This window comes from Lepisma saccharinum, chromosome 22, assembly GCF_977018435.1.
Source record: "Lepisma saccharinum chromosome 22, izLepSacc3.1, whole genome shotgun sequence".
NCBI lineage: Eukaryota > Metazoa > Arthropoda > Insecta > Zygentoma > Lepismatidae > Lepisma > Lepisma saccharinum.
In genome coordinates this window covers 5,553,477-5,983,255 of record NC_139250.1, presented here as the reverse complement: position 1 = coordinate 5,983,255, position 429,779 = coordinate 5,553,477, and the positions used below count along the sequence as shown (strand labels likewise).

General features: G+C 38.6%; 3 protein-coding genes across 6 annotated transcripts in view; all 3 read left to right on the top strand.

The window, feature by feature from the left end:
* Positions 1 to 14,051, top strand: part of Strump (WASH complex subunit strump) — a 107,857-nt gene extending 93,806 nt beyond the window's left edge. Inside the window, exons 16-21 of the mRNA XM_083144070.1 lie at positions 3,852 to 4,014; positions 5,878 to 5,980; positions 7,637 to 7,820; positions 9,119 to 9,345; positions 10,733 to 10,889; positions 13,299 to 14,051. Of these exons, the coding sequence (XP_083000196.1) occupies positions 3,852 to 4,014; positions 5,878 to 5,980; positions 7,637 to 7,820; positions 9,119 to 9,345; positions 10,733 to 10,889; positions 13,299 to 13,452 (988 nt within the window). The 3' untranslated portion in view covers positions 13,453 to 14,051. The remainder of the gene's footprint in view (positions 1 to 3,851; positions 4,015 to 5,877; positions 5,981 to 7,636; positions 7,821 to 9,118; positions 9,346 to 10,732; positions 10,890 to 13,298) is intronic.
* A 16,100-nt stretch (positions 14,052 to 30,151) lies between these two features.
* LOC146004599 (protein CFDP2-like) lies at positions 30,152 to 31,630 on the top strand. Its single transcript, XM_083143467.1, has 2 exons — positions 30,152 to 31,069; positions 31,457 to 31,630. The coding sequence occupies exons 1-2, from the start codon at positions 30,152 to 30,154 to the stop codon at positions 31,628 to 31,630; spliced, it is 1,092 nt and encodes a 363-aa protein (XP_082999593.1).
* Positions 31,631 to 90,828: 59,198 nt separating this feature from the next.
* Shab (potassium voltage-gated channel shaker cognate b) lies at positions 90,829 to 397,909 on the top strand. Of its 4 annotated transcripts, none has more exons than XM_083143980.1 (9): positions 90,829 to 91,088; positions 293,824 to 294,671; positions 338,571 to 339,417; positions 350,585 to 350,688; positions 352,617 to 352,697; positions 364,032 to 364,511; positions 368,296 to 368,470; positions 384,779 to 385,698; positions 393,774 to 397,909. In XM_083143980.1, exons 2-8 carry the CDS (start codon positions 293,868 to 293,870, stop codon positions 385,687 to 385,689), a joined length of 3,402 nt encoding a protein of 1,133 aa, XP_083000106.1. In that variant the 5' UTR covers positions 90,829 to 91,088; positions 293,824 to 293,867; the 3' UTR covers positions 385,690 to 385,698; positions 393,774 to 397,909. The 4 variants fall into 4 exon arrangements, with proteins under 4 accessions (XP_083000106.1, XP_083000102.1, XP_083000105.1 ...); XM_083143976.1 differs by having other exon boundaries at positions 350,423 to 350,688; positions 393,774 to 397,908; XM_083143978.1 differs by lacking the exon at positions 90,829 to 91,088 and adding an exon at positions 214,015 to 214,081 and having other exon boundaries at positions 350,423 to 350,688.
* Positions 397,910 to 429,779: the final 31,870 nt, after the last annotated feature.

Below are 429,779 nucleotides of genomic sequence, written 5' to 3'. Positions count from 1 at the left end.
CTGGTATCCTCTTCTTCTTCCTCTTCTCCTCTTTCTTCTTTCCATCCTAGTCCCTCTCCTTTCTTCTTCAATTTTATTTTCATTTTCTCTCTAAATTTCTCCTGCCAGATTTTCATTTCCATGAAATGTATATTCTCTCGTAAAAATGGTGAGACCATCTTCAATAGCTTTTTCAATTCTTGTCAGGTTCTCCTTTATTATTTTTTATCTCCTTTCTTCTTGCCCTTATTTCATTCCATATCAGTTCTTTTTCCATTTTCTGACCAATATCCTCCATCTCCTGGTGTTGCAAACCACTCCCTTCTTACTTATTTTTAATCCTTTAGGCGCTGTGCCTCTCTCCAAACATTTTCTCAGAAACTTCTCTTGTTCGTCTTTGTGTATTTCTTTCCTCTTCAAGTCTTTCCAGTTGTTAATTTTCCTCATCAGCCTTGAAAAATGTCCAATTATAACTCCAAGAAGCAGTGCTCCATATAAAAGAAGAACCAGAAAGAGACAAGATTAGAAGAAGAACAGCAGCCATACTGAAGAAAGAAATGGGAAAACAAGGAAAAGTAGATAATTTGAGTCAAAAAGAAAGGGAAGGGATGAAGAAAATCAAAACAAGAAATGATGTGGTGATAGAGCAGGCAGATAAAGGTGGAGCAATTGTGGTGATGGAAAAAGAATGGTACGAGAGGAAGTTTGAAGACCTAAAAGAAAATGGATATGAGGAGATTTGTGGAACAGGTGAAGAACAAACTATAAAAGAAAGAATCATTAAAGACTGTAGGAGGAGTGGATTCAAGAAATGCATAAAGGAGACAGGAAGACTACCAAGTTTGAAAGGCTTTCCAAAGATACACAAAGAGGAGATAAAGTTAAGACCAGTAATGAACTGCAGAAACAATATTTTGGAACCCTTAGAAAAGAAATTAAAGAAAGTTATTGACGTGTTAGTAACACAGCAAGAAAGCAGAGCAGTTAAGAACAGTGAACAAGTAGTAGACCTCATAAAAGGACTTAAGTTAAATGAGATGAAGACGACAATGTTTAGCTTAGACGTGAAAAGTATGTTCCCGAGCATCAAGAGGGGACACGTTTTGGACATTATTAAAAAGAGAATGGGACAAGAAATTATAGGAGAATGGGATAGTGAAAGGGTAGTGAAGGCGCTGGAAACCATTTGGAATAACGGTTACAGTATAATGGGAGATAAAATAATGTTCATGAGTGAAGGACTAAATATAGGTTCCAGTCTAAGCCCAGCATTGGCTGAATTGGTTATGAATGAATGGGAAAAGATATGTGGACGACTGTTTTGGCATATGGAAGGGAACGAAGAGGCAGCTTGACATTTTTGCCAAAGAAATTCAAGATGAAGAAAGAGGGATATTATTGGAACTTGAAATAGAAGAAGAAGACAAGTTAAGCTATCTAGATATATTGATGAAAAGGAAAAGAGGACAAGAAATTGAAACCGCTTGGCATCAGAAGAAGTGTGCAGCAGGGGTATTCTGCCACAAAAGAAGTGATGTAAGTGAGGTGACAAAAATAAATTTTATAAAGAATATGGAGGACAGAATCAAGAAAATATGCATGAAAGAATGTGAAAAAGAAGGCAAAATAAATAGCCTATGGAAACAGCTGGAAAAGAATGGCTATGAGAAGCAGGATAGACTGGACATAAACAGAAGAAGTAAGAAAACGGGCAGGGGAGAATTGGAAGAGAAAGAAAAAGAGGAGAGAAGGTTTGGAATAAGGAGTATGGGGAAGACCACAGAAAAGATATGCAAAGTGCTTAGGAAAGCAGGAATTAAAACTTACAGGAAGGGAGGAAGAAGCATCTTAGGAATAGCGAGGAATGCTAACAAGAAAAAGGAAAACAGAAGAGGAAGAAGAAGGGATTATCTACGAAGTAAAATGTAAAGAATGTCAGAGTGTGTACATAGGAGAAACGAAAAAAAAGGCTGAAAGACAGGTTGAAACAACATAGGGATGATGTACGACTTAAGAGAGAGAGAAATGCAATATTTAAACACACGAGAGAAACAGGACATGACATAGAGTGGGATGAGGCTAAGCAGATAGGAAGGGAGAAGAGAATGCTAGTGAGAAAATGGAAGGAAGCCAAGGAAATAGAGAAGAAAGGCGAAGAAGACACAATGAACTGGAATGGGGGACTGAAGTTAAACAAAGAATGGAAGAAGATGTTGGAAAGAGTGGAAAGGACAAGAGAAAAAGAGGAGAGGAGAAGGAAGAAAAATGAAGGGAAAAGAGTGTGAGATTAAAAAGTCCAACCACATTCTATATGGAAGTGTTCAGCCTTTTAGGTGAAAGTAAAGTTGGAAAGTGAAAGTCATCTGCTAGAAAGTTCCAAACAACTTTCTAAATAGTCTGGAGGGAGTAATGTTTGTGTATATATATTACCCTTCTTGCTGTATCTGGTTACTTTTGTACTTGATACAGAGTCTGAAGAAGACCTTGCTAGAAGGTTGAAACGTTACGTTAGTTTATGTTTTTTAATAAAATAAATTACTGCCTTGGTCAGCATATTTAGTTTTTGTTTCATGTTACGTATAAGTAGTACCCATTAGTATTTAACTTATCGGAAGCTAGAAACTGTAAATGAGTTTATTGCAAATGAGGAGGAAAGCAACTGTCAACAAATGCACATTTGTGTACTTGATTAAGTGTTCTGTTGTCTGACACTTTTTCTATCTGTATAGTACCGGGTGACCCACTAGCTTTCGAACCCGAAAAAAACGTTATAATTTCCGAACAAACATACATAGGAAAATTAAATTCACAATACACGTACCTTGTTTCATGCTGAACGCGAGGCAGGGTTGAACATAAACGCATGTGTCAAAACAAAGATGGTAGGTGGCGCCAGGGGAAGTGCTGCTTGGCGTGGTGCGTGTGGGTTAGTGTGACGCAAGTCCCTGCATCTCGAGGATGGATCTGTACACTGTACCAGAACGCATGTTCATTGTAAAGAATTATTGGATATCGGGATCATATCATACCGTTCAACGTGAATTTGGACGCCGTAAAGGACTATTGAAGGTGGGAGTTTGGTGTGCAATTTCCCGACTGCGTTTCATTGGACCCATCTTCTTTGAAGGTACAGTAAACACACAAGTTTACTTACACATCTTCAGTGAATTTGTGAATCAGCTGGATGATGAATAACTGCGTCGCGGTTACTTCCAACAAGACGGAGCGACATGCCATATTTCCAACGTCTCCGTGGCAGACATTGAGTCCTTTTTTGGTGACAGAATCATCTCCAAAGGATTGTGGCCACGAAGATCCCCAGATTTGACACCTCCGGATTTCTTTTTATGGAGTTTCCTTAAAGGTTGTGTCTACAGAAACAAACCACGATCATTGCAACAGTTGCGAAACAACATCAGAATGTGATTCACGAGATCACACCGGAGACTCTACATCGGACTTTTCACAATATGGAACGCCGTGTACAAACATGTCTGGACATCCAGGGAAGAAACTTGCAGCACCTGCTGTGACGATCATGTATTCAGCATGAAAAAAGGTACGTGTATTGTGAATTTCATTTTCCTATGTATGTTTGTTCGGAAGTTATAACATTTTTTTCGGGTTCGAAAGCTAGTGGGACACCCTGTACAACTCTAGTGCATAGATTTAGTTTTCATTTCCTGGACAAATTCACCTTCATACTATCTACGCCAACACAGAAATCTTTCCATCTACCCAACCTCTATATTTCTAATAACCTTGGTGAGTCAGTAAATCAATAGGCGAATAATTTCAAAAAGACGAAAGTGAATTATTATATGCTTTTTGAAAAAAAATGTTAAACTTTTCGTTTGTAATATTTTTTGCAGGACAACAGTTTATGTGGAGCAGATGACAGCATGGTATGATCTGAAGACCCACAATGAAATAATAAATTTGAAATTTTTCTCCAAAATTACCAAGTCCGTTGGAACTTTTGGATTGACTGGACTCGACAGACTGTTTTCTTTCATGATTGTAACAGAACTCCAGGTAAGAACTCAACTGTGATAAATTTTAAATAACTGACACGCTGGCATTCCAAAACCTGAAGGTTTCTTTAAGCAACCATACAAGTTTTAAATCTGTCCCCAGTTTGAGCAAGATCAATCTGCTCCTGTTGAATCCACATGACCTGCCCTTCGAAAATCTTAGTTTTATTATTCTAATAATAACATTGTGTAGTTCAGTGTTGTACAAACCTTCCTCAGTAACCTCTTTCTTCATCTGTTTTAGCTTTGGTTTTTCATGTCGTTTTCCCACTAATTAAGCTAATTGTGACAATGAAGAAGGGTGATTAATTGATGAAATGGTAATTGGACAAACACATGCGTGATTAAAGTTCAAACATGGGACCTCTGGCATCATAGTGCATTATGCCACTCTTTTAGGTCTAAATATCTTTTGTAGTATTTATTTTCAATATTCTTAATTAGTTTTTTTTTTCTTTTTTGTTTTGTAAGGCAAAATTAATGGCATTTTTAATTCAAATGCCAGAGTATAACTTCATGTATAAGAAGCACTAATGTTCCGGTTACTGTGACACTATTGCATGGAATCTCTATTAGGGGCGGAACTGCTTAGTTGTTAGATGATACTTTCACACTTGCATATTAGGAAATTTGTCAGCAATATCTTATTGGCTGTTTTTATATTTATATTAAATTAGTGAGTAATTCGCACAACTCTCATCATGAATTCGTGTTTTTATAAATAGCATTTGACAGACTTGTACAATTTATTCATTTTAATAGTAAAACAAAACATTATTTGCACTTTTTAAATACATTTCTAACAGTAGTGTATACTGGATACAGAATTTGGTCTATCTCGCTACGTCATAATGCTCGAATGGACAAAAATTTGATTTTGGGGAGGGAGAGGAATTTCCCTGACATAAGCAAGGGAAATTTTGGAGCAACCCTTTCCTTGCTCCAAAATTCACCCGTTCCAAAGACTATTCTACGCTTGGAACAGAGGGTTTGCAACACTGACGGTATTCATGCTAGATGACTGCCATACTAAACTCCTTCCGTGCTTTTATACGTATTGTGAATTCCGAAGAAAGCTGACAAGATTGCCAACTCGTAAGGAATAAGTGTAACAACTTGTTAGAAATAAGTGTGCCAACTCTTCGATCGACTTTTCTTCTCTTCTGAGCCTGGGCTTCGCAGGTAGCCTAAATAGCCTAGAATATACGCCTCTGATTTCTAAATATTTATTATTTATTTAATAAGTCAAAACTAAGCCTGAGCTGATACCAAAGTTGATGTTTAAGCTGATTGGAGCAGTATAGATGTGAAAAAGTTTGTTGGAATTTATGCACCAATACCAACTGTTACTTTTCTGGAGTTTGCATATTTTGAGAGGTCTGCAAAAATGCTGCACAATTTCGCCAAATCCAATTATCCTGAAAGCAAATTTTCTATCAATACATTTCTTTAACAACTGTTTTGCGAATATGTTAAGTTATTGGATTCATGAGATCATGGTTTAATATCAAGCAATCTGACATCCTGATTGTAATGTCTTTGATCACTCATTATATATTCTGAGAAACTACTGTGTTATATCTTTAGGTTAAGTGGTAGAGCAGCCACAGGCTGAATTTCGCCCATGAATAAAGAATTTCTAATATTTAAACATATCTAAGAGTTCATATCCAGTTGTCTCTTCAAATAACCATGGGAAATTGAATGCCCTAGTTAATCCTCTGTATTTCAGAACTGTACAGGGGAAGTTTTTATTGTAAATGTTTTCATTAATGGTGACAATGTTTTTTAATTATTATTATTATTAAATGAAGATTTCTATAGTAATTTATTTATTGTCCCTGTGTTTATGTACTTTTTACAGAACTTCCTCAATACGTTGCAGAAAGGAGTATTGAAAGATAAATTGTGGCTAGAATTGTTTTCTGCCGTCTCCAAAGGACTTGCACCCAACACAGGGATCATTAGTAAGTAAATATGACTTTAAAACCATCTATTAATATGATAGTACTGTATTTACACTCATGTAGACCAGACTTGTCAAACCTAAAATTGTGGTATTAAAAGCAGACAAAGTTGCAACACCTACCTTATTTCTCTTGTGGTTTACAGTATTTACAAGCACATAAACACAATTACATAAGGCAAACATCAAGAAAAATATCAATAAGATGGCATGAACATGATTTAGGTATTACAAATTTGGACCCAAGAACAGGTTTGTCAGCTCATATCATTGAGGAGAAACAGCTGGTTAAAAAAGAGAGGTTTTAAATAGAGATATTTAAATGTATGGGAGGCTTCATTTATTGCAGAAGAAGGGTCTCCCCGATGGCACTTTGGTAGCGTCAAGGGGTCCCGGGTTTGATACCCAGTGGAGGCACATAATGGTTCGGATCCCACTTTAAACTGTAGGTCCAGTCCTGATTAGCCTTACTGTACATAAAGTGGACTTGAAACACCAACTCAATCAATCAATCATTGCGGAAGAACACTGGAGGAAATTAAATAATGAGTGGCAATATTGACTCACTATGGAGTACCCTCTTTCAAAAATGGCCGGCCCCCATGGCAGAGTGGTTAGCACATCATCCTACGATGCCAGGGGTCCCAGGTTTCAATCCCAGCCTGGGCATGGATGTTTGTGAGTGTCCATTCATCCATTTCATCATATCATCACTCATCCCAATCTTCGTAATTAGCCAAATGTGGCAGAAATGCGAGGTAAAGTAAAGCAAATCAATCAATCAACCTCTTTTACAAATGGGGTAAGCCACCACCTTTGAAATTTAGTCCTACAGAAGAGATCAAGAACCTTTGTGGAAAGGAGGACTTTGAATTATCTGATGATTTTTGAGATCCATTAAACTTCATTTAAAATAATTAATTGCTTGTTTCGCAGTTAAATTATTATGTTCCAATAATGTAATATTTTTCACAAGATTCATTGTATAACTGCTCCTTTATCCTTTTGTTAAATTGATCCCATTTATTCATAATTGGGAAAAGAGAGATGCGGTAGTATATAAATACGGAGAAACTAGTACTCACTTTTATCCGCGAAGCTGTTTTTTTTCTTCTTTTTTGATTAAGTTCAGTGGCCACTGCCACCATCCTCGTTGGAACGATGTGCTAAAAACAGCTTCGCGGATAAAAGTGAGTACTAGTTTCTACGTATTTATTTGATCCCATTGTTCAAAATACAAATAAATGTCTGTTCAAGGGAGCATGTGTTCTCACAAAATGCAACAGCAAAAATTGTGTTTAAGTGCATGTAGAAACCGTAAGAAGCAAGAGAAATAATTCTACAAAGCAAGCAATATGTACAATGTACATACAAGAAAAAAATAATAACATGTATCTGGTTGGACTGAAGCAATACCAATACTGATGTATACGTTTTGGCCGATACAAGTTTCCTTTGGCAACAGCTTTGCACACAGAAATAGATTTTATGATTAATAAAATGAACTTATGTGATGTGAATATGTTAAATATACAATTCTGGAAGATTTATATGGTGTAGTTCCAATCATACTTTAAAATTTATGTAGGAGGAGGAAGATATGAAGGTATTTTTTCGTCATGTGTACAATTCCAGTCTTTACGCTGTTCATTTGTAGGTAATCCTGTGAGGTTCTATAGCCAGTATACCAGCAGGGCACAAAAGGTGTGGCCCCAGATTTTGGAGTGGGTGATGAAGATTGGCCAGATGCAGCTTCTGAGAAAACATATTGCTTACGAGTTGAACACTTCTTGCAAATTTGATTCCAAACACCTGTTCAATTCCTTGCAAGCAATGAATGAGTAAGTACCACATTTTTTGGTTTAAATATTTTTTATTAGTAACGCTTATTTGATAATTCAGTTCATAACTTGCCCGCTTGAGGGCAGCACAAGTGCTGTTTCTTTGTTCTTTCTCTGCGTGTGCTGTGTATTTTCGGATTTGTCTCAATAGCTGATAAAGTTGCTCCAGGTTGTTCTCGGGAGATGCTCTTCCAGGATGATATTCAGAGTTGTCTGGAGGAGGAGGTTGTGAATGGTTCTGGGTCTGAACTGGAGAAGAGAATATAGAAAGTGATATCATTCACTGAATATTTAGGAAAATGGATATAATGAACAGATTTCTTTTTTTTTAAAGAGAAAAGAAAAACGAAAATATTTTTTAATACTTTCTCATGGCAACCCTGACACTTGTATTTTTTGTAAGTTATCTTGTAATGTGTAGTAGTTTGTATTCATACACAAAATTTAAGGTCTCTACAGTACATAGTAGCAGAGTAATAAGGCGAGAATAAAGAAAAAGTAGATATTTTTTTAATTTTTGCGAGATGGCTACACTGACACTTGAAGAAAATTTCATTCAGTTTTTGTAAGTTAAAATTTAGACAATAGTAGTTTGTATTCATATTAGGGATGGGCCCATATGAAATTTTTGCTGATACCGATATAAAATTTACCGATACCGATAACCGATATTCTACCGATCTGATACAAAATTAGAAATTGTCCTTGAAGAACCTGAAAGGTTCATTGACCTCCTTAATAAATGTGTGTTTCAAGGTGACTGCAGTGCAAGAGAAGTTGCATATTTAGACATTTACTTTTTTAGAAAGTAGGGCATGGAGATTTTCCATAAAAATTACAACAAAATTGTAGAATTTTGCACTAAATTATCAAATATTTATCGATATATCGGATCGGTAAAATAATCAGTAATTTTACCGATACACCGATATGCCTATATCGGCTGATACCGATAGAGTACCGATTAATCGGTCCCATCCCTAATTCGTATACAAAATTTTAGTTCTGTGTGGTACGTAGTAACCGAGTAATAAAGACAATGAGCAAACGGCAACAAAAAATAAATCATTTTTGAGTATTTTTTGGGTTGCAACACTGTCGTTTGAAAAATATTACACAAAGTTTTTGATAGTTATGTTATAAACTGTAGTATGTTGTATTCGTACACAAAATTTGAGGTCTGTACATAGTAACAGTAATTAGTTTTCAGAAAAGTGTCCAAAATTCAAAGTTGTCTGTGATATATTCATTTCTGTGCATACATGCCAAAAGGGTTAATAACATAGGGCTTATTTCAGTGCCTTACTGGGTGAAATAGAAGCCCATTATAAGGAACCCTCTAAGCCCTATCCAAAGGAAGACAATCCGTTGATGTATGAGGTGTCCATGTATTTGGACTGGGCTGGCATAAGCAATCCATATGCAAAGATCTACATAACTACAAAAAATCTCCAGTATTTTTCTCTGCTGACATTCCTGTTTGTGATATCCCAACTGGGCAAGCTGCATTATGTAAAAAATGTTGGTAAGTTGCACTAATTATTTATTTATTATGGAAGTTGTCGCCAGAAGAGAATAACAAATTGATATCCTACAAGAATTATTTTGTATTTGAGTATTCATATCTTTGACTGAACCAATAATTTATTATATTTATTAAGATTTTTTTAAAGCTTTTTTGCTTCTTGGATGGTCCACCTTATAGGACTCCAGTGTGTACAAATTTAGCCTGATTAACTTTTCCCCACAAGAGCTACTTATGACATCAATATTCTGACCTAAAAGTATCACCAAACAGTTTGTCTTGTCCATACCTTTTGTCCGATATATTACATATTTGGATGAGTTTGAAATTTGACGTTTTAGGACCTTTTTTTGGTGGCATCCACTCTAGTTTTTCTGTCTGATCCTTGACCGACTGATTTAGACTGTCATTAACATTCCATGCAGTAAAAGTGCTTTTTTAAGCTTTTTTGGTTCTTGGCTGGTCTACTATATTGAAAAACTTGGACATGTCAGGGAATTTTAAATATAATTGTACCTACATTATACGGTATGTGCCAAAATATACAGTACTGAAACTTGCGCATCTCGAACGTGCATGTGCGTTTGTCGATGGGGCATAGCTCCAGCCGCTCGTGTTCTCAGCAGTGAAAAGGAAGTTATAACTCGCTAATACTGTGTATGTAGTGTTTCTTTCAGGATAAATAAACTCACAGATGACAACAATGTAATGTTCGTCTTTTCATTTCAGTACTGTATATTTTGGCGCATACTGTATATCGGATTTTCCAGTCTTCATAATCATTGAAGAAATTAATTATACCTCTACTGATAATCCTATTGAGTATCAAACACTCTCTAGATTTTATCCCTTTTCAGTGATTTAATCCTGATGAAGACATTTGTCTTGTAATTACTTTTTTTGTTATTTTTCTTTTTTTACAGTGTTTTTCTGCTTCTGTTGACCAATCATGATGATAAAAATCAATAATTAGAAATACTCGTGTCTAGGTTGCGATTTGAACCTGAAACGTTCTGCAAAATCGTGGCCACTGATTTGCAATCACTGATTGAGCTTGTGCCACTTCATGTACAGTTAAACAGCTAAGTAATGGTAAAAATCAAGAGCAGTGTACAGCATAAGATTATTTTTTACCAGGATAGAATGAAAGTTGTCGTCAGTTTATGGTAACGTGTGTTCTTGTGACTTAACTTGCAGCCAGAAAACTAGAAGACACAGCATGCCACAAATTTAAAACTCAGGTTGTTTCTGCATGTGGCTTAAGAAGTTTTTAATAACCCAATTTTAATTTACTCCTAACTGTAAACAGTATTTCTTGAGTGATCAATTTATTACGTTGTAATAAATTTTGTCTGTCAATAATACTCATGGAAACATTACATCGTAGGTGGTTTGATTGCAAAGAAAACCCAGGATCCTTTGGACGGAATACCTTTTGTAGTCGGTGTGCAGACTGTCCTTCGTCAGTTCCATCCAGAGATCAGAAATCAGTTCATTGCATACTTGGGCCAGTACGTGAAGTCATACGTGGAAGCAAGTGTGGGGTAAGTAAGCCTTTCTCTTGTTTGATAACGACATGTTCATTATTATACAGTGTCTGGATAATGGCAGTTGGAAAAATATAATGTTACATCGTAAGATTAATTGCTGAACTTTTATGTCATTTTCAGTTTCAACCTTCAAAATTTTATTTTTCCTTAGGCTGGGCTGAAAAATGCACCATTAATATTACAAAGCTATTTCTGAAGTGCTGCATTTATTCTTCAATTGAAGAAAATAAGAATGACATTACGATACAGCACAGCTTGTACAAATGTACTAATGTTAGTACATTGCACTAAAAACATAACTTTGTAAATACAATTTTGAAAGTGTTGTAGCACCTCCTGATGGCATGGTGGTAATGTCATCACCTTGTAATCAAGGGGTCCCAGGTTCAATATCCGGTGGAGGCACATAGTGGTTCGGATCTTAGTGGCCCAGTCCAGATTAGCCTTTCTGTGCATAAAGCAGACTTGAAAATAAACTCAAAACAAAAGAGTATATAAATACGGAAAAACTAGTACTCACTTCTATCCGCGAAGCTGTTTTTTCTTTTTCGATTAATTTCAGTGGCCACTGCCACCATCCTCGTTGGAACTTGCTGTACTGTTGCTTTGTGTGTGTCTTTTGTTTGTAGTTCTCTGGCTGCTGCTAGGTGCGCTGTTGTTAACTGTGCATCTCGGTCTGTGTCGTCTGCTATTTCCGGGCGATAACTGTTGTAGTAGGGGAATCCAAGTGTGGTGCACTAGCTCGTGCGGGAAGTGCATTATGACATGCATTTCCTTGATTACTACATACTACAACAGTTATCGCCCAGAAATAGCAGACGACACAGTTAGCAACAGCGCACGTAGCGGCAGCCAGAGAACTACAAACAAAAGATGCACGCCAAGCAACAGTACAGCAAGTTCCAATGAGGATGGTGGCAGTGGCCATTGAAATTAATCGAAAAAGAAAAAACAGCTTCGCGGATAAAAGTGAGCACTAGTTTCTCTGTATTTATATACTACCGCGTCTCTCTTTTCCCAATTATGAAAAGTGTTTAAGTTCTGGTAGCACTCATTAAGAATTATTTTTAAATTTGTCCATATGTTAAAATACCATTATAAGACAACAATGAATTTTAATTAATAGAAAGGGTCCCAGGTTCGATCCCTGGTGGAGGCACATTGTTCAGTGGTTCGGATCCCACTTTAAACTGTAGGTCCAGTCTTGATTAGCCTTTCTATGCATAAAGTGGACTCAAAACAACTTAAACAAACAATAAAAAGAAATTCAATCTTTTTCTTTTGCCTTGTTCGAGGTTCAAACGAAGTAAATGGTATAGCTGTTCAAAGCCACCTTTGTTATCCATCTTTCCATCTTATTATCATTCCAATCACAACTAACCTGTCAGCCCAATCATAAGAGAGAACAATTGGGCCTCCCCAATGGCATGGTGCTAATGTCATCACTAGGGCTTGGATAATTTTGCATCTTGCATATTGCATATGCAAATGCATATTTAAGGATTTTTAACTAAAATGCATATTTCATATGCAGGTGCATATTTTTATGAAAATAAGTTGATGTGCATATTTTTGTATCCACAACCAACACCGAGCATATACTGTATTTATTTTTCTTCTCCTCGCTTCTTTTTTCTTTAACTTTTCTCTGTCTTTCTTCTTTCAACAACTTCAAACAAGTTACAAGTTGAAGATCCTGTGTATGTACAGAAATTGGTATGCAGTATTCAAAAAGAACAGTGGGTATGCAACAATGGTGAAAGTTTGCAAAGTTCTGCATACAAATGGACAATGTGTGGATGATTTGGAACTTGATGTGTCTGACTTTGTTGCCCTAAAATACAGTCCATTTGTATCTTGCGAAGTGGATTGTGTGTTTCCTGAATATAAGACTATTCTAGCTGAAAACCGAAAGAGTTTCAAGTTCGAAAATTTGAGACGTCATGTTGTTATCAAATGCAATCATGATCTTGATCTGTAATATATTGTGTTTTATTTAACGCAGAATCATATTAATTGGTAAAAATCTGTGTAGCGAATGAGCCTTCAGAATAATACATACTCATTTCCTGGCATGTAATCTTTCATAGTTTGTAATATACAGCATTTATAAATTAAACTGGTTTTTAAAGTGCATATTTTACACTATTTTAGTGCATATTTGCATTTTTTTAGTGCATAACTAATCAAACCCTAGTCATCACCTTGTAAGGGGTATCAGGTTCGATACCCAGTGGTGGCACATATTGATTCAAGTCCCACTTTAATCTGTAGGTCCGGTCCATACTAGCCTATCTGTGTATAAAATGGACTTAAACAAAAACTCAACTCATAGGAGACAAGTTTTTAAGTTTCAGCTTAGCAGCTTCTTGTTAAAAATGTATCTGTGTTGTTACGTTTCAGATCCAGTGGTAAAGCTTCTGAGCTGCCGACAGAAGTAGTTGTGGCACTCTACTTTATGGACTCTTTTGTTCATCACGCTGGAATTTCCCGTAAAGTTCTGAGCGCTCACATTCCAGACCCTATCCTGGATCAGTACCAGGCAATGGCATCATGATGATGTGAAGGGAACACAGTGTGTGATCTAGTGTATGTTTCATGATTAAGTTGCAAATGTGTTTCATTCTTGTACATTCGCCACTAATGTCTAGTCAGACTATTCAGATACCGAGGTCATTCATTCCTGAAATGCCTAACCAAGTTGAAATTGAAGAGTGAGCATGTTGATATGATGGCCTAATGTGATTTGAATGTTGGAGATGCTAGCACACTTTCAAGTGTGTGTACATAATTTGTGTATATTACTTGTATGTTACACACTGCTGCAAGTCGACCAAGGGTGCGCAGATCTGAAAATACCTGGATGTTGTGAAAACCAGGTTATAAACTTTCAATTAACTAATTTTATGTACAAAACATAATTCATGATTATAAAATTCCATTTGGCAAATTATCACATTTTATTATAATTTACATGATAGTATATCATGTATCTTGTGTCATAAATCACTACTTTGCAAGTATTTGACAAAGAAAAGTGTGTTTACATTGTATGGTTTGTGAAGATTAAGAGTGCATGTCTGAACTTGTGTAAAATAAATTGTTTATTGCACAATACATATAGTGAAAGACTTCCTGAGATATTGTTAAATAAATATTTTGTATTTATAATTGTTTTTTTTGTATGTGCTTACCAGCAATACTGAAATTTTGAATGCCATATCCACATTATTTTTTTTTTACAGAGATATTTTCTCTAAGTAGGAAACACTGTCCTTATTCTGGGCAAGTAAAATGCAGTTCACATTGTGTTTGCTGTTTTTTCCCCAAATCAGTTTCATTTTGAATCACCCATTCGTCTGCACAAGGAAGATTTGATTACCAATACTTGTAGTCCAGAATTTTGTCAACTCATTCAGGCAATATGTAGCCAGATACAGTTGCATGAAAAATCATAAATCATAATTTAGCCCTGTAGTGGCACTTCTTAAAGGACTTTTGGTTGTGCCTCGATAAACTTTTCCCATACCCCATTCCAACCAACTCCTCCGCTCTCTTGAACTATGAAATATTATATGAACTTATGAAATTAAATTGATGAGTTTTTTAATTCTTGCAAGAATTTTGCTTTCGACCTTGCATAAATTAATGGGTTTGTCGTGGAGAGATCCAGGTTCCAGAAGTCTGCACTCTGCAATATTTAGTAATTTTAGTTTTATAACTATTGATGCAATGCTACCAGATGTCCAAATTTAGTCGACACAGTCCATTTATTTTAGTCGGTTGTGTTTGTGGTTAATTCACATTTAGATATGTTCATTATTTTAATAATCACTGCTAATAGGTATTTAATTTATAAATATATTATTTTCTAAACAGAATTATCATGCCTGTTCAGTGGTCCTGGTATAATTTTTTTTTATGAAATTTGTAAACATTGTTAATTTGCTGAAAGCAGTACTATTCCAATACTTCTGAGAATTGAATGTATACAGTAAATACCAAGCTGTGCACCGCGTGATAGCCTTTGTCTATAAGTGACTGGATTGCCACTGATTCCAATGTGGTAGAACTCTGCATAGCACGAACCTAGGAAGTCATCAAGTGTGGTTTACGCATCATCAAGGTTTCTCAACTATCATCCTGTAAGGTGGTTGTCCAGTTATAACGACTTTGTCAGTATAATTCAAACTCAGTATCAGCACAATAGGTAGCTATGGTGCTATGTTGAAAAGGAAATTTAAATTTACATATACTGATAACTTTATAATTATTATATTGATAAAAATGAAAAAAAACCAACTAGAAACAACAAAAATTACAATAGCATCAAATTATGCCTTTGTTTACAAGAACATTTATAAGATGTCAATGCTATACATAAAAAAAAAATATATCTTTGTTATCTCCTTCCAGGATGAAGCAAGTCTTTGTATTTACAATTCTGAGCTTCAGTTTTGTAAATTCATCATCTGATCAAATCACCTCCAAATGTAGAACATATAAGTGTCACTCTATGCAACCTTCCTCCAAGCACTCATTTGAGGAACTGTAACATTTACAAGCCTGCCCGTTAAGGAAGATGAAAACAGATACCTATTCACTGCTTCCAATTCAACATGGCATCTATTATACACATCAGTGTCATTCCACAACTTTCGATTCTTTATAAGATTATATCATATTCAAAGTTCATTCGAGTCATAAAAGGCTTCTATATAACTTAAACATCCAAGTTATTATAACATTGTCCAGTTTAATGCTTTAAAAGCAACAATTATTGTACAAATATAACACCATTCCATATTGCTAAATCTGTACTTATCTTTTTTCCATCCTGAGATCCCTTTTAAAGTCACAGACAACTAGTATTAGAGCAACTAGTTCAAGCCAGATTTTTTAGTATGAGTTATCTTCAATTGTTTTTTTGTTTTATATTTTTGTCCATAAGTGCTTAACAGCTTGAATGTTTGTGTAGTAAATGTACATATTTGCTCTGTTACAGCTATTTTACTATGTATATCACAATATACTTATCTAATGATTACAATTACCATTTTTTGAATGTTGATACAAAATACCAAGTATGACATCATATTATACATTGAACAATTTTAAAGAGTTGACCTTTGTATATAAACCTTGATGCCAATGCAAATGTACATAATTTCAATAAATTTAATTATAAATTTGAATGTATGATATCTTTCTTGTCTGAAAGAACACATATGATTTAAAATATTTGTTTTTTATTTTGTCAGTCAAAAATAACTGTTATGAATATGAATTCAACATATTGCACAATTTGATAATTTTGTCATTATATACAAATTGGCTTTTTAAACATCATATTTAATAAAATTAGTTTAAATAATAATTTCAGACATTTAATTGCATTATATGAATAAATTTTGAGTAATCATTTGACTAAATTATTATAAATATTGCACAAATGTGAAACTTTGGACTTAGCCTAACCATTTTCAAATGTAGTTATGACAATGTATTATTTTTATTGTCATACTGGCGCTCAACAAGGGACGAACCCACAACAGATCTGAGCACTACTGAGACTTTTAACATATAATAATTAATATAATGCCTCTATATTTACAAACTGTTTACATGTTTAGCATTATAATCAATTGAGTATAACTGAATATTTGTTTTCCAACTATACAACAAAAACTTGTTCATCATGAACGAATACAGTGCAACTATGCATAATGAAATTTTAGTACATAATAATATTGAAAAAATGAAATTCAAGTTCGACATACCAACAATTATTATCTAGTGAAGTACCACATGAATCATTTTTACATAAACAATGTACCTACCTAACATTATTATTTATTGTCAACCCATGAAGCACCATTCAGAACTTCATTCTCAACCTGAGAGCATAATTTCTATATTAATCTTTATTTAGCCAAAAAATATATTAATAATAATTTTCTACATGTAGAGTAAGTAACCTCTGATCCAACTAAGTTTCCCATTGGGAATTCATCCATTTATCTGGTAAGATCAGCTAACAAGACAAAAATCTAAGTCCCTGCATCAAGAAGCAAACATCCTCAGATTTACGGAGTGCTGAATATAAGATTTTTTACATCACAAATGAATTCATGCAAGAAATGTATAAATTATGATGTGCGCACAAAAATTATAAATCATAAATAATTGTTGTTCCTGAACTCGCAGCGTCACGGCTCGAACTTACTATTCAGCCCTTTGTGAACACATTTTGGAGCCATAATGCATTCTAGCATTTTTGAAGGAAACAACTACTTGACTGAAGCTTGGATCAACACGTGAATCACTTTGCTCTTTGTCAAGTTCATTCCTATTTGAGCCTACGATTCAATTCTTGGAATCTTTGTGCTCTAGTAAATATTTTTCAAGCCAAAGCTAAATCTAAGCATTCAAAATTATTATGCACATGCCATCACATTATATTATACATTTTTTGCACTCCAAAATACAAATAACAAAGAATATTTGTTATATCAAATTTTTCCACCGTTCAACACAACTAAGGATCAAGAAATATGAATGAGGACCAATGTCGGATCATGAAGATCAACTTAAGGCAAACTCTACAGAGGAATACTTCATACCTGAACTAATGTTTCAAACTCAAGGAAAGAAGCACGAAAAGTGAGAAAATTTTGACATTAACAGCAGACAATAGAAAAATTATGCATAAAGTATTGTGACTCACAGTAAGACCTTTAACCAACAGCCTAAGAGAAGAACTCAACCAATCAACTCTCATGGGTATGGTTGTGATATGAAGCAGTATCTTTTGTCCTTCAAAACAACAAAATAAACAACGTGTTAGCATAATCAATTTCATGCCAAAATTAATATATGAATAATTAAGAAAGTAAAGAACTGAGGTTTTATGTACCACCCTTGACACTCAGTCAATAAGAAACTCCCAACCAACCAACCCTTGTGGGTATGGTTGTGGAATGAAGAAGTATCTTTTGTCCTTCAAACCAACAAAATAACATGTTCGCATAAGCAATTTCATAATGCTAAAATTAATATACAAAGAACGAAAAAGTAAAGAACTGAGGTCTTATATACCACCCTTGACACTCAGTCAATAAGAAACTCCCAACCAACCAACCCTTGACGCTTACTTAATCTTACATCTTCACTACAGAAATATCTGTTTCCTTTGAAGATCTGACAAGTATGTCATCTACCTTGCATCCTTGCAACAATCTCTTTATTAGCTCCTCATGTGACTTGTTGCAGTTTTGCAAAATTTCTAGCCATTTATACCTTTTGGCATTAGAACACTTCCACACTTTAATGTGTTCAATGGCCACTTGACTCACAGGATTACCAGTGTTGCATTCTAACAATGTAACTGTTGAATCATCATGATTCTCAACACACAAATAAGGTCCTTCAAACAAGAAGCAGTATTTCTTAATGGGATTATTTTCTAAATCTTTATGTCTGTTTCTAACAAACAACAAATCACCAACTAATATGGAAACTTTAGCTTGTTGTTTTTGGTTGATTTGGTTTGTTTTCTTACTTCTGGCCTCAAAACTTTTTAGATGTGCCATGTGAATTTTATTATCCCATGACATTACTTCATCTTCAGTGATATTATTGAATATGCTCATGTTAGGTTCCATATTTAATCGCAGTTCTATAGGGGCGTAACCTGTTTGAGATGAAATTGCATTATTTAAACAATGAAGGACAACATTAACCTTTTCAGGCCATAGGGTATGACTATCCTGACACAAAACTCTCATTAAGCGGTTAAGCTCTGCATGATATCTCTCAACCATATTGGAGGACGGATGATATGGAGGAGTGAACACTAACATGATGCCTAAGTGTTTCATTTTATCTGCAAACTGATGAGATCTGAATTGAGGTCCATTATCGGCAATCAATTTTTCTGGAATACCCAAATGGACAAAATAACAATTGATAAGCTTTTTGATGACTGTATTTGCATTACTGTTGACAATAGGATAAGCCAACAAGTACCGACTTGCAGCATCCAACACTGTCAACAAAAATCTCTCCCGCTTAGAACCCATGACGAATGGACCTTGCAAATCCACAAAAAGGACTTTTCCAGGTTTACTGGTCAGGTGTATTTTAACTAAATGTTTTGCAGGATGTTTATTGGGCTTTGACCTGACACAAGTATCGCAATCAGCAACATATTGTTTTATATCTTTAAACATGTTTTTCCATCGGAAATTTCTATATATTTGTGCCGTTGTCCGAGATGCACCGAAATGACCACTCTCATCATGAAACTTGATGAGCATATTACCAATTAAGGAGGCAGGTAAGCATATCCTTAACTTTTCTGGTCTGTGAAAATCCCTGACACATAATATGTTCTCCCTGAGACAGTACTGTTTCCGCCAATTCCTACAGCGAGAATTATCAGTATCAACATCTCCAGAGAGATAGGAAATGATCTCATCCAATTCGATATCATTTCTCTGTGCATTCACAAGTTCCTTACAGTCACACAAAGGTTGCAGCATTAATTCCAACTCGGAGTAGTTGACATGATAATGCATGTCCAACTGCCAAGGAAAAGATCGACTTAGCAAATCAGCGATTACATTTTCCTTGCCTTTGCAATATTGAACATCAAATGAATACATCTGTAACTGGATGAACCAGCGAGTGAGGCGAGCATTCCACGTGTGGGCAGTTTCTAACCACGTGAGGGCTTTATGATCTGTAATAATGACAAAATGCCTCCCTTTTAGTATAGAAGCAAATTTGTCTATAGTATATAGGATCGCCAACACCTCCATTTCAGTAGATGTATAAGATTTCTCATAATCTTTTAACAATCTGCTGACAAATCCAAGAGGCTTGAACCCTCCTTCTATGATCTGGAAACAATAACCCGCTACTCCAATAATCGAAGCATCAGTTTGAACAAAGAAATTATGTTCAAAATCGGGAAATGCAAGCATTACTTGTTCAGCAATTTTTTCCTTCAAAAGCTGAAATGCTTCAGATGCCTCTTTATTCCAACACCATTTTTGTTTAGCTTTGAGAAGCTCATACATGGGTTGGGCAAACATTGCATAATTTTTTTATGTATTTACTAATCCAATTTAAGGAACCTAATATTTTTTGCAATTGTTTAATTGAGCTAGGTTCCGGTAACTCTATTATAGACTTGACAAAAACTGGATCTTTATGATACCCTTCTGGGGTAATGATGTGACCCAAAAACTTTATCTCCCTGCAGCAAAATTTACATTTCTCTATTTTAAGGGTCATGCCTGCTTTCAGTAGACAATTAAATACACTTTCAACATGTGTCAGATGAGAATCAAAGTCTTTGGATCTTATAATGATATCATCCACATACACCACTACAAAATCCTTACAATCAGCCAAAACTCTATTCATTGCATCTACAAAGACAGCGGTGCCATTCACTGAACCAAATACAACACGTTTAAATTGATACAACACGCCTTCGAATGAAAATGCTGTATATTTTCTACTTTGTTCATCCAAAGCAATTTGCCAAAAGGCATTACCCAAATCTATAGATGAGAAATAATTACAACCTTGAAACTGTACTAATAACTCATCTATTTTTACGGGATGAATTTGCATCAACTTTACATGCTTATTTATCCCTTTTAGATCAACACACATTCTTATCCCTCCACCTGGCTTAGGTACAACCAATAGAGGGGATAAGTATTCGGAGTTGGACAATTCAATCACATCCCATTCCAACATGGTGTTGATCTGTTCTCTGACTTCATCCTGGTATGCAAATGGAATAGGATAGTTTCGACCTACCACGGGTTTGTCTGTATCCAGTTCCATTGTGTGCACATAATTTTTACATAAACCTGGTTTAATGGAAAACAATTTTTTATATTTATACAATATATTTAAAAATTTCTGTTTTTCAACTACCGACAACATCTCAGTTTGATCCAACTGACCAGAAATTTTTAATATTGTTTCATCACCCACCTTATTATCCTCAGAACTTGACACAAAAGAACATTCATAATAATGATCCACATCTACAGTATTTTCCAATGGAATGAAACGGGCAAGTACATCATATTTATCATTATCACATACAAGTGCCTTCTTAGAGAAATCTAAGGTACCTTGCAATGCATATAGAACATATAAGCCCAAGATCATATCCACCTGCAGATTCTGAACCACTAAAAATTGTACCAACAAACTTTGCAAACCGATAACAATCATAAGCCTAGTTAAACCTAAAACTTTGTTCTTTTTAGAGCCTGTAAAATCCACTAGTCTAATGTTTTTAGTACTCAATAATCTTGGCCTACTGGCTGTAGAAGAGATATTTTTCCATACCTGATAGGAAAGCAAACTAATTTCTGCTCCACTATCACATAGAGCCAAATGTTTATGATCTAGTATATTAACCCAAATTTTTGCAGTATTCGAACCATTAGGAACATTATTGATTGGTCTGTAATTTTCTTTCATGTAATTTTGATCTTCAGTTTCTAAGCCTTTTTCCCAATCCCCAACATTAACAACTGCTATGGCAGGGTTTATAGCATACCCTCTGTCACCTGCCTCAAGGCAAAGGGAATTGACTAGTTTTTTTGATTTTCAGGAACATGAGATCTTCCCTGATTTAAGTGTCCAATCTTGTTGCGCTCTTTGTCACCTATCTCAGTTGCATGAACTGACACTTCAGTCTTAAAAGTATTATGCACACTTTTGACAGGCAACTGCATATTTCGGATGACACTCATACTATATAAAAATTGCAACAACTTGCACATGCCCGCATGATTCCAATTAATCATATCCAGACGATTTTGTATACGAGGACCAATGTACTGTTCATACAGAGTTTCATTTATCTTGTCATCATCATCAAAGAAAAGAGGAGCAATATTTAGCACTTTGACCTTATCCTCATCTTGAACAGATAACAGGTGAGAATTGTACCTTTGCCATCTGACCCATTCTGGATCCCCTCTAGAATGCATAACTTTCGGAATTGGTGGTAAGGTAAGTACAATTATATTCCTTGTCTTATTTTTCATGACCTGTATCAGTCTGTTAAAGCTTTGTTTGATATCATCATCATTTCTCCGTTTCAGTAGATCATTCGTGCCAATCATTAACATTACCTGGTCTGATAACTTATTATAAGATTCCATTCTTTGTCTTAGCTGATCTATTGTTTGACCTGAAACACATAATCCAATGTGCCGTGTACCATCCTTTTCCACCTTCACGGGTTCACCTAAGATATTTTGTGAAAGTCTAAGCATCATGCTATCTCCTACTAATTGATTATTGTCAAGTATAGGAGTTAGAATGTCTGTTTCCATTGTGTTTCTATTATAGGCAAATCTATTCTTATTTGGAGGCTTTAATACATTATTAGCACCCATGTTACCTCCCCCAACATGAGTCCTCATCAGTTTTCCGCTTGGGAAACAACACCATTAGCTACTGTGGGAATCTTATCTGTTCCGCAATTGTAGCTCTTAACTCCAAGGTTTGTTTTGTCATAGTTCCTATGAAAATTAGTTCTTGCGTAATTTGATTTGCGAGAGTATGTATTCTCTTTATCTGCACTAGATGCTTGTTCCACAGCCACTTGAGCTACTTTAGCTTTAAAGTTTCGATTTTTCACACCATATTCTGAATTGCTCATCCTAAGTGGGATGTCTCTAAGCGATTCAAAATTCTCTATGGCTTGCAATGCTCTTTGCAATGTCTCAACATTATTTACCACAAAGTGCTCTCTGATCTTAAATGGCAAAAGCGTAGCCACTTGTGCAATCAAGTGTGCTTCCTCCGCATGAGGCTGGATGGATTTGAGCAATTTATAAGTCTTGTTTACAAATTTCTGTAAGTTACCATGAGCAGCTCTAGAAAATTGAGTATTCAGTATCCTAGTCAATGTGACACTCTTCCACCTAGAATTCTCATAGTGAGACAGAAAGGCCTTTTTAAAATCATGGTAAGTATTGAAGGAAGATTTATTCTGAGTGTACCAACTTTTTGCACAGTCTTTGAGTAACTTAGGTATATATTGCATGTAATCCTTTTCCTTGATATTGTAAATATCCATCATTTCCTCAACTTTCTCCAAAAATTCCGATGGCATACTGTCCATCGAGATTCCATCAAACTGCGGAAACTTGCACAATTCTTGTGGCTTTATGAAAGATTGTCGGTGCGCTAAAGAGTTGTCATATTGAGTACTAGTCGCAAAAGTTGCACTTTGAGAAGGACCATTTACATCACTCTTATTTATGTACTTATTATGATGCAAACAAGAATCACCTTTTACATAATCTTGGCGATGACCAGATGGTGTAACTCTACGGTCATTGGTAGAATCAAATAACTTTTCTTCTGAGCCAGATGACTCTGTTTCAGTATTAGTGGCTTTATCACATACCTTAGATACATGCCTGCGCACTACATCCTCATCAACACAACTATCAGAACTATTCACTACTGTGGGAACTTTTGCACGTTTTCTCTTTGTAAGAGTTCTTCTGCCAGCTGATTCTAACCTACACTGACTAATGGGTGACAACACTTCTTTAACCAATGTTAAAACTTCTAGCTTTACACCCATTATTTGTTCCTGCAGAACCTGGTCCTGAGAGTGATCACTATTCTCTAATTTGCAATCACTTGCCACAAGTCCGTGCATGGTGTGAATAAGTTCATTTGGCATCTTCCCTGCTGAGCCATCCTCTTCATTATGAAGCACTTTGTACTGAAATTGATCAGAATTCATCACTTGGTTAGGTTGAATTTGTGGAGAAGAAGCACCATCACAAACTGAAGGTTTAGGTAAACTTGAAAGAGAGGACAAAGTATTTGCTAAATGCTGTTTAGTTTCACACCATTCCTTTTGCATGTGTCTCATGTCAACATGCAGTCGCTCTGCCAAATCTGCATGTGCTTCTTGTACAGCACCAACCTGCTTACCCAAATTTTCCATCTTTTGTTCCACAACACAGGATACTGCAGAAATATCAGTATCCACTTTCATGGATAATGCTTTTATATGAGATTCCACTTTCTCTGTTCTTATTAAACACTCCTTCTTATATTGAGCAAGATCAATTCTAATTTCTTTTAATTGAACATCAGAAGTTTGCTGAAGAGTTGTCAGCCCAGATTTAAGCACCATCTGGCTAGCTTTCAGCTCTATCAATTGAGCATCAGTCTTTTCCTGATTAGCTTTGAGATCCTCCTGATTAGCTTTGAGATCCTCCTGATTAGCTTTGAGATCCTCCTGATTAGCTTTGAGCTCTGTTTGGCCATCTTTGATAGCATTGAGAGCAGCCATAACATCTGCCAAGCAGAAATCACCCTTTGGATCTGACATATTTAAAGGTAAAAACACCTAACCTCAGAAACCAGAACAAGAAGCAAAACAATACAAAGATTATTATAAGCTTGAACCTTTTCAACTAATCACCTAAGTCTCATAATCTTAAATATATAACGACTTTGTCAGTATAATTCAAACTCAGTATCAGCACAATAGGTAGCTATGGTGCTATGTTGAAAAGGAAATTTAAATTTACATATACTGATAACTTTATAATTATTATATTGATAAAAATGAAAAAAAACCAACTAGAAACAACAAAAATTACAATAGCATCAAATTATGCCTTTGTTTACAAGAACATTTATAAGATGTCAATGCTATACATAAAAAAAAAATATATCTTTGTTATCTCCTTCCAGGATGAAGCAAGTCTTTGTATTTACAATTCTGAGCTTCAGTTTTGTAAATTCATCATCTGATCAAATCACCTCCAAATGTAGAACATATAAGTGTCACTCTATGCAACCTTCCTCCAAGCACTCATTTGAGGAACTGTAACATTTACAAGCCTGCCCGTTAAGGAAGATGAAAACAGATACCTATTCACTGCTTCCAATTCAACATGGCATCTATTATACACATCAGTGTCATTCCACAACTTTCGATTCTTTATAAGATTATATCATATTCAAAGTTCATTCGAGTCATAAAAGGCTTCTATATAACTTAAACATCCAAGTTATTATAACATTGTCCAGTTTAATGCTTTAAAAGCAACAATTATTGTACAAATATAACACCATTCCATATTGCTAAATCTGTACTTATCTTTTTTCCATCCTGAGATCCCTTTTAAAGTCACAGACAACTAGTATTAGAGCAACTAGTTCAAGCCAGATTTTTTAGTATGAGTTATCTTCAATTGTTTTTTTTGTTTTATATTTTTGTCCATAAGTGCTTAACAGCTTGAATGTTTGTGTAGTAAATGTACATATTTGCTCTGTTACAGCTATTTTACTATGTATATCACAATATACTTATCTAATGATTACAATTACCATTTTTTGAATGTTGATACAAAATACCAAGTATGACATCATATTATACATTGAACAATTTTAAAGAGTTGACCTTTGTATATAAACCTTGATGCCAATGCAAATGTACATAATTTCAATAAATTTAATTATAAATTTGAATGTATGATATCTTTCTTGTCTGAAAGAACACATATGATTTAAAATATTTGTTTTTTATTTTGTCAGTCAAAAATAACTGTTATGAATATGAATTCAACATATTGCACAATTTGATAATTTTGTCATTATATACAAATTGGCTTTTTAAACATCATATTTAATAAAATTAGTTTAAATAATAATTTCAGACATTTAATTGCATTATATGAATAAATTTTGAGTAATCATTTGACTAAATTATTATAAATATTGCACAAATGTGAAACTTTGGACTTAGCCTAACCATTTTCAAATGTAGTTATGACAATGTATTATTTTTATTGTCATACAGTGAATGGAACAGATGGTAATCGGACAGGGCAATGTCTGGGTAATAAGGAGGATGCATCAGTATTTCCCAACAAAGGTGCAGTGTGTTGTCATGGGCCACATTTGGCCTCACGTTATCTGCTAAGTAGCAGACTCCTTTGCAATTCACAAAGGTGTGTGCCATGTTTTTCAGTTTCTTGTGAAATCACTTCAGCTGCTGAAAGTACACTGTTGCATCGATTATCAGCCATGTGGCAACCGTTTATGATGCACAATACTCTTAGCAGCAGGGTTGGCATTTTGCCTGTTTTTTTTTGTTTGTTTTTTAAAAAACTCAAGCTGAGTGGGTTTTCCATTTTTTAAAGTTTTTTTTAGGTAAAACCCAGGCAAAACTGGGTTTAATTGGGTTTTTTCAGGTTATGTTTAAAAATATATACTTTAAAAATTAAATACATTTTCCCCTGGTAGTAATGTATCGTTAATATTCAATTTGTATAGCTTTATTCCCTGTCCCATCTACGTATATCTGGAGGAGGCGAACGGAAACAAGTCTTTGCGCAAGTAGTGATGGAAAACGGCTCCACCAGTGAACACGTGAGAGGAAACTGGATTGCGTGGAAAGGGGGGTGGGGGTAAGTAACTACAGTTACCAGCCTTCATAGGAATGTGTGCTGCTTCACTTTGCCCACTCCATTTCCTTCTCTTCTCTGATGCTATGCACACCCTTGCTCCAGAAATAATTGTGACAGGGAATAGTTGACTGAATCAAAAACTATTTAACATTTCTGTTAACATAATCTGTTGTAAAATATTTGTCCAACAGTTTGATTCTACTCATCCAGGAGGGTGTAATAGTTAATGCTGTTGCTTTGTGATCAGTTTTCAGGGTTGCATTCACTGAGGAGGCACATACTTTGGTGTATCCAACAATCAGACTACTGGCGGGAAGGGGGTACAAAATATCTTATAACCAGTGCTTCTTTTTTCTGGCAGTCAACAACGCTACTATATACTGGCACCTTATTATAGGTCAGGACTAAGAACATTTTATTTCAACAAGAGAAATGCCTACGATGCCAGAGGTCCTGGATTCGAATACCAGTTTAGGCATGAGTATTCTTTGTGTGTCCCTTCAGCAATTTCATCATATCATCACTCATTCTCATCTTCGTGATTAGCCAAATGTGGCAATAAGGAGAAGTAAATACACCAAATCAATCAATCAAGCAAGAGAAATACACATGTGTGTGTGGACATATATATACTTGGACACATCATCAATTGTGAACTTAACACAATTTTGAGTTAAAAGAGGAAAACAAGGATGCACGTAAAATGTCGCTGCTTGGTAGATGGGGGAAGGGGACTGCTAAAACACAATCCTGCCTAGGGTGCCAAAATATCTAGCTACTAGCTAGCTCTTCAATACAATCAGGTTCATTATCAACAAATCTTAAAAAGTTAGTTATTTGCTCCATACGTGTGAAATCTTTGGTACAACTATTTTGACTTTCTTTTAACATAGCAATTTTGACTTTGTTGCACATTAATTGTACCATATAAGTTTGAATTTCAGGACTCGCATGATAACTGTGAATCTCATTTTGTTTTATACGTCTGAAATGTTATTGTAGAACCAAGTATTTGATGCAGTGGCGTAACAAAATCATCAGGCACATGCCCACAAGAAACAGATTCTAACAAAAATATTAAGTAATTACTTTGAATGCCTGGTTGGGACTACGTTTATATTAATAATTACACAAATCTAGCATTTACCTGTGAATTTTCATAGATTACAACTTATCTTTCTTTGACATGTGTGTGTTCAAAAGAAGAAAAGACAATAACTTACTTATCCCCTCCCCCTGTCCCTCTTAACAGAAACCTGACTTCTGGGCTGCGAATGATACTTTAACTTCACAACAACAAAATATCTTTCACATTCAACAGTGAGAATACAGAGTCTGCTAAATTTGGCCTGAATCATAGTACTATACCAAACTTCCAGAAGTTATTCTTAGGTTTTAATTTGAGACAGTTCTGTCGTGACTGTTACTGGAAGAGCAAGAAACAAATGGAAGGCAGTACAGAGAACACTGGAAACTAGTGTAGTCAAGGGAAAGAAGAAAAGTGAAAACAAAATGCTTTGAATTCATGAAAAGAATAAATGGATAAAAATTTCCAAGCAAGTCGTCATGAATTTTTGCGTAATTGTTTCATATGAGAAATAAGACAATATTTTTACTATTTTTTGGGCCCCCTTGGACTTACGACTCTGACTTGACGTATTCATCCTAATTATAACATAACATTAAACTAGTGGCCACTGAAATTAATCGAAAAAGAAGAAAAAACAGCTTCGCGGATAAAAGTGAGTACTAGTTTCTCCGTATTTATAGAATTTTAAGGCAGATAAAAAATAATGTTTTAATTTTATTGTCCACAAAAATACCTTTTTCATCTATTTTTCTCAATTCTGCTTATTTCATTTTTCGTATCAACCCCATGGGATGCGAGGTCCCAGGCAGTCGCTCACTTCGCCCACCTTTGCTACGCCACTGATAACAAATCAACTTGAATAGTGCTGGAACCATTCTTCCCAGGAAAAATGAAATAACTAACGTTTTTACAGTGAGACTTCTAATTTTATCAGTCAGGTTTCGTACTTTCTTCCCCCTGCAACGATACTCAAATTTAAGCATATGAAAGTATATGTTTTTCAAGATGCAGCACACTTTTAGTATTAGTGAATAGTCTGAACTTCAGTTTATGAAACAAAGTATTTTGTGAATGGAGTGTTTTACCAAAGTTGGAATGATATATGCTACAGCTACAAACACATTTCGGTACCAGTTAGATATGCCAGAGACACATTTAACTCGTTTATTTTGAAATAAAATTCATTTCTACTTACCTCATATGCATAGCGGAACATTTTTCAACTAGGGATTACTTTTTTTTCAATGAAAAAAGCATTATTTTTAACATTATAAGTATTTATTGGTTGTTGTTAATTGGCGGCCAAATTTTGACTCACGTTGTCTATCGTCAGCTGATATGCATTGTTTCCAAACTTATGAACCGATAAATGCCGCACAAACTATTCACAAAAGGTTTTTAAGCAAAAATTGATCCACAAACTATTCACGGAAGGTTAGGTTAGGTTCAGTTAGGTTAGACAAACAGAAAATTAAATTGGAAAAAAAATCTTGCTCACACGTCATCTTGTAAAACTACCGTGTGGTTGCTACACTGACAGGGGGTTACATAATCAAACGCATGGAACATTTGATTCACGTAGTCGACGGTAATGGTGGCACGATCTATCATGCAACGGAGATACATGAATGTCGAAAAATACCTTATTTACAGGCCGAATAACTTGCACAATTCGAAAAAACACTTTTCCCAGCTTCAGAAAGTCCATAAGAACTAAATTCCGTAAGTACTTTCTCATCTTTTCTCCTGTAAGAGAAATGTGTTTCCGCTATATCTAATCGTTACCCACATTTCATATGCCATAGACGATTAAATAATCCAAAAAATACTATGCAACACAGCTTAAATATCTCCTCCATGTATTAATCATGAAAAATTATAACTTTGCTATATTTAATTGTCTGGCTGATTTCGTCCAAATGGAATACCTTATACATCCTCCAAAATATCTGGCTGCTATGAAAATTGCATTTTACATGGTCAAAACATTAGTGACTCCCAATTTGGTCCCCAACGCTCCCCAAACATGCACTATATTTCAAAACATTTATTGTCAAACTATAGCTTAAGTGATGCTCTAAAATTCTTGAAAGAGTTTTTTTCTTAATCTAAAAAATGTAGTTTAGGCATTTGAAAGTATCATCAGAATTTGGAATCTACCTCAGCATATGAAAAATCCATTGGGAGGGGCGAGCCTCAGCAACCGGGTGGGTCGCAGGTGGCGGATAGCGAACGGCCATCAGATATGGTGGTTAGCTGCGAATAAGGCAATGCCAAATAAGCAGTCCCGGACCGAGGCGGCAGTGCTAACAGGGTCTGGGGGTTTGGTTTGTGGCAGGACCATCCTCATTAAAACCCAGAAAAGCCCATTGACAGCACTGTGACATGGCGAGGAAGTGCCGCCATTAAATAAGCACTGCCCCTGCTGCCTTGCAGGGAGGGGAGGGATCCCCAAAGGCTAAGGGAAGGATACCCTGACAGAAAACCAAGGGTGGGGCAGACTCAAAAGGCACGGTAAAGCCAACTGCCCTAGGGGAGTAAACCCTAAATAAATCCACCCTGCGTTGGGCCAATCCCCCACGCAAGGGTATTAACGGATTCAGAGAAAAAACAGGAGCCTCGGAATGGACAGATCAACACAACAACGACCGGACTGGAAAAGGAAAACGAGAATGGGAACGTGGAACATTAAAACTATATTAGGAAAAGAAGTTGAATTAGTACAGGAAATGAAGATACGTAAGATAGACGTAATGGGAATTAGTGAAGTAAGAAAGAAAGGAAATGGCATACAAAGGCTTGAGGAGGGATATTCAGGTGTTGGACAGGGAAGAAGAGCAAAAGAAGGGGTAGGAATTGTAACAAGTCAGGAATATGAAACAAAGGTCAGTGGCTGGGAACCAGTTAACTCAAGAATAATTGTAGTTAAATTTGATATAGAATATAAAATATCATATATCCAAGTATATGCACCAACAGAAGATGCCTCTGTGCTTGATAAGGAAGAATTTTATGTACAACTCCAGAGGACAGTAGATATAGAAGTAATGGAGAGACGGTATGTAATGATAGTGGGAGACTTAAATGCAAGAACAGGTAAAGATAAGAAGGTAGCCCATGGTAGTATGGGAAGCTACGGGGGAGAAAAGACATTGAATGAGAATGGCAAGAGATTACTGGAGTTTTGTGTAGAAAATCAGTTGCTTCTTGGAAACTCCTTCTTCCCACATAAGGAGGCATATAAAATAACCTTCCAGGCTGAAGGAAGAAATGCTAAAAGCATAATAGACTACATAATATATACCAGTAGTATTAGGAGAAACATAATGGATGTTAAAGTTATAAGAGGTGCTGAACTGGGTACAGACCATAGATTATTAATAGTGGACACACGCTTCACGAGACCACCAAAGCCCAGAATGAAAAAATACCAAACAACTAAGATAAATGAGTTACAGAAAAAAGAGAAGAAGGAAGAGTATAAAGAACAGGTAACAGCCAGACTGACAGAAGGACCAGATGTAGAACAACTAGAGATAGAAGAAATATGGAAGAGAATTAAAAAGGCACTCATAAAATCTGCAGAAGAAGTATGCGGAAAGAAAATAGTAGATACAAGAAAAAAGAAAACATCTTGGTGGAATGAAGAAGTGAAACAAAAAGTAAAAAACAAAAAGGAAGCATGGAAAAAATATATTATGTCTCAGACAGAAGAACATAGAAGGAAATACATTGAAAAAAGAAATGAAGTCAAGGAAATAGTGAAGGAAGCTAAAATAACATCCTGGGAAAAATTTGGAAATATGGTTGAAGAAAAAGCTAGAGAAAAGAATACAAGGCAATTTTGGAAAGTTGTAAAGAACTTGAGAGGAAAATATGGAAAAACAATAAGAACCATTAAAAATGGAGATAAATTGATCACAGAAAAAAAGGATGTGTTGGATGTATGGCGGAAACACTATGGTGAAAAATTCCAGAAAGAAAATAATAACCCAGAGGACATAGGGGTGACATATGGACCATACGTGGAGGTACAAGACTCAGATATAGAAGGGGAAATAAAGGAAGATGAAGTACAAATAGCAATAGAACTGATGAATACAGGAAAAGCAGCAGGATCAGATGGAATAAATCCAGAGTTTTTTTCTTAATCTAAAAAATGTAGTTTAGGCATTTGAAAGTATCATCAGAATTTGGAATCTACCTCAGCATATGAAAAATCCATTTTTCATTTACATCTTGAAATGCTTTGAACAAATACAAATGCAAAACAAAATCATTTCCGAGGTGTATCTAGTTGTGGTTAATTTTAGCTAAAACATCTAAATTTTCTGCAGTTATTATGGTTTCAAAATTAGTGACCTTCTTAAAACACACACTATATTACAGAGTTTTAATTAAAAACTTAAAAACTCAAGTGATGCCGTAACATTGCTGAGACTTGTGTTTCTTAATCTACGAAAATGTAATCTAGTCAAATATGAGCATAATTTAAAGTTCTCAAAAAACATGTTAAACCAGTCTGTCATCTACTATCTTTAAGCATGATGAACAATTTTTCTCAAATACAATATTATTTTAAAAGTTTGACTGCAAAATTGTGAACCAATGAAATTTCTAAAATGACTCAGTTTAATTCCTTTTCCTCCGAAAGTGTAGGGCATAGCATAGAGCCTGCAACAGGGGGAAAATCAGTTTTTCATCCACCATCTTGAAACACATTGTCCTATTTTGATCACAAGTTTTCTAGCTTCAGAAATAATTTTAACTAAATTATTCTAAATTTACAACAGTTATCCACTAAATAGATGACTTATCGCTCTCTGCTCATCCACCCTAACTCATGCTCCTCCTAAATCATGCATCATATTTTGATAATTTTATTTTCAAATTATAGTACAAGTACATAATGCTTCTGTAAGTTTTATGGACAAAAGTCAAAACTACAGCCTATTCAAAGGTTTGAAAATGTCAAAAATGATCAAAATGTAAGTATACACATACACTGTATTTCCTTGAGTACCCTACACCCTGAAAAAAATAAGAAAAGAACTGAAATTCTGATTGATCATGAAGGTGCATAACTTTACATGGATATAGAGATCCTAACCAGACATAAAAAACATTTATCTTGCATAGGCAAGCAACCAGGCGCGTATATTCTAGGCTACCTAGGCTATCGCCGAAGCCCATATTAAAATACAGGAAATAATCGACTAGCAAATTTAACCGATGCTTCACTCTCACGTAAGGACCACGGGGGAAAGCGCTAGTGTAAGGTCGTCTTTATTTATCGCCAGGCTTCTTCGTCTGAGGGAAAAGTCTCTGAACCAGCAGGCGGTCCTTTCAACCCATGACGTATTTGTGCTGGCAGGGACGACCTTGGTGGTTCCTGGTGCTGGCTTCCAACCCCAAGCGCTGGAGAGTGAAGACTTCTCTGCATCCTGGCGATGTTTGTAGTGTTGCCAACAATGGAAATACGAAATTCGCTAAATCGCTGGAAAAAAATATATAGGCGGGGGTGCCAATGCAAATTATTCAAGCTAGGGGGATACCTCATGAAAATTACATCACTTCCCCCCCCTTCATCCCTTCGAGCATTGCCCGTCTCTCTTCCAGTTCCATGAATTTCGTCACATACAAGCATTATAAATCTGCCAAATTTAGTGATTTTCCCCTGAAGGTGGCACTCTGCTTCTCCATGAAATTCGACTGTGGTCGCAGCCGGTCGCAGCTATATGGGACATTCTGATGACGTCAGCCATGTTTCCATCCTGTTTACTTCTGTTTCAAGCAACACCCCTCCCACCTCCCCCCGCTGTCAAAATGTCAAAACCTTCGCCCTCACGGTGGGGTTTCGGCCCGAGTCATCTCAATGAAATACGTTTGGCAACATAAACAATCCATGTTGTCATAGCAACCATTCACGCACGTGTTTTCAACCACGCGGGTCGGTGGTAGTTTCCGCAAAAGGAAGGGATATATGGTCAAACTTGTTGTGTCCGAGATCCGAGTTCTTTGTGTTGCCCGCGTATCGTGTTCATGGATGGGAATCCTTTTTAAAAAAATGTCAGTGATCGAGGCCCTTTTGTTGTGCTGTGTTTTTGACATGTGTTGTGTTGTTCTGTGTTTTTGTTCCGTGGGCATGTGAAAATGGATTTAATCACCGAACTTGTCTCCAAGACGCCATTCTCACGGCTTCCATACGAGGATAGGATGCAAATAATAGACAGGTAGGCCTCTTCCACCTCTTCCGGACTTTACAGTCTTGCAGAAAGACAAAAATAAGGTATATATTAGGCGTTTTCACGAGACCAGCTACCAAAAATATATTTGGTTGACTGGATCGAGTGCACTTAATAAGTTGTATTGCTGGGCATGTTTGCTTTTTTCTACCGACAAAAGTCCTTAGAATACAACAGGATTTAGTAATTTAAACTATTTGGTAACTGCTTGCGATAAACACCAAAAATCACTTAGTCATATACGTGCGTTCAGTAACTTACAGACATTCGGTTCTCAAAGAATTGATCATTCCTTGAATTGCAAAAGAAGATTGCTGACAGTTTGCATAATGAAAAAGTGAAGGAAAACAGAATTCTAATCAACATCAGAAATTCATGTGAGGACACGTTCTTCGATAAAGTGACAAAAAAAAATTCACGGAAAAGGAGAGAAGAATGGAGTTTGCCTTCAAGTAAGGTAAGAAGTTAATTATTATTTCATACTCGCATGTAGGTCCTACATATTGCATGTTATAGACCACTCCTCTTTATAAATAATCATGAAATAGTTTATGTCCATTGCCTACTATTGTTGTTTTTAATGGCAAGATATCGATGTAAACAAAAAAATCCAAAATGAATGAGGAAGAGGCCCCCCCCCCCCTCTTTATTGCCGGACACATTTTCATTTAAAATTCAAACACTACTATATTTGGAGATAGCCCTGATCTTGGTCTCAGCATACGCCACTGCAAGCAACCCATTATGATGAGAAACGAGAAAAATTATTTTAAGTGTGTTCCCATATAATTATGCCACAATTAACGACATTTCAATAAAATGTACTCAATTCTCCCTTCTAATGCTTAATCATGCAAAAGTGTATTGTATCAATTGATCATCACAGTTCAAACTATGATGTGCCACTATGGTTTCCCCCACATAAGGAAGTGCCTGATAACCAAAGTGCTACCACATTTCAAAATTATAAGCTTTGTGCAACTATGCTGCAACAGTCATTGCAGACATTTTATCTAAAAATGTCTGATACTTTTTCTTTATTGTTTCTTAAATACATATTATTTTTATTCCTGTTAAAATTCTATTTCTAGCATGAATTGAGGAAAATAGCCTGAAAAAACCACTATGACGTGTACTTCATCCATTATTTTTAATATTACAAGCTCTGCTAAGTCTTTTTTTCAAGTTTTCCAAAAAAAAATAACAATCTTACAATCTCACAAGCCTTTGAGGCAATAATTTACAACATTTTCTGAAAAAAACAACAAAAAAAAAACACTTTTTGACTGGTTTTTTTGGTGTTTTTTTTTTCCCATGTGGGGAAAACTGGGCTGGACCGACCTGGACCAACCCTGCTTAGCAGTCCACTAACATAACCTTCTTTTGATGTTGTTTTGAATTGAATTGTTGTTTTAAATCCACTTTATGCACTAACTGGCTAATCAGGACTGGACCTACAGTGGGATCTAAACTACTGTGTAATATGAATCCACCGCATATCAAAACTGGGACCCCATGATTGGGGAGATTCTATTTTGTTTTGGAATGTGTTCATGTGATTCTAATCTCACACCGTAACCGTGTGGTCTAAGGTGTCAAGCTTTGGTTTCCGGCTACAGGACGTGCGATGGTTCGAGTGTATGGGACTGGTGGCCACCCACCATCGTGAGGAAATTGGGGAGCTACAAACGAGTAGAGTAACCTGGACAAGAAATAATACAACAATGACTGGGGGTTCGCCGTGCTGACCCCCCCGTTACCTTATAACTGATTGGATGATCTCCCACCTCAGCATGTGGGAGGGGTGCCAGCAGTTGGTAGGTACGCAGGCCCTGGCACTGATGGGCTGTTGCACCATGGGCTATTAGTATTATCATGTGATTCTAACCAATTATGAAGTCATCGTGGAGTATCATCACATGTCATGTCTGGACAAGACAAGTAGTTAGCACATCGTGCTACGATGCCAGGGGTCCCGGGTTCTAATCCCAGCCTGGGCATGGATATTTGTGAGTGTCCATCCATCAATTTCATCATATCATCACTCTTCCCCATCTTCGCAAATTAGCCAAAACTGGCACAATAAGCGAAGTAAAATAAAGCAAATGAATCAATGAAGGAAAGACAAGCATCTGCTAATGTCCCCTTCTGAGCTGCAGTCAAGGCATGTGGAACCCATCAAACCAATTATATCATTTTCCAAGGCGATGGAGGTGTTGAATGTTTTCTGCACTAACATGAAATTCTTCGAAGTCATCACTTGTTGGACAATTCTTCACCCATAGCTCCCACCAGAGCATCGTTTTCTACAGCATATGGCGTGGCGCTCCTTCGAGGAATTCATTGCCATCGTTGAATGTTTCATTTTCTTGGATTGTTGTTTAAGTCTCCTTTCTGCATAAACAGGCTATTCTGGACTGGACCAACAGTTTAATGTAGGATCCGAACCATTCTGCAATGTGCTTTCACCATGTATCGAACCTGGAATCCCTTGATTGCAAGGCAACCATGCCTTGAATATTTTAAACCACTGTTGCACTATCTGCTCATTCATCACATCATTACTGAAACCATAGCATATTTTCTTTCCCACTGCTGTTGCATTCGTTCCAAGTTTGAACTCGTACAGCATACAGACCCTCAATCAAGCTGTTTTGAATACCCATGCTCACCCATTCATGTTGAACCGCACCTGCTAGTTGATGTGTGTATGTCGACCAACAACTATAGGTTTATCTGTGTAACTTTGGAACTCACACTGTGCAGAGCACGTGACATTTGACGTAGTCAGAAACTGACAGAACTTTTGTGGTTAATGGCAGCTCTAATTTTCTTGTGCTTAAGTTTTTATATATATACATCTATATATATAATATTGATAACTCAAAGTTGTAGATGTGTAATTCTTAAAAGATGCCACTGCAAAATGAACAACCCTGTCAGATTAAGGAAGGCAATATGGTAATCTTCATTGTTTGAACAAAAATTGTTACTCGAAGAGCTTCAAATCAAGACCAAGATCTTATTTGTAGGACTACCCATTACTAAGAAAAAGTTTTCATAAAATTTATAAGAACAGTTTTCTGGTCGATTTAAAATATCTGAAAAATTAGTAATGCATTTAAAACCTTTATACCTGCTTCGTATTAAAATTTCATCACGATTGGACCACAAGTTTTATATTTATAGAATTTCAGAGAGAGTGGTCGTTTGGAAAACACCAAAAAACGGACATCTTTTTTGTTCTCACGACGATAAATAATCGAAGGCATATGAAAGAAAAATGTAGTTACCATAACTTAATACAGAATTAAATAAGCTATATTTTGATGTAACTCGTCTTTACATAGGTCTACTGGTTAATATTTAATTGGAGTTCAAACTCGGGTATACATAACTTTTAATCTGATAGTATAGTCACCAGCCTCCACGCTGGAGTGGCCAGAGTAATGTCCTACAAAGTAGGAGGTTCAGGCCAGTAGCTAGGCAGGGGCCAGAGGGGCTGAGCCTGTTGGCACTGCCGTCAGCCCCCTTGACATTAGGTAAAACTATTTTGTATAATTTGTTTGCAGTGAAAAGTGAAGATGTAGACAGCAGATATTATTTTCGTCACAACTAGGTGAAGGATAAATTCACAGAACATGAACAGCAGCTATTTACATTCGTTCATCTAGTTTATAAGCCGAAGTCTAAGTAGCGACAAGTATTTAGAAGAAGACTTTAGAAAGTTCTTTCATTGGGGAGCTTTTTTTTTATCTATATCTTCCTTGCCCCTTGCCCACTTCCTTATGGAGTGTGTAGTAAGAAATGATGTCAGTAGCAGTCAATCAACACTTAGATGTTTTAGAAGTTATAGAAAGAGACTAGTATTTGTATGATATTTCTAAATTTTAAATCAAGTTAATGATCCCCCCCACACACATAATTTAACTTCATTTTATCCTGTTAAACTTTTGAAAAATGACCTACATTAGAGTGCCACACACGTAAATTTGCCGTTGCGTAGAAACGTATTTTCGTTTCGTCTCCCTCTCTCTTAGCATCACGTGTTCTACCCTGCTCGAAAACCTTCGCTATTGTTGCCATATTGTCATTCCATTCCTGGACACACTCGCGCAAACTTCATTGAAAACAATTGAACAGCGCTCCAGCTCGCGGTTCCCACCGGTCAGCAGGGACGGCAATGTGGCAATATAGCACGGCGGAGTCGTTGCTTCTTTTATGCAGTGCATGTTCATTGGCTAGCTAGTAACTAGTGTTGCCAACTGTAATAATGAAGCACTATTTCTGTCACGGAAGGGGAAAGCAGGTAAAGTGGCGGTGAGTTTTGTTGGATTGGAAGCACCATATTTTTATTTTATACTAAGTATTTGACCGGTTTGACGTTGTGTGCGTGTATTGCGTGTGTTTATGTAAAAGTGTGTGTTTGCTGATGAACGTTAAATTCCATAATGCCTCCAGTTCTGTCGAAGTTGAAATCAAAAACCTTGCATAGCCAAGCTCGGGAAATTCTAAGCAACGTGCACGAGTTCATGAAGGAGGAAGCCAGTCATGGTGTTAGCATCCCAATAAAGCATTTTGGCAAGAGAGCAGCGAACAGCAGCAACAAATTGTTCATATTTCATAATTTTGGAATTATTCAAAATAAATAAATTATGTGGCTCCAACATCATTTCAACTCTGGCTCCGGCACGTGTTCTTGTAGAAATTGCATAGAGGAGGCTGTCATTTTTGCTGCTTAATGCGATACATATTGTTTTCTGTGTTAAAATTGCCATGCTTTGATGGGTGACCAAGTTCATAGCAGGGCCGGCGGAAGGGGAGGGCGAACCGTCCCATCGCCCAGAGCGGCAAAATTTGAAGAGAAGAAAAAAATAAGCCTATTGAAAACTGTGATCGAGCGAGATATTCTTTTGCGCTGAATAGTATTGAAATAGCATAAGAAGTCTCATTATTTATTTTATATTTTGATGTTTTAGTTAGGAATATATTGATTTTCAATTTTCCGTTGCTGCGTAATGACCGGGGGGGTCGAAATAGAGCGGCATCTGCCGCCACCTCCCAGGGAGGCAAAATGACTAGCGCCGGCCCTGGTTCATAACAAAAGAAAAAGCCGCGCAGCTTATCATCTAGTGGCAGTATATGTACTTGTTATTGTTGTGGAAGCCGGCATCCTTTGTAAATGTACAACAAAGGCAACCGACTGTCGCCGATCTCAGAGAGGAAATAATAATACTGCTTCAGGAGGAGTGTTATGGTGCAATTGTAGCGGTTTAACACGTTGGCATGTTATTATCTGCCGTTGCAGTTCCATACCAGTGTATACGGGTTTTGGGAGTGAAAAGTTAGAACGCCACCAGTGCATTAATGCAATGAAAAATAATATATATATTTTTTTATTTTGTTTGAAATCACTCAAATAAGGAATCGTATGAAGAAGTCTTCTTTGCAGCATTTTTGGTAATTTTACTTATGTGTTAGTTCATATTTTGCGAATTTTTAGTCCATATGTATGTAGCTACATACATAGTCACTTGTTAGTACATATTAATCCTAGTCCTGGTATAATGCATGACGTTTAAAACTCAACGTTAGATAGACCTGAATTCTCTAATTTTATTGTTGTACGTAACAGCTGTGCATCGGCGCACCGCAGCGATTTTTCTATCTGCTCCATTAGCAACACTGCTTCTTTAGTTCTGTCGCGCATTGCACGGCAGAATTATCTGCGCTGGACTCTACAAAGCACCCCCTGATAACTCCCCTCAGGAGATCAATTCTAGCTACTGGCCTGCAGAGGTTAGAATCCTGGGTAAAGCATTGTGTTGGTTCTATCATCTATTTTAGCAGTTCATCATTCATCACATCATCGCAATTAACCCAAGAGCTAGAGCAAGGACATAACCAAAATAGAAAGGAAGGCACCTATCTAGGCAAGGGATTCCCTGTCTAGTCGTACGCCCCTGAGCCAGAACCTGTTTTTCCTGCAATGCGGTAAATTGAACAGATTGAGGGTGGAACGAGCCAGAATCGGTTTGTTTTTGCAGTTTCATTTCCAGAGGTGTCATATCGCACAAGACCAATCACATGAGAGAAGATTCTGTCTTATTATAATTCGGCCACGGCCTTCTTTCTTTTTTTTCTTTCCTGCTCCTTTTTTATCTTTTATATATAGGGGTTGTACGTATCTCCTAAATCGCTGCGTGTTCTAACAATTCATCATTGAAGTGGCAATCTTCCAAACTAGGAAGTTTTTAAGTCTTTGTCGACTACAAATTCTCTTTCTTCCTTCTTTCCGGAATCGTTTCTCCCTTTCATTGCATTAGTCATGAACCACGACGCAGAGTGGTATAGTAGTATGCGAGCACACAAATTGCGAAGATGGGTCCAACATAAAGCGGGCAGAACGAGCTTATAATATTACTCTGGAGGTCGAAAAGGGACAAGGTCACTGTTTCAAATGGTTATGTCTCTGTCATATTGTGGCCACAGGCTTGTTCCTTTGTTCTAACAGGAAGAATTATATATCTGGGCGGAAGAACTTGTCATCAAGGACGAGAAATGTGGTTTGTGGTGCACTCGTAGATGGTGTAGCGAGGTAAGTAAAGCAACTAAGATTCTCTAAGTTATGAGCATGCAGCAAACAGGCTAAGAAACGGGGAGAGGATTAAATTAAGTTGGAAGTTGTATTTCAATTTTTGCTTCCTCACAATGTACGCACGCTGCTGTTTTGTATTATATTTCGTAACCCTATTGCTCCGGACAAATCATAAAATATAACCGTGCATAAGAAAACATGAAATTTTGATATAAACCAGATTAGAGTTCCACTAAAACAGAAAGATGAAAATTAATATATACATGAAACAATAACAGCCTGGAATCTCTTACAATGCCAAATATTTACGTCACTGGCTAAGAATAGTATATTTATTAGTAGTGGCAGCGATTGGGTAGCAAAACATTGGGGGGGGGGGGGAGGGGACAAGGACAGTTTCTTTCCCTTGGTAGATAAGGTTTAGCATAGTGCGGTAGCAAAAATCGCCGCCACTGTTTATTAGAACTATTATAAACGTTTCTTCTTCATAAAGTACAGACACATGTAAGTGCTACTTACGTAATTATGTACAGCGTAGGGTGACCTACTTTCTGCATTGAATTTAAGGGAGATTTAGTCGCTCAAATTTTGCGTATTTTTAGCAGCGCCGTCTGACTAGCAAATATTCACGGAATGAATAATATTAAACAATAGAATTAAGCTGCATTTTATATGATATACAGGTCACATTACAGAATGAAAATTTACAAATTTGCATGTTTCTTAGTTTTAATCTATACGTATTTGTCCACTGATGCTGTAGAACAAAGTTTCTTTTTCATTCTCTTGTGCAAATTTTAATGCAATTCGCAATACAAAAACTAGCTATAGTACGGGAGATGCCGGGAAATACGGGAGACTTCGTCACAGGAGCGCGTCGAGTAACTGAGTGAAGCTCGCTGAGAAATATTTTCATTCATTGAGCAGACAGATCATTTCTTGACGCTGCGTCCTCATTGATCAAATTATTAGTGCTTTAAATGTGATCAGTATGGCTGCGTCGATTGGACACGATTTCAATGATTTTGAAAAGCTGTTAATTATAGAAATGGTTGATATGGACAAAACTGTCGAAATTGTATTTTTCACGCACTTGCACAACTTTCCAAAACTACGTTGTATATTTGCTTATTTGGAATTGTAATACAATTACAAGAAGTGGAAAATGATATTATCTTATGTTACTTGAATTTCCACTGTAATTGCACTAATCGGAAATCAATTAAAATACCTCTTCATCAGCCGCCACCTTCACACAATTTTCCTCTTGTTACTCTTTGCCTCACGAGATCGAAACACAAAAAACGATATAACAGTTGGGCTGAAAAGTTCATAGGCTGACTCATAGATGGCGTTACTAGAATTAAATCCATGTGATTTTTACTTAGTACTAACCTTCAAAAGATACGTGTATAAATTTCACAGCTGCCGGATAATTAGTTCGTGAGATATAGCATTGTGAGTGAAGCAGGTTTTGTTATTGTGAAAAAATGGATAAAAAAGAATTTCGTGTGTTAATAAAGCATTGCTTTTTGGCGAAAAAAAATACTGTTGAAGCCAAGGCTTGGCTTGATAAACATTATTCGGACTCTGCACCAGGAAAATCAACCATTGAGAAGTGGTTTGCTAAATTTAAACGAGGCGAAATGAGCATCGAAGACGATGCACGCAGTGGACGCCCCAAAGAGGCTGTTACCGACGAAAACATCAAAAAAGTCCACAAAATAATTTTAAATGAAAGTAAAGTGAAGTTGATCGAGATAGCTGAGACTTTAAAAATATCAAAGGAACGTGTTGGACATATTGTGCATAAATATTTGAACATGCGAAAGCTGTGTGCAAAATGGGTGCCGCGCGTGCTCACAATCGATCAAAAGCACCAACGTTTTGATGATTCGGAGCAATGTTTAGCGATATTCAACCGTAATAAACACGAATTTTTCCGTCGATATATTACAATGGATGAAACATGGCTCCATAACTACACTCCAGAGTCCAATCGACAGTCAGCCGAGTGGACTGCACGTGATGAACTGAATCCAAAGCGTGGAAAGACGCAACAGTCGGCTGGCAAGGTTATGGCATCAGTATCCTGGGATGCGCATGGTATTATATTCATCGATTACCTCAAAAAGGGCCAGACCATCAACAGCGATTATTACATAGCGTTGTTGGAGCGTTTAAAGGATGAAATCACGAAAAAACGGCCCCATTTGAAGAAGAAAAAAGTGCTGTTTCATCAAGACAATGCACCGTGTCACAAATCAATGAAAACGATGGCAAAATTATATGAATTAGACTACGAATTGCTTCCCCATCCACCATATTCTCCAGATCTGGCCCCCAGTGACTTTTTCCTGTTTGCAGACCTTAAAAGAATGCTCGCTGGAAAGAAATTTAGCACTGATGAAGAGGTAATCGCCGAAACTGAGGCCTATTTTGAGGCTAAAGAGAAATCGTACTATAAAAATGGCATCGAAAAATTGTATGACCGCTATAATCGTTGTATCGCCCTCAAAGGCAACTATATTGAATAATAAAATCGAATTTTGTCAAAAAATATTTTTTACTATGTTAGCCTACGAACTTTTCAGCCCAACTGTTATTCTGTGGCGAGCAAGTTTCAAGTTCGCTCAGGGAGCAAGTGAGCAGCGCTCGTCGAGCAACGCATATTTGACCGTTAAGAACTATCTTCCCCTGAGTTACCTTACTTGATAAGGAGTTTGTATTAGGGATGGCCAAACGGATCCGGATCCGAAAATCCGGATCCGGAGGAACCGGATCCTAAAGTTACGAATCCGGATCCGGATCCAAAAGTTACGGATCTGGATCCGGATCCGAAAATTCCGGATCTGGATTCGGATCTGAAAATTCCGGATCCGAAAATCCGGATCCGAGAGTTTCGTATCTGAATCCCATTATAATATTACCACGCCTTAAAAGGCATTATGATCTTCGATTACAAAGAAATTTTTCATTAGTTAGTCCTTCAAGATTTTTTATCAAGTGTTGTTCCTAAGATACTTTGCTACGCATCGGCTAACACACTCGTGCACAAAAATAATCTTATTTGTTTAACATAAAATGTCAGAGGTGATTTTGTAAATGCCATTGAAACGAATATGTATTCTTTCGAATGTATTGGAAATGGAAACACACATAAATGTGAGACATTCCATTCCAGGATGAAACCTTTCACACATTTAACAAGATAGAAATGTTATACAAAAATTATACAATTGTTCTACAGTTACAGTTTTACAAATTAAAATAAAACATTATGATATATGCAGTGTTATATAATTGCAAAGTGTAAGACTAACAAGGGAGGTTATCTAAGTGTCCCCCTCCGATTTCCATGAAACTTGGCAGGTGTATAGAGGGGCCCAAAGGAAGAAATACATGTTGTTTTGTTTCAGCTAAAATACTGTTCTAGGGGGCAACCCCCCTCAAATGTCAAGATGAGGATAAATTGAAGTAAGGATCTGACCCCTGTGTCCCCCTCAGATTTCCATGAAATTTGGCAGGTGTACAGAGGGGCCCTATGTCCCCTGTTTCTTCCTATGCCATATTTATGTGGTTTCGGGGTCAGATCCCCACTTCAATTTCTCCCAATCTTGATATTTGAGGGGAGGGGTTTGCCCCCTAAACCCGTTTTTTGGCTGAAACACAAAAACAAGTACTTCTTTCTTTGGGCCCCTCCATACACCTGCCAAATATCATGGAAATCGGAGTGGCATACAGGGGTCAGATCCCCGGTCAATTTATCTTCATCTTGACATTTGAAGGGGGTTTTGCCCCCTAAAACTGTTTTTTTAGCTGAAACAAAAAAACACGTATTTCTTCCTTTGGGCCCCTCTATATATTTCATGGAAATCGGAGGGGGGGACTTAGATCACCCTTGTAAGTGTATTAATTACAAATCGCGCACGCGCGCGCGCGCGCGCACACACACACACACACTATATATATACCCTATATATATATATGTATATTATATATACATATATGTATATTAGCAGGTAACAAAATGTTATAAACACATTCTTACTTTCCAAAGAAGCGCTTATGTGGGATGGCAGAACGGATCCGGATCCGAAAGTTCTAGATCCCGAAAAATTTTAGGATCCGGAACCAACCGGATCCAGATTTCGGATACGCCAGGATCCGGATCTGGCCATCCCTAGTTTGTATTAGTTGTGTTTGTTTTCCCGTATTGGGAAAAGGGTGCAAATAGTCTTAAAAGTTTTAATTTTACACGCTACTAATCCTTTAATTACAATAAGTCGCATCATAAAAGTTGAGTGTCTTATCGTATACAAGGCCTGAGCACTTTCTTTTTGTTTACATGATGTAATCAGTGGTGGATCGTCGTTCAGAACGTGAAACTAGCATAACGATCACAAATATGTGTGTTTTTACACTTTGTCCATACACGCTAGAAATACTACGTTCAAAATAAGTTAATTCTACGTACGTTTTAAAAACATGTTTGCGATTGTAGTGCTCATATCGTGTAGTGATTCACAACCTACGACTGATGACGTTAAATGTAAGCAAAGTTGATATGCACAGACCTTGTATATAAGAAGGCGTTGGTACAGTCACCGCTATTTTAATTACTCTTTTATTCTACATTCTGTGTTGTTTTAAGGAATGAAACTATGTTGGTTCGAAGCAGGCATTGTTCTCTGCTTATTGACGTCATTATTTCAATTCATTGTCATCACAACGTGTAATACAGACAGAATTAAAATGGTGGTGGACAATTCGCCTACTGTTTCTTTCGCCGTTGGGCGTACCTTCCGGTTAAGACTGAAAACACACAGGGTCACGTGACTCTCAGACACATCTCCCAGACTGATGAACATAGTCATGTGGTGGTTATTGATCCACCGTTGGAGCATTCGCAGGTGCATGCGTTTACTCCGAATGATACACACAAGTTACCTGTAATCTCGCCAGCTTAACAAGAGGTAATGGTTTATACCTGGGACGTGTAATCGATCTGATTCTACCGTGGAAAGACATCATGCTCACTTTGACTTTCTTTCATTCACTTTATTTTAACGTAGAACGTTGTTGTTGTTTTTTCATTGTAATAAGCACTGATTCATCCCTCTTTGTAATTTAAAGTGAAAGTAATGAATTCATTTCAATTACCATCCGTTTTTATAACTGAACTGCTAAATTAAGAAATACGTACTATGGATCAGGATTCGCTTCAAGCTTGTGTGAAGGTATCAACTGCTGAGGGGAGCGAGGTACCCACAGAAAGTTTCATTGATGATGTCATTCACATATACAGGGTGTCTCAAAAGTAATAGCGCAAACTGACACAGGTGAAAGTACACGATAATAGAAGCAAAAAGTCTCAGTAAACATGGGTCTGCAAACGAGCCGTTTTAGAGATAATCGCGAATGTGTGATTACAAGCCGCCACTGAGTTCATTGTTTGTAAACGTTGTCCTAGTTGGTAAAATGCTAATAATACAGTAAGAAAACCCCCGGTTCATTTCGGAATTGGTCACAAGCATGTACAATTCTCTGTACTGATTGTATCCATCATGTTTGATTACAACGCCACCTCTCGGAAATGTTCTGTTTTGTAAAAAAAAGAGCAATCCTCGGACCGCGCAAGGAGTAAAGCACTCTGTGTTTACAAAATGCAATCAATGACGGTTTGTAACCACACATTCGCACACATTATTAGCATTTTAGCAACTAGGACGACGTTTAGAAACAATGAAGTCAGACGGCTCGTTTGCAGACCCATGTTTACTGAGACTTTTTGCTTCTATTATCGTGTACTTTCACCTGTATCAGTTTCCGCTATTAATTATGAGACACCCTGTATGCTGTAGAAATCATAGACGCCTTAGTTTGATGCAAATGTAATTTTTTGCATGCTATAATATTATTTTATTGATTCGCATAATCTCATTCTTAAAATTAGTTAATTAAACCTAATTACACTTCATTAAATTTAATTGCATATAAGATGTAAGGGATAATTTAGAAACATTAGTATTGTTTTATCGGTATTATAATTTGATACCTATTACACCCCCCTTCCCGTGAAGTCGATGCCCCCCGTCCCCCCGGAGAAAAGTGGCTGGATTTAACACTGCTTTTTAAGCGCTGACTTTCGGACGGAGGATGAGGGGGTAGAGCACGTCCCCCCTCTGCCTCGATATTCACCCTTAGTTAAGAATTTTACTTACTCTCAGGTAAGAATATTTACTTGCAACGGATGCAAAAATCAAGAAAGAGTTAATTGAATAGCGCAGGAAGCGGACGACTGTAACTAAAGAAATGGGAAAACTAGGAAATTTTTCAAAACAAAATATCTTTGAGCCCGACCCTGTGGCCGAGTAATTAGCACATCGCGCTGCGACGCCAAGGGTCCCGGGTTCGAATCCCGGTCGGGCTTGGTTGTTTGTGAATGTCCATTCATCAATTTCATCATTTCATCACTCATCCCCATCTTCGCAAATTAGCCAAGAGGCACAAAACGCGAAGTAAAATAAACTAAATCAGTAGATAGAAAACAGGCATTTAAGAACATCAAGTGTCATGTGCCATCGGGCACTTAACAAGTGCAAACAGGCATTTAAAAACAAACCGGTTATAACCGGTTATACAAGTGTCATGTGCCATCGGGCACTTAACAAGTGCAATCAGGTGACCCTGTGTCGGGATGTGTCATCTTGCATCTTGGAACATGCATGTTAGAACATGTTATTTCCCAGTAGGGAACAGTGCATCTTGGGCTAAACTGGTTATAACTGGTTATACAAGTGTAACTTGTCATCGGGCACTTAAGAAGTGCAACTTAAGGCTATGCCTACCCCTCTGCAAGAGGCCACCCACCCCCACTTCCGGTCCACTTCCGGTCTACTTCCGGTCCACTTCCGGTCCACTTCCGGTTTACTTCCGGTCCACTTCCGGTTTGACTACTTCCGGTCCATTTCCGGTCCACTTGTGGCCTATTTCTGGTTTATTTATATTGCATCATGTTTTGCAATAAATTATTAGATACGTGTTGTTTTCTGATTGGCTGGTTATGACATAATGTGATGATGTGGCGTTTTCTGATTGGCTTAAATAAGCAGTGTTTCTATTGGCTCTGTAAATCTATATAAGCCAGGGCACACTGCAGATTCTTCACCATTGCTGGATCGGCAGTGGAACCCACAAGTGGGGGGCAGAACCTGAACAGGCTCCACCAAAGTATAGGAGACTTGAAGCATATAATTTGGCGGAATAACCCAAGTAAGGTCATAGAAACAATATACACTGATACAATAAAAGCCAATTTTTGGCAGGGGGGCCAAAGTGGTTCCTAAATACAAAATCTCAAGAACTAATTGACATAGAGCTATGCAGTTTTTTTTGTCTGCCTGGTACTCAAGTGCTCTATCATTGTAGACTATAGTCGAGAGCCCCAACTCAATTTTCTTCTCTGATTCTTGTTGTTCTATAGCTGGTCTAGGAGGTTTTTTAAGTGCTAAAGGTGTGTGAATATAAAGCTCTGTTCTTAAACATTGTATATTAATAATTTATTGCCTGAAATTATACAATTTGAAAAAGAAACCTATAAAAATAAACATATACCCCAGTATAAACTCTATTTCATGATATTTGTTGTTTTTTCTATAATTTTTATTAACATAAAATTATAACAATTTTAGTTAAGTGTGAGTTATTCCAACAAATTTTTCTAATTGTATATAAATAAACAATAGGTGAAAAAATGAGTAACAAAATAATTAGATCAAACCAAAAACAAGAAATCTTGTATAGAAATGAATATACTACAACAGACATAGATGATGATCTCTCAGATATTCCAAATTTTCTGGCTAAACTGAAGCAAAAAATTATAGATGCAATTCAAAGCATGCTTTTGAAATGTTCCCTCAAAATATACTTCACTCTATCCTCACTGTATATAAATCCTCGTGGTGAACAAGAACAATATTCTCATTGTACCCGTGTGTCAATTTTACACCGTGATGATATCACTTGTTTGAATGATATTTATGATAAAATGTGTGAACAACTTAAACTAAAACAACAAGAATTTGAAGGCAGAGGTTCAGGATGGCGATTGTGTAATACTGATCATAAACTTGAAATTAAATTAGCTCGATATACTCCCCTTGGTGGTGGGTCTAGTTATATTGAGCTGCCCAAAAAGATTAGAAACAAACATGCTGTGTTAAATATTCAAAATGAAGATGATATGTGTTTTCTTTGGTGTATTATAGCACATTTTTATCCAGCACCAAATAATAAACATCGTGTCTCTCACTATATGAAATATTTTGATGAGTTTGAACAAATAATGTTTGGTATCCAATATCCAGTAGGTATTTCAGCTATCCAGCAATTTGAAAAACAATATGAACAGTACCACAATCAACCATTAGCTGTGTTTGTTTATGGCTATGATGAAAAATTCCACATTAATGTACTTAGACACCATCCACCAGCTAATGATGCACATATTATTAGATTGCTGTATGTTTCTGAGGGAAATCAAAAGCATTATTGTTTGATACAGGATCTCCCAAAATTAGTGAGAAACCAAATAACATTATATCATAATAGAATTACCATATGTGATTGTTGCCTATCAATATTTCATGGCACAAGTATGAAAACAAGAGAAGAACAATTAAAGGAACATATTGAAAAATGTTACCTCTACCCCTGTGTGACTTATAAGTTTCCACTCAAAACTATAAAATTCAAAAATTTTAAATCACTAGTGCAGCATCCATTTGTGATCTATGCTGATTTTGAGACAATACAGAAACCAATGGCAGTATGCCTCCCAGATTCAAATTCATCATACACAACACATATTGCTAAACATGTCGCTTGTGGTTTTGCTCTGAAATTGGTAAACACATATCACACAAACAGTCCACCCCCTTATATCTATCGAGGTGAAAATGCAGCCCAAAAATTTATCCAAACTCTTCGAGAGTGGGTGGAAACACTTGCTCCAATTTTACATAACACAAAACCGATGAATGATCTTACACCAGAGCAACAAGACCAACATAATAATGCAACACAGTGTGCATACTGTAACAATAAGTTTGATTCACATTGCCCAAAAATTCAACATCACAATCACTATAGTGGGGATTTCATTGCCAGTATTTGCAATCCATGTAACTTGAAAATACAGAGATACAAATTTATTCCAGTATTTATTCACAATTTGCAAAATTTTGATGCACACTTGTTTATCTCAGAATTGGGATATGATGCAGAGGATATTAATATTATACCACGCAGTAAAGACAAATATATCACCATAGAGAAAACTATTAGATTAAAAAATGGAAAAATTGTTTCTCTCAGGTTTCTTGATTCATACCAATTTCTATCTAGTAGCTTGGCAACTCTGGTGAAACAATTAACCGATAGTGAATTTGTTCACACGAAGAAATATTTTGGTGATGATAACATGAAATTGCTGAGAAGAAAGGGTGTCTACCCTTATCAATACATGGATAATTTTGATAAATTTAATGAGACACAGTTACCACCACGAGAACAATTTTATAATCATCTTCAAGATGAGGAGTGTAGTGAGGAAGATTATCAATATGCCCAGAAAATTTGGAATACACTAGATTGTAGAACAATGGGAGATTATCATGACAAATATTTGATTCTGGATACCCTCCTATTATCTGATGTGTTCGAGGCTTTTAGAAGTAGGTGTTTCCACATATATCAACTAGATCCTGTATATTATTACACAACACCTGGTCTATCCTGGCAGGCTATGTTTAAGTATACAGGAGTTGAAATTGGTCTTGTTGACAATATTGAGCAGTTCATGTTTATTGAGTCTGGTAAACGTGGTGGTATAGTACAGTGTCCTTTGAGGTATGCAAAAGCCAACAATAAATATCTAGCTGATTACAATCCTGGCAAATCTTCTACATACATACTATACATTGACATGAACAATTTATATGGTTATGTCATGACCCAATCACTCCCAATTGGGAACTATCAATGGATGACTAATGCAGAACTTGAAAACCAGGATTTTCTAAATTGGGGTGAAGATCATCCAGTGGGTTGTCTATTAGAAGTTGATTTAGAATATCCATCTGATCTTCATGATGAACACCATGGATTTGCTATGGCTCCAGTTTCTCAGAAGATTCCGGGTACAGGGGAAACAAAATTGGTGTTATCTTTTGAAAACAAATATAATTATGTGCTTCATTATCGACTGTTACAATATTATGTCAAGCATGGTTTGAAACTCACCAAAATCCACAAGGGATTGAAATTTGAGCAACAAAAATGGTTAGCCCCTTATATTCAAGAAAATACAAATCGTCGCATACAGACAAATTCCAAGGTTGAGAAAAATTTGTATAAATTAATAAACAACTCTATTTATGGGAAATGTCTAGAGGATAAAAGAAATAGGGTGAGATGCTCTTTGGTGTCTGATCCTAAAAAAATCCAGAAGCTTATTAATGACCCCACATACAAGAGCTTTAACAGCATCACTGATGATCTAACTCTTATTGAGAGGAACCCTGTCAGTGTAATATGTGATGCACCAATAGCTGTGGGTGTTGCTGTTCTAGAATTAGCTAAATTGGAGATGTATAAGTTCCATTATGATGTTATGAGGCCCAAAAATAATATTCAGATAGCCTACATGGATACTGATGCTTTTGTATATGTAATAAAAATAGATGATTTATACAGTGATCTGTTTTCTATGAGAGAACATTTTGATTTTAGTAACTATCCAAAAGATCATCCACTGTACAGTGTTGAAAATCAGATGATCCCAGGAAAAATGAAAGATGAGGTGGAAGGGTCCATAATATCAGAATTTGCTGGCCTCAGGCCAAAAATGTACTTCTTAAAGATAGATGGCAAAAATGAAATAAAAAAGGCCAAGGGTGTGAGTCTAAGCTGTACTGCTAAACTCACAATAGAAGATTTCAAACAGTGCCTATTGAAAAATGAAACCTTATTAATGTCAGCTCATCATCTTACTAGTAGATTGGATGGTGTCCATACCACTATAAAAACAAAATAGCACTCAATGGCAATGATAATAAATTGCAAATATTAGATTGCAATGTTCATACAAGAGAGTATGGACACTATAATACAAGCAAATCTTGCAACAAATGTTCATCATAGATAGATGTAACTTAAAAATTGTTATATCTCCATCCCTAATTGAGCTAGGAGGATGGTTGATAACTTGTTAAACATATAGAAATTAAAATTGTTCTATTATTCTTTCATTCTTCACATCATATATGTATGACTTCTCTACAATTAAAATTGCACTGCATGTAGTGTTCTCTGGTAGTGCATCATGAAATTCACATACTATTTTAATATTAGTTCTATCATTTATAACTACTAATTTTCTTTTTGAAGCATTTATTAGAAACATTGGCCTATGAGCTATGAATTCATCTGGATCATAATACATATTCATATTTCCTTCAGTAACTCTCTTAAAAGCAGAGTATCCTTCATACAATTTTAAATAATCTCGATTTGCTATGTTCAAATTGTAATTTTCACGGGGGAACACTTCATTTCTACCATTCTTTAAATATATGTTTTTAATTTTACAGTCATCAAACTGGCTGCTGTCTTTTTCTTGATTGTCATCTCTTGCTGTTTGGAACAGTACAGCTACAAACTCTGGCATGTCATATCTTAAAGATTGAAACTGTGTTGTAATATCATATTCAAAAAACTTGCCTTCTACAGCTTTAGATATGCACTGGTAAGTATAAAAAACTAAAGGAATTTTTGGATTCTTCAAGATGTTGGATTTATACTTGAGAGAATAATTTGCTTCATATTCAACAATTGGCATTCTTAGTTCCATGGACTGTATAACACATTTTGCAGCATCTGGCAAGCTAGCATCATTTGCTGTACCATCTGCATTTAAAGTTTTGTACCTCATGATGGCATTGTTATCATTGGGTGCTCTACGAAATATGATGCTAAGACCTCCTTTCCACATGATCTCTTTGTAATCACTAAAGAATCCAAATAGCAATCTCATAGGGAACAACACTGTGTGAGATTTTGTTAGAATTTTTGTACCTGCTTCGAATCCAGCAGCTTTGTAGTAAGCACTTTCTGCTTTAGATAGTTTCAAAGTCCCTATTGTAGTGGATGTAATACCAGGGTAATCAATTCTGTCTATGACTGTGCCATGCTTCTTGACTTCAACTTGTGAGAACAAGAAGGGTACAAAGTTATTTATAAGTTTCACATTAGCAGTAGGAGGAAATTCTTCACCAGTGCTCTTCTTAACAATATCAAATTTTATATACAAATCTGATCTGTGTGGATGAATAAACCCATCCCCTGCTGTGATTTCAAACTCGATCTCTTTGTTGGGTTCATTGAGGTTTGCAAAGGTCCTCCTGTTTGGAGGGAAAGACTGTAATTCATAACTCTCGATATTTTCCATTTTGGGTATTTATTTATATATTTATTTATTAAATATTTATTTCAATTACTGCAGTGGTATTGGCACCAGCAAAATCAACTATCTCATTCTTCTCATTTGTAATTGTTATCTCTATGTAATTAACTTTGTCATGTGAAACTGGAAAATAGATTGGTGGGATGGGGGAATAGAAAATTGGCTCCATGAATTCAGAATTTGGTTTGAATGTAGCTATGATACCTGTTTCCTTGTGTCTACCAACTGAATTTTCTTCAGCTTTGATAATCATCCCTTTAGCAATGTTGCAGTGAATGTTCAATGTCTCTATAGCCAAGAATTTTGGTATGAATTTACCTATGTGTCTAATACCTGGTTCTAGTTTGGTGTTGTTGGGAAATCCTAAAATCTCACCCATGCTAGACAGGTCTACCGTTTCTTGAGCAGACACAATCTCCACTCTGTGTGTTACAGAATTCTGAGATAGGAGTACACTGTTGCCAAGTTCTGATTGTAAAGTAGATAAATTATACTGCCCAGGGGGAATAACAATTTTCTCATTGCCCACAACTATAGAATTATTATAATTTGTTACATTTGGAATAAGATACATGCTGTAGAAAGCTCTGAGAGCTATGGATTTTGGATATATGATATCATCATGGAGATGTAGTTTCAAGATCGATGTTTCACTAGAAAGATGAAAAATTCCCATGCTTAATGTACCACACAGCTTTTTGAAAATCTTCTAATTTGATGTTATGTATTTTATTCAAAATTCTGAGCATGGTAACACAAACATGACCACATATAATTTGATTGAAATTTTGTATACGCTCATCATTGTAATAAATGTTTACATGTTTTAAATAATTAATTAATTCTGTAGGGGGCACCCCACCAAAGGAGTCAAATATGTAAGCATTGTTATTCTGTTTATAATAGCATATCCAGTGTGTACCAATATTTTTGGACATATCCAAGTTAACCACACCACATTCTCGAGCCCCCCAAGAGGGGGGAGAACTATTTTTAGGGAGAGCGTCACTCATGAAAACACCTCTGAAATACTTAATTTTAAATATTTTAACTAAAGATTCAATATCTTGGTTGGTGAGTGCTTCTTCTTTTTTTTAAATTTTCTGAGAGCTTTGGATTTCATACCACTGAGTACCCTAGACTTTACACCACTACCCCCTCGTAGGGGGCTCTCCATAGCTAGATTATGTCTTTTCTGTTCTTCTAGTTCTGCTTTATTCTTTTTTTGAATCTATTACAGTTTTGGCAATAGCAGCGCTCCCGCCAGCCAAGCTCCCGATAGCCCCTAGAGCAGCTAAGATGGCAGGGATGCTAAATATGAAACCACCACTATGTGATTTTTTTCTTCTATTTTGCAACCTTTTTAATTGTGATGAGCTAAGTAATAATTTCATTCCATTCCCTTTAGCTATACATTGTCTCTTCTTCTCTTGTTGTTTTTTAGTTAAAATTGGATTAATTTTTAAATTTTTAAGATTATGATATGGAATCTGGTAGACAACACCTTTAGGTTTCATGTTGTTTATTATTATTATTTAAGGGTATTTATATATATTTATATTACAAACCCCACCCTAACTTTTGTTTTGTATTCATAGCAATTGTTGTACCCAATGCAGTTATTTTTTCACCAAACGAAGCATCTCTGCTGGTTAATCTTCCAAATGCTGCTTCTTCTAATTTTTGATCAGCCACATGTCGAGTATCAAGATCTGCATGTCTATTGTAAGCAATGTCATGTTCCTTGCAGGCTGCATCGAGAGGATTAACTCCCTTGTCTCCCCTCTTCAATCGCTTGTCAAGTTTGGTACCTGGACCACAGTACTGATAGCCAGGAACATGTACCTCAAATGGCAGTTTATTAATAATATCATTAACTAAGCCTTTACCCTCTGCCATGTTCCAGAATTTAGGTGGTAGAGTATTGATAATTTTAATCAAGTATCCTATGCCTTTAGGATCATTTGCAATAAAAGTAGCTAGCTTGTTACTAATCATATCTACAATACCCATCTTCTCATTGTAAAAATTGTTGTTTCCAGCATTCTCTTCCCCTGCTATCACCAACAGCCTGTCTATAAGTTTTCTTACATCATTAATCCACACAAACTCTTTAGCTAAAGTGTTATATTGCTTGATACCACTTCCAGTCTTGAGTTGGTTCCAGATGGGTTTGATAAGATTCTTGTACTTGTCTCCACTACTTGATTTAACTCTGTTCTGACTAGCATCGTTGTTTTGATACAAGGCATCAGATAGTATAAGAATATCTGAATAACTTTGATAGTCTTCTTCAGTAAAATGTTTTGGTTGCTTCTTGGTTAAGAGCTCCCATAGACCAGGGGTACCAGGGTACCTTGACCAACTGTTTTCATCACCCAAATTGACTTTTATGTTGTCCCCCTCGAATGTCACTCTAGACTTCCCTATTTTCCAAACTGCTCCTTCATTAGGTTTCATAGTAGGGTACAGTCCAAAGACCTCATCTTTCTCAAACTTGCCTGTACTCAAATAATCCCTTGCCAAGGGCCCCAACTCAATTTTCTTCTCTGATTCTTGTTGTCTAGGAGGTTCTTTAAGTGCTAAAGGTGTGTGAATGCTAGATAAGGGGGTAGGAGGGAAGTCTGCATAGTTTTTAGCAGTGAGAGGCACCAAATCATTGATGAGATCTTTATTTTGCTCTGTGATGCTTTTAATTTCCTTACCAAGACCACTGATAGCATCTATAATAGGCTGATCTTGATGCTTGCGCTGCTCATAAAAGCCTCTGTTCTCATCCTTCCACCCCTTGAAGCGTTTAGCAAGATACTCATGTAATTTTAAATTATCTTCAATTTTATGTTTTGACATATTTATATTTTTGATTGATGGTTATTTATAATGTTTCGACGTTCAAAAAGTCGTTGATTTTATTTCTAAATTTCCCATTGCTAGGTTTTCTTGTCATGTCGATCGTAGCAAATCCAAAATCATCGGTGTTCCAGCATGAAGAGCAGAATTTTGAAAATTGATTATAATTTAAATCTCCCCCAACATAGTCATCGTAAACATGTTTCAGATTAGTATGATCTTGGCGAAATAAACAAATTAAATTTGTATTATCTCTTAATAACTGCTTGGGAATCTTGGAGTAAGTTTGAGCTAAGTAAAAGCAATCTATTTCCCTATGTCTACCCTGTGTAAAGAAATTTCTTATCTCATTCTGATTTTCTAGAATCACATCATCAAAAACAACAACAGAATTCTTCAAACAGTGATCGAGAGGTTTTACTTTTGAATCAAATGTAGATATGTTAAGTCCCTCATACACGTTCATGAGTTGCTGGTATTTTGGTTGTTCTAAACTTCTTGAAAATACATACAAGTGTCTATTTTTCCAGTGTAACCAGTTAGGGGCCAGCAAAAAATTATCTACAAGCAAGGTAGTCTTCCCACAACCTGAAGGCCCTACTATGAGGCATCTTATGTGATCAGGCAGCAACTCACCATTTCTCTTAGTAGTTTTTGCTATATCTGGCAATCGCTGTACAACATTCCATGTTGGTGTCAAAGAATAACTTTGTCTGCATCTATCCAACTTTTCTCTGCTAATCCAAGCCATTTAACATAAAGTTTATTATTCTTTTTAAGTAATACTTTTTCAATTAGATATGTGTCTGGATATTTTGTTTTACTGAGCTCCTCTTCATAAAATCTCCCTTTTAGTATTTTATTGCTACTATCTTTTATCATATAGGTATTTCTATTCCCTGGCAAAACTTGAACTATAGTGAATAACTCTGTAGACCAATTCTTAGTAAATCCCTTCTCGAATAAATGTTTAAATTTAGTAATTCTTACTTGTTCACCTATTCTGAATTTTGGTTTCTTAATTGTATGTTTATATTTATTACAGTAAACAGTAGAAATCAATCTTGCCTCATCAGCTTTAGTTACCTCAGCTGGTTTCATGTGAATAGTACTGTGTACTGAGTTATTATAATTATGAACTAGGCTAGGTAAAATATCTATCCACTTGTAATTACCCTGTAGAGTAAATTGCCTCCACATTAGATGTTTTAATGTTCTATTGAACCTTTCCACTATACTTGCTTTGAGATCACTATATGTAGAATAATGTTTAATATTATACTGTTCCATTAACTTGCTAAAGCTGGAATTATAAAATTCTTTTCCTCTATCTGTCTGTAGATATTTTGGTATCCTGCCTTTGCTAAATATCAATTTAATAGCTTCAACAACACAAGCACCTGTTTTGGATTTTAGGGGAATTGCCCATGCATACTTACTAAATGTATCGATAACTGTAAGCATGTACTTGTAATTATGATTTATCTTATGTAAATTTTTCAAAGTTCCTGTTGACATTTCTATCAGATCTGCTTGAAACAGATCATCTACACCCTTTGTCACCACACTCAATCGCTTGTAGTTGCGACGAGCTGGCTTATGTAATTCATAAACTATATCTTGTCTTGACATCTAATGGTATAAGAGAATATGACATAAAATGGATTATCCTCTGGGTATAATTGTTTCAATTCAAATAATAATTGATCACCTGCTTCTACATTAAAAACAGATAATTGTTCATCCTCATGTACTTTATATCTTTTTGCAGATTCATCCCAGTATGCAACAGGTATCTGAAGTGCTCTATGAACACCATCTTTTCTTTGTATGGTGAACTGTGGTACTTCAAAATGCTTACCACTCTTCAAGTAACCAAATTTCAGAAATTTAATATTACCATCGAGGAAAAATTCATGAGACTGATTGTAAGGGTACAATTTGTAAACATTGCCTGCATTGACATATGTCCAGCGACCTCTAGTATTTGGAATACTCTGTAGTCTAACAATATTAACAGTAAAAAAATGTTTTAATTCTTGTTCCTCCAACCTGCTTAATATTTGTTCCAGGTGTTCCTCTATGGTTTGTACTACTTCACTGTAGCTAGGTTTGATTCTCACATCAACATACAATCCTTTGAACTCTTCCTTGAGGTTGTGGAGTTGTGTGGTGAAATTAGATAATGCTGATTCTTGAGTAGATTCCAGAGTAGCAAGCTGTAGCTTGATGTTTGATATAATCTCTTGTAAACTCTCTACAAGTTTCAATTTGGTACTCTGGCTTGCAAGATCGTGCACTTGATTTTTGATTTCCACAAATAATGCATGAAGTTCGTTGATTATCTGGTTGGTAGGTAAAGTATTAATAGTATTTTGAATTACACCAATCTCTTCCTGTATGTTTTTGATGTCCTCTGACTTGAGAATTCTATTCACTGCTCTTTTTACAGATCTTAACTCTTGGGAAGTGGGCAAATTAGCTACAGTGTTTTGAAGTGTGGTCAAGGCTTCTTTCACAATATTTAACTCGCTGGCATCTGCAACACTGCTCAAGGCATCCTGAAGATGCTTTAAGTCATCTTGGGTTGGCGTAGATTGCTGTAATATTTGCAATTTGTTCTGAATGTTATCTATGAGATGGTGAAAATGCGATAATTCAGTTTCGGTATTCAGATTTTCCAATTTGGTGATTTGTTCTTGAATAATGTTTAAAGTTTCGGTTATACTTGGCAACTTGAATTCTAGAGTTTCTTGTACATTTGTTAATTCATTTCTCATAGTAGTCAAAGAAGTATCCTCAATGTGAGCTATGGTACCCTGTATCTTACCAAAATCTTCATAAGTTTCTAACTGTAGCTTGATATTGGCAACGCTGCGTGCGATAGCATTTAATTCTGAAGATGAAGGAAGATTATCGATAAAATTTTCTAATGTTTGTAGTTTAGCTTGAACTTCTGCTATAGCTGTATGCAACTGATCTGTTTGGAGTTCAGTTTTAATATTTTCCAGTGAAGGGATCTCAAAAGATTGAAACTGCTCTTGTAATTCTGCAATACTGGCATTGAGCTGTTCATATTCCCCCTGAGTTTTGATATTTTGAATAATAGAAAGCAGTTCTGTGCGAAGAGTATTCGCTTGATTGTTTAATTCTTGTTTTAATTGCTCTGTAGCAGTTGTTTGTATTTGTCTAAATTTCTCAAGTTCAATTTTCAATTTGCCTACACTCTCCCCCAAGCTTTGAAGGTTGTCTATGGATGCTAAATTTGTATATTTTTCAAGTAGAGATTTGAGTTCACTATCAATTTTCACTATGGGGTTAATCAATTGAGTTTGGAGATTAGTAATCTCTGTTTGTATATTTAAACTTAGTGAATTCTGTAAGATTAACAAGTCAGCTTTAAGCTTTTTTAATCTTTCATCTAGTCTGGCAATGTCACTTGAATTATCTGGTATTTCTTGTCTTCTTCTGTTTCCAAATATATCCATTATGTATATTAATTTTGAATATGTATTATTTAATTTATTTTTTGTTCACGGTATTTTTATATATTCATGAGAGAATAAATTAATTTAATTTCCATGAAGAAGGGGATTAACTTGTCATACTCGCCAATAATTTCTGCATAGAGATAATCATCTTTCTCTACATCGTATGTGCTGTCGGGGTTCATATTATTGTGTTTAATTCTATACAGATTTCTACCTATATGTATATTTACCCCCGTAGGGGGCCTCCCTTCCCCCGTGCTAAAAGAAACAGATATTTGAATTTTACCTGTGACAGGAATTCTGTAAGATGCAAGATTATTATTGAACACAAGCAATTGTTTCCCTGTATCCTCATCAACCTGATACCAGATACTATTCAGATGGATGATAATTATTCCTTTTAATTGGCGATCAATTTCTTTAATTACATCCATGTTTACAGCTGTTTTCTCTACAGGTTGAATATGTTTCTTAAATCCAAACAGGTTCATTGGCATTATTTTTCATTGGGTTATTTATTATCATGAAATAAGTATCAGAACTTTATGCCCAAGATGCAAAAATAGGTGTGGGTAAACTTGGACCAAGATGCAAGAAAGATCATGCGACACACCCTTGACACAGAGTCGCGTGATTGCACTTGATGTTAAGTGCCCGATAGGGGCAAGTTACACTGTATAACCGGAAGTAAACCGGAAGTGGACCGGAAGTGGACCGGAAGTGGACCGGAAGTGGACCGGAAGTGGGTGTGGGTGGCCTCTTGCAGAGGGGTAGGCATAGCCTTAAATTGCACTTCTTAAGTGCCCGATGACAAGTTACACTTGTATAACCAGTTATAACCAGTTTAGCCCAAGATGCACTGTTCCCTACTGGGAAATAACATGTTCTAACATGCATGTTCCAAGATGCAAGATGACACATCCCGACACAGGGTCACCTGATTGCACTTGTTAAGTGCCCGATGGCACATGACACTTGTATAACCGGTTATAACCGGTTTGTTTTTAAATGCCTGTTTGCACTTGTTAAGTGCCCGATGGCACATGACACTTGATGTTCTTAAATGCCTGTTTTCTATCTACTTAAATCAATCAATCAAAAATATCTTTGAACATGTTCTGTTGCACCTGCATTTACACTGCTAGTATTCGAGTGCTGCATGGAGCCACTTTCGCTCGCTCGTAATCTTTAATGTGACAATAATCGTAGACAATAATAACACGTGGCGCTACAGCCCGTGACGGCCAGGCCTTGCCTACCGAATGCCGGCCTCACTTTCATTTGCCGAAGTGGAAGGTCATCCAACCAGTTATAGGGGTGACACGATTACGTTAGTTCCCCAATTTCCTTCTTGAATAAAGCGAACTATATCGATGTGTTGGAACATTTACACTAGATCCCTGCACCTTTGGCTAGAAATCGCTAAGAAATAGCCGGTTTGAGCCAACAGTATGACGACGAATTCAACAGTCACGTTGTTCTCGAACAAGGAAATGGCTAAAACAATAACAATTCGTGAACAACAAAAATATCAAAATATATCGTTGTGAGTTTTTTTGTCTTGTTATATTTATTGCGTGTACCACTTTACTACTACTAATAATATCATATTCATTTATCTATTCTTTTGTCGCCTTGTAATCAAGGGGCCCCGGGTTCGATACCCGGTGGAGGCACAAGTGGTTCGGATCCCACTTTAAACTGTAGGTCCAGTCCCGATTAGCCTTACTGTGCATAAAGTGGACTTAAAACACCAAATCAATCCAATCCATTTATCTATTCTAAAGAAGACGTATTTCCTTGTAAATATGTGCACTTACCTTTCACACCCACATCCAACAAAGGACATCGTCCCCCTCCAAGGGAAAAATATACTTCACACGCTGCTAATGAACATCAAAAGTCAACTTGAATTTGTGATTTTTATTCTGAACCACATATTTTTAAACATGAGAATACAGACGTTATACTGGAACATTTACGTTTGGTTTGAGTTGGTGTTTTAAGTCCACTTTATGCACAGTAGAGCTAATCGGGACTGGACCTACGGTTTAAAGTGGGATCTGAACCACTGTGCCATGTGTCGCCACCCATATCGAACCCGGTACCCTTTGATTACAAGGCGACGACGCAACCACTGCGCCATCGGGGAGGCCCTGGAACATTTACTTGACGCTCACTACAAATGTAAGCTCCGAGTTCGAATCCCGGCCTGGGCATTGGTGTTCTTTGTGAGTGTCTTTCATCAATTTCATCATATCAGCACTCATCAATAATCTTCACGATTAGCCAGAAAGTGTCAGAAAAGCGAGGCAAAATAAACCAGATCAATCAACAACAAATGTAAGTGGCTTATATATGATAATAAGAAGATTAAAATATTATTCCTATTCCTTTTAGTGAACTATAAATTTGTTCATTACTGTTGAAACGTATAGGAAAGTAACTGTTAATCCAGTAACTGATTACTTGAAATAAATAACTTTACAGTTACTTATTTCAAAAAGTCACTACTTACAGTTCCAGTTAGGCTATTCGAAAAAAGTAAATGCTATTGCCAAGCTCTGCGTGCTTCCACTCCCTGTTCGCCACTGAATTCAAGAAAGGAAACTACATTTCTTCTCTTCCCATTTCCTGGTAGAACGAATTGATTGCATACAACCGAATGCTCATTGTCCAGTTGTATATCTTCGTACTCATGCACTGAAATGAACGTTCTTATCGTCGTATACATCTACGGGACTAGAGGCAGTACGTGAGTGTATTCTTAACGGTCGGTTTTAAAGGAATGAGTAAGGAACTTTGCCCGAGCGTTTGCCCATCAATTCGTCCTGGATTAGAACTGGGGCCAGTCACCACAATACAGCCAAGTTTATGGTCAAAAGAAGAGCCAATGCTTTTATCTTGAGTCTGCAGGATGGTTGGCGATTCAGCATTCTTTTTTTTCACCATTTTCCCCTCTAGTCTTGAATTCTCTTCATGATATTGAATGACCTACCAGACGAACCATGTAAAGTTTTCTATTGTTCAATTTCGTTATCCAAATGGCCGTGGTCTACTTTTCGCGAACACGGCATTTGTTTTTATGTCCGCATCTCTTTCCAACATACTGGCGTGTTTTCGGGAGCTTGCTTGGATCATTGGATGTATTTAAGCATCTGCTTTGTTTTTGCAATTATGCATGCTGTTGTATGTTTGTTTTGTATTACAGTGCGTGCCCAGTAACAGCAAGCTTGTACTTTTTTTTTTAATCTGAAAAGTGTGCAAAGGTTAAATCGATTTATTGACTTTTGTGTTATTGGACGAGAAGGTGCTTTGATCTCGTTGGTAAACATTTTCAAGAGTGGCAAATGCTTTAGAAGGGAACGCCATGTTCTGTTTAGCGAATGGACAAAAACTTCAGTAAACATTAATTTATTAAATGTCACAAAATAGTGTTTCAAGAAACAGCATCCAAGTCTATGAAGTTACAATCTAAAAATTAGTCTGAACTCTAAATGTTGGTATTTTTTTTGTTATTGCCAATATTGTAGACGAATGAATTATCGTAATGCCATGTTTATTTATTTACTAACTGTTTACCCGGCGTTGCCCGGGTATTTATTTATACCAATGTTTTATGAGACAGGAAAATAATGAATTCTAACTATAGCGTAAAATGTAAGTAATTTTAATTCATCCTGATTGTCACCGAAGCGATTCCGAAAACTATGGATTCGACACTAATGTAGGTAATTTTTCACCTCCTCTCACCCCCATGCCGATATGTGATGAATTTGGAGTTGAACGACATTGGGAGTGTCACTATTTATCTTAGCAATCCCGAAAACTATGGATTCCACACTAATGTCGGTCGTTTTCGCCTGATTGTTAAACAACCCGAGAAACACTATCGTTATGCGGGATGCATACAGTCACGGCTGATTTTTGCGGAATTCATTATCGGTCGTTTTCGATTATGTTTACATTTCACCCCTTCCCACCCCGACCCCTATGCGTGCCAGGGGTGTCTTACCCTCACAGTATTTCTTTCCGCATTGTAAGTGATATGTGTACCAAGTTTGGTTGAAATTGCTCCAGGCGTTCGAGAGTTATGCCGGAACAAACAAACAAACACACACACACATCTATTTTTATATATTAGATATATTTGGAACACAGCAGGCACATAGCCAATTACACTGTTCAATACGGGATGACACCTTTATATAAATAAGAACATAATACATATATTTAACAAGAAATATGAATGGTGTAGTATACAATTTACATTTAATAACAATTGTAAAAAGCATTTAATTATAGGATTATAGAGACAAAAGAAACACAGAGATAATACAATAAAAATGGAACTAAACTGTGAGATATAACCTTACAAGCTAATTGATAACTAAAACTCTATGAACAGAACAAACATACAACAATTCAATGAATAGAACCAAAGTTACAGTAACATTTAAATAGGCCTATGCTTGGGTTATTATTATAAACTGAGTTAAATAACTTGCATATTCTCCTCGTGGGTTCAGCTTCGGTCATTTTGGTTCTTCTAAGGGGGATTTGAAAGAGGTCAGTTCTGGGCTCTAACATACAGTTTGCCACGTAAAAAGTTAAATACGACAGCAGATGAGAAGAATCTATTTTACCATTAATAAGTTTGGAGAGGAAAGTTAATTGACTTATTTTGATGATTTTTTTTCCATCTTTTTCTCTTCCTCACTTTGAGCTATAGGTATTTCAAGTCCAGTATAATTATAAGCACTCGGAGACTGGCCCCTAAAGTAATGCCTCTTTTGTCCTTGCACCAGCCATTAGCAGAATGTCAAACGTTCCTGTAGTACATCATTACTTGCCCCATAAACTCCATACATAAAATGCGAAATCGAAATTGGCTCTCTCACTACAGCAAAGGGGAAATTTTGACTAAATGTCCAAGCTGAAACAACGTCGTTGCCTTTCTAGCGGAATTTTAATATTTCCGGCCAATCAGACGAGTCAAGGTGATGGACTAACTCGTCCTGGCCTCCGCCATAGAGGTGGAAGTTAAAGTAGAGGGATGAGGTTTTCCAACATGGCTTCTCCCAAAGAGGCGGTTGTCAAATTGCTCCCTGGGGAACATGCTTCTTTTTTTCTCCGTTTCTTTCTTCCTGACGAGGTCACGGGACGCCAACCGTTATGGACAGGGTCCCAGAGGACGCTGACTAACTACCAGCACACACGCAGAGCCCAATTTTGCCCTACGGAGAGGGAAAAATTGGGTCAAAATTCAATTTTGCGGTTCAGTGCTTGTGGCATTTAGGAGAAAATGGCTGCGTTGTATAAGATAGTCTTCGTTCCGGTTTTTCATCCATCGCCTAATTTTTACCTTCTGTGGAATGATAAATTATCCAGGCTGTTGCTGCAGTGGAGGTTTTGCGGACTTGATTTTGCGAGCCGCCAGTTTACCTGTAGATCTGGAGATGTATACTGGAACAGAAGGGTGAGTTGGCTGTAAACATGTGATTCGAAATGCAGTCCAATGGTGAAGCGTCACTAATGTGCTTGGGAAAACATGAGAAACAACGTAGACCAGCTTTCGCAGAGTAATTATTACTAACTAACTCTCTAGCCTTCTTAAACCCGAAGGTTTATGGCTGCAGCAACAGAAGCCTTCCATCTGTCCCTATAATGGGCAAGATCAATCCAATCTTTTCCATCCTGACCGATTTCCTTCAGGTCCATCTCAACGTTAACCCTCCATCTTCGTCTTGACCTTCCTACAGGTCTCTTACCATCAGGTTTCCCAACAAGAATCCTGTAAATTCTTCTTTCCTCTCCCGTTCGTGCCACATGGCCCGTCCATCTAAGTCTTCTTGATTTAATTATTCTAATAATATCTGGACATGAATACAAATTATGTAGTTCTAAATTATGTAACCTTCTGCACTCACCTGTCTCCTCATTCCATCCAAATATTTTTATAAGGATTTTATTTTCAAATACTCTTAATTTATGTTCTTCTTTTAATGTAAGGGACCAAGTTTCACATCCATATAATGCTACAGGCAATATTACCGTTTTGCATATTTTACTTATGGTTTCTTAGATATTATACGAGAAGATAATAGTTTATGATGAGAAAAGAAACATGCATTTCCTGAATTAAGTCTGCTTTTTATTTTTAATTATTAGGGAGTAGTTATTTCTTATGTTCTGAAAACAGTGGAAATATGTCACTAAAAGTAAAAAATATTTTCATTCAAAAATTTGTCCAGCAAATAAATAGATACTCACCAGTAACAGCAGGATGTTAGTTGCTGTTGCATTCTGTTGATTACAATGAACAACAAAGCACATTTCCAAATATACGTTCCAAACCCCGGAGGAATCAACCTGCATTGCTGTTCGACGGAAATAGAAAGAGGTGAAAGACAGAGAGGGAAATAAAAATGGGAAATTCAGAAGACAGAGCGAGAGAGGAATAAAAATGAAATGAGAGAAATAAAGAAGTGAAAACAAGCAGAGAAAGTAAAAGAGAGAAACGTAGGGAGAAATGAAGAAAGATGCGAGACAGAGATACGAAAAGGAAGAGAAATAAAGAAACGATAGAAAGACAGAAAAACACTAGGAAATGAATAGAGAGATAAAAGACTAAAAAAGCGAGAAACAGTGCGAGACAGAGATGAAGATGAAAATGACAGAAAACGGAAGTGAAGATAGAAAACGAAGAGGTGAAGGAAGCACGAACAAATACAGCTTTGCCGGCAGCCATGTCTGTGAATGCGCGCTCGTAAACTTCACTAATCATTCATCTCCATAGTCACGATTAGTCTAAAATGGAATAAAAGAGACATAAATACAAGAAAAGTTACAACAAATGTACCAAAACGTGCCAAGCATTGCGTGGTGCTGTACTGAGTCGATGGCCCTAATGAGCGAATTAGCAAATTCTAGGTGGGACCACTTGACATACTAAATGACGTCATTTACTCAGGGCGTGTTCTGAAACTGTGGTCGTGTTGAACCTAACACGGGAGAATTGCAACAACAAGCCGTGATATTTAACGCACGCATAATTTTGAGTGCTTGTGTTTTTTTATGTGGTCTTTGTTGGTCTGTACACAACTCTAAGCTGTATACTATAAGACCTAACTAGCCTACCAGAGCAAAAGATATATTTTTTTTTATCTCAGGTATTTCGAATCTCTCATTTGTTCATATTTCAGGTCAACTGTTTCCTATTTTAGAGTTGCTTGGATTCTTGTACACTCACAGGCAATAAAAATGGGATCCCTAGATCGGTAAATGCAATATGTTATGTGTGTTGCCTAACTCTCCGGCGATAGGAGAACTTCCTATTGAAAAGTTTCTATTGAGTCGGCTCATCATCGCCGTAAAGTTAGGCAACACACACAACACATTTCAGAATCTAGGGGTCTCATTTTTATTGCTTGTGTCTGTACATCTGTGTTCCTGGGCGGTCATAAGAAGGGTTTAGAGCGTCACCTGACCCCCGCTGTGATATGAAAAATCTTACTTATTATTAATTAATTTCTTACATTTTTATTGCTTTTCGCTCTCTGTATTTCTGTCTTTCTCTCAAATTTTCGCCTTTGTGCCTATGTCTTAGCATCTTATTCTTGCTTATCTTCTCTTTTGTTCATACCTTATTTTACTACCTGTTCTCTTTGGTTTTGAGGGCCTCCCCGTATGGCGCAGTGGTAGCGCCGTTGCCTTGTAATCAAGGGGTCCCGGGTTCGATACCCGATGGAGGCACATAGTGGTTCGGAACCTAATTTAAACTGTAGGTCCAGTCCCGATTAGCCTTACTGTGCATAAAGTTGACTTAAAACACCAAATCAATCAATCAATTGGAATATTTTCTGCGCAATAGATATACGTTATTGGCTACAGGCTCCCAAAATCACCAGAAATGGGTATTTAAGAAAAAGTTAATTTAGTTGACAAACTTTTCTTGTCTGTTAGTTCGTCGTCACTCCTTGGCCGTGGCGAAATATCAGGGCACCTAGAAGATGAAGCAATAGGACCACTTCCACCAATCCAATGCTGGAAAAGTTGTGTTCAGGACATCTCTCACAATCCTGGTCCGATGTTCTGGTGCATGCTCATGTTAAAAAAAAGCTTTTTGAGTTTGTGCATTATACGAACCGCAGTGTGCTTTTGTATGTCAATTGCAATTCATGTTATTGGGGTGTGAAGTTGTAAACAAACTTTAGAGGCACCCTGTATAATAAAACAAGTGTGAGTAACAATAATAATTTTAAAAAATAGAAAGACAGGAGGCAAGCGCTTACATAAATATACAGGGCGAGTCAGAAATATGACTACACGTTTGAAGTAAATGTACTGTGTGACTGTACATTGTAGAGAGAAATGGTATGCAATCGCCCGCGGTGCAACTGTATCTTGCTGCTGCATGTTCATTTCAGCTAATGACGTAAGCTCAGGCAAGCGACTGTTATCTGAAATGAAAAAAATACCATGCGCCATTTCGCTCTACAATGTACAGTAACACACTACATTTACTTCAAACGTGTAGCCATATTTCTGACTCATCCTATATAAAGAAAAACATCCCTTGAAACGGAAAATTATAGTTTTTTGGCAACACTGTTGAACAGAGTTGTATGGTGACTTTGATACGGATTGAAAGGGCGTGTCACTTGGTAGCGAATTCAGGAATGCATCTTCTAGAATCATGTAATGCAGTTATCATTAAATAAACTTCCGTAATTGTAGCCTTCAGAGGAAACCACGCAAGATTTCAATTTATTTGAGGCTAAGCGATACATGGCAATTTGCTCCAGTTAGCCGAGACCGCAAATGGATTAATTCCGTGCATATCTACCCTTCGCGCTAGAAGCAAAATGTGTTTCGCGTTTCATCCGTTCGCGGCGCTGCAATTCGAACCTCTCAATGCTCAGTTTAGGTCGTAGCGTGTAATGTTATTTTGGTGGAGAAAGGATAGTGGGACCATGTGAGGGTTGTCCTGTGTTTTGTCCTTGTTTGTGCTGAGTGTCCCTTTACAGCCAGCTTTTAACTGAAGTCAGACATAGGCGTGCGTACAGGGCTCAAAGGGGGCACTTACTTCCCTTGTATTGCCACGTAGAAATTTAGTGTAGACAGATCTTATAGCAGTTATTAAACAGTTATTATATGATTGGACTATATCACTTCTCTATCAAATTTCTTGTTGTTAACAAGCTCACTTACTTTCGTCATTAGTTGTGCTACCTATAATTAGCAGTAGAACAAATTACTCACAGAATCGATTGTTTGATTTGCTTTATTTTACTTCGCCTTTTGCGCAACTTTTGGCTAATTTGCGAAGATGGGGATGAGTGTGATATGATGAAATTGATGAATTTGACACTCACAAACATCCATGCCCAGGCCAGGATTCGAACCCGGGACCCCTGGCCTCACACAATGGAAATGGATAAATTATGTGTATTTGTTTTGAAACAGGAAAGTTTACTGATGAAAGAATTAAGAAAGATTACCAAATTAAACTGTCAAATAGATTTGATGTTTTGCAGGATTTAAATGATGATGAAAATATAAATGAAACAGACGTAAATAAGAATTGGGAGCACATACGTAATGTAATAGAATCAACAGCTAAAGAAAGTATAGGATACCATAAACCGAGAAAAAGTAAGCCATGGTTTGATAATGAATGTCATAATCTAATAGAAATAAGAAATCAGGCTAGACTTAGATGGTTAAATAACTCTGATGATACAAATCTAAACAATTATAATAGAATAAAGCGAGAAGTTAACCGCACGTTTAGAAGCAAAAAAAGAGATTACTTGAAAAGCAAAATTAACGAAATTGAAACAAACAGCAAAAATAAAAATATCAGAGATTTATATAAAGGTGTAAATGAGTTTAGAAAGGGGTGGCAACCTAAAGTAAACTTGATAAAAGATAAAGACGGTGATTTTCTAGCAGACCCAAACGATATTCTAAATAGATGGAAGAACTATTTTAATGACCTTTTAAATGTCCATGTAGGAGATAAATCAGAAGTAAATGAAGTCCACACAGCAGAACCTTTAGTTCCAGAACCTAACTTGACTGAAGTTAAAGATGCTATTAAAAGGCTAAAGAATAACAAAGCACCGGGCATTGATTTAATACCAGCTGAGTTAATTAAATATGGTGGAAATTCATTAATATGTCAAATTCATAAATTAATTTGTTTAATATGGAATAAAGAAGAAATCCCTCAACAGTGGAAAGAATCCATAACACTGGGCAACAAAAAAAAATATTTGGAAAATCGTCTAGGGTTTTTCAGCTGAATTAGACTAATTTTGATGCCCTGAGTCCGAAAATGACCTTGGTTTTGCTCAATCAGGTCAGGATTTTTTTCTACAGAAATTTAAAAAAAATCTGTTTTTCGTAAGAAAATCTAATTTCTGCTGATAAACCCCTGACAATTTTTTCCGTTTCCCTCAAGAAATAAAAGTCAACGTATCCAAATTAATTCATTATTTATTTACTACATTAAATTTGATAAGCATAATCATAATATAATAAGAATGAGCGTTACATGACACAAAAGTTCAGAGTTCAAGGCAGATATCGGCGTTTCTTCGATTTCCGTGTGTGAGCAGCTGCTGGGTTGTCTCTCTTCAGCGACCAGCAGTAGTCCGCCAGCATGACTGCTTCCCACCTCCCCTGGTACCTCTCCTCCATTTGGCGCATGTCCTGATGGAACCTTTCTCCCTGCTCGTCGCTCATCGCCCCAAGGTTTTCAGGAAACCAGTCCATGTGTGAGAACAGGAAGTGCATCTTTATACTCATCAAACACCCGAGTTTTTGGAAGGCCTCTATCATGCTGCTGATGAGTGTGGCGTGGTTTGGTGCCTTCGTGTTCCCCAGGAAGTTGTTCACCACCTACACAAACGATTTCCAGGCGGTGCACTCAAGCGTGTTCATGGAGTTTTGGAACTCAGTGTCCTGTATGAGCTGCCGTATCTGTGGGCCATCAAAAATGCCGGCCTTGAGCTTCTCAATGGTCAGTCGAGGAAATGCTCGGCACATGTAGTTGAAGCACCTCCCATCCTTGTCCAGAGCGCGCGTGAACTGTTTCATTAACCCAAGCTTCATGTGTAGCGGTGGGATCAATATCTTCTCCCGGTCAACAAGAGGTTCGTTTATGATGTTTCTCGCCCCAGGTACTAACTGCTCTCGCGCCGGCCACTCTTTCTTTACATAGTGCTGGACTCTGTCTCGACTGTCCCACATACATATAAAGCATGGGTACTTCGTGAACCCGGACTGCTGACCTAGTAGAAAGTTCACCATCTTGAAGTCGACGCAGATCATCCATTGGTGCTGCTTATATTGGATTTTGTCAAGCACATACTTCACTGCTTCATATTTCTCTTTGAGAGTTGTGGAGTGCGCAAGAGGGATTGAGGCGAACTGGTTCCCGTTGTGGAGGAGCACACACTTCAAAGAGCGCTTGCAGCTGTCAATGAAGAGTCGCCAATCTGTCGGATCGTATGTAGGAGTGCCGAGTTTATGAAGAAGACCGGCGACATCTCGGCAGTACACGAGGTCTTCCTCCTGGCAGAAGTAGCCCATGTACTCCTCATGCCTTATACGGAAGAAAGTGATACGCGCGTCCTCGCCAAGTAAATTTTTCTCTTTGAGTCTGGAGGCCAACAGCTCGGAGGAAGTCTTCGACAAGCTGAGATCCCGAACCAGATCATTCAGCTCACATTGTGAAAAGGGCTGCGGACCATCTTGTGTTTCATACTCCTGTTCTGTATCTCCTACGTCGTCTGAAGTGGTGGCCTCGTCGTCGGTGTGAGGAAGCTGTGGGAACGCTGGTACAGGTATTTCTTCGCAGTGAGCAACTGGACGGCGGGCAGATGGAAGGTCGGGGTACTGGAGGATGTGCCGATTCTTCCGGTTAATGCCAGTAGTATTGATGGCGCAGAAGTAACAATCCGATGCATGGTCAAGCGGCTCCCTCCAAACCATCGGAATCCCAAACTTCAGTGAAGTTTTGGCGCCCTTAGTCCACCGCCTGAGGTATTCCACGCACGTCTTGCACACCGTGTGCGGTGCCCAGGACTTATCTTGGTCACCTAGCTTGACTTTAAAGTACGCCTGGTATGCGTGCTTCACGAATCTTGTGATGTTCTTCCTGTCCGTGTATTCTCCGCAGATGTAGCAGAAAACGTCAGGATTATTCCTGCATGAACGTCGCGCCGAAGCCATCTGAAAGTAATAAATAATATTATATTATTATAATATATATATATATAAATTAAGTGGTGTGAAAGTAATTAAAAAATATTATATTATAATATTACAAAATATATGTATAAATTAAGTGGTGTGAAAGTAATTAAAAAATATAGGACACTTCGACCCCTGCTGTAGCTCAAAAGGTTGACCTGATTGAGCAAAACCAAGGTCATTTTCGGACTCAGGGCATCAAAATTAGTCTAATTCAGCTGAGAAACCCTGGACGATTTTTTGCCTGTTACCCAGTGTAATTGTTCCTGTATTTAAAAAAGGTGATAAAATGAACTGCAATAATTACCGTGGAATTTCTCTACTCTCAACAACATATAAAATATTATCTAACATTATTTTAACAAGACTAACCCCATATGCTAATGAAATTATAGGTGATTATCAATGTGGATTTAAACGTAACAGATCAACTACAGATTAAATTTTTCACATTAGACAGACACTTGAAAAAAAGTGGGAATATAATCAAAATGTCCATCAGCTATTCATTGATTTCAAAAAAGCATATGATTCGGTCAAAAGAGATAAATTATATAATATATTAGTAGAGTTTGGAATAACTAAGAAGCTTGTTAATATGATAAAAATATGCACCAGTGAAACAGAAAGTAAAATTCGTGTGGGTATTAATATGTCTGACAAATTTACAATTCATGATGGGTTAAAACAAGGAGATGCATTATATCTATTGCTCTTTAATTTTGCTTTAGAATATGCTGTTAGGAAGGTAAAATAAACTAACAAAGGACTAAAATTAAATGGTGTGACTCAGTTGTTAGCATATGCAGATGATGTAGACTTACTGGGGGATGATGTGAATACAATTAAGAATAATGCTAAAATATTTTTCAAAACTGCTAAAGAGATAGGTTTGGAAGTTAACAAAGATAAAATTAAATATATGCTTACAGGCCGAAACCAAGTGTTAGGTAAGAATCAAAATCTAATTATTGATAACAACTCGTTTGAACCAGTTTCCAAATTCAAATACTTAGGAGTAATATTAACAAATGAAAATTATATTAAAGAGGAAATAAAAAGCAGGCTTAATTCAGGAAATGCATGTTACTTCTCTCTTCATAAACTTTTGTCTTCTCGTTTAATATCTAAGAAACTAAAAGTTAAAATATACAAAACAGTAATTTTGCCTGTAGTATTATATGGATGTGAAACTTGGTCTCTTACATTGAAAGAGGAACAAAAATTGAGAGTATTTGAAAATAAGATCGTTAGATAAATATTTGGACCTAAAAGGGATGAGGAGACAGGTGAGTGGAGAAGGTTACATAATTTAGATCTACATAATTTCTATTGATGTCCAGATATTATTAGAATAATTAAATCAAGAAGACTTAGGTGGGCAGGCCATGTGGCGCGAATGGGAGAGGAGAGAGGAGTTTACAGGATTCTTGTTGGGAAACCTGATGGTAAGAGACCTGTAGGAAGGCCAAGACGAAGATGGATGGAAAAGAATATATAGAACTTGCTCCAGATAGGGAAAGATGGAAGGCCTGTGTTGCTGCAGCCATGAACCTTCGCATTTAAGAAGGCTAGGGAGTTAGATAGTTAGTTGTTTTGAATCTGCTATATGAAAATAAATTAGACTTTCCTTGACTTATGAGTTTATCACGTGCCAGTTCAGACGACACAATGAAAAATGCAAGGAATAAATGTTTCCCGAGAGCGACGATAGATGGCAGCACGCTATATAAAGAAGAACAGAGTTCATTGTAGCAACTAGGAGAGGATAAGAGCGATTATATATATTATAGTAAATGCAAAATATATATAAAGGAAGAGTATAAAAATTATAGAAGGAGTGAATGAAATGTTGTATATAGCCAATTAAGATAAATAAGAATATGCTCATATATGAAACAATTAGGAAAGTTAATAAGTGAGCAAATGAATTCAGAAATGTATCTCTCTCCTTTTTGATCTTCTGACGAGGAGAATATCGTCAGGTTTTTGTATTTGTCCGTCCCTCGGTGGCGCTGTGTTAAATTAGACGCCCCGAAGCACTTACGGTTGCGCTTCTTATTAGACGGACTGGGCCATAGGCAGCGCTTGCTATTAGCTATCCTGGGCTATTCCCCTTTTTAGTCGTGACATAGTTACTGTCAGTTTAGTCGACCCTACTCTTTCTATAAGTATAGCTTGTATCGTTTGCCTAAGAAACGGGGAAAGCGAGCGCATATATGTAATAAATAAGATTACGCTTTAAAGGCAAGGACAATAAATTAGAAGAAAGAAAAGAAGAATAAGCCTTCTCCAAAAATAGAAAGAAGAAGAAGCCTTTTCCCAAAATAGAAGGAAGGAAAGAAGAATAAGCCTTCTCCAAAAATAGAAAGAAGAAGAAGCCTTCTCCCAAATCAAAGATAGGAAGGAAGAAGAAGCCTTTTCCCAGAAATTACGAGAAGAAAAGAAGAAGAAGCCTTTTCCCAAAATAGAAGGAAGAAAAGAAGAATAAGCCTTCTCCAAAAATAGAAAGAAGAAGAAGCCTTTTCCTAAAGAGAAAGAAGAAAAGAAGAAGAAGTCTTTTCCAAAAATAGAAAGAAGAAAAGAAGGGTCGTAGCAAGTTCTATTTCCTTATCAGAGGTAAGACATGTGTATAGTTGTGACTAAAATTACACTAAATGTACACGAAACTGATTTTTTTGGTAATCCGGATCCACACTAGATGTCCCCCTGTTTTATATGCATCAATGCAGAGTTTCTAAAACAGTGAGATGTGATGTAATTTTTCTTTCCCCGACTGTACTTTCATCAAGGCTTTTGCCCCTTCCCCCTCCTAATCAGAGAAGGTGCGCACGCTTATGCTCGCATCGCATCTTCGCTTTCTACTCACGGATTATTTTAAACTTACTAATTTTCACAATTATCTGCGAATTCAATCTGGGTTACCCATGGAATTTCACCATCGTTCACCATTCCAATCTTCGTGGTTTTCAAGCAGTATATTTTATGACGTGAAAATGACAAGCAACCAAACTAAAGCTCTTGCAACTTGTCCGTTGTTAGAGAACCGGCTCAGAAATAAGGAAATTCACATCTATTTCGTGCGATGGATATATTTTGCATGTTGAGATAGTGATTTAAAAATTACTTAGATGACATTCTCTCCGCTGAAAAGGGTATAAAAGACTATTAATCTACTAAGGCCTCATTGTGGAGATGTCAATTCACAATTTCCCCAACAGATGGGGTTAAAGGCGAAAAGTAATTAATTTTCCTTTGACGTTGGGTTCTCAAGGTCGTTCTTTTCTTAAAGCATAAAGGAAAAGGAGGAAGAAAAAACAATCAATACTGTGAAAATGCTGTAGTCATTTATCTTCGACATCGATTTGTAACTACTCAAATAAAATGAGTTCTTCATAATGAAGCCGAGTTCTTTCTTCATAATGAAGCTGTGTCATGAGAACAATTACTCAGGCACTTAGCAAATTTGTAATTAATTTGTCACTGAAGTTCTTTGTCTTTTTCACAGAGTTGTGAGATTGGCTTCGCGTGTAACGTTTGATATTAATCTGCAGCTGTTTTGTTATTTTCTTCACACACAAAATTGCAGATATAGGATGGTTATAAAGAAAGTCACATCCTCTTTTGCACATAATAGTTTAAGGAAGGTCTACGTCGAATCTCCGGTAGTTTGTACAGAGGTGTGCCCTTAAACTGATTCTTTAGACTGATCTAGAAGATTATTATAATACGTATTTGTATTCTTGCGTATTGTGTGCATATCCGAGGGCTGGAGCAAAAGTCATGGGAACTATATTTTTTCTCGAAGTTAAACGGCGGTACCATAATATGATCGTATGTCCCGTAGAACATAACACTCCTAGTATGTGTACACGCCACTAGATGGCAGAGGACAGTGCTAATTCCTTGTTGAGCCAAAAACAGCGTTCGTGTATCAAAATAGCCATTCTTCGGAAGGGAAATGCCAGAGTATGTCACAGGGAGCTGGTGAAAACTGTGGGTAATAGTGTCCTACCGTAGTATGTGCCTCTTTTGTTCTCGTAATGCTAGTGTTACTTTCACACTTGCAAACACACGTGGCACGATGTTATCTTTAAGGATATTTTGCTCGCTTCACTGTCCTACACCTGGCACACATGATCTGCATTGTTCATATTTTCCACATTACAATGCACTGCCCCCTTCTATTTGTATATTTCGGATTTTCATGCAGGTCCGGCATTCTCGCGAAAAAAAATAGTTGCTATGACTTGACAACCCTCGTACATAATGCGTACATTTTTCTTAGTGCTTGGGGAGACGCCCCTTTGTCCCCCGCTAACGATGTCTCATTGAGAAACTTTTAAACTGTAATATCGAGAATGTGTACAAGAAACAAAGAAAAAGTTTCGATGAAATCTGATTAGCACAATGACTGAATCGAATCCCCCTTACCCACTCGGGAACAACTGGAACACTGCCCGCATAAATAAGGCGATGCTGCAAGCCAGCGGGTTTCGAAAAACGGCCACTAGATGTCCTCCTCGTAGGTGAGGAGTAAGAGCACAGATGGCGAAACGGTCGCAAGTTCCTCGAACTGGGATGCGCCAAGAGGACCGCCTTGTGGCAGTAAATTATCACATGGTATCGATTCCAGCAACTTTCCAACAACTCATTCTTTTCTCCAGCCCTCCCTCCCCTTTTCTGTGAAGGAAAAAGGTGCACTGTTTTTCAACCGCGGAGGAATGCATACTTTTCAGAGCTCTGAGGGAAAGAGATAAAAGGAACAAAAGGCAATTCTTTATCTCTGAGCAGGCGTGGCTCGCCCTAGTTACTTAATAAGGTCATTGAATTGCTGCAGTGAATTTAAAGTTCATTTTATGCATAATATTTTCGTGACCGTTAGATTGATTGATTTAGTTTATTTTACTTCGCGTTTTGTGCCTCTTGGCTACTTTGCTAAGATGGGGATGAGTGATGAAATGATTAAATTGATGAATGGACATTCACAAACAACCATGCCCGAGCGGGATTCGAACCCGGGACCCTTGGCGTCGCAGCGCGATGTGCTAACCACTCGGCCACAGTCGTGACCGTTAGAAAACACCCCTGTGTATGTGCCTACTGAAGAATATTTTCAAGAATTGGCGAATGTGAAGCTAACTTCTGTGTGTAGCTAAATTTACAATTACTTTAAGATAGAAAACGCAACAAATCAGTTTAAATAAAAACCTTTTTTCACTATATCCCGAACTGCTATTTTTATCATCACGGCAACGTCAATGTTGCCAAACACATAAACGTTACATAACTTAGCAGAAAACAAACGTTATTGACCATTGTGCATCACTTGAACGTTTAAAACATGTCGGACGGATTCACCTGTATAAATTCTACCTTGGTCAAAAAAGATGAAAAATAGGTCTTAACACATGAACGTTTTCATTGGTTCTAATTGTTCTAAATAAAGTCAGGATGTTTGTGCCTTCTTTGTCCGTAACTGCCTGTCTCTTCTGGTTCATTGAGAGATGATTGAATTTCGTACTTCCTCTTCTGCCTTTATTAGCTCGAGAACCGCGAAAGGAAACGAATGAATTGCATCAAATTGGGTAACTTTTGTCCTTCTAGATTTATATTGTCTGACGTGGGTGTCGGTAGAGCATTTTCCAAGGAGGGAAGGTTCAGATTGAAAGAGGGCCGACCTCGGTGGTGGAGTTGTTAGCACAGGGCGCTACGACGCCAGGGTTCCTGGGTTCGAATCCCGGCCTATAAATTCGTGTCTCTTGTATTTGTCATGTAAAGCACGATTTGAATATTCTCACATTTCTTATGTACTGCTATCATATGTTGCAAAAAAAAATCTGTACGAATATGTACATACAAATACATACAATTGTTACTCCAGAAAGTTGTATAAATAGAATTTAAAAATTATAAAGTTATAGAACTGAAGAAACCTCTCAGTTTTTTTTTCACTGCTGTAAATCCTGTTTATTTTATTGACAAGGTTTTATCTGAAAAATGTACCAGACACCTCTAAAAACGTTACTATCCTGATTTACGCATTCCCGACTGCATAGACCAATATTATCACTGCCCTTTTTCCTCTAAGATAAGAATAAATACTTCCACCGCATAGAGACCGTATCATTTTCCACCCTTGTGACTGTTTTCTGAAAGAGAAACGTCGAATCTTAATGAAACAGAGGTCTTTGGGCATTCGCCTTTTCCAGTTTACCGGATGCACCATCTAGAACTTTGAATCTCTTTGTGCTCGAGTGGCCTCCTCCTCTTTCATCCAGCACGATTGGCTTTTATTTATACAGCGCCCTTCAGTCGACAGTTCGCTCTCATTCCGAAAAGAAGAAAAAAGAAGCACCATAAGTTCGGACGGAATAACAAAAAAAGGAAAAAGCTTTCAGGAGCTGGCAGTATTGAAAGTTTGCACCCTCGCAGGGTACGGATATTGAATCGTGGAAGTAAAGAGTAGCGAGTGTTCCTTCCATCTGTTGTTTATTATCTTTCGCACTTCTGATGGGAATAAAAGAAATGAACATTGCAACCTAACGTTATGGAAGATTGGATATGGGCTAAGCAAGATAACCTGCTTCATTTATAATCAGTACGTAGCTATATTTATTTCCTTGTAACGAATCTCTATTTTAAATTCAATTTATATTTCTTTGTTTCATGAGTATTGCATGGGAATAAACCTAATTGTCCAGATACATAGCACCTTGTGCTACAAGAATAGAATACACGCGATCATGGCAACAATGTTATGTAAAGCATATAGAACAATTTAGCTGTGCAAAAATCGCCAACTTGCCCGAAGGGGTAGGTAAATTGACTAACTATGCGGGGCATGATGAAGAACAGCAACTCTACGATGAATGATGAATGCAATATATTATCAAGGAAGGTAATACACGAAATGTGCTACCATTTGAACACGTGGTGGCCCTAAAAAATGAAAAAGTTTAAAAGAATTAAAATAAACAGTAGAATGTAGGATTATATGATCAATGTCTACACACACACACATTGACATAGGTATCATGCCACCGTTCGTTGCAACGTGAACACTGTATCCAGTCTTTGTACGGAGCAAAAATGAAGAGCATAATTTCACTTATCGCCATATTGCGATATGATTAAAACTTTGAAATATCCTATAGTGTGCTCCAATATGTTCTAATTGCAAAATATATTTATTTGATTTATTAGTGTAGTATTTACGTTTCCAGAAATATTATATATAGTTCGAAAATTGATAACGATTATGCACAATTCATATTCCCTTCCCTGGAAGAAGTTAAGTATTTCGCGATTTCAAGAGCTTTCCCAACGATTTCTATGACGCCTGCTAACTTTGGAATGTCGCATGCAGTCATCCAAGAACTATTCACGAGACAAATGGAATTTGTTATCTTGCGTGCTTTGTCAGCTTGACTCAAGTTTCCTTAAGTTTCTACTTATTGCTTTATTTTTGTCCAGAAAACCCCCTTTTGCATTCTACAATGCATTCTGTTTGTTAGTACTGTAGACTGTACTGTACAACGTTCGATAAACCAAGGAAATTTCACTGGGCAACATTTATAAAATGCATAAAAACTTCATTCTCCATGTAATCAAACACAAATGGAAATTAGGGACACACTCATTGCATGTACCAAATTTCAAAATTACACCATTACCCGAATACCCTTGTATCCGCACTACGACGTGCCGATCTACATGCTACATCTGTGGAACCTATGCCTTACCTTTTCACTATTATATAGGTATGTAACAGATTTACGCAAAAAGATCCCAGCCATTTGTTTCATCCACCGGACGAATGAATTCTCCTCTACACGTTGTTTTACCTTTCAATTCGTGATATTAATAATTCTTGTTTCATATCAATAAATCCTTGCCAGAAAAGTTACATGTAAAGTATGTTGTTGCCCCGTGAATCTTATCACGAAGAAAATAAAAAGAAGAGTCACCAGAACTAAGAAAAATCATGGAAGGTCGAATGTCTCACCACCCCTACACCCATTCCTAATATCTCCCACCCCTTACAAATTTTAAAACCCTTCCCAAAGGTAAGAGCCACTCATTCACTCAAACGCATAAGTTTTGCGCAAAAATACGTCAAATGTTTTATCAACCTTTCTTTCGTTCGAGAATAAGTTTTCGAACAGCAACATCGGAAACCGCAGAATCAGCTCAACCCGTCACCTCAGATCAAGCGAGAACGTGAGTGGAAAAAAACTCTCAAGGAAGTGAAGCAGCTACATCCAAACCTTCAGCACACGCCGAAGAAGAAGAAAAACGTCAACCTACACAAAGCATTTACACCCCCCCCCCTTCTTCGGCACACCCCAAGGAGATGTTACAATCGTAATCAGTCCGTTCCGCAGATTACATAATCATCCTATCTGCCCTCATAACCAAGAGTCGCCGGTATAAGTTTCGTCTAGCCGTCAGGACACAAATAGTGCCAATATCCCGAAGACCCCAACTGTACATATACGAGGGACGTTCCGAAAGTAAGTTTCGTCATTTTTTTTTTACAGGGAAGCTTTATTACAAACAGAAGAATACAATGTCATAACAAAATACATTATTTTGGCTATTTTTCCACATAGTCGCCATCGACATTGATACATTTGCTGTTACGTGAAATCAATTTCAAGAAACCTGGTAAAAATCGGTGCCCAGCGAATTTAAGGAAGTTCTTCATAGCCTGTTGCGCCTCTTCGTTGCTTCCGAAATTACGCAGGAAAAAAGGTGGACGTCTGATGGGACAAGATCGGGCTGTAGGCCGGGTGATTCAATCTCTCTCATCCTAGACACGAATGTGTTCTGCAGTGACCCTTGCTGTGTGGGGTCTTGCATTGTCGTCCAAGAACAAAACCTGAACAGGAAGTTATTGCCCTCGCGCTCGTACCACATCAAGTGTTCACCCCTGAGCACAAAAGACTGCAAGAATGACAAAAGCCCATTCATAGCGCACGAAAGCACGCACTTCCATTTGTGACCACATTTCTGCCATACTGGTTTACACTCGACTGAGCTCGGGCACATCGGTCTGCCGCTTATCTCTATTCTTCGGCACACTGCGCATGCGCCATCGCTCGTCTGCTCTCGCTCCTCCCGTCGTGAATTCAGGAAAGATTGTCTTTTGTTATGGCAAATACAGCTTTCCTGTGAAAAAATATGACGAAACTTACTTTCGGAATGTCCCTCGTACATACGTGGGTTAAGTCATAAGTCATGGCAACTATTTTTATTTCTCGTGAACAGGGGACAACACGAAAAATCTAAGATATACGTTTGAAAGTGTATGGAATGTACTTTCGAAATAATCCACCAGATGAAGTCTGGATGCAGAAGACTGTCGTAGGGAAGAGGCAGAACACATGACATTGGACAAGGGTGTTTTATTTTGGCAGTTGACACACTGCCCAGTATGAAGGCCTCCACCCACCTCGCCACTGTTTGATAAGGCATGACAAACACACCCAGTGTTTCCCGTAGCTCTGAATGGCATTCCCGTGCATTTCTGTTGTGGAGAACTGCTGTTTTAACGTACGAATGTTGCTCCTGCTTTATTACCTCCATTTTCGAACGCTGTCAATCACCGACTGAACTTGGGTGCGTGTTTACTACCCCACCTTTGTTTACATACACAATTTGGTGGCTTCTTTCAAAAGTACATTCCATACACTTTCAAATCTATATCTTAGATTTTTGGTGTTGTCCCCTGTTTTCGAGAGAAAAAAATAGTTGCCGTCACTTATGACTTAACCCTCGTATATACAGGGTGTTACTAAAGTTCGTTTCCAACGCTTAGGAGGTGATTCTACAAGTGAAAATAAACGCAAAAGTTCATGTGACGAAATGCCGAAAACGGCACCCATTTGGAGTTATTGAAGTGGGAAAAGTGTGAAAATTATGTTTACAAGGAAATAGTGGCACAACGGCCAACCATGTGACCGCGGCGAAGGGCGTTCCACAAAGAAATGCGGCATGCTCTATTAAAAAAAGCACATGGCAGATGTGTGAAGTTGATGCGCAAGGGATTCCCCAAAGGAAGCGAATGGGTCTGTTGAAGTCATGGGGGTAGGGAAGGGTTTAGCGAGATGTGTTATCCACGGAAAATGATATGTGCAGACTGACAACTAAGAAGAAAGCGAATATCCGTGGTGGACATCACCATTACGTAGAAAAACAAAGATGGTGGTGGTGCTGCGCTAGGTTGCATATGTGTCGACATGTTCACTGTGTGCAGAGTGGAGGTGCCGAGGGAACCACATCACAGACCATGTTCAAACTGTCTGCCATTAACTTTCACGCAGAGATGACAACGCAATCAACGATTGTCTAGTGCGAGTAAAGAACCCCGCAGTGTCTGCTATCGTCGCTGCGGCGACATTAATGCCGCAGATGCATCACGTTTTCTGAAATGGAGGTGACCACGGGCCTGTCCAGAAACACCCTGCAGCGAATCGTGACTTGCTCAACTCGTGTAATGTTTGTTGTTGTTGTCACAGTTACTTTCCTTCCAGAACTTGTCCATTTTCTTGTTCACGTGCGTCCTGTTTCCCAGCCTTCCACCCAATTGTAAACGGTTTTCCGTGAAGGCGAATGTTCACCACACACTGCCACCAATCGTCTGTAAATCTCTGCTGTGGTCACACTCTCTCTCCATAGAAACCAACTTGTCCAACGCTGGCCATTATAGTCGCTTTCCATGTTGTCCAATAGTCTGCTAACAATGATGTACGGAACGTGCTGCTTTGTGAACACCGGGAACCCTTTTTGGGCACTGCTGCCTGCAATCGGTAGACTAGACTCGCAGCTTCATATGCCAGTCCTCACTTCTCGAATGGTGGACCATGGGACCTGAAAAAAAAATAAAGTGTAAATCATTATAGTACGCCCCTCGTAAATGTGTGGAACGAGACAACGGTATTTTACTAAGCATCTACCAATCTCCCGGTGCAGTCTCTATAACCCCGAGATAATAGGTGCTGGAGGCTAGAAGCGAACACGCTCTCTACGCCTTTAGCCAGCGACTATATCTCGGGAAGGGGGGGGGGGACGAGAGTCTAAAGTACATAAATGTTATTACCCAGACGATACAGGTGTAGTACAGTGTGCTGAATAAAGTTGAACTAATTCAGTGTTATCTGACGTAACGTGGTGAAAGCTAATCTAAATGAGGATACAAAATATTAGTACAGTCACCAGCAATAAAAATGGTACACCTAGATCCTGAAACACTTGCTTTCGTGCAAGGCGTTATGTGTGTTGCCTAACTCAACGGCTGTGGTGGAAGATGCCATTGAAAAAAATTGCTATTAAAATCCCACTTATCGCCGTAGTGTTAGGCAACACGCAACGCCTTACACGAAAGCGTATATTTCAGGCTCCGTTTGTATTGCCGGTGACTGTACAGTGAGATCCATGAGTAGCAAATTGCCCATCACCATGTTCGTCCACTTTATTTGACCCAATGAGAGCTCCAAGAATTATAAGAAAACTCAAAACAACCTGTTGACAACTTCTGCACCAGCATACATAGAAATCCATCGCTTAAAAACACATAGAATATAAGGGAGAATTCACACCGAAGAGACACGCGACACGCGACACGAGAGTTTGACACCGAAGAGACAAGATGCACGCGGCAAGCGACACTGGTTTCTTTGCTCAGTTTGCATGTTGGTACCGATATAATTGCATTAATCAGTTTATTAGTCACCCGAGAAAAACGAAACAAGAGACATTGTTACATGTAAATTGCGTTGTAAAATTTGTGCAAGTTATTGAAACTTGGGAGAGGCATGTTGTGCATGAGAAAACTGAGGAATAATATGCACTGACGTCAAATATACCTCAAACTATATACGCTAGACTTTTCAGCCTGAATAAAGCGAATACCTAAACACTAGAGAAATGGTTCTCAACCTTCGTGAAACTACGTCACGGTATTTTTTGTAAGTCAATGGCCTTAGCCGAAGAATTTTCCTCGTAAATATTTACAGTATTTAAGATTTTATGCATGAATTAACATCTACCTATGAAATTAAATATTGATAAATAAATTCTAGCATAATCATAAACAGTAATAATAGCTTGATTACGTGTGTAGGATTGTTGACAAATATAAAAATATGGAAGACAAAGTGGTAACGTCGTCTCCTTGTAATTAAGTGATCCCGGGTTCGATAACCGGTGGAGACACCGGGCAGATCCAGTTCTGTCTATTTGTGCATAAAATGGACTTAAGAAACGAAAACTCACAATTCAAATATGATATTGAGATTATGATAGTTGTCAACCACTTTCAGCAGAACCTTTTGCTGCTCAGTATAGTTGATAAGAGGGCACGGTATCGGGTCACGGCCCGGCAGCTGAGAAACAATGCACTAGAGTATTTTACCATGTTGACTAATATATTTTGGACTAAAGTGTCTCCGTATGCTGGCTTTTTTAAATAAAAGCAGTCAGGTAAATGGCCAAAACACGGCCTCTTTACAAGATGTTGAAAGCAAATTACAGCCGATAGATAACTGCATCAAAAACTTGATAAAGCGAAAAGAACGTTGTGTTTAAATCTTAGAACATTGTGCATATTGATACTTTATTATATCAGCAAATTAGAGGTTCAAATATGATCCAGGCTGGTCTATCTTCTAGAGTCTAAATATAGCTCGTTGCAATGAAGCATTCACTGCGCATACGCGAACAACAAACTGAAGCGACACGCTGCACGGTATTGAGAAAACGGCACAGTCCGAGAAACACGACACGTGCATCTTGCCCTGTCTCTTCGAAAGGTTGCATTGATTACTGAGTGTTGGCTTCCAAGCGACACGTGTGTCTCTTCGGTGTGAATTCTCCCTAAGACAAAAATGAATGAAAATAGTCATGGACAATTTGCACGGTAATATTCATGGATCCCATTGTACATCATGTCACTAAAGTCGCCATCTATTTCTAAAGTTGCAGAAAAGCAACGCTGAATAGCATAAGTCAAATCAGATCAAAACATCCCCATCCGGGGATCAGAAATGAACAATTCTACATAGGAAGCTTTGCTCAGTTGAATATCACTTGATCTTATGAATACTATTCCCAAAAGGAGGTAGAAATCTATTCGATCCACACACGTTGAAGATCAAAAAAAGGCCTCGTGTTTCCTGGAACGATGCATTTTAATTTATTAATAGTTGTGAGCTGGTTCCGAAAGGAAATCGATTCTCCACCGACGAAGATTACAGCTGAGTCACGTAGAAGTGGCGCTGTCTCTTGGGGCCCTTCGTGTTGAATTTGAATGTAATGTATTTCCTTTTCCTGGAACTCGTCCCAACACAAACCAGCACAAGTGAATTCGGGAAGGACGGAATAATTTTTTTGTGTAATATCTTGTATTCTTGTGTTCTGTCGTTCTGTTGTGTTCATTATAATAATTATTATTATTTAGTCATATTGAATTAAGGGCGTACCGAAAGCGGAGGTTCAGAAACCTCTTCGAAATAGTAGCACTACTAAAATTAAAGCATAATATGTATTAGGAATTCACATCCCACTAGATACAGGTATCCTTAACAGCAAAGGAATCCCTTAAATGACAATTACATTAGACAAATTTAAACTTGTAGGCTACATGATACATGCACATTCTTTTGTGCTTTCAAATGTCATCAGTACAATCGATGACGAAAATCTAAACATCATGAAGCTGATAGGGTGTAGACTGTACTTTACTATATTTTACTTCGCCTTTGTGCCACAAATATCCAGGATTCGAACCCGGGACCCCTGGCATCGTAGCGCGATATGCTAACTCCGCCTCGGGAGCTGGTTAGATTCATTGCATAACTGTTTTCGTTTTTGTTAAAGTTATCCCATTGTTATAACTGTAGCATTGATCAAACTGCAGATAAATGTCTGCTGAATGGAGCATGTGTTCTTTCGAAACGATACATAAAAAACGTTTTTATATCATTGTAACAATCATAAACTACAAGATGAAAATGAATGTGTTGTTCTTGTATGTTTTATAAATGTTCTCTACTTTTTGTTAATAATGATAGTACTATTATTACAAATAATAATAATGATGTGTATTTATCTAACATTTCCTGTGTAAGTGCACCAAAATCCAACAATGAAAGCCCCCCCCCCGTTAAAAGCACACTTATGCTCATACAGTATGTAACATTGTTATTCGTACACATAGAATTTCCGAGGAAAAAATGTCATATCTACTAGTAAATATAATCATTTTCATATGTACCTGGAAATTAATGTTAATGAAGGTTTCACCAACAAATCTCAATAAAAATGTATGTTCAAAGTGTATAAACAGAGCATATAATTTGTGTGAAAAGAGAAAAACACACTGTTTCATGCAACATTGTTATTCGTACAGGCAAGAGTTTCAATCTTCCTCGCATACAGCGGCGCCGCTATTCGGGCGATTTCGTGCAGTTTGCAACTTCATAACAAGTTTGAACATGCAGGCGCGCTCCCCGTCAAGCGGAATGCTGGCATAGGTATTGTTGTAGGCCTATCGTCTATCTATCAGCGTGTTCGAAGTGGGCAAGGTGAAGGAACTTACTTCCGATCTGAAGGATGTTATTATAAATTTGGCCCTTAGAGGTCATTCGTTAAGAAAAATTGGACAAACAGTCAATAAATTACACTCCACAGTTCAATGCATAGTAAATAAATTTAGAGAGGAAGGTTCAACACAGAATGTGCCGAGAAAACCAAAAGAAAGACGGTTGAATAAACGTGATGAACGCTTTATTTTAAAAAGAGTGCGAGAAAAAACCCTGACCGAGTGTTCGTCAGTTACGACCGTTAGCAGAAAATGTTGCTGGCAAGATGATGTCCGATCAAACTGTCCGACGTGCCGTGTGGAAGCATGGATATCATGCCAGAATGAGGCCGTATGTAAATAAGGTGAATCGCAGGAATAGACTTTCATTCGCGAAAGAGCATATCCACCAAGACCAGGAATTTTGGGATAGTGTCATATGGTCAGACGAGTCCAAGATTAATATAGTATATGGGTCAGATGGGATAAATAGGGTCTGTACAAAATCAAATAAAGACAATGATCACATTAACACAGTTCCAACAGTTAAACACGGTGGTGGGTCATTAATGATTTGGAGCTGTATGTCGTCCAGAGGTTTTGGTACCATCCAGTTTATTAATGGTATCATGGATGCATATGTCTATTTGGACATATTCAAGAACAATGTAAAGCAGAGTGCCCAAATAATGGACATGCCGCCTATCTACAGATTCCAACAAGACAATGACAGTAAGCATAAGGCGCGAGTTAACATAAATTGGCTAATATGGAATGTGCCCAAACTACTACAAACACCAGCTCAAAGTCCAGACTTAAATCCCATTGAGCATTTATGGGCAATTTTGAAGAGGCGAGTCCATAAAGCAGGCGTCAAGTCCAAACAAGAGTTGAAAACTGTTGTGCAAGTCGAGTGGAATAAAATAAGCTCTGAAACATATCGGAAACTGGTTAATTCTATGAAGAACAGGTGTCAAGCAGTAATTAAAGCCAAAGGATACGCATCAAAGTATTAAAACTGTCAGTCAATTTGCTCTGAATAGGTTTTTTCTTTTATATTATTAAGTGTACAAAAAATTGCATGTTTCTCTTTTAGTTTCATTTAATTTATTATTGTCATTGGTTATACAGAATTTGGGCAAGATTTTATGTTCCTAATGATATTAGTTATTGAATTGTAAAGAAACAATTTCAAAAGAGTGTATTTCCTTTCAGATATTACAGCATTTTCTTTGAAAATCCGTGTGTACGAATAAGAATGTTACATACTGTATATTATTAGTTCCAACGTGAATGAACGCAGCCATGGTGAAGGCCATACTTATATGATAAAACCCTATGAAGTCACGAGCGTTAACACGCTCAAAATAACCCCCGCTTGAATACCTTGTAATTTATCTTTCAGCTCTTAGAACGTTTAAATGCTACAAATGCCACGCACGAGATGGTTCTAATAGCTTTTTGTCATTTGCAAATATATTTGGATGCACGCCTAATTGTTTGGCGAACATGTCACAAATTCCTGGCAAGCCTTACTCTCGATATTCAAGCTACAAATAATTCACGCAATCCATACAGCTAAGTTACTGACTGTTAACAATTATGATCCGTGTAATGAATTAGAAGCGTGCGGTAAGTGGTGACACCTGCCGTGTTGTCACGCAATATTGGAAACGATATTGACCTGACATTTCTTAGAATGGTTGGTACTTAATATAACAAGATTGTCTAGGTCGAATGGCACAGTAATCAAATCACACTTCCTTTTTGTTAAGCGATTGTGTTTGCGTATTTGTTGATATCTAATGGTTGCGGAGGAGATAACATAGTTGCCAAATCGCTTTGGATATTCACCGTACCGATGGGTGGTGCCTGGCTACATGCCCACCGGCTGCAGTGGAGCAGTGTTGCCAGCTAACGTTTCAATTAGTCACCAGAATCTGGGAGAATTGTTCGTGGTCGATTTCTTAACTATGGCGTTACAAAGTCTATCATTTAAAGTTCTTTTGGTCATGATAAAGTGTTGTAATTCAAACGTTTGTGGCATTTCAATTGCATAGTTGCTATTTACAACCAACATCGCAGTCAGCCACCTCGGTGGCCTAATGCGTTGAATGGTCGGCTCACGGTCTCGCCATAAAGAACCTTAATTAGAGTCCCTTGCGTGTTCTGTCATTAATTTCATCCAATCACCAATCATACTCGTATATGTGCGCTGCTCCTTAGAACGCAGTGTTACAAATATACGGTCAGCCCCCTCCCCCCTCACTTTCTCTCCGAAAACCTTGCGAATTGCTCGTTTCACTCACGAAAACATTTTAATATACAAATGCATAATTTGTATTCATGTCCAGATATTATTAGAATAATTAAATCAAGAAGACTTAGGTGGGCAGGCCATGTGGCACAAATGGGAGAGGAAAGAAGAGTTTACAGGATTCTTGTTGGGAAACCTGATGGTAAGAGACCTGTAGGAAGGTCAAGACGAAGATGGAGGGATAACGTTGAGATGGACCTAAAGGAAATCGGTAAAAATGGAAAAGATTGGATTGATCTTGCCCAGGATAGGGACAGATGGAAGGCTTGTATTGCTGCAGCCATAAATCTTCGGGTTTAAGGAGGCTAGAGAGTTAGATATTATATAAATTTAAGTTATCCAAGAGGTCTCTGGCGTCTTCAACGCATTCCAGTGTTCCTGCATGATTCAGTCTATCAAGTACGTGCTAAGCCTTTCGAGTGTGTTGAAAAGTTCCAAAACAGTGGAACTGTTCATTAAACATACTACGAAATGTAGACACATATCTTCGGCTGTATAAGCGCATATCTCCAAGATAGTTGATATTCAATTTTCAGGTAAATATAGGTAGGTAAACGGATATGCATATTACTCGTGTCTAATCGCGAAGAAGAGGGTGGATAGTAATAAGAGGAAATGCATGAAATGACAATCACAAGCGCACAAGGACAGCACACAACACCACAGAGGACTATACTGGCTGTGGACCGAGGCGCCGGAGTCTCGCTTGTCTGCAAACTGCAGTCCAGAGAGTGCTACGTGGGAGGTTGATATTTGCGTAGCTTTAGAAATGGCCACCCCTTACATAAATAAACGTAGTATTCTATACAGCTGTATCATTTTGCTTAGACACACTGAAGACCCAATTGCCCTAAACTCTGATGGAATAGTATTAATTGGAAACTAAGACCTAAGGAATCGTAGCACATAACAATATAATGTACAGTGAGATGCTTAGTTTAGCTTAGCGTAACTTAGCTTAACTTAGCTTAGTTTAGTTCAGCTTAGTTTAGTTTAGTTTAGTTCATCTTAGTTTAATTTAGTTTAGTTTAGCTTAGCTTAGTTTAGTTTAGCTTAGTTTAGTTTAGTTTAGTTTAGTTTAGCTTAGCTTAGCTTAGCTTACTTTACTTTAGTTTAGTTTAGTTTAGCTTAGCTTACTTTAGTTTAGTTTAGTTTAGCTTAGCTTAGCTTAGCTTAGCTTAACTTAGCTTAGTTTAGTTCAGCTTAGTTTAGTTTAGTTTAGTTTAGCTTAGCTTAGCTTAGCTTAGCTTACTTTAGTTTAGCTTAGCTTAACTCAGCTTAGTTTAATTTAGCTTAGCTTAGCTTAGTTTAATTTAGTTTAGCTTAGCTTAGCTTACTTTAGTTTAGCTTAGCTTAGCTTAGCTTACTTTAGTTTAGCTTAGCTTAACTTAGCTTAGTTTAGCTTAGCTTAGCCGCGGTAGCTCAGTCGTTAGGGCGTTTGATTACCATGTGAGAGACCCGGGTTCGATACCCGGTGGGGGAGAACCTGGATTTTTTCCACCTGTTCAAGCGGCTTCGGCGTATAAAGTGGGTACCTGGTGGAAACTGCGGGGGGAGGGGGGGTAAAGGCAGCCAGGGGCGTGTTGCTGATCACATCACCCCCACCTTCGGCCGTGATCAAGAAAGTGTGGGGCCGTAACTGCACACCCCCTATACGCCCTATTGGCGTGGTGAAAAAGCACAGGGGAGCACTTTTCCTTAGCTTAGCTTATTAGGCGTGTACAAATAACAGTACATGGTAATATACCACCTGTCAATACATTACAATACAATACTACATTAATAGATCTTACACATACAAATACATAGTACATAGCCAAAATTTGTAAAAAATAGGCCTTACTCGGGTATTATATCAAAATCAGAAAAAAAGCGTAACATGAGAAGATATAGAACACTACACTTCTGGGTGACACTAATCTGCATAGGTATTACTATGCAAATTGTCCATGCTTCCCCGATGGGGCAGTGTAATCAAGGGGTCCCGGGTATGCGTTTCACGAATTTTTCCCCATAATTATTCATCCGAAGTGTCAGAAAACCGATATAAAACAATATAAACAAAGCACTAATGACGTGCAGGGAGTGTCGTGGATTAAAAGTCTATTCTCCATCATATGCGCTGACCTCCGTGGCAGAGTGGTTAGCACAGCGCGCTGCAAAACCAGGCTTCGAATCCCGACCTGGATGTTCTTTGTGAGTGATTTCATCATATCATCACACATCCTCATCTTCACGATTACCCAAAGGAGGGAGAAAAGCGAAGTAAAGTAAACCATATAATTCAATCATTAGTCGCAATGTCCCGTTAGCAAATACCTGAGCTCGCCGCTTGAAATGTTTATCTGCATTTGGAAACACTGCAAGCAGCAGTGAGCAACCGCGATAACTCTACCTATTGCCGTGTGGCAGCGCTGGAAGCTATCTCCCGCTTACAACATCGAAGCAGTCAAAGTCTTCGCTACCCCGCGTGAAGCTGACTAGCGCATTCGCTGGAACGAGCCCAGTTCGCAGCAGAAGTTTTTACTATATAATGTTTATCCCATCCATTAAATAATAATAATTTCGAGATGAAAAAGAGCAAGACTTAAACGTGTGAGACTGGACCGTCAGGAATGTGTCAAGTTGAAGTGTTGTGAAGCAAGTGTCAGTGTAAAGTTAAGCGTGACCCTTTTTCCGGACCATACGGAGGGGCAGAACTTCGTGTCTACGAGAACGGCGCCCGGACGAGGTAAACATTGTTTTGTTTTTTTAATCTCTTTCCCATGTCACCTGTTGTAGGTCAATATCTTGTGATTGCGTTTAATGTAGTTCGCGAATCCTGGCACACATTCCAAACGAAGTATTGTGCTTAGCCGCTCGATCAAACAAAAGTTATGCCTTTTACATTTTTATTTTTAAGCAGCTAATTTCATTTTTGAGCCTAAGCCCAGATAATGTGTTTAGCGAACTGTCAAACAAGTGAACGTAGTCTTGTGCCGTGCAAGCCTTTAGAAACGTGACCAGGACAGCTGTTACGTACTCGTAAACGTGTGTACAAGGGCAATGCCTGATAAGGTTATAATTTGCTACGTATGTACGTCTACTATGCTACAATATTTATATTTTATTGTTGTCTAGCTGTCGCACATATTCAGTGAGTTTACTAAGCCTTGCGTTAGATAGAAGCAGTACAAATGGGTCAATAATGTACAACGCAAACTGCAAGCTTCCATGATCTTCACTTGTTTGTTTATAACGATATTACTAGTGTCGCTGTCAAGGTTATTAGAATTATATAAGGTTGGGTCGTAAGCTTGTTTACTCAAAATGCATGCGATCTGATGACGAATCGTGGGATCAAGTGAATCTAACCCCCGAGAGTTCACATAAAGGCGTTGCATTATCCACATATCAAAAAAAGAGCACAACGTGAAAACTTGAGTTTGTGTTTTAAATCCACTTTATGCACAGTAAGGCTAATCGAGACTGGACCTACAGTTTAAAGTGGGATCCGAACCACTATGTGCCTCCACCGGGTATAGAACCCGGGACCCCTTGATTACAAGGCAATGACGCTAACACTGCGCCATAGGGGAGGCCCCTGAAAACCTGAAATAGAGCACAGAAATGCTTATATCTTGATGTGACAGTTCATTTATGGTTCGTAATTACTAACAATCATGAGGTTTTCACTTCAAGCAGGTTGAAATTGCTTATTTTCAGATAGAAATGCAAGCTATCTAATGTGCAATCCAAGGCCACGCTTCAGCATTTCAGATCTGCAGAATGAATATTTTTTTTTTACACAATTTGTGCTACACGTTAAACAAATTAACGTGCAAAGGCAAGTTTTAAAACTGAAAAGCAATTATAAGTTGTTAAAGCAGTATATTTTGATTCATACTTCAAACCTAAAAACGGTAGAAAGTATATATTCGATTCATAACTCACATATATTGTAGTGGCAAATTAGGCCAGTGGTATCGCTTTTTGCTTCACAATCTGAAGGTTGTAAGATCGAATCCCGTAGCGATTTTTTTACTTATTTGTATTTTGCTCATTCTGATTATCTTCGTCACTTTAATTGTATCGCATAACACGATATTTTCATGAAACATCGTATGGCTCACTTAATTCGAAAAATTTAAGTTTATTTTAGTGAGAACTGGTAGAAATAATTACGTGGTAATTTACAAATAATTTGTATCATGATTAGTACAATCCATTTTAAAAGTATCAATATTTATTGAATCGTGAAAAATTATAACATTACGTAATTGTGAAATTTAAAACTCGTCATTTCTTAAAAAACAATGATGTCTTAGAACTCAATCTTTCAACTGAGGAAAAATCTATTACAGATGTTTTTACTTATTTTCTGTTGTGTCATAAAAGGCCGTTTAATTTCTTTATTTCGACATAGAAGACTATAAAAATTGTGATTCATCTAAATTAGGAAAGTTTATGTAATGTTTTTACAGTATTCAAGCAGCATATTCCATATCAACGATTCATAAGCAGTTTTTACACATGAGAAATGTTGTATTGTGCTTATAAATATACTAAGCTGTTTTGTTAATATAATACTACCAGTTTCTGTCGTTGAGGTCCAAAGATACAAAAGCAAACATTTCAGTAATATTCCAAGGAATTGGTCTCTTTTGTGACCAGTGAATTCGTGCTTGCAAGCGTAAAGTTGCTAGCAATATGAATAGTAATATTCAACAACACATAGTTACAGCCCTCGAAAGGCTTTGGCCTATCTCTCGACTGCCAATCTCCCTCCCACAATACTACCTAGAGGTGTGGAGATCTTCAAACAGTAGTAGGGTGACGTGGTGTCAGCACGTCGAACCCTCAGCCGTTATAGGAGATTTCCGATACCGGCTTAGGCTCGTAGCTCCCCAATTACCTCACGATGGTGGGTTGCCGCCGGTCCTATACACAGGCGAAGAAGCCAGATACTGAACCCAGGCGGACTCGAACCCATGCCGTCCCGCAGTCGGAGTCCAAAGCACAGCGCCTACGGAGGAAGACCGAGCAATATAAAACATGCAAAAATGCGTAGTTTATATTTCAATGCAGAAGACTATGTGCGGATTCCACTAGCATATACAGGATTTTTTCGGAAGGGCTGGAATTGTAAAGATGTAATTCTAGGAGGCAGGATAAGACACTAAAATATTTCAGTTTAAAAGTTGTTCCGAGACAAGATTGGTTGGTTACCTGGTGTCATTTTAAGGAGACTTTGCATTTATCACTTTGTTTTTCTTGAATTTTCTCAAAATTTCGGAGCCGGCCCCCTTGACGGAGTGGTAGCACGACGCCAGAGGTCCAGGGCTCCTAGGCATGGTTGTTTGTGAGTGTCCATTCATCAATTTTATCATATCATATGACCCATCTCCATCTTCGCAATTAGCCCAAAGTGTCAGAAAAGCGAAGTCTAATAAACTAAATCAATCAATCAATCAAAACTTCGGAAGGGACTATAGCCCAATCAGTTACCCCTCTGTGGCGGAATCTAAACGTCCTAGCACCTAAGATGATTTTCAAATCGAATGCAGGTTCAAGAAACGCCATCTGTAAATAGACTTGTTGACCGTCCATTATGTCCGTAAACATGTGTTCACAGCAAATGCGAACAGCATTGACTCCACGTAGCTACGAGGGAGGGAGAGGGACTCTGTTCGATCTCGTCTCAAAAACTCTCGAAAGGTTTGGGCTCATTTTCGTCTCAAGTTCTAAAAGATCGCCGCAACTATCTAAAAATTCGAGACGGGACTGAGATAAAACAGAGATTTCTCTCATCTCCTCACCATCTCTAATTTCAACAAACTCTCCATCGGCCAATAAGCAAAGTTTTCCGGACACCTTTTGACAAAGTTAATAACTTTAAGTTATGGGGGGATGGGGGAATATTTGATAATTTAATTTAGAGAAGCAGTTGGCTAAGCTGGACCATTGGCCGACGCCAATGAAGTCGTTTTATTAGTGTTTCTTTGGCGTTTTGTATGATGAGTCTATTCGCAAAATATTAACAAGATCATTGTGCATAAAATAGATTTTAAATAAAGCATATAAATGAACCTAGTCACTTCCCAATTGATTCCGTAAGTTTTTAATAACAATTTCTTCCTCTTTTAAACTCGCCTTTTTCTTCGATAGCTTAATCGGTATTCGACCTACAGCTTAAATTAGGATATAAACTTTTGAATCAAATTCAGGACACCTTGATTCAAAGGTAATAACAGATCTAAGCCATCGAAAGTTTTCATTCGAATATAAGACATCCATTTGGATTAACGTCTTAAAAGCAACTACTGTATATTAGCTTCCGAGCAAGTCATGCACAAGAATAAAATAAATAAATAAAAAAGAACAGTTATTGTGAATTATCATTTTGAATACCTCTTGAATGCACAACTGCTTAAATGTAACAGATGAACAAATAATATTACACCAAAATAAGAACTTTCGTATCGTATAAGCCTTAAATTATTTAATTTAGTAACATTTCAATATATTACACGTACAGTAATCTTCTTCAAGAGCTAAGAACACATTGATTTGATTTGCTTTATGTTACTTCGCTTTTTGTGCCACTTTTGGTTAATTTGCAATGGGAATGAGGGATGATATGATGAAATTGATGAATGGACACTCACAAACATCCATGCCCAGTCCAGGATTCGAACCCGGGACCCCTAGCATCGTAGCGCGATTAAGAACACAATGAAATCTAATATGTTGCAAGATATACATCTGCAAAGATTTGAGTAATAGATCGGACATGGTGAAGAACACAATTTTTTTTAAAGTGTGCGATATTCTCAACCAACCCAAAATAGGAATAGTTTTTTCAAACGATTTTGAACGTCTGCAATTCTCCCTAAATCCATTTGTCAGCATGATTATAATCCAGCAAGGTTAATTCCATGCTGAATCTGTAAAAATGTATCAGCTCTGGTGAAAATATTGCTTTTTTCTATTAACATTAAGTACGCGAACGAACTCTTTGCTACTTGTCTGTTTCTCACAGTTGTTTCGAGTATCTGCACTTGTTGTTCTTTATACGTACATATTGCAACACTGTTCCTTCATATCTTGTAGGTAGGTTCACAGACATGTAGAAATGCATGCTTCAATGCAAAAGCGTGGTCCTACATTTCGTAACAGATAATTGTCTGATGTTAGAAACAAGAAAAGTGATTTTTTTATGAAGTAGAGTGCACGACGGATCAGGCATTGTGCATTTCTCTTCTGTCTGTGGTTGATTAAGCCATACATGCTGTGAAATACAAATATTCACAATTTTCAGTATCAAATACCAAGCAAATTAATCATGCCAAAGAAAATTTGTCAAATTTCAACTTCGATTTCAATGTACGTTACGAGCAATTAACACAGAATGAACTTTTTCATTCATGAATCTTCGTTTAAGCAGAGCATATGAGATTTGAAGATTTGTTTCCACGATACGTCACGAGCAAGGAAAAAACAATTGAAGCTCTCCTTAGCTATCGACCGGGGTTGAATTATATGTCGCTGTGCAGTGACGTGTTCAGGATTTTATTTTCGAGATGGTCTAGCTTTTAGAGTATGCTGCAAATAAAAAATACGTGTCAATAGATTATACATCAGTAACTACATGAGTTGCAGCTATAAAATGCAATAAACTGGCACCCATTTCAAACAATAGTTCAATGCAATGTGACTTCTCTGTCGAACTGCGTGTGTGTGAAAGGCAACACATGACGTCTCGCTGCCATAGACCAATAAATATAACATTTATTGAAGCTGAATACCTTGCACGTAACAATTTAATGAACACAAACAAAGGCGTGTACAGCCTAATTTATTTGCGGTACCTTAAGGGGAGTATTGTCTATTTGGACAATGTTAGACTAATTGTCATAACTTCGTGTTGCTTTTTCACTGATCACATCGCGCTACGACGCCAGGAGTCCCGGGTTCGAATCCTGGCCTGGGCATGGATATTTTTGAGTGTCTATTCATCAATTTCATCATATTATCACTTATTCCCATCTTCGCAAATTAGCCAAAAGTTGCACAAGAAGCTAAGTAAAATAAATCAAATCAATCAATCAATCAAATTATTTTTCACTGAAACTATGAGGTATATGACGATGAAATTTTAAAATTATAATCACTGAGTATTCGTCATATGTTTCCATATCATTTTGACGATATTTATATTATTTACATTACCAAAGTAAACACTTGGAAAATTAATATTGGTACATAATAACCAAATCTTAACAAATGTAATGCAGTGCAAGGCTATATTTCCACATGTAATAACAGCTGAATTCCTCTCATTAAATAAATCGACGGATTCAGTTTTTCAACATTTGCTAATGCGCATTACTTCGTTAAATATAATATTGTAACTGGTCACTTTATAGGCAATACTCTGTGCGATTTATAAAATGAAAAACATATTTACTACGTATTTACTGATTATTGCAGTAAACAATGTGCGTCCCTGGACATAAGTGATGTTTCCAGAAATCCCTTAAACTCAAAACTACAAGATATGCAAATTTTGATTTTTGTTTCATTTACTGTTTTTTTCCTTACATGAGACACTTAATATCTAGGTAAATGTTAATATTAAACTACAATTTTTACCCTTAAAAGCGGTACTTTTCAAAAATGTTGTATCACCACATCTATCATAACTTTCATGTATTGAAGTGTCAATCCATGTTACGTAAGACACCACAGTAAATTTACATTATTGATACATAAACTTTCATTTTTATAAATCAATGAGTATTATATATGAACATGGACGCCAGCACGATTTTTTTCCAGTTAGGGACAAGCAAGGTATTTTTTTTCCGGGGAAGAAAATTAGGTACATTTCCCCACATAATAGTGTTTCCTCCTTAAAAACACTCATTCAGCTTGAATTTATAATGTCCTTCAGCGCCCTTAAAATACTTGACAACTTACTATGACTAAAATTAAATTATACTTGTAAAGTATCTACTTTAGTTTGACATTAATTTTCGACAGGGGCATTTAACACATCTTCCATTCATATCTTCGTTGCCTTTCTCCATCCGTAAGCCAACTCTCTCTTCCTATCACTCGGCGGAGAGTGATTCTGATTCCACTTTAACTGGACTGTAGGTCCAGTCCCGATTAACCTATCTGAGCATAAAGTGGACTTAAAACAAAATCCCTCCCTCGATGTGATTCTTATTCGTCCTATTCCTAGTAGAATAGTGCAAATTGCCACACTTCTGCTCCACAATAGCAAATAATGTTCTCACTTAAGTTCCTTGCAAATATATACGAGGGGTGTAAGGGTTGACCCTTTCTGAAGACACCCAAATTTCAACCTTTCTTCCACATAGATCCTGGACTGCATTTTGCAGTCTAACGAGGCTCTGGCATGTATACTCACTGCCAGTGTAAGTGAGTCGTCGTTGTGTCGTCCCTATATGTTTGTGGTTCTCCCTTCATCCATCTTATCATCATTCACCATCCTCATCTTCGCTATTAGCCTAAGTGGCAGAATAGAGAAGTAAAAGAAACTAAATGAAAACAAATATACACAGGGTGAGTCAACTAAAATTACCACCGGGAATATTTCGTGAACAACAAAAAATATTGAAAAATTGCTTTCGCACATATAAAGGTATGAGAATATCGTCGAATATCGACATATCGAAAGTAATATACCGGCGTCGATATTTTAAAAATATCGAGTCTACATCGATATATCGAAATATCGCACAGCCCTACTTCTGAGATGTTTGTTTCAAGCGTCAACTTCACGTTACAATTACTTGACGTATTACAATGTAACAAACGCCAGTCCTAATGAATTTTACCCTAGTTTCAATTGCACTAAAATAATATGGAATTTCCATTTTAAAAAACTTACTTCCTTACGTAGTTAAACGTATCGTGTTAACTAATTTCATGAGCACCTCTCATACCTTTATATGTGCGAAAGTAGTTTTTCAATATTATTTGTGTTTACGAAATATTTCCGGTGGTAATTTCAGGCGATTCACCCTGTATACTAGATTTCTTGTTTATGGCTTTGGATGACACCCACCCTCCTCCCAAATAAGGTTAATGAGCACTGTTTAAAGTAGGCCTGGACAACCTGCTGTAATTTCGAAAGAGCTCGCTCGTATGCACGTGTGCTATGCAGAGCGTTGTAAGAGGGTCGGAAAAGGTGGTAGGCAGGAGGTTTCGTCTGTTTTGCGTCGTGTTATCTGAAATATAAGTAGCAAATGAAAATGGTAAGATAACTCTTACCTCGCATATTCCCTACCCCCCCCTACTGCCTATCAAAGTATTCTAATCACTACTTGCCAGCCCCCGTGATGGAGTGGCTAGCACATCGCGCTACGACGCTAGGGGGTCCCGGGTTCGAATCCCGACCTGGGCATGGATGTTTGCGAGTGTCCGTTCATTATATCATCACCCATCCCCATCTTCGCAAATTAGCCAAAAGTGGCACAAACGAGAAGTAAAATAAAGCAAATAAATCAACAAAACTAATCACTACTTGACACAGGTTGTGGCCTTGGAAAAAGAAAGGCAAAATTATATTATGGAAAGATAGAGGAAATTGAATCTCGATTGGGTAATGTTCAGACTTGTTTTCGCTCGATCTCCATATCCTACGCCGCGGTTGAAAGATGCATTCACAACAATGCCGGCGAATAGTTTGCAAACGTCTCCGTTCAATCGTCGGGTATTTCTCTTCTCCTCTTTTGTTTGCTTAAGTTCAGGTCAAGGAACACCTCTCTCGTCGGTGAAGGGTGCTTCTTCCGTACCGTTGCACCAATTCTGGGTGCCTGTAAGACCGCACGTGGTGCTACATTGCACCATTGACTTTTCATTCACGTATATGCAAGGTTGAATGCATATACCTGGGCCTGTGTAATGTAGAAAGCGCCACTGCACCAATTTATACTAAAGGTAATTTCTGAAACACTTTTTTTAAAAAAGAAAAAATCCACATTTTTGTCTTACTGACTTGATTATTCTTGTTTACCAGTGCAACCTGTCATAAGCGAAAAAAAAACTGTACAAATAAATTCTCTTTTTAGGCCGAATGCATATTCCTTACTTGGTGTTGAGGTGTACATTAAGTGTGACAGCACCCTTAAAAGATATAGAGGAAAGTCACCAAAACCGACACAGCGTTTTGTTCTTTAACCTTAACTCAGAGTAGAGAAGGAATTTACCGAAGCGGAATACATCAATGTGAACATCAATTCCATGCTCAAGTATAAGCTGCGTAACAAGAGCTTTTTCAACAACATTTTGTTTCACAAAATAGTTTTTGTCACGAGAGGTGCAATCATGCCATCTGAGAAAATGGGTCCCTAAACCTGTCTAAATACGGAAGTAAATTTCAAAGCAACACAGACGAATGTATGTGATAATATTTTAATGGCTTCTATTAAAGAATAAAGCGATTCCTTTCATCAACATGAAAGGAAATGTAATTTCTTTGGCCTATTTAGTCCTCAAATGGTAACAGAAATAGTCATTTTCAGAAATCACAGAGGTCATGCCATGTTCTGCACCTGCAGAACGAACATGAGCCCAAAGATTGCACATGATACACATTCACCACTGGCATCCTCAGAATCAAGTACTTCACAAAAAATATATTCAGCATCTAGGACATCTCCATCTGGCGCAACGGTTAAGGAAACTCAATTGTTGAGGTATGTCGGTTTAGGGAACGACGCCATCAACAACAATAACCTCAAAAATCTACAAACACCATATCTTCACAACTAAATGAAATATATGTTTGGAATCGTTATACTATCTACATAACGTGATTAAAACTATGAAATTTTACTCGTCCTTCCAGTATGAATAATATAGCACCCCTGTGCTGGTTGCACAATATCTTGAGAGCCTAGAGAATAGAGTTACCCTGTTGCAGCGAAGTGGCAGGATTTCTCGGCTGTGAAAAAGGGGTCTGTCGGTTTAGGAGCCCTATGTTAGTTTTGGTGCCTTTCCTCTAGTGACCGCTTCCGCTTGTCGACTTTTTTTTTCTGGCGTCACTACTGTTACCAGACTTCATTGTAACATAATATTTTATTGCTAACGTTCTGGAGAATTCATGCTCTCCTTAGATTTCTTTGTACTAGAGAAGGTTAAGTTATCCGACCTCCGTGGATGAGTGGTTAGCACAGTGCTGCGATGCCAGGAGTCCCGCGTTTGATTGATTTGTTGTTGTAAGTCCACTTCGGGACTAAACCTACAGTTTGAAGTGGGTTCCGAACCACTGTGCCATGTGCCTCCACCGGGTATAGAAAGAACCCTTGATTACAAGTCGACGACGCTACCACTGCGCCATCGGAGAGGCCCTAGTAGTAGTGGTATTTACCCTATTATAAACCCGAGAAAGTACGAGCCCCCCTCAAGCAGATTTGCTACACTTAAAACTTGCTCAACATGCCCATATGAGCTTTTTGCTCAAGTGTGGAACCCTTGCCTAATCCAAGATTTTTGTAAAAATGCCCTCATGGATTCCATGAGAAAGTACGAACCCCCTCAGATTGATTTGTCTACACTTACAAAAGGCACTTCTGTAAGATTGTTGTCCATAAACCTGTCAAAAATATGCCCCTCTTGGGCCATACTTAAAACTAGGCTATACCCACCTATATACACCTACACCCACCCACACCCACCCACGCATATTCACTTCCGGTTCACTTCCGGTTCACTTCCGGTCCACTTCCGGTTCACTTCCGGTCCACTTCCGGTTCACTTCCGGTCCACTTCCGGTCCACTTCCGGTTCACTTCCGGTCCACTTCCGGTCCACTTCCGGTCCACTTCCGGTTTGCCTACTTCCGGTCCACTTGTGGCCAAGTTGTGACCTATTTCTGCTTTTTTTATCCAGCATAGAATTTTGATTTGACCCCCAAGAAATTGTATATAAATACCAAAGCCAAAAATATTAAGTGTATACACACATACACACGTACACACACACACACAGTACAGTGTTGAACCCAACTGATATTTTTATCCAGCATAAAGTTTTGAATTGAATCCCAAGAAATTGTATATAATAAACAACAACAAAAATGCCGAATCAAAAACATTGTAATCAGTGCAATAAAAATATATCCAGCTCCAATTGGGCCAAGCACCAAAAGATTTGTAACCCAGATAAATACAGAACTCCCACAATAATTTGCCACAAATGCCATAGAGAATATAACATGCAATACTTCACATATAAACATAAAGATACTTGCTCTGCACAATCATCAACATCTGGTCTGAAAAGAAAGCACGAAGCACCTGTTAATGCCAGAGCAGCAAAGCAGCCACGCCATGAACCTATCCGTAGCAGTTTTAACGGCCAATTAAGGGATCACCGGTTTGTATCAGAGCCAAGATGTGGCATTGAGAATTTCTTGAACAGTATAAATCCTAATCTCCAGGCAATTCTTAATGCACAAAATGGGTCTTATAAGTTGTCCCTTAAATTGTTTGTACAATATAAGAAACCAAATGGCACAAAATTTAGACAGCCCCACATAACAGAAACTGTACCGGTATATTCAAATGCAAATTTGGACAGAATAATAAGCAGGTTGATAGATCAATTGAATATCAAACACTCTGAATTTGCGGCAAAAGAGTCCGGATGGAGCCTGTGTGGCTCTCCACACAAGTTATATGTTAATATTTCCGAATTCAGCCCATTACAAGGTTCTACATATCTGCCATTACCTGATAATATTAAAAACAGAAGAGCCGTAGTTAATATTGAAAATACCGACCAGAAATGCTTTTTGTGGTGTATATTAGCTGTTTTGTATCCAGTTTCAAGGCATCCTGAGAGAATAAGTTATTACAAACAACATGAGCACGATTTTGACGATGCAATGGAGGGTTTGGAATATCCAATGTCTGTTCAGAATATTGATAAATTTGAAAAAAAGGCCAGGCACATCAATGGCAAACAATTATCTATTAATGTATTTATTTGTTCCACTGGCAATTGCTTGATAGCACCTCTCAGAATCAGTACACTTGATGATGAATCTGCTGTTCCGATTGATCTGCTCTTAATTGAAGGGAATAATACATACCATTATACTCTGATACACAGTCTTGAAGCTTTAGTCAGAAAACAACAAGGCAAATCCAATACAATATTCAAGTTGTGCAGAAGATGTTTAACTGAATTTGATGGTGAAAAAATGGTGAAAGGGGTTCGTGAAAAAAATGCAGAAATTGCAAAAAACAAGTTAATTGAGCATCTGAAATACTGTGGGAACCATAAACCTGTTCATATGGTGATGCCAATGCCAAGTGAAAATTGCAAATTCAAAAAGTCTGAAGCCTCGTTGGAACACCCAGTATATATTGTCTGGGATTCTGAATCAAACCTCAAATCTCTTGCATTCTGCAATCCAGATCCCGAAGAATCTTCAATTACACCATACCAGCAACATGAACCTTCCAGCTTTTGTTTTATGGTTATACGGGATGGTGTTGTTATTAAAGAATATTCATACAAGGGACCAAATGCCATCAAAATATTTGCACATAGAATAGAAAATGTGTGCCGTGACATAGCATCTAACATCTTATTAAAATCAAAACCCATGTTGCCTTTAACAGAGGAACAGATTGAAGATTTCAACAATACAGAAAAATGCCCGGTATGTGATTCTGAATTTTCAGATACAATTATCAAGGTTCATCACCATTCTCATACAGATGGTAAATTCTTAATGGCCCTGTGTAATAGCTGTAATATTAAGATCAAGAGACCAAGATTTATCCCCATATTTTGCCATGGAGCATCCAATTATGATTTCCATCATCTGATCAGGTACGAGGGGTTTGAGAAGCAAAATTTAAATATTTTAGCTGAAAATGATGAGAAATATATATCTATTAGCAAGATAATTAAAGTTGATGGTGTTCCTATTCACATAAGATTTCTTGATTCTTACAGATTTTTATCTGCTAGCCTGGCTACACTGGCCACTCAATTATCTGATGATCAATTCAAAATCACACGTGCTTCGTTTCCAAATCAGGACCTGAAATTAATTAGGCGGAAGGGTGTATATCCATATGACTATGTCACAGATTTTTCTAAATTTGATGAGTGTTCCCTGCCACCACAAGAAGAGTTTTACAGCAAAATCAGAGGATCTGGAATCACTGATGATGATTATCACCATGCTCAGTTGATGTGGAATAATTTAAAATGCCAGACATTTGGTGATTATCACATGGCATATTTAAAACTTGATGTCACTCTCTTAGCTGATATATTGCAGGCATTCAGAAAATCTTCTATGCAAAATTATAGACTGGACCCAGTGTATTTTTTCAGTGCCCCGGGCCTAGCATGGGCCGCAATGTTTTTCAACACTAAAATGCAATTGGATCTGATCCACGATCAAGATATGTATCTGTTTATGGAGAAATGTATAAGAGGGGGGATGGTGCAATGTTCCCAGAGATATGCCAGAGCAAATAACAAGCATATTATGCTGCCTGATTATGATCCAGCACGGCCATCAAATTATATACTGTATGTAGATGCAAACAGCCTCTATGGTTATGCCATGATGAAAAAACTGCCATATGCAGGGCTTGAGTGGGTTGAAAATTACAATATTGAAGATCTTCAGGACTTTGATGACAGTGACTACGGCCTGTTCTTAGAGGTTGATCTGACAATTCCAGATAATTTGCACAACATATTTTCTGATCTGCCCCCAATTCCCGAGGTTCAGTGCTCACCTGGCTCTAAACAGAAGAAGCTAATGATGACTCTAGAGCCAAAACAGGATTATGTCATATATTACAAAAACCTCCAGTTCCTGATGAATCATGGTGTTCAAGTGACCAAAGTTGGAAAAGTTTTGAGGTTCAGGCACTCAGAATGGTTGAAACCATACATTGATACAAACACAGAGCTTCGAACATCTGCAAAGAGCCAATTTGATAAGAGCTTGTTTAAATTGATGGTGAATTCTGTCTATGGCAAAACAATTGAAAATGTCAGAAAACATACCGATGTTAAAATAATTACTGACCCCAGCCGGAGCAAAAAATTGGTTGCAAAGCCCAACTTCAATTATAGAAGAATTTATGATGAGCACATGGCACTTTTCAACATGAAGAAAACAAAGATCAAATTTGATAAACCTATTTATGTAGGGGCTGCGATATTGGAATTGTCCAAATTACATATGTTAACATTGTATTATGATGTGTTGAAACCTTTTTATGGTGATCGTGTAAAACTAATGTACATGGATACGGATAGTTTTATTCTTGATATTCAAACAGAAGATGTTTATCAAGATATGTCACAGCCTGAATTGTTTCAATACTTTGATACCAGTGAACATACAAAGATTCAACCCCACAACAAAAAGGTGCCTGGCAAGTTAAAAGATGAGACATGTGGTGATGTTATTGTGAAATTTGCTGGGTTAAGTGCCAAGATGTACACTTTTGAGACATGTAGTGGCACTGTTGCCAAAAAGGCCAAGGGTATTGGCAAAGTAACTGTTGAAAAAGATCTTCAATTTGAAGATTATGAAAATTGCATCAAATCCCAGAATTCAATCAAAACATCAGAAAATAGAATTCAGAGTGTGGATCACTTGCTGACTAGCAATATTGTAAGAAAAGTGGCCCTGGACCCACATGATGATAAGAGATGCATTTTATCATGTGGCATACATACTTTACCTTGGGGTCATTGTGATTTGAAAAATGGCAAACAATGCCCAATGACAGAGCATGATTTGAAATAAATAAACATGCCTATGAACTTATTTGGGTTCAAAAAACAGGCTATTATGGAGCTGCCGACACCACAACCCTCTCCTGATATGCTGTCTAAACTGAGTGGCTTGTTAATTATTCATCTGAACAGCATACTTACAGATGTTGATGATGAAACAGGCAAAACATTGTACATATTTAACAATAATTTAAATCATTACCAATTACCTGTAGGTGGGCAATTGCAATTTATTACAACCCCTGAGGGTGATGTCAAGATTTCAATAGGGAGAAATATTTATAGAATTAAGCACTCAAACATGATTTCTGGCACTGTATATACTGTTTCTGCTGGTGACTGCTTATATATTGAGGTCCCTGGATCTTATGACAAGCTTATACCCTTTTTTATAGAATTAAGAATCAGATACTCTATAATAAATAACCATTAAAACAAAATGCCTAATGATATTTTTGGCCATACAAGACATGAAGATCACAGTGATGAGATTCTGATGCTTGATGTCAGAGTCAAGAAATTAAGAAGTGATTTACAAGCTTTACAAACCACACTCAATGCCAGTCTTCAATTAGAAATTACAAATTTACAATCACAATGCATGGACCCTCTTCTTAAAATTGATTCCGAACTCAAATTGCTGCTTCAGAAATATACTGATCTGGCCACATTAGATAATTTTCAAAGTTTGGAAGAAGCTGTAGCAGCTCTTCAAGCCAAATTTAAGACCCAGGCTAACAACTCTGAGCAATTGAAACAGCAATTGGAAGAGCAAATAAATAATGTCCAGGCACAGCTCCAAACAATTGTCAAAAGCATAAAATCACAAGAAGATTTTGATCTAGTGATTTCCACTCTAAAAGAACAGATTCAGTCACTCCAGATACCTAATCTGGATCCTCTGCACAATGCCATAGCCGAGGTTAAAGAAAAAATTGAGACACTTGAAAATTTTATGAACAACTTGCCATCTTCTGATGCTTTGAGTGCAATAACTCGGAGTGTTGCCAACATTAAGCTGCAACTTGAAACATATGAAGATTTTGGAAAAATTCAAAGTACCATAAGCCATCTTGAGGGTACAATAGCAGCAGTGCAAAGTGATTTGACAAATGTACAAGAATCCCGCCTGCCTGGTATTGTAGATACTCTTGTCAGTGTCCAGCAACAGATCACAAAGCTTGAAAACCTCAACACTGAATCTGAGCTATCTCATTTTCATCATTTGATCGATGATATCCAAACAAAACTTGAAATTTTACAACAATCCACACCCTCTCAGGCAGATATAGCCCTGCTCCAAAATGCTATGCAAAATGTGGCTGATGCATCTGAATTAAATAATGTGAAATTGGCACTTGAATCTTTGCAAAATACAGTATCAAATCTTCCCACATCACAGGAACTTAAAAATATTAAGAGAGCAGTGAATCGCATATTGAAATCAGAAGATATCAAGAATATCCAAGCAGAGATCAAACAACTTACTCAGACAGTGGCCACTCTTCCAACCAATCAACATATTAATGAACTGCATGCCCTGTTTGAGGATATCAGAAGACAGGTCCATGATCTTACAGCCCAAAATTCAAAATTGGCAGTTGTTGAAAATTTACAACAAATTGTAGCTAATATCAAGCAGCAGCTAGGGACCATGGAATCCAATCAAGCAAATGCTCTGTCTGTTTTTGCCACCCAGCTTCAAGAGATTGTGCAACAATACAAGAAACTTGTTGTGGACATAAAAATCAAGCCAGGCCATGATGATGTTGTTAGGACCATCAATGAGCATCTTGAATCTGTAACAAGCAGATTGCTTACAGCAGAAAAGGAAATAACAGGCATAATCGAGAATCCAAAACATACAGTAATTCTTGAATTGTACAGCATCCCCAACAAAGAATATGATTCACCATTTACACCAGGTGGCAAAATATATATGCTGTCCCCTGCACAATTTTATTACCAATTTTTTGTTGGGGGCACATTGAGACCAATCAAGATCAAATATTGGCATCAGCCACAGGCACACCACTACCCCACCTTATCAATAACAAATGCTGATAACAAAGCAAAAATCACCAGTGTAGAATTAGAGGATTTTACAGACCCCAATACATTAGAAACATCTTATGTTGAAGATGATGGCTCTCTGGAATTTAAAATACAAATAGGAGACAAATTATATTTAGAAAATCCTGCAGTATCAGCTGCTGAACACCCCATAGTTGCAATATTCCTGTTTTCATATAATGTCTAGAGAAATTATAGTTGATGAATTACACAGACAAGCCAGGCATAATTTTAAGAGACTCCCAGTAGTCACAAAGGGCATAGATGATTTATGGCAGAGCGACTTGATTGAGTTGTCAAGTGGACAGTTGAAAAACTTAGACAAAATCAACAAGGGCTACAAGTATCTACTCACTGTCATAGACACATTTTCAAAATTTGCCTGGGCTGTGCCACTCAAATCCAAGACTGGAAAATGTGTTACAGAAGCCATCAGGACAATCATCAATCATTCAGGAAGATCCCCGCGCTATTTGCAAACAGATAATGGCAAAGAATTTTATAATTCAGTGTTCCAACAATTTATTAAAAGCCAGTCAATAAAACATTATTCGAGTTACAGTGATCTCAAGGCCTCAATTGTAGAGAGATTCAACAGAACCTTAAAAAATCTTATGTATAAACAATTTACCCTCCAAGGTAATTATAAATGGATTAATATTCTTCCAGAACTTCTACATAAATATAACAACTCTGTTCATTCCACAATCAACATGAAACCCTCTGAAGTAACTTCATCTGATGAGCAAAATTTGATCAGGACTGTTTATTATCCTAGATACCAGCCAACAACAAGAAAAGCCAAATACAAGGTGGGTGATCAAGTAAGAATCAGCAAATATAAGCACTTATTCAAAAGAGGCTTTACAAGAAACTGGAGCACAGAATTATTTACAGTGGTTCAAGTTAAACCCGGGACCCTTAACACATATATAATAAAAGATCACCGAGGAGAAATTCTCAAAGGCAGGTTTTATGAACAAGAGCTCAGCAAAACTAAACAGCCTGACACATATCTCATAGAAAAAATCATCCGCAGAAAAGGCAACAAGTTACTTGTCAAATGGCTGGGTCATCCGGAAAACAGCTGGATCGATGCAAACAAAGTGATAATATGAGCACCTGGGATGTTATAAAAAGGCTGCCAGAACCTGAACAACAGAATAAGAGAAATGGCAACTTGCTGCCTGATAATATTAGGTGTCTTATTGTTGGGCCATCAGCTTGTGGTAAAACTACACTAATGGTTGATAATTTTTTATTGGCACCCAACTGGTTAGACTGGAAAAACAGGCACTTGTATGTCTTCTCTAAGAGCTTGGAACAATTAAAATATCAGCAGCTGATGAAGCTATATGATGGATTGGATATTGCCACTTTTGAACCAGATGTTAAGCCACTTCACGATTGTCTCGATAATTCTGTTGTTGTGTTTGATGACATTATACTGGATAATCAAAACAAGGTTAGAAATTTCTTTACACAGGGGCGGCACAAAAACATTGATTGCTTCTACCTGGCACAGACTTTTTCTAAAATACCGAAGCAGCTGATCCGAGACAACAGCAATTTTATATGTGTGTTTCATCAAGATCATACCAACCTCAAACACATACATGATGAATATGTAGGTGGGGACTTGAGCTACAATGATTTTTCCAAGTTTTGCAGTAGGTGCTGGAACCAGGACAGTTATGGGTTTGTCACAATTGATATGACAAGAAAACCCAGTAGCGGCAAATACAGAAGTAAAATCAACGATTTTCTAGACGTAGAGACGTATATAAACAACCATGAAACGACCAATCATTGATGATCTTAAGTTAAGAGATTATCTTGTAAAAAGATTCAAGGGATGGAAATCAGAGAACCGGGGAATTTATGAAAAACACAAACAAACAGAACAGCCTGTAATTGATGCTATTAATAATTTAGGTAAGAATATCAAAACTGTTACAGAGCAAAATCAAGATTTGATCACAGAGCTCGTACCTGTAGCTGCAAGGAACATATTAGATTATCCATTCACCCCACTTTCCAGTATTCATACACCTAGTCCTGTTGCTCCTAGAAGAATTGAGGCTAGTCAGGATCCTATTGAATTGGGTCTTCTTGCTCAAAAATATTTAACCACACCTAAAGACAACAAAGATGAGGTGTTTGGTTTATATGCCGACACAGAGCTTGATGGCAGCATCATACATAGAATTGGCAATTTCAGAGTAACATTTATGGGAGATGATATAATTGTATATTCAGAATCTCGACTTGGAGAAAAAGGTGCTTTTGTTAAGTACACCGGAACACCTGGGTTGTGGGAACTGATGACTAGGAAAAGGCCTGGCAGCTATACAGATCAAGATTATGAGGATTACAAAGAAATATTAATAAAATCAGATGCTCTATACCAGAACAATGATCCCACACAAAAAAGAGTCAAGTCTAGCAGTGGGGCAAAATACAATAATTTAATCAAACCCATATGGTCACAGATCAAGACAGGTAGTGGAATCAAACAATACAACACCCTGCCTAAAGAATTTGTCTGGGTTGATGATGTCAGGAAACTTGTAGATAGGTTATTGGTGATAGCTGGGGAGGAAAATGCTGGCAACCACAATTTTTACAATGAAAAGGTTGGAATTATGGACATGATAAGCACAAAATTATCTAATTTTATAGTGAATGACCCTAAGGGGATTGGATATCTCATAAAAATTATTAATACTCTACCCCCTAAATTTTGGAATATTTCTGAGGGTCGGGGGCTGGTGAATGACATTATAAACAAGCTGCCATTTGAACTACATATTCCAGGCTATCAGTATTGTGGTCCCGGTACAAAATTGGATCATAGATTAAACAGAGGGGATCCTGGTGTAAATCCTTTAGATGCTGCTTGCAGAGACCATGACATAGCATACAACACACATTCTGATCTTGACAAGAGACATGTTGCAGACAAGAAATTAGAAGAGGCTGCATTTGGTAGATTTGTAAGCAAAGATGCTTCTTTGAGTGAGAGAATAGCAGCATTGGGAACCACCATAGCTATGAGCACCAAACAAAAACTGGGGTGGGGGTTGTGAATATGTATATAATAAACCTACAATGAAGGCCAAGGGTGTTATGTATCAAATACCTTATGCAGGTCTCAAATCTCTTAAAACAATTGATAGTCTTTTAACCAAAAAGCAGCGGAAGAAAAAAAGCTCTTGTATTGCAAAGGGCCATGGTATGAAATTGTTGCTTAGTACCCCCCAATTAAAAAAATTACAGCAATCAAGAAAAAAATTGCATACGGGGGGATTTATATTTACCATCCCTGCCATCTTAGCAGCACTTGGGGCTGTTGGGAGCTTGGCTGGGGGATCAGCTGCCATAGCAAAAACAGTAATAGATGCCAAGAAAAATAGGGCAGAATTAGATGAGCAGAGGCGCCATAACCTGGCAATGGAGAAAAAAGGCAAAGGTGTTAAGAGAGCCATGAATAAGTTTAAAAAAAACAAGAGCCGCTTACAAACCAAGATATTGAAGCTTTAATCAAGCCACTGGGCATCAAAAATTTTAGAGGTGTGTACATGTCTGATTCTTTACCGGAACAACCACTCAACAAAGAGTGTGGCATTGTTAATTTGGATAAGTACAAAAATCAGGGCACTCACTGGATTTGTTATCTTAAATATTTAAACGATGAGGCATTTGTGTTTGATTCATTTGGAGGTGTTCCACCTGAAAATTTAATAAAATATCTAAAATCAGCTAATCTTTATTACAATAATGCCCGTGTTCAAAACTTCAAAGATGTTAATTGCGGACATTTGTGTTTATCTGTTCTCAGATATATGTCTCAAATAAATAAACCATCAATTGAAAATTTTCAAAAAGCCTTGTGGTATCTGAAACATCATGGGAGTATTCCATCTCACCAGCCAAAATTCAATATTGAAACTCAAATTACATGATGATATAGTGTATCCCAAAACAATAGCTCTCAGAGCATTTTACGGCATGTACCTAATCCCTAATATTACACACCACAACAACACAATTGCAGTAGGGGATCAAAAAATTGTCATCACTCCAGGGCAATATAATCTGTCCACTCTAAATGCTCAATTACCCAGAGGTGTAGTGTTAAGTCAAAATTCTGTCACTCACAGAGTAGAGATTGTATCTGCTACAGAAACAGTGGATCTGGGTACTATAGGAGAGCTGTTAGGCTTTGAGAACAACACAAAACTTGAACCGGCCATCAAACACACTGCTATGAATATACCCAAATTCTTGGCCATAGAGACTCTGAATATTCACTGTAATGTTGCTGAGGGTATGATCACCAAATCAAATGGCATAGGCACTCACAAACAAACTGGCATCATTGCAACATTCAAACCTAATTCCGAATTTATGGAGCCCATCATCTACAATCCATCCCCAACATTATATTTTCCTGTGTGCCATAACAGAATAGATTACATTGAATTGATGGTCACTAATGAAAAAGAAGAATTAGTTGATTTTGCTGGAGCCACAACAACTGCAATCATAGAGATTAACATTTAAATAAAAATACATACAATGGAAAATATTGAGAGTTATGAGCTACAATCATTCCCCCCAAACAGGAGGACATTTGCAAATTTAAATCAACCCAACACAGAGATTGAGGTTGATCTTGATGTAGGGGATGGATTTATACACCCCCACAGAGCAGATCTATACATCAAATTTGATGTTGTAAAGCTCGATGGAACAGATTATCCGGCAAATTCAAACATAAGATTGGTAGATAATTTTGTGCCGCATCTGTTCTCTGAAATTGAGATCAGAAAACATGGCGTTGTTATAAACAGAGTGGATTATCCCGGCATTACCTCCACAGCTTTGGCCACACTAAAATTATCCAAAACCGAGGCTTCTTACTACAGAATCGGTGGATTTGAAGCTGGTGATAAGATATTATCTAAAAATCACACTGTGCTGTTCCCCATGCGCCTTTTGCCAGGATTCTTCTCGGATTACAAAGAAATTATGTGGAAAGGCGGGTTAAGAATTACATTTAGAAGAGCTGCCAATGATAATAATGCTTTGATGAGGTACAGCACATTAAACTCTACAGGGGAAGCTCTGCCTAATACCTTACCTGATGCAGGCAAGTGCCTTATTCAGACTATGGAGCTAAGAATCCCTGTTGTTGAATATGAGGCCAGTTACGCTCTTAAATACAAAGCAGATATAGTAAAAAATCCACAGATTTCTCTGCAATTTTACACATATCAATGTGTACAGAAGCCCGCATCTGGCACATATTATGAGTTTGATGCTACAAACTCATTCTCCAGCATACAATATGACATGCCGGATTTTGTGGTAGTATTGTTTCAGACTGGAAGACACAACAATCAGGAAAAAAATTCAAGTAAATTTGATAGCTGCAACATCAAGAACATATATCTTAAAAATGGCAGAAATGAGGTATTTCCTAGAGAAAATTATAATTTAGACATGTCCAAGGATGATTTTCTTAAATTATATGAGGCTTTTTCGGCTTTCAAAAGAGTCACTACAGGCAATACTGATATGTATTACTCACCAGATGAATTCAAAACACAGAGACCCATGTTTGTAATCAACACTTCAAAAAGGAAACAAGTTGTGGTTAATGACAGGACAAACATTAAAATTATCTGTGAATTCCAGGAGGCATTACCAGATGACACCATATGTAGCGTCATTCTCATAGGGGAAAAATCATATGTTTATGACGTAAGAAATGAGCGGGTCACGGAGCAATTCTAGAGGGTCTCTGCATATTGCATTGTTTTAATAATAGATAAACAAATTGAATGGTATCCAGTTGAACTTAAACCGGAAGTGGACCGGAAGTGGACCGGAAGTGGACCGGAAGTGGACCGGAAGTGAACCGGAAGTGGACCGGAAGTGAACCGGAAGTGGACCGGAAGTGAACCGGAAGTGAACCGGAAGTGAATATGCGTGGGTGGGTGTGGGTGGGTGTAGGTGTATATAGGTGGGTATAGCCTAGTTTTAAGTATGGCCCAAGAGGGGCATATTTTTGACAGGTTTATGGACAACAATCTTACAGAAGTGCCTTTTGTAAGTGTAGACAAATCAATCTGAGGGGGTTCGTACTTTCTCATGGAATCCATGAGGGCATTTTTACAAAAATCTTGGATTAGGCAAGGGTTCCACACTTGAGCAAAAAGCTCATATGGGCATGTTGAGCAAGTTTTAAGTGTAGCAAATCTGCTTGAGGGGGGCTCGTACTTTCTCGGGTTTATAATAGGGTAAATACCACTACTCCTAGTCCCTCGTTCGAATCCCAGCATGGGCATGGGTGTTCTTCGTGAGTGTTGCTTCATCAATTTCATCATGTTATCACTCATCCTGATTGTCACGATTAGCCAAGCGTGGCAGAAAAGTGACTAAGTGTGACATAAAATCTAAATTGGGTTGTAAGGGATGACCTGATTGCAAGCACCGAAATGTCAACCTCATTTCCACGTAGTGTACCCTGTAACTGCAATGTTGCGACTCAGCGGGGGTCTTAGCGTTTGAACTCACACTCAGTGTGGTCCTCTGTGGCCTTGTATCGTCCGCGTATGTTTGCGAGGCCGTAGGCCGGGAGCGCACAAACAAAAGCCTGCGTGCGCTTGTGGTTAAAAATGTATACCACGAGCGCACAAAGTCCATTGCGGTGTTGCCACGTTGTGTCAACTGTTTCGTTTTCAACATGAATGCATATTTGCGTAAAAATCTTATTTCTATATGTTAATTTTATAATTACTCTTAAATTCTTTCTTTCAAACCTAACCTTACCTAACAGAAATAACTTCTATCCAAAGAAGTCATTTCAATGAGGAAAGGAAGAATGATCTCCGAAGGAAGGCCAGCCATTACACAATCATAGATGTGGCATCGCAGCATTGGATGTTGTGCGCTAGTGGACTACACCCGTTTGTGATTGTCCCTTCGTGCATTTCATCTTATCACCAATCGTTGCGATTAGCCAAATGAGGCAGAAATGTGAGGTTAAACTAAATAAATCAACAACCTTCATTGCATAATGAATCTTGTCAAGAATAATTTATCGTATTTAACTGCAAGGTATAAGGGGTGATCCTTTCTGAAGATACCCAAAATGTCAACCTCACTTCCACGTTGTTCACCCTGAGCTCAATTTTTCTGACTAGCGATGCTCTGGCGTCTGGACTCATAGCCAGTATAATCCTCTGTGGGACGCGTGTTGTCAACCATCATCCACCGTTCATCCTCATCGTTGCGACTAGTCAGAGAGGGCAAAAAAGTAATGTAATATTAAACAATCAACCAATCACTTTAACTTCATTGTTTTGCCACTCTCTATGACGTCATGCATCATAGTTGTTCTACATTAATGTGAAAAGGAAATCCGTGCCACAATGCCCGTTGTTGTGAGCGCCTCTAGTGAGCATTAGACGAAACTTCCACCGAAACAAATGAACGCCCCTCGTACTTTTTGCTACATGACTAGGAAGAAGGGTGGCACCACGTATATGAAGAAAATAATTGTTTAACCTTTAGCTCGCTTTGACGAGAACGACGGAAGTGGGTGTAGCCCGTGTAAGGTAAAAAATGATATGCCTGCGTCGGCGAAAATTTACATATATCCGAGATAAAGCGTAACCTTGGTGCGGGAATTATTAATGGGCACGCAAGAGTTACACGACACCTTAGAACACGTGACTCCTGGTGCTTTTTTAACGGGCTACACCCAGCAGGGACTGCCATTGTCCCGTATGGAGATTTTTGCTGGAACTTCTACCTGGGTGCAAAAGAAGCTTCCTTTCCGCACCAACACGGAGACACTAATCCCACGTTTTGGTATATATCGTCACCGGAACACAACGAGGAAAGTGCAGGGGGTTAAATGCAAAACCATCCCCTGCACGTGCCATGGAGTTAGAGCTCCATTTATTTACGAACTGCCATGTGTGAATGTGATGTGGTCAGTACCACACTCCGACCGCATAGGGCTGCCCCCAGGTACTCGTTTATTAGAGACTGGACGAAACCCAGAAGCCGCTACATGCAGGAATATTGCTTGAAAAAAATCCAACAGGTCTCCAGCGTGACAGTCAGACACCATACTGACTTAAAAAAAAGGTAAAGGAAAATCCCTAAGCGGTAGTTTCCCCCCGTAATTATCTTCGTTTTCACATTTTTTTACTCAATTTTATTTCTTTGTTGAAGACAAACACGAACATCAATGTCTTATCCGGGATTCAAATCCGGGACCCCTGTCGTCTTAGTCCGCTGCGCTGCTCACTCCGACACGCAGGCTGACGCTGACTGGATCTCGCGCCTGTAACGGAACCTAACCTCCTCAAAATACAGGGTGTCTGAAATTCACTATTATGAACAATAATTGGAATTATCAAAAACAGGTTTAGCACATGGAAAAAAATATTTAATTAAAGGAATATGCCGCAAGCCGACCATCAGCCTATCTACAGAACTCAAAGCGATAAGCCTAGCATTCATTTTCAGTGTCGCGTTTCCATTGAAGAAAATTTGTTGGTATCTCGTATGCCCAAACGCGATACGTATGTCGATTAATCTGTCCTCATGTGTGAAATTTCGCTACATTACTGAACAGATTTTTGTTGATTAACAAAAACACTATCAACATCAGTAATATGGGTGTGAAATTGAAAATTTTAACAATTACACAATGTTCGACACAGAACATTTAACGTTTTGTAAATACACAAATTTGCACTAAAGATACATTATTTCCGGGTTTGATACCGGGTGGAGGCACATAGAGTGATTCTGATTCTACTTGCAACTATAGGCCCAGTCCCGATTAGGCTTTCTGTGCATAAAGTGGACTTTAAAGCTGAATCAATCTAACACTTAGAAGTTGTTGCAAAATTTGGCGATCATATAAATCGCATTTCGGTCGTGCAGCAATTTTATACAACGCTAGAGATTGGTTTTCTGTACTAATGGTGTAACGTAACACCTTCACAAGAAATAGTCTGTTAAATGCGGCATTTTCACTCTGGCCTAAGGGCGATAACATTTTAAAACTGGCCCTGTCTTGGGCTATATTCTAAGCTATGTAGCGAATTCAACAATTCGTATTGTTATTGTAAATTAGGTTTACCATAGTTACCTAAACAGTAGCAAGAGAAATGTCTTTAACTGTTGCAGGACGAGGAAGTTCAAATCTCCGTTTTCAGAATTTACAATATCAGCTTGTTTTCTTCGAAGCGAAGCCCATTAAAAAAGTCGTTGACGAGATATACCGAAGGTTCATAGCGAAGCTTAAAATAGTGTTTCACCCCGTACTGGAAAAGGCACGGACTTCATTTGCACCGCTGTTTCCTCAAGTGACCTTCTCTCGCGGCTTTCTTTCGACGAGGAGCGAGTCCAGAGCGGAGAGCGTGGTTGGTTGGCTGGCGATCGATTCCCGGCCGATGCAGGCACGGGGAACATAATCACACCCGCCCCCCTCCTCACGATGAGATAGCTAGCACGCAAGAACCGCTGTGAAAGTCGATACAAAGAGCCTTTCGTAGTTTCCGCTTTGCTTCCTTCAGAACTTTCCGCTCCCCCTTCCACTTTTCCTATTCGGGGAAACGGTGCTCTGTGCACTGAGGCGCAACAATGCAGCTTGTTTGATTATGTACCTCTCGTATCTTCATCAACAATTAATTGCCTGTTTATCGATGCATCTTTAAGGAGTTGGATTGGGAAGATACCTCCCACCTAAACTGAAGTAGGTGCGAATGGGATGGCTGGGAGGGGAAGAAAAGAAAAGAGGAAGAAGGAAAGAGGTAGTGAAGAGAAGGAGAGAGAAAAGGGAAAGAGATAGTGAAGAGAAGGAGAGAGAAAAGGGAAAGAGATGGTGAAGCGAAGGAGAGAGAAAGGGGAAAGAGACAGTGAAGAGAAGGAGAGAGAAAAGGGAAAGAGATAGTGAAGAGTAGGAGAGAGAAAAGGGAAAGAGATAGTGAAGAGAAGGAGAGAGAAAAGGGAAAGAGATAGTGAAGAGAAGGAGAGAGAAAAGGGAAAGAGATAGTGAAGAGAAAGAGAGAGAAAAGGGAAAGAGACAGTGAAGAGAAGGAGAGAGAGAAGGAGGGATAGTAAAGGGAATGTTCTACGCCATCAAAACTTTTATTATGAATTCATGGATAAATTACTCATTTACGATAGTTAAATCTAAACTGTAAATTCTTGACAGGACTTTAACCATAAACTGCATTTTTCTCTCAGATATTTGAAGACTCATTTACCTTCAAAAGGATTCTATAACATTCCGATCAAGCATTTAGATTTTAATGGGATTTTTTAACAAAAATAGTAATATGATCTTGTACTGCCATCTATCAACATAAAATAAAAGCGTGCAATCCAATTGAAAGAATTTTCACTGTAGTGATGCCAGGGAGCTATTACTTATAATTGCATTTGGACAAGAGTATGGAAACCTTAAGTTTAAGGTTCACGTGAATCTTGGGGCTAAGTTTTCTAAACTGCTTAGATAGTCATAACAGTTTCGTGGTACGTAAGTCTATTTTCTACTATAGTTGTCAGTACAAACCACACGATGAATCCCCTGAATAACGTCAGAGGAAATTTATACTTTCCTCTGAGAATTTGGAAAGTCCTGATTTTGTTAAATACTAGCTGATTGCCCGGCGTTGCCCGGATATTTATTTATCCCAATCTTGTATTAGACAGGAAAATAATGAATTCTAACTATAGTGTAAAATGTAACTAATTTTAAATGTGATCGTGAATGTTACCAATTAGCTTACCGACTCCAAAAACTATGGATTGGACACTAATCTAGGTCATTTGTGGCATTTTATTTTTCACCCCCTCTCACCCCCCCATGCCGATAGGTGATGACCTTGAAGTTGAACCGCATTGGGAGTGTCACGAAAACTATGGATTCCATTCGCAACACAGCCTGAATGTTAGACAACCTGAGAAACACTATCGTTGTGCGGATTGCATAGAGTCACGGATGTCTGTTTGTGCGGAATTTAATATCGGTCGTTTTGGATTATTTGTACATGTCACCCCTTCCCATCCCACCCCTAGGGGTGCCAGGAGTGTCTTACCCCACAAAATATTATTTGGAGATTGCAAGTGATGTGTGTACCAGGTTTGGTTGAAATTGCTCCAGGCGTTCGAGAGTTATGCCGGAACAAACAAACATACACACACAGACACACACCCACACACATCCATTTTTGTATATATAGAGATTAACATTTAGATTTTGTTGGTAAATATTGTAGTTCCTAAAGAGGAATGATAAACATATATATTTCTTCAGAATATCAGTGTAACGTGCGAGAAATTTGTGAAAATAGTAACAACTCAGAATTAAGCCATCATTTTCTGCACAGGAATTCGAAACATATACAAGTCTTCAGAATATTAAACGTAACCTGAGTGATTTTTGCTAAAATAGAAACATTTTTAGAATGTTGTTTTCATGTCAATTTAGTGATTCTCGAAGCAATTATTGAATCCAGCATCGTCAAAGCAGTGTGCATGAAATTAGTTACTGTTTTGGGCAATGAAAGATTTGTGTCAACTGAATCGTAGCAAGGGTACAATAAGAATTATAAATGTTTTAATTAGTAATTTGGATAGATGAAAAACGTTTAGAATACCTCTATTCCAAGACTTGCTAAATTTATTTAGGACCCTATATTTTCTTTGCAAACATGGTCCAAAGCCTTTTCTCTCTCTAGCTCAATCCGTCGCTGTTGTCAGGCGATTTTACGTTGTTTAGGTAAAGTGTCCGTAGCAAATGATTCAATTTATTGGAACAAGCCATTGAAATTGACCATGTGAATTGATTTGTGGCACTGATTGAATCTTTCAGTTGAGCTAGTTCGTGTCACGAACTGCAGATTGGATTCAGATCGCAGGGAAAGCAATCAACACATTATTATCCCAGCATCTCTAGAAGGTACTGTAAACAGATGTTATCTTCCAAATAAAAAATACAACTCCAGATGAACGCGAAATTTCAAGTTGGAAAACACACGTGATGGTTCCATTATTGGAATATCTGTGTTCAGGGAGTTCTGTTTTTTTGTTAAAATATAAAAATGTCTGTTAATATAATCACAAAATACAGTTTTTATTACATAACTAGCTCATTACCCGGCTTTACCCGGGTATTTATTTATCCCAATCTTGCATTAGACAGGAAAATAATGAATTCTAACTACAGTGTAAAATGTAACTAATTTTAATGTGATCGTGAATGTCACCAATTAGCTTAGCGACTCCGAAAACTATGGATTCGACACTAATCTAGGTCATTTGTGGCATTTTATTTTTCACCCCCTCTCACCCCCATGCCGATATGTGATGAACTTGGAGTTGAACCGCATTGGGAGTGTCACACTATGGATTCCATTCGCAACACAGCCTGAATGTTACACAACCCGAGGAACACTGTCGTTGTGCGGATTGCATAGAGTCACGGATGTCTGTTTGTGCGGAATTTAATATCGGTGGTTCTCGATTATTTTTACATGTCACGTCTTCACACCCCACCCCTAAGGGTGCCAGGGGTGTATTACCCCCACAGTATTTATTTCCAGATTGCAAGTGATACGCGTACCATGTGGTTGAAATTGCTCCAGGCTTTCGAGAGTTATGCCGGAACAAACAAATATATACACACCCACACACCGAAATTGCATAACTTCCAGGATAATTAGACTTCGAAAGTACAGAACCCGACAACGATCAAAACGGTCGATATTGGTAAATAAATCGAACGTAATCTTTCTAATACCAATATATCGATATCGGCTCAGCTCTACTTTAAACTGCAGTTCCAGTTAGGCTATCTGTGCGTAAAGTGGACTTAAAAGGAACTTCGAACTTCAAGGTATAGGGTGACCATACGTCCCGTTTTGACCGGGACAGTCCCGTTTCTGAGTCGTGTCCCGGTGGTCCCGTCGATATTATTAAAAATACACCATTTGTCCCGTTTTATAAAAGTCTTGGAGTTATCTTTGAAACCAAATCTAAACTTGAGAGACATTTCATGCTAAAAAGAAATATCTTGATGTAATGTTTCAACTAGCGTCAAGGACACCGTGGCAAAACAGCTGGACTGCATTTCGTGCGCTTCATAAGAATCAAAATGTTCCATTGTAGTCGAGAATATTCAAGCAGTTTACTGTATAAGTTAGCTCTCCTCCCGAGTTGTATTGCCTTGTGTGTGTATTTCGTTATTTGTAAAGCAATCATGGCCAAGAAGTGTATTCATATTTCATTTATTGTTTAATATGTATCATTTTTTGTTACCCACACTTTAATAAATAATAATAAAGGGTGACGCAAAAGTCATCATCCTACTTGAACTGACCTTTATTTTGACATCTTGTTGTTTACATCAGTAGTGTTTTGTCCGTTAAACAGAAGATACTCACGAAATTTATTGTGTGCGATAAATAAGTGTACCCCACAAGAACGTGGAAGAATTGTGACAATTTTGCGTGACACTTTTCCGGGCAGAGTAATATCCCTTTTTGCTGATTTGCCATGGCCGGCCAGGTCCCCCGATTTGACCGCACAAGATTTTTTCCTTTGGGGATATTTGAAGTCATTGTTTTATGTGAATAAGTCAGAGACGTTACAGCAACTAGAGGACAATCTTCAGCATGAAATTGAAAACATTTCGCCGCAGATTTCCAACACCATGGAAACCGCAATAAAAAGAGGCCAAATTTGCATCAATTCATATGGTGGTCATTTATTGGATGTTGTCTTTACAAATTGAGGACATAAAACTTACAAGTGTCAATAAAAGTTTAACACAAAAAAAACTACTTTGTTTAATTTAAAACCCAAGCTGTAGGCTAAGAAAATCAGGTGATGACTTTTGCGGCACCTTGTACCTTCATAATTTTATAATTAGGCCTAACGGATTTTTCAGGAGGGAGGTAAAGTGACCTCATTAGGGTGTCTCGTTTTGGGACAAAATATTATGGTCACCCTATTAAAGGATGAAGTCTCACCACTCCTCACATAAACCACCCTACGCAGAGCACAGAGACTGACTGGGGCCACCTCGAGAGTGGTAACGTCGTCGCCTTGTAAACAAGGGATCCCGGGTTCGATACCAGGTGGTTCGGATCCCACTTTAATCTGTAGGTCCAGTCCTAATTAGCCTTCTTGTGCATAAATTGAACTTGAAAACAGTAATTCAAACAATGACTAAGCCTCCGAAAGATGGAAGAGCAATTCCAGAGGCTGACACTTTAGAAGCAGTTTTATTTATTTCTATATGATTCATGAACATAACCCTGCAAATTTACAAGTAGTAGTCTTTCATAGCAAAAGTTCTTCAAATGTATTCTGCCAGAACTATGTACAAATAAATTTTGAAGCAACGTGTTGACACAATTAGCAACAAATGAATTTGGATTTTCTGAATCAAAGTTAGTGGAATAGTACTTGATGAGGTAATTTTTTTACAAACAAACTTTAGAGTTTAGAAACTCATGCATTGTATATTCACAACCTAAAGATGTCATGCAAACAGCGTTGGCAGGAGAAAACTGCTTGTTCCTTCCTGCTTTCTCTGTCGCGCTTGGCAGAGGTAGTGTTGCTACATGAAGGGAAATTTCCCTTGGTGCATGGTTTGATTTGATATGCTTTATTTTACTTCGCCTTTCGTGTCACTTTCGGCTATTTTGCGAAGATGGGGATGAGTGATGATATGATGAAATTGATGATTAGACATCCACAAACATCCATGTCCATGCCAGGATTCGAACCCGGGACCCCTACCTTGTTGCATGCAAACACATATCCAATTTTAGGTAAAAAGGGGGGGGGGGAGATTTTGTGAAAAATATAGAAATTGCCTGAGAATTTGTAGTTATCCAACTTCTGTTTTTGTTTACATTCTTGTATTGGTGTTTTATTTCTATTACATCTAATTAATCTAAATACAGGGTGTCCGAGAATGAATGGTGGAGTTTCATGAGGTCTCTGTGAAGTATGTATTATGTGTAATGGATTGAAAGTGCTTTTATTTTATTCAGCCACTCAAAAATATTACGACCAACATGAGTAAGTTTCGTTATGCGAAGCATTAACGGCACGGCACACGTCATAGCGATATTCAATTTCGGTCCACGCTCTGGAAAGAACGTCTGGAGTAAAGCTTGTCTGATCCTTTCCTCTAAGTGGTCAAGATCATCAATTCTTTCACTGTGAACCTCATTTTGACATATTCCCAGACGAGGAAATCTAATGGAGTGAGATCAGGACTTCTTGCGGGCCACTTCTGCCAATTCACCGTTCTGGAAAGCGACGACCCCTCTACTCTTCTCGCACATGATTAGGAAAGTGGGGCGGCGCTCCAAAAGTGTTGCAACAATAAAGGCGCCAACATAAGATACATTTTGGAGGGCAAGGTCAATTTTTTGGGTGGGCAAGATGGGCATAAACAACACTTTATATATGTAAATGTACATAAAAAGTGTCCTTCTATGTGAATTTGGGGGGGCAGAGAGTTCCTTGCCTCCCCAAGTCGGCGCCTATGGGCAACAAGCAATCGGGGGGGGGGGGGGTAGTTTTAGTTCTTCATGATGAAAATGTAATTCTTAAAGAAGTTCAGTTGGCTCTGCTCCAATTGATCTGCAATTGTTTTAAAGGTTAAACATCTGAAACAAAAGTGATAAATTTGATACGTCCTTTCCCATTTCAGTAATATTTATTGTTCTTAATTATCTTTTCTCATGTACAAATGTTTATTGTTCTTTAATTAATCTTAATTTCTGTAATTTGCCTATCACTGATAATGTCAGGATAGTGTCTAACCTGTATATACTTATCTTGTAAGGGCTGTTACCATGGCAATTACGAGTGTCTTTTGACTTGGAAGTTCGGGCTCGGTTTTTGAATAGAGTGATCAAGTTGAATTATAAGAAGTTTAATTTCTTTGAGTGACATGGATTATATGTTAGAAATATAAGTATTTAGTTTGCAATTGAAGCAAAATAGACTTCCTTTTTCTTACTGCAAACTTAACTTTGATTTTTATTTGGTTTGAACAACGAAGAGAGATATTACCCCATACCCTGAGAGGCATCACGTGTATGCTTTCGAGTTTTTCATGTGAACGTATTATTGGCTCTGGTAGTTAAATCATGTTCTTGTAACCAAAGAACGTGTCAAATTTAACAACAATGATTTCATTATTACGACAACAATGACAGAAAATAAAAAGACATGAACACAATCATTTTGAGTGGCTGAATTGGAAAAAAAAGCACTTTCAATCCATTACACATAATACACACTTCTCAGAGATCTCATGAAATCCAACCATTCATTCTCGAGGTCCTTGTACACAGACTATATTCCTTTTCCGGAATGTCTGGAGTAAGAGAACGCGAACGCGTCCTGGGCGCACGTTGCGGCTGTGTGCCTCGTCCAATGAACGCGCGGAGGGGAGGGAACCGCGCGGGAGGGGGCGACTTGACTGGTCCAGTAGTTCTGCAGAAAACATGACGGCTCGTTAGCCTACTAGGGGAATTCTGAATTCTGCACTCTTCCCCACTTACTCTGGTCGCGCCCGCAAGCTTTCTCCTCTGCGGGTCGCTACTCCAGAGAATCCGGAAAAGGAATATAAATAAGAATTTTTGCTGTAAGCCAGGTCAAAGTTTCAGAATACGCCACTGCCATCATGGTTGATATTTTGCTTCACTTGCTCAGAAATCAAAGCAACGGCAAAAAGTGTAAGCTCATTCAACACGGATCAGCCACCAACGATCGCCGACATAGCCCTTCTCCCATCTGGAACACGAGTCCCATAATTAAGAGCATAGTTTGAAGGGAACCGGTTCGTTATGCAATCAGGCAACGTCAAAGGCTTCGTTAATATTCCGACATCTTCAGAAGTCATTTAACTTCGAGGGAACTTGGCGACGAGTTCGAGCACGTGAAAGTTTCGGTCCCACGTTCAGCCATGCAGAGGTTGCGTGTCTCCAGCCGTCCCCACTCGGCGTCTTATTCCAGTTTGGAAGTGATCACTCCGCCTGCTTTTCCTTTTTCCATACAGGTGGGAAAGTTTTGTTCCGTGCAGATCTTCCAATAGCTCTAATTCGTTCCAAGGATTTTCCATGAGCTGCCTCCTTAGAACATTTGCCGTAAGTTTGCAACTGGATGTAGCAGGAGCGTATTGGGTTATCTCGAACCTAACTTGACGCAAGTTTGTCTCCAATTATACAGGGTGTTTCTGGGCTGATGATCCAAACTTTCAGGGATGATGGAGAAGGGCACATGTATCAATTTGAGATAAGGAACCCTGGTCCGGAAAAGACTTAGTCGAAAGTTATAAACGAAAATCGGTGTAAGGTGGATAGCAAGAGAGGGTCCTGTTCCGTGGCCAGCTCGGCCACCTGATCTGACCCCACTTGATTTCTTCTTGTGGGGTCATGTGAAAAGTCTTGTGTACGAGACACCTGTAGTACACTGAAGAGGATCTCCTGGCAAGAATTCTCGCTGCCTGTGACGTTGTTCGAACGACCCCGGGGTTGTTCCAACATGTACGCCAGAACTTTGTGCGACGATGTCGTGCCTGCAGGGAAGCTGGGGGACACCACTTTGAACACCTGTTGTGAATGTAGCAGCTTGGAAACTTGTGCAGGTAATAACATAATTACATCTTCATCCACCGATTTTCGCTTAAAACTTTCGACTAAATCGTTTCTGGACCAAGGTTCCTTATCTCAAATTGATATATGTGCCCTTCTCCATCATCCCTGAAACTTTGTATCATCTGCCCGGAAACACCCTGTATATATAGCTGGACAAGACTTCTAAATATTACATAGCCGACCTCCGTGGCAGAGTGGTTAGCATAGCGCACTACGACGCCAGGGGTCCAAGATTTGAATCCCGGGCTGGGAATGAGTATTCTTTGTGAGTTTCATTTCATCAATTTCATCATAGCGTACATCGCGATTAGCCAAAAGTAGCAGAAAAATGAAGTAAAATAGATCAAACAGGGTGTCTATCAATTCCGAAAAACCTGGAAAAATCAATAGAGTTTACTTTTTCACAAGAGAATCATGGAAATGCGAGTGAAATTTATTGTTTTTCTGGAAAATCAAAATTTGTGTAGAAGTGCACTAAAAGTAGGTTTTTGAACAAAGATAAATTGGACAAGCAAGCAATTTTAAATTGGTTGTAGACAAACTATACTTCAAATTGATATGAAAAACTCAATATGCTGACCAAGGCAGTAATTTATTTTATTATAAAACATAAACTAAACGTAACGTTTCAACCTTCTAGCAAGGTTTTCTTCAGACTCTGCACCAATTACAAATGTAACAAGGTACAAAATAGAGAAGAAAGGTGAAGAAGACATAATGAACTGGAATGGGAGACTGAAGTTAAACAAAGAATGGAAGAAGGTGTTAGAAAGAGTAGAAAGGACAAGAGAAGAAGGAAGAAGAATGAAGGAAAAAGAGAGTGAGATAATGAGTCCAACCACATTCCAGATGGAAGATAATATATTTAGCCTTTTAGGTGAAAGTACAGTTGACAAGGGAAAGCCACCTGCTAGAATGCTCCAGAACAACTTTTTAATAGTCTGGAGGGGAGTAATGTGTGTGTGTGTGTGTGTGTGTATATATCGTCCTATTTTTGTACCTTGTTTCATTTGTACTTGGTGCAGAGTCTGAAGAAGACCTTGCTGGAAGGTTGAAACGTTACGTTTAGTTTATGTTTTATAATAAAATAAATTACTGCCTTGGTCAGCATATTGAGTTTTTCATATCATGGAAACAAGGCTTAATAGTGTTATAATTCAAATTGATATATTAAGAAACTATATTTCAGTTTGATACACTGATTATAATTGGTAGTAACAGGAGAAATTTGATAGTAAATACTCTAGGGTCATGTTTTGACCTAATAGAAATCTACTACAGTAAGAAGGATTTGGATTTTACTACTTTTTTGTTCCAGGTTTTGGGTTGTGTTTGTTAGATATTAGTATTAATGCATATATATTACTAAAGTTTGCTATGTTTTAATGTATTACACGTATTTATGCTGTAATTTTTATAAAAAAATGAATCTATGTTAACCATTAGTCAATTCAATTGCTATTCAGTTTTCCTTGTCGTTATTACTTTTAACATGTGAAGTTAATATTCTAATAATTTGGTTAAATGGGGTTCTAAGTGTGGCGTTTATCTAAAATGTAGTGACTTTCTTACACACATGTTTTAGTACAAGAATTGCTCTAATGATTTGGTCTGCAAAATTTTGGTTCTTTGTCTCGAAAACCTGGAAAAGTCGGAGATTTTTTTTTAAATGATATCTCATTGATCTATCTCACATAGGACATTTCTGTGTACGGTTTGTAGATTTGTCAATGCGTGTATTTACTTACCTGTGGTTCTACAACCCTTGTAGGCTCATTGACCTCCCTTATGCTTCACTTTGGTTTCTCGTTCAGCTATTTCTTCACACACCTCCTTTCTCCAAATCTTCACACATGTACGAATCATCATAACCTCATCCTCTATGATTTTTGGGATGTATAGGGTGACCCTTTGTGAAAACACCCAAATGTGAACCTCACTTCCACGTTGTACACCCTGGACTGCATTTTGCAGACTAACGAGGGTCTGGCGTCTGGACCCATGGCGTATAATTCTCTGTGCGGTTTGTGTTCTGTTGTGTCCGTGATAGTCTCTTCACCAATTTACCTGCCTTCTGATGTCAGTCCTCAAGCTGTTTGAATGTTTTATGCATCAGATTTCTCTTTCGTTCATGGTCCGTATATTTTCCTTCATATTAATTAATTTCCTCATGTAATACATCTGACAATAACCTCCTCTGAACTTAGTGTTAGATGCTTAACATTGCGTGCTAATAACATTTAATGCCTAGAATTCTGCAGAAGCACACAACTGAACATAACTGATCACAACTACATATTTCAACAAATGCATACATCCGAGATTAAATACTTAAAATTACGGATATCTACAAACTATTTGTAGAAGACAAGTACTTGATTTTTTCGTTTATAAGAATTGTTGGACTTGTATAATTGCAAATTAGTGGATTACTGCATTGTTCTGTATGGGATGCATTTCTGAGTCAACGTGGAAATGCCCACACGTGTACATTCTCCTCCTACCCCGGAGAGGTAGGCACAGCTTGTTACGACGGTGGTGGTTCCGGGTTGTGTATTTACAAACCCTATAGTGATGCAGAACCTCCAGCCATATTTGGCTCCTGATTGGCTATCTTCCGAAAGTTAATGTAGTGTTCCTTCAAATTAACGCTAGATGACAGGGTTCAAGTTGAAATTGTAGATTTCAGACATCCATCCCAACAAGATGAGAAACTCCTTTAAGCTGAGGTTCATTTTGGAGCACATTTTTAAAGTTATTACACAAAAATGGTATTATTTAGCACATGTCAAGTTGTGAAATTTCTCCTATAATGTAGTAATCACTTCACATACGTTACAAGCTCTTTTAGAAATATTTAACATTAGAGTCTATTGTTCTTCGATGGCTTAATATTGATTTTTACCGCCAAGAAAAGATTCATTGTATTTTTAACATTTTCCATATTTTTATATATTTCTTAACATAATTTCGACAATTTGATTACAAACTATATTACTAGATAATCAAGAGTCTAATTTTCTTGTAAACGACCAAGTAAGGAACGACTGACACGGAACATAAACACTTCCGGTGCTCACAGCCAATAAGAAAGCATTATATACCTCTGTTTCTGCAGCACTCCATGGTTTGTAAATACGCTTCCGGGTTCTAATCCCGGCATGGGTCACATCGCTCTACTACGCCCGGGATCCCGGGTTCGAATCCCGACTGGGAATGGATGTTTGTGAGTGTTACTTCATCAGTAATCCCCATCTTCGCAATTAGCCAAAAGTGGCACAAAAGCTGAGCAAATCAATCAATATTACTCTACGGTTAAGTTATAATTTATTTGTTAAAAATTAGCTGTGATCAATTTTTAATAAAATAATTTATCGGGCCGTGGTGTGACGAAGGTTGAGAATCACTGTACTACTGGATATGGGCAACAGTGTATTTCCGGCCGCAAAGATAAACGATAGCTTAAAGCACTCCGGCAGGCGAACATGTTTCACACCGCCCAACAATGTTTCGCACTTGATTGGTGCGGCTTCGCTCACCAGCAACTTCCCGGGGGAAAACGAGGGAAAGCCATCCCGCAGAAACCACCATCGCCGCCTTAGGCGGGAGTATTTCCTTTTGCCTACCATTCAAGGGGCCTTCGACGGGCGTTCATTTACACAGGCCTCATCTCTTAGACAGATGGTAATGTGGACGAAGTATTAGCATAGCTTTCTCGTGGGGGAAAACACGTGTTCTTGTACAGTCACGGACACTTGTAGGTTGTAACGATTCCGTCAATGCGATTGTCACAACCCAAAAGTGTCCATGACTGTACCATCCAGGATTTATGAATGAAAGTGCACTTTTGTCTTAACCAGATTGTAGATCCGCGATTCGCTACATAGAAATGTTTCCATATTTTGCTTTTGTTCATTTATTTTGGACAATGTTGAATAAATTTCCTTCAGTAGCAAATGAAGTTGAACATTTAATATTGATTATTATCTGAACGTCACAGACTGGTGTGGAATTTTAAAACCTCAGGGAATTTGTTTGTTAAAATGAGTAGGGACGCTGTTATCCTTCCCCGAGATGCCACATTGTGTGATATAACTGGCGCCAGCGGGCGGATTGTATTTGTTGTTAACAGCGTGATATTTATGAATATGTTCTCATGGAATATGTTCTAGGACAGTTCCTGATATGCTTCCGAGCTTTGAGACCACTATTGTTCATTATTCGCCAGCAGGAAAGATTAAAGAATTGTTTCAGAGTGACATTTAGCACGGTGTGAGCAGACTGGGAAATATGCGTATAACGTAACACCTCGTATACACTTTCCTTGGTCTAACGACAAGTATCGATGTGGAAGATGTGCAGGTGTCTATGCAGGTGCTACCATTGTTTGATTAATGATAGGGACACTGAAGGAGGCAAGTAAAGTGTACCCTGGTGGTTATGCAACACGATCAACATTACAGTCATGTGGGTTGCTCGCGTACAGGCGCTGAACTGGCGCTGAGATTGGAATGCGCACACGGTATGCGCGAGAAGTCCCCGTCCCCCTTCTTGCATGCATCATGTTTCGACTGTGTTGCACCCGGCGTTCTTTACTTTTCAACTTTATTTTTCTCTACTCCCATGACAATTGGTACTGAAGTAACTCAACCTGTTGATACAAGCACTAGGACACTCATGGTATAGGTGTTTATTACTATTAGAAAGTTTAAGTATTCAGACATGGGCTGAATCGCCGTGATCTAAATTTCTATTTTTTATGTAGTTGTTATTGATTCTGTTCGCTCGGAAGTATGTTATAATGTAAATAAATATATACGTTATAATAAGTAAATGTCATGTAGGGCCCGGGACTTTGTCCTATAAAACTGCAAAATATGTATGTAATTGTTATAAAAATTGAAAAATATGTCATGAAAAATTCAAAATATGTCAGAAAAAGGCAGAAATATTTCCAGTAAAGCAAAAATATGCACAACAGTACTTTCGAATTTCTCATTACATGGGATGTCAGAATCTTCCAGGAAAGATCGACTATTGTGAGTTATTAAATGAAGTAAAAATGTCTTTAACAGAAGAAAGCAGTGGGAAAACACTCAAAATATTTCATTTCTGGAAACTAAAGCACAATTGGCAGCTCACTACAGCTCTGGTAAATCTGACTGATTGTTGTGAGAAGCGAAAAAAGGCAAAGAAATGAGAACAATTGAAACTTGTTTATCTCCTGTCCGGTGATTCTCGTGCCAGCACAACAATAGCAGAGAACATTTTCCCTCAATAATGTTCGCACAGCTATCAATTGTCAGCTGAATAAAAAAAGAGGGTATTATTGTTATGTACTAATGGGTAAAAAAAATGCATGTGATCTTAATTTCTTGGTTCGTAATTTCCTTTCTACTGCCATATATAATATGAACTATGCGTTGCGCTGAAGGTACGAAGAATAAATTATAAAATAACCGATTACATGCAAGATAATTACGAAATTATACAGAAATATGTTTTATTTGGAGAACATTGAAGAGATATGTTGTAAAAACGCAATATTGCTAAAATATGGCAAAATATGCATTATCAAGTTCGTCTATTTCGACTCATATTCATCAGATATGTAAAGATCTGACCCCAATAATCGATCCGATGCCAAATAAAAAAATATGCTATAACATAAAGTCCCGGGCCCTAGATGTATATCTAGGGTTAATATGTACTGTGTAATGTAATAGGAGTACGGAGACTTCTTGAACATCCTGTACTTTGATTGATATATCAAGACATTTCGCGGTTACATTCGGTCCAAGTCGCTACTGCGGCTATAGGTTGCAACACTGATGAATATAATCAGTTGTTCAGCAATGTCCTTGCATAAGGCACCTCACGCAGTCTCTTATTCGTCTATTTAATGCGTACCTTTGGTAAATCATGGGGGCATAGGCGGCCGGAGTGTGGTGGTCTTGTTTTTTCACAGTTTCTTGTTTCGTTGGCTTACTTCCCATTGGGTTACTGGGCGCGTTACTCACTTTGTTTTACAGCCCATAATATGGTTGGTAGTTTGTCATTCTTCATAGCGTAGTGTACCTCATATTCCTCAGCTACTCTGGCCTTCGTAGAAGGCAGGATATATAAAAAGAATGCGTTTACGACAGCAGTATACGCTTCCAGTATCATGAGTTGTAAAAAGAAAGTAGCACGTATACCACCACCTCAGCGGTACTGGGATCGTACTTGGGTGATGTTAGCTCATCGCTACTCTCTTGGCCTTAAGCTTCATCTGGAGAGGTACCTAGTAGATAAATGTGAATACGGATTTTAAGTGAATGGCTACCAGTGATGTGCCGTAGACTATACGTTTACGTCTACATGCGTTGTCTACACGTAATCTACGCGTAGATTACATTGGGTTGTAGTTTACATAGACTACGTAGACAGTCTAAAGTGCATTAAAATTAATTTTCAAAGGTTTCATGAAAGGAAAGTGACATTTTTAACTATATTGGTTCCTAACGAAATAAAAAGAATCCTATTTACAACAAATTTCTCTTCTCTTCTATCAACTATGGAAGAAGAAAAATAATATGCAAAAAACAACAACAGATGGCAGTCGTGAGGCAAGAGTGGTCTTTTCCCCATAAAACACTAGAATATTTCCTATATTAGGTTTCTTCCTAGTTGAGAAATTGTTCGAATTTGGAAGAAAGAGTATGAAAAGTTCTTCTCGCGCATCAGCAACTGATACGCAGTATAATTTTCTTCCAATTCCACGGCGTCCTTTACTAAGTTATCACCTTTCGCCATGTTGTTTACATAGATTACGTAATATAAGCGTATAAAATAGTCTACGTGTAAAATGTAGTCTATTGTTGTTTACGCGTAGACACACATCACTGATGGCGGCACACGCAAATTGGGTTTTATGATCTTTAAGACTGAACCGGCAAGGACATAATTAGTGAAAGGTATTACCTGTCTCGTACTTGAAGAGATTATCAATAAGTCTCCAATGTTCACACACACCCACAGAGTCTCTTTAACTGTCCCCGGACACCGAACTCCCGTCTCCCTCTCGACGGTACTTTACTTCAAACCCAGAACTTCTCTCAATGTTCTTCCTCCTTTTCAAACCAAACACCGACTGTCCCAGCTACTGGCTTACCATCTTCTCCTTCGCTCTCTCCTCATCTTTTCTCCCCTTCTTCCTTTTTACAACTCATGATACTGGAAACGTATACTGCTGTCGTAAACGCAATCTTTACTCATGAATGTGATGTGCACTACGATAGAATTTGTGTGTTCCTTGCAACACTGGTATGCACAGTTATACGACATGAAGTTACGTCACGGACACGATCTAATGTTGTGTTAGGTTGCCAGCATGCAGGAGGCAACACGGTTTTTTTTAACGTTGTCGCACCGAAAAGACACACCATCGAGAAAAATGTTAATGAGAAACATTATTTGTTTTGACGCCCTCTATACGTTTCTGTGGTCCGTGGGCACCATTAAAATGACACCCTGTGTATAAATATATATTGCATTCCATTTCAAAGTGCTCCTAAGATCAATTTTTAAATGAAATTAAATGATATAACCTTATTGTATCGTGTGGATACAAATTCAGATATTATACATAATTAAGTTAGAAGGTTGAAGGTAGTGTCGTTGCCTTGTAATCAAAGGCCGGCCCCCATGGCGGAGTGGTTAGCACATCGTGCTACGGCGCCAAGGGTCCCGGGTTTGAATCCCGGCCTGAGCATGGATGTTTGTGAGTGTCCATTCATGAATTTCCTCATATCATCATTCATCCGCATCTTCGCAAATTAGCCAAAAATGGCACAAAAGCGAAGTAAAATCAAGCAAATCAATCAACCTTGTAATCAAGGGATCCCGGGTTCGATGCCCAGTGGAGGCACATAGTGGTTCGGATCCCACTTTAAACTGTAGCTCCAGTCTCGATTAGCCTTACTGTACATGAAGTGGACTTAAAACACCAACGCAATCAATCAATATTGTTACTTTATTTTAACTCTTTGATTTACTGGCGTTTTCTATTGTGTCCCAACCGTGACAACAAAAGACAATTAATTTCTCCTTTAACTGTTGCATTTCCCCATTCAACTCCACCAGAATATTTAAAGGTCAATTCAATTACCTCTTTCAATTTAATTGTCTCTTTGTCTTAACATTTGACAATTCACAAACTAAAATACATTTCTTATTAAGTAAAGAGGCATAGTTTTATCTGTCACACCCTTGACACAAAATTGTTCACTTACAGCTGTACATCTATAAAAGTGTTTTAAGGGTAGTTATGTTTAATTAACAGTGTTTTGTTTCATAATTCTTTGCACAGAAAGTATAAAAATTGTTGCTCAACTATCAGTAGAATAGTTACTTTAATGTTAATTATGTAGCCTGTGTGTCCCACCCGTGACAATGGAATACCCTGTATATACAGGTTATTCAAAAAGAAAGAGCAGATTTCAAATGTTTGAACTATAAGAGATAGAAGCAGTGCCATACATCAATGGATAGAGGAAGGTTCAAAGTTTTATAATCGTCAATATTAGTTCCGTTCAATACCTGCAACGGCATTTTTCTTTACAGTTAATTTAGTTAGGATTGTGTGGCAAGAAATGGAGTACCGTTTTGATGTTTGTCGGGCAACACATGGTGCTCATGTTGAGTGCGTACATTAAAACTTTTAACAATAAAACTTTGAACCTTCCTCTATCCATTGATGTATGGCACGTGTTTCTATATTTTATAGTTCGTGAGAAATAAACATTTGATATCTGCTCTTTCTTTTTGAATAACCCTGTGTATATACAGTGTGTCCGAAAAGTCACGCAACCCGGTGTTTACGACCTTGTATTGAGTTGGTGTTTTAAGTCCACTTTATGCACAGTAAGGCTAATCGGGACTGGACCTACAGTTTAAAGTGGGATCCGAACCACTTGTGCCTCCACCGGGTATCGAACCCGGGACCCCTTACGACCGTGTAATGGAATAGCGAAACGGAATGAGAAGAAACGCTTTCTGCCAAGAGAATGCACTGTATATTGGGAAAATTTAGAGAGTAAGAACATGCATGTTTTAATAACAAATATGCAAAGTGTTGCAAAGCCGGAAAAAAAAATTGAAAATCGTGTGTATTGATGCACAGAACTCACCGAGGTAAATTATTGCAACATTTCATAATACCAACGAACAATTTGGATGGCCATCTATTGAATTTAACAGAAAAATAACTTTGACGAAGTTTCAAAAACATTGCACAAGGGAATAAATGGGCTGTTCCAAAAATCGATGTTTTCACAATATTACGAGGGACACTGGCAACACTGTTGCTGTCACGTGTCACTAACAGACGTGTTTCACTTCAGGCTATCACACTAAGGCACTTTTAACGACAAAGGAGAAAGTTGGTTATTCTCGAACATAAACATTTGAAATCTGCTCTTTCTTTTTGAATAATCCTGTGTATATATAATAGGACATGTGGCATACGTGTGGGTCATTACTCCATTATGAGTTCTGCGAGAAGAAGGGGGAGAGGGGAGGGGAGGGGAGGGGAGCATTAGCTTGTTAGATGACCTAGTATGAATCGTGCAATCCCACGCTTGAATCTCCTGGTACCCAACAACCTCCAAAGGGCGTGGCACTGTTTCAACCCGAACCATTCAAGTGAGAGCATTACCATTGATAGCCCATGACTGCCAATCGGAAATTAACCGCGGGTGACCCCTTGCATAATCTGCTCGCATTCGTCAATCGTTTCTCAATATCTGATCGGAAGCCTCTCGTTTGATGGACGATTGGCATTATTCGAGGCCCCCAGAGATTTGGTAGTTTATTTTTGCCTTGTGGTGAATGGGGCACACGCCCACCTTTCAGGGGAATGATTCTGCTTTTTCGTTGTCGTTTGCGGTTGATGTACAGTGAGCCGTAATAAAAATTGGACTCCCACATCCTGAATTACTCGCTCTCCAGCAATGCGATGTGCGTTGTCTTAACTGTACTGCTATAGGCGCAGCCTCTATTGAAGTTGGCTCATCGCCGTAGATTTAGGCAACACACAGAACGCCGTGTGGGAAAGCGAATATTGCATATGTACTATTTTTATTGCTCGTGACTGTACCTGACTTGTTCATTGGCGAGTTCTGCCACCGCCGTAGATTTAGGCAACACACACAACTCTTCGCACTGCAGGGAAGTCAGTATTTCAGGATGTCAATATCCCATTTTCATTGCTGTCGACTGTACCTTGACACTCCTTTGTTAGAGTACAATTGTGGCTGAAATTTTAAATTTATTTTATCACCCCCCCCCCGTTAATTGTTTCACAACATGTATTTTGATTTCTGACATGTGGTTAATTTTCAGTTTTACTTTATTTTAAATAGAAGAGAGATTTTTCGTTTCGTAGAGAATAGTTTTATTTATAGATTTAATTTATTGATCAAAATATTTTGGCCATGGGTCAAGGATGTATTTAGGGGGTCCAGGGAGTCCGGATACCCCCGAAAGACTTACTAAGTACTAAAATTAAATAATAAAAATAGTGAAATAATAAAGTAATTAAAATTAAATCATGAAAATGCATTTCTTTAGCATTTATTGCATAATTGTTGTTATTTATTTCCACCAAACTAATTGGAAGGCAAGGAATATATTGTGATCATACGACTTCGAATAACAATACCAAAGAAGATACATGTAAACTGTATTACTACTTAAAATAATATGCATAAATATTACCAGGAACTTTACTTATTGTCAACTAGATCTAACATGCTTTTTTGATATTCAATAAATATTCAATTCGTTATGTATTTGACAGTAATTTCCTTGCTAGGGCAGTTCTTTTTTTTACAAATTTTGCCGACATTAACTGTAAGGTAGAGAATGAATACTTGCTGTTATATCACTACCCATATACCATCTTGTTACCTATTTATGTAATAAAAATATTATATTAATTAATTTGAATATTTGAATTAATACTATTTTAATTAATTTGAATATTTGAATTAATACGGTTTTAATTAATTTGAATATTTGAATTAATACTGTTTAAATTAATTTGAATATTTGAATTAATACTGTTTTAATTAATTTAATATAATTGTATTTTAATTTATTATTATTATTATTTTGACACAATTGGTTCGGACCCTCCCCGAAATCTATTTCTAGATACGTGCCTGGCATGAATCCAAACCTAACGATTGCTGAATTTTCCGCGTCAGACACTCCAGTCGAATGTCGAGATGATTCTTCAGCTTGGTTAAAGGGTTGCGACTTCCATGTTGGAATAATATATCCTATGGCTGTAGAATTTCAAATTTGATGGTCTATTCGACCTTTAATTTCTTACATGATCTGAGTTCAAACCGGCGTAGGCTAGGTGCTGTAAATATTTTAGTGCCAATGTACAGTGGGATCCAAAAGTATTGCTCAGCAAATTATCCATGACTATTTTCGTTGGTTTTTATCTTCATCCTTAAGGACTGAAGCTCTCATTGCATAAAACAAATGGGTGACAGTATGGTATAGTGAAAACACATTTCTTCAAATTTACAAAGAAACTACTGACGGAACTGAGTTTCTGTAGACTTTTGGAAGCTCGTGGAAGTGTTTTCTCCCTTCGTTCAACTTATTGGGCCGGTAAATCATGTATTTTTCGACATTAATGTATCTCCGATGCACGATACCTCTTGCCACCATTTCGTGCGTTCGATTATGTAACCCCCTGTTAGTGTAGCAACCACGTGGTAGTTTTACAAGATGACGTGTGAGCGTGTTTTTTTTTTCAATTTAATTTTCTATGTTTGCCTAACCTAACTGAACCTAACCTAACCTCCCGTGAATGGTTTGTGGATCAATTTTCGCCTAAAAACCTTCTGTGAATACTTTGTGCGGCATTTTTCGGTTAATAAGTTTGGAAACACTGCATATCAGCTGACGATAGACAACGTGAGTCAAGATTTGCCCGCCATATTGTGTGTAACGAAAGCGAATTAGCAACGAACAATAAATACTTGTAATGTGAAAAAATTACGCTTTTTTCAGTGAAAAAAGCAAAATCCCACGTTCAAAAATGTTCCGCTTTGCATAACAGGTAAGTACAAATGTAAATAAGTAAGAAATAAATGAGTGAAATGTGTTTTTACTATACCATACTGTTACCAACAAATGAACTAAACGTGGCGATAGACAATCTGCTTGGTAATACTTATGGATTCCACTGTATAGGGTGGCCAGGCCCGTAAGTCCCTGTTCATTCATATATCTTATGTATCTAGTATATAGAGTTTTCTGTGTGCTGTTGCGCATAATATTATCCCCGGCGCCTATGCAATGACCCGCAAGAAGTCCGGACTTGACAACGTGTGATAACTCTCCCGGGGGGATACATAAAGGACATTGTATCGAAACAACGTTATAATTCCAATCATGAGTTCAGGGCAGCTGTTACAGCGGCGTTTGGAACAATAACCACTGATATGTTGCGAAAAATGTCTCACAGAACATGGCGTCACATAATGTTATGCAGCGAGAATGCATGACAGCACACAGATACACTGGACACATAAAATATGTGCATGGGTAGGGACTTACGGGCCACCCTGTACACTACTATTAAACCATTGGATGTAGGTTCGAATCTTGTGAAGGGATTGGACGTTTAAACGTATTTGTTTATTCATTATTGCACTCATCGTTGCGATGAATCGAGATAGGGCGGTGCAGGTGCATATTGGTTCGGATTCCACTTTAAACTGTAGGTCCAGTCCCAAAAATGGACTTAAAACCTCAAAACTCAAAAACTAATTTAGATAGGGACAAGGTGGATTGGTTTAAATCAGGTTGATTTAAATGACTTTAAATTAATAATTTTTAGAATAGTGTACATAAGGATTTTGTAAATATCACAATCACTTTTGGTGAAAGTACATTAATCTCGTAATCAATTAATCGTGTTCATTAGACACTAAAAAAGGAAAAGAAAGGAGACATGATATATGTACTGATGGTGTGAAGCTCATACGAAACGAAATGTAGTATGTTAACTGTAAACACACTTAAATTTATCTCGATTTAAAATTCAATAACTTTTATAGGCAAAAATAGCAATATATAAAAAATACTAATTATGTTAAACTATACGTAAATAGTGTCATTGTGATTAAGCTATAAATAAACATGGTAGCTGATATTTTGCAAACTAAAAATTCAGCTACAAACACTATAAAATAAGTTTAACTTACAATTATAGAGTACATACAGAATGTTTTATTTTGACTGAAAGAAAAACTTACTGAAGTTAATATAGTTTCGTTAACACACTCAACAAACATACTTGTCCTTTGTAGGTTCATATAGTGGAGGGTGGGCCAAGTGAGACCCCTTAAGAAAAGAAATGTCATAGTGTGCACATTATTTATTTGAAAAGAAACCAACTTTTACCAGGCTACATGTAGAACAGTTATGAACATTTTTATCTAGTTCAAATACCAAAAAATAATTAACTCCTTTGTTAAAAAATTGAAATAAATCAAGTCTGCATGTGGACGCACTTGCCCCACCGGGTGGGGCAAATGAGACCAGCTAGTGAACAATACAACTTCGCAAATAACTTTCACCAGACAAACGTTCTAAATCACTTACTATATCGTGTGTCCAGATTAATGGAATGTGCTAGAGAGTCCTTAAGACAGCAAAATTAACTGGCAAAAGGAATGAGTGGGCATTCCCTAGAACGAAAAATTTAGCACGCATACGGCTCAATACACATGGGGGCATTGTTGTTAAATTTAAACTATAACTGTAGTAACGCAACAAAAAGTACTAGTGACTCAATCAAACTTGGAACAAGTGCGACTGTCTAAGATTCTAGGTGGACGCTCTTACCACACCCCACATGTTTTATTTACTTGACGCCTGTATGCGAGTGTAATAATGCTACATTCACCGGATGCCAGTATGAGGTTCATAAAGAGATATTTATGCAATAAATATATTACAAGTGTTAAAATGTATTGACAAAATGGAATGTAGACTTCTGTATACACCATTTTCCTTATAAAGATAACACTGAAAATAAATATATACCTATAAAATCGTCAATTTTCAAGTGAGCGTGCAACTTCTTCGCACACAGCCTTTCCAGCTTCCATGACACCAACTAGCTTCTCGCGGAGTCATTTTCTATCATCGTCTACAATTTAGCTAGGATGGATGCACTTGCCCGACCTGTCTCACTTACCCCACCCTCCCCTGTACAGTATCGGAAACACAAAAATCTATATTTATATATATTTTTTATTTGCTTTAATCAAACTGTTCAAATATTTTACAGTGTCTATTACTAGGAAAAGCCTTTCTATAAAAGAAACTTATATTTATATTCATGGTGTCAAAAACCATGCAAGCAATTGTAATCGTGTTTTCTAAAACATAAAAAAATCTTCAAAAATGATTTTTAAAATAAAAATCGTGATTTTTATTCAGCCTATATAGGGAGGAATGTCATGTAGAATAATAGGAGAAATAATAATAAAAATACATTTAACATTTCTATATACTTGGCTTAATCATTTGGAACTACTTTAGGTAAACAAACGAGGGCGGAAGTCGAACCCGGTAACCCTTGATTACAAGGCAATTACAAGCCATCAGGTATCGAGTTGTCCTGCAGAATGGTACCGGATCATTGCTATTCGTGATACGCTGACGACATGCTATTGGTTGATTTGAACAGAGATTGCGTAAAATAATAACGGTGCCATGTTTCATAATTTAATAACATCAGGCAATCATCTCGAAGGTGTCGGGACTGAGGTTACCCAAGCTGCCTTAAGTCGTCCACAACCTTGACGGAAATCTATTTTGTACAACACGAAATGGCATGATGTCCAGATCTAATAGATCCGTTGATAGCTATACCTGAAAGCAGACATGAAATGTCGTGTTCCGGCTGTGAGGGTAATCATGTACCCAGCACGACAGTCGTTGTCTGCATGAAGCGGCTCAAAACGAGGTTGTTGTCCGCATATAGTACTCGATTCTCCTATAATATCAAGGTTATTGAACGGAACTGCGTGATTCTGATGGGTGAGATATCACTGTTGGTGATTCGTCACCGGTGACCAACACTACTTATATTCCTTTTCCGGGATGTCTGGAGTAGCGACGCGCAGAGGAGAAAGCTTGTGGTCGGGGCCAGACTAGGTGGGGAAGGGTGCAGAATGCAGAATTCCCCTGGTAGGCTTGCGAGCCGTCATGTTTTCTGCAGAACTACTGGACCAGTCAAGTCGCCCCCTCCCGCGCGGTCCCCTCCCCTCCGCACGTTCATTGGACGAGGCAAACAGCCGCAACGTGCGCCCAGGACGCGTTCGCGTTCTCTTACTCCAGACATTCCGGAAAAGGAATATAGGTTGCTTTTCAGATTTCACCCTCGTGCAGGATGATGCATCGCAGTTGCACGTGTCATCGTTCCAGAATTCATCACTCTACACCAGAACTAGCCCCAACTTCTATGGCACAGATTGCTAAGACGCCAGGAGTCTCTGGTTCGAATCCCGGTTTGAGAGTGTCTCTTCATTAATTTTATCATCCAAAATTGGAAAGAAGCGACGTAAGGTAACCATAGGCGTGCGCACGGGGTGACAAGGGGGGAAATTGCCCCCCTAATCATGGACGTCCGCAGACTTTTTTCACGAAGAGACAAGCAAGGTATTTTTCCTTGGGGCATATTATCCCGATAATAGTTTTGCCCCCCTCAAAAAACACGACTTCAATTTGAAACTATTGCATTAATGTAAATTATTACTAGGACTGAAATCAAATTATAGGTGTGAAATATATACTTTTAGGTTGACATTCGATTTCTTAGCGGGATGGCCATCCTTGCCTCACCCCCCTTCCAGACGTCCATGTTCCTACATTCTTATACTTTCACCTAAAAATTTAGTGTAGGGGAATCTTGATTGATTAAGTTGCTTTATGTTACTTCCCTTTTTGTGCCACTTTCGGCTAATTTACGAAGATGGGAATGAGTGATGACGTGATGAAATTGATGAATGGACACTCACAAACATCCATGAACAGGACGGGATTCGAACTCGGGACCCGGGACCCGTGGCGTCGTAGCGCGATGTGCTAACCACTACGTCACGGGGACCGACGTAGAAGAATCTTATCGTCGTTATTAAACCATGTTATACTCTTAAAGAAAATGAAGTATTTTCAAGCCGATTAAAGTTCAAATCAACTACGGCGGAAGGGGGTGCAGTGGCGCAACCACAGGGCATTGCCCCTCCTCAACCTTGGACGGAAATCAATTCTAGGTGGGCAAGGGGAGGCAAAGATTGAGGTAAAAGAAAGCAAGACTAGCCGAATCCAAGAGTACCAGGACAAAATGATACTCAAGATGGAATTAGTTTTCACGCCTTTCTTGAATTATTTCTTCCAGACGGCCAAGAGCACCTACAGGGGGCACAGATGGGCAATTGACCCCCTCGCAGTCTCTGCTTTTCTTACAGTCTTGTCAAGCTAGGGGGTGGCGGGAGTTGGCCATGGGCGCCGAGCGATCTAAATGAAAAAAAAATGAAAAAATGTAAAAGAGAATGCCATGGCACCCCATTCAGTTTTTGTGCCATATTAAATCAATATTGTTTAAAGTTTGCAAAAATTTGGATCTAAAAATTTTCTTGCTCGCTTCGCTCCAAATTTTATTGTTTTCTGTAATGCATAGTAAATTACCAGAGAGAGAAAGTTATAACTACTAAGTACGTACTTAAGACTCTTGCTGCTAAAGTTTTATCTTAAACGCATGAACACAATTGTTTGGAGAAAAAGAAGCGTGGCACAATTTATTTATTCGTTATGATGCGCCTAGGTTGTTGCATTATATATACCCATAGACCCACCAATGCAATGAAACTAAAAACAATAAGATAAAATGAGATTTTTCTATCCCAACTGAACTTTCATCAAGGCTTTTGCCCCCCCCCCCCCTAATCAGAGTGTCTGCGCACGTCCATGAAGGTAACCAAATCAATCAATCAATCCAACAGACCTCAAAGTTTAAGTCCACTTTATGCTCAGATACGCTAATCGCGACTTGATCAACAGGAATAAGAGGGATCGAACCCGGGATCTCTTGATTACAAATCGGCTACGTTACCACTGTGCCATTGGTAAGCCATAACGACATCTTTTCACCAGCCTACAAAGCTTGGTTTTAAGGGTCTTTTCCCCGTATTAAACAGCCTGAGATCCTTCCAACCTTCTCAATATTACATAGCCGACCTCCGTGCCAGAGTGGTTAGCATAGCGCTCTACGACGCCAGGGGTCCCAGGTTTGAATCCCGGGCTGGGCATGAGTTTTCTTTGTGAGTTTTATTTCATCAATTTAATCATAGCATACATCGCGATTAGCCAAAAGTAGCAGAAAAGTGAAGTAAAATAGATCAAACAGGGTGTCTATCAATTCCTAAAAAACCTGGAAAAATCAATAGAGTTTACTTTTTCACAAGAGAATCATGGAAATGTGAGTGAAATTTATTGTTTTTCTGGAAAATCAAAATTTGTGTAGAAGTGCACTAAAAGTAGGTTTTTGAGCAAAGATAAATTGGACAAGCAAGCAATTTTAAATTGGTTGTGGACAAACTATACTTCAAATTGATATGAAAAACTCAATATGCTGACCAAGGCAGTAATTTATTTTATTATAAGACATAAACTAAACGTAACGTTTCAACCTTCTAGTTGACGAGGTGTATCTGTGCGGGTGGCCTTGGCTACTCCGCGCAGAGTGTGAGAGAGATACGTTTATGTAGCTGCCACCTAATCTCCCTTTGGGTGGTCGACAGTAAGGACAGAACGCAAGGATAATGACGCGCAGCCGATAGCTCCTTCCCCTTGATACTGCGCAGCCGGGCTTGGGCAGGGTTCACCCGCAAAGATACAACTCGTCAACTCTAGCAAGGTTTTCTTCAGACTCTGCACCAAGTACAAATGTAACAAGGTACAAAATAGAGAAGAAAGGTGAAGAAGACATAATGAACTAGAATGGAGGACTGAAGATAAACAAAGAATGGAAGAAGGTGTTAGAAAGAGTGGAAAGGACAAGAGAGAAAGAGAAGAAGGAAGAAGAATGAAGGAAAAAGAGCGTGAGATAAAGAGTCCAACCACATTCTAGATGGAAGTAAATATGTTTAGCCTTTTAGGTGAAAGTACAGTTTCTAATAGTCTGGAGGGGAGTAATGTTTGTGTACATATATCGTCCTGTTTTGTACCTTGTTACTTTTGTACTTGGTGCAGAGTCTGAAGAAGACCTTGCTAGAAGGTTGAAACGTCACGTTTAGTTTATGTTTTATAATAAAATAAATTACTGCCTTGGTCAGCATATTGAGTTTTTCATATCATGGAAACAAGGCTTAATGGTGTTACGAATTCTCATGACTAGGACTAGGATTTTTAAGACAAAAAAATCAGTAAAATATGCAAAATAAAATATGCTCTTATGACGTAAAATTTTACAAAATATGCACTATAATTTGAAAAATATGCTCTTATAACTGGACTGTTTCAAATATCAATATCTAAATGCTGAGATATTTTCACATATTTACTATTTTTAGTTCACTTTATGGGCCCTGAGTTGCAATGCACAATGAATACGTTTTCTAAATTTTCAAATAAAAATGAAAAAGATTTTGTTACAGTTAAAAAAAAACTCTGGAGTAAACATGTAAGTAAGAACGATTTCACTTCGAAAATGACTGCATATTTCTTGAAAATGCTAGCATATGTTGAATATGACCGAAAATACATCAAAATATGCTCTATCAAGTAGAAAAAACCATTATGCCAAAATATGACCTTAAAAAGCACCTTATTTTAATTAGTTTTTTTCACAATATGAATTTCTACATGTTTAGGGAACACATTACCCTTACCCAAAAAAATATGCTAAGTCATGAAAATCCTATCCCTAAAGGATGCCTGATAACATCGTGAAGTAACACTTGTTCAACATCATTGCAGTCAACGAATTGTTGTTTTAAAGTCCATTTTATACACATGTAGGCTAATCAGGACTAGATGCACAGTTTAAAGTGGATCCGAAGCACTGTGCAAAGTGATGGTATCGAACCCGAGACCATTTGATCACAAGAGGACGACGTTACCATTACGCCATCCGGTAGGCCAGGTACAGTCAACGAATTTAGTAGTACTGTGTAATTTTTATGCAGACGGGATGGAAATAAATGTACACTCACCGACAATAAAAACGGGACACGTATATCCTGAACCACTCGCTTCCCTGCAAAACATTATGTGCGTTGCATTACTCTACGGCAATGACTGGATTTTAATAGCAAATTTTCAGTGGCAATTTCTGTACCACCGCCTTGAAGTTAGGCAACACACATGACGCCTTGCAAGAATGCGAGTATTTCAGGATCTACGTGTCCCATTTGTATTGTCGGTGAGTGAACCTCCTCCAAAATATTTTTTCCAGATACTTGAAAATAACCTTGTGAGAGCGTTGACACAAGAAACCTGACATAAAATGTCATTTCGCCGGCCATTCTAAATAGGAGCGGGTTTTGTAGCACATACGTATGATAATAAATGGAGAAAACCCCATCGTATTTCGGTAGAGCGTGACTTGGATCCAAGATGGCGGCCACATTCCTGACCTACCTCAAAAGGTTCGCCCCCAGCCCCATTCTTTGCTTGCGACCTCAGATCTTTCATTTTTCTTTCAGTTTTCAACTTATTAGGGTGTCCTGGGACTTTTGACTCACACTGTACAATGTTAGCAACATTTCTATAGATGTGTGCTAGAGCGCCGCAAAGTGTTATCGTGGAAAGCGATCGCTTCATAAAGTAGATGGGAGCGCAATCAGCGCGTGTGTGTTACTTTACTTATTAGAGTAATGCATCTTAGTTTTTTAAGTCATAAAACAGTTACATAAAAGATACCTTGAAACATTTACATTTGCAGATGACTTCAGTTTGAAAATATAAGTAAGTCTTCCTTGAAATATAAAAGATGTAAGGTTGCATCCCCGATGGCGAAATGGTAATGTCATCGCCTTGTAATTAAAAGGTCCTGGGTTCGATACCCGATGGGAGTACATAGTGAAATCGGTTAAAGGACCAACACACACGTGGAGATGACACAAGTCCCACAGAAGAGTACACTGATTGTGAGCCCAGACGCCAGAGCCTCGTTAGTCTTTAAAATGCTGTCCAGGGTGACATTTTGGTGCTTACAGGAAAGTCTCCACTTACACCACTGAAGGTGATGCGGTCAGCACCATGCTCCGGTCGCTTTTATACCATCGCATGTACCCTTGCATTAGAGAAACAGAGCCGTTTTATGTAGACATTGTGCCGGCCTCTGTGGCGGAATGGTTAACAACTCCAGGGATCCCGGGTTATAATCCCGTCATGGCGGTGTTCTTTGCAAGTATCCCTTCATCATATCGTCACTCATTTTTGCGATTAGCCAAAAGTGGCAGAAAAGCGAACTAAAATAATCCAAAATTATGCATACATTGCAGAAAATATTTCCATTTTGAGATCACAAAGCCTGGGAATCGATCCCAAATCAACGTAGAAGTAGTACACTATTTAAAAAAAATAATGCAAAAACCACTTTATCTGCAGTACCAACCAAAATAAATGGCCTTCACTGGGGCAGTTCTGTTCGTTAGAAATGTTAAATAGTTTTGGAATTTTGCTTATAAATATTGTTAAGCCTTGAACCTATTTTTTATTACCCCTAGTTCTCGAATGTTCATTGAAACTCTCCATGGAAGGACATGGACACTTCATTCATTAACATAGCCGATGGTTTCTGTGGGGTAGCGCGTTATCATGCGGCAGTGCAGTTGACCTTCGGGTCGAAGCTCAATGCAGGCTGCGCCTTATATGATGCCGTCACGCACTGGCCAGTGGAATGAGGTTATCAAGGAAAGGCTTGAGGAAAGGAAACAGGGAGGGGAACGGAAACGATGGCAGTCACGGAAACATAAATATTACAGATCCAGTTCTTTATTCCTGCTGATAGCTATTCCAAAAGTTCTGCAGGATTCGTAAAACGGAATGCAGCTTGAGCTCCCCACCACAGCGGCGCTGCGCACAGCTTACGTTTCCTTGACCTTGAAAACGGTGGCTTTGAATCTGATGGTAAGCGATGTGCCGTAGACCAGTTGTTCTTATCCTGTGGCCCATTTGAAGAAATGTAAGTTTTGTGAAGGTCCAAGGAAAATAGGCTGTCAATTATTAACTAAACCGATTAAATAATTAAGTGCTTCACGGTTTGCTGGAAGTAAAGGTGTGATACCCGACCTCCATTGTGAAATGGTTATATACAATGCGCTACGACACCAGGGGTCCCAGGTTCGAATCGAGTTTAACCTCTGATCAACAAGTATCTTTTTCCCACCACCAGTTCAGAACTATATTCGCTTGAACGGGTGATTTTTAAGAATCAATCCACTATAATGAATTTTTCGGAAATATTAATTTACCTAGATATATTGTCAATAATGTGTGAAATTATGCATTAGGTATATATTAACTGTGAAAATTTTGAACTCATGCAACCCCATATGTCTTACATTATGAAGTGTATTTGTTCATTGAACGTATGTTAGAATCAAAATGCATTGGCACTATGCGCATTAGATTCGAAATTCTAAGTAGCGTTTTTAGTATCTTTATACGTGTATTAATATTAACTTCATGTTTTACTAACATAATCTTGGTTTCTAAGTTGTATGTGTCTAACAGTAGTACTTTTCTTATAGGTGAGTGCAGAGCCATCTAGTGTTATCTCTGTAAAGTGATGCTCCATAATGCTCTACAGGTGCACGATTCAGGTATTGTTTAGCATTAGTTGTATGTGCCTTGTATTAATATATTTGCAGGAAACTACATATTTTCTGTTATGGTTTTCAACATTTGGCCACGCGTTAACTTGTTTTGAGTGTATTTTTTCTTACGGTGTTGCTAAAAACAAATTATGCCTCAATTTAGTTGCTGAGCACCCTCCATATAGTCCGGACCTGTCAGCGTGCTTGAGCCCAAAGTGTAACAACGTCAAGTCTTTCAGATACCTCACAGCGGGGGGTTGGTGGGGATCAAGCCCCACTTGCCCAGGCTTTCCTTAAAAAATTTAAAGAAGGAAGAGGTCAAAATGTAGCTGAAAAGGGAGGCATTTCCTTCCATACAAAATTTCTGGTGCGGCCATTGATCAGAACCATTGGATCAAAAGTGACTGAGAGAGAGTTTCTATTGAACACATCTCGATGAAAACTCACTTCTGGGACTTAATAAATGTTTAAGCTGCTTTAGAACAATCCATTGTTAAGTTAATCGATAGATAGCGTTCTGTTTTGCGTGCCAGCACAGAGAAATGCCTTAGCAAAGAAATATCCCAACACACCGAGACCTTTAACCTTAGTTTCATTTGAAAGACACCGCTAACCTTGTTTATGCATTCGTATCACTTGAGGCCTCGAGCTGTCTGTCGAAATCGACTTAGTAAATTAAACACATGAGGTTCGGTATGAAAAACAGTGAAGTGCCTGCCAATTGTTGATATCGCCTCTCTCTCCAACAATATATTCGTTTTCTGTTCATCTGGCAAGCTAGAGTATCGTTTCATTGTCCAAACATTCCGTTCCTTGTCTGCCTTTCTCTCCTTTGCTCTTAGTAAAACAAACAATACCTGTGGCGCCACGTCTCAATTTGTTACGCGTCGGGAGAAAAAAGATGGCTTCTTACAGGTAGATCAGTGTTGCAAACTGTGCGAGACAAGAAATCACCAGGGGCGTCATGGTCGATACAATGTGCGTAACCGATAACTGACGAACCGCTAGAGCTATGAAGATAAAAATAGGTGAAGGGTGCTGGGTGGTAGCGTCCCCGGGTTCGAATACCGACCTGGGCATGTGTGTTCTTTTTCATCACTCCCTCACATGGTCGGAATTAGCCAACAGTGGCAGGAATGAGAGACTTGCAGTAACAAAAAATGGATTACGAACTTAATAATGTAATTGTCGGGTAAAACGTGTAATAGTTTCCCATTTTAACCTCGTGAGGGTATTTTTTTTTAATTCCATATCATTATCTTGAAAAGAAAATGCAATATTTATAGAAATTATTATTAGAATAATTAAGTCAAGAAGTGTGGATGTGGATTTGTATTTTTGTTATTTCACTTCGCTTTTCTAAAAAAAAAAGTCATGGAATTTTGAAAATATAACCAGAAAATCCAGGGAAAAAGATCATGAATAAATCAATCATGAATAGAAAGTGCATAATTTCACCAAACATTTGATTATATTAATTATTAGTACGTTAGAGCAATTCAGAATGCCTTGGAAATGTTTTCAAAAATTGTAGAAAACCGTGTCATCGTCGCGAACTGACAGAAACCGACATAAAATAAGGGCAAGAAATTCAAGAAACAAGTGTTGCCAACCCCAACACAATTACCAGTTACGGGTTAGTGAAAAAATAGTGAACCGGTTGGCAACACTGCAATTTCTCCTTCAAGCGGGCTATTCTCTTGTAAGGAAGCTGCGCTGAGCATTAATCCAAGGGGTTGTAACAGCGTGAGAATGAGAGAGAAAGAAAGGGAATCCTTTAGCGTTTAGGGCTTTTTCATTCAACTGCGAAGCATTTAGCAAGCGACGAAGCCAACAGAAAATCAGATTAAGAAAGGGAGTGTAAGGTTGGTGTCTGCAACGTTGTCCCATCCGTACAATGTAGATACCGGGAAATGGACGGGCTTCATCGGTGGTTACGAGAATCGTCGGAAGATGTCGGTAGCGTTGCGTAAAGAAGCTTATCGCCTCTGTTTGGAGCTCATGTGATAGTTGAGAGAGAAAGAGAGAGAGAGAGAGAGAGAGAGAGAGAGAGAGAGAGAGAAACACAAGGACTCCGCAAAACCCGACGTCACAGACACACCCATGGCGCTAGTGTCGCACAAAAATCGATCTTCACTTGTTTTACCTCCCAACCTAGACCGTGAGTTTCTCTTATATCATCAGCCTATGGTCTCGAATTATGATAGCCTTCTTCTAGTTTGGTTATGATATTAGGTTTTCTTTTCCTTCTAGAACTCTAGATAAATTCGTTTAAAACTAGGCTTCTAGAAACGAACCTCTGCAGGATACTGTAAAGGTCATTGACTCGAATCAACGCAGAGAAGGGGCGTCGCCCTAGGATGGGCTGCAGCCCACCGTACACCCCCTCCACCCCAATGACGTACAAGAGAAATGTTCCACAATCATTTACGAATAATTTGCTTTCGGCATTTTTCGTCGCTTTTCTGCCACTTTTGGCTAATCGCAACGATGAAGACGAATGGCGATTTCATGAGATGAAAGAACATCAAACAGTGGCGTGCCCAGCATTTTCAAAAGGGGCGTTACCGTATACTACTTACAGTAGTGAGCCCTCATTTTGCCATAATTTTATGTCTTTGACGTATTTTTTTTTAGAAATTCTAGGCAAAGGAGAGGTTAAGACCCTCACTAACCCTCTTGGGCATGCCATTGATCGCAACCCCACGGAGTATTGATACCAGAGCCTCGTTAGCTTACGGTTACCATATTTTGTGAAGTAAACATGAGCATCTTATTTTATAGGAATTTTCAGGAAAAAATCAAATGAATGACATACGTACATTTCTGCATCATCATGTGTGCTTATGCTTTATTACAACTTTAAAATATGTTAATTTTACAGTATTGTAGAAAATATCTGTTTGTACTCTTTTGGAAGCTGGCAAACCCTGATGGCAACTACGTTACACTGCGCACATGCTGCTCTTTCCAATGACACCGAAGCGTCAACTTCTCTTCCACGTACTACACTAAGGACTGCACCCAGTATAATCTTCTGCAGGAGTTGGGTTCTGTCCATATACGAGGGTTGGGGAGTAAGTCAGGGCACTCCAGTAATAATTCGACAATCGAAGGATGTATTAAAAATTTGTTATATACAACTGAAAGAGTATCCATTATGGATATTTTGTTGGTAGGAATCATGAAAGAAAACCCAAGCAATCCTGTGACATACACATGTATTAATGTAGAAGTTACAAAAACCTGTCTGACCCTGTGACATACACATGTGCACATGTTACAAAAACTTGTCTGATTATGACAAACCTTCGAAATAATCTTCCGCATTGTCCACAGCACGCTGCCATGGAAGACGTCGAATACCATCGGCAGCAGCATCCTCTTCACCATGCCTGAAGTGTTTGTGATCTACGACGTGCCGTTAGGGAGAATCGTCCAGATCTACTGCATAATGCAATCAAACTCAACAATAATGCAATGGACAATGCGGGAGGTAATACATCCTTCGATTGTCGAATTATTATTGGATTGCCATGACTTACTCCCCAACCCTCGTATATTTGGGATTTTCCCATCATCCATTTCATCTTATCATCATTCATCTTCGCGATTAGCCAAAAGTGACATAAAAGCGAAGTAAATCAATCAATTTATCCACAATCATACCCGGTGTTAAAGATCGCCAATGCTTTATGCACATTCTGCCATTGTCATTTTTCAACTACCTCTTAGTTTCATTGTGGGAAGAACTCACCATTTATATCCTTCTTAAGTGGGTGTTGTTTATAAATAAAGAACCAATTCTCTCAATCCAACCTTGTGATTCATGAAATCTCCATACACTTTCTCCACGTTCAAGCATCACGCGATTGAGTGATTAGCATTTGGTCTTCTGAGAAGCATTCAGTGGAAGCAACGGTTCACTCTGCTGTTCGAAATGAAGCAGCACGAATTCACTGTTGAAAAATGTTAAGTTTCGGGGATGATAGGTTTTTCTTGGTACACTTCAAAGTACTGGGCGGTCCTTAGTCTGATGGAATACTTTTGCGGAGTGCTACAGAACCAGAACATTTGTGACGGTGTTTGAAATTTATTTGGTTATTTCGTGTGCTGTAAAAAAAAGTGTGAAAATTCCCCCAAAAACCTTACTCCTTAATTAAGTGCATAAATACAAGGTGGTTATAATTAAAGTGACGGTGTTCAGAGTGGTACAGCACGGGCTGTAATGAGAGTAGCAATCTGAAACTTCGTAGATATGCTAATGAAGCAATGCGCTCGCGAATTATGAAAAAAAAAAAAAAAAAGTTCCAATTCTCGCCACCAGGGTAAAAAATGGCGCTGTAAGCAGTCAAAACGTGGAATTTTCCGTAACTCTGACGTCAAAGTCGTTGACATTGCCTAACCATTGTGTGAGCTCCCTGGTTGTTGTTGGTGACGCTTGTTGCTTTTTCCTTTAGTAATGTTCATGTAATTCGAATAGTGAAATTGTAGCGATATTTTATTACAAAGAGTATTGTTTTCTGCGATTTATAGTGTTTTTCCTGTAACTATACCACGTTTTGACTGCTTACAGCGCCATTTTTTACCCTGGTGGCGAGAATTGGAACTATTTTTTTTTTTTTGCATAATTCGCGAGCGCATTGCTTCATTAGCATATCTACGAAGTTTCAGACTGCTACTCTCATTACAGCCCGTGCTGTACCACTCTGAACACCGTCACTTTAATTATAACCACCTTGTATATTATTTTATTCTTTAATTTGTTTTGTTATTGGCTGATACTGATAAAAGTACTACACAAAATTTATTAATAAGCCTACCGATCTAATATAAAATTGCAAGTGCTCCTTGAATGTTCGACGAATGGTTCATTCACCTCCTTACTGTGCAAAACCAGGTGATTGTGGTGGGTTTTGCCTTTGGAAAGGAACTACCTATTGAGACATTTACTTTGCAAAACCATAACATTAATTACATGTTCTTACTCATAAAATAAATAACAAGATGGCAGAATATTGCACTAAATTACAGATTGTTTATGAATATATCAGATCAATAATATTACTGATAAGTAGGGACGTTGAATTTTCACGATGCGCGAAATGTGAAAAAAGAGGCAATTTTTAACATTCTGCACGTAACTACACCCCCAATGATGAAATATACAAGAGTTTTATTCGTGAAGTAATGCGAAATGTGTGCTTTTCTACGAAATGAACGCTTTTTCGCGAAATAACCGTGAAATATCATCAAATTAAGTAGAAAACACGCAAAAACCGGCAATAGAGGTTGTGCGCGCAAACTGTCGATTTGTAACGAAACGTTTGCCTAAAGTTTTTTACCGCTTGCAGCTGAAGAACGTTTTATCTTCGATCACATCAGGAAGACGCTACAAATTGGGATTTCCCATGCACAGAATCTCAGTTCGAAAACTTCGCTCCCTATCAAGCTGCATTCCTTTCTTCCCCCGAATGTCTACTCAACTTCCAGTTTCATTGAACTTGCTAGCTGTAGCAGCGATAAGATTAGTCTGTTCCAGCATCAAGGGAAAGAATGGTGTCATTTGTGTTCAGACATGAATGAATTTTGTTTATCATCATGTGATTTTCAACATGTGTTTGTGTATGTGCAGTATTGATTATTTTATTTGTTGGACAGCAAGGATATCCTTTAAATACATACAATGAAAAAATCACTTGAGATATGCAATTTAGAAATGAAGTGATTTTGTTTTGATGTTTTCTTTTTGGTTGGACAGCTAAGTACTTGTTTATGTGTACAGTATATAAAAATGAAGTAGTTTATCAATTTATAGCTCTTTTGTATGTTGTTTCCTCTCATAATGAAAAAGTGTGTGCCAATTTTTTTTCCACCGCTGGTATATACTGCTGATCTAACATTTTATTCACCGCTCTCCTCAGTTTTTATTTACCATAAATTTGTCTCCCTAATGATGAGACGGATAGGCCATTGTAAAATATATTGAGAATAGTAATGTACTGGGTATTGAGATTGAGCACTCAGGAAAACTCAGTAAAATCTCAGGAAAAATACAGTTCGAGTTTATGTGGGAACCCTGCATTTGAACGGTTCGATAACTCTTGATTTGGACATGTCTGACCATTTATTTTAACTTGTCTAGAGCTGCTTATTTATTTGAACAGGTTTAAAACTGTTTACCTTAAGGGGTCGAAAATGATTATCTTACTTCGCTTTTCTGACACTTTTGGCTAATTGTGACGATGGGATGAATGCTGATAAGGTGAATTGATGAAAGGACAATCACAAACTCACATGGACAGAGTCAACAAAAATCTCACAGATAATTATATTGTCTGTGAGTCCAGACCCCAGGGCCTCGTTGGCGTGCAACATTGCATTTACCAAGGTGTACCTCAAAAGGACAACCCTTAACCGGTCGAAAAATGTTGGTTTCAATTTAACGGACAGAAAAGTGTTCATTTGAACGGGTCGAGAATTGCTCGTTTGAACTGATCGCGAACCGTTCTTAGAATCGAATCATTCCAAAGATTCGTTTAAGTGAATCGGTTCGCTGACGAAGTTTCTCGCTAATAAGGAGACTGCGTTCAGGTATGTCAAACACGAGCCGCTCACGGAATCGAATCTGAACGTCTCTATCTGCTCTCCGCATTCCGATCACGCGATTAGTATGTCGCTGGCAACTAAAAGATGCGTTCGAAAACAAGATACATGTATACGGAGACGGGCAGATGCTTGGATGCACCTATCGTCCCCGTGACTCGCTTATTTTTACTCCGTGGGATGTTTTTGAAACCTGTTTTTAGCTCGAGTTTGTGATCGAAAAAAAGGGTTCACCCCGCCCTAGCGGACTAAAAATAGCCCAGACCAAAAAATACATTAGAATAAAAGCCACGTGAAATTGTAGTTAGGACGAATCGCATGCGACTGAACGATGCGTTGTTAAAATGTACAGTAAACAAAACACAGTCGGAGGCCTCCGTCGATTCTTTAGTAGTTTGAAGTTGCCAAAAGAAGGTTCGGAATCTTTAAACACATAACATTTGCGTCTAACATAAGCACAGTTTATGTACTAATATTTATATTGTCCGCAATAAAGAACACTAATTGAAACGGTATACACACATATACAGGGTGTTTCCGTGACATTGAATCAGACTGGGATGTGGATGGAGACGGGCAACTGAAAGATGTGGCTTGTACAGTGCATTCGAAAAGTAACTATACACCTATATAAACACGATTATATGTTGAGAGATTGTATTCCGTGCGCTTTACGAGTAATGTTTTCTGCAAAGGTTGGTAATCCTGCGTTGTGTGCAGTTTGCTTCCGTGAGCAAGTCAGGCTGGTGCTTTGAGAGGACAAGGTGTGTCTGGTTCTTTGTTATTCATTATGTGTGCGTCGCCTGACAGGTGTATAGCTACTTTTCGAACGCACTGTAGATTTAATACGGACGTTGCTACAGTGTATCGTAGCACTCTACGATGAAACCGTTACAGTAGTTGTTCCAAATGGCGGATCAAGCTCTGTCGCATCCACTCTGGAGTCGTTCTGACGGCAGCAAGGATTGAAGGGGAGCAAAGTGTCTCCCCCGGCTTGGCACCCCTACTGCCAGGTAGTGCATCCTAAATATCCGTATTACATAATTCGGATAATACGAATATCTGGATAGTACAAATTTGATGAAGGATTTGTAAGATATCCGTACAGTAATATGCGAAATTGACGAATAAAAAATATGTGGATAGCCCTTAAGAAGGATATCCGGTAATCCTTATATCCAGATATCAGAATATCCCATATCCGGATATTTGAAATGCGAGGTAGAAAATCATCCATTTCCCTCTCGATCGACCCCGAAACACTCAACTCGCGACCTTAAAGTAAAAAGGTTCTATCTGCACTTTTGTGAGAAAATGAGTTTGTGACCTTAAGCAGACCATTGGTTTACATTCTTCGTACTCAGTAAAGATCATGCTTCAAAGTATATTAGTTTCGAAGGAATCAACGAGGTTTTAAGTTGGGGTAAAAAAAGTTCTATCTGCTTTGTTTCCGGCTTTGTGACTACCAGACAAATGACACAACGTTCATCTCCTATGTATCCATCTATAGGAACCTCCAACATAGAGAGGAAGCAATTAAGTAAAGAAAAAGTGTCAGATCTCACTTATATGATGAAGTGGATGATGCCGGCTGTGGACCAACGTTACTTTGCTACGGTGCTGAAGATAAATATATAACATACTTTTTTGGCCTGTTTACAGTCTTGTTGTCAATAAGCGATATCTACTCTCAATGAGTACAAATACTTTTCATTTTCTTATCAGTAGCATGTTATGTTAAAATGAACGTGACACGTTCTTTAGTCACAAGAACATGATTTAACTAAAAGATGAAAAAATAAGTTCACATGAAAGACTCGAAAGCATACACGTGATGACTCTCAGGGTGTGGGGTAATATCTCTCTTCGTTATTCAAACCAAATAAAAATCAAAGTTAAGTTTGCTCTAAGAAAAAGGAAGTCTATTTTACTTCTTTGCAAACTAAATAATTATATGCCTAACATATAATCCATGTCACTCAAAGAAATTAAACTTCTTATAATTCAACTTGATCACTCTATTCAAAAACCGAGGCCGAACTTCAAAGTCAAGACAAAACACACTCGTAATTGCCATGGTAACATCCCTTACAAGATAAGTATATGCAGGTTAGTCACTATCCTGACATTATCAGTGATAGGTAAATTACAGAAATTAAGATTAAAGATCAATAAACATTTGGACAAGAGAAAGGGTAATGAATAACAATAAATATTAGTGCAATGGGAAAGGACGTGTCAAACGATTTGTGTTTCCACCGGGATTATTACTGCAACACTATTTACAACATGGTTACTTGTTTCAACTGGTTCACATGTCAGTACTTTCTATTAAACATTATTTCAAAATCCAATCTTCACACTCTTACATAATTGGTTTATAGTATTGGATGAAACAATTTGTATTATTTTGTACTCTGGAGCACCTTCTACATCTTATTTACTTTAACATGTACATAGTTCATGCAGAATATAGAATAACTCGAATATAACTAATTTCTCCTTTTTTTTTTTTTTGCAAAAAGTTTGAATATTTAAGGGATAACCCTTTTACTCTCATCTGAAACTTTACTTTTTGGAGTAAAAAGGTTCTAAATGCAAATTCGTCGTTGCAATACCTGAACATTACTAATATTATTTCATTCATTTTCCTGTATATATTAGTGAGGGAGGGATCACTATCAAATGCCAAAGGCACAACTTGTTGGAATAATTAGATTTCCCTGTGCACATAGTCAAATCTTTAACTAGCTCTCCTGAGAATATTACGACTTGGCAGATAGAATGAACTTTGCCCACTAGGCTCTCTCTTCTACAGCGCGCTCTGCTCCACAGGCTGCCCCAGTTCTCCAATAAACTACGCAAATATTGGCATTTTCTCCACAGAAAGTACTTTCCGATTGTGTAAATATTTGGTTTGTTTCCTTGTTTATGTCGTGTCATGTTTATTTTTACCTTCGTGTTTTTAGCTAAAACCATCTTGACTTGTTTGTGGTAATATATTGCAGTTTCAGTGTAAAATGGCCATTACAATGCTATATGTGAAACATGGAATAAATAAATAAATTGTATCCGGATTTTGCCAACCTGAGTTACAACTTACCCCTTGGGTGGCCCAAACCCCTACTCTTAAACTCGCCACTGCCTAAGCAATATTACTACATGTGAGCGCATCGCAGTCTATTCACAGTGGCGCAATCGGTCGGACAAGGCGCGCTCATTCCTGAAACCCATTTTAATAATAGGGTGAACGACCTTTGAAATTGGATATGCTCATCATGCGTAGAATGTTTTACGCGTTAACGCACTGACTAACGCAGGAGCGGTCGTATGGATAAAACGTGCGATTAATCCCACCCCTCCCATTTTAAAAATGCAATAAATGCATTCGCCGCTTGCGATTTTTTTTTTTTTTTTTACTAGACACATTCCTTCTTATTCACGTCCGTACGTCACAGATAGTTTCAGTTTTTTTGTAGATTTCATTAACTAACTAACTCTCTAGCCTTCTTAAACCCGAAGGTTCATGGCTGCAGCAACACAGGCCTTCCATCTGTCCCTATCTTGAGCAAGATCTATATACTCTTTTCCATCCCTACCGATTTCCTTTAGGTCCATCACAACCTCGCCCCTCCATATTCGTCTTGGTCTTCCTACTGGTCTCTTACCATCAGGTTTCCCAACAAGAATCCTGTGAACTCCTCTTTCCTCTCCCATTCGTGCCACATGGCCTGCCCACCTAAGTCTTCTTGATTTAATTATTATAATAATTGTAGATTTCATTATGACAGTTTATCCTCCCATGACGTAGCGCCATCCTGATTTTAGAATGCGACATCGTGACGGGCTCAATTCATTCATTTTCCACCCTTTGGTTGCAATTTGATCCCTAGACCTTTTGCTGCACTTTGCTTTCTTTAAGTGTATACGTCAAATTCCAGCCTGGCTATCAACGATGTTTGTAAATACCCCTTCATTGTCACCAGTCAATGTCTCTGTCCCAATTTTTTTTGAACGCAGAAAGTGTGTCCCCTTTTTTGACAGTAACTTATCGGCATAGAATTAGAATTGCTGCAACAATACACTTCTCTACTATTACTATGAACTGTGGCATTGTTGGGCCGAAATTATTTCACATTTCAATGTCAACAATGTGACATAATACCATTTTCTTATACATTGGAGTTTCTTTTGTGTTTACTTGGAGCTAACACCACCACTGAACGAGTTTGTACATGAATGGTTTGTGGACAACGCTCTTTCAGTACAAACTTTGAAATCTATGTTGATTAATAAGGTGAACCTTAATCACACGGGTGTAAACGTTTGCAAAATGTAATTTGAAAAGAAGGATGGACTGAAGAAGATCCATACATTGGCAAAATATCAATGAATGGCTTCTAATTCTAAAGCACTACATATCACCATATTATATAAGTTATTTACACAGTGTTTGTGTATTTATTTAATTTGTTCTTCTTAGCCGGTCTCCGTGGTGGAGTGGTTATCACATTGCGCTACAACGCCAGGGTTCCCGGGTTCGAATCCTGGCCTGAACATGGATGTTTGTGACTGTCCATTCGTCAATTTCATCATATGATCACTCATCCCATATTCGCAAATTAGCCAAAAGTAGCAAGAAAGCGAAGTAAAATATAGCAAATCAATCAATCAATTATTTAGTTTGTTTTCAAACATACAAGAAACACGAAGAAGAAGTTTTCTCGGGATATCAGCCAGGTGAATTCCGGATAGGCTTTGGAGAGCTAACGTCACCCTCATCTTCAAGGAGATCTTCACCTGGTTGATACCTGGTCAATGTACATACTCGTCACAGTAATGGTACTCCACAAAAAAATGATTCAAACATAATGTTCGGTTACACCATGCACACACTGCCACTGCACCACAAACATCACATATCGTATTACTGTCACCACCAAAACAGAATGCCACCGGATTCTCAAATAGAGGTGGCCTTTCGGGAAGATCCCCACTGCAATTTCTCCACATCTTGACATTTGAGGAGGGTTTGCCCCCTAAAACAGTTTTTTAGCCGAAACAAAAAAAAACATGTATTTCTTCTTTTGGGAACCTCTATACACCTGCCAAGTTTCATGGAAATCGGAGGGGGACACTTAGATAACCTCCCTTGTTAGTAGACAAAAGAACTACGTCATAGTCTCTATAACAAGACTCCAGTCACAAGGGTTTTTTACCCGCCTTTTCCAACCTGAGAACAGTGGGAGGACTCTTTCGTGTCATATTTCACCCCCTCCTCCCTCTTACGAAGTTTTAATGGCCAAACTCGAAGCTCCTTCTCGGCAAGTGTTGTCGTGTTTCTTGCAGGCTGCTCACGGCTTTTGGTTTTTGTGCATCCCCCATCATCATCTCTTAGCAGGAAGAACTTCACGCTTTGATGAACTTAACACGATGCAGGCGACCCCTCCCCCCCCCTCCTTGAGAACTGCGACGCTTTTTTCCAATACCATATCATGCCGAGATTAGACGATACCGTTTTCGACAGGACTTGACTGCGAGCCTTGGGTGCTGTTTCGTGAATAATGCCTATCTTATATCTCTTTCTCATTTTCACAGGCTTAATCGTAGAGGGGTCTCAAAAAGACGGGACATTTTGTGTATACCATACTTTGTCGAAAGCTTTCTCCAAATCGAATAACACAAGACAGGATGGTTTGGAAGTGTTGAAATTTATTTATTTATTGATAAAATTCCAGATGCAGCACAGGTGGCCATTTTACACTGAAATTGTCAACAATGAAAAAGCAATAATAATAAGCAAAAAGATATTAAAAAAGAATAATTAAAAGTAACAAAATAACACAAAGAGAATAGCAAATTGACAAAAAATAAGCCAAAGATTGCACTATTTGATATTATTTACAAACATTTCTTCTGATAGAAGACCGGAAGGCAAACTCGGAGGAAAATGTATCGATTGTTGATGGGAGGTCATTGTATTATTGTGTGGCAAGTCTGTAAAGAGGGATCTTTTTTGAATTTTTAGTCTAGGTTTCTTTGTATAAAATAATCTTGTGTTGCGTGTTGTGCGCATAGGTACCCGAAGGTGGAATTCCTCAAGGAGTGTGTTGCAGCGGATTTTGCCATTGACAATTTTGTATAAATAACTGAAATCATTCTGCAAACGTCGCTGATAAGTAGTTTGTAAGTTTAGAAAAGACAAGAGATGCGGAGATGAAAAATTGCGTAATGAGGGAACCCTGTATCAAACTATAGCTAGGAGGAAGTGAAAGACTGAATCGATTCTAGAGAGCTGAGTGGAACACGCCATGAACCAGACAGGAGAGCAGTATTCTATTATTGGGGAAATGAATGATTTGAAGTACAAGGTGAGGGCTGAGATGTCACTAATTTCAGTGTTACATGTCCTCCTCCGTGCGGTCTAAGGCGCTGTGCTTTGGGCTCCGACTGCGGGACGGTATGGGTTCGAGTCCGCTCGGGTGCAGTCTCTGGGTTTTCGGCCTGTGTATAGGACCGGTGACAACCCACCATCGTTATGAAATTGGGTAGCTACGAGTAAGTAGCGTAATATGGTCTCGGAAATCTCCCATGACGGCTGAGGGTTCGACGTGCTGACCCCACGTCACCCCATTACCGGTTGAAGATCTCCACACCTCTAGGCAGAATTGTGGGAGGGAGACTGGCAGTGTTCCTCCATTCCACTCCTCTATTCCTTCTTCGTGTTCTTCGTGTTCCTCCACTCCACTTGCATAGAAAGTTTTTTGTGGATAATAATATCTGGACACGCTGTACTATCCGGGGATTCTATGTAGGCCTAATACTTGCTGAAACTTGTAGCTTTTCCCCGTTAAGCAATACAGATATGAATAAGTAACGTATTCGTAACGTCCAAGTGTTGCAAGGTCCATGTTCTTTCCTCTTAGATCGATTCGCATATGCATAATACATGCAACAGGACCACTTACGAAGAAGCACTGGTTTCGAAATGAAACCTTATAGCTACTTGTCACGTGATCCTATATGTGGAACTCATTATGCCAAGACACAATATTATTTCGCTCTGATTTCGCTGCCATATATCATCGACCGATATTCTTATGTATCTTGACTTGTGTACCGCAAGTCGTTAAATCCATACGATATGTTAATCGCTCAATGTGTGATTTGCAATTCATCCATTGCGCGTTCCTGTGTATCACGGTCCCTGTATCTTATGACCTTGCAGCCATTGACGTATGAATAGGCAATAGTACTTTGTGGGGTTAGTGGTTTAGGGTATGCATGTGCAGAAACGCTCAAAGAAAATTTAGAGCGATTGCCACAGAGAGAATCTTCGTTCGTCGCTAGGAAAGCTTCAAGACTTAATTGAAAGAAGAGAAAATGTTTGAAATGTGCTAACATGAAATATATAACTTATCACCGGACACAAGTAGGTGTGAAAGTTATAACTGAAGTTGCAGACAGGGAGACCTCATGATGATGTTGACAATAATACCATATCTAAATGCTGGACATCTGGCCAGCTCGATCTCCTGATTTAAATACATATAAATGTTCACTGGTGACAACTGAATGTACATTTACACTATCATTCTATGACTTCATTTCAAAGTAACACTTTACAGAATTTGTTTTTAAATGTGACAATCCGAGATGCAGCAATCCTGAAGTGTTGCCAGTTCATGGCTGAAAAACGTAAGTTAACTACTGCCATCTATTGAGCAACTGCGCAACTTTTTCCAGGTTTGGGTTCTTTCACTATTATGCACAGACTATTTACGTGACCTGTGTACTGTTAGGAAGTGACTAGGTTCGAGTACCGGTTAAGGAATAAATCCTTTGGTTCTAATCGCCAGTACTGACGTAACAATGCCAATTACGTCACGTTAAGAAAGCAAAGAACAAGAAACGCTTGGTTTAAACTTCAATTAAGAACACAAGAGTCGCAAACAAACGGACTGCTAGTGTAGATACGGCCTCCTTGACTTGTTTATCCTGCACAGCACGACCCGCGCGCCCTCTGGGAATTCGATCCGAAATAAATCAGTAGGATTTTCCGTCACGACGAAGCAAACCCATTATTTTGTTTTTCCTGCGTTTGGCTTCGCCCTACAAGTGTGTCTTTAGCCAGCGTTGGCGCGTTGCTGTTTCGCCCCGTCTCCGAGACCATGCGAATTCTTGTCCTGCAACCTTGCTGACACCTGTCTAGCAGCTTGTTAATGAGTGTTGCGGCCCATGTCGGCATTCCTTTGAGGCGTTAATCTTGGAGGTAAGAGCAATGTGTCCACGGGGAAAACACCATGTGTAAGGCAGGTTAATTTAAAGCAGTACTGCAGGGGTGGAGGGTTATGCCATGCCCTCTGTCGTAAACAAGGTAAATTACTTGGTTGTTGCTCGCTGTAAGCACAGTGGCGGTTCTTAGAAAGTAAAGTTGTCGAAATGGGGAAAGAAACATCTGAGCAGTACTGGGTGCGGAAATACAAGAGATATCATGCGGACAGCAACGGCTGAATCTGCAAATAACCAAGATGCGACAGTAGTATACAGGGTGGTAATAATTAAAATCCCCTATTCAGAGCTCCTCTCGAGACCTTTCGAAGCACAGTTCAAATTTTCACCACCACGTGGAAATGTGGCGCTGAAATTTGGTGCACAGTGAACAACATCCCGGAAACCGCTTCTTGAGACTATTGATTACGCTGTCTTACGCTTCCAAAGCTTCATTCACGTTGACGGGTGCATACTGAACGCTGCTGTACTGACAGAAACTCAAATTATTGTTTGCTACTACAGCGCCTCAGTGTCACCTGGTGGCGAAAATTTGAACTATTTTTTCTCGTTAGCATTCTCTTCTTCATGGTCTCCACAGCCTCTATACTAAGTTTCACCGCAATCCGATGCTTCCAAAGGGCTCTTGAGTTAGGTAACTTTTAATTGTGAGCACCCTGTATTATGGTCCATCCTATCCTTACGTAGAAATATTAAGGTTCATAATGTTTTGTTCAGGATTTGTGTTACACACCTTTACGGTATTACAGCGTGTGTGTGTGTGTGTGTGTGTGTGCACAGCAGGGTGATTCAAAAGTGTGGTTTCATGGAAAACGTTTATTAGTGCACCTAGGGAAAGTTGTTTGAAATATGTGGGTTTGAATCTACTTCAATTTTCAACACAGCATGCACCGTTGAGACTGTACACTCACAGGCAATAAAAATGGGATACCTTTATCCTGAAATTCTTGCTTCCATGCCAGGCATTATGTGGGTTGCATAACTCTATACCGATAAGTGGATTTTAATATCAAATTTTCAATGACAACTTCTATCACCTAACGCCTTGCAGGGAGCGTGTATTTCAGAAGATACAAGTTTCATCTTTTTGCCGGTGTTGTACACTGGTGTTCCGTTTCCATGGTATCCCAAAATGGATTCGGATACGTAACTTCAATGTCGTACTGTACTGGGTAAATTAGGAATTGCTGGCGATGATACAGGCGAAGAAAACGTGAGCACGCGAAATGCGCATCCATCCCCCCCCCTCTTCCAGACAGCAAGATTCGCTCATCGGCGTAGAGTTATCAGGGTGGTTACTCACCGGAAATTCCTTGAATTCCGGAAATTCTGCGTGAATTTTCTCCGTAGTGAAAAATTGTAACTTTTTTTTATTCATCCAAATCCCATTGAATTTATAGAAAAAACAAAAAAGTAAAGTGCTCCCCTGTGCTTAGCAGCACGCCATGAAGGCGTATAGGGTAACGCCCCACACTTTCTTGACCCGGTCGTGAGTGGGATGATGTGATCAGCATCACGCCCCTGACCGCCTTTACGCCCCAGGGTTTCCCCCAGGTATACCCATGTTATTCGACGCTGGGTGGACGCCGGGGCCGCTTCCAACGTTAGAAAAGTTCCCAGATTTGAAACGGCCGGGGATCGAACCCGGGACCTTTAGGGTGGTAGTCAGACGCATTACCGACTGAGCCACCGCGGCCACATTGAATTTATACATATTTTTTAATGCCCTGAGGCAAGTTTTTCACAGTGTAGCTTTTATGTGGAATATGTAACAGAATACTCTCGATCCGTTTATTTCCTTAGTGTCCTCTTGCAGAGCAGTCTATCTGACAGACGTAACATTATTACAAGATAACATACCTTGAAGTTGATTAATTAAAATTTGAGTTAGAAATTCTTATACAATTAACAATTTTTCCTAGATTAGTATATCCCGTAACATTTGTGACTTGTGTGTGTAAATGTATTTCGAGCCTTAAGGCGAGGAGAGACAATTTCCCCTAGGTCTTTCTCGCTGGGACAGCTGTCGATCACTGTTGCCATCTTCGCTCTTTTGGAGCCAGATCTGGCTCTTTCGTGCACTCGTTACTGTGAACTGTGGCCTCTACCCCACCATGATGCCACCACTGGCTCCGGCCCATAAGGACCAACCTTTGCCATGAGTGTACATTTTGCACCTGACTTGATATTCATATATAAGGCTGCGTCACCCACACCCCTCTTTCCTCCCCAGGTATTTTTATATATAGAGCTGTGGCTTAAGGTGAAGATGTCAATATTATTATCCGGGAATCCTTTATTTTCGATTTCATATGAACATCATAAAATTATTGAGATGGGTAATGCCGCCAAATCTAGGCGGTGAAAACTAAGAATACATTTCCATCACTTTAAAGATAACGGTAATAGCAGCGCCCCCACCCCCTCTGACACCTAAATTACCCTAGGAGACACTTTATGCAGCCTTCGTTAATCTAGATCCTTGAAAGTCATCTTTAGCTCTTGGTGAAATGTAGCTCTTTTATGCACATCAGGTTTGGCAACACTGCCAGGATGGCTGTAGGAGGCAAGGAGAATACATTACGCTTGTAGGAGAATTATCGTTTTCTTGGAGATATCAAACTTCCGATGGCGGAAAAAAATATATGATCGGGTAAAGGATCCATTGAAGATGATATTTGCGCTAGAAATAGTCGAAACTCCCATTTGTTTAGCCGTAACTTCAATTTGAAGTTGTCTCTCCATAAGGAATGCATGGGATTCTGTAAGTACGTATTCATCACTTTTTCAAACATGGTATCTAGCTTAATAATCAACTTTATAAACCGGTTCCACTTGCAACATGGGGAGAAATTCATACTCTCAAATTATGCATGGATTTCCTTTAGTAGCAGTGCCAATTCTGACGATATTTAAATAAATGCATGCCTGGTGCGAAATTGTCCCTCCTCACCTTAATGGCAAATGTATACTCCACACCTTGAATTAAATATTTTAAATATATACACCGGTTAATTGAATTGGATTATAATTTTTGAATCATTGGAATCCCACACACCCCTTTATATTATTACTATAATATTATTAATATTGCCTTTGTATGTGTGAGGGTGGTGAGAGGCAATAATACATAAGGTTGAAATAGAGAAAACATCTGCTTATAGCCTTGAATTTTTCGTAAGTGCGCCTTGAAAACCCAGAATTATACGTGGATTTTATCATGGTCCTAGACTGCCCACCCTGGTTATGCAATACACATATCGCATTTCAGGGAAGCGAGACTCTCATGATATAATGGTCTCATGTTTATTGCCGGTGAGGGTACGTGTAAATTATTCCCAACCTTATTTCAAAAACTAGGACACCCCCTACTTAATTCTCCCACGACGAACACGCTGTATAGTACATATTTTCTTTTCCTACCTTGGTAAGGACTATATAGCCCTCTGACACGCAAGCACAGGTTTACGCAAAGTGGCATTGAAATTACGCATGATTTGAGTAAATCGCTACGCAAATGCAAGCGAGGCCTTGACGTAGAGGAATCCATAACGAAGCCCGATAGTCGGAACGGAAGAGGGTTTTACGTACTTCGAAACCAAGGCTACTAGCGCGCCTTCTTTGCAGAGTTCATGAATTAACAATTGCAACCTTGTAGTCTGTGAATCAATCGTGCTTCTCAGAGAGACTGTAAACAAGAAACACGGGGATTTTTTTATGAATCTGGTGTGTGAAACTAAAGAAACGCATTGCTTTCAGAAACATGTATTTTGACATTGTAGAATGTACGAGGGTTGTCCGGAAAGTAAGGTACCATTAGTCATGAAACAATGTTGCCAACTTATATGGGCTTGTGAAGCTAAAATAATTTGCCTCAAAGTATTTTATGAATTAAGTCCTCGTGTGACCAAAACAAACGGTTTCATAATTATACAACTAATGAATTCTCCAACTTAATTACTGTTGTTAATAATTTGTTAGATCTTCAATTTGACACTTGTCGGCGCTCTGTATTACTTACACGATCTGTGACCAAATCGTTATTACGAAAGTAATTGAGGATAAGGGCTTATGACATATGTTATGTGTTGTATAAATTTATGCAACAAATATTTTTCAAATTTTGGCGCCACTGTCAATAAATGTTTTCCGTATTGTTCGACCTCGGAAAATAATAAACGTAGTTAGTCCGTTGTATGTCGTTCAGGTTCTAATTGCGTTTGGTAATAGTGATAAAATTGGCTTGATGGTTTGCAACACTGATTACCGTTTTGTCTTTTTTCTAACTTTCCACGGAATTCTTTGACTATATCCTCCGTTCTGTTTTTTAATAGCGTTCAGCATTTTTGTAAGTCTCTCTCGGGTATCTCTAGGTGAGTATCATTAATGAACATTTAATTCTATTTAAATCAGGAGATCGAGCTGGCCAGATGTCCATTGTTTCTAGGTATGGAATTATTTGCCATCCATTAATGAGAGTCGTTATAACTACAAGGGTGTTTGATCTTTATCCTGTGATTTACAAGGATTCTTAATTTTTTCCCTCACGGTCGTATATAATAATGGCTTGGTAATGTTTATTTATTTATTTATTTATTTATTTATTACTAAACACAACAGGCGAATGCCCAATTACAGTGTTCTACATTTCTTATTTATCTTTGCACTCAGTATATCAGATCTTTACCACCATGTACAATATATATAAGATACAGATATAATATATTATAAATTACATAAAATATGGAAATAAAATAAACAAGGATAAATCAAGGATAGAAGTTATTTACATTAAAGAAATATATTAATTATGTGTGTAATAAATTACCTGTAAATAATTGACACACTAGAAAGTACGTACATATATGTAATTGAGTATAAACTACGAAAGAAATATATATTTACAAATATTGCGTTTATGTTTACATTGTTGACATTTATTCTTCCATTCCTTGAATAACATTTTTGAATGTCCCAATAGGCATGTGAAATATGTCTAATTTTGGTTCCCTTTCGGAACATCTGTTGTACAGTTCACACATTCTCCTGATAGGAGATTTATTTATAATGTTCGATCTTCTGTTACTACAGTAAAAGAGGCCCCCTTTGGATCGTGTCTTGGAGATAGGAACACGTATGTGTATTTGTTCTAGAAGATGTTGTACTTGAATATTATTGTTCATGATTTTGTATAAGAAACAGAGCAATTGCATTTTCCTTCTTTTGCTGAGAGAAGGCAGGTTGTGGTGTTTACAGAGGGAAGTGTATGATTCATATCGGGGATATATGCCTGTTTCTTTATAAGTGGCGTACCTTACGAATTTAGACTGCAGCATTTCTATTTTATGCGTGTACTTTTTGTCCTGAGGAGCCCATATTTCTGCTGCATATTCTACTTTGCTTCGGACTAAAGCGTTAAATATTATTTTCATTATTTCTTTGTTCATAAACTCTTTACTCATTCTAATTGCGTACCCTAGGTTCCTGTGTGCCTCATTTACAACCCTTTCAACATGTGTTGCAAATGTAAGTTTTGAATCAAATGTAACTCCTAGATCTCTCATCTCGTTAACCCTTTTAATTTTTGTGTTAGGTGGAATTCCTTTGTCACGTTGACGAGAGACAGGTACTTCGTCCGGTTGCATACTCTCCAGGTCGCCGAGTGTGTAACGCCTCCCGTCGATGAACAGATACCGAAACTGCAGGTATGCATACTTTCCTTGATTCCTGGCCTCGATCATGTGGTACTGGAGCTTCTTCCGTTCTTCTCGAACCTTTGCAGAGTAGTCCTGCTCCAAATACACACGGCTTCCTTTCAGTTCTTTGCTGTTGCGTAACACTTCTTCTTTCTTTTTGTCAGACAGAAATTTGCATATCACAGGTCTGTTCTTGTTTCCTTGCTTTTTCCCGAGACGATGCACACGATCGAGATCGAGCTCACCGAGGGACACTTTGAGCTTTCCTTCGATCAGTTCCCGGATTTTTGCCTCGGTCGTGGCATACGATTCGCGATCTTCTTCCTCGATGCCATGAAACACGAGATTTTGCCTTCTCGACCTGTTCTCTTGGTCCTCAACACGCCATTCTAAAAACTTACAGTATCCCTGTAAGTCACTCACTTCGTCTGCCAACTTATCCATATCCTGTTCCATGCTTGTGACTCTGTCCACCAGCTTGGTGACCGTATCTTTCATTTCCTTGATTTCATTCATAATAGCCTCGTTTGAACTTTGGAGAGACTTGAGGATATCACGGATTTCACTTAACTCGCTTCTGTCTACTTTCGGGGGACCGGGGTTTAGCTCGACGCCGCCAACAATTAATATCGTCAGTAACACCAAGCCGTAAGCTTGATAACATTTCGACGATTTAACACTGTCACTGGAGGATTCTTGTCGTGTCTTGAGGAAAGATCTCGATGCACAGAAGAGTCCGATCCGTGCTCGGTACACGGCCAACGACACACCCATTTCCGCCAATGTCAGGTAGCGCACCCCGCAGCTAGGACCTCAAGAAAACACGTCTGCACTCTTCGGTGTCTTGTTCATTAATAAATGTATTTCTTTGGAGAAAATTAATTTCACTCTCCAAGTGTGGACCTGCATTGCGGATAAGGCGTGTTTCTGAGCGTGATGAAGAGCAGAAACTTCGTAATGCAACTTCTGTAGCATTGTCGTAATGACCCAGGTCTCTTAACCGCCCAGCTAAAAATTCCTGCGGGCTTGAAAGAATACGAAAGCTGGGTTTGGAAGTTTTAAAGGTTAACACTGAACAATTTGTTCAATTACAAAGCTCGGGATCGCGCGAGTAAATGCCGCGCTTGTATTTCCTTGTTAAAACCAGAAACCTTTCCTTCCCACCCAGTCGGAATGGCTTGGAAAGTTGGAGAGGGGGAAGGGAAGAGGCGATAAAGAACAGAAACTCAATTATTAACGCGGGCGGGGAAAAAACGGGAAGGAACGGAGCCAACTTTAGCTCAAAAACAACTTAACCGCCGCGGCGAGCGTACTGGGCCATGTCAAGTGTTGCCAACTTAGCGAGTCGAAAAACGTACCGGGGACATGATCAAGTGTTGCCAACTTAGCCAGGTGATAAAGTATTTGGGGTGCATGTCAAGTGTTGCCAACTCAGTGAATTGAAACATTCAGGGTACATGTCAAGTGTTGCCAACCCAGTGATTTAAAAACCTACTGGGGTACATGTCAAGTGTTGCCAACTCGGTGAATTGAAAACTAAATGGCTGGGAAGCGTACTGATGCATGGAAAATATAGCCATCCCAACGAATCAATAGCGTACGGGAACTGAGGAATGTGTTGCGAAACGAAGTTTGATTTACTCAGTACTACCAGTAGTTTCAGTAGAAATTTAAAATTAAATACTGTAGGAAAATGGTTCAGGTAGTGAACTAACCTAAATCTACTGCAGTAAGTGGCTATTTGAATTTACCATATTCTTGTTGCAATTTTTTGGTTGTGTTTGGTAGATATTAGGAGTAATATATATACTAGTAAATTTTACTATAATTTTATGTGTTATTTATGCTATAAATGTTATTATTTTTTAAAAAATAATATTTATCTATTTGACAATATGTGCAGGGGAGATTTGGCACTAGGCTACCCTAGGCTATATAGCCTAGGGGCCGCACAAAAATGAGACGCTGAAGGGACAGTAGAGACAAACACAATCGACCATTAAAATTCCTTAATCTTGTGTGTGTGTGTGTGTGTGTGTGTGTGTGTGTGTGTGTGTGTGTATATATATATATATATATATATAAAATGGTTGTATGTGTGTGTTTGTTTGTTCCGGCATAACCCTCGAACGCCTGGAGCAATTCCAACCAAACTTGGTACACGTATCACTTACAATCTGGAAATAAATAATGTGAGGTAAGACACCCCTGGCACCCCTAGGGGAGGGATGGGAAGGGGTGACATGTAAATATAATCGAGAACCACCGATATTAAATTCCGCACAAGCAGACATCCGTGACTATATGCAATCCGCACAACGATAGTGTTTCTCTTGTTGTCTAACATTCAGGCTGTGCTACGAATGGAAACCATAGTTTTCGTGACACTCCCAATGCGGTTCAACTCCAAGTTTATCACCTATCGGCATGGGGGGTGATAGGGAGTGAAAAATAAAATTCCACAAATGACGTAGATTAGTGTCGAATCCATAGTTTTCGGAGTCGCTAAACAAATTGGTGACATTCACGATCACATTTAAAATTAGTTACATTTTATACTATAGTTAGAATTAATTATTTTCCTGTCTAATACAAGATTGGGATAAATAAATACCCGGGCAACGCCGGGTGATCAGCTAGTATTGAGATAATTGAAAAATAAGACATGCTTATTTTATGAAAGAAGGTAGTAGGAAGGAGTTTCTACTTAAATCACTTTTTCATCATGTTTTCAGTACTTTATTTTAATCAGAGTGTAAAGCCCGCATTTTTCTTAACATTTATGCCATGACCAAAATGCTACCGTTTAAAGTTAGAAATCTTATGGCATTTCAGATGCCATGGCATATTTCATGGCATTTCTCAAGGATAGGCTCGGTCCGTAGCATTTTTCGAAGCGTAACGAATCAAAGGCGAGCTCTACGTCACGAGCGAAGTTGTAATGGCGGCCGCGTGAGATGGAAGCAATGTGTCACTTCACATTTTTAAAAGACGATAACTATTCAACCGAGAGGAATATCGCTTGGTATTAAATGGTTTTAGGTAGAGAAGAATGGCGCTGCTTAAATACATACTTTGCAACGTTTACTGTACACGTATGGAAGAATATTTTAGTTGTTTCAATTGTAAACACCGTGAACTCAATTATACATTATAATCGCAAAAGCTAACCTCAAGGTTACATGAAATGCTTCCGCGTAAAGTAGTATCTGCTATGAGATTTCTGGAAGCATTAACATAGCATTTATGCTAGCAAAAATGTTAAAGGAAATGCTTTCGTCTATGCTTGCCACACTCTGTGTGGCAGACTGCAAGGGAAGCCGCAAGTTCACGTAAGTGCTGGAATGTCAACAATTGTGCCTCGAAGAAACAAGTGTAAATATTATCAGTACCAACAATTGAAAGCCAAGTGGGGGGGATATTGACGGTTGAAATCAACTTCCTTGTTTCTGAGTTCGGGGCGAGTGTGGCTACCTTAATGTAATTTCGGTTTCTCTTCATTTGACGTGTGTGCGGCATTAGTATTGTGTGGATAGTGCAAATGGAGCTTGCAAAACGAAAACAAAGTTTAATAAATAATTTGTAATCAGATGTGTGCATATTTTAAAGTTTACAAGTGTTATTAGCACAGAGCATGCAATTAGTGAAGTACCATGATAACAAAACTGTTGATAATAATAATAGTAATAAATGTCCAAAGCAATGCATAGCCTAGGGGCTCAAATTTTATAAATCACGCCCTGAATATGTGATTACTTTTTACTTTACTTTTTTTTTTACTAATGTGTTTAGTGTGGAAAATGTTGGTTCTTTGGAAAACCTACAATTTTGTTTTTATGAAACTGTAGACACCCTGACCCATGTCGGGATTCGGACCCGGGGCCCCATGAGTGATAACCGAGATCGAGACAGACCACCTCGCAAACGAGACGAGACCGAGAAAGCATCTTAAAATTCGAGACGAAACGAGACACTTTCAAGAATCAAAACAATCCCTGGTTTCCATTTCAACATTTTTTTTAGATAGTTTGTTTTGGCAAAGTTGGCAACCCTGATATCGACTCCGGGTGCACGAGACAACAGACGTGGAAGTTGGTGTCCCGCGATCGATAACTGTTCGAGACTACCGATCGTCTCTCGCCTCTCTTAGAGGTCACCATAGGTGATGTTGGCCCCAGAAGACGTGGGTTATATGTTTTTTGGGTTTCTCCAGGTTTTCAGTTTCAATTTTAAGAACAGGGTCGGATGACGGACAGTCTACAGAGTATGAAATGTAATATACTTCGAGACTCGTCGATGTCCTTCGCAGGAGGGGTCAACTGGGGTTATAGCCCCCTCTCACTTCCCTCGATGTTGTTTGCTTTGAGAAATTGGAAAGGAACTGCATGAGCCGTTAACATATTTATAAAATTCTCCAATAACAGAAAAGCGTACACATTTCTATTCAAATAATGAGCATATAACAATATACGAGTACATACATAAAGTGACACACACATGCAAACACATTTATATACATAAGTTAATAAAGTTAAGTAAGTACAGCTGTCCACAAAAACATTCCGTGATTATAAACGACACAAAATTTTAATTATGTATATTACGAAATTTATACCCATACCATTCGAAAGAACAGCTCAAAGAATTTTAGCGGATGTGTAATTGTTGGCGTTAACTACAACAATAGATGGCATAACAATAAAAGAATGAACAAATCTTTCAATTGTTAATGTGTTATTGTAAATCGCATTGTTGTTAGATACTTAAAAATACCAGTTTTTGTTTTAAAATAATTTATCAATAGAATTGTAATTATATTGGTCAGTAAATGGTAGTAATTTGGTCAGTTAAGTCAGTAATTTTGAGCCTTTGACGAGTTCCCACCTGTGTTATTTAAATTACAGAAAACACATAAACACAGCGTAGATCACAAAGTCGATTCGTAAATTCCATGTCAACTCTGTACTTCCAAAATGTGAATTATTAATGGCAATCTGGACATACAGCCGTTGTCATTGGGCAGATATCCACTGTAACTGAAACATGGCTGCCATCTTGAAATTCACCATCTTGGATCTGAATTGATAATTTTAATGCGCAGTGTAACAAACAGGTGATAATTTCACCAGAAATTGAATCCAAATCTTTCACTTCTTGTTTAGAGGTGCATGTCTCAATAAACGAGTATCAGTAAATGGTGAATTTTCAGTTCAACAACAGTCCGAAAGAAAGATGAAACGAATGTAACAGCACGGTGTTTCTTGCTTAGCTACAAGGCTTGAATGCGCGTTGCTTGTCGTCCTTGTTGTTCATTATTGCCGTTATAATGCGCCTTGCTTTGGGCAGACTCCAATGGGAAATTCCTTTCCCTCTGCCAAATCATCCCAGCCTGGGATGCACAGGCGAGCTTCGATTATTTTCGCAACAAAAGTATTACGCGTGGGAAACCCTGCTTTTCCCCGTCCACCGAGAAGAGATTGGCGTCTATGGAACTTCCGGTCGCTTATTTGGATTCTATGCACGGGCAGGATTCGTTGGTGGGCTTGGTGCATTATTTGGCACAGCTCGGTGTACAGGGCGGTTTTGTCGAGGAGATGGTAGGGGGCGTGTTGCGACTTTTTTCTTTCAGCAGCTGTTTCAATTTCCGCCTAGCTCTGGATTGTCCGAAATTGCAAGACAGAAATTTCCGGTCTTCATCGTCATAGCCTGGGAGTTTGACGGCTGATGTGTGCGAAGGCGTTTTTTTTATCTGCGTACTTTCTACGGAGCGGTCGGTATTCAGTCTGATCGGTCAAAATCCTTCTCTTTTGGCGCCTCGGCGGCTGTAGACGTTGGTCAAGCCTGTCTCGCCTAGGTTTTTATGTTTTTTGAGTGTCCCTTTATCAATTTCTAATCATCATTCATCGTCGCGATTAACCCTGGTAACGTGCAATTTCTGTAACGTTCTTGGGCTCGGAAGTTGAGGAAAAATCCTTTTTTTTCCTAGTGTCCGAAGACGAGGCCCAACATAATATATGTTCGTTTTGGGTCATTGTAGGCCAGAAAAAGGTGGGTTTTGTTTGTCCTTTTCTGCCTTTTTCGGTGTTTTTTGACTTATTGGTCCTTTTTTAGCCTTTTCAGGTCTTAACTGCTTTTTTTTCCAACTTTACCTTCTTTCGACTACGTTTTCACTGCCCATTCTCAATTCGAATCATCATCAGTTCATCGCCTCTTAAACATCCTTTCTGTAGTAAAGAAATAAAAAAAAAATATATATATATTTGAACCATCCCTGAAACGAGAGAAAAACATTTTTGACTGAAAGAAGATGCATTGCATTCATATAGTTTTTTCGCACTGTGTGTTCCATCCCACCAGAATTTTTTATTTTTTTATTCATTAAATATGTAATTAAAACTGAAGTTATTAATTAATTCGGATCACATTTATACGTCCTTCTTTCCGTTTTTAGTTCCTTTTTTATATATTTTTCGGTCTTTTTTTTGGCAATTTATAGGTCTTGAACTTCCGAGCCCTGGTCATAATAATACATGGTGATTCAAATGTCCCTTAAAACGCCCTATAAAATATACCTGGGTAAAAGAGTTAAGCTGGGTACAAGTGGTCATGATAGAAACAGCTTAGGCCTGAGGGGCACCATATTGGTGTGTTCCAAGCGACGTCCGCCATATTGGTGGCCGCCGTGTTGAATTCAACTCACAATTTTTAAATGGGAAGGTGTGAACATCAAATCAGGCTAGAATTTCACGAAAAATGCAGTGGTGAAGGTTTTTTCGACGTATCATTAATCAGGAATTAGTTATGACTGCATGATTATAACAAAAGTATCGTTACGAGCTAAGGTTCCTGTACCAGGGCTGGTCCCTGGGGACACAATTGGGGGCGTTGAAACCTTAGTCATAATGGATTTCACCCTCTGTTTAGAGGGTAGGGCCCGTTGACCAATGGGCAACGAGTCAGAGGTAGAGAAGTTAAATTAAAGAAACACTAATTGAATAGTTTAGTGACTTAGTTTATTTTGGCAAGCACTCCAATAGATTATTAAGAGGGAGACGGATTAGCACCATAAAGGGGCAGATACTTATCACAGGATCGCCTGGGCGCTGGTCTCGCTGGCTGGCCTGAGGCCCCACGGCTTCTGGCCGGCCCTGTAGACGATTCTCCTTGTCCGGCACTGTCGCGCTCTCGCGACCCGATCTCCATCCTTCACGTGCTTGTTCGCTTCTTCTGACGCAGGTTGTTAACCCCATTTATAGTGCTTTCGGGAGTTAGGAAATGCTTAGGATAAGGTTTCCGGGTATGGCCGGTGACGGTATTATATTCCAGGAATGAAAAAACCGTGTCAGAATGCTCCTAACGCGTCAGTGGAAGTTCTTGGACGTCCGGATCGTCGCCTGTCATTGACTGATCCAGTGCCCCGAAACGTTTGGAGTAATTGTGCAACTGTCACTTACGACACTGGATCTCGTTGGGGTGTCCTTGATTAAAATAATTTGCAATGGCACGTGAAGTTCTTTACCCCAGACAGCAGTACGATCTGGATGCGTTTCCCACGCGTCCCTGTTCTCTCTCACCTGGAAAATGATGCATTTGTTTCAATCATGCAGTACAACTTTTTTTCGATTAAAGATAGGTTGAAAACACCTTCAACATTGCATTTCTCCTGAAATTCTAGCCTGATTTGATGTACCACATCATCCCCTTCCCAATTAGAACTTTTGAGTTGAATTCAATATGGCGGCAACCAATATGGCGGATGTCCACTTGGAACACACCAATATGGCTTCTCCTAGGCCTAACCTGTTTCTATCATGACCATTTGTACCCAGCCTAACTCCTTTACATTTTATAAGGGGTGTTAAGGGACTTGGAATCAGCTTGCACATTATCAGCGGACACAATTAGAGGGGCGCTGGGGGCAGTTGCTCCCCAATTGTTTGCCTTCGGTCATCATTTTTTAATGCTCTAATGTCCGCTGTATCAAAAAGCTGGCTTGGAAAACCTCAACCAACAGGAAACAGCAAACGGGAATTTTCTTAAGCATAAGCATTGGCGTATTTAAGGGGGGGGTTCAACGGGTCCAACCCCCCTTTTGTTCATAAAAATTTCTTCGGACTTATTTTATTTTCGTAAATTCAAGACGTATAGGACGAGATATGGATGGGAAGGAAATTACGTAATTCCACACACTAGATGGGGCTGCACACCAAATGTCTCCAATTTCCTGAAGGTTTCGGAATTTCTATGATAAGAAACTACATTGGGACTGTCAAATCAGTTATAATTTTTTTCCTCGAGTCTTCTTAAAGAAATTTGTTTTTTAAAAACGCAGTGGAAGAAAACCAGTTAAACATCGTAACATTCTCAAGTTGTTTGACACAAGATGAACAGAAAAGTATCAATACTAAATAACGTGACTTCGTGACTACATACAAACAACTTTGTCGGGTCCAGCGGGGCCCTGGATTTTTACTTATGAAAAAATCAACCCTAATCATAACAAAAGTTGAACCCCCCGCCCCTTTCGTGAACTATATATACGCCCATGAGCGTAAGTATGCACAAAAGAAGAATGAGAAGCACAAAAAAAGATGACTATACATTTGAACTCCATGAAAATAGAAGTGCGTACTTTGATGCAACAATGCATCGCAACAATTGATCCATTAGAGATTCTGTCTTCTCCTCTGCAACCCATGATGCAACGCCCCCCTCCCTTTCTTTCTAGACTCCAGCCGCGCATCGTAAGTTTGGCTCTTGAGATGTTAATAAGGGAGAATCCGAACGAAATGAGAATTTATCGTTCTCCGGTGGCGTCATCTTGTGATAATTTACTGTACTAAAGCTACTGCCACGGAGCGAAGAGCGGGAGGGGAAAGATCCAAGCGTGTCTTTCTTAGCATTCCGCTCCTTCTTCGATTAACAAAAGGGAATTAGATTAAAACACTTGTCGACATGCAAGAATTAATGTTCGTCCGATTGGCCATGGAGCCGTGCCAAATTCTGAGTAATCGGAGGGTTTCAGATTTCGATAAAGATTGGCGAGCGGTTCTTTTGGGTAAGGATATTCCGGTAATATAGATTTGTTTGCATTTCCGTGTACTTGAGATGTAGACTCTGGTCTATGAAGACAACAATAGATACATGGTCATTGTATCACCCCGTAATAATATTCAGGGAGACTACTCACCCGGAATTCATTGAATTCCCGGAATTATGCGTGAATTCTACCTGAATTTTTCTCCGTAGACGTGAAAAATTGCAACTTTTATTAATCCAAATCAATTCATACATTTTACAAATGCCCCGACGCAAGTTTTTCACAGTATAGCCTTTATTTTTATAGAGGAAGAAAAAGAAGAGAAAGCTGCTTGGAAGATAACAGAATTCTCTGAATCCGTATACAAGTACTTTGTTAGTGTCTGACAGGCACAAGATTATTGCAGATAAGATATCATAAACTTGATTACGAAATTTAAGTTCGTATACAATTAACGACTTTTCGTAGTATTACGTAACATTTGTGACTTGTGTTTGTAGATGTATTTCGAGTCTCAGTAAGTGAAATGGCAAATGTAATCTCCGCTCCTTAAATAGTGTATGCGTATACCGTTTAATTGAATTGAATCAGAATTTCTGGATACTTTTGAGTCTCACACACTCTTTATATTGTTAATATATACGTGTGGGTGGGCTGGCCCCCGTGGCGGAGTGGTTAGCACATCGCGCTACGACACCAGGGGTTCGAATCCCGGCCTGGGCATGGGTGTTTGTGAGTGTCCATTCATCAATTTCATCATCTCATCCCCAGCCAAAAGTGGCACAAAAACGAAGTAAAATAAACTAAATGAATCGTGTGTGTGGGTGGTCAGATGCGGTAATACGTAAGGTTGTAATAGAAAAAAAATCTGCTTGGACCTTCCTTGAATTTTTGGAAAGTTCGTTTTGAAAACCGGGAATTATACTTGAAATTTATCATGGTCCTAGAGTGGCAACCCTGAAATGACTCTAGAGCCTCCACGATGGCGTTGTGGTAACTTCGTAGCCTTGTAATCGAGAGGTTTGCCCGGCGGAAGCACAAGTGGTTCTGATCCCACTTTAAACTGTAGACCAGTCCTGATTAGCCTTCCTGTGCATAAAGTGGACTTTAAACCAAAACTCAGTTCAACCTCGGTGCTACGATTGATTGAGTTGGTGTTTTAAGTCCACTTTATACACAGTAAGGCTAATTGGGACTGGACCTACAGTTTCCACTATGTGCCTCCACCGGGTATCGAACCCGGGACCCCTTGATTACAAGGCGACGACGCAACAACTGCGCCATCGGGGAGGCTGTCCCGGTGCTACGACACCACTCTAGTCCTGGGTAAAGCAATGATGTGTAGCCGAGAGTTGGATAGCGGCTCAATGGGCTGAACACTACTGCTAATTTCCCTGGTCATATATCTGCTCTTCCACTTGCCTCCATTCTACCATACGTCTCTGCTATATGACCAGACCACCACTGCTAATTTTACCGGTCACATACCTGCTCTTCCAATTGCTTCCATTCTACCATACGTCTCTGCTATATGACCAGACCACCACTGCTAATTTCCCTGGTCACATACCTGCTCTTCCAATTGCTTCCATTCTACCATACGTCTCTGCTGTATTACCCGAACACCACTGCTAATTTCCCTGGTCACATACCTGCTCTTCCAATTGCTTCCATTCTAGCATACGTCTCTGCTGTATTACCCGAACACCACTGCTAATTTCCCTGGTCATATATCTGCTCTTCCAATTGCCCTTATGTGTAATAGAACGTAAGGTAGTTAATGTAACATTATACCGTCCGTTAAATTTTCTCATAACACAAGGATTGCATGTACGGCTACACCAGAAACAATCTGCCAGAGGATGCTCACCTCTCCCTTATTTTTCCCCATGAAATGTCAACCTCTGTTCCACATAGGAGACCCTGGAAACGGCATGTTTGCATGCTACCAAGCCTGTGGCGTCTGTAGTTGCAGCTAGAATAATCATCATCACGATGAGCCGTTGACACATTCATATCTTATCGACGGGTCCAAGCTAAGATACTCATGCTCTTGGGAATTAATGTGAATACCATGCAGGACATTGACCTGGTTCTACAAAGCAGATGGCAACAGGAGTGGAGACAATGCTCGGGTTCAGTACAAACGAAGCTATATATGCCTGACGTTAAATTATGGACAAATAACTCACTCTTTAAACCAACTAAAGGGTTGATACACCTTATTACAGGGCATGGCCCTTATAAGGCATATTTGAAACGCTTTGGCCTTAATCTAGATGACCAGTGCCAAGTATGTAAGACTACTGATACTCCAGAACACGCTGTGTTCTATTGCAATAAATTCCAAGATCCCAAAATAAGGGAACTTAGAGCTAAGCTAGAACCAGACCTGGTAAGACAACAACTTACTTGTCAACGAACCTTTCCTATAATTAACGCTTGGCTGAGCTGATATCTACGCTTGAGGAAATGGAATTCAAACACCATCAAGAGTCACGAGCCCGACAAGTGGTTCCAATACCACCATCTATTGAAAACATGGAACCCACTGGAACTAAGACTAGATCGAGCATGAGACTTGCTGCCCAATTAATGGAAGGAAGCTGCTCTGCACAAAATATTTGCTTAAATGAAATAAGATACTATGAAGAAGGATCGGCTTCCCTGAATAGAAGAAAGCACTACATTACATCTCTCAGAAGAGAACCTGACATAGCAGAATTGGATGACTGAAACCACTATATATATTTCCAGTATCCAGATGCTGTCTACCAGTTGAGGACTGCGAGTAGAAGATTGAAGACAGAAGAGGAAGCTTGCGAACTCCCTATTCTTCGGGGATGTCTCTTCAATATAACTCTTACGAATATCTACTTTTCTTGGGATCTAAGGATTCCTCATCAAGTGCCATTATTATTCTCTTATTTATGGGATCTAAGGATTCCTCTAATATCGTACTCTATATACTCATTCTTATATACTAATTATTTTATTTCTATGTTATATGTATCTTTATATTTCATATCTTGCTTATTGTTTGGAGCACTCAATTTCACAATATCAATTTTTCAAAAACGTCTTGGTTTAAATCTTAGGTACCAAGACTCAGAGCACTTGCCTCTTCTCTCTTACGTATCTTCTGACCTCTTCACTTACCAAAGTTAATCCTTATATCCTATTCCGGGATACGGATACCACACTCAGATAAGATCAAGGAAGAAGATCTGAGTGAGAGGGTACCAAAAGTGAGAGTGGCGAGTGGAAGCGGAGGATCGCCGCTCCGTATCCCATTATCGACGTGTGCAAGGGTGACCCTTTCTCAAGACACCCAACCTCACCTCCAAACTGCATTGTTGCAGGACATCAAGGCTCTAGAGTCTGCACCTACAGCCAGTATAATTCTTTGTAGGGCTGTGCTTTGTTCTTATATTGCTGAGTGTTCCGTTACAGCCTCAGCCATTAACCTACGCGAGGATTTTTTTTAGGTACATGTATTGATTTTAGTTATGTTAAGGGGCTGGACCCCATATAATGTGTCGGGTGCAAATAGCCTGAATACTGAATCATCCAGATTTTTTGTTTGAATCATATCTTATCCAGGATACGATTTCAGGAACTCCTCCCTCCCTACCTTCGAACGTACCTACTTTACCACAGATACTATCGAGTGGGCACAAGAAGGGTTGTAAAAGGTCCAGAAATTTGAAATAAATTCAATTCCGGTCCAGGGGAGAAAATCAGCAAGCGTAAATGGATTCTGGACCGTAAAGAACATTTTTATCTGTAAAGTATTTCAATTCGGTCCAGGAACCTTTTTTCGGCTCAATTTAAATACGGTCCAGGAACATTTTTTTCGGATCAATTTAAATACGGTCCAGGAACATTTTTTTCGGATCAATTTAAATACGGTCGAGGAACCTTTTTTCGGCTCAATTTAAATACGGTCCAGGAACATTTTTTTTGGATCAATTTAAATACGGTCCAGGAACATTTTTTTCGGCTCAATTTAAATACGGTCCAGGAACCTTTTTTTTTGGATCAATTTAAATACGGTCCAGGAACCTTTTTTTTTGGATCAATTTAAATACGGTCCAGGAACCTTTTTTTTGGATCAATTTAAATACGGTCCAGGAACATTTTTTTTGGATCAATTTAAATACGGTCCAGGAACCTTTTTTTTTGGATCAATTTAAATACGGTCCAGGAACCTTTTTTTTTGGATCAATTTAAATACGGTCCAGGAACATTTTTTTTGGATCAATTTAAATACGGTCCAGGAACATTTTTTTCGGCTCAATTTAAATACGGTCCAGGAACCTTTTTTTTTGGATCAATTTAAATACGGTCCAGGAACCTTTTTTTTGGATCAATTTAAATACGGTCCAGGAACATTTTTTTCGGCTCAATTTAAATACGGTCCAGGAACATTTTTTTTGGATCAATTTAAATACGGTCCAGGAACATTTTTTTCGGCTCAATTTAAATACGGTCCAGGAACCTTTTTTTTTGGATCAATTTAAATACGGTCCAGGAACCTTTTTTTTTGGATCAATTTAAATACGGTCCAGGAACATTTTTTTTGGATCAATTTAAATACGGTCCAGGAACATTTTTTTCGGCTCAATTTAAATACGGTCCAGGAACCTTTTTTTTTGGATCAATTTAAATACGGTCCAGGAACATTTTTTTCGGCTCAATTTAAATACGGTCCAGGAACCTTTTTTTTTGGATCAATTTAAATACGGTCCAGGAACCTTTTTTCGGCTCAATTTAAATACGGTCCAGGAACATTTTTTTCGGATCAATTTAAATACGGTCCAGGAACCTTTTTTCGGCTCAATTTAAATACGGTCCAGGAACATTTTTTTCGGCTCAATTTAAATACGGTCCAGGAACCTTTTTTTCGGCTCAATTTAAATACGGTCCAGGAACCTTTTTTTTTGGATCAATTTAAATACGGTCCAGGAACCTTTTTTTTTGGATCAATTTAAATACGGTCCAGGAACCTTTTTTCGGCTCAATTTAAATACGGTCCAGGAACCTTTTTTTTTGGATCAATTTAAATACGGTCCAGGAACATTTTTTTCGGCTCAATTTAAATACGGTCCAGGAACCTTTTTTTTTGGATCAATTTAAATACGGTCCAGGAACCTTTTTTTTTGGATCAATTTAAATACGGTCCAGGAACCTTTTTTCGGCTCAATTTAAATACGGTCCAGGAACATTTTTTTCGGATCAATTTAAATACGGTCCAGGAACCTTTTTTCGGCTCAATTTAAATACGGTCCAGGAACATTTTTTTCGGCTCAATTTAAATACGGTCCAGGAACCTTTTTTTTTGGATCAATTTAAATACGGTCCAGGAACATTTTTTTTTTGGATCAATTTAAATACGGTCCAGGAACATTTTTTTCGGATCAATTTAAATACGGTCCAGGAACATTTTTTTTTGGATCAATTTAAATACGGTCCAGGAACATTTTTTTTTGGATCAATTTAAATACGGTCCAGGAACATTTTTTTTTGGATCAATTTAAATACGGTCCAGGAACATTTTTTTCGGATCAATTTAAATACGGTCCAGGAACATTTTTTTTTGGATCAATTTAAATACGGTCCAGGAACATTTTTTTTTGGATCAATTTAAATACGGTCCAGGAACCTTTTTTCGGCTCAATTTAAATACGGTCCAGGAACATTTTTTCGGATCAATTTAAATACGGTCCAGGAACCTTTTTTCGGCTCAATTTAAATACGGTCCAGGAACATTTTTTTCGGCTCAATTTAAATACGGTCCAGGAACCTTTTTTTTTGGATCAATTTAAATACGGTCCAGGAACATTTTTTTCGGCTCAATTTAAATACGGTCCAGGAACCTTTTTTTTTTGGATCAATTTAAATACGGTCCAGGAACCTTTTTTTTTGGATCAATTTAAATACGGTCCAGGAACCTTTTTTCGGCTCAATTTAAATACGGTCCAGGAACATTTTTTTCGGATCAATTTAAATACGGTCCAGGAACCTTTTTTCGGCTCAATTTAAATACGGTCCAGGAACATTTTTTTCGGCTCAATTTAAATACGGTCCAGGAACCTTTTTTTTTGGATCAATTTAAATACGGTCCAGGAACATTTTTTTTTGGATCAATTTAAATACGGTCCAGGAACATTTTTTTCGGATCAATTTAAATACGGTCCAGGAACATTTTTTTTTGGATCAATTTAAATACGGTCCAGGAACATTTTTTTCGGATCAATTTAAATACGGTCCAGGAACATTTTTTTCGGCTCAATTTAAATACGGTCCAGGAACATTTTTTTTTGGATCAATTTAAATACGGTCAAGGAACCTTTTTTTTTGGATCAATTTAAATACGGTCCAGGAACCTTTTTTTTTGGATCAATTTAAATACGGTCCAGGAACATTTTTTTCGGCTCAATTTAAATACGGTCCAGGAACCTTTTTTTTTGGATCAATTTAAATACGGTCCAGGAACCTTTTTTTTTGGATCAATTTAAATACGGTCCAGGAACCTTTTTTCGGCTCAATTTAAATACGGTCCAGGAACATTTTTTTCGGATCAATTTAAATACGGTCCAGGAACCTTTTTTCGGCTCAATTTAAATACGGTCCAGGAACATTTTTTTCGGCTCAATTTAAATACGGTCCAGGAACCTTTTTTTTTGGATCAATTTAAATACGGTCCAGGAACATTTTTTTTTGGATCAATTTAAATACGGTCCAGGAACATTTTTTTCGGATCAATTTAAATACGGTCCAGGAACATTTTTTTTTGGATCAATTTAAATACGGTCCAGGAACCTTTTTTTTGGATCAATTTAAATACGGTCCAGGAACATTTTTTTTTGGATCAATTTAAATACGGTCCAGGAACATTTTTTTCGGATCAATTTAAATACGGTCCAGGAACATTTTTTTTTGGATCAATTTAAATACGGTCCAGGAACATTTTTTTTTGGATCAATTTAAATACGGTCCAGGAACCTTTTTTCGGCTCAATTTAAATACGGTCCAGGAACATTTTTTTCGGATCAATTTAAATACGGTCCAGGAACCTTTTTTCGGCTCAATTTAAATACGGTCCAGGAACATTTTTTTCGGCTCAATTTAAATACGGTCCAGGAACCTTTTTTTTTGGATCAATTTAAATACGGTCCAGGAACATTTTTTTCGGCTCAATTTAAATACGGTCCAGGAACCTTTTTTTTTGGATCAATTTAAATACGGTCCAGGAACCTTTTTTTTTGGATCAATTTAAATACGGTCCAGGAACCTTTTTTCGGCTCAATTTAAATACGGTCCAGGAACATTTTTTTCGGATCAATTTAAATACGGTCCAGGAACCTTTTTTCGGCTCAATTTAAATACGGTCCAGGAACATTTTTTTCGGCTCAATTTAAATACGGTCCAGGAACCTTTTTTTTTGGATCAATTTAAATACGGTCCAGGAACATTTTTTTTTGGATCAATTTAAATACGGTCCAGGAACATTTTTTTCGGATCAATTTAAATACGGTCCAGGAACATTTTTTTTTGGATCAATTTAAATACGGTCCAGGAACATTTTTTTCGGATCAATTTAAATACGGTCCAGGAACATTTTTTTCGGCTCAATTTAAATACGGTCCAGGAACATTTTTTTTTGGATCAATTTAAATACGGTCAAGGAACCTTTTTTTTTGGATCAATTTAAATACGGTCCAGGAACCTTTTTTTTTGGATCAATTTAAATACGGTCCAGGAACATTTTTTTCGGCTCAATTTAAATACGGTCCAGGAACCTTTTTTTTTGGATCAATTTAAATACGGTCCAGGAACCTTTTTTTTTGGATCAATTTAAATACGGTCCAGGAACCTTTTTTCGGCTCAATTTAAATACGGTCCAGGAACATTTTTTTCGGATCAATTTAAATACGGTCCAGGAACCTTTTTTCGGCTCAATTTAAATACGGTCCAGGAACATTTTTTTCGGCTCAATTTAAATACGGTCCAGGAACCTTTTTTTTTGGATCAATTTAAATACGGTCCAGGAACATTTTTTTCGGCTCAATTTAAATACGGTCCAGGAACATTTTTTTTTGGATCAATTTAAATACGGTCCAGGAACATTTTTTTCGGCTCAATTTAAATACGGTCCAGGAACCTTTTTTTTTGGATCAATTTAAATACGGTCCAGGAACATTTTTTTCGGCTCAATTTAAATACGGTCCAGGAACATTTTTTTTTGGATCAATTTAAATACGGTCCAGGAACATTTTTTTCGGCTCAATTTAAATACGGTCCAGGAACCTTTTTTTTTGGATCAATTTAAATACGGTCCAGGAACCTTTTTTTTGGATCAATTTAAATACGGTCCAGGAACCTTTTTTCGGCTCAATTTAAATACGGTCCAGGAACATTTTTTTCGGATCAATTTAAATACGGTCCAGGAACCTTTTTTCGGCTCAATTTAAATACGGTCCAGGAACATTTTTTTCGGCTCAATTTAAATACGGTCCAGGAACATTTTTTTCGGCTCAATTTAAATACGGTCCAGGAACCTTTTTTTTTGGATCAATTTAAATACGGTCCAGGAACATTTTTTTTTGGATCAATTTAAATACGGTCCAGGAACATTTTTTTCGGCTCAATTTAAATACGGTCCAGGAACCTTTTTTTTTGGATCAATTTAAATACGGTCCAGGAACATTTTTTTCGGCTCAATTTAAATACGGTCCAGGAACATTTTTTTTTGGATCAATTTAAATACGGTCCAGGAACATTTTTTTCGGCTCAATTTAAATACGGTCCAGGAACCTTTTTTTTTGGATCAATTTAAATACGGTCCAGGAACATTTTTTTCGGCTCAATTTAAATACGGTCCAGGAACATTTTTTTTTGGATCAATTTAAATACGGTCCAGGAACATTTTTTTCGGCTCAATTTAAATACGGTCCAGGAACCTTTTTTTTTGGATCAATTTAAATACGGTCCAGGAACCTTTTTTTTGGATCAATTTAAATACGGTCCAGGAACATTTTTTTCGGCTCAATTTAAATACGGTCCAGGAACATTTTTTTTGGATCAATTTAAATACGGTCCAGGAACATTTTTTTCGGCTCAATTTAAATACGGTCCAGGAACCTTTTTTTCGGATCAATTTAAATACGGTCCAGGAACCTTTTTTCGGCTCAATTTAAATACGGTCCAGGAACATTTTTTTCGGCTCAATTTAAATACGGTCCAGGAACATTTTTTTCGGCTCAATTTAAATACGGTCCAGGAACCTTTTTTTTTGGATCAATTTAAATACGGTCCAGGAACCTTTTTTCGGCTCAATTTAAATACGGTCCAGGAACATTTTTTTCGGATCAATTTAAATACGGTCCAGGAACCTTTTTTCGGCTCAATTTAAATACGGTCCAGGAACATTTTTTTCGGCTCAATTTAAATACGGTCCAGGAACATTTTTTTCGGCTCAATTTAAATACGGTCCAGGAACCTTTTTTTTTGGATCAATTTAAATACGGTCCAGGAACATTTTTTTTTGGATCAATTTAAATACGGTCCAGGAACATTTTTTTCGGATCAATTTAAATACGGTCCAGGAACATTTTTTTTTGGATCAATTTAAATACGGTCCAGGAACATTTTTTTCGGCTCAATTTAAATACGGTCCAGGAACATTTTTTTCGGCTCAATTTAAATACGGTCCAGGAACATTTTTTTTTGGATCAATTTAAATACGGTCAAGGAACCTTTTTTTTTCAATTAAACAAAACTCAACTTGAACCGAACGTAAATTGTGCGAGAAAAAGTGTTCCGGTCATGTTACGAACCCAATGGAAGCAATTAGAATATATGGGGTCCTGGACTTTTACCAGCCCTGGACACAAGCCCTAGATCATACGAGTTGAACTAAAGGAGCAAATAGCCCAACTGCTGACGCAACCGGACTCTTCCAGAACAGATACCTCTGCAGTGCAGCGAACGATCACTCTATTGCATCTTAGTACGAAGCTTCTGTTCAAAGGGCAATTCCCTATTTTAATCCACGGTGACCGTCACCATTGCATAACAAGAGTAACCTCCATCAAATTACGACGTGCTGAGCAAAGTAGCTCTTCCAATTTCTTCCCATTGAACGCCACACGATTGATCAAGGGAAATGGATCATCCCACTCCCCCTCCCGACAGTTCTTTTCTTCTGGTTCGGAACGTCGGCGTCCTTGGGTCACGGAAGCCATCGAGACCGTCTCTCCAGCCCTTAAAGAGAAGCACGCGAAGAACCTAACCGATCGATCCTGATTGATTACTTTTTGGCGACTTCCCGATCAGACGCGTCTCAGGGTGCCTGCGTAGTGCAAGCAGGGAAAAGGCAGATGATATAAGCAATGGTGTTCATCTTGCATAGCAGCCATACAGCAGCGGCGCTGATAAAAGAAAAAGCAACGTGTGATCTCTCCTGTTCACTTTGATCCCACGTTTCTTATGTTCTCGTCCCAGAACTGCTATCGTATCTCAATTCCCATGTGGGGCACGTAATGCAAGAAGATATGAAAGCAATAATGGGGGTGAATATTACAGCAGAGTATAATGACAGCAATGAAAAGGGCAGGGGTGTTCCTCTCATAGAGCGGCGTTACGGGGTAGAACGAAAGCCACGTGGACAGCAGATACGTGACCAGGGAAATTAGCAGAGGTGATCGGGTCATATAGCAGAGACGTATGGTAGAATGGAGGCAATTGGAAGAGCAGATATATGACCAGGGAAATTAGCAGTGGTGTTCGGGTCATATAGCAGACTTATTGTAGAATGGAAGCAATTGGAAGACCAGATATATGACCAGGGAAGTTAGCAGTGGTGGTCTGGTCATATAGCAGAGACTTATTGTAGAATGGAAGCAATTGGGAGAGCAAATATATGAGCAGGGAAATTAGCCGTGGTAGTCTGGTCATATACAGTAGCAGAAACGTATGGTAGAATGGAAGCAATTGGGAGAGCAGATATGACAAGGGAAGTTAGCAGTGGTGGTCGGGTCATATAGCAGAGACTTATAGTAGAATGGAAGCAATTGGGAGAGCAGATATATGACCAGGGAAGTTAGCAGTGGTGGTCTGGTCATATAGCAGAGACTTATTGTAGAATGGAAGCAATTGGGAGAGCAAATATATGAGCAGGGAAATTAGCCGTGGTAGTCTGGTCATATACAGTAGCAGAAACGTATGGTAGAATGGAAGCAATTGGGAGTGCAGATATATGACCAGGGAAGTTAGCAGTGGTGGTCGGGTCATATAGCAGAGACTTATAGTAGAATGGAAGCAATTGGGAGAGCAGATATATGACCAGGGAAGTTAGCAGTGGTGGTCTGGTCATATAGCAGAGACTTATTGTAGAATGGAAGCAATTGGGAGAGCAAATATATGAGCAGGGAAATTAGCCGTGGTAGTCTGGTCATATACAGTAGCAGAAACGTATGGTAGAATGGAAGCAATTGGGAGTGCAGATATATGACCAGGGAAATTAGCAGTGGTGGTCGGATCATATAGCAGAGACTTATTGTAGAATGGAAGCAATTGGGAGAGCAGATATGACAAGGGAAATTATCAGTGGTGGTCGGATCATATAGCAGAGATGTTTTGTAGAATGGAGGCAAGTGGAAGAGCAGATATATATGACCAGGGAAGTTAGCAGTGTTGTTCGGTTCATATAGCAGAGACTTATTGTAGAATGGAAGCAATTGGAAGAATAGATATATGACCAGGTAAGTTAGCAGTGGTGTTCGGGTCATATAGCAGACTTATTGTAGAATGGAAGCAATTGGAAGACCAGATATATGACCAGGGAAGTTAGCAGTGGTGGTCGGATCATATAGCAGAGACTTATTGTAGAATGGAAGCAATTGGGAGAGCAGATATGACAAGGGAAATTATCAGTGGTGGTCGGATCATATAGCAGAGACGTGTTGTAGATTGGAGGCAAGTGGAAGAGCAGATATATGACCAGGGAAGTTAGCAGTGTTGTTCGGTTCATATAGCAGAGACTTATTGTAGAATGGAAGCAATTGGAAGAATAGATATATGACCAGGGAAATTAGCAGTGGTGGTCGGGTCATATAGCAGAGACTTATAGTAGAATGGAAGCAATTGGGAGAGCAGATATGACAAGGGAAATTATCAGTGGTGGTCGGATCATATAGCAGAGACTTATTGTAGAATGGAAGCAACTGGGAGAGCAGATATGACAAGGGAAATTATCAGTGGTGGTCGGATCATATAGCAGAGACTTATTGTAGAATGGAAGCAATTGGGAGAGCAGATATGACAAGGGAAATTTTCAGTGGTGGTCGGATCATATAGCAGAGACTTATTGTAGAATGGAGGCAATTGGGAGAGCAGATATGACAAGGGAAATTAGCAGTGGTGGTCGGGTCATATAGCAGAGACGTATGGTAGAATGGAGGCAATTGGGGAGCAGATATGACAAGGGAAATTATCGTGGTGGTCGGATCATATAGCAGAGACTTATTGTAGAATGGAAGCAATTGGGAGAGCAGATATGACAAGGAAAATTATCAGTGGTGGTCGGATCATATAGCAGAGACGTGTTGTAGAATGGAGGCAAGTGGAAGAGCAGATATATGACCAGGGAAGTTAGCAGTGTTGTTCGGTTCATATAGCAGAGACTTATTGTAGAATGGAAGCAATTGGAAGAATAGATATATGACCAGGGAAATTAGCAGTGGTGGTCGGGTCATATAGCAGAGACTTATAGTAGAATGGAAGCAATTAGGAGAGCAGATATGACAAGGGAAATTATCAGTGGTGGTCGGATCATATAGCAGAGACTTATTGTAGAATGGAAGCAACTGGGAGAGCAGATATGACAAGGGAAATTATCAGTGGTGGTCGGATCATATAGCAGAGACTTATTGTAGAATGGAAGCAATTGGGAGAGCAGATATGACAAGGGAAATTTTCAGTGGTGGTCGGATCATATAGCAGAGACTTATTGTAGAATGGAGGCAATTGGGAGAGCAGATATGACAAGGGAAATTAGCAGTGGTGGTCGGGTCATATAGCAGAGACGTATGGTAGAATGGAGGCAATTGGGGAGCAGATATGACAAGGGAAATTATCGTGGTGGTCGGATCATATAGCAGAGACTTATTGTAGAATGGAAGCAATTGGGAGAGCAGATATGACAAGGGAAATTATCAGTGGTGGTCGGATCATATAGCAGAGACTTATTGTAGAATGGAAGCAATTGGGAGAGCAGATATGACAAGGGAAATTATCAGTGGTGGTCGGATCATATAGCAGAGACTTATTGTAGAATGGAGGCAATTGGGAGAGCAGATATGACAAGGGAAATTATCAGTGGTGGTCGGATCATATAGCAGAGACTTATTGTAGAATGGAAGCAATTGGGAGAGCAGATATGACAAGGGAAATTATCAGTGGTGGTCGGATCATATAGCAGAGACTTATTGTAGAATGGAGGCAATTGGGAGAGCAGATATGACAAGGGAAATTATCAGTGGTGGTCGGATCATATAGCAGAGACTTATTGTAGAATGGAAGCAATTGGGAGAGCAGATATGACAAGGGAAATTATCAGTGGTGGTCGGATCATATAGCAGAGACTTATTGTAGAATGGAAGCAATTGGGAGAGCAGATATGACAAGGGAAATTATCAGTGGTGGTCGGATCATATAGCAGAGACGTGTTGTAGAATGGAGGCAAGTGGAAGAGCAGATATATGACCAGGGAAGTTAGCAGTGTTGTTCGGTTCATATAGCAGAGACTTATTGTAGAATGGAAGCAATTGGAAGAATAGATATATGACCAGGTAAGTTAGCAGTGGTGTTCGGGTCATATAGCAGACGTATTGTAGAATGGAAGCAATTGGAAGACCAGATATATGACCAGGGAAGTTAGCAGTGGTGGTCGGATCATATAGCAGAGACTTATTGTAGAATGGAAGCAATTGGGAGAGCATATATATGACCAGGTAAGTTAGCAGTGGTGTTCGGTTCATATAGCAGAGACTTATTGTAGAATGGAAGCAATTGGAAGAATAGATATATGATCAGGGAAGTTAGCAGTGGTGTTCGGGTCATATAGCAGACTTATTGTAGAATGGAAGCAATTGGAAGACAAGATATATGACCAGGGAAGTTAGCAGTGGTGGTCGGATCATATAGCAGAGACTTATTGTAGAATGGAAGCAATTGGGAGAGCAGATATATGAGCAGGGTAATTAGCAGTGGTGGTCGGGTCATATATTTAGCAGAGACTTATAGTAGAATGGAAGCAACTGGGAGAGCAGATATATGACCAGGGAAATTAGCAGTAGTGTTCAGCCCAGAGAGCAGTCACGGAAGGTAAAATAAAAGCAGATACATGACCAGGGAAAGTAGCAGTGGTGTTCAGCTTACAGAGCGGGGTACAATTAAAGCAGTTGGGAGTTGATTAGGTTTCTGTCGCTTTTCTGCCACCTTTGCTAATGGGACGAATGGTTATGAGATAAAATGGATGAAGGGATAATCACAAACACTTGACAACACAAATCAAACCCAACAGAGAATTATGTACTGACTGTGGGTCCAGGCCCCAGAGCCTCGTTACCCTTCAAAAATGCCGCCCCAGCATTACTAGATGGAAGAGAGGTTAACACTTGAGTACCTTGAGCGAGGATCACTCACTTACACCCCATGTGAGGCTTTAGTAGTTGTTGGAAATTGAATGGTTGAAAAGCTTAAAGATAACGGTTTCATCTACTAGTTTCAACTTGTATCATCTGCATATGCTATTATATATAGGATCTGTCCATATGAGTATGCATGGATTAATTGTTGTGAAAGCACCAGAGAGTGAATATCCAGGATTTTTATGATTTCTTCATTTTGATTAAGATAATATCCCTTAGACTGGAACATTCTACTCTGAAAGAAAAGGAGTGGAAGTCGAAGGTCGAAACGTCTAGCCAACTGTCTCAGGAACCTTAGCATAAGCTGAACGACCAATCAAGAGAGAGAGTAAGAAAGTGATTGATGGAAGAACCCTTTCTAGAAGGTGTGATCAAGAGCTCTTACGGCACCGAGTGTGTGAAACGGACAAGTTTCGTGCTGGAATGGACGGTGCTCTTTCCTTGTGCGGAAAGAACCTTGATCGTAGATTCAAAAGATGTTGAAGGCACGCAACGATTCGAGAAGAAAAGAAAGCAAGACATCCATTCCTTTGCATGGGTTCAAAGTATTGATAGTCGTCCTCTTTGGCTTTATAGAAAAAATGGACAGCTCAAGGTGACCTTTGGTCTGCTTCTGGTCACTTCTTCGCATATGATTTTCTCATAACAAATGACATGCATACCAGGGCAAGTCAATAAATAGGCCACAAAATGATGCGGAATAGCTGAAAATAGTAGTGTAGTTTCTAAAGGTGTCAATAGGTGGCAGCACAATCCAGCTTGATGATATTAAGTTAGTAGTCACCAGATAGCAGACGCACTCATGGGCAGCACAGTTAAAAAATGCCGACCGTGCTCGAGGAGTATACGTTGCAAGAGCAGCTTGCTGTTGTGGCCAAAAGGACTTCCTACAAAGGATATTCATAAAGAACCTGCAAAGGATATTCATAAGGATAGGTTTATGAACCTGCGCGCGTCTCATAGTCGGGGCCCACGGTGTGGGACAGGTGTATTCATAATCTTGTAATTTATGTTAGCTTTCTTGACTTTTTGCTTCAGTGTTTTATTACATGTCATGTTGCATATTACTAGTTTAAGAACTTCTTGTATTAATTCTTGCATTTCTTTCTTTCTTACAGGTATGTTCCAAATTTTGTTTCAGCAGCAAACCATAATCGATCTTCCATGTTAGAAACCAGTGTGGCTTCATCTTCAGGGATATTCCTTATTGCCTCTTAAGGTATTTTCATCGTTCCGCATATATGCGGTTGTTGTTTTTATGCTTAAGTTTCATGTTTGAGTTAATGTGAATAGGTTGTTTGAAAAATCCGCTTGAGGCGCTAAGGTCAGGGATATAAGACTATGGATATACAGTAAAACCTCGTTAATCCGGACTAATGCGGGATAAGTTGGTCGGTTTAACGAAAGTCCGGATAAACTGAAATAACTTAAAAGAACTGTAGAAAGTGCATTAAAACTCCGTTTGTAGCAACAAAACACGTTTATTATGGTGTGTTTTAAAGGGCATAGGCCTAAATACACTATACCGTACAGTATAAAGTTTGCGGGAAACAGAATTTCATCAGTGGTTGACTGCCTTTTATTTGGGAAGTTCTCTTGTTGGCTTCTAGACACATTTAAAAACTTGTTTTTTTTGTTTTTGTTTTTTTGCCTTTTGCCTGTCCGGATTAAGCGAAGTCCGGCTTATCGGGGTCCGGATTAACGAGGTTTTACTGTATGTGTGTATTTACGCAATATACCCTCTGTCACGAGAATCTCTCGAGCCAGCGAATGTAGACCACTCCTCTGCGCAAGTAGGACTCGAGAAAGCTGGGCCAATGAATGCACGAGAGGAAAATTGAGAAGGGGAAAACACATCGAGGGGTAAACGCAGCTGCAGCTACCAGCACAGCAGCGCACACGGCTTTGCTCCGTTCACTCGCTTTCTCCCCTTCTCTACCGTTATGCACGAATTTACTCCACATATTCTAGAATCAGAGTGTATGTTACAACTAAAGCCTTCCTTCATTAAAATTGTTACTTCTTGTACAGTCACGGAGTTAATGTATTCATTACAAGCCGGCAGTGTCCGTGACTGTACACCCTATAGTAGACAGCAGTATCAAACATATGGCGCGTGTACGACATACACTCATACACGGAAAGTACATCATCTTTTTAAATTGTAAATACTGTCCTATGTGGAGTTTGCACTTGTCCTAACCAATGACCCTTCAATAACTACAACCACAATTCGTGTTTTTTGAATCAACCTTACGGTCTCCAGAAATTCAACTTGTCAGTGTCTCGATGGCTTTCTGTTCTCATGTATTCAAAAGAAGGATCAACTAAATATTCGTTTGCACCTACTGTACTTTTCAGCACGCTTTCTCATCGTCTGATATTTTGGCTGTCTTGAATATTGTGCGGTACTTAGCCATGGCACTTGTCCCTGTGTTTTGTGCTCACTTCTGCATCACTTATTTCCAAAAAAACAATATGCTGACCAAGGCAGAATTTATTTTATTGTAAAACATAAACTAAACGTTATGTTTCAACCTTCTAGCAAGGTCTTCTTCAGACTCTGTACCCAGTACAAATGAAATAAGGTACAAAACAGGAAGAGATATATACACACAAAAATCACTCCCCTCCAGACACAAGAATATTAGAAAGTTGATTACCTGGAACATTCCTTCCCAGGTGTTCCAGCAGGTGGCCTTCTCCTGTCAACTGTTGTTTCACCTGACAGGCGATTTAGATAAACATTTCCTTTCACCTGGAAAGTGGTTGGACATCTTATCTCACGCTCTTTTTCCTTATTCTTTCTTTCTTCATTCTTCATCCTTCTTTTCTCCTTCTTCACTTCCATTCTTTGTTTATCTTCCTGTTTTGTACCTTATTTCATTTATATTTGGTACAGAGTCTGAAGAAGACCTTGCTAGAAGATTGAAACCTGACCTTTAGTTTATGTTTTTAAAATACAATACATTCTGACTTGGGGTTTGTTTTTTGGTTATCATGGAAACAAGGCTTAATTGTGTTATCACTTATTTCCACCCTTCATCGCTTATTTCGCCTCTTGCAACGCACATTTCCCAGGTTGTGGAGCTTATTCCCTTGTTTTGTTAGCTTTTCATTTCCATAGTGTTAGCTTACCCTTCCCTTTTTGAGCTCATGAAAACAGCTTTGTGGTAATTATCGACGAAATCAAATCACCGGGTTGGACATTTGGGCATTAAAATGTTTTTCAAATTGGATAGTGGAGGGTGGAATTTTTAAGCAGTGGATATATGTGGAAGGTGAACACAGTCGCCCCCTGGGAGAGAAGGGGGGCATCAACAAGTGCTCAGTATTCGCCAATGCATTCTTAATATTTAGCAGGTGTTCAAATGCCTGCTGTTCCACCGGTCGATTCGGCGAGATTAAAGGAAAAAGTACGTGACGGGCGTGTTAGGTGTAGGAGGAAGGGGGCAGATGCCCCAGCGGGAATGGGAGTTAATCGGCTTAACGTGTGATTTTTTTTTCAATGCAGAGGTGTTGCGAATCAATATTATAGTTTGTCGTTTTGGGTAAATGTCTGTTATATCGGAGACACATTAAAATCGCATATTTTGTGTTTCGCTTGGTTCGTACTTACCAATTGTGTATTGCGGAACATAGTTCAAGGTGCCATTATGCTTTTTACACGAAAATAACTAACTTCGATTTTTCACATTCTTTTGGTTCCTTTCATCCGTTGCGGAACATACAATGTGGCGCGCACAGCTGTGGATCATCGCGCGTCGTGCTTGTGTTTTGTCGATTTGGAGTGGGTATGCAGTGTTTCAACCTTCTTAACCGAAAAATACCTACTTTCGTGTTCATTATGTCATCACAAATCATTGACGGATAGCCCCAAAAACCATTCACGATAACCCCACGGACCATTTCCGGCAAGGTTAGGTAAGCATAGTTTAAAAAAATCTCGTAAAAGAAGGCACGTTTGGAAACACTGGCGAGACCGCGTGACTTTCGACGCTCGCGCCATCTGCAGGTACATAATGGAAACAACGGCATAATGTTGTCGCTTTGCACAAAATGCAAGTTTATTATATCACAAGTGCTTATTTCTTGTTGTGCAGCATTCTACGGTGAGAAAATACCTCCATGAACTTTCAAAATGCTACAGCAACTAATTTCCGTAAGTAGTTTCTTTGTAAAAATGAAGAAATGTGTCTCCGATATAACAGACATTTACCGTCGTTTTGCATACCTTCCCCTATCCACACATTTAGACAAGAAAACCTAACTCTGGCGTGCTTTGCCTGGCTTTATGTAGGGGAGAAGGTGGGAATATGGAACACTTTTTTGTTATCCAGTAGACAAGGTTGCTGACTGTTTATTTTCACGTATTGCAGAGGTAAATATACTATTTGATATTGGTATTACCAAACGTATATTCAAAACTGTGTACTCATTTTGGAAATATACAATTTAAAAAAAACTTGTCAAAATTGAGGGCTTGGAAAATGGGGTGGTAATATGAAATAATGGTAAGGTTCAAAATAAAAGCATATCGACTAATTGATTAGCCAATAAAGTGTACTCTAGGATAATTACATAGTGATACGGTTTTACTACAACATTAAGTGTGAAGAAACTAATAATGAGTTATAAACTAGGTCTATATCTACTCTAAATGTTGGCATGCTTCAATGTCTTTTCCTTTTCCCTAACTGCACTTATAGCATTCATCATATCTTCAGGATTTTATTGTTGCCTGATATTTTTCTTCTTAGGATCAAGTTGTGTTCGTGGCATCGTTTACCTGAAACAATGGAAACCGGGGTTGTAATATGGAACAGGTATTTCATACACATTCAAAGTGTTCCATATTACCACCAGCAGATATTTTCCACCGTCAAAAAAACTTTACCTACATCTACCGCTTCCCATTCATACTACGTTAGTACGGAAGTCTCATCCGAGTAGTTTCGAGAACACGTTACTTTGTGTTGCTAATAAAACTAATAATGCATCAAAAACATGCACAATTCGAACCTTACAACAATTGTTTCATGGTCGAAAACCCTCTTGCCTATGACAACGTCGCTATGCGTCCAACGCTCTCTAGTGAGTAATGGTGAGTATTTTGCAAGTGTTGCCAACTGCCAACATTAGATCGCACCAGTGAGTAGAAAATTATAGCGAATTTCCGTACAACCATGTTTCATATTCCCACTTTCTCCCCTACAGTCACCGTCAATAAAAGTGGGACACTTGTACCCTGAAATACACGCTTCCTGTAAGGCGTTATGTGTGTTGCCTAACTCTAGTGCGGTGGTAGAACTTGCCATTGAAAATTTGCTATTAAAATCCAGTTATGGCCGCAGAGTTATTCATGAAGTGCTGAATTCGTAGTTTTCTTATTTGACATCACTTTTAAGCTACTTTTGGTTAAGGACATGCGATACAGTCTCCACAGGACTCTTCCCAAGCTCTTTCGTCCGTGGCAGTGTGCCAACTTAGCTCCCTTGGAGCCAGATCTGGCTCTTTCGTGCACTTGTTCACTGTGAACTGGGACGCCCACCCCCTGTGCCCCACTATGATGCCAGCACTGGTTCCGGCCCACATAGATCAACTTTCGTCATAATTATACATTTTGCACGTGACGTAATACTGTTATATTGGCCCCACTCCCTCTTATCTTCCCAGCTACTTCTTTATATCGCCGTGTTTGACGTGAAATTGACATAATATTGTTATCAGGAATTCTTTATTTTCGATTTCATATCACCATCGATGGATTATTGAGATGGGCGATGCCGCCGGATCTAGATGTTGAAAACTAAGAATAAATTGTAATCAATTTAGAGTTAATAATAATAGTTAATAATAGTTGAGAACTAACATTACCCTAGGAGGCACTTTATTCAGCCTTCGTAAATCTAGCTCCATTTAAGGTGAAATTTAGTTTTTATGCGGATCAGGTTTGGCAACACTGCCAGGAGGCAAGGAGAGAAGCATTCCGATGGAATAGAAAATTGTATCAACGGAAAGAGGACAGTTTGAAGATGTGTTTGACAAGTGGAAAAGTCGAAACTTCGATTTGATAAGCCATAACTTGATGTTGAAGTTGATTCATGGGATTCCGAAAATTATTACTAATCATATTTTTCAAACATCGTGTCCAGCTTAATAATCAACATAGAAAAACGGTTCCCTTTGCAAAATGGAAAGAAATTCATACTCTTGGATACATCCAGTTTTTTTTTTTTTTACTAGCAGTGCCCATTCGGGCGATACTGAAATAAATGCACAATTGGTGGGTAACTGTATCTCCTCCCCTTAAGTGCGACGGTGAGGATGAAAGGGACAATGACGATACCCTGGCCACGGCTCTATCCTGGAACATTCAGTGGTGAGATAGCGAGTCGAACACTCAACGCACTTCTCGGCGTGATTATGCCAGAATAGGGCTACAAGTTCAGTGGCAAGAGCATAACTCAATGCAGTTTCAAGATTTCACCGCTAGGTGGAGATAGTGAACGGGGAGACGTTAATGACAGTGTCCCTCCCAGAACCATAAGCGAATAATTAAAACTAAATAATCGTTAATGCTAATTATGAAGACAGATTCCAAAGAGACTCACTGCCTTCCTTGCTTACAAGAACAATGAATTGCCAAGAAAAAAAGAGGAGCTGCCGTTATTTTCTCATCAGGACCGGAAGGAAGTGAGCTCCGCTGCTTTATGCAACCGACGCTGTATGAAGCCTTGTGATCTTTGAATTTCATAAAGGATTGCATCCGTCTAATCTGGAGCCATCCTTAAGCATAAACCATTATTAAAGCGGCAAAGTCCTTTGTCTATCCATAAAGAAGGAAGCTGTATGAGTATTTAATTTCGTCTTTTAGCAGAAGCTACAAAATGGGGGAAATCTTACAGTATGGCATTATCTTCGAAATATTCCTTAACTAGAGTGCTGCATCCACTGGGAAATTTTGAGAAAATGAACATTTTCAAACAAAAGGACTGAAGAACTTGGGAAGAACCAAAGTGATAAATGCAGAACCCTTTAACATGACCCCCAATTGCTATTTTTTAAAGTGAAAAGTTCTAAACATACGTAATATACTTTTGTGTATTCTGCCTCATAAATTATTTCATCATGTATCATGATATTAATGTACAGCAGCAATGCATTCTTACTATTTAAAATCTGTTATTTACTGGTATCAATAAGCAAAAATATAACAATAACAAATATAATAATAATAATACGTCAAATTATTTATTTATTGAGAGAATGTCAGATAGAGCACCTAGCCATTTAGCACTGAAATCATCAACAATGAAAAGAACAAAAATAAAAATAACAAAATAACACAAAGGATTAACATAAATAAGTCAATATAGCACAATTAAATACTATTTAGCAACATATTTTCTGATGCTAGACCGAAAGGCGTACTCTGTCGAAAATACATCAGCACTTGGTGGGAGGTCGTTATATTGGGTGGGAAGTCTGTGAAAGAGTGATCTCTTTTGAATTTCCAGTTTAGGCTTTTTTGTGTAAAAGAGATTTTGTGTTGCGTGTTGCGCGCATGGGTACTCGAAAGTGAAATTCCTTGATGAGCGTGTTGCAACGGATTTTGCCATTGGAAATTTTGTATAAATATGAAGTCATTTAGTAAACGGCGCCGATAGGGAGTGTAAATAGGGCAAGAGATGTGGCGTTGAAAGATTGCGTAATGAGGGAACCATGTAACGAACTATAGCCAGAAAAAAGTGAAGGACAGAATCTGTTCTAGAGAGCTGAGTGGGACATGCCATGGACCAGACGGGAGAGCAGTATTCTATTATTGGGGAAATGAATGATTTGAAGTATAGGGTGAGGGCTGAGATGTCACTAATTTCAGTGAAACGGTACAGTAAAGCAAAGAGACTCATTGCGTTTTTTGTGGTGCCTGTAATATGTTCCTGAAATGTGAGCTTTTCGTCGAAAACAATGCCTAAATCTTTGTTAGAAGATACTGCTTTTCCCCATTCTCTTACTCTTAGCTGTTTCCTGATTGAGGTGTTCGTTTGGCAGTCTGCTATTATTTCTTGTTTGTATATGTCCAGTAACCTGTCTCTGATTTGGTTTTCTGTTGAAAACCCTTCCTCCATCTTCCCATAGAAAATTTTTCGCTTCCCAACCCGCGAATAAAAGATATCCACGTATGCATCACTGACATTTTCAACGAAACTAGAGGCTTACCTATGCCAGATCTGTCTGCAATACTAACAAAGGTGATGAAGAACTTATTAAAAAACATTGCGAAACTCGTGTTCCTTCTTTCAAAGCGAGTGATTTTGTTCGCTGAAGGGTTCTTGAATTTCCCACAGCTATCCGCTTCTTGTGGCTCCAGAAGAGAAGCACCCTCAAACGGATGCTGGGGAAAACAAAGCTATTATGCGAATGGAGCTGTGGGTAGGAGAGGAATATATAGAGAGACGAAACGCTGATGAAAGAGAAAGGTCGTTCCGAAGAAGATGAAAGAGCAAAAGTTGTTTCATTGGGAGCGGGTAGCCATATTGGAGGGTGGGTAGTGCGTATGTAGAGACGCGAACGAATGTTCTCAAAGATGAAATGGGATCCAGGACCAACTGCTGCCACGGGGGTTGTAATTCGATACTTTTTCAGTCCTCTATCTTGTTTTATGAAAACACGATAAACGAGAATGCTGTCGTAAACGAGGAACAAACTGAAGATGCTTTTTCGGTTAGTCAGCTTGTCACCGATAAGTTCTTGGAGGCACTTGTGTCGACTTATTTAACGTCTTTTTTTACTATCTAATCTTTAACCGTGGCGGGGGAGATGAGAGGAAGGAAAGGGTAAAAAATGGGATAAATCATTGATTTTAAAATTTTCGTGCGGGCTCCGGGGATGGGGTGTTAGCACAACGCGCTACGACGGCAGGGGTTCCGGGTTCGAATACTGACCTGGACATGGGTGTTCATTGTCTTCATCAATGTCATCATCTTCAAAAAGTGAAAGAAAGGCGACGCTAAGTAACAAATTCAAAATCCCTTAAGTGCGTCAGTGAACTGCTATGAGATCTCTATAGGTGGGGTAAATTTGACACCAGCGATAATATCACATTAAAGAAAAGTTAATTGACGAGCTTATGCAAGTTTCATAGTCATAGCCTTGAAGTGAAGGGGTTTTGGGTTCGATACCTGGTGGAGGCATTTAGTGGTTCGGATTCCACTTGAAAACTGCATCCTTGAATAGAACTGATTAAACAAACTTGTACAAAGCAAGCGCCACGGTGCCAGTCCTAGACAGAAGCTTGAGATGTGTGTGAAACAAATCACAGATCATCGGCGTAGAACGTGTATACACATGAAACAAGTCAGGTTTATATCTGTTATGAAGAAACGAGTCAATATGTGATTCGAAGAACTGCACGTAGGATGACCTAATAAAATTGTTGTTTAACTATATTTTCATTGTCATTCCTTTTTACTTTTTTTTAGTAATTGTACAGAAATGTTATGTTTCCCAATTTTTTAATGCAGAGTAAATATTTTTTTAGCATTATTAACAATTAAAGTAGTATATGCTGTTTTTTGAGAGCAGTTTATTGTTTTTTTTTAATGAAACGCGGATCTACCAAGCTAAATATTGTCCAGTCAAAAAAATAACAGACTGGAACCCCTCATGTCTAAACACGTATTTTTAAACGCCCTAATGATGCGCCCTGATGCATCATTGTGTTTGTCTCATCACTAGAGAACGGATTTTAAGGTGCAGCAGCTTTCTTAAAATATAGCTGTTTTCATACCGGTCGTTTGAGATATGTATTTTTTGACATGAAATCACTCTTCTTCAGCAGCCACATTAGAATCCTATAGTCTCATTTTGTAGATCAGAACGAGAGCTATAGAATGGTATAATACAATCATTGCAGCCCCAATAGTTCCCAAGATAATGTAGCAAAACCCGCGAGAGAAAACACAAACTTCAACAAAACGTATTCGGCAGAACAACTACTGTTCTCTCTGCGGTCCGCGCGCATTGTATACATAAGGCGAATCAAAAGAGAGCATTGAATAAAGCCATTTTATCAGCATCTTTCTTTGCACCTTTTTGAAAATATTTTCAGAACCCTTTTTCCCCTTTACCTACCATAATTTTGCACCTTAAAATCCTTTCCCTACATCACCACTTCGCCAGTGGTAACTCAGGTCTCCGTCCATATCCGTACTACATATTGTGTGGATTCCACACTTCTAAATTTGGAATGTATCCTGATGGGTCTGCAACCAGCAGTATTTTGCTGTACGACTCGGCTGCATAGTGCTTAGGATAAAAATTGCACAGTTTTTCTCATTGAAGCTAACGCATGGAAGGGGTAGACACCTACGTGCTTCGTGGAAGTGAGTGTACCCTAACAATGTGTACGATGGTCTCCCAGTTGACTAGTAATCAAGCGGTCTCCGGTTCGATACACAGTTGCTTAGATACCACTCCAGGTTAGCCTATCTGCGTATGCTAACATGGATTTAACCCATAGTTATTTCAGTCGTCCAATAGAATGTAACATATAGATTTGTGGCTCTGGATTGTAAACCCCACGAAACCAATCGTATAACATAGGGTAAAACTATCAAAGCCGGGAAATGTCTGTAATTCGTTTATTCTGTAATTCTTGACATTCGTACTTACCTATTCTGCATTTCGAAAGATTGTTTAACAAGGGATTTCGCTTTTTTTTAACGAAATTAATATCTATTGTCGACATATCGAGTAATTATTGTTCGTTCTTTTCTCGCTTCCTGAACATTGAAAATGGCGGGCAAATCTTGACTAGCGTTGTGTTTCAAAAGGCAAAGCAGTGTTTCAACCTTCTTAACAGAAAAATTCCCGCATAGCCCCGAAAACCATTCACGCATAGCCCCAAAAACCATTCGGGATAGTATGACCATCCACGAATAGCACCAAAAACCATTCACGCATAGCCCCAAAAACCATTCTGGATCGTATAACCATCCACGAATAACCCCAAAAACCATTCACGATAGCCCCACGCACCATCACTGTAAGGTTAGGTTAGATTGCTTTAGGTTGGGCAATATAGTGAAAAAACTGTGTGTTTGGAAATACTTACCAGGGATTACGTCATCAGATGCTCGCAACATCCGGTTCAAGTACATGGATGGAAATGCAAGCAACAGCTTCCGTGCATCGGACGGACATTATTATAGAAAAATACAAGATTTAGCGGCCAAATACATTGAAAAATGCGAGAAAACACTTCTATGACCTTCCGAAATTACACAGAAACGCAATTCCGTAAGTACTTTCTCCTGTACATTTGAAGAAGTCCATTTCCCCGCTATGACATTTTTACCCAACATAGAATTACAAATATATTTTTTAAATTTCATTATTTTACTATAACAGACTGGTGTTTATTAACTTTGTATGTCTGTTTTGAATCAATAGTGTGTAAGTATTAATTGTAATACAAGTTTTTACAATTCTTTTGACGAAGAGTTTTGCTTGAATTTTGTTTTTAAGCTCGCTCTATGCACATAAAGAGCAAATTGGGACTGGGATCAGAACCACTATATCGAATATGGGACTCTTTGATTGCAAGAAGACGACCTTACCACTACGTCATCCGGGAGGCACTACAAATGGACGAGTGTGTGTGTGTGTGTTGGTGATTCAGCACTCTACAGTTGCCTGCTATAATGAGCAACTAAATGGAAATTCAATAAAAATGTTCGGTGGTGATGGCTCAGTGTTGCCTTCGATTTATAATAAACGGTATAGTTCCATTCCAACTATTGTCAGCAGAGTATTGCTTATTTTAATTATGCCCAGCAACACTAAAAGAGCAAGAAATAATTTAATAAGATTTTAGAATGGCCGGCCTGGGCATGGATGTTTACAAGTGTCCATTCATCAATTTCATCATATCATCACTCATCCCCATCTTCGCAAATTAGCCGAAAGTGGCACAAAGCGAAAGCAAATAAAAATTTCAAAGAAAATAAGATTTTAGAATGGAAGATTTTTTTTTTTTAAAAAAACCCTCTCCAAATCACTGTTGACAAATCTTTGCACCACACCACTGAAGCATTAAATCAACACAAACGTGCATAGAAATACCAGATACTCCTATCTCTCCCTAGCATATGCATTTGTCCGTAAGCTCTCTGTTATCTGTTCCTCTGTTAAAGACATGCGACAAATCTCGAGACGTGATTAAGAAAACTGTCTCAATCTAGGGAACGAGAAATGAGCTTCCTTAATAAAGAAAACTTAAAAGTGCATTAGACGAAGGGGAAATACACCGTGCGCAAAATGGAAATTGATAGGTGCTGAAGTCGCCGTCCGCTGAGGGCGGGCGGGGGGGGGGGGGGGCAGGAACGAAATAAATCCCTGCAATTAAGAGAAGAAGGGTTTAAGCTCGCGAAGCAATGGAGGAGAAAAAAGAAAAAGCTCGTCGTTTGTCAGCGAAACAGTGTTGCCATCTGTTACGTAAAATAATCACCAAGAGTCGTTAACGATGGACAGTGTTGCCATCTAAACATATTTACACCTAGATTTAGTACTTTCCAGGAAGGAACGTTTTGTGTCAGTGTTGCCAGCTGCATGCTTTTTAGCGTCACATTTCTTCAGGTTTTTGTCTAATCGCGTCGATGAGGATGGTATTGATGAACGGATACTTTAAGAAACACTATGCCCACGCTGGGGTTTTAATCCAAGATCTTTTGTGGCGAGATGATTTGATTTCTGTTATTTAGCGTTTTTCTGCCTCTTTCGGCTAATCACGGCGATTATGATTTTGTTTGTTTGATGTGTTATTTTAAGTCCACTTTGTGCACAGTAAGGCTAATTGGGACTGGACCTACATTTTAAAGTCAGATCCGAACTATTGTGCCTCCATCGAGTATCAAACCCGGGACCCCTTGATTTCAAGACGTTACCACTGCACCACCGGGGACGCCTTAATCAGGATGAGTGATGATATGATGAAATTGACGAAGGGACATTCACAAAGAACACCCATGCCGAGGCCGGAGTTCGAACCCGGGACCCCTGGCGTCGTAGCGCAATGTGCTAAACACTCCCTCGCGGATGCCGGCTGTAGCGAAATCGTGATTAACGTGCTCGACCACTATGTGCGTGTATAAACTAAAGAGACAAAACAGTTTGACACTTTCAATGTGTTAACTGTAATGTAATCTTCTAATATATATAAAGATGGATGTATGTGTGTGTTTGTTTGTTCCGCCATAACTCTCGAACGCCTGCAGCGATTTCAACCAAACTTGGTATACATATCACTTGCAATATGGAAAGAAATACTGTGGGGGTAAGACACCCCTGGCACCCCTAAGTATGGGGTGGGAAGGGGTGATATGTAAAAATAATCGAAAACGACCGATATTAGTGTGGAATCCATAGTTTTCGGGGTCGCTGAGATGAATAGTGACACTCCCAATGCCGTTCAACTCCAAGACACATCTGGCACCCCTAGGGGTGAGGGTGGGAAGGGGGTGACATGTAAAAATAATCGAAAACGACCTATATTAGTGTGTAATCCATAGTTTTCGGGGTCGCTGAGATGAATAGTGACACTTTCAATGCAGTTCAACTCCAAGACACCTCTGGCACCCCTAGGGGTGGGGTGGGAAGAGGGTGACATGTAAAAATAATCGAAAACGACCGATATTAGTGTGCAATCCATAGTTTTCGGGGTCGCTGAGATGAATAGTGACACTTTCAATGCCGTTCAACTCCAAGACACCTCTGGCACCCCTATGGGTGGGGGTGGGAAGAGAGTGATATGTAAAAATAATCGAAAACGACCGATATTTTTGTGGAATCCATAGTTTTCGGGGTCGCTAAGATGAGTAGTGACACTCCCAATGCCGTTCAACTCCAAGACACAGCTGGAACCCCTAGGGGTGAGGGTGGGAAGAGGGTGATATGCAAAAATAATCGAAAACGACCGATATTTTTGTGGAATCCATAGTTTTCTAGGTCGCTAAGATGAATAGTGACACTCCCGATGCCGTTCAACTCCAAGTTCATTTTACATTATAGTTAGAATTCATTATTTTCCAGTCTAATAGAAGATTTGGGTAAATAAATACCCGGGCAACGCCGGGCAATCAGTTAGTATGTAATATTGTCTAATACTATAGGAGATTATAAAATGGACTTGGCCTGCAGGGCTTTTTTGTCAATAAATATATAAATATTACAGTTAAAGATTCGAATGTGATAGCCTTTCATATAAAGAAGTGCCACTGACTGCGAGCAGGAATACAAAACCTTTCGATAACGATGACATCGTGAGACGTTTGGGGAATAATTTAGTTTAGGACTTGGCAACACTGCTTCACAGGTGACCATGGCCCCGCCCCTTGATCCTCTTCTCTCCACGCGAGCTGTTTCGGAGCTGCAGTGCGGTCGTGTGAAAATTCTTCGGTCTCCTTGCCGCCAACGTTTTTCTGGAGAGGGGGGATAGATACACAAGTTGAATGAAGGCGCACAGAGAGTTTTGGTTGCTTGGCAACACGAACGTGACGTCATCAGCATTTGTCCTAATCTCTCGACCCTTCCCCTCTCCATTCACCGGACGCCTTGTCTGTTCTTGAGTGGACGGACTTGTTAGGCGGAAGGGGGGGAGGGGTGCAAAGTCCACAGGAGTGTCTCCCCTCAAAATTGTTATAAATGTGAATTGGGTACATTGTATAGGGTGACCATAATGTTGCATTCCATTCGTGTAACTTTTGTGGTGTAACGTTTCCCAAATCAGGATTTCTTCCTCACGCGGTACATGGAAGATGGTGTACGAAGTAACCAAGACCATCCTGTCGAACGCATCTACGAAACTGGTTTCCCCGATGGTGTAGTGGTAACGTCATCGTACTGTAATCATTCACGGGCACAGTGATCGGATCCCACATTAAACTGTAGGTCCAGCCCCGATTAGCCTGTCTGTGCACAAAATTGACTTAAAAAACAAACTTAATCAAGCATCTACGAAACTTCCGCCAAATCGATGGCATTCTGTCTTGTTTTGCAAGTTCACTTCAAGGTGATAGGAGCGTGGTGCTGATAACACAGCCTTCTTCACAGCCGAAAATGTATGGAACTTTACTCTCAAACTTCTACATGACAAAGTGGGAAACCTTCGTTTCGCTTGTGTTGCAATTCTTCCTAGTAATTTGTGTCTGGGGAATTGCAAGAATGTTGCACAAATTTCACTGTTGTTAATGTATTTTTGTTATTTAGCGTCGCTTTTTCTGCAACTGTTGGCTAATCGCGATGATGAGGATTAGTAACGATTAGATGACATTGATGAAAGGCACTCACGAAGAGCATCCATGATCAGATCGAGTTGCTAACCCGAGAACTTCAGTGTGATTGGTTGATTTATTAAAGTAAAATTGTTGGACGCATCAGCACTTCGATTGCTTTCACCCATTACATTATGCGGGGCCAGACCAGTGATGTGCCGTCCGCTATAAGTATACATCTACATGCGTTGTCTACACGTAATCTACGCGTAGATTACATTGGGTTGTAGTTTACATAGACTACGTAGACAATCTAAAGTGCATTAAAATTAATTTTCAAGGCTTTGATGAGAGGAAAGTGACATTTTCAACTATATTGGTTCTTAACGAACCGACAAGAATCCTATTTACAACAAAATTTCCCTTCTCTTCTCTTTTATCATCAACTATGGAAGAAGATAAATAGTATTCCAAAAACAACAACAGATGGCAGCCGTGAGGCAAGAGTGGTCTTTTTCCCATAAAATATTAGAATATTTCCTATATTAGGTTTTTTCCTAGGTGAGAAATTGTCCGAATTTGGAAGGGAGAGTATGGAAAGTTCTCTTCACACATTAGCAACTGATACACAGTATAATTTTCTTTAAATTCCACTGCGCTCTTTGCTAAGTTATCACCTTTCGCCATGTTGTTTACATAGATTACGCCATCTACGTGTATAAAATAGTCTACGTGTAGAATGTAGACTATCGTTGTTTACGTGTAAACGCACATAACTGGTCCAGACCCTTTACCTTAACTAAAATGAACACGTGTGTCTGAGGACTAAGAATGTCCTTACCGAGATTAAAAGCTGAGGCTGTGGAGGGGCACTCAGCACACATAAGGACTAAACACAGGACAACAAACAACCCTACAGAGAATTATACTGGCCGTATGTCCAGAAGCCAGTGCCTCGTTAGCCTACAAGCATGCAGTTTCTACGGTGTAGTACATGGATGTGAAGGAGCTTCCCAGATGGCGCAGTGGTAGCGTCGTCGCCTTGCAATTAGTGTCTCGGATACCACTTTCAACTGTAGGTCCAGTCCCGATTAGACTTACTGTGCATAAAATGGATTTAAAACACCAAATCAATCAATCAATAAAGAACATAAACCCCAAATGACACAGTAACTCACGTAACCATGAATATAAGTATAGAAACCAAATTTCACAATTGAATCTTTACATTATGATACTATATATTATGCCTTTCATATCCCAACTTCCAGTCGCTTTTATTTTATATAAAGTATTTTCTCCTTATTTCAATTTAACACCTGGTTTTAATATTCATTTTCTTGCGAAGGACCTGGCTTAAAACAGAACAAATAATGCTGTGATTTAACTGAAGTTAACCAACTAACTACTCTACAAGAAACAACTTAAAAATACTAAACCACTACTCTCTCTGTCTTTTTTCTTTTAAGTCTCTTTTGACACTTAGGAGAAACTCAACTTAAGGTGCGATACCCTCGGCTAATCATTAGGAAGTGAAGTTCCTTCCGACCTTTCGTGCTTGATAGTCACGCCCCTTACATAACCAAAGCCATCTGGTGGCAAGGCAACGTAACATTTATCTTATAAATAAATATCTTATCTTATATGGTTATATGGTTATAACTTTTTTAAATGAATATTGGTCCAAATGGGGGGTTATGACCCCCCAGTAAACACCCTTGGGCACGCCACTGTCAAGAGTCGACCACTTAACGGGATCGGCCGCTATTAAGATATTTACGGTAGAAAAAAAGAGCTTACGTCACTAAGAATTCGTATATAAATACCTAGAAAGAAGCGGATGCAACCCACACGAACAACGCCCCCAATTGTCACATCCGCTGCAGACATTCGCCGAACCAGGACTGGTTTTCTCGTCAACAATAACTCGTAGTATCGCCTACTGTATGTTGACATCATAACACGCAAATTAAGCATCGAAAACCTCACGCTTCTGACGTCACATCACGTCACAGCAGGAATTCAGAGCTCTGTGCCAAGTATGTGTGGAGAAAGAGGAGGGAGGAGTGAAACGAGCAAAGAAAAGAAAGGAACGGCATCCACACGAAGGGCCATGAATCCTTCTTTGCGTCGCACGAGATAAGATGCCGTGAGCCATATTTTCTTAAGTGTGTCACCGTTGGGGAATGCTCGGCCTTGAGAGCGATTCGCAGCCAAGTAATTTGTCGCGTGGAAGTTTTCCTGGGTGCTATACGTCGTACGTGATTTTGATTCGAGGACTTCGGGTGTTTTCGTCAGGTGTCGTGTTTTCGGGCGGAACTGTCCATATCTCTTGAAATACTGCAATTTCGCAACTGTATGATTTTCTCTGTGCGTTTTGCTCAGTGCTATGCTCTGTACATGTTGTAATCGGAGCACTTCGGCTGTTTTCGTCAGGTGTCGTATTTTCAGGCGGAACTGTTCATATCTCTTGAGATACTGCAATTTCGTAACTGTGATTTTCCTACACGTTATCCTGAGCACTATACTTCGTACGTTTTTAATCGGACCACTTCGGCTGTTTTCGTAATCGGTCGTGCTTGTGAGCGGAACTGTCAATCTCTGAGATACTTCGATTTCTCAACTGTGTGATTTTCCCTGTACGTTTTTCTGAGTGCTATACTATGTACATGTTTATGATTGGAATACTTCGGATATTTTCCTCCGCTGTCGTGTTTGTAGACGGTACTCTCCATTATCTGTTTAAATGTTGCCGTATGCAGCCATGTGATTATACAATGTACGTTATTCTGAGAGCTATACTTTGTACGTGATTTTGATTCGAGAACTTCGGGTGTTTTCGTCAGCTTTCGTGTTCGTGGGCGAAACTGTTCATATCTGAAATACTGCCATTTTGCAACTGTGTGATTTTCCTTGAACGTTTTCCTGAGTGCTATATTTCGTATATTTGTGATCGGAGCACTTCGGCTGTTTTGGTCAGCTGTCGTGTTTGCGAGCTTAACTGTCCATCTCCCCTACAATTGAAACATTGCTGATTGCAGAACAAACGATATAGCTATCTCTCCTTGCCTAATCCTTGAGCACATTTATGCTCCTATAACATAGTGCCTTGCGAGAAAATTCTATCCGGGACGTCTGTTTTTACTGGGCCTCCCCCAACAGTGTTGGTTAACTCTGTAGCCTCGTAGTTGAGGTGTCTCAGGTTCAATTCTCGTTGGATGTACTTTTCCAGGTTCCACTTTAAACGGTAAGCCTGTGGCGTTTAGGAAGAAGTAGTAACGGTGTGTTTCCTAGGAACGACTGGATGAATGGATTTGAAGGTTCCAAGGAAAATGAGCCCGATCTACGTTAGTTGATAACATTTGTATCTCTAACCATTGATTGATTGACTTAGGTTATTGCACGTCGCTTTTCTTCCAATTTTGGCTAATCGCGACAATGGGGATGAATTGTGATATGATGAGACAGGACAGTCGCAAACATATGCGGACGACACAACAGGAGCAGAGGATTATCCTGGCTACTGGTCGAGGCGCCAGAGCCTCGTTAGTCTGCACAATGAAGTCCAGGGTGTACTACGTGGAAGTGAGGTTGACGTTTGGGTGCTTTAGGAAAGGGTCACCTCTTAGGTCTCAGTCCTAATTTATGTGGAGCAGGGGGTGTAAAGGGTAGCCCTTGATGGAGACACCCAAATATCAACCACGTAGCACACCCTGGGCTGCATTTTGCAAACTAGCGAGGCTCTGGCGGCTAGACCTACAATTGTTTGTGTCCATTTTGGTTTGCTATTACCCTTTTATCCACTGCATCTTATCATCATTCATCATCTTCCTGATTAGCCAAAAGTGGCAGAAAAGCGAAGTAGAAACAAATCATATCAAATCATATGGAACACATTGCACTAGTATGTATGAGAAGATTCAATGATAAAGGATAGCCATAATGATTGGAAAAAACATACAGAGCTTCATAGATGTTTCAAGTGTGATGGAGAACGTTGGTATACGACAAGGTTTACCTGTATAGAAGGTTCGCTTGAAAGAAACTTTTCTTCTCCTTTTCTTTGCTAAGATTTTTAGGAGTGAGAGGCTAATTTCTCATATCTGTTGTTGAGTTGTTGTTTAAAGTCCATTTTATGCACATATAGGCTAATGGGGACTGGACCTACAGTTTAAAGTTGGATCCGAACCACTATGTGCCCCCACCGGGTATCGAACCTTGTTTACAAGACGAAGACATTACCAGAGAGGCCAGGTACATTTGGCACAAATAGTGCATTATACCTTAATACATTTGAGTCCGCACTTGGTAGTGCTTGTTAGTGTAATACTGTGATTGACTTTTATATTATGGGAACTTCAGCACAAATGCTATTTTTGCCGTCACGTAATGCTGGGAAAACCCTTCACTAAAACTGAGGACAGGCTACTAACAAGATTCAAGAATAATACAGGGTGATTATAAAATCTCTATACATTTTAGTGATATCGTGAGATAAAATTCATTTCTCTTGCTGTTTACGTGAAGCAATGCTAACAGTAGAAGAAAGAGCAGCCGTTGTTTGTGCTCGTCTGCGTGAAATGGCGTATGAACAGGTGCGGACGGACTTTACCCGGAAATTCAGAAAACCAGGTCGTACAAGGCTGGCTCTAAAGAACCTAGTCTACAAATTCAAGTGAACTGGTAGTTGTGGGTGAAGAACATCCTGGTAGGCCAGCCACAACACAACAAATTGTGTAAAGTTTACAGGACGAGATCACACGTAGCTCCACCGCATCGACCAGGAGACTCAGTATCCATAATCCCATCATCTACAAACTGTGGTTCATAGCACGGTGGATTGGGGCACACACACTTCCTACCAACAGAGTGAGGGACAACACCATTTTGCCATCACCTAAACGAAGTTTTCCCTGGTAGATGGATTGCTTGTAACTCGGAACAGGGAGTTGACCCCCCCCCCCCTTTACGACCTGATTCCCTTAGACATTTTCATCTGGGAGTTTATCAAGTCTAAAGTGTATGAGGTGAAGTTCCAGAGCATTGCCCAGTTGAAACAACGCATTACGGTCATAGTTGCTGAGATTACACCAGCTATGTTGGAGAAGGTGTTTTGGGCTGTGGTGGATAGCTGGCATCTGTGCCTAGACTTAATGGGTGTTCACATTGATTTACACTGATTTTGTGTCCTCCTGTGTGTATGTTTCAGTACATATTGTATTTTATGCAATAAGTCCTGCTCATGTAGAAATGTATAGTGACTTTATAATCACATTTTATATGTTAAAAACTTGCTTCCTATTTCATGCACCAGTGAAACAGAAAGTAAAATTCGTGTGGGTATTAATGTGTCTGACAAATTTACAATTCATGACGGGTTAAAACAAGGAGATGCATTATATCCTTTGCTCTTTAATTTTGCCTTAGAATATGCTGTTAGGAAGGTTAAAGAAACTAAAGAAGGACTAGAATTAAATGATGTGACTCAGTTGTTAGCATATGCAGATGATATAGACTTATTAGGGGATGATATAAATGCAATTAAGAATAATGCTAAAATATTTTTCAAAACTGCTAAAGAGATAGGTTTGGAAGTTAACAAAGAGAAAACTAAATATATGCTTACAGGCCGAAACCAAGTGTTAGGTAATAATCAAAATCTAATTATTGATAACAACTCGTTTGAACCAGTTTCCAAATTCAAATACTTAGGAGTAATATTAACAAATGAAAATTATATTAAAGAGGAAACAAAAAGTAGGCTTAATTCAGGAAATGCATGTTACTCTCTCTTCATAAACTTTTGTCTTCTCGTTTAATATCTAAGAAACTAAAAGTTAAAATATACAAAACAGTAATTTTCCCTGTACTATTATATGGATGCGAAACTTGGTCCCTTACATTGAAAGAGGAACACAAATTGAGAGTATTTGAAAATAAGATCCTTAGGAAAATCTTTGGACCTAAAAGGGACGAGGAGACAGGTGAGTGGAGAAGGTTACGTAATTTAGAACTACATAATTTGTATTCATGGTCCAGATATTATTAGAATAATTAAATCAAGAAGACTTAGGTGGGCAGGCCATGTAGCACGAATGGGGGAGGAAAGAGGAGTTTATAGGATTGTTGTTGGGAAACCTGATGGTAAGAGACCAGTAGGAAGGCCAAGACGAAGATGGAGGGATAACGTTGAGATGGACCTAAAGGAAATCGGTAGGGATGGAAAAGAGTATATAGATGTTGCTCAGGATAGGGATAGATGGAAGGCCTGTGTTGCTGCAGCCATTAACCTTCGGGTTTATGAAGGATAGAGAGTTAGTTAGTTAGTTCCTATTTCATTCATTTACTTCTAAATAAGAACTAAACTATACCGTCTGTGAGGACTAAAATATCTTTTCCTATTAAAAGCTGAGGGTGTAAAGGAGCAGTCAGCACACAAGACAACACAGGACCAGCCCTACGGAAGATTATAATGGCCGTACGTCCAGTCGCCAGAGCCTCGTTGGCCTACAACATGAGTGTACTACGTGGAAGTGAGGTTAAGTTTTAGGTGCCTTACCAGAAGACCGTCCCTTACACCCCTGTAGTAGTAACTCACTCTCTGGCCATCTAAAACCCTAAGGTTTATGGCTGCAGCAACACAAGCCTTCCATCTGTCCCTATCGTGATCAAGATCTATATACTCTTTTTCATCCTTACAGATTTCGTTTGGGTCCATCTCAACGTTGTCCCTCCATCTTCGTCTTGCCCTTCCTATAGGTCTCTTACCATCAGGTTTCCCAACAAGAATCCTGTAAACTCCTCTTTCCTCTCCCATTCGTGCCACATGGCCTGCCCACCTACGTCTTCTTGATTTAATCATTCTAATAATATCTGGATAGCCGCGCTAGCTCATTCGTTAGGGCGTCTGACTACCATACGAGAGACACGGGTTCGCTCCCCGGCGGGATCTTCCACCTGTTCAAGCGGCTCCAGTGCCCACCCAGCGTTGTATAAAGTGGGTACCTGGAGGAAACTCTGGGGGGTAAAGGCGATCAGGGGCGTGGTGCGTATCACATCACCCCCATCTTCGGCACAGGGGAGCACTTTACTACTTTACACTTAATGATATCTGGAGATGAATACAAATTATGTTGTTCTAAATTATGTAACCTTCTCCACTCACCTGTCTCCTCATCCCTTTTAGGTCCAAATATTTTTCTAAAGGTTTTATTCTCAAATACTCTTAAATTATGTTCGTCTGTCAATGTAAGGGACCAAGTTTCGCATACTACATGCAAAATTACTGATTTGTATATTTTAACTGTAATACTGTTCCCCAAAGGGTTTCAATAGATTACGTTGGGGGAGAGAGAGTAGCGTGTACGTTGTGCATTTCAAGAGAAACTCTACTTATCCTGAAAGCTGGGCTTCTCCTGCACACCAAGACGGATGGATCGAAGGCCGCTCGGGAAAGTTCGTGTCGGGTTCAGTGGCGCTCGTGTTTCCCCGAAGATAGCCGATCGCATCGCTGTCGCCATCATGGTGTAGTCAGTGTCGATGTTTAGTGCGTGCAGAAGCTAGGCGATACCGTCCCCAACACAAGAACACTGCAGCGACAGGTAGGTGCCATTTTCCAGTCATCCGCAGGGGCATAGGTCACCGTTGTCCTCGTGTGGTATACTGACAGCGATCAGGGAAACGCACCGCGTAACCCAACGCTTCGACACGTTGAGACACGATCGAGTGAAGTGGCGAGAGAAATGTGAGTTGTGAGTTTTACCAGCAGCGTTCACCAGATTTCCCTCCACCCTTGCTCAACCGCATCGTCTCGAAACCGTACCAAAAGGACTGGGAAGAGAAAAAAAACGTGGACACTGACCCTGCCCAGGTTTACACAAACATAGACATCAGCGCCACCGTCAACAGTTGTGGCTGTGATGGGAATCATTATCGAGTTGCGTTTGTTCAATATAAAGACGAGAAAATACTCTTGCATGCATCGTTTTGTGGGTAGGATTTGTGGTTTGTGTGTAATCGAATCTACCAATCTGTTGGTTTCTTTGAAATTATCATGTTCGAACTTGTTCCTGGCCTTGTAATGTTGTTTTGGCACTGTTATTTAAGCTCTACATTGATCCGTTTAGTGTAGGCCTAAGGGGAGTGGTTACACACTGTCACATGAAGCATATGCGTGATGATGTGGTGCGAAATGCATGTATTCCGTAACATGCACGAGAAAGACTGCATGTTTCAGTAGGTTCTCGTGTTAAAGATTTAAAAAACCTACCGTTAGATACGTGGTTTTCATGTTGAAACACGTTGTAACTGTCTTTACAGAGCTGATCATGTGACACTCACATGTGCATAGTGACGATCCGCCTGTAAAGTATTTACAGTTACTTTCTTTGTTACAGTACATTGAAACCCGCCCGAATAAGCTGAAAAAAGTGATGAATTGCTGGACATGCCCAGGCTTGGAGTCTTCGGGAGTCGAACACCCAACGCACCTGGCCATTGAGGCAGCAGGCAAAAAAATCGAAATAATTTGTATCATATTACTTTAGAAATCGGCATATCTTTCACTTAACCAAGTTTCATCTTTGCTGCTTTAGCAGTTCCCGAGTAATCGATACTGATCAATACTCTAATGTAATCGAGATAATTCATCTCGAATAATAATGATGATAATTGATTGTTCTGTCAGTCTCAACGAATTTTATATTCGTTGCATTCAGAGTTTCTATTGCTGATGGAACTTTATCAAGACTCCCAAATTTCAACCTCACTTCCACGTTGTACCCCCAAGACTGCGTTTTTCAGACTAACGAGGCACTGGCGTTTGGACCCATGGCGAGTATAATCCTCTATAAGACTTCTGTTATGTGCTCTCCAAATTATTTTTTGATGTTCCTCCATCCACTTAATCTTATCATTATTCATCCTCATCTTCGAAATTAGCCAAAAGTGGCGTAAACATGAAATTAAAGAAATCAAATCAATAAAAATGTTGTTGCTGATATTGATTATTGTTAATATTTTATATCACTACATTGAAAAGACAATCCAACTGAGGCAATTTTTGCGTTAATCTAGTATTTACTACACAGAAAATTAAGCAAAAAATGTAGATTGGAGTCCTGGCCGAGTCATGCATTACTTGCTGAAATTTCTACGTGGTACATCTGTGTGTGTCGAATTATAAGACGATACTAGAACAAGAAATCCACCAAATGTTATCTTTGTAGCTATCGTGGTGTCTGATATAGGTCATGTGATGTCTCACGGGAAGGCATATCCAAAGATACAGACAATGTCGTCACATTGTACTATTCGGTTTACCTGTAGTATCAGAAATACAAATAGGTAATAGAGAAGGACGTGTCTGAATAAAGGTACTTTTTCTGATGCGTGAGACTGTTTGAATGTGCATTCAACTATTCTGCAAACAAAAGTCATAGGCCCACTTCGACAGTTTAAAAAATGGACGGGTTAACGTTACAGTGGTGTAAGTCACTTTGTTAAAAAGAAAAAAAACAGTCTGACTCACAGCACTTTGCTGATCAACACAACAGCTGTTTCCTTTATTACAAGACCTTAAACTGTCATCTGTTGACAGTTGAATGAATCTATGATTTAGTTCACGTTCTCTGTTAGCAGATTAACTTATCTCGATCTGGTTTCTATGTCTAAGTGTTTTTTTTTAAAGTGACTTACACTAATATAACTTAACTCGTCCAAATGTATTCGTCTAAAATGTTCCACAATGGTTAACACAAACCTGAGTGTAGTTAATGGATGGGGGCACATCATACGTGAATGACTTTAACTAAAATAAATTAAGAATCTTTCGTTTCTCGACCTGATGCAATTTTGCTCTAAATAGTCAAAAGGAATAGCTTTATTATTAATAAATGGTTTTACATATTACGTATTGTGACAACGCAATAGGCAGAAAGAGCTGGTTATCCGAAAACCTTTAAAGCCAAAAACTATGAGATGCGAAAGTTTTCGAAATTTCGTGATTCTTTTGTTTCTTTTCATTTCCGGTGTATAAGTGATATGGTACTCTTTACATTTAATTACAAGTAGCAAAATTTATTATTTAGTTATTAACGTGCGAATATCATATTGTATTAATTATTTCTGTGATAATTCTCTTATACTTACTTGCCGGATCTTTTTACCTAAGGCACTATAATGAAATTGCATTGTTATGTAGAAAGTTATATTGCATTTTACAAATCAAGGAATAGTGTCCAAAAACTATTGTTTTATGACAATGAAGTATATTTTTAATGTAGAACTTGCTTATAGTGTGATCTCAGTAATACGCTATGGGATAAAGGTATCAACATTATTCGTCTTCTTGCATTTTTCCATAATTTCCTTCAGAGTGTAAACACTAGCTGGGGTGAGTACCCATCTCCCTTAATATCATCTCTGGCTCACAATGTTTATTTCTCAAGTCTTTTGCGATGCACACACGTACAGTGAGATCCATGAGTATTACCGTGCAAATTGTCCATGACTACGATGGAGTTTTATGTATGCTTGTGCCGAAGTTGCCAACAGCTTGTTTTGAGTTTTCTTTTAATTCTTCAAGCTCTTATTGTGTCAAATAATGTGCACGAACATGGTGCTGTACAATTTGCACGGTAATACTCATGGATCCCACTGTACATTATCAAGGTAAACTAGTTTATTACATACCCACAAACAATGCAGAACTTTACATGTTAACGAAACTAAATTCCACATTGTTTAATAACAGTCGTTGGCTTCTTCCTCTGTGAGGCAGCACTACATCAAGTACTACTTGTAAACATTATAATAATAATATTCATGTCCGGTACAAATCAATACTAACACACATTTAGGATAAAATCATACTTTAATATCCTGCAGGCAACAAAAGGCATCTCTTCAGAATATCTTCCAATGTGTATAGTTTTGTAAAAACACGATTGTCCATGATAACAACTTTTCATGTCACTCATGTTTATATGTGAAAATTTCCAAAATTCGAAAGAGATGATCGATACAATAGATTACAAATAAAACATTAAAATACTGGCGAAGGCAAAATTTATAGTATAAAAAATGTATATATACATTTATTGTGAAGTTTCGTCTGAAGAAGACCTTATTAGAGGTTGGAAACGTTACTTTTTTAGTGTATATATACATTTTTTATATTATAAATTTTGCCTTTGTCAGTATTTTAATGTTTTATTAACATGGAGACAAGGCTTAACTGTGTTAGATTGCAAAGGATCTCCCTAGATCCTGATCTGCATATCTGATTCATTAGAACTATAAACACTCAACTTAAGAACCATTAGTCTTAAGTTCTGATTGTGTCATGGTATTTACAAGTTGTGTGGTAGGATTCAGAATAAAAATGATGAAAATAATAATAAAATATTATAATAAGTAAACTTGAAGTTTGGAGAAACTAACTTGAGTTTTAACTTCAAAGAATTGCTCTGTGGAAAATTGCTTGAGTAACTGCATTTTTCTTTTTTTACAAGCATATTACAGGCAAGAAACCGTGGATAAACTCAGGAAAACGAACTCAAAAATTGTATCCTCCTGAAGATATATAAATAGGGGATCCTTGACCAACTGCACCTCCCAAATAATTATTGTACAGTCAAGTTGAAATATACACCGCTGTTTACAATCATTTTAATTGTTCATCTTGCACCTTGTGTTACAGAGGATTGTTTATGCGACGCATTTGTGTCAATACTTAAACCTTGTAATGCACAAAACAAAATGATTGATTGAGTTGGTGTTTTAATTCCACTTTATGCACAGTAAGGTTAATCGGGACTGAACCACTAAGTGTCTCCACCGGGTATCGAACCCGTGTCCCCTTGATTGCAAGTCGACGACGCTACCACTGCACCATCGGGGAGGCCAAAATGGATTGAATATGGATATAAATAATATAAGAACACGTATTAATCGGGCAATCAAAAGCAAGCATCAGTTTTCGGATTGATATAAAGGAATCCAGAAGAAGTCAATTGCGAGAAAGTCCCTTAGAGCCAGGCAACCCAATTCGCATAGAAACGTGGCAGGTTGCATATGTAGCAAGGAAAGTGCATCTGACCTCGATATAGTTTATCTATTGTTGCTTCCACAAAAATACTTCTACTACATCCTACGTACTAAAGAAGTTATCTTCTGGGCATCACACCGTGCCATGAAGACAAGAGGCGGTAAGATAGGGCTGCACACATTCTCGTTATGTTCACTGATAATTCATTGCTAAGTTTAGGTGATCCAAGGCGGAGGGCGATCATTAATTTTAGAGATTGAAGAGAGGCGGAATTTGTCATTTACTTTCTTTAGTCTTATCTTTGCTATTGTACTCGTGAAGTGGTGTATCCCTCTCCTAGTGATTAGAAAGGCTGTGAAAGAAACGGTGTAGTTTAAGAGCGGAAATCCAACTTGTAAAACCTTTGACTACAAAGAAGTTAACCACGACGCAAGTCAAATCTGGTGAATGAATGATTTGATTTAGTGTACTTCGCCTTCAATCCACTTTTGGCTAATTGAGAAGATAGGGACAATCACAAACACATGTGGACAGCAGACAATACAAGTCCCAGAGGATTATACCACAGCCTTATTAGTGTGCAAAATTCAGTCCAGGGTGCACCACCTGGAAGTGATTGATTAATTGATTTGTTTTAAGTCCACTTTATGCACAACAGGGCTAATCGGAACTGAACCTACAGTTTTAAACTTGGAAACGAACCACTATATACCTTCACTGGGTACGTGGAAGTGAGGTTGAAATTTTGGTGTCTTAAGAAAGCCGGGGAGGCCTATAAAGAAACGAGAATGTGTACTGTTAGAAAACAACGATTTTTCCTAAATAGTGGACAACATCTAAAACTAAGGTCTCCGATAGAAATGCCCTTCGAAATATTTTGCGTTTGAAAAGTAGCTATGGGCTTTCCTTAGTAGTTAAAATATTCATGGATCAAATAAGAAAAGGTCACGCGAAATGTAAAGCAAACATTTAAGCGAAGTGCTATTTTTGAAACGTGTTTTCTGAATAACTTTCGCAGGGTACATGATGCATTACCGTTCTGCTCTCACTCCATAAGTTACTTACTCTTCATCATTCCTAAGCCCGACGGTTTATGGCTGCACCAACACAAGCCTTCCATCCGCCCCTATCCTGTGAAAGATCAATCCAATATTTCCCATCCTTACCAGTTTCCTTTGAATCCACCTCAACGTTATCCCTCCATCTTCGTCTTGGCCTTCCTACAGGTCTCTTACCATCAGGTTTCCCAACAAGAATCCTGTAAACTTTTCTTTCCTCTCCCATTCGTGCCACCTAAGTCTTCTTGATTTAATTGTTCTTATAATATATGACAGGAATCCAAATTATGTAGTTCCAAATTATGTAACCTTCTCCAGTCACCTGTCTCCTCATCTCGTTCAGGTCCAAATATTTTTATAAGGATTTTATGTTCCTGTATTAATGTAAGGGACCACGTTTCACATCCATATAATACTACAGGCAAAATTACTGTTTTGTATATTTTAACTTTTAGTTTTTTAGATATAATACGAGAGAATAAAAGTTTATGAATAGAAAAGTAACACGCATTTCCTGAATTAAGCCTGCTTTATATTTTCTCTTCTCACTGGAATGCCAAACATTCCAGTTAAAAATAATATTGTGCTTTACAGTTGACCGTATTTTCAATTATTGGCGAACTTGCTAAAAGGACCATGTCAGGAAATTTAAATATTTTAAGTTATGCTAACAAGTGCTTTTAAAATTCACGAAACTACAGGCGAAGAGAAAAATATGCCTAAAAAATGAAGAAAAATTTAAGAAAATCGGCAAAAAATACTGAAAAATGACCAAAAATGCAAAGTGAATATAGTGTTTTCTGGTTCTAAGGGAAACTGACTGATATCACGTTTAGCATTGTTTTCAAGGTTCGGAAAAAGATGAATTTTCATCAACTTCCATACCGATAATATACAAGGTAAATTATTCATGTTGTGGCCGCGCGAGTTTTCCCTGTGTGGGATCCCAGAATGTGACGCGGGACATCACACTGGAATAGGATTACGCATTAAATAGTTCTGGATTCCATAATAATGTATAAACTCGAAAATTCCTCATGAGCCTGTTTTATCACCTTGAAATATGCTACCACCAACTGTAAATTGAAAATTAATTATGGTAATAATTATACAATGTCAATATTAATAAATTATATACTAATTAATCGTTAATTACCGATCGCTTCACTCACGAAGTACGTTTAATTCCGTTCTGCTCCACAGAACGGTTAAATTACTCGCATAATTACTGCTCCTACCTACTGTATAGTGGAACCACAAGCAAAGAAACCTGCGCAGACCCGCGACTCCTGTACACCATACTCCCGCGTGGAGGGAAGGGTGAGAGTGGACCATGCTTCCTTATGGCCCGAGCTGAACGGAAGAAGGGAAAGTTGCGCGGGGACTTTTCGTCCAAGGTTTTTTCCTTGTGATCGCTCTATAATTCTGTAATTCACTTCCTTTGTATACGTATATTGTATGCCACAACAACTAAATAAATAAGAAAATAATAGGCGGAAAAACTTCTTCGCCTTGTTATCAAGGGGTTGCTGTGGAGGCACATAGTAATTCGGACCCCTCCTTAAACTGTAGGTCCAGTCCCGATTACCCTATATATACATAAAGGAGACTTTGAAAAACTCATGTTCTGGTTAGTGCCTAATCACAATTACGCATTAATCATAGCTCTAACTTTAAAAATATAGACACAGGATAATAATTATGCCTGTAGCTTTCTATGGATGTGAAACATGATCCCTTAGCTAAAAGGGAAACAGGTGTTTCAGGCTTCGATTCCCGGTGGAGGCACATAGAGGTTCGGACCCTACTCTAAACTATAGGCCCAGTCCCGATTAGCCTGTATGTGTATAAAGTGAACTTCAAACAAAAACCGAAACTAAAAGAGGAAAATTAAGTTTTTGGAAGTAAAATCTTATTTTGATCTAAAAATGATAAAACGGGAAAGTGGAGTTTACTTAATATTGAGTCTCATAATCTATATTCATATTAGAATAAATAGATGAGAAAGACTTCGGAGTCTCATAATCTATATTCATCCCCTGATATTATTAGAATAAATAGATGAGGAAGACTTGGGAGTCTCATAATCTATATTCATCCCCTGATATTTTTAGAATAAATAGATGAGGAAGACTTGGGAGTCTCACAATGTATATTCATCCCCTGATATTATTAGAATAAATAGATGAGGAAGACTTGGGAGTCTCATAATCTATATTCATCCCCTGATATTATTAGAATAAATAGATGAGGAAGACTTGGGAGTCTCATAATCTATATTCATCCCCTGATATTATTAGAATAAATAGATGAGGAAGACTTGGGAGTCTCATAATCTATATTCATCCCCTGATATTATTAGAATAAATAGATGAGGAAGACTTGGGAGTCTCATAATCTATATTGATCCCCTGATATTTTTAGAATAAATAGATGAGGAAGACTTGGGAGTCTCACAATCTATATTCATCCTCTGATATTGTTAGAATAAATAGATTAGGAAGACTTCGGAGTCTCATAATCTATATTCATCCCCTGATATTATTAGAATAAATAGATGAGGAAGACTTGGGAGTCTCATAATCTATATGCATCCCCTGATATTGTTAGAATAAATAGATCAAGATGACTTCCGTGAACAGGTCATGTAGTACGCATAGGGAAGGACAGAAATGTTTACAGGGCCAATGCTGGGAAACCTGATGTTAAGAGATCTATTGGACGGCCAAGACGAAGACGGACCTGAAGGAAATTCTTGAAGATGGTGAGAGATGTGGGTAAATCTTGCAGGTAGACACATGGGAGACTATGTTGCTGTGTAATCCATCTTTGGGTTTAGGAATGCCAGAAACTTAGACACAGCCTCTCTAGAATAAAGGGAAGGAAACCATTGAAAGAATCGAACCCAGGACAAGTCTAGTCAGAACAAGGTCACGGCTGAGAAGCAATTTATATCATTGGTACAGGAATGCGGTTATATATAAATATCGCATGATCCAGTATCGAACGAAATGTGACGTGTTATGATGGCGTCAATATCCGATTACTCACACACCCAAGGTTTCGGTCTTCTTAACTCTTTGAGGACACGCACGGCGTACGTACTAGCCTCGTGCCAGACTGAAAGTAAGTCTGTGAGGAATGCGCCGAAAAAATTACTTCCGTGACGTTATTGCACCTGACCTCCATCAAAGCTGAAACTTTCCTGCCTGTCGTTCAATTATTGACCTCTTCTCTCTAATGCCCCACCTTGATTTCGGCTTGACCAGTGTTACCATACCGGGTTACAAGAAAAGAACCAAATCTTACCTACAGTTGTAATTTCCTCCAGTTTCCTCTGCTAATATGCTCGCGGAAGAACTGTTGTGTGAATGAGGAATCTACGTTGTTGAAATGTTAGGACGTGAAAAACTAAATATGCTGGCCAAGGCAGTAATTTATTTTATTAAAAACATAAACTAAAGGTAACGTTTCAACCTTCTAGCAAGGTCTTCTTCAGACTCTGTATCAAGTACAAATGTAACAAGATACAAAAACAGGGCATTATATATACACAACCATTACGCCCCTCCAGACTATTAGAAAGTTGTTCTGGAACATTCTAGCAGATGGCTTTCTCTTGTCAACTGTACTTTCACCTAAAAGGCTAAACATATTTACTTCCATATAGAATGTGGTTGGACTTTTTATCTCCCGCTCTATTTCCTTCATTTTCTTCCTTCTTCTCTCCTCTTTCTCTCTTGTCCTTTCCACTCTTCCTAACACCTTCTTCCATTCTTTTCTATCTTCAGTCCTCCATTCCAGTTCATTGTGACTTCTTCACCTTTCTTCTCTATTTCCTTGACCTCCTTCCATTTTCTCACTAGCATTCTTTTCTCCCTTCCTATCTTCTTAGCCTCATCCCACTCTATGTCATGTCCTGTTTCTCTCGTGTGTTTAAATAGCGCATTTCTCTCTCTCTCTTAAGTCGTACATCATCCCTATGTTGTTTCAACCTGTCAATATGTTTAGCCTTTTAGGTGAAAGTACAGTTGACAAGGAAAATCCACCTGCTAGAATGTTCCAGAACAACTTTCTAATAGTCTGAAGGGAGTAATGTTTGAGTATATATAGTGCCCTGTTTTTGTTGTTACATTTGTACTTGATACAGAGTCTGAAGAAGACCTTGCTAGAAGGTTGAAACGTTACGTTTAGTTTATGTTTTTAATCAAATAAATTACTGCCTTGGTCAGCATATTTAGTTTTTCATATCATGGAAACAAGGCTTAATGGTGTTATAGTTAGGACGTGATATTTTCTGCATGGAGGAACTGCGTGGAAATATTTAGACGTGAAGTTTCCTACGGAGGAACTATTGTGAGCAGGAATGGGAAAGTCGAAACGTAGGGTTTAGAAATAGCAACTGTATGCCTTAATGTACGCAGTTGGACGAAATGGCAACTTACTAAATATCCTGAATTTTAGAAAAGGCACAATTAGTTTGGATAATAAACCTAGATAGAACAGTACGATAGTCGGGAGGACCATATATCGTCACATATAAATGCAAAGAAATTATTTTTTCTTTGTAGTCTTACCGCAGTCGTCGTTCCACAAATATTTCCGCATAGTTGGAAATCGATATGCATGTTATCAATTGTCCAGATGTAAAGATTCGCCTTACGCAAGTCTATCTATCCTTTGCGTGTCATACGCACTCACACGCACGACCTACAAAAGGGGAACTTGCGCTATTTACGGTATTCTTTACACGCGATCTTCGATCTCCTTGAGAGAGGACAATGGGCTCTTGTCTAAAGGAGTAGGCGTTAGATGGTCTCTTCAACTGTTCTTTCATATTTATCAATCTCTTTTAGCAAGCAGCATTGCCTATTCCTCCTTACTTAGTATTATAGCAAAACGCACTACCTGTGACGTATTACTGATGTCATCTCCGTATCTCTCTTAATTGCCTAACCTTCAGATTCCGTTACGAATTAGAGGAAGCTTATGTACAAAGGAGAGTCAAGTGAAATCTTAATTTGTTTTGTTTCTTATCTAGTAGATTTCTGTATGTAGTGTTACACAAGTTTGCTGCATTCTAGCACAGAGCTATTGCTGATCTACATATATTTTTAAACTTTGAGTTAGTGCCTGTATACCTTAAGAAGAATAAGTGTTTGAGGCCCACGTGCAGTCACTTATGAGCCCCTGCGAAGGCCTTTCCACCCATCTGCCTGCGAGCTGAGGCCATTGTCGAACTTTCTCCTCCATTAGTAAACTTGCCTGGTGTGGTAAGCATGCACAGAGATATTGAATTTTCATTTGCCGAGGATAAGTTTTAGGCTGACAGGGCAAGAAACCACCCCTCTTCACTGGTGCAAGTGTGTATTAGAAGCGACATCTCTATAATAACAAAAATGGTGTTTTGAAGCTCACTTGATTAGTGTTGTCGCCTGAGGTCGTTTTGTAAATAACAGTTGATACCTCATCTAAATTTGTACTGTATACAGTCTGCCCCTACAATTCTTATTGGACTTCTTGGACACTTAACCACTTGCCTTTCTTTCTATTCCAATACTTGTATGTCGCTTTCTACCTCTTGTGTTAATGGCGGCAATGAATAATGAGCTGATGAAATTGAAAATGGGATGGATACACATTACTACATCCGTGCATTCCCGGGGCTTCGAACCTGAGACCTCGGACTTCATTGCTCGTGGTCACTCCGCCATGGCATAGAAACTCTTGTATCTCTTAATCGAACATGGTGCTAAGTTTAGTATTTGTAAAATTGAAGTCACATGATATTAAAATCTAATGTTAATTTTGTGGGACATTGGTAATATCCCACTCTGGGAAAACTTCTTTCAATCATTTGGCAACACTACATTTTTTGCAAATTTTAAATAGAATTGCTTTGAGTTATTCGGAAATTCATTTAATTGACTGTATCGAGACATCTGCATTTGTCTTGTTATTTAGCATTGCTTTTCTGTCACCGTTACTAATCGCGACACCGATGATTAGATTAAATTAATAACGGGATCCACGCAAATAACGTTCGTGCCCAGGCCGTGACTCGAACCCGGGGTTTTCGGTAGCGAGTCCGGATCTAACTAGATATTGTTCATTGTTCTGTTATTAGCGCTAGGAATATGCCAAAACATGTAAACTGCAACGCTGCAAAGATGGGTCAAAATTTTCAATTTTCGGCCCCTCCATATCTGTGGTCATGTCACAAATACAGGTCATAAGTCATCATTTACTACTAACTAACTCTCTAGCTTTATTAAAACCGAAGGTTTATGGCTGGAGCAACACAAGCCTTCTATCTGTCCCTCTCCTGGACAAAATCAATCCAATCTATTCCATCCTTACGATATTCTTTAGGTCCACCAACTAACTAACTCTCTAGCCTTCTTAAACCCGAAGGTTTATGACTGCAGCAACACAAGCCTTCCATCTGTCCCTATCCTGGGCAAGATCAATCCAATCTTTTCCATTCCTACCGATTTCCTTTAATTGTATCTCAACATTATCCCTCCATCTTCGTCTTGGCCTTCCTACTGGTCTCTTACCATCAGGTTTCCCAACAAGAATGACGTAAACTCTTCTTTCCTTTCCCGTTCGTGCCACATGGCCTGCTCACCTAAGTCTTCTTGATTTAATCATTCTAATAATATCACAAAAGAAAAGAATCCATCATTCTTCCTGTGTTTAACAAGATTACATCATTCACTACTTGTATACAAATTATTCTCCACCTTTGTGGCCGAGAGCGTGGAGTAGTCGACTCATGAATTGGCATGGTATCTCGTCCTGAGAGAGAGAGAGAGAGAGAGAGAGAGAGAGAGAGAGAGAGAGAGCAATAGATAGATAGATAGATAGATAGATAGATATGGGCTGTTTCTTCATCAATCATATCTAATTATCATCTTTCCTCATTGTCGCAATTAACCAAAAACAAGGTGTATTCAATTAAATCAGGTGATTTTTGAAAAAAGAAAAAGTCACTGATTTAAATTATAACTCCATTAAGCCTTGTTTCCATGATTATGAAAAACTAAATATGCTGACCAAGGCAGTAATTTATTTTATTAAAAACATAAACTAACGTAACGTTTCAACCTTCTAGCAAGGTCTTCTTCAGACTCTGTATCAAGTACAAAAGTAACCAGATACAACAAGAAGGGTAATATATATACACAAACATTACTCCCTCCAGACTATTTAGAAAGTTGTTTGGAACTTTCTAGCAGATGACTTTCACTTTCCAACTTTACTTTCACCTAAAAGGCTAAACACAATTACTTCCATATAGAATGTGGTTGGACTTTTTAATCTCACGCTCTTTTCCCTTCATTTTTCTTCCTTCTCCTCTCCTCTTTTTCTCTTGTCCTTTCCACTCTTTCCAACATCTTCTTCCATTCTTTGTTTAACTTCAGTCCCCCATTCCAGTTCATTGTTGAAACGAAAAAAAAGGCTGAAAGACAGGTTGAAACAACATAGGGATGATGTACGACTTAAGAGAGAGAGAAATGTAATATTTAAACACACGAGAGAAACAGGACATGACATAGAGTGGGATGAGGCTAAGCAAATAGGAAGGGAGAAGAGAATGCTAGTGAGAAAATGGAAGGAAGCCAAGGAAATAGAGAAGAAAGGCGAAGAAGACACAATTAACTGGAATGGGGGACTGAAGTTAAACTAAGAATGGAAGAAGATGTTGGAAAGAGTGGAAAGGACAAGAGAAAAAGAGGAGAGGAGAAGGAAGAAAAATGAAGGGAAAAGAGCGTGAGATTAAAAAGTCCAACCACATTCTATATGGAAGTAATTGTGTTTAGCCTTTTAGGTGAAAGTAAAGTTGGAAAGTGAAAGTCATCTGCTAGAAAGTTCCAAACAACTTTCTAAATAGTCTGGAGGGAGTAATGTTTGTGTATATATATTACCCTTCTTGTTGTATCTGGTTACTTTTGTACTTGATACAGAGTCTGAAGAAGACCTTGCTAGAAGGTTGAAACGTTACGTTAGTTTATGTTTTTAATAAAATAAATTACTGCCTTGGTCAGCATATTTAGTTTTTCTGATTTAAATAACTTTAAAGATGTTCAGGATAATATACAAATTACTAATCATATTAAACCGTAAATAGTGTCATTTTCATTAAACTGTAAATAAACATGGGTGCTGATATTTTGCAAACTATCATTTAAAGAGATCATCAAAATTCAGCTACAAAAAATGTAAACAATATTTTAAGTTACAATTACATAGTAAATCCAGTCGGTTTTATTTTCAGTGGATGAAAAGTTACTGAAATTATTATGGTTTCATTAACACACTCAACAAACATTTCCATAGTACGTAGTAGGTTCATACAGTATCAGAAACAAAAAAAAATATATTTACAAATATTTTTTCTTTGATCAAAGTATTCAAATATTCTACAGAGCCGTTTACCAGAAAACTTCTTTGTATAAAAAACATTTTTTAAATTTATTTGAATAGTCCTGAATACAGAAAAATCCATTTTACATCAGGATATCAACCGGAAAAGAAGAACAAAGTAATAATATGAACACATACACACACATATACACATCTAACAAGAATAAAAACAACTAGGGAAAAAATAATATTATTTTCTCTTCAGCTGCTTTATGCACGCCGTTCTGTAAGTCTGTTTTGATAAATGGAAGCCCGGAACGTCTTTTAATGAGTTGTAAATGGTTTGTAGCCTGTAGAGAAGTGATCTTTGTTCTAAAGATAGACTTGAAGATTTAATGTAAAATAAGTTGTTGCCTTTGCTGTTGGGACGTGGGATTCTGATAAAGTGGCAAGAGTTCGCTGGTGAAAAGTTGTCCATTATGATTCTGAAAAGAAGTGTTACATCTGAGAGTTGCCGGCGAAGAGATAGGCCATGAATTTTTGGAGTGGATAGAATTTCTTGTTTGGAGAAGTTTGCAAGGGTTGGGCATCTGTGTTTGACTATTCTGACGAGGAAACTTACTAATTTGTTTGTTTTCTTTAAATTGCTTTCACATGCCATTGACCAAATACAGGAGCCATATTCAAGAATAGGAACAACACACATTGTAAAGTATGGTACCAAAAACCAAACAAACAAATTTAAGAGTTTTTTTTTAAAAAAATGGAAAAAAATCTGTCCAAAGAAAAATGATTTAAATTAAAAAATCATCCAAAATAATTGTTTAAATAAAATTCGTGATTTTTTATCTACCCTGACCAAAAGTTGTAAATACCAGCGTAACATAAAAAATAACAAATACCCAAAATATTTTAGAAATCCAATAAACTGGGCTTCACCATCTGATATAGAACATTGACCTTTAAGGGTTGAACTCTGCTATTGTTTTAAGTAAATAAAAAAAACCTTTTTTCCCTTCAAAGCTTATTTGTAGGTGTAATTCACAGGTTCAGGAAGGGGCCGGGGGAGGTAGACGAACTAATTGTCTGTTGGAGAATGTCACCCTCGAGTGATCGATCACCGGATCGAAGTGGTCGTAACGAGATGAGATAACGCCGGCGAGATAAGGCGCACGTATATCATGGGTCGAGAACTGGCTTACTGCAAATAATAGACAGATAACGAACGGTTCCTCTCCAGGGATTGTCAACATACTTTGATACTGCTGTCCGACGCACGGTGATTATCTTCTAATTTTATCGATACAGGGTGACCCGGAATTTGTTGTCCATTTTTTAGATTAAGATTCATGGAGCAACGAAATGGTCTGATCTCTATGAAATTTCAGTGTTTTCATCGTAACATACTGATCATTACCTTTCTTTCTTGTCGTGGACTCGAACCTGGGTACATGTTATATTGGCTCTTAGCCTTGTCTTCTGTCAAATTCGAAGCAGATTTTGTACTCTGGATATTCTGAGCTCAGTTTTCAAGGTTTTTCATCTTCACCATCTTTTGAGGAAGGCCACGTACGCTTTCTTACTTTACTCTCTCTCTCTCTCTCTCTCTCATTCCGCCTTTGCTTCTTTCATGCTCCCTACCACTGCTAACCTAACGGTTAAAATTATGGGCATTTAATACGTCGATTTTTCCATGAACACCCTATATTTACAATCAGTGTTGTTTAAATTGACATCTGATTTTCTGTTTTCGAAAGTTTAAGCCGATTTTGGACATTGAAAACTGGAGAAATTTGTTATGAGATTTCAGTTACGAACCTGGCTAAGGTATGAGTTTGTTCGATCATCTCATTCATCAGTTTATGATTCATCTTCATCGTCGCGATTAACCCAAGATGTGGAAAGGCGTGTAGAATCCCGAATTCGATACCCGGTAGAGGCACATTGCACAGTGGTTCGGATCCAACTTTAAACTATAAGTTCAGTCTCGATTAGCCTATCTGTGCATAAAGTAGACTTAAAAAAGCAACACGTCAGATCGAAAGTAATGGACATAGAAAGAAAGATTTTTCGTCATCAAAAACTCATTTCGACTCTTTAGATGCAATATGTCTCCAATAAGTTCAAATTGGTTGAATTATAATTTTCAATATTTTTATGTGTTTGTCGTTTCGGAAGATTTTGTTGCAGAGGTCTTAAAATTTCAATCTTGTCGATTTTCATTAATGTAACTAAGATTTCCACTGACGTATATCAGTTTCCGGACTTTCATTAATGCGTAAAACTATCAGACATAATACTCCAAACCAGGCCTCCCCGATGGCGCATTGGTAGCGTCGTCGCCTTGTAATCAAGGGGTCCCGGGTTCGATACCCGGTGGAGGCACATAGTGGTTCGGATCCAACTTTAAACTGTAGGTCCAGTCCCGATTAGCCTTACTGTGCATAAAGTGGACTTAAAACACCAAATCAATCAATCAATAATACTCCAAAGTAATGAGATTTCATTGTACAGTCACGAACACTTCTGTGTTGTAACAACTCCATTGACTTTGGATGCGATCATTACAACCCAGAAGTCTCCGTGACTGTACAATCCTATCTGGACCATTCGCTATTGTGTGTGTATATATATATATATATATATATATATATATATATATATATATATATATATATTGTATTCGCTCAGAAATATTTTTGTTTTTAAAACTATTAAAACAAATACTTAAACCTAAATTTTTATTTGTGGAAAAGTGTATTGGACAAATGCATATCCTTGCGAATAATGCGATGAACTGTCGACTTATGCAAATTTATAGAAGCTGCTTTATATATATATATATATATATATTCTCACACAATATTTAATTGAATTTCCGCTTGGTACGTCTCTCATTCCTGCCAGGTTATAATGATGCCTGTACAAACGACGCACAACAACATAAGAATCATAATTCTTATAAAACGCGCGAACACCAAGAACACGTCGCTGCCCCATAAAGCGTTCCACGGCAACTAAATATAAACAATGTTGCCAAGCATTTGCGATCTATCTTATTTCTCCGTAATGTGCGAATTGTCCCAGAGGGCGGATTCAGAAACGAAAATATTTCTGAGACACCCCTTTATTTGCTCAGATGTGGTCGCCTGAATCTTGTCCAATCACAGAACTCAACTCAACACAAAGAACTGAGACGGTTTTTTCAATCCTGTCTGGTGGCAGTCCGTCTGTCATGCTCCAGTTGCAGAAACTGGAGACAAGGAACGGCGAGGCGGAAACACACCCACCCAAGAAAAGTTTTGCGAAGACGTCAGACCAAGTGAAAGCAAATGAGGTCGGCCTCACTCTGAAAGAAAAGAAAATGTATTTGAAGATGTTCTGGTGGTCGCAAGTGATTTCTGGACGATAGGTTATCGGGAGCTGTTCAATTGTTCATGTTTAGATGACAAATTTTGTTCCTTGAGGACTCGAACCCAGACCCTTGGTACTCCCTGGCACAGTTCAACCCACTGAAGCAACCAGACACGTATCTAGAAATATATTTCTGGGGAGTTGAGACCCAAACCAACTGACAAGGGAGGTTATCTAAGTGTCCCCCTCCGATTTCCATGAAACTTGGCAGGTGTATAGAGGGGCCCAAAGGAAGAAATACGTATTTTTTTGTTACGGCTAAAAAGCTGTTTTAGGGGGCAACCCCCCCACAAATATCAAGATGAGGACAAATTGAAGTGGGTATGTGATCCCGAAATCACGTAAATAAGGCATAGGACAGAGAATCCTACAGTTATGTGCTGTGTGTGTTCCAATTATATGTGCGTGTTCTTCCTATGCCGTATTTACGTGGTTTTTTAGCCGAAAAAAAAAGTATTTCTTCCTTTGGGCCCCTCTATACACCTGCCACGTTTCATGGAAATCGGAGGTGGGACATTTAGATGACTTCCCTTGTGAGCTAATAATTATAATACTGATTAGCTATCTCTCTAGCATTCTTAAACCCGAAGGTTTATAGCTGCAGCAACAGAAGCCTTCCATCTGTCCCTATCCTTGGAAAGACCAATCAAATCTTTTCCATCCTTACCAATTTCCTTTAGGTCAATCTCAACGTTATCCCTCATCTTCGTCCTTGCCTTCCTACTGGTCTCTTACCATCAGGTTTCCCTACAAGAATCCTGTAAACTCTTCTTACCTCTCCCATTCCGGCCAGATGACCTGCCCGTCTAAGTCTAATAATATAAATGGTTAAATTAATACGTTAATATAAGGTATAGGTTTATTCATAATATGTAAATTAATTGATAGTGTATTGTTATTAGTACAAGAATAATGATATAACAGCACGTATTCATTATCTAGCTTACGAGCAGTTAAGACCGTCAACGTTTATAGAAAGTACTGTCCTGGCAAGGAAATTAATGTCAAAAAGATAAGGAATTGAATATTAATAACAAAAAGAATCTTAGATTCAGTTGACAAAAGTAAAATTCCTGATTAATATTTCATGCATATTATTATAGCCTTATGGGTAATAGTTTTCATAAATCTTTGATACTGTTACTTAAATCCGTATGATCCCAGATAACACTCGATTATACAAGTATTTTAGTACTTGGTAAATGTTTTGGGAAGCCCTGATCCCCTAAATACGTCTTTGTAAGCAATGCTACACGACGGGGGAAAAGTTCTACGGTCGTCCGTTTTTATTTCAACCCCACGTATGGCAACACTGCACAGTGGATTTAGTTTTTATTTCAACCCCACGTATGGCAACACTGCACAGTGGATTTAGTTTTTATTTCAACCCCACGTATGGCAACATTGCAAAGTGTATTTAGTTTTTATTTCAACCCCACGTATGGCAACACTGCACAGTGGATTTAGTTTTTATTTCAACCCCACGTATGGCAACACTGCACAGTGGACGAAGACAAGCGGGAACGTCTTGTCTTGTGCAGATTTCTAACCTCTCTCTCCTTCTGAGGGATCACCTCCTATTATGCAGGGTAATAAGGCTTCCGTCAATGCAATGGTCCAACGTCACCGACGCCAGCGGTCCTGATTGATGGTTGTTTCGTGGATAGACCAACAGGCGGCAGCACGATCGCCTTTCAGGTCCATCTTTCACGCACAAGCACGCACCATTAGGATCAAAAGGCGTGGTGGGCTTGCGGGAAGCAAGCGAGCCTATTCGTCAGATTTGGAAGGTTATTCAACAAGGGATTGCTTTTACACTATTTCATAATATTGGGCAAAATCGGGATGTGATATAAACTGGGAAAATGTGGATAGGAACCTGAAATATTCTCCAAAAATACATTTTCTTTAACTTTTATGTTTTATTTGTTTTAAAAGAATTGTCTTTTCTAAAAGCAAGCGGTACTCAGCGGTGTTTCTTAGCATTTAAGTGCACGAGGAACAGTTTCCATGTCCAGCCAGACGCGAGAACCGAAACTGCTCCTCCTCCACCGAACTTTCCCCGCGGCTAGCTGGAGAAAGAGAGGTCTGTGCGGTGGATGGTTGCAGGAGGGTGAGAAAACATAGCATTACGCTTATGGGAGCATTATTTTATTTGTTCTCTTGGGAATATCAAACTTCCGATAGCGTAGAAAAACACATGAACGGAAACAGGGCAGGTTGAAGTTTTTTGTTTGAGATAGGAAAAGGCGAAACTTTCATCTGATTAGCCGTTGTTTGTCAATAAGGAATACAGGGGGAGTCTATAAATGATTATTCATCATTTTTTTTACAGATAGTAATTAGCTTAATGATCAGCTTTAATAAAGAATCCTTCCACTTACAACATGGGGAGAAATTCATAATTTCTCATACTGTTTGTTTTTTAGTAGCAGTGCCCATTTGGACGAATTGAAATAAATGCACAATTGGTGCGAAACTGTCATGTTTCACCTTTAATTCCAAAAAAATAAACAAATTATTTAACATAAAACTGCTTTGAAAAATGTTGGTACACCTCCGCATTATGAACTGGCCACCGAAAATCAATCAGCGATCGGTTCAATTGTGTTCGGCTGTCATCGTTTACGTTCGTGTCGCAAAATTCCGAACGCCGCTCGCGGATCGAAACAAGCTCGAATCGGATACACCTCATATTGCCAAACCGTGTACAGTTGTAACTCCGCGTCTTCCTATACTCTGCCGCAGTAATCTTTAGCTAGCTAACGTAAACAAGTCCTCTGCGCAAGTAGTGACTCGAGGCGGCTCGACCAATGAACGCGTGGAAGACAAACGCGTTTGCATCACTGCTTTGCTCCACCCACTCGCTTCCTCCCCTTTTCTACCGTTATGAGCGACGTTGCTGTACAGACTCCTGGGACAGACTTTAGTGGGACTAAGGTATATGTATCTGAGGCCTGTCCTTTCGGTCACCTTCCCGGTAACTTTAATAGTCCTTCATCACGTTATGTAACTTACATGTTGGTCAGGAAAGGAAGTTTTAGAAGGTCAGAGCAGGAGGAAGTTGGACATTGACTGACTTAGTTGAGACGATAACAAGCTTTCGAGAATATCGATATCTCGAGTCGTTCATGGCCAGCACTGTATCTATATTAAGCAGAAATCACAGTTTCTTCTCGTTGCATGACCTTATGGCTCAATAAGGATACAGGCCACACGTAGACATTGATACACTGACGTGGTGCAATACGTCGCAACTTTGCAGATTTCTAAAGACGAACCACACGTAGATTGTATTACTCTTTTCAGCTAATTTGCAATGTGAAATTCGCATTGATTCAGCGTTTTCGTCCTTCATAAGAAATACGTTGAAGTTGAAACACATTTATTAATGACATTTTCAATAAGCCTTATCTAGCTTAATAATTCACTTAAAGATCTATATATATATACCTAGAATTCAGACAAATGTCAACCTCTCTTCCACGTGGGACGTGGTACAGCCAAGACTGCATTTTGCACACTAACGAGGCTCTGGCCTTATAACCTTCTCTGGGGTTTGTGTTGTGTGTTGTACATGTTCTTTATCTTCGCGATTAGCCCAAAGTGGCAGAAATGCGAAGTAAATTCAATCAACTCCTTTCTGACAGAATTGCACCTCATGAGAAATCAGTCTGTGCCAATCAATGATGCTGTGTTCGAACTAGCACATACAAATTCCGTCACAATGATGCACCACCTCATTATTACAGTGAGGTCCGGCGTTACATGCCTTGCCACTAGATTGGTCGTGCTTCTGTCAGTTACCTGACGTTCGCAAATGGCCACACAGGTCACCTGACTTAACTCTCAGTGATTTTGATTTCTGGTAGTGTTTATGAAGGATGGTATTTACGTGACATCTGTCACGATAGAGTAATGCTATAAGCAGCAAACCCATAGTTGTGGACATGCTAGCACGTGTATGGCAAGAACTTTACTATCGCCTGGTCATATGCCGCGTGACATGCAGTCAACACTTTGCATTTTCTGAAGCTTTGTGATGTACATTGGTAGAAGTTGCCATTGACAATTTACTATTAGAATCCACTTATTGCCATAGAGTTAGGCAACACACATAGCGCCTTGCAGGGAAGCTAGTATTTCAGGATCTAGGTGTCCTATTTTTATTGCCTGTCGTAAATACAGAAAGATGTTCCATTTAATTATAATCACCCTGTATATAAAACTCCTAAATTTACATTTTGATTCACAAATGTCAAGCTCTCGTTCACATAGTACAACCTGGACTGAATTTTGCGGATTATCGAGGCTTTGGCGTCTGGACCAGTGTTGCCACAATATGAGGGTATAATATCCCTTTCCAAGGGGCAAAATTTCCCTTTTTTGCACTCAGTTTTTCCCTTCACAGTACTAATCTGTACTATTTTTGAGTTTGATGCCTCAAAATTTCCATGGAATTCTGGTATTTTTCATCCCATTTCGTTCAAAATTTGGTTCGAATTTCCCTTTACGTGGCAACACTGGTCTGTCCATGCGTGTTTGTGATTGTCACATCATCTATTTAATCACATGACCTTTCATCCTCATCTTCGTAATTAGCCAAAAGTTGCAGGAACGCGAAGTAAAATAAATCCTTATTCATTACATTTTTATTATGACGGTCGTAGGGTGCGTGAGATTATTAAAAATAATAGTGATATATGTTTTAATATAAACACAGGCGAAAACTGACGCAAGGAAAATACTTAATTACATCATACGAAGTCTTGAGATTCTGCGCAGACTCGGTGACGTCACCCAGGCGTAAACTCCACCCTTTCTTACCTCGGCGCCGCTTTCCGTAAGTAAATCGTCTTGTTTTCTGTGACGGAAGCGGCGGTAAGGGTTTTCGTATGTGGCGCGAGGTTCTACGAGGGGGAAGGGGGGTCTTACTATTCCCAGTGCACGCGTCCGGCTTTAGCAAACTGCGCGCGCGCGGCGGGAGGGAAGGGGGAGACTGGAGACGAGATAGGGAAGGAGGGGAGGTCGATAGCTACGCGCTTTGGATCAATACGGTCCAATGGAAGGCGAAGTAAAGGTCAAAGTTCATGCAACGCACGCCGTAGACGGCTGTCCACGTTTTCGGGGTGTACCAGGCCCCCTTGGAATCCATGCACGATGGTGCGGGAGGGGAAAAGACCAGTGGCGTGCCCAGGATTTTCGAAATGGAGGGGTTATGTACACTTTTTCTCGTACTGAGCCCTCATTTCACCATCTTTTCCTACCTTTGACGTTCTTTTTTAAGGAATACTGGGCCAAAGGGGGGGGGGGGTTATAACCCCCACCAACCCTGCCTTTGGACACGCCACTGGAAAAGGCCTTATCTTCCCTGCATACTATACTAAACATTGTAAATATGCCGGTACTGACAACACTACACTCCATCCAAATGTGTGTTCTAAATATACAGGGTGAATCACAATAAACAACTTTAAGAATTTATTTCGACTAAACTACATGGAATACAACAATGAAATTTGTTGTGTATCAATCAGTAACACTTCAGGTTTTTCTATTTATACGCGTTGATGCACAGTGAGGCTAATCGGGACTGGACCTACAGTTTAAAGTGGGGTCCGAACCACTATGTGCCTCCACCGGGCATCCAACCCGGGGCTCCTTGATTACAGGGCGACGAAGCTACCACTGCGTCATCGTGGAGGCCCCTCTTTCCGTGCGGCTTTGAGGCCCACCCAGCCTCGTAAATGGGTACCTGAGGACAACCCTGGGGGTAAAGACGGCCGGGCGTAATGCTGATCACATCATCCCATACTATACCCGAGATCAAGAAAACGTAGAGCTCTATACCTCAACATCACCCCATATGCCTTCATGGCGTGTGTGCACACGCACAGGGGTACCTTTAAGAACAAGAATGAATGTCTATAAATGCCAGTAAATGTTGGATGTGGATTTCACCAGTTATGCGACACACATCCCATCGAAATTCAAGTTCTTGCCATACTTTTCCCAACAACTCCTCGTCCACCAAAGCAAGGCCGTATCTTATTCTCTCATTTTAGCTGTTGCACAGTCTGCGTGATAGGTGGCACATGGACTTTGTCCTTCACAAAGCCCCAAATGCAGAAGTCTAGGGGTGTAAGGTCTGGGAACTTTACGACACAACCTGTAAGAGTCGCCATTTTCTTTCACACTACACCAGCGGCACAGTGACCGTCTTACAAGAGTCTTACTCATGAAAAACAACACTTGAAGATTTTCTTATTGTTACACAACAAACTTCATTGTTTTGTTTTAGATATTTTTTTGATAATCAACCTCATAAGTTGTTTACTCTATCATGACACACGCTGTATATTTAATAACGGTACAGGGTGATTCACAGAAAACTAACACATTTCTTTCCTAATTTATTTCAACAAGAATGTTGCTAAACACAATTTGTTATGCCACAAATGTAGAGTAACTTCGGGAGATTACTACCCTCTACAGCAAATGCTGAAAATGTCCTCCCTGCTGCTCCAAGCACAACGCAACATGTCGTTCCATGTTACTGGCCGCCCGTTGGAGAACGCTGTTGTCAATACCATTGATCTCGTGTACAATGTTCTGCTTCAAATCGTCCAAAGTCTGGGGGCGTGAGGCGTAAACTCTGTCTTTTAAGTAGTCCCATAGGAAGAAGTCCGGGGTTGTTAAATCCGGAGATCTCGGTGGCCACAGGTTCTTGGAAATTATCCGGTCGTCAAAATAACTTTCAATGAGCCCCATGAATTTGTTCGATGTATGAGGCATGTGGCGCCGTCTTGTTGAAAATATCCTTTACTCAACTCTAGCCTTTACGCAGCCCTGTGTCATTGAGTTGCTCAACAAACACCATGAAAATATGTAGCACGTACTGTATCCTTGCAATGACTGAGCAGCGACGAAAGCTACCAAATTCTGCAAAGCTGCGTACTCTCTAGAGGATGTATGAATCTCCCAGATGTCCTGCGTCATGTGAAACTAACTTGAAGAATTACAAGGTATTCTTGTTTTAAAAAAAACGGCAAAGAAATGTGTTAGTTTTATATGAATCACCCTTTATAACCGGAAACCGGATTTTAACCACCCTGAGCCGTCTATTGGGTGGTGTACGTCATTCATCATTCATCTTCCAGATGGTAATCACTCGCTTGACCTAAATGTGATATATGCAAGAGGAATGGCAAAAGAATTCACATGTGCAAGAACTGGATTTCTGTACTCTTCATGACTGAACCGATATGGATTGGTTTACAAAAGGATATTACTTGCCACACAATTAGATGAAGGTTATTTCCACACTAGTCCTCTGGATTGTCACAGGTCTGACTTCCCTGTCCGAATCTACTCTGTTCTAATCATTCCCCACTTCCATTCTCTCTCACCATTCGCGATCTTTTGTCTGTCTCGTATCCTCGCTCCCTCACGATTCCAACGCTCATTCCACATACGCCTCTCAAGTCAATAACCTAACGTTTGCCTAATTGCTTATTTCGCATTCCTTTCTCTGTTTCCTGCAATGCTAAGAATGACAGAAGACTTGTCCCTTCTTACCCAATATCTTGGGTACGATACGGTATACGTTATAAAGTATTATGTAAGCCGTACCAATGATTTGTGCCTAATACCGTTTCATAGGCAACGTTATTCCTATTGGTTGAATAGTTATCGGCTTTTAAAGATGTGAAGTGATACATTGTTTACATCCCACTCGGCTGCCATTACATCTGCACTCGTCACCTAAAGCTTGGTTCTGATTGGTTAAGCTACAAAGATCGATTCTATCCTTGAGATATGCCATGGCGTCTGAAATGCCATTAGATTTTTCACTTTACACTGTAGAATTTTGGTCATGGCATAAATGTTAAGAAAAATGTCTTCGTCTAAAGCTTTCCACCTTACCGCTAAGAATCAGAAGTGAAGATACTTTGATCTGACTCCAAATAGAGGAGAGACAGGCTTGTACACCCAACGGCAAAATAAACGGTATGCAAATTTTCCGTCACTATTTCCCTCCAATTTGTTTTAAAAAAATACGATATTCATAAATTGAAATAAACGCATCAATAACCAGAGAACAACACCTCTTTTGCATCTACAGAATTCCATTCTTTAAAACAACACTGACGTATTATATTTGCCATTGTCTGTACAACTGAGACGAGAAGGAGTGGTTTGCTCAGTAAACAGGCGGGGTCAGATCATAGTAAGCTCAGTTTCAGCTTAATCACAAACTTTCGCCCTTCACCATTGACCAAATAAGAATTTTTAGTTCTCGGAATTGAGAACATGGCACACTTACTTTGAAAATTGGCGGAAATTCTTTCTCCCCTTCCACTGACAAAGGGAAAATTCCATCGCACGCGAAAATCAAATCGCGTGAATGAGGGACTAAAAAAATCCCAGCAGCCTCTGCGCCTGGCAGCAGCGAATTGAGGGCCTGGCTAATCATCAATCAAGCGAGATTCACGTCGAAGACCGCGAGGCGTAATTTCTGAAAGAACATGCACGGAAACCCTTTTTTCTTTTGGTTCCACGGAAGCGTTCATCCTCCAATACCTCATTCTCATTTCCTACTTTGTTAAAGAAATCACGCGAAGCAGAAACGAAACGATTGTGTGGTCGTACAACGTGGTTACATGTACGAACACGCCGAAGGGGAAAGCGTAGATTGTAAATGCAGTAGTTCGAGAGCTGTTCGTAGGCTTATTAACTAGTTTCTGAGCTTCGAATATCGGCTGAGACGAAAATGATATTCAACAGTTGAAACACATTTTTGTTCGTGACTCTATAAGCCAGATAAGCATCGTCTGTACACACAAACTGAAAAATGTTTCTAATTGAGCACCCAGTCAACAAATCTTCGACTGAACACACAAGACAACGATCTTCGACTGAGCATACAATCCGATAAAACCTTTCTGAACACACAAGCCAAAAGGTATTCGAATATACATCATCATAATTTCTTATTCATACAGTTTAAGGACGCGAACTGACGACGCTAGTCCATGGTTAAATCTTGGACTGAGGACGCTAGTCCGTGGTTAAATCTTGGACTGAGGACGCTAGTCCGTGGTTAAATCTTGGACTGAGGACGCTAGTCCGTGGTTAAATCTTGGACTGAGGACACTAGTCCATGGTTAAATCTTGGACTGAGAACTCTAGTCCATGGTTAAATCTTGGACTGAGGACGCTAGTCCGTGGTTAAACCTTGGACTGAGGACACTAGTCCATGGTTAAATCTTGGACTGAGGACACTAGTCCGTGGTTACATCTTGGACTGAGGACACTAGTCCTTGGTTAAATCTTGGACTGAGGACACTAGTCCATGGTTAAATCTTGGACTGAGGACACTAGTCCATGGTTAAATCTTGGACTGAGGACACTAGTCCATCGTTAAATCTTGGACTGAGGCCACTAGTCCGTGGTTAAATCTTGGACTGAGGACACTAGTCCGTGGTTAAATCTTGGACTGAGGCCACTAGTCCGTGGTTAAATCTTGGACTGAGGACACTGGTCCGTGGTTAAATCTTGGACTGAGGCCACTAGTCCATGGTTAAATCTTGGACTGAGGACGCTAGTCCGTGGTTAAACCTTGGATTGAGGACACTAGTCTGTTGTAAAACCTTTGGACTGAGGATACAAGTATAGAGATAAATCTTGGATTGAGGGCATTAGTCACTATCAAGAAATCTTGATCTGAACATGGAAACCAAATATATCTTGAGCTCAACAAATATACAAGCCAACAGCATACAGAAATGAAGTGTGCGCAAATTTTGAGAAGTCCAAAATTCTAACATCCCAAGGTCACAAGTCTACATATTCAAACGGGTGCAGAACAGAGTTGCTGCACGTCTATATTATGGTATGGGAGTATTAGCAGTGATGAGAATATGGAAGCCCTGTTGCGAGCATACAAATGACTCGTTTAGTTTCTTTGCTGGTGTGAAAGTCTCTTGGCAAATATTCCGAGGCATTGGAATTGAAATTCCAAACTAAAGAGAGCCAATGGTGGTGTGAGGATGGAGGGGCGTCCGCAACAAGTAGACGGATCATCTTCCAGATTGAATAGGTCCGGATAGTGTGAGGCGACAGAAAGAAAACAGCCGAAAAGCGGTTGCCTGTCAGTGGCGACAGCAGCGCCATTGTTTCCATCTGCGGATTGTCAACGCCTTTCTCGGGGTCATGAATATCCGATGAGCGGCCGTGTTCCTTCCCATTCGTTCGGTCGCCTGCTACTTGTCTCCCGTAATTAGCTGCGTCGAGTGGCGGTGCTCGTCCGACACCCATTGTTCCTCGGCAGGCAGTCTCCGCAGTGATGCTAACTCGATCGATAAGTAACCAAATATTTTAACTTCTTTCGTCTCCGGGGAAATGAAGATGCAGACGGTCGTGCCAGCTTTACGACACGTTTAGTGATGTGTGTCTTCTCTCTCCTCAGGTTGTATTTAATAATGTGTAGCAGAATCTGAGCTGCCTACATTTTAATGGTACGCATTCAATGTGGGTTGTCGAATCTTGGAGTCCCTTGGGTAAGGAGCAGAAGCATGTGGTCTGATGGACTACACGAACTTGCAATCACTGTGGAATTTTCCATTCACTGAGTCCTTGCGATACTTACGGACCTTGGAGTCCTTGCGATACTTACGGACCTTGGAGTCCTTGCGATACTTACGGATGTTTGAGTCGTTGCGATACTTGCGGATCTTGAAGACGTTGCGATACTTGCGGATCTTGGAGTCGTTGCTATTCTAACGCACGTTGGAGTCGTTGCGATAATAACGCACGTTGGAGTGATTGCAATACTTACGGATGTTTGAGTCGTTGCAATACTTGCGGATCTTGGAGTAGTTGCAATACTTACGGATGTTTGAGTCGTTGCGATACTTGCGGATCTTGGCGTAGTTGCAATACTTGCGGATCTTGGAGTCGTTGCTATTCTAACGCACGTTGGAGTCGTTGCGATAATAACTCACGTTGGAGTGATTGCAATACTTACGGATGTTTGAGTCGTTGCAATACTTGCGGATCTTGGAGTAGTTGCAATACTTACGTATGTTTGAGTCGTTACGATACTTGCGGATCTTGGAGTAGTTGCAATACTTGCGGATCTTGGAGTAGTTGCAATACTTGCGGATCTTGGAGTGGTTGCGATACTTGCGGAAGATCTTGGAGTCGTTGCGATACTTGCGGATTTTGGAGTCGTTGCGATACTTGCAAAAGATCTTGGAGTCGTTGCGATACTTGCGGATTTTGGAGTCGTTGCGATACTTGCGGAAGATCTTGGAGTCGTTGCGATACTTACGGATGTTTGAGTCGTTGCAATACTTGCGGATCTTGGAGTAGTTGCAATACTTACGGATGTTTGAGTCGTTGCGATACTTGCGGATCTTGGCGTAGTTGCAATACTTGCGGATCTTGGAGTCGTTGCTATTCTAACGCACGTTGGAGTCGTTGCGATAATAACTCACGTTGGAGTGATTGCAATACTTACGGATGTTTGAGTCGTTGCAATACTTGCGGATCTTGGAGTAGTTGCAATACTTACGTATGTTTGAGTCGTTACGATACTTGCGGATCTTGGAGTAGTTGCAATACTTGCGGATCTTGGAGTGGTTGCGATACTTGCGGAAGATCTTGGAGTCGTTGCGATACTTGCGGATTTTGGAGTCGTTGCGATACTTGCAAAAGATCTTGGAGTCGTTGCGATACTTGCGGATTTTGGAGTCGTTGCGATACTTGCGGAAGATCTTGGAGTCGTTGCTATACTTGCGGATTTTGGAGTCGTTGCGATACTTGCGGAAGATCTTGGAGTCGTTGCGATACTTGCGGATTTTGGAGTCGTTGCGATACTGACGGATCCTGGAGTGGTTGGGGCCGGTGCGATACTGCCGAAACGTAGTTACTGGGTGGCTGAAGTATCTCCGAGAGTGCTAGTTATATCAATTTAGACTTTTTCAAAAAAGAAATACTGGATCTTTCTATAAGAGTTCCTGTCCAGATTATAATCCAGATTCCCCAGTCCGCCCGAGAAAGGTCGCTGGAATCAAAACGTTTGAGCGACAGGAATGTTGTCTTGTGTTGATGTGAGGTTTCGTTAAGATGACATCATCTCTGAACGCGAGAACTGACGAAAGTACCCGAACATCTCCACTTAAAAACAGGAACAAGGTGTAGGTATTCTTCTTTTAAAATCCCGTTTCGACAATCCAAAGAAACTCTCGCATGAAACATATCCTCTTAACTGCACTCCAACGCCACTAACATGTTCAGAACACCTGCCCCCCTCTCCTTCCTCCTGGTGGCCCCAGGTTGCTCGATACGTTACGTTCTTTCTTCCTTCTTATCTCCAGATGCATTCGCTACAAATTTTCGTCAGTTCGACCTGACCTCGTTCCATTTACAACCTCATCTTAGGCGTTGCACGTATCGATTTCTTCTTTGCGGACCAGGAGCCCCTCCCCCCCGCTCCCCACACTGCCCTCAAGGCGTGTGCTGTCTGATAGGGTCACATTTCGGTCGTTATCCGGGAATTTCTCGTACACCAGCTTCTCGCGAACAGATGATAAAAACATGAAACTTACATTCTTCAAAGATTATGTGGAGCGACATGTTATTCCATATAGAGTTAGCAAGAAAATCGCTTTCGAAGCCAAATGGCGCAACCTTTCTTTGAAAATCGTGATCGTAAACCCAATTATATATTTCTGTTCTATAAATACACTAGGCGCCTCAGTGGCTAAACGACCTAATCAGTCTAACCACCGGAGGTTCCAGGTTCAATTCTGCACATTGGTATTTATTTGTGAGTGTTACTTAATTAAATTCATCATCATTCATCTTTATCGCCCAAAAATGTCGAAAACACGACTTTAGGCTTTAAAAAAATACGAGAGATACACATATAAATGAATTTAATGCGTTATTTCAACCAAGAAACTTATTTTAAAAATCCAGAATTCAGAGATATATTTATTTATGGGCTAAGTTCAGCAGCCTGTGACTGCAGTACTGCTTAACCGTAAGACTTGGACAATCAAAAACAAAAAACAGTCAATACTAGTATGATAGATACTAGTATTAAAGTGAAAAAGCTTTCCAAGATGTCCCCTCTTGTTGGGAGGTTGTCTGATCATTAAACAACTTGCCGACCTTCATGACGGAGTGGTTAGTACAGTGCTTTTCAATGTCGTAGTCCCGGGTTCGATACCGGCCTGTGCATGGATGTTGTTTGTGAGTATATCGTTTTTTCTTTGGTTTTACTAGTGGAAGTTTTTATTCTGCCGTCGAACAACGTCAATAACACAAAAGGAGACCAGCAGTGAATTTTTATATTTACGTATCTAAGTATTGATACACCACAAAATACAGTATTAATATTTATTAAAGGCCCAGCACCTGACGTCTGTGGTTTACAAACTATTCCGGAATACACAGATTAGTCAGCTTCCGGTGTGAATTTGTTGAGATATTAGACCAAACTTAGTTCTTAGAGGTTATTTCACAGAGTACTTAGGTCTTCGATGTAACTACTTAGGTATATACTTCACTTGGCGATAAACACGCTGAAAAACACTAACGGTGAACACTTAAGGGGAGTTGGGGGAGGAAACACAAATCTTGCTGACACCGAGTTCGACGTCATCAATCTTCTAATCCTCCTGTCGTTGGTTCATAATAAACACGTAGCCTCTCTTCTTTAGTAACCTTTTCTCATGTTCTGGTAGAGATACTGCACAGGCCGATAGTTCACTTACAGTTCGTTCTTTAGTCACTATCTCTCTTTCCGGCAGAGATCATGGCCGTGAGTTCACTTACAGTTCGTTCTTTAGTCACTATCTCTCTTTCCGGCAGAGATCATGGCCGTGAGTTCACTTAGAGTTCGTTCTTTAGACACTATCTCTCTTTCCGGCAGAGATCATGGCCGTTAGTTCACTTACAGTTCGTTCTTTAGTCACTATCTCTCTTTCCGGCAGAGATCATGGCCGTGAGTTCACTTACAGTTCGTTCTTTAGACACTATCTCTCTTTCCGGCAGAGATCATGGCCGTTAGTTCACTTACAGTTCGTTCTTTAGTCACTATCTCTCTTTCCGGCAGAGATCATGGCCGTTAGTTCACTTCCAGTTCGTTCTTTAGACACTATCTCTCTTTCCGGCAGAGATCATGGCCGTTAGTTCACTTACAGTTCGTTCTTTAGACACTATCTCTCTTTCCGGCAGAGATCATGGCCGTTAGTTCACTAACAGTTCGTTCTTTCGACACTACCTCTCTTTCCGGCTGAGATCATGACCGTTAGTTCACTTACAGTTTGTTCTTTAGTCACTATCTCTCTTTCCGGCAGAGATCATGGCCGTTAGTTCACTTACAGTTCGTTCTTTAGACACTATCTCTCTTTCCGGCAGAGATCATGGCCGTTAGTTCACTTACAGTTCGTTCTTTAGACACTATCTCTCTTTCCGGCAGAGATCATGGCCGCTAGTTCACTTCCAGTTCGTTCTTTAGACACTATCTCTCTTTCCGGCTGAGATCATGGCCGTTAGTTCACTTACAGTTCGTTCTTTAGACACTATCTCTCTTTCCGGCTGAGATCATGACCGTTAGTTCACTTACAGTTCGTTCTTTAGTCACTATCTCTCTTTCCGGCTGAGATCATGACCGTTAGTTCAATTACAGTTCGTTCATTAGACACTATCTCTCTTTCCGGCAGAGATCATGACCGTTAGTTCACTTACAGTTCGTTCTTTAGACACTATCTCTCTTTCCGGCAGAGATCATGACCGTTAGTTCACTTACAGTTCGTTCTTTAGTCACTATCTCTCTTTCCGGCTGAGATAATGGCCGTTAGTTCACTTACAGTTCGTTCTTTAGTCACTATCTCTCTTTCCGGCTGAGATCATGGCCGTTAGTTCACTTACAGTTCGTTCTTTAGTCACTATCTCTCTTTCCGGCTGAGATCATGACCGTTAGTTCACCTACAGTTCGTTCTTTAGTCGCTATCTCTCTTTCCGGCTGAGATCATGACCGTTAGTTCACTTACAGTTCGTTCTTTAGACACCATCTCTCTTTCCGGCAGAGATCATGGCCGTTAGTTCACTTCCAGTTCGTTCTTTAGACACCATCTCTCTTTCCGGCTGAGATCATGACCGTTAGTTCAATTACAGTTCGTTCTTTAGACACCATCTCTCTTTCCGGCTGAGATCATGGCCGTTAGTTCACTTACAGTTCGTTCTTTAGTCACTATCTCTCTTTCCGGCTGAGATCATGGCTGTCAGTTCACTTACAGTTCGTTCTTTAGTCACTATCTCTCTTTCCGGCTGAGATCATGACCGTTAGTTCACTTACAGTTCGTTCTTTAGTCACTATCTCTCTTTCCGGCTGAGATCATGGCCGTTAGTTCACTTACAGTTCGTTCTTTAGTCACTATCTCTCTTTCCGGCTGAGATCATGGCCGTTAGTTCACTTACAGTTCATTCTTTAGACACTATCTCTCTTTCCGGCTGAGATCATGGCCGTTAGTTCACTTACAGTTCGTTCTTTAGTCACTATCTCTCTTTCCGGCTGAGATCATGACCGTTAGTTCACTTACAGTTCGTTCTTTAGACACCATCTCTCTTTCCGGCAGAGATCATGGCCGTTAGTTCACTTACAGTTCGTTCTTTAGTCACTATCTCTCTTTCCGGCTGAGATCATGACCGTTAGTTCAATTACAGTTCGTTCTTTAGACACTATCTCTCTTTCCGGCTGAGATCATGGCCGTTAGTTCACTTACTGTTCGTTCTTTAGTCACTATCTCCCTTTCCGGCTGAGATCATGGCTGTCAGTTCACTTACAGTTCGTTCTTTAGTCACTATCTCTGTTTCCGGCTGAGATCATGACCGTTAGTTCACTTACAGTTCGTTCTTTAGACACTATCTCTCTTTCCGGCTGAGATCATGGCCGTTAGTTCACTTACAGTTCGTTCTTTAGACACTATCTCTCTTTCCGGCAGAGAGCATGGCCGTTAGTTCAATTACAGTTCGTTCTTTAGACACTATCTCTCTTTCCGGCAGAGATCATGACCGTTAGTTCACTTACAGTTCGTTCTTTAGACACTATCTCTCTTTCCGGCTGAGATCATGGCCGTTAGTTCACTTACAGTTCGTTCTTTAGACACTATCTCTCTTTCCGGCTGAGATCATGACCGTTAGTTCACTTACAGTTCGTTCTTTAGTCACTATCTCTCTTTCCGGCTGAGATCATGACCGTTAGTTCAATTACAGTTCGTTCATTAGACACTATCTCTCTTTCCGGCAGAGATCATGACCGTTAGTACACTTACAGTTCGTTCTTTAGACACTATCTCTCTTTCCGGCAGAGATCATGACCGTTAGTTCACTTACAGTTCGTTCTTTAGTCACTATCTCTCTTTCCGGCTGAGATAATGGCCGTTAGTTCACTTACAGTTCGTTCTTTAGTCACTATCTCTCTTTCCGGCTGAGATCATGGCCGTTAGTTCACTTACAGTTCGTTCTTTAGTCGCTATCTCTCTTTCCGGCTGAGATCATGACCGTTAGTTCACTTACAGTTCGTTCTTTAGACACCATCTCTCTTTCCGGCAGAGATCATGGCCGTTAGTTCACTTCCAGTTCGTTCTTTAGACACCATCTCTCTTTCCGGCTGAGATCATGACCGTTAGTTCAATTACAGTTCGTTCTTTAGACACCGTCTCTCTTTCCGGCTGAGATCATGGCCGTTAGTTCACTTACAGTTCGTTCTTTAGTCACTATCTCTCTTTCCGGCTGAGATCATGGCTGTCAGTTCACTTACAGTTCGTTCTTTAGTCACTATCTCTCTTTCCGGCTGAGATCATGACCGTTAGTTCACTTACAGTTCGTTCTTTAGTCACTATCTCTCTTTCCGGCTGAGATCATGGCCGTTAGTTCACTTACAGTTCGTTCTTTAGTCACTATCTCTCTTTCCGGCTGAGATCATGGCCGTTAGTTCACTTACAGTTCATTCTTTAGACACTATCTCTCTTTCCGGCTGAGATCATGGCCGTTAGTTCACTTACAGTTCGTTCTTTAGTCACTATCTCTCTTTCCGGCTGAGATCATGACCGTTAGTTCACTTACAGTTCGTTCTTTAGACACCATCTCTCTTTCCGGCAGAGATCATGGCCGTTAGTTCACTTCCAGTTCGTTCTTTAGTCACTATCTCTCTTTCCGGCTGAGATCATGACCGTTAGTTCAATTACAGTTCGTTCTTTAGACACTATCTCTCTTTCCGGCTGAGATCATGGCCGTTAGTTCACTTACTGTTCGTTCTTTAGTCACTATCTCCCTTTCCGGCTGAGATCATGGCTGTCAGTTCACTTACAGTTCGTTCTTTAGTCACTATCTCTGTTTCCGGCTGAGATCATGACCGTTAGTTCACTTACAGTTCGTTCTTTAGACACTATCTCTCTTTCCGGCTGAGATCATGGCCGTTAGTTCACTTACAGTTCGTTCTTTAGTCACTATCTCTCTTTCCGGCTGAGATCATGACCGTTAGTTCACCTACAGTTCGTTCTTTAGTCACTATCTCTCTTTCCGGCAGAGATCATGGCCGTTAGTTCACTTACAGTTCGTTCTTTAGACACTATCTCTCTTTCCGGCTGAGATCATGACCGTTAGTTCACTTACAGTTCGTTCTTTAGTCACTATCTCTCTTTCCGGCTGAGATCATGACCGTTAGTTCACTTACAGTTCGTTCTTTAGACACTATCTCTCTTTCCGGCTGAGATCATGACCGTTAGTTCACTTACAGTTCGTTCTTTAGTCACTATCTCTCTTTCGTCTGAGATCATGACCGTTAGTTCACTTACAGTTCGTTCTTTAGTCACTATCTCTCTTTCCGGCTGAGATCATGACCGTTAGTTCACTTACAGTTCGTTCTTTAGTCACTATCTCTCTTTCCGGCAGAGATCATGGCCGTTAGTTCACTTACAGTTCGTTCTTTAGACACTATCTCTCTTTTCGGCTGAGATCATGACCGTTAGTTCACTTACAGTTCGTTCTTTAGTCACTATCTCTCTTTTCGGCTGAGCTCATGACCGTTAGTTCACTTACAGTTCGTTCTTTAGACACTATCTCTCTTTCCGGCTGAGATCATGACCGTTAGTTCACTTACAGTTCGTTCTTTAGACACTATCTCTCTTTCCGGCAGAGATCATGGCCGTTAGTTCACTCACAGCTTGTTCTTTGGCCCGCGAAACCAATAACCAACGTAACACGGATCCTAACAGTAGCAATGCTTGACTCGGACTGTCTTCTCTGCAACGCACATCAACCGTTCCCCAGAAAAGACGTTAACTTCTCTTGCAGCCTTTTTTTAACATCGAGGCCGGGTCAACTTTTATAAGGGGTGCGTCAAGATCGGTTACAAGTGTGTGTGTCCTTTCCTCAATTTCATCATTACTCATCCTCATCGTCGCCACTAATCACAAGTGGCAAAAAGTGACGCTAAATAAAAATCAAGTTAAACATATTTCTCCTCTCAGGATATAATTAATAATTTTCCACGTTGGGTTTTAATCAATGATCAGGACTAAAGTATTATTTGTTTATGTCAGTCATTTTAGTAGAGGAAAGTCACCAAAATAGGACCCCCGTTTTGTTTATCAACCCTGGTGTCATTATGGCATATTATTTCTATTAGAAATTTAATAAAATGGGTTCTTTGACATGTTTCCTAACGTTTTGAGTAACTTAATCCACCTTAAAGCGCATGATGCTTAGCCAGTAAGCGACGAAAAGTAACAACAGATAAAAAGTAGCTAAAGTCGGACCCCTCGTTTAAGAAGTTCCAAAAATTGGAAAACACGCAAGGAAATGCAAATATATGGTATGTAGTAAATGAATTACATTTATTGAGTTTGCATAAAGAATATAGATGTACAAAAGTAATATAATATAGACTACCAATATCCTAACTGCGTCAATCGTCCTTTCCATTTGTTGGACATCCCACCTTCTCCCACCTGCATTGCCTTTTCCCTTGGAACAATATGTAAAAGGACTTTACTAACGAGTAACGACCCTTTGCTTCAATTACAGTTGTAATGTTAGGCATTCATTGAGGGGTCCTGCTTAGGGAATTTTACTCGTGGAGTCTTATTGTTTATACAATAAAACCACACGTATCTTCAAACAAACCATTACCATAATTTCAAAGTACAATACTTACTAGTGTCTAAATTGTAACAAGATTGCTACTTATCTCTCTCTTAATTAGCAAAATTCCCACTGTTGTGCACCGATGTACAAACTTTCATTGACACAAAAACAAGTCATGGCGGACTACAGCACCTGATACTTGCACGTTACTGCTGATACCTTCCATACACAATCTTTTCGTTATTCTTGACGTGTTTCGGCCATTGCCACCACGCGGCAGCACCTACTTACGGAAACAGGAAGGTGGTCCGGCTTAGGGAGTGGGGTCCAGGTTTGGTTATTTTCCTCTATACAAAACCAGAAGAACGTGTTTCTGAAACACGATCGAGAATGATCTTTATTTCTAATTGAAACATAACGTTGAGAGGAGAATTCGATGTGCTGACTCAACAAAAAAATGTCTATCCAAAACTTGGATCCTTGCCAAATCTCTTCGTTTGAATTTAAAGTTCCAGTATGGTATTAATAGTGTACTTTTAAGATTGTACTAAAAGGAAGAAAATAGTACAACTTACCTGCATGGCGCAACATTCCTAAGTGCCACGGCCAGCCACTTTTTCATTGGGTGACGCGTGGTCAGCGCATCGTGTCCATCGTCTGACTTTCGAGTCTGGTACACGCTACTGTTACGTTTAGGCCATTTGTCGGCTTAGACTGCTTGGCTGCGAGAAGATGTGTGTATGGGAAATGGAATAAATTACACCCATTGCCCTTTACCAATATTTATTTATTTATCGAGAAAATTCCAGATACAGCACAGGTGGCCATTTTACACTGAAATTGTCAACAATGAAAATGCAATAATAATAATAATAAGCAACAAGATATTAAAAATAATAATTAAAGGTAACAAAATAACACAAAGAGAATAGCAAATTGACAAGAAAATAAGCACTATTTGATATTATTTACAAACATATCTTCTAATAGAAGACCGAAAGGCAAACTCGGAGGAAAATATATCGATTGTTGATGGGAGGTCATTGTATTGTGTGGCAAGTCTCTGAAAGAGGGATCTTTTTTGAATTTGTAGTCTAGGTGTCTTTTTATACCTCCATTAAGCTTTGTTTCCATGATTATGAAAAACTAAATATGCTGACCAAGGCAGTAATTTATTTTATTAAAAAACATAAACTAACGTAACGTTTCAACCTTCTGGCAAGGTCTTCTTCAGACTCTGTATCAAGTACAAAAGTAACCAGATACAACAAGAAGGGTAATATATATACACAAACATTACTCCCTCCAGACTATTTAGAAAGTTGTTTGGAACTTTCTAGCAGATAACTTTCACTTTCCAACTTTACTTTCACCTAAAAGGCTAAACACTTCCATATAGAATGTGGTTGGACTTTTTAATCTCACGCTCTTTTCCCTTCATTTTTCTTCCTTCTCCTCTCCTCTTTTTCTCTTGTCCTTTCCACTCTTTCCAACATCTTCTTCCATTCTTTGTTTAACTTCAGTCCCCCATTCCAGTTCATTGTGTCTTCTTCGCCTTTCTTCTCTATTTCCTTGGCTTCCTTCCATTTTCTCACTAGCATTCTCTTCTCCCTTCCTATCTGCTTAGCCTCATCCCACTCTATGTCATGTCCTGTTTCTCTCGTGTGTTTAAATATTGCATTTCTCTCTCTCTTAAGTCGTACATCATCCCTATGTTGTTTCAACCTGTCTTTCAGCCTTTTTTTCGTTTCTCCTATGTACACACTCTGACATTCTTTACATTTTACTTCGTAGATAATCCCTTCTTCTTCCTTTTCTCTGTTTTCCTTTTTCTTGTTAGCATTCCTCGCTATTCCTAAGATGCTTCTTCCTCCCTTCCTGTAAGTTTTAATTCCTGCTTTCCTAAGCACTTTGCATATCTTTTCTGTGGTCTTCCCCATACTCCTTATTCTTAAACAAAGAATGGAAGAAGATGTTGGAAAGAGTGGAAAGGACAAGAGAAAAAGAGGAGAGGAGAAGGAAGAAAAATGAAGGGAAAAGAGCGTGAGATTAAAAAGTACAACCACATTCTATATGGAAGTAATTGTGTTTAGCCTTTTAGGTGAAAGTAAAGTTGGAAAGTGAAAGTCATCTGCTAGAAAGTTCCAAACAACTTTCTAAATAGTCTGGAGGGAGTAATGTTTGTGTATATATATTACCCTTCTTGTTGTATCTGGTTACTTTTGTACTTGATACAGAGTCTGAAGAAGACCTTGCCAGAAGGTTGAAACGTTACGTTAGTTTATGTTTTTTAATAAAATAAATTACTGCCTTGGTCAGCATATTTAGTTTTTCATAGGTGTCTTTGTATAAAATAATCTTAGGTTGCGAGTTGTGCGCATAGGTACTCGAAAGTGGAATTTCTCAAGGAGTGTGTTGCAGCGGATTTTGCCATTCACAATTTTGTATAAATAACTGAAATCATTCTGCAAACGTCGCTGATAAGTAGTTTGTAAGTTTAGAAAAGACAAGAGATGCGGAGATGAAAAATTGCGTAATGAGGGAACCCTGTATCGAACTATAGCTAGGAGGAAGTGAAAGACTGAATCGATTCTAGAGAGCTGAGTGGGTCACGCCGTGGACCAGGCGGGAGAGCAGTATTCTATTATTGGGGAAATGAATGATTTGAAGTATAAGGTGAGAGCTGAGATGTCAGTAATTTCAATGAAACGATACAGTAAACCTAAGAGACGCATGGCCTTTTTTGTTGTGGCTGTTATATGTTCTTCAAATGTGAGTTTTTGGTCGAAAACAATGCCTAGGACTTTGTGAGGGGATACTGCTTGGATGTTATTGCCAGACATGGAATAAGATGACTTTAACAGGTTCTTCTTGAGGGAGATGGTGAGAGTAGTACAATTTTCAGGGTGTAATGTAAGGTCCCATGTCAGGCACCAGGAAGTACATGTTGTTATGTCATTCTGAAGAAGATGAGTATTGTCGGAAGTGGAGATTTCTCTGAAAATGTTACAGTCATCTGCGAAAAGAAGGTAATTGCTAGAGGGAACTGTGAGATGGTCGTCGACGAATAATATGAACAAGAGAGGTCCTAGAACACTACCCTGTGGAACTCCAGAGAGGACAGGAAGAAAGTTAGAAACAGTTCCAGGAAGAACGACAAGTTGTTGGCGAAGGCTAAGGTAATCTGCGAGAAGGCTTAGAAATTTTCCATGAATGTTGAATCTATTGCATAATATGTGAATCAGAAAACGATGACTAACAGTATCAAAGGCTTGGGCCAGATCAAAGTATATTACATTAAATTGTGAATTATTTGAAATGCATTTCATATCATGTGAGAGAAAAACAGACAGGTTTGTAAGACAGGAGCTACCAGGAAGAAAACCATGTTGGTTTGAGCTTAAGTAAGGAGAAACAAATTTAATAGAATCCGCACAAGTGAGGGAGGATGATCACGAACGAGCTAGCAAGATATCTAAACACTGATAATGATAAATCTAAAGTGTGACCACTGTACCTGGTTTCCTTCGTGGTTCCTCGGCTGAGGCACTGTATCGGTCCATCGAAGGTGTCCTCAATAGGTTCGCCCAAACATTTTAGATAGACCGACTTAACGCTGTCACTCGCAACACACTTCGCGCTTCGCTCTCTCGATCAAGGCTCCCGGAGACCTCTCGTCACCCGGGGACTGCTGGCGTTTTTAATTACACAGCACTTTGTTCCGGCTCGTGACACTACTTCATCTCTTCACGTAGGAGCTCCCCAGTTGTCCTCATGAAGCTGGGTCAACGCCAAAGTTTTGGGGCTCCCACCGGGAATCGAACCCGGTACCGCTCTCACAGAAGGTGAGAGGTTTAACCATTTGGTTTCGCAGGAGCCCGAATTAAAAGAAAGATAAAAATATGTGGGTGTAAATGCTAGTGTATCTTCGAAACGAAATAGATTGTGGTGTGAAAAGGGACAAATAATCGTTTAAATACTCAAAAGGCTAGTGAAGTAGTAATTTACATATGAGCCCCTCTGCGCATTTGACCCTGTTATGGAGAGAGATGCATGGCCCTATATTTCTGGCAACTTAACACCCAGGATGACCCCAGGGTACCCATTGAGAGGCTTGGTGAACCCCAGAGCATCTTATGGAGGGGCATTAAGGGATTACCAACCCCTGGAATTTAGTCTCCTGCGTGGATATATGTATAAAGTAAAGACAACCGTGAATCTAACGAATCTTAACGAGAGAAGAAATTTGGTTACAATTTTTACAGATATAAAATAATTACGTAATTACATTCTCGAAGTGACTTCTGAAGACTGACTCTGGCGCTGAATACCAGCGGAGTCAGTAAACTGACTGACACATGAAGCGATTCGGCAGTTGGAGCGTTGCGAGGAGTGTCATTCTACAGTAAGCAGAAGAATGACCGCGGAACCCAATCCACCACATGATCGTTTGCCACCAACCCTCTGTGCTGAAACAACTAGAGCGCGCTTCACAACTCAATTATCCCAACAAATGAACCCATGCGATGACTCCACTGGATGCTGCCTGCGACTCTTGTTACTGTGTGTCTGGGTGTATCCTCCCTTAAAACTTTGCATTTCATGATTCCCAACTCAATATATGGATAATGCAATAGTGTTTCCACGGTGGACACTACTATCTTAGCGAGGAGTAAATGTACGTGTAATGTTTTATGGATATATGAGGCAATGAAGGGAAATAATCGAGACTTTAACTTTTGACTACTTTAACTCCAGGAAATGACTGGAGCATTTGACGTCTTGGTTGACTTTTCTGAAGGTTCTCCAAATCTCTCTTCCACACCCAGGAAACTGCATTCATGCAAACTATCGAGGCTATTGCGCTACATGATAATGTTCCTTGGGATTTTGTGCTGTCCTCGTGTGTTGTGTCGTGTCTGCTAGAGTACCTGTCTAAAGTATCTTCGCAATTAGCCAAAAGTGGCAAAAATGGAAAATGAAATAAATAAAATCGAATCAAACCTGTCTAAGAGTTTCAGATTTTAACGTTTCTGTGTAAATTTTAGGTCTCAGATGTATTGTTGTTAGTAGTTTTCATGAAAATGTAATTTTCGCACGACTATTGCTAATTTCGAGCTAAGTCTTGACGACTGTTAGAGAGTATCAGTTGAGACTCGACGACCACTAAGGGTATCAGTGAGCCTCGACGACTATTAAGAGTATCAGTGGAGTCTTGACGACCATTAAGAGTACCAATGCAGTCTCGACTACCATTAAGTGTATCAGTGGCGTCTCGACTATCATTAAGAGTATCAGTTGAGTCTCGACGACCATTAAGAGTATCAGTTGAGTCTCGACGACAACTAAGGGTATCAGTTGAGACTCGATGACCACTAAGGGTATCAGTTGAGTCTCGACGACCACTAAGGGTATCAGTGGAGACTCGATGACCACTAAGGGTATCAGTTGAGTCTCGACGACCACTAAGGGTATCAGTTGAGACTCGATGACCACTAACGGTATCAGTTGAGACTCGATGACCACTAAGAGTATCAGTTGAGTCTCGACGACCACTAAGGGTATCAGTTGAGTCTCGACGACCATTAAGGGTATCAGTTGAGACTCGACGACCACTAAGGGTATCAGTTGAGTCTCGACGACCACTAAGGGTATCAGTGGAGTCTCGATGACCACTAAGGGTATCATTTGAGTCTCGACGACCACTAAGGGTATCAGTGGAGTCTCGATGACCACTAAGGGTATCAGTGGAGTCTCGATGACCATTAGGAGTTTCAGTGGAGTCTCAACGACCATTAAGAGTATCAGTGGAGTCTCGACGACCATTAAGAGTATCAATGGAGTCTCTACTATCATTAAGAGTATCAGTGGAGTCTCGACTATCATTAAGAGTATCTCAACGACCATTAAGAGTATCAGTTGAGTCTCGACGACCATTAAGAGTATCAGTTGAGTCTCGACGATCACTAAGGGTATCAGTGGAGTGTCGACGACCACTAAGGGTATCAGTGGAGTCTCGACGACCATTAAGGGTATCAGTGGAGTCTCGATGACCACTAAGGGTATCAGTTGAGACTCGATGACCACTAAGGGTATCAGTTGAGTCTCGACGACCACTAAGGGTATCAGTGGAGACTCGATGACCACTAAGGGTATCAGTTGAGTCTCGACGACCACTAAGGGTATCAGTTGAGACTCGATGACCACTAACGGTATCAGTTGAGACTCGATGACCACTAAGAGTATCAGTTGAGTCTCGACGACCACTAAGGGTATCAGTTGAGTCTCGACGACCATTAAGGGTATCAGTTGAGACTCGACGACCACTAAGGGTATCAGTTGAGTCTCGACGACCACTAAGGGTATCAGTGAAGTCTCGATGACCACTAAGGGTATCAGTTGAGTCTCGACGACCACTAAGGGTATCAGTGGAGTCTCGATGACCACTAAGGGTATCAGTGGAGTCTCGATGACCATTAGGAGTTTCAGTGGAGTCTCAACGACCATTAAGAGTATCAGTGGAGTCTCGACGACCATTAAGAGTATCAATGGAGTCTCTACTATCATTAAGAGTATCAGTTGAGTCTCGACGACAACTAAGGGTATCAGTTGAGACTCGATGACCACTAAGGGTATCAGTTGAGTCTCGACGACCACTAAGGGTATCAGTGGAGACTCGATGACCACTAAGGGTATCAGTTGAGTCTCGACGACCACTAAGGGTATCAGTTGAGACTCGATGACCACTAACGGTATCAGTTGAGACTCGATGACCACTAAGAGTATCAGTTGAGTCTCGACGACCACTAAGGGTATCAGTTGAGTCTCGACGACCATTAAGGGTATCAGTTGAGACTCGACGACCACTAAGGGTATCAGTTGAGTCTCGACGACCACTAAGGGTATCAGTGGAGTCTCGATGACCACTAAGGGTATCATTTGAGTCTCGACGACCACTAAGGGTATCAGTGGAGTCTCGATGACCACTAAGGGTATCAGTGGAGTCTCGATGACCATTAGGAGTTTCAGTGGAGTCTCAACGACCATTAAGAGTATCAGTGGAGTCTCGACGACCATTAAGAGTATCAATGGAGTCTCTACTATCATTAAGAGTATCAGTGGAGTCTCGACTATCATTAAGAGTATCTCAACGACCATTAAGAGTATCAGTTGAGTCTCGACGACCATTAAGAGTATCAGTTGAGTCTCGACGATCACTAAGGGTATCAGTGGAGTGTCGACGACCACTAAGGGTATCAGTGGAGTCTCGACGACCATTAAGGGTATCAGTGGAGTCTCGATGACCACTAAGGGTATCAGTTGAGACTCGATGACCACTAAGGGTATCAGTTGAGTCTCGACGACCACTAAGGGTATCAGTGGAGACTCGATGACCACTAAGGGTATCAGTTGAGTCTCGACGACCACTAAGGGTATCAGTTGAGACTCGATGACCACTAACGGTATCAGTTTAGACTCGATGACCACTAAGAGTATCAGTTGAGTCTCGACGACCACTAAGGGTATCAGTTGAGTCTCGACGACCATTAAGGGTATCAGTTGAGACTCGACGACCACTAAGGGTATCAGTTGAGTCTCGACGACCACTAAGGGTATCAGTGAAGTCTCGATGACCACTAAGGGTATCAGTTGAGTCTCGACGACCACTAAGGGTATCAGTGGAGTCTCGATGACCACTAAGGGTATCAGTGGAGTCTCGATGACCATTAGGAGTTTCAGTGGAGTCTCAACGACCATTAAGAGTATCAGTGGAGTCTCGACGACCATTAAGAGTATCAATGGAGTCTCTACTATCATTAAGAGTATCAGTGGAGTCTCGACTATCATTAAGAGTATCTCAACGACCATTAAGAGTATCAGTTGAGTCTCGACGACCATTAAGAGTATCAGTTGAGTCTCGACGATCACTAAGGGTATCAGTGGAGTGTCGACGACCACTAAGGGTATCAGTGGAGTCTCGACGACCATTAAGGGTATCAGTGGAGTCTCGATGACCACTAAGGGTATCAGTGGAGTCTCGATGACCATTAGGAGTTTCAGTGGAGTCTCAACGACTATTAAGAGTATCAGTGGAGTCTCGACGACCATTTAGAGTATCAATGGAGTCTCTACTATCATTAAGAGTATCAGTGGAGTCTCGACTATCATTAAGAGTATCTCAACGACCATTAAGAGTATCAGTTGAGTCTCGACGACCATTAAGAGTATCAGTTGAGTCTCGACGACCACTAAGGGTATCAGTTGAGTCTCGACGACCACTAAGGGTATCAGTGGAGTCTCGACGACCACTAAGGGTATCAGTGGAGTCTCGATGACCACTAAGGGTATCAGTGGAGTCTCGACGACCATTAGGAGTTTCAGTGGAGTCTCGACGACCATTAGGAGTTTCAGTGGAGTCTCGACGACCATTAGGAGATTCAGTGGAGTCTCTACTATCATTAAGAGTATCAATGGAGTCTCTACTATCATTAAGAGTATCAATGGAGTCTCTACTATCATTAAGAGTATCAATGGAGTCTCTACTATCATTAAGAGTATCAATGGAGTCTCTACTATCATTAAGAGTATCAATGGAGTTTCGACTATCGTATCAATCCCTAAGATGATATGTTTATTTTATAAAGTCTCTCTGAATGCTTCACGTTGACCAGGGCATTCACTTGTTTTTCTCAGTTGTCTCAGCCTCTGAGGCATGTGAACAATGCACAGTGTTGTGCTATGCAAACCTCCTGAGCTATTCAGGAAACAGGTAGTTTCTTCTGCCTATGGAGTCGGCGGTTTGCATAGTGGCAATTAAAAACACTATTCGGCATGGAGGAAGAGCTCGATGGCCTAGTGATATAGAGGTGAGACAAGATGAGAGGGGACTGACTTTTGGGATTGGAGTTGAGAAGGGAGAAGTGGTTAGGAGAGCAGGAGGGCAGAAGTGAGACGACGCTCTGGTCATCAATTGAGAAGCCAACAGAGGACTTCGTATATTCTATTCATCCTAATTCATCAGATAGACAGGTAATTATCCTAACACCCAGCCATGATTCAGGTTCAAAGGTTCACAAAACCCAACGAGTGACCATTGTCTTTTCTGCAGTTTAGTTCCTTAATCTTATTTGTACCTTTCGCATTGCCAAGCGTTAACTCGTCATGCCAATGACGAGTGCTCTCATCAGAGGATGAATGATGAGTAACTTACATCACCCAGCAATTAATTGCACAATGACTGGTTCAGATCCCCTCATTCTTTAGAATGATACGCTATCATTAAGAGTATCAGTGGAGTCTCGACTATCATTAAGAGTATCTCAACGACTATTAAGAGTATCAGTTGAGTATCGACGACCACTAAGGGTATGAGTTGAGACTCGACGACCACTAAGGGTATGAGTTGAGACTCGACGACCATTAAGACTATCCGTGGAGTCTCGACGACCATTAAGACTATCCATGGAGTCTCGACGACCATTAAGACTATCCATGGAGTCTCGACGACCATTAAGAGTATCAGTGGAGTCTCGACGACCATTAAGACTATCCGTGGAGTCTCGACGACCATTAAGACTATCCGTGGAGTCTCGACGACCATTAAGACTATCCGTGGAGTCTCGACGACCATTAAGACTATCCGTGGAGTCTCGACGACCATTAAGACTATCCGTGGAGTCTCGACGACCATTAAGACTATCCGTGGAGACTCGACGACCATTAAGACTATCCGTGGAGTCTCGACGACCATTAAGACTATCCATGGAGTCTCGACGACCATTAAGACTATCCATGGAGTCTCGACGACCATTAAGAGTATCAGTGGAGTCTCGACGACCATTAAGACTATCCGTGGAGTCTCGACGACCATTAAGACTATCCGTGGAGTCTCGACGACCATTAAGACTATCCGTGGAGTCTCGACGACCATTAAGACTATCCGTGGAGTCTCGACGACCATTAAGAGTATCAGTTGAGTCTAGAATAATATTAAAGAGTATCAATGGAGTCTTTATGACCGCTAAAGGTATGGAAGTAGTATCAACGACCATTTAGACTATCATTTGAGTCTTTGTGGCCACTAAGGCTATGGGACGAACTTCTGCGAGTCACGGTACCATGAATACTATTCGCACCTCAGAGTACACCTTCGCAGATCTTACCAGGCGTGACGTAAAATGGTGATCCACGGAGGAAGGTGAACATTTCGGATCCATCTCGTTCGTTTCTCCAGGTGTCCAGGAGCAGAGAGATAGAGAACAGCGGTTGCCACGGCAACCGTTCGTTACACACAAGAGACTAAGCAGGCAGAAACTGTGGGCGGACGCCTCGTCGATTGCCAATTATGCAGCACTTTAGACTTCATCGCCGCAGAACGGAAACGCAGGGACTGCTCGGAATCACTCATGCTTTGAGCCGAAGGCGGGGCATCGAACGGATTCCACGGTTCGTACCCATGGGAACGCCGACCTGTTCCCCTTCTCTTGAACCACGCTTGTTTCTTGCGTATCTTCTTTTCTTTCGAGTGGAGATACTCTGGGCAGGAGAGTTCCTTTAAAACCAAGGCCTCGGAGCGATCTCTGAGAATGCCAACAGATGTTCGAAGCTTGAGACTGACACTTCAACAGTGGCACATCCAACACAACTGACATTAAGGTGATCATGCACGTCATGGAGAATTTCAGAGTACAAGAATATTTTCAAAATTCTAAACCAATGGCGAGAAGAATGCAATTCATAAACTATCGTCAGAAAAAGGACGACAACGATACAAAGCATAAATGCTACATAAACTGTCAACGAACTAAGAGGAACCACTATTGACAGCATAAATGGCAAATACATTATAAGCAGAATAATGGAGACAGAAATTCAACATAATCCTTCAGCAGAATAAGAGGAACCACGATCCCACCCGTTTTCAATCCCTTGTGTTATTTACACACTCTCTCTTTCTCTTCCCTTTGTTGTCTGTCACGTGTTTTTTACCTCTCTCTTCTCCTCCACTGTTCTGTCTCGTCTTTTATTTTCCTCTTTCTCTTCCCTCTGTTGTCTGTCTCGTGTTTTATTTTCGTCGTTCTCTTCCTTCTGTCGTCTGTCGCATCTTTTATTTTCCGCTCTCTTCCCCCTCTGTTCAGTCACGTATTTTATTTTCATATTTCTCTTCCCTCTGTTGTCTGTCTCGTGTTTTATTTTCCTCTTTCTCTTCCTTCTATTGTCTGTCACGTGTTTTATTTTCATATTTCTCTTCCCTCTGTTGTCTGTCTCGTGTTTTATTTTCAGCTCTCTTCCCCCCTCTGTTCAGTCACGTATTTTATTTTCATATTTCTCTTCCCTCTGTTGTCTGTCTCGTGTTTTATTTTCCTCTTTCTCTTCCCTCTGTTGTCTGTCTCGTGTTTTATTTTCCTCTTTCTCTTCCCTCTGTTGTCTGTCTCCTGTTTTATTTTCCTCTTTCTCTTCCTTCTGTTGTCTGTCACGTGTTTTATTTTCATATTTCTCTTCCCTCTGTTGTCTGTCTCGTGTTTTATTTTCAGCTCTCTTCCCCCTTCTGTTAAGTCACGTATTTTATTTTCATATTTCTCTTCCCTCTGTTGTCTGTCTCGTGTTTTATTTTCCTCTTTCTCTTCCCTCTGTTGTCTGTCTCGTGTTTTATTTTCCTCTTTCTCTTCCCTCTGTTGTCTGTCTCGTGTTTTATTTTCCTCTTTCTCTTCCCTCTGTTGTCTGTCTCGTGTTTTATTTTCCTCTTTCTCTTCCCTCTGTTGTCTGTCTCCTGTTTTATTTTCAGCTCTCTTTCCCCTCTGTTCAGTCACGTATTTTATTTTCATATTTCTCTTCCCTCTGTTGTCTGTCTCGTGTTTTATTTTCCTCTTTCTCTTCCCTCTGTTGTCTGTCTCGTGTTTTATTTTCAGCTCTCTTCCCCCCTCTGTTAAGTCAGGTATTTTATTTTCATATTTCTCTTCCCTCTGTTGTCTGTCTCGTGTTTTATTTTCCTCTTTCTCTTCCTTCTGTTGTCTGTCACGTGTTTTATTTTCCTCTTTCTCTTCCCTCTGTTGTCTGTCTCGTGTTTTATTTTCCTCTCTCCCTCTCTCTCCTCGCTCTTTTTCATTTTCTTTGACTGGCTGTACCTTTCTCATCTGTTATTAAACTCATCTCTCTCTCTCTCTCTCTCTCTCTCTCTCTCTCTCTCTCTCTCTTTGTGTGTGTGTGGGTGTGTGTGTGTCTATTACGCATACAGAGCATACGTCACCGATTTATCACAGTTGTATGTATAATGTGATTCTAGCATTTCAGAAATATAATTGGGCTGTGTGGGTATAAACATCAACAAGCACAGTGAGAAGGTAATTGCCGTCGTTAATACTTATTGCAAGACACTCTGAAACACCTCACCACATCCTCAAAGACAGCTTTGCCTCCGGTATAGCCTCTTCATGCATACATCATTGCCTGGCTTGTTCGCCAAAATTGAGGAACAAATATACCAATTTTTAGATGTGCCTTAATGATTCCATAAGAGCGGCAATTTTTATCGCGACTGTACAGTCATCGGCAATACAAATGAGACACCTAGATCCTGAAATACTCGTTTGCCTGCAAGCCGTTGTGTGTGTTGCCTAACTATACGGCGGTGGTAGAAGTCGCCATTGAAGATCGCTATTAAAATCGACTTATCCTGTAGAGTTATGCAATCCACATAACGCCTTGCAGGCTTGCGAGTATTTCAGGATCTAGGTGTCCCATTTTTATTGTCGGTGAGTGTACTCACCGGGAATTCCTTGAATTCCGGGAATTATGCGTGAATTGTACGTGAATTTTTCTCCGTAGACGTGAAAAATTGCAACTTTTATTAATCCAAATGAATTCATACATTTACAAATGATGCAAGGTAAGTTTTTCACAGTTTTGCTTTTATTTTCATCGCGAAAGGGAAAGAAAACAAAGCTGCGTGGAAAATAATACGGAATTCTATCAATCCGTTCATTCTTTTAGAGTCCTTTGCAGAGCAATCTATCTCAGGCAGGATAGTTGACATCTAGAAGTTGATTAGGTAAATTTGAGTGTGAAATTATTATACAATTGACAATTTTTTGTAGATTAGTGTATCCCATAACACTTGCGACTTGTGTTTGTAGATGTACAGGGTGTCCCAAAAGTCCCTTAACAGCCGTCCTAGAGACGTGTAGTGCAGAGATTGACATGATTTGAGTATATAGTAATACTGTAGGGGTAGGGGGAACATGATTGCTGCGGGTGACCATGGCGGCGGCCATCTTGGTATCCGCCATATTGGATGGAGGTCATTTTTTTTAAATGGGAAGGTATATGTGTGGCACATAATTTTAGGCTAGAATTGCACCAGAAACAAGAATATGAAGTCAGTTTTCAGATATCTTTAATCTGTGAAAAGTTATTGCGCTACAAAATGTGCTCGCCATGCTCCCGTAAACACATCCGTAAGCAAGTATCCCATGCACGCGAACATTCAAAAGAGTTTCGGGAGTGACAGCGGCACAGGCCTCAGTGATTCGTTGACGAAGGTGACGCATATCACGTATTGGAACTGCATAAACCATGGCCTTAAGATGGCCCCACAAGTAAAAATCAAGAGGAGTAAGGTCTGGGGACCTGGCTGGCCACTCCCTTGGTCCTCGTCTGCCAATCCACCTACCAGAAAATTGGACATCAAGGTACTGCCGAACAATGTTCCCATAATGAGGTGGTGCACCATCATGTTGAAAAAATTCTGGGAAAGACCCATCCGGCATACACACTGAAGGTAAGACAAGATCGCGTAGCAACTGCAGGTAGGTCTCTGCATTCAGTGTCCCCTCAATGAAAAATGGACCTATGATTTGGGTATTATAAATTCCACACCACACCATAACTTTTCTGGCCCAACCACGTTCCCCGGGTTTAACCAGTGCGAGTTCTCAGAGGACCAATACTCGTACCGCATGTTTTGCCGGTTGACCTCACCATTGGTATAAGAAAATGCCTCATCGCTATGCAGAATGTTTCGCCAGAAGTCAGGGTCACTTTCAAGTTGCACGACACACCACTCACACAACTCCATCCTCCTATCAGGATCATCTTCACTGAGATGATGTTGCATTTGCATCTTGTAGGGATGCCACTTGTGTTCCTGCTAATCGAACTCTTGCTAACACCACATTGGGCGGACAGTCGTCGAATACTTTTTTTGGGTGACTTCACGGATGATGCCAGAACTGCCGTTGTTGTTTCTTCATCCATGGCTGTTTTTGGTCTTCCCGATCGACGTCTATCGTGCACTGCACCCGTTTCTTTAAACCGCTTCATCACATTGGCCACACTAACATGCGACACTGGCGGCCTAAGCGGATGTCTTTGATTGAAGTCATTGGCAATGTCCCGTGAACTCCTTTCGGCGGAAATGAGGATGATCTGAATTCGTTCCTCATTGGATAACATCATGTTCTTTGTCACTTACACTTGCAACAAAAGAGATATGATATCAGTTATCACAATTTCCATACTTTATCATACGTCATCATTTATTCAACATTGCATCAATAACTTTTCACAGATTAAAGATATCTGAAAACTGACTTCATATTCTTGTTTCTGGTGCAATTCTAGCCTAAAATTATGTGCCACACATATACCTTCCCATTTAAAAAAATGACCTCCATCCAATATGGCGGATACCAAGATGGCCGCCGCCATGGTCACCCACAGCAATCATGTTCCCCCTACCCCTACAGTATTACTATATACTCAAATCATGTCAATCTCTGCACTTCACGTCTCTAGGACGGCTGTTAAGGGACTTTTGGGACACCCTGTATTTCGAGTCTGAGTATGTGAAATGGCAAATGTAAACGCCCCATCTTAAATTCAAAATCTTAAATAGTATATACGAGGTGTGGCTAGAAAAAAACCGGATTGATGTTGCTGTCGACAAGCAGCAAGCGCGTCAAGGTCAAGCGGTGCATGAGTGTATAACGTGATATCCTGCCTATCGACTGTGTGATTTTCCAGGGTGCGCGGCGCTCAGTTCCGCTGTAGCTTGTGGACGAAGTGAACCGTACAACTGTACTGTGTTAAGTGTGAAAGTGGAACAGTGTATCAATGTGAAGTTTCTTACGAAACTCGAAAAATCCGCCACAGAAATCTATGTTTTGTTGAAGGAAGTGATGAGTGTTTATCACGCTCTCAATTGTTTGAGTGGTTTCAAAGTTTTGAAAAGGGGCGAGAAGTGATCGCGGACGACCCGCATCCTGGACGGCCTTGCACGTCAAAAACAGAATAAAACATTGCAAATGTCGGTGAATTGATTCGAATTGTTTACCCGAAGGTCAAACTGTCAACCAAAAATATTTCATTACGGTGCTGACGAGCCTCCATGACCGAGTAAGATGACGACCTGATTTGTGGAAAAGCAAGTCATGGATTCTTCATCAGGACAATGCTTCTGTCCTCACAGCATTGTCAGTCAAGGCTTTTTTGGCCAAGTATGGAATCCCAATGTTTGAGCATCCATCCTATTGGCCGGATCTTGCTCCGTGCGACTTTTCATATTCCCAAAGGTCAAATCAGCACTGAAAGGAACCAGATTTACGACCGTAGAATCTGTGAAAACGAAAGCGACGGAGGTCATGAACATGGTTTCAGAAAATGATTTCCAGCAATGGAAGATTCGTATGGAGCGGTGTATCGATAGTTCAGGGGAGTACTTTAAAGGGGATAATGTTCGTATTGTACAAAATAGCCAATAAAATATTTTGTAGCAAAAGTCCGGTTTTTTCTAGCCACACCTCGTATACCGTATAATCGAATTGTACTCACACAGACTGTAAATATAGTATTTGTGTGGGTGGTGAGAAGCGGCAATACTTAAGGTTGAAGTAGAGAAAACATCAGCTTGTAGCCTTGAATTTTTGAAAAGTTCCCTTGAAAACTTATACTTGAATTTTATCATGGTCCTAGAGTGGCCACCCTGTACATGGAGAACCAATACGACGGGAACCGTGTCAGAATCAGCATCGTAACCTGGCAAGCCAACCAGATGTTAATTGGTGGCCCTTTATAGTTTTGCGTTAAGTTATTCAAGGTCGCTGTTTATCTAGGATGTGACGGAAGGATGTTTGGCACGCTCCCTGTCAACTGCATTACCTAAATGCCTCCTTTTCCATCAACAAGGACGCGAATTTGCGATCCCGTGACCCTCTGACTCTTTGTCTGGATGCTTCTTGTTTGAGGCCTTCGCGTTTTCGACGTGTCATCCTCCTCTTCGGCGTAGAACCGGGTTGTTCTAACTTGACGAGGTACAGTGTTGAATGTGCTTTCGGGCGGTAAGTCTGTTCTTTCTGCATGCTAGCATTAGTTAGGTGTAGCCCCTGTTCAGTTTTAAAAATCAACAAGTTACCTTTTTCCATCGACGATAACTATAACTGGTTACTTGTTTTGAAATTAGTAACTGTAACTCTTTAAAATAACTACGAGGGTAGGTCAGTAAATAGGTCACGAACTGATGTGGAAAATATGAAAATAGTAGTGAGTAGTTTTTTTTTTTACCTCACTTCTAGTGCAACTTTTGGGGATAAGTGATGATGTAATGATTGGATTGGATTGGATTGAGTTGGTGTTTTAAGTCCACTTTATGCACAGTAAGGCTAATTGGGACTGGACGTACAGTTTAAAGTGGGATCACAACCACTATGTGCCTCCACCGGATAACGAACCCGGGACCCGTTCTTTACAAGGCGATGACGCTACCACTGCGCCATCGGAGAGGCCAATGATGATGTAATGAAAACTGATTAATGGACACTCACAAACATCCATGCCCAGGCCAGGATTCGAACCCGGGACCTCTAGCGTCGTAGCGCGATGTGCTAACCACCCCGCCGCGGGGCCGGCACGTGTGAATAGTTTATAAATGTGTCATTTGGTGGCAGCACGATGCAGCTTGATGATATTCAGTTAAAGCTAAAGGCATGAAAACAATCCAGTCAAGGTCACGCCACTCACCTACAGTGTTGCCAATAAGCAACAATTTCAAGCGACGAAATCAACCGCATAGGTAAACGCTCAAAGTGTCGACTGGGCAGCTTAGAAGAAGTGTGCCCCCGACCCTGTGGCCGAGTGGTTAGCACATCGCGCTGCGACGCCAAGGGTCCCGGGTTCGAATCCCGGTCGGGTTTGGTTGTTTGTGAATGTCCATTCATCAATTTCATCATTTCATCACTCATCCCCATCTTCGCAAATTAGCCAAGAGGCACAAAACGCGAAGTAAAATAAACTAAAATCAAATCAAATCAAATCAAGAAGTGTGCCAACCCTAGAGAAGGCAAGGGGAAGCTTCAACTTTGACTGGACTGTTTCCTTGGAGAGTAACTTTCCACAACTGGGCCGCTGAAAAATTACTTTGCAGACAATACATTTCGCGGATCATAAAGATGTTGAACATGAGGTAAGACTGTGGCTGGGAACATCAGGCCAAAGAGACTTATACAGGAGGTTTTGGGATACTGATAAAGCGATGGGATAAGTGTAACAACGTTGGTGGAGATCGTGTTGAAAAATAAAAACTGTTTTTAAGTCAGTATACCACTTAGTATTTTTTTTAAATAAACGTTTGTGACTTACTTACTGACATAATCAATCAAAATTAATACTTACATTTACAGTTACTTTTAATTACGTCATGCATGGAAGAAAACTTTTCCTGTTGTCAGATTTTGTAGCAATATCTTCAAACCAAATATTCACCTAAAAGAATGGATAAGTTGATTATTAAAATTGTGAGGAAACTCTACACTTCCTTTGCCAAAATTTCCACTGCATGAGCTCTAAGTGTGTTTTCAAACACCTAAGCATGATCTACAACCATCATCTTTATATGCCACAGTCTCTTGGCTCAACAGTAATTAATAAAATTATGTACCACTCTTTCCTACACACCACTCTCTTTCTTACTATTTTATACATCTTTCTCATTCTTTCTCTACATCTCTCTGATACTTTCTCTACATCTCTCTCATACTTTCCCTACATCTCTCTTTCTTAATTTTTCGCTACATCTCTCTCATACTTTCTCTATCTTTCTCATTTTTTCTACATCTCTCTCATACTTTCTCTACATCTCTCTTTCTCATTCTTTTTCTACATCTCTCTCATACGTTCTCTACATCTCTCTTTCTCATTCTTTCTCTACATCTCTCTCATACTTTCTCTACATCTCTCTTTCTCATTTTTTCTCTACATCTCTCTTTCTCATTTTTCTCTACATCTCTCTTTCTCATTTTTCTCTACATCTCTCTTTCTCATTTTTTCTCTACATCTCTCTCATACTTTCTCTACATCTCTCTCATACTTTCTCTACTTCTGTCTCATGCTTTCTCTTATCTCTACATCTCTATTTTTTCATTCTTTGTCTACATCTCTCTCATGCATTCTCTACATCTCTCTTTCTCATTCCTTCTCTACATCTCTCTCCTTCTTACTCTTTCTCTACATCACTTTTTCTAATTATTTCTCTACTTCTCTTTCTCTACGTCTCTTTTTTCATTCTTTCTCTATATCTCTTTTACTCATTCTTTCTCTACATCTCTCTCTTTTTCTACATCTGTCTACCCCTTCTCTCTCCCTCTTTGTCTACAAATCTTTACTCTTTGTCTGCATCCCTCACTGTTTCCTCACGTCTAACTCTCTTTTATAAATCTCTCTCTCGCTGTCAATCTTTTTCGCTACGTCTCTCTCTCTTTTTTCTCTTCTCTACATCCCTATATTTCCTTCGCACATTATTGTACTTGAGGCATGTGAAATATCTTGTACATTTTCTTTTTCCTTTTACATTCTATCTTACATTTTATGGCGACAGTGGATAAATGAAACCACAGAGACCGAATCTGTGGATACGGTTTTCTAGAGTTCCTAGTTTTGTAAATTTTACATTATTCTATCTCTTGGGTTACTGGACATGAGGATGACTGATGAAAGAAGCTTATGCTCTTGCAAGGGTCCGAACCTGATACCTGGAACTGACGATGAATACTACGCCGTTGAGGATAGGGCGGGCTTCTAGTGTAGTTCATTGTAACATGAATCAGCTCGAGATCTGCATCTTGATACGTTCTAAGAATAGACGCGTTGTATTATTATACTATTAATAATAACTTAATAATACTCAGCGGTGAACGATGAGACTCGGTGAAGTATACAGACTCCTCTCAGGCACAGAGATTGTGTTAGGCAAAGGCAATATTCACAGCACAGAGAAATAAAACCACATTGCTGCAGTAGATAAACTAAAGGTTTTATTCTCTATTTATGGCAATTATAATGCGAATATACTTGAGACGAAGGCGAAGATTTCGCTTTGTTGATGAATTGACTCAACTAAAAACGCATAAACTCAATGCGTGGCTATCGGCATGCCTATGATCACATAGACCTAGCTTGCGCCCCGAACTACCATACCAAGATGTATGCACAACACCGAGGAGTTCTTTTTAAGTTTAAAACCTAATCGATCCGTGGTGAAAGTATAATATTTCTTACGCAATATCCTCGCTTTTATACTATTTTCGAGAACACAGATTCAAGTACAGATGAATCACTCACTATCTACAAAAGGATACTATCAACAAAACTGACATCTACACATGTTTAGAAATACACATTCACATAGTGCACTCTCGCAAAACATGAAGATACATTAAACCTACTCATAATAGAGCATAAAATACAATAAACAAAATATATACATTACAAACAAGGTGCATTATTACATATAATAACAAGGAAATTACGCTTTCTTTCAGAAAAATAAATATATTAGTGACATATTTTCTACTGGTGACGTCACATAAAAATATGGATCATATCATCCTGAAGTTAGTAATAACAGCTCCAACATCTCTCACCTTTATGCCAGACTCTTAGCTAGTGAATTATTTGTGTGAAGCGGAAAAGAAAACCTTCTCGATAAGTCATTCTTGAGTTAAATACATCCGATGTTCCATCAGGAACATTTTATGCCACCCAAAAACACAAAAAAACAATGATTTTCCCTCTGTACTTTCCGTGCTGGAGTGTGTACGAATTAAATTGATTTCAGCCTATGGGAATCGGCAGTCTGGTTTTCAATTGTTGCCGAAGGATCCGATCCCCAACAATGAAACCTGGAATGCATTTTCCTCACTCGAATCTAGTTGTCTAGCTCGCGGCTGAAAGAGCTAAATTCCGTGGCGATGCGCACGAACACACTCCAGAAAACAAAGAGCTAACCGGAGGATTTCCAGTCGCTCCAGGAATACAACAGTGGAATGGATATTTGCTTTGGAGAAGAATATCCTATGCCCTGTTCACCGCTCTCTGAGTCTCTATGACTTTGCTGTCTGCTTCGTAGCTGAACTTTTCATTCCGCCACCAAACGGATTACTCAAAAAGTTATTCTGAAATTGTTCAAAATGTCCGTTTTGGTCCTGGATTATTGCAAAAGCATTCAAAGTATCCTAGACAAGTGTTTCGATACGGTAAACGATCAACAAATTAGGTTTATCATACAATTAAGTATTGAATTTTATATTTTTAGCCGTATTGTGATTGTACGAAGGGAAATGAAAACCTTAATTTCTTTTTGTTTTTTATCTAGTAGATTTCCGTATGTACAAGTGTGCTGCATTTTAGCACAGACATATTGCACATGTGCATATATTTTCAACTTTGAGTTGGTGCCTGTATGCCTTAAGAAGAATAAGTCTTTGGGGTCCAGGTGCAGTCACCGCGATGGCCTTCCCACCCATCTGCCTGCGAACTGACGCCATTGTCGAATATTCTCCTCCATTATTAAACTTGCTGGTGTAGTAAGCATGAACAGAGATATTGAATTTTCATTTGCCTAGAAATTTCTGTAAGTTTTAGGCTGACGGTGCAAGAAACCACTCCTCTTCACTGATGTATAGGAGGCGCCATCTTTAAAATAACAAAATGTAGTTTTGAAGCTCACTTGATTAGTGTTGCAGCCTTGAGGTCGTTTTGTGAATAACAGTTGATACATCATGTAAATTAGAACTGTATACAGTCTATCCTACAATCTTTATTGGAATTTTAAGGTTTATTTTCATTTCTTTATTTACAATATACAATTTTATATATATATCACTCAAAAGAAGAAGAAGAAATGATAAGAAGAAATACGTTTACATGTATTAGCGTAAATCTCTTAGTTTCTTAGAATGTCCAGACCTTTCTGGTGTCTAGAAGAAGTCTATATTTATTGATTTTTTTATATTTTTAGGTGTATACATTACAAGATTATTATAAAAAGATAACAAATTTTTAATATTTCTATTGCGGTTTTTATCGTGATATCGTATCATTCTTACGAATGACGGAATCGAACCTGCCACTTCAAATTGACGTATGGGTGATGTAGTTTGAGTATCATTCATCCTCAGATGGTGGAAGCACTTGTCATAAGGACAAGTCTGATGCTAAGCAGCAAGAGGTAATCCTGTAACAAAATGCACTAACTAAAACAAACTGAAATGGCAAATAGTCACTCTTTGGTTTTTAGATCTTTCGAACCTGAATCATAATGGTGAGGTTATGATAAATACCTGTCTAGACTTAGAAGATAGATGACCAAGTCAAAAGATCGAAGTGTAAAATAATACTGACACTCTCCAGGCTTCTCCTTCCTTCTCAACCTAAGTCAGGCTGACTACTCTCCTTCCAATACTCCCAAAAGTACTCCTGACTGTCTCAAGTCAATCCCAAAAGTGTCTCTCTACCAAGCCTGCCTTCTCCTCTGATCCTCTGCTCGTGGAGACTTCCTACACGCCAATTAGTCAAGTTTACTCTTCTTATTCTGTAAGCAGATTGCTACCTGCTCACTTCTTGTCACTCCAATGTTTCAGGAAGTCTGTACACACTTGACTCTGCATAATTAAAATACCTCAGAGGAGCAGACAGCTGGTTAAAACAAGTGAATGACCCTCGGTCAGATTCAATCTTCTAGAGAAAGTATAATTCTATAATTCCTTACGATATGTTATATTCATGTGGTATAAATTTGGTGATTGGGAACTGTTCTGGCATTCAGAACAGTTCTAGTTTATGTAGGTTGCAAGGTGAAGTGTTTTGAGGATCCGAATTGGTTCAGTATGTGGGGAATGTGTGTTTATTTGAGCGTAGGTAGGGTATTAGCATATGAGTTATACAGGCCCGTTCTGATTTCCAAAGCAGGTCCTGATCAAAATTGTCGTGTTTATTTTATTATGCCTAGTTGATATGGAATTATACGAGGGGCGTTAAAGTCAGACCGGGCCTTTGGGTTTATAAAATGAAGGAACGAATTTCAAGGAGTGGGTACTGCATTTATTTTCCGACATACTGCCCTGCTACACTTATACACTTATCCCAGCGTTTAAATAATGCCTAGAAAGCTTCGGCAGGCGCTTGAACTATCCAAGGACAGCCTGCTTCAGGACCTTGGATTGTCACTGACGGACGTACGGCCATCCTTGAATCGTTTACACCATTCAAATGTCTGACTGCAGCTGAGCGTTTCATCACCATACAGAGCTTGAAGTCTTCTGTAGATCTCCGAGGTCGTTCACAAGAAACTTCATCACCACACGCTGTTCCATACACACACTAATATTGTTGTCTACCATCTTGATTAACAGTCTCTGGACTGTGCGCTGCCTATCAGTAATAGGACATAGTAGCCACTTACTGCTGCGTATAGTACACGGCAGCATACATTGTTATACCTGTAAAATTAAAAGTCCCGTTTTGACTTAAACGCCCCTCGTATATAAGTTTTTGATAGTTGATTTCCTTTGGATTAAATTGTCAATGCTTTCTTCTACCGTGCCTAACCGTACCTAGCTGATCGTTCGCGACGGTTCTTCTGCCTTCAGTTCCTTAACTCGAATTCAACAAAACTATAACAATGCCGCCTAACTGTACCTAGCTGACCGTTCGCGACGGTTTTTCTGTCTTGGGCACTGAGTTTATTAACACAAATCAACAAAACCATGACAATGCGGCCTAACCGTGCCTAGCTGACCGTTCGTGACGGTTTTTCTGTCTTGGGCACTGGTTCCTTAACACGAATCAACAAAACTATGACAATGCGGCCTAACCGTACCTACCTGACCGTTCGTGACGGTTTTTCTGCCTTGTGCACTGAGTTCCTTAACACGAATCAGCAAATCTATGATAATGCGGCCTTACTGTACCTGGCTGACCGTTCGTGACGGTTTTCCTGTCTTGGGCACTGAGTTCCTTAACACGAGTTCAACCAAACCATGACAATGCGGCCTAACCGTACCTAGCTGACCGTTCGCGGTTTTTCTGCCTTTGGCACTGAGTTCCTTAACACAAATCAACAAAACTATGACAATGCGGCCTAACCGTACCTACCTGACCGTTCGTGACGGTTTTTCTGCCTTGGGCACTGAGTTCCTTAACACGAATTCAACAGAACTACGACAATGCGATCAGCAAAGCACGCCAGAGTGATCAAGCACATCAAACATGGATTTTCGCAATTCCAGCAACTCTGATTCATCAACGTCTTCACAGAAACACTTCCACAATGGCGTTTGGCATTTACTAATACCCTGTCGCAAGAACTTCCAGCCTCTTGTGACACTCTCCAAGGTCGTCTCTAATTGTTTCCGTTACCATGCCAATGGGAAGCAATAAAACACCTTGCTCTAGCTGGTTTCCAAAGTGAGAACATCCTGACAGGTCGTCTTAACCAGCTATTTTAGGTCTTCTGCCTTCGTCGAACTCGTAACTAAGTTAAAAAATCACAATGAGCTGAAATCTAATTTATCCTGTACCTGGCGCCGGTTTATCAAGAGTGTGAAGTAAGGTTTCTGATCAATAGAGTGCTATGTAGTTCTCTATTTGGCGTTCCCTTTGCGTCACTCATGTTCTGTAGGTTTTATCATCATAGGCATTGCTGCACACTGACAGAGAATTTAGGCAGTGGAGTCGTGAATTTCGTTTGGGTGGGTAAGAGATTGATGATATATGTATTTGTAAGTTGGCTTTGCTTCAGCGGTCGAAGGATTCTTTCTGGCTCTTCCTTCCCATTTTTCCTTTCTGTTTTGCTTTTTTCTGTCTTCGTTTTTTTCTTTCTTTCTTTCTTTCCTTTTTGTCCATTCTTTCTCTTTTATCTTATTTCTTTTCGACTTTTCCCAGTTGCTTTCTTTCCCCTCTTCTTTCTCTCTTTTCCTTTTCTTTCTTTCCTTCTTCCCCTTCTCCTTCTTTTTCTTACTTTTCCCTTCTTTCTTTCTATTTTCCCTTTTTCTCTTTCCTTATTTATTTTTCTTTCATTATTCCATTCTTTTTTCTCTTTCTCTCTGTTTCTTTCCCTTGCTTCTTTCTTTCTCTTTTCCCTTTTTATTTTCCCCTTCTTTTCTCTTACTCTCATTTATTTATTTCCCTTTACTTTCCTTGCTCTTCTTTCTTTTTCATTCTCTTTCTCTTCTTCTGTTTCCCTATCTTTCTCTTTCCCTTACTTCTTTCTTTCCCTTTTCCCTTCTTTTTCTTTTCCTTCTTTTCTTTTCGCCTTCTTTTCTTTCTCTTCTTTAGTTATTTCCCTTTATTTTCCTTGCCCTTCTTTCTTTTCCATTATTTTTCACTTTCTCTTCTTTCTTTCTGTTTCCCTATCTTTCTCTTTCCCTTTTCCCTTCTTTTTCTTTTTCCTTCTTTTCTTTTCGCCTTATTTTCTCTTTTACTTCTTTATTTATTTCCCTTTATTTTCCTTTCCCTTCTTCCTTTTCCATTCTTTTCTCGTTCTCTTCTTTCTTTCTGTTTCCCTATCTTTCTCTTTCCCTTTGCTTCTTTCTTTCTCTTTTCCCTTCTTTTTCTTTTTCCTTTTCTTTTCGCCTTCTTTTCTCTTTCTCTTCTTTATTAACCTTTATTTTTCTTGCCCTTCTTTTTTTTCCATTCTTTTTCTCTTTCTCTTCTTTCTTTCTGTTTCCCTATCTTTCACTTTCCCTTGCTTCTTTCTTTCTCTTTTCCCTTATTTTTATTTTTCCTTCTTTTCTCTTTCTCTTCTTTATTTCTTTCCCTTTATTTTCCTTGCCCTTCTTTATTTTCCATTCTTTTTCTCTTTCTCTTCTTTCTTTCTGTTTCTCTGTCTTTTTGTTTCCCTTCCTTCTTTCTTTCTCTTTTCCCTTCTATTTCTTTTCTCTTCTTTTCTTTCCCCTTCTTTACTCTTCTTTATTTCTTTCCCTTTATTTTCCTTGCCCTTCTTTCTTTTCCATTATTTTCCTCTTTCTCATCTTTCTTTCTCTTTTCCTTCTTTCTCTTTTTCTCTCTATCTTTTCCTTCTTTCCCTTTTCTCTTTCTCATCTTTGATTCTCTCTTCCTACTTTCTCTTTTTCTTTCTCCTTCTTTCTATTTTTATATTCCTTTTCCTTTCTGTGTCACCTTCCTTCTCTCACTGCATTCTTTCTCTTCTTTCATTTCATTCACTCTTACATCTTCTCTTTACAATCTTCACTTCCCTTCCCCTTTCTCTTATTCTGTTTTTTTTGTCTTTCGGTCCTCTCCAATGGCGTAGCTGTGACGCTGTCGCCTTTTAAGCAAGAAGTCTTGGGTTTTGAAGTATAAGTCCACTTTATGTACAGTGGGATCCATGAGTATTACCGTGCAAATTGTCCATCACCATGTTCGTGCACTTTATTTGACCCAATAAGAGCTTCAAGAATTAAAAGAAAACTCAAAAACAAGCTGTTGACAACTCCAGCACCAGCATACATAAAATCCATCGCTTAAAAACACACAGGATGTAAGAGAAAAATTAATGAAAATAGTCATGGACAATTTGCACGGTAATACTCATGGATCCCAGTGTACAGATAGGCTATTCGGAACTGAGTCAAACATTTAAAACTGGATTAGAACCACTATGTGCCTCCATCTCGGCTCACCTTGGACCTCTTTCATTACAAGTCAACGTTATCAAGTAGCCGCAGTGTTGAGTCACCTAACAGGTTAATTTCAACATATCGAGGCCGAAACAACCAGCAGAACGTTATTAAGAAAACTCTTTTGCATTGATTTTGTCTACACACTATTTCTCCTATGAACAGTCTTTCAAGCATGCATCCCGAAACCACATTTAGAAGCAGATGTTTGGATTTGCAGCAGCCTCAAAGCAATGACCTTCGGCTCCGTGTGTGTGTGGTTTTTGCAGCTGCTAAAGGTGCAGAAAATGTTTGGATTTCGTTCGAATATTAGTTCTTTCATCCTTACGTAAATATTTCCTCGTAGATGTAAGTGCTGATTCGATGAACATACGTCGAGGACAGGGAAAACATACAGGGTTATTCAAAATAATTATCGGGATTTCAATATTTTTTTGCACGCAGGTCAGGAAACGTGGCATTTATAACCAAACTAATTGAAGGGGACGCTCTCAAAGTATACTTTCGAATTGGGCAGTGTCTTGTAGTGACGCAACTGGTCACTAGAAGGTAAGGTTTACAAGATGGCAGGTCACGGCGTAACTACTTTTCACTGCCTATTATGAAAGAATACTTTCAGTGTCTCTTCATGAATTGGCGAGGTTATAAATGCCACACGTTCCTGACCGCTATGTACAGATATCATGTAATGATTTCAATATGTCAATTTGCCTAGAGATCCCCACCCACCCCCCTCATCTCAATAAGTGTTGTAAATATACATTCTTCTCTGCAGTATCTAGAATAATAAATGTGTCATATTCTTACTTGTGCTTATCTTCTCAGTTTTAATGAAAAATCGTGAATTCTGTAAATAAATCAAGATTATGACCCACTTTTACAGGAGCAAAACATTCAGAAAAATCAAGCAAAATGATCTGAAAATACGCATGACTCTAGAGCCATCTATTGTTCATCACAGCAAACCATAGCTTAACATGGTGGCGATTTTTTAAAATCTATTTTGACTTCAAATTACTCACTAATGAGGTAAATTCGTTCAATATTGTAAAAAAAAACTATTTAATTATTATCATAAACTTTGTAATAAAATGCGTTAGAATGTGTTTTGGTTCTGGAAGGAAGAACTTTCCGTAAAGAAGGACGATATATCAGCATCATGATCACTGTTAAGGTTCAACATGGGAGCGGAGATGACAGCAAGGATTGAAGCCAAATGTGGTGCTCAGAAAATAATATTGAAACATCGGCAATCATTTTCAATAATCCTGTATATGCCAGGAGCGACATTAAATTATATTTAACCTCAAAGTTATTTGCACAAGATAACAATTGTTCGCATTTCTCCGAAGTGGTTTTGTGTGCGGTTATTTTCTTCCCTTCCCCTCTCATCTCGTGAGTCCGTCTTTGAAGATCCGCTGCCAGCATCCAGTCTGGATCATTTGGATTGGAGGAATGCGCGGACAAAGCGAGCAGAGAGGGGACGTCACAGACCTTCTACAGCATATCGAGCAGTTGTTTATTTCTTCAGGCCCCGCAATCCTCCCCGACAGTTCTATCTATTTTTAGATCTAGACGGTCCCGTATCTCGGGCATTGGGACGCGCTGGACCGCGTCAAAGGCTCGCCGGCCAGCTTATGATTCTAATAACAGGCCTTCATTCATAAGCTCGTCGTAAGGACCCGGGATGCGAGTCATAGGGGGGGCTTTCCCCAACCACTTGCCTTAGCATCAGTGGCAAACTAAGGTTAATTATCTTTTGATTTCTTGCAGGCACTTACACAACGGTGGTGAGGGGGGTTGATCTTTCCGGCAGACTCTTCCTCACCCTTGAGGCTGTATTCTTGCAGGTCAACGAGGCTCTGGCGTTTGCACCTGAAAGGTTTTGCTTTATCTCCATATGTGTTCGCTTTTTCATCCATATTTGTCCAGGGAAAACGCACGAAGTGAGTAACCAGCCGTTTGAAGCAGCGCGCACTGTTTTGCTCCGCCAGCTCGCTTTCTCCCTCTTTCCCCGTTATGCGCTGTCGTGCTCCATAGAGCGTACTCATCATTCATCCTTGCGATTAGCGCCGGCTTCTGTGTCGGAATGGTTAGCGTACCGCTTTGCGGAGGCAGAGGTCCCAGGTTTGAAATCTAGGTAAACATCGTCTTTGTCTCATCATCTATTTCATCATTCACCCTCACGGTTAACCCAAAATGTACAGACTGACGTAAATAACCATAATTAGAAGAAATGATAACAACATTTGCATTGTCTCCTCTCAAAATGAGAGATCTTTCCTGTAAAACATCTGCACTACCTGTTTGCACCTGAATCGAGAAGTGAGTGGCATCCGCTCCACGTAAAGTAAAAAAAAAATCATTTGTATACTTGGTATGCTTGTTTCATTATGTGATCACTGATCATGCTGTACATCAAAGCTGAAGCCTAACGCCACCTTATGCTCAGATATAATCGATTGATTGATTTGATTTATTTTACTTCGCCTTCTGACACTTTTCTGCCGCGAAAATGAGAATGAGTCGTGATAACGTATCAATCCATAAGATTATATTTTATTTAAAGCCTCTCTGATGATGAAATTGATTAAGGTACTCTCAGAAAGAACACCCATGCTCAGGCCGGGATTCGAACTCGGGACCCCACTTGCGTCGTAGCCCGATGTGCTAACCACTCCGCCTCAGAGGTCGGCTGCTTCCTTATCTATCCCCAGGGTTGATAAGGATCCAAGCTTTCTAAATAAATTCAATTCCGGTCCAAGAGAGAAAATAAGCAAGCGTAAATGGGTTCTGAACCGTAAAGAACATTTTTAACTGTAAAGTATTTCAATTCGGTCCAGGAACCTGTTTTAATGATAACACCATTAAGCCTTGTTTCCATGATATGAAAACTCAATATGCTGACCAAGGCAGAAATTTATTTTATTATAAAACATAAACTAAACGTAACGTTTCAACCTTCTAGCAAGGTCTTCTTCAGACTCTGAACCAAGTACAAATGTAACAAGGTACACAACAGGACGATATATATACACCAAAATTACTCCCCTCCAGACTGTTAGAAAGATATTCTGGAGCATTCTAGCAGGTGGCTTCCCCTTGTCGACTGTACTTTCACCTAAAAGGCTAAATATATTAGCTTCCATCTGGAATGTGGTTGAATTCTATCTCACGCTCCTTTTCCTTCATTCTTCTTCCTTCCTCTTTCTCTCTTGTCCTTTCCACTCTTTCTAACAACTTCTTCCATTCTTTGTTTAACTTCAGTCCCCCATTCCAGTTCATTGTGTCTTCTTCACCTTTCCTCTCTATTTCCTTGGCCTCCTTCCATTTTCTCACTAGTATTCTCTTCTCCCGTCCTATCTGCTTAACCTCATCCCACTCTATGTCATGTCCTGTTTCATACGTTTAGTTTATGTTTTATAATAAAATAAATTTCTGCCTTGGTCAGCATATTGAATTTTTTTAATGAAACAATATGCAACTTGGACAGAATTTAAATTGTTGCGAGAAAAAAGGTTCAGCTTCTGGAGTGGAATTCATTAAAATTTATGGGTTCCTGAACCTGTTTATCCCCCTTCATCTGTTGTTTTTCTCTTCTGAAACGAGAAGGCAGATGATATAAGTGTTGACGACCCGGAACAACCATAGTGTATCTCAATTCCGTCGGAGTCACGTGATGTATCCCGGGCAGATTGGGAGAACTTGTCATTCTTCTCGCCTTGTCAGACTCCCATAAAAGTAAGGAATGATGAACTTGTGATATGCGGACAGGATCGGTTCTTCTTCCTGGTTTCCAGCCTGATGTTCCCATTTTTTTCTTTTGAACACCAACGCACCTCATCAATTTTCCATGGATTTTCTCCCGAAGACATCCCTGCTTCATGACCTTTTGATACGAGGCCATTTTCTTTTTGTTCCCTCCGTTTTGGAAGAAAAGGTCAACGAAGATCAATGCCTTTATCCGCTCTTCTTTTCGGCTCTCTTCAGGGGCTGCTGCCGGGGTCGTATGGCTGGGTCACTTATCCTGGTAAACAAACTGGAACCGCAAACATTTAAGGAAGAAACGAGATCTCTTATGTTCCTGTATCACAAGAGACCCATTCTAGGATTGATCCATAATTACCATTTCTTCCCGTGACTTCTGGTCTCTGAGTCTACTCTGGTTAAGTTTTCATTACATCCCTGTGTCAAATCTTTATTTTCGTACAGTTTCTTCTCTTTGGTTTGTCAGGCGTTTTCTTTGTGATCAGTGATGTGCCGTAGACTATAAGTTTACGTCTACATGCGTTGTCTACACGTAATCTACGTCTAGATTACATTGGGTTGTAGTTTACATAGACTACGTAGACAATCTAAAGTGCACTAAAATTAATTTTCAAGGGTTTCATGAAAGGAAAGTGACATTTTCAACTATATTGGTTCCTAACGAAATAAAAAAGAATCCTATTTACAACAGATTTCTCTTCTAGTTTTTTTTTTACTTTTAACCACTGTTATTTTAAAGAGATTTACGAACGTTTCGGAGGGTGGCCTAGGCTCCACCGCGTCCGTCGGTTGGTGGAGCCTAGGCCACCTAGAATAATCCTCCAAGGCAACCATTTAGACACGCTACCCTGAAGACGGAGGCAGATGCAGCCTCCGAAACGTTGGTAAATCTCTTTTAAATAACAGTGGTTAAAAGTCCAAAAAAACTAGAATGAATAAATCACCACTGATTAGCTACAAAAAAAATCTCTTCTCTTCTATCATCAACTATGGAAGAATATAAATAGTATGCAAAAAACAACAACAGATGGCAGTCGTGAGGCAAAAGTGGTCTTTTCCCATAAAACACTAGAATATTTCCTATATTAGGTTTCTTCCTAGGTGAGAAATTGTTCGAATTTGGAAGAAAGAGTATGAAAATTTCTTCTCACACATCAGCAACTGATACGCAGTATAAGTTTCTTCTAATTCCACGGCGTCCTTTGCTAAATTATCACCTTTCGCCATGTTGTTTACATACATTACGTAATATAAGTGTATAAAATAGTCTACGTGTAGAATGTAGTCTATCGTTGTTTACGCGTAGACGCACATCACTGGTTGTAATCTTGATGTTCGTTTCCACAATTACAACTTGGCATCCTTGGGAGGCTGTTTTTCCTTCTCTCTCTCAATCTCTCTCTCTTTCATGCTTTCTCACGTACATTCACTTTCTTTCTCATTCTCGGCCTTCCCGGTGGCGCAGTGGTAGCGTCGTCGCCTTGTAATCAAGGGATCCCGCGTTCGATTCCCGGTGAAAACCTTAACCTTACTGTGTATAAAGTGGACTTAACACCAACTCAACCAATCAATCTTTCTCATTCTCAATCCCTCTTAATCATGTTCTCTTTCTCTCTTTCCTCTCTCACCCTTCCATCCTCTTATCCATCCACACGTTCAACGCTACTTCTCCCTTGATTGTGTACGTTTAGCTTGCAAACTACATTTGTCTTTGTCCAAACGTTAACCTTCACAGGTCCTGTTGGGATTTTGTCATCTTTTAGCCTTTGGACATATCCAATTACTGCAGACAACGGTGGTCCATCATACAGAGCTACGACGCCAGCGGTCCCGGGTTCGAATCTCGCTCTGGAGATGGGTGTTCTTTGTGAGTGTCCCTTCATGAATTCATCATGTCATCACTCATTTCCATCTTCGCGATTAGCCAAAGTGGCAGAAAAGCGACGCAAGTTACCCATCCATTTTAGTTTCTAAATGTTCCTCCGTACTCAATATGTGATTACGTAAGTCTATTAAACTATTGATAATATCTAAACAACAATGAAAGAAAACTACATGAAAATTCACGTCAATGCTCTAGAAGGAATTCTAAGGTGATGTAATGTTTCATATTTTGAAATATCCAAGAAGTTTTTTTGAATGGAGAGGAAAATTTGAAAAAATTCGCCCATTTGGATGCCAAATGTCCAGCCGAGCCTTAAACCCCTTCTTCCTCCGCGTCTAAAGCTCTGGTGTTTTACACAAGGATTGATAAACCCGTAAACGTTTAAACCCTTAAGAATATGATTATCTTTCTTTCATAACACTTTCTAGACGTTTCGTAACACGTGGTGCCGTTTTTTTTTTTTTTTGACTGTCACTATTATTATTATTTATTATTATTTCCATAATCATAAGACTTGCGTAGGGTTTCTTTTTCAAATTCAGCACTATAAGGCCACGAAGTATTGTGTGCAGACTCTGCTCGAAAATCTGGTGAATAGATGCATGACTGCTCATCATGCCATTCCATTTCATTAATTAAAGGCCAGTAAGTAATATCCTGGTTGTGAGGGTAATTAAACATTACGTTACATGTTATCAGTTGAAGCTCATGAGATATTAGATGCATGGCTTTGATTACAAGGGTAGTGTAGCGTTCCGTTATTCATATGTTTAACGTCACAAGGTTGTAGCTGCGTCACTACTCGCAGGGTTAGTGTATTTTTCCATTTCATCAATATAGGATCATGATTTGATAGATGCTTAGGTCTGGCCGTAGATGCAGTCTAGTCTTTTGTTCCATTTCATCAATGTAAGGTTATGACTAATGTTGGGCGATATATCATCCAGACGATATATCGTCACGATATATATATATATATAAAGGGATAGAATAAGCAAGAGTGCCAAAAGGGCGGATAAACAAAAATGGCGTAGGAGACAGTAAACACTTACCACAATTGAAGAAAAGTTTATAGTCTATAGCCTCATTGTTACATGTAGGTAGAAAGTATGGAATTAATTTTAAGCGTGTTTTTTTTAAAAAAAAATCGATTTTAATATAAAAAATCCGATTTAAATAAACAATCAACCAAAAATATTTTTAATACTCTCTTGTAATTGATAAAAATCAACCTTTCATTTGAAAAGCGAAATTTATTTCAGGCAGTTTTTAAAATAATTGTACGGTTATTCTATAGTTGTTTTTTTTGCCGGCCCCCGTAGCGGAGTGGTTATCACATCGCGCTACAACGCCAGGTGTCCCGGGTTCGAATCCTGGCCTGGACATGGATGTTCGTTTGTTTCATTACTCATCCCATCTTTGCAAATTAGCCAAAAGTGGCACAAAAAGCGAAGTAAAACAAAGCAAATCACATAAATCATTTTTTAAATATTTTTTTAGTCGTCAACTTCCGAGCGCTAGTCATGACTTAATGGCTCTGGTTGTAGACCTACTCCGTTCTATTTCATCAATAATACATGCATGGCAAAGGCTAGTCTATTGGAGACCCGCTCTGTATCATCAGTTCAAGGCCACGGCGTAAGCCATACAGAAGACGTCAGAGAAACTTAGAAGGGTGTCCATGTTGTTATCCCACAAGTATTCGGTTGCAAAACACGTGCCGTTCCGGAAGTTTTCCCGGAAACTCCTTATTGTCTCTGAGGTTTTCGACCTCACGCCTCTCCCATTGGCCACCATCCACTTTGCGTGACCACCCGGCGCCATCAATTATTGATGAGCAATCGAGAAGTTCTTTTTTCGTCTCCCGTTCGCTTTCTGAAATTTTCATGACGTCTTCGCGGGAAACGGTTATCCTTTTCGGATGAAAACGCTTTATAGTTTCTCATTTGAATGTTTCAGACCATTCCGGTGAGTGTCTGCAAGGCGTTTTACGGACCAAGTTGGCACGCGTTGCGACATGAACACGTGGGTTCGGGCACCAATTTAGAAAAGGGGATCGTAAAGATTTTGTCTGGTCAAGCCCATAATTTCGATTCTTTAATCTCCGTCACATTTCTATCATCTTCTATCTTCTTCTTCTATATATATATATATATATATATATATATATATATATATATATATATAACTGGATGTATGTGTGTGTGTGTGGGTGAGTGTGTATGTTTGTTTGTTCCGGCATAACTCTCGAACGCCTCGAGCAATTTCAACCAAACTTGGTACACTTATCACTTGCAATCTGGAAAGAATACTTTGGAGGTAAGACACCCCTGGCACTCCTAGGGACAGGGTGAGAAGGAGTGACATGTAAAAATAATCGAAAACCACCGATATTAAATTCCGCACAAACAGACATCCGTGACTCTATGCAATCCGCACAACGATAGTGTTTCTCGGGTTGTCTAACATTCAGGCTGTGTTGCGAATGGAATCCATAGTTTTCGTGACAATCCCAATGCGGTTCAACTTCACGTTAATCACCTATCGGCATGGAGAGGGCGAGAGGGGGTGAGGAATGAAATGCCAAAATGACCTAGATTAGTGTCGAATCCATAGTTTTCGAAGTCGCTAAGCTAATTGGTGACATTCACGATCACATTTAAAATTAGTTACATTTTACACTATAGTTAGAATTCATTATTTTCCTGTCTAATACAAGATCGGGATAAATAAATACCCGGGCAACGCCAGGTAATCAGCTAGTTTTTAATAATCGTCGCTCTCTATGCCCCGTCCCAACTATCTCTGGAGTAAGGTCGCGGATAACGGCAGAGAAGGCGCAGAAATCGAGTGGGCAGAGCGAAGCACCACACGCTGTTGTAAAGACTGGTAACTTAAGTCGCTTACCCCTTTCCACGAATTCCCGTTTCTCTCACTGTTCATTGGTGGATCCGAGCCGTCTCGCGTCACTTCTTGCGCATAGACATGTTCTCGTTCGCCTGGTCTACAGTTAGCTGGTACACGGTTGTAGTGTATCGTTTAGTTTCATTTCATTAATAAAAGGTCACGAAGAAATATTCTGTTTATAAGGAGAGTTACGTGTTCTTGTCGAGGTTAGTGTATTTTTCCATTTCATCGATATAAGGTCACGACTTATACTGCGTTTGTTACAACCTGTCCCGCTTCCCGCGCATGCTGATCACTGGCTTTTCTAGCAGAAACTACGCGGCATTGCCGCTGCAGACCGCGTGAACTCCGCGATGTGGAAAGCCGAAGCTGTGAATAAAATACGCGGAAATGCACAAATATACACAATTTCCCTTCCTGAATGTTCCAGCTAAGATGACACAAACAAATATCACCAGAATAAATTCCATCCTGGATACTTTAAAACACACACTAATCAGCACCACTCTTACAAAACAAGCTTCTTCAACAAGACACAAACAAAACACGTGAGTTAGACGCAACGTGGCAACAGCGTCTACGTAAGCGCCTCTCTTCTGCCTTCCATTCGCTCCTCGCTGCCCAGCAGACGACTTTTTCATCGTTTCTCATTGGCACCGAAACTGTCGCGCCATCGCTAGCGCGGGAAACGGGACAGGTTCTAACCAACGCGATATAGTACAGGGTGGGCCAAAAGTCAGGTGACAGCATTGTCATAGGAAAGGCTGGTGTGTTGGAGGTTCACTTTGGCCACGTGTGATATTTGAGGGGTGGGGCAAACCCAAGGACACACATGTGACAACCCCGGGCGCCATCTTGGAATCTGCCATCTTGAACGCAACTTAGGTTTCTTAAATGGAACCATAGGCATGTGACATATGATTTCCAATTGTTTTTTCGTCAGGAGTTCAATGCCGCAAACCGTTTTGTCCTATCGTGAACCTTTTCCTAATTATGGCCTGTCTTTCCCCCTGTGTGTCTCCTCACAACACATGCTCGAAATGACCACCCTCGTGCACAATTGTTTGTGCCACACGACTCTTCCAGTCCTCATGCACAGCCAGCAATGTCTCCGGACGCACAGCAGCACAGGCAATCACAATCCGCTGCATCAGATGCTGTAAATTCTGGATTTTCACGGCGTAAACCATGGCCTTGAGGTGGCCCCACAGGTAGAACTCGAGAGGCATGAGGTCCGGTGACCGTGGTGGCCATTCTACCGGTCCCCGACGCCCGATCCACTTCCCAGGGAACTGCTGGTCCAGGCAGTGCCGTACACAATGTCCGTAGTGGGGAGGGGCTCCATCCTGCTGGAAGACCGTTGGGTATGAACCGTCCTCCGACAAAACCGACGGAAAAATCTCCTCATCCAGCAGTCGTTGGTAGAGGTCGGCATTCAGCGTGCCGAAGATAAACAATGGGCCAATGATCCTCGTGCCAAAAATACCACACCATACCATAACCTTCTCGGAACCAACGATCCGCGATGGATCAATCCAGTGTGGGTTGTTGTTACTCCAGTAACGGTGATTTTGTTTGTTCACTTCTCAGTTTACGTAAAAAAGTGCCTCATCGGAGAACAGCACCTGCAAGGGGGAATCCGGGTTGATCTCCAGTTCCTTCGTCGCCCATTCGGCAAACTGTACCCGACGGTCAGGATCGTCCTCTGTCAGATGCTGGTGCATCTGAATTTTGTATGGATGCCACTTGTTAACGGCAAGTATCCTCCGTATGGACTTTCGGCTAACTCCGGATTCAAGGGCGATACGTCTGGTGCTACGTTGGGGGCTTTTGGAGAAGGATGCGAGGACAGCAACAGTGGTTGCCTCATCTGTTGACGTTTTCGGGCGACCACTGCGTGCTTTATCGGCCACAGATCCCGTCTTTCGGAATCTGCTGATGCGTTTGGCCACACCATTGTGGGAAATGGGCTCCCTATCGGGGTGTAATGCATTAAACTCTGCACCCACCACACGCGAGCTCCGATTTCCACACATGAGGATGATCTCCACAGTTGTCAGCACCATTATTCAGTCGGTGATACCTGCAAAGATAAAACAGGCCATAATTAGGAAAATGTTCACGATAGGACAAAACGGTTTGCGGCATTGAACTCCTGACGAAAAAACAATTGGAAATCATATGTCACATGCCTATGGTTCCATTTAAGAAACCTAAGTTGCGTTCAAGATGGCGGATTCCAAGATGGCGCCCTGGGTTGTCACATGTGTCCTTGGGTTTGCCCCTCCCCCCAAACATCATATTTGGTCAAAGTGGACCTCCAACACACCAGCCTTTCCTATGACAATGCTGTCACCTGACTTTTGGCCCACCCTGTAGATGCATTTCTCGGGCCGCAGCCGTAGTATATCGTTCCGTTCTTGGTATGCATCCCTAACGTCCCGATTAGCCAAAAGTACCAGAAGAGCGACGCTCAGTAGGACTAATGTCACTAAAAAACTTAGATATATTAGCACTTAATGCGACTGGGATATAAATATTTTGACTTCTAACATTTTCATGTTATTCTCATATCTTCGACGAAGCAACGATTCATACTTCACGTAACTTCCAAATATTATTCGAGGAAAATAGTTGAATGTTCACCCCCTCCCCCCACACACACAAACACTTCTTCATTGTGTTTCATGTTTAGTTTCTAGCCAGCCTTGATGCTGTCGGGAAGTATTTGCAAAGGTATATTTCTTTAACTACTATCTACGTGATGCGATCTTCAGTTGTTATTCCTAGATATTGTTACTTGTAACCAGTGATGTGCCGTAGACTATAAGTTTACGTCTACATGCGTTGTCTACGCGTAATCTACGCGTAGATTACATAAGTTTGTAGTTTACATGGACTACGTAGACAATCTAAAGTGCACTAAAATTAATATTCAAGGGTTTCATGAAAGGAAAGTGACATTTTCAACTATATTGGTTCCTAACGAAATGAAAAGAACCCTATTTACAACAAAATTTCTCTTCTATTACCAACTATGGAGGAAGATAAATAGTATGCAAAAAACAACAACAGATGGCAGTCGTGAGGCAAGAGTGGTCTTTTCCCCATAAAACACTAGAATATTTCCTATATTAGGTTTCTTCCTAGGTGAGAAATTGTTCGAATTTGGAAGGGAGCTTATGAAAAGTTTTCCTCACAGATCAGCAACTAATACGCAGCATAATTTTGTTTTACTTCCATGGCGCCCTTTGCTAAGTTATCACCTTTCGCCATGTTGTTTACATAGATTACGTAATCTACGTGTATAAAATAGTCTACGTGTAGAATGTAGACTATCGTTGTTTACGCGTAGACGCACATCACTGCTTGTAACTCTTCATCCAAATGACGCAGGAATATTACGCTACATAGTATTCGACTCACCAGTGCATCCCATAATTGTTCTCTTGGTATCGTATCAAAAGCTGCTCTCAGATCCAGGAAGTCCACATAAGCTTCTATTTCCTCATTTAATGCCTTTTCAATTACTTGCCGCACTGTAAACATATGATCCTATGTCTGACGATTCTTTTTAAATGCAGCTTGCTCTGCTTCAAGTCTGTTTTCCTCTTCATTTCGTAATTTCATTTCCAGAATTCTCGTGTAGACCTTCATAGCTACTGATTACAGGCATATAGCTCTGTAATTTTCTCCTTTAAGCGAATCCGTTTACGAATTTTTATCTCTTTTCGAAAAACAGCTATGATATTCCAAAATCTGTAACATTACATATCCTTAGAATTACTCCTAGAGCATTCACGTGTGGTGTGCATTCGCTGTTGTCTAGGTATTTGCAATACTTTCGTGGCTTGATAATCCTATAAAGGAGAGGAAAATTAGAAGAAAACTGCCCTTCCGTCGGCGAAGGCTAAAAGTCGCAACCCACGGCCGTCACTACAAACAATATTTCACGTTGAGGTGGCGTGGGGGAGACAAGGTCACGTAAGTTAAAATGACGTAAGGAACAGCTGATCTACCAAAGTTATTTATTTCTGGGCCCGAGATATTCCACGCGATATTCCCTCGGATAAAAATGTAAGGTTGCATTTGCGTGTCTGCTCGCGAATGCTGTCGATGTTGCTGTAGACATATTTCCTCCTGGATTCTTTATAGGGTGAACCGCTGTGTCCAGATATTATACAGAAACACATAATTCGCCCGCGCGAAAGAGGTTATCGTGCAGCCAGGTAATTGTATGCCTAGTGTAAGAGTCCAAATTTAGTAAATGGATTCGCTCTCGAAGCCGTTCGTGTTTGTCTCAGGGTCGATTTCAGTGTTGCCACCAGAGAGAAAGTGGTGAGATAACCTACGGACGAATTGCGGGTGATAAAGGTGTAATATGGTTAAGAAGGAACGAAACAACTGCTAACAGGATTAAGCGAGGAATTAGTCTACTACTTGTCAAGAACAGCGAAACACCTGCTAAGAAAATTAAGCGTGAAAGCCGTCTACAACATGGAAAGAAGAGCGAGAGATATCGCTGCTAAGAGGAATAAGCGCGAGAGCAGTCTACATGTGACAAATAGTGAAAGAAACAACTGCTGAGAGGATTAAGCGCGAAAGCAGTCTACAACATGGAAAGAAAAGCGAAAGAAACAACTGCTAAGAGGATTGAGTGCGAGAAGAGTCTACAACATATGACGAAGAGTGAAACAAAACAACTGCTGAGAGGTTTAAACGCGAAAGCAGTCTAAAACATATGAAGAAGAGTGAAAGAGTCACCTGCTGAGAGGATTAAGCGCGAAAGATGTCTACAACATGTGACGAATAGTGAAAGAAACAACTACTGAGAGAATTAAACGCGAAAGCAGTCTACAACATGTGACGAAGAGTGAAACAAAACAACTGCTGAGAGGATTTAGCGCAAGAGCAGTCTACAACATGTGTCGAAGAGTGAAACAAACAACTGCTGAGAGGATTTAGCGCAAGAGCAGTCTACAACATGTGACGAAGAGTGAAACAAAACAACTGCTGAGAGGATTTAGCGCAAAAGCAGTCTAACGGCGAAGAGTGAAACAAAACAACTGCTGAGAGGATTTAGCGCAAGAGCAGTCTACAACATGTGTCGAAGAGTGAAACAAACAACTGCTGAGAGGATTTAGCGCAAGAGCAGTCTACAACATGTGACGAAGAGTGAAACAAAACAACTGCTGAGAGGATTTAGCGCAAAAGCAGTCTAACGGCGAAGAGTGAAACAAAACAACTGCTGAGAGGATTTAGCCCAAGAGCAGTCTACAACATGTGTCGAAGAGTGATACAAACAACTGCTGAGAGGATTTAGCGCAAGAGCAGTCTACAACATGTGACGAAGAGTGAAACAAAGCAACTGCTGAGAGGATTAAGCGCGAAAGCAGTCTACAACATGGAAAGAAAAGCGAAAGAAACAACTGCTAAGAGGATTGAGTGCGAGAAGAGTCTACAACATATGACGAAGAGTGAAACAAAACAACTGCTGAGAGGTTTAAACGCGAAAGCAGTCTAAAACATATGAAGAAGAGTGAAAGAGTCACCTGCTGAGAGGATTAAGCGCGAAAGATGTCTACAACATGTGACGAATAGTGAAAGAAACAACTACTGAGAGAATTAAACGCGAAAGCAGTCTACAACATGTGACGAAGAGTGAAACAAAACAACTGCTGAGAGGATTTAGCGCAAGAGCAGTCTACAACATGTGTCGAAGAGTGAAACAAACAACTGCTGAGAGGATTTAGCGCAAGAGCAGTCTACAACATGTGACGAAGAGTGAAACAAAACAACTGCTGAGAGGATTTAGCGCAAAAGCAGTCTAACGGCGAAGAGTGAAACAAAACAACTGCTGAGAGGATTTAGCGCAAGAGCAGTCTACAACATGTGTCGAAGAGTGAAACAAACAACTGCTGAGAGGATTTAGCGCAAGAGCAGTCTACAACATGTGACGAAGAGTGAAACAAAACAACTGCTGAGAGGATTTAGCGCAAAAGCAGTCTAACGGCGAAGAGTGAAACAAAACAACTGCTGAGAGGATTTAGCCCAAGAGCAGTCTACAACATGTGTCGAAGAGTGATACAAACAACTGCTGAGAGGATTTAGCGCAAGAGCAGTCTACAACATGTGACGAAGAGTGAAACAAAGCAACTGCTGAGAGGATTTAGCGCAAAAGCAGTCTAACGGCGAAGAGTGAAACAAAACAACTGCTGAGAGGATTTAGCGCAAGAGCAGTCTACAACATGTGTCGAAGAGTGAAACAAACAACTGCTGAGAGGATTTAGCGCAAGAGCAGTCTACAACATGTGACGAAGAGTGAAACAAAACAACTGCTGAGAGGATTTAGCGCAAAAGCAGTCTAACGGCGAAGAGTGAAACAAAACAACTGCTGAGAGGATTTAGCGCAAGAGCAGTCTACAACATGTGTCGAAGAGTGAAACAAACAACTGCTGAGAGGATTTAGCGCAAGAGCAGTCTACAACATGTGACGAAGAGTGAAACAAAACAACTGCTGAAAGGATTTAGCGCAAAAGCAGTCTAACGGCGAAGAGTGAAACAAAACAACTGCTGAGAGGATTTAGCGCAAGAGCAGTCTACAGCATGTGTCGAAGAGTGAAACAAACAACTGCTGAGAGGATTTAGCGCAAGAGCAGTCTACAACACGTGACGAAGAGTGAAACAAAACAACTGCTGAGAGGATTTAGCGCAAGAGCAGTCTACAACATGTGTCGAAGAGTGAAACAAACAACTGCTGAGAGGATTTAGCGCAAGAGCAGTCTACAACATGTGGCGAAGAGTGAAACAAACAACTGCTGAGAGGAGTAAGCGAGAAAGCAGTCTACAATATATGAAGATGAGCGTAAGAATGAACTGCTAACTTGATTAAGTGCGACAGCAATACTTCTACTGACCCGTTGTATTTTTTAAAGAACAATTTGCGCATAGACATTAATTTACAAAACGGGAAAATGAACACGAGAACGTGCGTCCTGTAATAGTTTGAGCTGCTCACAACCTTGCGAAGATCGGCTGACATATTATACTTCAATTCATTTTCTTCATTTCCACAGTGCATAAATTGCACTCAAGATTAATTGACAATTTTTATATTGACAACATACGTATATATACTTATAAATCCCAAGCTTATATTTTTGTTCATGGATAGCAGCACAAACAAATAACTTTGATATCATGGATAGGATAAAAGTGTAAAATATGAATTGTATAATTTATCGAGAGATTGATTAATATTATTTACTGAATTCTAAGATATAATATAAGGGATGTTACTCAGTGTGAAAATAAGACATAATTTGTAATAATTATTCAACTTAGCGAGTGAAATCTATATTTTTTTATACTTAGTTGACCGATAGCATGGTTTAACCGAGAGGAGCCGTAACAGCTATCCCAACTTATTTGCTTACGGACACGAAATCAATTGAGGCTTGACCTGTTTTCTCCCCCAAGTCTTCATTTGTTATTAACAAGGCAGGCTAATTGCCACCTTGGCTCCTCATAGCGTGGTCCAAAATAGAACGATATTGATCTATCCCTTCCACACCTCTTGGCCGACAGGTATTAGATTGGCATGTACCTGCGAGGAAAGCAAACAATTCTCAGACAATGCTTTCTCCCGAACCTTGAACGAAGTTGCACGTGGGGTTGGTGCCATGACGTCCGGTCCGGTGTCCAATGTTCTACGCCTAATTGATGAGTATAGTAAAAATAAGCATAGGTTAATTCTCGTCATAATCCTCTAGAAGAGAGTTTCTTGTTTGATGTTACAGTTTTCTTTAGCAGCACTGGCAGGGTATCCCAGGTCTTGACAAGGGTGATGGGCAAGAGATAAAGGTGCAAATAGGGCACATATAAGGAGTTGAAATGTAGCAGTGTCGTTCGTTAAATCTTGTAACAGTCAGTTGCTAAAGGGGAGATCCTAGGTTGGTCATCCGGAGACTAGCTGAATCCAAGTGTGTAGACCAACAACAAAAAAGTTAACATGCAAAGACAATTAGATAAATACATTGTCCAGTGCGTCTACACTCTGTCCCGGAAGTCTGTGGAACAAGGGTTCGCATAACGGTAGAGAAGCAGAGAAAGCGTGGCTTGTAGCTGCAGCCGTGGTTTTTCCTCCATACACTCACTTTCCCTCTCGTGCGTACATTAGTCGTTAGTCAAGCCCTCTGAAGTCACTAGTTGCGCATACTTGTTTTCCTTCAATTTCTCCAGAGATGTACTACTTAGAAATTTTAACAAAAAATTGTATCTCCTGGGTGTGCCTAAAGGAGATTTCACACCGAAGCGACAAGCAACAGGCGGCACGTGTCGCTTTAATATTTCACCAATCGACGCAGGCTTGCTACGGTATGAAACGTTGCTGTTTATTGACTGGCTCCCAAGCGGCATGTGTCGCATGTTGCTTCAGTGTGAAATCTCCCTCACACTCTACGCTGAAAGAAACTAAACACCGTCAACGTCAACAGTGTTTCAATGGTAACAGATGCCGTTGCAGTATCGCTAACAGAGACAGTAATACACAGATTAAACAGCAAGAGCGGAAAACCAGGCGAAACCAGGACTGGCTTGGTAGCTCAGTTGGTAGAGCAATGACAAGACTTGACTGAGTCTTGGTCGAGTCTACATTTTTCGCTGAAATTTTAACGTAGTACATCTCATGGTGTGCCAAATTAGAGGGTGATCTTTGAAGATATATGTGCCACTTCCTTTGGAGACATGAAGTGAGTGACTCTTTTGTTTCTTATCTTTGCAGAGGAGGATGCAGCAACGGGGCGATGAGAGCGAGTCGGGCGGAGGATGAGGGCGACCACGCCCACCTCCACCACCCAGCCGATGGTGGGCGACACAGCAGAGAACAAGGATACCGGCCCTCTGTCAGGAAAGGACGGGGAAGGAGGGGTGAATTTTGGTGGTGTCCGGTGGGAGGTGGGACTGCCGGATCTTCCCGGTTCAGCCTTCGAAATGGACGACGAGACCAAAGAGGAGGGCGGCAAGGAGGTCCGGTACGCGCACTTCCCACCAGCGCTGCCGGCGCCACCGATGCCGATGCAGAGGGCACACTCCAGGTCAATGTCCTCCTTACCTCCGGAACCGTTCATGATCATGAGGAGCAAGGCACTCAACCGGCGGGTGAGCATCAATGTCGGTGGTGTCAAGCACGAGGTTCTCTGGAGGACGTTGGAACGGCTACCGCATACCCGCCTAGGTAGACTGCGGGACTGCAACACCCACGAGGCGATCATGGAACTGTGCGACGATTATTCTTTGATCGACAACGAATACTTCTTTGACCGGCATCCGAAATCCTTCAGTTCCATCCTGAATTTCTATCGCACCGGGAAACTCCACCTAGTGGACGAAATGTGTGTCTTAGCGTTCAGTGACGACCTCGAGTATTGGGGCGTCGACGAGCTGTACCTGGAGTCGTGCTGCCAGCATAAGTACCACCAGCGCAAGGAGCATGTGCACGAGGAGATGAGGAAGGAAGCAGAATCCCTCAGGCAGAGAGAAGAGGAAGAGTTCGGTGAAGGGAAGTGTGCGCAGTACCAAAAGTTCCTCTGGGATCTCTTGGAGAAACCGACAACATCCATTGCTGCCCGGGTGAGTAATATCCTGTAATACACTAGCAATTTCCACTAAGAGAAGTTGGTCTCCAAGCTTGTATATGGAAAGTGTACCATGTTAAGAGATACGAGAATCTTGATACTCTACCTCTTATCCAGATTAGCTCGCAGATTGGCCACTGAATTATCAGGTAGGTAATGAAGTCAATATCGTTGTGAGTAAGACGGATACCTTGCATCGACAAAAATCTATGGGGTACCAACTACCTGAGTTCTGCAGAAATTTCCAAGCTTTCGAAAGCTACCCTCACTCTTATCTTCAGGAATCCAGAGCGACGGTGACATTCGATAAGTTGGAAACATTTTCAGAACTTACCAATTACCTACCTCTTTCTCTTCCAATACTCTGGATCATTCGCCATACAAAAAGCATTGATACATTTATAGAGATCAATCTTCACAAACATTACAGATAAATCAGCAGATCGTAAGGATTTTCCTGTACCGTGAATTCAAGATGATTTCCTAAAAACAGGCGATATCTTGTTGAAAAAAAGTCAATTTATCAATACATTTCTGCACGTGCACACTTAAGAGTTCAATCCAACTGGTTCATGATTTATAGAACAGTTCACCAGAGCCATCTGTTGAACGTGCTCGTAACCAATTCATTGAACCTGCCTGTCTTGTTTGCGAAATATCAGTATCAATGGCAGCTAAAGTGGAGAAACTGCCACGCAGTATTTGAATGCATCAGCGATTGCATTTCCGTATTACTTTGTTGAATATGCTAATACCTACTGTTAATTTAGATCAACAGCCATGGGCGTTACTGGAAAAGAGGTCATAGTGTCACGATTCTGTTAAATCTAAGTTTTAATGATATATTAATTTCGTTTATGATTAGTTCTGTTTGCACCTAGTACTACATATTTAGAATACGGCGGCTATGAACAATCAATCTAACAACACCTATTCTATTACCACCGGAATTTGTGGGAAAGGATATGCTGCGTTCAAACTGTTTGCGTGATACGTGGAGAATGTTCGAAGGGTCATGCATGTAAATACCATGAAATAATATGCGTATCTTTCACAACTCTGTCTTCGCCATTCACTTAAGTTTAACTTCGACACAGCAAGCATGAGTGTATCTAAAACGTGATTGGTCCATCGGAAACATTGATGGCAACGGCCAATGAAAATCTATTATGTTAAATGCGTAGATTACAGTGTAGCCTTCAATAAGAGCACAAGTACATTTTAAGTATGTCCTCGTCTGATTGGGTGTTCCACGTGGCTTGTGATGTAATGATCAATCATTAATTAATACTAGAGCCAATAGGCAACTGATGCAAAACTAGAAAGGAACCTACAGCTGGGTTGGTATCAGGAATTCGAGCTTCGATATTTATTGGCATTACTGTTCCGACTTGCCTCGATGTGTGAAGAAGTCAAGACCACAAATATTAAGTAGAATAGAGTTGGATTCGTCTAGGATAGACCGAATTTCATCTAGAAGTGCTTGGTGTATCATTTCGTACAACTGGCTGCTTAAGCTATATTTTGTCCTATTCTTTATATGGATTACATTACATCGCATAACACTCTTTATGGATAGGACTTTTGATTGATTAAATTCTGGGTGCGTCAGTACTTAGGCTATTTTGCACCCGTCACGTGATACGGGGTCCAGCCCCTTACCATAACTAAAATAACATAACTGTAATGTCGCATAAGTAAAATCTTAAAAGATTCTGACTTCGGTTAAAGCTGAGGCTGTAAAGGGGCACTCAGCACACATAAGGACAAAAGATACAGGACAACACACAGAATTATAGTGGTCATAGAGCCAGTCGCCAGAGCCTCGTTAGTCTGCACAAAGCCGTCCAGAGTGTACTACGTGGAAGTGAGGTTGACAATTGGGTGTGCTACGTGGAAGGTCATCCCTTACACCCCTACTCCCAATAGGATTGCTACTGTACTGCACCAACCTTGGTATCTACTGCAACACCTATTAGTGTTCTCGTGTACTGAATCCAAGATCTTGGCTATCTCACTATGTCACGTGGTTCTAGGCTATGAATAGAAATAAATTTACCAACTCCTAACAAATCAGGTTGCCAACTCATAAGAAATCAGGTTGCCAACTCATAAGAAATCAGGTTGCCAACCCATAAGAAATCAGGTTGCCAACTCATAGGAAATCAGGCTGCCAACCCATAAGAAATCAGGTTGCCAACCCATAAGAAATCAGGTTGCCAACCCATAAGAAATTAGGTTGCCAACCCATAAGAAATTAGGTTGCCAACTCATACGAAATCAAGTTGCCAACTCATACGAAATCAAGTTGCCAACTCATACGAAATCAAGTTGCCAACTCATACGAAATCAAGTTGCCAACTCATACGAAATCAAGTTGCCAACTCATAGGAAATAAGGATGCCAACTCATAAGAAATCAGGTTGCCAACTCATAAGAAATCATGTTGCCAACTTACAGAATCACCATCATCATCTCACTGATATGAATAATATTGTTTACAATTTCTGATCGAATTTTCTCCTGTATTGTATCCTCTAGACCTCAGGCTTCGCAGATAGCCTAGCTGGCCTAGAATATACGCTCCTGATTGTTCAATCTTCATCCATTTCATCACCGAAGTCCACGGCTTAAAGTCCAGTGCTTGACATGGATGTTCTCTGGGAGTTCCCCTTCATCATATAATCAAATCATCACTCCTCCTTATTGTTGCAACGAGTGGCAGAAAAGCTACGCTAAATAACAAAAATACCAATTCACGAGGCGAAGAACGTTCTCATTCCGAAAGAAACGTGCACAATAGAGTGGATATCTACACCCAGCACATGAAAACCAGTCCAATTAAAGGCCTATTAATCTAACAGAACGCAGTGTTTTGTACCGACCAAGTATTTTTTTCGCATATAATCTGATGTACATACATTTGCGCCTGAAAACCACATGAATTTTGCATGAACAGGAAAAGAAAATCATTCCTAAAGTCCTAGACTCCAGAGTAGCATAGCGTCGTTGCATCCATGCAAAATATGTTAATAAATTAAACGAAAAGCAATGCATGTGAAGCTTATGAAGTATGTAAATGCCCAAGTTTATTATTTCATGCCAAGAAGACGATAAATTTGGTGGAAAATATCGTAGCGCACAATTTTCATGTATGCATGGGCGTATTATAATTGTATTTCCGCATTTAATATCTCTGTTTCTGGACAGAAAGAAATCTCAAATTTCTCTTAATATCGCCACGCAACTGTAGACCTCATTTGTTTGAGTTTTTCAAGTGTTTTTAAGTCGAAGAAAGCTGTGACGCGCAAAACTTGCATCATAAATGTGCATTCCCTGATCTGCATTCTAGAAAATGTCGAAAATTTGTTTCTGCTAAAAGTATGCTGCTTGATTCAGGAAATAGAGACATGTTTAGGAGGCACTATGTGAAAATTCTTCGCAGTTATGGCTCGCCTGGACCTCTGGCGGACGCCAGGGCAGCTATTAAACTTAGAAGGAATTCTAAGTATATGTAATTTGTAAGATTTTATAATATCACAGCAGTTTTTCGAAACGAGAGGAAAATTCGACAACAGTTGCCTTGGCGTTGACCAAAGGTATTAGAGTATCGCCACGCTAACAGCCGTCGCGGAGAACGCTTCAACTTTCAGAGAAAATATACTTGGCATGACTTATGCACCAGCCTTCGTATATTAAAGACCAGGAGCGTATATTCCAGCCTAGCTAGGCTATCTGCGAAGCCTGAAGCCTAGAAAGTAAAATACTGAAGTAAAATCAATTAGAAACTCTGAATTAACCTGATTTCAAAATGAAGGTAATGTCGATTCTGAAGTTGGCAACCTGAATTCTTGGGAGTTGGCAACCTGAATTCTTGGGAGTTGGCAACCTGAGTTCTTGGGAGTTGGCAACCTGATTTCTTGGGAGTTGGCAACCTGATTTCTTGGGAGTTGGCAATCTGATTTCTTGGGAGTTGGCAATCTGATTTCTTGGGAGTTGGCAACCTGAATTCTTGGGAGTTGGCAACCTGAATTCTTGGGAGTTGGCAACCTGAATTCTCGAGAGTTGGCAACCTGAATTCTCGAGAGTTGGCAACCTGAATTCTCGAGAGTTGGCAACCTGAATTCTCGGGAGTTGGCAACCTGAATTCTCAGGAGTTGGCAACCTGAATTCTCAGGAGTTGGCTACTGTTCTTAGGAGTTGGCAACCTGATTTTATATAAGTTTGCAACCTGACTATCGTTTTGGGATGGCAACGTGTATTCCTTGAAGACGTCAAAAATTAGCCTAGTCTTCTCCCCTCCTCCATAGCCTAGAAACAGGTGTCATAGTGAGCTAGTCCAGGTCTTAGACTCAGCATACGCCACTGTCAAAGTCGTATTGCTGCAGTACTGAAGTTTCTAGTTTAGGAATGCCAGAGTGTGACTTGGCTCTGTACATTTCGGAAAATATGTTCCTCATGCATGAGAACATTAATGTCCTGATGCTTCCTGTCTTCCTGAAGCTCTTTGGAAAGTTTCTCTAGGATGCTTCGGATCTCTCTCGTACATTCTACTAGTTCTTTCCTCCAATATTTAATTCAGGTTTCGCCGCTGAAAGGCGCTGCGAACTTTCCTACCTCGAAAGAAGGGAAGATGAATTTTGCCGCAGTATCATCCAGGCTTCACGTGACCGACCGGCGGCCCGCGTCATCCTCAAGTTCAGGTGGTCAGTAAACCTTCAAAGGTACCGCCTCCTTTAATTTCGGTGGATGGAAATAGTGGATACGGAAAAAGACACGCGAGCCAGACGGGAGTCGTTTCGCTTAGACGATATATGCATGGTGTCAACTTGCATCTTCTACGAACTTTCACACAACATATCAGTTTGAAACGCTTTTCCGAATAAATTTCTACAAGGTCTCTCCATCCTGTTCGTGTGCAACCAGTATATTACAAGAGTCGAATGACCTTAAAAGTCCAATAAAAATTGTAGGGCAGACTGTATACAGCTCAAAGTTACATGAGGTATCAACTGTTATTCACAAAACGACCTCAAGGCTGCAACACTAATCAAGTGAGCTTCAAAACGCCATTTTAAAGATGGCGCCTCCTATACACACTTGCACCAGTGAAGAGGGGTGGTTTCTTGCCCTGTCAGCCTAAAACTTATCCTCGGCAAATGAAAATTCAATATCTCTGTGCTGCTTACCACACCAACAAGTTTACTATTGGAGGAGAAAGTTCGACAATGGCCTCAGTTCGCAGGCAGATTTATTTTCTTTATTTATTTATTAACTCGCCTATAACAGAGCGAATACTCCATTACAATAGGCATTACAATTTCCTATATACAATATAATTTACATAAATATATAATACATGATACAAACACATAGTAATTATTACACAAAACCTTAGATAAATACGAATACAAAAAGTTATACAAATACAAAAGTTACACAAATACAAAAATTACATACATATATTACAAATTTTGAACAGAGGAGAAAACTAAAGGACAGAAGAAACAAGACATAAACAAGTAACAAACTGTAAAAGCTTGAGAATAATAAAGAAATTATACGAATACCACTATTTAAATAAGACACAGGAATAATCAATACAAAGCAAATGTTCAAATTTGAATTCGTTTATATGTATACAAAATTTAAAAAGCCATAAATTGTATTTGAGACTATAAATATATCACTCTAGAATTGGATCTGTTTTATTTGTATATTATATCTAATATGTTATTTAAACTATATAGAAAGTTTTTAATGGGTGTAAAGACCTTGGCATTGGCTCATAAGTAACTGCACGTGGACCCCAAAGACTTATTCTTCTTAAGGTATACAGGCACTAACTCAAAGTTGAGAATATATATAGATCAGCTATAGGTCTGTGCTAAAATGCACCAAACATGTGCAACCATATATACAGATATCTACTTGATAAGAAACAAAAAACAAATGAAGGTTTTTCATTTGACTCTTCCTTGTACACAAATCCAGGATTGTCAGCTTCTGTGTTTTTATGCTTTTGGTATAACAATTACCTGTAGATTTGACCTCTCGCGTAACCGAATGGTTTGGAGCGGTATCGGGTTCGGTGTTGACTCAATCAGCATTGCGAGGACATTAGAGTTGTACTAGAAGGTAATGGGAACGGTTTCCGGTCTTGATGGGGACAATGGCGTAGTGGTAATGTCGTCGCCTTGTAATCAAGGGGTTCGGATTCGATACCCGGTGGAGGCACATAGTGGTTCGGATCCCACTTTAAACTGTAGGTCCAGTACCGGTAAACCTATCGGTACATAAAGTGGACTTAAAAACTCAACGCTCTCTCTCTCACACATGCTTTCTCACATGCACTCACTTTTTCATATTCTCACTCCCTCTTACTCATTCTCTCTTCTCTCTTTCTCTCCCTCCCTCCCTCCCTCCCCTCTCCTCTCTCTCTCTCTCTCTCTTACCCTCCCACCATCTTACCCATCCACGCTAGTTGTACCTACATTGTTTAGGTTTTCCTGGCAAACTGCATTTGTCTTTGTCCAAAAGATATCCTTCACAGGTCCTGTTGGGATTTTGTCATCTGCTGGCCTTTGGACATAACCAGTCTTCTTAATCCAATTACTGTAGACAACGGTGGTCCATCATACAGACCTTGCAAGTCCCAGTTTACCTTCCCCGACACTCTCAGTTGTCTCCAGATATTCCTTAATATGGTTCGCTGGAGTTTGTCCATTCATCTTCAGTTTCCACCACAAGCATCCCAACTCTTATGCCAGCACAGGTCTCACAAGTGCCTGAAATAACTATGCTTTTCTTTGACTTGGTAGCTACACAAAACTAACATCTTTATTGTATTTTATCCGAATGTTTTGAATTTTTGGTTGGTCTTGCAAAAGGGTTGGTCTTTCCTTCAAATTTAGTGTTACTGTAGACACTACTTCTCTGCCAATGTGATATTTGTAGACACTACTTCTCTGCTAATATGATATTACTTCTCTGCAAGTGTGATATTTGTAGACATTACTTCTCTGCCAATGTGATATTTGTAGACACTACTTCTCTGCCAATGTGATATTTGTAGACACTACTTCTCTGCCAATGTGATATTTGTAAACACTACTTCTCTGCCAATGTGATATTACTTCTCTGCAAGTGTGATATTTGTAGACATTACTTCTCTGCCAATGTGATATTTGTAGACACTACTTCTCTTCCAATGTGATATTACTTCTCTGCCAATGTGATATTTGTAGACATTACTTCTCTGCCAATGTGATATTTGTAGACATTACTTCTCTGCCAATGTGATATTTGTAGACACTACTTCTCTTCCAATGTGATATTACTTCTCTGCCAATGTGATATTTGTAGACATTACTTCTCTGCCAATGTGATATTTGTAGACACTACTTCTCTGCCAATGTGATATTTGTAGACACTACTTCTCTGCCAATGTGATATTACTTCTCTGCAAGTGTGATATTTGTAGACATTACTTCTCTGCCAATGTGATATTTGTAGACACTACTTCTCTTCCAATGTGATATTACTTCTCTGCCAATGTGATATTTGTAGACATTACTTCTCTGCCAATGTGATATTTGTAGACACTACTTCTCTGCCAATGTGATATTACTTCTCTGCAAGTGTGATATTTGTAGACATTACTTCTCTGCCAATGTGATATTTGTAGACACTACTTCTCTTCCAATGTGATATTACTTCTCTGCCAATGTGATATTTGTAGACATTACTTCTCTGCCAATGTGATATTTGTAGACACTACTTCTCTTCCAATGTGATATTACTTCTCTGCCAATGTGATATTTGTAGACATTACTTCTCTGCCAATGTGATATCTGTAGACACTACTTCTCTTCCAATGTGATATTACTTCTCTGCCAATGTGATATTTGTAGACATTACTTCTCTGCCAATGTGATATTTGTAGACACTACTTCTCTTCCAATGTGATATTACTTCTCTGCCAATGTGATATTTGTAGACATTACTTCTCTGCCAATGTGATATTTGTAGACACTACTTCTCTGCCAATGTGATATTTGTAGACACTACTTCTCTGCCAATGTGATATTTGTAGACACTACTTCTCTTCCAATGTGATATTACTTCTCTGCCAATGTGATATTTGTAGACATTACTTCTATGCCAATGTGATATTTGTAGACACTACTTCTCTGCCAATGTGATATTTGTAGACACTACTTCTCTGCCAATGTGATATTTGTAGACACTACTTCTCTGCCAATGTGATATTTGTTGATTTCTTTGGTTTTCATAGCTTTCTACATGTAACAATGTCGATACTTTCACACATATTTGATATTGGCCTCCTATGATTTCTCGCCGTCGCCTTGTAATCAAGAGATCCCGTGTTCGATACCCAGTGGAGGGACATAGTGGTTTTTATCTCACTTTAAACTGTAGGTCCGTCCTGTTTAGCCTATGTGTGCCTAAAGTGGACTTAAAGAAAAACTCAAACAGAACTCGTATTATTTCAGACAATAATTGGACACACAGCTAGGATAATCCTTTGCGAGGCTTGTGTGGTGCGGCCCATGCATGTTTGCTATTGTCTTCTCATTTACTTCATCTTATTGATCCTAATCGTCGCGATTACTCAAAAGTGGTATAAATGTGACGTTAAAAAATAAATCAGTATCTCTTTTCTACATTTAGTCTATTGTATTTTGCAGCCTTCCGTGGCGAAGTAGTTAGCACAGCACGCTATGACGCCAGGGGTCCCGGGTTCGAATCCCTGCCTGGGCATGGGTGTTCTTTGTGAGTGTTTTTTCATCAATTTCATATCATCACTCATCCTCATCTTCGAAATTAGCCAAAAGTGGCAGAAAAAGCGAAATAAAGTAAACCAAAGCAATCTTCCCTGTTTTTCTATCTTTCTCTCTCCACCCCCTTCTCTCTCTCTCTCTCTCTCTCTCTCTCTCTCTCTCTCTCTCTCTCTCTCTCTCTCTCTCTCTCTCTCTCTCTCTCTCTCTCTCATATATATGTACATACACAAACTATACAAAAACACTCTCTGTCTCTTATCTACGTATACCGGGTGGTCCAAAAGTCCCGGAACGGTCACATATCGTGAGAAATACACATCGATTCGGAAAACGAAAAAATACGTGTTGAATAAGTGAAAGAAAGCTATTCAGTGATATCACACTTGATTCTCCACCCTCGCCCCCTGGGGGTGGGGTAGGGGCAACTGTGAAATTTTAAATGGAAACCCCATTTTGTATTGTAGAATCGGAAAGAGGACTTCATTCCGAGTCCAACGAGCTATCAACCATCCTCCTAGCTCAATTAGGAACGGAGATGTGGTTATTTTAAATTTTTGCATGTAATCGTAGAACCCCCCTTCCATATACTTTTTTTTTTTTTTTTTTTTTTTTTTTGCGAAAAATTAAAATCGCCATATCTCCGTTCCTAATTGAGCTAGGAGGATGGTTGATAGGTCGTTGGACTCGGAATGAAGTCTTCTTTCCGATCCTACAATACAAAATGGGGGTTTTCATTTAAAATTTTACAGTTGTCCCCGCCCCACCCCCAGGGGGCGGGGGTGGGGAATCAAGTGTGATATCATTGAATAGCTTTCTTTCACTTATTAAACACGTATTTTTTTCGTTTTCCGTTTCGATGTGTTTTTCTCACGATATGTGACCGTTCCGGGACTTTTGGACCACCCGGTATATTCCTACATTGTTTTTACCATGAACACTGGCCTATCCTTACAGGCCAAGTCGTAGGTCGATTATCGCGTCCCGTCGTAGCGTTAAACGGAGCCAGGATGTCGGAGAAAGAAGCAAGCATCGCTTAAATTGAAAGATGCGAACGATGACAGGGATAGCCAAGCTCTGACCCGGCATGACGTAATACCGAGGGAAAGACATGTCCCCTTGGAAAACGTCCAGAGGCATAAACCGCTGTCGCATCGTCGACGCTACTCAAACAAACAACGATTACTTTGCCCAAGGACCAAACGGATATGCAAGACGAAGCTTTAGGAAGATCGTGTCTTCTATGTCCTTAGAACATGGACAGTAAAGCGTTCAGTTTTCTGGAAGAGAATTGCCGATGTTTTTTCAGTGAGTTACACGTATGTTGGTTGCTAGTATTTGTTTTTTTAATATCAATTACTCTAACTTAAAGCCCAACATTTAACTGTTTGGTGTTGATCGAATGACTCACTGAATAGCACCTCAAGCTAACTAACTCCCTAGCCTTCTTAAACCCGAAGGTTTATTGCTGCAGCAACACAAGCCTTCCATCTGTCCCTATCCAGGACAAGATCAATCCAATCTTTTCCATCCTTACCGATTTCCTTTGGTCCACTAATTAACTAACTCTCTAGCCTTCTTAAACCCGAAGGTTTATTGCTGCAGCAACACAAGCCTTCCATCTGTCCCTATCCAGGACAAGATCAATCCAATCTTTTCCATCCTAACCGATTTCCTTTGGTCCACTAATTAACTAACTCTCTAGCCTTCTTAAACCCGAAGGTTTATTGCTGCAGCAACACAAGCCTTCCATCTGTTCCTATCCAGGACAAGATCAATCCAATCTTTTCCATCCTTACCGATTTCCTTTGGTCCACTAATTAACTAACTCTCTAGCCTTCTTAAACCCGAAGGTTTATTGCTGCAGCAACACAAGCCTTCCATCTGTCCCTATCCAGGACAAGATCAATCCAATCTTTTCCATCCTAACCGATTTCCTTTGGTCCACTAATTAACTAACTCTCTAGCCTTCTTAAACCCGAAGGTTTATTGCTGCAGCAACACAAGCCTTCCATCTGTCCCTATCCAGGACAAGATCAATCCAATCTTTTCCATCCTTACCGATTTCCTTTGGTCCACTAATTAACTAACTCTCTAGCCTTCTTAAACCCGAAGGTTTATTGCTGCAGCAACACAAGCCTTCCATCTGTCCCTATCCAGGACAAGATCAATCCAATCTTTTCCATCCTTACCGATTTCCTTTTGGTCCACTAACTAACTAACTCTCTAGCCTTCTTAAACCCGAAGGTTTATTGCTGCAGCAACACAAGCCTTCCATCTGTCCCTATCCTGAACAAGATGCATCCAATCTCTTCCATCCTTACGATTTTCTTTAAGTCCACTAACTAACTAACTCTCTAGCCTTATTAAACCCGAAGGTTTATTGCTGCATCAACACAAGCATTCCATCTGTCCTTATGCTGGGCAAGATCAATCCAATCTTTTCCATCCTTGCAGATTTCCTTTTGGACCACTAACTAACTAACTGTCTAGCCTTCTTAAACCCGAAGGTTCATGGCTGAAGCAACACAAGCCTTCCATCTGTCCCTATCCTGGACAAGATCAATCCACTCTTTTCCATCCTTACCAATTTGCTTTAGGTCCATCTCAACGTTATCCCTCCATCTTCGTCTTTGCCTTCCTACAGGTCTCTTACAATCAGGTTTCCTAACAAGAATACTGTAAACTCTTTTTTCCTCTCTCATTCGTTCAACATGGACTTCCCACCTAAGTCTTCTTGATTGAATCATTCTAATAATATCTGGACAGCAATACAAATTATGTAGTTCTAAATTATGCAACCTTCTCCATTCACCTGTCTCCTCATCTCTTTCAGGTCCAAATATTTTCCTAAGGATCTTATTTTCAAATACTCTTAATTTATGTTACTCTTTTAAGGTAAGGGACCAAGTTTCACATCCATATAATACTACATGCAAATTACTGTTTTGTATATTCTAACTTTTAACACTTTAAGGAAGGAAGTCATTATTCTGTGAGGAAAAATGCTTCCGGTAAAAATCCAATATGGTGATAGGAACGCTGTGTCGATGGACGCGATTCACGATATCACTACTGTAGGTCCCTGGTTCGTGTCCCGGCCTGGGCATGGGTGTTCATTTATCATCACCACTTTCATCCTCATCGTCGCGATTAACCAATCAAGAGTAGCGACAAAAATCAAAGACTAAATTTAGTTACAAATTTATGAGTTTTAAGTCAATTTTATATACAAGTTGGCTAATCGAGACTGGACCTACAGTTTAAAGCTGGTTACCAACTATTCTGTAGCCGACCTCCTTGGCAGAGTGGTTAGCACAACGCGCTACGACGCCAGTGAATCCGGGTTCGAGTCCCAACTTGGGCATGGGTGTTCTTTGTGTTTAGCATCACTCATCTTCATCGTCGCGATTAGTTAAAATAGCAGAAAATAATAAAAATTAAAATCATCAGATCATTGCTCATTGTTATCTTCGCGATAAGCCAAAAAAGTGGGAGAAATTCGAAATGAAATAAAGCACATCACTGAAACAAACCAATTACTATATGCCTCCACCGGGTATCGAACCGCGGACCTTTAGATTGCAAGGCGACGACGTTACCGCAACGTTAACGTTTTTAACAGTAGAAATAGGGCAATCATTTATTCACTATAAAATGTTCATAGTGGCTATTGTATTATTATTACTACCCTCATATGTCGATGGAGAACTGTGAATCCAGGGCACTGGCTTCGATTCTTGGGTAAAGCATGTATGTATCATTCTTTGTCTCCCTCCCTCTTCTCCCTTTCATCTCACTCTTCCCCCCTCAACATCTCCATCCATATCTGGGTCTCCCGATGGCGTCGTCGCCTTGTAATCAAGGGGCCCGGGTTCGATACCCAGTGGAGGCACATAGTGGTTAGGATCCAACTTTAAACTGTAGGTCCAGTCCCGATTAGCCTTCTGTGCATAAAGTGGACACAAAACCGAAAGAACTCCATCCATATCTTTGTCTTTCTTCTCCTCCTTCTGCATATCTCCCCCCCCCCCCTTCCCTCTGTCAAGTTAATCGAAGCTGACCCTACCGTTTAAATTGCGATTCAAAACGCCGTACAATGTGCGTGTTCCGTGGAACGAACCAGTTACGCTCTGATTGCAATGCCTAGCCAATACGCGATCATTGTGTTTGTCATACCGGGTGGTCCAAAAGTCCCGGAACGGTCACATATCGTGAGAAATACACATCGAATCGGAAAACGAAAAAATGCGTGTTTAATAAGTGAAAGAAAGCTATTCAATGATATCACACTTGATTCCCCACTGTGACATTTTAATGGAAACCCCCATTTTGTATTGTAGAATCGGAAAGAGGACTTCATTCCGAGTCCAACGAGCTATCAATCATCCTCCTAGCTCAATCAGGAACGGAGATATGGTTATTTTTAATTTCGAAAAAAACAAACAAAAAAAAACACTTTTACTCTATGGAAAGGTCCTGACTTGCAGATTCCGAATCTGCTTTTTTTTTTTTTTTTTTTTTTTTTTTTTTTTGCGAAATTTAAAATCGCCATATCTCCGTTTCTAATTGAGCTACGATGATGGTTGATAGCTCGTTGGACTCGGAATGAAGTCCTCTTTTCGATTCTACAATACAAAATGGGGTTTCCATTTAAAATTTCACATTTGCCCCCCGCCCCACCCCCTGGGGGCGGGGGTGGGGAATCAAGTGTGATATCATTGAATAGCTTCGTTTCACTTATTAAACACATATTTTTTCGTTTTCCGATTCGATTTGTATTTCTCACGATATGTGAACGTTTCGGGATTTTTGGACCACCCGGTATATAGGGAACGCATTGTAAGGTGCAGTACTTTTCCAAAAAATATAGCTAGCTCTTTTCATACAGGTCGTTTGAGATGTGTGTTTTAGGACATGGAATCAAGTAAAATGAATACGCTTTGTTGCACCTTTTCGTGAGATTAGCACATTTATCCATCTTTTACTTCCTCTTTGATGCACCTTTTCCCTTCCTTCTCTTTCGTGATTTTCACTCTTCTTAAGCAGGGTATCTACTGACCTGGAAAACCTGGAAAGAGCCTGGAAATTAACCAGAAACCTGGATTTTCCTCAAAGTTACCATTTTCACTACATATGTCCACTTCACTTAGGAGCTTATGTTTCGTGAGTACGTGGAAGGCAACAACGGGGATACCTGCGCAGAGTCTGTCACTGCCTCCACTTGAATTTTGGGGACATTGCTGCGATTCAAAGGATTTATTAGTTAATTTTGAGAAAGTCAATGAAAGCTTGGTCCTGGATATGACAAGTATGTATAAGCGTGGGTAAATTTTGTAAAAATAAAGTAACTGGCCATTCCCCATCCAGGAAGAATATGCAGTAACATGTTATTATATAAATAATTGAAATTAATAATCTTTAGAACTTTTGTAGTAAAAACAAAATGTACAAAATATACTACTAGCATGGGATACGAATTACACGGCAGTTAAAGGTGAGAGCTTGCTTTTGTTACTGCAAATTTTTCTAAACTGGCCTTCTGGTAGGGGTTATTAACAATAATAACTTTTCTTTGTTTAAAGAATTATAGACCTGGAAAATAATATAAATAGACCTGGACAAACCTGGAATTTGAAAACAGACATTTTTTTAGACACCCTGTTGAGCAGCTATATAAAATCCTATAGTCTCATTTTATAGAGCAGCCCAAGAGTTTATTCATTTATTTATTTATTGAAATTTCCAGTACAGCAGAAGCCATTTTAAACCAGAAAGAAACAACAGTAAAACAATAGACTAAGATTAAAAACACAAAATAAAGGATACCATAATATAAACAAAAATAAAACAAGCCAAAAAAGTACCAAGGTTTCACGAAAGCATTATTTATGTACAATTTTTTCTATGTTGCTGATAAAAAATGAATATGAAGTGAATATATCCATTTGGTTTGAGATGATATTGAACTGATTCGGTAGCCTATGGAATAGTGAACGTTGTATGAGTCAGAGCCTGGGAGTTATAGTTCCCAAAATAATGTAGCCAAACCCGCGAGAGAAAAAACAAACTTCAACAAAACCTATTCGGCAGAAACACAGTTCTCTCTGCGGTCCGCGCGCATTATATACAGAAGGCTCAAAAAAGAGAGGTTTGAATAAAGACATTCTATCAGCACCTTTTTTTGGTACCTTTTTAAAAACATTTTCAGAACATTTTTTTCCCCTTCCCCTATCCTGCTTTTGCACCTTAAAATTCTTCCCCTAGACATATCGTCTTCAATTGTATGTTAACCGTAATTGTGTTTAGCGTAGAGAGGCAGAAAAAGCGACGAGAGATAACCCACACAACCAATTTTCTCGTCAATTAACGAGGTACAGATACTGGAGAATGTCCGTTAACCACAATGCGACACAGCACGTAATAGGCTTTGATTACAGACGCGCACGCGTGCATCGGAACACGGCACGTCTCATTTCAATGCGCGCTGAGGGGCCTTGGTTTACTGTTGCACGAGAAATGAATATAAATTTCTTGGTTTTAAATATTCAAATACCCCGAACATTAAATCGTTCGTGTCTTCACTTCTTCTTTAATAATAACCATCTCCCCCCCGTGCATTTTGATGCGTGGTTACCGCTTGGAAGGGGCCTGCCCCCCCTTAATACTCGAGGTGTGCTAGTTCTGCGAGGATGGATTATGATTCTTCATCAACATAATTAGAACTCTGGATGAATCGCTTATGTAGCCTTTGCTTTTCTTTCCGCAACTGTTGACTTATCATGTTCTCGTTTGATCAGTTTCTTGTTGTCTGTTGAACAAGTTTACGTTCAGTATTCATGTCACAATAGGTCACATACTTTTCTCGTATACCTTGGTAGTTATAAGTAAATTGGTGCTTGTTAGTTGTTTAAATCGTAGACTTGAGATCTGTGTCTTTTTAATCTTTTAATGAAATGAGTAGTGTTTACTCATTTTCTCATATTCGACACGCTCAACCTCAACTGCATAAAGCAGGATATACCATACAGAGAGACAGTGAAAGCAAGCTGATATCAGATTCCATTATTCTAGGTAATTAGTTACGAATTCAAAACCAGAAACTTAGATCTTTTCCTTTTTATTTTAAAAGTGCAAGGGTACTTTTATAGAATGGTAACAATCAAAAAGTAAATATATTCCCTTTCTTTATATATCATTAGTTAGACAACTATAAGCCCTACAAATTAAATTGATAAATAATTAGGGGGCAATGCGTGTATAGTAAATGCGGCCATAAGGCCGAGAGTTCTAAGAATAGGTTCCTCAATACCCAAACTAGTAATATTAATTTAATAAGAAATTTAGAATAACCAAACCTAATATAGAACCAACAAATAAACTATATAACTTCAAGGAACCACCATCTGCACAATCCCTCATCACATCGCCACATTCACCATTCACGTTGTTAAACCGAGGTACTTTGCTCTTTCCACCTTGACCGATGCCTCAAGACAGCGTGCTCGTTTCCTTCTAGCGGCTCCGAGAATACCAGCCAATCAAATCAAGGCATGACGTCAGTTGCAATGTTACCAGTACATTTAGTACATTTGTGAGCAGAGGGTTATAACATCCCCTCCCCCTAGTGTATACCATACCTTAACCTCTGAACACAAACATCTTCAACAACTTACAACATCAGTTACATTTTCCAAATTACATACATCATATTTTCATAGTAGTTTCTCTGGTTTATCCAGAATTTCAGGAAACATATCTACAAATTTATTTTTAAGTTGAAGGGTTGTCGACACAAGTTTCGCAGTAAAATCCTGTAAAATAAAATCTGAACCAGAAACTGGAAATTTTATGACATACAAATTATTTTAGGTGCACCCTGTATATACTCTTTTACAATGATTTTCACACTCACAATTATCAAACACGTAACATTATCCTTTGCATTACAAGACATTAAAAAAATAAACAATACAAAGAAAGGGATTCGTCTAATAAACAATGAATGTCTTGAGGTACAGTGACCTACTTTCAATTCATGTTATCAACACACCTGGGCAAATATCTCTTCAACCAAGTTACATGGCAACGTTTGTGCTTAGAAGGGTTGTTGACCTCCGCTGCCAGCACACTGGCAGGAGTGAGGAAACGTATTATGCGACAAGGTCCCGAGTATTTTAGTTGCAGTGACCTTGTAATCTGTTCGGGCCAGAAGAAACAAGTTGCGATTATATCAACACAAGATCGCCTATTGCAAAGAGAACTCTTGAAAACATGCATGAATAAAGGCGATTCCTTTTTTCTCAAGATTTCTGCATGTTTTCAAGAGCAGATTTCCACTTTAATTCTAGTTGTTCCTTTAACAATTGATCATTTTCTGAGTGTAATTGCCATCGAACTTCCAAGGGATCGAAATATTTACGACCCATAAACAATTCTGACGGAGTGTTGCCAGTAGCATAACTTTCTGAACAATTAATAGAATACTGTATTTCTTTCAATCCTTTAATCCACTCATTTTGTCTGTCATGAAAATACGATTGAAGAGAAGTCTTTAAAACTTTAATATATCTCTCCGCTAAATTGCTCTGAGGATTATATTCGGTGCAAGTAATATGTTTAATTCCAAAATTGTACAAAAATGATGTGAAATACTGCGAGACAAAATAAGAGGCATTGTCACTAACCACTTCCATGCACAAACCGCTGTTCATAAACAACTCGTAAAGCTTATCAACTATTACTCTAGAGTTCAAAACTCTTAACCCTTCCAAATGAACAAATTTGGTTGCAGCATCAACTATTAATAAAAGATATTTACAATTCTTAGACCGTGATAATGGTCCCACACTATCTACATGATATCTTTGGCTGGGTATCGTGATTACACGTGAACAGAAAATGTTAACAGGATGTTCATTTCGTTCTTTAGCTTTTTGACACAAATCGCAGGTTTGACAGAACTCTTTAACCAATGACTTCATATTGTCCCAAGTAAAATGTTTCTGTACTCTCTTCAAGGTTTTAAACCAACCACAATGTGCTCCACTATAAATATTGTTGTGAAAATACGTAATCAAAGATTTTTGAGTGTTGCTAAGTACACAAATCCTATAAGGCATCCCAGATACTTTTGTTTATTTGTACAAAACATCCTTTACCATTTTATAATCATCTACATCTTTATTTTGTCGAATATTATCTATTATAGCTTTCAAGATTTTATCTTTGTATTGTTCGTCAGACAAAATATTACTATACAAGGGGTGAGACCACATTGTTAAATTGAGGTTTGTGAGCTCTTCCAAATCATGCATCTCTGTGTCAAAATTCTTATTGTCATACATCCTGGACAATAAATCAGAACATACGTTAGCAGGGATATGTTACATTTCGAAACGAAATGATAACAACTTTTCTAAATAACGAGCATATTTAGTGAACTTGGTTGTCCGCTTGATCATCCAAGCAACACTCATGCTATCTACTTGAATTTTAAATGGCCTAGCTCTCAAATCATAATGAAATTTATCTGAAGCTAACATTAGGCTCCATAATTCAATATCATATATAGTACGACTTTTATCTCGGTCTTTCAAACTTTTCGAGTGAAAAAATACAGGACGTAAATTACAAAGCTTGTCCTCTTGCAGCAGAATAGCTCCATAACCTGTCAAACTGCCGTCGGTTTGGACAACGAAATCTTTATTCATATCAGGCAATTTAAGTACAACATGTTGTTCAAACAGAAGTTTAATATGATCCAGAGCGTTTTGTTCTAAAGATCCCCATTTAAACTTCACATTCTTTTTCTTTAAGTCAATAAGAGGGGCTACAACTTGTTGGAAATTAGGTATAAATTTCGCAAAATATTGTAAGAAGCCCAATAGTTTCATCAAAGCTCTTAAATTTTTAGGAGGACTCATATTATGAATAGCTTCTACTCTTTTGTGGTCTAGTTGCAAGTTTTCCCGAGAAATTAGAGGGTTATATCTGTTCTCCCTTTTCGTATCCCTCTCTTTCCCCCGTTCTGTTCTTCTCTTTTCATCTCTCCCTCTTTTCCCCATTCTGTTCTTCTTTTTTCATATCTCTCTTTTTCCCGTTCTGTTCTTCTTTTTTCATATCTCTCTCTTTGGCCGTTCTGTTCCTTCCTTTTCATATCCCTCTCTTTCCCCAGTTCTGTTCTCTTTTCATCTCCCTTTTCCCTTTTCGTATCTCTCTCTTTCCCCCGTTCTGTTCTTCTCTATTAATCTCTCTTTCCCCCGTTCTGTTCTTCTTTTCATATCTCTCTCTTTCTCCCGTTCTGTTCTCATTTCATCTCTCTCTGTCTTTCCCCCGTTCTGTTCTTCTTTTTTCATATCTCTCTTTTTCCCGTTCTGTTCTTCTTTTTTCATATTTATTTCTTTACCCGTTCTGTTCTTCTCTTTTCATATCTCTCTCTTTCTCCCGTTCTGTTCCTCCATTTTCATATTCTTCTCTTTCCCCCGTTCTGTTCTTCTTTTCCAGAATGTTTCTCTCTTCCAATCTCACTCTGTTATCGTTGTCTTCCTCTCTCAATCAATTTGATTCTTTTTTTGCATTTGTATTTTATTCTTTCTTCTTTTCGTTGTCTTCTATTCTCGCACTCTATTTGCCTTCCCTCTCCGTGTCTGTTATCTCTCTTTACTTGCCTATCTCTTTTTGTATTTCCCTGTTTCTCAGTACCTCTCACCCGGACACGTCCTCTCCCACGTCCTATTTCCACACGGAGCGAGACACAGCCTGTCTTACTCCGCATCGCTTGCGTGTGTGACTGAGGGTCTCCGCTTAGGATTCGAAGCCCGTCTCCAGAATCGATCCTTGTCCGGCTAATGCAGGGATGCATGTTTCACGAGGGATCCGACAACAGGCTACAGGAAACGACAATTTCAATCTGGGGGGATCCCGAGGGGATATGTGGCTCGGGTGAGCGTAGGGGGATTTCTTATTCGAATTCGTTCCAGTTTCCCCGCACGTGCTGCATGTTACGGGTAAAGTTGGCGTTGTGAAAGTGACAAGCCATTGCAATATCGTTTTGCGTCTCAGACGGATGTAGAAGTGTTAATTATCTTTTTGTATCGACCACGTACTTCTTGCTTTTCCAAAGTCAACTTTGCGCACCGAGAGGCTGATATGGAACAGATCTAACAAGGAGGACACGGCTTTGGAAATTGAGTTTCGGATGAGACTTCGTGTAGCGGTAGGGTACCCTATAGGTATTGATATGCCAAGGTACTAGAGTGCACTAGCCAGCCATTTTCGAGAAAAAGCTCTTCAGAGTTTCGAAGTTTTCCATACGCGCCTTATTAGGCGAAGATATTCTCCGACTTGCAAGTGCCCAGGTTCACGTGCCAAAGGTTCTGGGTTCGATTCCCGTTTGGTTGCGCATGGTTTTTTTTTTAACTCTAGCAACTATTTATTTCATTTTTTTTATGTCTCTTTTAGTTTTCTCATCATTTTACAAACATTTGCAAATTATCCACGTGTTATTTTGGACAAAATATTATGTGTAGCGAAAGATAAACATTTTCTTCTTTTTTTTGGGGGGGGAGAAATGTTAAAGAAACAAACACAAGAATGCTATTAACTAGGAATGCTTTTTGTACGTTTTTGTACACGATTCCGAGTGACAATTAACGTAAAAGACAATCCTGACAATTCGCACAAAAGAAAACATATTTTTGCAATAAATATGCTCGATTTAATAGAAGAGAATAGGCTACCCCTACACGAACTCTCATCCCAAACTCAATTTCCCAAGCCGTGTTCTCTCCTTATAAAGGAGATCTGAACCAAGACGTACCGGGTGGCCAGAATTAAAGTTACCCAACTCAGATCCCTCTGTAGCCTGTTTGAGGCATCGTAGAACTCTGAAATTTGGTGAATCCACCAAATGCAGACCATGGGGAAGAGGATGGCGATACAAAAGTTCAATTTTCCGCCACCAGGTTGAAATATGGCGCTGTAATAATGAATATTGAAAAACATAAGTCAGGTGTACAAATCTTTATTGTTGGTTTCTGCCAGTACAGCAGTGTTCAATATGCAACTGCACTATTACTACCGTTCTGATAAAACAACTTCACCAACAATGCACGTTCTTTCTTATTTAATGGCATGGTGATCACTTCCGAACTTTTGTTCAGCACTCACATTAACTGATTTAGCTGAGTTATTAATTGGAAAGACACTTGTTAGTGGCTGGAAGTTGCGAGAAAATAATCTCTAGTTTATTGCAAGATTGCAAGGTAAAGGCAAATCCATAACCAATTGGAGCAGTTTACGTCATTATTAGAACCCATCAAGGAAATACAGCGCCACATTTCAACCTGGTGGCGAAAAATTGAACTTTTTTTCTTTATCGCCATCCGCTTCCCCATGGTCTGCATAGTGGATTCACCAAATTTCAGAGTTCTACGATGTCTTAAACAGGCTACAGAGGGCTCTGAGTTGGGTAACATTAATTCTGTGCTGGAGAGAACATACACCCACTAAACCGCACAATTGTTGCATATTTTTTTCCTTAATACATTGGAGAAATTGAACATTACAATTGATTGATTGATTTGGTTTATTTTACTTCACTTTTCTGCCACTTTTAGCTAATTGCGGAGGTGCGGATGAGTGATTTGATAAGATTGATGAAAACTCACAAAAGCACCCACACCCAGACTAAGATTCGAACCCGGGAACTGCATCCTAGCGAGCTTTGCTAACCGCTCCGCCACGTAGGCTGGTAGTAGTATAATTGGACCATGAAAATTTATCATCTACCAAAGTATTCATGCTACTATACATAATTGTTATTACACCTTTATAATCATAGTTTTTTTGTTACATTGGTCTTCTGTCCTTATTGCAATGCGACGTAGACTGCCTTAATGTAATGGACTGTGCCTCACACCTCTATAATACTACTGACAATACTACTTTATGCACTATGTATGATAAAATTTGGTCTGTTCGCTACTGTTTCTGTGCGTCATACAATTGGTATGTGATTTTTTTTTTTGCTGATGCCCTTTGATATGCAACCCAAAATACGAGAGTGTAGTGTGGGTTGCGGGCTTACAGGCACTTGCTTATTTATAGTCTGCTGGGTATGAAAAATAAGTATGGATGCATTTGTTGTTCTTTATATTTCCTCTTCAGGAATCTCTAGAATACAGGGTGTTCCAAAAATATTTATCATAAAATTGCAACACCGTATGGAGAAGGGAAGTAAGAAAAATATCTAACAAGCAAAACAGATCCTAATTGTAGTAAGAAACAAAAAACTGGCCCCAGTAACGAAAACTGTTTCCGAATTCCTTTAACTTTAGCATTTCCAAACCGTTCATTACTTTCTTATCTCACCTTTGTTGCACATCTGTAGTGTCCGTAAACACTTTTCTGAAATGGTCAATTTTTGTCGTGTTAAAGGGAAAGATAAATTTTGTACTGTTTTGAGAAGACGACGTAGATGTCATCTGAAGCTCTGCTATACCATATAAGTGAATATATTAATTTACAAATTAATTCTGGGAAGGGAATTCTGGTATGACTATTTTACGATTGGCTACAACACTGGCAAGATTTAGATCTCTCTGTGGAAAGCAAATAATTCCACTCAACCGTCTTGAAAGGATGCTTGGAAATTACGTCTCTGTACTTCGGAAGGTTCTATCTCCCGTCTCTCTTTCTCTCTCCTCTCTTCTTCTTTCTTCTTCAACGCGTGGGAGTTCGATTTAAAAGCGCGCTGTCCTCGCCTCGAAGCACGTGAGGCAGAAGAATCTGCCTATCATTGGCCGCTCAACACAAATTATCGCTCGCTCGACAGAAGGAAATAACTCTTCTTTACGTCAAGAGGTGGCAGCACGTGCAGATCTCTCTTGAAACGCTCCTGAGTGGAGAGAAAAGTTCAAGGAGATGCAAACGAGTGAGGAAAAATTCTGCAAGTTTTTCGAGGGGATCGAAGAAGCAAAGATTGGAGACGGTTTGAGCATCTGAATAGAAGATCGAGATGCTTGTGGACTATCTTCCATGAATTGATTATTGAGTTTGGACTTTATAACAAGGCGCACTCTTAACGCTGCTGCATCTCTTACGAGATGCTTTACTTGAGGGTAAGACTCAGGTTCTGATGCTTTCTGTGTATAGGGGTGTGTTCTAGTGGCTACTAACAGTACCTTTGCTACTGTTAATATCTTTATGCATGAGAAGAGGGTCAAATCTTGAGGGTTGTTCTTCCGAGTTTGAGAACCTTGGGGTACAATATTGGGGGTGATGACCTGAAGCTTCTTTCAACTCTTTCCTCTTACTTTCGCTGTCGCAGTTCAAATACATAATTCAGGTTACGAAACATGTCTCCCAATAATTCTTTCCTTCGAGGTAAAGCTCAAGATCTAGTGGTCCCGGGGTTGATACCCAGTGGAAAGACATTACACAGTGGTTCGGATCCCACTGTAAACTCTATCCACGCGCGATTAGCCTATATGTGCATAAAGTGGACTTAAAACACATTGTTCATAGATATAAACCTTCTGCCCCTTATTCGCAGAGACATAGTAAGTATATAACTTGCTGTCACTATGCTTGCTGCCGTGTTATATAAAAAAAAATATACACGCCAGAGGTCCTGAGTTTGAATCCCGACGCGGTTGTTTTTATTGAGAGTCCCTTCATCAATTTTATCACTCGTCCTCATCGTCGCAATTAGCCAAAGTGGCAGGAAGGAGGCGCTAAATAACAAAAATTAACCAATCAATCAAAAACTAATATACGATCACGTGTTCGAAGAATAAATAAGTATACATGCATATGGGCAAATCCTGGTTACGGTTGTGACACAAATTATACCTTCATCAGGTGGTTACAGCTATTTTGTCTTCTGAAAACATTAATTACTTTTTTCGTGTTTAGCATTCACGTAAAGGTACAACATGGAACATTCATTTGTTCACATTTGATGTTGTGCTTATTACAAAAAAAAATGTTTGTTGTTGTTACGGTTGTGACGCGATTGGTGACATTTTTTTCTCTTGATGATCACTTCACATTTTGTGCCCCTTAAAGAAAAATTCCAAAATGAAAAAAAATGTAAAATGTCACAACAGATATACAGTTAATATTTAGAGTTGAATTCATAAATTTTTCTCTGTAGGTCCAGGTCCCTTAGGAAAAAAATATTATAAATTTGTTACGGTTGTGACAGGGTGTTACGGTTGTGACGTTGTACTGAAATAAATAAAAATTCAGCATTTATCCTACAGTTTATGCAAACCCACAAGTGAGACACTGTCAAGCAAGAAAAAAGCAATGAGTTATTTTGTAGTTAATTATTAAAATTTGTCGTACAACCTACAGTAGAAATCTTATGTTAGAGAGTATTGGGATGGATAAATTTTGCAACTTCAAATTGTTCTTTAAGTAATACTTGTCAATTAAATTGAAGTTGGTGCTAAGTAATAGAAAAGCCAGCTTGCTCCACGTAATATTCTATCTGGATTGGAAGCCATGGCTCTAACAGGACGCAGCGTTGATCTGTATATCACAGGGCATCACGCTTGGAGGCCTCGTTTTACTGAGTATCCTGTAACACGCAAAGCGCCGTACAAATGAAAAATCAACCCTCGCTAATCTTCCAGGATACGAGCACCGTCAGTGGGTATATCTCTGATGTAGATCATCCGGCACGTGCTTTTTTTTTATTCCTTGGTGGTCTCGCGGACGGCTCCACACGCAGAAGCTATTGTAAGCTTGTAGATAGGGAGCTCGATGCAACGAGCTGTCCACCATTAGGAAGAAGGAAATTACTTCATTTCCGCTTTCGTGGCACATGGAAGAGGGGGTACGTTTTCGAGCGCTGTCAGGAAAGTGTTGATGCAGTGGAAATTCTACAAGGACTCTGCGGAGTGGAAAATTAGATGCATCAAATGCATGTTTATACGCTGTAAATGCATCAAAGGATCCACCTCCACGTAGAAGTGTTTGTTTCTTAGGCGAGGATGGTCTTCCCACATAGAGAGAGTGGATGAGTGAGAGGTAAGCATATTGGCATAGAGTCGAAAAAAGTGTGACTCAACTTTACCTACAGCAACAAATATGATATGCAAATTTGCCTGCCTCCGTGGCGGAGTGGTTAGCACACTGTGCTACGACGACAGGGGTCCTAGGTTCGAATTCAGGCCTAGGCATGAATGTTTGTGTGTCCCTTCATCCTCATCATCTTGATTAGCCAAAAGTGGCACAAGTAAAATAGACCAAATCAATCAATCAATGATGTGCAAATTTATAATTGTCTATAATAAAATTATAATTGTTAGGTCATACGGTTACGTGAAAAATGTTCCTTTCTTTATATTTTGTGGAGATTTTCAATGTCAATTCTTCTTTCCATGAGCCTTTAAGCCGGGCCTAGCCTGTGTATGCATAAGCTAGGCTTGAGTATGTTGCTTCCCCGATGTTTGTGTCTTTCCTTGCGTTGATATTACATAAGTACTCATCGTCAAGGATGGAGTAGATAGTGAACTTCATTATTCAGACAAATTAGTCAAATGAGTAGTGTGGGTTGAAAGCAGCGACTCCTCCGGACAATACATTTTTGTTGTATTTGTTGTCAAGTGACTTGCACCTGGATCTTGATTAACTGCTTATAATAATCTTGATCCGCTGCTAATCCACAAAGCAAAATTTAATGAAATTTACTGTTAATGATGATAATTGTACTGTTTCTGAAAACATCACACCTATTTAGCAGCGAAGTCTGTTTCCTCATCCAAGTCTGCGAACTTTAAAACTACAGTACTCTGCTCATACCTGGAAACCCTCCGACAAAATAGCAACACATTAACTGAATAAAGCTGTGCTTAAATGCGACGAATGCGTTCGTGGAAAATTCCTAGTAAACTTCTGCACATGTTATGTTTTGCATTACTCATCTATATTTTATGTAATTTTGAATGTAAAATAAACTATTAGCGCCCAAAATATTATTTTCCGCAATTAGTTCTTATTAATGAGGTTTTACTGTATTTTTTTTTCAGGTTTAATAATCTGTTACGAGAGTGGGTTGTGGAAGCTAGGAAATTATGTTGAATTATCATTTTGCCGAACCTGATTTTTCTGCAAAAATTCATTGCAAATTTACTGCCTTTTCATTTTCCTAAGATTCCGATGCTTGTGGCTGCAGTGTCTTTTTTTATACAACGTCTCATTGTCATGTAAATTATGTTCTTGTAGCTTACCTCCTCACTGAATCTGATTTATGTGCGTAAAGATGTTGAACGAAAAGTTTTCTACACACGAGTAAAATAAATGTTGGCACTGTTTTCATTCCGTGCTCCTTTCGATGCAGAAATTTAACCAGAAAAAACATGGAAAACAAAGCACTCTATGTAATTACAATCGAATTAAATATGTCATTGTTGCTCTGGCGCCGCATAACTCTCATTTCGGTCGCTACGTCATTTATCAATGTCTCATATACAGGCTGACAGTATCAGGCCGATTTGGCATGACGCGCGCATGTGGCGCCACAAGCGGATGGTGCGAAAGTTAATCGCATCAGTCATCTGCCTCGTTCGGTAGCCACCTAGCGTCTCTTTCCCGAAACGGAGCAGAGAGATTTTGTCAGTCTAGAGGTAATTGTGGGTGACGTTTGCTGTCTAGCCAATTCGAGATTTTTTTTGACTGGCTCAAACAAGCCGAAATGCACGAACATTGCCGAATATATACGACACTGGAATCTGTTGATCTTGTGCAATACCGTATACATTATTTTGCTGTGTATCTTTGACATTTGCTTGATAATTAAGTAAGTTTTACGTCCATAACTAACCTATTCTACAGATAGTCTTATTATCTTTCAAATAGTTCGAAGTTAGAGGATTGAAAATTCGACTCGGTAAGGATGATTCCGTGTGTCGTTTGTTTTTATTTATGTATGTTCATGTGGCCACCGTTCCCGTACACAGGCCGACCTCTCAGGGGAAACGTTGTTACTCTTCCCCCAGAAGACTCAAACCTGCGCCCGTTACGTAGCCAGAGCCCAAAGCCTGACGACTTGGTTCGATACTAAAAAAAAAGAGAGAGAATACGTATACTCTAAACTAAAGATATAGGAATAAGAAAGTAAAAATATTGATCGAACCACTGCCATATTGAGCAGTCTGTGAACATTTCAAGATAAGAGGACAAATATACAGTTCTGAAAGTATGCTGTTCACATAAAAAACAATTGAAGATAAATAATAATCCATATAATGTACCGTTCTACAGGTATATTTAGCGTCTTGAAAGCAGAACAGACGAATATAAAATCACATTTTAGTGCTCTGTATAAATTCACAACATTCAAATATTTCAGAATAAGCTGGCAGAGGAACTCGTCTATTCATCTACAGGTATGTTTCACCTTTAGCAAATAATTCAATATAATCAGGTAAATACAGGAATATTTCGCATTTTGCAAACTTTACAGAAAAAAGAGGATAATTATTCATATGTCGTGCGGATATAATTCGCAATAATCACGAAGAAAGGTACGCATAATTGATGTTTCCGGATTTCAAATATCCGATATCCGTTTCATATCCAACGGATAATCCGGATAGAACAAATTTGATGAAGGATTTGTAGAAAATCCGTACAGTGAAATACCAAAATGACAAATGAAAGTACGTATATTTGGATAGCTCTTAAAACGAATAAACTATTAAACTGTCCGCCTAATGCACACATTCGGATAATTGGAATGTTAGGATAATTCTAATATCCGAATACCGGACATCCGGGCAATTCGGATAATCCGGATAAAATTTTAGGAGAAGTCGGGGGAATATGAGCATAGTTAAGGTTTTTCATTAAAAAACTTAAAATCCGAATTTATTACAGTTTTAAACGTTTCTCCGTTTGATTCCTCGGCTTGTTTTCTACTTTAACCCAAAACATAAAAGAAGAAACAGATAGTTTCTTGTAAAAACAATATTTTACAAAATAATGTCAAGTTTCTCATATTACCCCAGACACGGGGTAATATGCCACAATGCTTACAAGCAACGAAACAGTTTCATTCTGAATAGAAAGCCTAATCACTGCGTCTTCAAATTACTATTATGGCATTTTGTCAGACTAACAACTTACATGTTTTTTAGTCTATACAAATATTCCTAAATAACTATGAGACCAGTTTGACAAAAAAAATCACAGACTTACATAAAATGACGCTGACACGACAAGGACAGAAACCGCGCTCGGCTATTTCAAAGGGCTCAATTATTTCACTCTGCCATATCGGTTGTACAATAACGGGGTGACTCCCCGCAGGATCTGATTTTAGAGCCTTCGTGGCAGGCACGAGGCCTATCATTACGAAAACTCAACACTGAATCCCGGGTCATCAGTCACGGGAAATACCTCGTAAAGTACGAAATGGATTTCTCAGCCATTCAAGCCGCCTTTATAGTTGACATTTTCTCACAACGCTCTTCTTCTTCCTCTTCTGGCAGTTTTGAATAACTGGGGATGAATTTAGGAGGGCGCTGGACTACTTTCGTCTCCCGTCGAGTTGGCGCAATAAAGTTTTTTGTGGCCATCGTAATATGGCGCCCAACTTGGGCTCAATTTTATTGATGCTTTTTTTTTATTCAGGCAAACAATGACGTTACAATTGTTCTCCCCAGCATTTTTCATGACAAAATGACATGCCATTCATAAATATTACGAAGTGCATTTATGAATCGTACAGACTCATCATAATTTATTAAGAACGTTTAAAAATGTCATATGGAGGATGTAATACAACACGTTAGGAACTCATTCCAAACACAATAACAACTGAACAAAGTTTCGGCACGCGAACACTAATGAGTTAGATTTGGGTCAGATGTACTAGAACAGTGTTTCCAACCGCCTGCAAGGTGGCTAGTCACCGGGAATTCCTTGAATTCTGGGAATTATGCGTGAATTTCTCTCCGTACACATGAAAAATTGCAACTTTAAATAATTCAAATCCCACTGAATTTATACATATTTATAAATGCCCTGAGGCAAGCTTTTCGTAGTTTAGCTTGTGTTTTTATCGAGGAGGGAAAAGAAAGCTGCGTGGATGATAAAGCTTAATTCTCTCAATCCGTTTGCTTTGTTAGTGACCTTTGCAGAACAATCTCTCTGACAGACGGAAGATTATTTCAAGATATCTTGAAACTGGTTATGTAAATTTGAGTTTGAAATTCTTATGCAATTACCAATTTTTCGTAGATTAGTATATCCCGCAACATGTGTGACTTGTGTTCGTAGATGTATTTCGAGTCTGAGCGTGTGAAATGGCAAACGTATACTCCGCACCTTCAATTCAATATTCTATACATACGTATGTACCGTTGAATTGAATTACAATTTTTTGATACATTGGAATCACACAGACCCTTTATAATGTTAATATATTTGTGTGTGGATGGTGAGAGGAGGTAATACGTAAGGTTGAAATAGAGAAAACAACTGCTTGTACCCTTGAATATTTGGAAAGTTTGTTTTGAAAACCGGGAATTATACTTGAATTTTATCATGGTCCTATATTCCTTTCCCGGATTCTCTGGAGTAAGAGAACGCGAACGCGTTCTGTGCGCATGTTGAAGGGTGTGCACCTCGTCCAATGAACGCGCGGAGGGTAGGGGCATCCACGGGAGGAGGCTCATTCGCGGTCCAGTAGTTCCGTAGTAAACATGTCAGCTCGCAAGTCTAGGGGAACTCTGCATTCAGGAGAGCGTCTCATAGTGTTGAATGCGTTCGAGAACAACTTGTTTGAAAAGTTCAAAACACATGGCTTTGATTTTTTTACAAATGTTTAAAACAAACGGTTTGAAATATGTTTTTCATACTTGTTTAAAACTCATTTTGATACATGATGTTTCATAGTTGTGGTTATTTGCATGTTTTTTGAAAATGTGTGTTTAAATTTGTTTTAATTTTTTTTCTGTTCTTCGTAACATCAAAAGACAAATAAACGTGCAATATTATTTGTTATTTGTGTAAAACAATACACTGGCCATTGTTAAGAATAAAAGAAGAAATTGGCAGCAGAAAACGCTTTGCTTTAAGGCCGTTACACCGCGCAGCACTTCGTTGCTTTCATCATGCACCCTTATAGTCTGGCCCCGCCCACAAGCTTTCCCCTCTGCGCGTCGCTACTCCAGAGAATCCGGAAAAGCAGTATAGAGTGGCCACCTTGGCCTGCCAGCGGCCGGTATAGTGCGATCCATGAGTATTACTGTGCAAATTGTACCTCACCATGCTCGTGCACTTTATTTGACCCAATAAGAGCTTCAAGAGTTAAAGCAAAACTCAAAACAAGATGTTGACAACTTCTGCACAAGAATACACAAAGATGCATCACTTAAAAGCTTGAAAATAGTCATGGACAATTTGTACGATAGTAATCATGGATCACACTGTACCGGGTCCTTGCGTCAATCATATCGGACCACGGGAGGTTTTACTGAAGTTTGCGACTTGCCCGAGCTGGCAACCATCTTGTAATATAGCTTTTCGATCGGGGTTCACCAACGATAAAAGAAAATTCTTTCTCGCATTGCTGGTGAGAAATCAAAGCCGCTGTGAGGGGACTGTCACCTGTGGAATCTCCAAATTTGAATTACAACCGTGAGGCCGTTAACTGAATTTCTCTTTCTCGAAAAGCAGCATTATTTTGTTGAAGAACGGTTAGTTCATAGGCCAAAAATAACAGCACTCTCATTCGTACTCTACCGCCAACAGTCCTTGTGAACATGCATGTCGTGAAAATCTGGACACGCCTTAGTTGCGTGGTATCAGGAGTGGACAAGCATGTTTCTATTTTTGACGCCAATCAAGTTACGGCGACACGCCTTTCTCGCTGATAATTGTCATTGTAACCTATACATTGACTTCCCTATTTATACTTGTCCATGACCAGCGATGGTTGCGAGTGAGGGGTATAACCGAATTGCAGACATTTTCACAGGCCACGATCCCACTGGTATCCTGGCAAGTTCTGTAGTTGTCGACTTCTTTAAACGTCCTCAGTTTAACCAATCCAGGGGAAACCATAGCCATAAATCTAGGTGTGTAGTTCACACCGACAAAGGAAGGCTTTTTCGGAGTTGCAGAACTGGAAAACAGGGTAATGTCAGGGAATTTTGCAGATAATCTGGAATTTACGCGCATTTTGGAGTCTAAAAGAGAAAAAGTTGCAAAATCAACAAGTCGTTCATTTTCATTTCCGGATTCGGTTCTTGTGACTCCACTCCCCACTCAGAGACTTGTTCCTCTCATTCTTATGATACTCAGTCTGGTACAAAATTCTGGTTCCTTCAAATTTCGGTTCTACATAGGCTCGTAGAAAGTGAATATAACAATGTCGTCCAAAATTCTGTTTTTTTCTTCTTTACTGCGGTAGTTTTCACCCGTCATTCACTTTCTCTGTGTTCACGTGTATCGGTTTATACTCAATTCTCCAGTTTCTCAGTAACGACATACCATGTCTTATCCTGGATTCGAACCCGGTCTGTGCATAAAGTGAACTTAAAACTTTAGTTGTCTTTGTTCTTTACTTTAAACTACTAGAAACTTAGTTGTAATAATTATTGAAAAACTTTGAGAATTACTATTTAAACATCTAAAGTAGTTTTATAGATCATTTTTATATAATAATAGGAAGTAAATGAAACTTGTAAAATTAAGCCTCGTTGGCAGAGCGTGAAGAGTTGTTGAACTGAAGAATTCAGGTTCGAGTTCTGACTCGGGTATGGGTGTTCGCACATTTCTCAGTGATTAATTTCGTGAAGATCGTCCATCCACGTCTGTTGTTGCCAGCAATGTTGATGCTGTGCGTGAAATGATTGAGAGACATCGGCATGCGACATACCGTGAGAGGCATCCTTGAACATTGACATGAAAGCAATACATACGATTTTGCATGGTCATCTGAACGTACGGAAACTTTCAAGCTGTTGGATCCCACACAACTTGACGGAAGCTCAAAAACAGGCTCATGTAAATTGGTGTAAAGAAATGCTGAAAACATTCAACCGAGGCAAATCAAATTTGGTGTAACATCGTTACAGGGGACGAAACTTGGATCTATTCATACGAACCCGAAACTAAACAGCAATCCACTGTTTGGGTGTTTCAAAGTGAGCCGACACCAACAAAAGTTGTTCGTTCGAGGAGTGCTGCCAAGCAAATGATTGCATGTTTCTTCGGTTATACCGGACATGTGGCAACAATAGCTTTAGAAGATCGGAGGACTGTAAATGCTGAGTGGTATACAACAATTTGTTTGCCAGAGGTCATCAATGAATTGCGTTAAACAAACCCAAATCGTCGCATTATTCTTCACCACGACAACGCCAGTTTCCACTCAGCACAACAAGCTGTTGTTTTTTTGTCCAGTAAAAATGCCGAATTAATGATTCATTGTCCGTACTCACCTGCTTTATCACCTAATGACTTCTTTTTGTTCCCACACATGAAAAATAAGATGCGTGGTGAGCGATTTGTGTCGCCTGAAGCAGATGTTGACGCATTCCGAACAGCGGTTTCTGAGATATCAGCTTCAGAGTGGAAAAAATGCTTTCAAAATTGATTTGAGCGTATGCCAAAGTGTATAAAGCCATTCCCAGAATTTCACATGCCTTTTTTCATATTGATTGCAGAAACTTTTCCAGCAGCCCTCGTATGCAGAGAAAACCTCTTAGAAATATATGTAATTTGAAGTACAAAGATATAGTTACATGAAACAGTGTACGATATGGTTTTAAGATCATTTCAAGGGATTTTGGAGAATTTTTAGATGAACTTCTATCCCGGTCTCGTTCGGATTGTCTTCTATTCCCCGCCGCTGGTACAGGGTTATCCCTTGTACCGCAATCGAGGATTCGGATCTTAATTGTAATACTTACTGCACATGCACCGTTTTGGGGCAAATTAGCTGACGATACCGCAATCGCCAATTCCAATCTTGATTGTTCACGCGAGGTGTATGGCTGTTAGAATCGGATCTCGGTTAATACGAAGATCGCAATCTTTCCTGGAATCTACTCTGCACGAGGTTGCAAACTCGCAGACATCAGCGTGAGGTTTTGGCCAACCATTTTTATCTTCCCGTAAGCTGATTGACGCACCAGGGCAGTGGGGTATTGTATTTATGCAGAGTACTGCATGGGACTACTTTCGCTCGCCCGTATTCGTTCGAGTGTCCCACGCTCGAACGTATATATTCGAATACTTTAATGTGACAATAATTGTAGACACTGTAAAATATCGTCCTGGCCGTTTCGACCCATAATCTGCTTCATCTTCAAATTGGTAAGATGGACAGAATAAACTACAATTTAACATGGTGATGAAGACTATGTTCACTTAAGTTTCAATTTTACTGCGTCTATCACCTCACGATCCATATTGGAGGGCCCACTATAACAGACAAATTACGGTTACACGTGTACTACTGGGCTTCGAGCGTATACCGCTCGTTTTGCCTGTTCGAGCTTTATTCGCTCGAGCAAAGGAGCTCTCGATTCCGTGCGCTGTCTAGCGTCGTCCGTTCGAACTATTTGGCGCTCGAGCGAAAACCTCTCTCTGCACTGCAGCACTCTATATACACACATAAGCATAATACACTCTTCACAAGAAGTTTGGAATATAGTTATATTAGGCAACAGGTGATAGGCACGGTGGTATATGTCGGCGAAAACACAAGAACGTCCACCAGACAGATACCATGTGTTGTTGCATTCCAAACTTTTTGTGAGGAGTGGTCCTGGGTCCGATACCCGGTGGAGGCACATATTGGTTCGGATCCCACTTTAAACTGTAGGTCCAGTCCCGATTACCCTTACTGTGCATAAAGTGGACTTAAACATCAACTCAATCAATTCTTTGTGAGGAGTGTGTAATGATAACAAAGTGTGAATTTTCATATCTAAAGTACAGTATGTGATTAACAAAATAACCATATTGGATCTCTTATAAGCATAAGTCTGATTTCGAGAAACTTGTTTCGACGTTGTGCGACCGCGAAAAAACTGAAAAATGCTGTTGCGTTTTTTGGCACTGAAATATGAAATTATTTCATTGGAAATCAGTTTAATCACCTTTTCCTTGCTATCAGAGCAGTAATCGTGGACGGTTACGTCATCTGCGTATCTACGATTCGAGCATAAATTACACCACGTACTTCCAGTCTGCCACTGCGAAAATCCAATGCTTTTCATCATACCTAGCAGGTTCATACGCCAATATTTTCAGACTTTAGTATCCATTAAATACCACTGAAAGAAAAATGGATGTCCTTCCCATCAATAGGGATTTTATGTCTTAATTTTTAATATATCGCTGTCCGATACCAGTAAATCACATACGTCGAAACGTACAAGAGTTTTTGTAGGAAATTGGACAGGTTGCAAGGAGCAATGAAAATTCTTTGTGTTAAAAACCCCGTGATTTTTTAATATAGTTTTCCCGATGATATCGTAATTTATGCGTACTTTTGTATTCGGCCACCGTACGTACATATAAATCACATAGAAATAGTGATAGTGAAATAGTTAAAATGAAAATATGACGTCATCATAACCCAGCGGCGTGCTAAGCTAGTCAGTGATATTCCTACAGCATGCCGCTTCTCTAGATCAGGGGTTTCCAACTAGCGGCCCGCGAAGCCAGTTTGCAAAATACATTAATTTTATGTATTTTTATCAAAATACGTTCTATTTTTACTGAAGGAACGGAAGCTCTGTGAAGAAAGACAATATCACAGGTACAATTGATTCGATCAAACAATGACATCGATGTTCGGCAGCACATACACGTGTAGTGTGTTTTTCTTCAATGAAGTTCATCAAGAACCGCTACAGAAGCCAACTGGCAGATTCTTCACTGCTACACCTTCTGAGACTTTCAAATACAGAAATTGAAGTGGACATTCCAACTTTAAGAATAGAGGCAGATCGGCCTCAATTTTCACATTGAACACTTACTATCAAGGCTTATTTGTATGGTGTGTTTTTCAATTCTTTCAATTCATCCATAAGTATTGGGTTTTTGTGAAATAAATTGTAATTATACAATTTTGATTTGTGATTCCATTGTTTTTATTGCCTCATTTTAGAAATTTTCAGTTCAGCAATTTTTGTAATTTTTAATCTCCCCCCCCCTCCAAAAAAATGCGGCCCGCCAATAACCTGCTGGATATAATTTTGGCCCTCGGACCTTTTGAAGTTGGAAACCACTGCTCTACATCATCAAGGATGTTATTTTTGTAACGTGTGCTCATTTCTAAGGTTTGCAACATAATTTAATTATCATAAACCCTGTCAAATTATCTGATTGCATTGATTGAAGATATGGATATGAAGGTGTGGCAGGTTCTGTTATGTAAAATGTCAATTCCTGACAATTTCGTGTGTTCTGCTGGTCAATATTCTACATTATGTATACGAATGAATGATGTGATTTATTTACTTCGAGTTTCTGCCACTTTTGGCTTATTGCGAAGATGAGGATGAATGGTGAGTAGATTAAGATGTCCCTTATATTTGAAGCTTAAATACAAGTACCGGGTGACCAGAATTAAAGTTACCCAACTCAGAGCCCTCTGTAGCCTGTTTGAGGCATCGTAGAACTCTGAAATTTGGTGAATCCACCAAATGCAGACCATGGGAAAGAGGATGGCGATAAAAAAAAGTTCAATTTTCCGCCACCAGGTTGAAATGTGGCGCTGTAATAGTGAATATTGAAAAACATAAGTCAGGTGTATAAATCTTTATTATTGGTTACTGCCAGTACTGCAGTGTTCAATAACCTCGCAGTGCAGCTGCACAACTACTACCGTTCTGATAAAACAACTTCACCAGCAATGCACGTTCTTTCTTATCTGATGGCATGGTGATCACTTCCAAACTTTTGTTCAGCACTCACGTTAAGTGATTTAGCTGAGTTATTAATTGGAAAGACACTTGTTAGTGGCTGGAAGTTGCAAGAAAATAATCTCTCGTTTATTGCAAGATTGCAAGGTAAAGGCAAATCCATAACCAATTGGAGCAGTTGACGTCATTACTACGATCCACCATGGAAGTACAGCGCCACATTTCAACCTGGTGGCGGAAAATTGAACTATTATTTTTTTATCGCCATCCTCTTCCCCATGGATTTACCAGATTTCAGAGTTCTACGATGCCTTAAACAGGCTACAGAGGGCTCAGGGTTGGGTAACTTTAATTCTGCCCACTCGGTATAAACTGGCCATGAGTTCAGACGCCAGAGCCTCGCTAGTCTGCAAAATGCAGTCCATAGTGTACTATGTGGAAGTGAGGTTGCCATTTGGGTATATTCAGAAACGGCCAGCCTTACACCCCTACATTATGTATTCTTCCTGGAGGTAAACTACAGTGGCGACGGGGGAAAAGGGGCGAACACCCCCAGACTGCTCCCTTTCCAGCAAACAATCAAATGCAGATAAATAAATGCTATTTTTAGGAATATAGTATTTTGGGGCGTTGTTAAATATGAGTGACCTCCGCAGTGCATCTCCTTTCATTTCTTTCTGATGCTATTGGTTTGGTATCGAGTCTACTGTGCAATGTGCCTCCAAAGAGAATCTAGCCCGGTATTTCTTGATCACAGGTGAGAGTGTTATCACTACGACGTTACCTGGATGTTCATTGTGAGTGTCTCTTCATCAATTCCATCACTCATTCTCTTCGTTGCGATTAGACATAAGTGGCACAAAAGTGACGTTAAATAACAAATCAAACCGTTACCACTACGCCATTGAATAAGCCCCCGCCATCACTGGTAAAATGCATTAAAATTGAGTAAGAAGCACATTTTTGATGCAGCATTTTCTGACAATAAAACAAGACTTGCAAGCTTCGTTTCATCAACGAATGCCTTATTTTTGCCTTCGTCGCGAAAACGTTCTTTGTTTTTTCCTCTCTACTTCTACCATTCCTCATTAATGTAAAGAGGTTGAAAGCCGGTAAAGTAACCGAAATATTGGCGTAGAAAGACCTGGATGTTATCTACGTCGTAGTGCGATGCGGCATTAATAAAGCAAGCTAAGGATCAATACTATTGATATAGCGGCACGTGTTACCCCATTTTCCATTGCCCAAGAGGATTTCGGGCCGGCAAATTACATGCAGGAGGCAGGACATTGGGAGCCTTTTTGGTAAGTGAAGCCTTCCTGTTGACTCTTGTTGTACACGAGGCCTTATAATGTAATTCGCAGAATGGGCGAATATACGTGGTGCAGCATAATGAACTCGTTATTTTTGTTTGCGTAGTACCCAGCGGGAGAACGATGAAGCAAAACGCAGAAACAGTGCTTAAGATAGACTTACAAACAGACTTTGGTTCAGAAAACTAATAAATATTTATCTACCTGGATTGCCAACAGGCGGGTTTTGTATGAATGCATGATTTTTATTTCATGTGCATCTATATCCTTTAAATATTCTGGTTTGCTCCACTGCATTTGAATATTCTGGTTTGCTCCACTGCATTTGGTGTTCCAAGTTTTATAGTGCGTACAAATGTCTATTTAATGATATTAAGTGCATAGTTTATTTATTTATTTATTTTGCATCTATTGAGACTAATTTGAACCTTTCTACCTTGCTTTACCGTGCACTTGTAAGAGAGTGCATTTCTTGTAAGATTTACTACATAGGCCCCAAGAATTTGTTACTCTTGAGATTGTGGCCAGAACTTGCTTACCTCCAAACATAACCAGTTCTTCCAGAGAACCATGGCAAATGCACCGCATTTGGAGACATATGTATTAGCTTTATACTGATATGCATTTCAAGTCGCATTTCGGAAATTTTAAGGGCATAGTTTGAGTTTTAAGGTGGCAGTTTTGCAATGTACAGGGTCAACGAAGTTGGTAATAAGTTGTGTTTTATACATTGACACACTTGTAGATTGAATTGTATCTTCTACAAATTTTCTGTATAAAGAAACAAACTGCCGGAGTACTAAGTGAGGTGAGTGTACAATCATGTTTTGCCAATTTTAATGTACATGAGTCTGCCCTATAGTCCTAAACTTGCACCGTGCAAGTACTCTAAAAAGAAGCAAATTTGCGAATACAAGTCAGTGGCAAGTATGTTGAAATTGCACCAGTGGAGTTTCCCCAAAAATATTGCTCGTCAGTTTCGAGCAATACATCCCAGAGAAAAGAAAACCTTTTTCGCGCCATTTCTGACCAGATGCCGCCTGCATCGGGAACGCCAGTTCCTTTCTAAAGGTCACGTCGCGTGACATTTCAACCCCCCCCCCTTTCCCGTCTCTGTCGTCTGATGGCCAAACATTTACATACAGGTAATAGGAAAGTGAGAGGAAAAATCACGTCATTTGCAAAGGGCAGTAAACGCGAGATACGAGAATGTCGTGGCCAACATTATGTGCTGTAACCCTGTGGTTAGGTTTCCACGAACATGTTTGTTGTGGGTTTATGGTGGTGAAAAGGGCAAGGACGGTGTTATCTTGCACTGGAGAAAATAACACGGTCAGTTTACTGTTACGATACGGAACAAACATGCAAAATTGTGGTACCTGGAAAGGATTACAATCTTGCCCACCTCTTCCTGAGTAACTCGGCGAGAAGGAATTGCTCACATGTTGCAGAATTGCCATGTTTTTGTTGGCCAGCACCTTTATCCGCGAACTAATATCTTGTCGCCTTTCCCGCTAAAACCTTAAGCCAGTAAGAAGCTCGCCTAATAATCTACCAAACCTCAGCAGTGGATAACGTAAGTTGATTGGTCGCTTGAATCATATGTGCATTACTACGTCACACATTTTGGCGGGATCACCTGCAGTTTTATCTAACAAACTGTAGAATTGGACAGAAACAACATTGTTAGGATAAATGATTAGAACAACAAATCAACCACACCATATGTTATGTTACGATTCGTCAACATGTATGGAGAAGTTGACTCAGTTTTGGAAACCCAATATTATAGTTTAAATGCTGACTACTTGTAGAAAGGGGTGTCAGTATTTTGTGGAGGGTGGACTATTAAGCCATATATTTTCCCCAAGTGTAACAAGTTCGAATTCGCTATTACCAATTTTTTTGTCTCATTGTGAACAAATGCTCAGTGGAGCTGTATGACATGCCTGTGTATTATGTTGAAAATTTTACCAAGCTGAAATCAATATTGGTATCACAAAATACACAAGTATCATTGCCAATATCGAGAATCAATATTTTGATGTGTCGGTTTACTGATTTTACTCAGTACATTGGAATCACTGTCACCGGATGTCAAAAACCTTTTCTTTGGAACCTCAAGACTACTGGAAGTTGAGTCGGTTTAACGGAATAACAAGATACACTCATGCTTGCTGTTTTCAACCAACAAATGTGGCATTCTACAGGTTAACAATTAACGCAAAATCACAATTCCATCACCCTGCACTTCAGAAGAATACAAAGTCGAAAGAAATAATAACTGATTTATGTAGCTTGTGCTAAGTATGACTTCTACTTCTTTTGCATATGCACTGTACAGTTTCCTAATTGTTACAATATTGAAGTCACTGCAATAAACGTGATAAAATGATGTATGTTTTTCAACCACCACCACCACCACACTATTCTGAACATACACTGAATCAGCTTTTATTTCTTCTTGTGTGTAAAAAACAAATCACTTCAGGACTTCCCAGTTTAAATTTTCCTCAAATTTACTATGTTTACTACTAGTCTATAGTGAACATGGGAAAATCATAGCTGTTGCTTTTTATATTCCTAACCATAGAAACGCCACGCAATAATATCTAGTGAAGCTTTTGTGTAGATCAATGGCTTACATAGTACAATCACAGCAACTTCTGGTTGTAATGATCCCACTGAAAGGCAGTGACTGTATAATCAGTACCGTGCCTGGAGGGGGGGAATATTTTCCCCATTCCCTGAAATATTCCTTAAAATATAAAGAATCTTCATTAGTGAGAAGATTATAATGTAGCATTAAAAACAGAATCAATGGAGTTATGTACCTACTACAAAATTCTTGTACAGTTTACGTCATTTATGTAATGCTTTACAATTTGCATATTATAAAGTTGCCTTATTTTCAAGAGTACATGACTGTATAACGCAACAATTAAATCTTTGGTGGTTAAAGGAGTATAGTTACTGCAAAGTAAGATCCAGATGTTTATAAAGCTTTCAAGGATTTAGTTTGCAATTTGTTATATTCTGTGGTTATTACGTGCTGGAGGTCCCGGGTTCGAATCCCGGCCTGGGCATGGATGTTTGTGAGTGTCCATTCATTAATTTCAACATGTCATCACTCATCTCCATCTTCGCAAATTAACCAAAAGTGGCACAAAAAACGAAGTTAAATAAAGCAAATCAATCAATATTACGTGCTGGAAGTTTTTTAATTTTTTTTTTTTATTTTCATGTGTTTTCCTCAATGCAATCACTTCGCTCCTTTTATATAGTTATGTACTAAGGAGACGATTGTTTTCCCGAAAATATGTAAGTCTACTTATTCACGAACAGATAGCTCTTGCATTTGCTCGAGAATGGGTTCGGAAGTTATTGTTGTTGTTTTCTTTTTTAAGCGGCATGAATTCTGTGTCCATCTTCATCGGCCTTGTTTATTATATAATTGAAACCGATTGTCATATTTCATTTTAGTAAGTGTAATACCTTTACCTCGCGAAACATGGCTATTCGTCAATTTTTTACATGTTTTTAGACACATTTTCAACTGTCATGTTAAACTGAACCAAACATGTGCAGAAATGACAAAAAATAACTATACTTTACAAAGTAATCTATTAAACTCCTTTAACCATTTCAGATTTCGTTTCATCGGAATTATGTAACGTTTCTTTTGTTGCACCAAATCAACTATTTGTTTTAAGTGCACTGTTCTATATTTCTTGTTGCAACTGTCCTTTTCTATTTCGTGTAAAGTGTCGGAAACAAACAGGAGGAGGTGAATGGTAATGTTTCATGTGCCTTCGTAATCTATCTTTTTTTTCCTATGCTATCATGTGTCTCTTTGCAGGTTTATTTTCGTACATAAATGTATGATATTTGATGTTCTCTTGCATTTTCTCCCGTTCAGTGTTTCTCTCTTTATAGATTATTCCTATCTTTTTTTCTTCATTCACGTCGACATTAATAATATTGAGAAGAAGAGGAATTTGCATATCCCGTGCAAATTATTGTCCTCCCACGTTCAAAATATCCACCACTTGGGCCAAAACAACCCACACCCACATTTTTATTTGAGATGGTGAATGGGCAGTAGCGATAACTAGACTTCACAGAATAGGCAACCTCCTTAGGAATTGCACGCAATCTCAGCTTTGTACCGCCGCACAATGGCGTCATCACCATGTAACTAGAGATTAAATTATACTAAGTTAATATGGTTCTATTTTTAAGTTTATGTTAAATCACTCTTACATAGTCTTAATTTTATCATATGAATTTTATTTACAGAAATTAATTTTTAACCTATTGGTTTTGTTAAGTTTTTTAGTACATAATTTAGTTAATAAGTTGTATTTCTACAAATTTTGTCACTATCAAAGGGACATATATATGCTAATGCATGTTTGTGGACCTTAACTTACTAGACTAACTTTAATTAACTTTATTTTCCCCCATTGATTAATGTAAGATTAGGACCTTAGTTGGTCAGTCAAACTGGTGATTATGTCATTTTTATAGTGGCTGGCGGTGCTTAACTGAGGTTGATGAGTGGTGTGTGTGTGCAAATAAATTAAGGGGGCGTATGTGTACATCACGATCCACAGCTTGTTTGCTTGTTCATAACTGTAGATTTGGTACGTAGGGAAAAAAATAACATCACTTCCGTAAAGTTTATCACGCTCATAAAAAAACAGCGTCACGGTTGAGCCATTACACGTTATGATTAGAAAATATAAATGGGACATCACGTTGTAACCTGTCTGCACAGAAAATTCAACGAAGAGCCTTCACTACATCACCCTTTCAACCAATCAAATAAAAAAACCTTAACAATTAAATTTTCCATGTGTTTTATCTTGCACGTACATGTAACGTAACAGATGCATGCTTGTTTGTAGTGTTGCCAGCATTAATGCATTTTTATTTGTTTGCACCAAATTACAATTCTGTTGTACAAAGTTTTGCTTGCGTTTTTAAAGTGTTCTAATATATTTTCATCAGAGGCGTGGTGAATATGAAACAAACCTACATGGATTTACTACAAAATGCTTAATACAATCGCTGTCAACTCTTCAGCATAATATTGCTTCTATTGTTTTAAATACTTCACCACGCCACTGACCTTCAACACATGTAGTGTAGACATACATTTATGCTTGCTTTTATTGTAGTGCTATTCTTGTGTAACACCTTTTCCTACAATACACTAGTCAGTAATTAGAGTAAGATATGCCTGGAATATTTTTCATGCTTGTTACTTATGTAAGCTACCATTTACACAATTGTTTCATTTAACAAAAATTTTCTCCATTTTTAGATTGCCTTAGCAGCACGTATTGCTTCTACATATTTGCACATGCCTCAAATAATATATAATAGTTAATTCTAACTAACATACCTTATTCAGTCCATAATATTTTCTGATATGTCTCTTTATTAAATCTCATTGCAATATAGTTAAAAATGCGCCAATATTATATTGTTACATACGAATTCCCTTGCATCGTGTTGCAATATATATTTTTTTCAATAATTCTTGTTGAAATCGTTACTATTATGTAGTATGTCATTGAACAATGAACATAATAACAATACTGTAAAGAATTATGTCTACAGTAGTAGTAGTGTTTTCTAATATTTTTCTCCTATTGTGGTATTCCAAGTTCATAAACGAGAATATTCAATTATTATTTGTTCATATTCTCAGTTCAAAATATATCTTCATACGATAATTATATGGGCATGGAACCAGAAAACAAGAAAGTGTCAAATTTTAGTAAGAACTAATATGTCCGTGATTGTATTGAAATTAATATTACCATCGACTTGCATTGCCTGTGTGTATAATTAGGTTAGAATCAGTACTGCATATTTTGGTCTTGAAGCTTTCAGTTTGCATGGTGGTATATGTGACTTTACCACAGTTTTTCATGAAAATTACTATTATTCATTTCGCTGTTTAATAGTGACATTTCACGCACAAATTTTCTTCCAAGTTTCAGTTGCTTAGTAAATGCCTTCTAAATTTGTTGAGTCCGGTTTGAATATGCACACGAAATAATCTGAATCAGCATTTATAATTGTACTCTAAACATTGTCTTACAAAGAAAATTCCCAAATTGCCTCTATATTAAATCGGTCTTTGAAAATAGTTTCGCTTTTCTTAAAGACAAAATTTTTCTTCAACTGCCGAGGAGATCCCTGTCTATTTAGAAAGAAAGTTAGAAGCCCTTTGGTGAAGGCTTCAGGCTTCGGGGAACTCTAGCAGCTTGCGATGAGTACAAGAAACAAGTCAAACAAACATCTAGTGGTCGAGAATATTGCAAGTTTCCAGTATTGAAACGAACATTGTTTGTCCAAACGATATGGGGCATCGTTCCCCAGCATAATAGAACAGAACAGGTTTCGCGTTTCATTATACAATGCATAAAATAAAAAGAATATATTAAATTATAAATAAAAATTTTAATTGCTAATCCTTAAAAGTTCTCATCTGGTAAAGTTATTTAAAATATTTTGCCGCTGTGATTGCATGTTTCAGAACATCTCTTTGTGTCACGTTCATTTGTCTGACTCTCCAATCCTAAAAAAATGTATTTGATTAACGTAACACCATCCAACCTGTTCACTATAAATTATCACTCCTGTGCTCGTGGCAAGCAGCTTAGTATTAATTTTCAATGCAGTATCAGTAGATTTTTTTATTATTTAATTTCATCCTAGAATGGTCACTTGTGTGATTGAGGAGCTCAAGTGTGTGATGTCGAATATAAAAAAGAGAATCTGCAAAAAAAATCACTTTGTCCTTTTTTTGCTGAAACGCTGACGTCGGAGTTAATGGTGATGTTAAAACTTTGACTTGCAGGTGATAGCAGTCATCTCCATCCTGTTTATAGTGCTTTCAACGATAGCATTGACTCTGAACACAATCCCTAGCTTTCAGGTCAAAGACGCAAGCGGCCACCAAATAGACAATCCGGAACTTGCAATGGTGGAGGCGATTTGCATAACGTGGTTCACCCTGGAGTACGTACTCCGGTTCAGTGCGTCGCCGAACAAGTGGAAGTTCTTCAAAGGTGGCCTGAACGTGATAGACTTATTGGCCATCTTGCCGTATTTCGTGTCCCTGTTCCTTATCGAAACGAACAAGAACGCTACGGACCAGTTTCAAGATGTACGCAGAGTGGTGCAGATATTCAGGATCATGAGGATATTGAGGATCCTCAAGCTGGCCCGTCACTCAACCGGCTTACAAAGTTTGGGCTTCACCCTTCGGAACTCGTACAAAGAGTTGGGCCTCCTCATGCTCTTCCTCGCCATGGGAGTTCTCATCTTCTCCAGTCTCGCGTATTTCGCGGAGAAGGAGGAGCCCGACACAAAGTTCATCAGCATTCCAGAGACTTTTTGGTGGGCTGGGATCACCATGACGACGGTCGGTTACGGCGATATCTACCCCACAACCCCCTTGGGAAAAGTGATAGGAAGTGTCTGTTGCATTTGTGGTGTCCTGGTTATTGCCCTGCCCATTCCTATCATTGTAAACAACTTTGCCGAGTTCTACAAGAACCAGATGAGGAGGGAGAAGGCCCTCAAGCGGCGCGAGGCACTGGAGAGAGCCAAGAGGGAGGGAAGTATAGTCTCCTTCCACCACATCAACCTGAGGGATGCCTTCGCCAAGAGTATGGACCTGATCGACGTTATAGTAGATACAGGTGAGTCTCGTCCTACCTCATGGTCACATCTTGCACATGCTCCGAGGCACAATGTCACACATTCTGGTCATCATACCCCTACATAGCATCAGAAGCGGCTGGTGGTTTTGAAGTAGATGAAGAGCTAGTAGGAAGAAAATAGGGTAATTGAGAAATTTAGATCAATAGCTACACATACTCATTAGAAAATGGGGTTCAGTAGTTACACATACTTATTAGAAAATGGGGTTTCTAACAAAACACATTACATTTTCAATTAGAACCCCCATTTTCTCATGAGTATGTGCAACTATTTATCTAAATTTATCTATTAGCCCAATTTCTTCCTACTAGCTCTTCACCTAATTCAGAACCACCAGCCACTACATAGTAATATTGCCCCTAGATATATATGACATAGTTATTTATTATAACATATGTATCAATTTATTTACATCATAACGTACCTGCAAACTTTACATTACGTTATAGTAGGCACCCAGTGCGTTGACGTTCGTGCACTCACGCACACATCACTAACTGTTCCTCAGGATTGTAATAATGTCCGTTCACATCAGCCATGGAGCAACAACTGACATACGAATTTGATAGAGCGCTCCATGTGACCTCCAGAACAGCGATGCCAACCACGAATACGAAATAATTCCCAAGCAGCCAATTTTCAATATGGTCGCAGCAGGATACGTGCAAGTAGAGGCACGGGAACTTATCGCACATACTGTATGTTTAGTACAGAAGTCAAGTACCAGACTGAAAACTCGTGGTCTTGTGTGGTAGCCAGATTGTGCCATCGAAGTATAGCTGACGACTAAATTTTCTGGTAAACCATGGTTTTCATCATATGTCGACTGCCTCAGAAAATACTTTCTATTGATTCAGTAGTCGCACGACATGCGGTTTCAACAATCGCCTTCTTATACAAAAGGCCTCCTCAGAGTCCAGGGAAACGTCATCAGATTAGGTTATGGATAATAACATGTAATTGTTGACTTACTTTGAAGTAGTATTTCTAGTGTGTATGTGGAGAAAGCGTAAAAACACACATTTGCGGCTGTAATGCATGTATCGTATTGTGACCAGTGATGTGCCGTACACTATAAGTTTACGTCTACATGCGTTGTCTACACGTAATCTACGCGTAGATTACATTGAGTTGTAGTTTACATAGACTACGTAGACAATCTAAAGTGCATTAAAATTAATTTTCAAGGCTTTCTAGAAAGAAAAGTGACATTTTCAACTATATTGGTTCCCAACGAACTGTCAAGAATCCTATTTACAACAAAATTTCTCTTGTCTTCTATCATCATCTATGGAAGAAGATAAATAGTATGCAAAAAAGACAACAGATGGCAGTTATGAGGCAACATTACTCTTTTTCCAATAAAACACTAGAATATTTCCTATGTTAGGTATTTTTCCTAGGTGAGAAATTGTTCGCATTTGGAAGGAAGAGCATGAAAAGTTCTCCTCACACATCAGGAATTGATACGCAATATAATTGTGTTTTACTTCCACGGCGCCCTTTGCTGAGTTATCACCTTTCGCCATGTTGTTTACATAGATTACGTCATCTGCGTGTATAAAATAGTCTACGTGTAGAATGCATGTAGACTATTGTTGTTTACGCGTAAACGCACATCACTGATTGTGATCCATGGCCTAACACTGATGACGCTGCAGGTAAACAAAGTGTGTGTGTACCCAGGCCTTGTACATAAGGTGTTGCTTCAAAGCATACTCTTATCCAGCCTGGTAATTAGATATCTGTGGTGCATACCAACGATGTCTTAAACTCTAGATGCCTGCCTCGTGTGTTCTGAAGTCAGGCCGGATGAAGTCAACCATATTGTACGGCAAGATTCCAATGCATGTAACAAATATCTACTCAAGGATGTACTGTATATACGTACATATGTTGCCTATGCAGTTGCATTCACCAGGTGTTCAACTTCCTTTGTTAATGCAGCACAAAGCCGGTATATGAACGATTCTCCCACTGAGGCTAAACAAAGCATATAAGACACACACTCTTAAGTGTAAATAATACTGAAATAATACGTCTACGAGAAGATAGCCCTGTAAGTATCGAATATCATAATATCACGTGATTACTTAATAGCTTCATACTTCAACTATGATTACCGTTTCTATCTTCTGATGATAGCACAGGGTAAACTTCGACAAAAGATTAGTTCTCAATACTTTTCACCCTACTGTGTCTTGTGCAGTCACGAACACTTAGTTATCCCATTGAAAGCCAGTGTGATAGTTACAGCCCAGAAGTGTCCTTGACTGTATATGTCTCAACAGTGTGTTTGAAGGCATGGACACTGCTGGATGTAACGATCCCATTGCTTTCCGATGGGGGCATTACAACCCATACATATCCCTGACTGTACCGCGTATCGCAACATGAAAAAAGTGAATTTGCCTGAATACTTAATGATCGTCCGTTCTTGAGCTATCGTTAACTTAATATTGATTTATAATTGGTATATCTATCACAAATGTAGTCACATGGTTTAGGGTAGACAGTCCCTATTAGCCAAAACGTTACTATAATTTCATGCTAACCAACGCTTAATTCCCAATTGCCTTGATATCGATAATTTGAACTATTGGTATCATTCGTAAATTATATTGGTCCCTACATTTCCGGTTCTCGTGTTTAAAGGTAAACGAACAATTAGTTTACACTAACCAGGTGCATAAAACGGACTAATATAAATTATACTATAAGATCGAAGTTGAACAATAGATATTGCAATGAACTACTTTCCACTATGGTTCTGTTACTAATATATAAGTTATAATAATAAGTTCAATTAACCTCATAATATTTTGCTTTCCTTCCGCTATTTAGATTGATGAAGTAAATTCACTAAACATTAACATAATAATTCCATCTGTGTGCAAAATTAAATGGCAATTATGCTTATTGACAAATATGCTCAAATTGGCAAAAATTACAACATTCATTATCTACCTTTACGATAAACATGCAGAATGTAGTACATTGTGCCTCTCAAAAACATATCACACGAATGCACCATTTTAATAAAACTATAAGCTTTGCGAATAGTGTTATAGTGTGTGCGGTATGTGTTATACTGTCTCCCTATTTCCCCAATTTGTAGAGGATGTTTGTATGTAAAAGTAGTTGTGGATATTGGTTTCAACATTTCAAAAATAGATCATAAGGTAATTGTCCAATATTTTGTACACACCCCTATATTATATCGAAACTAATTGCTTGAATTAGGTCTTGTCAATGTTTGGTTAAACAATGGGTTATATGAGAAAATATAATTTTTACAACTTTCTAGTTTTAACCTTGGTAACTCTAGGAATTGTGTTCCCAAACAATAAAACGAGACTCATAAAATAACTAATACTTCACATTAAAATATTACACGTACAGAAACTTTAAAATAAATCATTGTGATGTTTTTGTATGTACGCAACGGTAGCTTGTAATGTTTTAGCTGCTTGAATTCTAGTCGCTCATTTTAGCTGTATCTGACTGATGATGTCTCACTTATTATTTACGAAGACAAATAGCTATTATTGTTGCTTGATGCAAAAAGCAGGATATATACGTTCAAATTTTACTGGTTATCTTGCTTAGCACAACCCGTAATGGTTAGCCACGACGCCAGAGGCCCTGGGTTCAAGGGTGCTCCTTGTAAGTGTCCCTTCATAAATTTTAACATATCATTACTCATCCTCATCGTCGCGAGTGGCAGAAAAGCGACGTTAGTTGGGTATTATTATACGTTCACTGACAGTCGCACACACAGAAAACTAAATGCATCATATCGATTGATGCACCAGAATGCATCACACACTAAAGTATGTTTTATGGCTTCTTCGAAGAATCAGATTCACATTTGATGCATTTGGGTGCATTTTTGTATGTCGTGAAAGAAACACCAAAGTGCATCATTTGATTCAAGTGAGGATTTCTTTCAGTCGAGATACACTTCAATGCATCAGTTGATGTTCCTTGATTCACCTTCCTGCATCTTTTTGGATGATACACTTAAATATTTGGTCTGGGCTACAGAGTTTATGTAGCTCGGACGAAACGTTTAAGTGCATCATCAAAAAAAGATGCATTCTGGTGCATCAAAACGCATCAAGGTGCATTCAAGACTGAAAGAAATCCTCGCTTGAATCAAATGATGCACTTTGGTGTTTCTTTCACGGCATACAAAAATGCACCCAAATGCATCAAATGTGAATCTGATTCTTTGAAGAAGCCATACAACACACTTTAGTGCACCAATCGATGCATTCTGGTGCTTCAATCGATATGATGCATTTAGTTTTCTGTGTGCAGACACTTCTTGGTTGTAACGATTTAATTTAGGGTATGGTACTGTTACAACCCAGAAGTGCCCGTAAGTGTACTAATGTGGTGGCAGGGTATTCCATCAGTCTACTCTGTGTGATGCAACGATGTCGCAATGATTTATTTTAAACACGAACTCATAATTAATGCCAAAGTACTATACACGGAACTATACCTAAATCGCTGTTCTGCTTGTAGTCAAAGGTGCACCTTTTTTTCTGTTTTTGTTAATGCAGTTTTGTGTTTCTTTGTGTGTATGTTTAGTGTTGTAGCGGAAGTGGATTGTGGTTGGTGTTTTTCCTATTGGAAAAGAACTGAAAGGGGCTTGGTTCAGGTTAATGGTATATTTCACATGCTCAATTCTTCGCCATTGCCACATTTCTAGAGCTTCTACTTGGCTTTTCCTCGCCGTAAGCACTGAGCTAATTAAGCATTTTGCTTTGGGGGGAGATGCCCACTCAGTGGCGTATTTGTCATTTTATTTGGGGGGTATGGAAATTTGTATGTGTGTTACTAGTCAGTAAACAAAACTATTTTCTTGCGGTTAGGTTAGGTTACAACATTGGTTGTAGCCTACGTCGTTAAATCTATGTTAACATTTACACATAATTTAGAAACACTTACTATAGGTATATTTACACCCTAAGAAAACCCCTCATACACAAAGAAGAGCTATCGAACTAGTAACAGCGAAAACTTGACCAAATTTCTATTGCCAAGTTCAAACGTAACGTGCATCCAATCTACCTACAAGTTTCTTGTGAACACTTGAATACATCGTCCATTGAGAATGCAAATGTTCTATTTCCAAATTGTAAACAATTGAGATATTTTGGCTATGGCTTGTTTGGGATGTAATTCTTTCATCTCTGCAATCGTCTGATACCTACATACAACCAATGTTAATATATCGAGAGTCTTTTTTGGTCCATGTGCAGAATTTGGAAACAGCCACGAGAGTGCAAACTCCAACAGCCAATGAAACCATATGACAATTTCCTCAACCAACTACAAGCGCCATCCGAGTATGATATAAACCACTTGCATTCTAACCTCAGTAACTTGTGGGATAGTCCTATGCTTAACAATGGTAGTAGTCTTCGGTTCTTACTTTTGTTGTTAACAGACAGGAATTTTGAATAATAGTGGATTCAAAGTAGTTGATTGATTTCCCAAAATATGAATTATTTATTTTACTTTGCTACCGAATGACAAATTTATAATGAAATTGTTTCATCTCCATCTCGTTTCGAGAATGCAGTGTTAAATCTGGTAGATAGAACACTGGCATTCTGAAATCACAGCTGGTGCAATTGTTCTTTCTGAAATTTCGATAGTGAATTACAGCATAAATACCTAACCAAACAACAACTTATTTTTAGAGAGGCTTCAATATATCAGCATTTGAAATGGCACAAACTTTCAGCACAATCGTGACAAAGGTCCAATAAATATATCATGTCAAACTTTAAATGGCTCTCCTGAAAACAGAAAAAATTGGACATAGAACATTTGCATTCTCAGTGGACGACATGTTAAATGGCAGCAATATGCCATGAAAACTTGCAGATTGCTGTTGTCTCGATTCGGTGAGGTTGATCGATCAGTTGCAGAGTGGTGTCTGTCTTTAATCCACAAGGGTGCATACTTTTCGGCAGGGACATCTTTGATGACTGGATCATTAATGGACAAGAATAGTTTTTCAATTGTGTTTGTTAATTTTTTTAAGAAATGAAAAAATATATGCTTTCAATCTCATTTTCTTTGAAGAGGATAAAAACATCCCTGGCACGGATGAAACTATTTTTCTTTTGCCGGGGATAAAATGTTTTGTGGGGGGAAATCCCCGGCACACCCCTAGGATCCAGGTTTCTGGGCAAAACAACACTCCACTCCACACAAAACACTTCATTAGTCTCTTTCTTAGTTGTGTGTGGTCCACAAAACACACTTCTTCTATTAGTCTTCTTTTGTCATTGCTATTCTCACTGTGACTTCCTGACTGAAGCTCGGGGCCTCCCCGATGAAGCAGTGGTAGCGTCGTCGCCTTGTAATCAAGGGGTCCCGGGTTCGATACCTGGTGGAGGCACAAGTGGTTCGGATCCCACTTTAAACTGTAGGTCCAGTCCCCATTAGCCTTACTTTGCATAAAGAGGACTTAAAACACCAAATCAATCCATTCCTGACTGAAGCTCATGTCACTTATCATGAAACATCCCATCCCAATAGATTTCAGAGTTAGAAAACTTGATTTTAGATATCAAAGACAACCTTAAAATGCACGATTTATTGATAGTGATGGGTGATGAAACTAGATGTCAACAGAGAGGCTGATCGTTTTTCAAAACGTCACAGGGAATGATTGTTATTAACTATCATGGTAATATGACGATTTATTGTTAGTTCTGGTCGTCTGAGGGGTAAACGCTAGAATTTAGTTGTCAAACAGGAACGTATATAGCAATTTACTCGTAACTGACGATTTATTATCGATTTTAGTCAATTTGAACTTTGCTTAATTAAACCGGCTTTAGACAAAAGCATTTTCTTTAAAATTTTTGCTAGCATAAATGCTACGTAAATGTTTTCAAAAATCTTATAAGAGATAGTACTTTACACGAAAGCATTTTATGGAACACTTCGGTTAGCTGTTTGAATTACAATGTACAATACATACAGCACGAAAAGCACCTTCGAGTTACACCGTCAATGCTGTATGCACGGTGTTTACAATTGAAAAAGCTAAAATATTCTTCCATACGTGTACAGTAAACGTTGTAAAGTATGTATTTAAGCAGTGCCATTGCTTTTGTACCTAAAACCATTGAATAGGAATCCTTATTCCTCTCGGTTGAATAGTTATCGTCTTTTAAAAATGTGAAGTGATACGTTGCTTACATCTCACGCGACCGCCATTACAACTGCACTCGTGACCATGAGGTCCCTTCTGATTGGTTATGCTACGAAAAACGTAACGTACACACAACCAAAGAATCAAGATAATTCCCTGTTGCTTGTGAAATGACTGACAGATAAATGGGCACACGGTTAGTCATAGCCAAATACTATTTATGGACTGCCGAAATTTAATTACTTTTGGGTAGAATCCTAATTTCAGTTCTTTTCCAATATTCCTCTCCCCTATCACGAGAAAACCGGTGACACAAACCAAGGAAAACTGCTTATTGTGTGGAGGTAATGCACATTATTGTTTTTGGCTTCTCTTTACTTTTAAGTGATATGGAGTTAAGTTTTTTTAAAATTTCTTTACCTGCGCACTCATGTGAAAAGATTGTGTTAGTCTTGTAAGAGTATATATGAGGCGTCTTTGTGCTCTGTTTTCCCAGGTGACATGTCAGTTCTGATTGGAGAAGGAGAACCCCGCCCCTCAAAGTATCAAAGACTCTGACAGGACAAGTCTCTTGTGGCCCCTCCTCCCACTACAGAGCTCAATCAGCAACCGCTCTTCCAGGAAACTGAGGATAAACCGAGTTTAGACAAAAATCCAACATGTATTGAGCCATCTCCCTCCTAATTCTAATTGTTCTGTGGTTATTTTTCTAGTTCGTCTTTGTGTTGCTATTTTCTTTTGTATTTAGCACATTTTGGATTATTTTTATTTCGCTTTTCCTATTCGGTTTTTCTCCTATATTTTCTTCTAGAAAAGTATTTTAAAATTAGGATCCCTCTAGGGTTTAGTCTTTGACCTGAGCTGTGGCGAAAGTGCTGTATTGATTCCGAATGCGAATATAATAAATATTCTACCAAAATATGTAATACATTTTTAATTTTACCTGGAAGAGGAGGTCCTCAGCACGTCCCTTCATAGAAGATGGATCTTGTCTGGCAGACTTGCGTCTCTGCTTCCATTGCTGAAGCAGATGAAAACCACGTGACTTCTGATCACTGATTACTATTCACTGTATTTTATAGTACTTCTAGTTTGCTATTCCACATCTGAATATTTTGTGACAATAGTTCCATAACATGTAATCTTAAATCGTAAAGACGAGAAAAGAGGCAGCCTCAAAACACATTAGAAGATTAGGATTTCACATTTAAATAATCCACCAATTTCATTATACATCCCTTGTCGGTTTCTGTAGCGGAGTGGTTAGCACAACGCGATACGACGCCAGGGAATCCCGAATGGACGTAGGTGTTCTTTGTGATTGTCCCAATTTCATCATATGATCAATCATATACATCCAGTTTTTGTCTGAAATTGACCTGATTGGTCAATATATCACTCCTGTTTATCAGGATAATTTACATTTTACTCAAAGTAAATTAATTTAAAATCATGTATTGTTAATTTATGTAGGCTCTTTCGAGCTAATCGACTTAATGGAGATAAAAGTAAATTTCATTTTAGATCGGTTGGTTCCACGATGGCGTAGTAGTAGCATCGTCGCCTTGTAATCAAGGTGTCCCGGTTGAGGCACGTTCCACAGTGATTCTGATCCCACTTTAACCTGTAGGTCCAGTCTTGATTAGCCTATCTGTGCATAAAGCAGACTTAGAAACTAAATAAACTCATTTTAGATTGAAATGTAGTTGCTTTTTCGTCAGGAAATTTCATGTTGTGACTATGAATCTAGGCAAGTAATTTAATCAGTTCGTATTGAATGTATCTCGAACCGCCTCAAAATGTCCTAAAAGAAAACCTATGTTGTTTGTGATCATTTTGAGATGCTCATTAATACTATCCTCATATTACGAATGTTGTAAGTACAACTGCAATGTGTTGGGACTGTGCATGATTGAGGATACTTGCAAAGTTACTCCCCTAATGAAGTCGTAAGTACGCCACTGGTATTAAGTCTCTCCCAAAACATTCTGGAGCAAGAATTATGTATCAATAAAACCTATCATGGTAAACGCCAGAATGAAACAACTTGTGGATAGGATCAATTAGGCATATTGTAATGTACATCGTACATATTGGAATCAGTTATATGATTCAAGTTAGATTTGACTTAGGTTAGGTTAACACTCGATATAAAGAAGGCCTTCTGGCAAGTGAAACCTTCCCATAGCTTTATTCAGAAGATTACAATTGAGGAACTTGTTAGAACCAAATTTGCTTAAATGATGGTTGTGTTCATTTACACAGATTTATTTGACTGGTGTCACTAATAAGTATCATTTCTATTGACAAGTCTGTCAGACAAGATCCAAGGTCAGATTTCCCATGAAGCTAGAAGCACTTGGAACGCTGAACTTAGTTTAGTACCCAGTAAGTCCCACACTAACCCTCCGTTAAGTTCTTACATTATAACATGCGAAGTGGTTAGAATTTTGCCCATCTGTCATGCTGGGAATATGATTGCTCGAATAGGAGACCAATGTTAAAAGAAACGAAAATATGCTTGGATTTTATCCTGGTAGATTTTAGACATCAAAGTAGAATGGATTTGTTTACATGTAGGTAATGCATTACAGCGTCCTTTTTTCAGCACCATTTATGAAATGCTTTCAATACATGTATGTATTCCATTTATGTTTTATGTATTCCTAACTATGTGTAGATTTAGTCCGTGTATGTTTTATGTGTATGTTTAGAATATGAAATGAGTAGCAAGTTAGTTTGCTAAGATATTCAAAGTGTGTGTGCGTGTGTATGTGTGCGTATATAAGTTTCAACCTTTCCGTACTAGTAGATACCACTTCGTTGATACAAATTCTAATCTCCTCTTTTCTAACAAATTTCACGAGACTCCTAATCCAATCATCCAGAAAAGTTTTCCCATCTCCCACCTTAAGGGCCAGGAAGATCCAGCATCTCTGTTTCAGGTACAGTCTTTAATTCATTGTTTTCTTATCAGCATCATGTAGGACTGCTCTCAGTCTAATGCAGCGCTTACTCAAATTTAATGTTTTGTGTCTATCATTGTTGCTTTACAGTGTTAGTGCTCCGCTTTAGGACAGCTAGTGTAATCCTGCCTGGATAAGTGGAAAAATTTAGATAGCAGCATGCAGACTATCCCATCTGTTACCTTTTCCCGTAGGTGAGCTGTACCATTGTGTTGTCTTAAAGTCAGTAGCGAATTAGAGTTTTACTGATAATATTGTGTGTGTGAGTGTGTTTGTGTAGAAGTGTATATTTGCACGTGCTGACATAGTTAAGCAGTTGGAGCTTTGTTTTCAAGTCAATAAAATATGTGTGTGTTTTGTAATATAATTGTGACTGTGTGTGTGTGATTTTGTTCCTTTATCATATTGCTTCCTTTTTAAATTACAGCATAAATTAGCCAGTTAAAATTACGAAACAACTAACTAACACTCTTACTTTTGATTGCATAAGCAGCAACTAGAACATTCAAGTATCTTTTTTTATGTTTTTTGATTAGCACTAAAGCTTTGTTTGAGTGTGTTGTCTGTATAGGTAGACTTGGTCTGTGTACAACACGTAGAGCTCCATACCATACAGTTAACTCCATACAAGTAGACAGGAAGTCAACAAAACATGTCCAAGGTAGAGTTATTAGACGTGGTGCCTGAATACATCAAAGTTTAAGGGGCAGAAGACAGTTTCTTTTTTTTTTTAGGTAAAACAATATTGCAATGACCATCCCTCGATCTCCTCACACAGCCACCACCCCGGCCCCTAACAAGACTATGGTTATTTCCAATTCCTTTGTCCAGGTCACAACATCTCGCAGGCTGACGGCAATAGCACGGGCGGAGAGAGTAGCGGACCACGAAATCCCAGTCAGACTGGCACTGGCTGTTACAAGAATCATGACCACTCGTCGTTGTATGGCAAAAGCAACCGGAGCAACTCACAAGCACCTAGTCTTCCCTCAGGCGCCATCAATCCTGCATCGCCACATCTCCTGGATATTCCTGTGAGTGGAGCGCAGCAGCAAGAGGACCAGGTCGTGTCCAGGTCACCAGGCTTTCACACCCCGGTAAGCCAGAAGAGAGAAATTGTACTCATGCACATGTTTTTCTCAAGTTTTTCCACATGTTTTTTGAGAGAAAATTTTTGTTCGGTTTTTCTTGAGTGTAGTTTAGAATCACATTCACTCTTCCTTTTCTTCTACACACTTGTTATCTTTTGTACTGCTTAAAGAGGGCTTTACAGTGTTGTTTTGTGTCTACTTAACGTTTTCATTCTGTGCATGAGGTAAATATTTATTTTGTTTCCCTTTAATTCTTTACACCAAGGGTCAAATGCATTTTGCTTGTAGGAAAAAAAAAAGTATTTTTTTAAGTCCTTGATAATGTTTCCCCTTTCGTAAGAAAGTCTTTAAATTTTATTATATATACTGTGTGTACCACTATTTATGTTTTGATTAATATCTTTGCATATGGAAACAACCAAACTAAAATATCTTGAAGATCATATCTAGTAAAATAATTTACATGTTCTATCAGTTTACAGATTCATAGTAATATTTCACATACACAAGTCTGCATTGATATTTAAATGTTTTAAAATTACCTCATGCATTGCAGTGTGTGATGTGTACTTGCACATGTTTGGCACAGTACATGGCTTTTCCCGTACCAGTGTGTTTCTATATGCCACTTCCCTATCTTAAGCAAATGGAAGATTTACATTGCTGTGTTTTTATATTGTGTGTTTGTGTGTCTATTCTAAATTTTCTATCTTTCCTATGTGTATGGTTTCTGGTGACCTACACACTGTAGGTAATACATGTGAAACACGTGTTCGTCTAACAAGCTTATATGTGCGTGTATGGTAATATAGATTAATGTATATGTTACTGTGTGGTATAATTGTGTCTTTACTAGCAACTGGTCATGCAAGTTCAGTAAAAGTTAATACTTGTAGTTCTCAGAGATATTAAATCTTCACAAGAATTCTTTTAATTTCTATTCATTTTAAGATAATGGAGTATTTGCTCCTAACAATAACAAGAAATGCTTATATTTTTGAGTCGTTTGTATGTGTATTGAGAGTTAGGTTTCCTATCTTCAGTTAAGTCAGGAACACATATCTACAATAATTGACTACATAAGTATATTTTTCAGCTCCAATACATATTTTCACATCGTTCTGTCCGTATTTGAACATAAGTATTTCATATTCTGTAAGGAATATCTTATATTAAATTGTAACGTTTTACACTTTTTCGGTTAATTCGTTTATATTATATGTTGTATTTGGGTCAGTACAAAGTATAAAGTTTTATTTAATCATTAAATATCTACATCAAAATTATGTGCATTGAAGTCATCTTAGTTCGTTATCATACACAAAACATCGGTAGAAGCTGGTTTGTTTTCCCAAATGTAAATTTCTTATGGGTAATACTACTTAACATCATACATGCATACACGTACTTGTTTACGGATTGCACAATTTTTATTTGAAATTTGAAATTTCGTGAATTACAGATATAATTCAACTGTCGCTTAATTTTGCTACATGGTAGTCATAAATGTGTATGCTTCTTATAAGCAAACCAACAGAACATATTATTTACATGGTTATTTTAAATCCTTTGAATGGAAATTGAAAGAATCTTCAATATGAAAAGCACATTATTGCATAACACATATGTATTATTAGTATTATTATTGAAATTTTTCTTTTACAGATTAATTGTAATGATTTTAAGTCATGCAATTAGCATATTCATTAATTACACTATTCCAGTGTGGTAATTGACTTTATTTAAATAAATTACATAATAAAATCTCATTATCACTCTTTACCAGACGTTTATATATTTATAGAAATATATAAACAATAAAAGTAGGAGACTTTTTTCGATTAAAAATGTCGAAATTGTACATGATCTGAAATGACACAGAATGCTAACATGGACACTCAATTGTTTGCTTTTTTCTCAATTTTTCTTTGTAGGAAGACAGCAAAAAAGACAAGAAAAACGAGAAAATAGATGAATTTCCTAGTGAGTTCGAATGTTGCTTTTGCACTTCAAAGGTAGTATTTGCATTTCCCTCCAAATATATATTTAACAGTAGATGCAGGTGTAGTTATTTAGTATCCATCTATTTACACGGAGATCTAGAGTGATTTTTAATTTATTTGTTAAAAATGTAGTGTAGAAACAAAAGAAACTCTTCAATATATTTCTAGTCTTTAAAAAATTATAAATATAATGCATGTTTCTTACACTTTCAGTAATAAATAGATTTCAAAAATAATAATATGTTTGGCAAGATATTTCTTAAAGTTATTAATATTGTACATCGGTAGAAAGTTTTCAGTATGATTAGTTTTTAAAGTGCGAGATATTTCTTAAAATTCTAAGAACCGATTCTATATTCTACTATTAATTTTTACCGCCTTGATATATTATTACAATTGCATAATTCTTTGATAACTGGCATGCCAATAATAATGTTGTGCTTGAGTTATATCGATGTACAAATAATTAGTTTCACTTTTACCATGAAATATCCACTAAATCTTTTTGAATTTATCTTTTAACTATCTTTGTCTCTGATACTCCGAATAAATATAATAAGTACATTGTTGCAAATGTAATAAAAATGTTTTCTTTACAGCGCTTTTGTATTCTGATCGCCTAAATGAACTGCTGACTGTTGTTCACTGTAGGAATTAAATCTGTATTTAGTTTTTTGTAGGGATGAAAGTCACACAGTTGAAAAGGACGGCTAAATCTAACAGCATGGTATTAAGCATGTGTTTAATATTAAACATTTTAGTATGTATAAGAACACGTGTGGGTTTCATCCTAGAATAAAAATAACTATGTTAGATTGTAGGTGTATTTATAGTCTAGGCATCTTTTGCATGTTTAGCAACACTTTGCTCTTTAAAAAAATAATACCCTCCACTACTTTTTTCAAGTGCATGTCCTTTTCTATTAAGTGTAATGAGTTGCTTTCAAGCCAACTTTTCCATTTACTTGACGAAACTTTTTGTAATCATCAAAATGCAATTGAGCTATATGAAAATTATACCATAGTCGATATCTGTACACTGTGTTTGTGATTTTAGTGTTGCATGTGTAAGAGCATGGCCGATTATAGCAATCGTTTATTTCATGTAGCTCACAAAGTTTACCTGTATCATATTAAATGGAAAAATAATCAAATGCAAGGTGCTAAGTTACAAACATTACATATACAGGGTGTTCCAAAAAAGGTGACCTAGATACTGACGACTTGATCCTTTCGGTCACCTTTTTTAGAACACCCTGTATTTCTCGCTTTTGGCTGCTCAATCTTGAGAACATGGCCTCGTTTCCCGCCAGTAGCACTAATTTGCATGCGCATGAAATGTTAGTTTTCTAATTCTTCTCCTTCCTGTCTCTTCTTTGTAGTCTATTAGTTTAGTTTCTGACGTGACGTTTGATTTCCGTAACATTCACTTCTCTTCCGTGTACTATAGTGACAGTTATAAGACTAACTATACCAGATCTTTGAAGAAAATTAAAAAAATGAAACCTTTCTCTTATTTTTTGTGTGTGTTTGCGTGATGTCCATAACATCGAGTATTACATAACATACAGTATATGTATATGATACTACATACACATGTGTGTTTGTGTGCGTGCGTGTATATATCTACGTGCTTGAACTTGTGCAATGATTGTACTATCGCATCGTATTAATAGTGCCTTCCTGCTAAACAAAGTACTTACTTTTCACTAACAAGTTCATTTGAGAAAGCAAAAGTGTAAAAAAAAATATTGTAAACCAACCGTATTTTTTTTCTTACATGATTGTACTCAAATGAAGTGCCGCAATGCATATACTAAATCTCGTGGGAGAAAAAATGAAAAAGGAAAAAATAATAGTTTTTGAATGTTTTTAAATAATTTTTTTTTGTTTTACTATTTCTAATCCAATATACACCGCCGTTCTAATTTTCACCTATGAAGTACAGCATTTATTTTATAATAATTCTATTAAATGTTGGTTCTTGCAAATCAAAAGAAAACAATTGAAAATCATTCATAGATGCATATTGCATATTTCTGCCTATCTTCCTTGATTTTGTGTGTAGTTGGCGAACGAACCTTACAAGCAGGTGCGCAGAACAAAAGTTTTTGTGTGACGTCAGTTGAGTGACTCACACACAACCTGAACACATACATAGTAGGATATGAGAGTTATAGGAATCTACATTATTAACAGTCATAAATTGCAGTGAATGTATAGTAAGTTATCTGTTAGAAACTTAAATTTAAAAACTGGAAAACCAAAATTATTTCCTTTTTCTTTTTTTACCCCCTTGGTTTTTCATTTATCCTATAGCCACTCGCTGCATGACGTTCTGCTCTTATAACCACCATCTTCTAATTTTGATTCTAATTTCAAAGATCTAACGATGTGTTGTCCACATTTCTTTCATTCTTATTTCCACTGTCGTACTTTCCTATTTAACTTATATTTTCACTTTCTTAACCACTCACGCAAGTCTTTATTATTATTTTTGTCACTCACTTGGAAGACCGTTTAATTTTTTCTGAAAATAACAAACCATTGGCGGGACCAGAACACACTGCACGGTTACAATCTCACTGCAACAGCTTACTGCTGGATAATTTTTCTTGTAAACGCGGGAAAAATCACGCCTTGTACATAAAAGCCACCACTTGAGATAATAGTCCATGCACAAATCTACGAAGCAGGAAACCATCGCTGTAAATATCTTCTCTTTCGATATTTGTATAATTAATGCATTTAAAAATACTAATAAAATTGGCACACATTTAATATTTTATGAAAATTCCTATACATTGTATTTCTATCTGTTTAGCTTTTAATCCAAATGCCAGCATGAAATTTATGCTTAACACAAAGAATATTGCACTTCATATTCTTAATTCTACTTTGCACTTGATTTGCGGAGACTTGACTGCCATTCCCATTATAGATCTTTCTGTCAAGTACATCTTGTTCTTCATTAATAATTATAACAAATAAAGATTTCCCTAATGTAGAAAAATGGTCATTAAATTTAATATAGTTATAGCTAGTTTGAACAATAGCAATGGGCTTGTCAACACTAAATGATTTCAGTATTGTTGCCTTAAATTGTTTGAAATCTTGATAAAATGTTGCCCGTTGTCTCCAATCTTGTACAAATTTACTGTACTGTACTTGGAGGAATCTGAATCTCGTTCCGTTCTCGGAATTAACATTCCTATTCGACTGCCTACATTCTAATCACTACATTCTCATCGTGTGAAGAGTCTGTAATGTTTTTCTGTCCGTTCTTCACAAATTCCAAATATTTTAGTTTTAATATTTCCATAATAGCCATTCGACTATAATATTTCTTCTAAGAACTGTTCAAATTCCTTATGTTAACATAGGCATTTACATAGTTTTTCACGTATTACTAAAATCATTCTCAGTTCTTTTACACATTCTTGGACATTAGTTCAATTCATTTTCAGTATTATCGAAATATAAATTTACTTACCAATTTCCTCCATAGCCACCACCGTTACTTTAATGGCAAATTTAAGTCGTGACAGTTTTCATCATATCTCTTATTTTGACATTATTAGAACCACTTTCAACGTTTACAATTCAAGAATGTATAATCTGAGAGTCAAAATTATTCTTCAGACTATTCAGGCATTCATTCATCTGAAAATGTTTCACTAATTCTTAACATCTGTTAGAAAACTTTTCGTTTCTTAGTTTAATCCATTCTTAAAATTGCCTATACAGTCCGGCAGTCTCGCATGCAGACGTTAATTATCCAGCAATTCAATTTTCAACATCTTAAACCATCTCAGCTCAACTTAAGAACATTAAGTTCCAAACTTATGGGATTTACAATTTTCTTCTTCCTTTTAGCAAATCGTTTGCTAATAATTGCAGCCATTTTGATGTTAACTTTGGTGTCTACTGCCCAGATTTTTTATTTTTGTCAAGTCGATTTCTCTTTTTTAAATAAAAATTTCATTCACTCTATAACTTCCATTTACTCTAAATTATCATTAGCCACTAATATGTATTTACTAAATTTGGTTATTCCGATTTTGTCATACCAAATCAAATACCGTGACTATAGGGATAATAGCTTTTGAAAGGTTAAAAAATGTTAAAAAATCATATTGTGGTTACAAGTTAACACTCGTTTCTTAATATTTTACCAGTTCCTTACGAACTCAAACTTTCAAAACAGAGTCTAATTTGTAATTATTAGCGTCAGTGAAGAGTGTAAATATCGCTATTAATTTAGTAATTATTTAAGTATTTATGCATGCATAAATTTTAAATCTGCTCTCAACACAAAATAATTCAACTGGTTTCCTGCTCGTAGCAACGCACTGGCAATATATATATTCATATATATTTTTAATATACTATTGAACTCAGCTGCATCTTGTATTGCTACTATTTCACCTTGCCAAGACGACTTCACGAATGAAGCAGCACTGCACTAAATTGTTAAGTGTTGGCGCCATGTTGGATCTGGAGGTGCTAGGAGTTCTTTTTTAAAAAGGAAAAAGATATGTCATTCATGTTTGCTTTAACTCTTTTAATCGAAAGACGTATGGTTATAGGATAAACACTGTAATGCATTGCAGGACCACTCAAAAGAGGAGTGTGGGGAGGGAGAGAATATCCCTCTTCAAACCCAAAATGCGTAGACGTGGTGACGTCAGCTGCGGTGTTGCCGAGGTGAGTGCGCGGTTGCCAGATTGATCCTGCTTTTTTCTTTCTTTAAGCTTACATAAGTATGGTTATACAATTCACTTTCTCGTACAGCATCAGTTAATAAAGATTAAGCTCAAGATATTATGGAAGTAATTATGCTTTTTTTTACGTACACGTGAGACACTCAAGTAAATAAATGCTTCTCGCAGTTACTGTTGTATCAAGTTACAGAGGTTTTTCATGTCTCATACCAAAGCTTGATTCTTATTTTCTGCAGTCATACAATTTATAATCCTTGTTCGTTTACTTTTCAGTAATTACCTTACTTTTTAGTTTTTAAACCTAGTTTGCTTAAGTATTAAGTAAGTTAATTTGTACATATGTTGTTTTTAGACTTGCTATACATAGACTGACAAAATAAATCGATATAATATCAGTTTACATTAGTAATAATCTATGTACAAAAAGGTACAAAATCTTAGAAAATCTATATCACTGGCTTCAGATCCTTATGTTCTCTATGTGCTTACTGTGTTTGTATATACATTTATATATAACCACGCGTACATGCACAAAGAATGTACATAGGAAATAATATGTACATACACATGCCATAAAACAAAACGTCAAGCTCGTTTTGAAAGTCTCACACTTGCTTTGCATTTCTTTCTCTAATTGTTTCCTTTGTCGAATATTTTCATTCCTTTGTATCTCAAAATGTTTTGCTTCAGCGCAATTTCTTTTATTCCTTTACCTAACTTGCCAATATCTTTTCTTTGCACTCATCTAGCCATATTCAGCTTCCGTATTCTTAATAGCAGAATTTCAACATTTTAAAATTATATATTATTATTTCAAGGTATGTCTGTAACTCTGTAATTCATAAGCCACATGGTTTTACATCCGTAGAGGCATGTAAACAATTCTGTGGCTGATGTTTTCGAACAAGTTTGTATGGAAAATACAGGAGAAGAGAGGATGGACGAACAAGGCAGTGGAAGGTAGCGTCAGTGGCTTTCGTTAAATCTATCATCCCAGCACTCTTCTGGAACACTAGAAACTCATAAGGAAGAAGATAGAATCTTCACAATATGAGATGCGAAATGTAGTGGGCTGTCAATGTCGTTGGTTGTCATACAGCTTGTTTTCCACTGTTGTCCCAAAGTGATATTGTTTTAATGTGCCTTTTCCTTCACGTACAAACTTTTGTCGTCATCATCGTGTCAAATTCGTTTCTAGATAACTTATTTTGAAATTGTAGCCTTTAAAACGCCCCACTAAGAGTGCGCGATTGACATGAAGTTCTTTGCAAGCTCTCCACAGCAGCTTGTGGCGCTGTTGAAATGACGTCATCTTGCCGTGGGTTGAGAATCGACACCCCCTGGCGATTGGAAAGAGTACTCAATGAATAGTGTGACGTCACCGCCCACATTGCCTGATAACGTGGGCCATAAAGGAAGAACGGATGAGTGTGCCTGAGTTTTGCGTCACTTCTCTGTCCAGATAGTGGGTTTATCGGTTTGTAAAGAAGACCACCCATTAGATGAGAGGTTCCCTTCAGTGACGAATACTTCAGTTCAAGTCCCACCATGATTTTTTAGATGTTTTGGAGTCAAACAAACCTACATGGTGTCTTATCATCATCTCTTTTTGCATTCAATTAGATCCTTCTTTATTTTCTCATTTTTGTATTATCATGATAATTTCTTTAAATTGACTGAATTTCTCATTCTAAACAGAATCCTAGCTTGTATTGACCTTTGGAGTATATGATGTTTTATCGTTAAAAAAATTGGGAGTTTTTTTTAACTTTTTTTAATCCACTTTACAGGCCCATATGAGATAATTGTATGTATGAATATGACACATGCATACAAGAGTTGTACACATTTGTTTATATCCTACTTTAAATATAGTAATTTTTCACTAAATTATTTCCCATTTATATGCATATGGCCAAAAGTTGTGACTTCGCGATTAGTTAAAAGTGGCAGAAATGCGAAGTAAACCAAACCAACCAATCAATCAATATAAACAAGAGTTGTGGAAATATTTCACTATTTTTTTTAAATGGACTATCTTCCATTCAAATGACAGTTGAGGTTGTATGGATTTCCTTAATTATTTGGTCTTCATAAACGAACAGATAATCTTAGTTATTGCATCTTCTGAAAGAAAATTAAGTACTATGGACGAATAGTTAAAACGTACAATCAAATCAACGTGGCGGAGTACGGGCGCACTGTTTAGTGCTTCTGGTATCTAAATAGCTTCGATCATGCTAGTAAATTACCCAAGGTTTTGATTATTTCTTTTTCGCTATTTTCATTTTTTCTTAACCTTTCATATCCCGTTACTTCCTATGCTGCATCTTTCTGCAGAACATTGTCAGTAATCATCGACTTGATGTAGCGACCTCTAACATAGGGAAGAAATAGGTCTAGAATTGTTGTTTTTAACACCAGAGGTGTTCAAAGTATTACTAATATGGGACCAAAGGCTGGTTGGCGATATCGAAACCCTCTGGTTGTGTGACAGGCGTCTGGAGTAGAGCGGCTTAATCTATCATGTGATGGAGAATTCATTGCTGCATCCATCACATGATATCACAAAATGTGCCACTTCATCTGCCCATGTATCAAATTAAATCAGAGAAAATACTGAATGATCTATCAAGTGATATCAGGGAAAGTACCGCTTCATCTATCAAGCGATATCACGAAAAGTACCACTTCATCTATCAAGTGATATTACGGAAAGTACCGTTTCATCTATCGAGTGATAGCAAGAAAGTGCTACTTCATTTATCAAATTATATTAACGAAGACTTCAGCTATCAAATAATATCAGGGAAATCATTCCTGTATCTATCACATGATATTGCAAGAAGTACAACTTCATCTGTGCAAACAATATCAAAGAAAATACACCATCTATCAAATGATATCATGGAAAGTGCGAATTCATTTGTCAAATAACATCAGGGAAAGTGTCATCTATCAAGTGATGTCACAGAAAGTACCGCTTCATCTATCAAGTGATTTCATGGAGAATACTGCATCATTTATCTAGTGATATCGGGAAAGTACTGTTTCATTTTTATGAAATAACAAGAGGGGAAAATGTCGCTTCGTCTATCACAAAACTGCGTTAGAGACCATCCAAACCGCTCCGCTACACAGATCATAGTAATATGTGCTGCAATCCCCATCACATCTTTGAAAACCGAACAGGGGCGTGTTGGCGCTTGTATTTGTTCTCCAGTTCGTGAGATTTTCACCGTTGGACTACGAATCAAAACGAGAAAAATCCTGCAAGAAAACAAAAAAAAACAAACAGCCAGCACCCGCCAGCAAACTTATTTTGGCAGGTTCACAGAGTGAGTATATGCTCTTACTTTCCATCGTCAGAACTCCTAAAAAAACTAAAAACCATTTGGCAACGTACGAAATATGAACACGAAGACATTGTTGTCATCTCAAGTTGCACAAAAATTAAGAAAAATTTACCGAAGCCTAATGAACGAATTGGCACCGGAAGCAAAGGAAACCAAATACGAAAATGCAATAAAAACACTGTTAAAATTGATACAAGGCGCTTAGACACGGACTTATGGGTATTTCCTTATTTCCTGTTAGTGTGTGTTCGCACACGAAAAAATAATATACTGTTTCTGATGAAGAAGTGGTGTCACTTTTCACAGATCACAACACGGAGGAATCCTACAAAATTCTCCATTTTTCCAAAATGAAAATTTTTCATATTTTTAACGGCCGTTAAAGTATCGTTTCCTACAATTTTCTAGGGTGCTGACTTCAATATAACGAGTTATAATATTATAAGGTTAAAATTTAACGTTATCTTGTAAAGAGTAAAATTTTACATGAACGCAGCACACAACATACAACGAATATTCCGTAATGCAAATGGTATGCTCAGTATAACACTTGTTTTTACCTTCAGTGTGTTCCTATCATCTACGATAATGTTATTTACAATATCATTGACCCTACTACATACCATACGTTTTCAAGGTGGGTTCCAAACTATTCTTTCATATTCAGTGGATGGCCCTTTTGCTTAAATTTCCTAGGTGCTATGGGCTTGCTCAATATCTAGACATTACTTCGGCAACTGATAAGAAAGCTCATTGTTTCAATATGGATGGAATTGTGAGTTTCGTCATTTCCCATAAGTTTATCAAACACACACAAAACTAAGAGAGAGCGCTGAATTAGCTTGGAATCTAGTTCATATTGGATTGGATGTCCCGCATGTAAACGTCATCGGTGACCATTTTATCCCATTGGACAAGATGATTGTTGCCCTTTGTCGCTCAGCTTTCCGCATTAAAGCAAATGCAATGTATAGTCAGCTTTATAATAGTATGGGCGATATTGTTAATTTCTTCCTGGGTGGCTGTTAAAACTCGTTTAGTTTAAATAAAAGACTGAGGATTTGTATGCACTACATAATAAATTAACATTAACAGTAATTACGAATACAATTCTACTGCTGTATACAATGACATACTGCCACACATTCAAGACAGTGTATGAGAATTTAGCAATTTTATACTGAAAATGTTACATCAAAACGGCTCATAAAAATTCATGTTGCAATCTTCAGCTCAATTTATTTCCAGATTTTTAACAGTCTACAATTAGGCTTATCGGTACACAATAGTATGTAGGCTGGAATGTGCCCCAACAATATATGTACAATTTAGTGAGAGAGTGAATTTCGTGTTTGGTACATTACATGGCTCTTCTATTTCAGCTGCAAAATGAAGTCGACAAGTATTCTTACCTAATTCAAACAAACATTACCAAACATGTCATTGCAGTCACTGCAGTCCAGTACTCTCCCCGCCCCCTTGTTCAAAAGTCAAGAATGGAATATCTCCACTATCTGGCATCGTTACTTTTTGTCAATCTGCTTTCATATATTTCAATCTGAAGAGTTTAGGAGAGAAAATACCACTAAATATCACTAGTAATCGATACAAGAATTAACCTAACATGGTGAGTTGCCAGTCGTGCCATCCAGCAAGGCACATTCCTCCCCATGTGGAGCGACGGGTGAATTGGTGGCCTTGGTAACACCCCCATTGTGGTTGCTAGGGGTTAATTAAAAAGATAACGTCTTTATATAGTGAATCAAACAAGTTTCCAATCTGGGAAAAGCCTTTATTGTGCTAAAATAAGTAACAGTTGGGAAAAATTTTGCAAAATATGCATTGATACCTAAAATATGAAATACAAAAGAGCTACGATTTACGAGTTCAATAAAACAGTTATTGTTAAATATGCCTTTCCAATAAAAACGTTCATTTCAATAAAAATCCTCAGTCTAATTATTAACAATAATTCAATGACCAGAAGATTTCTGATTGTGTCATCTTGTTCTTAAAGAGACATGGATATCTCTTTCATTTACTTTGAAGTTGCATTTTTATTGCACATAGCGACGATGAGGATGAATACTGAGTTCATGGAATTGTGGAAAAGGCACAACTTTTCAAACATTGCTACTAGCCTTTTTTCCGAATCTTGTAACGTTTAAACGTCGTTGTTCATACATTCTTAAGAAATTTGAACGAAATCTCTTTCACGTACAAGCTTCAAAGATGTCTGAAGAAGTTTGAACTTAATTTTCATTTTTATATAATTTGAATATCGCATACGTTATTACTAAGTATTTTACAGAAGAGAAGGGAAATATATGTTGGCTGCATCCAAAGTGCACAGCTGTTGAACTGTTGAGAGGGATATTCGTAATGTTTTCTGGACATACAGAGGTGAAGTGAGTGTCGGGATCTGCTACATGAAATGAACAATCTGCATGCTTCTTATTAGTTATTTTAAACAGAAACTTGAAAATCAATTGGTAGGCCTACTTGTCAACACGAATGAGTAAAGATAGCACAGGCGAAAAACATGACGGCTGAGCATCTGAGGTAGTGGCATTGCTCTTTTAATTCTGATCCAACGGTTGAGTACTTTGTACCCACCCAAGTACCCATCACTTTATTCCTCACCGTCAGAGCTGTTCATATTTGCATGCAATATAAACTATTCTTCGTCTTTTGTATAAAAGAGAATTAACCGTATACGCTGTTTCACTTTGGAAGAACGTATTAATTCGATCAACAGTTTTCAAATCCGAAGCAGACTGATAAACAATTTTTAATCCCTTGAATATAAGAAAATGAACAATATCGCCTAGTGTTTGCTTCCGAAATAATTTAAGCAATTCCTCCAATCTTGTGTAGTGAAGTTAATATTGCCATGTTTCACATCTAAGCAATATCTTAACAATACAAGCTTTTATTGCATAATCGTTAAAGGAGAGTTCATAATTTCATTATTTTTACTCGCAAAGAACTTTGAACTTCGTCAGTCACGTAAAAGGATTTTGAGTAATCTGAATATATTGAAACAATCTTCACGTTGGTTGACTATACATTCACTTGCATCTTTATCGTGCTATTACTGTGTGAAAACAGCTGTGATTATAAAACTTTGCTTTTGTTTTTTGGTTCATCTTGCAGCTTTGGCAGTGGACAAAAGGCTTGAGCTCGATCCAGCTCTTTATTCTAACGATCAACAAACATGGTGTGTCTCTCCAAACGGTGCTACATCTGTTTTCTTTCTGTCCTCAGGAATTTAAGGAGTTTATCGACGCCGAGAACCTTATGCCCCTCCCCACGAGTGATTTCAAAAACACAGTGTGCATTGAAATGAAAGCCATGAGAATGAACGATATGGGAAGTGTGGATAGCTCGGACACTTATGCAAGCTGCAATACGCACCCTTTTGTTTCTCAAGGTGACCTAACGTCCGACATAGTGGATCCCTCTTGTGCTTTCGACAGTAATCTCTATGTGAATCCCTTAGATACCGACCAAGGAGGGCAAGTGAGGACTCCCAGTCCCAAGGGAGTAGGGGGTTTCTTCGGTCATCAACCGACGCGAGGCCCCGTCAAAAGTGCCTCTGGTGACACGGCGTTGGAGAGTGCCCTCAGAGGGGATTCAACCCTTGAGGAGGCGTTCAATAGAAGTCTGAGTTCCGCTGATAGAGGTAGTCATGGCAGCCTGAACGAAACGCCGCTGCCCAAACATCGGAAGACACGGTTCCAGCAGGTAAGACTTTTTTTGTGCAGAGGCGTCTCCTGAACGCATGCTGCGCATGCGTCAATTGTGGGATAAAGGACAGCTTACTCTGCGACGACATTAATGAGCATTTCTACATTCTAATTACTTCATATAGGAGAATTATTTATTTTACACGAGAGCGCTCAACTAAGCTTTTATTACATTTCTTGGATCTGAGGTGAAAGAAAGTAATAATTATTTTCCCACAATTGACGCATGCGTCACTTCAGATCCAAGAAATGTAATATAATCTTAGTTGAGCGCTCTCGTGTAAAATAAATATTTCTCCTATATGAAGAAATTAGAATGTAGAAATGCTCATTAATGTCGTCGCAGAGCAAGCTGTCCTTTTTTTCACAATTGACGCATGTACAGCATGCACCGCATGCGTTCAGGAAACGCCTCTGAGTACTTGTTCAGAGTTTGATATTGCTATAGACCAGTGATGGCATTTCGGGTAAAATTTTCAAGCAGTTTTCTCAACAGTTGACGAAATGTAACAACGGATGGCGCCTCATACAAGCATTTTGATAGAGGCTGTTTCTTTCAATTTCTTCTCCTCCATTGCTTTATCTAAAAAATATAATCTCATTGCCTGTTAGTTTTCAATATTACTCTTTATTGTGTCAAGGGCCTATTAGTGATTATTTGGTTGGTTGATTTTAGTGTTTTAAGACCACTTTATGCACAGTAAGGCTAATCTGGACCGGACCTACAGTTTTAAAGTGGAATCCGAACCACTATATGCCTCCACCGAGTATCGAACCCGGGACCCCTATTAGTGATTATTTCTATACTGTTATTTCCTTGCCATTATTCTCATAAGGAACCTGTTAGTAACATTTTATAGTTTCACTTTTATTTCTTACTGTTTATTTTTCATGATTATTAAAACCACTGTTATGAGTATATACTACGAGCATTCCCTGACATTCGCTACGAGACTCGGCGGCAAGCGGCCCGGCGTCAGCGCTTGTCTTTCCCGGTGAACGGGTCGGCGACAGTCGCACGCTACAGTCTGTTTCACTCTCCCTGCCTTCGCTCTCTTTCCTTTTCTGTTGACGCTGCAGACTGACGCCAGTATAATCCTCCCTCGGAAGTTATGTTGTGTCGTGTCCGTGTGTTGATTATTGTGGCTTAATATGGCACCACAAAAGTTTACATTACAACAAAGGATTTATCTTGTCGAGTGTTACTTCGGAAAGAGGAATTGTGGAGAAGTGCGACGACGTTTTGCAACGAAATTTCCTGGTATTCCCGTTCCACGTAGGACCACTATATTAAACATCGTAAAAAAGTTTAGAGTAACAGGGTCAGTTCTGAATAAAAGTGGAAAGAAAAATGGGGAAATCTAAAAAATAAAGTAATACAAAGACAATCCGCACACCATCCGTGAGTTAAAAGAGAGTATTGTACGAGAAATCGGGAGAATTACAGTAGACGAACTTGCACGTGTAAATGCCAATTTCCTTCGGAGATGCCAGGAATGTGTTGCAGCAGAGGGACATCATTTTCAACACCTACTGTAATCAGGGTTAGTACACAATATGAAAACTGTAATTTTAATAGCCGACTCTAGCGACTGTCGCGGACCCCGTTCACCGGGAAAGACAAGCGCTGATGCCGGGCCGCTTGCCGCCGAGTCTCGTAGCGAATGTCAGGGAATGCTCTGTACTTTACCTATTGAATCATTTCACGCTTTATTTGTACAGTCCTGTTCATATAAAGTGGCATATTCTTCAACTGTCCAATTTTACAAAATGTGCCACTTCATGTGAACAGAAGCGTACAATTATAAAATAATGTTTGATATTATTTTGTTACTTTTATTCTCTGCGTGCGTATGTTTATTGTATATTGTACATTAACGTGTTGACATTTTCCTTTCATTTCTTTCGTATTCTTTTTGTCCTCTTCCTCTCCCCCTTTCTTTATTTCTGTGGGGAACTTTATCTTCACAACAAACGATTGTCTTATTAAATTATTTTTTATATTGTTCTGAAATTTCTTATGTAGGCTATTTAGGCGGTCAGTAGGGTGGCTAAGACAATTTCATGGTGGGTTAAAGCCCGTCTACGCCCCCCTAGTGGCGACGATCCTGGATCTGCCTCATTATTATTATTATTATTATTATGTTATTAAATTTGCATATCCTTTGAGAGATTTGAATGCATTTCATTCTTTTAATCTATATAAACTGCGTTTGGTCTAACCTGTTACCTTCCCACGCTAGCAATCGCTCGACAATATCTGCACCAATCGGAAACGAGAAAAATGTCGTCTCCTAAACAGGGCGGAGCGAATGGAAAGCAGAGTAGCACACGATCTGTGTTGCCATTTCATAGTTTAATCCCGACTTTTAATCTCTTTAAGACAGCCCGTTGCGGCCAGTTTTCCTAGAAGTAGTTAGTGTGCTGTGTGCACATTTGTGAATTCTCGTGTAGCGTTTGCTTAGTGTGGCTTCCCCCAGAATGTAGAGGTGAGAGTGGCAAGGCCTCGTGGCTTCTGCTACAAGGGTCAACGTTCAGGCCAAACGAGATTTAAACAACGAGATAAGTTTAACTTCTAATTACCCAAGAAAACCGCATATATTATTAATAAACAAGGCTACAGTGTGTACGCATTAAAATATATATTTGTAAATATTGACTTGATGTACAGTCATGAACAAAAATACTTCTCCCGTAGTGCCTTAATACCGGTGTCTTGTAGGGGAAGTATTTCTTTTCAAAACTGTTATTATCTATTATCTATTCTATTATCTCTGACTGCATTTTTACATCAACGTTTGTTTAAATAATTAAAATTATCTCTAAACAATTATTGTTTTTTTATTTTTGAAGATATAGATCATAATTTACTTCCTCTTTTCAAAAAAGACTTGGTATTGAAACGGTGTAATATAAAACGTTAAAATGAAACTGAAGAAACTACAGGGTGAGGCAAAAGTCAGCTTGCATAGGGAAACAAGTACGTGCATAACACACACATGACTGATGTGAAATTCTTACAGTTCGTGTTGAATATGCAGAAATGCATGCTTCAATTTTTTACCGTGCTGTCCTTTACGTGTCTCCACAAGAAAGAAACACAGGGTGTTAGGTTCTGGGGTGGCCCTTTCTCAAGACACTCAAATGTCAACCTCACTTCCACATAGTACACACTGGATTGCATTTTGCAGACTAGCGAGGCTCTGGCGTCTGGAACCATGGCCAGTATAATCTTCTATGGGACTTTATTGTGCGCTCTCCATGTGTCTTTGTGAGTGTTCCTTCATCTTTCATTTCTTTCTTATCACCTTCATCCTTATCTTCGCGATTAGCCAAAACTGGCAGAAAATCGAAGCAAAATAAACAAATTCACTGTTTTGCGCTACGACGCCAGGGGTCCCGGGTTCGAATCCCGGCCTGGGCATGGATGTTAGTGAGTGTCCATTCATCAATTCCATTATATCAGCACTCATCCCCATCCTAGCAAATTAGCCAAAAGTGACACAAAAGGCGAAGTAAAATAAAGCAATTTAATTAATCTATCTATCAATCAAGGTCTGGCGACTGTGGTGGCCATTCACCTATGTCACCTAACTTTTACTTTCGCCCTGTATGTCCGGAGGGATATCATAAATAAAATGCTCACAAAACATGTAAATATTTTACAATTCTATGCATTTAATCATAGTGTTGTGTTTTTAAGGAAGAACTCTTTATTTTCCATTGGAGAAAGAGCAAAGATGGCCGATAGGGTTTTTGACATGACGTTTTCTGTTTTTTAGGGCGTGAGACCGAGAACAAGGTTCGGGGAATCCGAGAGGAGCCGAGACTCGCAAGACAGCTTGGACAAGAGAAGCCGCCGTCCGTCTTTCATGCCGACCAGAGGATTCGCTTCCGCCACACGGCTCATCAACCAGCACCTGTTCGGCCTCCACACCTTAGGCAGCGCACGAGCGGGTAAGCTTACAGGAGGGGGATATTTTCCTTGCCTTTCCGTGAATAGGGATTGGACGGTGGAATTTGCTTGGTATAGGTGTCTGTCTTATTATACAGAGCATTCCCTGACGAGAATCGGCGGCAAGCGGCCCGGCGTCAGCGATTATCTTCCCCGGTGAACGGGGTCCGCACAGACGCACGCTACAGTCTGTTTTTTTCGCTCTCCCTGCCTTCGCTCTCTTTCCCTTTCTGTTGACGTTGCAGACTGACGCCAGTATAATCCTTCCTCGGAAGTTGTGTTGTGTTGTGTCCGTGTGTTGAAGATTGTGGCTTAATATGGCACCACAAAAGTTTACATTACAACAAAGGATTTATCTTGTCGAGCGTTACTTCAGAAAGAGGAATTGTGGAGAAGTGCGACGACGTTTTGCAAAGAAATTTCCTAGTGTTCCCGTTCCACATAGGACCACTATATTAAACCTCGTTAAAAAGTTTAGAGTAACAGGGTCAGTTCTGAATAAAAGTGGAAAGAAAAATGGGGAAATCTAAAAAATAAAGCATACAAAGACAATCCGCACAACATCCGTGAGTTAAAAGAGAGTATTGTACGAGAAATCGGGAGAATTACAGTAGACGAACTTGCACGTATAAATGCCAATTTCCTTCGGAGATGCCAGGAATGTGGTGCAACAGAGGGACATCATTTTCAACACCTTCTGTAGTCAAGGTTATTACACAATATGAAAACTAATTTTAATAGCCGACTCTAGCGACTGTCGCGGACCCCATTCACCGGGAAAGACAAGTCCTGACGCCGGGCCGCTTGCCGCCGAGTCTCGTAGCGAATGTCAGGGAATTCTCTGTAGCTTGACTCGTCTCGATACTAAGGATGGCGAAATCCGGATTAAATTTTATCCGGACATATGGATTATCCGATATCCGGATATTCGGATTATCCTAAATGTCCGGATATCCGAATGTGTGCATTATCCGGACAGTTCATTCGTTTATCCGTTTCACGGCTATCCACATATTATTTTATTCGTCTTGTTCATCAAATCTGTACTATCCGTATATTCGGATTATCCCGACATCCGAATTATTCGGATATAAGGATTATCCGTTGCATTCGGATATCCGTTATCCGGATTTTGTGGCTATTCCTACTCCATACCATTCCTATTAACATATATATTTGATTTCCAGTCACCTGTTCTGGCGTAATTTCCTTGAATACATATAGGGGAAGGAAGGGTAAAGTGGCCACTCTAAGGTTTAATGAATTCTTATCATACCTTTTTAATCAGCAAAGTTATAGAAACATAGACCAATAGTAAGTATAATAACTTTACTTCCAATTTCTATTTTATATTTTTTTAATTCTTGTTGTTTTGAAATGTAACTACACGTTACTTATTTTTAAAAAAAGTACGAAGTGTCCACTTTGCCCGCCTAGGTTGGGTAAAGTGGCCAGCCCCGTCCCATTTTACCTGCATAGGTAAATGAACAAATCACATTGATTCAGAGTGTGTATTTAATCAACACAAGCTGAAGTAATACACATTAAGAAAAAGTATTATGGAAATCTTTAAAAGATAAAGTAAATAGTAATTCGTAATCAATAGTCTTATCAATAAAGGATTAGGCGTAGGCCTATTTGCAAAATTCGCTCAAACTCATCATCTTCTTCGTCACAACCGGCGCACTCTTCATGTGCCCACTTCTTACATTTTAAACATCTAATCCATCCTTCATTGCCTTTCGAGTCTGTCTGTTTCGTGGCCACTTTGCCTGGAATGACGTCATTACAAAAACTGTGGTCTAACGCCTAACCTACATGACTTAGCGTTTTCAAACAGACATCATTTAAAAGGTTATTTCACGCTGATCAAACACACAAGAGCATATAATTATAACACTTACTATTATTTAGCTATAATCAACAATTTGTACCACTTAGCTAAAATCAGACTTGCGAAAAAACAATAAAATGAGTTCACATCTAAAAAAGTGCAGCTTCCCTCTTCAACGTCACAGACAACACTGACAGCATCCGTGGTGACTGTTTCGCCCGGCTCCCGCGTGGCGGAAGCGCTGTACAGCGAAGAAAACTCACATTTTATTTTATAATTTCTATAGTCGTGGCGGAGTGCTTAGCACAGCGCTACGACGTCACGGGTCCCGGGTTTGAATCCATGAGTGGACTGGACATTGATGTTCTTTGTTAATCTCCCTTCATCGATTTAATGACATCATCACTCACTCTCAACGTCGCGATTGTCCCAAAGTGGCAGAAATGCTACGCTAAATAACAAAAATAAACAATAAAAGTTCCTCCACCATAAGAATGGAAGTACTTTCGTAGTTATTATTTATTATTCTTCAGTAATTTTCAACACGATATAGTGATAAGTCAGGTTTTGTTTACAAAATGGAAATCCTTGAACTGGAAGTCATAACAAATGGCATTTCTAAGATAAAAATAGTCTACAGCATTTATAATAAATAATACACTTTGTTCTTGTTGATATTGATATTGTAAAAGGTCACAATTTTGAAATAATTTCTATCACGTAGGTCATGACACTAAATATATATGCCTAAATGTCGAAAGAGAAATTTTACCCGCCATCTATGATGGGTTCAATTTGATTTGTTGATTTGGTGTTTTACGTCCACTTTATGCACAATAAGGCTAATCGGGACTGGACCTACAGTTTAAAGTGGGATTCGAACCACTATGTGGCTCCACCGGGTACCGAACACGGGACCCCTTGATTACAAGGCGGCGGCGTTACCACTGCGCCATCGGGGAGGTTGTGGTTCAATATAAACACTGCCAACAATAGCGCTGTGTTCTTTAACAATGACCTTCTGTTAGTTTTCTAATGGTCGTGCGTTTTGTAAGCACAGAAATCACCTATCAGCATCGCCAGAAAGAAAATGCGATAAATGACCCAAATTTGCTGCACAAGCAAGCTCATAAATTCACCAGCAAACATGCAACGTTGTGTAGAGACAGGACAATACATTTCTGCTCAGTGTGGCCAGAGACTAGTCGTACACCCTGCTGCCAAAATTTCTTGGAATCTTCACGTGTTGGGAAAAAACAGTGAAGTATTAACCCTGTACCATAAGACCCAAGGAGTTGCCAGGAAGGGTAGGACATATCTCTGAATGGAATTGGACAATCGCCAAACTTCGCTGGCTGTCCGCCAGATGTCCACTTCATCTGTACGGGCTGTGGAGTGAGACCATGCGACAAATAATCCTCACCGGAACATGGCGGCGGACATATCGACCCAAATTCCTTCCAGGCCTGTCTTTTTTCCCAAAAGAATGCGGATAATTTTTTTCCCCACAGAAATCTTTCATTGTTGAAATTGACGTTGTTTCCTGTTTGAGGTTTTGTTGTGGTTGTGGGGCAGAAAGAGAAATTATTGTAAGTTTTGAGGTAAGAAAAGTTCTTATTGTTGCAATGTTGGGCGAAAACCGCCAAATATTAAAAGTTCAGGAGCCTCGTGGTTTTTAATGGAAAATAGGAATTTAGGATTGTCTCTAGACCTACTAACCTTATTTACTAGGTGCTTATTACTAAAAATACACCAAATTTACGTGCAGTGATCCAAAGCACCAAGCAAAAATATATATATATATATGGGTTAATTTTTATTCCACAATGCGACATTATGAATATTTAACTGCCTACTGATATTTTTCATTACTTTTTGATTTTTTTTTCGTGGGGGAAATTTTTTAGATATAATCATGCCATGGAATCTTTAAAAGCACATACAAGTCTCATGGAAGAGAATTTGAATTTAAAATAGATAATATCTTAAATACAAAAAACTAAGTTTAGCATTGTGAACAAGATTTACAACAATATGTTGGAGATTCTGCTATGGTATACGTCATAATGTATAAAATAGATCAGGAAAAAACAGCGACCTTGATCTAATCGAAATTTGATTTGATTTTTGTTATTTAGCGTTACTTTTTTGTCACTTCTGGCTAATCGCGACGTTGAGTATCAGTGACAATGAAATTGATAAGGGGGCAGTCGCAAAGAATACTCATGCCCAGGCCGGGATTTGAACTCGCGATCCCTTACGTCGAAACACGCTGTACTAACCAGCCGAGGTCGACAATCTAATAGAAATATTCGATAATCTAGCTTTATAAACATATACAGGGTGTTTCTAAAGGTCGTTTACAACGCTTGGGAGGTGATTCCTCACACGAAAACAAGCAAAAAGTCTAAGTTCCATTTTTACGACTGAGGCTTCGTTTCCGAGATAGGAGCCTCGCAAAAGGTGACAAAGTGAACGTCACACCTAACTGGGACGAATACTATCACAGATAGAGAGGCGGTTCCAAGGGAATCATAAAGGAATCGTATGTGCTCAGTCCGGAAGTCACTATGAAAAGTTCACTTCACGCATGCGCAATGGAGTCCTCAAAGGAATTGGGGATTTCCAGCAACAACAATGCATGGAAAAGGTATGTAACGCAGCAAGAAGGACCGTGACAATGAGAAATGCGTTCAAGACAACACATCCCGACCTCAAACATCAAAACATGACCACCGAACACAAAATCCGAAAAGTTGAGCACGGTTGCATACCCCAGTTACACGCGAGGAATGAACGAATCATGTCATGTGGCATACGAGAGACAGGAGGAGGGAAAGAAAAACACAATATCAGATGATTGCGACAACGTGTATTTTTACACGCGACAACTACGTAATATCCCCCCCCCCCACACACACACAACAAACAACAAATGCTACAATATCTTACGCACAGACAGTCCGTGTCACTGTACACCAACTGAAGATGTCACTTTCACCACACAAAGGGGGTGGGGAGCAATACCAAAAGTGTTCGCACGCGATCATTGTGACGTAAAAGAGACCAGTTTTGGAAGCGCTGCACAGGCAAGTCTGGCTCTCGTAGTCTACGTTTGACCTTCATGACTGCTGTTCCCGCGAGAGGAGCTCGAAGGGTTGGTTCTCTCCGGCAGTCGTCCCAATCGTGTTGCAGGTGCTGGGATATGATCAGCAGTTCGCTCTAGGTTGTCATACGCATTGAAGAGTACTAGTATGTTGCATTGAAAGAAGTTGACGTGGTGGAGTGGGCAAGTCAAGTATCGCAACAATTGGTCTGTGGTGTTCGTACGGTGATACGGCCAATTTGTGCAGTGTGCCAGTGTTAAACAAAAACAATACTTTGCAGTTCCAGCTCCCTATTACACAGATGGCTGCGTATACGACCCCGCAGCTAGCTGACATGCATCTCATGTATGGGGAGGCACGTGGTAATAGCCGTGAGGCAAGGCGTCTTTATGGAGAACGCTTTCCACATAGACGTTTACCGTCTCACACCTTCTTTCAGGTAGTGGACAGTCGACTGCGTGAAACAGGGTCAGTGTTACCACCGCGACAAGAAGTTGGAAGACCCCGAAGTGTACGCACACATCAGTTTGCAGAAGATGTGTTAACAGCGGTCGCAGAACATCCTGGCACCAGTACGCGAGTGCTCGCTCGGGCACGAAACACGTCTCATGTGAATGTTTGGCGAGTGTTGTCAGATGAAGGAATGCACCCTTTTAAACTGCAGAAAGTACAAGAACTGTTACCTCGTGACTTTCGCCCTCGTATGGAGTTTTGCCAATGGTTGTTGCATCAGCTGGACACAAACCCTCACTTCGGGGCAAACGTATTGTGGACAGATGAAGCCATTTTCACCAGGATGGATGTCTTCAATAGTAGAAACAGTCATGTATGGGACTTTGACAACCCACATGCACTTTTTGTGGCCCATCACCAGCACAGGTTTTCAGTGAATGTGTGGTGCGGGATAGTACATGATCATTTAATTGGACCATACATTCTCCCTGTTCGCCTGAATGGTCGCACGTATCATGCATTTCTTAGTGAGGTTCTGCCTGAACTGTTGGAGACCGTACCTTTGGCACTGCGGCAAGAAATGTGGTACCAACACGATGGTGCACCAGCTCATTTCGATCGTAATGTACGACATTTCCTGCATGACGTGTTTCGCAATAGGTTCATTGGTAGGGATGAGCCTGTGCCTTGGCCACCGAGGTCGCCAGATCTCAACCCTCTCGATTTTTTCTTCTGGGGAGAAATGAAAACCCTCGTATACGACACACCTGTCACATCAGCTGAGGACCTCGTTGCTCGCATCAACGTCGACGCCGCGACGGTAGCAGATACACCTGGCTTGTTTGCTCGTACTCGACAATCCTTGATTCGTCGCTGTCATCTCTGCGTAGAAGTAAACGGCAGACATTTTGAAAACCGTCTGTGATTATTGCCCTCGGCAAATACCAGTGAGAACACTTTTGGTATTGCTCCCCACCCCCTTTGTGTGGTGAAAGTGACATCTTCAGTTGGTGTACAGTGACACGGACTGTCTGTGCGTAAGATATTGTAGCATTTGTTGTTTGTTGTGTGTGTGTGGGGGGGGGGATATTACGCAGTTGTCGCGTGTAAAAATACACGTTGTCGCAATCATCTGATATTGTGTTTTTCTTTCCCTCCTCCTGTCTCTCGTATGCCACATGACATGATTCGTTCATTCCTCGCGTGTAACTGGGGTATGCAACCGTGCTCAACTTTTCGGATTTTGTGTTCGGTGGTCATGTTTTGATGTTTGAGGTCGGGATGTGTTGTCTTGAACGCATTTCTCATTGTCACGGTCCTTCTTGCTGCGTTACATACCTTTTCCATGCATTGTTGTTGCTGGAAATCCCCAATTCCTTTGAGGACTCCATTGCGCATGCGTGCAGTGAACTTTTCATAGTGACTTCCGGACTGAGCACATACGATTCCTTTATGATTCCCTTGGAACCGCCTCTCTATCTGTGATAGTATTCGTCCCAGTTAGGTGTGACGTTCACTTTGTCACCTTTTGCGAGGCTCCTATCTCGGAAACGAAGCCTCAGTCGTAAAAATGGAACTTAGACTTTTTGCTTGTTTTCGTGTGAGGAATCACCTCCCAAGCGTTGTAAACGACCTTTAGAAACACCCTGTATATACAAAGTGAGCTACTTAAAATGCCACCGTATCTGTGTATTAAAACTTGGAACTACAGATTGAATTTAAGCGACTGAAGTAGATCAATCAACTAGAAGTAAGAAGATATAGATTCTAGGAGTGGGAAAGATGTCTAAAATATGGAGAAAGAAAAACAGAAAGGGGAGAAATGAATACCACCATAAGAATGAAAAATTGTAAAAGTAAGCAATTTTGATTCCCTTTATGAGCGCCCATTCTAGAGACGAATTTCGTCCCTTTCTGACTACAGGAAAGTTGATTCTCTGAGAGTTTAGGAACATAATTGAAGGAGGGGAGGGGGACTATCCAAATTGTACGAATTTAAGCGAATTTAACTTCTCTGTTGTCATATTTTTGATTGCATTACAGTATCTCAATTTTTTTTTCATTTTGCAGCCCTTTTCAAAGCCATTTTTCCTTCGCACATGGAGTCCTTCAAAGTCTGCTTGTGGCAAATTTCTCCTCATCTAAGATGTACTGGAAGCTACTCAAAGCAAACAGAGAACTAAAATTCGTGTGTCTCTTGTACTTTTCTTCATTCCTAGAGTTGTAAGTCCACTAAGACGAAGAGTTTCGCACCAGCTATGCTTATATTTCAATATCGTTGGTATGGGCACTGCTACTGAAAAAAAAAAACGTGGCACGAGAAAGTATGAATTTCTCCCCATGTTGCAAGGTGAAGCATTTTCTATAGTTGATTATTAGGGTAGATACGATTCGTAAAAAAATATGATTAATAATTATTTTTAGACTATCATGTATTCCTTATTGACAAACAATTTAAACTTCAAGTTATGGCTAATCAAGTGGAAGTTTCGATCCTTCCTAACGGAAGTAAAATCTTCAACCTGTCCTGTTCCCAATCATGTATTTTTCTACACCATCGGAAGTTTAATATGCAAGAGAACAAGTAAAACACTCGTAAAACCATTCAGCGCACAGACTTCTCTTTTCCCGGCTCGTCTCTGCAAGAGGTCGGTGTGGGAGGAGCAGTTTCGGGTCCTCGCGTCTGGCTGGATATAGAAACTGTTCCTTTTGCTCTTAAGCACAGGACCTAGAGTTTAAAGTGAGATCCGAACCACTACGTGCATTCACCGGACATTACCACTACGCAATAGGTGAAGTCCCGTTTTTCTTCATCTTTGCATCAAATGGAAGCAGTGCTTTTCATCAGTGTTGCAAGATCTCCCTGCTGTTTCTGGACACGTGTAATATAGGGTCTTCAGCGCGGGGTCCTTCCGTGAAAGAAATGTTGCCTGTCTGACAATCATTTTAAAACTGTCCCCTTGAGACAGCGAACGCATTTCTATCGTAAGTGCACTTATCCAAGCCATGGCTGGAACTTGGATCGTTTTCAAGTACTTTCGTCCAAACTTGTTGATCAAATTAATGTCCGCAGGCGTTGATGCATATGACACCTTAGTCATAAGAGACTTCTGTTAGTTTTTTAACGTCCTGTAACTAACGTACGCTCTGTACACCTGTTCACCATTGAAGAAGCGATGTCCAAACTCGCTGGTTGAAGTTTCATTTTATCGGTCTTTAGAAAACAATGATTTGACTACATACACGTTTCAACAAGCTTCTAAAAGCTATATATGCTTTTTTCCCCCTTTGTGCGTGTGTACTCTTAGGTATAATTTACTTTCAAACAGTGGCGGCGATTAGGTTCCAAAACCAGGAGGGCATATTTCCCTTTCTATATAAGATTTAGCATAGTGCGGGGGCAAAAGTGGCGAAAAGTGGGGGGCAACTGCCCCCCACCCCTCCTAATCGCCGCCACTGTTTCAGAGCATACTTTCAATTTGCTTTCCTTGTTCGTCAACTTAGTCAGAAAAGCCAACCTCCGTGCCAGAGTGGTTAGCATAGCGCGCTATGACGCCAGAGGCTCCGGTTTCGAATCCCGGCCTGGGCATGGATGTTCTATATGAGTCTCCTTTTATCTATTTCAACATATCATCGCTCATCCTCATCTTCGCGATTAGCCAAAAGTGGCAGAAAAGCGAAGTAAAATAAGCCCCTATCAATCAATCATCCAATTAAAGCCAGAAAAACATGGTTGAAAAACTATTTTAAAAATACATTATGAAGCCTAAAATATGATTCGTTCGTTTTTAACAATGATCTTAAGGAACAAAAGTCCATTTATTAAAGATTGTTAAATCAAATATCAAAAAGTGTATTTATACTTGTAAATTAAAACCTTTATGGTTAATTTTACTATATTTTTGAGATTATATTTTTGTATTAATAAAAACTCAGTAAATATTTTTCAGAATTAAAATATATTTTTTATTTTTTTCAAATACCTTGCTACAAATTAACGTTATCAATCGGGCCTTGGAAACGATGCTTTTTTGTAAAATCAGTAAAATATTTTAATAATAACAAAAATGTACGTTATGGTATGGAAAATAAGAGTTCCACTTGGAAAATGTATTAAACTTCTATTTTGAAAATCTAACGGGTCGTTTTAAGAAAGTAAAACTTTACGCACAACGGAGGAGAGCACATTATGATGATGTAAATTTCCCATCAATATCTCACGACCCAATGTTTTGCAGATGCGAGGAACAAAATAAGAGCTTCACGTGCTCTGATACAGAGATCTGGTATTAGAACCACATCTGGCAACATTGTATTAATTTTTCTTGTGCTCTTCTATTATTTCTTCCAGGAATACTTTAGATTATCCTATAATTTTGTCAGTATTCACGTTATTGTTGTATTTGATTTCTTTTTCAGTGCATGTATTTAAGAATGTGCATATATCTATATTTATATACATTAAAGTGCCAATACCCAAAATGCCTGCAAAGATGTTAGCGCTCTTTATTCACTATCATATTTTAGCTAATATGTCCTTCAATCCATTCAACTTTTTAGCATGTTTAAATCCGCTGTATTACATAGAGAGCCATCTACATTTGAAACTGATTATAAAATTTTGAACACCGTTAAGCATAGGCGTGCGCACGGGGTGGCAAGAGGGGGCAGTTGTTCCCCTAATACTCTCACTTAGAAATTTAATGTAGGGGTAGAATCAAAATTAAATTTTGATACAATCCTAAGTACATAATGATCCTAGAAGGGATACTGCAGTAGGGACATGTTTCAGAAGTTCCTAACTCACATAACATTTCATGTCGGAAGCTTTGCTAACAGCAACACCGAAAGTAGAGCATAGTCTATTCACAGAAGTGATGCTTGCAAGGTAGAGGAATAATTAATGGCTTTATTTCCTGCAAGTTAATGGCAGTCTATCTACATCCCAGCTGACCTATGGCATAAATTGCCAAATCTCATTGTATTTATAGTAGGTCCTGCAATGAATGATTTGTAGCTCCGGGGCGGAGTATTCATCAAGTGGCGTGACCTGCCGTTGGAGATTGATCAGATTCCATTGCTGAACGAATTGCAGCTCAGGATCTGATAAACGAACCACTGTAATGAGCTTCTCGGTGTGTGTTTTCACATGTAAGGTTCAAGATAATGACATAACGGCAGGGCTATTACTTATTAGTTCTGACTTAATAAATGAGTCCTTGGGGAACGTTCGGGAATAGACTTCCAACCTTCCTTGCATTGACGAGGATTTGCAGTAAGTTTGCAGAGGTCTGTCTGCTCCCAGAAAAGCTTATCCAGGAGCGAATTAATGGAAGGGTGTCAAGGAAACCTTCCCCATTAGACCCAAGGCAATAAGGGTGAATTCTCGACCTTTAGGGATGATTTTATGCCATCCCCAAAACAAGATAAATGTTATGTTTCTAACACAAATATTTCTCAACATCGTTGCCAACCTCACAACACGTGAAAACTGAACGCTGGGGAGAGCATACGACAAACCAGTGACGTATCAAGAGAGCTCGCCTCTGTTCTTACAACTTTGGAAATCTCGTTTTTGCCTCAAATTGAACGCACAGAAACGCTAGGACGTGCAGTCTCAATCTTTCAAAACAAAGTACTGGAAATGTCCATTGTTTCTTAGTCTTACGCATATTATTTTCTATTCACCTTTGAATTTTTTTGTATGTGTATGTTCAAAACTTCATTATTGGTATTTTTTAAAGTTGACGAGAATTTCTGACGTCATCCACAATAATAGGGGAATCAGAAATTTCGTATAGCAGTTCTCAGTCTCGTTTCCAATTGGAAATGTTTTCTTAATTCAGGCTTTTCTTTCTAGATTTTTTTTTTTTCCCCCCGGTCTTAGAATCTGTTTGCTTCGTCTATCGTTGGTTAATTCTTTTATTGCCTTTTGTTCTACGTCCTCTTGCTCCCCCTCCTTTTCTCTCCCATTTATTTTCCGCGTATATTTCTATTTCTTTCTGCCTCTCTCACTCTCTCGCTCACTTTTTCTCTCTCTTTAAATAATTATTTCTATCTTACGATGACCCGTAATGGTGGCGTCACAAAAACTTCAATATATGACATTTAGATTTTAACTTCTTTCGAGAATTTCCTCCAGGGTGCTCTGCCTGTCTCGTGTCGGTACCAACCTTAACCGTGATCATTGCTGTCAAAGCAAAAGTCACGAAAGAATTAGATTTCTGTGCCCAGCACGATAAAAATGTAGCCATCAAGATAACATTGAACATTATATCTTAATTCCTGTCCAATATTAGCACCCCACTTATCGTTATTTGTTACTGCATATTTAATGAATATCCAGAGTTCAGTAGCAAATCTGTCACTGAACTTTCATCGCGATAAAAACCGGTTGATGATGCAAGATACCAATAACAAGCGAAGCTCGCGCGGCCCGCTAACGAGCATATAATTGCAGAACACTTCTTGCAAGAAACGAGCATAATATTACTGGAATACGATAGCTGTTGGATGTTTGGTTCTGTGGAAAATGATACGTTATATACGCTGTTATTATTACAGTGTTCAAGGCTTTGAGAACGGCGCAATCTTCTTTCCCAAGCTGCGGTCGAAGAAGGAGATTGAAGCGCTAGATAAAAAACAAGAACATTTACGCCCTTATCGTCTTTCGTCTTCTGAGCACCATCATAATAACTGGATGATCACGTGACTCTCGAGGGGCAGATAGAGTCGGCCCTCAGCGCCTTCCTTATCTTAGCTTGGGAGAATGAGTGGGTGCAAGGGAAAGTGGGGGAAGAGGGGGGAATGGCGCAGTGAGGATCTTGGGCCGTTAGTGTTGAGACACTAAATCCGAAGGAACAATGCTCGCTCGTAGTAATGTTTCATCGACTTAATGACTTCATTTGTTAAACCGACTTCTTTCTCTCCCCTCTTACCCCTCTCTCTCTCTCTCTCTACTACGTCCGTGCAAAGGATTAGAAGTTTAGCAACAAGAGTTAACGGATTAAAAATTAGAGCTTTGCGTGGTTAGGTACAAGTTTACCCGTGGCGACGCTATTCCTGGCCTCCAATAGCATAAGAGCGCGGGCAGATTTCAAGAACATGCTCGTCTGATTGGCTTTTTCGAGCGGCTGTTGTGACGCGTAAAGGCAACCTCGCAAGTGACCAATCACGTCGCCTACTTCCCCCAGTGACGCAACAGCGTAGGAGAAAGGGGAGGGATCACGCCGGAAACAACCCAATCCCCCCACCAGCTAATCTGTCCGCTTCAATGATTGTGTATATGGAATCCAGCATAGCCAAAAGGTCAGCGCTCTACCCTGTGGCTTCGATCCCACGTGGAAGCCTCCAAAATTTCGGCGTTGACTCAGCAATTGGGGAGCTACTTGAAAAAAAGAAGCAGTGACTCCTGTCACGAAAGCCAGAAAAAAGTGGCGATGGAACTGGATGCGCTGAGCACGGGTCGACCAATAGAAAAGCAGCTCTGTCATGCCCTGTCCCTTAAGCCTGGTTTACATTGGTCGAGTAGACAGGAGAGTAGCTGGAGCGAGTAAGGTAAAGCCAGCTACTCTCCCCGTGTAAACAACTGGGGAGAGTACTCGCTCCAGTAGTCAGAACAGTCGAGTGGCTGTCGACGGAGGACAGCGACTCGACCGAGTTTCTTCCAGTGTAGATGAGACTTGATGTATTTGGCGTAGGAGAAGTAAAATTAAAAACAAGTAATTTACGTTCTACACAACCAAGAACGATCGAAAATAGAAAAAGCAAGGAAATTGGTTTTCATTCCAGACATGTCCCCGTGCATTTCTCATGAAAAGAAGTGTGTAAACCGTTTCAGAACTTTTTTAAAAAAAATCGCCAACGACGTCGATTGTTCATTCTGTCAAAAGAGCACCAAACAGCTGCAGCCACTATCCCACTTTGCTGGAATCGAGTAGAAAGTATGTAAACATCTACTCGCCATAGAAGGACTGAGTTGAGCAGACAAGCCAGTAACTCGTCCCAGTTAACTCTCTCGCTCACTCGACCAATGTAAACCAGTCTTTAAAGGGCTGTCGCACCATGAAGTTTAGCTTAGTATGTGTGTACGTGCGAAAGGGTATCTGCCCTGAGGATCCACATAAATGATCACTATAACAAGGTTGCAGTGGCGTATGCTGGGTTTAAAACCTGGGCTATCTCTTTTTATCATAATGTTCAAATGGGAGGCTCTTTTTCGTTCAATTTCTTGGATTTTAAGGTGATGTGACATTGCGATTAAAATACATGCATTACAATTTACTAATAATTATAAAAATAACACTGTTTCATTAATATAAAAACAATAAGGAAAACATTTCAAATATTTCATGGTTATTTATAAAATATAGAGGCCCATATTGTGAAATATTTATGTAGGCCTACGTGCGAGAATAAAATATTCACGTATAATAAACTTCTTACCTTGAATATTTAATTTGGACAGGAACTCCATTCTTCTCTTGGCAACCTCTGTGGTAAAATGGTTATTAGCACAGCGCAATATGACGCCAGGGAACCCGGGTTCAAATCCAGGCATGGACATGGGTATTCTTTGTGAATGACCCTTCATGAATTTCATCGTATCGTCACTCATTCTCATCGTCGCGATTAGCTAAAGTGGCAGAAGAGCAACGCAAAATAACAAATCAAATCCATTCTTCTCTTCTTTGCGATGCCAGAGGCCTGCATATCTTCACGATTTGAAGTTTATCCTCATGCAAAAGCAGAGTAAATTGTTTCGGCAATAGTTCGTTAATTATGTCATTCATTTTCGTTCACTACGCGACGCAGCACAGATCATGCAAAACATATATACGTAATTCACGCACTCATACACTTAAGAAAATCCACACAGTAAGAAACCTAATTTTCTTAAACTTCCTTCAACGCGATTTCCACTCGCAAAATGCCCTTTGTCATCTCCGGCCAGTCAGTCTACCTCAGCCAGTCATAAACAAAGCAGCAGAGGGGTTGAAAACGTCGTTGGTTGAAGGTCAGCGGCCTGTGAGTTCTGCATGTGTTCGATGGGACAGTGTTGTTTTGGCCTACAGGACAAATTCCCTATCACATGCCAGCCACTCTTTTCCCGTTCCTGTAATAGTAGTTTAGTTTCAAAATTTCCCTTACCTGGGGAAAATCCCATGCTGGTTAGCGCATTGGCATCGCTGTAAGGTTTTACCGCCGTTGTAAAACGAAGAGTTCCCTGTCTAAGAAGCCACTACAAATACGTCACCGACCGCCTCCAGGCGCTGGTCGGGGAAGAATTTAACCGCTGAAGCCTGGTGGTAGTTTTAAAGGAAAGGAGTCCATCCCCATGTATAGAGCGAGCACAAGGAAAAATCCCCGCGCAGCCTTTACTTCCGTTCAGCTCGGGCCATAAGGAAGCATGGTCCACTCTCCCCCTCCTCTCCTCGCGGGAGTACGATGCACAGGAGTCGCGGGTTTTATACTATCATTTTTTCCCGCGGTCGTTGTTTGAGAGTGAAGCATCAGTCACATTTGCTAGTCGATTATTTTCTGTATTTAATCTGGGCTTCGACGATAGCCTAGGTAGCCTAGAATATACGCGCCTGCAAGGTTGGCATGTTTAAAACAGAAATGTTTACAACAACTTGTTTTAATCGTTTAAAACTGGCAACTGTGTATTAGTTGAACCTTCTCGAACAGCTTACATGCGAGATTTAAAAGTAGCCTAACGTAAATAGCAATTTTAATTAGTTAGTCAAGCGTTTACTTCATAACTTAAAACACAGTTTAAACATAACTTAAAACATGTTTAAGACAGAAATGTTTACAACAACTTGTTTTAATCGTTTAAAACTGGCAACTGTGTATTAGTTGAACCTTCTCGAACAGCTTACATGCGAGATTTAAAAGTAGCCTAACGTAAATAGCAATTTTAATTAGTTAGTCAAGCGTTTACTTCATAAATTAAAACACAGCCCTTCCTTGGATGATTAACAGAATCCATATTATTAGAAAATAATAAAACACTAAAATGCTGACCAAGGTAAAATTTATTGTATAAAAAATATACACAAAAATCGTAACGTTTCCACCCTTTAACAGGGTCTTCTTCAGAGTTTATTGTGAATCTTCGTCTGAAGGAGACCCTGTTAAAGGGTGGAAACGTTACGATTTTAGTGTATATTTTTTATACAATAAATTTTGCCTTGGTCAGCATTTTAATGTAAAAGGTAAAAAAAGAGTGTTCCCCTGTGCTTAGCACCATGCCATGAAGGCGTATAGGGGTAACGCCCCACACTTTCTTGATCCGGTCGTGAGTGGGGGTGATGTGATCAGCATCACGCCCCTGACCGCCTTTACCCCCCCCAGGGTTTCCCCCAGGTAGCCATGTTATTCGACGCTGGGTGGGCGCCGGGGCCGCTTCCATCGTTAGAAAAGTTCCCGGATTTGAACCGGCCGGGGATCGAACCCGGGACCTTTAGCATGGTAGTCAGACGCGTTACCGACTGAGCCACCGCGGCCATTTTAATGTTATATGTATTAACATGGAAGCAAGGCTTAACAGTGTTACCATTAGAAAATAAGTATTTTTGACATTAAGTTTCAAAGGTTTTATTTGCTTGAAACATGTTGTTTTTTGTTCTGGATTAAAACATTGTTTTTAACATTTAAAACATATTTAAAACAAAAGCTGTTTTTGTTTCATTTAAAAAAGACAAATTTTGCCAACTCTACACTAAAATAATGAAAATCGTTGTAATTCTATGTAATTATTTCATAGACAGTGATCTATCCGCCCTCTTAACTTCTTCGACAAGGCCCAATTTTCACATATTTCTTAAACGAAGATTCTGTGTAAATCACTGTCCACAGAAAAGTGAGTTTCAGCAGATTTCTTATTTAACATCTTGATTTCTCAATTGCAGGTAAAAACGGTAGCAAGTCTTCTCTGTCCGTGGAGTCCATAGACAGCCGCAAGTCCATCGGAAGTCCAACAGAGCAGAGGAAGAAGTCCATCTTGAAGAAGTCTGACAGTGGACACCGTTCGGATCCGGAGACAGAGAAGCTGATCTCGGACACCTCGGCAAGCGTTTCGGACAACGGCGTCGACTCTTCGGACAGAGCCGGATCGGACTACTCTCCCAAGCTTAGGGTGACGTCGACGCCCCCTACCAAGCACCCTCTTCGCGGGATCGGCCCGAAGTCTGGAACCAAGCCTCACGCTCTTCCCATCAAGTTCGTAGGCATAGAGGACGACTGCAAGTACGCACAATCAAGGAGGCACCCGAAACCCGTGCTCAAGTCCCCGTTGCCCCGTGCCGATTTCCTGGATGACCTCCTGAAGGATTACACCCTGGAGAAGCACACTAGGGACGAAGCGAACGTTGAGAACAAAATGAAGGACAGGGAGTTGGGTAGACCCTACCTGAAGCTGCCCAGTGCAGGTGGTTGCAGTGGAGGCATTTCGCCCATACCCGTGTCGCCAGGCTGCGAAAATCAGTCTGTCACCCTCATGGGACCTCCACGTTGCACCAATCCTGGTTGTCACTTCAACCAGATGGCCCATTCTTCCAGCAAAGGGTTAGTGTGTCTTTGTGGCAATACGATGGACCTTGTGACGAACCATAGTAGGGGCGTCGGGGTAACGCCATCCCCCCAGGCGAACAAAGACAGGGATTCGATTTTCATATGCCCCCCATCGTCAGAGAACGAGACAAACGTCCATTCTGACGTGGACGAGCTTCTGTTTGCGGATTGCTCGCCCACCGAGGAGACCAAACTTCTGGACCGCGAGTCTGCGGAATACAAATGCGCTCAAGATCTTCCGAGCTCGTAGCAATCACAGGTGAGTTGTCCACACTCAAGGCTGCAGTCACATGATTGATTTCTTGTCGACAGTTGGCGTCAGTGTATTTTGTCGAGAGAGTACTAAGGCCGTGGTCCCATGGATCATATTAGTGTGACATCACGAGCAGACAACTGAGCAAACGTGAGTCAAACGAACAACTCACATGGTGTTTCCTTGTGCGATAGCATTGGATTTTCCATCCCAAGGGGCAGATTTTAAAATTGTGACAGCAGTTATGAAACAAAATAGTGATATATGTCGTACATCCATGTAAAGATAAGATTTCAGAGAATATTACACATACCTTACAGAGAATAAGGTAAAGAATAACTGGAGTAAGAATAAATGCATTTTTAAAGAAATAGGCCCATTCCTGTTCTAAAGTATTACTGCCACGTCATAGCCGCAATGGCTGCTCGGAGCCCAGCAGCCTCATATGACTGCAGCAGGGCCGACAATAGGCTACGGTTCCTGGATCAGGTGATGGGTTTGTTTGGACTCGATGTGACATCACACTAATATGGTCCATTACTGGTTCAGGTGCAGACCTGTTATTACCATTCAGGCAGCCCATAACTGTCGACAAAGGTTGTGGAGACCTACAACATTAACTTACTTGATCTTTTGCTCCTAGTGTAGCATAGGGTCTCCATGAAGCATTTCCATCTTGTCCGATTCTTCACCAAGCTCTTGGCCTCCAATCACGTCTTCTCTTGTTGCGGAAACTACTGCTCTATTGCCCTTCTCCACGTACATCTGGGGCATCCTCTTCGCGCTCCCTGAGGGTTCCAATCCAAAGCAACCTTTTCTATTGAGTCATCCGGTTTTCTCAGAGTGGGCCCGATCCATTACCATTTTCACTTCTTTATTTGTTGTATGATTGGCTTATGGTTAGTGATAACCCAAAGTTTCTCAGTTGTAATTTTATCGGACCACTTTATATTCATGATATTCCTCAAGCACCTATTCACAAATGTTTGTAGTTGGTGTTTTATTTTATTTGTTTGCTACCATGTTTTACATCCATACAGTAAAACTGACTTAGCATGTGTTTGAAATATCCTCAGCTTTGATTCTAATCCAATTTGTTTGCTTTTCCATATTGGATACACTTGAATAAAAACTATATTAGCTTTACTCATTCTGTTCTGACATCTTCCTCTGCCCCTCCATTTTTGGTTATTATTGCTCCGAGATATTGAAAATTCTCCACTTCTTAAACAATTGTGTTTCCTATTTCCAATTTCGGCTTTTTTGTGGCATTTATTCTCATTTCTTTTTTGTTTTGTTTTTTCATTTATTTTTAATCTTACTGCTTTCGATTCGGTTTCAATATATTTCGATTGTTTTCCATATCCTTGAAGGATTGTGAAAGAAGACAAACATCACAGGCAAATTCAAGGTCCTCGAGTCTGTCATTTTCCATTGCATTCCTCTTCTCTTTCTGTCCACTGATAGCTGGTTGTTGTGTATTACTTGACTCTTGCTTCCTTCATACATGTTTCTTACCTGTGTCATGAAGGTTTACTGAGTCAAAAGCTTTTTTGTAGTCAATGAAAACTGTATATATTGTTGTTCCCCTTCTGCTGTCTGTTCTAGTATAATTCGGAGAGTATTTATGTGATCCACACATCATCTATTAGAACGAAATCCTGCCTGTTTCTTCCTTATAGCTTCTTCTGTTAATTTCTTTATTGTATTTAATAATATTCTTGCAACTACTTTGTTGGGTATTGATAACGAAGTTGTTCCTCTCCAGTTACTACATTTTGATAGATCTCCTTTCTTTGGACTCAATGTGACATTACACTAATATGATCGGATCCATTGCTGGTCAATGCTTTCAGATGCAAACCTGTTATTACAATTCAGACAGCTCATAAAATGTTGACAAAGGTTGTGGCGACCTACAACACTGAGGCACCGTATCTGTAGATCCCAGTCCTTCTCCCATGGGGGAAATAATATAATTTCACACATCCAAGGAGTTGTTAACAAGCATGGAGAAAATTCAGCTGTGTAGCACTGGTCTAAATTATACTATACTGGATTTGCTCTATCTCTGTGTTCTTTCACTGTGTGCAATGTCACTTGAAAAGTATTGCTGATGTTTTTGCATGGTGTGAAGAAGAATAACATGTCCAGTGTGTATATATTCAGCAATATCACCCTCAAAGCTGAACTTAAACATGCGCTAGTAGTCAGTTACCAATCTATCTTGTACACAACTTCTTTCTGAAAGCAGGGCCAAGTAATGTGGATTATATTTATTAATTAATTAAGTTTCAATAGAGATACATATCCAATTACAGAATTTAAATAATGCATTTTAACATGCTTCTTTGTTTTTTTATTTTTTTATTTAGCGTCACTTTTCTGCCACTATTGGCTAATTGCATTGATGAGGATGTGTGATGATATGATGAAATTGGTTAAGGGACACTTACAAAGAACACCAATAACCAGTTTGGGATTCGAACCTGGGATCCCTAGCCCTCCGCCATGAGGTCGTCATCTAAAACACATATACATACATATCCATACCTTCTCTATCTCTCCCTCTCACACAAATACACATACCCATACATAGTGCCTTCCTGATGGTGTAGTGGTAATGATCCCACATTAAACTGTACATCCAGTCCCGATTAGCCTTTCTGTGCATAAATTGAACTTAAAACATCAATTTATTCATTCATTCATTCTACAAATTACTACCACTTCTATGTCAAACAAACAAGGTGGTATTTGACCAGGATATAAGGGTGAATTCCCTCATCTAGTTACAATATCCTCCCTCTAGTTGCTAATTTTTGGCATTTTGGAAGGGAGAATATATTGTAGCTTGACGTTGGGTATGGTACGGGATCGAGTCACGCCGGGACGTAGCTCAGATAAATAAGATAGGTCTTTAAGTTTGATTTAGCTAATCACCTCTTCCCCTAGGGAAGGTGATGAAGGATCATTGGTAGCCTGTGATGTTGAATGCTACTCACCCCTTGCTGTAGGTATGGCCCTCGGCTTCTGGCGACGGTTGCATGGTGACAGGTGCCCGCTGGTGAGATCGAAGGTGGCGATAAGAGATGGCAGGCAATTAGGGAACTTGATTTTATGGACTGCAGATTCTCCGGTAGGCTTTGGTTAATGTTCCTCCGTAGTCTGAACTGCTTCTGGACTTCTCGCTTGTTGCCATTTCGTAACGTCACGATCTCTCAACAGGCCATCGTCGTCTTCTCGTTGATCAGTTGCTGGTGATATTGGAGCAAAGTGAGAGATCGATTTACCGTCTCCAGGGGTTTTATACTTTGGATTTGAGTCATGACTTGGTGGACTTTGCACCTCCAGCTGTACACCTGGGGTATTTATCTGAGCTACGTCCCGGCGTAACTCGATCCCGTACCATACCCGATGTCACGCTACAATATATATAATTTTTATAATGGGTCATTCCACATCAAGTAGTCTTATCGTTCCCACTAACTTTTCTCAGATTTTGTTTAAATTTTACCTGCTGCAGCATTAATGTGTTGAAAGATATTTCTCAAAATTTTAGATTCTTAACTGCATTGGTTGGTGGTCCTAAAAACTGGTAGTTTCAATCCCCAGTGGTGGCACATAATGGTTCTGATCCCACTTTGAACTGTTGGTCCAGTCACAATTAGCCTCTCTGTGCATAATGTGGACTTAAAACAATAACTCAATACAAACTGGTACTCATATAAAACTGCTGATTCAAACAATTAAAAAAATTACCCTTCCGTATGCAAGAGTAGGCTCGCCATCCTTCCTGGAATGGCTGGGAGTCTCCCAGAATCGAACTCACTGTCCCAATCTCCCAGACAACTCCTGCAATGATGAGATTTAGAATTATGTTTTTTATTATTGTCTTTTTATTTTATTTTATTATGCGTTTGCCAAGTGAAGACATTTCTCATTGCAAACCAAACAATTAAACTTCACAATATTACTTTGTAGACTCATGAAAACTGAGTCGTAGATTAAGTAAGTGGGAAGAGGGAGAAATGGAAAATTTAAACCATTGTTGCATCAAAGATTCTACACAACAGCTGGAGAAAAGAAAATCAAAGGCATTGTTGCCTCAAAGTCTCGAGACAACTTTATTTCTCTCCACCCAATTTTACATCGTCATATAGATTTAGTTTCTAGTGTATTACAGTGGGATTAAGTTAGGTTCAGAAGGTTCTATGTATTTTTTTTAGGTAGTTTTCATCAAGTTGACTCAATTTTGTATTCGCAGTAACACCACCACAAATTGGTAACAGTTGATATTCTGGACCGCATGATGGTAGGTGTCCACTGATCCCATATGCAGGCTGAAATCTCAGAAGAAGAGTTGTTATGCTTCTCCCTGAAGATTCGAACCCACGCGTCCCATAGCCGGAGCCCAAAGCTTGACCCTTAGACTGCACGGCCACAGTGCGGGACTCCCACCCAAGTTCCCAGGTTCGTATCGAGACCTGGGCATGGGTGTTCTGTTTGAGAGTTCCTTCATCGCTTAATCAACGCTCATCCTTATTGTCACGATTAGTCTAAAGTGGCAGAAATGTGATGCTAAATAATAAAAATACAAAAACACAAAGCTTCTTTCATGAAGTTCACACAGTAAAACAAACACCCCTGGGTTTAATTTTTTTGTTTGTATTACTTGGATATATTATTTTACATCTTTCTTTTCTTTCCTACTCTATGATGCCACTCTATCCAAAGGATTGTGAAAGTATTTCTCTGCGTAAATATTGTTGTCTATCGCTTTCAATCTTGTTCAAATCAGGATGATTGTAAGTTTTTCTGCTGACTGCTACTTCGTTTTGCATCTTTTTCTTGATGTTTTAAATACTCAATGCTGCTGCTTCTTCTTCTTTTACATGATCAACAATATCAATGCAATACTAATTTACTTCAACAATTAAAAAATATAGTGATAAATTTTCAACAATACCAAACCAGGACACATTCTTACCAGGCATAAACAAGTGAGACATGTAGAAACTGTAAGCTATTTTGTTCCTTTTTTTAAAATTGTTAATAAGTGTCACATTCTTGAACAACTAAGTATTTAATGGATGTAACATTAAAACTAATTAAACAAAAAGTGCAAACGCCATTAGAGAAAACTTCTCAAATAGCAGATATAATATTAAAATTTGTATGTTACAAATGTATACTGTGCAGGATATGAACTGGCATTATATGCGAGAAAAAATATTACGCTACAAAGTTTAATAGAACATACATAAACACCCGAAACAAACAGCTTCTAAAGCCATACTTCACGAGGCTAAGATTAGTTCAAGAAGGACCCGAACAGATGGCAATTAAAATATTCAACCATTTACCAAATTATATAAAAGCAGAAAGTATGACAAGTTTCAAAAACAAATTAAAAAACTATTAGTTAATAAGGAATATTATAGCATTAGTGAATATCTAGATTGTAAATTATAGAAATTTTGTAATTATATTTTTTATATTAACTGTACTGAACCCTCCAAATATCAATGTATACGGTTTATATGGAGTAAGAAATTCAAATTCAAAGTTTCTCTACAAGTGCTTGAAGTGTTGGGATGGTATGTACCCCTAGCTAGGAATTTTTTTTGCAAAGCATCCCCCCAGCTGTCCCATTGTCACCATGTTAAACCATGGGAGCATCTTCCCAGCTAACGCCAAGGGTCAACGAAACATTCCCAGTTAACATTTTTCACTTCAAGTGCTGTCTACTATGATTCAGCATTTATAAATATTGTTGAATGAAAACCTGGACCTTAGGCATCAAGAGGATGGTTTGCCGAAAACATGGGACTTAAGGATTACAACTCAATCCCAGTCAGTGTGTGATTATTGTTCACCTGATTTCAAAACCAAAGATTAGGGGAAGGTGGGGGAATGGCGCTCAGCGGGCAATGGCGCTCACCCCTCTGTAGTCGTTACGGAGGGTGTTATTGAAGAGTAACCTGTGCTGACATCTAGAACCCAGTACTACGAGGCACCAAACAAAAGGCGGCGCATGTGGAGTTGACTTTTAAGAAGCAGGGTGCGAAAAACGAATTCCTCATATTTTGTTATAAAATTGCGAAGGAAATAAGTGCAAGGTAAGTAGACGGAACGTTTAATCTAGAGTCTTGAAAATTTTACAGATCTAATAATAGTATCTCTTGTTTATTTCTTAATTATTATAAACTAAACATTTGAGGTTCTTCAAGAGACGAGAAACAAAGAACATAATATGGCGCCTATCGTGTAATGACGCTCACGCTGTTTGTTATGGGAACATGAAGGGTGCAAAGACGTTTCTCATAATAAGCGTCCCATGTGTGCATTTTTGTGCAAAATTGTGCTCAATTTAATTTGTATCTGCATATTAATAAATATAAGTACTTAAAGATATAGTTTCTGTATAGTACAAAAATTGTATTGATTTACTGTTAGGATGATTACTGAGTGCCATTACCCAACCAATAGGGCAATTGCGCTCACACGCACATTGTTACTTTCTGACGTTTACAGATATAACTATTAACAACAGATGCAAAGTAGTACACAGAGATGTACTACAAGCATTGCTTATTCAGGCCCCCATTTTCTTTTTGTTTCACTGCATACAGTTTTAGAGATTTTTAAAATCTCCCTTAGGTGGTCCAATTCCCCCACTTTCCCCTAATAAATTTTGAATGGAGGGTTGTGAGTGAATACCTTTTTTTCAGCTGTGTTTACTAAAGATGTATTGTTTTAGTGATCAAGGGCAGGGACAGGGGACATTCTGGTTTGTGAATGTCTGGAACCTTCCTGTTCTGTCTCATCACTGTCGTAATCGGAGACAAAGAACGGACAATAGCATGTAAATGAAAGTACAGCATTTCTTTCATGAAAATTCCAATTTCTATCCCTGGTCAAGGAAAAAAACGTTAATTTGCCAACTGTTATAATAAATTAATGCTGCAATACAGTGATGTATCCTCCATGTTACCACGTTTACCGCCAGTAAACCAACTTTTCCCATTTATTTTTTTATACAACATGCTTTAATCGCTCATTATATTATGCAAACTATTAAAACAAGCTCTTAAACCCGAATTTAAGTAAATTATGTAAATAACTTAAAGACTGATATATGTACGCAACTGATCATTCTGCATCACACCCTTCTGGCAACCGGGTTTCCTCCCTGATTTTACATATAGAGGGTAAGGGTGCCAAAGACAAAGTGTGTGCTGGGTTCTCTTTCAAAACAGTCTGCCATTGCAACAAACAGCTCGATGGGAGAAAACTGCTTGTTCGTTTCTTTTTGTGTGTTGTGCTTGGCAATATATAAAAATTGTTGCAGTAAACCAGGTAAAATTTTCAGGATTCACCATTGTTCTAATGTATTGTGTACGTATTCATATTATTTTTCCATGTTGCTACGTGTAAGATGACCAGATTTTTTAAAACATAAAAAACACGACAGTAAAAAAAAGGGGCAGTAAAAATTTATACATTTTAATACAACAAAACTGTTTTGTCATAAATGCTTATATTTGAAAACTAAATAAGAAAAAAACACATAATATGGTGATATGCACTGCCCTCTAACCAGGCAGTTCTTTAGAATTACAAGTCATTCATTGATATTTGCCGATGAATAGATCTTATTTGGTCCATCCCTCTCTTCGAATAACATTTTTCACCGTATTATTCAACATAGCTTTCAAAGTTTGTACTGAAAGAGCATTCTTATACAAAAACACTTGTCCAGTTGGATCCTGGTAAACAGAAAAAAACTCCAATATTTTAAGAAAATTGGAATATGGCGAATTGTTGACAATGAAATGTGAAATAAGTTCTACTCAACAATGCTATAGTTTATAGTGTATTGTTGTAGTAATTCTAGGCTGATAAGCCATTGTCACAAAAAAGGAACATTTTGGTGTCCCGTTTTACTTTCCAAAAAAGGGGCACTGTCTCTGCTAATATGGGAAGTCTGGTGACGTTAAACATTAGGTAGTAGTGTGTGAAATCTCCAACTAGTAATATTGTTGCCTATTTAATACTTGTATTTAATTTATTTTCAGTCTCTCTTTGCCAGACTAAACATCTCCAATTTGTGGGGTCAAATTGGGTCGTCAGCTGGCTACGAGCTTCTCTGTAGCATCTCGGACAACCAGCCTTTGTGTGGAGATTGAGACTTCGCTGCAATTGACGTAAGGGATATTTCCGAACGGAGCAATCACAGCAATAGTGGTGGAATTTCCAGAGGATCAAAAGAGGAAGATTATGCAAGACAAGCATCGAGGTTATTTCTTGTAAGTGTTGGTTGCGGGAGAACCAAGTGCATCCTTCTCAACCCTTCGAAAAGAAATTTCAACATGAAAGTGGTGGTTTTTTGGCAAGTGGTGTGTATGCGTTTACGTGTTTGTTCAAATCTAGGCTGCTAGTTATATGTAGCACACATTCCATGTTGTGTAAATTTTGATAGCAGGTCATGCCAAATAGCCTCTGTGCTGTACAGTGTTCACCTTATCTATGTGTAAAGGCTGTGTTGTTGGGGAGAAAAAAGGGGTTCTAACAAAAGTGATGTCCTTTATGTTTGAATAGAGTTTGCAATAGTTAAGAATAAAATCGTCAGTTGGTGGTTGGTCTCTAAGATAAAGCATTAGAGAATTCCGACTGCATGCCTGGCACAAGAGAGAATCGAATGAAGATAATAACACTACGCGTTTTCCAAAGGTCTACCAAACTGGTTCGTATTGCGAAACCTAAAGGTATAATAATACAAATGCTACAAAATGACCATACTATATTGCCAAGAGAGGTCATGTTCAATTTCGTCTGTTTGTTATCTTCGTGATTTGTTTCCCTTATACAAGAAAAAGCTTGCATAAGTTTTACTATTTAAAGACTGACTGTGTTGGGAATCTGTGGCTCATAATTTATTGTTTTGCTGTTAAACTGAAGACAAATTTTGTCAGTGTTGATAAAGAGTTAGATATGATTGTTCAAAATGCAATATATGAAAATCTTTGTGTGAACGATATTACAACACAAGAAAAATTATATATATGTATATATATATATAATGTGAAGCTTTCTGCCTGTGATCTTTAGAAGTGATGTGAATAGTTACAACAAAAATAAAGAAGAAATTATCTAGAGTGCTTGTAAGTCAATGACTCATGGCTGCTAGGAAGAAGAACAATACGGAAAGAAAAAAGTGACTGTCTCTTTCACGTCAAAGCAACCTGGGACAATGACTTCAAGCTAGGTATGTGATAGCCGTGCTTCAAATTCGTTTTAAGATTGTGAAGAATTTTCATGTAAAAACAAAAGTAAAATATGAACCGTTTCCACAAGTGTTTGAACACTAAACAACAAAACTGTTTTACAATAACGTGTGTGTGTGTATGTGTGTGTGTGTGTGTGTGTGTGTACATGTGTGTATGTGTGAGTGTGTGTTTGTATGTATGTATGTACGTGTAGACATACAATTATATGTATATTGAAGAGGTTTATTCATAAAATGAGATATGGAGTATGTTATGAACAGAAGCAGTGTTAATGTATTTATTACAGAGTTTTCAGTATAAACAGAAAAAAAAATTCTAATGTGAAGGGGAGTTTATTGTCATAAAATGTTCATCTTTAATGATTTGATATTTTACAATAGTCATAATTGCACAAGTTTGTTGTAAAATCTGCATATTTTCTGTTCCATAGGTTCAGTAGTGCAGGATCCCACACATTAGAGGGCCTGCCCTGCATAAGGCATAACTAATATCCTGAGGCTCAATTTCGTGTATTTTATTTATTAACAATTAAGGCAACACTGTTGGACATAAATTGTGCCAAGTCCATTGTTGATGTCTTGTGAACATTGAGCTTGGTTACCCTCTATGTGTGACATCCTAAAGTGCATTACAGACCTACTATGGTGTAAACAAAGTATATTTACCCATGTGCATTGTTAATGGTTAACAGAATGTGCAGGTAAATCTCATGTAAGTTAATTGTTAAAAAGAACGATATCATTCTTGTTAGGTTTTACGAACATTGTTGATAGAATGGCATCCCTTTGCAAAAATGGCTATATATAAATATATATATATATATATATAATATTTTCATTAATACAATAATTTACACGCTCAAAAAATTTTAAAAGTGTGTGTGCGTGTGTTATCAACATGGGCTTATTCCATGCTGAATCATTTGTTGCGATGTGTATGCTTTGTAGTTTTGGAAAAATGAAGGAATATTATTTCATATAGGGCCTAATTGCAAACATGTATGCAGAAACTAGAAATGGGCAAAAAAAATCTAATATATGTAAATCATCTTCAAGACTTTCAAAAATAGTGTCTTACTAAAAATTCACATATTGTAACCTTATTTTTTAAATGAATATACATATATTTGAAAATTGTTTTAAAGGTTGATCTAGATAATTTGTAAGACATCATTTTATTTAGATATTTGAATTGTAAAATTGCAATAGAAAAAATACTAGCAAGTCCTATTTCTTTTACCATGTTGTTCAAATCATTTACTCTTTCTCTGTGTAAAAGGTACACAAATGTTGCAAATTATCAGAATTGTTGTGGAGCCCATTGCTAGTGTTGTTTCTCTTTTTCATTCCCAAACACGTGTGCACAAATATTTTTTTTCATCACACAACAAATTGAATTTGTATGTGTGGTGGGTTGCACAGGTAAAATTACAACTTAAGTTAGCTGTATGGCTGTTACATTTTATATATATTTGTGTGTATTTTATTTTTTACTGTATCTGTGTATTTGTATATTTGTTTTTATTCTTGTTTTCCATTATGAAAGAAAGTAATCTTCTATACATCAGCAGTCCTATTTAAATTACAAAAAAATGGCATTTTATAATTCTATTGTTATTTTTTCCTCCAGAAATAGTGTGTACTTTAATATTACCATGAAAGAAATTAATTTGTTTTCTTTTGACAGGTTCTATAGCGCACACACACAAAATTTCCAAATGAATTACGGAGGTTGAGTGCATTTTGCACTATTGGAGTTGATGTTCTATTTCTATAACAGAATTCATTACAATGAATGTATCTGAAAGGTGGACTATAGAGTAAAAATGTTCCTCAAAGATGACCCATTCAGTGCTGAAATTCAAGGATGAGTGTATTCAAAGTGACTTACCTTTATGAAAGGAAATTAAAAAAAATACACCCAATGATAAAAAAAAAGTTAGTCGCACTTCCTATGGGTAATTTTTTACACATTTGCACACATTTTGTGATAGACGCATTAATTAACATTTCCATTTTTTTAAAACAGTTCTACAAACTATCACATGTGAATTTTTCACACTAATCTCTGCAATGTGGAGTATTGATTTTTTGTCAGTGAAGAAAGTCATGGCTGCTGGCTTTCCTGCAACTTCTCTGTAATATTGTATATGTTGGTACAAAGCATGAGAAAAGATGATAAAAAAGATTTAATGCACTAAGTTATTTTAATCGTGTGTACCCTTTTTGATTACCTAAGCACTGTTCATTGCTATCTCAGACTGAAGTACTTCTTCCAAATAACAACTTATTAGAAAAAAAATTGATAAACGAAAACTAAATTACTACACTGATACGAAATAATAAACTTTAAAAAAAATCATCACGTAACTAAGCTACTGATAAATGTTGCATACTTTTATCCAAGGAAATAAAAATTAATATAAATTAATTATTACGAAGACAAGGATTTAAATCACAAGAAATAGAAATATTTCATAAAACTGCAGATAAAGTTTTCATTGTAGGTAATGCCAATATTTATAAAATACTGTAGTATATTTTAATGGAAACAGGTTCCGTTAATGTTAAAAAAATATCACTTTATTTCTACTTAACAATTATAAATAGAAATTATTTGGATATATCCAGTATAGAATGTCATATACTATTTATAATATTCATTACTTTTTTAACCTTCAGTCTTGAGGTAGTAATTTCATCCTTCATAATTTATGCCCACAATGTACTATGCTGAGTGTTATTGTCTATGATAATGATCAATGCAAGCAAAAAATATTGTACAGAATAAAGAGAGATCTTTTTTTCATTTCTAATTCTTAAAATGCAAAACTGCCTTCACATTAAACAACTCTTCATTTTTTGTTGCCTTGTGTAAGATATCGTTAACATAGAAAGGAAATTACATTTACCTAAAACTGAACCAGATGTGCAGCAAACTCCTCTCCCAAAGTAAAAAGAAGGATCTAGTTTTGAAGTTTGTTTATGCATTGTACATTAGTTTGAATTTTATGCATTCGGATTTGTTACTGTCAATATACACAACATATGAAGTTGATGAGATTAATTCTTGAAACTTTAACCCAAGAAAAAAATTTCACCCTGGCAAGATGGATTTTTGGCACCCCCCACCCTACTTTCCATCCTGTGCCCCTCATCTTTCTACCCCGGGTCCTCCTACTTTCCAATAAAAAAAACATGAACATGTTTTATATTTATGATTTTAATGACGAAAAATAATAGCCTTATTTTTAAAATACTTTAAGTGTTAAAGAACACATTTATTGTACGTATGTGTTTATTTAATATCGACTAGCTTAAATTGCTACATGATTTTGCACTATATTTAATATGCTTTGCAGCAGTAACTTCAATTAATTCTTGTCAACAATAGCTAAATTTAACTCTTTAAAAAATAAATAGCCATGCACCCAGTAGAGGAACGTAGTGGTTCGGATCCCACTTTGAACTGTAGATCCAATTCTGATTAGCCTTTCTGTGCAAAAAGTGGGATTAAAATAAATTCAAAACAAACGAATAGCCACACTTATGTACTCAGAAATAAGGTTTTGAAGATGGCACTCTGGTCAGTTGCCTGACCCTGCTTAATATGTTATGGTAACTTTGTTAGAAACATACAATAGTGAACAGTAGAATGTTCTAAAATAGAAAAATATATATTTTTAAATATTGTTACCGAAACAATAGACCTGTTGAATTTATCCTTTTTAATTTCTCCTAATACCCGTACATTAAATAATATGCACAAGATTTTAAAATGAAAATATTTTAGTATTATAGAACTAAATTTAATTTCAAGCCTTAAATATTAACACTACTAGTCAAAGAAGTTTATAGAGTAGTGATAACAAAAGCTATTTCTTTCATAAATGCTATGATGTAGATAAAAGATGAGCATTCATATCTGAACTCACTTGGTGTTTGCTTAGGGATAGCAGCAACATTTGTCTAAAATCCAAAAATCTTTCTCTACTGAATATAATCTGCAAATCCTTGGAGGGTCATGGGGGTATTTGAACTGCCCAGGCCTCGTTTTCTGTATTATTATTATTTTATTGGCAATAAGTGTTTTGATTGGTGTTCTTTATACACTTGCGTGGAAAGGAATAGACCCACCTCACACTTTTGACATAAAATGTTTATTTGTTCTTATTTTTTCTTCCGACTGTTTGGAGGCACAAAAAATGTTTATCCAAATGGAAGCGTCTAATCCTACTTGTATGTAGATAAAGGTCAGTAGTATTATGTTAATAAATTTAATAACATTTTATGTCAAAAGTGTGAGGTGGGTTTATTTCTTTGCATGCAAGTGTATTTTCCATGGTTAACAGGAACGATGAAATTTTCAAGACTGCATTATTATCTCTCTGTTTTCTCTTTTAATTCTTGCATTTATATGTGACATATTTACAATTTCATTTTGGGAGCTTTTTCTTTGTGTTGAACTTTACAGAATAATTTTTTAAGTCAGCGTAACCATATTATTTTAGATTCAAAGACTTTTCAGGTTGGCTCAAGCCAGATGATACTCCGTAAATACTCAAGTACGTCTAGATTTTATTACCAAAAGTGAGACATTCTACAGCAGACCTCCATGGCAGAGTGGTTCACACAATTTGATGATTCCAGAGGTTCCAGATTTGAATCGGAGCCTGGGAATGTGGGTTCTTTGTGAGTGTCGGTGTCCGTTCATCACTTTCATCATATCATCACTCATCCTCATCATTCAATTAGTGAAAAGCAGCAGAAATGTGACGCTAAATAACAAAAATCAAACCAAGGGATATTTTAGGGTAATATGAGAGAAATGAATAAGCATTTATGTCTTATCGAGGATTCAAACCTGGAACCCACATTGTTTCACTTTTTCACACTATCCTCTAGCTGAATTAGCTTGGTTCTGATGTAGTATAGAAAATAATTAACACATACACTATTTGTATACAAGTCATATACTCTAATACAACTATAATTACATTGCTCATGTGTGTTAGTCAAGCAGGTAAGTAATTTGACTAAAAATCACTCCTCGCAAATGACATTCCTGGATTCATCACTGTTTGTTTCTGAAGGTAAAAGGTAAATTTTCCCATGCATATATAACACCGTGCCATTAAGGCACAATTAGAGGATGTTGGGGTAGCACTCCACACATTCTCAATCTCGGTGTTCCTTAAAGCTTTACAAAAAATACAGTGGGAAGACAATCAAGTCGATTCAAAGATCTGGAATTCATGAAACTCGTGTCAAACAGGTTTTAATCTTAAATCACAGTCCAAGTCCACCTGTGATCTTTCCAGTGTTATTATTGTTTTGAATGGGGCTGGTCTACAAAGCTAATTGTAGGTGGCAGCACAATACTTGTGTCCTTGTGCTTCAGACAGGCGACTGTTCTTCCATTTAAATACATGGGGAATTCCATGCTGGACGTGCTGTTATTTTCTTAAATTGCACGTTTGATTTTAACCTGAGAAAGTATGTCAGAACATGATATATGAGAAATCTGTGCAACAAAACTAAGATTTAAAAAAATATATGATCATTGATTACAGAAAATATGTCAGAACTAAAAAAAAATTGCATTGTATTTGTTTTCACAATTTAAGTGCTTTGTTGTTCTGAGCTGATGAGTTAAAAATAATACATAAGTCCACATGAGCAGTGACATGGGGCAGTTTTCTATCTCCCCTTGCAAGTAAAATACTCTGGACCTTTAGTGAAGAAAATTATCAAGAATACTATAATGCATATTCCCATAGGGGTTGACAGGTGTACGAAAGTTGGCTAGTCCCCCAACATACACAAAGTCACTTTTTTACCCCAAATGCCCCACGGTGCACCCTGCCTCCCAATTTTATTTTTTAACAAGGAAGTAGGTTCTGGAATCTAAATCTAAAATCTAAATAACTGGAAGAGGAAATTGGAAACTAACCAAATAACTATCTAGCATTCTTTATCCCGAAGGTTTATGGCTGCAGCAACACAGGCCTTCCATCTGTCCCTATCTTGGACAAGATCAATCCACTCTTTTCCATCCTTACCAATTTCCTTTAGATCCATCTCAACGTTATCCCTCCATCTTCGTCTTGGCCTTCCTACAGGTCTCTTACCATCAGGCTTCCCAACAAGAATCCTGTAAACTCTTTCCTCTCCATTCGTGCCACATGGCCTTCCCACCTAAGTCATCTTGATTTAATCATTCTAACAATATCTTTACAAGAATACAAATCATGTTGCAAATTATGTAAATTGGAAACATTTTCTGTTTGTCCAATGCAGTGAGGCAGCCAGGATTATTTTTGGAGGAAGCAAATATTTAGTTCATAATCTTTCTTATTTTTTGCTTGATACAATTTGAAAAAACAAGAAACAGTTAGGGTACGTATATGCATACAAAAAAAATACTGGTTTGGAAATTGTTTATAAATGATAGTAACATTTCCTCTTCTTGTCTCTAAAGGAAGTGGATTTTCAGCTCAAAAAAACATCCTCTTAGTGGCACCAGCCCAGGATTCTAAGGCAAGTCACATTCGCCTACTAACACTAATAGTGGCTAATATATTCAAGCAGGCGTACCATTTGAGCTGGGGGTTGAGTTGGAGCTTTTACATTATTGGTGTTGACCCAGCATCACAAGGTCAATTGGAATGTACGGGAATGAAATAGAGTAGTGATGGGACTGGATTCACTCAATGAAAGGTCGATTGATCTATTGGAGGGGCTTGAGCCTCAAAAGATTGTGCCACGGGAATTTTAGTTTTCATTTTAGTGTGCCCCCATATTATTAACTTTAATTTTGATGTAATTTCTTTTCATGTACCACTGAACATACATTTCTTAGAATTTTTCATGAAACGACTTCACTGGACTCGGGGACATAACTAGGTTGATCAATTTGGGCGGGAAGAAATGTCGGAATATTCTCTATCAAACCATTAACAACATTATGTTTATCTACAGGGTGTCTCAAAAGTCTCCACACATATGGGAATAACATTATTTCTTTTCAAGGGAGATGCAAAAAATACCACCGACTCATTCAGAACGCATCCACCTGAATAAATTTAATGGCAGGAATTCATTCACTTGCACCTGGCTCTCTAACGTTCCCACATCAAACACATTGTGTGAGATTTCAATTCTAAAGCGATATTCCCTATGTGTGGGGACATTGGACTTTTGGGACACCCTGTATACAATTTTTGTAATTACAGGGTGGTCCAAAAGTGCAGAACGGGTCGAATAAAACCTAAATGCATGCGGTTATTGAAATTTTTAATACCTAGTTGTGCCATAAGTTCTGATACACATGCCAGGGAGTAGAAATAAAACACAGCACACACAGGTTGACTACTGAAAGGTCAAGGAGCTTTATTGTGCCATTGAATATAAGTGTTAAATCTTAGACCAGGACAGGAAATTTACTTTGGGACCAAATGTCGCTAGTGGGGGAATCGAATAGACACTGTTAACTCATTCTTTAGAAGGATAATACAAAACAGCATTGTGTATTTTATGCTGTTGCAATTGAAACTATATTCTGCTCGAGGGCGATGCAATCAGCTGCTTGCCATGTATTCCTGCCCGTGCATTGTCAAAATATGCGGCGTTCTGCCACGTATTATCGTCACCTATATTTAGTGCCAAAAAATAGCTAAAAAAGCAAACCAGAACAGAATTCCCAGAGCCAATAATTCACGCATAATTTCTCAATTTGTTACTTTTACATGTTTGGAGAGGACCGTGACTGAAGAATTTGATCAGGGACGTCGTTAGGGGGGGCCTGGGGGGGTTTTGGCCCCGGCAGTTTTAACTCTGGCCCCCGCAAACAAAATTTTGATCGATTAAAAATTATCCTAAATTAATACTACATATTATTTTCTGGTAAATTTGTAGCAGAGTTGGAAACACTGTTCCGAAGAAAATCTTCGGAAGCAAATGTAGGACAGCAAGATTCCACCCTTTCCTTGCTTACCAGATTATAACCAAGGTCATAAAATCTGCCTGCTTAGAGGTTATTGCCCTTGCCCTAAGTTCCTGGAAACCAGAGATCCGACCCTTTTGTTGCAAATGACCCTTCCAATACAGATGGAATCAAAGACTCCGCCGTGGCCGAGCGGTCAACAGTAGGTGGTCGAGCGACATAGGCTATGGAGAGAGTTCTCCAGTACTGGCATTGTTCTGAGATTTAAAATTGCTCTATGCTTCAGCTTCAGAGCCACAGATTAGCTTTGTGTTCTTGCTTGCGAGGAAGGTCTGCTATCGGGTTCCTATGGTCACTGTGTATTTGTTCGTGTGTGGGAAGAGTTCTAGCGTTGTTGTGCATTTCCATCTTGAATGGATAAATTTATCAAAACCGGATATTTTAAAACTATCTCAAAACATGTGGAAGATGACGGCAATGAAGAGGGTGTTGGTCCAAGTTCTGACGTTCGAAAGTTAGACAAAACAAGTGAATGTACTAATGTGAAAACAATTACTGATCTTGGGGTAGATAATCCTAGGCAACCACTTTTGCAAAACTATCCAAATACTACGTTCGGTCATTTCAAAAACACTGGTTTGCATCTGCGCCGTGGCTAGAATATAGTGTGGAACTTGACGCATGCTTTTGTTTTCCATGCCGTAAATTTGGCACAGATTCAGGATATGCAGAACCAAATTTCAGGAAAATAGGGGTGTGCAACTGGAAGAAAGCATGTGAAAAAATCAAGGAACACAAAGGAACGTCATACCATCTAAAATGCATGGAACTGTGGGCAAATTACAAAGTGAGTACCAATTAGTTTTGTAAAACAATTATATATATATATGTGTGTGTGTGTGTGTGTGTGTGCGTGTGTGTGTGTTCGTAGATTAAATTTAAAAAATGAAATATGTGTATGTCTGTATCCAGTGTTCAAATTGAAAAAATGCTGAGGGAAAAATTTCACAGCTTCCCTGTTCTAATTTTGAGAATTGTACCTGATAGAAAGCCAACTGCGTTGGGCAGAAATTTCTCTAGGGGAGGGGTTTCAAGAATCCCGTATCTAAAACATACGGACTGATTTATATAAATTTCTTGGGTTCAAAGTAAATAACACAAATTTTCCAATTAGTGTACAAGGTTTCAGTAATCACTGATCTCGTCTCAGTGGACTTTTATTTAATATCAGAATTATTTTTCTTAGAGGAAGGCAAATTAATCAGGAAATATTTTCTCATTAAATATATATTGTAATTTGCAAACCTACAACAGTATTAATTTTAATGTAAAATTTAGTTCAGAAACTGACAATATATATGTTGATATTAATGTAACATTTACTTGAAATTGAAAGAAATGATTGCGTCAAATTCTGAGCAATGGCAAAATATGATCTAGAATATACTTATGAGGGTAAATTCTTTACATGGTCAGGAGTTAAATTAAAAACTCCCCCCCCCCCATTTTAATTCGAACATTGGATGTACTTTGATTTTCGTCAAAGATATGAAACGGTGATACAAGAAATTAATGAATGGACAGTAACAAAATACACGCCTGCCTGTCCAGGGGAGGACATCGCGTAGTGGTAATGTCGTCACCATATAATTCCATATATATCCTTGGTTCGATATCTAGTGGACGCACATAGTGGTTCGGATCAAACTTTAAACTGTACGTCCAGTCCCGATTGGCCTCCTATTTGTGCATGAAGAGGACATAGAACATTTGGGGACAAAATCGTAATTCGGGAGCTAACGTGCTCAGCCACTGAGGCGGCTAAAATTCAATAGGTTTCCATTTTGGCTATTTTACCTTTTTTCCCACCTCGTAGGTAAATTTTTACGACAAGTCGATGTGGATTGATGAATGAAGGAAGGATGGAAAAGTGATGGGAGCATAGACAAACAGAATGAATCACCAATGGCTGGTGGAGGTTTGAACATGGGATCTCTGATTTCGTAGCCCTTTACGCTTACCACTCCGCCACGAACACTGGAATAAATTAAATAAGTAATGCCATGGTTTAGAATGAATGTCGGAGAGAGTGGAAGCCGAGATAATAACATGTACACTAATGCATTGTTGGCCTTGCTAGCAGATGTTAACGGTCTACAGATACCTCGCAGAACGGAGAAATAATTTTTACCTATATTTGCATTGTTTTAAAAAATATATACAGCACTGACGAACGAAGGAACAAAGCTAATCTCCACTGTCTAGAGTAGGGGTTCCCAAATATTTTCGTTTCACGGCGCCCTTCGTGTTTCAAGATTTTTCCACAGCGCCTACGTCATGAATGTAGGCCTATCTAGTACTTGCTTTGATTGACTGAATTGATGTTTTAAGTCCATGCATAGTAAGGCTAATTGGGACTGGACCTACAGTTTAAAGTGGGATCCGAACCACTATGTGACTCCACCGGGTAACGAACCCGGGACCCCTTAATTACAAGGTGGCGAACTCTAACACTACGCCACCGGGGAGGCCCTATCTAACACTTGTAACGCTCTGTTAGTGTGCTTACGTTGCTTGCCTTAAGTTAAAAAATAAACATATTTAAAATTCAGAAACATTTGTTATGTAACAAGTACAAAATAATAACATGTGTTTGGAACAATCATATCGATAACTGAATTTCATTGAAAATATTGGAACATCACGCGGCGGCCCCGTACGCCTACCAGGGCGCACGCTTTGGGAACCACTGGTCTAGAGATTACAATTTCTGTAAAACTGAGTCCTAGGTTTGAATCCTGAAGGAGATATTATTTTCTTTCATTATTACAATAACTTGTCATCGTAATCAAAAATAGTTTAAAGTCCATTTTATGCTCAAATATATTAATTGGAACTGGATTTATAATGTCAATTGGACTCCGACCCATTGTGTAATGTGCCTCCATCGGGACTTGATCCTGGCACTCTTTGGTTATAAGGGAACGTGGTAAACCACACCTGGGAGGCCCGCCGTGGTGAACGTGTCGTTATAAGAAATATGCAATATAAAGCAAAAATGTGAATTTATTGTTGAGAATGTTAAAAAACAACAAGAAAAACCAGAATATTTGAGTCGCTAATAATATTCTGCATATTACATATAATTGTGATGGCCGGTTGCGAGTTTTCCTTCATTAATTGCCATTCATAATCGTCAACATTGCGATTAACTAAAAGTAACAAAAAAGCGGTACAAAATTTGAAAAATAAAATATACATAGAATAAAAAGTAAATGGCAATTAATGAAGGAAAACTCACAAACGAACTGAAAAGAAAGGTAATAACAAGTTGATATTCACTACCTACTTTTGGGCTTTTTGAAGTTGTCATTTTTGGCGCCAATTTACCTGTCTATTTAGCATGGTTTGTGGCTATTATAAACGCGCTCCCTACTGATAACACGAACTGAGACAGAAATAAACAAAGTGTGAAAATACCTAAGTCAGTGTCTTCATGACACTTGTACAAACCACCAACGTCGTTTTGCGATAATGCAGGGTGCAAGTTTAGAGGTGCACAATTTTCGAAAGAAAAGTGGCACGCGTCCTATTTTTCCTATTACATCTCGAGGCATTGGTGTACACATGGGGGAGCTGATGAGGCTACAACTCTCCAGAAACTTTGAGAAAAACAAAATTTTGAAATGAAATCTGTAAAGAACTCGGGGAAAAAAACAAATTGGTAAGTGCAACCCTCACACCCCCTAAAATGACCCTAGATACCATTTCTCTCTTTGAACAACTTTAAAAAGGAATCCCAAAAGTGGTAATTACCAAATATTTTATATTGTCTCTCTCCACCTCCCCTCCGAAAGAAAAACCTGCGTACGTTTGTGTCTGGAGGAGAGTTACAAATCACTCGCGTAATGTAAAGTGCTGCTTGCGCTGGAATACTGCTAGAATTTAAATTTGAAAATAATTTCAATGTTAAAGGCGTCATCATTATTACTATTATTAATATGATTTTGTAACGTCCTATTATTGTTATCATTACGTCCCTGCCTAAATTCGCAGCCAGAAATACGATTGATTGATCGAGTTATTGTTTTAAGTCCACTTTATGCACAGTAAGGCTAATGGGGATTGGACCTACAGTTTAAAGTGGGGTCCGAACCACTACGTGCCTCCACCGGGTGTCGAACCCGGGACCCCTTAATTACAAGGCAACGACGCCACCACTGCGCCATCGAGGAGGCCCAGAAATACGAATAAAACGCGATCTTCTATCTTCAGGAAAGCAACGTCTTGACAAGGCACAAGGCGGTCCTAAGACCAGCACAAAGCTTGAATGGAGACAATACAACAAGCTTGTTCAACAAATGTTGGCGCGAAGGTTGCGGACAACCAAAGGCGGCAAATGCGTCCCAAATACTCTCTGAACTGCCTGTCATAAAATATTCCAGCGAGAGGACAGTCGTCACCTGTCGAACGGTCTTTCTTGCTTTAAGGGAACAAGGGAAAGATGGAGAAGATAAAGGGAAGGAAATGACAATCAAATGGTAGAGAAGACTTATCCCTGGGTTGTACCCCTGCTGTTTGAGAGCACAGTTTCTGAAAGGCAACACGCAAATATGGTTAAATTTTCCCTTCCCCAGTAAATCTTTGTTTCCGATTCATTTTGTTCATTCTGCTAGATTTTGCTTCTATCCAGGGTGCCAAGTACCAGAACGGTCCAATGACCTCGGTGCCCTCGAGCAAGGAATAACTTGAGTGAGGAGGCAGGAGGGCTTTGGGGGAGGGAGGCGGGGCAGATGCAAGAGGACGAAGAAAATGTAGAAGTTTACTTACATGATGACTCGTGAAAGTAAAATTGTTATTCGCGATTAAAATTAACCGATATGCCATCTGCCGGGATTTTCAGGAAGTACTCTAAGTAGGATACGTTGTGTTGAAGTCGTTTAAAGCATGGTGAATATGCGAGAAAGTAAGGTATACTGTTCAGGTTTTTTTGTTGTTTTTTTTGCTCTAAATAGTTTTATGGGTCAGAACAAATTAAAAGTTTTCATGTGTTTCCACCCCGTGGAATCAACAAAATGAAATTTGTTAATAAATCAGGGAAAACGTAATTGACAGAAGATTGGTATGGGGGATATAACACTGTAATTCGGCAAGGAAATTACGAAGAATGCACGAGTCTGCTTACTTTATTTATCGAGAGATAAATATATATTTCCATGAAAGTAAAGTTTTAAATTGTACTTTATAAATAAAGCTTTTTTTTTCGAAAAATCATGAAGCGTCTTAACCAATGCGTCCATGTATTACCGGTGTTACGTATGTGTGAAATTTGGAACAGGTGCAAGTCGATTAAGAGGGAAGATGAAAATAGTTTGAGAATGAATTAATGTCAAATGTAACCAGAAAAAAGTGGATATGCTAATGTTACTGTTTCATTCAGTACGATGTCCTTTTTCAGTGAATATAGCCTGGTCATGAAATCGTGAATATTATTATTAAACCAGCCTTTCTCTTTCGAGAAAGAACTGCAACGATATGTTCGCAATTTTCTCCTGTCCCAGCTTTTCAAGTACAGGTCAATTTCAATTCCTTTATTTTCAAATAATTTCCGAGAACCCCAGTTACATGACGTGCAGATGATACAGCACTGCTTTGGACAACCAGTGCGTATACATGATACATAGTTTCGTCTACATTTTCCGTGTTATTTTTGCCTATCATAATTAAATGCTTCGTTCTCAATACAGCTTCACGTTTGTTAGAGTACCTGGAATTCACATCGCATTCGCAATATTTAAAAATAATGCGTAATTTAAACGTTTTCTACCATACCAGTCATGACAACACGCTGCTCTTTTGTACTACTGCTGAATGTAAACAAAGATCTATCCTACTTAGAGCGGCCATATTGGAAGCGACACTAGCGCTCAGGTGGTAATTTTAATCGCGAATTGCTTGCTTGAAAGAATGAAAGATATGAAATTAGTAATATTTTTCTAGTTTGCTTCGCTCTCAATATAAGCGTTTCTAATAAGTAACAAATTATAATTGTTATCCCAAAAAACAGTGTATGTGTGTGTGCGTGTATGTAATATGTTTTGTTAATGATGACATACTGGATACCAAATAATGTAAAAAGTAAAGTGCTCCCCTGTGCTTTTCACCACGCCATGTAGGCGTATAGAGAGTGTGGAGTTTGGGCTCCATACTTTCTTGATCACGGCCGAAGGTGGCCTCCTTTATCCGCCAGAGTTCCCTCCATGTACCCACTTTATACGACGCTGGGTGGGCGCCCGTGCCGCTTGAACAGATGGGAAAAAATCCCGGTTCACCTCCGCCGGGGATCGAACCCGGGTCTTTCTCATGGTAGTCAGACGCCCTAACGATTGAGTTCTAGGACACCAAATAATGACTAAAACTATATGCGGGAGTGCTCTGAAAATACTAAATAGTTAAAATCTGAAAATGTGTTGTGCTTATTGATACATAGAAATTATTCTCAGTTGTAATTAATAATGGTAATTATGAAAATATTTCGTTGTGGAATTGTATTGCAATTAAAGAACAGGTATAACAGTTTTTTCAGTGATTTTATAGTAAAAACAGTATGCTATTCAGCGCAGCTTTGTGTTTGTGTGAATTCACTGAAAACCGCAAAAGTAGCTTCTCTACGCCTAGCTGTATCTTTTCTTCGTGTTATTATTGCTGGAGCCAGAAGTGTGTTTTTCTTGCATGTCTCAGCAGAGAGGAATTTTCAAAAACATCTCTCCTCTGAAAGTGCTAAGCAGATTTCGTAAATTCTGAAAAATGAATATGTGTAAGATTTCATCTGTAGGTTTGTTTGTTTGATTTGTTGTCTTCACTTTATGCACAGAAAGGCTAATCAGGACTGGACCTACAGTTTAAAGTGGGATCCGAACCACTGTGCCATTATCTCCACCGGATATTGAACCCGGGACCCATTGATTACAAGGCGACGACCTTACCACTACACCATCGGCGAGGCCCTTTCACCTGTAGGTTTGGAAGAATCCTCATGATGGTTGCATTTGTAGCTGTGTTGAAAATAAATGTAGTAGTTTTGTCTTTCCGGAAACTTAATATCAAATATCTTGACAGACAATAATGCAATCCACAGGAGGATTCTCCAGAATAGCTAAATAGGAAAAATCCTGCACAGAATAATTTATCAGATGTCAAGAAATCAGCTTAGCACTTCCACAGTAGTTTCGATAAAAAAGAAGAAGTTGTCATTGAGACAGGCAGAAAGTAAAGTACATTAAGAAAACTGTAAAGTAATAGTTTAATAGTAGTACTTTCATAAATTGATTTGCTTCCTGAAAATTCTTGAACTCTGTTTATTTGACCTCCAGTATTCACATATATATTATATACACTTCGTAGTAGTTTTATATACCAATGCACTATATATGTAGCAATATTATAATGTAATATAATGTACATATAAAACATTATATATATATATATATGTGTGTGTGTGTGTGTGTGTGTGTGTGTGTGTGTGTGTGTGTGTATCACACAGAGTTGTTTAACTTTACTGTCTGGTAATATTTACATAGGAACAAATTTTAGATTTGGCCCCTCCGAACTGATCAACCTAGCTACGTCCCTGACTTTGATACACAAAAGGCGAGAGAGAAATTTAACTAATCTTGGATTTGTTGGATTACTACGCATCAATTCAACTTTATTTTTTGAGAAATTTGTGACCAAGGCAAATTTATTGTATAAAAAATTAAAACTAAAAACGAAGCTTCTTGCTAATTACATTTATTTGAAAGTAATACGCGCGTTACATTTTTGCTGCATGTTTGAGTATAAACAATCACGAAAAATTACCGCCATTTCCAGATGGCACAACATTGTCATTAATTGTATGCAATGTTAAATGCCCGCTATTGTTTGAAACGAAGTCTCAGCATGCGATCTTCCAAAAGACCCCATAAGGGATCAGAATGTCAGAATTAATAAGCTTTTTAGGTTCAGAATAAAATTGAATAAAAGTTTATTATATGGAAACCTCACTAGAAAACATCCTTCCAAAATGGCCGAGATAGAGAATGTATGGGGCCCTACCAGCTTTTTTAACGACATCCAACTCTGTAGCATCCGCCACTGTACGCATGGCATCTTTATTAATGCTGAGCAGCCGTAAACATATATGATTGGTTAATAAGAAAGTCGCGAAAAACATACGTTTATTTATTGAGGGCGATTTTCATAACATAAGTGTATTATATGTAACCTATTTTTTTTAGAAAAAATGTTTCGAAAAAGAATATATATAAAAGCACGTTACACGTTTATTTTACTTGGCTTTCTGCCCAACGGCGAAGTGAAACTCTATCCACCACACGGACAAATTCAGACATGAAACAACAATAAAACTGTTCTCTCTTTCGAGCACATTTGCGCCAGCGTTGCCATATGCTTCACAATAAAAAGTTCTCCGAGACAACATCCAGGGTATCACCAAGCAAACGAATATTAGCATTGAACACGAATTTCTCGAAATGTCAGTGTTAATAAATTATTTTTTTATGAAATATTTAGTATTTAATGTTATTACAAAAAGAAAACAACCGGCTTACATCGATGATAAAAGTAGTGTGGCAAATGTTTCAATCTTTATTTTCTCTTTTGTTTCTATCTTCCTCTGTGTGAACATTTTCTTCTTTCTCAGTTTCCCCTGCTTGCCCCCTGGACCCTTAATTTTCGGATGTTACTTATAATGTTTCCTTATATGTAATCATTATTACATTTAGAATTTAAATTGTAACCAACATTAACGTTTTCAAGTGATGATACGAAATGTCAGAATTAATAAGCTTTTCAGGCTCAGAACTGTGTAATAATACCACATTTGAAAACAAACGCATTGTTGTTTGCTTGCTTGTTGTATCAGATCCAATGCGTCGTAACTGTCCAGGTTAGGCGTATAGTATTGGCCTGATTTGGGTTTCAAAGTTTGCTTTTCTATCAATAAAACAATAGCAATTTACTATTAGACCCTTCAGAAGTCGCTCGAGAGACTACAAAGTCACCCCTGAATGGTGACACTATTCCATTGTCTGTGTTGTAATAAAATGGCATAGATTCAGTTATATTTTACACTATAGTTAGAATTCATTATTTTCCTGTCTAATAGAAGATTGGGATAAATAAATCTTGCTATCGATACAACGTGAAAACACAAATTTTCGTGTATGTATTTATATACACCCAAAAGTTGGGGTGTTTACTAACCTAACATGTGTGTGTGGGGGGGGAATTCCCGACGTGTTGGGAAATCTCAAAGATCGCCCTGTTCCTCTGTAAAAATACAATATCAGAACGATTGTAGATCCTGAAATTGTATCTTTAACTTGAAAATTTGGTTCAACCCCCCCGAAACTTCTGGCATGTGGGATTAATGGAAGGAGCAATTGTCAGATGGAGCATCACTGCAGCGTTTCAAAAATGTTGTACGATTACACAGTTCTGAACCTGAAAAGCTTATTAACCGTGAATTGCTATATGTACGTAATAAGTAAAAATTTCAATTCAAAAATTTTCCCGTCCTTTTCAGACTCAGAACTGTAATAATACAACATTTTTTCTTCTTGTATAAATGAATGGGTTGTCTCTGGAGAAAAAAAAATGCATACGCTAGTGACCTCATATATACACATTGCAGGTGTGCATTAGCAATAATTCATTACGTTGCACTCGTCAACTTCCTTTTGTTTTCGATAATGCTAATATTCGTTTGAAACTCATTTTCTACACAAACCAAACTTGTGATTTTTGCTTTTTATAGTTACATCACCATCGAGGCCCATAATTCGAATGAGTATTGTAACAACGCTACCAAGCGGATCTTGGTAATATGTATTCATTGATTGATTGGCTTCCTTTATTTTAAGAGCAGGGGGATAATGGGAAGAAATAGGAGAGAAAATTTTACATCGGAGTAATTTTTGTTGTTGTATTAGTGTGTTCCTTAATGATTTAGCTCCTTCCCTTGCATCCGATATGTACACAACTCGTAGGCAAAAACTGTGTACTTCAGTACACATTTGTTTTTTCGAGAAATTCGTGTTCAGTGCTAATAAGGTCGCTATACAGTAAAACCTCGATAATCCGGAAGTAGATGGTATCACCGCCAAGGACTGTTTGTGCCCTCGGGCGTTTAATATTCGCAATTTATTCGCATGTACTTATAACTAATTTGCACGGGTTTTAATTAATTTGCACGTACTTAGAACTAATTTGCACGTACTTAGAATTCATTTGCATGTACTTAGAGTACTTTACATTTATGTATTTGCATGTTTATAACTTTTTATGAATATATATTTATTTATTTTATGAAAAATATGTATATAGAAGGTAATTAGAGGTACTAAACGCTATGCATATGGTTTTATATTTATTACTGCAAAGTATGTAATGTATAAATCGATAATATTAATGTTTATAATATTGAAAATAAGTTTTCTATGGTTTATGAACCGCTATGATCGGTGGTAATGGGTGTAGGTACAAGTCCAATTACGATTGGGGACGGTCCCGGTACTCGAACCCGCGATATGTAACGTTATTAATTAGTACTATGTAATTTTGTATGTTATTATGGTATGAAACACGATGATCTCAGACGCTAGACAGAATACTGTCTCTGAATCTCGACTCCGCTCTGATGCCAGACAGAGAGAAAGAATTAATATTCAGCGCAGGTAGAGAAGAAAGGAATTTTGGGGAGTGTGCGTTCAAGGTCAAATGACGTCACAACGTCAGAACAAAGGAAGAACCTGATTGTCCAATCAGAGAACGCGTCGGTAGATTTTCAGAACCGGTTTTTCCAAGGTTAACCAGTACGCAATAACAGGGGAAAGCTATGCAATACTGTAGGGCAGGGGAGGGATTGAGCCAGACAACAAAGGATGTCTAGAATGCGCAGCAAGGGTCAAATCTCTGAAGCTATGCGGTTTCCGCCGCCAATTAATATTCCGCTCAGGTTTGCCTTCAAGGCACAGGACGCTCTAGCGCAGGGTTTTTTTATCTGTACTATGAAGAAGGGAGACCTATTAGGGACGGGGCCTACAGTTTTCACCATTTGCTTTTATCACGGGGTAACGAACCTAGGACCCTTTGATTATTGATTTAGGTAGTAAATGTATGTTACTGTGTGCTATTTAACTTAATTTTGAGTTTATTTTTTACCAAACTTTGACTTTATGTCAAATCTTTTACAAGTTTTTATGTATTTTTACCAAAATAACACTATTTATACTATTCAGGCAACATTTTTTATTAAATTCTGGACTCGCAAAGATATTTTTACAACTTTTTAACTTATTATTTTACAATTTTATGTTAATTTTTTTACCAAAATAACACTATTTGTACTATTCAGGCAACATTTTTTATTAAATTTTGGACTCACAAAGATATTTTTTCAACTTTTAACTTATTATTTTACAATTTTATACCTATTTTTAACCTAAATAACACTATTTGTACTATTCAAGCAACATTTTTATTAAATTTTGCACTCACAAAAAACATTTTTACAACTTTTTAACTTATTATTTTACAACTTTATGTTAATTTTTTTACCAAAATAACACTATTTGTACTATTCAGGCAACATTTTTTATTAAATTTTGCACTCACAAAGACATTTTTTTCAACTTTTAACTTATTATTTTACAACTTTATGTTAATTTTTACCAAAATAACACTATTTGTACTATTCAGGCAACATTTTTTATTAAATTTTGTATTTACAAAGAGATTTTTTCAACTTTTAATTTATTATTTACAAGTTTATGCCTATTTTTTTACTCAAATAACACAATTCAATCTGTTCAGGAAAGACTTTTAGTTACATTTTCGACACACAAAGTGTGTGTTCTCAACTTCTATCTGTTTATTTCACAAGTTTAGGCTTATTATTACCAAAATAACACAATTCAATCTGTTCAGGAAAGACTTTTAGTCGCATTTTCGACACACAGAGTGTGTGTTCTCAACTTCTATCTGTTTATTTCACAAGTTTAGGCTTATTTTTACCAAAATAACACTATTTATACTATTCAGGAAAGACTTTTAGTTATATTTTCGACACACAAAGTGTGTGATCTCAACTTCTATCTGTTTATTTCACAAGTTTAGGCTTATTATTACCAAAATAATACAATTCAATCTGTTCAGGAAAGACTTTTAGTTCTCAACTGCTATCTGTTTATTTCACAAGTCTAGGCTTATTATTACCAAAATAACACAATTCAGTCTGTTCAGGAAAGACTTGTAGTTACATTTTCGACACACTAAGTGTGTGTTCTCAACTTCTATTTGTTTATTTCACAAGTTTAGCCTAATATTACTCAAATAACACAATTTAATCCAGTCAGGAAGGATTGGTTATTATATTTTGGATGCACAAAGAGATGTTTTCAACTTTTTTGCTGATTTTTTGCAGGGTATGTATTAATTTTTATTTATTTTGTTTTGTATTATATATACATTTACAAATTTTTAACTTAGAGTTTATTATTTATTTAAATTTTTTCGAAAACACTAAAGAAAAAGTACTTTTAGCTAAAATGTAAGCCACAGAATATATATTATTATTATTATTATTATTATTATTATTAGGGTTTACTGATTTTTACTATGCTATTTTTGGATCTGTATTTCTATATGTATTTATTTAGGTCAGGTTACGCCTGCTACGTAGGAAAGTTTGTTTATTTTAGAGTTTGCTGAGTATTTTGTTACTGTTGTACTAGGTAAAAGTTTTCTAAATATATCAGGTAGGGCTCCATTCATATACTTTTGTTTTTGCTATTTTGGAGATGATGCGATCAGCATCACTCTCCATCTGCTTTTTATTTTATGTACCCAATATTATTTTGAGGCTTAGTGAATTCTAGAGCCTATTTATGCAGGAGAGAGGGCTTGAAAATTCTGATCTCAGATAACCCACAACTTTTTGTCAGAGTATTTTAAAGGATATTTTATATTTATTATGTGCCACTAGAATATCAAAGCTTGCTTAATTTTTATGTCTGTAACGCTGTTATTGTATTTCTAGCTAAGATTTACTGGATAAAGTACACGAAATGTTTAACATTTCGACTATTTGCCAAATTTTTAGTGTAACAAAAATTATTGTGTGTCTATGAGGTCTGAAACCCCTTTACCGAGGAGTCCACAACTGGACGCTTACCAACATTGTTTATTTTCTTTTTAAATATAACCATTTATAAATATATTGACAATTCACAGGACAAAACGAAGTTCACAGACGACTGACTATATGAACCATAGGTCCACTTGCTAAACTTTTTTTCTATGCTAGAAGAATAATTTAGCCTTATAGCCTTTTTCAAGGTATTTTTGAAGTATTTCTGGTTTTTTGGGTGCATCAACACTTGGGTTATTTCCATTTGGTTTATTATACAAGGCTACAATCACTATCTGAACACTGAAATCCTCTGATTGAAACTAAAAGCTTAGGCTGTAACTAGAGACTTAGTATGGATATCGACAATTTATAGGACAACACGAACCTTACAAAGGATTATAGGTGATGTAGGCCCACACGCCAGAGCCTTATTAACCTGCAAGAAGCATTTACAGCTAATGCTACGAGGAAATGAGGTTGATTTTTACTGTTTCACAAAAGTGCTATCTGTTATACACCCAATATTTGCTTTTTCAAGTAACTACATGTACCAGAAGCACTTACAGGCCAACTCTAACTAGACTTCGACTTATTCTATATCAGGTGCTAAATTTATAAAGAACTATGATTGTGTATATTTCTGAGGAAGTACGCAAAAGCAGATTACCAGATTAAAGTATCTGAAAAACAGATTTTTCTATGCAAGTATATTTTTATTGACTGGATTATTTAACAGATCAAACAGGAAGACTGCAAAATTCATTAAATGTAGTTCTATAGTATAGGTGGTTTCAGAGATATAAAAATAACAAATATAAGATTTCGCTTTTTTTTTTTTTTTTTGCTTCAGAGGCTAATCGCGACGCTAAGGGTAAATGGCCAGGAAATGTAACGGAGGAAAAACAATCCCAAAAGTTATGGGCTGCATGTAAGTTAATACCACAGAGATATTACAGTAGGTGTAGGTTCTTCCACCAGAACATTTCTATCATAATAATACTGGTTATGCTGTACTGTTAGCTAAAGATGCTGATATTTGAGAAACTTAAAAGCTTATTTGCAAAATTTTAGATAAATAATAATCTGTTAGACTGTAAACATATTTTATATCCATTCTGCAAAAGATCCGATGACAAAATTTAAAAATTGTTATCGCCCAGACAGGGACTCGAACCCTGGACAGATAGGTTAAAAGCCTAACGCTATACCAACTAAGCTATCTGGGCACAAGGTATTCTTTTTTTTGAAAAGTTAGTTATGTTAAGAAATATATTGAAACACTTGAGAACACTTTTGGTCTGGTTCGACAGACAAGGAGACAACATTTCTAAATTTTTACAGACTGGGTGTATTTTTCCACTATAGAGGTCTTCACTATATGTAATTCGAAACGCTAAAGTTCAGCTAGCTTCCAAAATTGAGGTAAAGATTGTGTTTGGCGAGATTAACAAGTTACAATTATATCCAGTTACAGACAAATAAAGCTAAAACTCTTAGATTTACTGTACTAGCCAAGTTTTAGTAACATTTTCTTCACTTTAGTACAAATACCAAAGAAATAGGTATATTTTATTTATAATTTGACAAAATGTACTAGTATTTAATTTACAAAGTTAGGTAAAAAGCAGTATTTTTAAAAAAATATTGTTACTGCCTTCAAATTTTATGTTATTTAGCCACTAACAACTGATTTACACTGTTTGGCATCCTTTAAATAGGAAAAGAAGGAATTATTTGTTTATTATTTTTACTTTATATTTATATTTATTTAAGAAAACAATTCTACAGTTTAACTTAATTTTAACAAATTGTTACTAATTTATATATCAAAGTTATGTTATTTAGAGTGTATCAAGGCGTATAAAGTTAATATTTGTACTTATCAGTTCAACTAACAATTATATTTTACACACAAAAGATGATGTTTACAGTTAAATTACTTGAATCAGAGAATAATATTTTACAGTAATTGATTCATTCAGCACTAGTCAGTACTTTTATGCTTCAGAAAGTTTTCTTAATTTTCTATTACGCATGCTATTTTGGGCTATTTTTAAAATGTATTTCTAAGGCAAACTGGTTTAATTTTCTGCTTATAATGCAAAGTTGACATAGTTTTCGCACAATGCATTGTACATTTGTTATATTCTCTACTTACAATTCAAATATTATGCTTATTTAATGTATAACTAACTAACTCTCTAGCCTTCTTAAACCCGAAGGTTCATGGCTGCATCAACACATGCCTTTCATCTGTTCCTGTCCTGAGCAAGATCTATATACTCCTTTTCTTCCCTACCAATTTCCTTTAGGTCCATTTCTACATTATCCCTGTCTGTCTATTGGTTTTTTACCATCAGGTTTCCCAACAAGAATCCTGTATACTCTTCTTTCCTCTCCCATTTGTACCACAGGATCTACACACCTAAGTCTTTTTGATTTAATCATTCTAATAATATCTGGACATGAATACAAATTATGTACTTCCAAATTATGTATTCTTCTCCACTCATCTGCCTCGTCATCTGTTTTAGGTCCAAATATTTTCCTAAGGATTTTATTTTCAAATACTCTCAATTTATGTTTCTAGCTTATACTGTAGTTATTATATCTTTTTCTATCAGCTTATTTTGAAATTAATATTATTAGGTATAGTCTTTGATTTATAACTATATTGCTTTTTTATCAATTTATCTAAGAGTACACGCAGACAAACACATGTGTTCACACTTTTATGTAAATAGATATGCCTTTTTCAATATTTTAGTATGAAGATTGCACTTTAGCTATTTAAGCAAGGGTAGGAAAGGTAGGATTTCTGAGAATTTGTTGCAGGATTTTGTTGTCCAAGTATAGATGAGAACTGAGCTGGGAGACTGTTTTGAACCTTTTCATGAGAGTTTGCATGTGAACTGTATGCAAATTGAGCACTATTGACTGTGCATGCTTCTAAGTTTTGCTGTTATTTTACATCAAGTCTGTGAGACTGTAGTCAGTTTTCCCATTTCAAGTAGTTTTTATTGATTGTATTTGTATATGTTGTGGGGACTTAGCAGTTTTATGTTATGAGGCAGTTTGTTGTAGAATATTTTTACATGATTGTTTTGAGATATTGAGTGTCTGCTGTTTTACTTGTAATTATTTTCCTTCTTGTGTTGTGTATTTGACTATATTTTGTCCAAGTTCGTAGTATTTAGAATAATTGTTATTGACTTGTAGATGTAGGGAGTAATAATCCTTTGCAAGATGCCCTATACTTTAGTCTGAATATTATTCTTAGTGTTCACTTTTGAAGCCTTAGTATTCCGGTAGTATTATTAATGTAGAGGTAAATTAGGCTGAAACGTAGGCATTTTTTCTGATAAATTATACTCACTTAGTTGTTTCAGCACATAGAAGTTGCATGATGGTTTACTGCTGATGATGTTAATTTGTTCTTCTTATGTAGTACGTATGATGTAGCTTACTTGAGTAACTGGAATTTTCTACTGAAAAAAGGATTGCTTGTCTATTTTATTCCTATGTTGTTGAGTTTGTCCATAAGCAAGCCATGTTTTTTACTCTATCCTATGCCTTGGAAGAATCTAGATATATTGTGTTTGCAGTTTTATGTTTCTCTAAGGTTTCAGCTATGTAGTTTTTAAACTGTGCTATGGGTGTGACTATTGACTTCTCTTTCTGGATGCCATGTTGGTTTCTGTGTATTCCTCTTGCTGCTTGAATTTGACTTAGGTTGTTTGCTTGTTTTCTTAGATCTTTATTTGTTTATTTGTTCAGTATTTTTTATTTTTTTTGAATTTTAATTATTTTAATTTTACATTAACTAACATATTTTACTTTAACAAACTAATTTACTCTAGTATAAAAACTTCTACTAACAAAAATGTACTATTATAACTTTTAATTTTAGAAAATTGTATTTTTAAAACTTTAACTTTGAAAAAATGATTTTTAATTACTTTAATTTTACATTAACTAACAAATTTTACATTAACAACAAAATAATTTGCCCTAGTATAAAAATTTCTACTAACAAAAATATACTATTATAACTTTTAATTTTAGAAAATTGTATTTTTAAAATTTTAACTTTGAAAAATTGAATTTTAACACACTTTGACTTTAACAATGTACTTTGAATTTTTTTATGTAAAAGAATATAAAAAAATAAAAAATACTGAACAAATAAACAAATAAAGATCTAAGAAAACAAGCAAACAACCTAAGTCAAATTCAAGCAGCAAGAGGAATACACAGAAACCAACATGGCATCCAGAAAGAGAAGTCAATAGTCACACCCATAGCACAGTTTAAAAACTACATAGCTGAAACCTTAGAGAAACATAAAACTGCAAACACAATATATCTAGATTCTTCCAAGGCATAGGATAGAGTAAAAAACATGGCTTGCTTATGGACAAACTCAACAACATAGGAATAAAATAGACAAGCAATCCTTTTTTCAGTAGAAAATTCCAGTTACTCAAGTAAGCTACATCATACGTACTACATAAGAAGAACAAATTAACATCATCAGCAGTAAACCATCATGCAACTTCTATGTGCTGAAACAACTAAGTGAGTATAATTTATCAGAAAAAATGCCTACGTTTCAGCCTAATTTACCTCTACATTAATAATACTACCGGAATACTAAGGCTTCAAAAGTGAACACTAAGAATAATATTCAGACTAAAGTATAGGGCATCTTGCAAAGGATTATTACTCCCTACATCTACAAGTCAATAACAATTATTCTAAATACTACGAACTTGGACAAAATATAGTCAAATACACAACACAAGAAGGAAAATAATTACAAGTAAAACAGCAGACACTCAATATCTCAAAACAATCATGTAAAAATATTCTACAACAAACTGCCTCATAACATAAAACTGCTAAGTCCCCACAACATATACAAATACAATCAATAAAAACTACTTGAAATGGGAAAACTGACTACAGTCTCACAGACTTGATGTAAAATAACAGCAAAACTTAGAAGCATGCACAGTCAATAGTGCTCAATTTGCATACAGTTCACATGCAAACTCTCATGAAAAGGTTCAAAACAGTCTCCCAGCTCAGTTCTCATCTATACTTGGACAACAAAATCCTGCAACAAATTCTCAGAAATCCTACCTTTCCTACCCTTGCTTAAATAGCTAAAGTGCAATCTTCATACTAAAATATTGAAAAAGGCATATCTATTTACATAAAAGTGTGAACACATGTGTTTGTCTGCGTGTACTCTTAGATAAATTGATAAAAAAGCAATATAGTTATAAATCAAAGACTATACCTAATAATATTAATTTCAAAATAAGCTGATAGAAAAAGATATAATAACTACAGTATAAGCTAGAAACATAAATTGAGAGTATTTGAAAATAAAATCCTTAGGAAAATATTTGGACCTAAAACAGATGACGAGGCAGATGAGTGGAGAAGAATACATAATTTGGAAGTACATAATTTGTATTCATGTCCAGATATTATTAGAATGATTAAATCAAAAAGACTTAGGTGTGTAGATCCTGTGGTACAAATGGGAGAGGAAAGAAGAGTATACAGGATTCTTGTTGGGAAACCTGATGGTAAAAAACCAATAGACAGACAGGGATAATGTAGAGATGGACCTAAAGGAAATTGGTAGGGAAGAAAAGGAGTATATAGATCTTGCTCAGGACAGGAACAGATGAAAGGCATGTGTTGATGCAGCCATGAACCTTCGGGTTTAAGAAGGCTAGAGAGTTAGTTAGTTATACATTAAATAAGCATAATATTTGAATTGTAAGTAGAGAATATAACAAATGTACAATGCATTGTGCGAAAACTATGTCAACTTTGCATTATAAGCAGAAAATTAAACCAGTTTGCCTTAGAAATACATTTTAAAAATAGCCCAAAATAGCATGCGTAATAGAAAATTAAGAAAACTTTCTGAAGCATAAAAGTACTGACTAGTGCTGAATGAATCAATTACTGTAAAATATTATTCTCTGATTCAAGTAATTTAACTGTAAACATCATCTTTTGTGTGTAAAATATAATTGTTAGTTGAACTGATAAGTACAAATATTAACTTTATACGCCTTGATACACTCTAAATAACATAACTTTGATATATAAATTAGTAACAATTTGTTAAAATTAAGTTAAACTGTAGAATTGTTTTCTTAAATAAATATAAATATAAAGTAAAAATAATAAACAAATAATTCCTTCTTTTCCTATTTAAAGGATGCCAAACAGTGTAAATCAGTTGTTAGTGGCTAAATAACATAAAATTTGAAGGCAGTAACAATATTTTTTTAAAAATACTGCTTTTTACCTAACTTTGTAAATTAAATACTAGTACATTTTGTCAAATTATAAATAAAATATACCTATTTCTTTGGTATTTGTACTAAAGTGAAGAAAATGTTACTAAAACTTGGCTAGTACAGTAAATCTAAGAGTTTTAGCTTTATTTGTCTGTAACTGGATATAATTGTAACTTGTTAATCTCGCCAAACACAATCTTTACCTCAATTTTGGAAGCTAGCTGAACTTTAGCGTTTCGAATTACATATAGTGAAGACCTCTATAGTGGAAAAATACACCCAGTCTGTAAAAATTTAGAAATGTTGTCTCCTTGTCTGTCGAACCAGACCAAAAGTGTTCTCAAGTGTTTCAATATATTTCTTAACATAACTAACTTTTCAAAAAAAAGAATACCTTGTGCCCAGATAGCTTAGTTGGTATAGCGTTAGGCTTTTAACCTATCTGTCCAGGGTTCGAGTCCCTGTCTGGGCGATAACAATTTTTAAATTTTGTCATCGGATCTTTTGCAGAATGGATATAAAATATGTTTACAGTCTAACAGATTATTATTTATCTAAAATTTTGCAAATAAGCTTTTAAGTTTCTCAAATATCAGCATCTTTAGCTAACAGTACAGCATAACCAGTATTATTATGATAGAAATGTTCTGGTGGAAGAACCTACACCTACTGTAATATCTCTGTGGTATTAACTTACATGCAGCCCATAACTTTTGGGATTGTTTTTCCTCCGTTACATTTCCTGGCCATTTACCCTTAGCGTCGCGATTAGCCTCTGAAGCAAAAAAAAAAAAAAAAGCGAAATCTTATATTTGTTATTTTTATATCTCTGAAACCACCTATACTATAGAACTACATTTAATGAATTTTGCAGTCTTCCTGTTTGATCTGTTAAATAATCCAGTCAATAAAAATATACTTGCATAGAAAAATCTGTTTTTCAGATACTTTAATCTGGTAATCTGCTTTTGCGTACTTCCTCAGAAATATACACAATCATAGTTCTTTATAAATTTAGCACCTGATATAGAATAAGTCGAAGTCTAGTTAGAGTTGGCCTGTAAGTGCTTCTGGTACATGTAGTTACTTGAAAAAGCAAATATTGGGTGTATAACAGATAGCACTTTTGTGAAACAGTAAAAATCAACCTCATTTCCTCGTAGCATTAGCTGTAAATGCTTCTTGCAGGTTAATAAGGCTCTGGCGTGTGGGCCTACATCACCTATAATCCTTTGTAAGGTTCGTGTTGTCCTATAAATTGTCGATATCCATACTAAGTCTCTAGTTACAGCCTAAGCTTTTAGTTTCAATCAGAGGATTTCAGTGTTCAGATAGTGATTGTAGCCTTGTATAATAAACCAAATGGAAATAACCCAAGTGTTGATGCACCCAAAAAACCAGAAATACTTCAAAAATACCTTGAAAAAGGCTATAAGGCTAAATTATTCTTCTAGCATAGAAAAAAAGTTTAGCAAGTGGACCTATGGTTCATATAGTCAGTCGTCTGTGAACTTCGTTTTGTCCTGTGAATTGTCAATATATTTATAAATGGTTATATTTAAAAAGAAAATAAACAATGTTGGTAAGCGTCCAGTTGTGGACTCCTCGGTAAAGGGGTTTCAGACCTCATAGACACACAATAATTTTTGTTACACTAAAAATTTGGCAAATAGTCGAAATGTTAAACATTTCGTGTACTTTATCCAGTAAATCTTAGCTAGAAATACAATAACAGCGTTACAGACATAAAAATTAAGCAAGCTTTGATATTCTAGTGGCACATAATAAATATAAAATATCCTTTAAAATACTCTGACAAAAAGTTGTGGGTTATCTGAGATCAGAATTTTCAAGCCCTCTCTCCTGCATAAATAGGCTCTAGAATTCACTAAGCCTCAAAATAATATTGGGTACATAAAATAAAAAGCAGATGGAGAGTGATGCTGATCGCATCATCTCCAAAATAGCAAAAACAAAAGTATATGAATGGAGCCCTACCTGATATATTTAGAAAACTTTTACCTAGTACAACAGTAACAAAATACTCAGCAAACTCTAAAATAAACAAACTTTCCTACGTAGCAGGCGTAACCTGACCTAAATAAATACATATAGAAATACAGATCCAAAAATAGCATAGTAAAAATCAGTAAACCCTAATAATAATAATAATAATAATAATAATAATATATATTCTGTGGCTTACATTTTAGCTAAAAGTACTTTTTCTTTAGTGTTTTCGAAAAAATTTAAATAAATAATAAACTCTAAGTTAAAAATTTGTAAATGTATATATAATACAAAACAAAATAAATAAAAATTAATACATACCCTGCAAAAAATCAGCAAAAAAGTTGAAAACATCTCTTTGTGCATCCAAAATATAATAACCAATCCTTCCTGACTGGATTAAATTGTGTTATTTGAGTAATATTAGGCTAAACTTGTGAAATAAACAAATAGAAGTTGAGAACACACACTTAGTGTGTCGAAAATGTAACTACAAGTCTTTCCTGAACAGACTGAATTGTGTTATTTTGGTAATAATAAGCCTAGACTTGTGAAATAAACAGATAGCAGTTGAGAACTAAAAGTCTTTCCTGAACAGATTGAATTGTATTATTTTGGTAATAATAAGCCTAAACTTGTGAAATAAACAGATAGAAGTTGAGATCACACACTTTGTGTGTCGAAAATATAACTAAAAGTCTTTCCTGAATAGTATAAATAGTGTTATTTTGGTAAAAATAAGCCTAAACTTGTGAAATAAACAGATAGAAGTTGAGAACACACACTCTGTGTGTCGAAAATGCGACTAAAAGTCTTTCCTGAACAGATTGAATTGTGTTATTTTGGTAATAATAAGCCTAAACTTGTGAAATAAACAGATAGAAGTTGAGAACACACACTTTGTGTGTCGAAAATGTAACTAAAAGTCTTTCCTGAACAGATTGAATTGTGTTATTTGAGTAAAAAAATAGGCATAAACTTGTAAATAATAAATTAAAAGTTGAAAAAATCTCTTTGTAAATACAAAATTTAATAAAAAATGTTGCCTGAATAGTACAAATAGTGTTATTTTGGTAAAAATTAACATAAAGTTGTAAAATAATAAGTTAAAAGTTGAAAAAAATGTCTTTGTGAGTGCAAAATTTAATAAAAAATGTTGCCTGAATAGTACAAATAGTGTTATTTTGGTAAAAAAATTAACATAAAGTTGTAAAATAATAAGTTAAAAAGTTGTAAAAATGTTTTTTGTGAGTGCAAAATTTAATAAAAATGTTGCTTGAATAGTACAAATAGTGTTATTTAGGTTAAAAATAGGTATAAAATTGTAAAATAATAAGTTAAAAGTTGAAAAAATATCTTTGTGAGTCCAAAATTTAATAAAAAATGTTGCCTGAATAGTACAAATAGTGTTATTTTGGTAAAAAAATTAACATAAAATTGTAAAATAATAAGTTAAAAAGTTGTAAAAATATCTTTGCGAGTCCAGAATTTAATAAAAAATGTTGCCTGAATAGTATAAATAGTGTTATTTTGGTAAAAATACATAAAAACTTGTAAAAGATTTGACATAAAGTCAAAGTTTGGTAAAAAATAAACTCAAAATTAAGTTAAATAGCACACAGTAACATACATTTACTACCTAAATCAATAATCAAAGGGTCCTAGGTTCGTTACCCCGTGATAAAAGCAAATGGTGAAAACTGTAGGCCCCGTCCCTAATAGGTCTCCCTTCTTCATAGTACAGATAAAAAAACCCTGCGCTAGAGCGTCCTGTGCCTTGAAGGCAAACCTGAGCGGAATATTAATTGGCGGCGGAAACCGCATAGCTTCAGAGATTTGACCCTTGCTGCGCATTCTAGACATCCTTTGTTGTCTGGCTCAATCCCTCCCCTGCCCTACAGTATTGCATAGCTTTCCCCTGTTATTGCGTACTGGTTAACCTTGGAAAAACCGGTTCTGAAAATCTACCGACGCGTTCTCTGATTGGACAATCAGGTTCTTCCTTTGTTCTGACGTTGTGACGTCATTTGACCTTGAACGCACACTCCCCAAAATTCCTTTCTTCTCTACCTGCGCTGAATATTAATTCTTTCTCTCTGTCTGGCATCAGAGCGGAGTCGAGATTCAGAGACAGTATTCTGTCTAGCGTCTGAGATCATCGTGTTTCATACCATAATAACATACAAAATTACATAGTACTAATTAATAACGTTACATATCGCGGGTTCGAGTACCGGGACCGTCCCCAATCGTAATTGGACTTGTACCTACACCCATTACCACCGATCATAGCGGTTCATAAACCATAGAAAACTTATTTTCAATATTATAAACATTAATATTATCGATTTATACATTACATACTTTGCAGTAATAAATATAAAACCATATGCATAGCGTTTAGTACCTCTAATTACCTTCTATATACATATTTTTCATAAAATAAATAAATATATATTCATAAAAAGTTATAAACATGCAAATACATAAATGTAAAGTACTCTAAGTACATGCAAATGAATTCTAAGTACGTGCAAATTAGTTCTAAGTACGTGCAAATTAATTAAAACCCGTGCAAATTAGTTATAAGTACATGCGAATAAATTGCGAATATTAAACGCCCGAGGGCACAAACAGTCCTTGGCGGTGATACCATCTACTTCCGGACTCCGAAAAAAATTCAGGAATTGGGATCTCTTTGGAGGTTTGCAGTAAACGTTCTGTAACAACTTCCCAATCCCCATGCTAGTATAAGTTACGCTAGATTAAGCCGATTATACAAGCTCTTCCTATGGCCCACCTACTAGGGACTAATAGAACCCCCCACATTGCACTATCAGGCAATTTCTGCCCAAATCCTTTGTCAGGATTGGTTTATGATTTGTGCCGTCACTGAAGCCACCGTGCATGGAAAGCTCTGCGCTGGATTCTTCTTTTCTTGCTAACAATGCAGTTGCACACCAAAGAATCTTGAAATCACGTGATCACCTGCACACACATCATTCAGCACTGTGGGCAGAACAAAATTTTAAATTTTCCTCTGTAAAAAGAACATTATGTAAGGGGGTACAAGAAATGGTAGGTGCAACCACAATATTTTGTCTGGGGGGGGGGGGCTAAGTATTTAGATCCGTTGGTGTTGCCAGAAATTTTTATTGGAGGTCAGCCCAACGATAAAACATTAATAATAGCAGTAGTAGTAGTAGTATGCTTATAATAATTATTATTATTATAAACTAAATGACCCAATTGATTAGAATTTTATATTATTATTATTATTACATGCTAGGGGAGACTTTTCAACTAGATCCACCACATGAATGATTATCCAGCACAACTGTTGTTGTTTTTTTTTTTACTTTGGGGGGGGGACATTTCCGTCCTCGGGAAATGGCAGAACTACATATTATTTCGCTCCATCTTAAAAGCGTGATTTTAATATATTTGATTTCAGCGCCATCATCATAGAATGGGTGAACTACATATTATGTACCTCGCTTGGGAAAAGAATGGATGGATACCTCCAAATCAAAAGCGTGATTTTAATGTAGTTAATTCCAGCGCCATTATCGGGAAATAGCTGAACTACAGATAATTTAACTCCCTTTGGAAAAGATTGGATACCTTCGTGTTTCAGCGCAATCATCAGGAAATGGCTGAACTACAGATTATTTACCTCTGGGAAAGATTAGATACTTAATCCTATAAGCGAGATTTTAATATATTTGACTTCAGCGCCATCATCGAGAAGTAGCAGAACTACACATTATTTACTTCCCTTGGAATATGATTGGATACCTCCATTTTAAAAGCGTGATTTTAATTAGTTGATTCCAGTGCCATTGTCGGAAAAATGCTGAACTACAGATAATTTACCTCCTCCGGGAAAGATTGGATGCTTGATCTTAAAAGCGAGATTTTAATATATTTGATTTCAGAGCCATCATCGGGAAGTAGAAGAACTACAAATCATGTACCTCCCATTGGAGGTAAATTATCTATAGTTTAGCCATTTCACGATGATGGCGCTGAAATCGAATTTGTTAAAATTAACCTATTAACACGGGAGTATCCAATCTTTTCCCATGGGACGTAAATCTATACTTCTGCACCTTCCCGATGATCGCGCTGGAATCAAAAATATCAAGATTACGTTTTTAACATTGAGGTATCCAATCTTTTCCCATGGTACGTAAATCTGTAAATTGAAAGAAAACGCTCAAAAACTAATTAGATCATTTGACATTTGCATATATTTTTCATGGTTTCATTTACGTTGAAGGCATCGTGCAATTTTGGAATTAAGACAAAAACATCGTCGCACGCAAGCCGCTACCTTCAAAATCAAGAAAGCAGATCACTACACCAAGTGCCCTTCAAATTATATAAGCGTTTAGTTAACTTATTCGAGTTACCAGGAGACTCAATATGAAATAATGAACTTTTCAAAAGATTGTATCGTAGCAATTGTGTGCTAATATTGTTTTCAAGGATTCGCTTTTCCTTCCACCTTCGCGCTATGCTTTATTCCCCTGATATCTACTAGTAAATCAGTCTACAAACAGCGTCTCGCACGTAGTGGCTGAAGAGTATACTCCTGTGCAGTTATGTGCTCCTGATACTGAAGGTTCAAATCGCATGCAAAATTACGAAATGTCTCGAGTTTGTAGCACGGAGTTCAAGAGGAAGCCACCAGATGGCATTAGTGTATGGAAGACAATTATGAGGGTACACTCCACGGCTCTTATGTTTTCCTGATACCAATCTTGAAAATCCAGCGAAAGATTCTAGTTGATCGTAAAAATTCCGTCAAAAGCAGCGATTTTGGCGCTTGGTATCAGGAAAACACAACCGCGGTAGAGTGATATCTTCACTGCAAAAATGCCATCTGCTGGCTTCTGAGGGTACTCCGTGCTCCAAGCTTCGTGTTATACGTTCATTTCTCGCCTTCTGATATGATGAAAACTTAACTACAGTGGAGCATTTCGCTTATTGCTCAAGAGACACTAAATGTTCATAAGAATACCAAGGAACAATATCCACCACACAGTGTCTTCTTAAAAAAAAAAAAAAATGCCATGTGCTTCAAACATGTTCGTGTACCGTAGTGGTTAAAGCAGCTGACTGTGGTGTGTGAGTTTTCGGTTTCGAAGTTGTGTAAGTTCCGATATATTTTTCCCGTAATTTACGTACCTTAAAACTTTGAGTTCCATCACTACGCCACTACGGATAAGCATGTAGATTGAAAGAAAACACTGACAAAGATTAATTAGCTCAAGTAATTAATATTTGGACATATTTTCCATGGTTTTATTT

Excerpts from the sequence above, each read along its gene's own strand:
- LOC146004599 (XM_083143467.1), top strand. The coding sequence starts at position 30,152 with ATGGGAACGTGGAACATTAAAACTATATTAGGAAAAGAAGTTGAATTA. Across the intron at positions 31,070-31,456 it reads TCATAAAATCTGCAGAAGAA|AAAGAAAATAATAACCCAGA; the intron begins GTATGCGGAAAG and ends GAAAAATTCCAG.
- Shab (XM_083143978.1), top strand. The coding sequence starts at position 293,868 with ATGAGGGCGACCACGCCCACCTCCACCACCCAGCCGATGGTGGGCGAC. Across the intron at positions 350,689-352,616 it reads CACCAGGCTTTCACACCCCG|GAAGACAGCAAAAAAGACAA; the intron begins GTAAGCCAGAAG and ends TTTTCTTTGTAG. Across the intron at positions 364,512-368,295 it reads GGAAGACACGGTTCCAGCAG|GGCGTGAGACCGAGAACAAG; the intron begins GTAAGACTTTTT and ends TCTGTTTTTTAG.